We start from the raw sequence: 576,716 nt of genomic DNA, 5'->3' as shown, positions 1-576,716 counted from the left end.
GGTGGTGGGACATAAAAGATTGAAAAGAAGAAAAGCAGATCAAAAAGAGCTACAAAAGAGCTGGAAGATGCATGAACTGAGACAAAAGAAATGCACCAATACCAACACAGAGGTATTTAATTTCCACTCCCTCATTGAGTAAGCAGTCTATCACTGTCATAATATATATGTAGTATAAATGCAGTTTCTGTATGTTCCAAAAAGCAAAATACATTATGAAGCCAATCCTACACTTAAAAATTGTACATTAAAAGATTCTACCCATTTAACGTAAGGCTAAATGAGCTATCCGGGGCTGTAAATGAAGGTGGTCTTGCTATGTTTGTATTTTATTAATCTTACCTGCTGCCTTCAATAGAGTGGATTAATTCATCTTCATTCTGTTGTTGTTGTTAAATGGTTCCTATTATCTCAAGATTACAAAAAATGTGTGGTGTTTTCAAAAGCTGCCCACTGTCGCCTATGACTTTGAATTACATGTCATTAGTCCACGGGATTTAGGGACCATATGTATGAAGCTTTTTTTGCTTTTGAAAAAAGACCATTTTGCAGAATAGGTCTGTTTGTAATCATAAAAAGATTCTTTGTTACGTATTACATTCAGAATGGCAATTTGGGTTTGCGACCAAATACCAAATTGGTGTTAGGAAAGGGTGACTTTAGGGTATCCCTTCCGGACGCCGATTTGCAATGGGATGCATTAAAGTTTCGCAATTGAAATCAAGCTGCAAAACATTAATATTTTACCAACTGCAAACATGTAGTGGTAAACCATTCTCACATGGGAAAGGATAGCCAGGGGACCCATTTCCCTTTGTGAATGTTGGCAAAAACATTTCTTTAAAAATGTTACCTAAACGTATTATTTAAAAAATAAAAATAAACACTGGGTTGCATTAAAAAAAACTACTTTATTTAAAAGCGATCACAACGTGGTGGTTTTCTGACCACAGCAAGCTACCATCCCTGAGATGGGTGTTTCATAGTGGGTCGCAATTTGCTACCTACCTCATTAATATTCATGAGGTAGTTCGAATTGCGACTCACTATGGACAGAGTTTTGCAAACCGAACTATTAGTACATAGGTCAGTTCGCAAATACAGAATGAATTCAGTAACAGTTGTGTGCAATTTGTCACCACTTTTACTGAATCCATTCTAAGTACATATGAACTCTAAAAATGTGATCTTGAATTTAACTGTGCACGCTGATGACTAGCAAATATGTTAGATTTTACTGTGAATCAGGGGACGTGGCAGATAGTTGTCCTCTGTGTAAACGCCAAAGTAGTGATTGTGAATTATAATTCCCTCTCATGTTTGGAGAAGAGGCAGTGAAGAGAACTTGATCAGCAAAACTAAGGGTTGAATTTAAAAAAAAGTGGTGCTACATCCAATGAAGCACCATTTTTCTTGCACCCCCTAAACCACCTTAACACCACCATGTGTGCATCATATTTATGATACGGTGCACCATGTCAGTATTAGGAACAATAGCGTAAAAATGGTTACGCTATTATGGGCTTTAGTGCAAGGAGGCCCATTGATTACAATGGGTGCACCCTCTTAACGCCTACTTCCAGCAGGAGTTAAAATTTACACCAAAAATGGCACAATGAAATCTTGTAGATTTCATTGCACCATTTTTGTGGGCCTCCTTGCGCTGGAACGCCCCCTTTGCATACATTATGCATAGTTGCATGCATAATGTGGCGTAAAGGGCTACAAAGTGGTGCAATGCATACATTGCACCACTTTGTAAATATGGCACAGGGAAAAGGCCACATTAGCATAAAAATGACTCAAAGGCAGCGCTACAGTGGTGCAGGGGGCTCTTAAATCTGTTGCAAGGAGCCTCTACTAAAGCACAGAAGCTGTCAGTGGGACAACCATGTTTTTTTACCTTTTTTAACAAGCCTGGTTAATGTGAAATTGAGCCATTCTTTCATCACCAAGAGTTTCTTGGTTCAGTTCGTACATAGGCATGTATTTGAGCCAGGGGCGCTTTCTTGATTATTTATTCATTTTTATAGATCAAAGAACATTAGAGCCTTTACTTCACACAGCAATAAAGCAACTTAAGTGGCAACAAGTCCATCAGAAGAGACAGGCTCCTAGCAAAAGCAGTAATACCAAGCATAAAGGTATGAAAGCAGATGGAGCCTCAAGAGTCACATGAGGCGTGGTGAGAATTTTGTGATATCTTAGATGTCAGTCAGTATTAAACAAAAGCAACTATTTACACTCTAATAATGAAATAAGCCTCATGAAATGGAAGAAGGCAGGCCTCCACCTGTTCCCTGGGGCCTGGGAGTAATTGGATTCACTAGCATACAGTTTTATTTGAAGTCATTCCTAGACCTTGGCTTCAGTCTCCAACATTTGAGCAGCGGCAAGTAAACCAGTAACTAGTGTTTTTTTAGCTCGAGCCTAGGCAGCCTATCCGCTGTCTCTTTGAGACATGCTGTATTCATTCTGTGGGCTTAGAGCCCTCCCATTGCCTATTTATTTGTTACTTCAATTGTCTTTTAAGAGGCTTCCTTGAAGTGGGTAATCTTTACTCTTTTTCCCTCCTTGTGTTTATTTGTGTCTGCAGTGCCTAACTGCTAGTATAATTCCACTTTAATGCTTATCTGTTCATGTTTGGGGCTATATTTTTCTTTCTTTCCTGCTTGTCTTTGTCATGGCAGCTCAAAGGCATCCAACCACTACTGTGCCCGCTCATCCCTGCATCACCCACTCAAGTGACAGCACAGCACTCACTAATCTCCCTGTCCAGTCCCCTACCAGTAGAAACTAAATCTGGTTTTGTGGTAAAATTGACTAAGTTTTAACAGCTGACATGCAAAAGGTATATTGCCATCTGTTAGAAATGGGGTCTCTAGTTGGCAGTCGGTTTGCACCCTGTCCAAGTAGGGGCCCTTATTCTAGCCAAGATAAGGGAGATACCCACTCAGATAACCCCTGCTCACCCCTTGGTAGCTTGGCACAAGCAGTCAGGCTTATCGCAGAAGCAATGTGTAAAGCATTTGCACATAACACAAAGTAACACAGTGAAAACACTACAAAAGGACACCACACCAGCTTTTAGAAAAATAGCCAATTTTTATCTAATTAAAACAAGACCCAAAACTATAAAAATCTAACATACAGTAATAAAAATATGAATTCTGCAAGATGTACTCAAAAATACAGTTCCTTGAAGTCAATAGCTCCACCTCGCGACGTCATGATCAACAAAACCTACAGTTCAGGCTGGCCAAGGCATCCCGGGCCAGCTACGGTGTTGAGAAGACCCGCAAACAGTACCTTGGATTTGTAGGGCATTGTGATACTCGTGGTGAGCTCCAGAGAGCGGCATCACTGACATTGTGGTGTTGGTTCCAGAGTCGGAGCAGGAGTCATAGGAGTCATCAGGCCCTTGAAGTCACACGCATTACCGATCTAATTACGGGCTGGTGTAGTCAGGAGCACTGGCGTGGATGGTGTCGGGGCTGCGATGTGAATCGGGATGATGCGATGTGCGGTGCCCACAGGTCACGGTGCAGGCAGCGGCTTGGTGATGGCATGCAGTGGCGTTGGTGAGACCAGGGCTGTGGTGTAAAGCAGGGCGGGGTGACATGCGGTGTCCACAGGTCACAGTGCAGGTGCCGTTGTTGTTGCTGAAGCGCTGTTGTCGGTAGGCCCAAACCAGCGGTGTGGGATGGGCGGTGCTTTGTGACCCTCACGAGCGGTGTCCACAGGCCACGGTGCAGGCAGGGATGCCTGGTGACGACAAAGGAGTCGATGGTGCTGGCCTCATGAACCGGGGCCAGGCAGGCAGCGGCACCGGTGTCAGCAGGAGCATCGTCATCAGGGAGGCCCAGCTTACGATGTGTGCAGCTGATGCCGGAGTGTGAGGCGCACAAGTCGCGGTGCGAGCTGCAGCTTTTTGAAGTCATCTGATGATGGCATCAGTGAGAGCACAGTCGCAGTGCGAAGTGGGGCAGAGCAGCTCCGTGCGGCGTTGGCAGGTCCAGTGGATTCGTTCGTGGCGTTTCAGTGGTTTCTCATCTTGAACAGCACAAAACACACAGTTCCCAGTGCTGCAGGTCAAGGAAACTGAAGTCTTTGGTGTCCCTGAGACTTCCAACAGGAGGCAAGCTCTACTCCAGACCCTTGGAGAACTTTCTTAAGCAGGGCACACCGCAAAGTTCACCCTTTGCATTCTTTTCAGGCAGAAACAGCAACTGCAGGTCAGTCCAGCAAAGCAACACAGCAAAGGGACAGTATTCCTCCTTAAGGTCTTCAGCTCTTCTCTTGGGTTGAAGTTCCTCTTGATTACAGAAAGATTCTAAATGTCTGGGCTTTTGGGTCTTCTTCTTATACCCTGTTCTGCCTTTGAAGCTGGCAAACTTCAAAGCAAGTCTCAAGTGTTTGCAAGATCCTTCCTTGTCCAGGCCAGGCCCCAGACGCACACCAGAGGGTCAGAGACTGCATTGTGTGAGGGCAGGCACAGTCCTTTCATGTGTGAACGACCACTCCTCCCTCCCCTCTAGCTCAGATGGCTCATCAGGATATGAAGGCTACACCCGCCCCCTTTTGTGTCATTTCTAGAAAGGTGCAAAACAGCCCAACTGTCAAACTGACCCAGACAGACAATCCACAAACAGGCAGGGTCACAGAATGGTTTAAGCAAGAACATGCCTACATTCTAAAAGTGGCATTTTCAAACAGACAGTTTATAAACCAACTTCACTAAAAGATGTAGTTCAGAGACGCTAAACTCCATATTTTTATCTGCTCTCAAAGGAATCTGCGCTTTAAGAATATTTAAAGGCAGCCCCTATGTTAACCTATGAGAGAAATAGGCCTTGCACAGGGAAAACCAAATTTGGCAGTATTCCACTGTTAGACCATATAAAACACACTAGTATATGTCCTACCTTAAACATACACTGCACTCTGCTCCTGGGGCTACCTAGGGCCTACCTTAGGGGTGCCTGACATGTAGTCAAAAGGAAGGTTTAGGCCTTTCAAGTGGGTACACTTGCCAAGTCGAAATGGCTGTTTAAAACTGCACACACAGACACTGCAGTGGGAGGTCTGAGCCATGTTTACAGGGCTACTAATGTGGGTGGCACAACCAGTGCTGCAGGCCCGCTAGTAGCATTTGATTTACTGGCCCTGAGCACCTTCAGTGCACTTTACTAGGGACTTACCAGTAAATCAAATATGCCAATCATGGATAAACCAGTCAACAGTCCAATTTATCTAGGGAGCACTTGCACTTTAGCACTGATTAGCAGTGGTAAAGTGTACAGAGACAATAAACCAGCAAAAACAGAGTCCATAACCAGGAGGTCAGAAGTCAAAAAGACAGGGGAGACAAGCCTAAAAGCTGCCAGGTCTAACACCATCATATATATTTTTTTTAATTTACGTGATGAAAGCTACGTTCAGCCCACCTAACTTAATGATTTTTCTTGTGAGGAGCTTGGGTCAGTTTCAGAGCTCTCTCCATTCAGCTTGTTGCGCTCTCCTTGCCCATACTCCTCCTATCCCCAATTTCCTCTCCCAGCAGCTTGATTTTCATTTTTTTCAGCTCAGCCTGTGTTAAGCTGGGATTCTGTCCACCCTTTGGGCTGGTTGTTAATCTTGGATTGCTTTTGGTCTTCAAAACCATAACACGCTGTGATCTTTTCACAATTGTTTTTGAATTCTATGTATTTTATAGAAAATTAATATTTTGGGGTCAACAAGCCTTTTGCTTGGAAGAACCATTCTGCTTACAATTGACTGTGATTCAGACATTTAAATGACCTTATCAAGACGCTGCATGTTATATGTGAATGCATGATAAGTGCCTGATTCGTATTTTGCCCTGCATCTACTCTTTTAGGTCTTGGCTAGACAGCGCATTCCCTGTCTTGCAGAGACGTGTAGTGTTCAGTCTGTGGGCTTCAGCCAACTCATAGGCTTTCCATTTTCTTGCTCCATCATTGCTCTCAAATCCTTTGTCCTCATTTGTCCATGGCATGAATGCTCCATGCCTCTTCTGTGATTGGCCCATCAACCAAGTACTTGTAAACTCCCACTGCTACCTATCGAGTAAATGTTTTCGGAGCTACTTTTTTCTTTCATTTGGAGCACTTTGCATGAGTGCTTGTTTTTCCTTCACTCACTCCGTTCCTTCGTTTCTGTAAACAGGGCTGTAAATCTTGTTCTTATCTTGTCACAAATGCTGATCTCTTCCTTAAAAGATGGCTTCATTCCAATTATTTACACAACATATTACCACTGCAAAATCACACAATACAGTGTATATAATAGCTATCAATCCATTTACTGGAATAACACTAGCAAAGAGTTTTTTAGAAAAAAAATCTCTTTACAGGGTCTTAGGCAACACTATGGCAACATGAGGTTTATGTTCACCAGAGTGTGCTATAAACTGCAAGAGGTTCGCTTCACTCAGCTTGTGACTACACAGTATTTATTCCCCCACTCCCATCCCTTCACCCACTCTGACCTCTGCTGCTCCGTTTCTGTAAAAAGGGCTGTAAATCTTGTTCTTATCTCATCATCAATGCTGCTGCTCCTGTGAGTCTATGTGGGTGATGCAATGCTGAGGTTGGGGGCACTAAGCAGATGGCTGTTAATTTCTGCCTCTGTGGACCATGTTCTCTGCCTAAACGTGGTTTTATTCTATACATTACACAACATGTTATTATAGGATCCTAAACACATTACAATTTGCAAAAAGCTGGCAATAGTTAATTTTCTCCCAGACACCTTCCAATTATGAAATCAGCCTGTATTTTCAGTGGCAATTGTAAACAGTGTCTAACAGAGAGCAGATACCCAGTTTGCTGATCATTTAGCACTGCTACAGGCATCCAATACAAGCACCTTTGCTCTCAGCACTGATAAAATCTTTAGTGTGCCCCCCCAATATGGCGTACAATAACAATGTGACGCAAGCAGCACATCAATGAATGAGTGAGGATCACTATGTTGAAAATGCTTTATTTGTCAGTGTTAATACTTTCATTAAAATGTCTTAAAACCGTCTCTGGCCATGGGTTCTTCACTAATGTACTCTGCAGTATAGATATAATGAGGGGGGATACTTTCTACACTGCCTCAGGGCTCACATATTTTTCACAATTTTTGTAGAGCATATAAAGTAAAGATTGTTTATTGCGCAATACAGATTGACAGATACTTGTTATACATCTGTCACAGTGTCCTTTTCTCGGGATCTACACGCTGCTGAACAAAAGGCCCACCTCCCAGCGTCACCAACTCAGAAAGCTATTACAGCACAGAGATATGATGAAGCCAGGCCGGGGGAAGGGAATTAGGGTAGGGAACTGCAGGAAGAGAGATCTGAAAAGGAACGGTTACAGCAAATATGCATATACTCATTCATAGCAGTATAACTCATCAATAGACTCTTGAATAAAGGCGTCTCCGTGATATCAGATTGAGACCCCTTTTGTGAAATGTGGGTAAAGCACCTTCTTTGAATCATGGAACAAGAACAAACTACAACCTCTGAACCAAGAGATGGCAAGAGCTTTTGACTATGGTCATACTCTGAATATCAATCCTGAAACAACTATGCATTCATACATAAACTTTTGATCACAGCCTAGAAACTCTCAAAGACTTAAATATGTATCTCACATATTATACTTTCCAAAAAATAATGAAACTATAATTTGCTTATCCCTGAAATGCTTTCACATTTACTATCTAGGCCTGGAAGTTTTACTCATTGAACTTGAAGCGCATTGTTCGTTGGGCAGAAATGCCTTGTTTGTTGTTCAAGAAGCGCTTTGATTATTATATATGAAGCTCTTTGTTCATTATGCCAGAAAGCGCTTTTACATGTATTGTCTGAAGTGCTACGCTCGTTATGCTTAGGGGCGCTTTACTCATGTGCCCTGAATCACTTTGATTGTCGTGCCAAGGGCGTTTTACTTATGTGGACTGAAGCGCTTTGATTGCCGTGCCAAGGGCGCTTTACTCATGTGGACTGAAGCGCTTTGATTGCCGTGCCAAGGGCGCTTTACTCATGTGGACTGAAGCGCTTTGATTGCCGTGCCAAGGGCGCTTTACTCATGTGGACTTAAGCGCTTTGATTGCCGTGCCAAGGGCGCTTTACTCATCTGGACTGAAGCGATTTGATTGCCGTGCCAATGGTGCTTTACTCATGTGGACTTAAGCGCTTTGATTGCTGTGCCAAGGGCGCTTTACATGTGTGGCCTGAAACGCTTTGCTCGTTGCGCTAAGGGGCACTTTAATCCTGTGATCCGAAGCGCTTTGATCGTCGTGCCAAGGCCGCTTTACTCTTAAAACTGAAAACGGCTTGCTCGTTGTGCTAAGGGGTGCTTTACCTTTGGAAGTAACAACTCCCTTCAAGATTGGACTCATCAAGACCTTACCGCTACAAGTATGACCTACTCGTATCTCAATTCACCATGGAAGCAAGGATACTCCGATTTGCTGTCAATCTGCCATGAAGGAAATCTGCTCTTCTTCAGAGGAACCCCCACAAGGTCTGACTGCATCGAAGTCTTCAAAATAGTGAGCAATGTGCTTTTGTGTGGCTGGGCTTTATAGGCCTGCCACATCCCAAGATGGCCGCTGCCTCTGAAAATATGGGAATTGTAGTCCCTTTATAGAATAGCACTGATAAGTGCATCTTGTCCACCAATGTTCTGACCCTGCAGCTACATGAGCTTTACCACAGGGCAGATGAAACTGATGACCACTTTCAGAAAAGGAGGGGATGACAAGTGGTGCGCATGAAGCGCCGCAAATATGCACAGCAGAATTTCGGTCGGGACCAGGACTGCGCACAGCCTTATTCCTGACAACATCATAGCGAGTACTTCGAGGGTGCTAAAGAAAATATGTTAATTAGTAAAAAATGTATGAGTGTTTATGCATTTTGAATAATAAAAAATCTAGAAATAAATAACGCAGAGAATTAATGTGCACATCTGAAAATGTACCCACGGTCACCAAGAGTCAAGCATTATATTAAAAGAGCAACTAACGTATGTGGAATATTGAAAATGTATTAAAATAATGTAGTAATATGTCAGAATGAGATATATAACATATGTTTTGCATTCTATTGTAGAGCTAACTTAGCCAAAGTTGTGGCCTAGTTTTGCCAGGCATTGTGAAGAAGCTGAATATTAACGTGAAATGTAGAAAAGCTAATGTGCTGAACTGACCTTGAACCGCTCGTTGTTTAATAAAATCTGCTTAGCTGGAATTCTCTGTGATGAACAGGAGACGATGGATTCAATTTTGGATCAAGGACTGTGTAAAGCAGACTGGATGTACTTTACCAGGACTTGAACAATGGAGACACTGACTGGAGAAGAAGATGCAACATTTTTGATACCTGACGAGCTGGATGATGAGGACATTGTGCAGTGAACAATCGACACCTTGAGAACTGTGTATTATTAGAATTCAGAGACTTGAAAAGCTAAGATTATTGGATAGAGTCATAACTGGTGATTAACTGATCAATTAGGAATTGGAGGATAGTCTGGGTGACTTTGATATAATGAAATGACAGAAGGGGAGAGTTCAGATGTTAGGGGCAGATGATCGAGGAGAGACCTTTGCCGAAGTTGATGCGATATTGGGGGAGAAGAGATTTGAAACTTTGTCATTGGGCTCATGTTCTTGAGAGCCTGATGCGATGCTGATCGACTGATGACCTGAAGACGAAGACTGACTTTGTTGCTGATACATACCGTGGATAGGTAGCTGTGACAATGTGATTGAATCACCTTTTGTGCCTTTTCTTTCTAGGTACCTACTGCGCTGTCTAAATAGTTTTTCTGTTGTTAGTTGTTTTTCCAAATTCATGTTCTAACCTGTTTTCGCATGAAGTCCCACATGCTGATGATAATCTGGGTTAGGTAGGGTTCCTATTCTGTGAAGTTGTCATATACAGTGACAAAAGATTGACGGACTGGTTTTCTGAACTCTGCTACTCATGTTGACGTATTCACCTTTGATTCATATGTTGGCTTATGCTGAAGCATTAGAATGCATGTTTTCTCAAGTTCTGGTTAGATTATGCTATTGGTGGTTACTAATGAATTAATCTTGAGTTGATTGAATAAAGTTTGAATTAATCCCATGAATTAGTATTGTAACCAATAGGTAAATAAAATAACGTATATCGAGTTGGAGCTATTCATGAATGTTGACGTTATTAACTGCTGATTAATGTTCTGATTATTGATTTGTGTATTTGATTGTTGATGGACATTAGTTACTAAATGACTAGGATATTCCATGCCAATCAAAATGTTCAGTGACCTATACACGTCCCCTTGTAAGTTTAATTATTAAGGACAGGGCGCGCTAGCAGTTTTTGGTAGCAGCTTGATGGTTAGTTTCCTTGGAAAACTAGTTATGTTGTGACTGATGGTTATGGCGGTAATTTGAGTTAGGATTAGTTGTTCATTATTATTGTGATTTGGATTTTATTTTTCATAATGACAATTGTAGAAAGAATGATGTCCCCTTAAAGCTAGAAATGAATTTCCCAGATCCTGGATCCTGCTAGTAAAGTTGGGTATGTTTTAGGCGTCCTAGTGACGTCAGAGTGAGCCGCGCTGGGATAGGTTGGTTAGTAAGAAGAGTCGTGAGCGGATTGGCAGCCGTCCATGAGATTAGATGAGAAAGCGGGTGAAGGGAATCTTGGGAGTAAAGTCATTTCCTTAATTGATTTGAATACACAAAAGATAGAAAAGCTGAAGTTTTTCAAAGCGTTTAAGAGTGCCATGAAGGGTGATACATATATTAAGGCGACAGTGGGGGAGCCTACTCCACCGGAAAATTCTCTGGCTTATATTGTGATGGAGGAGCGAGGTATTGCGCCATGTCTTTGGTTAAAGCAGTGGTGCAAATTGACAGAGAAACAGGGAGCTTTAGCGTTTCCGGAGCATGGAACGTTTAATTTGAGAATTTTGGATCAGTTGCGGATGACAATGTATGAGACAAAGCCTCTTCCAAGACTAGCACAGTTTGAGGCTCTATCAGTTTGGGAGCTCATAGCGAGACAACAGCAAGAAATCAAATTCCAGAGAAGACTAAGGAAGGTAAAGTCCCTAGCAGAAGCAAGATGGGATTGGGAACAGAAGAGGTGGAGAACAGCAAAATTGCAGGATGTTAAGTTGTTCCCTGCTATCACCCAGGAAGATGAGTCAGAAAGGAAACAGGATACTAGCAAAAGTGATAATAGTTCATCAGGGAGTAAAAAGAAGAAAAAGTCTTACATAGTGGAAGAAGACTCGGATGTCGAGGATCTTATTACTCAGATATTGTGGGACTGACCCCCACCATATGCGGTGCATGAGGGGGGTCCAAATACTAGTATTGCTCCAACTGCCCCAGCTCAAGTGTCAGGGACAGCGGGACCAGTGCCAGCAGATCATATATAAGTACAAGGGGTAGTGCAGAGTTCTTCTAATGCAGTGACTACATCGGTAGTTCAGGCGCAGATGAACGTACCACCAATTCAGAGAATTTATCCAGAGATACCAATTCTTAAGTCAACCTCAAACTTAGTGGTTCCTACAGAGCAAGTGGTTCTGAGGCCGATGCTAGCTCAGACTGAGCCGATTCCCATGTTGATGCCTCAGGCACAGCCACAGGGTTTGCCGAAGTTCACACCAATGACAAGGACACAGTCAGATGTAACACCAGTGATGAATCAGGGCATGGGAGTAGCCCTTCCACAAAATGCGGGTGTCAGAGCAGCACCAGATGCAATATCGCTGCCAATTACTGTTGGTCTAGCGGTACCATTGTTTGCGCAAAATAAACTGATTACAGGAGAACAGGCTGAAATGTCACAGAGCCTCTTAAGGAGGGGGTGAGAGACCATGTGCAGGTAACATCATCTATGGGGCAGACTTTTGATGGATCTAGGCCATTAATGGATCTTAGTCCACTTGTTGTGCTTCCAGATGCTGTAAATGGCCCAAGTGTAAGTCAGAGCTTGAAGCTCTTGATGCCGCAAGCTCCAGGTGCAGTGGTACAACAGGTGACATTGCCGAACTCAAGTAATGTTTCATTACAGGGATTGACAGCACAGCAGCTAAATGAGTGGTTAGACAGTCTGAATTCTCCTCAAAACACATCCAAGGGTGAAGAGCAGATTGATCGTGTAAGGCTGGCGACAGAAATAACTGAACTCGTCGAGGGATCAATGGGAGTGAATAGGTTAGAATCCTATACTGAAGAAGAACTGAGATACTTGTGTCTGAGAATTAAATTACAAGAGAAATGGGCAGGATACATCAGAAATTGGCAGATCTGGCAGATAAACATGACATAGAAATTGAGAAAACAAAGCACTTGAAAAGGAGTTACGGACTAGATTTTGAGGCAAAAGATTTTGAACACATGAGATCAGCAGGGATGAAAGCGCATCTCAAAGAATTATTGCAGAGTTCTCAGATTTAGAGAGCATTAGAGAAGTGGGAAGGCAGATGGGCAAAGAAGAAGCAGAAATGAAAACGAGATTCACAAGAAGGGTCTAAAAGTGTGCAGAAAGAAAAAGATCCAGTGAAAATATTGCCAATGAGGGAAATTCCAGGAGGGTAGTTTGTTCATGTTCCTTGGCACAGGAGTGATATTCTGTCATTCACAAATGATTATCCAAAGCTGAGGGAGAAACCGGTTGAGTGGCATCAGCAGGCAGATAGATTTGTAAAACTTTCAAAATGTCTGTGGGAAGACTTGAATATTCTGTTGGAGATACTTGTTCCAACTTATTTGTGTGTTGAGTACAAGAGAGCAGTGGATTGGCCAACAAGTGAACCAGAAAGAGATAGAGTTACAGGTGCACCATCACCCAAAGTGATCAAACATTATTATAGGGTGATTGAGTTCCTGAAGACGAGAATCTAGCCTAAGAATATTGTTCGGCAGAGAATGGACAGGACAGTGCAGGGAGTAAAAGAGTCAATACATACATAATATGAGAGATTGTTGAAAGCGTTCAAGGATTACAGTGGTAAGGAAGCAATCGAGCCAAAAGACATGTTGCACTTTGTGTTCAGGTTTGTGAAAGGATTGAGACCTCAAATAGGTCAGATAATTAAGAGTCATTTGATTTGCTGGGAAGCGAAGCCAATTGATGAGTTGCTGCAGTATGCGAAATACTGTAGTGATGAGATTCAGTTGAAAGAGAAGGCGATGGTGATGCAGATTGAGGCAGCTCAAACAGGAGTGCAGGGAGCTTTAGTGCAGCAGATACCACAACAACAGGGAACTGTTATGTTTCAGCCTCAGGTGAGAGGTAGGGGGTCGTAGAATCAATATGAATTGTGGTCCAGATTTGAGTACGGCAGTGGTTCAGAATGATATTCAACTTTTATGGCAATTGCCGAATAAAGCTATTTGACTGACTGATATTCAAGGGATAAAAAGGATGTTACTGTGTCATCTTTGCGGAAACGTGGGACACTAGAAGCGTGAGTGTTCGATGATGGTGTAGGGTGGTGTTGTTCAGCAAAGTGGTGATGTCAATACATTTCAAACTGTGAAAGTACCTAGAATGAGGGGAGTTAATCCGAATTTCCAGAATAACATGAATTTTCAACCCATGCAGCAGGTGCAAATGATTCGTGCACAAATGACACAGTTGCAACCAATGCAGAAGTAGGTTCCTATGGTACCTAGACAGCAAATGCAGATACCTCAAACCCCGATGGAACAGCAACAGATGATGCTTACTCAGCAGGTCACAGGTCAGAGACAAGACAAAAGTAGTGAAACACTGTACCAATTTCCATTACATAGCGAGAATGAAATAATGAATGGATGTGTGATAGTTCGGATGAGGAGCCATGTGTGCTTGCAGCCTCTTTAGAAGTAGATCAGCGAGGACCCTTTGTGACAGGAAAGGTGATGGGTCATAAGGTCTCATTTCTAGTGGACACAGGAGCTATGCGCTCTACAGTGAGAAGTGCAGAAGTTCCGAACTTACCTCTTTCAGGCAGAACAGTTCAGGTAGTAGGGTAGCGAATAGACAATCACAGATCCAGTACAGGTTGAGATTGGCAACTTCCAGGGACTGCACAAGTTTGTAGTCTGTGACTAAAGTCTAGTACCCCTACTGGAAAGGGACTTATTGTGTAAGACCAGATGTTCGATTAATTGTTCAACTGCTGGAATAGAGGTCCAGATGAATAGTGATGATGAGGAAGAACAAACTCCTGAAATTGAGAATAAAATCACTAATGAAGAATACCCATTAATTGAGTTTTTGCCGATGTTTACTGTGAAAGAATTGCATGCAGATTAGCAGGGAACAGTACAGCAGAATGAGTGGGACCTGACAGGTAAAGAAGTGGGTCTGATCAAGGAGTGGAGCCGATTAAGAGCACTTTGAAGCCAAATGTAGTGTTCCCGCAGCTTCCACAGTATTACATGGCACAAGATGTTCTGATGAAAGTGGCGCAGATAATCGGAGCTTTTCTGAAACAAGGGGTTTTGAAAGAAGTGTTGAGCAGTCCTTGTAATTCACCGATAATGGGCTTGAAGAAGCCTTGTGGGAAAGTACGAATTGTGCAAGACTTGCGAAAAGTGAATGACATGGTGGTCAAGTGTTGTCCTGTGGTGCCAAACCCAGCTGAAATATTGTTTCAGATTCCATGCGATGCAGAATGGTTCACAGTGGTTGATTTGTCACAAGCTTTCTTCTCTGTGCCTCTTCATGAGGATAGTCAGTTTCTCTTTGGTTTAAAATTCCTCGACAGTTTCTACAGCTGGTGCAGGCTTCCTCAAGGGTACACGGAGTCACCGTCTCTGTTCAATCAGATCTTGAAAAAGAATCTGGAGTCATTCAAACTACCGTACCAATTGACTCTGGTGCAGTACATTGATGGCTTACTGACTGCATCCAAAACGAGGAACGAGTGTAAGTATGACTCGATTGCCCTATTGAATCATTTGGGAACATTTTGATATAAAGTGTCAACTTTGAAATTGCAGTTTTATCAGATGTCAGTGAAAAATGTTAACACCAAATTGAGAAAGGGTCAAGAAGAATTTCCAGAGAAATGATTACAATGATGTTGCAGAGAAGTCCCCAGCTTCACAGAGAGTATTTCTGGGAATGGTAGGTTATTGTCGTAAGTGGATTCCAAATTTTGCTGAGATTGCCAAACCATTGCAGCAGCTGACACATAAAGATGTTATAAATCCCATTACATTAGATCAGGACCAAATGAAAGCATTCACTGAGTTGAGAGAGAGTTTGTGCAGAGCTTCAGTGTTGGGAATGTCTGACTACACAAAGCCATTCACATTGTTTTGTCATGAACGTGATGCTCGTTCTTTGTCTGTCTTGACACAGGTCCATGGAGGTGCTTATCACCCAGTAGCTTGTTTTTCAGCTACCTTGGACTCAGTTGCAGCAGCCTTACCAGGTTGTTTGTGTGCAGTTGGTCAAAGCCTTTCACAACGTGAAGGAGTAGTGATAGTATACCCTCCGACGGTAATGGTACCTCACTCTGTTGAGATCTTACTGACAAGGACAAAAACACAGTATATGACTGGTGCCAGACTGACAAGGTATGAGATGAGCATTCTAGGTGCTCCAAATGTAATATTAAAAAGATGTACAGTGCTGAACCCGGCAACATTACTTCAAAGTTATACTGTTGAAATTGAAAAAGAAGAAGACATTGAGCATGATTGTCTTGAGGTAAGTGAGTTGTGCAAAAAACCAAGACCTGATATCAGAGATACACAATTGGAAGAAAATTACCAAGTTGTCTTTGTTGCTGGCTCATGTCTCAGAGATGGTACAGGAACATTGAGAGCAGGATATGCTGTGTGCACAATTACAGGTACATTAGAAGCTTCTTGGCTTTGAGGTGTATATTCTGCTTTGAGGTGTATATTCTGCACAAGCAGAATTGGTAGCTCTTACTAGAGCGTGCCATGTATCTGCTAGACTGAGTGTCACTATCTATACAGATAGTCAATATGGATTTGGAATTGTTCATGATTTTGGTCAATAGTGGTCGCAAAGAGGTTTCCTGACCTCTACTGGTACACCAGAAAAAATGGCGACAGAATAAAGGAGCTGCTGTATGCAATACAGTTACCTGAAGAAATTGCCGTGGTGAAATGCAGTGCACATCTAAAGTCACAGGACTACATCTCACTAGGAAATGGATATGTGGATCAAGTCGCAAGGTTTTGCGCATTGAACTGTATATTGTTCAAGGACAAGTGGGAACTGATGTCAGAAGAAGATAATACATGTACAAGCTTTACATTGAAAGTGATCGATACTTTGGAAGAGTTGAAAACACTGCAGAGTAATGTTGACAAGGAAGAGAAATGACTTTGGTCCAAATTAAAATGTGTTCAAAGACCTGATGAGATATGGGTTTCCAAGGAAGGTCAGATGGTCCTGCCAAATAGTTTACTGTCACAAATAGCCAGGTATTACCATAGTCAGGCTAACACTGGGAGGGATGCCATGGTTTGTCTGTTGAAAATCGACTGGTTCAATCCCAAATTTAGGCAGGCAGCAGAGGCAGTATGTCATTGCTGTATATTCTGTCAGCAGCTAAATGTGGGAAAAGTAACAGTGGTGAATTTGAGCCACATTGGAAAAGCAGGAGGTCCATTCAGCAGAATGCAATTGGATTATATTGACATGCCTGCATGTGGAGGTTTGAAGTACATGTTGGTGATTGTGTGTATTTTTAGACACTAGATTGAAGCATACCCCACAAGAAGAAATGATAGTCTCACAGTAGCAAAGTGTTGCTTAGGGAGTTTATACCACGTTTCGGGTTTGCGGTCTCTTTAGAATCAGATAGGGAAACTTACTTCAACAACGAGGTGATTAAACTCTTGTGTGCAGCACTAAACATTGAGTAGAAATTGCATTGTAGCTATAGCGCTGAAACATTAGGACTAGTGGAACAGATGAATGGTGCCTTAAAATCAAGAATTGCTAAGATGTGTGCAGCTACAAATATGAAATGGCCAGATGCATTGCCTTTGGTGTTGATGTTGATGAGAAATACTCCTGACAGGAAGGCAGGGCTGTCACCCCACGAGATTCTCATGGGCAGAGTAATGAGATTGCCAGCAGTTCCAGCCAATGCACTTGTGAATATTACAGATGATATGGTGTTGGACTACTGCAAAGGTCTGGCTGATGTGGTTCGCTCTTTCTCTCAGCAGGTGGAGGCTGCTATTCTGCCACCCAGGGCACAATCTGAGAGCCGGCGACTGGGTCGTTGTCCGAAAACATGTTTGCAAGATGTGTTTAGAGCCACGCTGGAGATGGCTATACCAGGTGGTCCTAACGACTACGACAGCAGTGAAGTGTGCAGGACTCCCAAACTGGATTCACGTGAGTCAGATGAAGAAAGTGGCATGTCCACTGGATCATGAAGAAGTGTTGTTGAGAGCACCAACAACAGTGAAAGAGGTTGCTGCACCTGAACCAGAAAAAGAACCAAGAGAGCCTGAAATTGAAGAAGAGCTTGTGGAAGATGGATCTATCACCCCTGTAAGAGACGAAAGTGAAGAATTACAGGAGGGTGCAGAAGAATGAATCTCAACGGAGACAGCAGGAGAGCCTAGCTCAGTAGGGGTTCTCCCAGAAGCAGACAGTGCTGAGAAGCAAACAGAGCAAGTTCCAGACCAAGATGGGGTTGAGATGGATCAAAGTCAAAGTGATCTGACTCCTCCTTAGTCCGTTGCAGGTCCATCAAGAGAAAACAACATGTAGAAAGAGAAGGAGAAGAGTCCAATTCTGAAAAGAATATTGACAGAAGGATTGAGAAAAGGAGATTATTGGCCTGAATTGCAGGTAGAGAAAAGAAAGGAAGTGGTCATAAATGAAACAATAGAGGAAGAAGTAGATACCACGAGAAAGGAAGAATTGAGTGAAGGAAAACTAAGTGGTGATCGAAAATTGAAGAGAATAACAAGTCAACATTACGCAGGTCCTGAATGGGCGCATGCAACTACTACTGAATGGCAACATGAGTTTATGTCCTTTTGTTTTGATAGAGAGGTTCCGAGTCAGTATTTTGATGTAACCTGAAGGTGAACAAGGAGCTGAATTGTTGAACCAATCTGACGTATCTCAAGAAAATAGTCTGTTGAAAATTAACTGGAAGAGACATTGATAACCTGATTCGACATTAAAAACTGGATGTGACAAGTTGCTAATCGATTTTGACAAAGGAAAAGGGTTCCTGAATGTGAGACTGAACTGTAAGAGAATATTTTTTCCTTATTTTGATTTTTACTGCACTTTATATGAGTTACTTATGCTTTCTGATTCTTCATATATCATGGCTGAGGTGAATAATAAAGTTAGAAATGCTAGGCGCTGTAAATATATGAGCGTTGGATTGGCAATTATGTGTGGGATTTTGTTTATAGTAGTGACTGTGGGAATGTCTGTTCTTGATGTGAAAGGAGCCAATCGTACTTCTGCTTCTGAGACTACTACACTAACAGCTCTAGAGAAGTTTAAGTTAGATGAGAAGCATTTGCATGTTTTACTTATAAGGAGAGCTTTTGTCTAATGTTTTCTATCACTTGTTGAGTGAATATGTTGAGACAATGGATACAAGGGATTGTCTTGTGTGTACGCAAATTCCTTCGTCAGTAGAGGAAGGAGTTACGTACCACAGTCTTCCACTAATCTATCGACTAAGCTGTAGTCTGCTACTAACAAGGTTCTATAATGAAGAGTATATACAGGATTTTTACTCTAACTACAACTTGGTATTTTCATTTGTTCCTATTATTAGATATTTTACTAGAGTAGCTAAGCATCATGATATAGTATTAGTGAGAGGATTCTTTGAACCTGCACTAATATTTGGAACTGCATATGCGCACAAGAACAACCTCACATGCTTGCTTACACCTTTAGAGAAGAGCTTCATAGCGCATACTGGTGACAGGAGAAAGGCATTAAAAAAAAACTAGAAAAAGGCTTAGAGAAAAGGACTTATAAGTCTTCACTGACCACAACACTCTGGGCCTCGCGCTTTAGAGAGAACCCACTACAAAGAATAAAAATTCCAGAACAGAATACAAAGCATGCAATTTCACACATAAAACACCCCCCTTTTCAATATAGAACAAAACAACCCCAAAAGAAACTTAACTATTAAAACTGAAGTCCAATGAATTATTGTCGTAGTAATAAGGAGTCATACATTAGGAATAACATGGAAACTAACTAGGAAAATACTATAAACTCAAAATGTAGTCTCATTTAGAACAATCTTTGGCATAAATGCAACCTTGCTTATATGTTTCATATGTATCAGAAATGTATAAAATATCAAATGGAATCTTACTTAAGCATCTCTATATAATAATGCATATCACACTGTTACGCACTCTCACACCTCTCCTCTATAATATAATCTTTGAGCCACTCTGTTGGCTACCTTTCCCCTATGGTCAAGTTCATTTGCTCATCACTACTGCCATATCTCACCACATTTGTATCCTTACTACTATCAGTTTCATTACTGCACCACCAATAACTTAAGTCTCCGTTATATTCTCTGTTATCACCATTTCTTTGTCAATAACATCTATACATAAACTTGTACTTGAATCCTGAGTGATCTCAATAAATCAATCAATAATTCAATGACTGGATTTGCAAGCCTGGCTTATCACTCTGAGGGGTATCCAGGTGCTAAAGATTGTGTTCCAGCTACTCCTCAAAGAACCCTATCTTGAGTTTTTTCCTGATGTCGAGGAGGGTGTGCGAGGTGTGAAGATGGGGGGAGGTCATTCCAGTTCTTAGCAGCGAGGTAGGAGAATGAGCACCCTCCACTACGGCTGCATCGGACTCTTGAGACATGGGCAAGGGCGAGAGTTGTTGAACAGAGCCCGGTGGTGGGCTGGTGGAAGGAGAGTCTGTGGTTGATTAGCTTAGGTCGGATGTTGTGGAGGGCTTTTTATGCGATGGTGAGAACCTTGAATTTGCACCTCTTGTGCACAGCAGCTAGTGTAGACCTCTGAGGTAGGAGGTGATATGGGTCCTTCTGGGGAGGTCTAGGATGAGTCTTGCTGCTCTGTTCTGAATGGTCTGGAGCCAGTGGAGGCACTGGGCAGGGAGTCTGACATAGAGGGTGTTTTTGTAGTTTAGTGCGCTGCTGATGATGGCTTGGGTGACCATCTTTCTGGTTTCGATGGGGATCCGTGTGAAGATCTTCCGTTGCAGCATCTAAAACATCATTCATCCATTGGAATTAATTTCCTGGTTTGTCAACAGAATCTTTCCAAAATTCTTGTGAACCCAAAGCCACCCTTTTGAGATTCCATACTGTACTACTTGTTACTTTGACAGCGTACTTTAAAACCTCCACAACCATGTCTGGATCAAAGAATTGACTCTCCCCTTAAGCTACCTTGCCTGGTATTTTATGTACACCCAATCTCCCACTTTTACATTAGCATACTCAATACCATGCTTACAATCATAGTATGATTTGCTTCTCTTGTATACTTCAACCAACCTCCTTATTACTTGCTCAGACGAGCAATTTTCCACAACTACACTGCTCAAGCATCTAGGGATGATTTTTGTCCTTGGATTCCTTCCCCTCATCAACACTAAAGGAGAAAATCCAGTCACTTCATTAGTTGTTACTCGGTAAAACCACACACCTTTATTCAATTGTAACTCACAATCACCCTTACACATTACAACAGATTGAATTACTCCTTTAATCATTTAGTTGAACCTCTTAACCATACCGTTTCTGTTGGGATTATATTGGGACGTGTTTCTATGTTTCATTCTAATTCTTTCAAAATACTCCTTAGCTGTTTTGGAAACAAACGGCACCCCATTGCCACTAAAAGTAGTGGATTGAGTTCCCTCTGACACAAATATTGGATCTAAAACATGGATTACAAATTCTGTGTCTGCTCTGTCAACAAATTCCACAATAGGCCATCTTGTAAAACGCCTCATCAACACAATGATAGATTTTTGCGCATTCCCCACTGGTCCCACAAAATCTATTGCTACGGACTCCCAGGGTTGTTTAGGTTGTCACAAATACTCATATGGGGTATTAAAGTGTGTAGTTATTTGTCAGCAAAACCACTCTTGGTGCATTCCCTGCCTGATAAATCTCTCCACAGCAGAATTTATACCTTCTCACCAGAAAAGCTTCTTCACAACAGCTTTTGTCCTGACCACCCCAAAATGACCTGCATGACACGGATATATTATATCTATTCTTATACTTTCAGGAAGAACAATCCTTTTGCCTTGTAGAATCGCATCATTATCATTGGAAAGTTCAACACTGACTTCCCAAAATGGTCTCACCTCTGCTAAACTAGTCCTTCCTTGGCCAACCATTTTGAATAAACTTAGCTACTTCAAACTAAACAACATCCTTTCTATATTTTGTATGCCAATTTTCTTTCTTTATTGCTGGCATGCCACAATCATGAACTAGTGCTACTTGAAAGTAATTCCTTGCATCATTCACACATTCTTGTAAAGGAGCAGTCAAATGAGACAAACTATCAACAACCACATTATCTTCCCTGGTACATAGACCACTTTAAAAACATTGTCTTGCATTCTGATAGATAGTCTGACCAATCTCGCAGAAGCATTTACAATTCCTTCTGTTGTTGGCAATCTCACCAAAGGCTTGTGATCACATTGTATGATTATTGGCTTACACATGATGAACACTGTAGGAAAGTGCCTCTTTTAACACAGTTACCCCCCACACACTTTCTGCCTGGTTTCTGATGCAAGTTTGACTGAAAGTGCACTTGGAGCCTCCTAAACAGGTCCCCAGTGCCAGATCTCTTTCCCCAAAACTGTTCAGTCATTTTTCCCAACAGAAAAACCTTTAGCTACCTCTTAAGTCCCTAGTAAATGTTACCCTTGGTACCTATGGCATGGGGTACTAAAGGAAGGTCCCTGGGAGCTGCAGCATGAATTGTGCCACCCTCAGGGACCCTCCATCTCAGTGCTGCTTTTGCAGGTTGCATGTCTTGGTGGAGAACTAAAATGAAAACTTGACTTGGCACACAGCCTGTGTGCCCTGTCCTCTTTAACACTGTATGCAATATATGAAAGTCAACCCCTCTAGCAGGCCTTCCTTCCCTAAAGGCAGGGTGCATTATAATACATATGATGGCAAACCTGCATGAGCAGAGATGCCCCTGCTATGTCTTTGATGGTTCTCAGACATAGTAAGTGAGCAAGAAATCCATTTTAAGTACATTTCCTGGACACTGGTCACTACAAGTTAACCAGCTACATGATGGCTTCTCTGAAAATAGGGATGTTTCATATCAAACATATTGTATTAATAAACTCTCACTGAACTCAGTGATGGATTTAATTAATACATGCGCTCAGAGGGCACCTTAGAGATGAGCCCTGAAAACCTACCAACTCCTAGTGGAGGGCACCTACTGGTCAAAGCCAGTGCAGCCAACTTTGACAACGTTCTGGCTCCCTGAGGTGAGAGCCAATGCTCTCAAGGGCTCATAACAAGGCCTGTTCTGGGCAGAGGCATTAATTTCCTCTACCAGCAGAATGGACATTCCAGGGCAGGGAGCTTCAAGGCCTTGCTGCCTTTGTAATGTGACCCATGTCTCTCTAGATGGTGGAGATGCCCAACTCATCTGTCCTGACCCCACCTTTGGCAGCAGCACAGGCAGAAAAATTGGTTAACTTAGGAGGAGTGCCAACTTCATGCAAGTCCCACCCCTAAGGTGGATGAGCTGAAGTGGACACTATTTTTTAGTTCCTCCATCTTGTGTGGAAGGAAGTGGGCCAATAGGGTTAGGGCTATACCCACTTCCCAAAGGGAGAGGTCATATGAAGTGTGTAGTCACCTTAAAGGTGAGTAGCCCATTGGTACTCCCTGTAACACCCCTAAATTCAGTATATAGATAGCACCCTTGAGCCCTAGACCTCAGATTTCTGCCAAAAATAAGAAGAGCCAGACACCACAAAAGCACCAGCAGGGAAGACTGAAGACACTAACTGACTTGGCTCCAGCCCTACTGGCTTGTCTGCAGCCCTCGAAGAACCTGCACCCAAAAAGCGACTTCTCCTACATGTCAGTGACCTCCAAGGCCTTGAGAGGATTTCCTGCCTTTCATAAAGACCAAGAACTCCAGTGGACAGCAGACCTGTCTAAAAGAAACTAACTTCAAAGAAGAAGAAGTTTCTCTGAGGAACTGTGAAACTGCCTCTGGAATCACCTCTGCACCTGACGCCCACAGCCTGAGTCCAAGTGGCCCACCAGACTTGTGAAGGTTCCCCAGCACTTCAGAACAAGAATCCATCATGGGATGACCTCTGACGGACTCCACAATGATGCCTACAGCCTCAATCTGGGCCCCCCTGACTGCGACCTGCCTGATAAGCTTTTTCCGATGCCAAAGAACACCCCTGTATCCAGAGCCCCTGGGCCTTGTGGAGCTAGATCGTCAGTGTCCCTATGACCCCTGGCATCTCTACCAACCTGAGCAGCTGTGGGTTGTCCTCGCGTAGCCTCCTGACAGAGCCTGCAGTCTGTTTCTGAAACTGATTTCCTCCATTTTAATAACATTGGGTGCCCGACTCTGTGTTGGCGCTCTGCACCTGGCTGCCACTGTGCCACAGAGGGTGTAAGTTTGGTGCTGCCTTATGGCCCCCTCATACTTACCTCAACTCCAGGAGATTGACTCCTGATCATGCTTTATTCACCTGTGAGCAGAACTTCATCAGTTATCCCGTCTCCATCAGTTAACATTGGGCACCAAACACGGTGTTGGTGCTCTACACCCAGCTGCCCCTTTGCCTCTGAGTTTGTAAGTTTGGTGCTGCCTTTTGCCCGCCCCCCCCCAATGCGTACCTCAATCCTAGGAGACAAACCTCTGACACTGCTTTTACTTACCTGTGAGAAGGGCACCTTCATTCACCCCCTGTCTCTTTTGATTAACATTGAACACCCAACTCTGAATTTGATCTGTGCACCCAGAATCCCTGTACCGCTGGGTGTACTCTTTTAGTACCGATTTGAACTTTGCCTGGTGTTGACCTAAAGCCCTGAAGGCTGGATTTGAAAGTTGTGTACTTACCTGCAAAACTGCATTCTTGTTTTCCTGTCATAGGTTAACATTGAAGACTCTGAAAATTGTACTGTGTAAATTTTTGAAACTGAAAAGAATTCTTAATTTAAAAAGTGCTTACCTTTTAACAAAGTTCTTTAGTTCAAAACATATATAAAAGCAATTGTTATTTTTCTAACTTGGTCTCAGATTTATTCTTTGAGTGTATGTCTCATTTATTGCCTCTGTGAGTACAACAAATTCTTAACACATCTCCTTGATAAGGCTAACTGCGCCTTGCCACTACCACAAACAGTGCACTAGACCTATCTATGTCTGCAACTGCAAGCCTTTGGGGATCCACTAGACTCTCTGCACAGTATACGGTCTAGAGAGCCAGCTTCTACAAACACCCTAGAATGGGCCAATGCTCATGCACATAACAAATCCTCCCTTTCAGTTATAGAATCTTTTTCCTCAGCTGGGGATAAAGCCCTGCAATCAAAGGAGATCACAGTTTCTACACCATGCTTATTTTTCTGTGTCAACACAGTCCCTAAACCCCTCTTGCTAGCATCAGGCACAATGATGCTATTTCCATCAGGATCAAAACTACTTAAACTAGCTACATCAGAAATACATGATTTAACGTTCCTGAAATCCTGCTCACAATTTAGTGTCCACTCAAATTTAGTTTTCTTCTTCAGTAGTTGTCTGATATTGTAAGTGCATTCTGCAAACCGAGTTATGAATTTTCCACAGTATTCTGCCATACCCAAAAAGGATCTGACCTCCTCATTGCTGCTGGGTGCTGGAAATTTCTCTATAGCGTCCACCAGACCTGGTTTAGGTTTGACTCCACCTTCCACAATTACATGGCCTAAAGAAATCACTGATCTTTCTGCAAATCAACGCTTACAATGTTCAACTCTTAGGTGGTGTTTCTCTAGAATAATTGACACATTTTGTAACCTTTCATCATGAATTTCCTTAAGTTCCCCAAAAACCAAGGTGTCATGCTGAAAAAACCAGGTTCCTTGCAAAACAGCTTGTGCATCAACCTCTGAAATGCAGCAAGAGCAGATGGCAGTCCAAGTGACATTCTTTTGAACTGAAAACATCCTACTGCCATGATGAATGCTGTTAAATGTCTAGAAGGAGTGGCTAATGAAATCTGGTGGTATGCTGATGACATGTCAATTATGGAGAACCACTTAGCATCTTTGAGGTATACCACCATTTTATTTATCTTGGGAAGTAGAAAACGGTCCACTACAATGTTTTCATTTACTTGGAAAAGTCCACGCACAATCTGATCTTACTGTTGCTGCGACATGCCATCACCAAAGGGGATATCTATTCAGAGGATTCTACAGGTTCTATAACACCCTTTTATACCAATTTGTCTAACTCTCTGGAGAGTGTCTCCCTTACTGTAATAAATACATTCCTAACTTTGTGGACCTTAAGAATAGAATCCTTTTTAAGAACAATCCTATGCTCATAACCTTTTAAATTCCCCCAAAGTCTTAATGAAGAGTTTGGGAAATTCATCTAGCATAGCTGCCCCTACGGTAGCTCTTTCATCCACAACTATTATTTTCTCCTTGCTATTAGGATCTAGCACAATGTGAAGACTTCCGGGGTCTAGCCATCCTAACACAGATGGACCTGTTTTTGATACATACAGTTTCCCTCTAGCCATTTTAAGTTTGAAATTGAAGGTTAATGATCTGTAGCCCAGGATGTCAATTTTGTCACCACCCCCAGGTTGCAAATCGGCCTCCAATAATCTTGTACCGATTCACTTGATAAATTTGTCTTTCCAAACCTCCTCACTTACAATTGTATATGATGAGCCTGAATCTGCATATATTTTGATCTCATGCCCACCAAAAATAATTTTGCATTCTGGTTTATTCTTCACTGTCTTATCATCAATATTTAAAATAAAATTCTTCCATAAACTCATCACATTTAAGGACTTTGTATCTGTATTTTGCCCCCCCTCCTCTGAACTCCTGCTCTTAAACTATACATTTGATACTCTTCCTCTTACTCCTGCAAACTTTTGCAAAATGTCCCAGGATGCCACAATTGCTACATTTTTATTTCATAGCGGGGCAAGATTTACTATATGCCAAATGCTCCTTAATCTAGCATCTAAAACACGTACACCCCTATTAATATAGGATTTTGCCTTTACTTTGCTTCCCAATATTTTTGTCCTTTTTGTGAACAGATAACTTTTTCACTGTGTCATGCTCTTTCTCTCCTTGCACCTTCCAGACATTTCTACTTTCCTCGCAATGGCTAAACATCATCTAAAAGTGAACTTCCATTGAACCACAACCGCTCGTGTATTGATGAGTTACAAGCGTACATAAATAGTTGATCTCTCATAAGATCCTCCTGTAGTACTTCAGATTTACAGTCAAGTGCTATTTTTTTTAAATCAGCTACAAAACCATCGTTTGGTGCAAACTAGTTATCCATCTCTTTTATTGCTGCATCAAACAAATGTGTGCTTTGGGCATGTGAGTAGAAGTCTTTAACCCATGTGGGCCTAAAGAATGAAGCAAAATCCTCTTCTTTTGTTCCACTGCCATATCTTTACCAATAGCTTCCATATAATTAACGATATAGTCCTTCCACTCAACCCATAGTGTAGGGGGTTCTGCTCCAGCTGCCCAAAATGCATGTGGTAGACTTATGGAAATGTTTTATGGCACCATTTTTAAATATGCCTTTATTTTTTTACAAAACAAAATCATAAAAAGAAAAGAAAAGAAATTGCCACCAGCAAGAAGTTAAGAAACCATGTGCAATACGATTGGAGTGTTGTATCAGTCCCACATAAGCATCTTGTTAAAATGCACAGCAATGTACAATAAAACAAAGCATTTAGCAACCTTCCCTTCCATTACTTCCTTTGTAGAAATGTTGCCATATGCACAAGTAATAATGTGGAAGTAAAGCACCTCAAAGAGACAGTTTCAGCTTCCTCGTTCTACTGCTTGGTTGCCAGGCAACCAAAAGTGTATACATGTGATTTCACCACACTTGCACATGTCGTTTATGGCTGGGACGTATCTGCCGTAATGCGTGCTGATGTGAAGGGGGTTCCCTTGATCATATGAGCATTGGAACAGTTGCGCATCCAGCAACTGCAATGGTCCTTTACATGTCCTGAGGAAATACAAACAACACATGTAGCATGCAATGCGGCTGTTACAGTAAGCAACAGTCACTTTTAATGTAAATAACTAACAGTACTGCAGCAGCGGTTAGGGCGAGGTTTTCCAGTATGTACCTCAATATGTTTCTGCAACACAGCTTTTAAATACTTGCAACGGTATATTCCTTTAGTAATTATTTACAAAATACCGCTAAAATAAAAATGTTAAAAATTCCAAGGTACGAATATAGATAGAGTTGTTATACACCACTGCTAGTCACCTTTTTGTTGTGTGAATTACCACTGCAAATAGAGGATTTCCAAGTAGGTTTATTTCAGTAACTGAAGGCAGGTCCTGCAAGGCTGAAGTCAGAGTCTTCACTGACCACAACACTCTGAGCCCCATTCTCTAAAGAGAACCTACTACAAATAATAACAATTCCAAAACAGAATAGAAGGCATGCAGTTTCACAAATAACAATCTGACTTAGCTAAGTATTTTAAGAGTTATTCCCTGACAATGCTACCACAGCTTCTTCTGCAGTTTTGAGCTATGTAGATTGAGAATGGACATATATTAATGAATCAGATGTACTCAATTAAATTCTTTGGGGAGCTGGTATGCAGGAGTTTCTCAGTCTTTTCAATTCAACTGTGGACTTGTTTACCATCCACCAAAGGGGCTTTGGTGATTGGATGAGAAAGCATCTAGCTTTTCTGTTGATAACCTTTTGTGGGGCATGAAGAAGAATATGTATTTGCCTTCCATCTGAACCTTCTGCTTCTAAAATCCGAGGTCTGAATGACACCTTTTCCTTCAACCGGTTAGATCTTAATCTTTATGCCATCCCCTGCCTAAGTCACTCCAAAAGTAAACATCATTGTGAGAAATAATTGATCCCACCTGTTTCTAAGTCACCCCAAGCTGGGCCTCTCTCCCTCTTGAAGTAAGCCACTCTCTCCTTCTTGAAGTAACCCACAGTCTCTGCAGCTTTCTAGTTCACCCAGAATCCTCAACCTGTCATGGGGAGTCCATTTTTTCTCTGCCCTTCATCATTCCTTTGGGACCACTGTTTGCTTTTCTCGGGAACAAAAGGACTGTGAGCAGTTACTGAAGCAGGTACTAAACAGTTTCCATACTGAAGGGATGATGGAACATCATGGGTCATAGCAATGTGACCTTTGCTGCTTCTGAGGAAACAGTGAATTAGGGAGATGTGTGTGTAACATCCTCCTTCCTGTCTTCAGTACAGTTTCAGATTTTCTCAGCATGAGATTCATGATTTATGGATATATCCCTTTGCTCCCTGAAACACTTATAGCATAGAGTAATGCCTTTGTCCCCACAAACATAACATGAAGACCAAACTATGTTAACAAAAATATTGATTTATATAACTTGAGATTATTTGTATGAAACTTTTGTGGTTGAGGTTTTAACCTACCACTATTTAAAATGTCACAGTGGACAGTGTGGGTTTTAGCAAAATAAAATTGTTCTGTGGGCAATAGGGTATATGTGAGAAATAGGGTTTTTGGCTGAGGGGATGGAGCCCCACTCAGTCAATAACCATAATCTTTGTTACGGTGAACCACAAAAGTCACTAAATTACCTTGTGCTTAACCCTCTGGTATCTTGGCACAAAAGCAGTCAGACTTACCTTGGAGGCAATGTGTAAAGCATTTATGCAACACACAAACAGCAATAAAGTGAAAACAACACAAGTAAATCACAAACCAATTTAGAAACATAAGCCCTCATCATAACATTGGCGGCAAATGCAGTCTACCGCCACGGCGACGCCCGCCAACATACCATTGCCGTGGCTACCAACCGTCCACCAAAATATGACCGGAGCTAGAATTCCGCCAGAAGCTGGCGGAATTCCAGCTATGGTCATGGCGACGGACAGCGGTAATGTGGAGCTGCTGCCAGCAGCAGCGCCACACCAGTAGAACGCCGCCGACCGTATCATGTACCGTGATACGGCCTGGCAGTGTTCTGCTGGTAGACCAAAGTGCATGACACAAAACTGGTAGTGCCCTTTTGGTGTTGAGAATGCAGACCTCTCTTTTGTCCCCTCAGTTAAGGCAATCTGCAAGTACCCAGACGTCAGATCAAATGTGCTGAGGAACTTGGCAGCTCCCAACTGTTCAATGAGATCATCAGCTCTGTGGATGGGGTGTGCGTCTGTCCTGGTGACTGCATTGAGCCCCCGTAGTTAAGACAGAACCTAAGTTCAGGTATGACCACAGGTGGGGCAGCTTTGAGGACCAGGACCACACAGCTGGACCAAGGACTGTGGGAGTGTTCAATCACCCCTAACTCCAGCATCTTAGAAACTTCCTCCTTGATGCTGTCTCTCACTTTGTCAGTTAACCTGTAAGACTTGTGCTTAACAGGCCGGCTGTCCCCAGCATCAACGTCATGGGTGTACCAGTGAGTCATCCCAGGGTTAAGTGAGAATAGGGAGGCAAACTGTCCCAACAACTGGAGACCATCCCTCTGCTGACCTAGGGTCAGAGTAGGGGAGAGATTCATACCCTCCACTGATCCATCGAGCTCTTTGGAAGACAGGAGGTCAAGGAGAGGTTCACTCTCTTCTTCCACCCCATATTCTGTGACCAAGAGCATGGTCAACTCAGACCTCTCAAAATATGATTAGAGGCAGTTCACATGCATGACCACCAGAGGGTTCCTAGGAGTCTGCATGTCCACCAAGTAGGTGACATCACTTTTGCAGTCCTTCACCTCAAATGTTCCAGACCACCGGTCGTGGAGAGCCTTGGGCTTTACTGGGGCCATCACCCACACTTTCTGGCCAGGCTGAAATTCAACCAGAGTGGTATTCTGGTCATAACATCATTTCATATCCTCCTGGCTAGCCTCTAGATTTTACTGGGTAAGTTTCCGTAAGGGGGCTGTCTGGTTCCTGAAGGCCAGCATGTAACGGAATACATCCTGTGGCAGCTTCTTGGGAGCTTGCTTGCAGCCCTTCTCCACCAAACTGAAAGGCCCTCTCATAGGGTACGTATACAAAAGTTCAAAAGGGCTGAAGCCAACCCCTTTTTGTGGTACCTCCCTGGAAGCAAACAATAGGGGTGGTAACAAGACATCTCACTTATGCCACATAGATTCAGAGAGACCCATAATCATTAACTTCAGGGTACTGCTGAATCTCTTAGCCAACAGATTGCTTTGGGGGTGGTAAGATGTGGTGAACTTGTATGTTACACCACATGCCTCCATATGGACTTCATTTACAGCAACATGAATTTGTTACCCCGGTCAGATACCACTTCCTTGGGGAAACCCACACGGGTAAAGATCACCATACATACCCTGGCCACTATGGGCAGAGTCACTGTCCTCAGGGGGATAGTTTCTGGGTACCGGGTGGCATGGTCCACCAAGACCAGGACAAACCTGTTGCCCATAGTCATTTTGGAATCCAGAGATGCCACAATGTCAATGCCCACCTGCTCAAAAGGGGTGCTTACCACAGGACAGGGTTGATGAGGGTGGGGCATGTTTTCTGCGGAGTGCAGAATTCCTCCCTGGTGGGGCCTCGTTCCTGCTGCCAATGGGTCAACTCAGGCAGGGCCCCCAGTTCAGCCACTTCTTCCCCTGAAGGTTCCGGGGCATCCCCCTCAGGTTCAGCCTCCTCCCAGACTGTAGGATTATCAGGGGCAGGTTTCCCATGCCCCTTCCTTTCCTGACAGGCACCTGGGCAACTGCTTCCGGCTCAGTCCTTCTGATCATCCTCTTTGGCAACCATGGACCATGTGATCATACATGCCCACTCTGGCAATCCCATTGTTTCCAAATTTGACCTAAGCTCAACCTCCTTCCAGGCAGTATGCTCCAGATCAGTCCTTAGCAGACAGTCAGCAGGCATGTTTGGACTTACAGCTACTCTCAAGCAACCTGAGACCCCCCTCCATTCAAAGGGAACCTGTGCAACCAAGCATTGGTGCTCACTGTTGTCCACTGCAACAACTTGGTAGAACACACTAGGGTTTACCTGCTCCTGAGACACCAGATGACTGTCTCTAACAGCCTCAATCTACTAGTAAATAAAATATGCCAATCAAGGATAACCAATCATAATCACAATTTACATAGGGAACACTTGCAGTTTAGTTCTAGTCAGCAGTGATTAAGTGCCCAGAGTCCTAAAGCCAGCAAAAAACAAAGTTCAGCACATGATCATAATAAAAGGTCAGAAGCCAAAAAAGACAGGGTAAACTACATTGAGAGCTGACAGGTATAACACTATTTAACTGTAAAGTGTTATGTTCCCTGTGTAATGCATACATACATATTATTGACACATCATGTTAAAATAAACACACATGCATTCTCCAGTCACAATATCAGAAACACATATAATTTTGGTATAAGTGTCCAGCAACATGATGAATGCTTGAACCAAAATTGACATGTCCATCACAAATGTACATCAGTAATGTATGCTTTTACGAAAAAATAGCTAAAATATACAACCTGTGCTTGTCACTGTCACAAATGAGAGTAAATGTATGGCACACACATTAGCAGATCTGAGAGGGGGGGGTTGGATTTTTGAGGGGTTGATATGGATTTAGTAGGGGTGCATTTGGATTTGGAAGGGGTGGGTTTGGATTTGTAAGGGATGGGGTGGGATGTGGAAGTGGTTGTTATGAATTTGGAAAGGGTAGGTTTGAATTTGGAAGAGGTGGGTTGGAATGTGGAAGGCGTGTGTTTGGATTTTGTAGGGATGGTCTGGGGTGTGGAAGCGGTGTGGAAGGGGTATGTACATGTTTGGGTAGGGTGGTCTGGAATTAGGAAGGGGTCAGGGCCAGGGCAAACATTAGGTTATCCTTGGGGAAACAGCTAGGATGTTAGGTAGGTAGGGATTTGGGTTTGGAAGGTAGAGGGAGTGGCAGTGTCTGTTGTTCATGTGTCTGTTGATGGTTGGGGTTCCTGATGGTTGAGTGTATGTGGTGTATATTTTGGTTTGTGTTTTTACTGGCTGTCTGTTGTGTAGGTGAGTGTGGGTGTTTGTGTACAGCATGTGTGAGTGTGTATGCCTCTGCTGTGGAGGTGCTGTGTCTGGTACCTGTGGATGTGTTGGTACATACATGTGTTTTGGTGGGTGTGGTGTCTGGGAGTGTGGTGGTGGTGGATGGATGTGGGTGTTTGTGTTCTGGTGGGTGTGGTATCGACAGATGTGCTGGTGGTGAGTGTGGATGCCTGTGTAGTTGTGGGTGTGGTATCTGCGGGTATGCTGGTAGTGAGTGTGGAAGTGTGTGTTGGGGTTGATGTGGTGTCCATGGGTATGCTTGTGGTTGTGGTGGTGGTGGGGTATGTGGTGTCTACATGTGTGCATATGTATCTTTGTTTCATACCATGGTTGTGTTTATGTGAGGATGTGCTGCTTGTGTATGTTTGAATTGGTCAGTGCAAAGCTGTGCATGTGCTCTGGATAGGGCTGGGTAGAGGAATGTGGGATGGGAAAGGGGTGGGAGTAGGGGCACAAGATTAGGGTGGGTGGGAGGCTGCAGTCAATGGGGAGGCCAGACCCTAGAATAACCACTGTAGGCCAGACATGCCACTGTGAATATAGTCCAGGTAACCTAGCATCTGACCACTAAGTCCCTGAATGGTATTCAGTAGTGCAGTCTGGCCTACATTGATAGTCAGCAATAGATCAATACCCTCCTCATTGAGTGCCTGGGAAACAGGGATGAGGGGGGGTGTCGGCAGCAAATGTGATGCCATCCCTCATAGGGCTGCAGCTGCGGCCAACTGGGGGGAGCAAGAGGGAGGGTGCAGATGGAAATGTGGGTGGTGGACAATGATGCAGGTAGAATTGTTGCACTGGGGTCTGCCACTACTAGGGACTGTTCAGCTGTAGAGGCCTCTGAGGATTATGTGGATTTATTCGTGGCCTCTGTGCCAGTTCCTTCACCCTCTGAGGCACTGGGTCCCTCAGTGTCGGTAGTGTCTGCACCAGAACCACAGTGCCCAGCTCCTCCCCCGCCCCCCCCCAACGTGGCAGCTGTCACCTTCTTGTCCAGATGATGCTGTAAAGACAGATTCAACAATTTGAGCTTATCTGGGTAAATAGATTTCAACATGAAGTTTGCTCACAAAATATATTCCTAGTATACATATTGAACTAGCTTCAAGGTACTCAAACTTGGATTGACTTTTCAATCACCAGTATTTCATGTCTGTAGGGAAGAATTCCACAAACCATTTGCTCCCAGTCTAGAAATTCCCTATGCTAGCTTTCATATAATTTATGCTTTTTGTCTCTTATCCACTTTTATTTCTCTGCATGACAAATGGCTTTGACAGAACTACTAAATGCATAGGCCTGGACACATTCCACAACCACTTCAGCACAGAGCAAAAGATTTCCACATGTCCAAAAGAGACATGTTTTGGGCTTGATATTGAGTCATCAAGATGGGATACCCCAACATCTATGTGATGGAACTTTCCATCTGCATTTGTCCTTTTAAGTATCACTTTGCTCACCATCATTGATTTTTTATCTGAACATAACTAAGGGCACTTAAATGTCATTTGTGGTATGTTTAACTCTGTCACCAATGTGGGCACGGCCCTGTCTGTTTCATTTAATACATTCTAGCATGCAAATTCATGTTGGTTGACATAGACTGGCTTACATGCACATTTGGAAAGGACTACAGCATCATGACAACCTGCTACTGTCTACATGAAATGAACTGAAATTTGTTATTGAAACATTTTTCAAACATATTTCAGATGTGGAATGATGTAATTGTACACATGATTCAAGTATTTTTGGTACAGTTGCTCTTGATCATATTTTCATTGTACCAACTTACCAATGTAAAGTCTCAAACATGAACTGCCTCATAAGTGCTTACTATGCCATGTCAGCAGGAATAGGGCCTACATACCTATGCACATTTGTGATGGAGCATCATGCCTGACCCAATCCTCAAATGTGGAATGTTTGATGCAGATGTCCCTCATAACATGGAGAAAATGTAGGAACCCCTTTCTTGTCATTAAGCCATGTGGCAGCTCAAAAGAGTACTTGGTGTGTGATGAGGAATCTAGAGACAACCTTAGCACAACAATCAATACAGCATCAGACACCATCTACAAAATGTACACCTCCAGAAATCCTTGTGTGCGTGTGATGTGTGTCAACCGTCATGTTGATGATAAGCAACATTGCCGTAAATAAAAAAGTAAAACAACAAGATTAGTTGCATACACTAACTCACCCCCCTTGTTGCTGTTGTTAGGCCCTTACCTGCCCATCCAGCTTCAGGTACACCACCTCAAAGAAGAAGACCATTAGAGAGGTTAGGCTGCAAGGCGCGCCTTTGCCATATTGGGAGACCTGGCCGAGCTGGATTTCTGCTAACATCCTGGTCCAGCATTGGAGGGCCTCCCATTTCTTCCTGCAATGCAGGCTGCACTGTTTAAAGACCCCCAGGATCCACACCTTCTTCTCAATGGCTTTCAACAATGCCTGCTTCTAATAGGCGTTGACCTGTATGGATGAGAACAAAATGCAGCACAAGATGTTTTGTTTGATTTTGTTTGTCTGTAGTACAGTGGTACAATTGTGTTGCATCTCTTATATGCATTCCAAGAACAGTCAGTATAGTTAATTTATAAACATTTCAAAGTTCCTAAAACACACTGGTTTGCAGTGATCTGTGGAGTAGCCCCAACACTTTCTTTCTCCTCATATGATTTCTGCAAGCACGTAGATCAATTCATTGTAGTGACCAGAAAGTGACAACACACTGGATCAACACAGTAGATGCAATTTCAATACATACCATGAAATGGTGAATGCCAACTACCTAAAGCCTTGACTTTTGGTCATGTGTAGAAGGAAACGGAGGTTGAGCTACATCACATTGCACTATTGTTTTGCAGAGACAAAAATAGTGCATCATGGTAGCTGTAGTCATTCGTAAACAGTACTGCACCTATATGAATTAATGCACTGAAAATTAAACACACATTTGCATTATGTACTCACATATGTCTACAAAGTGATTAGGTAAAAATATCACTTACAAGCACGCTACTTTGATGTGCAGATGGATGGAGTTTGGAACCTGTTTTTTTAACTAAAACAAGCTACATAGAGATAGAGTAAAAGACACGGGACATGCAAATGGTGATCCATAGAGGACAACACACAATTTGACAATACATATTGGTCATTGTTAAATAGCTTGTAGCAACCAGGATGATACTAATTTGGATAACACAAGATATTTTTGAAACTGAAGTTTAAAAATATATTTTTGATAGGTGTCTGTTAGAAATGGGGTCTTTGGTTGGCAGTCAGCTTACCCCCTGTCCACGCCAGGACCCACACTCTACTCTTGGTAAAAGAGAATCACCTTCAGCTAACCCCCACTCACCCCCTTTGTAGCTTTGCACAAGCAGTAGGCTTAACTTCAGAGTGCTAAGTGTAAAGTATTTGTACCAACCCACACAGTAATTCACTGAAAACACTACAAAATGACACAACACAGGTTTTGAAAAGTAGAATATATTTATCTAAATAAAAAAAGACCAAGACAACAAAAATCCACAATACACAACGTCGTTTCTCCTGACACGGGCGTCGATCTTCCGGTCACTTTTCAGACGAGCGTCGCTTTTTAGCCGCGAAGCCAGCGACGCGCCGATTTTCCAGCCACAGATTGGAGTCGTGACGATCTTTTCCCTGCACAGCGGTCAGTGTGTGGATTTCTCACTCTTGGGCTGCCAGCTTCTCCTTTCAGGATCCCAGGAACTGTATGCGCACCACTTATCAGAGTAGGAGTCTCAGCAGAGGCTCCAGGTGCTGGCGGAGAGAAGTCCTTTCTGCCCCTGAGACTTCAAACAACAGGTGGCAAGCTCTAATCAAGCCATTGGAGAGTTCTTCACAAGAAGGAAGGCAACACAAAGTCCAGTCTTTGTCCTCTAGCACAGGCAGAAGCAGCAACTGCAGGATAGCTACACAAAGCATAGTCACAGGCAGGGCAGCTCGTCTTCCTCAGCTCTTCTCAAAGGCAGAGGATCCTCTTGCTTTCCAGAAGTGTTCCAAAGTCTGTGGTTTTGAGTGCCCTTCTTATACCCATTTTGCCCTTTGAAGTAGGCTTATTTCAAAGAAAAGTCTATCTTGTTTGTAAAATCCTGCCATGCCCAGGCCAGGTACCTGACACACACCAGGGGGTTGGAAACTGCATTGTGTGAGGAAAGGCACAGCCCTTTCAGGTGTATGTGACCACTCCTCTCCTCCCTCCTAGCACAGATGGCTCATCAGATAATGCAGACTACACCCCAGCTCCCTTTGTGTCACTGTCTAGTGTGAGGGGCAACCAGCCCAACTGTCAAACTGACCCAGACAGGGAATCCACAAACAGGCAGAGTCACAGAAATGGTATAAGCAAGAAAATGCCCACTTTCTAAAAGTGGAATTTTCAAACACACAATCTTAAAATCAATTTTACTAAAAGGTGTATTTTTAAATTGTGAGCTCAGAGACCCCAAACTCCACATGTTCATCCGCTCCCAGAAGGAATCTACACTTTAATCATTTTTAGAGTAGCCCCCATGTTAACCTATGAGAGGGACAGGCCTTGCAACAGTGAAAAACAAATTTAGCAATATTTCACTGTCAGGACATATAAAACCTTAATCATACACTGCACCCTGCCCTTGGGGTTACCTAGGGCCTACCTTAGGGGTGCCTTACATGTAAGAAAAGGGAAGGTTTGGGCCTGGCAGGTGAGTACACTTGCCAAGTCGAATTTACAGTTTAAACTGCACACACAGACACTGCAATGGCAGGTCTGAGACATGATTACAGAGCTACTTATGTGGGTGGCACAACCAGTGCTGCAGGCCCATTATAAGTATTTGATTTACCGGCCCTGGCATCTCTATTGCACTTTACTAGGGACTTACTAGTAAATCAAATATGCCAATCATAGATAAGCCAATTATATACAACTTTATGCACTTTAGCACTGGTTAGCAGTGGTAAAGTACTCAGAGTTAAAAAGCCAACAGCAACAGGTCAGAAAACTTAGGAGGCAGGAGGCAAAAAGATTGGGGATAACCCTGCATAAGCAAAATGTCCAACAGCAGGTGTTCAAAATTGTCCAATTTGTATCAGGTGTGAGCTGCTAGCATCTAACGAATAACCACAGGCATGATACAATGCTGAAGGGGTTCTGAGATGGACTCCCACGATCATGAGCCTGCTGCTGATACAGCACCTGCACGACTGTGATAAATAAATATGTTTGGCAGAATCCTGTGGTCATGACAGTGATGTGGTGCTAATCGTCAGCATTGATGCCACTGCGTCGGCTGCAGGATGCAGCTGGCATGACGGAATGCTCTCCATTGACTCTGTCAGCGGCTGCACAGCCATAGATCTAATTATGGTAGGCGAAACACCGTCAGCTTGATGGAGTACTTGGGTCCGCCGCAGCAGTGGATTGGCAGCAACACAATCAAGATCTAAATCAGGCCCTAAGTCCAAACATGGCAATCTTAATTACGACTTCAAACCGTGGCTCTCCACAACAATGTTTCCCCCTCGATCACTGCCGGCTGCTTTGCCCATATGGATTTTACCTTCTCAGAAATTCTCTTCCTAGTTGAAGGTAAGCAGAGATTGGACCAATCCCCTTTGTGTATCCGTAATGCACTCCATCGCGGTTGCCCATAACTTTTGACTTTACCCTGGTCTCATGACTAGATGCCTGCAGTTGGGGCTTTGATCTTTTAGGAGCTAGATTTTACTAAAAAATTAAAATTTATAACATCAGTTCTACTGATTGTATTTTTGTCATGTTGGTGTCAAATAATTTAATAAAATGTACTCTAGTTTTCTAAATTGATTTGAGATTCTTCTTGTGTTGTGTTTTCACTTTACTGCTGTTTGAGTGCTGCATAAATACTTTGCACATTGCCTCTAAGATAAATCTGACTGCTTTTGTTCCCGGCTACCAGAGGGTTAAGCCCAAGTTAATTTAGTGACTTGTGTGGTTCACCCTGACAAGGATTGTGGCTGTTTCAGGATAAGATCTCACGCCCCCCTCTACCAACCCAATTTCTCACAGACTTGACATAGTAAAATGTCTCCAAATGGTGGTGAAATTACTTGCAAATGTAATAACACATATTTGTTTTTATTGGAGGATTTTATTTAAAAACATCTAAAGAGCACCTCAAATAACAGGGCAAAAATTAACCCACAGCCCAGCAACCAAACTAAAACATGCAGTTGCTGAAAACCATAGGTCAACAAATGGTCAAATATATACTGCTTTTAACAAATGTTTTTAAACTTTAAAGTGATGCTCCCTTTTCCTTAAAATTTCAGACATATTACAGAGTCACATAACCATGAATGAATGAAATGGGCAGGCCATAGAGCAGTAAATTCAGGTTATTTATACCGTGCCAAAAATGAGAATTAGAGTCCTATCAAGACAATTTACAACACTGGAGAGAGTCCTAGAAAATGTTTGGTGGAACATAAATGCTATGTGAATGATTTCCTGTGCCTCCTGATACCACTGCTATTGCTAAAGAGGTTTTGAGGCATGTGCTGATAAGCAAAATACCCTTAGTCATTTTTTAAAGCATCCTATTGTAAAAAATAGGGCACATTAAGTTTTTGTTACATACAATAACACAGGTCCAAATTTACAAATGTTTTGTGTCAGGCTTGCATTGCAAAATCCTTTTTGGGATTTGCAAATCAACACTTATTTGTTTGTAAGAAAAAAAGTAATACAAAAGGTAACTCTGTGTTACGCTGCGTCAAAGGGTCATTCCATTGCTGTTAACTGGGTGATCAAATGCAACTACCCATGGGTTTTGATGCAGGACCCTATCTATTAGTAACACATGACAGGGTTTTGCACCAAAAAATAATGCCACTTTAAAGCAGGCATTAAAAAGGAGAAAAGCTTATATTTCTCCTTACATTCTCCACTTTGCATATGCACTGTACAGCACACATCAAAAGTGGGCACATACTCAAAGTCAGTTTAAGCATACTATTTTGAATTGAAAGAGTACCCTTATAGTACAAAAGCTATGCTAGACATAACACGCACACCCTTCCACTATGATGCAAAGGTGTGTACGTGGCGCTTGGCAGCATAATTCTGTGGCAGCGCTAGGGGAGACTAGGAAAGTGCCATATCTCTGTAGATATGACATTTTTCTGCTCTTTCCCTGTCATGCAATGTAGCACAACAACTCTCGGTGCTGCTGTGCATTGCATGACGCTTTTGTAAATGCTTTAAATCTTGGTCAAAGTATATTCATTAGCAAGTTGCAAGTGCTCTTAAATAGCACATACATTTCTAGAACAGGGTACCTACATTTTGCACTGGTGCGAAAATTAGAATTCTGTTTCACCGTGATTGCCTTTTGCTTTAAAAAAAATGGAAGAAAATCATTTGGCACAGTCCATATTAGGTACGCAATTGTCCAAAAGCGGAAATGTGGGGAAAAGAGATTGTAAACCAGTTGCGAAAAATGTGCACCGTTTTTGCTTATGTAATAGTTTAGGTGTGTAAAACTGTTTGGAATAAAGAAAGGGATGATTCAAGAGATAGATCTTCTTGCAGGCTGTCTAGTTCCAACAACATGAAAGCAGAAACGTGACTAGAGGTGACCTTTCCCCTCTCCGGTGCTCATGGCAAAATGCAGTCTGGCAGCAGAGGGCCCGTGGCTTCCCTAGACAAGCATCCACCCAGAATATATTGATGATGAGCCTATGATATAGACAGGCTGCTGCTTCACTGTCGGCATTATCCTAATGGAGCGGGGAGACCGTTGCGTTCCCATCTGTGAATCTGAAATGCTTTTACCACTACCTGCTGTACATCTTCAAGCCTCCCAGCACCATCCTGTCCTCCAGCTGCCGCACAGAAGGTGTGAGTCTGAGGGTGCACCCGTGGGGGAGGGAGTTCACAGTGGAAGTAGGGGCAGCAGCATGGCATGGATCTAGAGACACAGCAGTAGTGGAACAATCACACATTCCTGCAAATTGTTTTGGGAAGTGAAGCACTTCATAGTCATACTACATTTTCCTGCACAGATTCAACTCAGGGTAAGCTCACAACAAAGGTTATATGTTCTGTTGAGATTGAACTAAGTGGAGCCTTATTCTTTGTCTTGATTCAATTTGTGTTTCGATTTGGAGAAAATAATGTGGTTTTGCAGGGATTGTAGCTTGTTTAGAGTCATGTTCACTGACTAAGTCAAAGATTTTCATTGCGCTGAGATTGTGAGCTCATTGGTGAGGTGACTGGACTAGAAAAGGTCAAATAGCATGCTTTTCAACTTCACTTGGTGATATCTTGGTGATTATTGATTATTTATGTACCACAGAGCATTTTACTATGTTGGTACATTTTACTGCGGTTACCTGTTTTCATCTGCATTCGCAATGGAACTTTGAAATTCACACTCACAGTGATCACACAAGCAGCACTCTGTGTGGAGCATGTCTCCAAGGTCTGACTCATGCTGCTGAGATTGCGTGCCTATTCTATTGACTGTTGCAAGCCTCGCAATTTCCCTTCCACCACAATGAAGGCAGCTACATTTACCCCAATGGGCAACAGTCCTCATGTGAAAGACTGCACTCCTACTTCATAGGCAGCTATCTGTGAGTGCCAGTCACCTCCTCCCTAAAAAAAAAAAAAAAACATAACAGGAAATAAACTTTAGATTATGTCACATATTTTTGCACCTATATTAGGGGCGTGCGGAACTCAGTGAAATCTCACAGAATTTGTTTGTAACTCCGCGAGTTCCACCCACCCCTACTAAGAATGCATTAGGCACATAAACATACGAGGAAGCAAGCTACTAAAGTGATTTAATAGGAATTATTTGTTTTCTCATCTGCTTAGGAAGTTCTTATTATCATTCAAGCTGAAACATTATGTTTTTTGTTCAGAAAAGCCTTCTAGACATGGGATTAATTGTATTAGAATGTTTGGCACTCTGCACTCTAGCCGACAGCATACTTTGCTTTGTAAGCATGTGCTCCTTTCAAATGCTTCCAGAAAAGATGATGACTTTCATGAGGGGAAACTTAACAGTAGTAAATAAAAAAACTAAAGTTTACAAATCTTATGGGAATAGTGCAGGAGAGTTGTAGCATGTTTGCAAATATTAACTAGCAAAAATGAATTACTTATATCTGCCTGAAGAGTCCTAATAAGGATGACACTGGTTTTGGGTTGCTTATGCTCAGGTTGGACCTGGCCTGGTAGGTTGGGCTGGATTGTTCTCATGAGGACTGGGGTCAAGACAGATTTGCATATGGCTGGGTCCAGACTGAGGTGGCACTGTGGGCAGAAAACAATGGATTGGTACGTGACCACAAGAGATTGCCAATGGCTAAGATTAATTCAAGCAATCCATCATTCACCATGTTCTTTTTGCATTTAATCCTCTATGTGCTGGTGGTGTACCCTGATGTGGGTCCCTGGCTTACTTCGCCAATGAAACCAAGCTATACCTGTCTGAAGAGCCTTATAAGGTCAAAGACATTCCTGGGTTGCTTGAGTTCCACATCAGGTAGGACACAGTCTGGCAGTTCAGGCTGGACTGTTCCAATTAGGGTAGGACAAATACTGATTTTCTGGTTCCAAACTGAAGTGGCATGGAAGGCAAACAAATGGTGGATTGGAATGCTGCCCGAGTGATTGCCAGTGGCTGAGAATAATTCAAATAGTCCATGCATCATCATGTTGTTTTTGACAATGGGTGTGGCGCACTTCCATATTTTGTAAGGAAGTATGGGATGGGATTTCTGCATGTGTTAAAATGTTGTTCGATGCGCCTCAAAAAAAAGGAAATATGAAAATGCAAAGCTTCCATGACATGAATGAAGATGGATGCTAGAAGGTAACATTTTAAACATCCATTCTGCTGGACATGGTGTCTGTTCTGTTGGGGTGCTCTTCGAGTGGATGCAGGGGACAGCACCTTCTAAACCAGGCATTGAATGGATGACAAACATGGACTGGATATTCTGATTGCTGCAATGAGTTTTATCAATTCTCAAGAAATCAGGCGATAGAATGAATCAAGCACAGTTGCAAAGTTCTGGTCCACAGTAAAATGCACAAGCAGTCTCTTAGTCTTACTCCTTTGATACCAGGTGGCATGTGTGAGTTCTCATTCTGCTTGCAGTGGTGGTCATCCCATGCCTTGTCTTTGGGGGCTGCAGTGAGCTGAAACTGCTGGGTTATGAAATTAGCTGGACGAGGGCTGCATCCTGCAGCACCCATCTCAGTCTGTGGAGCCCATGACAGCAGTCTCCAAAAAGTTAAGTCATGTGTGCCCACCCAAGCTGAGTACAGGCGCACGCCAAGTTAAGCAAAAAGCAGCCACATCTGTTTCGGACCTGATTGGACTACAGATAAGTGCAACCCCAGCCAAGCTGAAGTCAGTCACTAAAGTTGTAGACCTCATTCAGAGACCTCCTGCAGACCTATGGCAATGACAAAGTTGAGGCACACATCTGGGCCTATGGAAATCATGCAACCACAAACACAAGGTTTTTTTAAACAGCAAATACAAATTATGTAATCTGAGCCAAAAGGTATTGGCAATCAATAACTGTACTTTTTTAGGACTGCCTGTATAATTGACTCCACATTAATTGGCTTTTCTTCATTTAACTTAAGGAACGTTATATATATCTATATGGTATTTTTATTGCACAAGCCTAGACAAAAGGCAGCAGAAAATTATACAGGGTTGAAGACAAGCACAACGTCAATAAATGATAGGAGAGTAGCTGGGCTGTGGATGGTTAATGCTTTGTTGAACTCAAAATACCTCCAGAAAAGGAAAAACTGAAAAGATAAATGTGAAGAAAAAATAGGTTTTACAGTTTTGTGACTTCCAGAAGGATAAAAGATGGAAAATGTAATTGCAGTAAAGACTGAGGGAGCTGCAATTGATATATTGATTATCATGTGCACAGAGAAACTACCTGTTGTCATACTGACACAAATTAATAGTCAAGTGCATTTTATCAGGAGCTTCAGACATGGACTGATGGCACAGGTAGCATCCCAGTAGCCTCAATGAACACTGTTGCATATCAGCAGTGACAACTGTGTTCCAGGAACTGCAACAGGTGGTGAACATGAAAGGTCTTTGTATAATATATGTAGATGCAGATGAGTCACTGAATGAAGACAATGAAGCATCAGTATGTGTATAAGGTTCAAGTTGATGCCACGGTGACTACTAACAACAGCACAGCAACCTACTAGTACAGATGGAGGACCTCAAGAGATTCTAGAGATGCCCCCCTCCCCAGAACCAATCTCAGGCTCGGGGAACCAAACATCCTGGGCACGGCCTAATTATTATTATTTTCGGGGACGGGGGCTGTGTGGCGTCCCTTCCCAGGCTGATCTTGGTCCCGGGGACCACATCCCCTGGGGCTCAGACTAATTAATCATTTTTTGGGGGGAGCAGCGGGCTGCGTGAGCCCCCTCACCAGGCCAATCTCAATCCGGGGGACCACATCCCCTGGGCCCCGCTATGTGACCAGGGTGCCCAAAACACATCGCCATGTTCTCTTGGATGACAACACTCTCACGTTTTTGTTAAACGTAATAAAAAGGACAAATTGCACCTGACTGTGCCGCCTTTCTTTCTGACAGTTGATCTGGGCACCTGGAGGTGTACTTGGGCCAGGCAATAACGACCCAAGGAGATAACCTCTATAAATATTACACACAATGGTTAAAGCTTATGTTTTGTTAGGAAAACAAACCAAGTTTAAACTACACAAACCTTATAACTTTCATTTGCAATTTATCCACCAACTTCAAATTATTTTAAATAGCGGACCTTGTTACACACTCTATTCAGATCGCTAACCAGACAGCACTAACTCAGCACTCTACCATGAACTATTTTGTGATAAATAATGTAATTTGAGAGGTCACAAATGTTGCTATGAGTAGAATGATTCTACGTGCTATAAGTGACATAGTAGTGTAAACAGTGCATGGAAAAGGTATGAGTTATAGATAATATAGTGTGGTGAGTGATGTGACAAGTCTGTGTTAGGAGGTAAGTCAATTTTAGTAATTTCAAGGTGGTATGTAAATTATGAATTTAAGTTATAATTATAACTTTACAATTTTTAATGTTTGTGTATTTTAATTTGGGTTTGTATAGAAAGAATACATAAGGTATTTCTAACTATAAATTATCCCTTTTTCATTGTATGTTAATGGTCTTTACTTTTTGATAAAAATGTGTTTCAAATCACAGTGTGGTGTGTCATTGATTGGAGTGTCATAAAGTGGAGTGTAGTACGGTATAGTGAAGAAGAGTGGCATAGGGCCAGATGTAGCAAGGCTTGTACGCCTCGCAAACAGCGAAAATCACTGTTTGCGAGGCGCAAAACCCACATTGCGATGCCCATTCCCGTTTTGCGAGTCGGTAACCTGGTTACCGACTCGCAAAATGGGACTGCGAGTCGCAAATAGGAAGGGGTGTTCCCCTTCCTATTTGCGAGTCGCAGCGCGATGTAAGATTGCTTTGTGACCGCGAACGCCGTCGCAAAGCAATCGCAGTTACCACCAGTGTCACACTGGTGGTAACCCATTCGCAAAAGGGAAGGGGTCCATATGGGACCCCTTCCCCTTTGTGAATGGCCTTGAAAACATTTTGTCAGAGCAGGCAGTGGTCCAATGGACCACTGCCTGCTCTGAAAAAATGAAACTGACACGTTTCATTTTTTCGTTTGTAATGCATCTCGTTTCCTTTAAGGAAAACGGGCAGCATTTATTTAAAAGCAGTCACAGACATGGTGGTCTGCTGTCTCCAGCAGGCCATCATCCCTGTGAGTGCTGCGACTCGCAAGGGGGTCACAAATTGCAACCCACCTCATTAATATTAATGAGGTGGGCCTTTGCGGCCCCCTTGCGACTCGCAGATGGTGTCAGGGACACCATCCTGCATCCGGCATTGAGACACAATGCCGGAGTTTCCTACATCTGCCCATAGAGTCTAGTTCTGTGGAGTGAAGTATTGTAGAGTGGAATAAAGTGGCGCTGGGTAGAGAGAAGTGACATATCATGGAGTGGTGTATCATAGAGTGGAGCACTGTGTTGTACAGTGTAGTGGTGTGTCGAACAGTAGAGCTGAGGGTTGTACAGTGGACTGTCATCAACTGGAGTGTCATGAAATGGAGCATTGTGGAGTACAGTATAATTGAGTAGAGTGTTGTTAAGTGGCATACAGTGAAAATGAGTGTTGTAGAGTGTAGTGGAGCAGAGTGGAGTTCAGTGCAGTAAAGTGTTGTACAGTTCAGTGTTGTTGAGTGTAGTGCTGTGCAGGTACAGTGGCAGAGAGTCTCATAAACTGTAGTATTTTACAGTGGAGTATTATTATTTGTGAGAACACAGTGCATGGTTGAGTGGTGAGTTATAGTAAGTGTTGCCTGGTTAGCATGGAGAAAACAGTGTGTGACAAGGTCCACTACTTATAATAATTTGAAGGTGGTGGATAAATTGGATATGAAATTTATAACTATAACTTTAGAATTTTGGGTAGTTTAAACTTGGTTTGTAATTGGATAATATTTTTTCCATTTTCCCAACTATAACTAAGCTTTAACCATTGGGTTTTCCAAGGAATTAAAAAAAAATGTGTGCTTCAAATTGTAGAGTTCAATGTCACAAGTGGAGAGTTGTTTTGTGGAGTGGCATACAGTAATACAGTACAGCGGAGGAGAGTGTTGTAAAGTCTATTGTTATAGACTGGAGTACTGTAGATTGGAATCAAGTGGAGTAGAGTGTAGTACTGTATTGTACAGTGCAGTAAAGTGTTATATAGTATAGTGGTATGTTATCTCATATAGTTGAGTTACGTACCGTAGATTGGAGCAGTGAGTTGCACAGTGCAATGGTGTGTTGAAAAGTAGAGTAGGGTGTCATAGACTGTCATAGAGTGAAATAGAGTGTTTCAGAGTGAAGTAGGGTGAAGGTGAATAATGTGATAAAGTGCCATGAAATGTGGTAGACTTTTATCGAGTGGATTTATATAGAGTGGAGGAGAGTGTCATAAAATGGAGCGGCATAGTGTGGAGTGGCGTATCTGTAGTGGTGTAGTGTGGCTTACCATAATGTGGAATAGCATACAGTGGAATACCGTACACTGGAAAACTGTAAAGTGCAGTGTAGAAGAGTGGATCAGCATAGAGTGGAATAGCATAGAGTGGAGTTGTGTACAGTGGAGTAGGGTACTTTGGATTAGCATAGAGTGAGGTGGAATACATTGAAGTTGAGTAGCATAGAGTTGAGTGGTGTAGAGTGTAATGGCATACAGTGGAGTAGTGTGTAGTGGTGTAGCATATAATGGAGTGGGGTAGACTGGAGTGACGTACAACGGTGCTGGATAGAGTGCAACGGCATACAGTGGCGTGGCGTACATTGGAGTAAGGTCCAGTCAAATATTGTAGAATGAAGTGGCGTAGAGAGGAGTGCCATACACTGGACTGATGTAGAGTAAAGTAGTGTAGAGTGTAGTTGCATGCAGTGAAATTTAGTACAATGTAGTGTTGTGGACTGGAGTGCCATACAGTACAACAGAGCAGAGTGAAGTGGCATACAGTACAATGGCGTTGAGTGGAATAGCGAATAGCGGAATAGTGTCCAGTGGAGTGGCGTACAGTGGAGTGACCTAGACTGGAATGGCATACAGTGGTATTGTGTACAGTGTATAGCATAGAGTGTTTGGGTTGCTCGCTGCTGGGTTTGTTTTCCATTTTATTGCACAGGAGTACATTAAGGGAATGGATTTTGTTAGGCTTGCTGGGCACAGCTTTTTTTTCCCAGGTTGATGATGTGTGCTGGACTCTGATTTTGCTGTTTTTGTTACTCTGGGCACTTTACCACTGCTAACCAATGCTAAAGTGCAAGTGCTCCTTTACAAAATGTGTATGTAATTGGCTTATCCATGATTGACACATTTGATTTACTAGTAAGTTCCTAGTAAAGTGCACTAGAGGTGCCCAGGGCCTGTAAACCAAATGCTACTATTGGGCCTGCAGCACTGGTTGTGCCACCCACACAAGTAGCTCTGTAATCATGTCTCAGACCTGCCACTGCAGTGTCTGTGTATGCGGTTTTAACTGTAAATTCGACTTAGCAAATGTACCCACTTGCCAGCCTAAACCTTCCCTTTTCTTACAAGTAAGACACCCCTAAAGTAGGCCCTAGGTAGCCTCAAAGGCAGGGTGCAGTGTATGGTTAAGGTAGGACATACAGTAATGTGTTTTATATGTCCTAACAGTGAAATATTGCTAAATTCGTTGTTCACTGTTGCAAGGCCTCTCCCTCTCATAGGTTAACATTGTGGCTACCTTCAAATCTGATTAAAATGTAGATTCCCTTTGGGAGCGGATGGACACATGGAGTTTGTGGTCTCTGAGCTCACAATTTAAAAATACATCTTTTAGTAAAGTTGATTTTAAGATTGTGTGTTTGAAAATGCCACTTTTAGAAAGTGAGCATTTTCTTGCTGATACCATTTCTGTGACTCTGTCTGTTTGTGGAGTGCCTGTCTGGGTCAGTTTGACACTTGGACTATTTGTGAATCCCCTCTAGACAGTGACACAAAGGGAGCTGAGGTGTAGCCTGCATATCCTGATGAGCCATCTGTACAGGGAGGGAGAGAAGGAGTGGTCACTCACACCTGAAAAGGCTGTGCCTGCCCTCACACAATGCAGCCTCCAACCCCCTGGTGAGTGCCTGGGGCCTGGCCTGGGCAAGGCAGGATTTCACATTCAAGAGAGACTTTGCTTTGAAGTAGGCCTTCTTCAAATGATAAATTAGGTATAATAAGGGCACCCAAAACCACAGACTTTAGAACACTTCTGGAAACCAAGAGGAACCTCTGCCTGGAGTTTTGTAGAGCTATCCTGAAGTTGCTGCTTCTGCCAGAGTAAGAGAGCAAAGACTGTACTTAGTGTGCCTTCCATCTTGTAAAGATCTCCAAGGGCTTGATTTAGAGCTTGCCTCCTGTTGTTTGAAGTCTTAGGGACAGCAAAGACGTCTCTCTGCCAGCACCTGGAGTCTCTGGAGAGACTCCTACTCTACCAAGTGGTGCCCATCTAGTTCCTGGGACCCTGAAAGGAGAAGCCCAAGAGTGAGAACACCGTGTGGGAAAAAGATCGATGTGACTCCGATCTGCGGCTGAAAAATCCACGCGCCGCCGGCTTTGTGGCTGAAAATCTGCGCTCGCCTGCAACGCGACTGGAAGATCGATGCACAGAGCTGGGGAAACAATGTGCAGCATTGCTGATGGAGGCTGGTGAGATCGCAACCTGTGCTGCGTGGTTTTTGGATCATCGTGTGGCTGGATTACTGACGCAAGTACCACTGGGCGTGTAAAAACAACGCAAGGCCTGCCCGGACCCGAGAGTGTTGACCAGATCGATGCATCACTCTCCTACAGAGAGAAGAAGCAACGCGCCTGACCCAACAAAAGGAAAAACAACGCAAGGTCTCGCTCGTGAGTGAAATCGACGCATCGCACGCCCTTTTTGATGCACACTCGCCCGTGGAGGGTTGATGCACCCAAGGTACATTTTCACACTAACAGTGTTAGTGCGTGTTTAAAACTGCATGAAGACTCTTTTTGCTTTTTAATAGATAACTTGACTTGTGTTTAGTGGATTTTTGTCGTTTTGGTCTTGTTTTGTTTAGATAAATATTTTCTATTTTTCTAAATCTGTGTTGTGTCATTTTGTAGTATTTTCATTAAGTTACTCTGTGTGTTGGTACAAATACGTTACACCTAGCACTCTGAAGTTAAGCCTACTGCTCGTGCCAAGCTACCAAGGGAGTAAGCAGGGGTTAGCTGAGGGTGATTCTCTTTTACCCTGACTAGAGTGAGGGTCCTTGCTTGGACAGGTGGTAACCTGACTGCCAAACAAAGACCCCATGTCTAACATAGAGTAAGATGTATTCTATTGTTTATGTTATGTGTATAACTCACAACCCTGCCATGCACAATTTGGTCAAATCTTTTACTGCAAATATTACAGTGATATCAATGATGTTATCAAAGATGCCATCAGTGTTGATTTGTGAGGTAATTAGAAGTGTATGGTGAGGGCATGAGATATAGGGCCAGATGTATCAAGGAGGCCTTTTGCGAGTCGGAAATAGCGATTTTTAAGAAATCGCTATTTCTGATTCGCAATATGCAATGTATCAAATTAGCGAATCGGTAATAGCGATTTCTTAAAAATCGCAAATGCTATTACCGAATCACAAATTGCGATACCGGCCCCATTCGCACCTATGGGCCTGTACCAGAAATCGCAATTTTGGAAATGCAAAACCTCCGGGTCCTGGGGGCCTATGGCCCCATCTGCTGCACCCCAAAATAATTTTTGGAAACATGTAAGGTGCACACATGCCAAAAGGGCATGTGTGCTTTACATGTAAATTTTAAAAATGCATTTTAAATGCATTTTTAAAATTGCACATGGTTACCACCAAGTTCAACTTGGTGGTAAATAGCGATTCCTAAATGCCCAATTCACATTTAGGAATTGCTTCTTACATGTGCTTAGAAATCGCAAATAAGGAATCCTTATTTGCGATTTCTTACTTAGAGAGTTGCAATTTTAAGGAATCGCTATTTTAGCGATTCCTTAAAATTGCTTTCAGAATGTCTTTCATACATTCTGAACTGGCTTTTTGCATTCGCAAACGGGCATTTGCACCGTTTGTGAATGCAGAAAGCTTTCATACATCTGGCCAATAGTTTCTTGAGATAAATCTAGCTGTAACTGGTGAATTTCTATGGTTTCGCAAGTTTAAAGTGTAAGCCTAACTATAATGTCAATGTTTTTATTTTAAATTAAATTTCCTAACTATAACATACCTATAATCTATGTTTTTTTCAGTTGATTTCTATGTGTTTTAGCATATTGTAATTTTCAATACTGTGGCCCTCATTATGACATTGGCTGTGACTATTAAAGTGGTAGTAATACCGCCAACAGCCTGGCTGTAATTAACGCCAAATTATGACCATGGCGGTGATACCTCCCAAAGACAGCCAATGTACCACATCAACCGTCAGGGCGTTAACACCACTGACCACGGCAGTAGCCATCAACAGCCATGCAGAAGTCAAGGTACCACCCTCCATATTATGACATAGCAAACTGCCAGGATTTCCGGGGAGGTACCAACGCGATCAAAAGCTTGGGGGAAACACTTCACAGAAAACTAAAGACTCATCATCAGGGACACAGATGACTCCACCGCTGCCATGGAATCGGAACTCCAAGTCTTCCTGATGCTCTACCACGCAATGGCCATCCTGGAACACCAATGCCGAAAATGACGACTACGGTGAGTACAGCTGCCTAGCACGCAGAGGAGGGAGGGAAGAAAAGGAGACTGGCACACAACACACACCATTCACACACACACACTCCATACACAGAACCAGCTGCAGAGTAAAATGAATGTCACAGGACCCATGTGAAAATAAGGCAAGAAGAACAATACTGATGTACGAACACTGCAGTTTGCTGCCAACAGCCACCATAATGAAACATAAAATGTAAATGCAGGACTCAGTGTCCAGATTGGGCCAATGGCTAGTCCAAAGTACCATAGGCCCATATGGCCACAGGGCACAGTCCAAGGCCCAACTTGACTCCTGACATATTCTAGACTCCACTGTTCAGGGGCATCATGTTGGAAATGGGCAGGCACCTCAGGGGAAAGAGGGGGTGGGGGGCACCTCAGCTGAAGTGGGTAACATGCTCACTGGTTCTGGAGGAGGCTCCTTGCCCAATTGTCACTGGAGGGGTGTGAAAGGCCACAGTCTCTGAAGTGGTAACATGCCCACTGGTTCTGGAGGGAGCTCCTTGCCCAACAGTCTCTGGAAGGGAAGTAAAAGGCCACAGTCTCTGGAGTGGGTAACATGCCCACTGGTTCTGGAAGAGGCTCCTTGCACAACAGTCTCTGGAGGGTGAGCTACATGCCCTCTGCTGGTGGAGAGGTCTCCTTGGGTGCCTCTGCTGGTGGAGAGGGTTCCTTGGGTGCCTCAGCTGGTGGAGGTGGCTTGTTGCCCTCTGCTGGAAGAGAGGGCTCCTTGGGTGCCTCTGCTGGCGGAGAGGGCTCCTTGCCCTCTGCTGGTAGAGAGGGCTCCTTGGCTTTCTTTGGTGGTGGAGTGAGCTCCTTGCCTTTCTTTGGTGGTGGCAGGGGAAATTTAGCTTTCTTTAATGGTGGATAGGGCTCCTTGGCTTTCTTTGGTGGTGGAGGGGAATTTACGTGTTCCCTCTTGTGAAGGGCCCCCTTGGCCTCTGACATGTGACTGGTGTCCTTGTCTCCAGGTCTAGGCGGTCCCTCCACTGACCCCGCCCTCTGTCCCTTGGGTTTCACCACCCTAGTCCTCCCTTTCTGAGGTGGAGGTGTGCACTTACTAGAAGTGGCTGCTGTCACACTCAGGGGCCCCTTTATGACAGCAGCTGATTTTTTGGTGGGAGCAGTGGCAGACAGTTTGGCTGAGGTGCTGGGCTGTGTCGTTGGGACTCTGCTCTTAGAGGCAGGGCAGGGGGTGGAGGGGAAGAGAAGAGGTCAAGTTGGGCAAGGAAAAGCTTCTTCGGAATGTTGGGGCAGGATGTAGGAGGAGGGATGGGAGTGGAGGTAGAGGGAATGGCTGTAGGAGGTGTACGTCTGCTGGACTTGGGTGCAGGTGCATGGACAGTGTGCATGTGTGAGGTGGATGGCTGTTGGGTGTCTGAGTGGGAGAGTTTGTGTCTCTTAGGAGTTGGGGCAGACAGGGTGGGAGAGGACAAGCAGGACGTGTGGATGGATGTTGTGGAGGTGTTTGCAAGTGAGGTGTGTGTGCTGCATGATGTGGTGATTGTGGTGGTGGCTGTTGATGCAGTGCATACAGATGTGAGTGTGGATGTGACTGTGAGGGAGAAGGAGGAGGGGGAGGCAGTGGATGTTGTTGTGTGTGCAACTGTCTGTTGTTTGTGTGAGTGGTTGTGGATAGAAGTGTGCTGCCTATGTTTGTCTGTGCCACTCTTGTGTGAGGTTTTCTGTGCATGCTTGTCTGGATGTGTGCCTGGGATGGGCTGGGGTTGAGGAGACTGGGACTAGGAAGTGGTAGTTGGGGGGGGGTACGGTAGGACCAGGGACACTGGCTGCATTCAGACAGAAGACCAGAGCCTGAAACGATCTCTGTAGGGCTGCCAACCCACTGTTGATGCCCTCCAGGTAGGCATTGCATTGCTGCATCTGGGATTCCAGCCCCTGAATGGCATTCACTATGGTGACCGTCCCACAGAGATGAATCTCAGGAGGTCAATAGCCTCCTCACTGAGGGCAGCAGGGCTCACTGTGGCAGAGCCTGAGGTGCTGAGGGCAAAGGAGACGCCCACCCTGCTGGGTGAGTGGGCACGGGCAACTCGGTGGGGGCTACTAGGAGGGCGGTGCTGGTACGGGGGATGCCGGCTGTACCTGTCGCTACGTTGTTTCCAGGGGTGTCCGCCACCACCAGGGACCTTCCATTGAAGGAGGAATCAGAGTCAGTGTTGTCACCTCTTGTCCCCGCCATGGTGCCCCCTCGCCCTCTGTCCCACTGGTCACCTCAGTGTCGGTGGACTCTGCCTCCTTGGTCCCGTGGGCTGCAGCTCCCTCAGTAGCCAGTGCCCCTGCCCCTCTGCCAGATGATTCTAATGCACACATGGACAGGATGACAGAAGAAAATTGGGGAGGGGTAAAGAGAAAGGGAGCACTGGATCAATTACATCACCAACACCACAGATGGCATATACATTTCCAACACACACAGGGATCAGGATTGGACACTATGTACCGCACTGGCATTCCACTGGCTAGGTACCACAGCAAGATGAGAGCTAACCACTGCCATCTGCACTCCTCCTGGGACCTACTAAGCCGTGACTGACATGGAATGCCACCTAGCTAGTTAACACGATTTTGCCATTCCGCCATTTACCCTGATGTGGACCACGCAGCAATGTCTGAGCTGGCATTAAGGGGCACCCACTAACTGAAACCCACTACCAGGATCCCATGCCAGGCAACAAGGATGGTTGTTTCACACACTGTACTCAACCCCTTGTGGCTGCTGTGCTGCTCTCAAGCACCCATCCAGCTCTGGGTAGGCCACCGCCAGTATGCGGGCCATCAGGGGTTCAGGTTTAAATGGGCACACCTCCCTCGTTGGGAGGCCATCCTCAGCTTCGCCTCTGCGGTCTTTCGGGCCCAGCGTCTCAAGTCCTCCCACCGTTTCCTGCAGTGGGTGCTCCGCCTGCTATAGACCCCGAGGGTCCACATGTCCTTACCGATGGCACACTACAATCCTTTCCTCTGATGGGTGCTGACCTGCAGAGGAAATACAGACAGGAGTACACCACTAACCATACAATCCAGCCTGTCACACATATGGCCAACAAATACCATTTCCCCTCAAATGGCACACACAACACCCAGAGCCCTGCATGTACACTACCACCAGCCATACCACCCAACAAAATGACACACTGCCAGCCCACACATATCTCCATGCAACCTTGTTGCATGCATCGTCCCCATGCTGTACTCACCTGTTGGTCTGGAGGCCCATACAGCTGTCCACACATAGGTAGGACCCCATCCACCAGGTGCTCCAACTCCTCTGAAGAGAAGGCAGGGGCCCTTTCTCCTGTCACACCGACCATGGCAAGGTTCTAGACTCAAGTCACAGCAGCACACGCAGTGGATGTGTTATCCTGTGGAAAGTCAGGAATCAAGTGAGGTCATAGACAGGAAATGGCAGTCACGTCCATGGCGGTGTACACCGTCACCACCGCGGGTGATCCTCATAGGACACTCTACTCATAGAGACCCATTTTAGCCAATGAGGAATAGCACAGTGGTGCAAGACCGCCTTCTACCATGATGCCCAACTCCAGTGGAGTTACATCACTTCCACGTGTCCCAACATACAGGACAGGGGGTCGCCTTTTTATGGTGCTGGTCAACATTCTGAAATTGAAAACTTCATCATTGCTGCCAATTGTACATACATTGCTATTTACATAGTTCAATTACGTAGAAGCTCAATGTACACTGAGGTAATGGTTCAATTTTTCAGTTTGTCACTTCATTCTCACTCTTGTGTCCCTTAGGTACCTACCACTGCAGAGGAATAGGAGGAGGATGCAAGCCCCGTGTACAGACCCCTTGTGGACTTAACTTCACTTGAGGACAGGCACATAATACTCCCCTATAGACTGGACAGGGCCACAGTCACAGAGCTGTGTACTCAATTGGAGCCTGATCTGATTTCTGCTATCCATCATCCCACTGGGATCCCCCCTCTGGTGCAGGTTCTATCTGTGCTCCATTTGGCTCTTTCCAACTGACAGTGGGCTTGGCAGCAGGAATGTCACAGCCAATGTTCTCAATAGTGCTGGCAAGGGTTTTGTCTGCCTTTCTCAAAGACATGTGCAGCTACATCGCTTTCCCCCAAGTGGAAGATTTGGCCACTGTGAAGGCTGGATTCTATGCAATGGGACATATTCCAAATATTATTGGGGCCGTTGATGGAACACATATAGTATTTGTCCCCCCCCCCTGCACAATGAACAGGTGTTCGGGGAATTGGAAGAGTTTCCACTCACTCAAAGTGCAAATGGTGTGCCTGGCTGACCAGTACATCTCCCACGTCACTGCCAAATATCCTGGGTCAGTGCATGACACCCTCGTTTTGAGGAATAGCAGCATCCCAAAAGTGATGGCACAACTACAGAGGCACAGGGTGTGGCTAATAGGTGAGTCTGATTCCCCACCAAATGCATGTCAGTGTATGCCTGCAGGTGTCATCCCCCATAGCATTTTGCAAGGCTAATGTTTGTTCCTCAATTCTTGCAGGTGACTCTGGCTACCCAAACCTGTCATGGCTCTTGACCCCTATAAGGAATGCCAGGACAGGGGGTGAGAATAAGTATAATGATGCTCATGGGCGAACCAGGACAATAATTGAGCAGACCTTTGGCCTCCTGAAGACCAGGTTCAGATGCCTCGATCTGACAGGTGGATCCCCCTGCTACTCCGTGGAGAAAGTCTGCCAGATAGTTGTTATATGCTGCATGTTGCACAACCTGGCCATCAGACGACATATGTCCTATCAACAGGAGGAGAAGAGTAAAAATGCTCCTGTGGCAACAGTGGACCATCAGGACAGTGAGGATCAGGTGGCAGAGGATGAGAATGTGGACAACAGGACATCAGTCATACAGCAGTACTTCCACTGACACACAGGTAAGACAGTGGAACTGATCATTCCTCCAATTATTTATCTTTTCAGTGTGGCTGTAGCATGATGGCCGTCACTGCCTTACCATCTCAACTGACTGTCACCTATGCCTTCTCATTTTGCAGATGTTGGTGTGGTTACAACTGTATACCGATGTGATGACTACAGACAGCTACAAATGCAAAAACAACAGAAGATGGATGGAATGCAGAACAAATCAAACATTCACTCCCAGTCACAGATCTGGGTTTAATCCATCAGTTTTTTTGCTTGCCATGCTATTCCAGCTCAGACCCAGCCATGTGCAAATCAGTCTTGACCCTGAGATTGATTTGCCTATGGCTGGGTCTAAACTGGGATGAGGTGGCAAGCAAAATAACGATGGATTAAACCCAGATCTTTGACTGGGGGCGAGTGTTTGAAAGTTTCAACAATCCGTCCATCATTTTATTTTACTTTGTGATGTTGCTTTGTGCGCCCTAATTGGCAGGGGTATGCCCAGACATGGGTCCGTTGCTCGCTGCACCTCTGTATTCAAGCTAGCCTGGCTGATGAAAAGTGATACCCTGAAATCGGTCCCAGGATGCTTGTTTCCTGTCCAGTGAAGACCTGGCCTAGCAGTTCGGGCTGGACTGTTCCCATGGGGAACAGGGTCAAAACTGATTTGCATATGGCTGGGTCTAAACTGGGGTGAGGTGGCGAGCAAAATAACAATGGATTAAACCCAGATTTGTGACTGAGGGTAAGTGTTTGAAAAGTTTCAACATTCCATCCATCATTTTATTTTGTTTTGTGATGGTACAGACAGCTACAGGCCATTATTTGTATGCAATCACAAAATTCAGGAAAATTGCACAAGATGAAACTGTTAATTGTATTGCACATTTTCATCACATAAAGCACTATCACTCAAGTTGTGTTCAAGTGCAATTGAATGGGGTGATGGTAGAGGTAAGTCCAGGGTATTGCTCCAGTCTGTTTGTAGCATAGGTCCAGTGTCCAAGGGGCCATTGGAAAGGGAGCAATGGCAGTTCAAAGTGGACAAGGTGACAGAGTAAAACACAAGGGGGACATTCAGGAGGGTCTCATTTCCTGGCGGTGGTCTTAGTCTTGGCAGGTGTCTCTGGCATCTGTCTGGTTCACAGGGAACGTTACCGGGGTGGTTCACCTTCTGCAGGGGGAGGAGAGCTGGTGGCCAGTGGGTCCTGTGGCAGGGCCACCTGTCTACTAGCTGCAGCTGTTCAGTTGACTGGCTAGTGGAAGGGGCCTGCTGGTGTGCTGTGCTGTCCCTCATGATGTTGGCTATATCACCCAACACCCCTGCTATGGAGACCATGGTGGTGTTAAGGGCCTGCAAATCTTTCCTGATCTCCTGGTGGTGTTCCTCCTGTAGCCACTGGTTCTCTTGCATGATACTTAACATCTGACCCATCTTGTCCTGGGATTATTGGTAAGCCCCCAGGATATTGGTGAGTGCCTCCTAGGGAGTCGGTTCCCTGGGCCTGTCCTCCCACTGACGCAGAGCTGTCCACCATGTGTTCCTGTCACCCTGTGCCTGTGTCTCCTAAACAGCGTGCCCACTGCCACTGACCCGAGGACCTCATTGTCTTGGCTGTGAGGCGTGGACTGGGGTCCCTGTACAGGTGGGCCCAGTGTTGATTGATGTGTCCTGGGGACAGAGGTGTGGGGACGTTGGGTGGCTGCTGTGGTGTTGGACACTGAGGGGTGAGGCTCTGTGGTGGAGTGGGTGTGGGCTGGGGTATCCGACTGACCAGTGGTCCCTGATGGGTCAGGAAGTAAATCCAGATCCAGAAGTCCAGAGTTACTGTCATCACTGGGAGCATCTTCTGATGGGGTACTGCTTAGCCATGGCACCTCCTCGTCGCTGAGATTGGCTAGGGCACCAGTGGGGATGGAAGTGGTTTATTATGCTATATATCTGTGACATTTTCCACATCCCTAGCTTCCCCTGCATCGTTGCTGTTGCCCTGCCACCATTTGTGTATGGTGATGTCTTAGGGGATTGTTAGACCTCCATGCTGTGCATGCATTGGTGGTAGGTGTACATGTAGGGCTGGGAGGGATGTTCATGCTGTGGGAATTGCATGCAGGGCCTGGGATTCAGGTTAGTCAACTGTGGTGATGCACTGTGTGGGATGGAGTGGAGCGATGGGTGTCAGGTTGAGGGGTGGTGGTCGCATGCAGATATGTGTGGGGGATAAGTAGTAAATATTGACTCACCAGTGTCCAGTGCTCCGGCAACTCCAGTGAGTCCCTCAGGATACAGTATTGCCAAGACTTGCTCCTCCCATGCTGTCAGCTGTGGGGGAGGAGGTGGGGGTCCACAGCCAGTTCTCTGGATGGTGAGCTGGTGCCTTGCCGCCGTGGAACATACCTTCCCCCTTTGGTCGTTCCAACCCTTCCTGATGTCACCCCCTGTTCTTGGATGTTGTCCCATGATGGTAACCCGGTCCACAATTCTCCGTCATAACTCCATCTTCCTTGCAATGAAGATTTGTTGTACCTGTGCTCTAAGCAGCTGTGGCTCTAACCTGACTATTTCCTCAACCATAACCCGCAACTCCTCATCTGTGAAACTGGGGTGCCTTTGTGGGGACATGGGTGTTGTGTGGTATGTGTTGTGCAGTGGGTGTTAAGTAATGTGGTGGGGTGTGGGGTGTGTGATGGATGAATGGGTGTATGTGGTGTGTATGTAGTTGTGTCTCTGATTTGAATGGCTATCTCTTGGCTATTTTTTGTGTTCATAAAGGGTTGTGGGTAATGTGGGTGTGCATTTTATAGTGCTGCGGGTGGGTGGGTGTTGTGTGTGTATCAGTTTCAGGTGTGTGATTTTAGTTTTGGCCAATGTTGTGTTGTTATAAATTTGGGTGGCCATTCTGACCACGCCAGTGTGTACTGCCAATGGTTTACCGCCGTTGATTGTCCACTGTGGTGATTTGTGGGTCATAATGTGGAGGGTGTTGTTTTGTTGGTGTAACGGTATGGGTATTCATAACAGTTGACCACTAACCTTTGGTCTGGCGGATATGCGTTTGTGGCAGTATTCTGTCAGCTTAGTGTGTGTGTGTCATAATATAGCGAATGGATGTTCACGTCCGTGACAGTATGTTGGCAGCCGTCACCGCGGCAGTAAGTGGAATTTAACGCCAGTGTCATAATGAGGGCCTATATGTTAATCCAATCGCTGCCGTGCATGGTCAACCCCCTATAAGTCCCTAACCTTGCACCATGCACTATTTTCACCTGTGCACAGCATGACCTGCAAGCCACAGCTAACAGCCATTTCCTGGGGGTGGGCACCCTGGGACATAGCAGGAGCCAGTCCTGGGGGTTGGTGGTCTCCAGGGCCATCAGTGGCTACATGAGGAGGTCCGCATGGCCCCCCTCGAACATGAAGGAAGACCAAGGGAGGTGGTGGTCCCTGGGGTTCAGGGGGTCTGAAACAGACCCCCTTTGTATTGTTTACTCTTTGCCCTGGGGAGGTGGAGGTCCCTGGGGCAGTGGGGGGGGAGTGCAGCCCCCGCACACAATATAGCCCTGGGGAGGTGGTGGTCCTCAGGGCTAGGGGGGGTGACATGCCTCCCCAACTCCATTAATTATTTTTGCCCTGGGGAGATGGTGGTCTCCGTGGAGCTGGGGGGCCAGGCGGCCCCCCCATACTTCATTTGAATAATGTCCCTGGGACTTGGTCCACCTGGGGGCTTAGAGAAAAAGAAGCACGGGAGCCTTCACTTTGTTTTTTTATTAATTTTTGCCAGATTTATGGTCCTCTGTAAATCTCTGCAAAAATCTTTAAAAACATTTTTTTTTGCCCTGGGAGGGGTCCCTCTGGGACCCCACCACCAGAGTTAACAGGTCGGGGTGTCTGTACCCTGACCCCTATTGTTCATTTTAAACTTTTTTTTTGGGGACTTGGCTGAAGCCGGGTTCCAACATATCTGACAACACTTCCTTGTTGAAGTGTTGTCAGCCAATCAGATCTCAGCACATGATCGGAAGGGGAAGCGATTCCTTTGTGTCCCTAGATATGCAAATTTGGATTTTCCTTAATTTCTCTAAAATTACTGGACAGATTTAAATCAAATAACAAAAAGGGCTCTTTCTGGACCAAGTGCTACCTTTCTTCCAAATTTGGTGTAATTCCGTGCAGTGGTTTTGGCGCTCTCTCTGTTCAATTTTTCCTATGGGAATTAACAATTAAATGCTCTAAATTTCACCACCCCTAATCTCATGCCCTAAGGTAATTATAACTCACGTCCCCGCCATGCACAGTTTTGTTTGTCAAAAAGTTTACTACAAATATTATATTGATGTTATCAGTGATGTTATCAAAGATATCATGAGTGCCATAATTAGCAATGCATGGCGAAGATGCAAGTTATAGTTATTTGAGATAGCTCTAACTATAACAATTTTCTAAGGTTTTGTACATTTAAAATGTGAGCCAAACTACAATGTCCCTGTAACCTTTGGTTTTATCAGAGAATTTAGATTTTTTTTGTAGTTCTATTTCCTAATTATAAGGTCCCTGTAACCTTTGGTTTGTCCAGTGACTTTATACTTTTTTTTTACTGTATAATAATTTTCATTATTATTCGTTAATCCAACCACAACCAAGCATGGCCTTTGGCCGTGCGAGGCAGTGGTTGGCTACAGGGCCTGGCCTGCAGCCAGGCACTGGGGTAAACCCCTTATAAGCACCCAGCCTTACACCTTGCACAGCCTTCACCCATGTGCAGTGGAGGTTGCCAGCAAGAGCTGGCCTGCAGCTAGACCCTGCAGCCAACCTCCCTAACCACCCAACCCCATGCTACGCCTTGCCCTTTGGCTGTGCGTGGTCGGAGTTGTCCACGGCCTCTCTGGGTATGAGAATTGGGAATGAGTGGGTGTATCTGGGGATTGAGAGTGGCTTCAGATTGTCCGTCTGGGTGTGAGAGTGTGTACATCAGTGTTTTAGTGGGTGTGTCAGTGTGTGCTCGGGTCTGTAAGTGGTGCATGAAGGTGTCAGTGGGCCTCTGAGTGTTGTGTGACAGTCTGAGTTAGTGTGTGAGTGGGTGCATCACTGTTTGAGTGTGTCTGAGTGTGTGTGTGGGAGTGTCTGAGAGGATGAGTAGGAGAAATTGATTGAAAGAGAGACAGAAAGAGAGAAAGAAGTGAGAGGGCGAGAGATAGCGATATTTTAGGCTTTGATGTCTGAATTTGTCTTCAGTAAAACAAAGGGGTAAATTAGTCCAGCTGAAGGTCTGTGATCCTCACGCAGAGCTATGGGTTTCCGATTTTTTAAAATAAAATAATCAGCCCTTTATGTGCTATCTGGGACTAGCGGTACCTACTGATTTAATTTTTTATTTATTAATATGTTATGTTATATTATGTTATGTTATAATGGTTTATATAGCGCCTAACTGCCCAACGGCCTCGTAGCGCTTATACTGCCATGGCGGTGACATACTGTTTATGTTTATACAAGAGATTTAAATTTTAAATAGCCAAGTCTTCAGTTCCTTCCTAAACGACATCTCTTGAGGGTTTGCTCTCATCTTGAGAGGGAGATTATTCCAAAGCAAAGCGCCTTGGTATGCTAGCGATCTTCCTCCCCATCTGGCTTTCCTCGTTCTTGGAATTATGGCCAGATTAGCTGAGGAGGATCTAAGTGGCCTGGCTGGAATGTAAACCTGTGCCAGTGTTTTCAGCATTTCAGGTCCCTTATCAAATATGGATCTATGAAAGTGGCACAGGGTCTTGAACTGAATCCTTTCCGCTACCAGGAGCCAGTGTAGGGAGACAATTCCTGGCCGTATCGAATGTTGTTTAGGAATATTTAGTAGCATACGAGCCGCTGCATTTTGAACCCTTTGTAATCTTTGAATTACATATTTCAGAGAGCCTATAAACAAAGCATTGCCATAGTCAATCCGATAGCCTATCAGTGCCTGGACAACCATTCTTCTGGCTGAGAATGGTAAAATAGTTAAAACCTTCCTCAGGGTCCTTAGCAGAGCAAAAGCAGTTCCTGCTATTCTATTCGCATGTTGGGCCATTGAGAGAAGAGGGTCCAGCCATACCCCTAAGCTTTTAATGAGACATTTAGGGGGTGGGAGGGTAGGCACCCCTCTCAGTAGGCTGGAGTTGAATGGGGGCAATTTATTTCCAAAAAACATGACTTCCGTTTTGTCATCGTTAAGCTTCAATTTACTTTCAGACATCCAGGTTGCAACTGCTTTCATGCAAGGACCTAGTGCTGAGCCCATATCTGGGCGGGCATTGGAAAAGGAGACTATCAGTTGCGTATCATCTGCATATGATACCAGATTCAGTCCGAAAGGCTCGACTATACCTGCTAGTGGCCGCATATAGATGTTGAAAAGTAATGGACTTAGAGCCGAACCCTGAGGAACACCACAGCTACTGAAGGTGCTCCTAGAGATATACTCTCTCTCAAGTACCTGAAATGACCTCCCATATAAAAATGAGCAAATCCAGTCTAACGCGGTACCGGCAATTCCACATCCTCGCAATATGTCTATGAGGATTTTTAGGTCAACTGTATCGAAGGCCGCACTTAGGTCAAGGAGGATAATTGCGGTTTCCATACCTTTATCCATCCTCTTCCTTGCTTCTTCTGTGATGGCAATCAGTGCGGTTTCTGTGCCATGTTTAGGTCTAAAACCCATCTGAGAAGGGTGTAAAGGTTTATTTTCTTCCAGAAGCGTGGATAACTGAGAGTGTACGTGTTTCTCTGCAAGTTTGGCAATTAGAGGCAGTAATGAGATTGGTCTATAGTTGCTCAGAATCTTAGGATCTAGATTAGTTTTCTTCAAGAGCGGCTTGACAATGGCCTGTTTCCAGTGGTCAGGTACAGTGCCGTCACTTAATGAGGTGTTAATAAGTTTCGTTATTATCGGTCCTAAAGCTGAAATTCCCAAGGATAAGATCTGGGGGGGGGCAGGGTCTAATATACTTTTTTTTTAACAAAAAGCCCTTTACGTGCTATCTGGCACCGCGGGGAAGCCTTGAGGCTTACCTCATGGTGTCATTGCTTCAGCAAGCAGGGAGCTTCTATAACAGAAGCTCCCTGCTTGATGAAGCTTTTGATCTCTGTCCACTGCACGCGTGCAGGGGGCAGTGGTGAAAGCTCTGGTTTTTGACAGTGGGACCTGCTTTACAGGTTCCGCTGTCAAAAACTAGAGTGTTTGCTGTGGCTTGGCTCCATCTGCAAAGCTGCAGCCAAGCTATAGCAAACAGCTATGTCCCGTGGGTGGGGATAGCAGGTGACAGAGATGAAAGCTCTGGTTTTTGACAGCGGGACCTGCTTTACAGGTCCCACCGTCAAAAACCAGAGTGTTTGCTCTGGCTTGGCTGCAGCTGCAAAGCTGCATCCAAGCCACAGCAAACAGCTATGTCCCAGGGCTTGGCGCCCCAGGACATACCAGGAGCCAGTCCTGGGGGCTGGTGGTCCCTTAGGGGCATCTGTGGCTCCATGAGGGAGGCTGGGTGGCCCACCTCCAACGTTCACAGAGCCCCTGGGAGGTGGTGGTCCCCAGGACTTGGGGGTCCCAAAGGGACCCCTTTCTTTTTTTTTATTATTTGCCTGGGGTGATGGTCACCGGGGCAGCAGAGGGCCGCGTGCCCCCTGCTTATAAATCAGTGTAGCCCCATGGAGGTGGTGGTCCCTTGGGCTGTGGGGGAGGCCATCAATACTTAGAGTGTTTTTGCCCCGGGGTGCTTTTCCCCATGGCACGGGGGTCGCAAGCCCCCCCACTCATATTTGTACATTTGCCCTGGGGATGTGGTGGTCCCTGAGGCTGTGGAGGAGGCCATAGGGTCTCCCCCACCTTAAAAAGCATTTTGCCAGTTGGGGTAGTGGTCCCAGGGGCTGCTCTTCCCCCCGCTCACATTAGGTCAATCGCCCCGAAGAGGTGGTGGTCCCCAAGGCTTATTAAAGCCCAAGGAGGGGGGGCCATGCGCCCATCTGTTATATTAACCCCAAATGCCCATGGCCACCCAGGGACAAATAAAAAACAAAGCACAATAGGCCTATTTATTTTTTAAAAATCTCAGAAAAATGCTTGGATCCATCCACTGATTTTACTGATGTTTTAAAAAAACACAAATCCCTTTTTAGCCCTGGCGGGGTTCCTCAGGGACCCCAGCACCAGAGCTAAAAGGTCAGGAAGACTCTAACCTGGCCCCTTTCCTTTTTTTTGCCTTTTTTTTCTGGGACTCGGCTGAAGCTGAGTCTCAAGATGACTGTCAATACTTCTTTGTTGAAGTGTTGGCAGCCAATCAGATATCAACACTGGGACAGTTGGATCCATGGAGGATCCACGTCCCTATATATCTATATTTTTTGGCCTTAATTTATTCAGAAACTACTGAACAGACTCCTCCCAAACCATAAAGAGTGTACTCTGTGGAACAGAATCTAGCTTTGTACCAAATTTGGTGTAATTCTGTTTAGTGGTTCGGTCTGTAGGCGTATTGCAAGGTCCTATGGAAAAATAAATGGAGAAAATTCATCAAGCGGCACCAAGGTTATAGGGAAACCAAAACGCTCTTCCTTTGGAAACTACTATAACTATATATATATATATATATATATATATATATATATATATATATATATATATATATATATATATATATATTAAAGCACCAGAATTGTCGGTATTCCCCAGGGCAATGGATGCTGTGATTAGCTGCCCTAACAATCCAAACACACCTTTCAAAAGGAAATAACTCTCGAATCTCCGTTTGGACCGAAACGCATTTGGAGAGGCTTGAAACAAAGCAGTCCCTTGCAGTGCGCACTTCTTGAGCTGGTGCCAGGGATGGACCTTCCCTAAATCCATTATTCACCAAAAACAAAGTTATGCTGCATTCCACAAAACTGTGGGCCTCATTATGACCCTGGCGGGCGGCGGAGGCCGCCCGCCAGGATGCCGCCCTCCAAAATACCGCGCCGCGGTCAAAAGACCGCGGCGGGTATTACGAGTTTTCCCCTGGGCTGGCGGGCGGTTGCTGAAAAACCGCCCGCCAGCCCAGGGGAAAATGACCTTCCCACGAGGATGCCGGCTCGCAATCGAGCCGGCGGAGTGGGAAAGTGCGACGGGTGCAGTGGCACCTGTCGCGTATTTCAGTGTCTGCAAGGCAGACACTGAAATACTTTGCGGGGCCCTCTTACGGGGGCCCCGCGACCCCCCTACCGCCATCCTGTTCATGGCGGCTTTCCCGCCATGAACAGGATGGCGGTAGGGGGGTCAGAATCCTCATGGCTGCGGAGCGCGCTCCGCAGCCATGGAGGATTCAAACGAGCAGCGGAAAGTCAGCGGGAGACCGCTGACTTTCTGCTTCTGACCGCGGCTGAACCGCCGCGGTCAGAATGCTCGTTGGAGCACCGCCAGCCTGTTGGCGGTGCTCCCGTGGTCGGTGGCCCTGGCGGCCACCGGCCGCCAGGGTCAGAATGACCCTCTGTGTCTTTTGATTTATTTTAACAGGTATGTTTACTGGAGTGCAGTGTAACTTTCTCTTGGTGAATGTTATATATATATATGCTCTTGGGGCTGGGCTTAAAATTACCAATCTCTTCCAATCTCTTGAATGTATAAAAGCAACCTGGGTGTATACTTCAATGCTGCATTTCAAACTTCGTTCTGTGGTTGGAATTTTCCAGTGTTTTTTAGAATATTTTTGATTTTATGAGCCCTGTGATTGTAAATGGTAATTAACCTAACAACGAAAGGAACAAATAAATATTGTCTCTGTATTTTGGTAACTCGTGTAAAGGCAGCTTCTAAGGTATCTTCTTGGTACCCCATTTCCTTGAAGTTCTTCATCATAAGTTTGCATTCTAATTCAGAATTTTCATTAGAACTGCAGTTGCAGTGGTCTTGCAGTAGTTCCCCATAAAGAGTACTATGTACCAGTGATTTGGTATTATTGTTGTGTATATGTAATAATGTGTTGGTTGGCATAGCTTTCCTGTTTATTACCCCTTCCACATAATTGTCTAGTTCTTGTAATACAAGAAGCAGTAGTATAGACTTTGGTTGCACAATCTTGTAGCGTGTTGAACAAAATACTTATGTAGCATATGCATCCTCAATCACTAAACAATACTCATTTATTAAAAAGGGATGGCTAATAATGACTAATTTTCTTTGGTTAGTTGTACATTTTCAATGTGGCTATTTTGATCCCATTATTGGCAACTTTATGTCAAGAAACACAATTTCTTGTTTACTCTTCTGACCTTTAAATGTGAGATTCAAAGTATAATTATTAAAGAGAATCACAAAATATTTAGCCTCATTGACACTGCATTTCCAATTATGAATAATTCCTCTATATGTGTTACCCACAATCAATCGAGATTTCGGAAATGTGGCTAACAATCCACGAGGGTATCCGAGTGTGTGGAATTGTTCGAGGGCACTGACAACCTGCTCCTCCCACCAACGCATTTGGAGGTTTGAAAATCTCAGAGAAAAACAAGTTTCTAAGGCCTTGCCTAGGAACTTCCTGTAATAGACACCGTTAAACATAAAGAAATTGTGTGTGGTGCGAACCCGAATCATATCTGTTAGATCCGTCAGCTCTTGCAGTGGTTTCCCTGGTCTTTTTGCCTTCTGACCTCCTGTTTTGTTCTTGGGCTGAACTTTGTTTTTGCTGGTGTTAGGGCTCTGGGCACTTTACTACAGCTGACCAGTGCTAAATTGCAAGTGCTCTCTGTCTAAAGTGGATTGGTAATTGGTTTATACATGATTGGCATATTTTATTTACAAAGGCAGAAATGAGTACAAGTATTGGGCCTCAGTCAATCAATCAGTGTATTTGTAAAGCGTGCTACCACCAGCGAGGGTCTCAAGGTGCTGGGGGGGTGCTGCTACTGCTCAAATAGCCAGGTCTTGAGCCGCTTTCTGAAAGTCAGCAGGTCTTCAGTCTGTTGTAGGGGAAGGTTGTTCCAGGTCTTGGTGGCGAAGTGGGAGAAGGATCTGCCTCCGGTAGTCGCTCTTCTGATGCAGGGGATGGTGACGAGGGTGAGGTCGGCTGAGCGGAGTTGGCGGGACAGGGTGTAGAAGCTGAGTCGTCTGTTGAGGTAGGCTGGGCCGGTGTTGTGGAGCGCCTTGTGTGCGTGGGTGAGGAGCTTGAAGGTTATCCTTTTGTTGACGGGGAGCCAGTGTAAGTTTCTCAGAAGGGGAGTGATGTGGCTGTGGCAGTGGACATCGTGGATCAGGCTTGCGGAGGCGTTTTGTATGTGTTGCAGTTGTTTGAGGAGTTTGGCCGGGGCTCCTGTGTAGAGGGCGTTTCTGTAGTCAAGTTTGCTGCTGACGAGGGCTTGGGTGACTGTTCTTGTATCTGTGGGGATCCATCTGTAGATCTTGAGGAGCATGAGGAGGGTGTTGAAGCAGGATGAGGAGACGGCGCTGAGTTACTTGTTCATGGAGAGTGTTGAGTCAAGGATGATGCCCAGGTTGCGTGGTTGGTTGGTGGGTGTTGGGGGTGCTCCTAGAATGGTTGGCCACCAGGATTCGTCCCAGGCTGAGGGGTTGGTGCCGAAGATGAGGACCTCTGTCTTATCCGAGTTCAACTTCAGTTTTCTGTTCCTCATCCATTCGGCAATAGCTTTCATTCCATTGTGGAGGTTGGATTTGGCGATGAAGGGGTCCTCGGTGAGGGAGAGGATCAGTTGGGTGTCGTCAGCGTAGGAGATGATGTTGAGGTTGTGTAGTCGGGCAACGTGGGCGAGTGGGGCCATGTAGATGTTGAACAGTGTAGGGCTGAGGGACGATCCTTGGGGAACGCCGCAGATGATCTTGGAGGCTTCGGAGAGGAAAGGGTGGAGGCAGGCGCTCTGCGTTCTGCCAGAGAGGAAGGAGGTGATCCACTCTAGGGCTTTTTCTCGGATCCCTGCGTTGTGGAGGCGTGTGCAAAGGATGCGGTGGCAGACGGTGTCGAAGGCGGCCGAAAGGTCCAGGAGGATGAGAGCAGCGGTTTCGCCGTGGTCAAGCAGGGCCCTGATGTCGTCGATGGCGGCGACGAGGGCGGTTTCGGTACTGTGGTTGCTACGGAACCCTGAGTCGGATGGGTCCAGGATGTTCTTTTCTTCAAGGTAGTGGGTCAGTTGTCTGTTGACGATCTTCTCGATGACCTTGGCCAGGAATGGGAGCTGGGAGATGGGGCGGATGTTCTTGAGGTCTCTCGGGTCCGCCATAGGTTTCTTGAGTAGGGGTTTGATTTCAGCATGCTTCCAGTTTTTGGGGTAGGTCGCGGTCTCGAAGGAGATGTTGATGACTTTGCATAGGTGGGGTGCGATGGTGGCGCTTGCTTTGTTAAAGATGTGGTGCGGGCATGGGTCTGATGGAGATCCAGAGTGGATAGTGCTCATGGTTTTGATTGTGACGTCTTTGTTCACGTCGGCCCAGGCGAGCAGAGGGTCGTAGTTGAGGGTGGGTGGAAAGTCTGGGGCGTCAGTGATTGGCGGGGTGGTCTGGCTGTTGAAGCTTTCATGTATGTCTGTGATCTTGTGGTGACAGAAGGTGGCGAGGGAGTTGCACAGGTCTTGTGAAGGTGGGATGTCGTTTGTGTTGGAGCTGGGGTTGGAGAGTTCCTTCACGATGTTGAAGAGCTCCTTGCTGTTGTGTGCGTTGTTGTCCAGGTGGTCTTTGAAGGAGGGTTTTTTGGACGATCTGATGAGGTGATGGTGATTGCGGATGGCGTTCTTGAAGGCGGCATGGTTGTTCGGTGTCTGTTCGAGGAGCCACTTTCTTGCCAGTTTCCGGCAGGTTTGCTTGGAGGCTTGAAGGTTTGGAGTGAACCAGCTGCCCCTCTTGTTGGCAGCTCTGTTGGAAGGTTTGTTGAGTGGGGCGAGTGTGTTGGCGCAGTGTTGGCCTCTGAGACCACAACTTCAGAACAGTTCTGGGCTGAGGATATTCTGCCAGGAAGAAGAGCTGGATGCTGTAGGAGGAACTGCCACTCTGCCTGTTGCTTTGTTGTGTTAATCAGCTGCTTGCTGCTTTTGTCCTGGGAGTGAAAGGAATGGACTACGCTTTCTACAACCTGCTTTCCAAGGTTCTCCAAGGACATGAACAGAGCTTGCCTCCTATTAAGAAGTCTCAGGGACATTAAAGACTTCATCTGCCAGTGCCTGGACTCTTCTGTTAAGAGTCCTGGCTTGCCAAGTGGTGTCAAATCTAGTCCCTGGGCCCTTGGAAGTGGAAACTGGTGTCCAGAGGAAGAAAATCCATGCATCGGATCGCACCGTGGCTGAAAATCAACACATCGCCTACCTTGCGGCTGAGGAATCAATGTACTGCCTACCTTGTGGTGGAAGGATTGACATTACGCCTGTAAGACCAATGCAGGGCCTTTTCCACTGTGACTGTATTATCACTGTCCATCTGGATTTTCCCACGCATTGTCCCTGGGTGTCCTTTTTGCATCGACACTGCACTGCAGCAAGGAACAGAGGCTGCGTGGCCAGAAACTGTTGCATTCCCTCTCCTGTGGGGAGAGAACCAGCTCATCACCTCCCCTGCCAGTAAGGAAGAAATACATCACCTCGGGGGTGATTCTAACCCTGGCGGTCGGTGATAAAGCGGCGGCCAACCCGCCAACAGGCCGGCGGTCCAAAAAATGGAATTCTGACCCTGGCGGGAACCGCCAACAGAGACCGCCACATTAACACTCCGACCGCCACGGCGGTACAAACAAACAGCGCGGCGGTCACCGCCAACAGACAGGCGGCAGACAATGTACCAATCAAAATCAAAAATCATTGTGAATCAAAATTTATGTAAAAAATAGCCTCTAATAACTCATGGTCAAATAGCAATAAAAAAATCACAAAAAATAAAATAAATATTTTCTTCAATCGAGAAACCGAGGCAATTAGTCCTGCACATTTGATGACATTCTAAGTGTCCGTGGCCCAAAGTGTATAAACACAAGGGCAAAGCCCACACAGGAGACCTGAGTCCTTTGGAGAGAACACTGCAGGGGCATCTGATGACAAAACAACAGGCACCTCAGGGGGAAGGGAAGGGGGGGCCACCACAGCCACATGAGTCCACGACGCAAGATCCACGAAGGGGGCACCATGCCCACTGTTCAATCCTGGGGAGTGCAAAGCCACAGTCTCTCAATGTCTCTACAGTGGGTGGCTTGCCCACTGTGCCATCCTGGGGAGTGCAAAGCCACAGTCTCTCAATGTCTCTACAGTGGGTGGCTTGCCCACTGTTCAATCCTGGGGAGTGCAAAGCCACAGTCTCTCAATGTCTCTACAGTGGGTGGCTTGCCCACTGTGCCATTCTGGGGAGTGCAAAGCCACAGTCTCTCAATGTCTCTACAGTGGGTGGCTTGCCCACTGTGCCATTCTGGGGAGTGCAAAGCCACAGTCCATTAGGTGGATAACAGTCTCCACTGGTCAAAGAGGAGGCATGGTGGGCACAGTGAACATGAACAGTAGCTCGACACAGATCCGGCACTGTCATTGTGCCAGTGGTGCTTGACAGGAAGGGCCCAGCGGAGCGGTGTTTGACAGGAAGGGCCCAGCGGAGCGGTGCTTGAGACGGCGGGGCCCAGCGGAGCGGTGCTTGACAGGAAGGGCCCAGCGGAGCGGTGCTTGACAGGAAGGGCCCAGCGGAGCGGTGCTTGACAGGAAGGGCCCAGCGGAGCGGTGCTTGACAGGAAGGGCCCAGCGGAGCGGTGCTTGAGACGGCGGGCCCCAGCGGAGCGGTGCTTGACAGGAAGGGCCCAGCGGAGCGGTGCTTGAGACGGCGGGGCCCAGCGGAGCGGTGCTTGACAGGAAGGGCCCAGCGGAGCGGTGCTTGACAGGAAGGGCCCAGCGGAGCGGTGCTTGAGACGGCGGGGCCCAGCGGAGCGGTGCTTGACAGGAAGGGCCCAGCAGGGCGGTGCTTGAGACGGCGGGGCCCAGCGGAGCGGTGCTTGACAGGAAGGGCCCAGCGGAGCGGTGCTTGACAGGAAGGGCCCAGCGGAGCGGTGCTTGACAGGAAGGGCCCAGCGGAGCGGTGCTTGAGATGGCGGGCCCCAGCGGAGCGGTGCTTGACAGGAAGGGCCCAGCGGAGCGGTGCTTGAGACGGCGGGGCCCAGCGGAGCGGTGCTTGACAGGAAGGGCCCAGCGGAGCGGTGCTTGACAGGAAGGGCCCAGCGGAGCGGTGCTTGACAGGAAGGGCCCAGCGGAGCGGTGCTTGACAGGAAGGGCCCAGCGGAGCGGTGCTTGAGACGGCGGGCCCCAGCGGAGCGGTGCTTGACAGGAAGGGCCCAGCGGAGCGGTGCTTGAGACGGCGGGGCCCAGCGGAGCGGTGCTTGACAGGAAGGGCCCAGCGGAGCGGTGCTTGACAGGAAGGGCCCAGCGGAGCGGTGCTTGAGACGGCGGGGCCCAGCGGAGCGGTGCTTGACAGGAAGGGCCCAGCAGAGCGGTGCTTGAGACGGCGGGGCCCAGCGGAGCGGTGCTTGACAGGAAGGGCCCAGCGGAGCGGTGCTTGACAGGAAGGGCCCAGCGGAGCGGTGCTTGACAGGAAGGGCCCAGCGGAGCGGTGCTTGAGACGGCGGGCCCCAGCGGAGCGGTGCTTGACAGGAAGGGCCCAGCGGAGCGGTGCTTGAGACGGCGGGGCCCAGCGGAGCGGTGCTTGACAGGAAGGGCCCAGCGGAGCGGTGCTTGACAGGAAGGGCCCAGCGGAGCGGTGCTTGAGACGGCGGGGCCCAGCGGAGCGGTGCTTGACAGGAAGGGCCCAGCAGAGCGGTGCTTGAGACGGCGGGGCCCAGCGGAGCGGTGCTTGACAGGAAGGGCCCAGCGGAGCGGTGCGTGAGATGGCGGGGCCCAGCGGAGCGGTGCTTGAGACGGCGGGGCCCTGTTCAGCGGTGCCTATCTTCACGGCGGGGCCCTGTTCAGCGGTGCCTATCTTCACGGCGAGGCCCTGTTCAGCGGTGCCTATCTTCACGGCGGGGCCCTGTTCAGCGGTGCCTATCTTCACGGCGGGGCCCTGTTCAGCGGTGCCTATCTTCACGGCGGGGCCCTGTTCAGCGGTGCCTATCTTCACGGCGGGGCCCTGTTCAGCGGTGCTCTTCTGCATGGCGGGGCCCTGTTCAGCAGTGCTCTTCTGCACGGCGGGGCCCTGTTCAGCGGTGCTCTTCTGCACGGCGGGGCCCTGTTCAGCGGTGCCTATCTTCACGGCGGGGCCCTGTTCAGCGGTGCTCTTCTGCACAGCGGGGCCCTGTTCAGCGGTGCTCTTCTGCACGGCGGGGCCCTGTTCAGTGGTGCCTATCTTCACGGCGGGGCCCTGTTCAGCGGTGCCTATCTTCACGGCGGGGCCCTGTTCAGCGGTGCTCTTCTGCACGGCGGGGCCCTGTTCAGCGGTGCTCTTCTGCACGGCGGGGCCCTGTTCAGCGGTGCTCTTCTGCACGGCGGGGCCCTGTTCAGCTGTGCCTATCTTCATGGCGGGGCCCTGTTCAGCGGTGCCTATTTTCATGGCGGGGCCCTGTTCAGCAGTGCCTATCTTCACGGCGGGGCCCTGTTCAGCGGTGCTCTTCTGCATGGCGGGGCCCTGTTCAGCGGTGCTCTTCTGCACGGCGGGGCCCTGTTCAGCGGTGCTCTTCTGCACGGCGGGGCCCTGTTCAGCGGTGCTCTTCTGCACGGCGGGGCCCTGTTCAGCGGTGCTCTTCTGCACGGCGGGGCCCTGTTCAGCGGTGCTTGTCCAGTAATTCAAGGGAGCCAGACCTGGCCTGGACTCCCTGCTCAGTCGCCCTCCGACCGTGCAGTTGCAGGACCCTTTGGTGACGGAGTCCTGGGCCCTTTGGTGTCCTCCCTTACAGCCGGGATGGGGCTTGTGGGGCCCTCCTGCTCCGCGCTCCTGCTGGCTGACTTCTCCGCCCTGCTGCCCTTTCGCTCCTTAGAAGAGGCTCTCTGGCCCTTGCCTCCCCTGGATGTTGTGGCAGGTGAAGTGGCCGAACTTTGGTCCTTGGGGGCAGCCGTGTCAGTCCTCTCACGGCGGCCCTTGACTTTCCGGGTCCTCTTGCCTGGGGGGGGGCTGGCTGTCCCCTTGCTGCTGATAGAAGTGTCACTGCTGCCAAAGGGTGGACTCCAGAACCCATGCACCACAGTGACACTCGAAGCTGGGCTGGTGGTGGCTGAGGTGCTCTTGGGACTCTTAGCAGATGGAGGGGGTGGGTCAGGGGAGGGAAAGAGGTTAAGATTGGAGAGGTAAAGTTTTTTAGGACCAAGGTAAAGGGTGGGAGTAGTGGTGATGGGAGTGGAGGAAGAGGAGGTGGTTGTAGGAGAGTCAGGTGTGCTGTCTTTGGGTGCAGGTGATTGTGCCGTAGGCTGTCGTGAAGTGGATGGCTGTTGGGTGGGTGGCTGCCTGCGTTTGTGTGTCTTGGAAGAGGGGGTGACAGACACAGTGGGAGAGGACACAGGGGACGTGTAAATGGCAGTGGGGGTGGTGAGTGCACGTGTGCGGACTGTACTGGAGGGTGTGGTGGCGATGGAAGCACTGGCTGATGGTGGTGTGCATGCAGGTGTGAGTGTAGACGTCACAGGGAGGGAGGAGGGAGACGAGGCGGAGGGGGACACAGAGGTGGTAGTGACTGTTGGTATGTCTGCATCTGGTTGTTGCTTGGTTGAGTGTTTGTGGGATCTGTGGTGCTTGTGTCTGGATGAGCTGCCCTGGGTGTTGAGGTGTGTGCAGGCTGGTCTGATGGTGTGGATGGTATAGGCTGAGGAACAGGAGACAGAGACAGGGTGGAGGCAGTTAGAAGAGGGAGGCTGGAAACAGGGACAATGGCTGCCGTCAGTGCTGAGGCCAGAGCACTGAACGATCGTTGATGGGCAGCCTGACCCGAATGAATGCCCTCCAGGTAGGCATTGCTCCGATGCACCTCCCTTTCAACCCCCTGGATGGCATTCAAAAGGGTAGACTGCCCAACAATGGGTGTCCTGAGGAGGTCAATGACCTCCTCACTGAGGGCAGCAAGGGTAACTGGGGCAGGGGCTGAGGTGCCTGGGGCGAAGGAGACGCCCGCCTTCTTGGGCGAGCGGGCACGGAGCGTAGGCTGAGGGGCTGCTGGGAGGGCGGGGCTGGTGCGCTGGGTGGCGGCTGCACCTGTAGAGGCGGGGGGCCCGGATGTTGCCGCCACCGCTAGAGAGCTCCCATCCGAGGACGTGTTGGTGTCGCTGGTGTCACCACCGGTCCCCGTTGTGGTGCTCCCCTCGCCCTCCGTATCACTGGTGCCCTCAGTGTCTGTACCACGGCCCACCAGGGCCTTGTGACTTGCAGCTCCCTCGTGCTCCGATGCCAAATCTCCTCCGCCTGATGATGCTAATGCACACATGCACAAGAAGATAAAGAAACAGGGTGGGGGGAGAAATAAAAACAGGTTGAGTGCATGCATTGTCAACACCGTTGGCGGAGAGGACAGACACAGGAGCCTCATGCAGTAAGCCGCGCAATCGGGGTACACTACTCAGTACTTCTGACTATGCCAACAGGTATAGGGACAACAAACGCGCACATGGGTGATGCAGGACCATGGATAGCTGTACTTGGCACCCTACAGAGGTGGGGGGCGGGGGCACAGGGCCATGCCTAAAGGAGAGGCCTACACTACAGAAAGCGCCCTGGCCTAATGACACCCACAACCCTCCTCCCCCACCCAGACACCTCCACTGCGCATAAAGATAGCAGAATGTGCTGATACTCACCCCCTTGTGTCTGCTGTGATGTCCTCAAGCGCCCATCCAAATCAGGGTAGGCCACCGCCAGGATCCGGGACATCAGGGGGATCAGGGTATGACTGGCACCCGTCCTAGGTTGGGAGGCCATCCCCAGCAGTGACTCGGCGGTCTTCCTGGTTCCGCGGCGGATGTCCTCCCACCTCTTGCGGCAGTGGGTGCTCTGTCTGATGTGGACCCCCAGGGCCCGGACTTCCTTGGCGATGGCACGCCAAATGTCGACTTTCTGATGGGCGCTGACCTAGTTGACATGTAGAGGGTGGGAAATGAAATTCCATCATTTTTCTGCATGTTAGATGTGAATGCCCCCCCCTCCCCAACTTTGCCATGTGGCACATGCTCTCATCTGTCGTGCGTTGCACTCCTCATTCGCTCCCCACCACACCAACTTACATCCACCCCACTCCACACAGGCATAGCCCATTCAATGTGCACCCAGTGTACTTACCTGTTGGTCTGGAGGACTGTAGAGTAACGCATACTGGGGGAGGACCCCATCCACAAGTTTCTCCAACTCTTCAGACGTGAAGGCAGGGGCCCTTTCCCCAGTCGCAGCAGCCATTGTCACTTCCAGACCGAGGTCACAGCAGCACTTGCAGTATAGGTCCTCTCCTGTGGAAGATCAGGTCTCGAGTGAATAATCAGATAGAAAATGGCGACCGCCGGCGCACCTCGTCATTGGCTCCTGAAACCCATAGGCTTCAATGTTAACCAATGGGGCTTCGTACAGCGGTCTTCGACCGCCTACCGCCACGGTGTGCCACGCCAGCGCATTGACCTCACATCCCATTGTCCCACTTCACAGGTCAGGCAGCCGCCATTTCAAGGGCCCACATGGCTTAATTTCAACTGCGTCACACAGGCCTAGGCCTTGCATTGCCACACATACACGCCTTTCAATACATAGATAACCGTGTGCTATGCAAGCTGTGGTGAACGTACCTGTGATTTGCTTGACTCTGTACTCCATGTTGTCCTTCCTAGGCACCGTCCGCGTGGACTTGCGAGGAGAAGGATGAAACCTCACATGTACCGACCGCTGGTGGACCTGTCGACAATGGAAGAACGCCATATTATACTACGATACCGACTTGACCGAGCCACTATACATGAACTGTGTGCCCAGCTGGAGCCAGCCCTGATGTCCCCCATCCGCCAACCCACAGGGATTCCCCCTTTGGTGCAGGTTCTGTCAGTACTCCATTTCCTTGCAAGTGGATCATTCCAAACAACAGTGGCCATGTCATCTGGGATGTCTCAGCCTATGTTTTCTAAGGTTTTGTCAAGAGTGTTGTCTGCCGTGACGAAATACATGCAGAGCTACATTGTATTCCCTGAGGAGGTTGATTTGGCCACTGTGAAGGGTGATTTCTATGCCCTTGGACATATCCCCAACATCATTGGTGCCATTGATGGGACCCATGTGGCCTTAGTACCCCCAAAAGACGATGAGCAGGTGTACAGAAACAGGAAAAATTACCATTCTATGAATGTGCAGGTGGTCTGTTTGGCAGACCAGTACATCTCCCATGTAAATGCCAAGTTCCCTGGGTCAGTGCATGACGCGTATGTTATGCGTAATAGCAGCATCCCGTATGTGATGGAACAGCTACAGAGACACCGTGTGTGGCTAATTGGTGACTCTGGTTACCCCAACCTGCCTTGGCTATTGACCCCAGTGAGGAATCCCCGGACCAGGGCAGAGGAATGGTACAATGAGGCCCATGGGCGAACTAGGAGGAACATAGAAAGGACCTTCGGCCTTCTGAAGGCCAGGTTTAGGTGCCTGCATATGACAGGTGGATCCCTGATGTACTCACCAAAGAAGGTGTGCCAGATCATCGTGGCCTGCTGTATGCTTCACAATCTGGCATTGCGACGTCAGGTGCCCTTCCTGCAGGAGGATGGTCCAGATGGTGGTGTTGTAGCAGCTGTGGAGCCTGTGGAGAGTGAAGAGGAGGAAGACGACAGGGACGACACAGACAACAGGGACACAGTTATCCAACAGTATTTTCAGTAGCACACAGGTAGGAATCACCCACGCCATTTAACATTTCCTGAAAGCCTCCTGCATCTTTACTTTGTGTATTTCCCCCAGTTCTTTTAAACTGATGTTTGATTTTCCCTTCCCTTTTCAGTGCTGTATGACCCACTGCGTGACTTCTGCTTGGTTAGCCCATGGACTAATGCTTATTGACATCGGTATGTTTTCATCACAAAGTTAACTGAACATTATTGATCACTAATGTGTTATACATTTGTAAATAATACAGGCTGACTCCTGAATGATTTCAGTGCAATGAGTGATTTATTTTTAGTGCTAAATATTGGTACATGATATGAAAACGGTGATGGGTGGGGGTGGAGTAATGTCCATGGCAGAGTCCAGTTCTCGGTCGCACAGGTGCATTGTCCATATGCCTGTGGAAGGATGGAGCAGGGGCAGTTCAAGGTTGGACAGGATGACGATGTGGGACAGTGGAATGACATCCGGGGGGATCTTAGGCTGGCGGGGGAGTTGGCATCCTACTCTGTCTTCCTGTGAGATCTCAGGTTCCTCTTGCGGGGTGGTTGTTCTTCAGCAGGAGGTGGGGTTCTGGTGGCCTGTCATTGTGGTGGGGCCTCCTGTCCACTAGCGCCGGCGGAGGTGGTAGGCTGTTCCTGGTCCTGGCTAGTGACAGGGGCCCTTTGTGGTGCCACATGGTTTCTATCCGGTTGAGGGCCTGGACTATGGTCCCCATAGCGGTACCGATGTTCCGGAGTTCATTGCTGAACCCCATGTAACGTTCCTCCTGCTGTGCCTGGATCTCAGTGAACCTGGCCAGTACCGTCGCCATCGTCTCTTGGGAGTGGTGGTATGCTCCCATGATGGTGGTGAGGGCCTCTTGGAGAGTGGGTTCCCTGGGCCTGTCCTCCCCCCCCTGTCGCACAGCAGCCCTCCCAGTTGCCCTGTTTCCCCGGGCCTCTGTCCCCTGGACGGTGTGCCCACTACCACTGCCCCCAGGTCCCTGTTGTTGTTGGGGTGTTGGGTCAGCCTGGGTGCCCTGTAGTGGCGGACACACCGCTGATTGACCTGTCCTGGAGACAGAGGCATGGGCCCGCTGGGTGGGAGCTGTGCTGGTGTTCCCAGAGGGGGTTGGGTCTGCTGTGGCCTGTGTCTGTGTGTGGGGAACCCACTGTCCAGAGGTCCCCGATGGTCCGGGCTGGTCATCAGGTTCTAGGTCGACAGAGCTGCTGTCCTCACTGGGTGCCTGTTCTGCGGGTGGGATGGACAAATCTGGACCCTCCGTGGCGGTGTGTTGGCGTTCGGGCCCTGCAGGGGTAAAATAGTGTGGTTATTGTTTTTGTGTGTGCCATGGTGTGCATTTTGAGTGCCCTTGTCCCCCAGTGCTGGCATTCCCTTGTGGGAGGTGTTGTGAGGGTGGTTGGGGGGGGGGGGGGTGTATGGGTATGTGCAATGGTCATGCTTTGGTGATGGGTGTCTATGGTTTGTGTTGGCATTCAGGGGTTGGTGTTGTTTAGGGTGGGTTGTGCTGGTGAGACATTGGCAGGGAGGATGTGTGCTGGGGGTTTGAGATTGGGGGTGAGGGTGGGGGTGTGGGTTGGCATGCTGGCGGTTGGGGTGGGGGGGTGAAGTAGTTGAGATTCGACTTACCAGAGTCCATTCCTCCGTGTACTCCAGCGAGGCCATCAGGATGCAGGATGTTTACTACCTCTTGCTCCCATGCTGTGAATTGGGGTGGAGTGGGTGGGGGTCCGCCACCAGTCTTCTGCACAGCGATGTTGTGTCGCGACACCATCGAGCGCACCTTCCCCCGTAGGTCGTTCCATCACTTTCGGATGTCTTCCCGATTTCTGGGATGCTGTCCCACAGCGTTGACCCTGTCTACGATCCTTTGCCATAGCTCAGCCTTCCTTGCTATAGTGGTGTGCTGCACCTGTGTGCCGAAGAGCTGGGGCTCTACCCTTATAATTTCCTCCACCATGACCCTGAGTTGCTGGTCCGAGAACCTGAGGTGTCTTTGGGGTGCCATGGGGTGGTGTGGATGAGGTGTGGGGTGGTGTTTGTGGTGATGTGCGTGGTGATGTGTGGTGATGTGTGCGTAGATGTAGTGTGGGTGATGATGTTGTGTTCCTGTGTGTGTTGTGCTTTGCGTTCCCTGTGCTCTCTCTCAGTGTATTGCGCCTTCTCTCAGATATTTGTGGTTGTAGGGGTTTGTGGGTGAAGTGGGTGTGTGTTTTATAGTTAATTGGGTGTGTGGGAGTGTTGTGTGTATGTGTATCAGGTGTGTGTATTTCAAATTGGCCAATGTGGCTGTGTTTTGGAGCTGTGTGTATATTTTGAGCGCGGCGGTGTGTACCGCCAATGGAATACCGCGGTTGAAAGACCGCCGCGTGGATTCGTGGGTCAGAATGGCATGGGCGTGTTTGTGTTGGCGTGGCGGTGGAGGTTTGGTCATCTCCAGTTTATCGCTGCCCGCTGATGAGGCGGCCTTCCGTGGATGTCGGGTTTTTGGCGGTTTCACAGTTGGTGGTCAGAATGACCGTGGTGGTTTACCGCGGCCGCGACGGTAGAATGGCGGACTTCTGACCGGCGGTAAGGGCCTTTTACCGCCGAGGTCAGAATGACCCCCCTCGTCTGCCAGTAAGTAACCGACTCATGACCATCTCCTGCAAGGAGAGAATGGACTCATCACCTTCCCTGTCAGTAAGGAACCAACGCATCACTTCCTCTGGCCAGTAAGGACCTGACACATCACTTTTGTTTTCTGGCACCTAACCTCCTCTGCGGACCACATCATCTTTTGCTCTGGATTAAGACTCTTTGAGACTTTTTCAAATGTGATATCTTTGCTTGTGCATGTTGGATTTTTGTCCTTTTGGTCTTGTTTTATTCAGATAAATGTTGGCTAGTTGCCTAGAGTGGTGTGGAGTCCTTTTGTAGGGTTTTCACTAAGTTACTCTGTGTGTGTGTGTGTGTGTATGTGTGTGTGTGTGTGTACAAACACTTTATACATTGCCTCTGAGATAAGCCTGACTCTTTGTGCCAAGATACCAAGGGTGTGAGCAGGGGTTATCTTAGCTGTTTGGCTCCCTTACCCTGACTAGAGTGAGGGTCCCTACTTGGACAGGGTGCAAACCACTGCCAACTAGAGACCCAATTTCTAACAATATCTATGATTATTTCCATATGAAAGAGAAATGACAGTGATTTCACTCTTAGAAAATGCCTTCATGTATTGACCCCATCTTCATTCGAATGCTGGTATAAGGACTCCCTACATCCAGGGTTAACAATACATAATAATCTTCCCAACAGATATGCTCAATACGAGATAGAAAATCTTAGTGGTCCTGTATATAGGAAGGCAAGCAAGTGACAAAAAAAATAATCAATGTATTTTGAAGTATTCTCCATTAGGTAACTTCTAGAGAGAACAATAGGTCTAATAGGAGGATTGACAGCATCTTTATGCAATTTCATAAGAATGTAGTGTACAGGTATTTTGGGATATTCAGAGTATAACATTTTTAATTGCTTCCTTTCAATGAGACCACGATCTCTCCACTTCCTCAGTCAATCATAATATTCTTTATTAGACTCACTGACACTATTCTTCTGTAATTTCTCATAGCAATCTTTTACAATTAGGGGGTCATTATGACCCTGGCGGTCGTCGGTAATATGGAGGTAAGTACTACCAACAGGCTGCCGGTACTTAGCGCCATATTATGACATTGGCAGGTTGGCGACAATCACTCTGATTGCCACGGCGGCAACAGTTGCTGGGCTGGAGATCTATCTCCAGCCCGGCGGCCGTCACTGTTCCACCTGCGGGATTATGACCCTGCCTACCTCCATGCATTTTGTGGCTTTCTTCCCTATCACTGATAGGGGTCCCCCCTCTAAGGTTAGCCCCCCACCCCTCCTACCTCTCCAAAGCCCCCCTACGTTCAAGCACCCTTCATACACACATATACACACACCCATTCCCACATGCATCAACGCAAGTATACATCCATTCACACACACATCCCCACACACTTTCATATATACACGCAGACACGCTTTCACAGAACACAACTTACACACACACCTTCATACATGTACACACGCATTCAACACCCACAACACCCCCAAGCCCTCTCCCCGTCAGAGACCCGACTTACCTGTGTTCATGGGGTCCTCCGGCAGGAGACGGGAGGGGGCGCTGCTGCCACCAGCAGCACCTGCCAGCAGAACACCTCCAGGCCGTATTATGGGTCATAATACGGCTGACGGAGGTCTACTGGCGTGGCGCTGCTGCTGGCAGCAGCGCCACCTTACTGCCATCCGCCGGCATGGCCACAGCTGGATTTCCACCATTCTTCTGGCGGAAATCTGGCTGTGGTCATAATACTGCGGACGGCTGGTAGCCGCGGCGACGGCCTTTTGGCAGCTGTAGCTCTGGCGGTAGGTGGTTTTTACCGCAACTTCCAAGTGAGGGCCTCAGTTGTTTGTATCCTTCTTTCAAATATATTCTTTTTGATTGAACTATACCATTCCCCACCCACTTGAAATAAATTAAATTTCCACAAATGTTAGTGGGAGTGGAGTATCAAATTTGATTCCTCTATCCCTAAACTATGTGTTTTCTCCAATACTAGTCGAACTGGAGTTAGCATAATGAATCTACACTCTCCTCATATTAAATGCACTTTTCCAATGTTTGTGGGACCGGAGATAGAAGAGCAAATATGACCCTGAAATATATGCTCTTTCCACCGTTCAAGTTAACTGAAGTAAATCTGCCCCTTCATAGATATGCATTTTCCCCAATGTTTTGGGTCTAGAGATAAAATGTTACCTCCCCCCACAAATATTTGCCTGGAGTTGAACAGTACCACCCGGGTCCCGAATGTTAGCTTTTTCCACAATGCTGGTTAAACTGGGGCTTAAATAGTCAACCAGCAAATACATGCATGTGGCATGTATTTGCCACCCTCAACCCTCAAAATATATGCACTTTCACTGATGTATGTGGAGCTGAATTAAGCTGAATAAATCTGCCCCCGAGAAATGTATGTAATTCTCCCAATGCTTGTAGGACAGGAGCTGGAATAATAATGTTGACACCTCCAAATATATGCTCTTTGCTCAGTGTTTGTGGAGTTGGAATTAGTAAAACTAATCAGAATTCCCCAACTCTATGTTCTTTCCTCTATCTATGTGGGGATTGAGTTTTGATAGTGACCGTTCCATCCACAATATGTGTAATATCCACAATTTGTGCTGGGTTGGAGTGGTAGTAAATCTAAACCCACTGCCCCTCCAATACATAGACTTTTGCCAATGTTTGTGGGGCCAGATTTAAAGTAGTAATATTGACTTAAACAAATATATGTGCTTCCCACAATTTGTCTGGCACTACAGTTAGTATAGCCAAACAAACCCATCAAATAAACTCACTTCCCTCAAAGTTTGTTTAATTTGATTATGGCCCCCAACAAAAACATAATGTTCACTTTGCCCTGTGTTTATGCGACTGGAGTAGTAAATCTGACCCTCCCTGTTATCACTTCCTTTGTCCTCCCTCTGAAATATATATGCTTTTGTGGTACTAAAGTGAGACATGTAAGTATGACTTCCCCAAATAGATGCAGTGTCCTCAGTTTATGGGGTCTGTAGTAAGAATTGAAAATCTGTCCCTCCCCCAAAACAGATGTCTTTGTGAAGGATTGTGGGGATGAAGTTAGAATAGTATGACTCGCTTTTTTACATATGTGATATGTCTGATTTTGTTGACTTAAAGTTAGAATAGAAAATCCCACCTCATTGTTGTACGAATTTTCATGATGTTTGCTGATGTGAATTAGAATAGCAAACCTCAACCTCACATACTGTTTGGGGGTTTGTAGTTAATGAAATACATGTTAGACTTTTTTACTTTGGTTTTTGTTCTTTGGCTTTTATAATTAATTTATAAGTGTTTTTATCTAAGAATTTTACTGCATTTTGATTATTATTTAAATGATTCTCAGTAATTGAATAATTATAGATTATGTGTGTTGAAAGATGTATTTATTTTCCAATGTTATTTTTACTTCTGTGTTGTTGGTGATTTTTTTAAAATATATATATATATATGTTTGTTTGATGTATTATTATTTTTTATTTTTGACTGTTTATTTTTTTAATGTTAAATGCTATTTACATTGAATGCCATATGTTAAATACAAATAGATGTGTTCATTAATTACTTTTTTCATATATGTTTTTAAATATTAAACATATTTTTTAATTGTTAACTTTCCAAAAAATTGCAAATATAGGTTTTCTCAAGTTTATGTAGTAAATGTTGTTTAACTATTAGATATATTTAGATAGACTTTTAAATAATTACATTTTATTAAGTTTCATTTCCATTCAATTGAAATACATGTTCCAATTGTGTATCGATATTTTGAAGCACTTCATTTTTGTAGTAGATAGTTTGTTAAATCCTGTTAGAAATTAGGTTTCTGGTTGGCTAGGGTACGCACCTCAGCCAGACAGAAACTACCACTCTAGGCAGGGCGAGAAAGTTACACACTAAAGATAACCTACGCTCACCCCCTGGTAGCTTGGTGCAGAGCAGTCAGGCTTATCATCAGAGGTCATGTGTAAAACGTTTGTGCAACACACTCGCACCAGTAACGCAATAAATACACCACAAAAGAGGCTCTACACAGGTTGGATGAAAATATTTTTCTTATATTGTCGTCATGTATTACAAAATTACAACATAAATCACAAGTACATGTCTTAAATTAAAACCAGGTGACATACATTAGGGCATCTCATGACATGGAAAAACATGTGTACCTTCAAGCATAAACATAGGCGGCATCATAAGTGTGCACACATTGTAAATACTTAAGTTACATTCACTATTCTTGGTTCTAGGAGTCCCTAGTGACATACATTGGGTAGATACTAGGTGGAAAACACATTAATTCTCGCATACACAATAACTGAATTGCTGTCACTAAAACAGTGGGTGTAACATTTCTGTGCTTACATTAGGTCTTATGTGGTAATTCTCTAAAGCTCTGTGAGAACACTTGCAGTAGTGAAATGGTCATGGTGCCCGAGCACCATCACGCCCAGTACAGGGATTATGGTATCTCCCTGGGGCCCGGGTGTTTTGGGTGCATCGGAGCCCCTTCTAGACGGCTTCTTGCAGTTCCTAAAGAGGGCAACACCTCACCTCTCTTGGGGAGTTGCCAAACCAATCCTTTATACTGCCCACAGGGCCCAGGCCAGCTCAAAGCAATGCAAGAAGGTGGGGGGCATTCAATAGCTTTAGTGGTGCGGGGAACACCCCTTTGGCTCCCCACGTGCATACTTCAGCAGGGAAACTCCGCTGAGTCTCCCACTTGCCGAAGTGAGTAAGGCAGCAGCCGCTCCCATGCCCTGCCACTGCAGCTGGCCACTATGAGAGTTATCACCCTACTCCTCACGGGTAGTGCTCCTCTCCATGGCACTCTTGGCAATCCTCCTGAGGCCATGCATGACCTAAGCAGCACAGCGGTGGTGAGATTAGCCTCCCCTGGTTGTCTCGTTGGGTACTCCATAAGCAACAGACAGAAAGAAGTGATCCTCACACACCAGTGTTGCAGGCAGCGGTATGCGGAGAAGAGAACACCAAGCTCTAGCAGCAGAACAAGGTAGTACACTCTCAAGCTGAAGCACACTTCATGTGCTACTTTCCAGCACCAGTATGACACATAATGCTTCCCCAGTTGCTACAGTTGCAGGGCCATGGTCAGCCAATGTACAACATCTTCCCCACGCTGGCCCCTGGGAGAACTCTGAAAGGGACACAAAGCAGGCAGCAGTAGGCAGAGAGGCCAGAACAATAGAGGCAATTAAGGGTTGTTCTTCCTGGCAGTGCCTATGTAGTCCAGAGGCAGGGAACAGGCTGGCAGCAGGGCAACAAACAGAAAGCAGTCAAGGAAGTCCTTTATGACACCGAGCAGCAGCAGGTAGCAGGGAAACCACAGAAGAGCAGTCTAGATAAGTCTTTTGAGCAGTCCAGCCATCCTTCTGGCAGAGGTACAGTCCCAGTTCCAAAAGAGCTCTAAAAACATGGGGTTACAGCCCCTCTTCTTATACTCAAAATGCCTAGAAGGTGGGAGAAGGTTCCAGCCAGATCTGACCAGAACCAAGAATTTCCCTTCTCCTCTACCCCAGCTCCAGACATCAGTAGGGGGTAAGTGAGCCCTATGTGTGAATGCAGGACACAGCCTATACAATTGTAAAGTGTGCCCTGCCTCCCTCTCTTCAAGCCCAGGAAGACCATCCGCATGTATATGTAACCCTTTCACGCCTAACAATCCCTGATGGATGGCTATCTGGGGAGAATGCACAAAGTGGAGCTGTTATCCTGCCCTAGATGTGGATTGGAGTCTTGCTGCAAAGCACCAGAGTTATAAGCGTAGAGAAATGCCCACTTTCTAAAAGTGGCATTTCCAAAATAGTAATGTACAACCCACTTACTCCAGTAAGCAGGATTTCTCACTACCATTCCAAACATACCAAACATGCCCACACTACCCCATAACGATCAGAAATTACCACTTAGACATGTACAAGAGAAACCCTAATGAAAACTTATGTGAGGACAGCACTCATAGCAGTGAAAAACAAAATAGGCTGTTTGTCACTGCTAGGTCATGTTACACATAAAGATATTTGTCCTACCTTTTAAATACACCCTGCCCTTAGGGCTATTTAGGACCTACCCTAAGGGTGACTTGGGTGCAGTAAAAAGGGAGTTTAGGCCTTGGCAAATAGTTTACCTTGCCAAGTCAATGTGCCAGTAAACTGCGCAACCAGGCCCTGCAGTGGCAGGCCTGAGTCAAGTTTGAAAGGCTACTTCTGTGGGTGGCGCAATCTGCGCTGCAGGCCCACTAGTAGCATTTAATTTACAGGCCCTGGGTATCTGGTATACCACTTTAAAAGGGACTTATAGGTAAATTAAATAAGCCAAACAGGTGTAAACCAATTATACCAAGTTTTAGGGACAAGACCACTTGCAGTTTAGCACTGGTTACCAGTGGTAAAGTGCCCAGAGTCCTAAAGCCAACAAAAAGAGGGTCAGAGGAAAGGGGAGAAAGACAAAAAGTTTAAGGATAATCCTGCAGAAAGGACCATTTCCAACAAATGCATTATTATTTTTAAAATTATTTATATTTGATAGATCTATTGTAAATATCATGGTGGTGGGTATTTTAAAACGTACTTTACTTTTTTGACTGTTGATATTTGTGTCATTTTTATTATATTATAGGTATAGATTGCAGTTAGATATTTTTATTTTTATTTTTTAGAAATACAACCCACTTCATAAAATGTAAGTCAGTAGACAATATTAATGCCACATTGCTGTGTAGGCCTTCCTGAAACACTGACAAGATGTCCATATCCTATACTATTTGCTGTTCAGAAACGGATACATCTAAATGATTGGGAAATTGTTCACAAAGTGAATCCCCTCTGTACATGAGTGTCTACTATTGTATTACATTCTTCCAACTACTTTATAAATCTAACTTCCAATTGGAGGGACTTAAAGCAAGTAGTTCTCCGATTTACATGCTACATGTAAATTAAGATATCTCAGTTACCTTTTAGTGTTTCAAATCAAAATCTGTCTATCTGAACAGAATACTCATGTGATGTTATACAGCTAGTAACCTTATATAATGGCCTGGTCTGCACTGATGGTTCTGATTAATTTCTCTCCTGGCAAAAATATTTTCAAGATTTTTTACCTTCCTTCTTTAAAAAAAAAACGTCACCATCATCACTAAGATCATCAAGTTGGTGATCATTAAAACAAATATGAATTCCCCAAAGTCTCAAAAATAAAGTTTCCCAGTTCACATACCTCTAGTTTGAAAATATTAGTGGTTAATTGGCTTGTCTTGTAAACATGCTTTTACATTTTGAGTCTATCATAGAATTCGTGCAAATTGCACTCAATTATGGATTTTTGTATGTGCAGTTTTCTCCAGGCATTGCCTACGGGAAACTGAAAGGCAGAAACCGTTGAAAAAGGGCTGACATGCAAAAGAACAGGCAAAGCCGAAAGGTTTTGCCTTTGGAACCTATTGGATTTGCCAATAGATTTTAGTCATGCTATTGAGCATCAGTGATGCTGTGCAGCATAGCTAAAGAGGAAACAAAAAAAGTGCTATGACATAACCGGGCTATTTTGTCGGTGCAGATTGCGCAGCACTACTTGCCTAAGACCACATTTCATAGAAAGTAACCCATTCAGAGAATGATTTATATCGGACAGTAATGGAAAAAAAGAAACAAAATATAAAATGTCCAAGGCCCTACTGCAGGTTTCTGCAAAGTTGGTCCAGGAGAGCCGGGTCCATGCCAGATTTTTAGCATATCCACATTTAGAAATACGTAGATTTCTGAAACATCTTTTTTCTAAATGTGGATATGCTAAAAATCTGGCATGGATCCAGCTCTCCAGGACCGACCTTGCAGAACCCTGCCCTACTGTATTGCAAACAGAGATGGGTATGTAGATTATGCACTTACATCACTGAACTAAATGATGACATCCCACTGCCCCAGTTTATCATGGTGTGATCTGAACTTATATGATCTGCTCACTGTAAATGAGGTATAGACATTAAGGGGTTTATTTACTAGCCTCTTGCGTTAGGTCACTTTTTCCCATATACAAAGTGACATACCGACAGTAAATAAGGCCCTTAGTGTATTTTTTATACAAAATTATATTTACCCCACTGTGTTTTAATAATGGAGGCCCTTTGAAAATATACATTCCCATTTGGCCGCTCTTTCTATTTGTGGTAATAGGGCCTGATAGATAAGAACTTCTACATTTCTACTTATATGGTGTATCATCTGTGTCTTTTCCGTAGGACATAGGCAGAAAATAAGCCATATCTTATCTCAAGAAAAGCAGAGTATACACGCAGCCTTCAAGAGGCCACACGATATTGCACTAGTTGGAAACTATGCTTCCCTGTACCCCCTATACGGCTACGAAGCGATCTCCGCCCTGATGCGATGAACCAGAGCACGTTAATGAAGGAGCGCTTCCTTGGGGCAGCAATTCAGATGCAAGTGTATATGGAGTACCTCCGGTCCCATACAGTATCTTTGCGGAGGTGAAAACACACAGACCAAGAAGGTTGCGAAGTGGCATGTTACCCTTGAAGAGGTAAGTGGGTTCCCCATCACTCAATGTGGCATTGCGGCTTTAGAGATAAGAAATGCTTTTTAGGTCACCTGGAGATTGACTTATAAGATGCATACCTCTGTTTTTCTTTCCTTACGCCGTTCTATGATCTGTGCTTTTTCCACGCCTGATTATAACTACTAGTGTTTGACTACAGGAGCATTCCTTACACTCCTCTCATGTAGCGAATAGGCTACATAGCAAGGGTAGGTTACTGTCTGGGCATTTGCAGTTCGTAATGATTACAACATAGTGCATACATTCACTTTTAGCTGAATAGAGATAACATAACCATGCGCATGTGTTGGAAAAGCTAAAGAGCGCACTTATAGTACATGTGTTCACAAGAGTGGTTTTCTAGTATCGCATGAAACAAGAGTTTGTCCAGTGGACTGTGAGAAGAAGGATAATCACAAAATGACATATGTAGAGCAATTCACAACAAATATGTTTGTAAAATGTTTGTGTTTTTTTTGTCTATTTTCCTTTCTTTTTCAAGCAACCAAAGTAGAAAACCGTGCACTGAACAAAGGCAAAAATTGTCTTTATCCTTTTCGCTGCCAGGCCTTTTCCCCCTCAGGTGCCAGGCCTTTTTTTGGCTATTTGGGGCAGTTCGCACTTAGGCCCTTATAACTTTTTGTCCACATGAGCTACCCACGCCAAATCTGCGTCCTTTTTCTCCAACATCCTAGGGATTCTAGAGGTACCCAGAGTTTGAGGGTTCTCCCGGAGGAGACCAAGAAATTATCCAAAATACAACGAAAGGTTTTTGGTTTTTTTTTTGTTGCAAAAAACAGGAAAAAAGGACTGCAGAAGAAAGCATGTGGGTTTTCACCTGAAAATGGCACCAACAAAGGGTTTCCCAGCTTTCAGGAACAGGTAGACTCTATTCAGAGAACCACATTTTTCAACACAATTTTGGCATTTTACAGGGACATACCAATGGTTATTATTTTGTGTGCTTTTAGCCTGTTTCCAGTTAGAGACAGAAATGGGTGTAAAACCAATGCTGGATCCCAGACAGCTAAACATTTCTAAAAAGTAGACAAAATTCTGAATTCAGCAAGGGGCCATTTGTCTAGATCCTACAAGGTTTTCCTACAGAAAATAACAGCTGAAAAAAAATAGGAAATTGAGGTGGAAAAAAAACAGCCATTTGTCTCCACGTTTCACTCTGTAACTTTTTCCTGCCATGTCAGGTTTTCAAAAGCAATATACCATTACGTCTGCAAGACACTTCTGGTTCCAGGGATATTTAGGGCTTGTAGGTTAATCAAGAACCCAAGATACCCAAAGCCAATACATGAGCTGCATCTTGCAATGGGTTTTCATTGTATACTGGGCATACAGCAATTCATTTGGTAAAAGTTAAAGAGTCAAAAATAGGTATCAAAGAAACCTTTGCATTTTTAAAATGGGCACAAGATAAGGTGTTGAGAAGCAGTAGTTATTTGCATATCTATGAATTACCAGGGTCCCCATACTAGCATGTGAATTACAGGGCATTTCTATAACAGACGTCTTTTTTACACACTGTCTTACGTTGGGAAGGAAAAAATGTAGAGAAAGACAAGGGGCAATACCACTTGTTCTTCTATTGTGTGTTCTCCCAAGTCTCCGATAAAAATGGTACCTCATTCGTGTGGGTAGGCCTAATGCCTGCGACAGGAAACATAACATGGATACATCACATTTTTACGTTGAAATCTGATGTGTTTTTTTGATAGTGCCTAGCTGTGGATTCTGGCCTCTAGCTTAGCCGGAACCTAGGGAAACCTAGCAAACCTATATATTTATGGAAACTAGACACCTAGGTGAATCCAGAATGTGATGACATGTGGGGCTCTCACCAGGTTCTGTTAACCAGAATCCTTTGCAAACCTCAAAATTTGGTTAAAAAAGCACTTTTCTTTACATTTCAGTGCTGGAAAATTCTGGAATTTGGTGAGAGCCACAAACTTTCTTCTACCGAGCATTCCCCCAGATCTCCCGATAAAAATGGTACCTCACTTGTGTGGGTAGGACTAGTGCCCTCGACAGGGAATGCCCCAAAACACATCATGGACACATCAAAATGATCTATAACAAAACTACCTGTTTTTGCAGGTGGGGCACCTGCGTTTTTTGGTCCCAGGAGTGGCGGTCATCTAGGGAAACCTACCAAACCCAGACATTTTTTAAAACTAGACACCTGGAGGAATACAGGTGGGTGTGGCTTGCATGGATCCCACAACATTTTCTTACCCAGACTCCTCTGCTCCTCGCTCTATGCAGAACATAATGGGAGATCAGCTGTAAAAGAGGTTACAGCGAGGAAAATCGGCAAGAAAAAGGGGGGAAAAGGGTGAAACAATGCATTTCCCCAAAAAAATCAAAAAAGGTTAAGTTTAAGAGTATGGGCCCCGATGGGCCCTTGAATTATCAGGAAGATCATGATCTGGTCCAGAGGAAGGAGATGCCTAAGGACATGAGAACTGCGGGACAGTTGCTCCTCAGGGGAATACAAGATTTGACCCCCGGTTGGGGTTGGCAATATAAAAAATCACCAGATTCAGTGATTGATGTATCAGATTTAAATCCATGTACTGCTCCATATTGTAATGAGAATGTGATTACAGGGTCTTCGAATATAGCCTCTGATTGTCACAAGGGCGGGACAGTTTCCAGTAGGAAGGAACCTGAAAAAGAGCACATGATGACTCCGGAATGTTTGGAGTTTCCCACTCCATTCGATCAGAATTTCGTTTTAAATTGTTCCCTTTTCATTTCTTATTTTGCTGACATTGAGGAGTTAAAATGAATTGATAGCAGGGATATTGCTTGTATATCTCTCGATAGGAGGGGACATGAGTTAATGTCGAAAGTTTGGTTTACCTCTAAAATCGTTGTGAATTTGATCATAGATAACTGTGAGCAATTGCTATGTAGAGGCATAGATGTGCTCCCAGTATGGGAAGAAGAAATGTGCAAGTGGCAGAAATCTCCCCCTGATCCTCTTATGATTAATAGTCCCTGCAACCAAGTGCTGGACCTCTCTCCTTCCGCTCTGGGTAAAGTGACAGTTTCCCTGTCCCATGGTGAAAGAGTGGAGAAATGTATGGGAGAAACCCCCCTTCTCGACTCAGGTTCCTATCAGGAAAATTGGAGTTGGCTGGCAGGAAATAACACTTGGGCGAAGGAAAAACCACTATACCCTGGTTACTAACCTTAATTTCACAGTGGTCTCCTAGAATGCTGCAGGATTGGGGAATCACTTGGAAAAATTAGATTTGATCTGGTCATGGAAGGCTGACTTAATTTGCATCTAGGAGACCTGGAGGGTATGGGACTTCCCTTGTCAGGGGTACTCGGTTCTTTGTACAAAGGCCAGCCTTCTCTGAAAGTTCACGCAAAAGAGGGTGTTGCTATGTTGTCAAGAAACAACTATAAATGGGATTTTGTTATTCTTTCAGTCTCTTCGAATTTTTTCCAGATTGTGAGATCGTTTTTAAGGCTGGAGAATGGTAGGAAATTTCCCTTATTAATAGTAACTACCTATATCCCTCTAGAGAAGGATCACGATTCAACTTTATTACATATGCTTGATCTTATTTTTGCTGTCTGCTCAAACTCACAGGAGTGTGGAGATGAGGTAATGATTATGGGGGATTTAAACTGTAAGATCTCTAACCTATCTGTTTCCTCCTTTTGTGATTTAGAGAGGGAGACTGTGATGAATATCACTCTCATTCTATTCCCCCCCTAGAATTAGGACAGATAAAAGAGGATGGATTTTATTGAAGGGGCTTTGTTGTATTATTCTAAATGGGCACGTTTGCTCTGATTCCCCTGCAGCCTTCACCCACAAATCTTCACAAAGTAATTCTATTACTGATTATATGATGGCCTCCTATGCTATCACCCAACTGGTGGAGGATATGAAAATTACTGATATACAGTGAAGAGATCATAAAATTCTCAATCTATCTCTAAAAATCCAGTTACCTATGCCTGAGTCATGGAATTTAAAGGGTATGGATATTAGTTTTAAGATCAAATCTGTTTATTGTTTTATAAAAGGATAAACATACAAAACACCACTCATCGCAGGGCAGAGATTATATATATCAGCACAAAAGCAGTATCGCAGCTTCATACAAAGGTATCTCTCATAAGTCTCAAAACCATGCTCATATGGACCCCCCAAAGAATCTTCTCCTTGCTAAGCCATGTTTCCACTGGGGATGGCCAATAGTCCTCCAAAATAACAGCCCGCAGATGAGAACCACATAAACATATAAAAGAAACATTTTAACAGTGCTTCCCTCTGAGAGACTGTGTCATCCAACTGTCCTTCTCCTCCTTAACCCCTTCCTTATCCAATCGCACTTCCCCTCTAGCAATCCCCCCTCGCAGCACGCCAACCAATGACTCAAATCAGCCTCAAGACTCTCCGGTAGGTCGGGCATGTCAGTTCAGTAAATTCTGCAGAAAGAAGCCGAATAAATGGCTTCCACAATGCGCCCAAGTCGTCCACCCACTGCTGGGAGGCTAACATAAGTTTCTCCATTGCGAGAATAAACCAGAGCTTCTGGAGCCATGAGACGCGAGTCGGGACCCTATTTGTACCCCAGAGAGCTAGAATCAATTGCAACGCTGCATTGAGTGCTAAGGCTACCTGCCTTCCTTTTAGAGATCTTAAAGGGAAAGTAAGGGGATTGGGCAGCCCCAGTAAATATACGATGGGAACATCTGGATCATGACCTGGAACGCTACATCTATATCATCTATAATGTTTCCACAGTAACGATGTAACTTGGGGCAGTGCCAGAGCAGATGTACCAGTGTACCTGTAGCTCCACACCCTCTCCAGCAAAGGTCTGTCTTATCATGATCCCATGCATGCAACCGCGCCGGAGTGTAGTACCAGTAAGAAGCGACCTTATATGATGTCTCTGTCCCTGCTGCACTATATGCTGTATGATGTATTCTATAGAATATGCTGTCCCATTCCTCATCCGAGAGTTCTCTCTCCAGCTCCCTCTCCCATCTCAGCTGACCCTTTGACTCAGGCGGACGGCTTACCCCTTGCAGAAGACGATAGAGCTCCGAGATAATTCTCTTATCATCCCTCTTTAGGAACAGCCATTTCACAAATGGCGTGAGAGGTCTATCCACCAAAGCTCTGTTCGCCGGTAAGAGAGCCCAATGCCGAACCTGATAATACATCAGCCTATCCGCCTCCACTAGGCCATAGGCCTCTCTCATCTGGTCAAAGGACAAAACCCCATGTTCGTCAAAGAGACTTCCCACTCTCTTACAACCCCCCTCATACCAGCGTCTAAGGCCTTCCAGGCGTAGTCCAGGCTCAAAGTCAGGGTTCACACCTATGGGGGTCATCGGGGAGGGAAAATAAGTCAGACCTAGACGGCAAGCCACCGTATCCCATACCCGCAGCATTGTCCCAGTAATTGGAGATGCATAAAGACCTCCAGCCCTATGCCTACGCAGGAGCCAAGGCTCCTTCCAAATATGAGAGCCCGCCACCGCCTGGTCCATAAAACACCAGTGTTTCTCCGTGAGTGGGCGACTCCACTCCACAAGAAAGAGCAGCTGGGCTGCCTGAAAATATCTCAGAAGACACGGGATCGCCAATCCCCCACTGCTCTTGGGGCGATATAGAACCTGTTGCGGTAAGCGCGCCGGTCGACCCTCCCATATAAATCTCAAGACCACGGATTGTAGGGTAGCAATTGTCCGGGGGGGTGGGGTCAACGGGAGCACCTGAAAAATATAGGGGGTGATTCTGAGACTGGCGGGCGGCGGAGGCCGCCCGCCAGTCTTCCCCCGACAAAATACCGCTCCGCGGTCGCAAGACCGCTGAGGGTATTTTGAGATTTGCCCTGGGCTGGCGGGCGGCCGCCAAAAGGCCACCCGCCAGCCCAGGGCAAATCTACCTTCCCACGAGGACGCCGGCTCCGAATGGAGCCGGCGTAGTGGGAAGGTGCGACGGGTGCAGTTGCACCCGTCGCGTATTTCAGTGTCTGCTTTGCAGACACTGAAATACTTTGTGGGGCCCTCTTACGGGGGCCCCTGCAGTGCCCATGCCATTGGCATGGGCACTGCAGGGGCCCCCAGGGGCCCCGCGGCACCCCCTACTGCCATCCTGTTCCAGGATTCTCCCGAGCAGCGGACGCCGACTTTCCGTTTCTGACCGCGGCTGAACCGCCGCGGTCAGAATGCTCGACGGAGCACCGCCAGCCTGTTGGCGGTGCTCCCGTGGTCGGTGAACCCCGGCGGTCACCAACCGCCAGGGTCAGAATGACCCCCATAGTATTCGCGGCAATACCGCCATCTTAACCACAGCCACCCTACCCAGCTAAGATAGCTTATGTTTCCCCCATGCCTCCAGATCCCTCTGTATATCACGTACCACTTTCTTGTAATTTAGGCTCACCGTTTTTGCGGCAGACATCGCTAATTCAACCCCCAGATAGAAAAGGCGCAAGGACGACCAAATAAAGGAGTATCGGGCTCTCAAATCTTCCTCATGATCTGTACTCAAAAACAGACTAAGGACCTGAGACTTCTGCATATTCACTTTAAATCCTGAAACCTGGCTAAACTCAACTAATAACTCCATAAGCGCAGGCAAAGAGGTGGCAGGCTCAGCAAGTGTAAGAATCACATCATCTGTGTATAGGGTAATAAGGTGGTGGTCTCCACCAAATTTCACACCAGAAACCAAGGGGCTGTCTCGCAAGCGCTGTGTGAAGGGCTCCATATAAAGCGCAAACAAGAGGGGGGAAAGTGGGCATCCCTGTCTAGTCCAACGCTCAACCGGAAACGATGCAGAGAGCACACCATTGACTCGAACCGCCGCTCTAGGGGAGCAGTAAGCACATTGGATCCAAGATCTGAAGCCCGGACCCAGGCCGAAATGCTTCAAAACCCGAAAAAGGTATGGCCAATGAACCCTATCAAACGCCTTTTCAGCGTCAATTGAAAGGAAGCGCCTCTCTTCGAGATCTATCAATTTTATCTATCAGATGCAAAAGCCGCTTCGTATTATCACTGCATTGTCGATTTGGAATAAAACCTGACTGATCGGGATCAATAAGACCCGGCATATAAGGATTAAGGCAGAAGGCAAGTATCTCTGTGAATAATTTGGCATCTATGTTTAGAAGTGAGATCGGCCTATACGAAGCACAGTCCTCCGGATTCTTACCCGATTTATGTACAACAGCAATAGTAGTGTCCAGCATGCTAGGCGCCAGGGTCCCCGTCGTCTGAAAGGAATTAAAAAGCTGGGTGAGTAGCGGGGCGAGTTTCACACAAAAGGTCTTATAAAACAGCGCCGTGAACCCATCTGGGCCAGGAGACTTCCCATTCTTCAAGCAGGAAATCGCCGATATAACTTCTTCTAGCCTTATCTCCTGGTCTAATAACATCACCTCCCTCTCCCCAAGAGGAGTGATTGCTACACCCTCCAAATATGAGTCCAGGGCCGCATCGTCCCAGTCATCCGCCGCATATATTCCCCGATAAAACCCCGCGAAGGCCTCAGCAATCTGATCACTTGCGCAGGCCACTTCACCGGAAGGGGAATGAATCAGTTTAACTGTCGACGCCGCACGTTGTGCTCGCAACCGATGCGCTAGTAGCTTTCCACATCTGTTGCTCCCGATATAACATTTATGCTTAAGACGTGCTACTGCGTACTCCGCCCTATCCCAGTCTAGTCGCTTCAGCTGCTACCTTGCCTTCTCTAACTCTCGCCAGATTCTCTTGCAAGACAGTCACTCTCTGCTCTAACCTTTCTCTCCCCTTTCTCCTCGCTCTGTTATCCCTTGCTGACAATGCCATAACCTCACCCCGTACTACTGCCTTCAACGCCTCCCAGACAATCTCCATGGAGGTGCTGCGATCATCGTTAAAAACAATTTAATCCACAATCGCACGTCGAAGCGACTCCACTGCAGACTCACTCTGAAGCAAGGAGTCCTTAAAGCGCCAGCTCGGGGTACCAACACAACCTACCTCCATGGCCAATTCCACAGTAATAGGGGCATGATCAGTCAAGGCCCTAGGCTCAATCGTAGCCTCTCTAACCTGAGACATAAACTCTTGCGAGGACAAGAAAAGATCAAGCCGGGCGTAGGTCTTGGTCGCCGCAGAATAGAAGGAATAATCTCGAAGTGTAGGATGGGACTTCCTCCACACATCCTCCAACCCACACTCAACCAACCATTGACGTCACATCTCCGACACTGCCCCAGTCTGTCCAAAGTATTGGCCCGAGCGGTCGAGCTCATTATCCATCACTAGATTAAAATCACCCCCTATTAAAATAGCGCTGACTGGCGAACTAAGTACAGGGGAGATTGACTGCCTCAAGAAAAGCCTCCTGCTGAGAGTTCGGGGCATAAAGGGAAGCAACGGTAAAATAAAACCCTCAAGCCGCATTCTAATAGCCATGGACCTACCTGGAACTTCATGTATCTTCCCAACTATCTCCCCCGGAAACGTCCGCGAGAGCAATATTGCCACCCCCACATGTTTCGTAGTAGTTGAGGACCAAAGCTGCCTACGGAACCATCGCGAGCGCATGCGGAACGTATCTTTATGTAACAAGTGGGTCTCTTGTAATAGGCAAATGTGACCCCCCGATTTCTCCAGACCCAACAGAATCGCTAGCCGCTTGGTTGGGTTGTGAAGCCCCCGAACATTCAAACTTATACATTTAACTGTCATGTCGTCGCCAGGAGTGGGTCACCCAGGGGCAAGGAGCACGGGGCTGCTCCTCCAAGACTACTCTTAGACCAGGTTCCCAGGGAAGCACACCAACAAACAACCACTACGCACAACAGGTGCTCACAACCATAAAGTCCTCTCAATCTCATCTCCAAGGAGGAAAAAGTCTCGGCTGGGCGGTGGATCCCCCTCAAGTTCACTAGCTAAGCCCGTTCACCCTGCCACCAAGGCCCCTCCTTGACAGCCCGTAGGCGTACAAATAAGCGACCCGGTGCTACGCAGCCATCCTCAGGTGACCCAGACTTAAATATTGGTCCCAGCTGCCACATTGCTCACTGCCGACTTCCGCTCCGATAACTGCTCCGACGCGGTAGGTCGCTGTCGCTTCCTCCTCTCCTTTCTCCTCCAACTCAGTCGGTCCTCTCCGCTCTGGCCCGGCTTCACACCCGGGTCCTCCCACCTTCCACCAGGATCTGGTTCGCCTCCGATATGGACTTCACTTGATGGAGCCGGGCCTCCCAGCGAAAGATAAGACGGAACGGGTGGCCCCAAGAATATGACACGTCCTGTGGTCGTAATAGGCTTAAATTCACGCCGCCTCTGCAAAGTCTGTGCCGAAAGGTCCTGCAATAATTGAAGCTGGAGCCCTCTCAATTGGATCTGCGGCAAATTGCGTGCTCGTTGCAGTATACTGTCCTTAAGCCCATAGTTATGGACTCATGCCAGGATGTCCGGGGAGCGATCTCCTTCACCCCGAGTCCAACCCACCCGATGTACTCTATCCAGCGTAATCTCTCGGGACTCCTCCAAGCCAAGAACAGAACGAAATAGCTCCGCCACAAACTCTCCGATGTTGCCCTTCTCAGCCCCAGACGGTGCTCCTCTAATGCGAATATTATGCCGGAGTGAGCGGTTCTCTAGGTTCTCCACCGCAAGCTGGAGGAGATCCTGTTACTCCCGCAAGCGAATGCATTCGTTTGGTGATCCGCCACCTCCTCTACCGGGGAGATTTCACCATCCTCAACCTGTGCCACCCGTTCACCGAGGAAGGTGACTTCTGCTCTCAGCTCTTTTACCTCATGGGAAATGTCCAGCCGAAGCTCTTGGAGATCGCTCCTGGGCGAGTCGAACAGGAAGGCCAGAAAGCCCCTCGTTACTGGGGCCCCTTCATCCTCTTCCACCACGCCCCTCTCCTCCAGAGACCTCGCAGCAGATTGCCCCTCTAGAGTTCCGCCCGGCCCTGGGCGAGCCCCTGTGAGCATATCTTTAACAGTCCGTTCCCGCTTGCCCTTAGCAGTCGCCATCACTCCAGCTCCCTCACCGCGTTGGGCGTCCGGCTCAAGCGAAGTCTCCTCAAAAGTACGCTCGGGGTCGGGCCACCCTAGGCCCAATGTAATCAACAACCACCACCAACCTCTTCTCTCAGTGGTAATGCACTTCGCCTCTCAGCCGCTCCTTATGCCTCGAAGCCAATAAGGTCCTCCGCGGGCCGCCTGCACCGCCGATCAATGGGCCCTGGGTCCAGCCTCACCAAGGGCCAATCATCGCCCTGGTCTAGATGTCCATCACAGTAGCAGCTGGCTCGTGTCTCCAGCCAAGGGCCCAGGCCCTGCTGCTCTCAGGCTCCGGCGATCCGTGCCTCGTCAGGAGCGCACCGCAGCCCCCACTGAGCACCAGCAATGCGGAGCCCTCAAGGGCCACCGCAGCACCACTCCCCAGGGCCGCAAAGCCACAAGGCCCAAGGGCCGCCGCACAGCCCAAGCTGCCGTAGGCCCCGCCCGCCGCTTGAAGGCGTCGGCACCAGTCCCACAGCTCCGCCCTCCCGCTCGGCGGTTGCTCAAGCGTCCTGGGCCCTCCGGGGCACCCCACCGTCCGGGGTGTCCGATGCGATCCTCAGACCGCCCGATTTTACTCCATCTGGGGCCGCAAAGCTATGTCAGAGGCCGAGGCGGCGGAGCAAGGACAAAACACGTCCGCTCACGCCGCCATGTTGGCCACGCCCCTGGATATCAGTTTTAATGGAAAAAATGGGTAGAATTTATTGGACACCGGCTAAAATTCTACATGTTAAAGATGTCCTTGAATTTTCTGTAAGATCTATCTCTGATTGGAATGGGAATCCGTTAAACAATTTTCCCAAACTCATAAGATTTATTACTCAAAGTGATCAGCCAAAGTGTAAAAAACTCGCTGAAAAGAAAGTAAAGTTATCGGTCCTACCGTTGGATAGAGAAATCAATAAATTGGTAAGGAAAAGATATGATGAGGAGTCTAGGGAAAGTAATAGGAAAATATTCCTCCTAAAAAGAAGAAGAATGTGTATGAAGAGAAGTATAAGGAAGAAAGAGGAGGATCAGAAGTGGGTAGCATGGAGGGAAGCCTCTGTGTCCAAAAATTCTTGATTCTCTTCGATTATATCTGAAGGGTGTGGAAACCTCAAATACTCCACTGCTCGCTCGATAGCTGAAGCAGTTTGGAGGGAATTTATACTTTCCCTTTACACAGAAAATCTGGATTTAGATTTAAAGGGAGTGGTCCCGAGTTGAAGTAATATAGCGGAAATTAATTGTTTTGAGCCCCCTTCTGTTATCGAGATTGAGGGATTTATAAGGTCAATGTGAGCATCTAGAGCTATAGGCCCAGATGAGGTTCCAATGGCAGTAATTAAGCAAGAACCTCAGCTCTGGGCAAGAATTCTCCACCTGGTATTTCATGCCTGCTATTCTCAAGGTAAAATCCCAGAGTCTTGGACAGGGAATGTCATAGTCTCCCTTTATAAAAAGGGAGACAAAACTCTCCCCATAAATTATCATCAAATTGCGTTGCTGGACGGTCCTGTAAGATTTTTGCTAAAAGCATATTAACGCATTTATCTTCTTTGGTGGAGGACAATGCGATTCTCCCTCTGGAGCAAGCAGGCTTCAGAAAGGAACATAATACTCTGGATAATATTTTTATATGGCAAACTGTAAATGAAAAAGAAGTTCAGCTCAGGGGTGGAGATGTGTATGCTGCTTTTATTCACTTCTCAACAGCCTTTGATAAGGTAAATAGGAAAATGTTATGGAAGAAACTACATGAGGTGGGCGTTCCACCAAACCTGTTACGCTTGGTTTTTGCTTTGCACTCTTCCACCTGGTGCAAAGTTCTTTTAGGAGGAGAGCAGGGCCTGTCCTCTGAATTTTTCACAAAAAATGGTCTGAAGCAAGGTTGCCTATTGGCTCTGTTGCTTTTTTCTCTTTATTTTTACAATTTGCCGGTTTATTTATCGAATGCAGTTGGTTTTGCACCCAAGATTGGAGGTCGATCTATCTCTTGCCTTTTATATGCAGATGAAATAGTTGTGATTGACCTTACTCCGAAAGGCTTAACTCAGCGCTTAGTCACCCTAAATCAGTATACTATGCAGTACCACTTGCAAATTAATATATCTAAATCTCCAGTAGTTTGCTTTCTTGGGAAAAGGTATGGTAAAAAAATCTATTTTTCTTGGTTCTTGAGTCAACATAAGTTACAGCGAGTAAAAACATATTGCTTTTTGAGGAAAATTCTATCCCACTCACTCAGGGCCCAAGACCACATTTGTAATAATTTTAGTAAAGCTTTTTCTCAAGTTCAAGGGTTATTGGCTTTTTTTAATGCAGTCGGCCGGTGCCATTTTCTACATCTTCTCACTGCTTATCAAGCAAAGATACAGGCAACTCTTCTCTATGCTATAGAATGTATTAAGATTTCTAAATGGGGCTTTCCCGATAAGACCGACGAACAGATTTTAAGACGTCTGGCCTCCTGTAGTAATTCATTCTCAGGGGCTGCCCTTAGGCTCGAATTCGGTACTAAGAGCACCTTTGTACAGGGCCTTGCGACAGTGATTCAGAGGGCGTATTGCCTGGTGCAAAGTAGGAACTCTTCCCTGAGACATTTAGTTTTTACAGAAATCTTTAGCAGTTTAAGAGAAAATTATAAGTTTTTCAGAAATTATAATCTTGCAGTGCAATTGCTTGACCTTGATCCTGATTTTATTCTATCACTACCATTGATCGCTCTTAAAAAAAAACCCTGAAAGAAGTAACATGGCCTAAAAGTTTTTCTATAGATCTGGAGTCCAGTTTCTTAAAGAGGAGACTAACAATGTTGACTAATTCTGTAATGTTTAAATACTCCCAGCCATACTTAGCCTGGACTCTCCCACAGCGGGTACGGCTTTTTTTAATCTTGTTGAGATTAGATAGATTGCCACTATGAGAACTTACCTCCAAATGGGATGGTCCGTCAAACATTTGTGATTTATGCCAACTGGGGGTGCAGAACCTCAAGCATGTTGTGTTTGTCTGCCTTGTTTTAGCAACTTTTAGGAAAAATGGTTGAAACCCCTCTATTTGAATTTTAACAGTTATTCTGCTAGAGGGGCCTTGGAAACGTTGTATAACCCGCTGAATGAATTATTTTGTCACAGGGATTTTATATTTTGTAAGTCTTTTTAAAATTGTTATTGAGTTTTTGTATTTATTCTACCTCGGCAGGGTAAAGACCATATATGATTCTTAATGAGTTTTAGGGAGAAGGGGGTTTCAGATCTTATTAATGTTATTATGTTCATGTTGCTTGATGGGCAGAGGGTTTGCAGCTTTTGTATCTGTATAGTTTCCCTCTTGAATTTTAGGTATAGGCTTTCATCGTTTTTTATGGTAGCCAATCTTATTACGTTTTTGGTAAAATATTTAAGAGTGGTTGCTTTCTGGGGTTTCATTGCATGTATGGTATGTTGCACCCTAGTGGGAACAGCGAAGAGTGATTTGGGTTCAGCCCAAGATCCTTCTGTAAAGAAGTTAATCTCATTAATTGGATGCATTTTATTCGCATTTTGTACTGCATGTGAAGGATTATGGATTTTGAACTCAGGTGGGGTATTTGGTAAAAGTATTTTATTTTTAGAGAATGTAGTGCTTTACACTGGTTTTAAATTGGAATGTTATGGTCACTTTTGCATATTATTTTGTATTAAGTCCAACTCATGAATTAAAATAAAATTGAAAAAAAACTGGGGCGGCCCTTGCTCAAGGGTTTCTGCCGCCCTTGGGGGCAGATGGGCCTAAAAAAAACTAGGCTGATCTGCCCCAGGGGGTACAGAAATGGCCAACAGTTGTGTGTATCCTTTGGTTGGGTGACCCTTGCACAACGGCCATCCCCCACACACAAAAAAAAATAAACTAAAAATATCCCTGGTGCCTTAGTGGCTTCTGCCCCCCTTGGGGGCAGATGGGCCTAAATTTAATAGGCCGATCTGCCCCCAATGGGGGCAGAAATGGTGTAAATAATATTTGTCCCCCTTGGGGAGTGACCCTTGCCCAAGGGGCCACCCCCAACACAAAACACACACACACAAGATCCCTGGCGCTAAGTGGTTTCAGGTGGGCCTAAAAAAAAAAATAGGCCAATTTTCCCCCAAGGGGGGCAGAACTGCCCAACAGTGCTGTGCCCCCTTTGGGGGGGGGGGTGACCCTTCTCCAAGGGACTGCCCCACCACACAAAAGACACAAAAAACATAAACAATCCCTAGCGTTTCCGTTGCTTCTGCCCCCCTTTGGGGGCAGATCTGCCTAAAATAAATGCTGACATGCCACCAAGGAGGGCAGAAATGGCATAAAATATATTGCCCCCTTTGGGGGGCGACCCTTGCCCAAGGGGCCACACCCCACAAAAAAAACACACACACAAGATCCCTGGCTCTCAGTGGTTTCTGCCACTCTTGGGGACAGATGGGCCAAAAAAAAAAGGCCGATCTGCCCTAAAGGGGCATAGAACTGCCCAAATGTGCTTTTCCTCTTTGGGTTGACCCACACAAAAAAAAAAAAACATAAACAATCCATGGTGTTGGGTCAGATCAGCCTAAAAATAAGAGGCCAATATGGCCCCAAGGGGGGCAGAAAAAGCGATAAACTTTATGTCCTCTTAGAGGAGCGACCCTTGCCTAAGGGGCTGCTCCCCTCGACATGAAAGTGACAAAAACTGACCAAAACAGAAATCCATGGTGTCTAGTGGGCATTCCTTCTGCCCGACAGCATCGCGACTGGGCAGCAGGAATGCTGAAAGAGACATTGAGGGAAAGGAAATGCCTTTCCTTTCCCCCGATGTCCCTTTCACTAAAAATCCCCCCTCCCCGGCCGCAGGAGAAACTTACCTTGTTTCTCCTTCCTCGTGCTGGAAGCAAATGGCTTCCAGCGTGATGGCGGCCTCTAATGATGTCAGTGCGTGATCGTGTTCTGAGATCATTAGATAGGGTGGGGCGGAATGGAAGGGGAAGCGATTCTCCTTCCATCCCTACCCATGTGAGGGGAGTGGGAGGCCCTGGGGGGGAGCGCTAGCGCTTCCTCCGAGGGCAGGGTGCTGGACGTAACAGTTACGTCCTGGGCACCCGAGTGGTGCTGCCCAGGACGTAACCGTTACATCCAAGGCACCCAAGCGGTTAAAGTACATGTTATGTGTATTACATGCTATGTGTCTTGTTTGTGGTTTAGTAGTCATCTGTAGTCCAGACATCAATAAGAATAAGACTTGTTCTGGGGAATACTAATGCTTCTTTATAGTCCCGATGAGATCCCTGGACCCACTAGCTTAGTATAACAGGGATTGAAACATGTTGACGAGCAAAGAGAGGGCATAAGATCATAACTTCCACATCCTCCCTAATAACTTATTTCTACTCATGCCAGAAACACCAGCAATAAAAGGGATACCTTAGGTGTTTTCTGGGTATTTTTAGATAAGAACCCTGGAAGGAAAAAGTATTCTAAATCTCCCTTGATTATTGTTGAGCCCATCCTGATCTTTAGGGACCAGGATGACACCCGAGGATGAAGCATGACACCAATAGGGTGTGTGTGGGTATTTTAAACAACACTATGAGCCTGAGTTAGATATTGACGGACAGGTTACTCCGTCACAACGGTGACAGAGCTCTGTTTTACTTAAAATATAAACCTCCGCTGGGATGGACCAATTCGTATAAGACACCTGAGGTGAAATTTATATTGAAGGGAGGTTGTGTACTTTACCTCCTCTCCTCTTGTCCCCTCAGAATATTGTTCTAGAAATTCTCAGACATATGGGGTGGCAGCAAATGGGTGACAGACAGCAACATCGAGCATGGATGAGGGGGAAAACACATGCATTGTGATATGGTGGTTGACCCCCAAAAAAAGAAAAAAACGAGTGCCCAAAAATTAAGAAGTGGAAAGATGCAGATAATTAGGTCCTGCTCCAGGAAAGGGACAAACGCAAGAAGAGGAATCAAGTCCACACAAGCTGACAAATAAATAAGAAGCAAATGAAAGCGACAATAAAACCAACTAATGTAAGCAACAGGCAGCCTCTAAGTCTACTGTAAGCTGACAATAGATCATTCACAAACAGACAGTTTGCGCTGTCACTTCAGAAAGACCTAATAAAAATGGCTGCACGACTGTTATTCCCTAGACGTGGTGTAAATTTTGGTAACAAGTGCTAAAGCCAATCTGATACAATGTGCAAATTGTGTTTTAATGGTATATTTTGCACTAGATTCTGTCAGATGACATGGAATGAGGGCCTATTTCCTGTTTGACTCTTCTCTCTCACAAACATATTATTGTGTCACTAAAAAGACTGAAACTCTGATGTATCTCCCACTTCCTGAAATGAATACATTTGTTGCCTTTCATACACATCACAAGAGCTCTCTCAAATTTGTTGTGTGTGGAAGAGAGTTAGTCAAGCTGGGCAGTTCAAAAAACGTTATTTGCAGGACCCATGAATGCATAAAGGCAATGTGCAGGGTGCTAGCTGGCTGACAGGAATGTGGAAGAACACTTGTGGGTTTCGTCTGAGTCAGATCAGGTTCTTCTAAAAAGTCTCTTTCTCTTCAGAGCCCTGCTTAACCCCTCACTTGCTGGCCACGAGTGCAACAAAGGCCCATCTGTGTACACAAGAGGAGGGCGCACAGTGACCACCATTCCAATCTCATAATCCGGTCATGCTAATATACCAGAGCTAGGAATGTGCTACAAGCCATAAAACGGTTTGCAGTGACTCCACTGCAGTGTGTCCAAGGACGCTGCGACTATTAATACGTCAGGGGGATAAGGCAAGGCAAAGGTACAGCAGAGGTTGTGACGCACACGAATTATACTTCAAATCCAGTGCCTGCAACAAAAACATACACAAAAGCATGCACTACCACTTGCTTGCTTATTTACTGTTGACCAGCTCACAGACATATGAAAGTATTCATGGGATAAATTATATTAATGGGAATGGTCATTTAAGTCGCCTGATGTTTCTATGCCTAGGAACAGCAACAGGCAAGCGCCGTCGTAAACTTTCTAAAAGTCATCAGCGTCCTCGATGGTTCATTTATTTGTTTTGACAGGACAACTCCAGATCTGGTACTTCGGTGCAAAACCATACTTCGCCCAGACTCTACAGAATCTTGTTAGCCCTTCGGGAGGAGACGTGCACCTAAATACAAAAAAAGAGAAATTCTGATTAGGTATTTGTAAATCAAAACATCACACTGTAAATGAGTATCATCCCTCTCCCAGGCACAGAGGATAAGATGACATGTCTATAGGACAATTAGGACCAGAGATGCATTCGAGAACACAAGTCACTGTCCATGGAGCCAGGACCTGCCATCTGGAAGAAAAGCCATTTGTCTCCGCCTCACACTCTCCTGCCATTCCTTTCATTCCCCGAGTGCTGTGCGATGCTGTCTGGGGATTGCTTTTGGGGAGGGGGCGGAGGCAGCGCTCGCTACTCGAGGTTGGGGGCTCGGCTGCAGTCCTGGGGAGGGTCTTGTCATGGCCGGGGAGTGTCTTTACCGGGCTGGGGATTCTGTCCTTGCAGTCGGTGAGGGTCCTGCCTGGGCTGGAAGTCTCCGGGGGAGGGGCCGAGCTGTCACTCTTCTCTAGGGCGGGGGGCTTCTGTTCGCCCTGGGCCGGCCCTCTGACGGTGTGACTCTAAGGAGGACCAAAGACACTTTTGCCTTTTGATTAAAGCCGGCAACCCTCCTTCAGTCTGGAGCCAGGGCAGCGGGGAGGACGCATCGCGCTGGGGCCTGCAGCAGCTGGGCACCACCGACACAAGAGAGAAGCGGATCCCAGACTCGAGCTCCCCCTCCCGCCCACCCCTCCACTCTGTCAGCACAACTTTCTTCCTCACCTATGGCAGTCTAGACCTGGGACCTGGATTGTGGACGGGCAGGAGCCGGTGCTTCACGTTTCCCTTCACAGTTGTGGGCTTTCACCATGGAGATGCAGAGGTGGTCCACAAGGTGGAAAACGAAAAGATGGCCCTGGGACTCGGCTCTCACTGCACTGCTCATCACCCTTCCCTTGCTGCTGCAGGCTGCAGAGGTCAGAGGAGGTAAGAGAGTAAGACGCACGCAGCAGACTCATCTGGTGAATGGGCTAACGAAAGCCCGGTGAGGCTGAGAGCAAATACAGTGCAGATGCTGAACGGTGCCAGACATCCGACTGAAGTCTGGGTTTTACTAGCCTTTCAGTGAGTGGCAGATACCAGAGCTGCTACTGCGTAAGTGCCCGAATCCGGCTAGCCACTCACTCTCGGCGCTGTGCTCTGTGACGCTAGGCGCTAGGGTGCCTGGGAGTCCTCTCGGTCCACGCATCCTGCAGAGGAAGGAGCCTTTGGGATAAGGATGAGACTGATGTGGTGCTGCCCTGTCCATTCAATCATGCGCAGTTCCCCTCTACGCAAGGGCAACCCTTTATCAACAGTGCAGTGGGTGCAGTAACACCGGGACCGTAGGTTAATAGGGACTGATTGAACCTCTGTTATGTCCATATTGTTTGCTCACATAGGAGACTAAGTTGACAATTGTCTTTGCTTGCACCGGGGCCCGAGGCGCCCTTGCTAAGCTACAGGACAAACCAAGAAAGGCCTCAGGGCAAACCTGTGGAACGATATTTTATTTGAATTATACGGAAATGCTTCTAGGAAGAATGTATGAGTACGTCTCACATAAACAGGTGGTCTCTTAAGAGCGTTTAAGTATAAAAAGCACACTACATCGAGCAGCTCTGAGGCGACGTGCAGCAGACCCGCGCCCCGGCTGAGTTGACTCAGAGCTGCACGCGCAGGTGCTGGGGCACTTTCTAACAGCCATTTAGAACAGGGGGATGAATCGGCTGATTGTGGAAGCAGTGAGGGACACAGGAGGCTGGTACGTGGCAGTCGAGGTAACTTGATGCAGCCAGAAGAGCACAGCACCAGATGATTTGTTCAGAGAAAAAAAAAAGCTAAACTTTTTTCCTCTCTTTCTCTCCAGAGCACTGCCCTCTGGGACCAGTGGTCCGTTAGGTGTCTGTGGACACGGTTACCAGGATGGCATTCCTAGGAGTTTAACGATCGCCCTCATAGGCGGATTCCTGCCCTGCAGGGGAGTGGGCTGTCACATTCAGACACGTCCATGGGAGGGGAGGGGCGGGGGGAGTAACTACCTCAGCAGTCTCGGCCCAGGGCTAAATCCGTCCACACAGCCTCCACAGGAGGGAGGACCGAGCGCTGAAGGAGAGACAGTTAGCTCCGGAGCAGGCAGCCGCGAGCTCCCTGCCCACCGCATCTCCGGCCCGAGCACGTGCACCGGCGTTAGAGCTGGCGGTGCGGATCCCAATCTGCCGCAACCAATCTGCCGCCGTCGACCTCGCGCCTCCATGCCGCTGAAAGCGCGGCTTCGGATCACGTGGACTAAGGTTGTCTCACCGTAATGTGCTCTCCGCCAACACTTTAAAACAAAGTGCTTGCGGCTTCAGAACATGTGTTGGTGTGTGCACAAAAATAGTGCAGCCACTGCCACTTTAAGGCAAAGTGATCACAGCTTTAGGAAATGCACTTCTTTAGCCTCGCACCGCGCGAGTCAACGGCAGGTTTCCTGAAAGGAAAGGGCTGAGAAGATACGGCTCCCTGACAGATTTTGCATCTTTTGGCTATGTGAGGCCAGGATGGTGATTTGAGCCATGCTGGTCCTGTAGTCACAGGCTGCCACATCTACCAAGGGTGGAAAGTTACATTTGTGAATGGATACTCAAGTGGAGGAGGCGGGCACCACTTCACATTGTCCAGTTGGACCATTCTCCTATAACACGTATCTCCTTTCTCCTCAGACAGGATGCTCATGGTGATAATTTCACACAGTCGGTGCTAGCTACTAATTTAAACTTGGTAAAATAAAAGGCTGCACCGCAGTACTGAAAGGGGCTCCGTAAATTAGCAGAAAATCGCAGATGCGAAGGGCTCGCAACGTACTCCACAAACTTAATGAAAATTTGAAAAGGGAAAAAAAGGTGAGATTCCCTATCAGAGGATGGCAGGCGTAGGCGCGTTTCTCCTGCTCCTCACATCGCACTGGATGACGAGATCCAGAACATAGGAGGAATGGGGGCTCTCTAGGAGCCAGAGAGGACACCCTGCAGCAGCTTGCAATGAGTGAGCCTCCGTTGACGAATGAGAGATAAACTTGGCTCCAAACCCAGCCTTCGGGTCACTCACTGCATTGGTGTTGCTGTCTAAGAACACACCACTGTTCATTGTTTGCACATCAGGCTGGCCATCGAATGAACCCCCGCCCACCTCACCACATATCTATAGTACCGAGAGAGGATGAGAAAGAATGTCTCATGGTGCTCTGAGGCCCCTCGGGTTCCCCACCCGGTGGGAGAGGCAGCATTTCAATGTATCTGGACTTGCAGCCTTGCAGAGGAAGAGGGCTTCGGACCTGGAACTCTGTTGTAAAATGTACTTTTCTACCGACACAAAATAATCCGTGAATAACCCGTGTACTTTTCTAGTTTCTATTTTTTGAACTCAGATATCACTTTAATAAGCCCACAAAGTTGATAGTACAATAGTTGTATATTTTTAATATTGCCTTAACAATCGTTTTGTCGTAGAAGACGCGTTTTATTTTAAATCACGCTCAACAACGCAATGAAAATAAAGTTAATCAGATTCGTTCAAGTACTGTACAAAAGAAACTGGTCCGTTTATGCGTGTGGGGAAGATGTGCCTCATACGCTTCTATGTTTTAAACACTTTATATCTCTCCCCCCCCCGCCCCCCTTCCCCCGCTTCCCCGTCACCCCGCCCCTGCACTCACTCGGTATTGATAGTGCTGTAATGTCTGATGCTATTATTAGGCAAAACTGACCAATGCTTACTGGCGTTAATCTAAAGACTTCTTTGAGAGGCAAGGCGCGGTGTTACGTCATCATTCAAACCTACCATAATTTGGTGACATGTCATATTTACTGTAATCCAGGTGTTTATCTTCTCGTTAAAAATAAGCAAATATCTTTTTAAAACAGAGAGCCTAAAATAATCCCCAGTGAATCACAGGGTGGTCTGCGCGGCAGCAGAGCTGCCGGTGGTCCCTGCTGAGAAGGTTGTCTGAGTCCCAGGGAGCAGCAGGTGAAAGGGTTCTGTCTGCAAAGCACATTCTCTGCGGGCTGCACAGACGGTAGCGAACAGGGCGTCTTATTTAAGAGATTATTGCCGCTCTTTGTAGAAGAGTCGTGCTAAAGACAGTCCGGGTATACATCTGACACTGAACTATGACTGGTATGCAACAGGGAGCATCTACATTTCATTCTGAGGGGAGACGTGAGGAGCACACAAAGGCTGCAGGCAGAGGGCGAGTCCACCCTGCCGCAGAACAAACGCTGCTACTTGAGTGGAGGACACCGTATGCAGTAGAGGAGGCAGTCAGGCACACAGGGATGGCGGGGAGCTTGGAAGGGAACCAACCAGGCAGTGCTGGCAGACAAAGCTCAGGGAAGACAGGCACACTAATAAGGAAAGAAGAAGGCAGTTCGAAAGGCTATTAGGGAAGGAACCTCGAAAGCAGGTAGGTATAGCAATAGGATGCGAGGACGCAGGGAAGGAGGGAGGGTGGGTAGGGATGCACGCAGGCATGGAGGTAGGGAGGGAAGTCAGGCAGGAAGGAAGGGAAACGGAGGTAAGATGAAAAAAAAGGGAGACGGAAAGTGATGCACACAGGAAATCAGGCAGACTAGAAGTTAGGCATGGTAAAGAGGCATACTGGGATGCAAGCAGGTACGGATGGCAGACAGGGCTGACATGAGGGTAGGGATTAAAGCAGGGACGCAGAGAAGGATGGTGGAGATATCGTTCAAGTAGAGATGAGTCAAGTACGCAGACAGACGGCATGGTATACCTGATACACGCTAAGATTGCCAGGCAGACATTTCTAGGCATGCAAAAAAGTTAGGTTCTGATTCACGAAGGGGCTTATATGCGTTACATGTAGTAAAGTTACGAGTGCAAAATCTCTGCGGGGGGTGGGGGGTGTATTTACACAATGAGAACTGCAGTGTAGAGTTCCAAGCCACCAAACCCCTCAGGTCCCGAGTTCCCACCTCGAGTGCAAACTCCACACTCGTAACTCTACTACATGTAAGTCCCAACATGAATAGGACCCAAAGTAAAGAAGAACAAAACAAAACCCACATTTTGGATAGCCCTGAAAGTTCCTCCTTTCACAAGGCGTATTTTTCTATCCACTTACTCAATGATGACTGGCTAATGAATGGTTTCCAAGTTTTAGCTATGAGCACTGATGCTTGCCAGCACACCCTATTGCTGTCAGCTACTGTGCACTACAAGCCACAGATGCTGAGTAGCGTTACACTTGGCCAAGAGCTATTTGTTCAATTGAATTATGGCCAGAATACTTCAGCAGGCTTTAAAGCAACAGAGCCAAGGCCTGATACACAACAATGATGTCATGGATGGGGTGTGCTGAGTGATAACGACTTCTGCCTAGGTCCTGTATAGAGAGGTGCAGACAGCTTCCACGCAGAGAACGGTTAAAACCAAAGTGAGTTTGGCCCATCAGTGACCACGACATGGTGAACTACACATTTTACTGTGGCTTATGAATTCATGAATCTGTGGTCTATTTGGTTAAAAAAATAACAGCAATACGTGCGATGATGGCAGTGACCTGTGGTCAATCAGTTTGGTGTAATACACATTCACCATCACATACTTTGGCTGTGTTGTTTTACTTTTCCTGTGTTGATAAGTAAACCCAGCAATTGATCAAATGGACTTTTTATGACTTTGGTGATAACACCCAAAGGTTGAAATAGATCACAAAAAATAATTTACAACAGCTACAATTGAGTTTACACAAGCTGAAAGCCATGCCCCTGTGTAGCAAGGTGATGTAAGTTAAACTATCGTCTCTGAAATATTAAAATGTGTCTTTGTATTGATTCAGAGACTTTGTCACATAAGCACATTTGATTTATAGATTTCACGGTTATCTGCCAACAAAGTTATTGTGGTTCATTTCATGTCACGTAATGTCTTACCATCTAATGCATGTAGGACAAAGCTTCACTTTTATGTACAAAAACCCAGAGATTATTTACATTTCTATTCACACTCCAGGATTTTCCATACTTCTGGTTGCATATTTCTTAATGATCTTTTAAATAAAAAATAAAAAAATATCTATTTTTAGTTTCAAATTGCTGGTCTATTATGGATTTAAAACATGGGCCACTGGAAACATTTTGACTCATTGCACATTCCAGACAGTCTGAGACCACCCAGCCCTCCTCCCCGAAGGAACGGAGTAAGAGTCACAAAAGAGCTTTACAGATGGTACAAAGAAGTGTAGAGACTAATGTATGGAAAGTGTGGTTAGACACATGTTCATGATTTTTCTGAATTTGTCTCCCGCTGGCGTTTGCTCCTCTATGAGACTACTGGTTTTGAGTTTGATGACAAAGTTTATGCCTTTATTTGTAAAGGAGTGCCCTTAGTGTATGGCAGTCTATGTCACCTTCATGATTGGTTAAGTTTTAGGCCCACAACTCCCTTGATAATCTATTCTTCAACAACTAGCACATTTTCTAAAATCTGTAAACAAGTCAGAGTATGACAAAATAATAAGCGTAGATTCCAAATGAGAGCAATAAACACCAAGAGACAGTAAAATTATATACTAACATTCGTCATCACATGTGTGGATGCTTAAATGTGTTGTACTCTTTCATAATGTCGAATTTAGTGAAGGGTAAATGGAACACTCATATAACATTATTTTTTTGTTTAATAATAACCTTACCAACCATGGCATATTAATTACACAAAACTGAGATCACATTGGGATTGGGCATTAGGATTTTGAAGATCCTCTCACAATTTTGAACTTTGCTTGCATTATTCTCTAGCTCGCTCTCAACTCTACTTTTAATCACACTTCACTGACAGACACATATTACTTTGAGGAGCTGCTGTGTTAAAAATAGTGAGAACTGAAGAGGGCAGCTTGGAGAAAGACGGACCCTCTAGTGTACTTACATCCATTATTTATACTGCATCATAAAGAGAAACCTGAAAATGGTATGAAAGCATAGGTGGTGATTTTAGTTGGTGTGTGATAATGCAGTGTTATGACAATCGACCCAATAACAAAAATCAATGATTATTTTTTGCAATTATAGTTCCCTGAGGGGCTGACATTTAATTATACTATGAATGACGTTTTGGAAGAAATGGGAGGTTAACAACAATGTAATGTGACACAGGGGTTCTTCACTAAAATTTCATGGTGTTGAGAACACATAAGAATTTCTCAATTCAGAGAAAACATTACCATGTCCTTGCCAAGATTCTGAGAAAGATTGCTCACAGCATCGCCACAGTAATGATTGAATAACAGAGTGTGCCTGTAGCATATCCACACTAATTCATTCTGGTTCTAACCTTTCATATGTCACAGCATGTTCTCCTGCACCTCAAAAAACAAATTTATTAAAGCCATCAATGTAGTGCAAAATAAAGCGTGGATTTGGCAAATGTGAGGTCAAGACAAAAAGCAATTCTCACACTCTTCCTACCTGGTCATGCAGCATTAAGTCACATTATACGTACCCAATGCTACTGATGTCATTGTGCCAGAAAAAAACTCTTTACAACTATGATTGTACAATGAATACTGACATATGTCCTAGAAAGCGCTGCCTTTTATTAAGTCCAAAATATCTTCAAAGGTGATATGGTAGTGCATTAAGGTTCTGGAGAACATCAATTAATATTCACCCATAGTCCTCAATATGTCACAGTTGTGATGATGACCATCGCTAAAACAAAGATGGTCCAGCTAGTGCAATCAAACTCACTGTATTTGACCAAATTAATTTTATGTAAATGCAATGTTGAGAAATGGCTCTTTATAGTGATGGGTAAGACGTGATGAGTGAAAGATTATTTAAGTGTGGGTATTTTGAGAGTTAGACTCAGGATTAACAAACATAAATGCCTGTTTAGAAAATCTTCAACAGGTAATGATGTTACTAGTGTAAGTTTGGAAGCGAGAAATCTCCAGAGTCCAGAAAAAAATATCATGGCACAGAAAATTTATTAAAGACTTGATGAGACTTGTATTGCACTGTTATATATTATATAGGAGCTGAAAAAACTGTACCTCACTTTTATCACAGAAGGGAGATTTAGAACTGTGCGTGCGGTGACCATAGTACTCATTGTAAAAGTGCTTTCAATCTTGTATGCATGGAGTCACCTGTGAACTCATGTTTGGAAACTGGCACATTAAATTGAAGGCTAATGTCCACTGCATCGTACAAGTCTCCCCTCCATACCCTTGTGGAATGCATAGGTGTGAGTTCATCCTGAGGCCTTCTCCATTATTAGCACTTTTGCAGAGATAATTAAACACCAATCAGAGTTGTTTTCAGACCCACTTGCTGCTTCGCTTTGAACCGAGTTAGAACTAGACAAAAGGAGGAAGGCACCTTCTCTACTTTTGTACTGTTCTTATTACATTGGTTAGCTTGTTCAGACACTATGCAGCAGATTATATTATCGACCACATGAATCCAGAAGATACAGATGATAAATGTCTTCTAGGCTGCTTTCGTCTAGTGCTGCCATCAACACTGTCCATAGTGGGGAGACCACACTATAATTATTTTGTGCCTGTTGGGACAATCATGACTTGACCATTCCTTGTAACTACAAAAAAGAACACATTAGTAGTGGACAAGAGATCCCGTAATAGTCCCACTGCACTTTGCATTCATATACCACTTCATACATTAAAGCACACAGTGAAGAGGTTATGCAGTAGCCTTCTTCCTCTATATCTCCAGTTGCCAATGTGTGCATAGGTATGGACACGAATTGGATCCTGTGCTGTGACTGCAAGTCTGCTAAGACGCAGATAGCACAACATGTACCAGCCTCTTCATCCACTATACTACAAAGAGGGAGTCTAGAAAGTGACTATCTTGCTAACCTCGCCAGGCCATGGGTTCGCAGAGTTTCTATGTCAATTCAGTCTCTTTGATTTAGAATGGAAGGTCCACACACTGACATATTGCCTCCTAGTCAGTGCACATAGAAACAACATCTGTCAATCCAGACTGTAGCTGTGTGGATGATCTGTTGTGAGGCCATTGTGCAACAATATTCTCATCTCTATCTTTTCCAGACGAGGAGCATCACAGAAAGGAACACGTGTGCCTAATTTCCTGTGAAGCTTCACTGGAAAGTTAAATCAGGAAAGGCTTACGTTATGTGAGGTGTAATGGCGGTGCAGTTCAAATACAAACTAATGTCATGTTTAATTCACACCAGTATTACACGTATCCCTACACGTAGTGCTTTAAATGGACAGGTAGAAATCGTTGTACTCATTATCCATAGGGCCGGTTTGCTTTTGAAAATATCATAACAATTATTGCGATAAAAAGTCTGAATTATTACACTTTTTTTTACCACACAATCAATAGTTATGATTAGCCTGGTGAACCCTCTTCAACAATCTAGCTCTTGAAATGATTCAAAATTTTAAATCTAATATTAAATAGGCTCAGATTAAATTATGGTCTGCGTCTTGGATTGAACCAGTGCGACGTGAAGTCATAGCTAAAGTTTCTATTTTAACTGAGATGGAATCAATTTTTCATAGGTATTTTTGAGTGTGGTATTTATCATTCACATCCAAGAGTTTGAGCACCCATTGAAAGAAGTTCAGTTTGCAGTTTAGATCTCAAATCTAATATGAGGTCTAATAATGCTAATTAAGAGAAATCTCATCAGTGTTTGAGCATTACATACCTTCGCAAGCAATTTCCAGATTTACTTTGGCTCAAATAATGTCTTCTCTCTCTTGTGAACGAGTGAGTGCTGTATAAAATCTCTTATGTGTAGACTAAAAATGGTCTTAATTTGTTTGGAAGAAAAACAACTAAATGTCCGATTTCCCTTATTTTCAATGACCAAAACATGGCTTTGCACACTTTTGGTGTACTGGATCGGCCCTTGCCATAATGCCACCTATCGTGAAAAACCCTGGTAATTTCTGGTCACTATTTCTCTACATATCCACATCATTTCTTAAAAGGTAAACACCACATTTCAGTCATCATCCCAAGTGTGTTAGAACACTATCCACACATATTTACATATCCAACCATTGTTTAAACTCCTAACAAAAATGTGCACCTATTAACAGAGAAGACAAAAACTCCCTGAACATGGTCCAGAAGGCCCTATAACTCATTCAGCGGGGTAGACATCCTCTTCCATAGCATGGCTAAATATCTTTTGAGCTAAGTGTTATGGTGAGTAGGAATGCTTTATTAGTTTTAAATCATCCTTCTGCATCAAATTTCAAAGCAAATATGTTAGGCTACTTAATCAAGCATCAACAGGAACAAGTCAGGATCCCTCTTTCTCATTATTTGGTGCTCTCTGAGGTTATATCTGTGTGTAAACGCCTAAATATATTCAAGAAATAGATCACACATTTTCCTGATTTTAAAGAATTTAAAGAAACAACCATCTCAGTATTTTGACTGACTGAAACCTTACTGCTCAAACCGCTACTAGTGATATGTCTTTGGAGGTGCTAATAATTTTGTCCAAACTCCTTCAGTTGCTCTGGTTATTTGTTACTCAATGTAGGCTGTTGATAAATGTCAGTCAGAAGTCAAAAGTGTGGTTTGTGGTTGTTTGTGGTGCACTTCAATGTCCCCTACTCTCTCCCTTTCTTTGTGTCATACAACGAAATCCTCTCTGTCTCCTTGTGTAAGTTTATTAGTTTATTGCAAAGCTGGAAACCAGGAACACACACTTATATATATTTTATTGAGTTCTTATGAGTAACAAACACTGACTAAAAAAATGACACATTGGTTAGTGTATTGGATGGCTTACATGGTGACTATTGCTCTGTGATGTTCTGTGGTCAACAGTATTAAGCTAGAACTCTAATCTGAAGTGTCCACTTTTTCAACGGAAAGCAAATAGCAAAAGAATTAGCCTCTCTATTTTAGATGTAATAATTGAGATTACAATTCTACATATCCTACATATTGATGTGAAACTGATCAGCTGTTGTTCCTGTATGTTTTAGTCTTTCTATTTTGTTGCTGTAGCACAATTATAGATTTGAAGCTGGTCAGCCTCTGTCTTTTCCAATTAGACTTCTGATCTAGCACCTTTCTATAAAAAGTGTATTCCAGATATTCCATTCTCTTGATAGCACTGCAGTTGGCTCTCTCCGGATTTCTAGAAGTGCCTGGTCAAATGTTCACCATGCATATAAAGTTCCTCTCCCATCGTCTTTGTTACCACCCTGTCTCTGTATACTAATCCTCCTGCTCGACCATTCAATATAATTTGCCATGAGCTCGGTTACCATTTCGATGTACAAAGCTTTGTTTATCATTTTCTTCACAACTGTAATCTGCTTCACAACTGTAATCTACTTATGGACCTATAGGATCTCACCTCTGCTGGGTTGTGTACAAATAATATCTCCTTCTTTTGAGCTGTTTTCTTTTTTTTCACATGTTCTCCATACTGGAGGTGGTTTTCTGTATTAACACAAATTAGTTCCACACCTTTCTCCCTTCCTATCACTTTAATTCAACCCTTTAGAGTGGCCTTCCGTGTTTCATACTTTTAAAAATATATTTGTATTGATTTTCAAAGATGGAAACAGACAACCAACATTGTCAGAACGTCAAACAGGTCTTCAATTAGTGCATCAATCACATAGTAAATACTTGTTGACAGTGAGGGAAGAGGTCGAGAGGGAATAACTGCATACTTAGGCAAGCAGTCATCAATGTATCATACTTGGACAGACATAACTATACCGTATCTTCACCCCCCACATTCAGTTATGTACATTTATAAACGACTGTTGCTTATTTCTTTATCAACACATCCAACTGGGACCTCTCCAAGTGTTTGGATGGGGACAAGGATAAGGAGCAGCACTGTAACTAATTTCTTTAAAAAAGTATGAAGATTGGCAATGATAACCTCTTATAATAGGCACAAAAGCCACAAAAAAAAATACATTTGGAAGCAGTAGAGGAGATTATTCTCACTTGAACACGGAGGGTAGTGAGTAATAGATATTGAAATTTGTTCATTTCCATGTTTGAGATGAGATAAAATACTGTTAGTTCCCATACAGGGACTATTTTGTTCACGCATATCGTCACTCTACAAACTTTGTTCTTTATTTCTTGTGTGATTAATATTTCTTTCAGATTTTACCATCTGTGTATCAATAAAAATATTTTGCAAATTTGAGGGACTGCTGGCCCTATATGATGAGTGGGCACATTTTAAGTGACTTTGCTAGCTGGAACCGTACATTTCGTCAGTCTCATTTTCATTAGCACCCCTTTGGAGAACACAACATCATTCCTTATACCTGGGTGAGAAATCGAGTATTTTGTCAGGTAACTAGATGATTTCTGGTAGAAGAACACGATTCTGTAGTGCAAAGACCATGATGTAATGATCACTACACACTTTCACATAGTAAGTAATCTAACAAAGACATAGATTTTACTGTGTAAAGATTATTGAGAAACAACATACAGCCTTGTAAATTTTAAGATAGCTAAGGATTCTCATCACAACGCTTCTTCATAGAATATCAAAGTAAAACGAAGAGTATCCTATAAATGCATCAGCCATGAATGCCTTTCATTGCCACCTCAACAACTTTGCCACATTAAACTACATCAATGAATAGCGTTAAAGAGCTGTAAAGAAGGAGATAAACCATCAGTGCTTAAATTAACAAAATACTTATCTCCCGAGTTGCGATCCTTGGATACAGGACTACAAATGGCACATATAAATCCTCAGTCACCCTAAACACAAAACCTTATTCAGAGCATCTCCACGCTCCATAAACAATCGGGCTATCCCAGCTGTAATTGTTAGCAAATTGTTCAATAGCTACATGAATCAACGGGGAGACCTACTGGCTGTGATTGGCTTATCACATCACCAAACCGCTAATGGCTTTCAATTGTATCAATGATTGTCACTGTAAGAGGAGGCCAGTGTTTTTGTCAGGGAAACCAAGGACATCATATCTATCACTAACTCTGTTTATGCTGAGTTTTGTAATCTCTTCTGTCTTCTCCTTGCCCTTCTTTTCCTTTGGATTTGCTTTCTGCTCTCTTCATTAATGGAATGTCCTCATCTTTTAGCTCCTCTGCCAGTTTACTGGATTTCTTTCCTACTTGAATCCTAATTTCAATGTGCATACTTCTGTCTTCTTTTTTAAGAGCGTGTCTCTTCCAGCTGTCCTTGCTGCAGAAGACAACCATATATAAATAATCACTCAATTAACATTAGAGGTGGTTTGGCTACTATATTTGCTGACCAACTAAGGGTTAAACCTGGCAGGCGAAGTGGCAAAAATTATTCAAGAAACTAGCGGGCAGTATGCTAATTATCCAAGGAGCTCATGTGCAGTCATTGTCATATACACATACCATCCAATGTCATCCGATTTCTGAAATCACACTTTTGGTTTTAAGTCATGCGTAAATGTAACTTTCAAAATATAACATTATTAGGGGATTTTAAGAGGTGAGCAAATTAATAAAAAATAGAGAGGGGAAGTTAATGGTTCCCTTGCCCTAAATGGGAGAATTAATTGAGAACTGCTGGGTTACCAAATAATGGATAAGTTTCTATGATGTAACAACCATTTTGAAGGTAATTCCAGAACACCTCAAATTCAATTAGCATTAGGAACATTTTCTGAATGTTAAAGTTTCTGAATTTCTTGAAGAAAGTCATTCTAGAAGGGCACATGGAAGATGAACACTCTTGCTTACCAGAGATTATCTTTTTGAATGCTGGAACTAATATCTGTGCATGAGCAACTCTGCATAGCAGACCCACAGAGATAAGGTCAAGGCATGTGGATTTGATTTGAGATGGAACTGTTTTCCATAAGCATCTGCAGACAATTAAGGGATCTTGACTGTAATTCCGCTTCTGACAGAAGTCACAGTAGCTTGTTTGAGAAGAGTGAATGTGTTTGCAACACGTTCGTTGTTGAATAAACACAATTGAATAATTCTAGACAATTTAAAGAACAGCATTACAGTAAAGCAATCTTAGCATTGAGCTGGTTATGAAAATGGATGTAAACATTCAGACTGGCTCCCGATAATTGATATTTAGTACTTATAATGGCATCTTTCGTTTGATGAATAAGCAGCAGGATGTAATCAGTGGCCATGAATTTGGAAAATAGAGAGGTTTTTGCTTAACATGCATATCTTTTTGGAGGATTTCAGATTTTGAGTAACATTCTTCCATGTTTGTGGTATTTGTAAGTTGAGTATTATCAGCTTGTATGTGGTTTGTAACTAGATGCACATGGGCAAGATAGAATAGGAGTCTCATGTAGGCATTAGGCATGATTGGGGGCAAGGCAAAACATTTGGGATAAGGAGTATGGTAGTTTGACTTAACTAGTTTGGACATTTTGACTGTGGAGGAGTTAAAGCTGTACTGGGACATGTTTCAGCCACTCATCACACCTCTAGAGCTGGTATACATTTCCTGGGCTAGGAGCAATATCAAAACTAGCTCGAAGGAAAATAGCTATAGCTTACCTCTGAGCTCAAGAAAAGCAAATGTGTATTACCTGCTAACCACTTAGCTGGGTCTAGCTAAACTGAAGAAACCACAGAATTTCTAACCTATTGCATGACATGTGTTTTGTACAGTAGCATGAGAAGTTCCTGCAATCCACATTAAGGGGGTTATTCTAACTTTGGAGGAGGTGTTAATCCGTCCCAAAAGTGACAGAAAAGTGACGGATTTACCACCAGCCGTATTACGAGTCCATTATATCCTATGGAACTCGTAATACGGCTGGTGGTATATCCGTCACTTTACCGTCACTTTTGGGACGGATTAACACTCCTCCAAAGTTAGAATAACCCCCTATATTTGTGTGCAATATGATATTATTACCATTGTTCAATATCTGACTGTCCATGACTCATGAGTGGCAGAGTTTCGTGAGAGTCGTTAAACCCCTCTTCTCTCTCAACAATGGTAATAAATGTCATATTACATTTATTACATCAGCATATATAGTTTCGATTATACTATTTTTTGAAGTGTATACTTTGTAAATCGATTAATTAATCCAGAACTGCAATTGTGTATCATGTTAATAGTAAAAACTAAGTGGGTATTGATTCACTTAGTGCGATGCTAAGCATTGCACTACAGCCATAAGATGAGGCACTAATATCTAGTGTTAGTATCAAAATTCCCCGGCAACATATTTTTTCAACTCAGCTCATAAGTCTAACATACATACATATAGGTACGGCTCTGAAGGTAATGATGTGTATATATTCATCTTTTTATTGCAGTTCTAAATAAAATATATACATATGTCTGCACTTTCATGTACAATTATTTAAAACATTTACATAAATATCACATAACCAGGCAATCTGTCCTGTGGCCAGGCCCTACGCCCAGCCCTCTTTAACAACCCACCCCGTGCTGTGCACAGTCTTTTGCCATACATGGTGTAGGTTGGACAAAGGGCCTGGCCTGTGTGCAGCCAACTCCTTTCATCACATAATCCCATGCTGCGTGCAGCATTTCGCCTTGCATGGCAGGAGTTGGCAGCAACCTGTCTCTCTGAGTGTAGGAATAGGTGTGAGAGGGTGTATCTGGGTGTGAGTGGCTGTAACAGTGTCAGTCTGGGTGTGAGAGTGGGCGCATCAGTGTCTTAGTAGATCTGTAAGTGGGTGTGTGAGGGTTTTAGTGGGTCTGTAAGAGTCTGAGTGGGTCTGTAAGTGTGTGTCTGTCTGAGTGGGGCTGTGAGTGTGTGCACAAGGGTCTGAGTGGGACTGTGCATAGGTGCATGAGCGTTTGAGTGGGTCAGTGAGTAGGCCGGTAAGGGATCTGAGTGGGTGTGTGAGTGGGAGAAAAAGACTGAAAGAGAGAAATTGAGAGAGAAAGAGAGTGAGAGGGAGAGAGCTAGAGAGTTTTAAGTCTTTGATGAATGATATACTTAGAATGATATATTTCTAGACAAATGAAAAATAAAAATGTATTTGTCAAACAAAAAGAGTGAGATAACCTTTCAGTATCAACCTTAAACTTTTGAACTTTAAAATAAATTGAAGGAAAATGACTATGGGCACACCTGGAGTAGAACCCTCAACTTTCAGTGTGGTGGGCTGTAGCTTTAACCTTTAGGCGCTAGAGGACTCCTTACTGTGATGCTTCCAAACATAGCTTTGACAGTCAGGCCACACCTGATTGAAAAGAAATGTGAATTTCCCACCACTAGGAAGGTTTAACAATCAAAGCACTAGTAAATAAACAATCACACTGCCAAGCAATACTCAGATTTGAACCTTGAGCTTACTGAGGGACAGCGCAAGACCTTGACCATAAGGCCAGAAGTGACTCTGCTCCGCTCTGCATCCAAACATAAGTATAACATTCATACCAAACATTTTGACAGACTCTTTGAAGTAACTGCATGGAGAGATCATTGCAGTAACAATCTCTCTGTCTCTTCCATCCCTTTATTGGATGGAAGAGAGAGAGAGAGAGAGTGACAGGACTGTGTGGGGAGCCTCAAGGCCCTCATGGTCCTAGCTGGCTCACCACATCCTGCAGTAGCCGACATTGTTCCCGCAAGGAGGGAGCTGCTTTAAGTAGCTGCTCTCTGCTTTTAGGAGCAATGCTTTCATCTGTTTCCCTGCATACATATTTGCATGCAGGGAAACAGATGAAAACTTCACTTTCTGCAATTGAGAGATGTTTGACAGTTCTCACTTGCAGAAAGTGAAGTGTTTGTGCTTACTTGGTGGGAGCTGTCAAACCTTCCGCCAAGTGAAAGCAAACAGCTATGTTTTGGAGGTGGGCAGAAGCCGGCCCTGGGTGGTGGCGGTCCCCTAGGCCATCACTGGCTCCTCAAGGGGGGCGCTTGGCCCGTCCTACATGTATTGCCCAGGCAGGTGGTCGTTCCAGGGGCTTGGGGGCCGAAACAGACCCTCTTCATTGTTTTATTTTAGCCCCAATGAGGTAGTGGTCCCCAGGGCTGCGGAGGGGGGGCTAGGCATCCCCCCACATGTCTTTACTACTGTGCCCCTGGGAGGTGTCTGTCCCTGGGCCTGGAGGGGGTGGGGGAGGTCCAGGTGGCCTCCCTGCATTTAATTACACATTAGCTCCAGGGAGGTGGTGTTCCTAGGCACTGTGGGGGACCATGGGCTCCCCCACATATGACTTTACATTGGCTCTGGGGAGGTGGCGGTCCCTCCGGTTGCGGGGGGCCATGAGGTCCCCATGCACACCATTGACAGTTGGCCACTGGGAGGTGGTGGTCCCCAGAGCACAGAGGGTCCACAGGGCCCACCCTACATAAACTAAAGCATTTTGCCACAGGGAGGTGGTGTTCCCTGAGGCACAAGGGGCCGTGGGGCCCCCACATGCACTCTATTAATTGCCCCGGGTGGTGGTGGTCTTCACAGCTTCAGGAAGCCCAGAAGGGGGGGTCCCATGAGCCCCCTCCTTATTTTTGATATGAACCCGGGACCTGGACTATCCGGGGGCTTCAGTAAAAGACAAGAGTGGGAAATAACCATTTTTTAAAAAAATGTCAGAACAATCCATGGATCTGGATCCACAGATTTTTCCGATGTTTAAAAAAATGCATTTTAGCCCTGGTGGGGTCCCTCTGGGACCCCAGCACTATAGCTAAGGGGTCAGGGTGTCCCAAACCCTGGCCTCTTTTTTTTTTGGCCTTTTTTTTTCTGGGACTCAGCTGAAGCTGGGCCCCAAGATGGCTGCCAACACTTCCTGGTAGAAGTGTTGGGGGCCAATCAGATATCAGAACGGGACAATTGGATCCACGGAGGATCCGCGTCCCTATATATCTATATTTGGTAAACTCTAATTTATCCAAAACTACTGAATGGATTTACACCAAATCCCAAAACGCATGTGTTCTGGACCAAGAGCTAGCTTTCTGCCAATTTTGGTGTAATTCTGTTCAGCAGTTCGGGTCGTAGTCATGTTCAATAATTTGAAATTTCCCACTGACTTAAAATGGGGAAAAAGTGTTTTGGGACCCCCCTTTTTCTCGGTTCCCACTTGACTGATCACCCCAAATCTTTCAACACAGCAGTCAAACTATATTTTAAACATTTCTTGAAGATTCATCAAGTTGAGCCAAAGTTATTGGCTAAACAAAAAATGCTCTGTCTATGGAAAAAATGGTCCTAGGTATAACTCCCTACTGGCGACCCCAGTACGTTTTATATATATATGTATGTATTGGGATAAAAGGATTAATACATCCACATCATTGCCTCCTGAGCCATACATTTGTGTTTATATGTGAGATTTAGGAGCCAAGTTGAAAAAATAGGTTGCCAGGGAATGTTGATACGGATTCTAGTTTTTGCCCTGCCTTAGGAACCCTATCAGCCCAGAGGGTCTTGTATTCCATAAATGAATGTCTAGTGTTTCATAAGCATTCTAAATACACGGTCCAGTACACATTTCTGAGTCATGATAGACGACAAAAGTTATCACGTAATGTGCAATTTCGTCATAATAAGACATCAGAGCACAAGATATTTTGCTTGTCCCTTGTTTGCTTCAGGCTTCTATTGACACTATGATTTCATGCAAAGAAAGTTCATGCAATTTTAGTTGAACTGAAATTATGGGAAAACCTATGGGTGTTTGTGCAGATATGGCCTCATAACCATTCCTGTTCAAAGAAGTGAAGCAGGTTATTTCTCTGTGGCAGATGATTTGTGCGGTTCATGCATCAACTTTTCAGAGCAAAATATAAAAATATATTTTACACTCAATGCTTTAAATACAAATATATAAGTGCAGGAACTCAGTCTGCAAAGTACCCGTGTGCTCCTGAGAAGTGCTAGTACCCTCCCATTAAATGTATTACATCAGTCCTGAATAGTACAGACGCACTCCCAATCAAATGTAAAAAGTGCAGGTACTCAGTATAGGGGAGTCCCTTCCCATTTAAAGCACTGTTTACACTTGAAAAGTGATTGGCTTCCCAGTTTGAAACATTTTTACATCACAAAGCACCACTGAGTATCATACGAAAATCCACTCTACACCATACTAATTATGGACCCCAGTGTTTTCGCTGCAAAATAGTTGTAACTTAGGGTGGGCTAAACATCATAGTCAGTAGCCTTGCAGTATATTTTGTCAGTTCCTGCACTGTGAATCGCAAAGCTAGCACAGTTTGAAAATAAATAATATATTGAGGCTAGAATGTGGCTTTGCAAAGTAGTAGTAGCATTACCGCTGCCATTAGGGATAAAGGGGTATTTGCTTTGCAACAGGAACTTTACTGCAGCCATGATGGGCTGGTAGTAGCAGACGCTAATCTTTTGTTTTGGTGGGAGAGCACTCCATCTCCTTTCCCTGCTTCCAGTGGGATGGAGTAGGACTATCAGGAGCAGCGAGAGAAGATCATGCAGCCAAGCAATGGCAATTGTATTTCCTCACTGCCACTCTGGTAACAGCACGAAAACTCAAATCCCTTCAACTTGATGTCCTAGCCATATTGGGCAGGAAATCCAATTGCATGGATAGACAAAGCTAGACAGTGCTTGCTTCAGCCAGTTACATGGAATTTTGTACTTTCTTGCAAAGTGCAAAATCCTCCAGATTCATAATTAAATCGTCTCTCTTTCACACACACACACACATTCATATAAATATCTTCACAGATATACCCATGAAATTCCGACTTTCAATTATTATACAGATTTTGGAACCCAATAGTCAATTGATTAAGAAAAATATGCACAGATCTAAAATACACTGATCAGCTTTCTATGTCATAAAACACTATATACTGAATTAATTTGCGTAAAAGGCTCCCATTGATTTAAAATCTCGTTACGGATAAGCAAAACATGTAGAAGCTCATTCTATCAAGTTTTACATGCACTAATGAGTTTATTTCATTAAACGGATCAGTTAATGTCAAAACATTAACTGGCAATTATTGAAAAAAATATCTGAACGAGAGCGACTATTGCTGTCTGTCAAAATTCCAATGTCTACAAGATGTACAGGGCAACATCTCCAATGGGCCTAATGCATAGACGTTAGGAAGCATTCAAAGGATGGAATTTGTCTAATTTCTATTATCCCCAAAATTGTATTTTGCAAAACACGTTAAGATAGAGCAGAGAGAAGCAATTTTTCAAAGCGTCTCATGAATAACCTCCTCAAGGAGGCTCTGTCTGTGATGCCAGTAAAATATCTATAGTCTAAAGAAGCACGACCTCAACTGTGACCTTCCCAGTTTGTCAGAAGGCAGTGAATGGGTCGCTCCTTTAAACCAATAAGCGTTTTTGTGCAGACGTTTATTGCACAACTGTTTTAACAGGAATCCCATAATGACCAAAGGAATGCACGAATTGCCATGGCAACTGACACAGTTTATAGCGCGTGACACATAGGCAAAACAGTTTGTCTGTCCTACTACAAAAATACCGAGGCTTTGAACAATATAGTTAAGTGGAACACCTATCCCTCGTGAGCGACACAATTTATAGAGGCAGGACGATACCAATCTCACACTTGTAGATTTGTACATTCTTAAACTTCACGTCGAAGTTTGAACTGCAGTAGAACTTAAAGTACGGTAAATGTTTTATTCTGCTGCATGTATATTCTTCCATATAGCAATATAAGGCTTAAATTCTGCATTTAAAATTAGAAGCAAAATCCAAATTGTATCTTTACCTTTTCCAGTTGTAAATTTTATTGCTGTCCACACGAATCGTATTTCAGGAAGAAATATTGTAATAATTCCGTTTCATCGCCTTTGGATTGCATGTTACTGTTCAGCAAAAGTTCCAGGAGGCAACTTGTTGGTGCTATATTAAATATCTAAACAAATATTTTGTTCATGACCATTGTGCAAAGTTTCGAAGTCCAAAATGGCTTAGTCTACATTCAACGAAGCCAATTAATTATTACTTAAATTAATATCACATCATTGTCTTGGATTAATAGTTTGTTTTCTTACCCGCTATAATGTTAGGCTAAAAACAGTGCTTAATTTATGCTTTTGGTTGTAGAAGGAGAGGACCGATACTCATTTTTTTGTGGGTTAGAAATTAATTTTCGACATCAGACCTTTGTCCAGAGCAAGAGAGACAAAGGTAGAAAAGGAAGGAGTAGGGAGAGAAACAAAGGCACAGAGTGACAAAGGTGGAAGGTAGGGATTGAAAACCACCTACAAGAGCGAAATAAAGAAGCTAGAATTGTAGAGTGGAGGAACAAAGCGACATAGGGTATGATCAAGACTAGGCAGCCTTGGCTTCCTTGCCCTTCAGCAGCAGCAACTGTGGGGTCCTAGAAATACTTTGGACCCTGCGCTAATTAAACATATTGAGCTACACTCACAGTGAACCTTCTCCACTCAACTCCTTTGTAACTCGGTGAAGCCTTATTCACTTTGGGGTGCTGTCAGTGGACCAACTACACCACTGGAGGCAGAAATCTCATTGGCCCTCAAAACAGTGTTGTGGTCTTTCATCATAATCCAGTGTCATTGATGAGGTAATTTGTGACACCATTTATGAAATAATGTGCAGGGTCAGAAGCAATGCATTAGGAGGAGGGAGTTATGGTTAGGCATAACTGGCAGATTTCAATGGTGGTTTGACAGAAAAATATAGACTTATAATGCTTAAAATGTTAGTTTTTATCATTGTCTGTATCTCTACATATGTTCCTGTATTCAACTGGTGACAAAAATTCATTACGCGTATTACTGATGCAAGTTCTTTATACTCCAATAGCAATTTAGTGCTCTCTGTGAAAATAGTTTGCTGTCCTCTAAATGTGTTTGCTGGTATGCAGTGTTTTAGAGTCGAGCCTATGCAATGCGCAAGCGCTGTCTCTCACCATGTTGTAATCTACAGCTGTGGGCTTTAACCATGCCCATCTCATGCCCAGCACTTCATTCCTTGGCCTGCCTTTCAGAGTTCCCTTGATTTCATAAGAAAATGGTTTATGTTTGTCCTGCCTTGAGACTGATTTGTTACTGCCTTGAAGACTGACCCTGTTACATGGATGATTGCACGATCAGCCATGTAGTTTAGTGTGACGCACTATTTTTTTCTTTTGCCTCGTCCCTTGGCGCTGCGGGACAGTGTATTGTTTCTTCCTTTTCCTTGTTTTGGACATGCCACTGTTTCTTTTTGGTGTCTGAGAGCTTTACATGAGGACGTTTAGTTTCATAAGGCGCAAACTCGATCAAAAGAGCATTTTACATAACTACGCATATCGCGTAAACTTGATTGGAAGAGTGCTTTACATCATTACATGAAGTTACATTTAGCGCAACCCTGTACTTATTTTTATTTTTAAACAACATATCACTCTTGTATCCCCTCCCTCATAACCTAAACGCACAGCGTAAAACTTTTATCAAAACGGGTGCCGCGCTTCATTTTTCAGCACATTGCCCGAAACTCATTGGGGATGTGTTGAACTGAACATCACAGAGTGCCGTACCTTATGCGGCAAAAAGAGGTAACAAGAGACACCTAGGGACAGCCTGTGGTACGGCACTCTTTCCCTGCTTCATGCACATTAAAACAGTAAATGTTGCAGGCTTCTTGCAGCCAGCTTATTACATTTATATAAACATTAACATAATTGTGTTGTTCCTGCTTTCATTTCAAATGCGTTACTTAATTTTGCATTCTCGGTTGCTTTTTCCAGGATGTTGCTACTTTTTCTTTTTTCACAGCAAGCATATTACTCTTGTCTCCCCTGTTTCATAACCTATTTCTCATTATCAGGTTCTCCAGTGCCACAAGGTCATGCAAATGACAATAGCGCTATGCAAATATCAGCATTCAACTGCATACAAAAACAAAAAAAAGTAAAGAAATATGCTGTTCTGAACGCCAACACGTCTAACTTTCCCAAATGTGAGATCTAATGCATTGTAAATGCTTATTCCACATGCAAGCAATCTAATCTTATTTAAATTACAGTCCTCTTATTTGGCCCAGTTCTTCAAATTCTAATTGAGATCTAGTCATGCCTACCTACTAGTTGTAGATAATAAATCCATTTTTGTTTCATTAAGATCATAAATGCAGGTAGACCCAGGGATTAAACCATTACTCTCTTGATTTTTCGAATAGTGTAGCAACTTCTGCAGTGTTGCCCAGAACTGAGTCATCTTTAGCAGTAGCAAGATAATTTGCTAGGAAAGACCAGAGTTTTAAGAATGTTATGTTGTTATTAACTTTACCCATTTTAGTGGCAGACGTAATAACTATTTTTCAGTGGAAGTAACATTATTTTTCAAAAATTCTTAAATTACTTTGAAAAACCTAAAGGATCATTTTAAACTTGAAGTAAAATTTAGTCTACCCTATGAACGACAAAGGTATGAAGTAGCAAAACATACTTTAATATACAAATAGAAATACATTTATAACTTTAGATAAAAGGTAACTTTATAGTTTTCAATATGTGAAACAAATATCGGAGGCCAATTACTAATAGATAATCAATTAGAAGGCTATGACAAGCAAGCATGCTGGAAGTATGGTGTGTACTTTTTTTACATTGCTCAATTTAGAGTTAATTGTCGTATTCCTTTCTTTAGCAAATCGTGCAACAAAAAACACTCAGATCTTCAAATAGCACATTAAGCCCGCCCAAGTGAATTTTACTGATTGAATATCATTTTCCAGCTCGTCAGGTGCATGTGATGAAATAAATTATACTTGTCAGAAAGTGACCTTTTTGTATGAGGAAGTGAAAAAGAAAAACACAAATAATGGTAGGGTTGCTATTATATTGTAGAATAAGGGCTAGGAAATTTAAGAGAGAGGAAGATGGAGAGGCATTTGGAGTTACAAAGCAACACTGTTAAGCATATGGGGGATATGGAAATGAAGCTAAGGATGATTACCATAGAAAATAGTTGCTTTGGGGTTCAGCTGTACATTAGGACACATATGAAAAGATTAACAGGAGAATATTTAAGGTAGTCAGCCAGATCACTGAAGCAATAGGAGCCAACACACTTCTAAAAATAGAAGAGAAGAATGAGAGCGAGTAAAATTAGAATATATCAAAGTTTATAATGAAAGGTAATAAAAGCTAATAGAAGACATTAGAGAACCCATAGTATGAAGTCAAAACAGTAGGGAAACAATATATTTATGAATACACCCTGTATGAACAGTAACAAGATTGATTTTGAGAATACCATTTTCATCAAGTTTACTGCAGATTTGTCTCAAAATCTAAAATAGCTTACTGCATCAAACCTGTAGGTGAGGGCAAATGGAGTTCTAACTGAAAAGGTGTCCAAGAAGCCTTAGGGTCATATTTATAAGGGATATTCATTGTTCTTGCATGTGTGACACAACTCAAAGATGTGATTTAACAAGCCACGCAAGGCCACCTTGCTTGGCCCTGAGTGGCTACATAAATCCATAGGAAGGACATGTAGCGCAAATCACTGTGTTGCCTTACTCTGCCCCAGGGAGGCGTTCCATGGGTATTGTGTGGGTATTCCCACGCAACACCCAAGGATTTTGAAGCATTCCCAGATTTACCAAAGGTGGCAGACCTGAGAATGCACCAAAACTGCTACACCTCACCAGGTGAGGCGTAAGGAGGAGAAATATGAGTATTTCTCCTTGTTATTTCCTCATTCTATGTGAGCTGCAAAAAAAAAAAAAAAAGAGGAAAATGGCCCAAGGGGGCACCTCCCTGCACAAAATAAATCCCTATTACAATGCAGGCACCCTTGCACCATTGTGAAAGAGTGCCTGAGTTGGCGCTGGGCAGACAAAAAAGCCCCAGCAAAAAGAAAAAGCAGGAATGTGCCATATTATTTTAAATATAACACATTCCTGCTCTTTCCCTGTCATGCAGCACAGCAAGGTGAAAGAAGTGAGTCTAGACAACTATACGCTGAAGAATTAGACCAAGATGTAGATGGTTAGAAGCAACCGATAGTGGAGTTTTTGAACAGAGGACAGTGATAATGTATGCATCCTGATGCATAAATAACAAGGCACTAGAACATTGACAAATATTGTTGGACATCTGTAGTGATAAAGGTAAGAGATACAGTGGGAAGAGAAAGGGAGGTCACATGTAGAAAAGTGTAAGTGGGTGGACTGCGAAATAATGAAGCAATGTAAGTTATGTGTCAAAGCAATACCAGCCACTGTCTAAAGGAATAGCACTAAGCAAGGAGAAATGGTACAGGTGCTGGTATTTCAAGAAACAGTGGAAATAAAATTTGGTGCCATTGAGTGGAGATGCAAAAAGAAGCAATGCACAACTCTGGGACATTTAACAATAGAAATCAAGGAATAATTAGTGGATACGAAAGAAAAGAAAGAACACTAAGCAGTTGGATAGTAGCCTATGGATTAGGAGTGAGATGTAAGAGTAAACATAATTAATTGGAAATATTCAAAAATTTCTGAAGGCAAAACAATGCATAAGAATACAAAAATGCACTAGTTAATCCAGAGTCAAAGTACTGGGCTAGTAGATTTGCAAATGTGGAGGGCCACCTAAACAAGAGCAGTTTATTAATATAGTTTAGGTATGGGTTCACATAAGCATATATGAAAAAGGCATTTATGGGTGAAGGGGTGTGGTGAGTGTTTCTACAGAGAATTGTGCTACAATACAGAAAGAATGTTGTGTGATTTTTTTGGTTGTTCAGAAAGAGATCAGGCTGTGTGCTTCTTTATTGCAAAGTTTTCAAAGTGAATAGGACATCAAACAAGCATTGGCAAAGAGAAGTCCTGACTAAAAGTTAGAAACTATTGTTTTCTCTACAGAAGACTATGAGGTAACAAGCAAATGCAATGGGTCTCACGTTTTCTTGAGTGAGTGCTATTAGCATTGTAAATTCTTAACTGGACTTTTCCTGAAACGTAAATTGAAAATAAAAATTAAAGCAGTTGACATAAGCAAGCCGAATCAAAGTGCCACAAACCTCATGAGCACGAAGGAGGGATACAAGAGAAAAAAGAAGGTTGGTCGCAGTCAAACGTATTGGCAAAAGTGCAATTATCCATGTAACAGGGTTGATGGCCAAGGAGGTAACAAAACTGCCCCAAGGAGAGACAAACATAAAGCATTTACCAATGATAACAAAGGATTTTGGAAAGGGAAGCGCATGAATGAGTGATAGTAGCAGACGTGCGGTATACGTGGTTTAAAGCCCACAGATAGATTACGACTGACCAGAGCATATGTTTGTGCCTTTTAGTTATTCTAGTTTTTCATTACTAGATCAAGGACACAACCACTCTCAAAATACTATATTGTTTGCATCTGTCGAAATGCATAAGAAAACACCCTTAAAACAGAATTTGGCTGCAATCAACAACAAATGTATATGCAAATATATTCCTGGGTGCATCTGGGTAAAAGGCCTTGGCCCAGCGTGCCCTTACTTACTCCTTTCATAGTGTAATCATTTGTTCCTGTGCTCAAAGTGACATGATGCTTTCTTAAACACACCCCTGTACCATCTTTCGACCAATAGCATGGAAATCACTGCCTTTTTTTTAACCCCCAGGTTGACTGTTGCTTTAACATGTTGATTCACGATTTGGCAGGGGATTTATGACCGCATTAATCTCCGTCATTTGTGTTAAACTATCTCTGAAAGAACTGGAAAGAGTGTTCTTTGTTTCACTTCAAAATCCCTCGAGTGCTGAACACCCACGTACATATTTTTTCAACCGAATATTTGCAGATCAATGAAAAGCCTGTAACAAAGGACACATATGACACTTGTTCTGCTCACTTAGTGGCACCCATCCAATACATCTGCTTATTGTGTATATTATGTCCTCATAGTAAGCTTTAAAAATATTGCATGGTTTAGGATCCAGTAGTTTGAAGGGCACTGCACACTTGTAAACCTCTAGTCAATAATCCATCAAATTTTCATAGGCCATTAAAAGTTTATAACAATAGTTTTATTTGCACTTTTGGGCAGTGACTCAGCCAATGTACCAGCTATGTACCACCTGGGTCATGGTATTTCTTCCTGATGCCTAAAATGTTATGTTTTTCTGTAATGTAGATACACATTCATGAGTGGTTCTTGACTGTTTTAAAATGTTGCTCCAAATATTTCATTCCAAGTCACGCGTGCACGAATGAACCCCGATCTCTAATTGAGATGAGGTCAATAAATTTTATGATCGCTCATTTATTCATCGATCAACAAGCACTGCTATATTTCAATCAGAGAGTTCCACTTACGGGTGAAAGGCATGGTCCATAAAATGAAAAATAATTTAATAAATATTTGATTGAACATAACATGATTCATACTAAACAAACTCACACACATTCGCTTACTTCCCTTTCTAGTACCAAGAAATGATTGACATTTGTACCTTATCGAGGCTTCCAGTAACACTCTGTGTTCTTTTTTTCCTCCAGCAGAACCAGTTGATGTACTAAAAGCATTAGAATTCCACACGTCTCCGGAAGGAGTATCGAAAACAACAGGATTTTGCACAAACAGGAAAGACACACGAGGATCAGATATTGCCTACAAAGTGAACAAACTTGCACAACTGAGTGCTCCAACAAATCAGTTATATCCGGGTAAGTTGCATGAACATTGTTAGACTTGGCATCCTTGGCGTGGTCTCCCCTAACTTTTTGCCTCTGTTTCCCAGGATGTTGATGTATGCTGGACTCTGTTTTTGCTGTTTGTGTCACTCTGGGCACTTTACCACTGCTATCCAGTGCTATACTGCAAGTACGCCTATGTAAAATATATGTGTAATTGGCTTTCCCTGATTGGCATATTTGATTTACGAGTAAGTCCCTAGTACAGTGCACTAGAGCTGTCCAGGGCCTGTAAATCAAATGCTACTAGTGGCCCTGCAGCACTGGTTGTGCCACCCACATTAGTAGTCCTGTAAACATGGCTCAGATCTGCCACTGCAGTGTCTGTGAGTACAGTTTTAAACTGACAGTTTGACTTGGCAAGGTACCCACTTGCCAGGCCTAAACCTTCCCTTTTTTAAATGTAAGGCACCCCTAAGGTAGGCCCTAAGTACCCCCATGGACAGGGTGCAGTGTATGTAAAAGGTGGGACATGTGCTTATGTGTTTTACATGTCTTAACAGTGAAATACTGCCAAATTCGGTTTTCACTGTTGCAAGGGCTATCTCTCTCATAGGTGAACATGGAGTCTGCATTTAAATATTATTAAAGTGCAGATTCCCATAGGGAGCAGATAAATGTAAAGTTTAGGGTCTCTGAACTCACAATTGAAAATGCCACTTTCAGAAAGTAGGCATTTTCTTGCTTAAACCATTTCTGTGACTCTGCCTGTTTGTGGATTCCCTGTCTGGGTCAGTTTGACAATTGGGCTGTTTGCACCTCTCTCTAGTCAGTGACAAAAAGGGAGCTGGGGTGTAACCTGCACATCCTGATGAGCCATCTGTGATAGGAGAGAGGGAGGAGTGGCCACTTACACCTGAAAGGGTGGTGCCTGCCCTCACAGAATGCAGTCTCTGACCTCCTGGTGTGTGTCTGGGGCCTGGCCAAGGCAGGATCTTACAAACAAGAGAGACTTTCCTTTGAAGTAGGCCTACGTCAAAGGCAGAAAGCGGTATAAGAAGAGCCCCCAAAACCCCAGAAAATTAGATCACTTCTGGAATCAAGAGGAACCTCTGCCAAGGAGAAGAGCTGAAGGGGTGAGTGTAAGGAAATGCCTCCTTGGCCTCCATGGTTACCCCCTGACTTTTTGCCTTTGCTGATGCTAAGTTTTGAGTTGAAAGTGTGCTAGGCCTGCTAAACAGGCCCCAGCACCAGTGTTCTTTCCCTAACCTGTACTTTTGTTTCCACAATTGGCACACCCTGGCATCCAGGTAAGTCCCTTGTAACTGGTACCCCTGGTACCAAGGGCCCTGATGCCAGGGAAGGTCTCCAAGGGATGCAGCATGTATTATGCCACCCTGGGGACCCCTCACCCAGCACAGACACACTGCTTGCCAGCTTGTGTGTGCTGGTGAGGACAAAACGAGTAAGTCGACATGGCACTCCCCTCAGGGTGCCATGCCAACCTCACACTGCCTATGCAGTATAGATAAGTCACCCCTCTAGCAGGCCTTACAGCCCTAAGGCAGGGTGCACTATACCATAGGTGAGGGCACAAGTGCATGAGCACTGTGCCCCTACAGTGTCTAAGCAAAACCTTAGACATTGTAAGTGCAGGGTAGCCATAAGAGTATATGGTCTGGGAGTCTGTCATGCACGAACTCCACAGCACCATAATGGCTACACTGAAAACTGTGAAGTTTGGTATCAAACTTCTCAGCACAATAAATGCACACTGATGCCAGTGTACATTTTATTGTAACTTACACCCCAGAGGGCACCTTAGAGGTGCCTCCTGAAACCTTAACCGACTATCCGTGTAGGCTGACTGGTTTTAGCAGCCTGCCACACTAGAGACATGTTGCTGGCCACATGGGGAGAGTGCCTTTGTCACTCTGTGGCTAGTAACAAAGCCTGTACTGGTTGGAGGTACTTCACACCTCCCCCTGCAGGAACTGTAACACCTGGCTGTGAGCCACAAAGGCTCACCCCCTTTGTTACAGCACCACAGGGCACTCCAGCTAGTGGAGTTGCCCACCCCCTCCGGCCACGGCCCCACTTTTGGCGGCAAGGCCGGAGGAGATAATGAGAAAAACAAGGAGGAGTCACTGGCCAGTCAGGACAGCCCCTAAGGTGTCCTGAGGTGACTCTGACTTTTAGAAATCCTCCATCTTGCAGATGGAGGATTCCCCCAATAGGGATAGGAATGTGACCCCCTCCCGTTGGGAGGAGGCACAAAGAGGGTGTACCCACCCTCAGGGCTAGTAGCCATTGGCTACTAACTCCCCAGACCTAAACACGCCCTTAAATTTAGTATTTAAGGGCTCCCCAGAACCTAGGAACTCAGATTCCTGCAACCTAAGAAGAAGAGGACTGCTAAGCTGAAAAACCCTGCAGAGAAGACGGAGACATCAACTGCTTTGGCCCCAGCCCTACCGGCCTGTCTCCCACCTTTTAAAGACACTGCTCCAGCGACGCTTTCCCCAGGGACCAGCGACCTCTGAATCCTCAGAGGACTGCCCTGCTCTAGAAGGACCAAGAACTCCAGAGGACAGTGGCTCTGTTCACCCAAGACTGCAACTTTGTAACAAAGGAGCAACTTTAAAACAACTTGCGTTTCCCGCCGGAAGCGTGAGACTTGACACTCTGCACCCGATGCCCCTAGCTCGACTTGTGGAGAACAAACACTTCAGGGAGGACTCCCCGGCGACTGTGAGACCGTGAGTAGCCAGAGTTGCCCCCCCTGAGCACCCACAGCGACGCCTGCAGAGGGAATCCCGAGGCTCCCCCTGACCGTGACTGCCTGCTCTTCAGATCCCAACGCCTGGTAAAGACTCTGCACCCGCAGCCCCCAGGACCTGAAGGATCCGACCTCCAGTGCAGGAGTGACCCCCAGGAGGCCCTCTCCCTTGCCCAGGTGGTGGCTACCCCGAGGAGCTCCCCCCTTGCCTGCCTGCATCGCTGAAGAGACCCCTTGGTCTCCCATTGATTTCAACTACAAACCCGACGCTTGTTTGCACACTGCACCCGGCCGCCCCGTGCCACTGAGGGTGTACTTTCTGTGTGGACTTGTGTCCCTTACCTGCTGGCAGACTGGAACCGGGGCACCCCCTTCTCCATTGAAGCCCATGCGTTTTGGGCACCACTTTGACCTCTGCACCTGACCGGCCCTGAGCTGCTGGTGTGGTAACTTTGGGGTTACTCTGAACCCCCAACGGTGGGCTACCTTGGACCCAAACTTGAACCCCGTAGGTGGTTTACTTACCTGCAAAAGCTAACAAACTCTTACTCCCCCCAGGAACTGTTGAAAAATTGCACTGTCTAGTTTTAAAATAGCTATATGTGATTTATGTGAAAACTGTATATGCTATTTTGCTAATTCAAAGTTCCTAAAGTACCTACCTGCAATACCTTTCATTTGAAGTATTACATGTAAATCTTGAACCTGTGGTTCTTAAGATAAACTAAGAAAATATATTTTTCTATACAAAAACCTATTGGCCTGGAATTGTCTCTGAGTGTGTGTTCCTCATTTATTGCTTGTGTATGTACCACAAATGCTTAACACTACTCCTTTGATAAGCCTACTGCTCGACCACACTACCACAAAAAAGAGCATTAGAATTATCTCTTTTTGCCACTATCTTACCTCTAAGGGGAACCCTTGGACTCTGTGCATACTATTCCTTACTTTGAAATAGTGCATACAGAGCCAACTTCCTACAGTGAGGAGAAGTGCTGCCCTTCCTGTCACTGTGTTTTCTGAAGCTATCCTGCGGTCGCTGCTTCTGCCTGTGAAAGGGGACAAAGACTGGACTTTGTGGTATATTCCTGCTTGAGAAGAATCTCCAAGGGCTTGGACTGAGCTTGCCCCCTGTTCTGAAGTCTCAGGGCCATCAAAGATTTCCCCCACCAGCACCTGGACCCTCTGCTGAGACTCCTGCCTTGACAAGTGGTGCCCTATCCAGACCCTGGGCCCTTGAAAGGAGAAGCTGGTGAAAATCCAAGAAACCGACTTCAGACGTCTCCGGACCGACGCCGCAGCCGAATCCCGTGACGCCACCTGCACCCGACTCCATGGTCTTCGCTGGAGTGTGACAGCCCTCGCAGACCCGACACCGCGGCAGCCCCGACAAAGTCTGCAACTCCGTGGAAGTCGCCGCACCACATCGTGACCTCCCGATATCGTCTCCGCCCGAAGTTCCCACATTCAACACTTTGCACCGACGTCACCTCACCTCCACAGCTCCGCAGCAAGGACCTGATGCCGCTTCGTGATGCCTCAGCTCCTTCGTCCCGCAGCACCGGAACTGATGTCACCTCGGATCCAGCGATGCCGCGATCCCCGACCGACTTGTTTTCACACTTTACTGTACCTGGGGGTCTGTGTGACTCCGTGCCTGATGCCGTTGGTCTCAGATTGTTGGGAACGACTCCGTCACGACACCTTGTTAACATCTCATCACAGTATTTTGTGTTTCTAAGCACAATTTTTTAAGTTTCATCTTTAAAAATTCATAACTTGACTTGTGTATGTCGGAGTTTTGTTGTTTTGGTCTTGCTTTGTTTAGATAAATATTGGCTATTTTTCTAAACCTGTGCTGAGTCATTCTGTGTTGTTTTACTATATTACTGTGTGTGTTGGTACAAACAGTTTACACCTTGTCTCTGAAGATAAGCCTACCTGCTAATGCCAAGCTATCAAGGGAATGAGCAGGGCTTAACTGAGTGTGATTCTCCTTTACCGTGACTAGAGTGAGGGTCCTTGCTTAGATAGGGGGTAACCTGACTGCCAACCAAAGACCCCATTTGTAACAAACTTGCACTAAAAAGATTATTAAATCTTACCATGTGTATAAATTAATGCTGGAGATGTGGATAAGGCCAGCAGGAGAATGTGAACTGCACAGGGACTCGCAGATGTTCTCGTTACATATGTGGTTTTCACCAAATTCATGCTGTTCACATAACAAAATAGTGTTCACTGATGAAATCTTGAGAATGTCATGATTTTAACTCTTACAAAGTTTGCAAAGTTTCCTGTTTCAACTTTGTTTCACCCATGTAAAGATTTTCTGCACTTTGCAAGAAAATGTTCACTGCAACGAGAAACAAATGTAACGCTAATTGAACCTAGCCAAGATGGAAATGTGCCATTTTCTCTTAAACTTTGACAAATGCAACCCTTTTTTTCAGCACACATAGATGCTGATTTTTTCTCTGCCACTTTACGCTTGGAAAAGACATTGTTGCAAAAGTCAAAATATTGATACAAATGTTCTAAAGTGTAAACCTGTGCTACTTTTGCAAAGCTGCAAATCTTCCCAAAGAACTTTCGCAAAGATTTTTTTTAAAAAACCTTTACAAATATGTACACCCCTTGTTCACGATAGTCACTTCACACATTGGCAATTTCAAAAATATTTTACAATCAAATTAAATATAGTTTACCAATCAAACACCTAGTAGGGACTATCGTCTTCAACTAAAGAAATGGTCCATTTATAATGACGTTTACGATGAACAAAAGGAATAAATATCTTGCACTAACATTCTCCTTTTGAGTTAATCAATTGTCAAAGTGTGAAACCGGTGACCTGTATCTCAGTTTGTCACTGCCCAGCCTGAAAAGAACACAGTCTTCATTATGCCACAGAACACAAAATATCCCATTGTGAGTTTGTAGCACACATCATGGTCTGCTTCCACTGGCTTCTGCTGAATAACAAGAATGCAAAGCCAATGGGACTGGCATTAAAGGCTAACATATGTAAACTCAGTCATTCACAAGTTCTGTTGTCTGAGTTGCATGTACAAATTCTGTTAGCACATTATTATTAGCCCTATTTACTTAGTTAATGCTGTGGAAAGAGTAACATAAAAGGATTGTATTTTGTATAGGGTGTTTCAAGAGGATAAACAATTGAATGTGACAGTGTAGTGAAGCAATGTACTTTTTAAATGTAAAATAATGGCTCATGAATTCCATCAGAAGCACTTTGTTGAAGGTGGAATGATACACCAAGCAGCCAATTGCGTGAGATGAGAGCTAAACATTCCTCTGGAAACAACCAAAGTTCCAAGTTATGTATATTTTAAAGACTGGGTAAGAATAGGTCTTACAGACACCAGCGCTGTCAAACTAGTCCTAAAAATCAGCTTAAGAGCATGAATGTAGTGTATGTCTTCTACCATTACACAGGATCAGGTCGGACAAATCAAAGGCTAAAAAGTGCATATCTGAACATCACCTTTGCCGTACCAAATGTTTAGTTTTGAGTATTCTTGAAGTTTGTAAGTAATGTAATGGTGGTAGGACAGTCTTTGTTCAGACTGCCACCCTATGGATTGCACTTCTCAGGGGCTTAAAACGGATCCAAGAGCACTTGAGATTTCATAGAAGCCTGAAGACCTATCTCTTTAATGCCTTGTGACACACTTCTCCCAGTGAGTCTACCAATTATTTTTTTCAGCATCAATGGCCCACTCTTGGATAATATAGACTTTAAAAGAAATAATTATATCACATTCTGTGCCCAGCCTTTCAGCTGGGTTCACCCAGGGCATCTTCTATAATGGAAACACAAGCTTCACCTACCGGGAATGTTCGCATGGAGCATCACCCTTATTTTAATGCACAGAGGGATCACCACTGGCACAAGTGACATTACCGGGGGAGTCACAAAGCATTATCCACAAAACCAAATTGTATGGGTTCTAAATATGTTGTTGGAATTCTGCAGTTTTGCAGCAATTTCGCCACTTGAGTGTCATATTCAGGTTACAGCTGTGCATAACATTGCACAATCACATATAATAACCACCATGACACAACCTGGCTCGCAGGTGGAATTGCTCAGAGTTTCAGAAATTTGATCCCAAGTGAAATTTCGCATAATTTTGGGATATTTGTGGAATTTTCATACCCTCCCCTTCCACCCATAAAACACTAGGAAATCTCACACAATTACAGAAAACCACCATCAACTGGCAAAATTTCGTTGCTTTTCCCGGATGAGGAAAACTGTGACAAAAGGGTGGTTTGTGTCACAGTTGCATTTTTCAAAAAGAAAACCAAAAATGTTTGCCCATCTCTAATGCAGATGAACTTTTATGGTCCACAGTTATTCATAGAAAAGGTTATTCGAGCATTCTGTGGTTGTGCAGCAGGAGGTAGACTGTTGTACTACTTAATTAATAGTTTCTTTTAGCCCATTGTTGGGGCCCATCCTAGATATCAATGTACATCCCGTACCTTGTAGCAGGTGGAGGTGAAAATCCATCCCCCCATTGACTGCTGCAGAGTCCCACCATGCACAGTACTATGGAAGCTTTGTCCTGGCAAACAGCACACAAGAGTACTCAATGTGCACCTATAATTCAGAACTTAATGGCCACAAAATAATTGGAAGTATTACAGTTAGGTTCTAAGTATGAAGGTGCAGTTTTATGCAACTTAGGGCTAGATGTAGCAAAAAAATATTTTGCGAATCGGAAATTGCGAGTCGGTGCGACTCGCAATTTCCGATTCGCAAAATCGTATGCAGAATGGTGTCTCAGACACCTTCTGCGAATCTCAAGGAGGTCGCAAAGACCCACCTCATTAATATTAATGAGGTGGGTCACAATTTGCGACCCCCTTGAGATTCCCTGCACTCACAGGGATGGTGGCCTGCTGGAGACAGCAGACCTCCATGTCTGTGACTGCTTTTTCAATAAAGCTGTTTTTTGTTTTTTTTTCTGTATTGCAGCCCGTTTTCCTTAAAGGAAAACGAGTAGCAATACAAAAAAAGAAACAAAACCATTTGGTTTCCTTTTTTCAGAGTAGACCACTACCTGCTCTGAAAACACATTTTTAGCGACATTCACAAAGGGGAAGGGGTCCCATGGGGACCCCTTCCCTTTTGCGAATGATTTAGCACCCACTTCAAGTAGGTGGTAACTGCGAATTGCTTTGCGACTGCTTTTGCGGTCACAAAGCAATTCTGCATCGAGGCGCAATTCGCAAATAGGAAGGGAACACCCCCTTCCTATTTGCGAGTCACATTCCCATTTTGCGAGTCGGTACCGACTCGCAAAATGGGAATGTGACTCGCGGTGGCCGTTTTGCATGGCGCAAACTGCGATTTTCGCAGTTTGCTCCATGCAAAACGGTTACTACATCTGGCCCGTAAAGTCTTACTTATGAACCTGCAGGGTACTGCAGCAATGAGCTTTAACTGACCTTCTTGGGTTCGCACCCTGACATGTTTGTAGGTTAGTTCAACCCCTGGGTCCATGAAACGTCCAAGCTCGAGCTCAGGTGTACATTCCATTTATGAACACGACTCAGGATCTGCCTCAACTCATTTGTGCCCCTCGGGCGAATGTTTGGCGAGGCTAGATGCCTTCCTCTGCGCTGGGCTTTGAACCAGGGGAAGAGGGCTGGAATTATTGCAATAAACTTGAATTTAGTGTCTCGTCTGACATGGTCAATGATGAGTGTTGACCTGATATCTTCTCTTTAAGGCATAGCAGGCATTGGGTGCCTAATCTTTAAACTCCGGACAAACGTCACTTAGAAAGAAGGCGGACAGTTCCAATTCCCTGGACTGATATGGCATTAGATAATATATGCACATCCCTTATAATGGAGAAAAATAATTCTAAAATTAAAAACACGTCCCAACGTGCGGGGATGCAATCAGTGAGTTAGTATGTTTAACCGTGAAAAACAATTGTACTGGAAAACAGATTTTGTAAATAAATGGTCGACTCTAGAAGTCACTGTCGTTCTTTGTGTGCATTGCTTGGTTTATCCAGACACACTTTGTGCTGAAATACATTTATCTGATTTTAAAAAGTATTTTCAGCGCCAAACATATATTTCCTTTTGAAACATGGCTTCTTTTACACCGGTCAAAAAATCACAGAAGAATTCCTGATAGGCAAACACGGTTTTACTGCTGCATGATTCTGCACTATGAGTCCATTCAATTACTTTTTAGTAAACTGACCTAACAAGCAAAGCCAATAGGTCTGGCGTATTTGCCATTTTTTTTAGCCATGTTGTACAGCATGGCTAGAAGGCTAAAAGCACCAACAGTGGCAGGATACTGGATGGGAGGGGGAAGAAGGATACGGTGCTACTGGCAGAGCTGCAGTCCTCGCAACTGGGGACATGCTCAAGTCTCAGTGTCAACTCAACATTCTGGGATTGTGGGCAAAATCTATTTATCTCCCTTTAAAAAAAAAAAAAATGTAATTGCTGCTTCTTTGAAGTGCTGATTAGGGGTGTGTGGGGAGCTCCGCTCCCTTGGCGGACCTAACAGAGTTTTTGGACCTCCACGCTCCTCTTGGAGTGCGCAGTTATTCAAAAAACTCTGCTAGCCCCGCCAGTGGAGTGAAGCTCACCTGGTTCGCGCTGCAGCCTACTATGAGCTGCACAGCGCAAATGCAGACAATCAGCGCTTGTGGGGGGGTCAGCCCATAATTGGGCTGCAGCGTGCACCAGAGCAGAGTAGAGAGGCAGCTGCTGGAGAGCACTCGTCGTCGCCGTCAGATGACCAGGAGAGGAGGACCCCCCTAGAAGACCCAGGTAAGTCCCCTTCTCTTTCTTTGTTTTGTTGTTGTTTGTGCTCACTGGTGCACAAACAAGGACTGAAACACCAGCTTTTGCTGCCTACGGCCCTGGCCTGAGTTCGGGCAGGGCCGTTTCAGTGCTCTTGTGCATCGGCCTGTATTGCGCTCACTGCACATGGGGCAGGCCAGTGCACAGCAGGCTTGGCAGCTTTTGCTTTTGCTTTTGCTGATTTCAGGCCAGGGCCATAGGCAACAAAAAGGAAGCTGCTGTTTCAGGCCTTTTGTGCACTGCCCACCCTGTGAGCACTGCACAAGGAATAGGCCAGTGCACAAGAGGCCTGAAATGGCAGCTTTCACTGCCTACAGTCCTCCTGAATGCGCCCATTTCAGAAGCGCTAAGCAGGGTGGGACTGGCTGACCAGGCCCAACCCTGCTTACCGCTGCAGAGATGGGCGCATTCAGGAGCGCTCCCTGGGGCATTGAACTCTGGCTTCGCGGAATTCCACTGAGTTTTTTTCAACTCCGTATAATTCCTCAAAGTTGGACTCCGTTCACTCCGCCCAGGCCTAGTGACGACTCGCATATTCTGCTGATGTAGAAGGTAGCAAAGAATAGTGATAAGGATGCCAATGAATTGTAATTGGTAGCCTGAGAGCCCCTTGTTATAGGTCTTTGTAGACACAAGGTATCATCACCCTAAGGACAGGCATGCACGATGCCTGCAGGCGAAACCTAAAAAGGGGTTTTGGAATGGTTGGAAAAGGGAATGGTAGCCTTGAAAGCAGTGTGTCGAACACTATATAAACGGATTTGCTCAGATCTAGCAGTGGGTGCATTAGATAAATGAGGCAACCCTTGCATCAATGGAGAGATGAACATATTTGGACGATGGACCGAAAGACAGACTGACAGGGTGCAAGGCTTAAAGATATGGAAGCAGACAATCAAATTGACACAAAGATGGACCGTTATAGATAGCGGCAAGCTTTTCTGAAGTTATTTCCACAATTCAACTGCACATCGCTGTGACGCCATTCATTGGTTAACTACCAGCAGTCACGTGTCAGTAGCTTGTCGGTTCTTGATCGAAGGGCGGCTTTACGTAAACAGTTTCTGACACGTGTTCCTCAAATAGTTTAGCCCGAAGGCCCTTTATTGTGCTTCATATTTTATAATTTCACTGTTCCTTTATTAACGAAATGTTTGCATCACTGTAAGCTATCTAGAAAGCAATGTCTGCACACATACAGATTCAGATTTAGCCATCAGTGTAAATGAAGACAACAATAAGAAAGAAACATTGGAAATTCACTGAAAAGTTTAACAACAAACCACCCGCGATCTTTTGCAGAAAACAGGCATGGTGCGTTTTTCAGAGTCTCCTATCTGATGAACCAGTTGGAAAACCTGCAAGCACAGACTAGACGAGAACGAGCCATGCGCATTCGCCTTAAGCCTTTCAGACATATCTCTCAGGTTCAGACAAGACAGGTGTTTGGCTCCTAATTCATCACTCCTCCCAGGCCTAAATGCTGCCATTGACAAGTTCAGAGGAACAGCGTTTGCAGATACTTCTGAATGGAAGCAATCTGCTGTTAAGGGTGTTCTTTCGTTGTCTTCAACATGCACAGCAACACTAACAAGGTAGTTATGAGGCATTAAAAACTTAGAGATGAATGAGTTGGCTTTATATGGAAAGAAAATGTCCTTCTCAAGGCCGAAGCGCCTGATTTTAAGAGAAGTGCGAAATGTTGCCACTGGTTTATTAATGAACTTTGTAATATCCCTCTCTCTCTCTATATATATATATATAAAAAATACATAATTTTCAGTGTATCACCGGTCTAGAAAAATTATTTTAATATGAAATCAATACACAAAATAAAATCACCTCCTATAAATCATGAAATGCTCCAATAATATAAAAAATACATACACACAAAAAATTTAATAAAATGCTAGAGTGAACCGTCATGCAGATGTACATTTGAAATATTTAGCACCTAAAAGACCATTTTTTTTACTTATTGTGAGTGGCCTCTCAAAAAATAGTGAGTTAAGTTTTCACAATCCTTCATCTCCGTCGGGTTTTCAGATACATCAGCAATTGGTTGCATACTATCATTGAGAAACACTTGTGGGGGATGATGCATAACCCATAAATATATTATTTGCACAACTCCTTCAGCACAAACAAATTTATACTGGCCTGTTGGGCAGAGTCTATTTTCCGGGAGCGCAGACGACACATTCAATTTTTGACACTTTTCTGTCTGTTCTCTGCCATGAACTACTCATTGTAATAATGGTAACATGGCCAACTTGGATAACATATGCCATTCTAACAATAGGTGAGAAGGTAATTTTTAAGTATGAATGTAAAATATCCTTTCTACAATTTGAAAAATATCTGACAGAAGGTTTTCTTTGGCATTGAAACTTTGGCTGGCTTACAGAACAAGCATCAAAATGGGGATGCTTCACAACTTTAAGCTGAATGCGAGGCATGCACTTATTAACAGAATTTTACAATATCCTTAGCAACCCACTTACCAATCACTCTCTAACTCTGATTTGCCCTTCTGCAGTTATGACAAGAGGGAATCAAAGAGTACCCAGGTGACCTGATGTTGTCAAATAAATTAGGGATCTAAGTCAGCACCACATCTAAATTTGAGAGGGCATTTCAGGCGCAAAGCCTAGAATGGATTGAAAGCTACTCAACCAAAGACAGACTGCCAATAGGACCTCCAATTATGTCAAATTCAAAGTCCACTGCAAGCATCCATACAACTGCCTTCATATGCCAGTACGTGGGAGGACCTTTGCCTCAGAAGCCTTCTTATTGGCCAACATTGTGTTTTTTTAGGCCCAGACATATTTATAAAATGCTGTACCTTTAGGCAGAAAATAATGGGCGTCAGGTAAATTTATGATTGATCATGACCTAGTGGCTTTTTTCAACTTGACTTTCTCTCAGATGCGAATTGTAATTCCTCCTTCCACTCCCAGAAAGCATGATTTTTATGTTGCTAATGTTTTCAAATATATTATTTACTTAATTAGGCATCTCTGCATAGTCCAGTCCAAGCAGCAGTCCCACCTGCGTGACATTGAGCAGTATCATATCATCGGAAAAGAACACAGCTGGACAAGCTCGAAGTTTGGAGGAAATTGTCACTCCTCCACTTCCTTACCTAAATTCTTATATATATATATAGGTATATATATATATATATAAACTCTTGCAAGAGTTACCATAGATGGACCGATATAGAGTTCTGCTACATAATGCACGCCCATGTCTTTTCTGCAAAGCTCTCTCGGAATGTGGGCAAGTAGTGAAGCCTTCTAGGAGCATTTTGGACCAGAGTTATGTCTGATCAACCCTATCAAAGTCTGTACGGTTGTCGACATGAAAACATATGTAAATTCTTGAACTTTCAGGAAATGCTTGACTTTTTTAAATATGAAGATAATTGCAGCTATCCATAAGCATTCATATTCATAGCAATCTATGCATTCATAAATGGAGCTGGCAAATAAATAGCAATAGTGCATGTTCTCTTTCAAATCTTCATTCCTCACATTAGAGAAGGTAAAATTCGTCATGGGGAGCACCTTGTTCAATGTGTGCACCAATTTTAGATATATTCATCCTCAGTCCTTTCAAGGAAAGGTACTTACTACTGCTTTTGGCAGGAGTTGAATTTTGGACCCTATTCAGGGTGGAAATCATCCTTAAAATCTTGGTGAATTCCCACAAACTTGTACGTATGTTTGTGTTCTCCAAATTTTGACGGCATCTTTGTCCTTAAACAAGCATTCCTGCCCCAGTAAGATTTGCTCACACATAAAATTACACCACACTGGTGGAATCTGATATTTGAATAAATCCATTATGAAGGTACCTTCATGTTTTGTGAAAACAAATTGTGAATTTAAACCTATAAAGCAGGCCATTTGCCCATCTATGTGGAACATAGGTACACATATGCCCATACACTTTACAAATATGGGCTATTTATCCTATTAATTCAGTCCAGTAACACTAAAAAAAGTCAAAATAGTAAGTTTCAAATATAATATATATTTAAAACCAGAAGCAAATCAATATCCTCAAACAGGAATATTACCTTTTCGGCCTTCTTTTAGAAATACAATAAATAGTTGTTAGAAAGGCCACTGAAGAATAACATTCAAAGGTAGCAAGAAGAAAGTCTTCAGTGGTACAATGTTTGTATCTCCCCTGGTAGAGTATCCGCTCAACACAAAGCATCAACTGAGTCATTGTCGCTTCTGAAATTGTTGAAGTGGAGTTAACATTGCTTGCATAAAACAACATGGAAGGGACATATTGAGGCTGGAAATTAGCCCAGTTTTGCCACCAGTTTGTGGGGTTACTTCACATTGGCAAAGTTGGGTGAAGTCACAAATCTTTAGCCCAGTTTTGTAAAGTGAATTTTCTAAATTTGCCAGAATTGTGGCTGAAGGCTTTTGCCTCCACATTACAGCTGAAATCAATGCTATGCCATGTGCCAGTTTACTGACAGATTATCAGAAACAGAAATAGTGTGGACATAATATCATGTCAAAAATGTCGAGGATCTAAATATCGAGAAGAAATGTGCAAATGGGTAAGTATAGATTTACTATTCATAACTTCAAATCTACGTATGTGAGGTTATATATAGTAAAACGTTGCTTACGTATAGAAACCTACCTACACGATACCTTTGTCCTCAATAGTCTTGGCACAATATTTTAGTCTTCAATATTTCTGTTTACGATATTCTTTCTGAACGCCCCCAACAGGCCTATGCAGTGTCCACATAGCATTATGGTGAAAATACCTTGTACACCTGCAAAAACTAGGACATCATTGTGCCCCAGTTGCTCAATATCCTGCCCATTGGATTAACCAACTTTGAGTATAAAATAAGGAGGAAGATCATAGGGCACTCTAGGACATTGACTTTGGAATTCTCTCAGCTGGCTCTTGAGATACAAAACAAGCAGAATGCGGTAAGGAAAATTCGAGATTTACCTTTAACTGACCTCGAACGAGATTCGGATTTGTGATACAATTTCAGACACGGTTAATCAACATCTGCCAAGACTATACCCTGACTATACTGCAATAATTTTCACCCCACAGTTAAATGATGTAAAATGACAAGGAATACAAATGTAGCGCTTTACAAGACTCCCAGATAAATATGTAAAGCATGAAATGGGCATTCAGTCTCTTGAGAAAACAGGCTTCTGTCTTCCTTACGCATCTGAGTGCATCCTGTTCCTGAAACAAGGGAAACTGCAATTTTTGACAAAAATAGCATGAACTAAAGCAAGTTGAGAATAAGCAAATTTAAAGTATTGTTCCTCTTTGGGCGTGATCCTTTCTCATGCCCTGGCGTACAGTGCGAATGTTCTATGGGGCTATTTATTTAAAAAAAAATATGACACCCTTTTCCTTTTGAAAGAAAATGCTGTCTGTCAAGTCTTGAGAAGAATAAAATACATATATGAAGCGTTAAATTTCTGAAGCGCCTTCCTAGGGTTTCATTCTTAACCCTTTGTAATTGATAACCCCCCAACACAGCACATAATGTGTTTTCCTTGCTTGACCTATGTTGCCCTGGGCTATCTGCAGTGCTAACTCATGAAGGAGTGCTATACTGTTTGAAAATAAACGCCGCCGTTCGAAGCTGCGCGCAGGAGTTATTTAAAAGAGTTCTTTGTCAAACATATTAGCAAAAAAACACACGTAAAAATGAAAAACCACTGCACAGTAAATTCAGCCTGTCACATGTGGAAAGTCGCGTTATCTTTTACAAAACTCTTTTGCATAGTATTTTTTGGTAATGGCGTTTTGCGGTACTCCTTTAAGGCTCAGGCATATTTTTTTTAGGAACTACACCGAATAAAGCAGTGAACTTCTGCTAAGGTGTTGTCACTTTAATGACCTTGGCTTAGTGGTTTGGTGTTCCCATGGCTTATAAAACAGGATCCTCCCCCAAGTCCCCAGTGAAATGAAATGTGACAGGACTGCGCTATTCAGAGTTTCAAAGTCATGAACATCTCAGATTATGTCAACTTTTAATATTGCATCCTCTAGATGGACTAATTGGATGTCCGAAACCAGGCCATATGGAATGTTGTGCAGAAAGCCCAGATAAATAAACATGGTCGGATCCTACCGGAGGTCTCTCTATTATCATACAAGTGTAACCTTCAAGATGGGTAATAAGTAATAACTTAATAAAACAAAATATATCTTGTCAAATCCAAATTCAAAATATTTTTGATAGAGATCTAGATGCAATTTCATAATCAATATCATAAAAACATGACAGAATGAAATCATACCAATAACAAACAATAAAAAGTCCGACTAGACACATATGTGCAAAAGCAGAATTAAGAAATAGCAAAAATCCTTACAAATTTAAAGTGCATTGAAAACAAGGCCCATGAAATGTTATCATCCCAAACCCATTCTACCACCAAGATCTCCAAAATGACCCTCCTAGACCTGTCCCTACTCTACCCCTTCTGACTCAACCTAAAACTCAGTTTACTACTATGATCTCTCAAACAACCATACTAAATTCTCCCTCATTTTACTCATCCCAACCCCATTTTACTACTATGATCTCCCTAATCCCTTTCTACAGGCTCTTCCATCCTCTACCTCTCCTTTACTCATCCCAAACCTCATCTTACTACTATGATCTTCAAATTAACACTTCTGGATTCTTCCCTCCTCTAGCTCTCCATTATTCGATTCAATCCAACTAAGAGACTCACATGTCCTCCGTTCAAATTAACTCATACCTCCCTATACTAATACTAATACTGTACTCATAGTTCCCTATACTAATCCACCATTAATCCTTTTGGGTTCCGAAGTAGCGTGCTTCTTGCCTAAAATCACTTCAACACCTCGTCAGGGATAGCAAGTGCTCTATAAATACATTTGCAATCTAATCATATGACGTAATGACTTTTGCCTAATTATCCAAGCTCCATGCACATACGTTGACACAGCTACTACAACTATTGGTAGGGTGTCACTTTTCCAAAACTTGAATGCTTGTCTTCTTTCCATCAAGTTCAAAGTTTGGCAAGGGGGGGGCTGTCTACTAACTGCTAGCTTTGGGGTACAGAGGATGAAAGAACAGCAAATGCTCCTCAGTTTCTACAACAGAATGGCAGAAGAAACAGAGATGGGTCCCAGATCAAGAAACCTCTCCAGATGAAGTGAAGGTCGCAACAGGAAGGGTTGAGTATGTAAAAACTATGAACAATATATGTGAACGGGCCGGGCATATCTAATCTAGCAATCTAGAAATTCCTTGGGTGTGCTGAATGATTTATGTGGCAGGAAGGATCTAGTTAAACTACCCATTTGGGTTTGTTGCTACCTACTAACAGCAACTTTCTTGAAGAGCTGTTTTCACCATTTGTGTGGCACCCTTTATGGAGGAGGGTTTTTCCCCAAAAATTGTCACTCCAGGCTATTTGTTTTTACACAAAACCCAACCATTTTATTTTTGCAGACAAATGTATTCTTAGAGCCCCTCTCTATAATGATTCAATTTGTTAGTTCCCCAAATACTTACCCAGCATAGTAATGGTCTTACTGCTGGAAAATCTGCGATTTCATTAATGCCTAAATTCAATCTTAGTGGCACTAATGGCGTACTCCTCCCTAAGCCTGTAAGGACTGTAAGAAAATTGTCTTTAGCAACACTCAATGTACCCATCATGAAGTGGTTGCATAGCTCAGCTCTATAAAAAATGCCCCCCCAGCCTCCCTGTTTGAGACTTATAGATTATCCTAGCAGGACGAACTGGAGACCAAGTGTCCCGTTTTGTCGAACCTGCATATAATCCCCTGCTCTATGGTTAACCACCATTGAGCTTTTCAAAATCTATGGTTCCCAAGAGCCAGATTCTGCCAGCCGGATTCCTAAGTAATTTAACTCCTCTTCACTTTCTAAGGGTTCCTTTCCTAAGCTGATAACAACTCTTGCCCTACCTCGCCTTGAGTAGGCCATCATATTGGTATTATTGGTATTAATCTCAAGGCCACTCTCTAGGCAGAACGGGTTGAAGCTATCAATCAAGTTTTGTAACATCCTCATGATTTTGGCCAAGAGAAGAGTGTCACCAGCAAAGAAAAGAGCTCGGATTTTGTGTACCGCCAGGGTGGGAGAGTCATTGACACAATTCAACAGGTATCTGACACAGTTGTTAATATAAAAAAAAAAAAGGCATGGGTTCTAGGACACGACCTTGATGCACACTTTGCTCTACTGTGATAGCCTCAGTCAATTCCTCATTTGTACCACTCTGGACCTTGGCAAAATATTCCTCGTGAAGAAGCATAACTATATGCAGTAAGTTGTGTGGAATCCCCATTCCTCAATGAGCTTCCCAAAGTTTCTTCCTGCGTACTAAATCAAATGCATCATGATGGTCCATAAATGTCACAAAAAGATCCCACCCCCCCAGATCTGCTATTTTCCACTTAGCCAGAAGGATTTGGAAAACCTAGTCAATGACACTGGTTTTGGATTGAGAGCCTGCCTGCACGATCGAAAGAATTTCGTTTTCATCACACCTGTCTAGAAGATACTCCAAATCCTGTTTACAAAAAACCTTTTGTAAGTTGCCTATGAGACTAATTGGGTGGTAATGTGAAGGAACGCTGGGATTCTCATTCTTAAACATTGGCTCCATCTCGGCATCTTTCCATGATTCAGGAATATCCTTCACTGCCACAACTGCATTGGAGATGGTGTTGATATATGGGACCCATACTGAATTGTCTGATTTAAAAACATCAGCAATAAGCTTATCAAGCCCTGATGCCTTCCCTTGTGTAGAAAGAAATTGCTACATGGGCTGTTTCCTCCAAATAAAAAAACTAATGGGAACAAAAGAGAGTTAAATGTGAAACTATCTTCCATAGAGAAAGCAACCATATTAGGTTCATGGATACCAGAATACAGATTTCTAAAGTGAGCTACTCATTCACAGAGCAATATTGAGGATTCTGCTGGTTTCCCCAGTTTCCCCTCGCCTAGTCTGACTAAATGCCTGAATTTTTTGCTTATTATTATCCGAAGCTTCAGAACGTTGGTCCAAATTGCACTTTCTCCTACTGCTTTAGCTTGTTTTAGGTTGGACCGGTATGAAGTTCTGCTTTTCCTGATTTCTCTAGCATCTCCTTTTTGGATTGATTCCAATAGCTTGGATGTAGCAGCTTAGATTCCTTTGAGGGATTCAAATGTAAGGGTCTCGAAACTCCCCAATTAAAAAAGCCCTTAAGCTTTGCCAAAACTGTATTGTACCCCATCAGAATCAATGCATTATTTCCCCAATTTTCAAACACAGTTTCCATGTGGAAGGCAAGAGTTGAATATACTTCAAAGGCAACATTGGGAGAAGAACTTGCTACCTTCTACTTAATGTCTGTGATTATTCATATCTTCTAGCTGATCCAGGTGTCCCTCTTGCTCTGGGGGAAAAACCAGGGGGGGTCAGCTGCTTCATTTTAAGTACCAGGGGGCTGTGATTGATCTCACCACGCTACAACAACATCATATCACCCATCTGGTTCCAGAGTCTCACATCCAAGAAGATGTAGTCAATAGAGTTACAGTACTATTCTCTTCTAAAGGTGGGAGTGGGTGGTTTATTAGAGCATGAGCAGTCATTGCAGGCTCAGAGGCCATATGACAAAGTAGCAAAGTAAATTCCACCACTTAAAAGGCAGCCCTAGAAAAATTTCTCCTTCTGGTTCAGTAAGTTCAGGGATCCCATATATTAAGTCCTCATAGCTGGACAAATCTTGCACAATACACCTCGAGTCAAAGGTGAGGTTGAAATCTCTCACAACAAGAACATAACGTGACTCTGAATAGGCTGTTAATATTTTTACCAGTAGATGAGAAATTGAGGATTCCTGCTTGTGCTCCTGCTATATATATTAATAAGCAGGAGTGGTTTAATGTTCGATGAAACTGACTGAAATTTAATACAGGACAGGATAAAGAGGTAGACACCCATAGAAGAAACCCACTTGAGGAACTTCCAGCAGGAGACTTAATAGCAGGGGCACTATGGGCCTCATTTAAAAGGCCCTAGCAGCACACTGCACCAGTGGAACGTAATGTGTTTTTTGAAGCTCCGGTGGCGCAGTGTGCTAGCCCATATCTACAATGCCACGCAAAGCCACCTTGCGTGGCTTTCATGGCCTTGTAAATATGGCCTCATTTCACACATAATTCTGTGTGAAAGGGGACATTCCATAGTTGTTGCTATGGGTGTTTTCATGCAACACCCATGGAACCTAATGGAATCTGATGCATTCCCAGAATTACAATGCTGGAAATGTGTCAGATTCCTAATGCCATCTCAGGGGTGAAGTTAAAGTGGCACATTATTTCTCCCCATTTGTTTTCTCTTTCTATGTGTGCTGCATTCGTTAGTACACATAGAAAGAGGAAAATGGCATTAATGATTATTTGCAGGAAGGTTTCCCTCCCTGCACAAAAACAATCATCCCTGTAAAGCACAGGGATACATCATATGTCCGCAAATATGATGCATCCCTGCACTTTCAAAATGATGTAGCAAGGTGCAGAAAGCTGCCTTGTAGTACGATGTTGAATCATTTCTCTATAAATGAGGCCCTATAACTTTAAAAAAACATTCCGATACACCTGCTAAACCGTCCATGTTTCCTGGAATAAGCAAATTCCATGACTATCAATAAATACACCTCGGACTGGATTGCCTATCTTGCCCCTAATGCCTGTGATGTTCCAGCTCAGAATACCTCGATGTGAGGATAGGTAGCTGTAAGGCGCCTTGTTAGTATCTACAGCATCTATCTATTTCACTTTTGAGTGTGCAATCTGTGTGTGTGGGATGACCCATTTCTACAGGACACAGTGGCTGGAGGTACTGCAGGAGAGGAAACTTCCACTGGGGCAGACAGATTCAAAAGAGGCCCAATTCTACTGGCACTAAGGCCCAGTGGTTGCAGTGAGATATCTGTGGGATAGGCACATGTTCATTCCTCAACTGGCAATAGAAAAAGCACCAGTGGAAGGACAGAGATGTTAGATCCTAACCCACTTGGTTGAAAACGGTTGGCTAGTAAGTTTAGCATAATGTTGTAAAGTTAACAATAACACAGTTGCCTTCAAAGGTAAAAAAAACAACCCATACCAACTTTCTAACCATCAGGCTGTTGGGCGCATTCAAAAAAGATAGATCAGCAAAAGTATGCGACCAGTGTGAAACCTTATTTTTCAATTGGAAAAACTACTCATCTGAACCAACACCTAAACAGAGCACATTTGACAACACAATGACATAAGGGCATGCAACAGGGAGCAAGTTAACCAATTTTGTTTTTGGCTCAATTGCTGGGGCAGCCCTCATGATCTTAGGTGCCCCCAAAGACCTGCCTACTTCTCCCTCTCTTCCTTATGTCCCACACAATGATGGTGTGTCTTCTCTCGCCTGGTCACATGAGGGCATACTGCTTTTGTTAGCTGGCATGCTAAGTGAGGGATGGCTTCCTGCTGACTCAGTGGGAATGGGGTCTGTTCAAGTGGGCAGGGAGCTAGAAGTGATAACACCGGAGTATGGGATGGCAGATGACACCACCACTGACTGTTACAGAAAAAAGTGAGCTCATCTTTCAAGTCTTTAGTTCAGTAGCCCCCAAGCATTCATAGATTGGTTACAGCTTGCCCAAGATAGAATCTATACATTTGTTGCATAGGTGCTTCATTGAGTCCATTAGTTTGTCCTTTTCCACCATCTCTGTGGCCCTACAAGAGGAAATCTTGGAAGCACTTGGCCTCTTAGATTTAGTTCATGCTTCGGCTCTTTTCCATTTACCCACTGGACCCCTGCTTTCTTTACCAAATAATTGTGATTGAAGTTCTAGTCGCTCTGACTCCACAGAGGGAGCACTGGCAGGTATTTTTGGAGCACCTAACCCCAAGCCCTAACAATTTACTGTAGCTCTGATGTCGGCAGATGATATGGCCGAAGAGGCGAAGGATGCACAATGGGATGTAAAAGAAGGGGAAGAGAGAGACAAATAATGTCTGCATTTCTTTCTTGATAACTCCAACTTCCCTCTGTAAAAACCCATCAAGAGTGGTACCAGAGACAGCTTTAGAGCAGCTCTCCAAGGACTTTCACTTCCCCATTTTAAACTAATAGGTAATTGCAAAGCCTCGTCCAGGCGATGACAGGTGACGATGGGCCTGCTGTTGGCCCAGTCTCCACGTGGGCACATGCCTTTGTGCATCCTGTGCATGTCCTGTGCTGCAGGATTGTTAGCCTCCTGATAAGCACCTGCAAAGCACTGCCCCCTCTTCCTGGGCCGAACAGCAGCAAGTTGGGACTCGTAGTCCCTGTTCTAGATGAGTTTAACATCCCATACTACGGGCTTCTGGGCTTCCTGCTAAGTGCCCACATGGTGCTCACTCCGACTTCTGAGCTGAACAGCAGCAAGTCCGAAATTCGTGGTCCCTGTCCCAGGTGTATATATATATATCTTATGAATAACCCTCTCAGTTCCTTATCGAAGAATTTATTAGAATCAAGGCATGGTGTTTATCTAGAGAATCATCACTCAAATTCTCAGAACCATGTCACAATCTGTAGTCTGTGTCACATTTATTGTAGCTTTCTCAGGCAAATACAGAAATCACAGAACAATGTTCAATAATCATAAACCGCTTGTACTATTTTTGACACTCATTCTCTGGCACAGATGACATGTTTTGGGTGTAAAAGGTTTTGCCAAAACCACTATTCCAAATATTGCTACTAAAAAGCAATAAAACCAGCATTACCTCAAGACCCTAGTGTGAAGCAGTCAAACCAATAGTAGTCTCTCACTGGGGCTGATTACCTCTGCACTTTCCTAAGACAACTATAGTTCAACAAAGTTTATAATGCAAATATCAGACTACTGCATACCAATCCTTATAAAAGTGCACTTCCTCCCAATAGAATATTCTTCAAAACAGTGGTGGTCGGTAATTTTACAAGGGAGGGAAACAGGTGGGCCACACACACACACACACACACTCACACCCACACATTCACACACATGCACACACACACATACATTCACAACACTCACTCACAATTACAATACATTCATACATACACACACACACACACACACACACACACATGCACCAAACAAAAAAACACATACAATGTACCTTCACTGTAGAGAGGGAAGCCTTGGAGGTCCCAAGAGGCCTGGGTCTGCTTTAGTCCTTCACTCCTTACTGAGTGGGATGGGGTTAGTGAGACTGCTGACCCCATTCATGAGGTGTCACTGATTGACACTCGGCCCCAGGCATTTCAGCATTTAAAATTGAAGTGCTTAAGTCTGAGACAATCAGTGACAATCCAGTTTGTAACAAGGGGTAGGGCCTTTTGCCAGACTAAGAAGTTGGCACCCACGGAGGTGTGAAAATCTCAGTCTGGCAAAGTTCAGCTCAGGCAGCCAAGAGGCTGTACATTTAGTACATGTCTAGCTCTTGGCTGCCTGATCTGAAAGAGTGTTTGTCAGGCTGACCAATGTTCAGCATGGCACACACTTCTTGCTGGGAAAAAGGTGCAAGGCGTGGCCCATCATTCCATATGGACCGGCTGCAGATGCTTCAACATATTATGCAACACATTGAAAGCACAGGCTCGAGGTGAAAAACGCCAATGCAAGAAGCATGAACTATAACAGGGGATCAAACGAAACATGAAGTAGATGCTGCCAAATTCTAAAAGCACGTATGGCTGTAAAAGTAAAATCTATGGCTCAGGCAATCACTGATCTAGATTGCATACTCTGTAGCGCTATACCAGGGACATTTTAATCTGTTCAAAGTATTAGTGACTCCTGAATCAAGCTAAACTCTCCCTGTCCCAATGCCATTCACCTTCCTTAATGTCCGCTTACAATATTTCTCAAGCTTTTATTATCAAGAAATAATATGTTGCTGTAATGATGACAGGGTGTATACATTGTTAGAATGTACAGAACTCTAATACCGCCTAGTAAGGTTATGCTATATATATATATATATATATAGATATATATCTATATCTATATATATATATATATACACAAATATAGTGAACGTTTATTGTTTATTATATGGAACATATGACCCCATGTGGTCAGAAACTTTTTGAAAGTGGCAGGCTGGCACAGACCGGTCAGTCCTGCATTAGCAGTTTGGCTAACATACAGGGACATCTCTAAGCTGCCCTCTGGGTTCATTTTTCAATAAATCCCACACTGGCATCAGTGGGGGGTTATTGTGCTCAGAAGTTTGATATCAAACTTCCCAGTATTCAGTGAAGCCATTATGGAGCTGTGGAGTTCGTTATGACAAACTCCCAGACCATATACTCAAATGGCTACACTGCAATTATAATGTCAAAGAATGGACTTAGACACTGTAGTGGCATATTGCTCATGGAGCACTGCCCTCACCTGTGGTATAGTGCACCCTACCTTAGGACTGTAAGGCCTGCTAGAGGGGTGTCTTACCTATCCCACAGGCAGTGGTTTGTGGGCATGACACCCTGAGAGGGGTGCCATGTCGACTTTACCTTTTTCTCCCTACCAACACACACAAGCTGCAAAGGCAGTGTTCATGTGCTTGGTGAGGGGTCCCCTAGGGTGGCATAATTCATGCTCCAACCTTTCGGGACCTTCCCTGGCCACAGGGCCCTTGGTACCATGGGTACCTTTTACAAGGGACTTAACTGTGTGCCACGGGTGTGCCAATTGTGGAAACAAAGGTACAGATTTTGGGAAAAAACACTGGTGCTGGGGCTTGGTTAGCAGGATCCCAGTAAAGTTTCAATCGAAGTTGTCATCAACATTAGGCAAAACGTGGGGGGGTAACCATGACAACAGGGGCACTTTCCTATAGATGCCACACATCTTTGCATATGTTTCAAATCAGCAACATTTTGTGCTAGAAGGAGGATGCATACCTCCTCTCTGGTTCCAAGTGAGCAAGGTTCATATCTGAACCTGCATATTTATGTATGGGACAGTCTACAACTGTTTCACATGAGGACTCATGTAGAAAAAGATGCATTCCAGACAAACCAGAAATTACATATTATTAAATAATCACTGACACCACTTCCCCTGCATGTGGTCTGTCCCCTTGATGACCATATGTTGTACACCTCGTGACAAACCAGAGTTGTGGTTTAATATTACTTTGGTTGAAGCATAAGCCAAATTCTGTTAGTCCGAATGCCTGTTAGATAGGCCATGTGACTGTAACTTGAGTATGGCTGATAAAAGTCTCATTAAAAGTCTATAAAAGCTCTTTCAACAGACATTTGGAGAATTCTGCTACAGGAGCAAAAATGTGTTTTTTAAAAATAAAATACTGTCAAGTGCTGATACCTCTTCTTCTCTTTATAATCATTGCTCTTTCTGAGCAAGTCAGTGATGCCATTAGTGCCATGTTCCATGATTAAAATGTTACTGTGCACAGCACATGTAAAGATCATAAAAGCCCTTGCATCCTGCCACTTAAGTCTGTATTTTTGACTATTATTTTCTCCTCTTATCACAACCTACCTTGCAGAGCTATATCTATAGTCAAATTGGATTTACTAGCTGGCCTCTGTACACAAAGTACTAAAACATCGTTACCCTTCATCCATAGAATCACCCAGCTAACATATGACTCTCTCTATAGAGCATTGCACTCTTTCAGACTAATTCAAATTGGCCAAAATCGTGCCTCCTCTAAAAGAAAGCTTTTGTTTATTTGGCAATTAGGGGGAACTACCACCCAATCTATCTTCTTACTGCAGCATCTAAAATTCTAGAGGTCCATGTTTCCACAAACCTCTGTTCACTTCTTGAACCTGAAACATGCACCACGAGACAGTGAACATTCTGGATTCCACTCAGGCCATACCACTGAGACAGGTCTCTACACTGCCCTTGAGAACTTACAGATGGCCTAATTATGGATGCTTATCATGGATGAATGTCAGTGCTTAGTTTTTGATTGATCCTTCTTTCAAGCAGTGGCCTATCACCTCTTACGTTTCTACTGCTGCTCTTAAGTGTGGACTCTCCCTCAACTTATCCGACTCCATTAGCAAAACTCGTCCTCTTTTGCAGTTTTAGCTTCTACATGAATGTTGCTGACTCAAGTCACCATTTATCTTGACAGAAAAGTGAGAAGGCAAAATTCATGCACATTTAAGAGCATGAAAGAGAAAACAGATAGTTATCAAAAATGCAAAGCAAGTCTCCCTCTGGGTTCAGAACAAAGGTTCAGAACAAATGCTTAAGCAGAACTTTATAATCTTTATTGTTTATGCTTGCTTCCCTCATTATTTTTACCATTGTATGCAGCTGAACTTTTCATTTCTACCACCTGCCTTTTTCTTAGGAGACTGGCAGCTATTTGTGGCTCTAGACTTCTTTGTTGTAACATGCTCTACTTGGTTCTTTCTAAATTCCTCGCTCAGGTCCTCCCAGTGCCACAAAACCAGACTACCTGCAGGATACAGGAGGGCTATCTTTTTTGCCATACTCACCCTCTTTTCTCTACCTCCAGTAGTTGCCTATTATATACTGTCTGACTCTTGACAGTTCACCAGGCCTTTTATGAACACTCACAACTTTTCATTAGTAACAGTTATTGAGCCTTCACCTCTGACCAATTCCTTAGAGCTTTGTGAACTTTTCTTCTTACCATGTGTAAGTTCCCTTAGTGGCCACTTTGGAAGCCACAGTTTCTCCACTCCAGTTTCGTCTCTACAGAACACCGTTTTGCACCTTCACCATATCTCATTCCCCTTGCCATTCTCTAAAAGATCTTACAAACTGGATCTTCTCCTAAGTCTCATACGTTTTCTACTTTGTGCTAACTTCTTCATAATGCAGTGATTTCTGATATATATACACCTACAAGTAACAGTTCTTCAGACTTACACGACTTGTGCATAACCCTTTCGGTCCCAGGATTGTTTATGACATTCTAGATAGTGATGGTGACTGGACCACTCTGAAGTATCTCTGGTTCCCTCACACCCACATAGGAAGATGTTCCAACCTCACATTTGTCAAGACACATTTCAAAGCGTGGGCTGCACAATAAAAGTGCTTGATATTTTATTATTAACATCATGGGCTATATTATGCCCTTCTGCCCTGATGGAAGGTCAAGTCTGACACAGACAAATGGTGCTAATCGTGGTACACCATCCCTTAATGAGGCCGTACTAGCTGTAGGGCCAAGCAAAACTTAAATTATACTGATGAAGTTTGTTTAGTTTTGGTAATATCACATTACATTTGTTATGCGAAATTCCTCAGATTCTATCACACCATATTGCATAATTATGCCACGTTAATTGCAAAATTACAGCATATGAGCATGTAGACAATACGAACGACCAGTACACGAATGACTGTTGCTCACGGTATTGTGTTTCTGGCATGTTTTTCCGGGCAATGTTTCCTATCACTGAGAATGAGAAAACTGCATTTCCTGCAGAAAAATAGAGCCAAGTGACACAAATTTTCATTTTGCAAATTAAGCAGAATTTTGTGTAATTTAAAATTTAGAATATTTACCTCAATGCAAATTACACGACTTACACAAATTTCGCACAACCCTAACTAGGTACAACTACACCAGGAGTTTAGGCCCACAGTGTACCTGTGTACACCTACACTTCTCAGCACTGAGCACCACCAGAAAGTAATGGCCTAACCCCCGCTCTGAGTCCCTTTACAGATGAATTGGTATGTTGGTTTCCTTCTCATACATCTGCACATGATGCTGTTTATTTTTTGTGTGCCTGGCACACACAGCCAATTTATAAACAGATGTTGAGAAAAGGTGGGCAAAAGGAGATCGCTGAGACACTGTATATCAGAATGTTATACACAGAAGTATCACCTGACTTAAATCTCATAATCTAACTAACTGTTTAAAAAACAGTTTGGGAATGATTGGATTGTGTTTTGGAGGACAAACTGAGTTTGTTCTAAGGCAGTAACTTTAATTACTTTCCTCTCTTGGGCTTGTGAGCACTATGTCAAGATCTATGGCATCAAAGGTTGCAGATAGACTGCAGAAGGGGGCAGGCCATTGGAGAAAGCATTGGAATAGTTCACAATTATCCTTTATGGTTTACCAAACATTTCCTACTTTAGATAATAAATCATTTAGGGGCATTCTTTGCGTAGGTTCTGCTATTCTAAGAAAACAATTACTGTTTGCTTTGACTATTCATCCTCTTTGTGGGCATGATTGAAGCATCTATTCAGTACCATAACATGACTGCATGTTATGTTATGTATATTTGTAAAGAGCACTATCACCTGTTAGGGTATCTTGGCACTAAGTAGGAGTGCGTGCCTATCCCTTCCTATGGTAGGTTGGTTAATTGAAAAGTCAGATCTCCAGCTTCTTGCAGAACTGAAGAAGAGAGGAGGAGGCTCTAATGTGACGCCCATCCACCTGATCTTGTTCTGTGTATTCATGGGATTTGTGTGAGTAGGAGTCCTGCAGAGCAGAGGTGTCTTGGTAATAAAATGAAAGGAGATGCAACTGTTCAGGTAGGTGGGACCTAACTTGTGTAGTGTCTTGAATCTGTGTGTGAGGTGTTTGAAATGAGTGTGTTTGTGTATTGGGAGCCAGTGGTGCTTTGTGAGGTGTGGTGTGATGTGAGTGCTTTGTGGGATGTTGAAGATGAATCTAGTTGCCGAGTTCTGGATGGTTTCTAATCTTCTGATGAATTGCTTGGTGATCTTGATAGAGAGTGTCTTCCCATAGTCCAACTTGCTGGTGACTACAGTGTGAGTGACATTTATTCTATTGTTGCTTGGGAGCAATTTTAACATCTTTCTCTGCTTCTTCAGAGGTTCCTGGCATGGTGGGTGTTGGGTGTGGGTGCGTGTTCAGCTAGCCACCAGTTGGAGTCACACAGTGAGGTGTTCTTGCCGAAGATCACTAATTCTGTCTTGTTGGTGTCTAGACCACTTGTGAACTAAATTTAATTGCTCTTGCCTGTCCTTTGCAGATGGTTGAGCTATTTTTGACCAATTTATCATAGTTTTAGTTACTGAGGACCTCATTAAGAGTTTGGCGGGTGGCAGAGGACGTCTGCCAAACTCTTCCCGCCCTCTGACCACCTGTGCAGCCTGAACCCCACCGGCCCTAATAGGACTTCACCACAGGGCCTTAATATTGACGCCAGCTCCTAATGCATCCGGGCCAATGTGGCGGTGCAGGGGGTGCAGCAGCACCAGTCGTGCATTCCACTGCCCGTAATTTGGGCAGTGGGATGCATGATGGGGCTGTGCTTTGGGGCCCCACGAGCCCCCCATTATGCCAGCCTTTCAATGGCAGTGTGAGCCGTCATGGAAAGTCTGGGGGATGAGGACTCCTAATCCCCGGGCGGCACTGCAAGCAGCACTGCCCTGGAAGATGTAAAGCCACTGAGACCACCAGGCTGCTGGCTTGAGGCAGCCTGGTGGAGTCGATGGTCCGACCGTGGCGGCTCCGCCATGGTTATAATGTGGCAGTCCCACTGCCAGCCTGTTGGTGGGGAGACCGCCACCGCGAGTATGGTGGTCATGTGATCGCCAGACTCGTAATGACCACGTGAGTGTGTGAGTTATTTTGTAGTGAAATACTTTCATAGGTCAAAAGTGTTGTTTGTGTCTTTTGGAATTAATGTGACTGATTTGCGGTTATCATGAAAATTACTTATGCTTACTTTTTTAATCTGTCTACATGCAATGTAGATATTTTCTGGCTTAAGAGAATGTAGAAAATGTTTCAATCGAGGTGGTAGAGGGTGACTTATATATAGTGTGACAATATTCATGATCAAGCATATAAAATGTCAAGTGTATTTTATCATTTGAAAGTTATTTGAAGCCCATTGCTTTCATATTATATGCTAGATCTGGTGCTCACGTATGTACAGGACTCATCAGCCAAAAATGTAAGTCAAATACAAACAGCCAATGTATTATAAATATTGGAAGATCTATACAAATCGTTGTGTCTGCATACCAATGAAATCTTATTTAGAAGATAACTAAACCTTCTATATTACAGTGACCCTATAGTTGGTTTACAGTGATATCAAAAATATCACTCTACAACTGTAAGAAAATAACTGCTATTGAAAGAAACTCTAATTAAACCACCATGCAGACGTTTTTCCACTAGTGCACAATAGACCTCGCCTATCAGCAATCAAATTGAGCCCTTAACTTTAATTCTACCAATGTACAGCCACAACTACTTAGTACTATGCACTATTTCCACTCCTACAAGATTAAAGGTTTGATTCACAGATCTACTCTTGCACATTTGCAATCAGCCATCTGTACTTTGCAGGTATATTAGTGCATATCAACTCAGTGCAGGTCCCCATGTGTTAAAAGAACAGGTGTGCAAGTGGTGTGCTGGTCGTACAACTCAAGTGCTGATGGTGTTCAATCCTTTCTAAATACTAAAACAGTCAATGTACACCCAGAGGTTTAAAAATGGTCAGCCAAATGATTTGTGTAGGCTGAGTTCAGCAATCACACATTCCTGGAGATGCCCTAAGGAGCCCATCCCTGGGAATCTGAAATGCTTTATTCTTAACTCTGCTTTAGTGGTAGGGATGAAAATCTGTACACAAACGCCCATGGTCTGCATACACGTTAGCTTTATAGTGACCCCCACTCTTGAGGCCATGGCGATCACTTACTCCAGTCCTCACCTTTTCTCCTACAAATCAGTGATTTTAGATGTTTTAATATAATTACTTAAAGTGCTGAAAAACAAGACTACAAAAAAAAGAACGCATTAGGACATCAGACAAAAGTGTTCAATGACCTGGAGGGAGGTCGTCATCCTTGTTGATGTGAAGGGTCCACAATACAGATGTCATTGCAGCATTACCTATATGGGTCCTTTCATAGAACAAAACTCACAGAGTGAAGGCAATCCAAGTATGGTGCAGAGCTTGTCTTGTTTTTCCATAGAACAGGGATGGCCCTCCCTTTGCAATGGCGACACCTCTTGTGGTGTCCTGATGCATACATTTTACAGTCACCATGAGTACCTATGAGTTAATAATAATAGTAAGCGTCACAAATCACACATGCCCAGGAGTGCACAGAAGTTGTTATTCTGTCATACTAAAATGGACAAAGTTACATTTTCTGAACCTTTCACAAGCAAAGCATATTTTTAGCAGTGTTTTTTCTCACATTGAGAACAACTTCAGGATGGTTGCAGAAGAAAAATCGTGGACTTTTACTCAACCTTACCTGCTCCTGTGACTTGCCTCGTGACTTGAACTGTCATGTCTTTGGCCTAATACAGTTATTATTCTATAGCAGCACTGTTTGAGTTCATAAAGCTCAATTCTTACATTTACTTTGCTACTAGCCTAGCAATCTCATTTGACATAAAGAACAGCAGTTTAAACAGAAAATCCATCCCAGTGATCATACCTCGGAATATATATACTTTACTTTACATACAAAATAACTTTTCAAATTAGAATGTCTCACAATCAAAACAAAGGGCAATGGAAATTGGTATGTAATTTGGTTCTCTGGCCTGATGCGACCTACTACCTACTGTTACTTTATGCACATTGTACTGAAACACAGATTGCTTTGTATAGCCTCTACCATGGAAAGGGCCTGGCGATTATTTCTATAGAATGGGCTCAGTCAATTTTTTTATCATGCAAGCATAATCCAGTGTAATACCTGATGAATTAGTTTTGTGTATGCTTTTTTTATTTTCTACCACGTATGCTTTCTACTTAATTTTCACTCATGGAAAACTGATTGAGTAGAAAATATCTTATAGACACAGTGCAAGTAGGCATGTGCTCCTTGAACAATATTCAAACCTTACCCTAGAGACTGTAAGGGAAATACCTTAAGTACAGTTTGTATGCAGATGATTGCTCAAGCATATTTACCTCACATCACATTATTTTCATGAAAATTATGCACATAGAAGAAATAATTTTTAGAATTTCAAGCAATTGGGAGAGGCTAAGAAACAACATACATTTCGATCTCGATTACGGTCTATAAGTAGATCCTCCCTTTTCTATTTGACCTAGTCTTTAAGTGTGACCGGAAGTGCTATGCCGAGACCTGGACCAAGTCGATTGTTTCGTAAATGTTTTTCCTCATCATAAAACACCCCTGAGGAGCACTGCGATAAGAATAATATACACACTGCAGTTTTACAGAAACAGTGGCAAATGGATAGAACAAATTAGTTATGAAAAGTTCATGATCCATCATCAAGCTATCACTTTGTGAATCAACAGAACATTTAACACAGTAACCACTTTCAAGGCCAACCTACCTTTTATGGAAATGGGAGACGCATATGCATGCTTTCAAATAGCCACCTTTACAGTCAGCACACATCCCTGAAATGACCACTTACCTTCTCAAGTGGCAATAAATTAAATCAGACATGGCTGCACCCTGCCTGGCCTAATCACTTTATGTGATTTATTTGCATCCATGCTAAAAATAAGTATGTTACTTTAGTAACTGGGCTTTTGTATGTTCTGTTGTGTCATGCAACACCTTCCATGCATCCAAGAGAGTGCTAGGGTCAAACGGAAGTCAGTTAGGAAGGATAGTATTAAACAGCCAGTGCAGATTATTCACACTACAAACTTCTACAGAATTTTGCAATGAGTTTTCATCTTATTTGACACAATTATTCTGCAAAGAAAATCTATTGCAATTAATTAACAATTTAAGGTATTTCTCCAAACTGTTTAAACCTTTCCTCATAACGTTTTCAAGTTTATACTGTTAAACATTGCCCACACAATGTCCATATTTATCCTAAAAGGCTTCTACAGTACATGCTTATGGGGAAGAGTATTGAGACAAGAATAGCACTATAGATTTGTGGGCTGTGTTGGGGTGTTGAGTTATTCACTAAGTGTTGCTACCACAGACCAAAGACACACACGACTTGTCATAGGTGGTGCTTGCAGTGAATTTGCATGTGATATGGTGGTCAAAAAGTAAGTGCATAAATTAAGTTTCACAATTTCCTCCTACTTCATGTTGTGGATGTACATTTTGATCCATACACATCCAGCCATCCATTTTTGGTAGAGGAAAATAAATGAACAAATGTCCCAAAAGTATTCCCTAGTCCTTAATTAAAATACAATGTTCGTTGAGAAGTGTCACACTTTATTTTGTGTTGTTCCAGGTGGTGTTTTTCCTGAGGATTTTTCCATCTTGTTTACTGTAAAGCCTAAGAAGGGCATCCAGTCCTTCCTCTTATCTATTTATGATGAGAAGGGCACTCAGCAGTTGGGCGTTGAGGTTGGCAGATCCCCAGTATTCTTATATGAAGATCAAAATGGAAAACCTACCCCAGAAGAATATCCGCTTTTTATGACGGTCAACATAGCTGATGGCAAGTAAGTACAAAGAAGCATGTGATGGCAACCAACAACTCCACGTCGACTGACAGAAGAATAGCATGTTGCGTGAATTTTGTAGATACTAGTATGTATGTATGGAAACACAGTATTGTGACAAATATGGAAGCATCAAACAAGTATTTTCTCCCAATGGAATACATAGCACATACAAAGACAATGTTTTAGTGTTGTTTATCAGAGCACGACCTTTAATCACAATTTCATTTTACATTAGGATATTCGACTTAAGGAATGGAGTTTGTCAATGGTGTAATCTAAAGTTATGCACTTATGATTGTTTTATACAAGACCCAGTTACTTGTGTGTATGTTTTGGAGCTGATGTTGAACTCCTTGTACAAGTTTCCAGTGAATACCCGATGCAACGTGTTGTTTTTGTCTAATATCTATTGGTCTGTGTGTTTTTTGAAACACTGAATGTTGTGTTACTGAGGGGGACCAATTAAACGCAAATGATTTAAAGGCAATTGATAACGCTCTCTCACTGGATTATTATGCGTGGGATACCTTTTAAAAGAGTGGTTTATTAGCCGCTCTCTAAAGTAGAGGTGGCTAGAATCATTGCTGGAGGGCTCAGATTGGAGCATCAGAGTTAGAAGCCCCATGCCCCAAAAAATGACACACATAGAAAAGATTCTACAAGCAGCATTTTTACTACTATATGAACATGTTCTTTATTTTTGAACACAGTGTAGCTGAATATGCACAAAAATTCACGTGCCACAACTGTATTCTGTAGTAAACATGTCAGCATTTTTAAAAGGACAATTGAATTTCAATCATGAAGACTCGATAAGAAAAATATTATGTGAAACATTTAGGAGAAAGAGGAGGGAAGCCAGTAGAACGATCCCTCCTCTAAAGAGCCCCAGTAAAAGTTCAGGTTGAGAAATAAAACTCTTGAGAATTGTTTGGTGAAAAAGATTCCCCCATAAAAACAAAAAAAATTTACGTAAAGAGCATCAATATTTTTGCTGCAAAATTAGCACATAGAATAACAGCACTAGTGCTTACACCAGCAACCCGACTGCCACTCCATACCTCTACACCAGCCCTCTCCCCCAGCATGCTTTTGGAGGGTGCTAAGGACCCCCTTGGGAATGTGTAATTCCCTGAGTTTCCAAGTGCACATGATACTCCTGACATTTGTGTGAAAGTAGAATCCATTCTCTTCCATTTGTAAGTGACTACAATTCTCCTCACTTGTCTGTGGACAATGAGATCATTTGAGTTCACTATCGGTTGTGACTTTGGAACAAATATATATTTAATTTTTTATAAAACCTACCTGTGGCAGATTGTGATTTTAAGCTTGCTCTCCTTAAAGTATGTCTCCCAATGAAATTAAAGATCTACGCCAATTATGTTCAGTAATACCTACAATGTATTGATGCAATATTTCTAAATATTCCACAGTATACTCCAACAACATATTTCGGTTACAAGTAGAAGAATGAATTAGTCTTGATCTCCCATTCCTTAGTAGTGTCACTGTTTACCTTGTGACAATTATTGGACTATAAACACACATAGTCAAATATTATTCGAATTGATTAATATTATGAACGAGTCTCATCTTTTGCACTTTAGAAATGCCAAATAGCATGATTTCATGATCCACACATTTGATTTTGTTACTAATACTGCCTCATAAACAGAAACAAGAAGGTGTAGTACTAGAATATCATTGTCGGAATATCATCTGACATAGTTATTGTGTTTAAAGATCGTCTACTATAATCTTGTGACATTAGAGATAATTATAGTACATTTGCACACAATAGTAACCATAATTAGGATAGGATAATTGAGTCAGGTGACATTTCTGTGTTTAATATTGTGATATACAGGCATGTTAATTCTGTACATCAACTAAAAACGACATTCAAGCTTACAGTACATCCCATTTCAACCAGTGTGCACGTTTGCTGAAATTGAAGTGAATATGAAGAGTTAAAGAAATGCATTTTGTGAGCATTCCATGTTTATGCAAGTAAAGATAACTTGGGGTGCACCTAGTGATTAGTTTCAAGTCGTGGGCAAACATTGCCACTCCAGTAAACAAAGTAACTGTACTAATTATATATACTTATCTGCGAAAGCTAAAGCTCGTTTCAAGCCTTTGCCAACACTTCCTCTGTTGTAGTTGCACGCTTGGAATTAACTGCTAAAGGGTGACAAATTACAGAAGTTAACTTTTTCCAAACTATGAAATGCCTTTCAAAGTTACAATTCATGATCAGCTAATATATATGCTGTGAGATAAGAACGGGTTTTTTAAATATGTAAAGCTGTACTGAGGAAATTAGGCGAAATTGTTTGAAATCATGACTATTTCACTATCACAGCAAATATGCTCCACATTGCTTAATATTTCTTTACAAAAGGCCCTCCTGTGATTAGCCATAAACAGCCACATGTGTTCCCGCGGACCATGACGAATTCCCTGCTTTGATAAAACAGTAACAAAGCCTACTTAGTAAAGCACTCAATGCTTCTGGGAATAGTTCAATATGAATTTTTTTAAAAAGACACAAAAAACTACTAAAACATTCGTTCTGTGTAGCATAACTGCCACGTTTCCCAGTCCCATGCGTGCTGCTGCAGTCTAGTTTTTTTCCTTGAATTCTGACACTTGTAGTCCTGTTTTATAATGAAATAAAGAAGCCTTCAATTCACAGAATTCAAAGTACAAAAACTGAACTGGAACAGCACATTATGCATGGACTTGGGAAACTTTGCAGGGCTGATGTAGGAAAAAAATAAATAGATTGCCTGCAAAGTAAAGAATCTACAACTTTCAGAAAGTCATGCAAACTTTCACAACTTCACCAAAGAGAAGATTGGCCACTGAATTCCTGCAATTTGATATTCTGATCAGGAAGAGTGGGATAACCAACTGGGGTGTTGGCTATTTTGACAGTTTTCTTTACTGCCACTCAGGGCTGTCCCTACCCTGATGTATGTATCTCTGTATAGGTATAGAGCAAACGTAGCCAAAAGGCAGGAAAATGGCAGCAGCAATTGAAGCAGTCCTGCTCCTTGGTGATGCATTGGGTACTTTCTGCTTCCTTCTACCAGAAGTCCCACCTTTTACGGTGAGCCTTCTGGTGCCAGTAAATCTCTCAGATGTTACTGCAGAGCAGAAACTGTGGCCTTCTGGTAGGATCGAGCAGCATAGAAACATTGGGCCAGATGTAGGAACCGTTTTGCATGGCGCAAACTGCGAAATTCGCAGTTTGCGCCATGCAAAACGGGCATTGCGATGCACATTCCCATTTTGTGAGTCGGTACCGACTCGCAAAATGGGAATGCGACTCGCAAATAGGAAGGGGTGTTCCCCTTCCTATTTGCGAGTCGCACCGCGATGCAGAATTGCTTTGCGACCGTGAACGCGGTCGCAAAGCAATTCGCAGATAGTACCCATGTGAAGTGGAAGGGGTCCCATGGGACCCCTTCCCCTTTGTGAATGTCGCCAAAAATATTTTTTCAGAGCAGGCAGTGGTCCAATGGACCACTGCCTACTCTGAAAAAATGAAACCAAATGGTTTCATTTTCCCGAGTGAATTGCAACTCGTTTTCCTTTAAGGAAAACGGGCTACAATACAAAAAAAAAACTGCTTTATTAAAAAAAACTGTCATAGACATGGTGGTCTGCTGTCTCCAGCAGGCCACCATCCCTGTGAGTGCAGGGAATCGCAAGGGGTCGCAAATTGTGACCCACCTCATTAATATTAATAAGGTGGGTCTTTGCGACCCCCTTGTGATTCACAGATGGTGTCGGGGACACCATTCTGCATATGGGATTGCGACTCGCAAATTGCGAGGCGCTCTGACTCGCAATTTTCGAGTCGCACTCCCAAACTTACCTACATCTCGCCCATTGACCCCTGCCGCGTGAGGCTGACTCTTTTTTATAACTTTTTTTTTTTTTAATTCACAAAGATGTGGGGTTTTGAAAGATGCCCATCTTTGCCAAATTTCACAATCCTCTATAAACCATACCTGCCAAAACGTAGATGAAAAAAACTGAAAATATTTGCAGAAAACTTTTAAAAACAGTTCATTTTCATTCGTGGTCTAAAACAAACTATTTTAACAAGTCCTGCCCCATTCATGTCCGATGCGAAACGTCTAATCACGTCAACCCAGGTACAGCATCCAAAATAGGTTGATATTAACTTTTAATCAAGACAGACCTCTGAGCATTAGCTTATATAAATCAAAGATATCAGCCACATATCCCACCATGGTCTATATAAACTTCTGAAATAGCCAGATCCCTGAGTAATATCTGATGTGCACTATTAAGACAAGCTACACCCTTATACATTGTCTCATGTAAACTCCATAAATAAAGCAAAGCCTTGAACATGGTCAGATATGGACTCCTGAAATAAGTAACACGACTGACTCTGAACAGTGTCTGACATAAGCTAGAAAAATAAGCCACACCTCTGAGCATGGTCATATATAACTACAAGGAATGCCAGACCTCTGCACATGGTCGTATATACACTACAAAGAATGTCAGACCTCTGCGCATGGTCTTATATACACTATAAAGAATGTCAGATCTCTGAGCATGGCCGTGTATACACTACAGACAATATCAGACCTCTCAGCATGGTCCTAAATACACTACAAAGAATGTCAGACCTCTGCGGATGGTCGTATATACACTATAAATAATGTCAGACCTCTGAGCATGGTCGTATATACACTACAGACAATATCAGACCTCTCAGCATGGTCCTAAATACACTACAAAGAATGTTAGACCTCTGAGCATGGTCGTATATACACTATAAAGAATGTGATCCTTCTGAGCATGGTCGTATGTATACTAAAAAGAATGTCAGACCTCTGAGCGTAGTCGTTTATACACTACAGAGAACGCAGACCCCTTAGCATTGTGTCTATACACTTCAGAGAAGAGCAGACCTCTGGCCATGGTCGTTTATACACTACAAAGAATGTCAGGCCTCTGAGCATGGTGGTGCATACACTGCAGGCAATATCACACCCCGGAACATGGGCTGGTTAAAGTGCTTAAACAAACCACAAAATCTTCTTGGCGTGATAAACAGTTCAGAAAATAGTCATACCTCCGAGCCTGTGCGGGATAACCTACTGAAACAAGCCGCACTTCACGAGAGGTGTGATATAAACTACTGAAGTAAGTAAGCCAAGCTTTGTCTATTTTACCGATTTGAACAAACTAAAAATGCTACAAGTCGAACGTGGGTTGATATAAAAATAACAAAATAATCGCATCTCCGGGCATAATAGACCTGGAACACAGAGAAAGGCCTCACTGTTGTACATTGTCTGGTATCAGTTATTGAAACAAGCTACGCATGGCATGTGACTTAATTCGAACTACTGAAACACACCACATTTCTTGGCGCAGACCTCAATTCGCTATGAAAAAATATTCAGTGGCCACGGCATGGTCATCAGTAAACCGCTAAAGCAGTCCACAGTGCTAAGCATCGTTTTACATAAACTTGTAACACAAGCCTCAAGTCTGGACATGGCCCAAAATTATCAGTAAAAGAAGCCACACCCTTCTGCCTTTGTGTGAAAAACCACACGCGCAAGCCACTGCTCTATTCACACTCCATGAAACGCCTTACACAAGCCACATCTGAGTGCAGTCTAAAACAGACTAAAATATGCTACACCCATTATACTGCCTGAAATAGAACAGCAGCTTTCTTTACGTGAAATAAAACGATGATATGTGAACTTCTGTAGTGCCAAAGAAACATTTCCCTGGTGAGCAAAACAAAGTTCCAGCTATATGCAGCCAACCTCAACCTATAACTATTGTTAGCGTTTTGTTGACTTGTATGTAAAGATTAGGTAGTATGAGCATGATATTCTAAAAACAAATATGTGTAGGTACCAGAGCAGCTGCATAAATCCAAATTATATTAGAGCACACAAAATGTGTATTAGGCTAGAATACAGCAAGTAGAAATTGACAAAGAAAAGTATTGTTCTGATGCTCAATGGTTATTATGACATAAGGTTATTTGAGAAATGTGACATGAAAACAATTTTAGGTCAGAAATTATGAAGTTGAGCTTTCAGAATTCAACATGGCTGCTTGATACTGTGGATAGGAATTTCCCCAACAAACTCAGGAGACTAATCTTATGTACACGAATCAGTTCCACACGGTTTGTATTGTCTTGCCATCTAGTGGGTAAATTCATAATTGTCCTTTCGAGACTTTGAAATAAGCTTACATGGCTCATGGCTTTGTCACTAAAATTGTCCAAAAAATCTTATAATGTTGAAGTTCATATGTCCAAACTAAATGTCCGTAACAAATATGCTGTATATAAATATTTAGCATCATCTTATCCATAAAGTGTCATTCACAAACCACAGAATTGGGTTCATTCTTTTTCAGGGGCGGATGCCAGGAGGGGAAAGTGCTGGGGAAATAATAAATAAATGTAAGTTAAAGCTTACCTGTCGTCTGCCGCCTTGGTGCTCGCAGCTCTTCTCCTGATCACAGGCCCCTAGACTCCCCTGCACCAATACAAACGCTGCTCTCATGATAGTAATACTGTTACGCAGCATGAGAGCAGCATCATGATTGGGCAGAGCGGACTGTTTTTATGCTCCTAGAGGGACTGGGAGCCTGTGCCAGCTTCTCTCCATGCACCAGCCTGGAGACATTCATGTGTGCATGACAATTTGGCTGTCCTAAGACAACCCGCTAAACAGTCACATGCACTTGCAGTGACCGCCACTGCAAGTGCCCTCCATGCTTGCCTTGGCCCCACGACTCTGCTCAGCTCCTGTCATGTAAAATAAAATGATAACAAAACTGCTTTGTTATGATCTTAGTTATATGATTTCATGCTGCTTGCAGTGGGACGACGCTCCTCCGCCATAACGGAGGAGCCATTGCTGTTCCCTTTGCCGTAGGGTCTTTGGGTGTTGCTCTGATCCACACTAGAGGACAGAGAGAGCTCAAGTGTTGTTCTTATTCTTCGAAATTCAAAACCGTTTGACCACCAGGGATCATATATCAACTTTATTCTTACACGTTCGTTTCCCTGTGTCCATTAAGTATACTCTCTTTACTTGTGCTAAACAGTGCTCTAGCTTGGGGGCAGGGGGAGTCCGGATCCATCCATTTTTTACAGATCGCATGCCTCTATTATCAAGTAAATATTTAGATTCCTTATTTTCCAGTTAATAGGCTCTTTCTCTGGCACTTAGGTAATCCCAAGCACCACTAAGCAGGTTCTTACTTTAATTACTGTGTTGGCGACTTCCACTATAGATAAACTTACTTTCTCCCAAAAAAACTTCAAACCTGGGCATAGCCCGAGAATGGCCCAAATTCATTAGCCAATTTCTTGAACTCTTGCAGGGCAGACCTGGGCACAGATGTGTATAATATCAGGTCATCAGCGTAAAGACCAATTGTTTTTGTATACCCGTGGTTTTGGAAGGGGGTAATATTGTGATCCTCCCTGACCTTCTGGGCCAAGGGCTCAATATAGAATTTAAACAATAAAGGTGACAAGGGGCACCCCTGGCAGTGCCTCTAGTTACAGGAAAACAATCTGTCAAGGCTCCATTAACCAATACTCTAACCTGAGGACTTTGAATTTAGTGCCCTCGGAGTCTCTATATACGTCTTAGGGATGCCAAACCTCTGAAGGCAAAACCCCAAATAAGTCAAATATAGTTGATCAAATGCCTTGGCTGCGTCATAGTTCAGTATTGCTAGGCGGATGTTTCTAGCGACAGCCAGGTGGACAATACCTATCAAAAATGGGTTAGATTGTGCATTTGATGCCCTTTTATAAAACGTGCTTAGTCATCGGGTGTGTGCACAGGATATCTGGTGATGAAGACAGTTACAAAATAATCATTGGGATATATATCTTGTCTCGGACACCAGAAAACCCTTTTATGGCAAAACTCATATCACAAGTAAAGCAGATTTGGATGCCGAAGCATGCTTCTAACAGGTTTCCATAAAGAAAACACTATCAGATGCAGAAATTATTCAAAATGTTAGTCATAAAGAATTCAGAATGTAAACATTTTCAGTGGTTTTCTAAAGAGGGAATGAATTGTAAAATACCAACCACGAGATGGTAGTGTAATGCAAACTGTTTGATTCTAAAACAGACATCAGCTGGCAAACGATTGCTACAGGTAAATAAACTTTTGGAGGTCGTTTCTGTGAAATATTGAGTGAGAGAATATATTGCAGCCCATTAGAGATGACATGCCTGTCCTCTTGCCTAGAAAACATTCCTTATAATTCTGTAAATGTTGGCTATCCCTGGTGTGAGTGACCAGATGGGAGTGAGGTCTAGGCTGGACAAAGATCAGATTTTGCAGCAGAGACTTTGGGAGGGGGGTTGGTTTTCATGACACTAAACGGAATGCAAATTGCAAATATACGGCATACAGAAAACTCATGAAACCCATGTTTCTTATATGTCTTCTGATTTTTAGATTTAAAATTGGTTGGTTTACCAGTTGTTTGCACTATACTTTTAAAAAATTGAGTCTGGAAAAATTGCCTAAATCCATCTTTCTAGATCTGCTGTTCTTCATTTCAAATTTCTCAGTTGGTGTGGTATTTTGCGGTATTTAGGCCAGATGGCATGGACTGTGATCGTAAACTACAAAAAAGTCTCAGCCATTGCATTCTCGATTGTGAAATATAGCAGTGGAACACATTCTATGTTTTTATATCTCTTTGAAGTCTATTTTCACCAAAATATTTCAAAAAGATGTATTTTCTCTGCCTATAATGTGCATTGTTTCAAAGATTTCATATTAGGATGTGTGTACAAGGAATACACTTCCACAAATATAAGAGATGTTTTTTCAGGCTCTTGAAATTACATTAAACACTCATCCTTTTGCTTAAAAGTTTTCGTAGCCCTGTCCTCTAATTGGAAGCTAAACACTGTAGTTGGGTAAATATGAGAATCTGCACACATTATAGTAAAGCCTGCTGCCAAGGGCTATACCGGCTATAGGGCATATAACGAGGGAGAGGATCTTTTACAACAGGTATAGCCCAAAGCAGAAGGGCTATAAGACTATTAGAACATTCTACCCACTGTGGGTAAAATGTTTTAAATTACAAAGGGAGAAACAGGGAGACAAACATTGAAATGCTGGAGCAGAAGGATTATACCAATTATCAAAAGCCCAGAACTACTCTATTGTCTTCAATTGAGCTCTCAATATTCCAGTGCTCCAATATTAATTCACGCCTTTCATAGAGCATATTATAAAGGCTCTTGGTCACTGCAACAAGTGGCAAAACTCACAACTTATTTAAAAACATGCAATAACTGAGAATCAGTGATTTCGTTTTTTACCCCATCAAGTGGTCACTAGAAGCTCATAATGAAATGCAATGTATAGAAGCAAAACAACTTGTAAGAATCAACAAATGACTTGTTCAGTAGTATATACAAAAAGGATTACAGTCAACATTTTGTTGAAAACAGCCAATTCAATGTGTGGCTCAATACATTTAATACAGAGAACCCAATTCACAAAGTTTTAGTATGAGGAGTGACTTAGTCCTGAATTCCAGGAGGAAATCCTGAGTTCTCTTGTTTTACTCCAACGTTTTTCTTAGATTAAGCAACACACTAGTAAAAAATCTTTGTGAGTCTGACCAGCTGTGCTTACAATACAATCATATAAGTTTAAATGTCACATGTAGGATTTATATTATTAACTGCACTCTTCTGTCTTTTTCAGGTGGCATCGGGTGGCTATCAGTGTGGAGAAAAAAACTGTGACCATGATTGTTGACTGCAAAAAGAAGATGACGAAAGAGCTGCTCAGAAGTGACAAACCTGTAGTCAATACCCACGGAATCTCTGTCTTTGGCAAACGAATTCTGGAAGAGGACGTGTTTGAGGTAAACATCACACTTTGTTTAGTAGTTATCATAACAGATCAATGACAGACAAAGTTTTACAGAGCTCACACTTGCAAAATAGAAAGTGTTATAATGGCAACTGCCTTCATTAGTTGATACTTTGTATTCCACTCTTTGTTTCCCTACGTGTTTCAGTTTTTTTAAGTTCATAAATTTACTATGCTATATGTATGAGGTGGGCATATGGATTTAATTGCACACACATCCCAATGTTGCATGATTACTTTTTTCTTTGCTCCCATCTGATGTTTTTGCGAGATCCATATTCAAACAACACGGCTCCCACGAACTGTGTTCCTCCAGGTTTATTCAGCTGAGAAAGTGTAACAATAATATTGGCCCTAGGTAAATGAATAGAGGAGAGTAGAGCTCATCTTGATAGAGTGTCGTAGTAATTTCAAAACAGTAGGAGTACCTAAGTGATCTCTGGTTTTCTGTTACACTGTTTCAAAAGTATCTTATAATCTTTTTCAGAAATAATAGGTCTCGGTCTGCTAATAAATGAAGACTTAAAGTGTTTTGCCTCTATATTTATATAGATCAGACCTTAATTTAAGCCAGTGTTTGCAGGTGCTCGGCATCACACATGATTCACAGCACTAGCACCTATGATGAGCTGTTTGCCCATTTTTGAGGGGAGTAATCATTGTGTTTAATAATTCAAAATATATTAACAATGATATCAGCCATGCAGCCCATTATTAAAGGTTTGTGTGGCTTAGAGTTAATTGTCACACTTACAGGGGCAATAGGCTGGGCAAGCTACCCTTGCTGGTATAAATCCTAAGCAAAGTGAATTTGAATGGTCTCTCTTATTTGCCATCATTTTAAGATCAATGGAACTTGGTACCAAATATTTGCTAAGTGCACCTGGTGAGGGTATGTGGCAGCAGAAACCAAAACCTCACACCTGGTCTATAATGTTAATAATATATCAAGATGACCCTGGGTAACTGTTTGCAATTTCGGCAGAATAAGAATTTTGACGTATGGGAAAGGTCTACGCATATCTGTGGACAATATTGGGAGCATTTCTATATTATATTATTATTGAATGATCACTATGTCTGTAATTGTCCAGTGCATATGGAACATTAGGTCCCTGTCATGTAATCACTAACAATGTATTTCGAGTAGTCAAATTGGAACCAGCACTCGTGGTGTGCCAGCCAGCCTCTGTATTAAAATCCAGCACAGCATCCCCTGAAAAATGCAAAACATTTGCATAATCCTTAACATTTTCATCCTAGACATGTTGAGTCCATGTGTACTGTCAAGCAATAGAGCAGCACTGTCTCAGATCTGAATTGCATGGACGTATTCACAACAGTTGCAGTCTGCTTGCAATTCACCACAGATCATCTTGTGAAATTCATGGCATGCTAAATACATAGAATTCTAGAACTGCTGCTGTATGTTCCCAGACTCTGAATACTAAAACACGAGGCATTCATTATCTTTGAACATATTATTATATTTTAAACGAATTCTATTTTTTTCATTTTTCAGAGATTCTATTTTTTCATTTCTTTTTCTTTTGTGTTAAAGACACATGTTCACTCTTCTTCATGTAAGCACATAGAATCTGATACACAAAGAAACCATTTTGGAGATAGTACTGTAGTACTCTAGTAGTACTAGTCCATGTATTACAATGGGCTATTAACAAGACTCTGGACAGAGACCTCTACCTTCCCATGTCCCATCGTTTTACTATTAAGAATTCTGTCCCAATGGTGGAGGTCTCTGCACACATAGATGTAGGAATTAGTACTAATGTGGGAGGGACAATACAGAATGGTGTAAAATAGCGGCATAGATATTTTAAAACAGATCAGGCTATAGAAAATTAAATGTAGGATTTTAGGGAGGAATATGCTAAAAAAAAAAGACACACCCACACAAGATTAAGACAATTGGTATTCACAAAATACACTTCTAATTCCACTACATCCATAATAGTGACAAAACACGCATGTACTCCAGCCCACTGTGAAGTAAGTCAAGTACCACATATGGCCAAACACTGGCACCGCAGAACAGTCCCATAGAAAAGAACAGAGGTAGCCTATAACACAAATAGACCATAGACCATCGGAGGTAATGTAAAATAAGGTAATTCTCATGTAACACACACACACACACAAATGCGATCAAATATGTGCTCAAAATTGTTCTATCTGGCACATTTCATTCAGCTTCTGAATGGGGCAAACTGCTCTGCATCAATCAGCCTGCTATCAGCATGCGCCAGGAAGAGGGCCTTTCCAAGCCCACTTAACAAAGGAGGGAGCCCACACTTCTGGAGCTAAAGCAGGAGAGGGGTGGGTCCTTTGAAAATTAGTTAGGGGTGGCCCTGGCAGTGATGTCAGCGACGGGTAGAACTGAGACTCCAGAGCACATGTGGCAAGTAGCTTCTGGGTGACGCCATTTTGATCTTCCCAGAAGACAGTGTAGGGAGTTTGGAAAAGGGAGGGGGGAGGTGATGTGACACCTCCAGATAGGCCACAGATGCAGCCCTTCTGGACACTATTGTTGCTATTTAAAATGTCCTGCACAGGGGAGTGAGCTCTGTCTTTTGGGTGTGCTTCTCTGTTGAACACTAGAACTAGAGGCAAGCACCATGGACAATTGGAAAGAGGAACCTCCTGACTGCCATGTGGCCTGAGGACTCTGACTCTGATTGACAGGAATAGTGGGGCTTACCCAGTATCGGGAAGCTGGTTCCCTTACACCCCCAGAGGACAAGTTGGGGAAAACACTGGGCATCTGCACAAGGAAGAAGAGAGGCCCAGGGGAAAACCTAAGTTAAAGTCTGCTGCAGGGAGCCAGTGAAACATACCCTGCAAAGTTCATCCACTTTTGGGGCCAGGAGGCCTGATGAAAGAGCTCCAGGTGGCTAGGGCTCGCCTCGCACCAGGAGCACAATGAGATCAAATTCGTCCAAAATGGCCCAATGGGACCCAAGATACACCCTTGTGGAGTTGGGCGACCTTCGTTTTCAACCGAAGTAGAGCAGGCCTGTGTGAGGTCATCTCCACAGTATCCAAGGGGCCTGGGGAACCTAACCCCCAGGCCGTTCCATTTATTTGGGGGCCGGGACCTGAACCTGGGCCCCCAGCATGAAGTGATGTGGGGAAGTGCCACCACGGTTTTTCAAAGCCCGGAAAGTTAACATGGTGAAGGAGTGACATCACACTCTCCCGCGCAGGCAGGAGGGATCCAGGACCCCATCCCTGGGCCCCCACTACAGTAAGGATGAATGGGACAGTGCCACTGTACTCCACCTGTGTGGCCCATCTTCTCTGCTCCCTACACCTTTGTCTGGGGGAATGAGAAGGCCAGCCTCCAACGATGCACCTGCCCGAATACCTGGAAAGCTGTCTCTGGGGTGCTCGGATGGGGCCGGGCACTCCGAGCCAAAGGAGTGCAACTCAAGGCTGCTTAGAATGAAAAAGAATTAATAAAAAAAAAAAAAAGAAAATGAGAGCTCAGCTCTCCCTGCCAGCTGGAGAGCTGCTCATCAAATATGCACAGGGCGGCTGAGTAGTCCCCAATAATGGCCTGCAAGACATGTCTACATTTTTAAAGAAAAACTGCTTTTCTAGCTTTGTGTTGACCCCAGGAGGATGGTGTAACCAACAAAAAGACCTACACGCGCGGGGGGAGCTGCTGGAGCAGCACAGCCTTCCCCCAAAAGGATTTTAGGAGTCCCCACCCTCCTAAGATGTTATTTGAATTCTCAGCACTCCAGTGGCTGGAACATATGTTCTACAGCTAAGAATGCTGCGCCCACTAGGGGCAGAGTCTATGGCTGCAGTATCTGTGTTCTGAAACTGGTTGACATAAGATTTTCTTTTTTGCATAAACACCCTCTAGGGGTGAAAGCCTGTAATTACACATGTGTTGTGATTATAATTGTTATGTCCTTTAAGAGCTATGTTAAATTTCCTTAAATGATGCTAAAGGTTATTTAAGATGTATGTTGCAAACACCCCCTAGGGGTGAGATATGCATTTTAATACTGAGTACACAAATTCCCCAGACATGCATAGGTATTGCCACTGGTGAATGCTTTAATTAAATAATGATGCTGACAATCACTTATGTTCAAACATACATATGCTTTATTGACTATCTTATGGGCATTCATTCAAAGTTACACTCAATTGCATTTTCATTCAAGTGAATATTTTGACATGTGATTTGTTGATCTAGACCTTCCCTTTGGAGGGGTAAGAGTGATTATGCTATCACCAAGAAGCATTTCCACATGCTTATGTATATTTGTAAATTGCTGCATAGTACTGAGTAGTGTAATAAATGTACTTTTTTCTTTTTCAAAAGAAAAAGCACAGACTACACAATCATTTATTGAGAATTATTATTGCATACCTTTGAATGGGGATTGCTAGCCCACACCGCAGCCTTGGGCTGCTCCGCTTTGCTACCCTGAGAGATTAAATTGCTACAATGGGGTATTTGGTTCCCAGTGGAGGACAAATGTGGACCCATCACTTGTGCAGGCCACACAACTAATGAACTTTTTTCTTACAAAAAACAAGGAGTCCAAAGAATGAAAAGCCAGGGAATGTTACCAACATATAATTATATTTCTATAGCATTACAATTAGTGTGCCTATTAAAATCAAGAACTCTCATTTGGCCACTAATATAATGTCTTTACAGAAAACGTACAAACTTGTTTTGGGTAAAATTCATTTATTTTCTAAAGACATCAAGGTTGTATTCGTAGAAATTATTTTTCTAATGAAAAGTTGGATGCAAAAGTGATATTTGAGTGACTATGAATTTTGGAAGGTAATATTAGTTTTTAATGACACAGTTGGTGCTACATGATATCAATTATTCAATGCCCCAGATAATCGAATATTTATTACTTTCCTCTTTCTTTCTGTGGTATTCTAGACAGCATCTGTAAAGGAAGTGCTGTAAAATGCACCACAATTATTCTATTCAGCATTTTCTTTGACATTATTGATTAATGAAGCTGATATTTTCGATAACAATGAAAGATATTTTTTCAGCCCAAAGGTTAACATTTTCAATTCCCCCTACTATGACTATTGAATATTAAAAGACTGCATCTTTCTTATTACTATTAAGTTTCGGCCTCTGCCAGGCATGTGCTTAGCTGAGTCCATGGTGTCAAACCCTGGGACCATTAACTATTTCAGCATTGCAAGCCATGTTAAGTTCGACTCTCATCAACTGACCAGATGAGAAAGAAAAATGCACTTCTTTCAAGATGAATTTCCTTGAGCCTTCTGAAGAATGGTGAATCCACATTATGATTACTCGCTGTGAACTGACTACCGTTTCCCTTCTTTTGCATCACTGTAATTACCCAAGTAAGTTAAACTAAGAATAAAGACTTCTTTATAAGATTACAGGGCCAGCGATGAGTCGATTGCTATAATTCTTTTTCGCTAGTGTTTCCTTGGAAATTTCTTTATATTTATTTGGCAACGACTTTTTTTTCTGAAAACTAATTAGCAATCTCTGAAGCGTTTTGAAATCCCCCATTATGTACAAAATTATGTTAAAACAATAAAACAAGAAAAAACACACACTTCTCTTTCATTCAGAAAATAATACATTCAGAATCTATATGACTGAATGAGAGAAGACACAATGATTTCTGTCTCTTCATTCCTCAGCAATGGTTCATTTTTGAAAGGTGCTTGATTTAAACGAATGTTGCACCAATAAACATTTCAGAGGGCTTTAACGGGAGATAACTGCCTGTCTCACTGGTTATGACACGAAGTCAAGGGTAATGGTATATGGAGAGGGTAAACTTATTTCAGCTCAATAATATTGTTCTCTAGGGTCTTTAGAAAAACTTCTTGAACGTTCTATTGCGTGTTCCAACGTATTATAAATTGTTTATTTAGCCTCATATCAATAAATAGCATGAAAAACATACATTTTCCACACAGTTCTGCAGGATATCCTTGGTATTTCATTGGAAGAGTTTGGGAATTGCCATACGTTTGCATACTTGTTAGAAATCAGATACACTTGTGCAAAAACGGATTTTGAAATGAGCCAAATATGTCGACAAAAGCCCATATTGCTTGCAATCTTAAATTTAACAATTGTTCCATTTTCATACTATTTCGTCTCATGAAGTCTTTTGAACAATTGTGGTTGGTAGCATTATGGTATGGTCAAAATTTGCATTTTGCTTACACATTTAAACGGATGAGTACACCTGACCTCGTGCAATAGGTCTAATACATTATACATTGACACATGCTCCTGAGCTTGCATGAAACAACGTGTTACCAGGATGACTAGATCAAGTTGAGACAACCCTCGATGAAAGGCAGCAGGGAATTTTATTGTGTGCTGATGAACCTTCAAAAATGCTTCTTCTCTAGTGAATTTACAGGTTGATTTTTGCTTTGGTTATATTAACTTCAAAGCAATAATATTAATTGTGGTATATGTTATATAGCTGTATGAACTGCTATGGTAAGCCTCAAGAGTAAACTTCAGAGTTTGCTGGATGGTTCAGATGCAAATTAGTGTTATACTTCTGGCCTACTACTGAACTGTAGAAATAACCAAGAAGTGAGTAGGAGTACTAGTGATTGCTCCAGAGATTTAGGAGTAAGGGCTTGATTCAGATGTTGGCGGACAGATAACTCAGTTGCAATAGTGACGGATGTCCCATCCGCCAAAATCTAAATCCCAGTGGAAATAATGGGATTTAGATGTTGGCTGACAGGATATCCATCACTATTGTGAGGGAGGAACGTGTCGGCCAACATCGAAATCAGGCCCTAAGTCATGAGGTACTGTAAGAGTAAGTTGCATTACACATAGCAAAATCTTTGTGAATCTGGACTGCTGCATAAAGGTTTGCTAACCTTAACGGTACATGTAATTTAGACTTTGGGTTGATTCCATTGTCAATAGTGCAATTTTAAATACAGAAATTAAAGATGTAAATTCATAGTAGAAATATATAAAATTTGAGTTCCCTCCTTTAACCGAAAATGGCAGCATTTGCTTTATAAGATTAAAAATCATACTTATTGTATCAGCTTTAAAAAACAATATATATCTTTGAAGCTGGCACTCTGCTATGCACCATTGTGACTTCTTATGAAATCAAACTATCATTTCTTATTGTTAACAATTCTTTAAAATACATAGATTGGGCTTTGGTTCTACTAAGAGGAGTATCACTCTGACAGCTATCTCATTTATTATTGCACCATCCAGGAGCTGCTCCATGTGAATACATGGGGGACTATTTTATGTCTGAAAACTATTTCCAATCATCATGCTGTTTGTCACATTCTGGTCTTTATCTCCCATATTCATTATTTACAGAAAGTATTCCTTTGGCATTAACCGTTTGCCTGTATTGGTAAAGCCAACAGAGCAGGCTTTCATGTAATGAACACCATTTGTGAATACCTGGCTTTACATGTCTTGGCTTGTTAAATCCGGACCTATTGGCTTTGCCAGTGCTTGTTAATTTCTCCAGCTTCTCCAACCACCTGATATTATCACACAACCTCGTGGTGATTTCAATTGCCTTGCAAACCACCAACAAATATAACAAAACCTAACATCTCTATTCTAGCAATTAGAAGCTAGGATGAATTCTTCCTCATTCAGCTGTTTTATTGTTTGATTTTCTACTTGAGCGGTGTAATATTCCGTCTTTCTAGAGTGGCACTTCACAACAGAGACTGCTTTTAGGAAGCATGCGTTTCTACACCTCATTTTAATATTCTGCTGCACAGGAGCCTCCCAATGTGAAGTTTTTTAATACTCTTGAAGAATAGCAGCTTGTCTTGTAGCCTCAGTATACAGACCAAAAGCACTTTGAATAAACTAATGTTTATAATCCTTTTGTTTGCCCTTCAGGCTTTTTATGAAGCAGCAAAAGCCGGGCAGACATTGTAAACATATATTAATTGAGCTCTTCAAAGACTGCGTTAACTCGTAGACATTTAGTAGGGGCTTTGCACATGGCACACGGCCAAAGATTTAGCATATGCAATTTATTATTGTTTGATTTGATCAAGTGCGGGATATTGCTCTGATGTTTCCAGTCATGTAAGTCATGTTCAAAGATGTAAAATGATCTGAACTATGTACTGGCTTTTATGCTTTTGTTTCATAGCGTGGTTTCCTTTGAACTGGTGCTATTTTGAGTAAATGATTACTTCCATAGCTATTTATAGTGTTAGTTTAGTTTTAATAACAGGGGCAGTATCCCTCACAAGGCATCAATCAATGGCTGTATGTTTCTGGTCTATAGAATTGTAACTCTGCTGATAAGTATACATAGTGCAGCATAATATGGTGCATTGACATTGCAATACTGCCGTATGAATTAAAATATATATTTTTCTTTTTTTAAAGAAACTTTTTTTATTGTTAAACTTTAGTGCTCCCTGCTTGTTTGTTGAGTATATGGTCAGTTTTGGTTCACTTTCGGTTCACTTTCGTACACTTTCTGCATCGTTTACTTCAAGTAAGTTCAAGCATCATTTTGAGGTGCATGGAAGTGTGTAAAAGTGTGTAAAAGGCACAACAACACCACATATTTCATAGATATGCAAGGAAAGAGAGGTTGCATTTCGAAAATCTGATTTCTTTGTGATGTAAAACTTTGCCTGCAATAGGTCTAATGCTTTTGTGAATTAAATTTGAGCTTGTAGATATCTACAAAAGTAGGTTTTGCTCTCCTTATGTGGTGATTTACAAATTATTTGTAAGTCTGCATCTAGTTGTATAAGAAAGGTGGGCAACATCAATATTATATGACCTCAGGAGAGTAAATTCTACTTTTCTCTATGGTTGGAACTATTTCACCATTTACTTCTTTTATTTTTAGACATCATGTACTCTGTTTGAAGTTTGATAGTTACTCTTATTTTTAAATGACTCTGCCTCCAATGGGAATGACCACTGGTAGGTACAAATTTGTAATTGCCTTGCAATAGACTTGAGGCATTTTTCAATGTAAAACCGCCTTGCCGGTCTGCCTGCTTAATTTAGATGATGGCAGTACCATAGGCTAAAGAGCTCCTGAGTCGCTTCGACTCTGCCAAGACTGTCCAGCAGCCTCGATGGCAGCATTGGGAATAGGGGCTGATGGCGAGACTCCAGTCACCTTTACCACAAGCAGATTTGAATGAGCTTTACCATCAAGCCAACTGTGGCAGTCCGATCTCTGCACCTGAGTTGGCGGAATGAAGAGAAAATGGGATACAAACCTACCTTTTTGGCCATTTCACTTTTGTTTTCAACTGGACATGGCCTTCTGTCACTGCTGCCACTGGACCACAGAGAAAACTTAACCCTCCCAATCACCAGACTTAAAGGTATGGAACTGGGCTCTATACTTTGTGTGGTCACCGCTTATGAGCTCAGGGCCACTGTATTTATATACATGTCAAAGTCCTTTTTAGAATTGCTGTGCCATGCATAGGTCCAGAGCACATTTTTGTGGACATAGATGGGAATACACTGGTACATGACACAACATTCAGGTGAGTGTTCTGTGGTTGTCATTGTCAAGGTGTGTGCAATTGTGCTTGTGTGTGAATGTGTGTAGCTGATTGTGCAGTTGTGTCGATTGTTGTGGTTATATTGTGTCTGGGTGCAGTGTCAATAATTTGTGTGTTGTGTCATGGATGTATGGCAATGTGTGTTTTCGGCATGTACGTGTTGTATGGTGTTGGAATGGCAATGAGTGATAGTGTGTATGTGGTGCATTGTGTTGTGCAGGGGTACACATATAATTAAAGCACATTGTGTGTGTTTGAGTTACCTCTATTCCATTGCCATTGCCATTGTACGATGTCCATTAGGTCCAGTGACGGGCTCCCTCTGCCAGCAATACAATGCCAGTACACTGCCTGCAGAACCGTGACATTTAAATAGGATCAGCGGGAACCCTCCAGCCTTACAGCTAGGAAGAGCACTTCATCAAGGCAGTCTGCGGCTCAGTCACAATACATGTAAATATGGAGAGCAGAAAACTGCCAACTTGATGGTGTTTTCGAGACCGCCGCCACAGCTGATTGGTAGTAATACCACCAATATCTAAATCAGACCCTTATTGATCACTGTAATTTCGGAACTGTTTTACACATATTCAAAAATACACAAATAATACCTAATATCCATTGGAGATTGGAAATATGAATGCCTTCTGACATTTCAAGCATCAGACATTCTTTTTTTCAGTCAAATACAATAACATATTTATTGGTATTATTTATTTGTTTCTATAGAAAGGAGGGCTTCTTAAATTAGTGTTGCAGCTTCACATTCTCATAGACTGCATCTTCTTCTGGAGGATTGATGCTTCAGGCAACACTAAGTGAGTGTAATCCAAAGGCCTGTCAGAACAGGTGCATTTTCAGGGCTTTTCTGAAACTTCACGCCAGATAATTAGTGGCAGTACCAAATGAAGCAGCATTATAGGTAGAACATTCTAACCTTAAAATGCTTACATGTTTGTGAGTGTAGAGTGACAATCTTTTGGGGGACCGATCATTGCAGTTTGATTAGGCAGTAAAGTTTTGTTCAGTTGGAAAGTTAGGAAGGAACATATATAATGACAACCTTATGCAAAAGTATTAAGTTTTAATTTCAACTTGTTCTTGAGTTATTAGTGTAACAACAAAATGAGGGAGGTGTTCTGTTACTTCAGACTAATAATGAAGTTAGCGTTAAGGTTTTGCACCCATGGCAGCTTGCCCCCCCGATTGTCAGGTGGTTCTCTGTAGGTTCTATTTTAACATTTGATTATGGACACAATCACAGATAAAACGATGAGCTTAACTGCAAACCAACCAACCATAATTTAGACATGGTGACTTTGAGGATGATGCTAAGAGCCTCTGTTTTTACTGCATCGTCCAAGGACTGATGGACAGGACTGAAAAACAGGGGGCAGCTTTTGACTCACTACTTAAAGGACAGAGAAAGTGGTTGACTTGAGAATGTTTGTCATTTTGTACATTTTTATTTGATATTTTCCAGCTTATTGTGGAGATATGTAAGTAGGGCACAACAAACAGAGGGGCAGCTTTTGACTCATCACCTAATGGGTAGAAGAAATGGTTGACTAAATTAATTTTGTCTTTTTTTTAGCATTTCTATTGTAGATTTTCGAATGTATTGTTGAGATATGTAAGCAGGAAACAAACTGCTCATAATATGGCTATTTCTACTATCAGGCAGGAGATCGTAGTGTTTCTGGTACCAAAACCAGAATGAGTAGGACAAGAGACCACCCAATCCCTTAGGAGGGTCTACCTTACATATCGTGCCTTGTTGGCCAGAGAAACTGCATTCTAGGTCATGCCTTGGTAGCTTGGCTGTCATGCTTTATGATGTATAACTAGCAGTTCTTGTGTACGCTCGTTGGAAAATTACATTTGTGTCCTCTATGAACGTGTATGAATGGAGCTAAAGTAGCAACAAACTATTTTAATGAAAGCAATAGTAGTATACTGAATTATTGAGTCTGTGTTTAAAGTTACTATCTTCAAATACAAGGATGTTGATGTTCCGTACCTGATACTGACAGAGTAAAAACCACCAAGAATGGGTACTATCAATTCCACAAGTAATATTGTTTTATTGTTTTATCTGTCAATAAAGTATTAATAGATTTTACCAACTTAATGGCATCTAAAATATATCTTTTAATGGTCTGAACTATGAGCCTTATTTAGAGCTTGTCAGGCGGATACTCTGTCGCAAACATGGTCAAATATTAGAAGTGCATTGTAGCCTACGACACTTGTAATACTGTGGACAGGATATTCGTCATGTTGTGACAGAGTATCTCGCCTGTAAGTCTCTGAATCAATTGTCATGCAGGTGCATCTATCTTTCAAACCCTTTTTTTGGCTATAACCCACATTTTCACATTACCTTCCTACTGTTTATGAATTCACTACAAAAATGAATAGGCAACATGACATATCAGTTATTCTTACTTCTCATTAGATGCTTTCCTCAGGGAAAGAGCCTGTAGGCAATGCAAATTGTCAAAATTGAATAAGAGAGATTTAGCTTTTTAATATATAGCAAGAAATAATTTATCTCATTTGGAACCCTCCAGGTCCCAGTGTCCCTAACTTTCTGAGTCTCACAGGTGGGTATTCCCTCAGCACCTACTCTGCAACCCTAGGTAGGTGAATCCCACATCTGCTGCTTAACAAAAAGAGAGTCAAAGTGGTTGCCACAGATCAGTGGTGGTACTTAAGAATACAGTGGAAATAGTGCACAGACCTACATACTGGGTAGTTGGCTATTTTGGCAACATTTCATATGCTACTCATACCATGTTGTATTGTCTTGCAAATTGCCAAGATAAGCTTGGAGACAGAGATATTTTATGTTTTATATTTTTGTGGCTAATGGAAACTAATCATTCTTCATATTGTTTCCCTCTCTTCTAAAACAATCTGCCTGCCTCCAAAGATGATAGTCATCATTCCAAAAATGTTAGAGTATCTTATTTTTTTATGGACATTTTTCTGTTGATTTGCTTTTGCAGGGCTGACAGTTTCTTTGACATCATTCGGCAAACCCCACATAAGCATACAAATTAATCACACCTCCCTCCAATGCACATTCATAAAATACACCCCAATAATTACGTCACATCGGATATGGGTTCCTTCACCAGCACATGCATACCAACACAAAATGAGCATAAGTTATCTTTGTCATAAAAACAGATTAAATAATAACTGACATTTGTTTCATTAGAACTAGCAGGACATATTTAACCTTATGTAGTGCAAGATTCTACTTGAATATCAAGGAGTAGTTCACCAATATCTATAAATGTCAAGGCCACAACAACATCCCCACACTCAACTATCCCTTTTATTAACCCGATCTTTGTCCCTTTTACTGCTCAATCAGCCCAGCCCTATCTATCCCTAAGTGTGTTAAATAATAAAATCATCTGTAGTAATTCCTCAACAGCAAAATGTACTACCTCATTCACAACAAGCATTGTATAATTTATAGTGGACTGCTATGCCTTATTAAGCCAACTATCAGATTCCCTTCATGTTTTACACTGTTCTTCAAATTCCACATGGCTGTATATTATCCAATGCTTTCAGCTACGATTAAGAATGTATACATAGCCTGGGTGAAAACAATATTGCATATCCAGTTTGACCTATTCTCTCCATCTTCATTTCTAAGCATGTAAGTTAATACCTGATGTAAGCTATCATGCCAATTTTCAACTCTGCAAGCTGTAAGGAGAAACGCGTTAGGGATTGCACTGTGGTGGATGGTTATTAAACGCCTCTTTAAAAATATTGGCACAAAATGGCAATTCAAATATTATGGGAACTGACACTTTTTGAACAATATTTTTGTTTTCAGTTATTGCAACATTCTTTAAGCCTCTATAACCATAATGTGCCTTAGATCATCTCTACTTTGTTGTGTCTGACAGTGACTGCGACCTGTATTATTTGTGTAGTGATGGATTAAAGAACTGACTACATATCATTAGAATTTCCTAAGTGTTAGCCTATGAAACCCAGAAACCGATTTCACTCCTGTAGTTGTCCAATGTATTTGACATTTTTAATATTCAAATAAAAATGTAAGTCCTCTACCATTTATTGTATAGTGGGCCGAGAACGGATTAACAGTTTTTCATCTGAAGAGTTTGGTACTTTGGCCTATTCTTTGACATTAGAACTGAGAATGTGTTGAGACTGCTGTCACATTCATGAAGGGTTCGTTTCGTTAGCCTAGGGGCACATCCAGTGCCTTTGTCAAAGGAGTGGTCTAGAAGCTACTCTCTTCGAGCATGGGCACCCAATACTGGTTGCCAGAGGTATTGGGTGATACTCCCAACTTGTCTTTAGTACTCCGGCACTGGCCTTGCCATCCTGAGTCATAGGGCCATGGAATCAGGGCTTTTTCGTTGTTTCCATTCCTCTCCTCCTCTCGCTATTCAAAAGAAAATAGAAGGCAGTTTAGGGACTAAGCACTGGGCAAGAGGTTAACCCTGCAAGACCATTCATCAGTGGCCAGATGGTGTGTTTTGTCACGCCAACTACGACTGTCAATTTGATCAATCTAACTCCATGTCTCTGAGAGGCCTTTGGTTTTACTACCATAGTCCTACGTAGGGGATGCAGTCACTGACAGATTGTGAGTGCAACTGCATGTGTACCCTTCCAGAGTGTGCACATTGGTAAATATAGAGACCAGAAGCAGGTCTCATTGTGTCCCTACCATCCAGCAGAAACTACCTCTTATGCACATTGTGCGTAATACATTGAGCGCAGGTATGATGCAATGAGCATGGCACATTAATATTTGGTACTTGTCGATATCTGTCCACAGATTGCTGTCTTGGGATTGTGTAAAACAGTTAAAATAATTCTTACTCTAAATTTGCTTCTTCTTTTTCTCACCTTCTGAAATACGTGCTTGATATACAATTTAGGACACATTACTAAAATAGCAGTGTCAAATATCAAGTGCCAATGAATGCTTTACCGTTTTCTACCCAGTAGAGTTGTTTTACTTCAAGCAGTAATTTCCTCTCTAGCAACTGCTTGTTAAGTATTGTATTACAGTGTGTAGGGCACAAAAAGTACGCTGCGGAGAGACCACTTACCAATTTCCTGAAGTTTCCTAAAGTTTCACATGAAAGGATAACGACTATCCATCGTGTTCTAATTATTGTCTTTGTGACATCATAATGCATGGTTAGAGATATGACTTTTCTTTTCTTTTAAAATGATTTGTGTGAACAGCGTCAGCGACAGTGGCTGTGAAGTTATGGTAGAGTTGCAGTTACGCAGGAAAAACATTTATTTAATTGATAATAGCTTTTGGTCCATTTGACTTTTCTAAAAAATGTTTATTCATCATAGAAATGCTTACACAATGTTGTAATAAGGCTGTCCCTAACTTGAACGTGGCCATTTGTAGTATAGAAGGAATTTTACTCAAACACAGAGCAAAAACTTGTGCAATATAATGAAACCAAACTTGTCGGTAAAGAAGGTTTTTACCTCATTGAATGATCGTTATATAGCTTGACTTGTTTCTAAGAAGCATAATAAGGGTTATTACAGGACCCTGAAAGCATTCATTTTAGTATCACCTATAGAGTTAGGTTAGTGAATCATTTTGAGAACTACATTAATTAAATCCTTGTTGACCAAGATGTTTTTGCTGTCCAGAAGCCAGCATTCCTGGTGTGATAAACGCACCTTACTAGTCAAAATAAAATCATACTTTTCCATGTAGCTGCTATTACATGTTTCTCAAACTGGAGACTCGGGTATAAGAACCTCATTCTCCAAAAAGACTTGCGGCCATATGGAGCCATCAAAATTTGAAATATATTGTATTGAAGGAGTTAATTTCCCATTTAAATCATAGAATGAATATGCAAGATCAATAATTGTATTCACTTTGGATGTTTCTGACTTATTTTAATGAGAAAGCATCAGCTCTGCTCCAGCCTCGTCCAATTCTGAATGATAAGTTTGGCATTTGTGAATCCTAGACACAATGAGCACCTTCCCACATTTTTGTGAGTCGTTGTGAATTACTCCTGAATTATTATGTATAAATCACAAGAACTCATTGAGACAATTGTGAATCAGACCCTACGTACAAACTATGCTTTGGCCTAATCAGTGTAATCAATGTACTTTTTCAAAAATGAAATGACAAAATATATCATTTCTCAGTAACTCAATGGCTGTCCTTATGTACAGGATTCTTCTTCTGCATGGTTAAAGCAACCAACTCATATTTGACTCTAAATTGGCCTGCTTCAGACTTTCAGGAGATGCCACGAAGGAGAAATATGTTAAATGGTTTAATCTGAAGGTAGTTGCTCTCCCCAAGATTTCAGGAACGTTAGGAAATACAAACACAGCTCTTGGCCTCAAAGATGATGATGTACCACCCTTTTCACTGCGTGTGATGCATATAACATGCATATAACAGCTGTATGCGGACATTGGCTGCTTGTCAGCTTCAACAGCTTTAGCACATGAGTTGCCTTCAACGAACTACGGAATGTAGCACCATCTGTACTTAATACCAGGATCAAATCCTGTGTAGCCAGAAATCACCTTCACTGCCTTCACTATTTGAATCTTTATGAAAAATGTTCACCTGAAAGATGCCAGAGTAAAAACATTCATTTCTATTTAACTTTAATATTGTGATCAAGGAGAAATCCGTTATGTACACACTTTATTTGTGAGATATCTCTCCAGAGAATCTTGGTTATGTAGCCGGATCATAAAAACATTTTTTTTACGTTGACTGGATAGCTGCATCTTTTAGTCTGGAAAAGTCGTTTTTAACCTGAGGTCCACAGACCCCCTGGTGTCATTGGCACCTACCCAGCAGGGTTGCTACTGTTTAGAAAATTAAATAGGAGCATTTTAATAAAGTGCATTTACATAAAAAAAAACAAAAAACATTTTAAATGTTAAAATGCCAATGTCAATTTTTGTATTTATTTGTTGGTGAAATAAAATATTATTATAATTTGTGTGTTTGTTTGATATATACCTGTTTCTGTGTTCTGTGTATGGTTTTGAGATTCAAACAATAGACATGGCTTTGATTGGGGTCAGTACTTGCATTATTGATTCAGTGGGGGTCCACGGAAGTCAGAAAGTTAATAATCATTGGTCTGGAAATCATGCTGTGTTCGATGCATGTACACAATTGGCTTGGTAGCGATACGGCTTAGTGCATGCATGCCAGAAAACAAACACCAGAACCATGGGCCAGTGAATGGCACTCTATTTATTCTGTGCTGTCTGTAGCCTGCACTGACATGACTTGTTATTGTATAAGTGATGTAGATAGCATAATTTATTTGAAAACAGGCGTGTCACCCCTTCTGCACCTAGGCACAGGATTTAACTTTTGATACAGCACATGCCCTAGTGGCAATTGTTTTGAATGGCTCTACTGTATCCTAAAAGAACCTGGGGGTTTCAGATGAAATTGCTGTTGGACGAGCCTTTCTGCAAAATGACACAAGCTAGTAGAATATTTTCGCTTTCTCATTGTTGCCATCCCTTCACTGAAGCTTTTCCATATTCGGAACATTGGCAATCTCTGTTTTAACGAAAAATAAATATCTTGATTTGCCTCAATAACATGACATTTCAAGGTTAGCTTGGCCTTCTAACATAACTAGACTATTTTAAGTATGGGTGTGCAATAAGCTTCAAAATAAATAAAAACAATATATGTATTTTGAGACGGTAAATGTAGTTACAAACAACTGATACATCACTTTCCAAAGTGGAAATATGAGGGTGCACTTCTTTATGCCATGTTGTTTCCAGTTTGGATGGGGGTCACAAAAGCCTTTTTGCAAGTTGTAAATGGACTTTTGCACATGTGAAAACCTCTTTTGTTTTTTTGTGACTTGCAATGCTGTTTATGATCTCAAATGGGCATTGTACATCTGTCCTCACATTCCTCAGGCACTAGATTCAAATTTTGTTCACTACTATGGATAGCTGGTTAGATATTGTAAAGACTGTGGGGACAGGAAGTGTTCTGCATTGCTCTGGAGAGCATTCTTCCTTGGCCTGTTTTGATCTCCTGGCAAGTCACTTGAAGGTACTGTAGTTTTTCTTGATCTCTGCCTCAGGGAACATGACAATCATGCATGCCCACTGAGGGTCTTCCTTTTTACATGGATCAAGACCCCTGAGCTCTGCTCTTACATCAAGAGGGCATGTATGGAGCAACCCTCATTTACAGACAGTGGCTTCTACCCCCCCCGCCACCCAGGCTGTGGTAGACTGACAGTGGTGGCAGCATAAATAATATATTCTGGGGTACCTGTACCCTTTAGGAGGGGGCTGCCTACCAGATCACTCATGGTAAAGTCTGTGCATTCCGCCCCACCTGGGTTCTTTTTGCCTCCATGAAAAATAGGATGGGTTTATTGGGGGCTGATGGATTTAGTGGGTGCAGATGGGGAGCCACTGTGTTTAATGTGAGTCGAGCTGCTATCTCTTGTGCTGGACATTCCAGCTTCTGCATACCCCTCTCTATTCTTAGTAGAAACTTAGTGGTCGGGTAGGCAGTAGCTCTTATCTGTATTTAGCTAAGACTCCCTCTGCTGGGATGACCCTCTGCCTTTCTGTTGGGTCATGGTCAGAGCCTCCGGGTCTGGAGTTAATTAAAATTCCTCTCTGGAGATAGGGAAGACAGGTACTCAAAGACACTCAGGAATGAAAGAAGTCTGGCCCATTGGCCAGTTGGTTGTTCAAGGCTGTTCTCTTCTCTGACACGGCACCCACAAGGGGTCGCTGAGGAAGCCTCCTCACCGTAATCCAAATGGGGAGTTCAAAGAGTGGATTGCCATTCTCCATTGAGATCCATGGATAGGCTTTGAATTTGAGACGGTATCTCTGTGATGGATTAGCAATGAAAGGAATTTTCCAATTTGAATGGGGCATCGGAGCAGAGACAGAGCTGTCCGAGGCTTGTGTAGGCTATTATGTCCTTCATAACACAAGGAGACTTAATACAGCTGCTCAAGATAAGAAGACCTGCTGCACATCAGCATTGAGGGAGACGGGGGAAACTCCATGTTTTCATGGAAGGTGAGCCAGCTTCATACTTGACCCATCCCCTGTGCTATGGCAGCCAGAAGAGTGCCATGTTAAAGAACCAACCATTTTAATCCTTGGTGTCTACCCCAGGACTTGCATAGTCTCCAGCTTTGTCCTACTTGTCCTGCACTAGTAGCAAGTAGCACCATCCCCGTAGGTGCCCTGCTATTAGAAAATGTAGACTGTGACCAGTGGCCTCTGTGGCAAACACCCCCACCACTTTTGTGCAATCTGAGGGTATCAGGGAAGACTGGCACCCTGACCAGCCACTACCCTCCTACAGCTAGCCAAGTGGCCACTGGACTAGTGGGACTCCACTAGCTGTGCCAAGAGAGCAAGCACCAGAATCCAGACCGCTTACACCACCAGAGTGGTGTCCTTGTCTAGGAAGGGTGAGAACTTCTTTTGCTTTGGGTGTTGGGACAATAGGTGGTTAGTTGCTGAAACTTTAACACTGCAATACAAGTATGACTACCATTTCCCCAGCCTTGAAAAATAACCCTGTGCAAGTGTTAACTGTGTTTTCATAGTGCTTAGTGTCTAGGTGCTATATTATGGTTTGTTCCACAGGGTTGTAGAGACTTCTGGTTTTCAGTGTGTATCTTAAGTTTATGTGCAGTATAGTTTTATTGTGTGTATTATAGTACCTTTCATTTTATAAAGTAAAGTACTAAATAAACATTGATCTTATTAGCTGGCATTATGGTGTAATTCAGTTTAGAGTCCAGCAGTATTGTAGCCCCAAGATACCAGTGTTGAAGAACACCAATTGATGCAACTGGAGTCCAGTAAACCCTGATTGTCCTGGTGCCACAGGATTCCAGTTGTCACAAAGAAAAAACTAAAATTAGCACCAGAGCTAGTGATAAGGTATGACAGGGGGAGAAGAGAGTCATATCTCTGTAGATATGGTGCTCCCCTGCTCTCTCCTTACGCGGCACAGCATTTTTCGCTGTTGCACTGTGCTGCATGACTATTTGGTAAATCTGGGCCAGAGTATCATTTCAGAGGATGGGCACGTAGGTTAAATACACAACAGTGAGAATGGACATAAGAGGTTTCAAAACAGCAAGGAAGTGAATTTAGCAGAGGCTAGTTGTTAGGAGGGTGAGTGGAGAGCAAGAGCTTTGGCTAGGTACAGGGAGTATATGATATGGAATGGCATAAAGGGGAAGCCATAGAGCTTCAACTTAGCTCTCCTCTAAACAAAATATTAGTTAGTGTGATGTTGCAACAGAGCACTGTAGTATACATTTAAACGATGTAAGTTTATATTTGGTTACTTTTCAATTATCCATTTTGAACACAATCAAAAAACATAGTTTATATGCATATAGTCATTTTAGTTGACAACCAGTTTTTTTTTGGCTCAGATCACATAATATGCACTCAGCTAACAAACCAGCACAAGCTTTCAATTGTGTTGTTGTTTGTTCACATGACACATATTAGTATTAGTATTCCTGAAAGAGACAAATGACCCTACTTTCAGCAGCACAATCTCTAATGCTGAGGATGATCTGATACCAATGCCTCTCACTCTGAAGGCATACTTTCTAGAACAGAGACAGTCCACATCATTGGTACCCTGATGGAGGTCTTTCTCATTCGGTTTTGAAGGTCCTCCTATAGTCTGGCTGCCCACCACAGTCAGCATTGTCTGACCCCTTCTATCATGTCTGAGCATGAACACACATACACACACACACACACACACACACACACACACAGCAGTGTTGGAGAATCTGCTCTATTAGTTAACTGCATGAGGCATCACACTCACTTCCAATACGTGTTGAGGTGAGTTAGGGAGGGTGAAAGTCAGGAAAGCAACAACAGAGATGTGTGTGTATCCAAGATTCAAGTTCACATTGCTTAAAATGGTACATTAAAACACCAAGAACACTTGTCATGCCCTGCACCCAATGCATTACCATAAATGTAGATTATGTTATTATGTTTGTAACCCCAAAATATCGAGATGAATGAACCATGGCAGGTATCCCTTGTGAGGTCTGTTTTTTTACATGCAGGCAAAGGACATTCATTATTTACAGAAGACAACCACTTTATCAGCAGTTATTTTTATAATGAGGTAGTTGTGAATACACATGATAATCAATGTAATGAACATAAAGTATTACAGTTGAAGCAAATTCAACTGCTTACAGTAATATTTATGTCTACACTGGTATGTGTGGAATGTCTTGACTCTGAGCTGCACATTCCACGCTTCGTCAGATATACTTTTTCTTAGTCTTCGTCTTGCCAACTCTTCATCATTGCATTACTTCAAACCCATCTCTTTATCCCTAAAATTCTACCTTCTAAACCTTGTGCTTCGGTATTTCCTAACACCATCCATGTCCCCACCCAACCTGTACAGGACACCATGATGAGATGATCAGAATCACAATGTTAAACTGAATCTGATAGATTGATTTATCTGATTGAATGACTTCATAATATTCTGTTTATTCATCATCTCCTTAAGATGACAAAGTTACCTATCCCTACATTAAACATAAAAGGTAATCTTATTTTAGACACTGCTAACATCCAAGCTGCCAATAGGACCCGTGCAGTTTGATGGGTCTGACGTCTTTGCTGTCCCTAAAATTCCCTACATCAGGACTCAGTTAGAGTTTGGTGGGTGATATAGGATACTCTTTTAAAACATGAGTATGGTCAGTATAAACTCAGAGCTAAATGTAAAAATTTTAATTTTCAAACATCTCATTGTTCTCTTAGATTTGATAAAAATTGGACACTAACCTATATGTCATGAGCATTTTTGATTCACTGTTTATTTACGTGGAGTTCCCTGGCTGGCTGGCTGTTATCCATGATTTGGAATTAGTCAAGTTGAAAGACTACAAACTATAGCTATGTGATTGATAATATAGAAATATACAGAAATGCCCAAAATACTATCAAAATGTTCTGTAATTTCTTCTATCCTTAAAATGTCTAATTCACCCATACATGCTTGCACAACACACTGAACTCAGTTTACCTTCAAATCAACTTGATTTGTCAAACTGTGGTTCTCCTCTCCAAGAGCACAGACAGCACAAACCATCAATCCCTACACTTGCTCATTCAGAGGAAATCAGTTCCAATATTTGAACATTAATTTCTGAAGATTGAAGAAAATTCCTCACAGACGTTCCTTCAAGGGAAAGTATGATTTTGCCACATATGAGCCTTATTCCAGTGACTTAAAATCTGGACAGAATCTCCTTAGAACTTTAGAAGCTTTATCCACACTCCAAGAGCCATGCTAATTTCAAACATACTGCCAAACTCAGCTAACAGAGTACCTTTCAATCTGGCCCCAGACTCAGGAAAAGGCTGTGGCTTTCCAAGAGCATAATTATGGTTTGCACATCTCAAATAATAAATATGTCTATTGACTATCCGGCAGATCTCCCTGCACTGTCTAACAAAGTGGGCAAGTGTGTTCTGTGTTTCATCTTGTCTCTTGGGATGATGTAAGTCAGAGACTGTCTAGTACAATCTACTTCTTGTGAACATAGAAACATTGATTCCATTGATGTGTAGCACCAGTGTAATGCTTATCATGTATGTAACATACCTACTGTTCTATACATTATACATAGAGCATCTCAATGGGATTTGATGGCAAGTAGATGCATGTCCATCCAATATACATATGATACCTGGCTTAGCTAGAGGACTCCTCTTCCTTAAAACCTCTCCTTGTCTCCATTAACAACAAATTGCCAATTACTGAAAAAAAAACACAAAACAGTGTTTCTCTTTATCATGTCTTCTTTAGCTTCTTATCATATTTGACCATTCCTAAACAATCTAATGTCTTTAGCCTTCACTTTCATGTGTTCATAGTTTGTCAAGCAAAGTCACAAGGCTTCACTTTAGGTTCCAAGCTATGATGGTCATATCAGGGCAATAATTTCCTTCATATGAAGAAAGTTTCTAGCAATTTTTTACAAACATTGCTGAAGGGCATCCAAAGGCCCTGGGTTTAAACATAAACTACCCACTACAGGGGGCTGGATCAAAGAAAATGCATATCTTGTTCTGAGTCTTCCCAAATTAAAGAAAAAAACAAATACATAAATACTGAAGCTAGCCTTCCTCTGCTCCTCCTCAGAATCTGGGACAACCTCCACACATCTTTCATATAATTTATGATCTGCACATCTTCCAAAAAGCAATCAATACCTACCTTTACTGAATCCCTTTTACTTTACCAGACAATCTTAGACCTGCTGCCATATACTAATTATTGATCCTACTCCAAGAGAATAATGTGTTCTGTATTTAGTGATGCACTGCCATAGTATATGTTGTACCTAATCCGTCTCTGGTTTTAAATTGTCTGCTGTAAATATGATGTGATAGGTATTACACAAATTGTAAAAACAGATAAAATATGCAGATTTTCTTCATTTGGTGGTGTGGATCATTACTTTTATTGCATATGATATTACAATATTTTCTAATGAATACATTACAAGATTTTCTTGAACTTCAGGCATGGGGTATCACTTTTAAAATCTTGATAGTAAATTGTTGAGTTAGTAATGTGCGGTGACATTGGTAGAAGTGCATGACTTTATATAGCTTCTCATTTGGATTGATTTGATATGCATTTGTGGCACCTGTTCTGCCCTCACTCAGTCTTATTCATTCATTGCATATCTCTTTGCAGTGACAGGGGTATTAAGTAACAAAAAGTTAGACATGCACTGATCTTCGTCAAATCAAACTATTTATTTTCATATTCTACTAACTGTAAATTAAATTACATTTGCACCAGAGAAGCCATAGGAGAGCTCTGCTTTATGTTTATAGTGCATTTAGGTGGTGGTGAAGGTGAAACATAAAATATCTCTTTGGCTTTGTAGATGAAGTTAAGCAAAGTAATGAATTATAATGTTCTATACCTGCAGCTTTCTGAATTTACATGGCAGAGAACAGTTGTTTCTGGAAGGTATGACTTCAGCCATTAAAGTTGATAAGTAAAAATGGTCCTGTCACTAATATTACTATGAATAGTACACTGGAATCCTACTACTCTCTTTGATGAAAAGGTTTCACTATTGGATGATACAAATCTCTCCTTGTTTTTGCTTTTAGATAGATATTTCTATCCACTGGGTCCAGAAAAGCTTTTAAATATATATGTTCTGTATATTTTCACAAAGCAAAATCATCAATTTGCTACTGTTTCCATATTGGATTTTAAAATCTTTACCAATTTGGGAATTCGTTTAATGCAGACTGAATCCCCATGAATCATACACAGTTGTTTACAGTTTGGGTTGTGAAGACAAATTAACTTATGTATGAGCTTTGAAAGGAGACATTTGCCATTGTGTAAAGATATAGCATGTAGTTAAAGATTGTACATTTCTGAGATATATTCTGGAGTGAGAGATTTTCTTACTGAATGTTGATGCCTCTTAGTATATTAATTCCTTTTACAACAGGCTCAATAGTTGATATAAATATCTGAGATATACAAAGCATAAAGCAATTTTATGTTGTTCTTTTAAATTTAGAAAAAACATGCATTCTTGGGTCAATTTTCTGTATTTCAGTTTGTTTGCAATGTAGTGCACAGGTACTGGTGTGTTTGCTATTGCATCCCTATGTTGTGTTTTTATTCATTGAAACAGGCATACTTACAGTATGATGGCATAGTAAAACATTTCAACATTGCATGCATATTTCAGTATTCAAGTATACTTAAGTAAAGAGTATTCTGTACTATGGCAAACATCTTCATGCAAAATTGCTGCTTAGTTACTAAATAAACAAGCTGTTGGAAAAACAATTAATCAGAGAAGGAGATGGTCTAACATGTCTACATGTTGAACACACAAAAATGTGCAATTATTTTACAAAATATGTTTTGTAAATCTTAGAATGAGGAATCATGTGAATTGAATCCTTAGTCTTTTTAACAAAGTGACTATTAAGTGTCATTGTTTCCAAGCTCATTCTGTTAATTCCCTTTGAGGATTAGCTGTGTTGCTGACCACACCTGATCTCCATTTTTATTGTATTGCCCAAAATAACCAATTAATCTGGCGAGGTTATGAGTTTTTTTCCTAAATAATTGAGTGTCTAAAATATGCCATTATAAAATTCCATTTACAATGTATTTGACCATACCTTTGTATACAAAAATGGTTGCTTCGGTACTTGTAAGTTATCTAAAAAAACACTCTTTTTTGTGAATAGGTCTGTTTCAAATTATGATGCTGCTCTTTAGTGAGTTGCTTTGGTTACTACAATAGATTTAACTCTAGAAAAGGAGTTGTTATGTTACTTAGCATTTTTAAATCAGTTTCAAATCAGCTGTATACGTGGGACCACTGCCTGCCCTTAAAGAATGTTTCTGCATGCATTAATTTGCGACTGGGTTAGCACCAATTTGAAACTGGTGCTAACTGCGATTGCTTTGTGACCACATTCACGGTCACAAAACAATCATACGTACCCTTTAGATTTCGTACCATTTAGATTCGGTATTAGGAAGGGGCGCAAAACCAAAATTGTGTTTCAGTAACAAGTTACTTTGTACATCCCAAAAATCATGTTTCTAGTCACAAACGGAAATGCTTTGTAGATGAGGCCCTCAGTTTTTGACTATTAATTTGCTAGAATGGGATGCCTGTTAATTCTGAAATCCTGGATGTGCTGATTATCAGGGGCAGTAAATACTTCATAATCCAAGTAATTGTCTTTGAAATGAGACGCACCATTCACATGGATTATTTAAGGCACCAAGTTCACTGTTTTGGTGCTTTTCTTGGTATATTTGCCATGAAAAACTTTGGGCAGGTTGGAACTACCGAAATGTATCATGAGAACATTGTGTATTATGTCAGCTCAGGATAAATATCACATATGATAATTTCAGCATTCCCTATAGTTCTAGTCTGTGCACAGTGATCATGATTTAGCCATTCACTCATAATAAGGGCTTTAGATGCAATTTCATATAAGCAGTCAGAAGCAAGTCTATTATGTGATGCACCACATTGTCAATTTCGCACCATCACATTGCTTATTAGACATTACTTGGTGCTTCCTCCTCTTCTATGAATTTGTATGCATTCTATATAAAGTAAGCTGAACCTTTCATCCTATTTAGTCTGTTGTCACCCATAGTGCCAATGGGAATAGAACATGTTGAGGAAACCTTAAACATTCAGGGCCAGACTTATCATAATGTTGTGTTGCCTTAGTGTCACACTAAGTAACGCAAGGGCAACACAACACTAAAGTCAGATTTACTAAACAATGCAAGGCCACCTTGCCTGGCCCCTGTGGCGCTTGGTAAATATGGAGCAATGCAGGACAGCACAAGTTGGTGCCTTGCGTTACTCTGAACCTAGGTGGTGTTCCATGGGGAGAGCGTTGGTGTTCCCATGCATACACTCATGGATCTTGGTGCATTCCCAGATTTACCGTGAGTAGTAGACCTGGGAGGGTGTCAAGATGCTACACCTTCCCAGGGGAGGCGTAACAAGGGGAATTGGTTTATTTCTCCTTGTTTTTTCTTCTTTGTACATGTGCTGCATTCTGCAGCACAAGTAAACAGAGGAAAAAGCCTTAGAGAGTTGTTTTGTGCAGGAATGTGTCCCTTCCTGCACAATAACAATCTTGACTACAAAACAGATACCCTTGCACCACAACACAAGGGAACCTGCTTTGACACAAGACAGCAAATTGTGCTGAAGCTCAAGGAGAGGAAAGGAATGCACCATATAATTTTACAGAGGGTGCATTCCTTCCTCACCAGTTCACACACAGAAGCAAGGTTTTGTGCTATATTGCGTTGTGTTAAATTTTGATAAATCTGTGCCTCATTGTTAGAGTCATTTTAGATTTTTCATTTGTGAAAGGTTATCCTTTCTTAATCAATATTTCGACATATCAATGAAAGTTTCAGTTCAACATGCTTCCTTTCTTTGTTTTGCAACAGGGTGATATCCAGCAGCTTCTGATCGTAGATGACCCCAGAGCAGCCCATGACTACTGTGAGCATTATATCCGAGACTGTGATTCCCCTGTCGTTCATACTGCTCAGGCCCAAGAACCTGAAGTGGATGAAGTGAGTAGATATTGATGTATTTTTGCATATGCAGTTCGATGGTGAGTATCATGCAGTGATCATCCTAAAAACATTTAACTTCCACAGATTTATATTTTGTACATTCTTACTGCTGCAATATGCATTATTTGTAAATAAAATTTAATCAAAAGCCACAGTGTTCTCGTATCCCGATTACATGTATTCTTCATTCTTCACTTGTGTCCTCAGGCAACACTTCAAACAGAAATCTGACCCAAATTGGTGTGGCAGTATGAAAAAATATATTCAATTCAGGGCAGTATAACTTGTGCAACCTTGATCATCAGAGCAGTTGGTGATGAAGCTTGTGAAGCATAGACATATACAGATTTGGAAACCAATCTATAAGAAGATACATAAAATGTAGCATTTAAATAGGGTTTATGAAACCAAAGACATGGTAATAATATTCTGATGAATGATAAATATTATATACAGCTAATTGCCCAAGACTAGAATTTACAACACAGTCTGTCTTCCTGATAAATTGTATTGCTATTTATTCTTCTATCCTAAAAGGTTGCAGCCTGCCCCTTGGGTACTGGAATGTCTTTTTACAATCATAATCCTCTACACACACACACACACACATATATAGAGTGTTCATTGCTTGTTGATTCATATCTATACAGATCTATCTCCTTTATATCCTGTGGTTTCCTCTCACATTAATTCTCCTGTACACAGTATGCCACCATGTACACTCTACCATAGAGTACTTACTATATGTCCTGTGGTCCTATTACCATGTTGCTTCCTCTTTATTCTGAATTGCTTTTCTGACTGTGGATATTTAATGGTCAATCCCTATTCATGTCCCTCCTCCTGAATATTACAAAGGTTTCCCCAGTCTCACTTTTAAGCACAAATTTGCTTCCTCTGCATTCCAGAATCTCCCTATTCATAGTCCTCTTGACATTGTGCCTTTTTCTCATTTATAATTCCCACATATAGTGCGCCTCCACATACCATGCCCTTTCCCTATTATTACAACTCTTCACCTACTACTTTCACCATATTTCATGTTCTTTTCCCATTCATAAACACTTGACACACTACCCTAATTATTCAAAACTTGTTCATCATCCGTTCATCCTCACATATACCAGTTCATATGCCATGCTTTGTCCCCAATAATACTTCTCTCCACATACTGCTTCTTTATATGTCATGCTTCTTCACCATTCATACTCCTCTTCCCAAACTACCCTCTCAATACTCCACATTCTTTCCAAATTCATTCTCCACTTCAAATAATGTCCAAAGACAATGCTCCTTGATCATCAATACGTATCTTCACATAGGTCCACATAATATTTTATGGTCTTTCTCATTAACCCTTCTTTCTAAATCCAGCTCATATTCCATGCTCCTTCCAATTAATTCTTCACTCCGCAACACACCCTCTTCTGAGTTCATGCACTTTTCATATTTATATCCCTTTGCACATGCTTCTTCTTCATAGTCCATGTTCCTTCCTATTCCAAAGGCATCATCTCACACACCCCTCTATATTCTATGAGATTTCACATTTCATAATAAAAATGCTGCCCCTCCATATTCCATTCATGTTTGTCATTTATACCCCTTTCTACATACTGCACTCTCCATGAGCCACACTGTTTCCTAGTTTATACTCCTCATGACATGCTTCCCTGCTAGCGATTCCATCTTCTTAGATGATATAGTCACAATGATTGAGAGACAAGTTCAGAAATCTGTTAGCCCTATGTCTGTCTTCATGAAAACTAAAAAGTTCTATCAAATAGCAATTTTATAACCATATGTGGCACAAGAATCAGTTCATCATCATGAGGCACAAGTCCACTGTGTGAGAAACCCACAGTTTATGGAGATAATTTAGTCAGAATTTGTGTAGTTTAAACTTTCAATGAGCCAAATAGTTTAAACTTTTAATGAGCCAAGTAGAATACATTTTATCTACGCCCAAGTGAAATGTATGGTATGCTGGTGTAACCTGATGTAATTTCACTAAATTTGTGTTACGTTTGCTGTGCAAAATTCCACAAATTACGCTATTATGCCACATTGTGTAACTACACGTGCAGGTGTATGAGAACAAAGCAAATGACCAGATCTCAAACGGCTGTTGTTTGCAGCCATTGAGTTTTGTATAACTGTGTTTTAAGTGCAAATGCATCCTTGGGCCCAGAATTGATGTGAGGGTGCATTTCTCTGTAAAATGTATCACCAACTGTCGGTTTCTCTTTTTACATAAGTAGACATAATTTTCTATAATTTTTCTGTAATTTTGGGTTATTAAGCAAAGACAGATTATGCATATTTTGCACACCCCTAATATGTGCATATATTCAAGCGACCCGGGAAAAAAAATAAAAATCCTTCTCTTCTTTGATTTTCATTAGGGCCCCATTTTTTAAATACTATGTTAAACTACTAAAATAGAATACATAAAAAGCTTTCTTAGTTCAACTACAGCATGACAGACCTCACTTGACATGATATATAAAACAGACTTGTCACTTCATTTAGAAGATCATGCATCCATTGATATGCAATTTAATGGGAAAATGTATGCTAATAGAAAAAAGTCCCCACAGCAGTAACAGAAAGAATGTTCAGTAATTACTGAAAAATAAGCCACAATTCTTCTACTTCCCAGAGATTAATATTGCAAATGAGAGGTTTACATGCTATGATGCTGCATCTGCAGCTTGCATCATTATTAAATAAAATGTGTCTTTTGTGTAGGACAAATTATCATGACACCTCTTTATGGCATTGTCAGTTTCCTTGCCAACGTTTGGAAAAAGGCATGTGAGCAAATATGCTATTTTCCAAAGGAACTAATTGTTATTTTTATTGTTTTGAAATCAATGTATTTTTATATCAATTGCTTTTATTGTCATTATCAATGGCCCAAATTAAGAAAAGTTTGTAGACCATCATATCTTTAAAATGTGAAATGATATAATTTTAATTACAATATAATGTATCATGCAGTGGCCAATAATGTCATCCTCTCCTATTATATCTACTTTTACTGCGCATTCCATTAGCTTTAAAGCAGTGTTTATGTACTCAAACATTGAAATATTAAAGTAAACAACAAATACTGTCGATTATTCATTTGCTTTCATGAAATATTTTTAAAGTGTAAGATTCCTTCTTATTGATCAAACGTCTTTTGCATTTGCATAAATAACCCATCTCTCTTGACAAACCTCATGGTTTGAAAACAAGGGATTTGTATGTGTTTTCTGATTTTCATGGAAACATACAAAAAACAATACATGTGGCTTTTTCAAATAAGCGACATGCCAAGAAAGCATCATACCTTGCATTAAGGTACCCTGAACCTGCCCTAAAACTATGGGGCATAGTAACATGAAAGTGGTGCGACGCTGACCCAAAATGGGCAACCCCGCACTGCGTCACTTCAGAAATGCAAGGATGTGCCATATTTACAAAATTACGGCACCCCCCTGTGTTTCCTTTATTGCTGGTGCTAAATTTAGCTGCCTAGTGCCAAAGTAGTCAATGATTGTTTATGTGTAGGAAAGGACACCTTCCTGCATGTAAACAATCATTAATGTCCTTTTGCTCTTTCTATGTTTGCTGCAGAATACAGCACACATAGAAAAAAAAAACGAGGAGAAATAAAAGTATTTCTCTTTGCTGCACCTTGCGTACACCACTTCTGGGGTGGCAATAATTGTTTGCCCTACCTCAGATTTACATTTCCTTGTAAATTTGGGGCAGTGTCAAAAAGTAATGGGTGTTGCATGGGTATGCTCAAAGCAATACCTATTTCGTGTCCGTCTGCCACAGAAAACTGCATCAGTGGTTCACATTTTCAAGCTTGTAAATATGGTGCAGGGCACAGCACCACCAGAGCGTCACAAAAGGTCACACTCCAGTGGTGCTATAGGCTTGTAAATATGTCCCTATGTCCGCTTTCCATAGGTTATTAATTCCATACATTTTCTACACTATACAGCTGTGGTTAAGGCATGTTGGTACAGTGATTTTGACAAATCATATTAGGGAAAGCTCTTTACATTCCATGCATGTAATTATCAATAGGCATGCTGGTAGCTAGATATGTATTAGCATGCAGATGTACCCCTTGCTACTGTACAAACATCTCACTGTTAAAGTTATGAAATGCCAAATGAGAACTACAATAGAAGAAACAACACACAAAACCACTGAAAATCAGATGAGTGTTTTGTTCATTACATCCTAGTTGAGTAGAGAAAGGAAAACATCCAGACATAGTGGGCTCCCTAGGACCATCAGCATCTTTGCCATCCGATGGACACGAGCCACCCTTTGCCAGGCAGATGAGGCACAAAGACAGTGGGTCTAGGTATCAAATGACCTGACCTCCGCAGGTTTCTGGAGTGAAAAATGTATTTAGAGCGTACATGTACAGTTGAGGAAACAATGAAATGTTTATTGGCTATGGAAAAATAGCTTCTAAAATCAATTAACACAAATTAAGCCCTCATAAAGATAATTAATAAACACTGTAATTAATTGGAAATACCTCCATGGCAGAACAGTGGAGATAAAATAAATTCACCTGCCTTCAAAAGAATCCAACCACAACATTAATGAACTGGTCAATTGGAAGTTTATAGGTTCACTCAGCAATGTGTTCTTGTCTTAACAGCATTTCTCCATACATGAAGTATACAATCATGACCTTCTGACAAATTACTGCAAGTCTGCTTTTCTAATTAATGCAATTAGTACTGGAGACAGTTGGATCATAGAATTGATATAGTGGGGGCCTTGTTAATTTAAGGGAGGGCTTCCCTCAACCAAACTTAAAAAAAACTCCAAAGATCTCTTGAAAAGAGGGGCGAGCAAGTACTTTCATGTATAGTACATTTTGTATTTCTATTATTTGCATGTTTGTTTTAAGCGTTTTATGAATATCCTCTATATCTAATTATCTTAGTAAATATTATTTCAAAAGTAACTCAAATATATAACATAATAATATCATATATGCTTAAATAATAAAAAAGCAATAGCTATAAATCATTGAATGGTAATGCAGGACACGTATGCAGGAAGGTATTGTCAAATATCTCAAGTCTAGCTCAAAGTGAATTTGAGAAACACATAGCAGTTTCAACAATTTGAATTTTATAGCTCAGTATCAGCTACAGTTAATAATGTTCTATGATTGTGCATGACATTATAAAAAACTGTGTTCTTTATTTACTTCATGAACAATTCAATTAAACATAAATATTTTGTCTTACATTTTAAGCAAATCTATGTATAGCTTCAAGTGATCTAGTACATGTTTGTGCTATGATATACTACATTTAAAAACAAATTGTACTGATTAAAGCTCAGCACAAAACAAATCTAAATTGCTGAAAGCTATTGTAACACCCCTTGCTTTTTCATTCTTTAATATTGTGTAACATAGAACAACAGAACATTCCCATGGATGAATGTTTTATGCTTTTATATGAATGACAATCAATATGTCATTATGTACTCTGCCTTATTTCCTTTAACATTTACTGACACATAAATGTTGGAAATAATGGTTCCAAACCTAATACTTTCATTTGCAGCTACTAACATAGAAATGCCTGGTATTTCTCTATTGTTGTATAGTATGTACCGGAGGAATTAATCGAATATGACTATGAATATGGTGAAGCAGATTATAAAGAGACTGACCTTATAACAGAGGGACCCACACAAATTGAAGAGATTATACCAACAACAGAGGTAAAAGGAGCCTATGCTGTGTGTTGCATGGTGTTCTTTTGTTACTCTTTGCATGGCCTGTCTTACACTCATCATCTCATCTCTCTCCTTGTGCTTAGTCCTGTCCTGTGAATCCATTTTCATTTAGTAGTGGAGCAAGTGAATGAAAATTATCTTCATTCTGACCATGCTCTCAATTCTTCAGTCATACTTTCTGCATTTTCCTTTCCTTACATTCATGTCTTCCATTCCATCTTTCAACACATTTTTCAGAAGACGAAAGCCAATTCCAAAAAGAAGAAGAAGACAGTGTCCGCTAGCACAAAGGACAAACCCAAAAAGGTCACAGCCCAAAAATCTGAATCATTTGCAGCTAAGAAGAAGAAAAGCGTGGCCAATAATCGAGCTACAGCACGAGCCAGACTAGGGGTAAAAGTAGCACAAAGCAATCAAGATCTTTCCTAGCCCATGAGCGGAAGATCTCTGATCTTGAGATATCTATAGCCCTAACCCTGCTAGATTTGTACCTCTCTGGCTAATCTTATAACCCTACTCTATGTTGATCTGCTACGTTATTTTACTTCTTATTTTACACTCATTAATAGAATATTACTGTTGTGCTTGATATTAGGCAAACATTGTTGAAGACATCCAGGAAGAGTATAATGTGGATGAAACTGAGTACGGGATTTCAGAAGGTTATCAGACAGAGACTCCCCCCTTGACCACTGGACCAAATGAGGTAATGAATAAGAGTGTTTTTCTCCACATCCCAGTAAATTACTTTCCAAAATCTCTCAATTATCATAGCATTCACATTTAATGAAGTTTGACTTATAGTTTTATTCAGACATTTTATATTTTGTTTAGATTTGAGATCTTAAAATTATCTTGCTGCACATTAGTGTTGGTAGCTATAAAACAAGCTAGGCTCTAATGTTTACTTATTTTCTGCAAGTTTTTTGAAACATTATTTCCAGCCTACATCATATACTGCAGGCCTTGAAATGCAGAGCTAGATGAAAAATGCAATGCAATGCATATGTAATGCAATAACTGCTTCTGGCTTACATAGTTGTCTTGAATGGATTCAAGTTAAAAGATATAAATAAATTAGTAACATCACAAAATAAAATGATGGATGGAGGATTGAAACATTTCAAACACTCACCCCCCATCACAGATGTGGCTTTAATCCATCGTTATTTTGCTCAACACTTCACCACAATTTAGACCCAGCCAAAAGCAGATCAGTCATGACCCTGTTCCCCGTGGGAACAGTCCAGCCCCAACTGGCAAGCCAGATCCTAACTGGACCGGAAACAAGCATCCTGTGACAGGTTTCAGGGTACCTCCTCTCATCAGCCAGTAGAGCATGAATCTAGTGGCGGAGAAAGCAAGGAACCCATTCTGAGCATACCAAGCCACTTAGGGTGCACACAGCAACATCACAAAATTAAATGATGGATGGGGTGTTGAAACTTTTCCAACACTCACCCCCAGTCACAGATCTGGGTTTAATCCATTGCCATATTGTTTACCACTTCACCCCAATTTGGACCCAGCCATATGCAAATCAGTCTTGACCCTGTTCCTCATGGGAACAGTCCAGCCCGAACTGCCAAGCCAGTTCATCCATGGACCGGAAACAAGCATCCTGGTATGACCCCTCATCAGCCAGCCTAGCTTGAATCCAGTGGTGCAGGAAGCAAGGGACCCACTTCTGGGCATACCCTAGCCACTTATGGCGCACATAGCAACACAAAAGAAAATGAGGGACGGGGCGTTAAAACTTTTCAAACACTCATCCCTAGTCACAGATCTGGGTTTAATCCATTGTTATTTTGCTCACCACTTCACCACAGTTTGGACCCAGCCATATGCAAAGCAGTATTGTCCCTGCTCCCCATCGGAACAGTCTAGCCTTAACTGCAATACCAGGTCCTTCCCAGACTGAAACAAACATCCTGGGATTGGTTTTGGGGTATCAACCCTCATCAGCAAGGCTAGCTTGAATCCAGTGGCACAGCCAGCAAGGGACCCATGTCTGGGTATACCCTAGCTACTTAGGGCACATATAGCAACATCACAAAATAAACATTAGTAGTCTGGAGTTTGAAGGCAATGGACTGGAAAGTAAGATGCTTCTGAAACTTCCAGTTTTTCTAACACTGTTGCATGTTACCACGAAATATAGTAATTTAAAAAATATTTTTAATGCTGTGAATCATGCAAAATGGAAGTGACATATGTTTTCTTCAATGTGTTGAGTCAAATAAACTGTATTGAGTTCTTGTTTTGGGTAATATTGAAACCCTGTGAGAAACTAAATAAATATTGTAACATGGATTATTATTTTGGGTTTGTGACTGCCCACTTCAAGGAATAATAACACTTCTTGTCATGGTGAACCCTCAAAGTCACTAAATTAAAGTCTAACACCATGGTACCTAAGGCTATCATAGAGTACACCAATGGTAATAAAGTCAAAACATCAAGCAAAACAAAATGGAAGTTAATAGTGCCACTTCAAAAAGGAACGTTTTCAGTTTTTTGAAGAAAAATGCTGACATTTCTTTTAAGTGCAAACACAGATTGGGACTTTGTCAATTTTTGAGAAGAAAAATCCTCCCTGTGTGGGGTGCTACTATATTGTAGCCACCGCTGTGGAACCAAAGGCCACACACCTGAATCAGATTGGTCCCACTGTCACTCTAGAGCATTGGAGATTTCATGCTAAAATGATTTCAAGTCCCAGGGCAGAATGGGATTAAGGGACTGGTTTAGAGTTTGGCGGAGGGATTACACTGACACAACTGTGACAGATATCCTGTCCACCGAAATATAAATGCCATAGGATATAATTGGATTTATATTTCATTGGAATTATATTTCAGTGGACTGGATATTCGTCACTGTTGTGATGGAGTAACTCTTCTGCCAAACTCTAAATCAGGCCCCAAGTTATTTTTTCCGAGGTGCAAGAACAAATCCCAAATTCAATCTGATGCTGTGAAAGTACATGTCACCACCTTTTCTGGTGTGTCCCCCTGAAATTCTGGAGCTCTGCAGAAAATGTTTTCAAAAGTTTCCACACTTTCATCTCTTGGCCAAACAACCATAAGTGTACACTACTAAGGCCACAGGACCTCAGCGAGAAGGGACGTAGACACTCTCAGGGTGTTAGGCAGAGGTCAACAGCAAAGTTAAGTTGAGTTCCAAGTACACTGGCAAGCTTGGCACTTTCAGAAAAAGGCCGCTTACAGCTTGTTGTGTCCCTGTTTCAATGTGGTTGACCTTGATCACTCTATTGTAGTTCCTGGTGTAGAAATTCTCCTACAGGGTTTGATGCCAACCTGACTCAGAGGGAAAAGGCTGCTTTCCTGGTTTCCCCTTTCATCAATGAAAGAGCAAACCTCCTCATAAGTTAATGAAGTTCCTGGATCCCCTATAACTGGTTTTCCTACAAGTTGAAAAAAAGCACCACCCCACCCAGACAATTGTGGATTTGATTTTAATGTAGATTTTATAGCACAACTTGTCACCTGTGTGGATCTCCAGGCACTGTCAGTGGGCACGGGGACATCGGGTGATTTGCCCAGATTCACAGGACATTGTGCCAAAGCTGAGGATCGAGCCAGGGTCTCTAGCTCCAGAGGCGGTCACCCTAACTGCTGCGCTACATCCTCTCCCCCTCTCTTAATTAGGAGCAGATTCCATATCTCTTTCACACGTCATTCAGGCCAACTACAGGCTGGGTAGTTGCTGTAGAGGTAATGTAAACTAGCTTCCAGGAGCTTCAGGTAGAGTAAAGGTAGCTTTCAAAAAGTTTCATTTCAAATCCATTTAATTAAAATACAACTTGCCCATTAAGTTGGATTCATATTAAATATAAAAATAAGTCTTTGAATTGATTTATGTAGTTGGTACTGGTCAAACATCATAGATTAATGATTATAATTGATACTTTGATTTTTCCTTTATGCCAGTTACAGCCCAACTCATAACAATGTTGTTATAGGCCAGTTGTCTTATCGTACATGTTCCACTCTTAAATGTTATGCACCTTACATTGTGGGCAGCAAGATGTGCTTGGAGTGACTTACTTCATATTTAAAATCAGGTTTTTCTACCTGTCAAAAGGGTAATTTTTAAAGGCAAGGTGCAAGCTGCTGCTATTAAGGCTCACAGGGTATGGCTGAAGATGTGTTTCATTGCCACTGTAGGTGAGCACATAGGTGCTGCAGTCTACAGGTGGAATTTAACTTCCCCTGCTAGGGGTATATTTCTGCAACATATACAATGGCTTTATAGGAAAGTGAATCAGGTTTAAGCACATTCCAGCACGTTTGAAGTGGGGCACAGGCACTTAACTCCCTGCATAGTAGGGTTAAAATGCACAGTGTTCTAATGCCAGCAAGGCAGATAAGATAAAAATTGCAAAAATGCAAAAAGGTATTTTTTTTACTCTTTCCTATAACTATGATATTCTTGGTGGTGAATGTAACTATGCATGTGTCTTGAAGTAAAAACAAATACCATCTCATTGACCAAAGACATAGGTCAGACTTAACAGCAAACAGACAGTTTTTTATTTTAGCATTTTGAAACACATTGGATTACAGCCATAAATCATTTTGTACAATTGAATTGCATATTATAAATGTCTAATTAACAAAGAATGTGAAGGTAGGAGAGCAAGCAGAAAAACAGTTTATAAACAAAAGCCCATTTTGTTGGAGATTTAATAGACTATGGGGGTTATTCCAACTTTGGAGGAAGTGGTAATCCGTCCCAAAAGTGATGGTAAAGTGACGGATATACCACCAGCCGTATTACCAGTCCATTATATCCTATGGAACTCGTAATACGGCTGGTGGTAAATCCGTCACATTTGGGACGGATTACCACCTCCTCCAAAGTTGGAATAACCCCCTATGTCACCAAACTGTTACATTTTAAAACAGCTTCTCCAGAGTGCTTGCCGTGCAACTCCATGGTTGAATGAGCTAAATAATGGAGACAAAAAGAAGCAATGGGCAACTAAACATATACACACATAACCCTCTTCATTTATCTTAAGTCGCATTGATGATTACTGACATGTACAAAGTTTAAACGTTAAATGTCACTCCAAACAGAACCCAGTTTCACATTTTGATTTTTGTCTTGAGTGACACATTAATTAACATGTCACATTCTAAAGTACTAAAAAAATATGTAGGTTAAGAAATACAAGTCTCTTGTATGCTTTTGTAAAGTGACTAGAGATGGATTGCAGCAAATTAATATGTTTCCTGTTTAGCATTTAGGGTAGCATATGTGGTAGTCAATGACCTTTCCTGTTTTTATGCCATTATCCCTTATTTGGTGTCATTTGGGAAATAGAGAAGAAGATGAAAACCTCCTTTATGTTTTGTGGAATCTTTTTATTATTTCTCATTGCTAGTATGTCATAATGTGTTCAACAAAAAATATATTGTTACAAACAATACGTTTAGAATGGTCCACTGGTGCAGAAATTGATAAAAACACATTTATGTCATCCATGCTGTATAAAGACCGACTCACATCTTCTGACATGCTAACAATACATCAAAGTAAAGACATTGTGATTCTAAAATCACAAAGTTCAATTACTTACAGTGTCCACGTTTTCTGTTCTTGTAAATGGGGACACACTACATTTGGTACAGAAACCTTAAATCACTTCTGGCAATCCAATTAAGATGCAATTAATTGTAAAGCAAATATTGATATTTTGAAAAAAAATATGTATATTGGATAAACATTTCAAGCATGTAATTATTGATGCCCATAAAGGGTTTATTTAATGGTAGAGGAAAACCAACCTTGCTCTAGTGCTTTACTATACCATTCCAAGGCACCGAAGAGACAAATTTTTTGCAGAAATATGTCATTCTTGTACCTTTATTAAGTATGTATAGTTCCTTAGATATGGGTGTCCTTAATATGTACCAGTGAATATCAGAACTTTATTATTTAATATAATGCAACAAGAATAAAAATACATTGGATAATGAATTATACATGAGCTTTGCTTTTAATTTGGCAACCTATATTGAACCACACAAAGACAATGAACACCCTATAGGCTTATAGCACACTTCAGAGGGCTATACCGATTGTTAAAGGCTCTGCACCCGAGTTATAGGCGTGAGTTACAAGTGAGGGCTCATAACAAAGGAGCAGGTCTTTAACAACTGTATAGCCTGAGGCAGAAGGGCATTATGGCCATTTGAACATTCCACCCACTGAAGGTGTGATGTTCTGAGTTAAAAAGGGAGAAAAAACATGAAGACAAACATTGGCATGTTGGAGATCCAGGCTAATACCAGCCATTACAAGCCAGGAGCTATTCCATTGTCTCCAATGGAGCCGTCAACAGTCCAATGTGCTAAATAATAATATACTACTAAAAATTAAGTTTGATGGCAGCATCTCTCTCAATGAAAGCATGAACAAATACAACCTAAATCTAAGTTATTTAGAACTTTTTTCTTAGAACCAGATCCCCACAGACAATGCAAAGACTCCTCCCTTATCTTATTGAGTTCTCGGGTAATTTTTGTATTTCTCCTCTACCCACTATGATAATTAAAATAGTGAAATGTCAAACATATGTTTTCAGTGAATATTCTTTGACAACCTTTTCACCCCTTGGAACTAGATTGTAAGTGACCTTACATGGAACTTTCACACTGGCATCCAATATTCCAAAGTATCCAAAGTATCTGTGACCAATGATGCATGGGTGACTTACATATTGATTTTTCCAAATTTCATAGTCTAGTATAATTACACTACTTGTGAGTGTTGGAGTGAGCTCACTATGCCCACTAATTGTTAATATACCATAGAAAGCCAGCTTTGAGTGACTGAAGTCCAAATCTGGCTTATTCACTGAAGCAGATCAAACAGGAGAGAAAGGCAATTTTATTGAATTATAAATACAGTTTCCTGTAAAAATAACATTGTAAATGCTTCATCTTTGCTGTTGTGAAAGGAGAAGATTTTCCATCAGATATGATCTTCCCTTATTTGGAATAAATCCACATTCATTAATTAAAATCAAGAATGAATACATAAGGTTAAATCATTTACCTATTGTTCCATATGTACTTTATGGAAAGATGAACCTTATTTTTGGAAGCCTCAAAGATGAAATTACAGTAGGTGTAAATAAAGCAACAGCTGGGGACTTATTTTATTCTTTCTTTATTTCATTGGGGCATTCCTCTACTAAGCAATCACAATGTAAATCAGTAGTATGAATGTAGTTGTTGCTATCTGTGACCAGGGCCAGTTTACCTAGCTCCGCACATCTAAATATCACCCGGTATGCACTAAGTGAATACTGTGTATTTATTTTTGTCCATGTTGCAAAAGGTTAAAAGCAACAGTGGAGGTGGATTTCAACCATATAAACTACAGAAATGTTGGATCCATTCTATTTAAATTTGAACTTCTGAAAGATGTGTATGTACACTAACACTTAACATAAATGGCACAGGAAGCAAATATGCCATGGTGTTGACTGGGTAATATAAATAAATGTGGACTTCTTTCCTCTTCTGGACTATGTTATATGAGAGTAAATGGGGAAAGGTTTTCTATTTATTTAAAAAAGGAGACATGTGTAATAGTTATTTTTCTATCTATCGAATAAGTATTTCACCCATGTCTGCTCATAGGCCCTTGGTGTGTCTATTCAAATTCAGAGCAGACCCTGAACAAGCATAAAGAATGTAACCAAACACATCAAGACAAACTGTAGTAGATAGCTCGCACTTGTTACACTTTTGCAAAGGGAAAATGAAATGTTGAGATCTTGTTAACAGTTTGACAACACAACAACTATATCACTTGGAAAGGTAAATAAATGGCAATGACTACTTCTTGGGTCCATTCCACATTTTAATAATAACCCGTAGAATCCCCTTTCAATATTGTCTAAATGTATTTTACTGCTTGTGACTAAATTTGGGATACAATTGAGGCATTTATTCAAGCTTTTTTTGTTAGAGTACAAATAGTGTGTGAAAACTGAGAGTGGGCTTGGCTCACATAAAAAATGTTCATCTGAAGAGAAGCAAAGTGTACTGTATTGTAATCTTAAAATGCTCATACTGCCAGGCAAATAAACAAAACAATAAAAAATGGACCAACAATATTACTACTGGTTAAAATATTTTGGGGAAAAACATTCTTATATGATACATTTGATTGATTAAGCTGATTCTTCTTTTAACTACAAACATACATGCACATTGTGCTTTCAACAGATATATATTGATTTTCGGACATTTTTGCAGGATTAGCTATCTCTTGAATGTGTTACTGTGATCTGTACCATAGAATGCAAGAAGATACACACACAGAGAGGGTGACCTCAAAAGATGTTTAATGCACCGTGATGATACTAAATTTAATTGTGCTATTTTAAAAAGAATAATCAGCCAGCTGCAGTGTACCTACTGACTTAGATTATGAGTGTCATACACTCCTCATATCATGCATTGTTTTCCTTGTAAATTACATTAAAAGATGCAAGAATGTGTAAATGTATATTGGAAAAGAGTGACATAGTTTGCTTAGACAAATGATGCTCCATGACTATACATTCTTATGTAGAACTTGTAAATATGAATACTCAAAGATTTAAATTAAATTGTGGGCAATACATTGTGGCTAAACATCTTCTACTTTAGGTACGCTCACATTCAAGAACCATAAATAATAATGACAAAAGAATACAGCAAACATATGACCTTGTGATGTTTGATGTTACAAAAAAGTATTCAAAAATATGAAGTTATATTGGGTTGGGTTATTTGTAAGCATTACACCTATTATACTAACCTAATTGAATAACTCTTTGTAGTTCCTAAATATAAAAAACATAGTGCTAAAAGTTGCTTAGGATGTTACATATTAATGAAACTAAGCTTTTAAAATTTACTTTAAATATTGAAGGATGGATTAAAAAAGCCCATTACATTAAAGATAGAAATGTATTCCTGCAACGGTCCTAGAGTACATTTCTAGGGATTCAAAAGAATACTACAACAGCTTCTTTCCATGATTACGCCTCATGACCAATATGTATTCAGGTGCAATTTCCACTGATTTAAAAATCTACATGAGTATGTTTGGCATAAATGTGCATTTGCACATACAAGGTTTTTTCTATGCAGAATCTCTACCAGTACACTTAATGTTTAATGGAGGTTTTTGGTATGTTCATGAGGTAAAAACTCATTTAGAAAGGTGCCTGAAGATTCTTAACACAAGTAAAGTCACACCATTGCTGGTGTTTACAATATTTCAAATGGCCATACATGCGCCCCTTCTCTGCAAACACCCGTATTGTGACCCTTAACTTACATCTAGGATGGTGAAAATTCTGCCCGTTAACAAATTTTCCATCATCCCAGATGCAACCTAGCATTCTACAATTCCACTTATACCAGTTCTGTAAAGCTTGATGTGGAATTTAGAAACTAATGGGTTCTTTGCACAATACAGTATCCAATACTGTTTGTAAATCCAGATCATGCAATTTTGTTTTGAACCAGTACAAGACTATCAAATGATTCTGTTCATTTTGATTGTTTGTGAATAAATATATTAAACCATATTTATTCATCTCTATGCATGCACATCCCAATCTATTAATATATTTGAAGGACTGGGACAATCAGTATTTCAGAATAATATTAAAAGATGATGTGCTTTAAAGATGCTTTTCTTTTTAATTACAGACCATGGTACGCTTATATTGCTTTGACTAACATTAATGCTCATATTCCTCCCATGCACCAAACCTTTGCTGCTTATGTGATAGCAAAACCCAGTTGAAGAAACCTTTGCTGAAGAATATGTTACTGGCGAGGACTATGATTCTGGGAAAACAAACGTTGAGGAAGCTGAATATGGAAGCAAAGTCATAGATCCCACAGAGGTCGATCCTTTGGTAGATGGAGAGTTAGGAGAATATAATTTTTATGACTACAAAGAGTATGAAGAAAAACCAACCAATCCCACTAAGGAGGAGTTTGGCCCTGGTGTGCCGGCTGAAACGGATATCACAGAAACAAATGTAAGTGTGTGAATCCTGCGTTTTGTGTGTTGAAACAAAATGAGTGTTTGTCAGTTCTTTAACAATAACCTTGTATTTCTTTCTGCTTGGTATACTTAATTAAGGGAGTACATTCTTCAAAATTAGGCTCATGTTTATTCAGGACTTACATGCACAAGTTCATTTCAATTTGCAGTAATTAATATTGTGAATAATGTCTTCCTTGACTACAGTCTGAGTGAACAAAATACAATATTTCTTTCAAATAATGGCAGAAAAATACCTAGACTCATTTTACTCTCTGGATTATAGTGCCACAGAAACCAGCCACTCATGAATGCAAACCTCTTGATCTGAAGCGATTGTATATTTGTATATAAACTTTTTAGTACACTCACCATAGTGTAAAGTTTCCTGTTTTCACTTATATCGCACAATAATATGTTAAACAGTATATTACAACTATTACATGTAGTTGGCTTTTATATCAGCGTGTGTGCACAGGTTTTAACATCATGCCTGTCAACTTAATAAGAGAAGAATGCACTTAAACCAGCCCATACGCAAAGATTCCCACTACTCTGAGTGACTAAATGAGGTGAGAAATTGAATTAGTTAGTAAAAGAATGAGTGAACATATGTGCAAGTGAGAAAGTGAACAATGGAGTCAGACAGTCAAGGAGGGAATGATTAAAGAAATGTAATTAGCATCGGCATGGCACTAGGAAGGCAAAGGAAGCTTAAGGATTTCCATAGTGTGATGAAGAGACATCATTTCATATGCACAGGGTGTGGTCTTACACCAAGAAATAAAAAATAGGAATAACCTGATCCAGATGGGCTACCCCCATGTAAAGCAGGAATGTTAGCTTTGTCCACTATGTGTTTCCATTATGGAACATGCATTAATGTAGAGCCATCGCCACCTGAAGACTGAAATCAACAGCATTTCTCCTCTCAAAGTAGCCTTGTGGTCACATTTGAGTAGGTAAGCTTTGTGGCCGTCACTGTGAGTCCTGTCTTGATCAGGAGCACTTCAGCCAACAGAAGGGGAACCAGGTACAGCGATGCAGTCAAGGATAGCTCTCACCCCTGTGGATACCCTTCAATCAATTTACCCATAAAAGTGTGTTTAAGGCTCTTTACATTTAATTACTTTTTATATATAGAAGTTCACCATCTTATGGTCATTTCAGAGCACAGTCAGTGGTTGGAGGAAGGAGACAGACTTTCAGAAGACACAGTTTGTTTAGACAGCAATCAGTATTGCAGCTATTAATACGAGTCAACCCCCATACAGTGGATATAGTAAAATTATTTTCAATAAATCTATCTAACCATTTTCCCAAGAAAGATCTAAATATGACTAATCTTTTTACAATCTCAAATTTAAAAGCAGTGAAGTGGTTTTTAATGTTAAAAGCCTATGATGTACAAATGATTTAATGGTGTGTACTCTGGAGTACTGCATAGTATGTGTAAGGAAGTCACAAGAAGAACAGAGGTGAAACAGGAACTATAGTATTACTGTGCAGTGAGAATCAGGCAACAGTGTACACTATGAAGCAGATGACCAGGTGTCTGAGAAAGTGGTCTGGATAATCGATTCTAATAGGCGAGATTTGCTAATGGTTTGCGCTGGTGCTCATGCAGTGCAATGCAAAGTAATGCAAACAGCACAAACTGCAGCAATGATCAATTTTCACATGGAAAAAAACATTTGTGCCAAAACATGACTCTTGTGAAGCACTAAACTCGCTTTGTGACATTCTCCTCAATTATGCACAGAAGCGGTGGAACAGTGCAAAAACAGGTTTTCACACATATCCAGATCTACTAAAGTACAGTGATCTGGATGATGCCACATCTAATGAAATCAGGTGTAACCAATGAATCAAGGAGTACATTGGTTACCATAGCTAAATGTAACATATCTGCTTTAAAATAAAAGCACATATGTTACACATTTTCTGCTGTTCTCTTGACTAACAGTAGATATTTGTAGTAGATGCTGTCTCCCAATTAGAAATTCTAGAATATACACTGTTGGCTTGTCTTTACGGTATGGTGTGAGGCAAAGTATCATACAGAATACCCATTTTCAGTGACAGCCAATAAAATCATCAGCTTACTCAGTAGTTTTTGTCCTTCACACAAAGCAATGCTGTAATTCTTCATGCAATGCACAGTTGAGTGGAGCATACTAAGGCCCTCATTACAACCCTTGCGGACGGCGAAAAAAGGGCGGTAAGACCGCAAACAGGCCGGTTGTCATTACCGCCCCATTATGACATTGGCGGTTTGGCATATGTCAAACCGCCAATGTCCTGCACCGTCCGCCACGGCGGTAACGAACTCCAGGCTGGAGACAACGGTCTCCACCCCAGCTGCCGTCACTAGACCGCCGGCAGTATCAGGACCCTGCATACTGCCATGGATTTTGTGGGGTTTTGTACCACCATGAAATCCATGGCGGTATGTACCATCAGTGCCAGGGAATTCATTCCCTGACACTGCTTGGGGTCTCCCCCTCCCCCACCCCCTCCTCTGAGTCCTCCCCCAACACCCATGACCCCTTCCCACCCCCCAAAGATGGTAGGACCCCCTCCCCACCCCATCCCACCCCCATTGAAACTCCCACACATACCCCCACACCCCCTACATGCACGCTTACACCACTCACACACATACACGTGCACATTCATGCACACATACATACACATTACATTTCCTTACACACATTACACCCCCACATGCATACACACACTCACGTAACCCCTTTACACACGCACACGCATACCCCCATGCACGCACACACCACACACCACCCACCCACCCCCCTCCCCTAACAGACGATCACCTTACCTGTTCCAGTGATCCTCCAGGAGGGAACGGGATCCATGGGGGCTGCTCCGCCACCTGCGCCCCGCCACCACAACACCGCCACGCCGAATACTGGGTCGTATTATGATGGGCGCTGTTCTGATGATGTGGTGGTGATGGTGGAGCAGCCTCCACTTCACCGCTGACCACAAGTATGGCTGCTGGCGGCTCTCCGTCCAGAAAAGGGCGGTGGGTTGCCAGCAGTCATAATATGGTTGGCGGAAGACCGCCACAACTGGTGGACTTCGGCCCGGCGGAACCTCAGCTTTCTTGTGAAAAGACCGCTGAGGTTGAAATGAGGGCCGAAATCTGGAACTTAGGGGGTGATTCTTACCTTGGCGGGCGGCGGAGGCCGCCCGCCAAAGTACCCCCGCCAGAACACTGCACCGCGGTCGTCAGACCGCCGCGGTGATTCTGGGTTTTCCACTGGGCTGGCGGGCGACCGCCAAAAGGCCGCCCGCCAGCCCAGTGGAAAACAACCTTCCCACGAGGACGCCGGCTCTGAATGGAGCCGGCGGAGTGGGAAGGTGCGACGGGTGCAGTAGCACCCGTCGCGAATTTCACTGTCTGCAATGCAGACAGTGAAATTCAGAGTGGGGCCCTCTTACGGGGGCCCCTGCAGTGCCCATGCCATTGGCATGGGCACTGCAGGGGCCCACAGGGGCCCCACGACACCCCATACCACCATCCTGTTCCTGGCGGCAGAGCCGCCAGCAACAGGATGGCGGTATGGGGTGTCAGAATCCCCATGGCGGTGCAGCGAGCTGCGCCGCCATGCAGGATTCTTTTGGGCAGCGGAAAACCGGCGGGAGACTGCCGGTTTTCCACTTCTGACCGCGGCCAAACCGCCGCGGTCAGAATGCCCTGCGGGGCACCGCCAGCCAGTTGGCGGTGCTCCCGCCAACCCATGGACCGCCGGGGGTCAGAATGACCCCCTTAGTGTTATGTAGTTTAAAAAGACTTTGAGAACCAGACATTAAAATCAATATCATGTGTATGTTTCTAATGCAGACTTGTAGGCAAACATCTCATATTGTGCAAAAATTTGTTAATTCACAGGCTTGTGGGAAGTTTAGCTGTGGTCAATGATAATACAAGATACAGCATTACATGAAAGGTGTTCAGACAGATATCTTACTAGGCTTCTCACTCTTGGAAAACAGTCATGAAGAGACCACCTCCTTTAATTTGAATGATTCATAATTTTGACTCATTATAGATTGTATTTCAACATTTGCACTGGTTACAAATTGGACAACCTTGTAAGGAACTACTTTCAAAACATAAAAAAATAGAAGAAAATATGGCTGTTTTTCAAAAAATTAAATCCCCCTACTCACCTCTATTAATGTTTAAATTAATTTAAAATCACTCTAAACCCATTTTGTTTTGGTAAAACTACATTAGATGTCCAGCTTGTTGTGTGGAAAATATGTAAATGGCTTGAAGACATTCACTGGAGAAATCCTGAGTATCCTAATCTGCAAACTAAAGTATATATTTCCTAAACAGTATGTGGAAATTATGTTTCCTTCAGTTGCTTTTTAGTTGTTATACTCTTTCTCTCATTATTATTGGGCCCATTACTTTTGCTATTGGGAAATCATGAAATAGCTTCCAAGTCAATATCAGCTTATCCACAAGCAATGGGCTTGCAGAATCAATGTTGAATTTGAATCTTGAAAGTATTCCAGTGACTGAAGGTTATTGATTCTACATCAAAATGATTTAGCAATAATTTGACAGCAGTTAAATTCTGACCTAGCAAGGGTTTCTAATTCCAAAACAGATAAAATTTACACGACATTCATTCTGACTGACTTCAAATTCTTAAGATCAATAAAAAGTGTCATAGAATTCTCAATTATTTCCCAAGCCTTATTAAAGAGCACAAATAAATACCTATAATAATTTTAGCTTAAGTCCCCCCATTATTATACTATATTTAGGAATAAAGGGGAGTATGGCAAGTGGTTACTTTTGTGACTAGGATAGCAGGACTACAGGCACCAGACTCCTTTGGGGTAGCGTGTCCACCTCATCTCACATCACTTGCCTGAAGTCATATAAGGAGTGCTGTGCTCCTGTGTGCCTGGGTGAAAACAGGGCCAAGAATGGAATCGTCTGCCCCAATCGAAAGCTGGGTGTGGCTGGGCCCCTTCCCTTTGTGTTTCTTTTTTCTGCATTTGGGGGGAAGGAGCTTCAGCTGGCAAGTGGTGAGTGACAACCTGGTTTTATTAACAATTGTTGTCACTATGGGAAAGAGGAAGGTTGCTGGTTCAACTGTACCTTTGGCTGTAGATACAGTGACATGCCCCAAAACGACTATAGATAGCATGTTAGGGAGAGCAGTAAGGACTATTTCTATAGAAATTGCATTAGCTGAAAGAAGATTGTCATTGGGTAATTATGTGAGTTCTGTTCCTGGGCATACGAATGTGCAAATTTAATAGTTGGTCAGTGGACCCACTGATATCTTCTGGTTGTAAAAAGGGAGTTAGTGAAGTGCAAATGTTATGTGCTTCAAACTGTGTGTCTGGGAAAGAAACCCAATTGTGGGTATTCCATCTCATCAAGATCTGCCTAGTGCTTTTCCAATGCAGCTTTCTGCTCATGCACAGCTTGGCCCAGCCACAAAAAGGAAGAAAATTATGAGGAAAAGCGGTACTAATAAAGCAGTTAGCCAAAATCTTATTACTCAGTCAAACCCTAAGACACCGTGGACATGAGCGCGTCCTTCACAGTCTCAACCAGCTTTATGCCAGGATGCACCCCTGCAGGTCTCTGTAAGTTACAATGACATGATGAATCAGCTCCCGCTTAGTTTTCAATGAAAAACTACAGCTGCTGCTTGATAGACTTGACCGCATTGAGAGTCGGCTAGCAAGTGTCCTTACTGCTTCTCACCTGAGTGCTAATGAGCATGGACCAAAATCTGATAGCTCAAGTATTGTGAATCAGTCCAATTCTGATGTAAACTTGAGGAGCATAATCACTGCTGCAGCCCCAGTAAGCCAAACCAAGCATTCCCTTGCCAGGCTTGGCTCAACAATTCCATAGTACAATGAAGATATTGACCAGTTAGCTCCCAAATTTATGAACGCCACCCAGATACTAAGGCCCATTAACCAGTAATCTGTGGTGCCAGTGTATAAGAGTGTTCCTAATAAGAATATTTTTAAAGTACCCCCAGCGGCCATCCCTTATGTTGTAGTTATAACCGAAGCTCCACCCTTGAAGGATGGTGAAAGTGAAGCAGTTTTGAAATAAAATTACACAATGGTTCAGGCTGAACTATTGTAATTGAATTAATATTTTTGACATTGTTATGGCTAGGAGGGTCAACTGGGTGGGGAATTTGGTGAAGAGCTGTGAGGGTGACTGTATTGTGGTTAATTTCCAAAACCCCCACTTGGTGTTCAGGATTTTGGCCAATAAGGAGCCGAGCGGTCCTTCCACTTGGGTTCATTTATAAGCTTCTCTTCTTGTGTTCCCAGTGCTTACTCAAGCCTGCACCTGCTGACTGTCTTTGTTTCCTTGTGAGAATAGGTTTGATTCCTTGATCAGCTTGGAAGGTGTGGAGTGACTAGCCATTGAGCAAACTGTTTCTGCTTTGCCAACAGACGATTATCAGGCTCGATCTCCATTAACTAGTGCTTTCCCTATTTGTGATATAATTGAACCCTCTCAGGATCTGCTTTTAAAAATTCGAAGTTTGAAAATAGCGGGACTACACTCCAAATGATTATTCCTGAAGTGGTTGTCTTTGATCAAGAAGTATGACATTGTTATGTTTCAAAAGACCTGGTTGTGACTCCTTCCTTTATAGATGGCTATCACTGCTGTCACACATCCGTAGTCCCTTCAAGCGTTGGCCGTGCATCGGAGGGGCTGGCTGTATATGTTAATGTGATTAGTGGTGTGCGAGTTTGTTTTTTTGACTCACCCAATAATGATTTCCAAGTTATTTTACATTTACTTTGTAAATGTCTATAATAATGATTTTTGGAAGTGTTCCCAATACTAAGTTGGTTAGTGTTTGAGTATATTATTAAACTAATTGATAGGGAAGTTTTTTCAGGCCGACCTATTTCTCTGTGCCTGGTGGGTGATTTTAATGTAAAGCTGCCTTTGACGAGTGAGAGTCCGTCTGATGGTGCACCCCAATTGTGTTATGTGACCCCCAGGACGTTAGATTTAGCTGCTCGTCTTGCTTCTAACAGCCTATGTAATATTATGGAAAATGTTGGTGGGTCTCCAGAAGGGGTTTTTACTTATAGTGGTAGGGGGAATCCTTTGGTGATCTATTACATTTTTGCAACGTGTAGTTCGGTAAATACAGTGGTGTCTGGAAATAGTAATAAAGACTGACTTCAGTGACCATAAACCTTTGAAGGCAATATTTTAACAGCACCTAGAGAGAAACCTAGAGCCTTCATTGGAGCCAGTCACCCTCAACTCACAAGAGATAATCTTAGACTTATGTGGAGGCAGCGTGAGCCTGAAGGTTTTTTAGTCTAAATATTAGGTCTAATCATGAGCTGGTTTTTATATGTCTTGCAGAGGAGGATAGGGCCAATTTAGCCCAAAAGGCTTTTGCTGGCTTTGTCCATATATTAGGGGCACTTTGATAAAACCTTTTAGTCCCTTGGTTAACGCACCCAGATGGTTTAGTCATGAGTGTTCTTTAGCTAACCGGCGTTTGCGTCAGCCTCTTAGTGCAAAGCCTAGGGACCCAGTATCTCTCAGCTCAGCAAGGAGACAATACAAGGGAGGTTACAAGAAGGCGATGGGGAGAGGTATTAGCAGACCACTGGGAGAAGTTGGTGCTGCCCACAAGAGTTAAAGACAGTGGCCCTCATTCCGAGCCTGGCGGGCGGCGGAGGCCGCCCGCCAGGCTTCCCCCCTCCGAAATACCGCTCCGCGGTCGTAAGACCGCGGAGGGTATTCCGAGTTTTCCCCTGGGCTGGCGGGCGGTCTTCACAAGACCGCCCGCCAGCCCAGGGGAAAACTCCCTTCCCACGATGACGCCGGCTCGTAATAGAGCCGGCGGAGTGGGAAGGTGCGACGGGTGCAGTTGCACCCGTCGCGTATTTCAGTGTCTGCTTTGCAGACACTGAAATACTTTTAGGGGCCCTCTTACGGGGGCCCCTGCCGTGCCCATGCCATAGGCATGGGCACGGCAGGGGCCCCCAGGGGCCCCGCGACTCCCCCTCCCGCCATCCGGTTCCCGGCGGGAGAACCGCCAGGAACTGGATGGCGGGAGGGGGAGTCGGAATCCCCATGCCGGCGCAGCATGCTGCGCCGGCTTGGAGGATTCCTTTGGGGCAGCGGGAAACCGGCGGGAGACCGCCGGTTTCCCTTCTCTGACCGCGGCTGAGCCGCCACGGTCAGAATGCCCCGCGGGGCACCGCCGGCCTGTCGGCGGTGCCACCGCGTCCCACGGCCCTGGCGGACTTGTTCCGCCAGGGTCGTAATGACCCCCAGTATGTCTTTCTGGTCAATAGTTACAGAGCTGCATCATAAGAGCAAGGATGCTAGCTCTTATTCTTGCCTCATTTTGGTAGTACTTGGGTGGTGCATATTTCTGAAAGATATAAAGTGCCTGTGAGTGAGATTGAGTTTGTCATAGATTCAGCGCTAGCTGCCAAGTTTAGGGTCCGCTTCGATGGAGTGAGTATTGCCATTTGTCAGAGTGCTAGTGGCAAGGCCTCTGGTGTGTATGGCATTCCAATTGTTCTTTTCAAATATAACACAGACTTTTGGGTGCCATTGTTAACCATTGTTTTCAATAACTTGGTCCATGAACCTTGCACCCTTCTTGGTCCACTTCAGTTATTGTACCGATATTCAAGAATTGCAATCACTCATCCCCTGGCTTGTATAGACCGATTTCCCTGATTGGCTCATTGGTTAAAATCTCAGGGAGGGTGATTTACAACAGACTCAGGGATTGGATTGAATGTGAGGCGGTTTTATACCCATATCAATACAGGTTTTGAAGCAAATTGGCAACCATAGAACAGTGTTTAAACTTGAACCTTATGCTGAGGAAGTACACAATCACTAAGACAATGCCTTTATACTTGGCATTTATGGATCTTTCCTCAGCTTTTGATCTTGTTAATAGGGCAAAGCTGTGGAGTATGCTTATTGAGCGGGGGCTGGATCCAGTTCTTGTACATTTTCTTGCCTATCTTCATACTGATAAGAAGGCAGGAATTTGGCTGGGCAATCAAGGAGAGGTTTCAGGGGTTATGCCTGTCGCACATGGCATCCAGCAATGTTGTGTATTATCATCTCTACCTTTTGTGCTATATATTAATGGGCTTCACCCATATTTGACCGGTGTCACGCAGGATGTACAAAAGATTAAAGAAGCGTTGTTACCTTCTCTTTTATATGTGAATGATGACGTTCTTTTGGCATGTACTCCTCGGGCAGTGCGTCTTCTGGTGAAAGGGATTTTATGGCCACCTTGACTTGCGCACCAATTTTTCAAACTCTTTTATTATGGTGTGCGGGCAAAAAGGCATTCAGTCTTCTGGCCTTTCAACAGGATCTGCCAAGTTATTAAGCACTAACACCATTTCTTATTTGGGGGTTATATTTTCATCAACTCGGTCTTGGGTCCCCAATATTGTGCACTGTAAAGTTACATTTTCGACTGCTGTGGGCTCTGTGTGTAGTATATCTCAGCCACGGGGTGGTGGTGCCTTGATGCCCCTACTCTCAATTTATAATTCTCAGTGCACCTTGATTGTCTGGTATGGGGTTGAAATTTGGAGAATTTCACAGTGTGAGATCTTACAGTGTGAGGATTATCAGTTTTGTAGATGAGTATTGGTTGCAACCATTTCTTCCTCTAGATACATCTGCCACACAGAGCTAGGTATGAAAAGATCTTATCATGTGACCGGGTGTATCATGGCTATTCATATGGAAGAACGATCAAGCGAGGTTAACCCGAGATATTATCATTGATTGCCTAACCTATGAGAACGGGATGCTTATTCCGTGGTTGAAGTATGTTAAATCTTCTTTTGATAAGATTGGTATGTCGAAGGCCTTTCAGGAGCCGGAATATTGCATTACCCTTAGAAAGAAGAAGGTCAGTTGTGCTTTCTTTCTCAATGTTTGTCAGCTGCGAACCTCGATTGAGGCTAAAAAGACTAATTTTGCAAGGTACCTACAATGTGTTCCCCTCTTTGATATGTTTAATTATTTACAGCATGTGCATGTGCATTGGGAGTGATCTTTGTTATTTCGTTTTAGGGCAGAAACTGTAAAGTTTGTGTTGTACTTCCTATAAGATTCTCGCATCACATAGGTAACACCTTCTGCCCATGTGATGGCACTTTACGTCAGACAGCCTTGCACTTTGCTTTTGTGTGTAAAATTTACAATAAGTACAGCAGGATGTTATTAGTTCCATTTTTGAGAAACAGATAGGGCCATGTTAGACAGATGGACCTTGCATATCAGTTTTTATCGCAGCTCTCAGATTGTGAAAATATTCCTGAAACATCAGTGAAAGCACGAAGGACAATGTTAATTTAATGGTAGCCATTTGGCTACTATGAATCCTTCAACGTGTCCCAGTTGTACTTTTATGTATTTTATGCACCTGTATATATAGATGTGTACATTTTTAACTATTTAATGTGTTTTATTGTTTTATGAACAGTCTTCCTTTGTAAATTGTTGTGGTTACATACACCATAAATGGAAGATTTGCAGCTAAAGTGTTATTTTAATGACTCCAGGTGAATGGTTATGGCGCATATGGCGAGAAAGGAGAGAAAGGAGAACCAGCAGTTATTGAGCCTGTAAGTAAATCTGTCATTTCCAAGGACCTGAATCACAACAAATGTTTACAGCACATTTAATCTAATACCATTTTTGATGTTTAAAGAAAGCAACAAAAACCAGTGGCACTAAAAATCATATACAAATTGCATCTTTTTGTTGTGTACAAAATGGTCATGTCAGATTTAATTTAATTACTGCATCTTGTTTTTTAACATATGTCATACACAAAGATACATGACATACAAACAGCTGCAAGACTAGAACTGTGCGTGCTTGCAGGTTACCAACTTGTCCTGGTTGAGCTCTAGTTTAATATCTCAACAGTATTTTCTCATTCTGTTTAGCTGTACAAAGCATTTAATCACTAGATGCACAAAGTGCAATCATTATATCTTAGTTGGCACTTTCATAAACGTTATCTGGTTGAAAAAAAGAAGGAAGTGTAATTTTTGCAGCAAAACCAAACTGAAGCTGTATTATGTTAGCACAGTTACGTAGCTTAGGATGGCCATTGGATGGAGTTTGATTAATTTAGCTTATCGTAAGTATAACCTTATCCAAGACTGTAAATGTTTCTGCAATTTTCCTAGTGTTGCATCTAACAGCAATTTCTTGCAAATCTAGATCTTTTAAATTAATTAATATAATTTTGTTCCTCACCTAAGATTAATCCTTTAGGGCTGCCATCATAAATTGCGTATTTTGATTCTCTAAGATGGACAGAAAATGTATGACTTTTACTGTAAACCTCTCCATTGTTAATGGTGCTTTAGTCTAATTTGTAATAATGATATTAAATCTATTTTTTGCAGGGAATGCTTATAGAAGGCCCTCCAGGACCACCAGGACCTGTGGTACGTGTACCTTTTCTAAGTTGAACTTATATTTGGGTCCCAGATATGTATGTCAATGATGATCACATGGCAATAATTTGACTGAGCCATTAAAGCTAACACAAAACATACATTCTAATAAAGCCATTGTAGAGAAATATAACGAATTTTCAAAACATATAGGAGTTGTGTACATTAAAAGTGGTAGTGACAATTAGTCAGCAGCATAAAACATTTGCAACAGGTGTTTGCCTCAAAACCAAACACATGCAGAGCAGATGACCAATTGATCCAGACAGTAGATCTTTACCCTTTCTGTGCAGGATTTCTACTCCAAAGTACAAATCAGACATGATCCCCACTGAAGTGTTGGGCACTTTTTACACAGTTGTTGCTAGGTATATATTGTAGCTGTGTTTTCATTTACTATAATTCCCAAAAGACCACCAGAGCCTGTGATAAGGGGATTCTTGACTGGCCATCTTTTCAAAATATACCATCTTCTCTGTTAGGCATTGTCCCCATAAGCAACGTGGGCATGGTGAAGCCAGCTTGATGACGTCAACAGGCTTCCAACCCAATATTCATGTTGCCCATGATAGTAGAATTATTAGCTAAATGATTTAAAGGCCCCTTCCCACCAAGGCGTAGGCTTAAATTACTATGATTTTGATAGGGGTGGGAATGTAATTCAGTATGGAATCTCTCATATAGTTGGTGAAGTAACATCTGCAGTGCACTTGTGAGCAATTTATGTCCACTACCTCCCTTGTGCTTTTTCCAGAGAAAGTGCTCTGCTATGCTGGAACTGCCACAAAGAAATACTTGAATTGCCAAATCTATATTCCAGCACATTGCTCTCTGAGTTGTCGAGAAACTTGCACATGCTAAGTTATATCTCACAGGCACAACATCTGTGCATTTAGAAGATACGTGCACGTGTATCACATTATGTTCATGCTCAGATTCTCTTTAGAATTTGTACATGTTAAAAAAGAGGACCTGGTCCAAATTATTGTTTTGTAATGCCAAGTGCTTGTAAGTAGACTTCACAAAGCGTAATGACACTAACTAAACCACACTGAATAATATACAGACATAATTCTGTAATGCTAAGATGTTTGGCAGGAGAAAGGTATATATCGTCCACAAAATGTCTCACAGCAATAGTCTCATGACTCAAATGCAACCTTCAGTGATAAATATATAACAGGACAGCCTCGTTGTTCTAGCTCTGGGTTAAAATTAGGGGCAGATACTTTATTGTTACAAAATTGAAGTGAAACATTTATCTAAGTCGGTTTCTACAACCCATATGGTATACGTACTGAGTGAGACTGTGCAGCGCTGAGTATGTCTAGTTAGCTTTTGTGAATTCTTGGGAAAATCAATGCATGGATTTTATACATGTCTCTTCTTCTTAGGGTATTACAGGACCTCCTGGCTTGCAAGGACCCCCTGGCACTTCTGGTGACCCTGGTGAGAGGGTAAGTGGAAATCTAACATTTAACTAACATCTTCTGAAATACCAAAAACGTAACTTCATAATATAATCCTATATGTTCCTTAAGACCAGCTTGAGTTAGCATATTTTTCCAGCTGTTTTAGCTGCCAAAAGTTATTACTTTAATAAACACAATAATATACTTTAATTTAAGGTGCAGTGTTTCCATACCTCTCCACTTCCAATATCAAACCACTATAACTTTTGTAATTCATTCACAAAGGTGCTTGAATATCTGTCTGGACTGAGCCTTTTAATGGTCACAAATGGTATGGTAAGCATTTCCCATCCATGTAGTAGGAGGGATGTTGTAAGACTTTCAGCCCTCATACATTCAGTGAAGCATATCATTTTCAGTTTTGAAAATCCTCCCCAGAGTTTCAAGCCTCACGTCTTCCTTCTGTACAATTCCCAAAACCAACAGTAAACCAACCCTATGTGTGCTTTTCTATACAACTTGTGTAAATGCCACACTGCAATTCTGTCACACTGCATCGCCATCACCCCCAGCTTTAGCATTCCTTAAAATCTGATTACCTGCACCCTGCTTTGTAGACAACACTGATTTCAAGACACGTAGGAATGAGTTTTCCCTGCTTTGTATTCTTTAGTTTGTTTTCCCTACAACATTCCTCATCAATTTTTGTACTCCTGAATGTATTAATGAAATCTTAAATTCAATAGTTTTCATTTAATGGCTTACTGCATCCAGAGAAATAAATTGAAGAATTAAGGGCCATATGTACGAACACATTTTCCCATAGACACAAAATGGGTAAAACCCTTTGCTACATCTGGCCCTTAAATCACTTAGGCCCTCGTTACACGTGTTGGGGACCTGGCGATAAAGACCACTGCATTACGAGTTTTTCAGTTTGCCCGAAGCCAAAACGCCACAATGCCACCAGTCCCTCCGGTCAAGTTGAAGCACCGTCGCCCGGCGGTGAGCTTCTCCGGGCTGGCAGCAGGCCTTAGACCACCAGCCGTATTAGGAGGCAGTAAACTACCAGGCTTTTTGCAGCGGTCACCCGCCACGAAAACCCTGGCGGTAACACACCCCGCAACAGGAATCCCCAATCCTGTCACCAGCACACGTACTGCCACACGTCCACACACTTGCAAACACCCCCCACCCATCCACACACTTGCAAACACCCCCCACCCATCCACACACTTGCAGACACCCCCACTCGACTGCATGCATACATACAAACACCCCCACTCGCTCTCAACCAGACATACAAACACCCACACTCGCTCTCATACTGACATACAAACACTCCCACTTGCTCTCACATACGCACCCCCCTTTGCATTCATGCACACCCCCACCCCTCTCTGCATTCATTCACACACTCCCCCTTCACACACACATACATGCAAACACTCCCCCTTCATGCATGCATTCATTCACACACTTCCCTACGCATGCATACATGCACACACTCCCCCTTCCTACACACAAACATATACGCACACGTTCCCCCTTCATGCACGCATTCATTCACACACTCCCCTCCACGCACTCATTGATGCAAACACAATTGGTCGCTCCACCTACCTGTCTGAGCCGCACAGCAGCTCACGTTGAGGTGGTTGTCTCAGAGAGGGTGGTTGTTGGCGCTTCCACCGCCAATGCCACACCGCCATGCAAACACCACTGTGCCATATTACTGCTTATAATATGGGAGGAGTCCTTGCAGCGTGGAGGTGGAACCGCCTCTCTCCCACCCTCGGCTGGCCTGGGGGTGTCGGGTTTGTGGCTGTAATGTGTCGGTCTTCGGTCTCTGACTTGTAATAAGGTGGTTGTGAGACCGCTGACACTGGTGGTCTTTTGGCGACAGCCAGCACTGCGGTCTTCCAAAAATATTGCAGTGTTATAATGAGGGGCTAAATGTTAGAAATGTAGTTGTTGGTTGACTGAGGTGTGAGCCTCGGTCAAGCAACAACCACAATCCCTTGCAGGATGAACCACAAATAGCCACTAAAATAACCTGCACTTAACCCTGGGAATCTTGGTGCAAAAAGCAGACAGGGTTAACTTAGAGGCAATGTGTAAAGTATTTATGTGGCACACAAACAGTAGTAAACTGAAAAGACAAGAAAAATCCCAAACCAATTTAGAAAAATAGAGTAAATTGTAATAAATTATTTGACATGAAAATGATAAAAATCCAATTAGTGGAATTCATTTTAACTAAAAACTAGCACCTAAATGATAAAAGCGCTAACCGCGGCCATCTGGTTGCGGGGTGACCCGGTAAAAGTCAGAAAATATGGCCAAGCAGATTGGAGCATGGTTCGGATGCAAGAAGTGGATTGAGCCTTATCAGCGCTTACCTTTGGACTTGGAAAAATGTTCTGAGAAGGGAAAGTTTAGTGGAGCAAAGCTGCAGGAGGTGACCAAAGAAGGAGCATCATCGCCGGATAGCCTTGTTTCTAAGCTGCTGTAGAGATTTCCACATCTGAAATGGAAGTCAAAATTCTCCAGCGGGAGGAGGCAGAGGACTGTAACCTAAGACAATTCCACAAGGCTGGATGCCCCTTTGGCGTGCAACTGCTAAAAATGATCTGCTGAATTGTGAGAAGCTGCAATGTCAAAGTGACATCAAATACACCTTGGATGGATATGTGAGCAGGTTGGTCCCGTTCTCTTCCTGGTTCTCAGAGCAGTTTCTAGCCAAACATTTGTTTTGTCGCCACTTTTGGATTTTGGCTATCTGGTCACCTTTAGCACCACTTCAAAGGGTCCAGCACTAGAAGGAGACAATTTGGAGGGTCAGGACTCACTCAGGTTGGGTGCAGGTGAGGGTTTAAGATGGGGGAAGCCTTTTAGGTGTCCATGTAGCTCTGCACAGGAGGCCAGCAAACTCGCCCTTGTGAGTCCCTCTAGAGGTCCCGGGGCAGATGAAGAACAGGGCAGCAATTCAGCAGGGCAGCAGTCCTTCAGAGCACCAATCCAGTAGAGTGACAGTCCTTCTTGCAGCACAGCAGTCTTTCTTCCTGGCAGAGTATCCACAGGTCCAGAAGTGTTCTAAAGAGTTGGTATCTGAGGTTCCCTTTTTTATACCCTGGTGACCTCCTTTTGAAGGGTGGGAGAAGCTTCTAGACAGTGGCTTTAAAGTGCATAAAATGTTCTGTCACTCCTGGCCTCCCTCCAAGCTGGCTGCAGTGGCAATGAATAGGTTTTAGGCCCTTTGTGTGAAGGCAGAGCACTCCCTATGCAGTTGCAAGTCAGGCTGTGCTCATCTTCACCCCTTCATCCTGCTAGCAGATGTCCCTTTGAGGTACACCTAATCCCTTTATTGTTTGACTGTTTGTGAGGAATTCATCTGTCTGTCAGTTACCCACAGTCCGTCGCGCTGTTGCACGCGGCACGAGCCGAACATTGGGCTCGGGCCACAACACGCCTTTCCCAGACGCGGCGCACCCCCAGTCTGCTGTGTGCTTTCCGAGGCCCAAATTTGGCATGGGGCCTCGCTCTTTTGCTATGCACCACGTTTTCCGGCATTTCTGACCCCCACTCACCTGTTCTTTTCTTCTCTTTCTCCTTTTCTTCTGTTCTTCTTTTCTTGGACATCTGGTTGTGCCTTCCTTTATGTTTTTCCCCCTTCCCATGTTACCTTTCTCTTCCCAGTGTTCCTTGTTCCCTATTCTCTATGGTTCCTAGTTAATTCTGTTCTATGTACTTTTCCCTATCTAAGATGGTGTCCTTTTATTTCCTGTTGGTCGTTTCCTGTTTTTTGGTATTTAAGGGCTGTGATTCTTTCTCTCTTTGTGCTGCAACACTTTCTGTTTAAATGGTGTCTTCGCTCCTGCTTCCTCGTATTCTTGTGCTGGTTCTCGATAGTTCGGAATACTTTTTCCTGTATTTGCTCTTGTTGATATCTCTTCCTTTTTGTTCCTGTTTTAGGAACATATCTTTCTGGAGGTTTTTTCCCCTTTTCTGTTTTTTTTTCCCTCTGGCGCTACTTCTGAGGGACACGGCCTGCTCTTGGCGTACCCATTGCCTGCAGCACCGTGGCTACCAGAAAGAGTCGCCCCTACTTGGGCCAAGGCCGAACATTCAAGAACAGGATCCACGCCACTCGCTCTGCGGCCTTCAGGGTAAAGAAGCACATACGTTGTGACACAGTCATGTAACCCAAGAGAGGCTACAGGCAAAAAAACAGCAGAAAAATGTCAACTTTCTAAAAGTGCCATTTCCTAAATTCTAAGAAAACACTTGACTTTACCATTTAATAGGGTGTTTCATTACAATTCAAAAGGAACCAAACATGACATAGCTACCAGTTCCAAATTGGAATTACTTATAAATATATTTTATTGTTTTTAGACAAAGATACAACAACACAATAAGTGCAAAATTATAAAGTTCCACATCACCATACCTGGATCTTCAGGAAAATTAAGCAAGATCATCACTGTTGGGGTTTGCTCCCCCAGACCCAATCGGTGGGCCATAGTATTCCACCCATTTGCCCCATAGCTTGTCAAATTTATGAGGGCAGCTCCTGATGAAATAGATCAGCTCTTTCTGCTTGACACACCAGTCCATGCTGGCCCTCCACTTAGGTAGCGTCAGGGGTGTTGGCAGTTCCATTTGCACACTATGGGCCTGATTAGGAGTTTGGTGGCTGGCTCTAATCTTCCAACAGGGAGGTTGCCACTACACTGGCTACCACTCCACCGGACCCATTACGAGTTTCCCACTCGGCTGGCGGGTAGAAACCAAATTTTTCGCGTGCCAAACTGTTGGCAGAATTAAGGGCTGGTGGCAATGCTGCCGTCACAGGGTGCACCAGCACCCTTGCAATGTTCACTGTCTGCCAAGAAGACAGTGAACATTGCGAGAGTGCTGGACAAGTGCTGCCAAGTGCATGGGCAGTGCAGGGACCCCCATGTGGCCCCCTTCACCTGTTCTTCACCAGCCTTTTCATGGCAGTAAATCTGCCATGAAAAGGCTGACAGAGAACAAGGTTGTAATTAGCACGTCTGCACTTCATTGAGCTCCTCCCTGGCTGATTCGGACCTCCACAACCACCAGCCCATAGGGATCCTGGATCCTGGTGGTAATGGCGATACCCTGGTGGTGTAACCGGTCGGACTGCTACAGTAGCGGTGGTCCTGACCGCCACTGCAAGTAATGAGGCCCTAATTCTCTCTTAGCTACCACTGTAGCTATGCTCATGAATATAGAGTATACTTGGGCTTGCCCAATCTTATCTAGGAGGCCCAGTAGAGCGGGTTTAGAAGTCAGCTCAATTGAGAAATCAGCATTTGGAAGGTAACAATAGGGGCAGCAAGGTTTGTGGAGAGGCATTGGGGCATGAAGTAAGTCATGTGTAGGTAGTGTAGATATATCATTTGTAGGCATGTAGGTATGGCAATTTTACGGGGGTTATGCATGCTTCCTACCGTTTCCCCTTTTATTACACCTAAGTCTCCCCTAGGGTAGGCCATAGGTTGCCCATAGGGCAGGCTGCTCTATAAGTAAAAAGTAGGGCATGTGCTTGTACGTTTTGCATATCCTAGTAGCGAAAAACATCTACATTCATGTTTCACTATTCTGAGGCCTACTCTTCTCATAGATTAACATTGGAAATTCCTTAGTACACTTTTAAGCTGTAATTCATGATTGAGAAAGAGTCACTATGTCATGTTTTATATCATTGGATTTTTAATGATAAATCTTCTTTACTGGTAAAGTCATATTTAACTTTGATACTTTAGAAATGCTACTTTTAGAAAGTGGACATTTCTCTGCTCTTACAGCGCTGTTTGCTTGTAGCCTGTCTCCAATATACACCTGTCGTGGCTGACAGTCACACTTTGTGCATTCCCTCCAGACAGCCACAAACACAGGAAGGTTTGGTGTGTTTGAGCACTCATCTGCATTCTGATGGCCCCTCCCAGGCAGGAAGAGGGGAAGGGACTGACACACTTGAATAGGCAGTGTCTGTCATCACACAAAGGGCTGATTACCTCCTACTGACAGACTAAACCCAGGAAAAAAGGATCTCTGTGCACTTCAAAGTACCTTCTTTGAAGTCACCCAAAGGCACAACTGGGTATAAGTACTGAGTCTCTGATTGGGTCTCTGACTCCATCAAAATGAGACACTTCTGGACCTACACTAGACCCTGTCAGAAGAACTGCTGTACTACATCAAGGACTGTTACTCTGCTAGAATGCTGACCTGAAATGACTTCTGCTGTATTGCCCTGCTGCCTGCTGCTTTCTGACCCTGCTGAAGTAGAGCTGGGGTCTGCCTTGCCTCCCCAAGTGATCTCCAAGGGCTTGTTGGCTTCGCAGGTCAAAGTCTCTACCCCTGCTCATGTGCCTGGTTTACTGGAAGTGGACCCAAATACTTGCTCCAGTGGGAATTGATTTATTGCCTACTGCGTGAGGTAGAACCGAACCTGCACTGCTGTTGTGGGAATAGAACTGGTTCATTGCCTTTGGAACTAGCTCTTTGTTATCACATTGGAACCACTGCATTGCCGCCACTCCTGAAGGAAAAACAATACATCCCTTCACTGCATGGAGAAAGCCATCACATTGGTTTCAGAACTGATGCATCGCAGCACCAGCGATTCACCTTCGGAACTGACGCATCACCGGCACTGCATGCGGAAAAGTGACTCATCTTGTGACTGTGACTAAGATTAAGATACTTTGCTCAGCTGGCCCTGCTTGGGTCCTTTAGCCAGCCTTTGCACCATCCCCAGCAGCCTGAACTCTTCACTTTGTCCCGGTCCAGCGGTCCAACTCCCATTGGCGCTTATTGCTTCTAAGCATTAGAACTCTTTTTATTTTCTGAAAATTCACATCTCAACTTCTGCTAATTGTATTTTTCTCATTTTTATAAAATTACTGTCTATTATTCTGACCTGGGGTGCAGTCCTTTTGTGGGGTTTTTCAGTGTGATACTGTGTGTTGTGATGCACAAATACTTCACACATTGCCTCTTTAGATGTGACTGACTGCTCTGTGCCACGCTACCGGGGGTGAGCACAGGTTGTCTTTTAGAGTATCTGACTTACTGTGACTAGGATTGGAGTTCCTGCTTGTACAGTGTGCATACTATGACAACCAGAAAGCCAATTTCTAACAGTTACTAGCATACCAATATACGTGTGTTTTAATTGCATTGAAAGTGATGATCTACAAAGCAGAAAGTACACCAAAAACTGAAATTAATTTGAACTAATGGGTAGTAAATGCACAGCAGGAAAGCTTTTCTCCTCCCAGACAAATGGCCCCATTCACAAAAGGTAGGAAAAAGTCAGAAATTTGATCCAGCAGGACACTTCGAGGGTATTTCTATCTTCTTTCAGATTCTCAAGTAATATCAGAATTACACCTGAAAAATTAGGACGGTTGTAGTGTTTCTTTTCACATGCATAAAGTTTATGAAAGAAGATTTCCGACTGGTGGCACATTGCACACATGGAAATATTACAGTATGGTGCTTTTGAACAAATAACCTATTTTATGTGTCCCCCTAGTAAAAACGATTACAGATGGAGAGACCTCTATCCTCTCCAACCTCATCAAGTATGTGGGTTTTCCCTCACCACTGTCACTGTGATAATGCTTGTTCTTCTCTTTTGAATGAGTAAACTTATGAGCATTTCTAGAACAAGAAACTATTCACAAAATATATGTGAATACCAGCAAACCTACTGGTTTCTGTTTTTGACCTACTTTTTCAAGTAGGACCTTCTTGGAACACCTGAAAACCACCCTTGAACTTGCAATTTCAAATATGGAGATTCCAGAATAAAGGCAGAATTTTTACATTTGGCCGTCCCATTTGCTTGACCACTAAAAATCATATTCTGCATTCCCTTCTTGCAAGGCATATCCCTAGGTTTGGGCAAAATAAGTTTTTTTCACTGTAAGCAATAGCATATAGTTATGTGAAGCTGTACAATTTTGCATATCGGCTTCCGTCTGCCAAGGACACAGAAAAAAAGGCAGAAGGCAGCCTATGAACTGCCCTCAAACTGATAACTGTCCACTATCAGGGAAAATTGTGACCCTCACAGTTTGTGTGGTTCTTCTTGGATCTTGTTTTGCTGGCCAAGAAAAAACATACTAAATACACAAAATGCCTGGCTTTTGCATGTTTGCCTGGTTTACCTTCAGAACAAATTTAGGAGCCAATTTAATTCCTGGCAGACGGAACGTTTATCCTCCAGGGTGCTGGAGTAAAATATATGTGACAGTCATTTGTAAAGCATTGCTAGGAACCTCCATCACAGCTTCACTCATTTTGACAGGAGCACTGTTGTACAAAGGCTTGCAAAGCATGCAGAAAAAATAGTTGTCTTCCACTGCACTAATCTTAAATAATATCAAGGCTCAACTCAGCTCAGTGAATTGCAGACAGGAACAGGTTTTATGCATCCCTCTTTGAATCAGATATATGCGTGGATCTCAATATACCACAGCCCTAATCCTGCTGGGGATCCCACTTTTCGCAATTGAGCTACAAGTGTTTGTTTGTAATTGGCTTACCACTGTATCTAGCCCTGCTGATGAATTCTAATGTGATTAAGCCAAGGAATCTAACCATGTAATTTTAATGGGGACCATACATTGGTGTGTATCAGTAGTTAATGCTTTGTGGTAGGAGACCCTAAAGATGTAAAGATTTAATGAAAATAAAATGTTTACATTACACATCAGGGTGTACACTGGTGATGAACTGTGGTTTGTCTTAGTCAAGGAATCACCCAAAAGCATTTTAATGGGACCTATATAAAAGTGAACATTTATAGGCTATTCCTATTTGCCCAAATAAAGCATTCCAATTTGAGTAAATAATATAAGTATGTTTACATTTCCTAGGCCTGGATAATTCTTGGTTAAATCTATTTTACTTGGCTAAATCTATTTTTTCTTCTTTCTAGGGTCCACCAGGACGTTCTGGTCTTCCAGGTGCAGATGGATTACCTGGCCCACCTGGTACTATGCTTATGTTACCTGTAAGTAATATTTCTACTATACTATGGTTGCTCACATTATTAACCATCAGACTTCCTAATCCTGTACAGAGATCATAATCTTTAAAATAGGACAAAGGAATTTAGGGATCATTTTAACTGCTGAGTTTTCTTTATCTTGAGTAACAATTTATAGTTCCAAAGTTAAAGGAGATCAAAACAATATTTAAATTCTATGGAAGTTGGACCACATGGGCAAACGCCAGGTGGGTAAAGACAGTTGCAACTGCAAAAATTGTCAATTGTTCCAAGCAATGACAAAGTGGACAATAGCCTTAGTAGGGGCAGGAGTTCCACTGTAAAGGTTTTGCTCTTCTATGCTGTATAGCACCTTTTACAGCATGGCCACATGCTTGACTCATGACCCTTAAAATAAACTAACTAATTCAACAGTCTCTCAAAACAAAAAATGAGGTTCAGCTGTAATACTTCTATAGAAAGGATTTAAGAAATGAGAATGATGGGGGGATTGAATTTCTTAAAGTCACTTTCAATACATGAAAATAATTTTCATTTGCGTCAAGAACATTCTGGTTTCATATAATGAAGGAAAGAACGTGACAGTTTTGTTCCATTACATTTCTCCTATATCGATTTGTGTCTATCCAATGTTTAAATTAGTCTCCAATTATCTCCAATTTATGATTGTATGCTATAGTTATCATTCTTGCCTAATTGTACATTCTATCTAGAGCTACGTTAGGCAATTGTGATGCCAGTGTCCAAAAAGAAAACCATTTAAAATCAGCTAGCAAAATACCCATCTCAAACCTGCATTTTATGAGAAAAGTCTTGAGTGAGTAATTAAGGATAAAGATTGAAAACTGGCACAACTTAACTCTTTACTATATCTATTTCAGGCTGCCTTCAGGTTAGATGAATATGTTGGTGGATGATATCAGCACTGCCTCCACTCATGATATTGTTAGATGTATTTGTGCAATGTAACAATGTAAACACTGCATTTTTGATAGATAGTTGATTTTAGAGGAGATGGTCTTCTTTGTGTGGACCAATTACTTCTCCTGGTTTGCCACCTTTTTTTATCCAAACATAGTTGAAAAAGGCAATCATGTTGCTGATTTTCTACCGTCCATTTCCATCCTTTGGCATTATTCATTAATCATTAATCATTAAGGACCAGATGTACGAAACATTGGGTGCACAATATTGGTCAGAAATTGTGACCAGTATTTTCTGACCAATGTGGAATTTTGCTAATAGGTGCAAAATTCTGATTCGTAGTAGATCACAGTCTGGCCTACCTCATCGATATTTAGGAAGCAAGTCACAAATTACAACTCATGATTGGAACCATGTCTGTGGTTACAGTGTAAGTAGACCATTTTCCTTAAAGTAAATGAGTTGTAAGTTTGAACCTCCATTTTGTGAATAGCTTACCACTCCATGTTGCAAGTCTGTAAAATTTCACTGGATTCTGGATGCAAAAAAATTATACAAACTGTAATCAATTTCTATTTGGAAAAGACACTCTAAACACCCCTCTTTCCAAATTTGTTATGCCTGTCTAAACCCATTTTGGAATTTGAATCACAAGGTTTGTGACCAGTAAATGGCTTCTTGCATCTGAACTTTAATCTTTTTTTTCTATTGTTTATGTGTAAGGTCCTCCTGATATTTGTCAGTAATTACAATAGCATTCAAGGTCCGATTGAGATGGTGAAAATGATAGTCTAATTATTGTTGTTCCTAATTTATTGTCTAATGTTCAATCTCTTCCATCTCACTGAAAATTGAAAGCTCTGTGGCTCTTATTAAAGAACACTGCCTCTTTGCCCCCCACCCAAATTATAAAAGCTTTGAAGAGTTCCAGCTTTTGTCATTTTAAATTGTTTGAAGCTCTCATTTTCTCTCCTTCTCAATGATCCATCATAGCTAGTGCTGTAATTTAATATTCATTTCTCAACAACTATAATCTCCTACCAAATTTGTCATTTAATTTATTGTAGCTCTAGCAATGGGTCCCTAATCAGCCGGTTCATTTGTTCACAAATAAACAGTGGCTATATTATGCTTGCCAAGATGTGGTTTATCTGGAAATTAACGGTGTCATGGGTGATGCTTTCAGTACTTTGCATTTACTGGAATGTCTCATAATCAGAATGTTGATTTCAGAATATGAAAGCCAATTCTTATATCAATTAAGGTGTTGCAAGATAATGTGAAGCGAAAGTCCTGTTTATTGCTGTTTCAAAAGGGCTTATTAAAAACATCATTCACCACTCAACTGTGGAATTGTGTTCACTTCTCAAACTAAAAAAAGACTTGGTTGACACTTCAGTAAACAACAGCTGATTTTTGTTTTTCTTTTGACTCAAGTGTAAGCACCATTTGACTGTCCCAAAACCAATAATTCACTCTACAATTGTTTATGCAAAAATATACTTCATGTTGAAAGGTATAACTCACTTTTCCTCTGACATAATATTTTATAACATGAAAGGGCTTACTTATTTTTTTTCCTAATTTATGTGGTTTTCTCTAAATACCAGTTTTTTTTGGTCTAGTCGGACTGAATCTCAGGAAAATAATTAACTCTATGTCTCTCTAATGACTTCTGACTGAATGTATTGGATATGGAAGAGAGGATGTAATGTCTGCCATGTGTTGCCAGACACATCACTCAACTAGAATCTCTGTTTTTAAAAGCACAAAAAATACCATTTTCAAAGTCTGTTTTTGAAGCTGTATAGCATCACAAGCAAACTGTTGGAAACACCTTAGAGGTGTTTTTTTTTCAATGTAAAATTTCAATGTGACTGTGTATGGACTCTTTGAAAGTTGCTATGGAAGATACACAAAACTGCAATTACAAAATTGTGAAATATATCTTCTTCATCATAAGAATGAGCACTGGTGAATTTTTTACACAATTGTATTTCATTAGAGTCATTCCTATTCATCTCTTTGTGCTATGTATATCTTAAGTGTTATTCTATCAAAATAAGGAAACTAGTTTTAGTGAATCAGTGTAAATAATTTGTGCACTTACCATATAATTGTTTCTTTTTACCTGTAGTTCCGCTTTGGAGGTGATGGTGAAAAGGGACCAGTTGTTTCTGCTCAAGAAGCTCAGGCCCAGGCTATCCTTCAACAGGCACGGGTAAGAATCACTCATAAATAGTATTCATGACATCATTCAATTATCATTATAGAGAAGTTGGACATCTGTTATGATAAAACCAGGAGTTGTTTTCTGCTTGCAATAGAAATAATTAGGTATTTTAGCAGTAGGACAAATGGTGTCTTTTTTCTTAATTTTGGTTGGTAACATTTCTTGACTTTATTATCAACCTCATTTAAGAAGGTTTGGGTAAAAATGCAAATTGATTTAATATGTTTTACCATTGTCCATAAAATGGGGATAATATGATTCCTTATGATATACATGTTTATTTTAGTCAGCCTCTTTCCTATTCTGCCTTATTAGGAACTTTATGTAACTAATTTTAGATCAACTAATCTTGTACCTTTTACACAGTTCTTGAAAAATCAATTGAACTTAATTCAGACCTACCTTATTACCATAATTTCTGCTATATATTTTCAAAATGTGACTTCAAAATATGCTTTATCTGGAGCATGACTAACATTAAAATGTAATATAATTCGAAGGAAAGATCAATTGATTCATGATTTTGGAATACTTAAAAATATTAAATTCTAGGCAAACAGTACACAGTCATCTTATGATTTTCATTACCGCACGCTCCACTAATCTGTGAACACATTTAAGATTTTTCTAATTTACACTTCACTGTGGAAGCACCAAGGATTCACTCCATGTGGATAGGTATGGAATTCTGTTCCGAAACTTTAAAATGTTTGCAAACACCACCCTTCCTGTAGATCTGTACTTGAGCATTTGTGTTTAATTCCTCCACTTACATTGTTTCAAATCCTCTCAAAGTCCAATGATAAAAAAAACCTTCATATAGTTTTGTTCAGTATAGGCCTACAAGGCAGAGTGCTCAATGGATTTTCAGGATAGCCACGCAGGATAAACTTACTTTTAATCATTTCATATGGATCACCATCAGTGGGTAAACTGAAAATGTGGCAAGGGTTTATGTTGGCCATCCGTGTCCCAGATTACATGTTCCAACAAAGTCTGTCAGATGTATAGCCAATATAGAAGTCTGTGCACTCAAAGACAGAAATCTGTAGAGCACTCAGAGAGACTGATCACTAATGTAAATGTTACTACATGAGAATCCTGGAAAGAAATATTATACATATTTTCAAGCATATGTGAGAAGGGAATAAATAAATAGGTTCCAAATGGTTGTAACAGTTAATGGTTCATACATCTTACTAACAGTAGAAGATAGAATGTTTGCAGTTTTTAGATAGCTTTTGCTTAAATAAAAACATCCTTAAGAGCAACATCCAACCTATATTGTTGCTTATTGGAGCCATTTAAGATCAGAATATAAAAATACATACCTTAGCACTGGGAGTAAAGCCAAAGTAATCATAAAATGTTTAGTACCTTCAATTCTAGCAGCGTTGTGCTTATAACAAGAGATGTCAATTGAAAAGAGTCTTAGTAGGTAGCGTGGTTTTGATTAGTTGATAACTAGCATTTGTTCGTGGCTTTCCAATATGTGAAATAAACTATAAACAAAGGTAGTGGCAATATTTGTTAATCGCCAAAAGATTGTTGCTGAATGTGTAAAAATGCCAGTTATTCCAAGGAGCAGATACTTGTTTTTGCAGACGGTAGCATGGCTTGTCCCGCAGAAAACACTTGAATACAGAAAACGAGGACATCTGGCATGTGAAGAGCAAAGATTAAAGCTCATGTCCAGTGAATCATTGCACATTTTTTAAATGTGACACCTTTGCAATTGGCACCTCCTTTACAAGATTTAGTGTTGCATCCTCTTTTGAAATAGTGGTCAACAAATAATTGTCTTGGTATTATACAGATTTGCGTACTCGTAAATGGTACTTGTTTGAACACTTTTTCCTTCCAGTGCCTATGAACTGATCACCCTTTAATTTGGTAAAAGTGAACCTGGCCTGCATTAAATACAATGGAGCCCTGCATACGTAAGCAATGGGCTCATTCATCATTGGTACACCCAAGGCAAACAAGGGTTATATACTTTAGTATAAATAATGCAGTTCGCCGGGTAGGCATACACTCCAGCCGGCTCTGGGGACAGCACATCATTGAAACATTGGGTGATGTTTTCAAATTGTTGGTCTCACTTTCACTGAAAGATGTCCAGCCTGATTTTAAAGACAGGTGGGCAGAGACATGGCAGTCTACGAGGGTATGCCAGAGAACTCCCTGTCAGCTCTGACCCCCTGCCAAGACTTGCTTTTGGATGGCCCAATAATTATGTACCCCTTCCTAGATGGCACACAATTAGTGCACCATCCAGGAGCCTGTTTAACGCTGGTCTCTTAATGATAATGAGACATTGACAGAGAGACAAAAACATTCCCTCATGCCAAGGGTCCTTGTCCCATGCATATGAATGATCTCCCTCTGGTAATTGTGCAGGAACAAAATATCACAAGCTCCACTTGTCCTTTCTCTGAAAGAAAGTACCTCACAGGGGCGTAAAAGATGGGCACAAATGCCTGTGATCCTCTAGTGTACTTCTGTAAAAAGGGCACTCATAGTTACTGTGTATAGAAATTGTAGAAAAGTGCAGTATGAAGCACTCTGCAATAAAAAAACTATTATTCAAGCTATCAGGAAAACATTCCAGTAGGGCTGGGATGTCTACTTAAAATTGTATAAGAGCAGTGTAGATATGTTCTATCCACCAATGTACATTCTAGATACAAACCCTTGCTTTTCACATTATTCATATTTAATTCACAACTGGCACATATTCACCAGCATTCTTTTCACTATGCTCATTTTCTATATCAAAAAGAAGGCTATGCTGAATTCATTTACAAATGTTATAAAATTCAGCATGTGTTTAGTGAGGGAAAGTGAAAAAGTAGTCTGCTTTCCAAAAACCCTCCACAGAAAACATCTTCATTGGCATTTACTTTCATTATCTCACCTTCCGGCCCATAAATATCTTCCTTCATTGAATGAATGACCACAAGAAACCCCAATAGGTCTGGCCTTGGCAAGCTGGTGCAATTATGTTTTATTGCAAGCATATACCAAAATGAAAACAGAAAATAAAATAAAACATGCTGCCACCTGCACATGGCTGCCATATGATTTCAATAACAAAAATGAATTACTGATGAAGACATTTAATTTGATGTTTTCAATTAAAAACTCTTTCAGTTGAGCCATGCATATTGATATTATTCTTTTTGAGAGAGACAACCACAAACCCCCTTCATAACATGGCCTCAATTGGAAGGCAGTAACAATGCTATAATACCACTTATTAATAGCAACTTTAATAAGGAAACGGAAAACAAATCAATGTCTAACTGGGTATACAAAGTGCACTTTATACACTTTAAGCCAGTTTTGTCAATGAAGAGAAAGGAGCTATCTTTAGAAGCCTGTGAACAATGTAGAAAAGCTTTGCACAGTCCTTTAAAGTGAAGGGAGTCAATGGCGAATACTATGGTGGGACAAAGCAAAATGTTTATAACACATTAAAAGACCAATGAATGAAGCCCTCTGACCAAAACCACCTGTATTTCTATACATTATCGATGTTTAAAAAAAGAAAGAATTGGCTGATGATACAGTTAAAGGTGACTTAAAGGTCGGACCTCAAAACACACTTCCACACCCACACGGTTATTTTGATTAAGATTTGGCTGATAATTGCTTAAGTTAAGCTTGCAATAAATCTTTGATAAAAGTAATTCTCTCAGTTTAAATGTTTTGATTAGTTCTAAGCATGCTTACATCTGAATTCAGAAATTGGCTTATGTAAGTAACATCAATATAGGAAAATGTATGGTACCAGAATATTGTAACCAAATATTGCTGATAATACATATTGTGTCCTAAATACCACGTACAAAAATATTGCCTCACTTGAATTACTAATAGAAAATCTACATTGGGCAGTAGATGTGTCAACAATAGTTAGGACACAATATTTCTGTCAGACAATATATATTTGCTAGCCATATGTTGACAAATAATAACCGATCTTTCTTAAAATATGTGTTGATTAATTGCCATTATTTTACAGATTGCAATGCGGGGCCCAACTGGACCAATGGGACTTACTGGGAGATCTGGTCCTGTGGTAAGTTGAAACAATGTGCAAACCCAATAACTACTTCTCAGTCCTCAACACCCTCTGAATATTATTGCATTGCAGTTAACAGAATGCAAGACGGCTGATACTTAGAGAGGCTGAAATTCAATACTGATTTGGTTTGATATTGTCTTGCTTGAAGAGATCAATAAAATTGTAGTTTGTTATTTCTACATAACATTTTAAATTGGGTAACATACTTCTGATATCTGTATAACCATCTTCTGATCATCATTTGTTGCGCCCTTGTTGGAATGATAATACTGTACTTTATATATATGTTATTGATTTTAGGTCAATGTAAGCATTCTAATTCCGACATTCTGACTTTAAATTGCATACACAATGTGTATTTCCCGTGGATATGTATACAGGTATTTCAGGGCAGGTGTCTATTGAAGACATCCATCTTTACCACCTATGCAAATGGAAACAAAAAATGCAGATTGCAAAAAAGTGATGAGTGCTATGGGAAATGGAGTGCCTACATAGGGAAATTGAGTTTTTCCATGGGACCTGAAGCACTTTCTCGGGTCTAGTGTGCTTATAGTATCCATTTTATAAAGTACGAATCAATTGAATGTTATAGTCAAGAAAATGACTTTAAATTAATGTTTCAAGATGCTTTTTTTATCATCTGAAAATGAAAAATTAAAATAGAATTTGAAATGGAGTACCTCTAGATACATAACTTCAAAAGATAGTTGTTTTAGATTTCTGTGTTGAATATTCAATAGGTAATGATTACTAATGGGTGGTCACTCCTGCCACTAGCAAACGGCAGCTATTATCCATTACTGTAACTCTTGATCAGGGCATTTCATTAGTTTTTCTGGTCTCCTATGTGGGTATTTCTGCATGATTTATGATTTGTGCAAATTATGTTCACACATAGTGGGCTGATACCTTTTGGTACTAGTGGTAGAAGAGGAAATATTGTCAGCATAGTATCTACTTATTGCTGCACATATTCTAAGTGGTGATGCAGTGCTGAAAGAGGTGTCTCCTATAGGCTCTTTAAGATGCATCGGGCCCTAATGGCTCCGGCTTCCATCAAAGAGGGAGCAGGCAAGTACATCTTCTTGGGGAGAGCCAGGTGGCTTTCCTTTGGGCATACGAGGCATAATTTGTTAAAATGGAGGGGCATAAAGGGCTCAGTGAGTGGAAAATGTACATCCTGTAACCTTTTTTTATCACTTGCTGGAGATTATTACTTTCTGTTAAGCGCTTGCTCCCTGGCATTATGTCCTGATAATATAAAAATGCAATCCACTTATAATGACAATATTGTTTTTGTAATATAAAATACACAATCAGTAGCAGAAAAGACCTGAGTCATCAAATTCAACATTTAGCCTCCACCCACCCTTGTAAATACACCAATTGTTCCTGAGCCAGTGTATGACTGTTATCAAGCATTTTGTGGTGCATGAAATAAGCTTGTGGTTTAGTCCCATATGTAATTAACCTCTAAAGGGCAGGTTAAGTGTCAATGTCAAAATATGGTTTTGTAATGAGAACTGCAGTTGTGAAACCACAAACAGACTTGCAGTGCATGACTTTTCAGATCAGGAATGAAAAGGAAGAGAGGACATCTACTGTATTGTTAAGAGCTTTATGGATGTCAAGTCACCAAAAAAACTTCACCAAAAAAAAAAAAGGTAGCAGAATTGATATCACATGTCCTTTAACATTCACTTGGCATGGGCAGTGCAGGGGCCCCCATGCACCGCTCCGTCTCGCATTTCACTGCCTGAATTACGGGTAGTGAAATGTGTGACGGGTGCTGAGGCACCCACTGCACCCCCACATTGGCGCCGGCTCGATTCCGAGCCAGCGTCAATGTTAAAGCCCTCTTTGCCACAGGGCCGGCGGGCGGAATCACTGTTCCACCCGCCGGCTCTGCAGTGAAGTTGTAATAGGGCCGGCGGTATCCTAAAACAAAGAGTGTGGAGACTCAACCAACTTCCATAATGACAAGCTTGCCCCATGTTCCTGGCACTGAGTTTGCCACCTTTGAGGCCAGGGGTTGCAGGCGTGGTGCCAGAGGTTGCAAGAGGCAAGCCAGGGTTTGTGGCAGCAACCTCTAGCGACCCCTAAATTGTGCCTATGATAGCACTGAAAAACGTTAATAGCCGCATGAAGCCACACAGCCCTGCTTGGGAATTTGGTTCTTGATTCAGTCTTGAAGAGCCCTTTAAACAGACAAATGGCTCTGGGTCACAGTAAGTAACAAATCAAGGTATCATTCACTGCTGCTCGATGTTTGTGTGGCACCAGCTACTTGTCTGTAACAAGAACAAAGTTTAGGGGCTCTGTATTGGGGTCAGCGTGTACTACAGCACTTTAGCATCTTTATAGGGTGCCATGTCCTATAAGTGAAGTATTTTTAAGGTCATGCTCACATAGTAAAATACATATTTCAATTTATAGGAATAACTAAGGGCTGTCAGTCTCCAACTATGATAGTTTTCTTTTAAGCATTTCTTACGAAAATTAATATTTTGCAGTTAACTGCGGTGCATTTTCTGGGTCCAGCTAAAGAAAGCTTCATATGCTAATATATTTTTCTTTTGCATTTTTATACAGGGATCACCTGGTGCTCCTGGTGCCAAAGGAGATGGCGGTGAAGGAGGTCCACAGGTATATATCACTGTTAATGATTCACTATGTTTTCTCTTTATTGTTTACATTGACAGTCACCATCAAGATGTTTAAAATCAGTAGGTCTAACCAGTATTTAATTCGTGCTGATGCTGCCCAATACTTGAGAAGCGAAGGAGGAAGAGAAAGCTAGGAAAGCAGTGACAAAAGCATAAAGCATGAATGAAATTGAACCTACAAGAATGAGAAGTAAAGACAGTTGGAAGAAACAAAACACTGTAGGCAAGCACCTAAGAAAATATTTGGCCCCTTCACTTATTTTATTTATGTATTATGGTTCTCATTTTTACAAATTAAGCACTGGCTAGATCCTGCAATTAACAAAACTGGCACAGTTGCATGTTGCCTTTTCTAAAATGAAAACACGCCATGAATATTGATGGGTAAGATTTCCTGGCAGCTACATTGCTTACATTTCAAACCAGGAAGGAAAGTTATGGCTTCAGGAAAAAAAGAATATGGATATTGCAAATTCAATCAGTTTTTTTCCAAATATGTCAACAAAAACTATTCATCACGAAATGTCAACTGTACTTAATAGCAAAATTACTCATTAAAAATAACCACACGATCCAAAAAAAAAAAAAATCGTCTTCATCCATAGGGTGTGTTTGTTTATATGGAAAGTATTTCTTTATAATATCCATCTTGTCATGCTTGAAGTATATGCATGAGATTTTTAGAACTGCAAACAATTTCTTTCAAGAACGGTTTATCATTTTCAAAAATTTGTATTTTCTTAAGTGGTAAATTAAGAAGACATTTGATATATTCTGAACTATTATTCTGTTTGTATTAAGGGTCCTCGAGGCATTCAAGGTCCCCCTGGTCCAATTGGAAAAGCGGGTAAAAGGGTATGTGTTACTCAGATCTGCTTGGAACAAGGCTTTCTCAGTGGCCAGTAGTTTCACAACTTCAGCAGTGCATGGCAAGTAAAACGCCGGTGTTTTATATTCCCTAGGGCCGCTCTGGTGCAGATGGAGCTAGAGGGATGCCGGGAGAACCGGGATCGAAAGTAAGTGTTTTCTTCAGATTTCTAATAATGTTTTTGTTTGTGTAAGTCATATGCAATAAAGGATGTACCAAAAAATTGCACATTATTGTTGCACACAAACATGCAAAGTTAAAATATTTAAAGTAAATTATTTCTCTAAAAGCGCTTCCTTTTTAGCAGATAGGTAGTTTTTAGGCGCACAACATGAAAAAAAAACAATAAAATTTAAAGTACACTTTGGTTTTCACTATAATTACTGTAAAATAAACGAAAAAGGTGAAAACATCGAAAGACTCTGGAATTCATTGCTTTTGTGTTTGCACTTATATAGATTTTAAAGAGTATAAGAAAAGTTATTTTCCCAAAAATTAAGACTTTTACCGAGGCAAATTCTGAAGAGGAAAAGGAGATGTGTTAAAGGTGCTATGTTACTCTCCTTAGAAAACGGAGGATGCCTTGCCTCCTTGTAAATCTAATGTGTTTCTGTGCCACATCTTTTGTAGTTAGCTTAGCAAAGGCCACAAAGACGACCTTATTCAGTGACATTTGGCAAATAGAGTTAATTAATTTTACATACATTTATGTTTGAGATTCTATTTGAAAAAGGAGGAGAGTGTGGATAGGGTGAGGATGAGGCTAGTGGGTGACATAATGCCAACAAGTATGCAGATAAGGGTAACTTGAATCAGATCAAAGAGTTTCCTGTCCTTCTTGGCTCTTGCAAGTCCAGTAGACCTTTCATCCAACAGAGCATGAACCAAATTAGCTAGTGACTGCACAGGGTGACCCCTCTGCTCAGATCAGGCTGACAAAAACCTGTGGTTAGGGTATAACATTGCTATTTCCAACGTAAGAAATTAATGCTCTAGATAAAGCTAGTGGTAGAAATCCCAGATGCCCTGACAAAGATCCTTGACCTGTCTCATGGCACAGGACGAGTTGAAACATGTTACCACTATTAAGGATGTTTGGGTCATTATACCCACTCTCATTTGCTTCTCGTCTTGTTAAAATCATACCCCTGATACCCACCCATACAGGAAAGTCTCTTTGGATTAACCTTGAGGTATTTTTTATATAATAACCTGGATACCAATACTATCTAATACTTCTTATTAAGAACTCTCTCCCACTGAGGATGAGCCCACCTTAATAGTCTCATCTTATCAGGGTGGGATGTGGCTTCCTATGCTGCAGCATGCCACAAATATGTGGGTGAAGGTTCCTTAAACAATCTACATTGTACTGTTCAATTGATGAGGTTGTTGCAGGACTTTTAAATAGCATTAAACACCCTTGCATTTTTGTGGTTTCATGTTATGGTATTGGTGGAAGTGCAATGGCTTTGACCCTTAAAATTTCTCTTGGGGATGTAGGAGTTATGAAATGTAACCTATGTGTATCTTTTTCAGCCATTTCCATAATGCGGATTTCTGACTGCCATTTGTTTTTGTGCATGATTATTAGTCCTCTGTAAATACAGCCAGAATCTTGTTTTGTTTACCAGTGTTATCCACTATACTTTTTATACATCTGCCTTGACAGGCAAAGTACACTGAAAGACTTCACAACCAAGGAATATGCCTACAGTTATATACAGGATGAGAAATGTACAACAGGGTGACTGTCAAACATTGTTTGAAGGCCACAGGGCAAGCAGGGGCTGAGGTAATTTGCCTCCGATCTGCTAAGGTCTGTCCTACTGTGGCTCTGCATACACTGCCAAGTACAATCCCTTTAGCATTTGATGCTTAGTGGTAGTGACAGTGAGCAGTCACTAGCTTTTCGGGAAGGTAGTGTGGTGAAGCTTAAGCTCAGAATGTACAATCACACTGCACCTCAATAATTGAATGTCCAAGTCAGCACTTATCTTTGAAGAAATAAAATACTTTAGTTCACACTGTAACCGAATACTACACACAAATAAAGTACAATTTAGTGTCCTGGTAGTGTTATCCACGGCTGCACCTCTGTCTGCTATTTTTGTCTGGTTCTCGCTCCTGTAGTCTTGGTGATTTTCCGTAGGATCAGGGCAATTTCATGATTATAGCCTAGTTATAAATCCCCCCTTAAGGTAATTTTTCCTAGTTTCGTACACCTCAATAATTTTAGTTCCCATACAGTACTTCAGGGTAGCCATCTCACAATGCTCTCTCCTTCCCACTTCTTGCAGGAGGTGCACTCACCAGCTGCTATGTCTGAGGTCTTCTAGCTGGCTGCTTCCGTTTGCCTTCCTGGCAGACATTGCTTTAGTGGTCCTGCTGGTGCATGTCTCCATTGGTCACTGGTGGTAGTGGGCAGGGATGGCGATCCAGACAAAAGGGTTGATCTCTGCCTAGAAGAAGTGTGATCTGCTTGGGAAAGTTTTCCAGGATCAGTACACCCATGTACAGGCTGATTTTCTTCGTGTGGTGCATCCATGTACTGACCAGTCTCCTTCTGGTGGTGCGGTTACACACAAACCTGTCTTTTTCTGGGTAACAAAAGCATATACAGGCCAATTTACTTTTGGGCAATATGGCAATGAACAGGCCGATTCTGGGTCTGATCACAGGCAATACCTAGGTTTGACTATCTCAAGGCAAGTCATTGCAACTCTCACCAAGAATCACTTCTGGAGATACTGTAGGTCCACAGGCACTGGAACATGTAGATCGCTTTATAGGAGTCCTCCTCTTCAGGACCTGCTCTACCTCACTACCTCTGGATAATTACTCATCCCACAGGTTTGGCAAGGTACCTACGTGTCTCAGCAGGCATTCTGAGATAGTTATGCACCTCTTCCAGTAATGGTTCAATCACAAGTGATGCCCCAGCAACTCTGGGAAACTGGCTGTCAGATAGACAACATATCTGGGTTAACATCAGCCCTCAGAGTGCTCTGCAGATCACTCCCTTCTTTGGACATAGAGGATGTGGAACTGGAACACCAAGGGGCATAATTAAGAAAAGTGGCTCTGCACACAGTGCATTGCCACTTTTTTGCGCCCTTTACCACCCCCCTACCACCACCATGTGTGCGCCGTATTAAAAAATACAATGCACCATGGCACTGGGTAGAGGGCAATAGTGTCATTTTTAATGACGCTATTAATGTACCTTGCAGGAGTAGTGCCACACTTTAATGTTACTTCTGCAGAGTACATAGCAGCCCATTGTAAACAATGGTGTTCCCCCTTGTAACGCCTGCTCTGAGCTGGCGTTAAAAGTGCAGAAAAAACTGACGCAAGGAAATATCTTGGATTTCCTTGCACCATTGTTTTAGCCTCCCTAACGGGGTAACACCCCCTTCGCATACATTATGCCTGACACAGGCATAATGTAGCGCAGAGGGTTAAAGTAGTGGCACAATGCATGGATATGGCACAGGGATTTTGGCCTTGTTAGGCCACATTAGCGTAAAAAGAATGACGTTTATGTTGCACAAGGAGGTGCTAAGGGCTCCTAAGTATGCTTTCAAATGAAGCAGTGAGGTTGCACTTGTATACAACAAAAGCAGACTGAATATGTATACACACTGCCTGCAGTTTCAGAACCAGCATAGTGTGGCTCTTCTATCACGTATCCTTTACAGGCTGTCTTCCAGATAGAGTCTTTGTGTAGGGTAATGCTTCTCACAGCAGGTTTGTCTCCAGCCAGGAGCACACAAAACAAAGGAACAAAAAGGTGTGGTGTTTCAGCACCTGACTGACATCAGTCACTTGGAAGTGTAATCAGAGAAAGAAAAAAGTCTGGGCCCCAACTAAAGGATCTCTTCTACCTTGCACTACAGAATCTGCAGTTCCACCCTTCACCCCTTGACATCCACCAAATGGCAGTTCGTTAAGACAAATCAGCAGCTCCTTGCCCAGAAAAAGGCCTAATCAAATTCCTGACAGAGTCATGCCAATTCTTCCCTTACTTCATTGTTTAAGTGTCTTCCCTTCATCTTCAGGAATGTCAGCAAGAAACTTCTACCAGTTAGGAAAACAATCTCATCTCCACCTTGTGCAAAAGGCCAATCCAGGGGTATCCAAAAGGGATCTTACAGGCCTCCATTTCTCTGGCTTATTCACATCCACCATGCCAGTGCTACCCATCCTAAATTCACAAACATATACAATCTAGAAATGGGATGTTAATTCTAGATTTTGGGTATGTCCATAGACGTGGTACTTTACATGAATGAGCCGGTAGAACTTCACTCTAGTTAGACAGATAAAAAGGTCTGGTCACCACTATGACTTCACAAAACTCTGTGCACAACTTCCACCACTCAGTGTGCTAAAAACACTACAGGGACAGTAGTCCACTATTTGTCAATGAGGGGATGGTTGTTGCAATGTAAAAATTGAGAGCGGTAGAGAAGAGGGAAACAGAGATTGTTACTCACCCTCCTCATATTCAGTGTCACAATCAAGAGGGAGTCAACATCATGTATTACTAGCATGGGCCCATTGGAAAGTCCTTTTTCTTAAAGGAACTCTCGTTCATTGAAAGTTATCCAGTGACATGCTTCATCATCGAGTTCCTCCATTACGGCCAGTTCCTGACTTTGCGATGGACCTGTAGCAACATCAGTGATTATAAATTGCAGGCATAGGCTCTCTCTCTAAAACTAAGAAACATACACTATCCACAGCCCATCAGGAAGGCAAATCCCTAATCTGAAATACCTACAATATAGTCACTTTTTCATAAAAAAGTGCTTCCTTACGAGGAAAGAGGTTGCAGCATGTCTGACCCTTGGAGGGTGGGGAAGAACTTGGTGTTAAAGCATGTCACTGGATAACGTTCAGTGAGAATTCTTTTAAGAAAAAAATATTTCCTCAATACCCAGTGGGCCCACTGGGTGGCTTTAGGGAGTTGATGACTCACCACTGTTTGCAAATAGCTGAGACAGAATGTGTATGAAGCTAGAACCTTTTCTTCCAACAATATCTGGCAAGGCTTCACAGTAACTGAACATGAAAATACATAGACTAGAATCGCTCTTAGAATCTTTTATAATCTCCCTAGAAATACATTTCCCTAGTTAGGATATGTGAGTCTGGAGTGTGGACATTGTTCGATTAAAAGATATTCTGACTGATTTATAGAAAACAATAGCCACATGTTGTTTTAAATAAACGCTAGAACTGGAAGCCACCTTGAAACTGTACTTAGGATGTACTCTGGTTTAACTAGATTGTTTTCAGGTAGAGTACATGTGACTAAATATAAAAGGGTTTTAACTATCTCAAAACCTTAGATTTTGTAAATCACATGGTTTGTTATAAATGTTCTAAGAGCAATTAGCAATTCAGAAAATAATTTCTGAATCTTTAAATGAACTTAAGAAACCAAATCAATAGTTGGAATGGGCATATTTAGATTTCCCTTCCAAAAAACAATTTCTTACGGTATGCATTAATGGTTGCAAAACATTCATATTTTACCAACAACTCAAAGGAGGTGGTAAGCATTTTGCAAACGAGAAGCGGTCCCAAAGGGACCTCTTCCCTTTTGCGAATGTTGAAAAAATCATTTTTACTGCTTACTCCTAATAACTGCTTGTGAAACTTTTTTTTTAAATGCATCACATTTCACTTTAGAGAAAACGAGCAGCATTTTAAAAATGATTGCTCTACTTAGACATGGTGGATTGCTGACCCGAATCGGTTACTATCTCTGTGATGGCAATACATTAATATTAATTAGGTTGTTCGATCTACGACTCACTACAATACACTTCAGTATTTTGTGAACCGACCTATTTGTACATAGCACGGTTTGCAAAATATCAATCATTTGGTAAAATTTGGTTCATAATTTGCAACAACGTTTACCGAATACATTGTAAATGTATCTGGTCCATGCTTTTTTCATTACAGAAACCTGCTCATTTTCAGTAGCTGGAGGTGGATAAAGGTTGTCCTTGAAAGAAATAGCTGCAGCCACTAAGTAGAGTATTAACATAGCATAATAACGCTGCAGCATTTGTCGTGCGAAAAATACAAAATAACTTTAAAATGAAAAGTTATGGGAAAGGAAATAAAACATAGATTTATTGGATACAAAAGTTAAGTAAACATTTTGAAAGTTAGAGTAGTAGGATACAGCTTCCTACGTGCTTTACAATAATTGTGCTGAGATTTTGTCATAGAAACCCTGCTATTGCATTATCCTAATTAACAAATGTTACTGACTCCTTCTCAATGAGAAGTTCTGGAGAGCCAAATCTCTGATATTTGTGGTTTCAGAGAACTGAAGCACAAGATATCATAATTTGAAAGGTACTTCCATTCTTAAGGTGGTGGTTGCTCTCACTGTACTTGTGCTATAAAAGCACACTTCTTGGAGGGCAAACAAAAAGCAGCAATTGTTGAGCACTCCTAGTGGAGCCCTGCTAGTGACTCATTTTGCCTACTGCATTTCGCTCATTGCTCCATCTGAATATTTTCCAGAAAGACTCTTTAGAAAGTAATTAAATGACGAATTCCAACTTCAGATAGAATGCCCCATGTGATGAACTGTTGCTCCATACGTGTTGTGGCTTGTTGTGATTTACTTGCTCCATACATACGAGGTAATAAGAACTGCAGGTATAGCCCTGGTTGTCAAAGAAGTCTTTGAATGCTTGGTAAGGGGTATAGTTACTAAAATGTTACGGCGTCTTTGTGTCACAAAAGTGACGCAAACTGATGCAAAGTCTTTCTTTACCTATTTACTTTCCAGTGCAAAACTTGATTTGTCCTGGAAAGTACCCTAAAATTAACACAAAACAGTGTGAAGCACTGCTTTGCATTGCTTAGCACCAAGGGGGCATTACGTGGGTGGTACATGGTCATTCCCATGCAACCACCAATGCCTTTTGACGCTAAACCCTATCTATTAACATTAGTAGGCAGGGGTTAGTGTAAAAAGTTAACACTTCTGAAAAGCAGACGTTACAAGGAGAAATGTGCAGTACACATACAAGGTAACACATTATATTTTGTACTGGAAGGGTACACTTTCAGTGCAAAACCTGTGCTAGACTGACGCACACACCCTAGCACTATGGCACTAAGGTGTGTGCATGGCACTCAGCAGCTAAAACCAGCACCGGTGCTAGGGAGAGGGTAGGAGAGACATATTTCTGTAAATATGGCACTTTCCAGTGCTCTTCTTCTCATGCAGCACAGCATTTTTTGCTGCTGTGTGACAATTAAGTAAACCTGGGCCTAAGTCCTTTTTTATCCAGATAGTCTTTTTTCAAGGGTCTTTCCTCCGTTAGATGTAGGACTTTATACACTGCTAAGAAATGGCACTCAGACCTTACCACTCAAACTCCATACCTCCATTCCAAGTCTTAAGTATTTCTATTCCGCACACCAACTATGTATCAATTATTCCCAGAAGTCTAGGATGTTTAAATGTGAAGTGATAGGAATGAATACTGTACATGCTTTGGGTGACAATATTGGAATTTAATGTGAAATATATAAGGTAGAGTTCCCTGCAGAACGGGAGCCCCTCTTTATTGATGACACAATCTCTTAGAGCTTAATTAATACCAAGTTATGTATATGTTTCTCTAAATGAATAGTCTCCCCATTTTATTACCAACAGAGCTATTTGCATGTGAAGTTTCCCCATTTCAGTGCCAATAGAGCTAATGGTTAATATTTTCCTGTAGAAAACAAATATTATTACAGGGTCACATTTAGATGTTGGTGGGTAACAAAGCTAAGCATGCCCACCATTGCTAAAGAAGTTTTCCCTAGAATTACTCCTACATGTATGGTGGGCACTACTTCAGGGAAAAATAATCCCTGGCTGAAAATCTGCCATCTGTTGTCACATTTGTGATTTCAGAAAACATATTGTGGACTCTCACAACTAATGTCCACATGTGTTCATTTTCTGCAGTCATGTGAGTGATATTTCTATTTCTTCAAATGTTCTGTCCGCCATAAGGAGTTTCAGTAACAGAACCAACAGTCCTTCTCTTTACCTACCTGCACAATTTCTATGAACCAGTGGAGTGAACAGATGTATGGACATCTGTCTTTGGCAGGAGCATTTTATGCCCCCCCCTGCCAAAAAGCAGGGAACTGAGCTTGGATGCACCTATAGCCAAAGCCACAAGAAATTCTTCATGTCATTCCCTCACCTGGAAAACAACGGGTGTGGAACAACCTACCCACATTGATTTAGGTGGAGCAAACTTCCATGAAGTAATTTAATTTGCCTCACTCAGAATCTTGGCCATAGAAGATACCATGCGCCGCATTTAAGAAAAGTCACACTGCATCCAATGCAATGCCACTTTTCTTGCACCCATCTGCCACCCCCCAATGCCGCCATGTGTGAGTCGTATTTAAGATACAGCGTACCATGGCGGTAGTTAGAATAGGGTCAACATTTTTGATGCTACTGTGACACTTTGCTACACTAGCGTCAACAATGTTTTGAGAATAGTATCTTACATGTGGGTCATCATGCGAAATACATATTTTACCTTCCAGTCTACACGTTAGTTTTTTTTGTTTCAGCGAGATGCTAGTAATGACAACCCTTGCTTTGATGTTGATAACGAGGGAAATCATCCAATTTTGTTTGCTTGTCAGCAAGTTGCATTTAAATATGTCTTTCTTGCTTTACAGGGTGACAGGGGGTTCGATGGCCTTCCTGGCCTACCTGGTGATAAAGGTCATAGGGTAAGATCCAAAACGATGTCTTCATATGCTTATTTTAGATGTCTTATTAACATATTGCTGTCAGTGGCTTGTACGTTGGCTCCTCTGACTTACAGAAAGGAGGAATGCTTTGGAAATGAATACTTTAGTCAATGTGAGAAATGTAATTTGATGTTTGGTAACTGACAGTTTGTTGCTGGGCTCAATAGGCTGTGAAGGACGCACCTTGTGGGCTTGTGATGTTGCTGCAGTACTATGCTTTTGAAAGGAGGAGGACTGCCCAATAACTCGGCTCTCTTGTATTAAATCAGAACGTACTGTTTCAAGAAATTGCAAATGTAAAATGAGCTGTAAAATGTAAAACATTGGCGCTTAAGTGTTATCTATAATAAAGGCTTTTGCAAATCCTAGCTCAGTAAACTTTAGGAAATGCTGTAGACCATCGAAAAGCAGAGATCTTGCAGAACGTTTGAACTGCTTTAAGACGCTCATCCATTCTCACTGTTCTGCCTGTGTGGTATTGCACTGAGGAAAACATGGCACTCACTGATCTCGCACCTCCTAAATGTGTTTACAAAATCCAAATTGTAGAAGACATATTCTCCTGTTTTGTGAAATATAATGAATGTGGTTATGAAGGTGAATCAATCTTTACCAAGGCTCGTACATAAGCAGCAATAAAAGTGTAAAATGTATTCGCTTAATTCTACTTTGCACATTCAGGAAAAAAGCTAAAAATAAAGGTGTGCTGTTTTGAAAGTTAGAAATGTGTGTGATTGGGCCACATAACGTTTAAAATCACTAGTGCACAGCTTAAGCGCCTCAGAAAAAAACGATGAAAACATCTGGTTAGCTGCTGCACCACTCTCCAAGATCATTTGCAGACAATGGCAGTAACATTGGAGATACTGGTAGACACTGTTGAACCGGTTCTTAAAAGTATAAAAATTCCACTTTTTGACACTTAACGGGATTTTACCTATGTTTAGTGTACAGACGATTTGGACAAATTAAGCAATGCATGGCAAACATGCGCAGCCATACAACTCCTGAGGTTCATTCATGGGGAGCGCATGTGTGCATGATTGCTTTTTCCAGTCGTAGGCCTGATTTATGATTAGGAAAAATCTCAGTGAATCAGCACATTGTTAGTTTCCTGAAACCGCACGATGACACGAAGAACGTCTGAGTGCGACTAAGAGAGGGAGACAGCTTACACGTTTTCTCACTTCCCAGCGCAGTGAGTGTGCAGTAAGATTTCATCACCAGGCTTTCTGCCAACAAACCTAGATGCAAAAGGCTGCTTGTCTTATCAAAGCAGGCCTGTGTTGTTATGGCTCATAAATATACATGTGTCTGTAAACTCTTGGCATGCGCTGCCATTACAAAAGTAAATATACGGATGTTAATGTGTAGCTCATTATGTATGGTGCTTAAGCTGCAGCAAAGACCGATTTGATACAAACCCAAGCATGAGCATGAAGCAGATGGTACAAAACATGGAGATGGTTCAATTTAGGTTTTGCTACCATCTTATCATGTGCTTTATGAAAATATTATTTCAATTCGAATTGAGAACACCATAGTGTTCAAACATGACAGTGTGTCTGGCTGGCTCTTGCAGCCACATATTTTGTGGCAGGCAACCAAAGAAAACCCTTGGGTTTCTGGTTTTGAGCACGCTGTGCTCTGGCTTCTTGAAGACCGGGTAGGACTTTGACAACAAATAGGCCTGGGCACCAAACTAAATGTGTCCCTCTTTGGCAAGCCAGATATCTAAAAAAAAGTGGCCCACATTTACTGATAGCTGACCCTCTCACCATCCTTCATCTATTGTCAATGCATGCCTGCAGGTATTCTGTACCTGAAAGTTGTACAGCCCTCCATTGCTTTGTAGTTGTATACCGTATCAGGAGCTACATTTGACCCTGGCACATCCCTCATTATGTTATCTGATGGTTTTTTTTACTCTATATTTTATGCTACCTTTTATTTGTATAGTCTTTATTGTCATATCAATATACAATAACAATTGAATAGAGCATACCAGTTACATATTATAACCTCCAATCCCTACCACCCACTCCCCGCTCTCTACCATAGCAAGTTACAATCATTTATGGAGCAAAAAGGAAATCGTGTGAGGACAATCAAAACAGCCTGTGCTCATCCATCTGGATCCTCAACTTATCAGCTGGCTGCACAAACTCATGCACACCCGATGTGTCTGCATTAATCAGTGATTTAGGGATCCTAATATTCTGCCCCCTAACATATCAACATTGACTTGACCAACATGGACAACTTATTTAGGGAGATCTGGCATCCGAGGGCTCAAGTAAGTCCACAAGTATAGCGGCCCATGCCTGCAAATCGTCTGCCAATTTATTATCCCTTCTACATGTACACATACACTCTCTTCCACCACTGCCCATTCTGCCATGTCCCACACGAACTCTCACCCTCAAGGAGGGATCCCAAAAAGCCGGTGAATAGCCACCCTGCTCTTGGCAAGGACAAACCCCAACACCAGGAACTTCCTGCTCTGGCCCTTCTCCTTATGGACTGGAAGTAAACCTAAAAGGCATTGTTTGTGATCCCTCAGGACCACCCAACCTCTTGCCATGTTCAACTGATCTACCACTGTCTGCTAAAAGGCATCAAGTGCCTGGCACCCCCATAAGATGTGTAGGAAGTCTGCCTGTCCAACCAGGCACTGGGACAGGTAGTAGTGTGTAGCGTCACTGGAGTTAAATATACTTGGTAGTTGACATTATAATGAATCAGCTCATACCTTGCATTTGCTGTGGTGATCTGTACCGCTGCATTCAGAGTTTCACATTCATTTTCCATGAGTTTTTATCCCAGTGCTTCCTGAAACCTTCCCGATACCTGCAGTGCGCTCTGTGGACATCATCGCAAAGTGCCTTGTACATAAAAGAGATTAATCTGCATCCTCCCCTCATGTTAAGCAGCGTGATTAGTGTACCAGACTACTTACGGACACCTGGGACTGTGGGCTATACTCCGCAAGCAGTAACTGCTGTTTTGTCAAATTGTAGAAATTACTCTCAGCCAAGATTGAATGTCTCCACCACATCCTGGAGCATTATAAATATGTAATTTAGATATAGATCACACAGGTTAATACAACCTTACACCTGACACCTATCTATTGCTCCATGTGTGTTATTTGGAGGAAGGGCCTCAAGGTCCATATGTCTGATGCATAAGGGGTGGGCCGGAGCACTCAACGAGCCACTCATTTCCAAGCCTTACACATCTGCCGTATCACACTGGGGACTGATTTAGGGACTCTTGCCCCCAACATCAGTAGTTCAGGAAAGGGGGATTGCAAAAGGTCCCATGGAGTAACCCTTTTTCTTTCCAGTTTTCCCCCTCATTGAGCCAATGCACTGCGTGTAGGAGCTGTGGGGTGAGGTAACAGAGCTCTAGATTGGGCAATTCCAGCTCCCCTCGGTTCCAGGGCCTTTTTAAAGTTGCCAGACTTATTCTTTTTCTCCCACCCAAAGTAGTTTGACAATGATCTAGTCCAGTTCGAGAAAAGATTTCTTGGGGATATCAAACAATGCACCCTGAAAAATGTATCAACATTGGGATAGTACAATCATTTTCACGAGCACCACCTTAACCATTAAGGATAAGTGGAGCGTGTTCTAAAATATGACTGACAGCCTAATACCTTTCAGGACCCTTCCAATATTTAAAGATTCAAACGTCCCAGCCTCTCTTGCAAGCTGTATGCCAAGATATCCCATCCTAGCAGTTTCTCAGGGGGGGCCTAGTTGCGGGAGCAGATGTTGTTGTGTCTTTCCTAGAACACCCTCCTGAAACAGTTTCAATTTGGCAGGATTGACATGGAGTCCTGAGACCTCTCCAAACTCTTCAAGGGTCACCAGGAAAATAGGGATGGAATACTCTGGATGTCACAAATAAACCAATGCATCATCTGCCTACAAAGAGACCACATTTGTGGTCCTCCCTATTTTCACTCCCCAACCGCGCACCACTAAGAACAACTGATTCCCCAACGGTTCCATAGCCAGCGCAAAGTTATAGAGGTGACAATGGAAACCCTGTCTAGTCTAACATTGAAGGGGAAATTGATGAGGCACAATCGTGCCAATACAGACCTTTGATATGGGGTCCCTATAGAGCAGCTGCCCCAATTTCATAAATGCCTCTCCCACTCTGACTTTGCGCAGGATTTGCCATAGATAGTCCCACGAAAGAAAGTGAAATGCCTGCTCAATATCAAGCAGGACTAGTGCATAGTGGTTATCTCAGACTTTGGGTGCGTGCAGTACCAGAGACAACCTTCTTAAGTTACACATAGTATTACTGTAGGGGATAAAGCCACATTGGTCTACATGTACCAGGGTGGGCATGTGTCCAAGTAGCTTGTTTGCCAGAAGCTTGCAGAGTATATTCGCATCCACATTGCGCATGGAGAGGGCAATACGTGGAGTCCTCCTTGACATCCCTATTAGGCTTGGATATCATGACGGTAAGCATCTCCCTCATCGGATACAGCACTTTTCCACTCTGAAAGGCTTCATGATACAACACTTGAAAGCGATCCGCTTGAGTAGACCTTTCTTTGATAAAACTTCAACTGGTAAGCCATCTTTCCCTGGGGCTTCAGAGACTTTAATTGCACAGATCTCTGTCACTATTTCTTCCTTAGTGAGGGGCACATCTAACTGTGTTCTGCCTTACTTGGTCAGACAAGCCATTGGTAGATCTGCCAAGTACTCTGTCCCACTAGCCTGAGAAGCATTGCTCAGTTGCGCAAACACTCTCTGCAGGTGTTCCATGAAAACATCTGGAATGCCCTGGTGGGATCTCACCTCCCACCCTGGGAGTCCTGCATCATCACCACAGGGTCTTCTGGATTTTAGTAGGGAGTAGTACGGCCAACATCCTACCAGCCCTATCACCTTCTACATAAAGCCGCAGCCTGTTACTGGGATGCACAAATGTATCTAGCCTGTCCAACATTACCATCAGTTTCCTCTTTAGTATTCTTCCATTCCCCCAGCTTTTGGGGATTTACAGTCAGCTCATTCTCCAGCACCCCCAGCCTTTTCTCATGCACATCTACCATGTTCCATGCATGTAAGCTGCATTTTCACACCATATGTCACCTTCATACATTCCCCTAGGAACCAGCTTCATGGCGTCCTACGTCGTAGCCCGAGTGCCAGCGCTCTCTCAGTTTTGCTCAAAGTAGTGATCCAAAACCTCAAAAACAGTTTGAGCGAATGTGCCTCTTCCTCTAAAGTGGGACCCTCAGGACACTCCTACTGGTCTGATAGGAGAACAGCAGAGTGGAATGATCAGATATATATCATGCCAGATAGGAGACAGAAACTCCATCTTGAGCTAGGGTGTCAGACATCAAGCAATAGTCTAACTGGCTGTACATCCCAGTCACTGGTGTGTAGCAGGAGTATGTTTGCCTCAGTAGATTGCACTCTCTCCAGACATCCCAGAGACCAAGCCCCTGCATAACCTCACAAAGCACCCCAGTCAATACTGGCTTCATACCTGTTCTAGGGGGATCACAATCAAGCAAACCATTTAACACACAAATAAAGTCCTCAGCTACAATCACTTCCCAGGTGTGTGTCCCCACTCACCCAAATTACATAGGGAACCAACTGACTCCACTGCAGGGCTCCAGTAATGGGATATGGCCTTGATATGTCCTGTGAGCCACCCGACCCCACACCTGAGAGTTCAAGTAGCACTTAGCACCTGCAGGGGGGGCCCTTCTGGTGACATACAGCAATAGCTACCTAGGCAACTCAATCTCCAATGAAGTCCTCAAGTTCATAATGGGGGTGCAAGATCCAATCCAAGGCTTCCCCCACCTCACAGTCAAGGTCCCCAAATCGCCACCACAGATCTTAACAAATAATAGTCCAGGGGCAGGAAAGCTGAGCCCATTGAAATAAATGTAGGGGAGACTGGTATTCCCAGAAGTCAGAGAGTGCAGTGTTTCCTCACAGTCAATGGCTCAGGTGGCTCCGGGCCTGGAGCCTGCCCGGCCACATAATCAGTTTGAAGGCACTATGATGCACTGAGGCCCAACAGGTGTAGTCCGTCCTCTCGCACCGTCCAGGGAGAAGGCACAGCAGGCCATGCAGTAGGTCCAGACAATGAGGCCCGGTGGGTCACTCCCACCCTCCCCAGAATATGCACCAGATAACAGTGGCCCCCCAGGCGGGTCCCATTCCATCCCTCTGCCACTCCCCACTGAAGGCAGCATGATCAGGGAGTGTCTCCACTCATCCCTAGGAGTGCCTCTGCAGCACAAGCAACAAGGACGGCCAAAGACGGTGGTCCTGTGCTCCTCCTTGGTAGTCCATGCCTCAGGGGGGTTATAAGCTGCCCCCTTCACCGAAAGTATCAGGCACACTCCAGGGGGGAGAGTAATGTGTTTGGGGGATTTGTAATGTCAAAAGCCACAGAATGATGCAAAAAATTTCGGTGTTCGGCGGAAACCCAGTACAAACACGTCTAGGCAGCCATCTTACTTGGCACTGTCTCATGTTATGTTATGTTATGCTATGTTATATGTATGTGCATAGCACCCTATCTCCCTTGGGGGTATCTTGGCACTGTGCAGGTGTGAAGTATTAGCCCCGGCAATGGAGGGAAGGCTTACTTGAAGAGCCAGGTCTTCAACTTTAGCTGGAATTTAAGAGAAGAGGAGGTTCTAATGTCTAGTAGAAGTTTGTTCCATTCTTTATGAGCAATGTAAGAAAAGGCTCGAACTCCGGATCTGTATTTATGAATATGTGGGATGTGTGTTAGTAAGAGGCTAGCTGAGAGTAGGTGGCTGGAAGGCTGGTGAAAGTGAAGGTTGTTATTCAGGTAGGCTGGACTGGTGATGTGTAGTGTTTTATATGTGTGGGTAAGGAGTTTGAATTGTATGCACTTTTTCATTTGAGCCAGAGGAGCTCCTTCAAGTGTAGTGTGATATGAGACTAGCATGGGAGGTTGAAGCTCCATACTTCTTTGCTACATTTTCTCAGCAGCTGCAGGCCTGGCCTGCAGTGGTTTGTTTTCTGAGTTGCGGGATGTTGATTTTAAAGTTGACATGGGTGTGGGCGGTACAGGTAATGGTGTTGGTTTGTTGGTTATGATGTCATTGAATGAGGAAAAAGGGGGCCAGAATGTGTCAAGCAGCATGGGTAGGGTCATATAAGTGCTGGGTGAGCTCAAGAGTTTTAAGGAGGGTGACTGAGTTGCGACTGGTGAAGTCATCTAAAGAAAATGTTAGGTATCCTAGGAGGATGAAGGCACTGGAGTCAATGAATAGTGGAGCAATGAATTCTGTGATTTTGCTGGTGAAGTTGATGGAGAGTCCTGGGGGTCGTTAGACTAGGGTTCTTCATAGGGGGAAACCGGAGATGATTTGTAGTTTAAAGTTGAGGTCTCCATGTAGTTGGTTTTGGTGTTCACATCAGCAGTACAGATGACAGTGTACCTGAAGATGATGGCACTTCCTCCTTGAGTTGACGGTCTTCTCTGATGATCTTATAACCAGCGGGAATGGTGGTGGCGATATCTGGGGAAAAAGCTTTTTTTCTATGAGTCAGAGGAGTCCCGGGTTAGAGTCATCAAGCAGGTTCCAGATCTCTGTGGCATGTTTGCTGAATGAGCGGGTGTTGAGTAGCATGCATGAGAGAGAGAAGTGGGGTGTAGGTGGAGGTTGGTTTGAGTGTGTCTATCACATGGAGTTCTAAGTGTTTTTAGTTGAGGGTGAAGGGTTCAGTTTTACTGTTTTCATCTTTGATATTCAAAAACACAATTTCACAAATATAATTGGTATTGGCAAAGCCAACAACTCTGGGCTTGTCAATCATGCAATGGATTTGTATTTATGTATTTGAAAACATATGCAATAGTTAAGATACAAATTGAGAAAAGATTTCAAAAAATTATAAACATATTAAAATAATGGAGTGTCCAGCAGCCAAGCTATACCAGCCCTGGCACTAATGTGCTCTCCTTGTCAGTTCTCCATGTGCAAGTGATCAGGTAAAATGCTGTCACTCAGTCTGCAAGACAATCGGTGGGTGAAGTGCGATGATCTACTGCCCATTCTGCGAAGTTTGCATCATTTGCTTTAGCATAAAAGTGCAAACTTTTTGTAGGATTATGTGACGTTATTCAAAATGTATGTGGAATCATAAGAAATGCAAATCAGCCAATAAGTACTATGTTTTAGAGCTAGAATTACATCCTTGTGTAAATATTTGATGCAAGGCTGAATTTTGAGCTAAAAATAGTGCAAAAAGTGTAAAAAGCACAATTGCTATGAACAACAATCACTCGTGTTAGGCTTGCTTGCATTGTTTAAACACACAGTGGCGTCATTACATTACATGTCGCAATAGCATCATTTCAGGAATTTCGCTTTACAAGTACAATGCGAAATTCCTAAAATTACACAAATTACGCAGGTGTAATTTAAATTTCACCTAGGCCTAATGCTGTAGTGAGCAGAAGCAAAATAGAATGACACTTCAACAGGCTAATCAATGAAGAAGCCTGACCAAAAACCCCTGCATGGATGTATGGATACATGTATTTTCATTCTGAATGTTTAGAAAAATATGGAGCTGGCGAGACAGCTCCCCCTTCTTTAGGCAGGACCTGAAATAGAGGAATCACATCTAAAACCAAATGAGGAATGTACTTCTTATCCTATACTGAAAACACTTGTAGAGCAGATAGCTAAAAATGGCATACATCGCAGATTCTAATTGTACTGAAAGGAAAAGTTGAAAAGCAAAGGTTTTTTGTTAAGACAATTCTAACAAGGGGCCTGCAAAATATAATAATAGATTGAGGGGCATATTTATGAGAAGTTTGCATCATGCACAAACCAAACATCATGGGCCATGCATGACGCAAATCTCTAAGTCATATTTTTGAAGCCATGGAAAGCCACTTTGCATGGCTTTGAGAGGCTCTCAAAATATGGAGTAATGCAAATCAGTGTAAATCACTTTGTTGCATTACTCTGTGCAAGGAACGCATTTTATGGGCTTTGCAAGGGTGTTCCACAAAACTCCCATGGTTTTTCATGCATTTCCAGATTTACCAAGCCTGATAAACATGGGAATGTGCCAAAAAGATATGACTCCCCAAGAGAGATGTAATAAGGAGGAATATCTTTACTTCTCCTTGTTACTTCCTCTTGCTATGTGTTCTGATGAAAGTAGCCATCCGTTCCCAGGAGCACTCTGACTTCTTTCTGAGTGGTAGGGGGATTCATTTTCAAAATTGCAAAGATTTTTTTTCTAGCAACACCTTCCTTTAACTTTTCTCAATGTGGTGACTTAGGTACAGAACCTCTCTCTTACAATCCTGCGATTTTGTTTAGGGAAACTGTATGTCCATTTTCTCCTAAGTGATTCGGGAGAGCAATAGTACCTCTCCTACAGTGATCTTGAGTGTTTGATGCCACAAAGAGGTTATCAATATACTGAACTAAGACTGAATGATAGGGCATTTTAAGTGACTCCACATTCTTTTTCAAGATCCGTGAGAAATCATAAATCTGGGAATGTGTCAAAAGCCTATGCTTCCCTAGGGTTGTCGTATAGGAAGAGCAACAGGGACAAATACAATTATTTCTCCCCGTTTTTTTACTCTATGTGTGCTGCATTATGCAGTACACATTAAAGGAGGAAATCGCCACCATTGATTGTTTTTGCGCAGGAACTGCACACATAAAAGGAGGAAATTGCCTCCATTGATTTTTTCTGTGCAGGAAGGTGTCCCTTACTGCACAAAAACAATCATCATCCCCACAACACAGACACCCTTGCACCATGGTGCAAGGGTGCCTGCCTTAGCACATGGCAGCCATTTGTGCCCCAATGCAGGGGAAGAATACAGAAGTGTGCCATAACTTGTAGATATGGTGTATTTCTGCCCTTTCCCGGTGGTGCAGGGCAGCACAGCAAGACACTTGGGGCCTCTTTTACAAGAACCTGACGCATCAGCTGTGCTGCATCAGATTTTTTGAGCTGTCGTACGACCCCTAACAAGGTTATGGAATTTCTGTATTTACGATGCAGAGCTCCATGGCTCATGTTTTCACAGATGTGTCAGAAATTCTGACGCATCTGTGGTGCTAAACTCAAGCATTGCTGGACTAGCATAAAATAAATTATGCTAGTCCAGCAATGCCAGGAGGCCCCATTGAGAAAAGCCCTGTCTCCTTTTTCCACCTACTCTGAGCAGACGGTAAAATTCTGATGCAGTGAAGACGCAGAATGATGCAGTGAAATGTAAATGTCACTGAGTCAGTTCGGCATGGCTTTTCCCACGGGAACGCCTACCTTGCCTACATTATACCTGGTGCAGGTATAATGTGATGCTGGATTTTACAAACTGGTGCATTGGGCCCAGTAAGTCAGTTTGCAAATGTTGAGCAGTGTAGAGCAGTGGTTCCCAACCTTTTGACTTCTGTGGACCCCCACTTTAACATTGATGGAACCCAGGGACCCCCATTGAATCATCATCGGAATCCAGGGACCCCCGTCTTTGTCATTACTGGAAGCTGGGGACTTAATTTGTCAATATTTGTTCATATTTGTTAATTTTCTAGGCTCTCGCGGACCCCCTGAGAAGGCTTTGCGGACCCCCAGGGGTCCCCGGACCACAGGTTGGGAACCACTGGTGGCGCAAAGGCCTTGTCAATGAGACCCTTGCTGCATATCTTGCACCATTGGGCTTGCAAATATGCCCTTGGGTCTGCTATTTTTTTTCCCCGACCTTGTAATTCCTAAGGGGCCTTTAACAAAAGCTACCGGACCCATTAAAATTAAAAAGAAACGTGTTATCGAGGCATATGTGCTTACCTGGACACTTTGTCAATAAATGAATACTAACTCACATATTGTACTGCCCAATTATAGAAACCATAGCCAAGAGTATGAACACTTTGATTTGAACATCAAATAAAAGAAATAAGCTGAAAATGAATGTAGTTGGCACATGAAGCTTACGTTTGTTATTAATCATCGTGAACGAGCCCAGGTCTGCTTGATTGTTTTCCTAGCACAGACTTGTACTCGATCTCTCTGTCTCTTGAGCTCACCGTCTGCCGCCCCTGCCTGTGAAACGAGCTCTCCGCCTGATTTTAAAACCACACTTTTGTTTTTCGTGCAGGGAGAAGTAGGCCCATCTGGTCCCCCTGGCTCTCCGGGTGAAGACGGAGGAAGAGTATGTTAACAATTACTTTTCGACTTCTTAGCTTCTGTTTTGGTGTATAAATGTGCTTTGCTTCGGAGAAACTCACGGTTTTATTAGAGATGCTTTCTTTCCTTCTTGCTTTGCTTAACAGGGAGAAGACGGGGAAGTTGGGCCAAGAGGTCTTCCCGGCGAGCCTGTAAGTATAACTTATTTGTTCACAGCCGGCTACATGCAAATGTTACCTTCAGTTAGTCTGGGGCTGGGAAATAGATCACAGTCTAATGATGTGTTTGCCACTGAAAACACTGCCTATTAGTCACAATTCCATTCAAGGTGGCTTCCAACTTCGAAGTTCAACTGAAATGTTTTTGTGATTTTTCCATTTTAATTTGTTGTCAACAAATGAGGATTAGGATTGTTTTATGCCACATTCTGATAAAAACGTTTTAGAGCAAATTTGAGCTGCTTTTCGTCAAGTCATGGAGTGACTTGCCTGAGGTCGCACATATGATCAGTTGCACTAAGAACCCGTGCAGTAGATAAATCACATTTCATGTCACTAATGGCAAGAGGCATGCCATTCCCTCCCGACTTTTTTTTCCAGGAATGTGAAACCTCTGTAACGTGAGCGCAGAGCACTGAACCTGCAAACAGAGATTTTTTTGAAGGGCGTAAACGCGTGACAGAAAATAAATCTCTTGCCTACCCTGCGAGCCTAAAACTCCATCGAATGCCTTTTGGTGGTGGTTTATAGCTCGCAACACAGGCCTCGTGGCTAGAGACTCACAATAATATATGTGCTTTCATACATCAAGACACATCTCTCAGCTGTGAATAAAAGAGGGAGCATTTAGAACATTCCAGACTCGTTTTATTTATTTTCTACGGTTCCTGTCATGCTGTAGGAGAGGATGCATGCAGTAAACTGTCGTTTTGGCAACATAGCCCACCTGTTTAAGCTATTTCATTGCCTTGCTGCGCTTTTATTAAGTTCTCGATCGTAAAAGAGAACGTTTGTGGCGGGATTTGAAAGAAACGCCATATTGACATGTACACAGCCGTGACGAGACGAGATTACTCGTTAGCCTTACACTGAAAAAAACACTCATCCCCTCTCCATACATAATGAAAAGCCACCGACTCAATGCGTTATCATCCTGTATTACGGATATTATGGGTTTCGCCAGTCTTGTATGCAGAAATGCTATCCAAGTTTTCTCCTGGTGAATTGGGAATTACCACAGAAATGTTGTACCAATTTCAATACGGAACTTTGACATTCTAGACTGTTTCCTCTGAGCATATACCACCAGGTTTTACCTCATAAAATATTTCCTGGGAAATCGGATGGGTGCCGTGTTACCTCACATTGCAGTCTGCCTACTTAGGTCTTTTCCACCTAAATTGGGACTTCTGAGATCTTTCACATGTGTCTCAGTTTATACACTGAGTGTGTTTTTTTATGAGGAGATGGGTTGCCTTTTGTTCAATTCGGAGGACTTGTTAGCAACTGTTGCTTTTGTCTGTGTTAACACAACACACAAGGCTCTTCGGTTGTTAGTGGATTTTAAGGTATTTGACACAATTCAAAACGATTGTTATGTCTTATCCTGCTGAGCCTATCAACTCGAGTAGCAAACTGTCCCCGGTTTAACATGTAGGCCCTGAATTCTCGTTAGGAGTAACCAGGTAGAGAGATTTCAGGTGGCCCAATTACCATTTCTGACTGGTATCTGTGCACGTGTTTACGCATATTATGAGTTAAACTGGCCAGAACGGGGATACCTAAGCATATACAGAATTACTAAGCATTATTCCACACAATATTCCAATTTCCGTGTGGTTTAATGCATATTTGTACCATCTGCTAAAAGCATTGACTGACAGAGGAAGGAACTGAGGTGGAGCAGTGGACGAGGCTCGGTGGCTGGAGCAGCCAATGCCTCATTCAATTTTACCAGGCAGAATTAGTGGCTGATATGGCTCAATGTCCCTGCTGTTTGCTGGGACCCTGGACCAGTAATGATCAGTTGACGCAGAGCTACAGGCAGGAACTCTGCTCTGCCCGACTCATAATGAGGTACGTGCATTACCTAGGGTGACTACAATCTTTACTCTGCAGAGCCTACTCTTGTCGTTGGAAAAAAAAACACAACCAGCAAAAACAGCAGTAAAACTCAAATTGGTAGTTTATGAAACCTTCCCTTAAGTTCTACCGAGACTTGAAAGTTTCCCACAGTGGCATGTAATTTACATCACTACTAACCTGCAGTTTTCTTTTACATTATGTTGTTGGTTTCAGCACCTATGCTAGTTGACGAAATTGGACCGATTAGCACAATGTATCATTTTTACAGCAATAAGCCTAACTTTATTTCTTAAGCATCTTTGAAGGAAACGACAAGGCATAAATCTAGCACTTTAAATTTCAACAATTGTTTCATAAGAATGTTGGTCTGTATAAACTTTTGAAATGTGCACAGACTTCTAAAATATCACCCATAAATGCAACCATGGTTGTTTACACTAGAAAAGAGCAGGGGATTAGACCACTGCTATTAAGTCCATACATACCAAAATAAAGTGAATTGCATCAGGATGCAGATTTTTTTTTTACTTGTCGGCCTTATAATTGTTTTTTGTTTGCGAATGAGATGAAAGGCTAATATATAAGAGGGAAACCACATCTCTAAATTTTACACATCCTCTTCAGTGCAATTAACTTAGCCTCGCCATATTATAACCACCACTCAACTATTTAGCAAAATATCACTGTGATGCTTTTACTTTGCATAAGCCTTGTTTTTTTTCTAATTTGAACAGGGGTTTTGCCACTTTGTTCACATAAACATGCATGACTTTGTAAGGTACCTCAGCAGGTTAGTGCATCTGCTGCAGTGAGCTGTGGAGGAACTGTAGATTAACAGTCCAAACTCCTGCAGTGCTGTCACAAGCTTTCATCATTGCAAGGCTGATAAAATGCATATCACTAAGGAGGTCTTTTTCATCTAGGTCCCAATTTGGACCATAAAACACCCGATCACTGTTAAACGTTCGACCGGGTTGCTGGTGCTCTTTTCCTCCTATTTTTCCCTACTTGCAAAATAATGAGGGAAAGCAAATGGTACTTACACCTGTTCTGACTAATTTCATACACAGGGGGAGATTCTCAAACATTTTGTGCTTGGTTAGCATCACAAAAGTGACGCTAGCCAGCACAAAATGTTTTTTTCCTGATTCATCTTCCAGTGCACACCTTGTTTTGTGCTGGAAAGTCCCCAAAAGTAATGCTAAGCTGTGCAAAACTCTTCTTTGCATTACTTTGCTTCAAGGAGGTGTTACGTGGGTGGTAAATGGGCCTTCCCATGTGACCACCCATGCTTTTTGATGCTAAACCTTATTCATTAAGATTAGTAGACAGGATTTAGTGCCAAAAGTCAACGCACTGAAAAGCAGACGTTAAACAGAGAAGTGCTTTAATTTCTTCATCCTTTTCGAACTTTGCATTTGTGCTGCACTGTACAGCACACATACAAAGTAGGAAAATGTTTTTCACTTGTCTGTGCATAGTATTTTGTACAGGTAGGACACCTACCTGTAACAAACCTATGCTAGGCTCATGGATACACCCTAGCACGCTAGGGAGTGGGGAGGAGAGGGCCATGTCTATGTGAATATGGAACTCTTCTGCTCTCTCCTTGTCACGCAAAGCAGTGCAGCATTTTTGTCTGCTGCATTCTGTGACACGTTAGAGAATCTGGAGAGCAGTGTTCTTACTTGGATTTTCCCTTACCAGCAGATAGTGGCTTTCGGTGTGTTTTCTTTACAGTCATAAGGGTACGTGCAACCAGCGGCTGTGCCTCCATGAGGGCAAAGGATCATCGCCCTTCCGCTGGAAAGTGTAGGAAATCATGAAAAGTTAAATGGTAATAAAACAATTTTATTACCATTTTATTTTTCAGTCTGGCAAGCAGCTGAGTCTGGGAGGGTGGGGCCGGCAGCATGGAGGAACAGTGGGTACAGTGCACTTCACTTTGAAGTGTGCACTTCACTTTGGCCAGCCTGACATGCACACTTTAACCACTCCATCCCCAGCTGTTTTAGAAGGGCTGGGTGGAGAGAATGTACAGGCCTTCAGGGCCTGATGGAGCATCGGACCAGGATGCTCCAGCCAATCCTGGTCCTGCTCTCATGCTGCCTGAGCAGCATGAGTGTTACCTCAGGATTGGTAGAAGGAATTTGGACGAGGCTTTTGGAGCCTGCTGCCTATGCGGGAGGAGCTACCTAGTGCCTACACGGGTAAGTAAATCTTTATTTCTGTGTTTATTTTAAATTAACTCACTGACAGTCACTGTGAGTAACTCACAGTGCGTTCAATCTCAACTCCAGAGCGCTCAATTGTGGCCCAATATTAACACTGCTTAAAAAGGACCACTATTGAGAGATTTGGCGCTGAGCCTAGGAGCACTGCTGTTTTTTTTACCCGTGCCTGTCAGTGGGTTACATATCCGCCACACCAGTTCTGTTTGCTGCCAGCCGCCACTGCATGCAACACATGCTTATCACTTAAGATGGGCTAGTGTGAAAAGAGGCACAACTACCGTCTACGCCCGATAACACTAGCGACTGGATCAAAAAGACACCGTAAGCGGAGAGAGGTTAATGTGAACAAATGTCAATAAAGCGTTGCTAGAGTTCAGATAATTAGCACTATGTAAAAAATCAGAAAAAAGTTCCACTTTGAGTAAACAACCCTATTTTAGAGTGTGAGATTAACTAAATATTGACTCCCCTGGAACAACATCTAGACGGGTCGTTATGGGAGGACGAAATGCAAATTTCTGTGGTCCATAATGTTTCTTTTATTTTCTTCCCTTTTAAGATAACATGAATGCGAGGAAGCACTGTGAGAAATTTGATTCTCACGAATTGTTTGTATGTAATACTTATTATGCCCATAGGGTGGAGATATCTGCTAAATAATACGAAGAGAGTAAAATAAAAAAAAATGTCCAGTATAAAACAGTTTTCAATGCTGACTTCTCAGTTCCTTTAAATTTAATTTAACTCAAAGTTTGATACATTTTGCCTAGAGCAAATTTTAGATTAGGATACAATCTGTGCTTTGGCATCTGTCAAGCTATTAAATCAGACTTTACGGCTCGTTCATGGACCACGTCTTATGCACACAGCTCCCTAAAGCATAGTTCCTGACCGCCCCCGCCCTCCGCCCTCCTGTATGTAGGAAACGTTAGATCTTCAAGAACTGCATTTTTGTATAAATACCAATGCAGCTTGACGTATTTATAGCTTATGTCAAACATACACTCCATACATCCTTCGGGGGCATTGTTTGATTGCTTAACGCATTTTAACTTTTACATTTTCTTTTTGCTCCAGGGTCAAAGAGGATTGCTTGGACCAAGAGGATCGCCCGGCCCTAGTGGCCAACCCGTATGTATTGTTTGAGGGCACACTTGAGACCTTTTTTATGTAATATTTTTTCATAACTTTTGACAACCTAGTGCATTGTTGTTTTGTCTTTCATTTAAGGGTGTCGCTGGAGTAGATGGCCAACCCGGACCCAAAGGAAACATGGTATGTAGAAGAAAAAAAAATAATATATCAGTGTACTACATAAATTGCGTTTGAGACTGAGCTTTCCTAAAATGTGCGCACGGCTGAGAGAGAATGCAGTGCTGTCTTGAGCAAGAGGTACACAATTGTGCAGCTCTGTATCCTCAACGAGTTGCACTTTGAGGATGTCATCAGCAGAGGTCGCCCCGAATGTCACTTTGCGCAAAGCTTAGAAATGTGCCAGGGGGCAAAGGCGAGCATATGGTGTCTAACATGAGATCTGTTCTCGAGAGATACCTCACATAAAAAATTCTGCATTCCAGGGTTTAGTAACATTTCATGCAACGCAGCTCAGCAAAGGAAGTTGCTGTGCTACGTTCTGTGAAAGAGCGAGAGCTGAACCGCGCCATATTTACAAAGATATGGCGCAGTTTGTCTCTCTCATAATGCTGGCGCACTTGTGGCTGCCTAGCGCTAAGGCAAGCACCCTAGCATCATGTCACAAAGGTGCCTGCATTGTGGTCATAATAGTTTTTGTGCAGGAAGGTGTAACCTCCTGCACAAAGAATATTCTTAGAGTTCCTAGAGGCTTATTGCTATTTGTAAGTGTGCACATGGTGCAGCACACATGCAAAGAGGAAGGAACAAAGAGAAATAAAGAAATGTTGCCGCATTACGCCAGCCTTGGGTCGGCACACTCTTATAGCACAAATCAATGATTACTTTAGTAAATATAAGTTTGTGTCACAATACATGGGTGGATGCTTGGGAACGCCTATGCTCCACCAATGTAACGCCTCCCTGGTGTTAGGTAATGCAATGCAGCACTATGCTTTATATTGCGTTACATTTTTTACAACTCTATGCGAAGCCAAGCAAATTGGACTTTGCCTGGCTATGTAAATATCAAAATTGATTTAGCATCTGGTTGAATACAAACAAATTCAATTCAGATTCAAGATCTTGGTAAATCTTGGACAACATGTTTTACTCTAGGAAAATGATGTGGTTTTACTTCTGCTCATTGTTTACCCTTCCTTTCATTTGACTCTAACTTTTCACACAAAGCCCTGTCATGCTATGTTCATAGATTTGGTTTCGCATGAAGCTGTAAGATATTTATGCTGATTCCGCTTCCATTACATCCACTTTTTATAGGCTAAGAAGAGTTTAGCACTATAAAGTCTAAAGCTCTTTAGTGGTGTGCTTACACCAACTTTTTTGGTGTGAACAAAAAAACCCTCATTCACATGCAAACTTGATGGCTCAGTTTTTGCTGCTTTGTGGAGCAACAGAGGTGGGAAAGAGTAGTAAATCTGTGCTAAAGTGATGTGCGTTGCAGCTCCATGCTCCGTTCATGACCTAGACTGTTACATGCTGAAGTCACAGTGCGCTAAAAAAATATACATTTTTTCACAATAAAGTGTTCCTTATTCATAGATCTGACAAACATAGACACTTTAGATCATTGGAAATCTGTATTTGATTGGGGTTGGATGACAAGTGAAACATGTTTTTGTAGATGAGTGTCCCAAATTGTGTCTGTTTCTTCACTCTAGGGTCCTCAAGGTGAACCCGGGCCCTCTGGTCAACAAGGAATTCCAGGCCCACAAGTAAGATGAAACCTTTTTTCTTCTCTAAACATCAAAGGTGTATGCTATTTTCTTGGCTCATGTATTCAGAATTGACTTAAATTTAGTTAAGTAAATACTAGCTTGCAGATTCCTGCTTATGTTTATGATTCACTCTTATAGTATTCGTTATGAGTAAGCCAGAGGACTCTAGTTATGGGTAACCCAGAGGAAGGTACGATATTTATATTTATTGCACCTGATAAAATCTAACTCACAGGGGTCGGAATTAGGGGAGGACAAAATGTCCTTTTTCCAAAGCATAGTGAGCAGATGCGATACTTAGGGCTAATATGCCATTTTGACATCCAACTCTTAGAAACTGCAAAAAAGTGAGGAATGCAGAAGAATGCCCTGCAAAATAAGAATTATTAATTCAGGGTATTGAAGAATGCAACAATCGGGGAATTCTTTTTCCTCCCTGCACTGTCAGGGGTGAGCCATTGGAATGTTATGTTATGTTAAGATGCTTATATAGCGCATGGCTACCCTAAGGCCTCCCAGCGCTAAAGGACAAATCTCTCTAACTATAGTTGCAGAACAGAAGATCCTAAAACAGGCCGGTTTTAAGTGCTTTCTGGAAATTAAGTTCATGACTGGTTAGCCGAAGGCTGCAGGGGAGGGAATTCCACAGTTTAGCTTCGAGATAAGCCATCCTGGAACCTCCCCATCTGAACTTAATAATAATTAGAATATGTTCACAGCAATGGCTGTTCCCTGACAATGCTCTACAGAGGAACCTTCCCAATGGGGAATCTTGAGTGTAGCACCTGCTTGACAGGAGTATGCTGCAGTCATAGACTTCCCTGCTGGGGAAGTTGCCTTGAAGTGTACTGTGATGCTGTAATGCTTTTAGCTTTAAGGCAAATATACTGCCCAATGCATTTAGCATTAAGGCAAATACACTGCCTAACCTTCAGCACCTCAAAAAACAACCATGCTTTTTTTGTTTTCTCTACCCATGGAACAGCAGAACAGTCCCAACTTGACTCTGCTGCTAACAAAAAACAAAAAACAAGGGAAATTCTAGGGGTTTGCTTCCTGCGAGGGAACTTTACTGATCCCTAATGGCTATTCCATGGGGAATACCATGCAGATTTTGGTGCTTATTCCTGCAGAATCTATATGTTCCTGTGATTACCAGACATATGTCCTCAAGGTAATTCTGTCATGTTTCACCTGCCAAAATGTAAGGTCATATCCAAATGTCATCGCACCCAGTATTCACTGAAGACAGTTACATTCACTTAACTTATACTTCTTACCCCGGGGAAACAGAGGTCTGCACCGTGGTCTGAAAAAAGAGGGATATTTGCCATGAGGGCCTTTGTCTTGCAGGTTTCCAATGCTGCTAAATGCTCTGGGAAAATGGTGTGTAGTGAACACTTGCAATCCCCTTATACTTAACAGGAAAAAACATTCTGCACGTTAATTGCTCTAATTGCTCCGGCGGAAGGGCACACTGCGCCGGCGTTGTGATTAGGCTCATCTTACAGTTCTGAAACCTGAAGAATCCCCGATCAATTAGCAAATCTTACAATAAGTTTACCATTTACTTTGTTAAAGAATCTTTAAATCGTGCGGTGGAATCACTGCAGCTTCCAGTCTGGTGACTGCAGGGCAAGTGATGTCCCGGTTAGGTTTTATTGTAATTAAGAAACGTGCGAGTACATTGATGTGGCTGCTTTTTTGATGTAGTGTTTTTTTCTTTCTAACAGGGGCTTCCTGGTCCTCAAGGCTCCATTGGTCCACCTGGTGAAAAGGTAAGCTATACGTCCAATGTATATTCAAACAGAGGGACGTGTCCCTCTTTGCTTTCGAGTAGGGAGTTGTATTTCCTACTGTAGCACAGATCAGAGAAGCGCTCACGACGGCATGATTAACAATACACGCAAAGTGAAAATTCTGACAGGCATCAGTGAAACCAAAACTACAATGCCGGATGAGAACAGCATTAAATAGTACGTTTTCATTCTAAAGGTTTGCTTTGCCTGCCTCTTCCTCATACATATCTTCTCATTCTGTCTCACTTAGTTCTTCTTCTATTTTCTTTGTGCTCTTCTCTCTTCAGTCATCATATCTTTCTTTGTTAATCTTCTCTTTTCCTGTGTATTTCTGCTTTATTTCTTTCATTTTTTTCTTCAGTCTTTCTGTGTTTCAGAATTTCGTTTCTTTCTTCTGCCACTTTTATTGCTTTCTTTTTCCATTTCTTTCTAGTATTCAGTACATTAATAATACATAGTTTTCCATCTTCAGAGGTCTTTGGGGTTGAGCGGAGAAGTACTTTTCACAAAGTCATTTTACTTTCGTGGTTTTCTTTCTGAGTAGTTCATCCCACTGCCCCTTTGTGCACATACTTTCTTTTCCTGATGCTTCATATTCTTTGGCTCCAGGGGAATTCGAAGACTGAGCATTTTTTGTACCCTAGATCTTCTTCCCTGCTGGGCTGCTGCTGTAGAATGGTTAAATATGTGGCTCATATTCCTCGATCAATCATACCTTTCAGCTGTCAGTAATTATTAAAGACATATCTGTTTAGTTCAGCTCATGCTCACAACGATTGCCCAGTCCCACTTGGTTTGGATGGCATCACTCACAAAATATGACCCATATCTCAGAGTTACAAAACAAGTATGCTGGGAGGTGTCTCTGTACATTTTGACAGACACACTCTTGCTACAACATATGTTTTATTTAGGGGCTTATTCAAAGCTTAGGTGTGGGTGAAATATGTCACAACTTGCTCAAGAAAGAGCAAAAAAACTTTAACCATTCTTCTTATGAAAAGACATTTCTATATTATTTTTGAATGTTGTTTTCAGCAAGGAGAATGCTTTAGGACACTGTCTTGACCTTTTCCTTGGCATTGATAAGTTTGTCCTATCCTAGCTACAGCTAAAATGTGCAAAAAGAGTGACTGCATCAACAGAGGTCTTTCACATTTTATTGTGCTTTATTGCCTACAGCTTTGAGTTTAGGAACTATCAGCTGAATTCACCCTTTGAGTTGCCTCATATTTTCTTACTGTCACTGAAGTTACTATATTCCAAGAATAGCCACTGGGAGCCTAATTCTAAAAGTAGTTTGTGCACCCAAGTTCACCAAATAGACTGTATTCTACCTGTCTAAATTCAATTTTATACTTACATAACACAAGTTTACACTCAGAAGTGGATTTACTCACATGTAATATTACAAGAGTGTGGTGACATTTTAAGCATTAGTGAACCACACAAGGACAGAAGTTGGCATTTCATGGTGTCAACAACTTGGAAAGGTAGCACTTCAAAAATGTGTGGGTATAAAGGAGGGATTTTCTCTATGGGAAACTTTTTCCTACATAGATATTGTTGGACCTGGCTTTTTGACAGGGACATCCCCAAACTTTTTGCCTCCTTCCTCCTATTTTTTCTGACCTGTTGTTGTTGGCTTTTGACCTCTGGGCACTTTACCACTGCTAACCAGTGCTAAAGTGCATATGATCTCTGTGTAAATTGTACTATTGATTGGTTTATCCATGATTGACTATTTAATTTACTTGTAAGTCCCTGGTAGAGTGCACTACATGTGCCTAGGGCAGGTAGATCAAATGCTACTAGTGTGCCGGCAGCACGGGTTGTGCCACCCACCTCAGTACCCCCTTAACCTTGTCTCAGGCCTGCCATTGCAAGGCCTGTGTGTGCAGTTTCACTGCCACTTCGACTTGGCATTTAAAGGTATTTGCCAAGCCTAGAACTCCCCTTTTTCTATACATAAGTCACCCCTAATGTGTGCCCTAGGTAACCCCTAGAGCAGGGTGCTGTGTGGGTAAAAGGCAGGACATGTACTTGTGTGGTTATATGTACTGGTAGTGTAAAACTCCTAAATTCGTTTTCACACTACTGTGAGGCCTGCTCCCTTCATAGGCTAACATTGGGGCTGCTCTCATACATTGTTAAAGTGGCAGCTGCTGATCTGAAAGGAGCAGGAAGGTCATATTTAGTATGGCCAGAATGGTAATATAGAGTCCTGCTGAATGGTGAAGTCGGATTTAATATTACTATTCTAGAAATGCCACTTTTAGAAAGTGAGCATTTCTTTGCACTAAAATCTTGTTGTGCCCTTCAATCCACGTCTGGCTAGGTTTAGTTGACAGCTCCTTGTGCATTCACTCAGACACACCCCAAACACAGGGTACTCAGCCTCACTTGCATACATCTGCATTTTGAATGGGTCTTCCTGGGCTGGGAGGGTGGAGGGCCTGCCCTCACACAAAGGACTGCCACACCCCCTACTGGGACTCTGGCAGACAGGATTGAGCTGAAAGGGAGCTTGGTGCATTTCTTAGAGACTCTTTGAAGTCACCCCCACTTCAAAGGCACAACTTAGTATAAAACAGGGCCTCTGCCCTACCTCATCAGACACTTGCTGGAGAAGAAACCTGAACCAGAAACTACATCCTGCCAAGAAGAACTGCCTGGCTGCTCAAAGGACTCACCTGTCTGCTTTCTACAAAGGACTGCTGCCTTGCTGTTGCCCTGCTGCCTTGCTGAACTCTTGCCTGGCTGTAAAAGTGCTCTCTAAGGGCTTGGATAGAGCTTGCCTCCTGTTCCCTGAAGTCTCAGGACCAAAACGACTTCACTCTTCCTCTTGGACGCTCCGTGCGCTGAACTTTTCGACTCACAGCTTGTTCCGCGGCAAGAAAAACGCCGCACACCGACGCTGATCAACGCGACGCCTTCGGGACGACCGAAACTTTGACGCACGGCCTCGCAAGGACAACGCCGCCCGACTTCCCGGGAGAAATCGACGCGACGCCTGCCGTGAGATCGAAACTTTGACGCACGGCCTCGCAAGGACAACGCCGCCCGACTCCGCAGGAGAAATTGACGCAACGCCTGCCGTGAGATCAAAACTTTGACGCACGGCCTCACAAGGACAACGCCGTCCGACTCCGCAGGAGAAATCGACGCGACGCCTGCCGTGAGATCAAAACTTCGACGCGCAGCCTGCAGAACGACGCGCAGCCGGAAAACAAGCAGGAAAATCCACGCACAGACCCGGGACATCTGGTAATCCCCGCGACCCACAGAAAGAGACTGTCCGCGCGCCGGAAAACGACGCCCGACTTCCCCGCGTGGAAAATAACGACGCAAGTCCGTGTGTGCTGGGGAGAAATCGACGCACACACCCTTTTTCCACGCACCTCTTCCTTTGTGGCCCTCTGAGGAGATTTTCCACCAGAAACCAGGTACTTTGTGTTTGAAAGAGACTCTGTTTACTTTCTAGAGACTTAAGACGCTTTATATCACTTTTCAGTGATATCTTTACAAATTCATATTGCAACTTTGATCGTTTTGACCTGAAGATACCCAGATAAATATTATATATTTTTCTAAATACTGTGTGGTGTATTTTTGTGGTGTTATGCTATGGTGTTGTATGATTTATTACACAAATGCTTTACACATTGCCTTCTAAGTTAAGCCTGACTGCTCGTGCCAAGCTACCGGAGGGTGAGCACAGGCTGATTTTGGATTGTGTGTGACTTACCCTGACTAGAGTGAGGGTTCTTGCTTGGACAGAGGGCAACCTAACTGCCAACCAAAAACCCAATTTCTAACATTGGTGATCAGCGGTGAGGATAGGACTTGTGTTTGTTCAGTGACATACAGTAGCTAAGTATTTCACTACCTACTCACAGTTGAAGGTCAAGTTGATTTTTCATCTTTTTTGGCTCTTGGTTCTCTGATGTCCTCCTGGATATACTATTGATATTTTGGACTTTGGATTTTGGTTCTTGCTGATAAGATCTTATCAAAATGGGATTGTGTACCTACTCATTCTTTGTTCGTACGGACCACCTCACTAAGGCTGACCTAAGGAAGCTTTGCAGAAAATGGGGCCTTCCTGTAGCAAGGAGATCTACTAAGGCGGAGATGCTCCATCACTACATAGTCTGGGGGGAGGAAAGATGGGCAGAGAGAGAGGCAGCAAGAAACCAAATGACTAAGTACCCCTCAGATGAGGAGGAAGACTACTCAGATGAGGAAAGAGAACCAGTGGGAGATGAATGGCTCCTAGCTCTAGAGCGGTGTCTAGAAGAGCTAGATGAGCAGCTTGAAAGGGCTGAGGCAGCAAGTCTCTTAGCCCTGGAAGAAGAAAAGATTGCAGCTCAAGAGCTGAGCTGTAAAGAGCTGAAACTGGAGGCCGGAAGGGCTGAGTCCAGTTCAGATGGTGGCAGCAAAAATCTTGCATCTAGTACTGCTGAAGAAGGGCACAAGCCCAGAGATGTGGTGCCCAACTTGAAGAAGGGAGTTGACACACCCCAGGCAGTTCAAGGGTATGAGGTAGTTCCCGTTATGCACAGGGTCCCTGAGAAGGATTGGGGGACTGGCACAGGGAGTCATATTCCTACTGGGGGGAGGGACACTTTACTGACTCTAGCAGAGAGTGACAGAGAAAAGGGTTCCCCCCTGGTGGACGTCCTGGATATAGAGTGTAGAGACATCCCAGAAGAGTTTGGGTTGAGTGTCAGGGACAGACAGATACTGTCTCACCAGTCTCAGGAGCGTGAAGTAGAGTGCTTTTCCAAGGTTGAGTTACTGGGTGGTTGGGTGAAGGGTACTGTGGTTAATACATGTGAAGGGCAGAGTGATGTAATTGCTGGAGAGCATATGTCTGGTCCTTATTTTCCAGAGCTACGCCAACACCAGGTGGAGTGTGAGTTCTCTGACCCCAGGGAACTTACAATGGAGGCAGACTTCTGGGTGAGTACCAGAGAGTCTGAAGAGGCATTTGGGGGTGCTCCTGAAGGGAGTGGTCTAGGTGGTTCCCAACCGAGTGTGGTGGGAAAGGATTGTAGTGTCCCAGGTAGGTCCCAGGTCCTAGAGGGTTCCATGAGGGAACACCAGGAGGGAAGCCTAGCCTGTACCGTAGGGCCACCTTTTGAGGGAAGCCCCGCAGTGTCAGAAGAACTTGGGGGGGTGACTGTAGCCAGCATCCCAACAGTTCTGGTGTCTGGCAGTACCCCTCCTAGTGAGGGGGTGCAGAAGTCCAGACATAGGGTTGAGAGGGGGTTGCAGACCCCAGTGGAGGACCTTGAGAGTCAGGGGACAGCTCTGAGAGCAGAGCCCCCCAGGAATGACCCAGGTGAAACCGTTTCTGGTTTGGGGGAAACCCAGACTCTGCCGGATGGGCAGAGGTCGGGAGACCTGCGCCAACCAGACTCTTGTGTGGCCCTTGGGGACGGTGTGTCCCTTGTGGGGGGTGAGAGTGCCCCCCAGGAAGTCCTGGCATGCCAGGCAAAGATTCAACCTCAGGGTGGTGACTCTGGGTTGGATACCCAGGTTCAGAGGTTAAACTCTGACCTGGTGGGAGGTAGATGTGCCTCCAAAGAAGTCCTGCTGTGCCAGGCAATTGTCCAACCTCAGGGTGTTGACTCTGGGTTGGATGACTAGGTTCAGAGGTTAAACTCTGACCTGGTGGGGGGTAGGTGTGCCCCCCAGAAAGTCCTGGCGTACCAGGCAATTGCCCAACCTCAGGGTGGTGACCCTGGGTTGGGGAACCAGGCTCAGAGGTTAAACTCTGACCTGGTGGGAGGTAGGTGTGCCTCCCTGGAAGTCCTGGCCTGCCAGGCAATGGTTCAACCTCAGGGTGGTGACTCTGGGTTGGCTAACCAGGTTCAGGGGATAAGCTCTGACCTGTTGGGGGGTAGGCGTGCCCCCCAGAAAGTCCTGGTGTACCAGGCAGTGGTCCAACCTCAGAGTGCTGACTCTGGGTTGGATAACCGGGTTCAGAGGTTAAACTCTGACCTGGTGGGGGGTAGGTGTGCCCCCCAGAAAGTCCTGGCGTGCCAGGCAATTGTTCAACCTCAGAGTGCTGACTCTGGGTTGGATAACCGGGTTCAGAGGTTAAACTCTGACCTGGTGGGGGGTAGGTGTGCCCCCCAGAAAGTCCTGGAGTGCCAGGCAATTGTTCAACCTCAGGGTGGTGACTCTGGGTTGGATACCCAGGTTCAGAGGTTAAACTCTGACCTGGTGGGAGGTAGGTGTGCCTCCCAAGAAGCCCTGCTGTGCCAGGCAATTGTCCAACCTCAGGGTGTTGACTCTGGGTTGGATGACCAGGTTCAGAGGTTAAACTCTGACCTGGTGGGGGGTAGGTGTGCCCCCCAGAAAGTCCTGGCGTGCCAAGCAATTGCCCAACCTCAGGGTGGTGACCCTGGGTTGGGGAACCAGGCTCAGAGGTTAAACTCTGACCTGGTGGGAGGTAGGTGTGCCTCCCAGAAAGTCCTGGTGCGCCAGGCAATTATTCAACTTCAGGGTGGTGACTCTGAGTTGAATGGCCCAGTTCGGAGGTTAAACTCTGACCTGGTGGAGGGTCAGTGTGCCCTCCAGGAAGTCCTGGCGTGCCAGGCAATTGTTCAACTTCAGGGTGGTGACTCTGAGTTGAATGGCCAAGTTCAGAGGTTAAACTCTGACCTGGTGGAGGGTCAGTGTGCCCTCCAGGAAGTCCTGGCGTGCCAGGCAATTGTTCAACTTCAGGGTGGTGACTCTGAGTTGAATGGTCAGGTGCAGAGGTTAAACTCTGACCTGGTGGGGGGTAGGTGTGCCCCCCAGGAAGTCCTGGTTTGCCAGACAGTGATCCAGTCTGAGGGTACAGACCCTGGGCTGGAAGACCAGGTTCAGGGTGTCCCCCCGGACCTGGAGGGAGGGGCTACTGATATCAGTGCCCCTACCATGTTGTCTTCTGAGGAGGCCACTCCTAGTTGGAGAGTGCTGGACCCCAGAAGGGAGGGCAGGGGGAGGGAAGCCTCACCCCGGGCCCTAGTCCAACCTGAAGGTACAGGCCCCAGGTTGGAGTGCCAGTTGCAGGTTAACAGCCCTGCACTGGTGGAGGAATGGTACAGGGTGACTTCTATAAGCACCCTGACCATGTTGGACTCTGGGGGTACCGCTCCAGGAGGGAGGGTACAAAGCCCCAGAGGGGAGGACCAGGTTCAGGCTGTCATCCCTGACCTGGTGGAAGGGAGAGTGGTTAAAGGGTGCCCAGCACCTGGGGCTACCGCCCCCCACTCTCCACAGCCACAGTGGTTGGAGAGCTTTGAGAGGCCTGGGGCCTGGCTCTCATCCCTGGTAGCTGTCAGTTATCACTGTGGCTTGCTGTCCGGGTGGACAGAGTTATCCCTGGGGAGGGGACAAGTGTCACACCCCAGGGGTAGAGTGGGCAACACAACTGTGTTGGTCATGGTGGTACTATCCTGCTCCTGGGATACATCTGTGAGCAAAGTAAGGTTAGGTGCTGCACAGATGGGATCCGCAGGTAAGGAGAAAGGTTCCCCATGGGTTGGCTTAGTGGGCCCTGAGAGTATGGACAGAGTGATCCAATTGGAGTCAGGAAGGCGAAGAACTGGAGCATGCCCCTGCTGTTGTGGGCCTGGGTCCTTGTTCTGTCGCCTCAAACAGGGAAGTACATCAGGATAGTGATTGTTCTCCCCTGGCTTTAGGCTGGTAGGGGGTCATGTTGGACCTGGCATTTTGACAGGGACATCCCCAAACTTTTTGCCTCCTTCCTCCTATTTTTCCTGACCTGTTGTTGTTGGTTTTTGACCTCTGGGCACTTTACCACTGCTAACCAGTGCTAAAGTGCATATGCTCTCTGTGTAAATTGTACTACTGATTGGTTTATCCATGATTGACTATTTAATTTACTTGTAAGTCCCTGGTAGAGTGCACTACATGTGCCTAGGGCAGGTAGATCAAATGCTACTAGTGGGCCGGCAGCACGGGTTGTGCCACCCACCTCAGTAGCCCCTTAACCTTGTCTCAGGCCTGCCATTGCAAGGCCTGTGTGTGCAGTTTCACTGCCACTTCGACTTGGCATTTAAAGGTATTTGCCAAGCCTAGAACTCCCCTTTTTCTATACATAAGTCACCCCTAATGTGTGCCCTAGGTAACCCCTAGAGCAGGGTGCTGTGTGGGTAAAAGGCAGGACATGTACTTGTGTGGTTATATGTCCTGGTAGTGTAAAACTCCTAAATTCGTTTTCACACTACTGTGAGGCCTGCTCCCTTCATAGGCTAACATTGGGGCTGCTCTCATACATTGTTAAAGTGGCAGCTGCTGATCTGAAAGGAGCAGGAAGGTCATATTTAGTATGGCCAGAATGGTAATATAGAGTCCTGCTGAATGGTGAAGTCGGATTTAATATTACTATTCTAGAAATGCCACTTTTAGAAAGTGAGCATTTCTTTGCACTAAAATCTTGTTGTGCCCTTCAATCCACGTCTGGCTAGGTTTAGTTGACAGCTCCTTGTGCATTCACTCAGACACACCCCAAACACAGGGTACTCAGCCTCACTTGCATACATTTGCATTTTGAATGGGTCTTCCTGGGCTGGGAGGGTGGAGGGCCTGCCCTCACACAAAGGACTGCCACACCCCCTACTGGGACTCTGGCAGACAGGATTGAGCTGAAAGGGGGCTTGGTGCATTTCTTAGAGACTCTTTGAAGTCACCCCCACTTCAAAGGCACAACTTAGTATAAAACAGGGCCTCTGCCCTACCTCATCAGACACTTGCTGGAGAAGAAACCTGAACCAGAAACTACATCCTGCCAAGAAGAACTGCCTGGCTGCTCAAAGGACTCACCTGTCTGCTTTCTACAAAGGACTGCTGCCTTGCTGTTGCCCTGCTGCCTTGCTGAACTCTTGCCTGGCTGTAAAAGTGCTCTCCAAGGGCTTGGATAGAGCTTGCCTCCTGTTCCCTGAAGTCTCAGGACCAAAAAGACTTCACTCTTCCTCTTGGACGCTCCGTGCGCTGAACTTTTCGACGCACAGCTTGTTCCGCGGCAAGAAAAACGCCGCACACCGACACTGATCAACGCGACGCCTTCGGGACGACCGAAACTTTGACGCACGGCCTCGCAAGGACAACGCCGCCCGACTTCCCGGGAGAAATTGACGCGACGCCTGCCGTGAGATCGAAACTTTGTCGCACGGCCTCGCAAGGACAACGCCGCCCGACTCCGCAGGAGAAATTGACGCGACGCCTGCCGTGAGATCAAAACTTTGACGCACGGCCTCACAAGGACAACGCCGCCCGACTCCGCATGAGAAATCGACGCGACGCCTGCCGTGAGATCAAAACTTCGACGCGCAGCCCCGCAGAACGACGCGCAGCCGGAAAACAAGCAGGAAAATCCACGCACAGACCCGGGACATCTGGTAATCCCCGCGACCCACAGAAAGAGACTGTCCGCGCGCCGGAAAACGACGCCCGACTTCCCCGCGTGGAAAATAACGACGCAAGTCCGTGTATGCTGGGGAGAAATCGACGCACACACCCTTTTTCCACGCACCTCTTCCTTTGTGGCCCTCTGAGGAGATTTTCCACCAGAAACCAGGTACTTTGTGTTTGAAAGAGACTCTGTTTACTTTCTAGAGACTTAAGACGCTTTATATCACTTTTCAGTGATATTTTTACAAATTCATATTGCAACTTTGATCGTTTTGACCTGAAGATACCCAGATAAATATTATATATTTTTCTAAATACTGTGTGGTGTATTTTTGTGGTGTTATGCTATGGTGTTGTATGATTTATTGCACAAATGCTTTACACATTGCCTTCTAAGTTAAGCCTGACTGCTCGTGCCAAGCTACCGGAGGGTGAGCACAGGCTGATTTTGGATTGTGTGTGACTTACCCTGACTAGAGTGAGGGTTCTTGCTTGGACAGAGGGCAACCTAACTGCCAACCAAAAACCCCATTTCTAACAGATATATAGCAGCAAAAGGTTTTGAAGTGCAAATAGCTGTTTTAAAAGTGGACACAGTGCAATTTTCACAGTTCCTAGGGGAGGTAAGTATTTGTTAGGTTAACCAGGTAAGTAAGACACTTACAGGGCTTAGTTCTTGGTCCAAGGTAGCCCACCGTTGGGGGTTCAGAGCAACCCCAAAGTCACCACACCAGCAGCTCAGGGCCGGTCAGGTGCAGAGTTCAAAGTGGTGCCCAAAACACATAGGCTAGAATGGAGAGAAGGGGGTGCCCCGGTTCCGGTCTGCTTGCAGGTAAGTACCCGCGTCTTCGGAGGGCAGACCAGGGGGGTTTTGTAGGGCACCGGGGGGGACACAAGTCCACACAGAAATTTCACCCTCAGCGGCGCGGGGGCGGCCGGGTGCAGTGTAGAAACAAGCGTCGGGTTCGCAATGTTAGTCTATGAGAGATCTCGGGATCTCTTCAGCGCTGCAGGCAGGCAAGGGGGGGGTTCCTCGGGGAAACCTCCACTTGGGCAAGGGAGAGGGACTCCTGGGGGTCACTTCTCCAGTGAAAGTCCGGTCCTTCAGGTCCTGGGGGCTGCGGGTGCAGGGTCTCTCCCAGGCGTCGGGACTTTGGATTCAAAGAGTCGCGGTCAGGGGAAGCCTCGGGGGCTCAGGGGGGACAGGTTTTGGTACTCACAGTATCAGAGTAGTCCTGGGGTCCCTCCTGAGGTGTCGGGTCTCCACCAGCCGAGTCGGGGTCGCCGGGTGCAGTGTTGCAAGTCTCACGCTTCTTGCGGGGAGCTTGCAGGGTTCTTTAAAGCTGCTGGAAACAAAGTTGCAGCCTTTCTTGGAGCAGGTCCGCTGTCCTCGGGAGTTTCTTGTCTTTTCGAAGCAGGGGCAGTCCTCAGAGGATGTCGAGGTCGCTGGTCCCTTCGGAAGGCGTCGCTGGAGCAGGATCTTTGGAAGGCAGGAGACAGGCCGGTGAGTTTCTGGAGCCAAGGCAGTTGTCGTCTTCTGGTCTTCCGCTGCAGGGGTTTTCAGCTGGGCAGTCCTTCTTCTTGTAGTTGCAGGAATCTAATTTTCTAGGGTTCAGGGTAGCCCTTAAATACTAAATTTAAGGGCGTGTTTAGGTCTGGGGGGTTAGTAGCCAATGGCTACTAGCCCTGAGGGTGGGTACACCCTCTTTGTGCCTCCTCCCAAGGGGAGGGGGTCACAATCCTAACCCTATTGGGGGAATCCTCCATCTGCAAGATGGAGGATTTCTAAAAGTTAGAGTCACTTCAGCTCAGGACACCTTAGGGGCTGTCCTGACTGGCCAGTGACTCCTCCTTGTTTTTCTCATTATTTTCTCCGGCCTTGCCGCCAAAAGTGGGGCCTGGCCGGAGGGGGCGGGCAACTCCACTAGCTGGAGTGTCCTGCTGGGTTGGCACAAAGGAGGTGAGCCTTTGAGGCTCACCGCCAGGTGTGACAATTCCTGCCTGGGGGAGGTGTTAGCACCTCCACCCAGTGCAGGCTTTGTTACTGGCCTCAGAGTGACAAAGGCACTCTCCCCATGGGGCCAGCAACATGTCTCGGTTTGTGGCAGGCTGCTAAAACTAGTCAGCCTACACAGATAGTCGGTTAAGTTTCAGGGGGCACCTCTAAGGTGCCCTCTGGGGTGTATTTTACAATAAAATGTACACTGGCATCAGTGTGCATTTATTGTGCTGAGAAGTTTGATACCAAACTTCCCAGTTTTCAGTGTAGCCATTATGGTGCTGTGGAGTTCGTGTTTGACAGACTCCCAGACCATATACTCTTATGGCTACCCTGCACTTACAATGTCTAAGGTTTTGTTTAGACACTGTAGGGGTACCATGCTCATGCACTGGTACCCTCACCTATGGTATAGTGCACCCTGCCTTAGGGCTGTAAGGCCTGCTAGAGGGGTGTCTTACCTATACTGCATAGGCAGTGAGAGGCTGGCATGGCACCCTGAGGGGAGTGCCATGTCGACTTACTCATTTTGTTCTCACTAGCACACACAGGCTTGTAAGCAGTGTGTCTGTGCTGAGTGAGGGGTCTCTAGGGTGGCATAAGACATGCTGCAGCCCTTAGAGACCTTTCCCTTGGCATCAGGGCCCTTGGTACTAGAAGTACCAGTTTACAAGGGACTTATCTGAATGCCAGGGTGTGCCAATTGTGGATACAATGGTACATTTTAGGTGAAGGAACACTGGTGCTGGGGCCTGGTTAGCAGGGTCCCAGCACACTTCTCAGTCAAGTCAGCATCAGTATCAGGCAAAAAGTGGGGGGTAACTGCAACAGGGAGCCATTTCTTTACACAAGCCCCCCCCAGCCCACAGGCCAGGAGACTCAGCCCAAGCTGGGAGAGTCTTCCTAGTCTGTCAGGCGAGGAAGAGTAGGAGAAATGGGCTGGTTAGTTGCAGGGCCTACTCTGCCTTACACCCTTCTGTTCAGGTCATTCCCTTTGGGGAACTGACCTACTTCCACAGTGATAGGACCTAGTCTGAATTGCCTCTTGTCTGCCTCTTCAATGTCTCCACCCATTCTTTCTATTTTGGTCTTAGAGGTATCCACCTCTGCTAACCTTATCTTGGCCAGGGTTACCCCTAGCTTACCCAGAGAGGTTACCCAGAGCTGGAGTAACCCCACCATGACCAATAGGGTCAGGGGGCCTAACTTGCTATTTGGCATGGGGTCAGACCACCATGCTAAGGATAATGCAGCCATAAAGGCTAACACCCAGCAGAGGCCACTGACAGCTGTCAGTGCCCAGAACCACACCTTTAGCTCTTCACCTAAAAGGGAAGGGGCTAAGTTACAGGCCTCTTTGGGTTCAGGTTGCCTGTCTGCTGTATTAGAGTGGGGGGTTACCACATCTTGTAGTAAACACCCTTCTTCCACTCTTTCTTCTGTTAGCTGAGGAGCCACCCACTCAGGTTTAACAGTTGCCTGACTAGCCAGGACTTCTTGTGGGTCAGGTTGGACTTTATCAGGGCCATTTTTGGAGTTCTCCCCTACTGGAGCAGAATCTCCTTGGCTTGCTGTAACCTTGGCTAAAGGTTGTCCACCCTTCCTACTCTGTTTTCTTTTCTTCTTCTTCTGGGGCCTGCTTGCATTTACTGCAGAGGCAGGACTTCCAGAATCCTTGGGAGAGGACTGGCACTGGACCAGTTCTTCTCTTGGGCTCTGACTAACCTCTGGGTAGTCATTTCCAAGGAGACAATCAAGGTGGAGGTCTGTACTGACTACTACCCTTCTCCAGCTAAGAGTGCCACCCACTTCTATGGGTACTAAAGCCACAGGCCTCTTAGTGACCCTGTCTAGGCTAACTCTTACCCTGGCAGTCTCACCTGGGAGGTACTGGTTTGAGAGCACCAGCCTGTCATGCACAATAGTGTGACTGGCACAAGTGTCTCTCAGGGCAGTGGTTGGGATTCCATTCACCAGTAGGTGGTGGAAGTGTCTACTTCCCTCTGGAATCTCCAACTCACCTGTCGGGCCCTGTTTCCAGTGGAAGGCTAGGAAGACCTCCTGATCTGAGGCGTCATCTCCCATGGCTACACTGGTTACCCCAGGAATTTTGTTCTGGGGTTTGTTTTTGGGACAAGAAGTGTCCTTGGTGTGGTGCCCAGACTGTTTACAGTTGTGGCACCATGCCTTAGTGGCATCCCAGTTCTTACCCTGGTACCCACCTTTGTTTTGGGTTGTGTCTTGGGGCCCACCCACCTGTTCTGGTTTTTGGGGGCCTACAGAGGACTCTTTTTCTTTGTTTCTAGTGTCACCCACTTTCTCCTGGGGAGTTTTTGTAACCCCTTTCTTTTGGTCACCCCCAGTGGAAGTTTTGGTTACCCTAGTCTTGACCCAGTGGTCTGCCTTCTTTCCCAATTCTTGGGGAGAAATTGGACCTAGGTCTACCAGATACTGATGCAACTTTTCATTGAAGCAGTTACTTAAAATGTGTTCTTTCATAAACAAATTATAAAGCCCAACATAGTCACACACTTCATTTCCAGTTAACCAACCATCCAGTGTTTTTACTGAGTAGTCTACAAAATCAACCCAGGTCTGGCTCGAGGATTTTTGAGCCCCCCTGAATCTAATTCTATACTCCTCAGTGGAGAATCCAAAGCCCTCAATCAGGGTACCCTTCATGAGGTCATAAGATTCTGCATCTTTTCCAGAGAGTGTGAGGAGTCTATCCCTACACTTTCCAGTGAACATTTCCCAAAGGAGAGCACCCCAGTGAGATCTGTTCACTTTTCTGGTTACACAAGCCCTCTCAAAAGCTGTGAACCATTTGGTGATGTCATCACCAGCTTCATATTTTGTTACAATCCCTTTGGGGATTTTTAGGGTGTCAGGAGAATCTCTGACCCTATTTAAGTTGCTGCCACCATCGATGGGACCTAGGCCCATCTCTTTTCTTTCCCTTTCTATGGCTAGGAGCTGCTTTTCCAAAGCCAATCTTTTGACCATCCTGGCTAACAGGGGGTCATCTTCACTGAGAGCATCCTCAGTGATTTCAGAAATGCTGGACCCTCCTGTGAGGGAAGCAACATTTCTGACTATCATTTTTGGAGACAGGGCTTGAGAGGCCCTGGTCTCCCTATTTAGGACTGGAAGGGGGGAATTGCCCTCCAAGTCACTAATTTCTTCCTCTGTGAAGTCATCCTCAGAGGGGTTGGCTTTTTCAAACTCTGCCAACAGCTCCTTGAGCTGAATTTTGGTAGGTCTGGAGCCAATGGTTATTTTTTTGATATTACAGAGAGACCTTAGCTCCCTCATCTTAAGATGGAGGTAAGGTGTGGTGTCGAGTTCCACCACATTCATCTCTGTATCAGACATTATTTTGCTAAAAGTTGGAAGACTTTTTAAAGAATCTAAAACTGTTTCTAGAATCTAATTTCAAACTTTTAACAAACTTTTAAACTCTAAAAGACAATGCTAAACAGGGACTTAACACACAAGGCCCTAGCAGGACTTTTAAGAATTTAGAAAAATTTTCAAATTGCAAAAAATGAATTTCTAATGACAATTTTGGAATTTGTCGTGTGATCAGGTATTGGCTGAGTAGTCCAGCAAATGCAAAGTCTTGTACCCCACCGCTGATCCACCAATGTAGGAAGTTGGCTCTGTATGTGCTATTTCAAAGTAAGGAATAGCATGCACAGAGTCCAAGGGTTCCCCTTAGAGGTAAAATAGTGGTAAAAATAGATAATACTAATGCTCTATTTTGTGGTAGTGTGGTCGAGCAGTAGGCTTATCCAAGGAGTAGTGTTAAGCATTTGTTGTACATACACATAGACAATAAATGAGGTACACACACTCAGAGACAAATCCAGCCAATAGGTTTTTGTATAGAAAAATATCTTTTCTTAGTTTATTTTAAGAACCACAGGTTCAAATTTTACATGGAATATCTCATTCGAAAGGTATTGCAGGTAAGTACTTTAGGAACTTCAAATCATCAAAATTGCATATATACTTTTCAAGTTATTCACAAATAGCTGTTTTAAAAGTGGACACTGCAATTTTCACAGTTCCTAGGGGAGGTAAGTATTTGTTAGGTTAACCAGGTAAGTAAGACACTTACAGTGCTTAGTTCTTGGTCCAAGGTAGCCCACCGTTGGGGGTTCAGAGCAACCCCAAAGTCACCACACCAGCAGCTCAGGGCCGGTCAGGTGCAGAGTTCAAAGTGGTGCCCAAAACACATAGGCTAGAATGGAGAGAAGGGGGTGCCCCGGTTCCGGTCTGCTTGCAGGTAAGTACCCGCGTCTTCGGAGGGCAGACCAGGGGGGTTTTGTAGGGCACCGGGGGGGGACACAAGTCCACACAGAAATTTCACCCTCAGCGGCGCGGGGGCGGCCGGGTGCAGTGTAGAAATAAGCGTCGGGTTCGCAATGTTAGTCTATGAGAGATCTCGGGATCTCTTCAGCGCTGCAGGCAGGCAAGGGGGGGGTTCCTCGGGGAAACCTCCACTTGGGCAAGGGAGAGGGACTCCTGGGGGTCACTTCTCCAGTGAAAGTCCGGTCCTTCAGGTCCTGGGGGCTGCGGGTGCAGGGTCTCTCCCAGGCGTCGGGACTTTGGATTCAAAGAGTCGCGGTCAGGGGAAGCCTCGGGATTCCCTCTGCAGGCGGCGCTGTGGGGGCTCAGGGGGGACAGGTTTTGGTACTCACAGTATCAGAGTAGTCCTGGGGTCCCTCCTGAGGTGTCGGGTCTCCACCAGCCGAGTCGGGGTCGCCGGGTGCAGTGTTGCAAGTCTCACGCTTCTTGCGGGGAGCTTGCAGGGTTCTTTAAAGCTGCTGGAAACAAAGTTGCAGCCTTTCTTGGAGCAGGTCCGCTGTCCTCGGGAGTTTCTTGTCTTTTCGAAGCAGGGGCAGTCCTCAGAGGATGTCGAGGTCGCTGGTCCCTTCGGAAGGCGTCGCTGGAGCAGGATCTTTGGAAGGCAGGAGACAGGCCGGTGAGTTTCTGGAGCCAAGGCAGTTGTCGTCTTCTGGTCTTCCGCTGCAGGGGTTTTCAGCTGGGCAGTCCTTCTTCTTGTAGTTGCAGGAATCTAATTTTCTAGGGTTCAGGGTAGCCCTTAAATACTAAATTTAAGGGCGTGTTTAGGTCTGGGGGGTTAGTAGCCAATGGCTACTAGCCCTGAGGGTGGGTACACCCTCTTTGTGCCTCCTCCCAAGGGGAGGGGGTCACAATCCTAACCCTATTGGGGGAATCCTCCATCTGCAAGATGGAGGATTTCTAAAAGTTAGAGTCACTTCAGCTCAGGACACCTTAGGGGCTGTCCTGACTGGCCAGTGACTCCTCCTTGTTTTTCTCATTATTTTCTCCGGCCTTGCCGCCAAAAGTGGGGCCTGGCCGGAGGGGGCGGGCAACTCCACTAGCTGGAGTGTCCTGCTGGGTTGGCACAAAGGAGGTGAGCCTTTGAGGCTCACCGCCAGGTGTGACAATTCCTGCCTGGGGGAGGTGTTAGCACCTCCACCCAGTGCAGGCTTTGTTACTGGCCTCAGAGTGACAAAGGCACTCTCCCCATGGGGCCAGCAACATGTCTCGGTTTGTGGCAGGCTGCTAAAACTAGTCAGCCTACACAGATAGTCGGTTAAGTTTCAGGGGGCACCTCTAAGGTGCCCTCTGGGGTGTATTTTACAATAAAATGTACACTGGCATCAGTGTGCATTTATTGTGCTGAGAAGTTTGATACCAAACTTCCCAGTTTTCAGTGTAGCCATTATGGTGCTGTGGAGTTCGTGTTTGACAGACTCCCAGACCATATACTCTTATGGCTACCCTGCACTTACAATGTCTAAGGTTTTGTTTAGACACTGTAGGGGTACCATGCTCATGCACTGGTACCCTCACCTATGGTATAGTGCACCCTGCCTTAGGGCTGTAAGGCCTGCTAGAGGGGTGTCTTACCTATACTGCATAGGCAGTGAGAGGCTGGCATGGCACCCTGAGGGGAGTGCCATGTCGACTTACTCATTTTGTTCTCACTAGCACACACAGGCTTGTAAGCAGTGTGTCTGTGCTGAGTGAGGGGTCTCTAGGGTGGCATAAGACATGCTGCAGCCCTTAGAGACCTTTCCCTTGGCATCAGGGCCCTTGGTACTAGAAGTACCAGTTTACAAGGGACTTATCTGAATGCCAGGGTGTGCCAATTGTGGATACAATGGTACATTTTAGGTGAAGGAACACTGGTGCTGGGGCCTGGTTAGCAGGGTCCCAGCACACTTCTCAGTCAAGTCAGCATCAGTATCAGGCAAAAAGTGGGGGGTAACTGCAACAGGGAGCCATTTCTTTACAGGTATGTATAAGTGAAAACACCTGAGGCATATTTACAAGAAAGTGGTGCAGCGTGGTGCTGTGCCAAAATTGGCAGTGCTGCACTGTGTCACTTCAGACATGCAGGGATGTGCCATATTTACAAAAATACGGTGCACTGCCGTGTTTCCCCTATTGCTGGTGCTAAATTTATCTGCCTAGAGGAAGGGCACAACAATTTAATAGAGCAGGTGTAGCTAAAAACCATTATAGAAGAGCATGTGCTTGATGAGGGGAAACACGCTCACAAAGGGGTGACTGGAAATGTGTACAATGTAGAAAAAATCCCAGCGCACAAGGGAATCAGGGGAGAGAAGCACAGCAGAGAGTGAAAGCAAAGAACACGGGGTTCAGCAGAAAGACAGCAAAGAGTAAGGGAGAAAAGTACCTAATAGCACGAAGCATGCATGTGAACGACCAACACAGAGTGCAAAGGGCCAGACATTTAGAGGGGCAGACAAAGAAGAAAGCTGGAAAACATATGTACTCAGAAAAGTGCTTAACCATAATGAAAAAAGTCGTTCCATCACATTCAGCATTTGAAGGGCACAGGTAAAGGGCTGTGCTCTACAGGATGGATAAACACAAGGTGGACAAGGAAAACTATCAAAAAAGAAGCACAGAAATGAGAATGACAATAAAGCCAGTTACTGGGAAGCAATGGGTGAGTTTAAAGCCCATATAAGTTCTTGGTAAGCCCACAATACGTATTTTGCAACTGAACAACTAGTCTGGTAGGGTCAACCTAAATGAAGTAATCCAAAATTAGAAAATTACTGCAGAATGCCTTTGCAGATGAAATTATTATGCTTCAATTTACCATTGCTGACCTTCACACGCTCAATAGTTAATTTTTTTTTAGTTCACGCTGCACTCTGTATCAGACCCAAAGTTTTTTAGCAACAAGTGCAGTGACTGGACACACACTCAAGGTTACAATCCAGTTTATTATGGGGTTATCACATTCCAAAATGTGGTTTATAATAATTTGTATGCCTCTTCAAGTATAAATCAACCAGTCAAACATTAATTAACAGGTTCTTCCCCTTTCCAGTTGCATCTCCAGTTTTATGCCAACAACAGATTTCTGATAACTCAGATTATGTTAAAAAAGTACTCCAGCAAATGGATGCATGTAGACATTAAAGAAAGGGAAGAAATGGGACAACCAACTGGGGACACCATACAGAAACTGAGAAATCTGGAGGGATGCAGGTTGAACTATCAACTGACATTGCTTGATCAAAAAGGAGGTTATTAAATCCTTAAACATCCTTAAAATATTTTAAACAATACCAAGTATTTCTACCCTGGCAGCTGATGTACATACATGTTGAAGGTAGCTATAACACAACATAAGGAGTGTAGGAAAGTACTGTCTTTTTTGTCATGGCTACCCCCACTTTTTGCCTGCTATCAGCGTGCTTAGGCTGTTTTTACTGGGATCCTGCTAACCAGGACCCCAGTGATTGTGCTCTCTCCCTCTTAATTTGGATTGTGTAGGACCTTTGTTCACCCCACAATTGGCATGCTGGTGTCCCCTTGTAAGTCCCTAGTATATGTTACTTAGGTACCCAGGGCATTGGGACACCAGGGGTCCCCCAGGGACTGCAGCATGTATTGTGTCACCCATGGAAGCCCATGCAAAATGTATTTGTTGGCCTGCCATTGCAGCCTGCGTGAAAAGGTGCATTCACCCTTTCACCACAGATCACTGCACCAGAGAAGGAATAGAACAAATGCACTAGTTTATTTAAAGATATTAAATTTTACAAAGAAAGCAAAGCTAAACGAAAGGGGGATCCAATTGAGGGAGGCAGCTACGGAATCAGTGGGCCATTAAACAGAGACTGTCTATGGTCAATAAACTAAACAAAAAAGTGGTGGATGGAATGCTTGAATGAATCTCAGCCACCAGTAATTACTCTGGGCCACATCTTAATCCATCTTTTTTTGTCTGCAATGTCACCTCAGTTTCGATAGACCCTATGTAAATCAGTTTTGGTCTGCCTCCAAGTGTTAACAAAAAATTGTTTGCTTTTATAAAGAGTAATTACAGACCTTCAGTGCAAACATGGGGATTATCAATGCTGATAATTAGTGGAAGGTTGAGGGCATAATTGGAATGAATGATGTTTGTAGAGAGTAGCAGATCACCACGTGTTTTGATTGGATCTCCTAGTCTCTGCATGTTTTGTTTCACTTGAGGGGGAAGGATAATGAGAGAAGACAGCTGGAAATGAACCAGTCACTTAAGATGTTCTGACAATAAAGTCAAGAGATAGAGTGAATATCAGCAGCAAAGGATAGGCCCAGGAAGTCTTTTGAAAGCAGGAACACAGATACATAATAAAGGAAGCTTACAAGCTAGGATATGTACTTCAGTAGGCATGATAGGGGTAATAGGAAGGGATTATGGTAGTCTAAAATGCTTCATGGGGGAGAAGGTACATCAAGCAGAGAAAAAAGTGGAGAATGTTGGCTATAAGTATCAGACTAATGGGATCTGAGAGCAGAAGGTAAGAGAATGAGAATGCTATAATCTTAGGCAGATATATGCAGTAAAATAAGAGTTTGGGGAAAGACCACAATGTTAAGAGTAGAAAATAGACAATGAGTGAGGGGAAAAAGAAGGTAAAGTTGGAGAAGTGTGAAGGTTTGGAGAGTAAAGAGAGCAGACAGGTTCTGCCAGTAGTGGAAAGATAGGATCAGAACATAATAGAAAATAAATGTGAAGTCATATCAAAATAGACTCAATTACATTAGATGTTATTTGCTGGAAAGGTTCAATTTTAAATTTCCAGCCACATCTGCAACAATTCATGAAAAGACTGGGCAACTACAAATAATAAGACTACTGCATACAAAAAAATGTCATTTATTTTACTGCTTTGTCTAACCTTCCCTGACTAAAACTACAGTATTCTTCTCCGATACAGGTCTACACCAAATCCCTGTGTCCTACTTTGTAATTTCACACTTAGAATGCATACAGTGCTTTTATTTGTATTTTCAGTGCACATACCATCTTTCACTGACACCTACCAAGTTAGTATCACCAAAAGGGATGGAAGCAAATGATCTTGGGGGTTGTTGTACTATATTTGCCTTTATTGAATGTATAACTATTGACACATTGGCATTTCTAAATGTTTTTCAATATTACTATGTTTTTTCCAGGGTCCACAAGGTAAATCCGGACTTCCTGGACTTGCTGGATCTGATGGCCCCCCTGTAAGTAACGTCACAAGTACACAATATGAAATGGCGACTTGAAGAACAAGTACATTCTGGTTCACCTCTCAGTCAATATGTTAATGAACCAGTCCTCAATGATCATGTTTAAGACCCTATTTGATAACCTACACATCAGGAGGAAATTATATATTGATGGGATGTGCCAAAATGTATTATTTTTTCAAGAAGGATTATGTGGATTGCTTTGTCTGTGGTAATAACCTAAACCAGCTCTTGTTTTGTAAACTCTCTTACATTCGAGCACTCACTTATTAGATCTTATTTTCCAAACATATAATTGAGCACTTGATAAGTTCATTCCACTGCAAGTTATTTAGGAAATGTCTTAATCAGCCTTGTATAGGAGAAGTGGCATAACATCAGTATACCGCCTCCTTCAGGTCGTAAAAGGGACCATGCTTGAAAGTCTGCAGAACATGATTTTTTATGGTAGGAGTCCATGGGCATGTAGCATAGTTCATTGAAATTTTAATTTAAAAATACAGTCCATATCATTTTTGGCCATTTTGATTGCAATATTATGTTGCTGCTGACCAATGGCATGTCATAAGGCTGCATCTAGCTTTGCACATAACTTGTCTCGTTTCTTCAAGAATCAATAGTTTGAGGACTTTTTGGGATGTTCTCATTTCTTTTGTCATTCTTTTAATTTGTCGTATTTATTCCTCATGCACCATAAAACTTGATGTTTTTTCCATTATTTTAGGTTCTACTTCATAGAGGCAATACTGCTATTAAGTGTCCCACTGTTTTCCAGACAATATCAGTTGCGTTAGTTTAGATTTAAGGTCCCCTCATTTTTAGTGTCCTTAATTTAATTTTTTTATCTTGTACACAAGATAGTCATTATGAATGCTTCCAACTCTTCTCAATTTTTTACCATAAATACCGAGGCCAGAAATGTGTATAGTCTAGCAACCAGAGGACCATTTACAGTATTTTCTGAGTGTGGCTGGTTTGAGTATACAAAGCGGGCTCTGTCGTCACCATGGCTGCGTTTTTTTCCCTTGACATGAAGCTTTCCAAGGAAGCAGAGGCGGCTCCTCTGTGAAAGCGGACGAGCGTGCCCCACTAAACAAATGTCCCCAGAGCTGAAAAATAAAAGGGGTTTAAAATGTATTTATCACCCTTTTATTTTTCAGCACTCCGTCCTGAACTGAGTGTCAGGACAGAGAGGGGCAATAGCTGCTGATCGGCAGCAGTAGGGAGCTGTGCACTTTAGTTTAAAGTGTGCATGTCCCTTTCCCCAGCAGTCTTGCGACGGCCAGCCTGACATGTGCACTTTAAACTTCTCTAAATTTAGACAGCTGGGATAGAGAAAGCACAGGCCTCTAGTGCTCTTAAGAGCACTGAGAGGGGCTGCTCACTCCAATCCTGATGCTGCTCTCATGCTGTCTAGCAGCATGAGAGCAGCACCAGGATTGGTTGGTATAGTTTCCTAGTTCCACATTCGAGAGGAGAGGATTACGCTGTGATGACAGCGTAAAAGTAAGTGGTTTTAAATAAACATATATATTATTGTACCCACCCCCGCCCCGCTTCTGTAAATACAAGCCAGCCGCCATTGCGAGGAAAGACATAGCTCTAACAAAATGTTAAATGTGTGGCTTCAGTCACATGTCCTACTGTGCCTATGGTGACATGAAAGGACTTATATGCTTTTTATTAAAACAAGGGTATTTGGAATAAATACACCGGGTTACTCAACCCACCCAGCCAGGGCAACAAAATGGCTATTCCCTTAGACATAGTTTTAACAAAAAGCATTTCCACAAAAGTGTAGTCTAAGTCGAAATCTACTTCGAAGGGAATTAGACCGTCCAGAAAAAGGATGGAAAGTGGGAGGAGCGTACAGAAGAAGAAAGAGAAATAAACCCAAAACACAAGGACACGAGAAATCAAACAGGACCAGCGGGGGTATTCACAAGGGCAGAAAAGTCACTGCAGAGGCAGTGAAGTGAGGCAGCAGGATGTGGTAGAGCTGCGGAAGCAAAATGAAGAGGGGCTACCAGGGTCTTCCCCCATAAACAAATAAGTGCATTACTTTATCAATGAGTAGGGTCGTCACAAGGAGGGTGCAGTAGGGGCTGATTGCCCTTCGCCCCACTTTATGGAGGGCCCCGCACATAAGTTGATAGCTTATGAGAGCATCAATGTCTTCTAGTAACATGAGGTCAAACAAGGCCTAATCCTGACCATGAGTTTGCAGCCTCGGTATAGGTTGTATGAGTGAAGGAAACTTCAGACCTTTTTTTGTACAGGGGAATACGTGTCATCTTTTTCTAATCACTCTCTTTCTTTTTGTATGGAATGGGTATTGATTAATGTGCCGATATATGTGTGCAGCATGTAAAGCTCAGATGTGTTTCCTATCAGGCGCGTTCAGCTTTTCATCCTTCTAAGGTCGATGTAGTTCTTGGGATAGGGTTCCCATCTAAATATTCTGCCTGGGGCCCCACCAAATGTTGTGACACCATTGTCAAAGAGCAAATCCTTAAGCAAGGACTAGATCACAGCGTGAAAGTCAACGATACACGGGAAGATTTTGAATGCTTGCGTAATTAAACTGATAAAGAAGCTACTATCTCGTAAAGGCAGTACCCACTGTCATCAAAAGGATCCCGGAACATTAGAGCAGAGCAGAATTATTTGACGAACGTTTAGTTTTCGCACTGGTGATATTTGTCGTGAAAGCAGCAAAGTGTTGCAAATGATTGTTTTTATGAGTTCCCAAGCATTATAGAATGTGCAGTTTCATAGAATCTGCTAAAGAGCTGCGTAAAATACGTTTATAGATCATTGACAGTTTTCTTCGGAAATATTTGTGTTTCTTCCTTCTCCCGGAATGCTAATGCACCAGTTTACAATATACAGAGGATGGCAGTGTTGGTTCCCCGTTTCAAGATTGTAATGGAGCTCGGATTCCAAATTTCCACATTTCACCTTTGAAGCAGAAAGGGAGGGTTTATGTTCTGTGTGCAAAGCTACTTTGCCTTTTTTCACAAACGAGAGCATACTTTCTGCTTCTCGTCATGCCAGCAGATGAGAAAGGAAACAATATTCAGAACAAATGAACAACATAAACAAATAGCTATCATAAATAGTTTTGCAATACAAGGGACTTTTCCTTCAGACATTCTTTTTTTAGGTTCCAATGTCATATGTTTTAGGAGATGTATATTTTTTCCGAGATATATTTTTTATTGCCTGTTAAATTGGCAGGTGTGCATTAATTAAAGAAAATTCCAATGAGATGAAATGCGAAGTCTATAGGAACATTTCTGTCATGCACAGCATCTGAAAGTATCTACTAGCGTGTAGCTGTTCAAAAGCATATGCGTGTTCTTCCATTAAGGAGTAGGTTGTAACAAAAATGCCTGCAAGCTGTGCTTCTTGAATTGAAAGCAGTGAACAGAATAGATGTCCCTTTCAGTGAAGTGATGTAAAAAAGGATGTTCAAAGCACTAATCTGCCCAAACAATCTTAGAGGTGTCTCTCATCTTCTTTAGCCACATGTTAATGTCTTAGCATCGATACTGACACGTAGCAGGAATTGACAAGTGACTTCAAATTGGTCGAAGTGGTGAATAGAAAATCATGGCTTACACCCTCCAGGTGAGAAATAATAAATGTCTTTCCTACTTCTCCCTGGAGTGACATGCACAGGTATGTGCCTGCACACGATGTCAACGTACTGAGATGTGATTTTTTCAACATCCAATGGGCTTACTAAAATCTGCATTGGAATAATTGAGGATGACATGCACAGATAAGAAGAAAACTCAATGTAGTCTCCCCTTAGCTAACAAAGGAGTGCCAAAAATGAATTTCAATTGTGTCCTGTAATGGGTACAAGTGCCATAGACCCTCACTCCTCTTCCATGGAGGCTATGTCCAAATTGACCATTGTGTCACCCATGTTTCACACTCTTAATACAGCAGTCGGACCCTGAAATATAAAGAAACCAGGCGATCAAAAAGGTTTTCTGAAATAATTTGACAATATATATGTATTTATTTATTTAATTAATTTGTTTGTTTGGGGCTGGAAAGACCAGTTTGGGTGTGACTAGAAGTCTATGATCAGTTGATCTAACTTGAAGGTTATGGCTACTTGATTTAAGATTATGAGTTGGTGTTTAGCAAGCAAAGATGTCTAAGGCACAATTATTGAAAAATGATTTAACAAGTGGACTAGGCAGGTAAACCCTTTGCAAATGCCCTTTTTGGTGGGTTTTATATTTATCACTGTTTCAAGGGGGCATCTAAGCAGTGTTAACATTAAGAACATAGTTCTCGAGCACATTTTTTGGGCATGCACATACATACAATTGTTTTAAATAATCTTTCGAATGAGAACTCCATGCTTCAAGAAATTGTAATCATCACTTCAAGTATGTTTTCTCAGTTGATGTTATTTTTGACAGACGATGAACTGGAAGTGATAATGAGCATGTTATAGAATATATTAAGGAATGTTATTCCTACTTTCTTTCTCACTTTATAAATAATATGTAATATATATATGTCGTCAGATATTTTGTTGTGTCCGTTCACTTGATTGCTTATTGTGTAATTGGTATCTCATTTAGTATTTGCCAACTTTGCCCATTCACATGCTTCTCTAAGACATGCTTAAGCATTGCTGGGCATGACTCGTGACACAGTGTACAACCAACAGGTTTTTTGTTCTCCAATAAGCAACACTCTACAAGTATGTATTCTTCTGTAAATATCACATAATGAGCTCATGCGATAATGTGTTTTTTGGCTTAGGGTCACCCTGGAAAAGAAGGTCAATCTGGCGAGAAAGGTGCCCAGGTGAGGTTAAGACTGTTTATCTTCAATCGTGCCACATGCAGTGGAATTCCTACTACCTGTTGAAACAAGAGTTGAATGATTCATCTATGCTAGGGCATATTTTGAACATTTTGAACTCCACCTTATAGCTTTCTAGTCAGATGTCAAGGAATATACCCGTTATTACAGGCCCATTAACTCAGGTTATTGATATGAGCCTCAGGGGAGGACCTACAACAACAGACAGGCTCTTTAACAACCAGTGTCACCTGAGGCAGAAGGTCTATAAGGCTATGAGAACATGTCATCCAATGTGGGTAGAATGCTCTAAATTAAACAGGGAGAACCACAAAGACAAACATAGGAAGGATGGAGCAGAAGGCCTGTTCCGGTGGTTATTAGACCAGAGCTACTTTGTTGTCTTCATTGGATCTCTCAACATTCCATACTTCTAACATTATTACACACCACTTATTCAAAGAAAATATGCACCTGACCATGGTAGTTATTGAACAAAAGTTTGAAAAAGAGTGAATTTTTTTTTTTTTAGATGCATTTATTGATTATGGGGGTTATTACAACTTTGGAGGAGGTGTTAATACTTCACAAAAGTGACGGTAAAGTGACGGATAAACCACCAGCCGTATTACGAGTCCATTATATCCTATGGAACTCGTAATACGGCTAGTGGTATATCCGTCAGATTTGGGACGGATTAACACCTCCTCCAAAGTTGTAATAACCCCCTATGTGTGTTTTGCTTACTTCAACATACAGTTAGTCAGAAAGATAGCCTGCCACTTCTATAGATTTGCAATTTCACAGTTTCCTCCAGATGCCCTTCTTGAGTTGCTCATTACGGATGAGTGTCCCATGGAACTTATCCAACAGGTGCATCTGATGTGTTGGAAATGCTCGACAAAATGAGTTCTATGACAAACAATTTCCTTTCTGTTATTAAAATGTGCACCCGTCAATAAAGTTGCCAATTTTAAAATGCAGAAAACTCTCTTTGGAGTTTAATGGGCTCGTTTATATACCACAAGGAAAATTCACTCACCATCCGCTTCCATATGCATGTACGTCAGGTAACGTGTCCTCAGGGAGTCTTCGGTCAAGCATTTTGTATGGCACTTAATTGCAAGTTAAGTATGGCACTGCAGGCAAAGTTGAATTCAACTAATGCATCTTTTCACCTCATACTTCTAAAATCTATGATATATATCAATATTGACACTTGATTGAGAATTCACAGTTATGATGTTCATTTAGATTAGGAAAATCCAATATAGGTGTATTAGTAACTGTCATGTAAATAGTTGAGATTGATTATACATACATGACTTTTAAGTGGATACTCTAAAATGTGGCATGGAAACAGCTCTCCTACACCTAAAATGGTTGCTCATGTTTTACATGGACCCGCATACAGAGAGTTTGTCTCACCTTCCTTAGTAGTAACGGTTTGCACGACCCGTAGGGTTTTCTGACAAATGCATCGTTGTAGACAACCAAGATGAGTATAGACCAGCATGAAACGTCAATTCAGGAGCTAACTGCCTACTGGTCCTTGTTGGTACTTCATAAACTGAGACAGAAGCCCTCGTTGCTACTATAAACTAGTCTGTGATGATAGGAATTTGAAATTTATGAAGGGCAACTAGAAATTGTAATTTGCATCAAAATGAATACTTGTGGAGCTGGATTACAAATACCCTATTGCCAGTTTAATATGGCTGTGTCACATACCTTCCATAAAATATAATTCTGTTCTACTTTTCATTGAATAGTGACACCGGGGAACTCAATGTCCCCTTCAGAGGATACATTGCCACCCTTCTGTCCTAGATGCCAGTGGCTCATTCTATGTTATATTACGTCATGTCATTTTCATGTTGTGGCTATAATCTTGAAAGAATTGTATCACCTCATTGCGGAAAGAACACCACCGATCTGTTTACCCTCATACAAACACTACATTCTGATGCATCCATTTGTAGACACGTCCAGGATAGTTCTAGCCAAAAGCAGTAACCACTCGCGCTGTCTTGGTTTTCTAAGATATTGCTGAGTTGTCCCACCAGAATGAGTTGTTATCCTGATGCTGGTGCTTCAGGATTCGGTTTCTGTGGTTCAGACTTTGTGGATGACGATTGCGCGCAGGCATTCAATTCCCTGGATGTCTTTTTGCGCGCAGCAGCTATTTTTCTAGGCTGGCCTTTCGCCAAGCACAATGCGTAATGATTGTCCGTCATATTTTCATACTATAACACTTATAACAGCTAGAGACGTCAGCAGAACAGAAATGTATGAAAGCTTGCATGTGTCTGACGCTAATGGGCGCATTTCTATAATGATAAGTGTTTTTGTCTGTACTTGTAGGGACCTTCAGGGCCGCAAGGTCCGATCGGATATCCTGGTCCTCGCGGGGTGAAGGTGAGTATTAAACTATATTCAGACAGAATTAATCACTCTTGTATCCTATTATGAAAAACATTCCCATCTCTTCTGTGTGCAGGGCGCCGATGGGGTCCGTGGTCTCAAAGGCGGCAAAGGTGAAAAGGTACGTGCAGCATCCTTTGGTCGTCACTTTGTGAAGCAAGGGATCGCCTTTGTGTTTCAGAGTTGCTGTTTGGTTTTACCTTTGTTTTACTCTGCCGCTGTCTTTCGTTTCCCATGGCAACTAAGTTCCGAGACAGCGATGGGAAGCAGACCAGGACACCCCACCCATTCTCTGCTCTTTAATCCTTGAAAATCTGTCTCTTGAACTTGGAAGGTGCAGGTGATTCCCTGGGGCATTTCCCTCCCAGTTCATTCATGCTGTGAGCTCCAGTTTTTAAAGTCAAATTAGGACTCGCGTGCGGTTAAAAACAGTCCAGAAATGAAACTCAGATTGACTTCTCTATGTTTAAATAGTGGCAGGCATAGTTTAGTTCCAAAAATAATTGCTATGCCTTACCAATTGTGTACGTACCACATCAGTGAAATTACAAAGACTGCAGTAAATTATATTATTTTGGAAACAGTTATGACGTTTATGTTTTTTTAACATCTGACACAACTTTGCTCTGGGAGCTCAAGCCAAAATCATATGTAAAACAGCTTTCTTTTCTAATTTTGGATAGTACCTTTTAGCATAGAGCAGTACAATGCTGATTAGGGATGCAAGGCTGTTTTTATTACACAGGCATTATTTTGTTTCAATCCTGATTTTTTTTTTTTTTTTGTATTACAGAAAACCCCTAGTTTTCTTACACTGTATGTAACTTTCACCGTTTAATACAGAGGGGCCCATTTAATTTATCACAACATGGTAAAGCAAGGGAACTTGTGGCGCAGCCCTGGATGAAAGGGAGAGATCAGAGATGCTCTATATTTAGAAAGATAAGGAGCATTTCTCATTCTCCCTGTGTTGGTGCACTGTGTGCTGCCTAGTGGCTACCATAGTGCAATGGTGCCTGCATTATGGAAAGGACTTTTTTTGTGCAGGAAGGGACGCATATCTGTACAAAACAATCCAAAGAGGCATATTCCTCTTTCCATTCTGCTGCAGAATACAGCACACAAGGTAAGAGGAAGTCACGCTCCTTTTTACACATCTCTGAGGTACGCACATCTTTCAGTGCAAACATAGGTTTGTTTACATGTCTTTTATAAACCTGGGTTTCAGTCAAAATACATGGGTGGATGCAAGGAAATGCCCGTCCTCCACCCATATATTCCATACAGAATACAAAGTAACACAAGGCGTTGCATCACTTTGTATTAACTAAACCACGCAAAGGTATGCAAAATGGCTTCACGTGGCTTAATAAATTACATTAAGGATTTTGCACTAGCATCATTCAATCCGTTACTGTGGAAAGTTTATGGGCAACACAGCTGGTATCTCACTTGCCTTTTGTATGAAAGGGCATAATGTCCTCATAATGTTCATGGAGGTGACTGCTTAAGCAAATTTCACAATTTACCTGAAATTCTCTCAGAAAATATGTATTTTAAGATATAAAAATGTTAGCAAATAATACATATGAAAGAACATTAAAATTATATTAGTGCGCAAAAGTGGAGAATACAGAGGAGTTCAATCATACACAAGCCTACAGTCAATGAGGACTATTTTTTACTAATTGGGGCACAAAAACACATACCTTAGGTATTCCTGAATAGTAATGAATCTTAATAGATTGTAAATTGTTAATTGTAAGATGCAATGTTTCCATGTTCAGCATCATAGATCACAACAGCAAATAATTTACAAAATCAAATGTTAAAATGAACAAATTACCACATATAATGAGCTTATCTCAGACCACAGCTATAGCATTTTGAGGGTAGGAACCCATATGCTAAGGCCAGTATGAAAATGTGAGATTATATTATTAGCACAATACAAGATATTACATTTTTAATGGAACTTGGTTAAAAACGTTTGCTGGTGAGTCTAGCATGGGAAACAAACGACTTTTTTGGAGTCCGACCTCCATGGGAACTGTTTCTGAGCTCTGCCAAATCAGGGTAACATTTATACCATCAATAACCCTTTCAGAATTCCTAAATTTACCGCTTCAAATCATTTGGCTGTGGTATGGAACCAAGGATGTTGATTCACTAACATGCCAGGGGAAGCAAAAATAACATCAAATATCATTCTTCCCCAATGACATCAAAGGGTTGATCCCTTGTCCCAGCTTTGGCTCCTCAACATCCTTTTGTTTGCTGCTGAGGTGGTGAGGGTACGGTAAAGAAGAGGAAACTATAGAAAACATACATCCTGTTAAACCTGCTGCTGAGAGGTTAGGGGATGGGCAACGAGTGATAAGTATAGGAAGTGGGTAGACCCACTGACTGTCTGCTCCTGCCATTGCTTTCATGAACTTGAGGCTTGGAATGGGTAGGGGAGTGTATGGGGACCAATTAGTAAGCCGTGGATAGCAGGTCCGTCCTGTGCATGTCCCTAAATTGTTCCATGCAACAAAGAGCACAGGGGGTCATAAGTTACATTGTACCTTCACATTAAGGTATATTTTAGGGAGAAACTGTTTGTGCAAGTGGAAAACACATCTGGGCCCTTTCTCTGGATCCTAAAGCAGTCAGTGGTTAATGAACAGCATCTGTAGCAGGTATAGTTGTTTGCTTGTGTTGTTTTAGGGCCCACTGAATTCAAATCTGTGATTATATCAGTGTTACAATTAAGTGAAATCAAGCAGTCAAGTACTAATCATGGAGACTGCAGTAGATTTAAAACTCAACTATGGTAGGGCACAGTAGTAACGCAAATTACATTTCAATCAGTAGTCAGAGAGATGTGTTTTAAAACAACAGGCCTATTAACACGTAGGAAACGGAGAATCGTTAAAATGAATAATCAACAACAGAACATTTGAGAAGGTTAAAGCCCAATCTGGGGCCAAGCTATTGCCTGAAATCTGTTTAAAGTGTTTATTCAATAGATGCTGTACTCAAAATAACATGGGAGCTTATACATGTTTTCATACGTAGAAAGAGAAATCACAGCTGTCTTTGATACACTCAGGTCTCTGTGTTGAGTCCTGAGTATATATCCTCCAATGACTCTAAATTCAAAGAGCATTCATCGTCAGGGTCTGTATGTAAACCTGCGCCCAGGACAAGTAACATCCAGAGTTTTTCAAACATCACACATCGAGGATCTTCATTCCAGGGCTTGGCATCAAGCAGGTTCTAAGCTCCAGGGCAGTGGACCGCCTCGAAAGAGCCATGCTTTAAGTCCAGAAAATCCTCTAAGAAAGGTCTGGACAACATGCGTGACCCACTGTCTCAGAAGTTCCTTGGCTTTGAAACAAACATTTGGCACTGGTAAGTCCTCAAACTCCACAACCCAAGAATAAATGCCTCGGATATAGAGTCTCGGACTGAAGAGCCTGTGTCAGCTGTGTCAGAACTGGTTCTATTCTGAAGACACTTTCGAGGCAGGCTCTGACCTTGAGCCCGAGTCATCCCCTCCCTGCTGAAGATCTAAGCATTCAGCATAGTCCGTGTCAAGGGAGCATCTATAATAATGTAGTCTCCTTCCAAATCCGCCCACCGCTACCACCGACTGGGTTCACATGCACCCTCCCACCTCCCCAGAGAAAACCATCGTATGCAAGCAAGATGGAAATGCCATCTGCATCCAGTTCGTTTGCCTCCCATGCTCGCAAGGCAAACGATTTACATCGTCAAATTGGCACCTGTCTTGTTTAAAAAATAGATCCAATCAACGCCCATCTTCAACTACATGATTTAAAAACCACTTGTTTCAACTTAGTAGGAGGAGTGTTTTTGCCTCACACTTCTTGGACTGCTACGCCAATTCTGCAAGTACTCGGGAGACCTGTAAACGTTATTGCTGAAATATCAAACAGCAGGGTTCAGGGCGTGCTTCAGAACTTGAAGACAGAAACAGATGTAAAAGGTGAACTTTCAAATTGTTCATGAATCGAAATGCTTGCCTAGACCCCAGGCTAGCCAGTTACTAAGTACATTTCAGTGCTAAGAGTATTTGGCTGTAAATTATAATTTTAGACAGTGATCAGATTTCTGGATATTTGGTACATGTAAATGCATCAATGTTCGTTAGCTTTCATCCTCTTCCACTAATATGTGTGGCGGGGTTTGAGGTATGCACTGTCCTAAAAGCTATTGTAATTGATGAGCACAAAGGAAGAGCAATCCCATTAGGCAGTACCGAATGAGATCATTAGATACTCACAGACAACCTAATAAAAAGTGCATCACCATCCCGCATCTCATCTGCCACACGTCCTGCAAAATATGCAGCAGCGGGGCAGAAAATGATCCACTAAGCACTGTGTACATTGCATGCACGTTCTGCTGCAGAATGTATTGCATACCGAGCAGGGAAGGAAACATTTACATTAATGGAGCAGAATAGGATATGTGCAGATGTGCGTATAGTGCCAGTTGTAGAGTCTAGCTGGACTCGTTCTAGTGTTTCTGCCAGCCACTCTGCTGAGGGCTGGTCTTACATGTGTACCCCACACCCACCCAACACAGGCGTCACCAGTCAGGTGACCCTGCCAATTAAAGGTGCCGGGCGCACGTGCCTGAGGCCAGTTAGTAATACCCTACCACTGTGTCTGCGTCACATTTCTTTCCAGCATGAAGGCCTAGAGCCCCATACAACACCAGTGTGCGCTTTTTGCAGGATTCAATGTGTGCGGAGCACGTCCTGAAAAAGTGTGCATGAACGGGACAGAAAATGATCCGCTCAGATGTCATCGCACCGCACTTGCACTTTGGTTGCAAAAAGCAGCAGGACCAGGGCCGGGATGCACATTGTGTCACCCATGCATTTCACTGGGGGCAGAGTTGGCCACCATAGCTCAGCAATGCTGAGGAACCCCTTTCCCTTCATGGAGTTTTGTAGGGTTTGAACATTTTTGTCAGAGCCGTTTTTTGGCACGTGATGATGTCAGCCATTATTAAGTGTGGGCACATTGTGCATCACAGGTCAGTGACTGAAAGGCACTGTCGGGTGTAATGCATGCCTAAAAACATAAACGGCATGGTCATGTTAAACTTTTTACATTGTTAAGCCGTGCTTCCTCATGGGTTAGAAACAAGCAATGGTTAGACTTTTAGCAGCAGTTGCCTTGTATAAAGGTACTATATATTGGTTCTGGAATCCAAACCCAGTTTTCAGAAAAAAAACAAGAAACCTTTGAGAATTTTGCATAAACAACAAATATTTAATCCAACAACTATAACGATAATATGAATAAAGACTGATCAGAAAGGATATGAGAGGTTCAAGTGGAGGAAAGCAGAGGATGTGGCCAATGTTGATGCATTAGAAGTAGTTAAGATATCCTTCAATTTTCAGCAGAATTGTATTTTGACAAGGCAAAACCAGTCTATATCTATGCAAGTACAAGTTCCCTAAGGGGCATACTTACAACCCCTAGCCCCACCTTGCGTCACCCTTGCGTCATTATTTATACGCAAAGATGACGTTAAGGAGGCCTTTCGCCTGGTCTGTATTTACAAAGTGGCGCAATGCTTGCATTGCACCACTTTGTGACCCCTGGCACCACATTATGCCTGCTCCAGGCATAATGTATGCAAGGGGGGGTGTTCTGATGCAGAGAAGTCCGAAAAAATGGCACAGTGAAATTTACAGTATTTCACTGCACCATTGTTTCCATCATTTTAATCAATGGGCCTCCCTGTGCTTTTCTGCACTAGCTTCAAAAATGTTTATGCTAGTGCAGCAAAGCTCCACAATAGCATCAAAAATGTTAATGCTATAGTCCTAACAATCGCCATAGTGCACCATATTGTAAATAAAGCACAATCATGGTGTCAGTAGGATGGGCAAGGGCGATGCAAGAAAAGTGGTGCATCTGGACCAGTGCACAACCTTCTTGTAAAAAGCTCCTTAATCGCCTGATGAGGCTATTAACAGAGTGAGCAGTGCAATTGGGAATTACAAGTTCTTGGTAAATTTGGACAAAGGAAATTTCACCTCAGGACTTCAGCTGTAGGAAACAGCCAAAAGTCTCTGGTTGTATTATAAAAAGAAATGAGAAATTCCCAAAGGAATGGGAAAATAAATTACGCATATGTATGAGTTCCAACTAAAATTCCCATTGTGTCCTTCTCCAAAGTTGCCTGTACCCCTTGTCATGATAACTCTGGAGGCGGGCCGAACGGAGTAGGAATCGGGAACCTGGTAGAGACCCTTACTGAAATACGTTGCACTGTTTCTTATCATATGTACTTGGTCAATGCTCTTTTAATGCATTCAGCTATTTCCGCCTTCGAAACATTCCAAACCCTGATAACTATTTGCGCTGTCTTTGCTAATGTAGCATTATTTGCAAACAAAATAATTGCACAATGTGATGGGAAATTATCATTGGCATTGCAGCTCATCATGTATAAAATAGTCTGAATTGAGTGTGTTTTCAGATTCCTTACGTGCATTTTAAAAGGTTGCTTTGACTCTCACACACGAACATGCAATTGTTCTGTTGCACTGACCTGTTGAAAGTCACTCCTTCCTTAGCAGATTTCACCCTTGAGATTCACTGTTAGTTCCAGTTTCTTGATTTTCTCTATCTGCATTTTACAGTACTGTCCTGTCGCCGATCAGGAAGTCTGACTGGTCATTGTTCCCTAACCCCAGAATTTTATGAGGTCCTTGCATCCATGCTGCAAGATTTCCTTACTGATTTTGGAGCAGGGTTTCCTTATATCTTAAGGGAAATGCAGCTAACAATGTTATTTCCTCTAGATGGCGACAGAAGCTGGATTTGCAGTGTTTTCTTTCCTTGCAGGACTTTTTAGTACTTTAAAACAAGTCCTCGTCTTATCAAGGGTCCAGCTTCAGTTTGCCTACCAAAGCCCCGCCAGAACGTCTGACATGTCTGGTGCTTGCAGGGCACGTTCAAGTTTTGCAGATTGTACACAACTTTTACGTTCAGTTGTATTATCATAAACCTTTAGGTTCCCTGTTTTGCTCATTCCAGAAAGCCATTTGTTCAGTGTTTGTTTTTTTCCCATGCTTGTTTTTGGTATTCTCACAAGATATTTTTCAATGCTATTGACCACGAGAGGTGTGAGATGAGTTCATTTCTAAGGAAAAGTTTGTGAAGGACTAAATAATTCAGTATGTAGGAATTAGCATCTTACAATTGGACACATTTGTATTTCATAAAACTGTTGGCAGCAATGAATTATGCGTGAATCATTGCAAATAGATGCTATAAAACATTACTTATTTTACAAGAACAATTGAAAATTTCCTCAGCAAAGAAAGTGTATGTGCTTTGGCCTAGTGCGACAAAGGCAGACACATTGGTCTTCATTTTGAACCTCATTATTTTTAGCTTTGTCTCACGCATTCCAAGAAACGCGGACAGAGTTTTCCCATACAAGTCTGTATAACATCCTAACCTGCAGCGAAGTGCCCTGGTCGCAGCAGTCAAGCGACTATCTAAGGAATGTTAGCAGGGTCTGCCAATACACGCTGCTTCCCCTGCAGGCTGCGGGATCTGCTAGAACTTGAAACAACAAGCGGGGAGACAAAATGTGGCCGCGAACTAAACGCACGAATTGCTGCAGGAAACCAACTTCACACAATCTACTACACGATTTTTTCAACATTTGAAACCACCTGGATCAGTTCTGTCTGCCCCTGGCAACTTAAGAAAAAAAAATGGGTAGGCATTGACACATCTCAGAAGGCCATTATTTTTCAACCGTGTGCATACTGTTTGCAGCATGGACCAGATAAAAGAATGTTTCTACACTAAGTGAATTTCAAGTTACACTGAGGTAAAATATTTTAATATCACAAGTATGAATGCCGTTATTAAGAACCAGAATTGCAAGGTATGTTTTAAGATCCTAAATTTTAGATTGAAAGTCAGTCATGTTATTTTAAATCCTCTAAGCAAAGAGGTATGGAGGCGCTCGTGCTACAGTGATAAACACACCATGATATGAATAGTGCATTAACTGGTCAATTTAAGGTGGACAAGCAGGAAGCTTTATTTATTAATTAATATTTACTATGTTAATGCTTGGTTAATACTGAATCCCTGAGGACAGTTGCAAAAACGAATCCAATTATGTGTTTTCTCATTCAGTTTCCATTTTGTACACTAAGGCAATGCAGCACAGTGGCCAAAAAGGCTGTACTGCGCTGCGTGACAGGGAGGAAGCAGGAGAGAGCCACGTCTGTGAAGAGATGGCTCTCTCCTCCCCTGACCCTGCGCTGATATTGATTTCAGCTGCCGTGCACCACACACACACCTTTGTGCCGTAGTGTGAGAGTCTGTGCATGCGTCTAGGATAGGATTTGTACTAGAAGGGTTCTTTGAGTAATATGGCCCTTTGTTCTCTCCCTTTGGGAAGCTACTCACTTTGCCAGCACAAAGTCTATTTTAATGAAGGCCTGATCATAACAGAGAATTCTAGTTCCAGTCCCGGAAACACTACAATTATTTCTTGAAAAGTACAGTTCTTTAATCGATTCTATTCCTTTGATTGAATGAGAGAGTCCACACGATCAGTCCATAGTTCTTCCAGCATAATCGAGTGGGAGTTCTTAGAATGCCTTCTGTCATCATTCTCGACCTCCACATGCCGCAGAGTATCAGTACAGTATATCTTAACCTCAGTTTTACAAATGGCAGATAGTATGAGCAGGATCGGCTCGCGGCAAGCAGAAGGGGTGGTGCAGCACTTGGGGGAGTGGGCGGGTTTCTCCTCGCTGCAGGCATAGGCTCCCATCCTAACCTGCGTACAACCCTGATGCCTCTGATCAAAGCAGAGTCAGGATTGGGCTTTGTTGCTGGGCTGGAGAGAGCCTACTGCGCTTGCTTGTTTGGCCAGCCCGAGACTGCCGGCCAAACACACATGTGCTCCGAGGGGAGTGTTGAGCACTCCCCCCCACTGCTTCATTGGCCTTACGCTTAATGGGGGGCCTGAATGGTAGGGAGACCACTGAAAGACTGGTGGGGGTGGGGGGCTCCTGCACTGCAGGTGCTGTAGGGGCGTGCATTATGCTCCTAAATGGGTCCCAGTGTTTAAAGGTCAGTAGTAAAGGGCACAAATAAAAGTTTTTGCGGGAAGTGATAAACAACAGCATTTAAATTAGCAGGTTGGCTTATAGTACTTGTGATTACAAAAATGCATTTTGATATGAAACAGTTTAAATACTAAGCATTGAAATATTAACTTTGTGAAGCGCAATGTTGTAAGACAGGCATTTAAAATAGAAATTCGACTTCTGCGTGCCGGCATTGTAAGAAGCAGAAGGTACTTAAATAGGCACATTTTTCAGAATATGGTGGTGGGACAAGCTCATCCGGTAGTTAAATTATCTCTTACTGATTTGTCTGACCTGCGTAATCAATCCACAACAGCCCCATATTTCAGACAATTCAGCTCATTTAACAGGCGCATTTAATTTGCAATAGTTACAGTGATGGATAGCCAAGTTAATGCACTTTCTGTTTCAGACCCCTGCAGTTGTTGATAGAAAGCCTTGCACCATAAATTCACAACAGCGAAGTGTTTATGATGGGCTTCTGAAAAATGAAAAATATGATTACTTAAATCTTGAAATACAAGCCCATTAAGTGCATTGCCAAATGCACTTGGAAAAATATATTGCATGTTACACTCAGTAAGAGTTTACGTACGCCCTTCATCAACATGATCCTTACTAGAGGCTCAGCTGCAGAAACAAAATATAGAGGATGTAATACAGAAATCAGAAGAAGCTGCGGTATGATGAGTAAATGTGGCATTTAGTTGTGTCATCCACTTATGCAAGAGACACCCTTAAGCATAAGCCATCAGGTGAATAGAGTCCCTTGATAGTCTCCGTAGATCCATACATCCTCGATAGTGGCTTTTAATGAATGACAGCAGCAACACGTGCTGCCACCGCTGGCATGAGTGGCTGCTGCCGTTGCTGCTATTCAGTGATAGTGTCCTCCAAGAGAGGGATGGGTGACAGGGCCCATGCTCTTTTCATACTAGTGCAGGAACTGCAAAACACGTTATGGCAATTCACACTTTCCACCCGGTTTCCCTCATGCTTGCTAGCACTGAATTGGAACTGCAACACGAGCAGTGGCGGCTGCTGCCAATCACAAATATGGCAGACATGAGGGGAGAAAATACAAAAATAAAATAAAAGAAAGTAAACTTAACTTCAGGGATGCCACAGCCTCGTTCGTCACTCCTCTTTTGTCGATGTGGTGTCCCAGCATTCGCCGGGACACCTTTTCAGGCTCCTCAGCAATCCTGGTGCTGCTTGCATGCTAAACATAGCATGTAAGCAGCAGGATTGGTCTGAGTGGCAGTCACTGCTGCACAGACACAAGCCTGGCGTCTGTGCCGTTTCTCAAACCTGAGTGCACATGTGTGTTCAGACTGCCTGCTAAAGAAACATGCGCACTTATGTGCACTCTCCCCTCCTCCCCATCCCACCTCGTGTGGCCCAGCCTCACCGCTTCCTGCACCGCTGTGCCAGAAGCAGCAAAGCCAATGGGGCGACACTACTTCACCATAACAAGCAAGCTTTCACTATACTTGGGTGAAATTTATGTTATGCCAGCATAATCTCAAGTAATTTCAGTAATTTTGTGTTACGCTTGTTAAGCACATTCCTGAAATTACCTTATTATGTCACGTTGCATAAATCCATGCCGTTTGCAGAAAAAAATAGTGCAATCAGACAGAACGAAAGCGAACGACCAGAACAGAAGAAGTCGCAGTTTGCATTGCTATTACTATTAATTCAGTGAGAAATGTGGCCTATTGTCCAAGATGGCCTCAAGAATGCATTTCATGTTAAAACACAGCACCAATTGCTAGTTTTGCATTATCAGTTACTTAAAACATAATAAGATTTCTGTATGGCTGGAGAAACTCCATACACACCCCTTTTTATTTTAAAGGACTATCACACAGCATTTTCGAATCGACATAAGGGTACAAACTAGTTCTCCAGCCTGCAGGATGAGAAGCTATGATTGTTCAAAGTCGTATGATAAATTATCTTTTGCTGAGGCTAGGCAAATAAGAGATATTCATCCACCTACCTTTTTTCGTGAATCAAGAAAACAAGCTTGAGTGGAAAATTAACACTACCACCAGAATGCATAACAGATGAAATTTGCATAATGAAGTTGATCGCCGTTCAAATACGGTAGAAAAACGTTCACAATGACTTGTTGATATTATAAACAGCTGTTCAGTACTCAAGCTATAACAAACTAAAATAAATGGAAACAGATGATGGTGTCCTTGCCAAGCATAAGATTTCCATAGAAAGTTGGACGCAAAAGATGTCTTATTATCTAATGTTAAAGTCATAAAGCTATGTCTCATAATATTCCTCACATCAACACTTACCGTGCATTAAACTGTCAGATGAAGAGTCGGTGCCCAGTCTACCATTCTTCATGTGTTTATTGTGATAACACCATGAATCGACCCTACAGATGTAAGAAAAGGAAAGAAACCGGAAGGCAGTGACAATCCTGTCATGATTCCCAATAGGTCCTAATGAATTTTGTTATGCACACAAAATCGTGCATAATTCCACATTTTTAGGACTTCTATGTCTCCCGTATTTTTATTTCTCTCTGTTTCCACTTCTTTGCATCATTTTCATCCATAGGAGATTGGAGCAGTATATGTCTTGCAGGAACCCTAAAACTGATGTATGCCACGGACGTGAGACATTTTCTACTTGAACCAGTCTCCCACTTGTACCTTATATGAATTTTATACATAAGGAACAATTTTTCATGCAGATGGACCAATGAAATGGATTTTGCATATAATTTGTAATTTTGATGAAAGTTGCACTGTTTTCGCAAAAATTCCACACCACAAGCAGGAAAACCTACACTTTCATGCACTCGTAGGCCCATATTTATACGTTTTTAATGTGGCCTTTGCGTCGTTTTTTGAAGCAAAATCGGCGCAAACTTACAAAATACAATTGTATTTTGTACGTTTGTGTCGATTTTGCATCACAAAACGACGCAAATGCGGCGCTAAAACAGTATAAATATGGGCCTTAGTGTATTTGACTTTACATGAAATTTGGACTGTCTTACACACAGGTATCTCTCGACCTGTCCCTTTCCCACTCAGCCATGAGACAAAATCTAGTCGATATGGTAGGCTGCTGACTGTGTCATCAGGTGACCTGGGCTTTATTCTCAGCTTATATGCAGGTTGAAAGTGTTTTATCTCCAATAAATTAGTTTTTATTTACATGCTTAATTTCCTTATCTATCAAACTACGAGTCCTTAGTAACAAGCTACTGAATGTTGGTCTATTTTGAAAAAAGCCCACATTTTGAAACTCTCAGTCTCCTGCTGAGATTTTTATTGCATTTGCTCTCCCGTGTTAGTTTCATTTTTTGGCAATTTTGCTTTAACAGGCACATTCAGAGGTCTCTCAGACAGTAGATGTTTCCTATCCCTCTTCATGCTGGTCTGCCCTTTATACGTATTTCCCATCTGCACTCTTGTAAAATATAAAAAAGTATGGTGATCTTTATCCATACAACAACATTCTACCTAGCTGCAATTTAATGGTTAAACAACCTACCTCGATACACATTAATGCCCTATGTTTTTTGTAAAGAATTATAGAATACTTGCTGCTTTACCACATATTACCACCTGGCATAATATCATGCAATATAACTAGTGGCATACTTTTACCGTGTCCCAGCAGACATTTTCCTATCATGTGGTTTTCTTATCCTTAGAATTACACTCATCATTCTGTTTCACAGATTTGATGTCACCTTCTAAGTGGTTTAATGTACTCCTAATTATTCCAATCCCCTGCGTATGTATTTTCAGACACAGCCACATACTTAAAGATATTAAAGTTTCCTGTCCAATCATATCCTACATACTCAGCATACATTACTCTTATTTCCCTTGCTTTAAAGTTACTGACTCAGATGTACGCAAATAGTTTGTAGTCCAAGAAAATGGAAAAACTGATCTAGAAATGCATTCATAGAAAAGGAATGGAAAATTCAAGTTTGCCAATGTTGCATTACAAGATGATATCTAATCTACCTGCAAATTCAACTTCTCATTTACAGTTATTAGTGGGGATAGCTGTATGATTTTAGTCGAACAACTAAGACACTTTATATATCGACAATCATTTTCATTCATCCAACGTTCTTACAAGTACAAATAACATCAATTACATTAGAGTTTGTCTAGAACATTATTCACCTATATATTTACCACAGCCGCTATTGGTAAATATGTTGGTATTACTTAGAAACATCAACAAAAACCTTCACTATTTTACATGTAAGCAATTTTGTTTCTAAGAAGTTGCTTTCTTTGTCAAATTCCCCATTGTGTTCATTTTTATAAGAATGCAACCCTTAAGTAAGTCTGGTGTGTATGTTGACAATGCATCATTCTGATTGTAGAAGACAGAAACAGCTTGACACCTGTTGTCTGCTCACATGCCACTAAGATCTAAGTAGCCTGAATCTATGTCAAATGCAACAAGACAAAGACTGCAGTCATATTAGCACAAGCATAACAGAACCTTTCAATAGACCACTTGCTACCATTCCAGAAGCAGATTCACAAGGCATGCCTATTCATTGGCCAAGTTTCCTTTAAAATATTCCATGAATGAAATAAGTATTGTTTTTTTTTAGTCTATAAACTATGTATAAACCAGCACTATTATGTACAAAAAATGCGCTATCCAGGGATGTCCATGCTTTTGAATTGTCTGCCTTGTAATTCCATAATTATACATTTTGTAGTTTATTAGGAAAATATTTAAGGACCCTCACCCAAAGCCAGTTGGAAATCCATTGTGCAATGAAAAATATGTTTTGTTAAGACTGGGCAGAACAGTGCATTTGCACTGTATTGTTCCTTTTTTCTCCAAGAGAACATTTATTTTCTCTGTTAGGAAACGTCTTCTCCTTCACCCACATAAAATTTGAGGTGGTGTCTTTCAATTTCCTACTATAAGCATTGAACATATAAAACATTTTGTTTGTGTACATTTTAACTCTACAAGTGTTTTCAAGGTGGTATGGTTTTGTGAGTTTGACATAAATTGCAAGTTTGTGTGAGATCCTAAGCAGATCAATGTCACTCTTGCCCATGGTGTATTATAGGTGCATTGTTTTTGCATTCACCATGGATAGATACCTATAAAAAAGAAATGGCTTTCACTGCTTTAGTTATTCTGTCCATTTCTCATATCTACAAATGTTTCTCTAGGGACACAAACTATCATTGATCTCTTGTGCAATGTCTAGAATTGGTTTAAAAAAAATAAGTATGCCGTTCTAATCATACCATTTGTAAAACTTTTAGTTATATGCACCTGCAATCCCACATTACTGCAACATAATTTAATAATAGTCATCTTGTGTACATACTAGATATATGTTTCAAACACAAGTCATTTTTCATGTTCTATTTTTACAGGGTGAAGATGGTTTCCCAGGATTTAAAGGAGACATGGGCATTAAAGGAGACAGGGTAAGTAAAGCAAGCTGATAAGTGTTATTTTTAGCCAAACCAACTATTAGAATCAGGTGCTGAAATATATTAGTACATTTTCAATGATTTACAGTAGTATTGAATCAAGTGTTCTGGTGAAAACAATGATGTGTGCTACTTGTTTTTGTATGCAATGTAACTTTTGTACCACAGTGCACTCCTGAACTGTCTTATACATAGGCAGAATTGGAGACATCAGTCAATAGATAGGACCTTGATGTACCTATTTTAGACACATTATACATATTTTTGTTAATGGAGGCTATTATCATGAAACTACAATAAAAAAAAAATTACAAAGTTTACATTCATTCTAAAAAATGTAAAGCATTTTTAGGAGGAATTATTACTTTAATTTCATGTTTCAGCTTTCATTTTCGTACAAAATGCAGTTTAGTGAATGGGAATAAAAAAATTAGATGTCATTCATAATCCTTAGCCTTTCTTCATTTATATTGATAGGTAGAATAAGCAGATTGTCACCTAGATACTACTCACTCATTGATGGTTACAATTGCATCAGAACAAGTTAAAAATGCCAGAGCTTTGTGTTAAAGGAATTCACAAAAAACTAGTACTGGTTAACAGGATGGATCACTTGATTCTCATTTTCTAATTTAAGCTACAACTCAAACTACATGTTTATGTCACATTCTGTATATCTGGTTGGTTACTAAGGGCCTGTTCTAGATATTGACAGATGGATTACTCTGTCACAACGGTGACGGATAATCCATCTGCCGAAATCTAAATCCTATTATTTCCTATGGAATTTAGATTTCAGCTGCTGGGATATCTGTCACTGTTGTGACGGAGTAACCCATCCACCATTATCTAAATCAGGCCCTAAGTAGTAGCACATTATGTTAAAGGGTTAATATCTCAGTGGAGTATATAATGTAGGCATGGGAGAGTTTTAGAGAAAATGAGGGCAGAGCTTATAATTCTGTTAGCAATCATCCTTCTGCACAAGAACTATTAATTCTAGGAACATGTATCTTGCTAAGAACTAATAGATTGGTGGAAGAAATAAAGAATTGCTAAATACATCTGTTTGAACTGTACATATTATATTGCATGATGCTGGACATGTATTGCCATTACCATGATTTTTAACTTTCTCTGGCAGTAATCCATAGCAATAGCAGAACTAAGCTTAGTAGTTGAAAGACCGCAACATATTTCCCTAGAAGATAAATGAGCACTGACTGAGGACAGGTTGAAGTCCAAACTGACCTAATCAAAAGAATGAATGCTCACAATCACAGATAACAAGTTCTAAAATGTCAGCTCTAAGTTACATTGGGAATCTCAGAAGAGTGTTGGTGGTTATATTTAGGATCTGAACTGCAAAAGTTCAGATCTTAAATACTATTTTACTTAATATTATCTTGTACATTGTGGATGTCTGGAAAGTTTTTTAACCTGAATTTGTATTTGCAAGTCTACATATTAGATAATCTTGGAAGAAGTGTTTGGCCTGGCCTATACCACCTTATAGACACGAAATAAAATTGTGAATGCAAATTATAGAACCATTATCAGCAAACACAAAGGTGGCCAGCTTTGGGTCTGTGATCTCTTCTTGGTATGAGTAATATCAAATGAGTCTCACCAGAAAGTGGTTTTGTAATGAATATCCACTTTTCGTCCTGTACACCCTGTTAACATAACACAGAGAAGATGTTGTCAGTTCTTGGACAGCTGGTAAAAAATTGTGCATAATCTAAATCAAAGACTATAATGGCCAATACTGGGTCTAGAACAATAAAATGAGTATAATAAATGCCTATCATACCACACCAAAGAGCTTAAAAATCTGTATAAGCAAGAGGCCAACATAATAGAGGAATCGTATACCAGATCTATGACCAACACATCGTGTTGATAAGCGTTCTTCTTTATCTGGATCAGAGTACTCATGTGGTAAATTTAATTCCTTCAGGTATTTTAAAATGTCATAGCCTCAAATTAAAAGACAAGTTTATTTTGATAAGATTTAGTTCTATAACTTGTGAAGGTCAATTATAATATTCTATTTTATGCAGCTCACATAGTATGGGACCTTTAGGAGAAAAGTCTCTTATGTGATACTAACAGCCCACAAATTAAGGTATTTAGATGAAAAGAAATAAATGTACGTCGTAATGAAATCATAGAGGTAAAAAATAATGTTAATTCTACCATTTTGGAACACTCTCTACATATCCTTGAAACAGTGAACCCTCCTTTAACAGTCAATTAAATTTTAGTTGTAACTTGTGGGCTCATAACATTTCCTTCTCAATTCCTAATTTCACAGGCCCACAAGATGAATTCTAATGAGGGTAGAGGTATGGAAGGTCCAAAATGTAAACTTTGTTTTGAGCTCATGAAGGCATTGGAAGGTGTATACAATGAGGCATAAGATGAAGCCTCTAGTTTTGTCAGGTTAAGAAATACCCGTGTTAACATACGGGCCACCACTTTACTAAACATATGGTCCTGTTTTATATATGTGTCTGTTGTCCAGGGTGTGCACATGACCTTGTGAATGAAAAAAATATATTATAATATGAAGCAATATATCTGAATATAACTTACTTGAAGAATAGGTTTGTCTGAAGTTGGTGATCACTGTTGTGCTTTTAAGGGTGAAATTGGAACACTTGGTCCACGAGGTGAAGATGGTCCAGAGGGTCCAAAAGGTAGAGCAGGCCCAACTGGAGATGCGGGTGGTCCAGGTCTTGCTGGTGAGAAGGTAAGTGATTTAAAATTATTAGGATCAATGTAGCCTGTTGATATACTGAAATACAAGTAAAATGAATTCAGCTAATGGATGCGCATTGAGAGATAATCTATTTCCATACACTCATTAGACATGAGGTAGAATTGCTTTTTATTGAATTTGGCCCTCGGATCGACAGATTGGCATTTAATCATCACTCACAAAGTGACCATTTTTAGCTGGAACCATCTATCAATGTAGAGGTTCTTCAGAGTGTGCATCCAGTTGTGGTTTAGTTATTGACAATTTGGCAGTTGAACTGAATTGGAACCAATTTTCTATGAGTATGTTGAAATAGTGGGAAGACCCTAACTTCCCTAATTTTTCTTGTTTTAGAATACTATGAACATGTGAATTCTGCTTCTCTCAAGATTGGGAGGAGATGATAGGAGGTGCAGCAAATGTTTTGGGTGGACAGCGTCAACAGAACACCCTTGCAGTATTCCACTCTAGAAAATTTTCTTGGGCCAGGAATGGATGGTCTACTTGTACATTTATACAACAAAAGAGAACTAGGACAAGGAAATTGGGCAACTAAATGAGATGTATGGTGTCAGGAGGCTGGTTTTATCATTCAGATATAGGTACAATAATAAAGTTGGGGAAACTAAAAGCACAATTATCTTCTCAAAGTGCCTTGAGATATAGGAAAATGCACAGAATAATGGGGAGACAATTCAGAGGTCTTAAACATGTGCCTGAACACTTGCAAAACCATAGTTAATCCAGTCCAATGCTGTCTCTCTGAGTGTGTGGAAAACTCAATAGAGTCTCTTTATGGTGTATTTAATGAAGCTTCATCTCAGGCAATAAATCCAACACTACTATTTTTTAGATAATCAGCTGTTTCCTGAGGGTAATGGATGCTTGAAGAGTGCCACAGCCTAGGGGCCTCCATATAATTTTATGTTCCCAGTAGGGGTTTGGACCTCTTTTTTGCCCCTTGTTTAGAAAATCTGCATCATAGGCTGTTCATGGGCACCACGATGCCCTGTAAAGAAATACAAAAACAGACAACTGTAGCAATGCAATATTGAATAACTTTTTACTGACACCACTGGAGTCTCAAATTCTGCAGGTGATAAATAATAAGATTATTTTTTTACCATTTAAATCCACAATATTCGTCAACAGATAATATGCATTCCTAGATATGATCTATTGTCAAGCCCTTCAAGCCTTTTTTCTGAACCTAACTCTATTTTTCAAGATCTTTTTACAGTTTCAAGTCTACTACTTTGGAGGCAAGGAAGCCTTCTCTTGTGGCAGATAGATCATCATAAAATACTCATTACATTTAAAAAAGCTGAGCTCATTTACAGTGAGAGTAGAGGGTCTCTATACAAGAATGTCCAATCAGCCCTTTCCATTTAATCCATAGCCCTGGATTAAATAAAGCACCTATGGCTTAGTGGAGGCTTGCAACACTAGTATACTGAGTGGTAGACAGACTATTTGAATGTTAATACAGCCTTGATGCCACCTTTCATGTTTAGAGGACCATTAACTTCTTATTTTGTATAGGGCTATGCTAGAGGCTGCCCCTTCATTTGATAACCAGAAACAACACTCATATTCAACATCTAATTTTCCTAAAAAATATGAATGCATTTTCTTATATTCAGATTAAGGCTAAATGTAATTAATGCATTAAGACATGGTTGTACATGTTGACCAGCAAAGTATAATTGCTTAGGGTTAGGGAAAAGAGCTCTAATTCTTTTAATCTCTTATTGTTAGTATTTGGAGCAGAATGCACTGCATTTTAGGAGTGTATGGTGTTACCATCATGAGAGAGATGTTTATCACTCATATTTGTGCAGCTATTTCTAGAATAATCATCAAGGTGCTACCTAATATTCTGAAAACGAATGTAAGATTATCTACGATATTCTGCATATGCTCTCCTAAATCTTAGGAGTTCAATTAAGTCACTGTGTCATGGCACAAACTGATTTTTCTGATTACTCTTGGCCTGTATTTCTGTTTTAGTACAAAAATATGATTATTTGTTTATAAAAGTCTTATTCATGACATATATTAGATCTGCCACTATGAAAAGTGTTTCTTTTACTTTCTATTTGAAGGATAGTATCCTTCTAGCTGTAACTTTGTTATGCAGTTCAATAACTTCACAATAATTTATTTGTACCTATCAATGTGAGAAATTAAACGTTAGAGAAGAACATTTAATTGTAAAACAAGGTACTGAGTGGCACAGTTCAGAACTCCATGGATCTTTTGAAATTCAGAAAGCAATTAGACTGTTTGGGTTTAAATATCTGTATACTCAGTAAATATACTGTATTATATTGCATTTGAAGAGAGCTTCCTAAAGCTGATGAGGCATTGAAATGCTTTATGGTACGTTACTCACTACTCCAGAACCCATGCTTACTGGCTATCTTCAGTGGTTTTGGTAACTGTTGGTTAGTAAGATTGGGCTTGCACCCTCAACTAACCACTCAATGCATTTGCTCCAGTTTCTTCGTGGTAGGTTAAATCAATAGGAGTTAGATGTGATCATTACCATTTTCTGTGTGATTTCAAGCAAGTGGATGATAGAATGAATAGATAAGCTGAAAGACATTGTAGGATGCACTGAGAGTCAAAAAAAGGAGAGATTATGATCTATAAAATGATGTATGGCCAATTTGCAGAAATAATATACTAGATGTTAGGGAAGATATCCTTGTGACTAAGAGTAAGTTATACTCAGTGAGAGATGGCATGAAGATGATAAAAAGAAAGGGGAGGTCATTTGAATGAAAGAGAGAGACAATCAAACGTCGTAAGTTAAGGTCAATTTTCATACATGGTTTTAGGAGTTTATCGAGCGGAGGCTTTGAGATAGCATAAAAGTTTTTGCAAGTGAGATAATGCTACATTACATGGTATATTAAGTATTTGTAATAGGTGCACAGAATCAGAAATATGTCATGCTGTCACATAATAAGGCAAACTATGCATAGAAGTCAGGATGGTAGCCAGGCAAATATGTGACTTTCATGATGAACCAATTGTCTTAATGAGTAGTGTAACTTAATTTCTCAATGTTCACACTTGTATGAGGCTCACTGTATGCATGGTAGCTATCTTGCCAGCAAGCAGTGGGTTTGATAGAAAAAGCATTTGTATTAAACACAAATAATTAGGTTTAGAAATACATGGCCATTTAGCCTTCCAGTGGCAATTGTGAGAAAAGCCATTGTGAAATGTATTTCAGCTACTGTTATAAGTCTCACACCATCACTCTGAAATTACAGTTTCCTGCACTAGTGGATGCAGGATGGTGGTGGTTTCCAAATGGTAAACCCCTACACAATTTGTCTCACGTAATCACAGAGATGACGTGTCCTCTCCTTGAGGCCAATGCAACACAATTCTCTTCCAATACATATAACACACATCAGTGAAACTAGCTCTCTGGGCATATGTACCTTGTGTTCTGGGCCCCTTGCCACCCCTTACCCTAGTAGACTGCCATGTGCGCAATGGAAGTAAAAAGTATTTTGTGGTAACTGAGAGGGAAACACTTGGATCAGTGAGAATTAGGGCAGGGCTTTAACCTCCTCCCAAACCCTCGACGTAATCAGACACAGCCCAAGAAACTGCCCTCTGCTTCCCTTGTAACTCACCTCCTGCACATAAGTGTGCCCAAGACAATTCTTTTGGGAGAGCTAGGGCTTCCATTGTTGCTGACCCTCTCTTCTTGGAATGGCCCAAATCAGGAGTTTCCAAACATGCCTATTGCGTCCTGGAACTCACTGACTGCTCTCCTGGAGGATGTCTATTGAGATGGGGTATTTAATTTGTAAATGTTTGTCTTCCTTGCTTCCAGGGAGTTATAACCATTTAGCTTGGAATGCTGGTACGTTTTATTTTTAACTTTCCTGTGTAGGTAGGGGTACAGAGGGGAAAAATGCAATATGATGTTCCTTTCCTGGAGGTAGCATACAATTCCCTATTGGTGGGTCTGAGTGACAGAGTCATTCACTCTCACCATGTAAGGTCAGCCCTATTCCAAATTGCCACATTGTTGCGTCACCCCACATGGCAGCAGCAAAAGTCACCCACCTCACATTTACTACCCACAGGTCAATATCCTGCCAAGACATATCTTTTCCTAACAGCTATTAGTTTTTAACAAGCACTATGGTGGCTATTATGAAATTAAATGGATTTCCTTTGGCTTTGTGCTAGGTCCAAATAATAGTAGTAAAGTTAGAATCTTAATACACTGGTTTTTCAAGACAACTAATTTTATTAGTGGATCTGGACTGAGGATCTATACTTGGAGTGCTCCTGAACAAACACTTCCCTTACAGCAGGTCTTATTGGCTGCTCACACAAGACCCTCACATTTACTGGGACGCCTTAGAGTATGGATGAGAGAAGAAAGTCTCAGACTGCATCTTACTCTGTAGTGAGCAACATTCGGATCTTGCCAGTAAAAATATCAGATATTCAGCTGTGGACATTGTACCCGAATCCGTCCATGAAATATACATCTCAGTAGAAGAGTACATCACTTCTGAGATTGACAGCACAATATGTGCAACCATTGGCATAGGGCACGATTGTACTCTGCAAAGAACAGATTGTGCTGCACGCATAAAACTTTGTCCCATGGTCATATGATGTAGCATGGTTCTATAATCGTTTCCATTATAGGACGTTGCTCTGCTTCTCTGCTCAGACATTGTCAATGAATATTCTATTGCATATCTCATTCACCTCGTGGTGCGATTAAATTGTTTTTCACCCTTGTCTTTCTTTTACTGTTCCACAGGGCAAACTCGGTGTCCCAGGGTTGCCAGGATATCCAGGAAGACAAGGTCCAAAGGTACATTATAATCTTGTTTGTGAATTATTTCTCATTGACATTATCTGATTCATAATCAAACCTTCTCTATAATACACTTTGTCAATACCAGAGGAATACAAATAAACATCAAATTGCTGGTGTAGCTGGAAAACACAGAATTTTAGAGTACTTAACCTCATCAGGAATTGCACCAAGAGCTTGTATGGAAATAATACATATTCCTCTCCACTGTGGAAAATCTCCATGTGAACTACACTTTCAAAGTGTTTATGCAGTTTCACCCACTCAATCAATTTTTGTTTCCAATGGTGGGTATTTTACACTAGAACGCAAGGAGCCCAATTACACGTCCCCTTCGTGTGTTTTCAATGACCATGCTGACTGATTTTGCTCACCACGAGCGCAGATATGCTGAAATTCAAACTACTAAAGACAACACTTTTTTTTTTTTTTTAAATAAGTCATGTTTGGAACACATTAGGTAGCTTCTTCAAAAAGGCATACCAATCAAATTGGAAAAATCGCTAATAGTTTGAGCTTGTGAATATTATCTTAGAAGAAATATAAAAGGTACCAAATGCCCCTTTTACGTGCAGAGAAAGCTAAGGCTTCCTAGGCCTTAGTAGATTGAGTCACTGGTATCATATTCGTCAAATAGCAGTAACGGGAATTCCAGTGGACATGACATGTTTGCATTTCTAAATATTCATGGAAACGAAATTGCAGAAAGTTTTGAAAAAGGTGAAGTGAAACTCAATGACCGCCACTATGCAAAAGAAGAAGTGTGCCAGTGGTAGATTGCTTTATCAAATTTCCGAACCATAATATCAATTGTAAAACTCTGCTTGGTCATAACAGAGCCAATGCAGCCCTTGAGAAAATATTCTATATTAGAGTACATCTTCCTTCAACTTCTCTTAAGCACCCACTAGACCCTCAAAGACAAAGCAAGAGTGTGTGGGATACCCCAGGGCCACCTCCAACAGATCAGCCTTGCCAGAGGGGCGAGATCTGTGACCCTGCCTCACGTGCTGAGCATACATGTTTCATCCCAGCACTCCAGTGGAGAACTTGGCATAAATGAATTGGATGGCACTCAAACTGTCCAATGATGGGGTGGCAGGGAATACTTCTGTAATCTGCACCCAATCTACATGTGCCATTTATCATGAAAATGTACTATGTATTACACGTTCAGGAGAACAGTAAAATGTGCGGTATTAGAGCAGAAATGGAATACATTGATTAGAATAGCGATTGCTTTTTCGAGCACGTTTGAAATCGTTTGTTCTAGTTCAGTTAGAACAATCACTGAAATACAGCACCTAATTTGAGGGCTGAATCACTGTAGAGATAACTGCAAGTATCACTAGCAGTAAACGTTACAAACACACACATATTTTTAGTATGGTCCTTTGATTTCCTACACCTCATTCATTAGTCTTTCCTCTAGTTCTATTCAACAACTCGCTTTTTCTTTGGTAAAAGCGTTCCATAGTATGATATAACCAATGAAAGGCAAACACAAGTTGAGAGAACTATCAACATTGATGAAGGGGGCAGTTGTTTGCCTATCGTCTTCTACTTATTATATTTATTGAACATTCAAGTTCTATGTTTTTATCCTAACTTGGCTACAAAACGTTTGGAGGCCATATATAAACTGACCATCCGAAATTTGTAAAGTGAGTGTGTAAGATACTAAATTCCTTGCTTTAGGAAGTTTTCTTTGATACAAACACCATATTTCTGTGCCTTCTAATTTCTCTCTCCAGCTCAATCCCCCTTGGTAAGTTTGATGGTAACAAATGCACACACGTTAGGTAATATTCCCATGCACCAGTATATGTAGAGTGAATTGCATACATATGTATGTTGCAGACCAGAATTTCATTTATCAATTTGTTCATAGAGCGCTATGTCCTGAAGCATTTTGTGAGCACTGATGAATTGTTATGGACTTGTCTGAGTCATTGTATGATAAATACGTTTGATTATGAGTGGGAATTTAAGCTGCCTCTGCTTCTATTTACTAGCTTACAAGCAAAATGACATTAAATAGATATGGCAGCTAGGTCTGGCTGTCTTGTCAATCATTATACACTGCAAAGGCAAGGCCAATCTGAGAGGCCACACATAGTCGAGACTGAATATAACATCATGTTGAATGAAAATGATTTCTGAGTTTTATTCCAAATGTGTGGACCCATATTATGAGAGTGAGAGATCTTATTACAATGTGAAGAGGTTGACTAATAATACTGAAAGTCTTATTCAAAAGCCTGGATTAATAAAGTCACAAGAGTATATTTCCCATTACTGTTTAGTAGATGTCCGCCTTTCTGGAGATTTACAAAGAATTCCAGGAGCAATATTAGAGCAACCATGCAATAGAGAAAGAACGACTGCAAAGTCATTGTGTACTGATCTGTAAAACAGAATTGTCCAATCTACTTTGGCCACAGTCCATATTACAGTAATGTTTTTGTACGAGAGCAAAAATGAAAAATAATAGATTGTGGAACAATTGTTAAAGACACAGAAATCACTATTGTTTGTTTATAAGTTGATTTCTGTGTGCCGTAATTATTGTAATACACAATCCATAGTCTGCAAAAGGTCCATTGTTATAAAATATGTTAACTTGTTGTATTTCTTATTAAAAAAAAAATAACAAATATTTTTTGTGTCAAATATAATCCCAAATTTTACATTTGAAAAGCTGAGAAAACGCATGTCTAAACTTCTTAGTACATAGACAAAATAAATTAATAAACAAGATCAAAATCAACTTCGGTCTTGTTTGCCCAGGTGCAGATATAACTTGGTACATTTCCTGTTACACAGTCACCCACCACATTTGTCATGGGGTGGGTTGGGCGTATTCGTAGAAATCCACCAAAGTCGAACATTCACGATGGACCCTCCTTCATAAAATTTCGCTCTGGTTTAAACTTCATTTGACTAAACGGTGTGGAACGGTGCACTTCCCATGCAACATTTCTAATTTATGTTTTGCTAAGGGCAACTATGTTTTACACACAAATGCATTGATATAACGGGGTTGTTGCCAGTGCTTATTTCCTAGGGCTAAACGCAGGTGGAGGATACTTGCCCCCGTTCCTGGACGACCGAAACGCATTATTTATTATCATCACCCTTTGACCCAGAGCAAGAGAAAGGTAGAAAAAAAAACATGGAGGCGAAAGGTAGGAAAATGGAGAAAAAGAGAGAAAGCAGAGGTGAACCTGCTAGAGAAACATAAATAGACAGGAGGTGAAGGTTAGAGGAGGAAAAAGGTATGATGTGGAATCAAGAATTGGCAGCCTTGGTATTTGGCAACTTCTTATTTTGGTGTCACCAAAACTGGCCTCCCAAGAAACAGCATTGAACCACAACTCTTTTTTTCTCTTTCATGTTTTATGTGCTTTTTCTCTCCGTCCTTTTTCCAGCCTGAAAAGACAACGACTCTTGACTTTCACGGGTGTAAATTAGTGTGTTTCCAAGCTGTATAACTACCTGCAAAAGTTTTTTGACTACAATTTTGTGGGTATTCACTTTTTTGGCAGAGACATCTTTCCACTAGTGCAATACACTCCTCCTTGCCCCAGTACTATATACATGACAGTGGAAAATCTTTTATGCAGGTGAATTTATCTCCACGTTAAGTGTACTTTACAGTTGTAAATTCCTCTAAATCAGGATGTAGAAACAACTATCGTAATTCCATGTGTTGCTCAGCCAAGCCACGAAAATAGTTTTGTAATAGGGATACACAGTGGCTTTCTTTCAATCATGAACAAGACGCATTGTTTTTCACCAGCAAAAAAATAGCTACACTGCATCTTTCTTGCAGCGTGGATGCAGATGTAGAAAAGATATGGGGAGTTTAACTCACATTTCTGTTTGCACTGACTGAAGTATAGCCATAAGACGAGAAGCTTAATTTATTCTTTATGGTCTTGGGGCAGAGTCAGTGCACAATTTGGGCTGGTAGTTGCAGGAGGGGTCTAGAGTCACTCATTTTTGGGGACCAGCACTTATATTACCTCATCAGGCCTTGCCCAGAGCAAGAGAGAGGAAAGCATACTAAAGTGAAAGGAGGAGGAAGCGACGCACTGAAAAAGTGACAAAGAAAACAAGGGTTAAGAAAAACCTGCAATAGTGAGGTAAAGGGACAGGAAGTGTCTGGTGATGGATGAAAGAGGCATGAAGTGGAATCAAGACTAAGCTGCCTTAGCACTGGACACACAGCCATTCAAGCACTATGGCCACAGGCTGTTGAGCAGAACTTAAAGCCTCAGCACTTATTCTTTTACAAATTAAGCGCTGGGTAGAACCCATTGAGAGGTTTTGCCTCTAGCCTCATACATCAAATTCAAACAAAAGCATCATTGTGATGTGCTAACATATTCACCTAGATTGGTTTGTTCACCGCCATAGAAGAAAGCTGCCTTCCTGCCTCCATTTTCTCTAAGGTCATCACATGTCAGGGTGGAATAGTAAGAGCCATGAAAGAAATTTAGCAGCATAGTGGTCTGAAAGGTCACAGTGCAAAATGAGAAAGTGGGTGGTCTGTAAAATAAACCAAGGATCGGAGCTTTTTACACATACTAGCCCTCTTTGTGTGTAGTATTCTGTTTCCACAGGTCCAAGATAAAGCGTTCAAGCGCGTTGTGGCTTTAGGACAGACGCTTTTGTCTGGGAGAAAACAGAGATAGTTTCTCACTAAAGAAATGGAAATAGAAAGCACTGTTACACTAGGATCATTATACCATTACAAAGAATTTTGACATGCTGAGGTTTAAGTATAAGCTGAGATCTACATCGGAGCACCGTCTGATACCAGCTGCCATTTCATTTAATAGTTCAATCTATATGGTAGCTTGAGCTCTGCTGTTTTATTCTGAGGTGAAATAACATTTTCCAATGTGTCTTATTGTTTCGCTGTTTTTAATGCACTCCGGACTTGAAGCTTTATGGTAAGCTATTTTCTTTAATTTTCCCTAGGGCCTCAGAACAATATTAAAGACTATTTGCTCTGACCTGGATACAGCACGCGCTGCCTCATCAATATGCTAATGTTTGTCAGACGCATGTGACCTTTTGAATAACTTAAGGGCTTGCATTTCACAATTTGTTTCCTCTCTTTTCTCCCGTAGGGTTCCACCGGTTTCCCAGGATTTCCAGGTGCCAACGGAGAGAAAGGTGCTCGGGTACGACTCGCAGCTTTCCACGAAATCTCTTCTTGTTATTAAAATGTTAACGAGTTGTTGCATTGCCATGTCCTGCCCTTGAAGGTCTGCCAGAGGTCTTCCATTATCTGCATTTGATAATGGAAAATGAGTTACGAAGAAAATGAAAAAGTCAATTTTATCAAATGAAAAGACGAGACCTGACTTTTTTCTGCTTTGTTTATAAGACGCAGGTGGGGAATATGTATTATCAATGGCTTCTGTTCAGTCTACAAATGAGTTGTAGGCGCAGGAAAGGTCACTGCACCTCTATGTGGCGCTAGTGAATTCGATTGGTGGACAGAGCTAATGCACATAGGCCCATATTTAAGCTTTTTTAGCAGTGCATTTGCGTCATTTTTTTATGCAAAAGCGTCGCAAACTTACAAAATACAGGCCCATATTTATACTTTTTTAGCCCCACATTTGCGTCATTTTTTGACTCAAAAGCAGCGCAAACTTACAAAATACAGGCCCATATTTGTACTTTTTTAGCCCCACATTTGCATCATTTTTTGATGCAAAAGCGGTGCAAACTTACAAAACACAATTGTATTTTGTAAGTTTGCGCCGCTTTTGCGTCAAAAAGTGGCTCAAATGCGGCGCAAATAAGTATACATATGGGCCATAGAATTGTAGAAATATACGTTTGATACTATGGCTCATATTTATACTTTTTTGCGCCGCGTTTGTGCCGCTTTTTGACGCAAATGCGGTGCTAAAAAACTATAAATATGGGCCTATGTGTGTGTACAATACTGGTGAGGCATGGAATTAAACTGAGTGAATGTAATGTATACCAACTATTCATATGCCCATAGCAGAAATCTTCAAACATTTGGGTCCCACCGGTTTCATACCCTACTGCGGGTGAGGCCAGGGGGCGGGAGAAAGAGGGATTTTATATTTATTCTGTGGTAGGTAGGTAAGCTTGAGTAGTTTATGAATACACACACACACACACACACACACACATTGAGAAGAGAAGAGGGGAAGGGGATGGGACAGAGAGAGTAAACAATGCTTATTTTGTTTAAAAAAAAGAGAGAAAAGAAAAAACAATATTTGTACCTCCCACACATCGTGGTGTTCTAAAATGAAAAGATGAAAAAAATATTAGATATATTCTTATCCAAATGTGGAAAATGTGATAAATGCTAAGGAAATGAAGCACTGTATGAGTAGATTATTATGTTCTACAACATAGCAGACTGGAACAAACTGCGTTCACACTCATTATCTACACCCTAACAGCTATCCAGTCATTTGGATTCAAAAGCTTTGGTGAAAGATACAACCGTACAGAGAAATCTAGCCTGTGTTTCTTCTTTCTGTTCACCTTATGGTGCAGGAAGTCTTTCGATTCTACAAAGGACAGGTGATACTGCGTGAAAGAACAGACACTCAGGGGCAGATTTATCAAGTCTTTACACTGCTGCAAAGTCACAATGTGATGTGAAAAGTGCAAAGTCTCGATAAAGTAGGTGTCCTTCAGCACAAAACTTAATTTGCACTAGAAAGCTACCATAAGTAGTGTAAGTAGATTTTTACGCTGACGTGTGCAAATTTTCATCAAAGGAATGGTTTATGGAGAGTACTTGAATTTTCCAATGCTACCAGACACGGATTTCGACTGAAAGCTAGATCTTTAAAGATTGTTAGGCTTTGCATGAAAAATAATGTCTCCTTGAGACAGGTGTTCGGTAGTAGAAATCTATTTATTTCTCCTACAATTTCAGATGTTGCACGTGTAGTGCACTGCATGACACACATCTAAGGTGTGAGATGTAACCTTTGTCTAAACATAGGGTTTTATACTGGACGACTACCCTTCTAGTGAAAACCAATGCTAAATACCATGCGCACACCCTTGAACAATGGTTCAAAGGTGTGTGTCCCTAGGCAATCTGGTTGTGTCCCAGTGTATTAGAAGAGATCAGCAGTAGGCCATATTTAGTAAATATGGCTCTGTACCGCTCTCTCCCTAGCACATTACATCACAAATACTAATGCTATGCTGCATTGAGCTATTTTTCTAAATAAATCTACTACTCAGTTTGGCCTTTTCATTCCTTCCTGTTCATCTGTGCACCTCTGAAGAGGATGCCAGTCGGCATAAAATGTATAAGAAAACCCCCAGTGAAATTAAATATGGAAACCTATAATCAATGAGAGCAATACCACACATCAGCAGGAAACTCAGTTGAGAATGATGAATATATTAAACTCTGGGCTCCATACCATACATTTTGGGTTTGCTTTCCTTTGAGGCCTCCAAAGTTATTCCATAATCAATGGGAACTAATGATAAGAGATTGCCATGAAGGAGGTGGTAGAAATAGAGGTGAGACAAATAAGAGGCCCTGAGCAAGGCGAGCATAATTTGTTCATAGGTAGACCTGTTAACGTCTTTATTAACTCGTGTGAAACCACACTGCTGAAGAACAACATTCATACTTTCCCAGTGAGTTTTACGATTTCTACCAGTTTATGAGTAAAGTCAGTATTCCATAAAGAAATAGCACAGTACGTTAAACAGGTTGGAAATAGTCTGCTTGTACTGCCCAAGGCCATCATTGAATGATGCACTGAACTAACTCATGCATCAAAATCCTTTGAAGTAAATGCTGAAAAAGAAAGTACTGCATGATTGAGGAAATACAGTACATGTTGAATAAAATTAATTACTCCAATGTTTTAAACAGATATTAGTAATTTAAACTTCTTGAAAGAGGTCTCCTTGAGTGTATACAGCAATTTACATCCGGCATGCTCTTTTTCTTAAAAAAACATATCTTTGCTGAGCAGGAGACTGAGAGTGCGCTAACCAAGTCAGACAGGAGACATGGTGCCTCAAGCAGCCTTCTGGTCACCCTGTTTCCCGTTTCCTCTTTTCATGCGCACTTGCCCATTTTCCTCAAACCAAGCTGCCAAACTGTATTCCATTCCGTGGCAACATTTGCAAATCTAGAGGTCTATTACTCCGGAAATACAGCCATGCCCTCCCCACGGATACCTTGTGATAACAAAGCAAAGACTGTTGTGCAGAACTAGTCTTAAAAAATAACTCTCATCTAGCAGGAGAAAATGCATGTTTTTCATGCTCTCGTCATCTTTCATGCATGACTTCTACATGTATGAATAGTTTCTAGAAATGAATATTAAGACGTTTGATTTTCAAGGAATACATTGAAGTTGTGATTTTTAGACTCTTCCTACTCGCCTCGTGCAGCTGAGCACATTGAAAGACGCTCACACCCACATCAACGCTCCCACAGACACGCCACGTGCAGCACTCATCCACATGTCACCACACTCATGCACGCACCCACATGTACCCTCACACACAAAAACGGCATCACCGTTTGGTCACGAAGTGCATCTTTGTGGCTAGGAGAGCTCTAGCTGCAAAGCTGCTTTTACCTGCAGACAATTGTCATGGGGAATTACAGGCTTTTACCATTTCGCGGTCACTACAATACAAGTGCAGAAAGCAGTGCAAACAAGGCACAGCAGAGCTAACCAGATTTTACAGTTCTTGTTTGGAGATCTGCAGCGCGTTGTTTGTTGACATTTGAGGGTGCTGTCAATGCAAATCAAGGATGCATCTGCTTATTCCGGCTAGGAGAGGACAACAAGTGCCCAAAGCATTCTTTTCAAAGTAACATGCTCATGGGGGGGGGGGTTGTTAAAATTACATTTCGACATCAGAGAGGAGGGCTGCTGGAAAGACTCGAACGCGCATTTGATGTGCAGGTTTATGAGAGTGCTGTGCTGACTAGACCTGTCATTCTGTCAAGGTGTTTTAGCCTTCTTAATGTGGCTAAGATTAACATATATGATTGTTCTTGAAAAGTCAAAGAGATCATAAGTACTAAACTACTGAAATATATTATCATATTTTACTCATATTTAAATATAAATGGCGGCCATATAAAAATGTTAGAAAATGGCTTTGCGTAAGATATTATTTATCCTGGAAATGCTTTATATTTGTGCTACTGCCCTATAGCTAGATACCTATCTATAAATAACCCTTGTTGCAGTGAAATAATATTGATATGTATACTATGCAGCCAAACACACTGCAGTTGAAAACCATTACAGCCTATCCACTGCATTCATGCGACCTGTGTCTTTGTTGACAGAAGCCTCGCACGCATTTATCGGGAAATTAAATTGTAATCTCTTCAAGCTAGCGATGAGCAAGATAATCCCACAAATGATTAATATTGTTTTTTTCTGTTTGTCACTAAGACTACTATTGTATTTTCTTCCACAGGGTGTTGCTGGCAAACCAGGCCCAAGGGGACAACGAGGTCCAACGGTGGGTACCTTTCTTTTTGTGCTTACTTTGCTGATCTACCATACTCAGGGGCATATTTACAGGCCCCTCTCGCTACCGGAGCATCACTTTTAGCGACACTTCAGTGGCACTGTACACTGCGCTATATTTACAAGGCAATGCTAAACTATATTTTGTGGCTTAACGCCGCTTTGGAAATATGGGCCACTTAGACGCAGTTTTCTGTGGCAGAGAGGTGTGCAATGGGTGGTGCTGTGGGCGTTCCACTGCAACACCCATTGCTTATGACGCTACCTCAGATTTGCATGGAATCATAAGTCTGAGGCAGCAGAGAAAACTAACGCCAGGGGTGTTCTGCAGCACACATAGAAATGCCAAATTGTCATTATGTATTGTTTATGTGCAGGAAGGGACACATTACTGCACATAAACAATCATTCCCTTTTACGCAGACACCCTTGCACTACGGTGCAAGGATGCCTCAGTTGACACTGGCAGCTAAATTTAGTGCCAGCTCTAGGGAAGACACAGGGGTGTGCACTATTTTTATAAATATGGTGCATCCCTGCGTTTCAGAACTGATGCAGCACGGCGCTGCCAGTTTTGGTGCAGCGCTGCACCAGTTCCATGTAAATATGCCCTTCAGTCTCCTACAAGGGGATAGACAGCAGAACAATTCCACTAGATTGATATTTAGTGAGGCATTCTAAATAGCAGACCGACCTATTGAAGATAATATATGCTAACACTAATGGTGCAGGGTTCAAACAATAACTACAGTCTGCTTTTATCAGCGGTCATACATTATAATCATTTGAACGTGACATGGGTTCTTAGATGAGTCCATTTCAAGGTCATTCATGCAAAGCTCCAAGCTCATTGCTACTTCTGCCCTATCATAGCTACATGAGCATAATAAGCCAGAGGTCTCTTTTAACAATGTATCTTTTGTTATTAAAGAAAGGCAATTTACTTAGGCACTTAGGACCACATGTACAAACGCTTGGAATTGTGCTTTCTTAGCTGCCATTCCATGCAAATTGCAATTAGGAAAACACAATTCCAAATGTATGAAACTCCATTGAGTTTCTTTTCCGATTCCCAGTGGGTCGAAAGTAGACCTACCTCATTAACATTAATGCAGTAGGTCTCAATTTGCGACCCACTGGGAGTCACAAAAATCACAAGGATGGTGGCTTGATGGTGTCAGCAGATCACCATGTCTGATTGCTTTTAAATGCAGTTTTTATCGCAGATCATTTACCTTAAAGGAAAACCGGTTGTGTATGAAAAGCAAAAATGAAACGTTTAATTTGTTTAAGAGTAGGCAGTGGTCTGTTGGACCACTGCCTGCTCTTAAAAAACATATTTGCATGCATTTACAAAGGGGACAGGGTCCCTTGGGGAACCCTTCTTTTTTGCGAATGGGTTACTACCAATTTGAAATTGGTGGTAACTGCAATTGTTTTGCGACCACATTCACACTCACCAAACAATCATGCATACCACTGCGAGTCGCTATTAGTAAGGGATGCCCTTGGCATACCCCTTCATAATAGCCAGTTGTAAACCCGTAAATAGATTACTGAATCACAAATTTGGGTTTGTAGTTAGGGAAATGCTTTTTCTTGGTTGCAGATGGCCTGATTCTGCAAATCAGGTCATTTGTGGCTATGAAAAATCTATGTACTTCTGACCCATAGTATTTTATTTTGCTGATAGGAAAGACAGAGTTGTGAATAGTCACTTAAAGCAATCCAGTTTCTGTCAGGCAGGTTGAAAAACAGACCAGGTCACTTATTTATTCAACCACATAGTAATCTCTACATAGGTGCTCAGTGAAGCAATGTCAGACGTCCCTGGTCATTATACCCTAATTTGTGTTTGGGGAGTTCCAAAAGGGTTTCATGGAGACACGTCCAAATTTAGACCACAAAATGCTATTGGTGAAAGTTTTGCAGCAGGTTCATAAAACTGAATTGGCATTCAAGGACAGCAGAGGGAGTGTCTGTAATAGTTTTGCATTGGGCAAGCCCTCGTCCAAGAATTTTAGCATTCACTCAGTGATACTGAGTGTTGATATTCTCTGGAAGGCAGATAGATGACATTAAGCAATGTCCAGCAAATTGGTATCTAGACAGATGACACAATGCTAATTTGCCGGACATTGTGAAATGAAGTGGCAGCCACTGACAAGCACAGCAGAAGTCGCAGCACGCAGATCGGTGGGTGGGGGGTGGATGATAAAGTATAAAAATCACTTACTTGTGCTACCGACGACGTCTCAGTGCTCCCGATGCTCAATGCTTCTCTGCTCCACCCAATCCAGATGCTTCTCTCATGCTGTAACACAGAAAGCGAGAAGCACTGGGATTGGCCTAAGTAGGCTGACATGCTGCTCAGGGAGGCAGTGGGAGTCTGCACTTGGGCTCCACCCAGCTGTAAAATACAGCTCGGGTAGAGAGTTCTAAGTGCACATGTCAGTTTGGCCTTAGATGGCCAGCCAAACTGACATGCGCACTTACAACATACCTAGCACTCCTACTCCATGGTGATGTGGGGGTTTAATGGCCACGCCCCACCTTACAGTCCACAAAAAATCTTTAAATGATAATAAAGTATTTTTATTATCACTTTATTTTTTGCCTTTCAGCAGTGGGGTGACATTCCTCCTCAATAGTGGAGGGACCACCCGGGCATAATCTCCCTTAGCTTTCATTCAATGACAACCTTGTCTGCTTCTCATCAATAGCACCGCCTAACTTACATAAGGAGGGTCCACATTTCAGTCAATTATTTATAGATTTGATTACTTTGTTATGATCCTCAGTTAAAGTACACTTGTAATAACTGCTTTGTTTAACCTACAGGGTCCACGTGGTTCTCGAGGTCCAAGAGGTCCAACTGGAAAACCAGGCCCTAAGGTAACTATTAATATAGTCTCCTGACAATGACAGCATATTGTGTTTCAGTTAACCATGCTAGTCAGATTACATAGACCTCACCATCCTTTTATTTGTCATTGTTTAGGGTACTGCGGGCAACGATGGTCCTCCTGGCCCGCCTGGTGAAAGTGTGAGTACCTAAAAGTGAATTTCTTTTAAAAGCCGTTAGAATTGGTTTTGGTGTGTTTTTTATTACTGTAGATAATCATACCACATTTCAAGCATGACCTGGGGTAAATGCCATGAAATAAATGCTTCTCACCTGTGCCACTTTAAATGACATTTTAATCACACTGTCTTTTTGCATTTTAGTAGCTAAATTCCTGAGCCTCTACACCACCTGTGATAGTTTACATGTTTGTCTAAGGCTTGAGCAGAGTAGGTCTTTAAGAATGATATGTGGCTTCCCTATGCTGTACCATGTGAATTACACTACACCTAATATATTCTCTTCTGGTTTATATGTCAAGATTTTCACCTCAGCTGCCGCGGTCTCTGTATATATAGGCACATGTTTTAGTTGTAAATGTGGGGGAAACAGGGTGGTTGGAAAATGCGGAATAGAGTGTACAACTGGTGGGACTTTAGGGATGAATAAGTAGGGGTTTAGGAAGAGCTTAAAGGGGGCAGTGGTTAGGAGGGACCTGCACCCTTCCACAAAAGCCTAAGCCCATTACTATTCACAAACTGCACATTTATACTTACTATTCCTAACAGTGATTGGAAAAGTCAATAGTTCTCGCCTTTGTAAGAGAAATTGGCTTTGCCAATGTTTTTTACTTCTGTTGTACACCATGGCTGCTGTTCAGCAGGGCTAAAAGTTAGTGGCATAGAGGAAGTGCTGTGGAGTGGAATGCTGTAGAGTGGAGTGCTGTAAAGTCAAGCAGAGCAGAGTGGAGTGGCGTAGATTGTTGTTGAGTGGCAGAGAGTGTAGTGGAGTGGTGTAGAGTGGAGAGGAGTGTCATGGAGTGTCATAGAGTGGAGTGTCATAAACTGGATTGTTGTAGATTGGAGTGTTGTAGAACGGAGTGTCATGAAGTAGTGTGGAGTGGAGTGTCATGGAGTAGAGTGGAGTTTTGTGGAGTAGAGTTGAGTGTCATGGAGTTTTTGTGGAGTAGAGTGGAGTAAAGTGGAGTTAAATGGAGTAAAGTGGAGTAGAGTACAGTGGAGTAGACTGGTGTGGAGTAAAGTAGATTGGGGTGGAGTGGTGTTGAGTAGCCTAGAGTGGAGGGATATAGAGTGGAGTAGAGTGTTCAGAGCAGTGGCATAAAGTATCATAGAGTGGGGTGGTGTAGAGTCGTCTGGTAGACTAGAGTGAAGTAGTGTGTCATAGAGCAGAGTGGAGTATAGTGGAGAGGCATAGAGTGGAGTAAAGTTGCATGGAGTGATATAGAGGGAACTGTGTAGAGTGGAGTAGAGTGTTATAAAGTGAAATAGAGTGGAGTGGCAAAGAGTGGAGTAAAGTGTCCTAGAGTGGAGTGTTGTAGAGTGGATGTGTCTAGAGTAGAGGGGAATATAGAGAAATAGAGTTTCACAGATTGGAGTGACACAGTTTTGAGTAGAGTGTCGTAGAGTGGAGTGGCATAGCGTGGAGGAAAGTGTTTTAGAGTGGAGTAGAGTGGCGTACAGTGGAGTGGTGTAGAGTGTCATAGAGTGGAGTGTCATACAGTGAAGTGTCATAAGTGGAGTGTCGTATAGCCAAATTAAGTGGCGTAGCATAGTGTGGAGTTAAGTGCCATAGACTTGAATAAAGGGGAGGAGAGTAGAGGGAAGTAGAGTGGCATGGAGTGGAATGGCATTGAGTGGAGTGACATAGTGCATAGTGTGTCGTAGGTGGAAGGGTAGAGAGTAAAGGGGCATATGGTGTAGAGTGGAGGGGTACTGATTGGAGGGACATAGAGTAGAGTGGAGTAAAGTGGTGTAGCGTGTAGGGTGTAGCATGGCATAGACTGTCTTAGAGTGGAGTAGAGTGTTGTAGAGTGAAGTAACGTACAGTAGAGTAGAGTAGAGTGTCATATCATAGCGTGTCAGAGTGGAGTTCTGTTGTAGAGTGTAGTGTCATGGGGTGTAGTGTTATAGAGAAGAATGCAGTGTTGTAGAGTGAAGTGTTGTACAATAGCATGGGGTAGAGTGGAGTGGAATGAAGTGGAGTGAGACAGAATGGAGTGTTGTGGAGTTTCATAGAGTAGAGTGTTGTAGAATGGATTAGAGTGGAGTGGTGTAACAAAGACATGGTGGACAGCATAAAACAAATAAAGTTAGCAAAGAGAAAACAAACAAATATGAGTTGCAAACCATAAAGTCAATGGTAAGCACTCTGCAAAATGCATTCTTAGGTCAGCTTTCAGACTGTCCCCCAATAAGGTTTTAGCAACCAGACAGCTGTGCATTCTGTTAGGCTTCACCTAAAAAGGACCCAAGGCATAATAAATTGGACTGGAGTACATCCAGCACCACACATGTGCCACCACTTGTATTGCAACATCCTCCTGTAGAAAATGATGGAGTTAAACACTTACAAAAAAGGATATTAAATCAAATTCATTTAATTCAACTCTTTATTTTAATTTTAGCAAATGTTCATAATACATAAATAAATAAAATGGATTCTAAAATATTTGAATAACCTGTTGTAATTTAAAAATAAATAAAACTGTATTCTTTTAAAGTATTTAAACTTATTGAAATTAATTCATGGCCTTGGCTGTCTAGCCTTAGGAGAGGACTGGGCATTTGTAAGTCTTGAGAAGATGTCTGTTGTTACAGGCTTAAACCTAACAATCTAGTTGTTGCCACCTTTTGGCTTGAAGTATGAGCACCTTTGTAAATTGTCCTCCTCCTCCCCCCATGTAAACCACTGTTTGTAAAGGTGTTGAGCACCTTCGAGAGAAAAAGACAGCCAGATTTTTCACTCAACATACGGAAGCATCTACTTGTAGCCATTTTCTTGGTCAGAAAGACTAAGGGGGTGATTCTGACTTTGGAGGAGGTGTTAATCCGTCCCAAAAGTGACGGAAAAGTGACGGATTTACCACCAGCCGTATTACGAGTCCATTATATCCTATGGAACTCGTAATACGGCTGGTGGTATATCCGTCACTTTACCGTCACTTTTGGGACAGATTAACACTCCTCCAAAGTCAGAATCACCCCCTAAGTAAATGATGGGACATGCCCATTTTGGGCACCAACATCTCATGTTGTGCCCCATTTTCAGGGCAAAATTCACAGTTGTTACTATTTATTGCATTCACTAAGTAATGAACCTAAGGATATGTTATTTATTTGATGCAATAAATAACAATCCAGTCATAATTGAGGACTTTATATTCTACTGGGGGTATTCATCACTTCCAGTCAAGTCATTAGTGAGAAGTTGTGGGTAATTTCAAAAGTTGAGATTGCATATAGGGTGCACATAAACCGAGTACAAACAAATTAATTTCCTGCACAAAACCCTATAAATCTAAAGGAATCTATATTTAGATATCAATTTTAAATAATAGAGAGATCTATATGTGAGTGCAAAGAGCATATATTCTAATAAGGTGATATTAAGGCACTGTAGTACACAAAACTTTAAAAATGTCTCTTTGCATACACAATCCAAATGGGCCTAAGTAGGAGTGCTTTATAAACCACCAGATGCTGAAAAGTAATGTTAGTGGCAGAAGCAATGTTGAAGACAGTGACCTGTCTGAGTCCTACAGTTGCTCGGACAAAGACTGAGGAGCTTACACCCCAAGCACACCCCAGAGAAAGAGAAAAGGATTCAGACTGCTCTCTGCACTGGGTTTTTATGTGACGTGTTGCCACAGTGTATCAGAGAGTCTGAGGCAATTTTTTGTTGCTCTGGAACACTCTGCAGTACTTCAATGTGCTATCTGTCCATCTCTTCTTGATGTAAAGAAGCACTGAGTAAAAGACACTTGATAGGTTGCAAACTATGGGCCTGATTCACTAAGGACCGCCGCACTTGTGATGGAGGCCCCACAGATGTGACGGGGGCCTTCATTTTTCATGGAAGGACGTACCAATGGTAAAATGCAGTACAGAGGTCCCGCCACAAGTGCAGGTTACTTCGCCAAGACTGCAGGGCCTCCTCAACAAGTGTAGAGACCCTTTGTGAATCAGGCCCTGTGAGCATTAGTTAGACTTTAAAGGTAGACTATGAAATGACTTAACAGTGGAGTGCACATTTTGCCCGTGTAAACAAGAGAACATACTACCTAACGTGTTAATGAACACAACTATTATCCAAGGAATAGCAAGCCCACAGCCACCTGTCCCACAGCTTAATTCTTTAGATAGAGCTTTTGACCTCTTTGTCATAGCAAAATACAGGATGACTGATTGTATTCAATCCACACATTTTCCATGCAGTCAACGGTGTTCTCCATGCAGTCATTGGTGTTGCTGTACATTACAGTATCATAGCACACGGATATTATTAAAATAATTTAAGATATGATTTAAAATACAATGGTACAAGAGAACAGCCATGGAGAGGAATTGCAAAAATTCACGAAGGGCATTTACTAGAAGCATCTTTACAGTCTGCACTCAGGCAGATCTCTGCCCCGAGTGCGGACCTAAAGATACTACTTGTAAACAGGGGCGGCTCCTCTGCTAAGGCGGAGGAGTGTCGCCCGACTGGTTTAACCTAAAAGGAAAAATATAATGATAATAATGTACATTACGATATTATCATCTTATTTTTCCCTGTAGGGCGAGGCTGGGCTGGAGGAAGGGGGCCCGTGTTTGGGCAGCCAAAAAGACATGCTCACTTTGCATGTTCTCTACACGGCTGTATAGCACAGCCTAGTGGAGAACATGCCCAGGCTCCACTTCCTAGTCTGAGTGGTAAAGCAGGCAGCTCAGACCAATAACGATGCTACGTTCGGCAGCATCGTGATTTGCTGGGAGCCTGAGTAGCCAGGAAGAGGAAGAGGACGGAGGGGAGACGTCTCCCCTCTAAGGTAATTGTTTTTGTTTTTTATTTTAATCAATAATATTTTTAGTACCCCCCTCTGACCATTGTCCCTTTGCGCTCTGTCCTGCCCTGACACCCCTGTTCAGTGACAGCCACCACTGCTTGTAAATGTTCTTTGTGACTTCCCAAAGTTGTAAACTTAGACCTTTGGTTTAAGTTTAGAACAAACGATTTGAATCGTTGTGAAACGTTGTGAATCGGGCCCAACCAGTCTTAGTCACATTTTTGAGAAAATACATTGCCATGCCTGAGTTTTGCAGCAACCACCTAATTTCAGGAGCAGCCACAATTTTGCACTTTGGGGCAGTGCCACCTGACAGGTGGTTTCGAGCATGAGAAATTAAACAAAAAAATTGTTTTCCAATGTATTCCTAGCACTGCAGATGTTATAGTTGTAGTCGGCAAATTCATTAGCGCCCGGATAAAATGTATTTATCCTCTTTTCTTTGCCTTCGGCCCAGCTGCCTCCTTAAGGTCAGAACAATTCCTGAACTCATTGCTGATTCGGATCTAGATGTATTCAAATTGGATTCCATCTCTCCTAAATGTCTCTGAATATGTTGTTAATTATTTGGGATGAAAACACCAATTTTATATTTATTATATCGGCAGCCAATGCATTAGTAACAGTTCCCAGGAACAAAAAGAATTAGAGACAGATATGTTCCAACATTCGTCATGTCCATAATACTTATTCTGGAATGTAAAATCGCTGTGAAAAATGCTCTGCAATATTTCTAGGTTACACGTACGTACGATAAGAACCAACTGCAGTTTCAATTTTTCTTGAAAACCAAGATTTTGTCTTACAGAGCTGAAGAAGTACACAAAATGCATTCCATTCTTCAATTTGGTTATTGGTAGCTTGGCTTATTTCCCCACTGCACATTTTAAAACATGTGAACTACATGTCATGGCCATTCATACATTTGCTTGGCAAAATAACTAAATTAGGGTTGGCAGTTACACTAATCGTGTATATTATATGCTTCTATTTTACTGCTCTGCCACATCATTGCTATTTGCTTTTATGGAATTGTTTCCATGCTACATGCAGGTAATGCTGATGTCCCAATTATTGACAGTCCTTAAACTGTGCAATACGCTAGTTTGCTGCTCCGCAATAAGCATAACCCCTCATGTCTGCATTTTAGTAATGGCAATTGCTGACCAAGCAGCATGTTAAATGTATGCTCCTATTTCAGTACCCAAAGTACACTGTCAATGTATATATGATGTCAACTGCTTCTTTAACTTTGCATGTGTTTGTATTTTAGGGACCTCAAGGGCCTCAGGGCCCCGTTGGCTTTCCTGGACCGAAGGGCCCCCCTGTAAGTATATAGCACTACCCGTGTTTGTTTACTGACACAATTCAGCTAGCATCGTTTGAAAATATTCAGAAGAAATGTCCAAGAGCATTATAGACGGTTTACTGATTTTGAAACTAAGGACCTATTTTGATTAGTTTACTATTTCACTGAAAACAAGCCCTGTATGCTTAGTCCTGTGGGGTTTCAGATCGCAAACTCCTTCTTGTGACCAAACACAGAGGAAGAAAGACACAGAGAAAAGCAAAATAAAATATTGGGTAATTATTTTGGGTGGTGGATGTTATTGGAGAGAATATAAAGAAATGTCTCTGAAAAAACGAAGTGCTCAATGTACATAGATCCAAGCCGATGCCCAGAGGACCTTCTGGTTGTGTCAAGATTAAGAGAGAGGGCAAAAGAAACTCACCTGAAATTAAAGACAATGTAGCAAAGGAAGTAAAAAAAGCCGGCTACAGTGAACAATTAGCAGTCAGGATGTACTCTTTAAATATTGTGGCCCAGAATTTACTAAAGGAAACGCAGTGCAGCAACTAATGTTGATGTGCGTCGTTGCATGAAAGAGGGAGAGGAGAAAAGCGCCATATCTTCCAAGTTGTGGTGCAGTTCCCTTCCTCCCTGCTCTGTTGCACTTCAGTCATGCACCAGCATACATGCCCGTGCACCGTAGTGCAAGGATGTGTGCATTCTGTAATGAATAGTTAATTTTTACTTGGAGGATACCCTTTCAGTACAAAATCTCTTAACACTTTTTCTGCTATGTAAGTGCACTGTACAACGCAGCATTCATGCAAAGTAGGAAAAACAAGGAGAGAAGAAACCATTTTTCCTGTCATGCCTGCGTCGAGGAGGTGTTGGATTTTTGTGCAAATAATATGATGGTTTCCAGGTAGGGATTTACATCACAACTCATGAGTGGTAAGATGAGAATATCAATATACCACGTATGACACAATTTTGCTTTACTTTGGGAAACTATCCAATGCAAATCCTGAGTTGCATTGGGTACTAAATCCCCGCATAATACATTGCCTAGGGTTTCAAAACTAATGTAAACCTGGAACAAAGTGTTAGGAAATCGGGGCCCGTGTATTTAACTCTTCGTAAGTCTAAATTAGTTTAGCTGTTCCCACAAAGTGAATAAATATTATTTCTGAAACAGTAGCTAGAGGCACACAGAGATACGGACTCCGATACTCATTTGTGAAGATTTTTTTTAATGACAATATATAAACTATATTATCCAAGCCACATCACTTGGATAAAACAAATGTAAGATCTTCTCAACAGAGTTTGGTTCAAATGTACAGCCTATGATTACGCCTGTCTGATACAATTCTACATGCAGAAACGCTTATTTCAGTGTTTCTGAAAATCTTTGATTTTTGCAGATTCCTAGAATACTCTCGGAATTATTTCTGAATTCCAAGGAAATCAAATCTATGCTCCTATTGTAGGCGTAACCCCACCGTGACTAGATCTCTGACTTTAATTCTAGGAACTTTATGCAATCCAGCCCATTAAGAATCTCTTTAAAACTTCTGTCTTCATCCTAACCCTGTCCTAAGACATTGGACTATGTATAAAACTTTACCACATTGAAACCCTTATTGAACACTTTGCATGTTGTTCAGAGCAAATTAATTCATTTGGCGAAGTTAAACCTAATTCAAGTATTTTTATCCTAATATAATGTCATTTCCTAGCTACGACAGCACTGAATAATTCTGTTTGTCTCTATAATTTTAGGGACCACCTGGAAAGGATGGATTGCCTGGCCACCCTGGGCAGCGGGGAGAGACTGTAAGTACATCTGTTCTAGCTTTTGATCTAAACTGTTGCACACCTGGTTGCCTCACTGAGGGCTTCTTTTTGTAAACATTTATGCTCGGGTAGGAGAAGATGTTTCAAGGCTTTGAGCCCAGAATGGCAGCATAAAGAGATACATGTTTTCGTACCCGAGTCGATTTGTTTATCGAAAGCAGCAATCTTTTGAAGCTCAGCGGGGCAGGTGTTAAACAGCTTAGTATTGTTTCTAGTCTGCAAGAATGAAATCCTATCCATTGTGTGACAGAATAAAAAGCGTGGCACTTAGTATAAGAATGTAATGCAAGTCAAAACAATAGTCTATTAAAGGAGGTGAAGGAGGCATTTCAGCAAACGTACATTATCACTTGCCCTTCTCAATGAGTGTCATATCACAAGGGAGCAAAAAGCAACACTGCCTGCCAGCACTGAGAGCCAAGACCGTAAAAGCATGGCCCGAGGGACTCAACAGGAAAGCTGAGCAGATTGTCCTAGTTTACTAGGTAGCATCTGTTGGCACATGCACACTCCAAGCTGGCACCAGAAACTGCAGGAACAATAATCATTATATGCATTCTCCATTTAAAAAACGATTCAAGTAAGTTCATAATCAGTGACGTGGGTTTCAGCCATAAATAGCGGTACTGCTGAGAGATGGATGGTATAGAAATTAAAAAAAGAAAGAAACTTTGCCTTGTGTAAACCAAGGCCCATATTTATGGGCTTGTGGCACAGGGTAGTGCAGAAAGTCACCTTGCTGCTCTCCCTGCGTCACAAGGAAAGGGCAGGAATGTGATGTTTTTATCCAATACAGCCCATTCCTGTCCTTTCCTCCTATGCTGCGGCTCTTTTGGCTGCCTAGCACCAATGCAGGCACCCTTGCACCACGGTACAGAGGCACCTGTGTTGCTTACAGAATTGATTTTGTACAGGAAGGGACACCTCCCTGCACAAAAACAATCACAAGAGGCTTTTTCCTCTTTCTATGTGTGCTGCAGAAAAAATGAGGAGAAATAAACATATTTCCCCTCATTACACCTCTCTTGGGAAGGCATCATTTTGTGACTCACTCCCAGATTCACAAGTTCTTCTAAATCTGGGAATGTGTCAAAATCCATGGATGTTCTATGGGAGCATCAACGCAACACCATGGATATGCTTCCCTGGCACAGAGTAATGTAGCGCAGAAATTAGCGCTGTATTACATTACTCAAGATTTATGAAGCCACGAGAATGGCCTTGCATGACTTCTTAAATTTTAGTTAAGGTTTCTGTCATCTTGCATCACGTTGCGTGATGCAAGAGCAATGCAAACCACGTTAGAAATATGGCCCCAAGTGCAGCTTCTGACAAAAGGTTTATCACATAGAGAACAACCAGCTTGTTTTATGTCAATGTCTTAATTCTAAAAATCAGATCAGTGACACAAAGAGCGTGGTCTCTGGCTAAAAGTTCTGCATACATTCAGACCAGAAAGCATTATTTAGTTGCAGTTTAACATCTTTTGCAGCATGTGTAAGCTAAATTACTACACAGAGGCAAATGCTAAGATATTTTCTCAGTAATGGCTGCTATAAGATCACAAAATGACACTATGATTCATGAAAGATCAGCCATAGCAGCAAGGGCAATCTGACACCAAGGAAGTTATGACATAATAACAATTAGAGCGTCCACAAAAATATGCTAATTAGTTTCTCCAAAGACTAGTATACCATTTTTTTTTTAAACACGCTCATTTTTCCCTAAGGTGCCTGCCTTTTTCGTTAAATAAATATGTGTTTCCTCTAACATTCACCTTTCTAAGTTCTGAAAATCCTCATGCTTTCCACATTGTAAATAAATATTCATGCTCCCGAAAAACGTTTAATTTTCGGAAAGTGATTCTCTTTTATTTTAAGGCGGAAAAGTTTCCTCCTATTTTGTAAGGCAGTTTGGTTCCCGATTATGAGTTTCGTAATGTCTCCAAATTGTGCACTTCTCCCATTTAAACTTTATATCCTTGTGCTACCTTTCCTTTATTTGACAAAAAACTGGAAGTGCTTAGAAGCTGGATACCGCTAGTTTTAAGATCTAAATGAAAAAATTACTCGAAGAGAGAGCTAAATCAATGCATGCATAGTTTCAATAAATTGTAACAAATTAAAGTAATGCTTTATACATGTTGGACAATATTTGGTAATGTCCCCAAAAAAATGGCCATATGTCCTGAATAGGATTACAATGTATTTACATGTATTTACCTAACACTTCTGAATAGCGCTAAGATTCATCAGTCTCGTAGTACTAGTTCCTGTAACAACAACAGGCCTGAGGAATCTTAGTACTTAACAGCTTATCTGAATTCATTTTGTGAATTTCCCAAGAATGAACGATGAAGCAGAATGAATGGTAACTAACTATGTAGTCCTTTACATAATAATACCATTTCTTTTGTATTGCACCAATGCACAGCACCTCAAACCCACTTCAGAGTGCTCTGTGACAAAGTAAACGGTTCCTAACTTAAAACTAGGGAACAATGGTGATAATAATGTTCTTTAAAGATTTCTTCCAGTTAATGCTCACTTACTGCCACACTGAACACGAAGTAAGTTTAACAATGGAATGTTAATACTTATTACTAAAATATACACTTCAAAGAAAGGGAAATCCATTCTATGGCTTATCTATATATGCTAGTCAAAAAATGATGGCCCATTCATATGAGAAATAAAAAATATTTTTTGTCTGGGATCAAATTCAAAACCTATGTGAGAAAAGTAGGGATTTAGGTAATTTGCAAAATCACAAGGTTTACGAACGGAAAAAGGCTTTTCCTTAATAGTATAAGCCCTTCAATGAGTAAAATAATTTTGGAGCTCTTCCCTTTTTGGGAAAACAGTTTGCAGTGATCCACCGGTAAACTTTTGTTTATTAATATAGAGTCTTGTTTCCTTTATGGAAAATGTGCTGCTCTAAAAAATAAATACGTTTTTTAAACATAATCACAATCAATCATGGTGATCTGCTGACCCTTGCAGGCCCCCATCCCTGTGATTGATGTGTGGCAATATTGATACTCAAAAACAGTAACAATTGCTTGTTGATCATGAAGCCAGCAATAGGGCATTCCTCAACCAGCCATGTGATATGACACTCATTCTGTTGCTGTCTTTTAGAAGGTCACTGTTTTTCAACTTTGAATACAACTAACTTCCACGCCGTCCTTTATTTTATGTGTTAACTACCCTAAACATCCATTTTCACATTATGCTTTTTTGCACTTAAGAATTATTATGACCTATGCCTTTTTATAAATGGTAAGCATATAGTGCGGCTGTTTTGTGTAATTAACTCATCTACTCACACTTTATTTGGGCTGCTTAAGTTATTGGTACTCATACATCTGTTCAGTAATGCTATTCTTTTAATCTTTAGTGGAATGTATGCTGACTGAGAGGAAAAATCTGTCAATCAAATATGGCTTTATTATTTCAAAAACAAAAACAATATTCTCATATCTACAGTAATGATGCTGCTTTCTTGGGCAGTATCTGATACTTCAGGTTTAGGAGAATGGCAAGCCAGTGCATGGACGTATGAATAGATATTATAATGTGTGTCAAATGGCTTTGAAATGGGTACTTTATATACCATGCCTTGCTCTTAATAGACGTAATAGAAAAAATTGAATTTCTCAGAGGGAGAAGAGGGAAGGTGATCGTTGGGCTGCTCTTTGTTCAACCCTTCCTGTTTGAGGGTACTAGCCATCCCTTCAGGACATACAAAAATGTAAATAAGCATGCTTTATTCTGAACTCACCTAAAGAAACTCAGGAAATTTCTCTGACAAACAGCAAATCACCAGAAATTCAGGTGAATCAAGTTTTGGTCAAACACATATACCAGATCTATTATTCATGAACTACTCTGTGTATAAATTAGAAGCATGTCAACTTAATATAAAATTAAGTACCATACCTTTGTCTTGTCTTATTAGAGAAGGATGTAAGCTAGATCTTAAATACTGTAACAGGCATATCGACAGTGGTCTCATTCTTATTTTCTTCATTTATTCTAAGGCTTTGATCCGGGGTCTGCTGTTTATTAAAGCTATCTTATCAAGAGAGGATTTCTTAAATTATTTAGAACATTACTTATGCAAGTATTAACAATTTATAATGGTCAACGAAACCAGTTAATGCAGCGTATAGATATGACTGCAATAAAAAAATGGATATTTGCCTAATACAAAGGCAAAATCACAGTATAAAAATAGAAAATTGCAGTATACAACATACAAGACATAGTGGCTGATTCTAACCTTGGCGGACGGCGGAGGCCGTCCGCCAAGGTTCCGCCGTCAGAACACCGCACCGCGATCGAAAGACCGTGGCGGTGATTCTGAGATTTGCCCTGGGCTGGCGGGCGGCCGCCAAAAGGCCGCCCGCCAGCCCAGGGCAAATCAACCTTCCCACTAGGATGCCGGCTCAGAATTGAGCCGGCGGAGTGGGAAGGTGCGACGGGTGCAGTTGCACCCGTCGCGTATTTCAGTGTCTGCTAGGCAGACACTGAAATACTTTGTGGGGCCCTCTTACGGGGGCCCCTGCCGTTCCCATGCCAATGGCATGGGCACGGCAGGGGCCCCCAGGGGCCCCGCGGCACCCCCTACCGCCATCCTGTTCCTGGCGGGCGAACCGCCAGGAACAGGATGGCGGTAGGGGGTGTCAGAATCCCCCATGGCGGCGCAGCAAGCTGCGCCGCCATGGGGGATTCAAAGGGCAGCGGTAAACCGGCGGGAGACCGCCGGTTTGCCTCTTCTGACCGCAGCCGAACCGCCGCGGTCAGAATGCCCTGCGGGGCACCGCCGGCCTGTCGGCGGTGCTCCCGCCGACCCTGGCCCCGGCGGTCTTAGACCGCCGGGGTCAGAATGACCCCCATAGTTGGTTGCCAGATCCTAGCAAATGGAAACAAAGGAACAAATGTTTCATGGTTGGAATATTTTTCTAAATGACACTCTCTCACCTTGTAATCACCATTTGAGGGCGAATTTGTAATATTTAAAAAGCCCCATCAATACATTTAAATGTTTGAGACTTTTGCTTTCTTGAAGTTCACCAAGGGTTACTGAATCAGCGATATTGCACATCTTGTTATATCATGGATTAGCATAAACTGACATTGCTAAATTTTACTAGGTAATTGATTATACTTTCACTATTTCTTATGGCATACTTTGAAAAATGGTCTGTGTCTGCCTTAGGAATCACATGTTCTGTTTCCCAATAAAGAAATTATAACATGTTTTGCCTTTTTGCAGACCTCATCATTATTCATACTGTTAAGCCTCACATATTAAGTATGCTCTGTTCATGATGCAAATGTTAAAATATGAATGTTTCTTCACATTTAAATTATTTGTATCTATTGAAATGCTAACAGACTGAATTTATTGCTTTTAATTACTAATTGTTATCTGCTTTTACTCATCTTAGTAGTTGTTCACGTAAACTTACACTGTTTAAGTTCTGCTCTACTGCATACATGCTGCTACTCTAACCTTATTACTTCTAGCCAGATTAAATTCTTCAGATAACTCAGCTTTGCCGGAGCTATTCATGCTTCAGCTCACTTCTGTATAATGTACAGTATCAATGTTACTTGTCTCTGCATCTGGACTGGTAAGTATAAGGGAAAGTTTCTGTCAGCAAAGCGTCCTGGGTGTTATATTATGCAATGTTTACAGGCAGTAGCTAGTAAAATACCAGCACAAGAAAATGTAAATAAAAAAGGTAAATGCATGGAAAAGTACTGCTGAGGAGTCTGGCAACTACTGAGCAAAATAAAAAAACCCAAAAGGGAAAATGCTTAATCTGAAAATGATTGGTGGGATGTATTCATATTGTATCTGTAAATTACGCAAGGATTTATTCAAGTAACAAATCATCATGCAGCTCGAATTGATAAAAACATGGGCACAATGTCACATATAACAAGACACTAATCATATGTTGTTTACAATTTACTATCTATGTGTGCAAAATACCATTTCCACCAATGAAATATCTTAGGCAGTTAATTTATCTGTACATTTAAATAGTTAGAGTAGAGTACACAATATTTTTAGCATAGGTTTATGGAATTCTTCTGCACAGGGTAAGCAATGTGGCCTTAAATCACATAGGTAGCACAAAGTCTAATCTACATTTTCCACACACAGAAAAGCAAAATATCATATTCTTCCCTAACATATGGTGATCAGGGCAGTTTTACTTTACCTCTCCCTAACATTAAGTGCATGTGTTTACAACCCACCAATGCCATGCCGTGAGAAAGTAGCCTCTTTCTAGCATGGTTATCCCCACTTTTGTCTTGTTTGTGAGTGTGTGTCAGTGTGTTTTTACCGTCTCACTGGGATCCTGATAGCCAGGACCCCAGTGCTCATAGTTAAAACCCTATTTGTCAGTGGGGTTTGCCTGTCTCAGTGGGATCCTACTAGCCAGGACCCCAGTGCTCATAGTTTGTGCCCTATGTGTGTGTTGGCAGTAGTGCTTAACTTTGTCACTGAAGTTTTGCCAACCAAAACTCCAGTTCTTATGATCACTCCACTTCCAAACTAGTGACTATAGTTTAGTGACTTCATATTCCAATTCCAATTGGCACACTGGACCCCCCCTTATAAGTCCCTAGTATATGGTACCTAGGTACCCAGGGCATTGGGTTCCAGAAGATCCTTATGGGCTGCAGCATTTATTTTGCCACCCATATGGAGCTCAGACAAACCTTTCTTCGGGACTGCCATTGCAGCCTGAGTGAAATATGTCACACACTATTTCACAGACATTTTCACTGCACATAAGTAACTTATAAGTCACCTATATGTCTAACCTCCATTTACTGAAGGCTAGGTGCAAAGTTACTAAGTTTGAGGGAACCCTTGCACTAGCTAAGGTGCTCCCATGCTGTCCGGGGCCAATTCCCCAGACTTTGTGAGTACGGGGATACCATTACACGAGTGCAATACATATAGGTCAATACCTACATGTAGCTTCACACTGGTAACTTCGAATATGGCCAAGAAGGTGTCTAAGATCATGGAATTGTCCCCTCATTCCAAATTTGGTATTGGGGTCCAATCCCATGCATCCTGGGGGCTCCACCACGGACCCCCCAGTACTGCCAAACAAGCTCTCTGAGGCTTGCACTGCAGCTACAGCTGCTGCCACCTCACAGACAGGGGTTTGCCCTCCAGGAGGCTCAGTCCCAGGAAAGCAGAACAATGCTTTTCCTTTGGGAGGAGGGTGTTACACCCTCTCCCTTTTGAAATAGGTGTTACAGGCTTGGGCAAGCCTCTGGAAATGCTTTAAAGGGCACAGATGGTGCCCTCCTTGCATAAGCCAGTCTACACCAGTTCAGGGACCCCCAGTCCCTGCTCTGGCAGAAAACTGGACAAAGGAAAGGGGAGTGACCACTCACCTGTCCATCACCACCCCAGTGGTGTTGCCCAGAGCTCTTCCAGTGTTTTCCTGGCGTTAACTATATTGTTTCCCAAGGTGTAAGGACACTCTGGAGATCTGTGAGTGGCCAGTGCAGCAGGTGACATCGGAGACCCCTCCTGATAGGTGCATACTTGGGTAGGTAGCCAATCCCCCTCTCAGGGCTATTTAGGATCTCTCCTGTGGGTTCCACTTCAGATTCAGCTTGCAAGACTCCTCCAGGACTGTCGGATCAACCGCAGACTGCTCCAGGAACTGCTGTAATTCAAACAAAGTATCCAGGACAATTCCTGTGACCCGCAACTTCAGCTCCAGCCATCATTTGCAACAGTTTTCAAGGTGTGCAAGCTCTGAGGACTCCCTGTCTTCACTCTGCACCTGAAGAACTGAAGGAATCTCCCATGGAGTGACAGAGTCACTTCCCTGCTCCTGCAGGCACCTTTCAAGATGACGACTGGTTCTCTGTGACTCTTCTCCTGATGACGAGCATGCTCCCTGGAACACAGGCGATGGACCAACACAACCCAGACTGTCCTAGGGTCAAGCTGTCCAAATTTGGATGCGGTAAGAGCTTGCCTTCCCGGTTTGCCACAGTACCCTTGTGCACCACGTCATCTCCAGCTCCTTGGGCTCCTGCGCACTTCTTCCAAGAATCCTTCATGCACAATGTAGCTCAGGTCCCCAGCACACCATCCTGTGACGCAGAACTTGCTGAGTTGTTCTCTTAGGGCGTGAGACCGTCTTTTGTTGTGCTGGACCAACTACAATTTGCCCCTTCTTTGTCCCTGTGTCCTCGGACTCCAGTGGGTGCTGCCTGGTCATCTGTGGGTAATCTCCAGTGTTGGGAGCCCCCTCTGCCTCCTCAGTCTGAGTTGAGGCCCCCAGGTCCCTCCTGGTTTGAGGCAGTGCCATTTTGACGCAAACCACAACTTTGCTTCAACCAAGGCTTGTTGGACGAATCCAGAAACGCAAATAGCCTGCATCCAACTTCTCGATGTGGGACATCTCCTGCACCATATAGGAACCCACAGCCATCTTCTTTGGTGCTCTTCTGCAGACTTCTTCTAACTGGATAATCCTCTTTTGCATCATCTTCTAGGTTGGCAGGGGATCCTGTCCTTCCTGGGATCTTCTGCGACTTCTGGACTTGGTCTCCTCTCTTCACCGGTCTTCAGGTCCAGGAATCCACCATTGGTTGCTTGCAGTCTTGCTTGGTTCTTGCAATAACTCTTATCACAACTTGTAGTGTGTCCTGGGGAAACTTGCAGTACTTTACTCCTAATTTCCTGGGCTCTGAGGTGGGGTTTTTTACTTACCATTGGTGTTCTCATACACTCTCAGTGCCCCTCTACATGCTACACTTGCCTAGTGGGGAATTCGTGATTTGCATTCCACTTTCTTAGTATATGGTTTCTGTTGCTCCTAGGCCTATTGCATTCTATTTGTATTTTCTACTGTTTGCACTATTCTGTGACTATTTACTTATCTGATTTTGGTCTCAAATATAGATATATTGTGTATAATACTTACCTCCAGAAGGAGTGATGTCTCTAAGATATTTATGGCCTTGTATCACTAAAATAAAGTACCTTTATTTTTGCTAACACTGAGTATTGTCTTTTATTGTTTATATTTACTATGTACCTATAGTGGTATTGCAGGAGCTTTGCATGTCTCCTAGTTAAGCCTAAGCTGCTCTGCTACAGCTACCTCTAGACAGCCTAAGATGCTAGAACACTGCCTACATTTCACTAATAAGGGATAACTGGACCTGGTTTAAGGTGTAAATACCTTAGGTACCTTCTACAAACCAGGCCAGCCTCCTACATTGGTGGTGCAGTGGTGGGATAAGCACTTACAGTTGCTTTACCTGTTTTATTATTAGTGCTTTTCAGAAGAAAAGTGTACTCCAATATTTAGAGCTATACATAATTGTACCTATAAGTCATTCTTAACTTTCTAAAAAGTTCTTTATAAACTTTCTAAAAGTTTCAAACGTTTCTGAAAAGTTTTTTTCTTTTCTCTAAAAAGTTAGGTCCAATAGTTTACTAGCTGTTTACTCTTTTCCCTAACCTCTTTCTTTCACTATGTCTGGTGTAGAGGCTACCCCCAGAGTTGTAAAGACAACTTCTGAAAGTTTGAATTTGAAAAGTTTTAGGGGTCTTTGCATAGATAGAAGTTTAGGGATTGGAAAGAAACCCAACAAAGAATTTCTCTTTAATGTACTCCTGCAGGATGACCAGGGACATACCACTGGTCAGATACAGTCAGAGGGGGAGGTAGGGCGGAAGATTCCAACCAGGCAGACTCAGGAGAGCATTCTAAAGATCCTGGGGAGGGTCCTTCCACAAATCTTTCAATCAACAGCTCTCCTAATGTATCTGGCAGTGGAAAGAGGGCACACACAAGTTGGGCTCCTTTCACACCTAGAGGCCAGGTAACTAGGGTTACTCAAGTTAGGGAAAGATCTGCCTCTTCCAATTCCCATGTCACACTGTCTCAGAGGTGTCACACACCTCTAACCCTGGGCACCAGTCCCTAGATAGGGAACTCAGAAAGCTGAGGTTGGAAGAGGCCAGACTGAGGCTACAGCAGCAACAGTGGGCCTTGGACAGGGAATGTAGAAAGGGAAAGGCAGGGGTTGGGGTTAGTTCCCCATGGAGGCAGCAGCAGTAATTCCAGGAACCCCAGTGTTAGAGAACATACATTTGATTTCAGAAATCTGCACAAGGTTGTTCCCCCTTACAAGAATGGGGATGACATTTATAAGTGGTTTGCTGCACTTGAAAGGGCCGGTAAAGTTCAGAGGGTCCCTCAAGTGCAGTGGGCTGCTATCCTGTGGCTGTACTTCACTGGCAAGGGGAGAGACAGACTCCTTATTGTCAGGGAGGATGACTCAGACAACTACCATGTTCTGAAAAGTGCACTCTTGGATGGTCTAGGCTTATCCACTGAACAATATAGAATCAAGTTCAGAGAGCAGAAAGGAGTCTTCTCAGGATTGGATATACTTTGTAGACTGTTCAGTGAAGGCCCTAGAAGGTTGGTTAAGTGACAGTAAGGTGACTAACTATGAAAGCCTGTAAAATCTAATTCTGAGAGAGCATGTGTTGAACAATTGTGTCTGATTTGTTGCACCCGTATCTTGTGGACTCAGATCTGACCTCTCCCCAAGAATTGGGAAAGAAGGCAGGCAAATGGGCCAGAACAAGGGTGAGCAGAAATACTCGTACAGGGGGTGACAAGGACAGCAAAAAGAAAGATGGTGAAAAATCCCAGGACAAGCATGGGGATAAAAGTAGGCACAAAGATCCTTCGTCAGGTCCATAACAGTCCTCTGGGGGAAGGGATAAAACATCTTCTTCATCTTCTTCTCACTTTACACACACTAAAAAGCCCTGGTGCTATGTGTGCAGAGGTGAAGGCCATTTGCCGGGGGATAAGTCCTGCCCAGCTAAAGCCCCTGAGCCTACCACCACTAATACATCAAACTCTAGTGCCTCTTGCTGTAGCGGTAATAGTGGTGGGACTACTTGCAATAGTCAAACTAAGGGTGTAGTTAGGTTCACTTTTGGGTCCATCATAGAAACTGGGGTAGACAGTCCCAAGACAGTTTCTGTCATACCTGGTGGCATTGGCTTTGCCACCTTGGCTGCTTGTCCCCTTAACTTGGATAAGTACAAGCAGTCAATTTTAATAAATGGTGTTGAGGCCCAGGCCTACAGGGACACGGGTGCCAGTATCACTTTGGTGACTGAAAACTGTAACCTGCACAACAACTCCTTGGACAGAAGTACCAAGTTACTGATGTCAACAACTCCACTCAGTCTCTCCCCTTAGCTATAGTTCGACATAGTTGGGGTTGAGTTACTGGCCCAAAGCAGGTTGTGGTATCACCTAGCTTACCTGTAGATTGTCTCTTAGGGAATGACCTAGAGGCCTGAGGTAGCATTTAGGACCCATGCATCCATGTTGGGTATCCCTGAGGAACTGCTTCCTCTCATTTCTGGTGAAATGAAAAAGCAAAGGAGAGAAAAAGTCCTGAAATCTCAGGATCCCTCTCCACCAACAGGTAAAACATGCCACTCAAGAAAATAATCTTCCTTGTATGTTTGAAGGGAGTATATTCCTTTCTGTAAATTGTTACAATGGAAAGAATATTTAACCTTACATTGATTAAATCCCCGCTTATTTACAGTCCAAGTGGACTTCTTTTCTAGTCACCAAAAATTCTAACTTTATGAGGATCTATTTATAATTCTTCTATCCATTTGTTGATTTTCATTTGAACCTTTTGAAGTTCCTGAACACCTATTTTCATATACGGTGTCTGAACTTTTATGCAACATGCTAAATGTCTCCTCCAGCCCTACTTTCCATGCATGACCCTTACTGTTTATATTCTGTACATTTCTTACTGACATTATGCAAAGATTGTTCTTATTATTCACATTAGTGATTAAGTTTGCAACTGAAATGTTTTGCAGTGAAAAATGTAAGATCTAGAAACGTTTCATAGACTATTTCTAAAGTGAGACTCATTTATAGGACTGGATTGTTTGGTACCTGGGGAATTAAATTCCTGTAATGAACCTCTTTTGTGTTTTATTGATTACAAGTATAGAGTTTCATATTAACATAAAGTTGCCTCAGAGGACTGTAGGGGAGGGACATAACCATTGACATTGAAAAAGCATAACTAATATTAGGCAAACTGCGGGGAGGACAGGAGAGGAGAAAATGAGGCAACAAGATATATTTTTTCCCACTGTTCATAAACATTGACCTTAAAAAAGCATACCTAATATTAGGCAAACTGCAAAAGATGTGCTTTTCAAGATTCCATTTAAATGTATCAGATTATTTTCATTGCTTATTAACATAAATGTGTAATTTCTTCCTTATTATTCAAAGACGTCTATTCACATACAATTATATTCCTGTTAGTGGCCCTGAGCTGAAGTAAATGTTTGTATGTTCGACATTTGATATGTGGTTCAGAGGATCAGATTCATCTAAAAACATTTTGATTTGTTAAACATACTACTCTATTTCAACTAATTCTGTCTGTTTATGATGTGCTTCAACCCCCAGGGTTTCCAAGGCAAAACTGGCCCTCCAGGCCCAGGTGGTGTTGTTGGTCCACAGGTACAATTTTAATCAATTCCTAGCCAATATGATGTTGTGTGGTACAGTCATGAATATTTGCATTCTGTAGTGCTTTCTGATTTCTACTTCAGCGTTGTTATGGAAGTTTCTAAAACTGCTTAACACAGGCCTGAGTTATGAAAAAAGACGGGTTGTAGGAACTGAACACTTATTGGTTATGAAAAGTTACCCTTTTTTGATTTTCAAAAATCCCTAAGCAACATAAAGGAATGAAATTAGTGATTAAACTTAACTTGCAATATGTAACTCTAAATCACTGTAATTAGGAGTGGGCTATAAATTTAACTCCATCAACAGAGTTGGCGGAATTTTGGCCACTCAACGTTCTGCTTGTAAACTGGAGTTCCCGACAAATTCTGCCAACTGCAGCGTGGCAGAGTTTTTTCCTCGTACATAGTTCCAACTGTAAGTTGGTGAGCAACTGAGAATTGCTGTCCCCCAGCGTAATTTCCTGGAACCTTGTGGGGTACCCAGCAAGATTTCCTCACAGCAATGGTCGTGGGTGGTCATGACAGTTTGCAGTGAAAAATCTGTCTCTTGAGAAGAAAATCTATTTGAGTGGCTGCAAACGCCACTTGATCAGCAGCATCCTCTGGCATGTTGCATTGTGCAGTTGGCACTGATTTTCAGTGTTAAAAGTGTGAAAAGATAAATCCTTAGCCAAAGAAGTTGTGTAGATGTAGGAAAATGTTTCTGTTTGTGAAATCTGTCAAAGTTTCCTGACTTTGCCTGACTTCACCGGAGGCAAAGTTTAGGTCACCCAACCTCTTGTCGATGATGACTTCCAACTGCAGAATGTTCTGGTCATGAAGGGCAGCACATTCTATGGCAGTAGACAAACAGAGCAGCATGTGTGTGGAACCTGAAGAGGGCTACGGACATGAGAAATGTTCATTTGTACTACCAACCTGGGATTTAACTAGCACTGAGGGCAGGAATTAAACAAAACTGCCATTCAGGAGTATTGTGGTGGTGAGCATGAGACCTTAGAGAGAGGGAATTCTTTAACATGGATTCTGAGCAGTAGTGAAGGTTATGTATTGCTTCCTGCAGCCGAAAATGACAGGCAAGACAGTTCCCCCAATCAAAAAAGGGCACTAAGGCAGTGATCTTTCTTTACTCTTAAAACTTTACAAGCTTTACAATTCATAAACTTTAAAGTAAGGAAAGTTGCAAGTCAGCTGACTTTATAACTATGCACACTCCTAAATATGATAATTATGATGAGAATGTATCTCAGCCTTTTTTCCACTTGAAAATGGTTTGTCAGGTGAGAAATACCTTCCCATACATCACTACAATAAAATTCTTGATAGCTACATTAGTATTTTCCATGTTTTTGTAGGAAATACAACTTAATACATTGACTGATTTTACAATAACTGTTGCCAGCTTTTATATAAAAAGGTGCATTAGGTTTTTCAAACTATTTTAAAGCAATTTTGTGTCATGTTAGATCAAGCAGCAATTCCAAAATGTATATTGTAACATTACACTAGAATTTACTTTGTTTCTTTGTACAGTATACCACATGTTACATTGCTTTGCACAAATATTCTTGTGTTTGGTGCTATACTACATAAATGATCTCCTTACTGACTTTTTAGTTAGTGCTAATTTGTTGACAGAAGTCATTTTTGTGCACTATATTCTATTTGCCAGCTTGTAATTTTTTTTTTTTAAATTAGGTGCAGAAGAGATACAATGGGCCAGATGTATCAAAGATCCGTTTTGCATTTCTTAAATAGCGAATTTTAAGAAATCACTATTTAAGAAATGCAAAATGGGATGTATGAAATTTGCGATTTGGTAATACCGATTTCTTAAAATTTGCAATTGCTATTACCGAATCGTAATTAGAGAATGGGACACCATTCATCCCTATGGGCCTGTTGGCCCATAGGTGTGAATGGTTTTACATTTCCTAATTGACAAATTCCGGTAAGGAATTTGCAAATTAGGTAATGCAAACTCCAGGGTGCTCGGGCCTAAGGTCCCCTCTGATGCACCTCAAAAAAATATTTGCGGACATGCGAAGTACACACATATCCTAGGGGCATGTGTGCACTACATGTCATTTTAAAAAATGCATTTATAATGCATTTTTAAAAATTGCACATGCTTACCATCAAATTGGATTTGGTGGTAATTGCATTTCCTAAATGTCCAATTAACATTTAGGAAATGCTTGATACATGTGCTTTGGAAATCACAAATAGGAATTCCCTATTTGCGATTTCCTGTTTAGGGAATCGCAATTTGCGTTTCTCTAAATGGGGTCGCAATTTTAAGGAATCACAATTCTAGTGATTCCTTAAAATAGCACAGCGAATGCCTTTCATACATCTTGTATGGCATTTTTGCATTCGCAAACGGCCGAATTTTGCGATTCGCACCGTTTGCGAATGCAAAATTGCTTGATACATCTGGTCCATTGAGTGTTAAAGCACTGTATTTGACACGCATTAATAATCTCCCTCAGACTAGACATTAGATATCACAGTACCTATACTGCTGTCCATTGACTACTAAGTATGTATTTTGTGCTTAGGGCCCTACTGGGGAAACTGGACCTATTGGTGAAAGAGGCCATCCAGGTCCTCCAGGCCCACCTGGTGAACAAGGTCTGCCTGGTTCTGCAGGAAAGGAAGGAGCAAAGGTAAGGTTGTAAATAGTACAGACAATGACATTTAATGTTCCTTAAAGTAGATAATAATTATATTTTACACTGTGTTAAATATTTTCACCAGAAGATGTTTTGAACTATTATCCTGCTTTTATCACTTTCTTTATCAAAAATTTATTAGATTTCAATATAAATCTCTTGTTCTCATGACGTCTGGAAATATTCCCTTATAATCATAATGTCATCATTCTTGTAGGGTGATCCAGGTCCTCAAGGTGTATCTGGAAAAGATGGACCTGCTGGACTCCGTGGTTTCCCAGGAGAAAGAGGTCTCCCAGGAGCTCAGGTACTGACACGCTTGAATCCTTTCTCCTTGTCACAGAATCCTTGCCTACACTGTCATTTATATGTGTGGTTCTTAGCAAATCAGTATTGCCCTCTATAAACAAAAAGACACTTGGCAATAGTGTGTCTAATCCGTATTGTTTTATTAGCACACATGACTTTCAAATCCGCCACACAAAAAGACTGTATTTAAATAATGGTAAATATTTTGTCTTAAAAAGAGTTTCCAGCAACACGTATCAAAGAAACATCATGATGGCTCATTCTAAATCTTGCTATATATTATTGAAATACAGTGCAACCATAGTTTGCAACAAATTTGACCTTCTAAGATGACCGCAAATTGCATTTGCACACTTGGTTTGTCTCCTTTCTTTTTTCTTAATGAATGATCTGAAATTAGTTATATAAACAGTTTAGAAAGTATAATAGTGTGTTGTTTTACAAGTTTGTAGCACTGAAAGTGCACATTATTGCCAGTCTGACAGAATTTGGATTCATGTTAAAAAAATCCCAATAATTTTTTGCAACATATTTCTGTCCCTTTAAGAATGAGGGACTACTAGTCAAAGTTTCTGAAGAGCCCCCACACAATACTACATGATCGTTTTGCATTTTTCCTAAAAATATCTCTATCTCCATATATATTTATATAGGCATTTTTTTTTTTATGATAAATTTGGTGCTGTTTTACTAATCTTCATAGAACTTTTTAAAAGATGTTCTTCCACCTCAGCTCTTTCATGGAACATCTTGTGGTGATCTGTGGGAGGGGGGGGGGTGAGAAAAAGCCTTAAAGGCTGAAAGGATTTACACCAAACTTGCAAGAAAGCTACATCGTGGTCTGGAAAGCTTGCTTTTTGTGACTTGGTGTAAACCGTTCAGTAGATTTAAAGACATTAAGGCTCACAAAATAAAAATTACCTGAATATTCCCATATTATTTTCATTTCAGTTGTTTTGGAGCAGTTCACAAAGCACATTTATGTTCTCCAAAATGCCTTTAAGATTGCCACAGCTTGAAAAATCCGATTAGGCCATTGTTTGCTGTGGTGCAAATGCCATTTTCTATATTCCCTGGTACACAAGCTGCAAAAATGGAACATATAGATTTGTTTTTTGTTGCACAATACAATGTTTCTGTAGTACAACCACTACACTCCTTCAAAAATACTTGCACAAATGAACCAATCTACTGTGTGTTTTGAACATTAATGCTCAAAATGTTACCCAGGACTAAGAAGTACAGTTTTTTAAATCAAATTGCAGAAACTGCTTATTTTCAATATTTTAAATATACAAAATGTTTACCTGTTTCACCTTACTTTGTAGGGTGCTTCTGGACTCAAAGGAGGAGAAGGCCCACAGGGTCCCCCCGGCCCTCTCGTAAGTAATCACATCAAGCTTTTTTTACTAACATGTCTTCAACATTTTCTCACATTGTGACTCTCACACAGTTTTATAAAACAGCATGTTAATGTTTACATGGCTTTAAAGAGCTGACTCTAATTCCTGTGTACTGCAAAACAAAAAAGAAGATGGAAGGAATACTTTAATTAATAACAGCTACTAAAAATTGATTATGGCTGCATTCCAGACCATCGTTTTCTCACCCAATCTACCAATCTAGACAGCCTTAGACTAATAAGGCTTGGTCCTGCTCCAAAAGCAAAAGTCCTGGACTGGGATATGACCCAAGTAATTACCAGCAGCTCAGAATTCAATTTCATGATATCTTGTTACTTACAGGGGACTTAGAGAATGCCCATTGCTTACAATTGGTTGACTTCATTCTCACTCTCATCTGATTGCTTTTCATATGTTGGCGTGTGTGACATCCACATCCACTTTTTGTGTGTGTTACTCCCCTGGGGCATGGACAAACCATTTCTGCCCTTCCTCTGCTGCCTTAATTGGGTACTACATTTTTCTATTTGTTTAAGCACTAGACTAGTGTGTATGTCTTTTCCTGCAGTCTTCCTTGTGTACTCTTTTTCCATGTTGCACCCACACCCCCACACTCCATTTTGCTTCTACATCCATGTTGCATCACCCTACTCTAACCGCCCTCTGTGTTGTTTTGCCCACATATTTTCCCTCTGTGTCACTTTGCCTCTCCTCTCTCCTTATGTGTTGCTTTCCAACAGCCCTCCCTCCCTCTATGCGGCTTCCTGTCCCCCCCATGTTGCGATCCTTTACCCACCATGCCGTTTTTCTATTTGTTTACCAATCCAACTCAGATCAATCAGCAAAATGAAGAAAAGGGCTTGCATTATTTTGTAGGTGCTTGCATGATTCATGTGTGTGCCTACAAAATGACAGTGGATCACGTCATTAACTTTTTTCCTTATTATTTTTTCTGAAAGCCATGTCATGCTGCACTGCTCGTAGAAACATTTGCAAAATCAATACCTCCCAAAGGCAAAACCTATTGGCTTTGCCAGAGCTTTTTCTATTCAACTGTTGTATGTTAATAGATTAGTAATCACATGCCCTCTTCTGAGTGGCCTGTTGCCACTTTGGACAGAAATAAGATTTCTGCGAAACCCATTTTAGGAAAACTGCAGTAACTTTGCACATGGTAATTACCACCAGTGAAATAACTGCATAATGAACTTGCAATGTCAAATCTGAAGGAATTAGTCCATGGAAAATGGTCAAAAATGCATCAATGAAATTCAGAAATCAAAGTGAAGTCCACCCTTTTCATATGGTAGTCCTCATTTTATAAAGGATCTCAGGGGATTACTAGTAATCCAAACTAATTTGCATTCTGAAGTTACTGATGCTTACCTGTTCCTTCTTCAGATAATTTGCTCAACCTGCTTGTTATTTTCTCTATTTTTGTTACAGTAACTCTTGTTTAATAATTTCTGAAGTACCTTCAAGATCCTAATGCATGGTACTGGTCCTTGTTCAGCGAGCCTTTCATTGAATAACCAGGCTTCTCGAGTAGCATACAGCCTTTGTTTGCTAACCTCTCTTATTCTGTCTTTTGAAAATCTCGTGTACAGTTACTATTGTTTTTCACTCCTGCTTATAAAGGTTCCTATATTGATAAACAAAACATGTTTTTATATTTGGAGCACTTTTGCAACATCGTCCTCAAAGTTGACAATTAGTCCACTTTTGCACTGTAATTTACTCATACAGAATGCAAGCCAAGATGTGGTCTCTCAGGCGCACAAAGCACTTATTCCTAAACTGTGCTGTTTTCCTTTTGCTTAGCAGGGATCTACTGTTGAGAACTTGTATTTGTATATGTGTTTTTTCTTCCCATTACTGACTTTCACTATTGGTAACCTCCATGACATCTGCAACAATTCTTTTTGTGTTCAGACATCCATGGTTTGATAATGACCTTCATGTAAATATGCACCCAGAAAGCTAAGCAGAACCAAAGTCACATGCCTTTTGTTGATCTCATACATATGTTTTAATTTTATTTGTGGAACATTTAAGTTCCCTTTACATCTAATATCATTATGTGATATTAACATTTTAATATGTGTTCCATCAAATGTACAAGTCAACCAATGCCATTGCTAAAGATGGCTGCCTCCCCACTAGAAAGAGCTAGGACGATTTCAGGCTGCAATAAAAATGGATTTGAACTGCTGCAGCTGTACAGACTCATTACACTTTACAAGTAAACTAATTGCTGCGAATGCATTTTGCCAAATGTTCTTGTTGAGCCACCCCCAATCAAGTAATGGAGCACTGGACCTGGGTTCTTGTGAGTGACGGAACCTCTCCACGCTAAAGAATAACAATAAATAGTATATTAAGCTCTGCACATGTCCATATATGTATATGTTTCTATTTAATAAATTATTCTTCTCCTTCTTCTTCTTCTTCTTCTTCTTCTTTTTCTTCTTCTTCTTCTTCTTCTTCTTCTTCTTCATATTATTATTATTATTGTTAAAATTATTAATAAATAATTACTATTATTTATTATTTCACTTAGTCCACGATTCAAAGTAAAGATATATGCTCTGATCCCTGTGCAAACTCAAGAGTAGTGCAGTTATGTCATACTCTACAGTTTTACTTAAATTGATTTGATCACAAAATACTAGCATAGCTTATCGGTGGAAGCACTAATAAAAACACAAACACTCAGACACTCTGGACCATCAAAGTATGGAGAGTATGCTTTTTTAAAGTTCCTACCATCATTATTTGCTATGAAAAAGTGTTGCAGTACCAGTGGTTGGCCATCTTTGGTGCTGGACCCACTTTAACTCTGAGCCAGAGTAATTTACTACTTTTGTGGGTCCCTTTTTGTTTCTGTAGTAACTTTAGAAATGCAGTTTGTGAATAGGAATAGGGTTACTCTTTTGTGTTTGGGCAGAGGTTCCTCCTTAATCTCCTCCCTGATCCTTCCTAAACCTCTTATTACTCTTCCCTATTCCCCTCCCCTTTAGTGGTAAGTATTTACCATTTTTCTAACAGTCACTCCTGTCCCTCCAACACGTACTACTAAAAATAGGCAGCAAAGACAGAAGCAGAAACTCCTACATAGGTTTGTAAATAACATTTTGTAGTAAATTTGCAGTACTACGTTAGTATTACAAAACACTGAAAATGCAGTTTCTGAATAGGATCCACTGTGATTAAATGTACCCTGGTCCCCCAAATAAGTTATTGAATGACATCTGTACTCCACTGAAAAGAATTGTGACAAATGCAATAAAAGACAGCAACAAAAAAAATTGAATATAAAAGAAGTATTCAAATGAAATTTGAAAAGGGTGCTCTCTGTGAATTTCTTTCACAGATTTGATAGTATAACAGGCTACTGTTTAAATTCATACTTTTGAGACTTTGTACTTTCCTCCTTTTCACTGGGAAAATATAGTGATATTTTTTGTACCCTCTTACTGTTCCCTTCTTTTTTACTCTAATACTGAGATTAGCATCCCACTTCAAGCTATTATTATCAACACAGTCAATGATTAACTGTTTGTTATTGAGTAGTTTAGTCCTGATGCAGTTCAAATTGAAGGATGGTTTGTGGTTATACCATACATGGGACACATATTAAGAAGTCCCAATATTTCTAGATGAACAATCATTTAACATAATGCCACTGCCCAAAAGGATTGAGAGTGTCAGCAAGAACCGTATAGTGCTAATTTTTACTCCTGATGTCATCAAATTTGTAAAGAATCCTGATTCTTTGTTTTTTTTTACTATCTATTTCAAGGTTAGTGAGGGAGGACTTGACAGCCAGTTTCTTGTTTAATCATGGTTAAGGGGGAAACGTACCTTAGATCACCTAATTTTTTCAAAATCTCTGCTCACAGCATATTTTTTAAATTTGAAAGATTTTCAATGTTTTATATAAAAACATATTTTCTTCTGATAATAAACTTTGTTTGTAGGGGGCTGCTGGTGAACGAGGAGCTGCAGGAACTGCTGGTCCAATTGGTCTACCTGGTCGTCCTGGTCCTCAAGGTCCTCCTGGTCCAGCTGGAGAGAAGGGAGCTCCTGTATGTAATATTTAAAAGTTTGTTTTTTAAACATTTCTTGCATAATGCACGAACAACCTCTTATTCTGTAAAAAATGGTGGAACGCAGTCTCAAACTGAAGCAGTTGCATCACCTCAATTAGTCTGCTATAAGAAAAATGCATCACAAATGGACTGTAATATCTCTAAAGGTTGTCATATTTAGATAGTTATGCTATTAGACCATTGAGCAAAGCACCATCAAATGGTACACATAAAGGTTTTTTACCAGAGATGGGGGCGAGGTATATTAAATTATACAAACCAAACTCTGTTCATAAGCAGTATATAAACTTGGAGTTATTTGACCTTCAACAGGCAGTTAAGGTTTCCTTATTATAAGGGCATATAATCTCTTGGTAATTTGTATTATTCTCATTTGCACTGGTGGGAGAATTGGTTCCCATATTAAACATTTAAAAAGTTTAAAATAAATTCTAGTACAGTGCCACTTGTCTAATCCATGTTTTGCCTTACGAATGTCTTACTTATATGATAATATCTTTATCACTTTGACTCATCGAAGTGCTGCAAATGTAGTTCTCAGCAATATCACTTATGTTTCACTACCTCTTTTCCAAAATAATTTCATTTTTTTATTTATTTAACACAGGGTTTTAACCTATAATGAAATGAAATACAGATAGTTGCTAATATTTTTCTGATATTGCTCTTTGTGGACCTTGATTGAACCAATAAGATTTTTTCACTTCTTTCTTTTTTTGAACTTGACCTTCATTTTAACATGCTTGCCACTAGTAATGAGGCTTTGCTGCTAGGTGCGTATACTAACTTTTTTGTGCTTGTCGCTGTTGACAAAAGTGCCAATTTTTTGCACTTTGCACTTAGTTTGAATCAATAAGTTTATTTTTTCTATTTTTCTATCTTGGGGTCTGTTTTAACACATTTTGCAACTAGTAACAATGTTCTTTCCTCTAGGAGTGTATAATAGTATCTCTGTGCTTTTTAGTTGTTGGTAAAATTGGTAATATTTACTGCAAATTGCATTTTGCAGCAAAGGATAGACTCACAGCTTAGCTTATTATCATAAGACTACAAAACACATAGGCTTAATTTTTAACAAAATTATGGGCCGCTGCTGTGGCGTCTGACCACCACATTACGACCTTGGTGGTCCGACCACCAGGGTACCCTCATCTCCGCTGGGATCAGTGATCCCTACGGGCTGATGGCGGGTGCAGGTTGAAATCAGCCAGGGCCATGCTGCACTGCCATGAAAAGGCTGGCATAGAACAGGTGTAGAAGGTCACAAGGGGATGGGGGCCTGCACTGCCCATTCCTATGGCATGGGCAGTGCAGGGGTCCCCCTGCTCAGCACCCTCCTAATGCTGTGCATTAGGATGGTATTGGTGCTGCTTGCAGGTGGCAGGATTGCTGCCGGGCTCATAAGCTAGCCGGCAACAATGCTGCTGGCAGTTTCCCACTGAGCTGACAGGCGAAACCTTGGTTTTGCCCATCAGCCCTGCGGGAAAGTCATAATGCTTCTGGAAGGCGGTCACCACTACAGTGGCAGCCACCCTGTTGGGAGTTTGGCAGACGGGTGTTCCCATCCGCCAAACTCGTAATCAGGGCCTTAGTGTTTATTACACTCCATGCCTTGCTGTTAGGCTGTAAAACATGTGTTTTATTTGCTCTGAATTGAAGTTTTTGTTATTCTTGTGTCTTTGTTAAAATTGTAATAGTTTTTAATCAGCCACATAATAAATACATATACACATTGTTATAGAAAATCTCAATGCTATCTTTCTTCATATCAGGGCGAGAAAGGTCCTCAAGGTCCAGCTGGACGGGATGGAGTTCAAGGTCCTGTAGGACTTCCTGGTCCTGCTGGTCCACAGGGACCTCCGGGAGAAGATGGTGACAAGGTATATCATATTCCATGACATTCCTCAATACTTGTTATTTTCACTGCAATCTTTCTTTGTATCTAAATTATCATCTACCCATCTCATTAAAGAATCGGACAGAATAGGAACAACGTTTCTTGCAGCTCTTTCATGCATAGTTGGCAAGGAGCTGTTCCGGCATTTCTTAGTCAGACTTCCAGGGCATTATGTTTTAAATGCATGTATCAATATATCAACAGTTCCAGCATTGTCCCAAATTACAGAACATTGAAGTGAAGACACTGGTGACTAAGGGCCTGATTATGATCTTGGCGGATAGAATACTCCGTCACAAACATGACGGATATTCCATCTCCCTTATTCCAATCTCCATAGGATATAATGGAATCATAATATGGAGGATAGGGTATCAGTCACGTTTGTGACGGAGTAACTTCGTCCGCCAAGATCATAATCAGGAACTAAATCTTTCAGCCTGATACTTTCAATTTGTCATGTGCTTAAAATACGATTAAATATCCTCTGAAGTTTTATCCAGGTCTTATTATTGAAGGTGTTCTTATTGCCCATAAATGCATGTTTAAATCAACTAAATTAAAAAATGTCATAGTTAATCTCACTTATTTGTTAAAACAGGAGGGCAACGTTCTGACCCCAAAGCACAGCATAATTGTTTTCACTCTAATGAAAATTGATTTACTCATGTTAAATGTCATGCAGGCTCCTAAAATCAGACACAAGCTAGTAACCCTGGCCTCAAACAAAGGACCTGAATCAAATATGGGTCTTAACCATGTGCAATCAGCAACCATTTTCAGTAACATGAAGGACGAACTGTACATGTATTTTCATATTAGTTCCAATCAGCACCTTTTACATTCAAATGTCCTAGTTAAAACCCTCACACCTTGCAATTTTCAGTTGAGTTAATATGTGGAAGCTTTACAATTGCCAGTGTACAATTACAGATAGTGTAATCTTTTAAGTTGTGTAATATCTGTATTGAGTTTTCATAATAAACACTCATTGAGCAAAAATTAAACAAGAACAATACAAACATGTTGATGTTTTACAATGTAACATCTGCACACAATCTCATGAGTAGTTTAAATTTGTGCATTTTTTCACTTAGATTATTCATCACAGCAGTCAACCACAAGAACTTGTTCACTCATTCTGGATAGGTCTTACACCGTGCAAGTATCACCTCAATTAGTCAGACCACCTCTCATTCTTCTAAGCATCCAAGCATTTGGCACGTGGCTGTGTGCTAAATCTCTCTATTTTTTCATTAAATAAAGGAATGATCAATATTGTCATGCAAACTTTTTCCAATAATATCATAATTGACATATTATCTTCTCCCAGGCTGATACTTTAATCATCTCTGAACTCAGCAAAGCTGCTTCTTCTAAAGATTGCTCTCGTCCACTTTTTATTTTTTTTAAGGTCACTCAGTGAATATGGATCAGACCTCCTGTAAGCATGTTATTTCCAGTGCTAATGTTGAATATGATTCAAGGAGGTGAACTTTTCAACAATATAGGGGTCATTACAAGTTCGGCAGATGGTTTTTACCGTCCGCCGAACTTCCGACGGGGAGGTTGCTGCCACAGAGGCTACCTCCCCGCTGGCCCCATTAATCGTTTCCCACTAGGTTGGCGGATGGAAACTTCATTTTCTGCCTGCCAACCTAGTGGGAAACAGGCTACAGTATTGTCTCCAGCTCATAATCGAGCCGGCTGCAATGCTGTAGCCTGCAAGGTGCACCAGCATCCTCACAATGCTCACTGTCTGTAAAACAGACAGTGAACATTCCAAGGAAGCTGGCCAAGGGGAGGGCCCTGCTCCTGTTCACTGTCAAGTGCATGGGCAGTGCAGGGGTCCCCCTGGGGGCCCCTGCTCCTGTTCTCAACCAGCCTTTTCATGGAGGTGCTACCACCATGAAAGGCTGGTGGAGAACAAGGTCATAATCTCCAGGGCAGTGCTGCTTGAGGTGCTGCCTTGGTGGATTAGGACTGCCACTAACCTCCAAACCACTGGGATCTCTGATCTGGCGGAGCTGGCGGTTCCATAGTGGCCTGACCGCCAGGGTTTTAATGTGGCAGTTGGACCACCTAGTGACCGCCAGACTCGTAATGAGGCCCTATATGTTTCATCCTGTGGCCTACAACATTTTGCATAAAATAAAATTCTGTTTAAAAGATTTCCTGGGATGACCAGTTTAGTTCATGCAGTAATTCCAAGTGAGGTAAAATTAGCCAGGATTTTTCTATGCCCTCTTTATGGCTGTCAGTTATTCAGTTACATTCCTCAAATTGCTTGCCCAGAGGATTCTCCCAGCGATTTTAATAGCTGCAAATATCTTTGCAAATATCATTGTAGCATAACCCACACCTCTCACCATGAAGTATGTCTGTCTATCCCCTGGTATGTGCCTCGAATCTTCCAGATCATTTCCAGCCTATCATCTACGATCCTACATTATCACTTTAATTGGTACTGCTGCTATACTCGGCTCAAGCAAAAAGGAAATTCCTTTCTGGCAGTCAAGAGCGGAGAGAACCTTGCCTGAAGAAATCTGTAGAGATCATCTTTTCCCTGGATGGTTTAGAAAGTCTATTGTTTAAATTTTATTGGAGACAGCAGGGATTTATTTATTCGTTCACTAGTGTACTTCAAAAAAGGAAACCTATTTAGAACATACAGCGCCTTTGTTGCCAACCAGGCCAATGATTTCCAGTATGTTACACTGAAAAAATGTTCAGACATGTTTAATGGCATTGGTAGGGCTACGTTGTAGGTAAACACTTGTGATTGCTAGATTTGTGGACTGGGTCAAAGGTCAAACAGGTTTTCACCAAAGACCTTCGAAGATGTCTCGCAAAGAAGCAATTCTCAAGAGAGCACTGAGCTAACATTGAAAGGGAAGTTAGTATAACATGGTAAGGGTAGCTCCTGTGGGATTTAACTTTGAGCACTTCCACTAACTTCAACACCTATCAAGAAAAACACGTTGCACAAGTAACGAATAAGGGCACAACCAGCAATTACTGTGCAGCTTGTTTCGCTAGGTTATATCCGTCAGCTATTCCCACCACTGCCCCTTGCTGCACAAAGGAATTCCTGAATTACTGCTGAGGCTGTAATTATCTTTTTTGCGCCTTACGTTTTTTAGTTGCGGTTAACATTCTTGGAAGTTTGCTGAATGAACATCCCACACAATTTCTTCTTTATCGAAGCGTTGAAAGTTTGATATCTTGAAGAGCTGCACACCAGCAGAAAAAGTAGTACTGCATTTTGTCTTCAAAATTATAACAAGGAAAATTGATAAGTTTAGAGAATCTCGACTGCTTACAGATGACTTCAATGGAGTTATAATCAGTTGCTAGTTTCTGTAGACCATGGTTTCCGTTTTCTTGACAGAGATTTTATAACTCTCATCCAAGAGTCTCCTTACAACATCTTAGTGTCTCTCTTACTAGACAAAAATATATTTCACGCAGATTGCCTTTTGGTGACCCAAGTCCCAAGGCTTTGAGTGCAGTTTAATTCACTTATCATTGATTATTCTGAATGTATGTATGTTGCGCCCAAATTCTTCTTCATCAATGAGAGAATGACCATTCTACTCAAGACACCACATGGGAAGCTTTTTAACAGGTACATATGTAATGTAAATTATTCTGGCATAATTTTGGGAATTTCATGTTACACTTGTAATGGGAAATTCCCAAAATTATGTTATTACATTGATTATGTAAATGTGCAGCTTTGGCGAATTCATAATGTAAAAGCGTGAAAACAATGTGAACATCCAGAATGTGGGCAGCTGTTGTTCACGGCAATTGTGGTTTTTGTGCTGTTGTTCTAGGATGAACCTCGTCCTCGTGTCCAAAAATGACGCACACATTGCACACAAAAAAATAGAGCTAAATGATGGATTTCACATAATTTCGTGTAATATTGTGTTATGTTCTTGAAATTGCACAAAATGATGTGAAAGCAAATTACATAAAGTGTGCACATCGCTATCTGATGGCCTGGGTCACGAAAGAGGAAGGGATCTAGAGAAATACTCATACCTGAAACTACCCTGTTTTTTGTTGCGAGCTGCAGGAAACATTTGCTTCATAGATCAGACCCAAGAATAGATGGAGTCAAACCACGATCTACTGCTTAGAAAAGAGTCATGAAAAAACTGACGAAGTCACATATAAATTAAATTTTCTCAAAGATAATAACATAAAATAAATGGGCCTGATTAACGTGTTGCAGGCGAGTTACTCTACTCCTACCTACAACTATACCGCACACCTTATTACATGTTCCATTGACTAGTCTGCACTTGTCATAAGGTATACAGGACATTGGTCAAATGGAGCTGGATTACCTTGTCCCTCACATTCTAAACCAGGTACTAAATTCCTAATAGTAGCACGTTTTCATCTCCAGCAAACACCAAATATTCAACCAAAATAAAAATAAATGTGCTTTTTTATACTAGCAAAGGCTAAGAATTCTCACCTTTACATTCAATAATGCATGCTGAGTTATATCTGACAGCAATCAGGAAGGAGAAACACCATCCTAGTTCCGTTCTTTGAAATAGTCACGGTACTGTTATTAGTAATGCACGCTGCAGATGACATGCCACTAGCCTATTATCTTTATTTAAAACTCAGCAGTAGTTTACTTCAAAGCCAGGTCATGTCACTCCCCAGTGAAAGAGTCAATACCGGGATTAATCTGTCAACTCAAACTGATTGATCGATGCAGAAACACCCCCTAAGGCCTTTACACTAGAAGCAACACTATTAAAGAGAACAGGCTAATCATGTGAAAGGTGACATTTGAAGATACTTGGATATTGACTGCAATTAAATGGAACGTAGGATGTTCTAAAATAGGTTTTAACCTCTGTCTTTCAATTGCAGGGAGAAATTGGTGAGCCTGGTCAAAAAGGCAGTAAAGCAGACAAAGGAGAACAAGTAAGTGTAAAATTAATTAATTCTGTTGTTTCTTTGGTTTAGATCTCTACTTATATTTGCAGAATTGTAATGGGGTGATTCTCATAACATGCACTATAACGTTGTAAATCTACATAATTTGTGTAAACAGCAAGAAAGCCTTTTCAAAGTAATTTTATACCACACCACCTTCAGATTAATTTTATATTGGGTGTGAGATTTAATGTTTATGAACTGCTGTGAGATTGGTGGTTGGTGCAAGGCTAGAATGGGAAACAAAGTGACCTCTGGAAAAAATTCATAGGCAACATGTGAGTTCATTGATGGGTAATGGCAGCCCACCTCGTTCTAAATGGGTTCCCTAGCCTAGAGCCCACTGGGAAAATGGAAGGCAGCAGAATCGCAAGTCTGGCATAGAGGATGTGACAGTAGATATTTAGGGGCATATTTACAAGCCTCTAGCCCCACCTTGCGCCGCCCTGCCCCACCTTGCGCCGCCCTGGCATCATTTTATTTTACGCTAAGGCGGCGTTAAGGGGGGCTTTCTCCCATGCCGTATTTACAAAGTAGTACAGTGCTTGCATTGTGCCTCTTTGTAAACCCTTGCACCACATTATGCCTATGCCAGGTGTAATGTATGCAAAGGGGGCATTTCAACGCAGGGAGGCCCGATAAAATGGCAGAGTGAAAATTGCAACATTTCACTGTGACATTTTTTTCCATTATTTTTAGTGCCTACTCCAAGCAAGTGTTAAAAAGATGCACCCATTTTAATCAATGGGCCTCCCTGTGCATTGCTTCACTTGTGTCAAACGTTTTGACGCTAGTGCAGCAAAGTGCCACAGTAGCAACACAAATGTTGATGCTATTGTCCCAATGTCACCATGGTGCGCCATTTTGTAAATACGGCACCAACATGGTATCATTAGGTGGGGTAGGGGTGACACAAGAAAAGTGGCACATCTGGACCGATGTGCCGCATTCTTGTAAATATGCCCCTAAATCTCTTGACTAGGACATCATTAAGTGATTTTGATTAGACTCAATAACAAAACCTGCCCATTGAATGGCAAAATTGGAAAACACACTCTGGATTTGTGAGAGGAAAACAATGTGTTCCTGGTTGCAGAAGAAAGTTAGATAACCTCTGTGAAACTTTATTATCTGCTTTAATATACAATAAATGAAGTTGGCAGTATCTCTATTCATCACATCATTGATATTGGTTGCAGTAACTCTCTTAACGTAATTATTATAGGGAAATTACAACCACTCCATTCTGGGATGATCCAAAATAGATTGCATCTGCTAGTTCTTGACTAACCTTAATAGTCAGTGATTTGCCAGTCATATTAAACGTACCACTGCCTTTTAATATTGTCATCCTTCTTGGGTGTTGGTTGCTGCAAATGATCAAATAAATAGATCTATATTCATTAACATGCCTCCGGTGCCTCATTTACACAGGTTTTCCTCCACATTTACTTTTTTAATATGGCCTGCTTTGCAGACAGTGAACATTGTGAGGGTGCTGGGGCACCCTGCTGGTGACATCATTACCACCAGCTCAATTACGAGCCAGACGCAATGCTGTATCCTGTTTCCCACTAGGCCAGCAGGTGGAAACTCAAGTTTCCGCCTGCCGACCTTTGCAGGAAACTCTGAATAACTCAGGCTGTGAGGTCACCACTATGGCGGTGGCCTCCCTGTCGGGAGTTTGGGGGCACAGACCTTCCTGTCCGCCAAACTCATAAACAGTAGTGCTCTTCTAGGACTATTTTACACACTCTTACATGCTTTGTGAAGTGGCACCACTACATATAAGATAGAGATTCCATAGGAAACATTCAAGTAATATGTACATTTAATTAGTAGAAATCGGACTGGGTGCCTTTTTTGCATGTTTACTAATAGAAGGGTGTTCAGTAGGCATACAGCAAAATAATACAAACTGAACTAGGTGGTAAATAAGTATCTCTAGGAAAACGTTTTTGGGAAAAAGGGATAAGAGTACTTTTCCACTAGTGGTATTATTGAGCAATGATTATGAAGTTTCATTTGTGGAAACTCCATAATATGGCCCAAAAAATAATATTCATTCATAAAAAATTGATTTAGATTCAGAAAATCTTGCGTAATTTTATGAATTTAGTTCTGGGTAGCCTGCATCTATATATATCCTGTGGTATTATGAAAGAGGGATGATATGACAACATGTCATAAATTGAATCAGTACTTGAGTGAAGTCCATCTTGAAGCATTAAACAAACTGTAAGGTTGACTGGCGAAAGGTAAAAGGCTTTTGACTACAGTGCCCTCAGAAGGACCATGTTGTAATGCACAAAACATCTAGAAAATAAACCATATGATGTCCTGAAATGCTGACTTTTTAAAATGTTTTATGCAGTAATTTGTTTCTCTCTTTAAGGGCCCCCCTGGTCCACCAGGTCTGCAAGGTCCAGTTGGTGCCCCTGGTCCAGCTGTAAGTAATCTTTACTTTTATTGATTTCTTTATTTTTTACGTAAGGAATGGCACAGTTGCTTTATTTATGATCAAGAGTGCCAGTGTATTATTAACCATGTTACTAATAAAATACATGCATGTAATAAGTATATCCAGAATCCAGTGATGGTGTACATGAGAGAAGGACAAACAAAAATTTCAGCGGAGAGAAAGACTGACTGAAGAACTAATATTAAAAATAGCAGCATGATGCAATTTTGTGTCAATTACTCATTTTGGACATATAACCAGAGTTTACTGATGACAACAGAAAAGAAAAAGAAACAGCTGTGAAAACCAATATTGCCTTCTGATCCACATATAAAAACTGACAGGTCTCTGAACTTACTTTGCTTGACATATGTATTAGTGTTAATGATGGAGCATTCCATTTATTAGCCCCTCATATTCTGAAATCTCTGCCACTAGATGGTACATATGTACATTTTCGGATGCATAGTGTTAGCTGTGTGAAAGATCTAATTGTTTATTCTGGACAATCAACAATTTTAAAGAAAGACATTTTCATGCTCTTCTTTAAACATTTTTATGGATAATCGCACATGTATGAGCATGGCCTGTCTACACACAATTGTGACCTTCACACATATTTTTATTCAAATGCCTCTTTGTGCATGTGCAAGTGTCCCTGTGCAAATGTTCATGACAAAATGTGCACTTTTGGTTGAATACTGTTGTGAGTGAATTTCAGATGTAGTGCCCACTGTTGTGATGTGTCCATAATGCACACAGGTGCTTTGAAAAATAAATCTGCACCCTCTGCCTTCATTCACTTATGGAGAAATGCAGAGAATCATGAAACTGTTATCAATTGATAACCCATTTAAGGTCTGGTACTTAAAATGTCATTTGAGGCTAATGTTCAACATAGGTGGTGTAAAAATTAAAGTATGTGTACAGCAGCAGAAGCTGCTGAATTAATTTTACTGACTTGAGAACTGTACAATACATACATCAAAAAGAGAGTAAAAGATCATAGTGGGTTTGCCTCTGATATGTTTAAGAGAAACATTATAAATGTTAGGGGCATTTCAAAACTCTTTTAAGAACAAATACATATCCAACAGGTTTTAATATTCAGGAGTAGGAGGTTCCATTAACTGTAACTCACCAAACAGCATATTATGGATCTTTGCCCACTGTGGAACCTTGTATGACATGTGTATGGAGCGTGGAAACTGATTATCGAGCAGTTTATGGAAGAAATGGTTCCTCATGATCAAGAACATACTGAAGAGATATCGTCTGAGACTGTCAAAGAATCTCTGATGTCTCAGCAATCATTAGTAACACTGACTGGGATACGTTGAAGTCTAAGAGATTGATTGTTGTGGCAAAATTAAGGATATCGCAATTGTGTAGTCAACTGGTAGCACTATTCATTTTTAAATGTGGATGTGAAGGTTGAGCCAAAATTGGATTACAGTGCTGAGAAGTCCATTTACATTTCTGACTTGTTGGCAAAACTACACAATATGTAACATGAGAAAGGTTGTTGTTGAACCCTCAACCTATCCTCATAAACAGAGTTCTAGACTTTGAAATCTATTTCCCAACAGAAGAAAGACAAACATGTTTCCTGCTTGATTTTTGTTACAGCATACACATTGCAAAAGCAAATGCTTACAAACTACATGGATTTGGGAGAATTTCACTTAAAGAAGATTTTTAAGGAAAGTGTACATTTGTTCCTAAATTACACTTTTACATTTTGATGCCAACATGAAAATCTTTATTGGTTAAGAAAAACAACAACATATGCCATGAAATATTGAGGCATGTTTTTGTGGCGGTTATTTGCTGAAAAATATTCTTGCGATGGAAATGCAACAAAGTTACACCAGCAGGAGCAATTGTCAGAGTAGACTCATTTGTTATCAGATTGAACACTTTCAAAGTCATATTGAATATCACTAGTGGTAGAAAACAGAATGAATGAATGAATATTTTCTCTTTCTGTTGCCTAATTAGCCTAAATTTTGTGTCTCCCCAATTCTTATAAAAATCACTATGGCCCTCATTCTGACCTTGGCGGGCGGCGGAGGCCGCCTTCAGACTGCCAGCCAGCCCAGCGGGAAAGAGGCTTCCACGATGAAGCCGGCTCGGAATCGAGCCGGCGGAGTGGAAGCTGTGCGACGGGTGCAGTTGCACCCGTCGCGTATTTCACTGTCTGCGCAGCAGACAGTGAAATACATGTAGGGGCCCCGCGACCCCCCCCTACCGCCATCCGGATCTCGGCGGTCCGACCGCCGGGATCTGGATGGCGGTAGGGGGGGTCGGAATCCCCGCGGCGGTGCAGCAAGCTGCGCCGCCGCGGAGGATTCAATGGGGCGGCGGTACACTGGCGGGACCCCGCCAGTGGTGCCGGTCCGACCGCGGCTTTACCGCCGCGGTCGGAATCCCCATTGGAGCACCGCCGGCCTGTCGGCGGTGCTCCCGCGGTCCTCCGCCCTGGCGGTCAAAGACCGCCAGGGTCAGAATGACCACCTTTGTATGTTAAATGGATAGCAGTAAAAGTGTAATATACCTGGCAGCTTAATAGCACTGGTGAAAGAATTATGTGGTACAGGTTGTCCCATTTTTAAACATCATCCTAATTATTGGACCAATTAATGATGAAGGTTTATTTGGTATCCGTTTTTAAGAAATTCATATTGCGCTGGTCTTTTGTTTTCTTCATGTCAATGAAGCATGTTCTCTTGTAATGAAATTTGTTTTGGTATACCATCATTTATTGGGATATGGTTTTTAGGGATCAGATGGAGAACCTGGTCCAAGAGGCCAGCAAGGAATGTTTGGACAGAAAGGTGACGAGGGTGCACGTGGATTCCCAGGTCCTCCTGGCCCCATTGGACTTCAAGTAAGCTTTTACACAATTTATTAAATGTTCACATTTCTTGCAATATTACATTTCTTCTCTTCACTGCAATGTATACTTTGTGATAATCGGCTGTTCAATAAAAATATTTATCTCCTATAAGTATCAGGTTGATTCAGCATCATAAGTAAATGTTTTTAATATTGTAATTTCGGATATGCACTAATTCATATGGGTTTCCTGTGGTAGAAACAATCTACACAACTATCAAATACACTTGCCAAATGTTTTGTTACCTTGCCTTGCCAGACACCTGCAGTAAAACCATCTCTTGACAGTAACAAGTTGGTATGAAAGTATGATAAATACTACAGCTTTTGATATTATGGCCACTTAATCACAAGGGAGCTTCTAGAAGCAGTTACTGGTCATGTTAGAAGTATGGTATCTACAAGACCGTGGCATATTATTTATATCCACCTGAAAAGTCAAAGTCTCCTGATAAAAGTCTGGGACAAAATGGGGAAGTGATAAAGGAATCATATTGACAATTACAAATACCTCCAGTAATTCCACATTTCTTAATGGGCAATTAGGGTCATTTCATAGCGTACCACATGGTCGTCACCCCAGCAGTTACCAGTACTACAGGTATGGATAACTCTCAGAATGAGGAATTATAGGTATATCCCTTAAGACATTGTATTGTTTGAAACAACTCACACTATCTTATTTGATTTCTAGTTGTAAAAAATGACTACACATATATTTTAAACTGATTGAGGCAAAATTAAGAGGCTCCCTGTGGTAGTCTCTGTATCATCCTCCATTTTTGCCACTGATCGCCTGTAGAAAAGTGCCCCTTTTTGACATGGTCACCCCCATTTATTGCCTGGTATTTGTTGCAGTTTTGATAGAAATACACTGGATTCTTGCTAACCAGGTCCCCAGTGCCAGATTTCTTTCCCTAAACTATTCAGTTATTCCTCAATTGGCAATACCTTCAGGACCCCTGTGAGTCCCTAGTGAATGGTACGCATGGTACCAAGGGCATGGATATTTAGGAGGGTCTGTAAGGGCTGCAGTATGTATTGTGTGCCCTAAAGTGCCCCTCACCACACTCATTCAGGCTGCCATTTCATGGTGCAGACAAAAGTGAAAACACAACTTGGCACACATCATGTGTGCCATGCCTGCAGACCCTGCATGCAAAGTACGTACATCAACCCTACTGCAGGCCTTTCAGCCCTAAGGCAGGGTGCATTACACTACATGTGTGGGCATATCTGCACGAGCAGATATTCCCCTGCAATCGATAAGTCAATTCTTGGATATTGCAAGTGAACAGTGAAGCCATCCTAAGGCATGTACTGGGCACTGGTCAACACAGGTTTCCCAGCTAATTAATAACTTCACTGAAACCTATGGTGTTTGGTATCATATCCCTCGCATGAATAAACCCACACTGATTCCAGTGATAAATTTATTAATACATGCACGCAGAGGGTACCTTAGAGGTACCCCCTGAACCTTATTAGTCCTCTAGTGTGCTGGCCGACTGATACAGTCCAGCCTGCCACCACAGACAGGTTTCTGACCCCTTGTTGGTGAAAGCCCATGCTCTCAAAGGCCAGAAACAATGCCTACTCCGGAGGAAGGTATTTACACCTCCTGCAGGATGGATAGTGATTTAGCATACCCAGGCAAGGAACTTCAAAGTACCTACCACCTTAGATAATCAACTTCAGCATCCCCCTGATCTATACAATGCCACCCCCTGCTTTGAGGCCCATTTGAAAATAATGGCTATCTTCTACCACCCAGGCAAATCTTGTTTCTGGGGGCAGGGCATATCTACATTTGGGTCACATGCCCAAAAAAACAACATCAGCCCTACACTTAAAAAACACAATCTTGTGCAGCACACACAAATACACTTCAATATTCACCTGTCCTCCCCTACCCATGTGTTCCCATACTTTACAGCCAGTACAGGCACTCTTACTACATGTCCCAGTCATGGTGAATGCCAAGGACCCCCTTATAGGAGACTGAACATGCACTTTACAGAAGAGTCAGTAAGCAATCCCCACCTTGTGCTACAGGTGTAATGTCCTGGGCCCGCACTAGATACCATGCTCCACCACAGAACCTTGTTAGGTAGAGCAGTCACCACTATAACAAAAGGGGTTCACTTTGGATGATATTTGAAATCAGATCCTATCACTGATGTTCACAAAGCACAGAATCTCCATTAAGCTGCCATGATTGTCAAGCTCATTGGGAAAAATACAGACAGGGCATGTAGAAATGTGTATGGACAGGGCGCACACCTTTACAACGACGTGAAAAGTACTTCAAGCTGCTGTATAACCTTACCCCTTATGGATACTTTGGATTTGTTTCAATGCCATCCTTATTTAGGAGTATTTACATGTAAAATAAAATGTTGCAGTTGGTCTAAACAGTTCATCATTGGTTGAATATTTACTATATTACCTGATACCTGTCTGGAAATTCTTGATTTTTGGCTAGGACATGTAATACGTTGCAGGTCCCATTCACATGGAGTCATCTGTTTTGATTCCTACAATAAATATGACTGGTTACTGTTACTGGTCTTTAATTTTGCACTGCAACCTATGTATTATTAGGTCCACCTTAAAATCTCCTGTCATATGGAGTCTGAGAATTACTTGCCTAATGAATGTCCATGTTCATTGGCTGCAAGCACAGGGATAATAGCTTCAAGAAACACCAGACCACTCCCCATGTGTGTTTATTCCAAATGGGAAGCTTTTTGTACAATAGCCTTCATTTTTTAAAGGTACCTGTGCAGCTGTTTAAAAAGAAACTTCACATTTAGGAAAGCTTCAGGGGGCCAAGGGGCGTAGCAGATTTCCGTGGATCACTACATACCACCTCAAGGCTAAGAATATCATTCACAAAGTAGAAGGCAGCCACAGGATCCCATCCCCTTTATGAATCAGTTATCCCCTCCATTGAGGTGTCAGTCACTGGTCAATGGTTTGCAACCACAGCTGCAGTCAGAAACCATTGATACACATAATGCTGAGTCACAATTAGTAAGGAATGCCCCTTATACACATTTTCTTTATTACAATTTTGTATCTGTTGATAAACCTATTTTGTGAGTTGAGAATGTTTTTCCAGCTCACAAAATGTGGGTCAAATATACCATAAAGCCATTTTGCGGCGACACACTGTGATTTTGCGAATCACATAATTCACGAATGCAAAAAAGCCTCTTACTTCTGGTCCTAAAAGAAAAGAAATGTATTTCTTAGTTCACAGTTTGGGACTTTCCTACAATCGAGACACTGTATGAGGATGTACTTTTTTTTATATAAGTAGTATTGGTCAGCATCAACTTTTTAATAGGTAATCCCTGAATTTATCTTTGTTTAAAAATTCTATTCCTGGTCAACCTTACTCATTCTTAAATATAGATGTGCATTAGAACACAATGCAAACGGTTCCCTCCTTTTAATTAATAATTTGAAAATAGTTTGATGAATAATGTGCAGGAAAATTCCTCATGCTCAGACTGTTGGATGTGTCTCAATCTGATACAATGGCAGACAGAATAAATAGTTGCCACTTTAATAGTGCGATCAGGGCCAAACCTAGTAATTATTTATTTAGCACTCTTCACATCAAACAATATGGACGCAAGTACAGCTATGAGTTTCCTTAACTTAACATGACTTCAGATAACATTTCTCTGTTTTCACAAAGTCATTCAATGTGAGAATCATCACAAAGCTACTAAGTAAAGGAAATGCCAGTTCACTGCAATCTTTACCAATAAAGTATGATCAATTATATTTTCTGCCATAAATATTTAAGGCCGCATTTTTTACGATTATGCAAACTTTTTATGTAAGCAGAATAAGTATGTTGATACGTTGTTGGAATGATTCCATAAATATTCTGATGATGGTGAACCCCAAAATCAAATCATGCAACTTTCTTTTTGAATTTTTATAGGTTACAAATGATAGCTAAGACAGACAAGTTCCAAAAATACTGTGTGCCAAACATGTCTTTTGATTTGTTTTATTTAAAATATATAGAATATAATGTATATATTGTATGCTGTAGATGTGATTGAAATATGTAAATCTTTTTCAAAGTGTTTATTTATTCCAACTTAACCTTGCTTAGCATGTCTAAAATAAATCTTTTAAGTTCCCAAAAATATTTGCAGTAAGTATTTATAGGATAACAGGTTAAATATTCACAGTTGAGCAGCATCATAAAATAACATAGCATAATGTAACATCACATGAAATAATGATGCCTGCTATCAGCTGATGGGCTGTAAATTCAGTGTAAAATTGAGCAATAACTGTTAATGATGGACTTTAAGGTCAAATGTAATTGATGTCCTCTAACATAGTCTGTGCCCAAATCAACTTCACCACACTACACAGAGTAAATCTGGCACTACTGCCCAACTTCTCCAGTGAGTGAAAGTATTTTTGTTGTTTATATGTTAGTATCCAGGTTAATGTGAATACAACTCCAGTAGTCAGGATAGGAAATATCTGGTCACATATCGCCTTGCAGTATTTCTACATCCCCTACCTCCTTGTTCCATTCAAGTAGCATTTCAAGGGACAGATAGTGAGAATTTCAAGAGTACCATACACATTAAAAATACAGTATTTTTTCTGGTATGAACAGTCTTTCTCATGTAGCCACAACTCATGGTCTAGGTAGTATAGGTGTGTGACAGTTTTGAATCACATGAAGATGTTTAATTTACATTGCTTACCTAAGGTGTTTTAAAGATCACTGATGGCACATTGTTACCCCATTGCATAACACCTCCTTCTAGTAGTCAGCTGTCACCACTGATGATCACTTCCAGGTTATTGATGGTCTTGTAATATATAATAATATTTAAACAGGGGCTTTCAAAGGCATTTCATATTTTGCTAATGAGTGCTTTTAATGTTTGATATCCACATCAATGTTCTTAAAGGCAACATTAAATACAGGTGAATTGGTCAGATCTATGAAATTCATGGCAGTCAAATTAGGTGTCAAACAGAACAGATGCTATTCAATGGCTACACCGTATTTTTTAACTTAGCATCCAATATACCATTGTTTGCCTGCAATACTATTAAAATCCTTTTTCACTGTTTCACTTCTGCAGAAAGGGCAAAGATTCCTGCAAGTTGAAACAACACATCCCTATCACATATTGTCATATACCTATGCTTTCATTTCATAACCCTTTTCTACATTGTGTAAATCCCCTTACATATATACTCTTCCACATCTAAATGTGCCCCTCTCTTTCCTTTTCTTGCATGTGACCGTTTACAGCTTACCCACTTTGTTTGTGTCCAAACTTCTACACCCCACCTCTGTCTGCCCAAACATGTTTATTCCCATCTCCACATATCTATGCTTGTTCACCCTCTGTCCTGTGCTGTAGCTTCTACTTCCAAACCTTACTCTTGTATGTTGAAGCTTCTGGACCAAATCTGCTTATTAATCCTCTTCACACATATCCTTGTCATCCTCTAACTCATTTGCCTTGTGTGTAAAATGAGCCTTCTAGTGACAGTGACATTTGTTGGAAGATTCTGCTGGCTCCAAGGTTACACCGGTCCTTTCTTACTTTTCATTCACGTACATCTATCTACATGTTCCACATAAGCATTGACACTCATTTCTGATGTAAGTGGTGTTTCTTACATTCTGTCTCTTACTGCAAATTAAAACATTATTTGTACCCTTCCTATCTATCCAGCATTGCCTTGCTCCAATATCCCCCTTGTTCTGAGAAACATCTCACCTATTTCTTACATATCCATTCTTTTAACACCTACATATGTGTATGGATATGTCAATTTTCTATGTAACAAATTTTTCATAGTTATAAATGGTGCAACACAATCTCTCAAGTGTTTTTGCATCTATAACACTTATTGTGTGTCAAATACCAGAGAATATGTTGTGCATAAAGTTCACTAGTCTAAAGTAAGAACACTAAGAATGACAAAGAAATCTCCAAATTAACTTCCGTATTTTTGGATGTATTTGTAATTAACTTAATCTACAACACAAGCCATTAATTTCCTTTTGTACCTTAGCATTACTCTCCCTTGTCTGTGTGATGTGGACAGCAGAAGGCCCAAGAGACAACTGGCTTACCCTATTTGTGAGGACAGTGGGTGCAGCACATATATGATTACACACATATATACCCAAATAGTGCACATTTTATCAATGGTCATCTGAAAAATAAAGAACTAAAGGCAAAGTGTGTTCTGCCAACCCCATTATTAATCAATTTAATTAAAAATCCACAAACCAGTATTAGAAAACCCATGTCAGCCTCCAAAAGAAACAATGGGTCAGAGGTACGTATGTTCAGGTTTCCGATTACCAAATAGTGAATTTTTGCGATTCACTATTAGATAATCACAAACACCTATGTATGAAAGTGTGCTTTACACTTTCTATGATTCCCAGTGGGTCGCATATAGGCCTACCTCATTAATATATTCTCACTTTGTGACCCATTGGGCATTGCAAAGGTCCGGGCCGTTTGTGCATGAAAAAAAGATTTATACATCTGGCCCAATATGCATTCATCAGGTTTAGACCGGTTCCTTTGTTGTAAAATGTGAATCACTGAAACCAACACCCAGGGGCTGGTTTGCAAAGATTTTTCCTCCACCCTTAAGATTGGAAACATGGGCCTTTGTGCATGTTTTGTGGGTCATCTTAAAGCTGTCTTCAGCCACAAAAACAGCCTGAAGACTGTTGTGAGCCAGGTTGACCCTCTTGCTAAATCATGTCGATCATTTCTCTTTTCAGACTTAAGTCGTAGCAAACCATTAGTAAAATTGGCTTAACTATAAGAGAGCCTTCAAAATTCTTGTAATGTTGTGAACCATTTTCTGAAATATCTTGGTTGTTATTCACTAGTTCTGGCGGAAAATACACCATATGGAGCCAATGAAAATGGTCCTTACAGCAAAAACATTAGTGGAGACAAAGAGAGAACATAAGATATTCAAATGTTTAAAAAAACTATTCCTTAAGATAAAAGATTTAGAGGGTCATTCCTACTTTGGCGCCCGCCAAAGTACCCCCGCAAGAACACCGCTGCGCGGTCAGAAGACCGCCACGGTGATTCTGGCTTTCCTGCTGGGCTGGCGGGTGACCGCCAGAAGGCCACCCGCCAGCCCAGCGGGAAAGCGCCTTCAACGAGGAAGCCGGCTCCGACTGGAGCCGGCGGAGTTGAAGGCGTGCGACGGGTGCAGTAGCACCCGTCATGATTTTCAGTGTCTGCATAGCAGACACTGAAAATCATGGTGGGGCCCTCTTACGGGGGCCCCTGCAGTGCCCATGCCATTGGCATGGGCACTGCAGGGGCCCCCAGGGGCCCCACGACACCCCATACCGCCATCCTGTTCCTGGCGGCCAAAACCGCCAGGAACAGGATGGCGGTATGGGGGTCGGAATCCCGCCAGTTTTCCGTTTCTGACCGCGGCTGTACCGCCGCGGTCAGAATTGCCCTGGATGCACCGCCAGCCTGTTGGCGGTGCATCCGCGGTACCCTACCCTGGCGGTCTCGGACCGCCAGGGTAGGAATGACCGCCTTAGAGTGAAGGGCAGTAGATTGCAGTATCGAATACAAAACACTCTATATGTTATGGAATGACTACATATGATCACCAGTATGATTTCTACAGAAAATGTCTCTTAAACTGAGACCTTGTCTGTAGTTGATATATTTAAGCACTAGTTCTAGTTATCCTTTAGAAGTTGGTTCATTTATCAAATGTCCTTCATCATTAAATCGCATTCCCAAAACATGTTTGCTTATTATTACCTTTACATTGAAATGGACCATACCTCTTGGTAGTAATCATGTTGTGTGAATGAAAGAAAAATGTACTAATTTTTGTGTGGTTTTTCAGGGTTTGCCTGGCCCACCTGGTGAAAAGGGTGAAAATGGTGATGTTGGACCTATGGTAAGGACATTGCTATAGAATATATATTTTTTTATATTTGTGGCGAATAATTATATAAGTATCAGTCTAAAATATTAATTTTATTTAATTTGGGAATGTACCAGCACACGCACCCCCACACGCATGCACACCCCACCTCCCATCCACACACATACAAACAACCCCCACCCCGCCACACATGCATGCATTCACATACACACTCCTCTGCGTACACATACATTCACACAGACACCTCCACTCACTAGCAAACATGCAGACACACACCCTCATTCACTCGCACATAATCATTTAGACACCCCCACCCACTCGCATACATGCAGACACACACTCCCATTCACTTGCTCAAAGACACACACTCACACCCCCCCATTTGCATACATAAATGCACTCGTACACCCCATTTGCACACATAGACACACACACCACACACATGCACCTAACACTCCCTACCCCTCACCCCACCCCCCCTTCTCTGTTGAGGAGTTTGTCCGGAAGGTGATGGGTTGTGGCGGTCTTGCATAGCCAGAACCAAGACGCCAGCAAGACTCCGCCAAGCTGTATAACGGCTCGTAATACAGTAAGCAGAGTCTTGCTGCTTTGGCGGTGCTGGCGATGCAACCACTTCTTCGGAGTCGGGCTTCCACCCATAAATGGACGGCCAGCACTGGCGGTCTGCTGCTGCAGCAGCTTAGGCGGTCTTTCAGAAAGACAGCCGAAGTCAAAATGAGGACCATATTTTTGTGACTGGTGATAATTTACAATTTGGGTACTGTGTGCTTGTATGCTCATTATATTGTTGTGTTTGATTCTACACATCTAATACAAATTGCCATTTTTCATTCTTATTGACAGGGTCCTCCTGGTCCTCCTGGCCCCAGAGGCCCCCAGGGTCCAAATGGAGCTGATGTAAGACACACCTTTGTCTACTTTGAAAATGAATACCATTTAACATGTTTAGATTGTACATGAGAACTTCCCATGTCTAATGTTATATTTTTTCAGGGACCTCAAGGACCCCCAGGTTCAATTGGCTCACAAGGAGGTGTTGGGGAGAAGGTACGTTGAATTACACAAACTAATAATCTAGTTATGACTTTGTTAATTTTGCTTAAAATAACGATTCACAAGATTTTTGCTCATATCACTTTGACAATGTGGTATGTCTGCCCCCCTCAGATATTTCCACAGGCACATTTCACCCAGAAAATTCTGTCAGAATATGTCTATAGGAATCTTATTGGACTATGGGAACAATGTAGAAATTGACATGGGAACTCTTATTTGCTCAGTGAATTCCAATTGCCTCAAGGATAATAATAATGGGATAATTCAACAAGCAAAAAGTAAGGGAACCTGCAATATTCGTAATTGTGAGTGCGGAATTACTTGATTTGGTTTTTCAACATCACTGATAATGTGGAGCATAATGCTTAAGAGATGGACTGTATCATCAAAGCACCTTTAGACCAAAAATTGTCCTTCTATTTCTCATTAGTGTTAGTGTGTATACTTTTAGCACAATAGCATTAAGCTATTTAGATCATTCCAAAGTCATATGCACATGAAAATCCTACATGATCTGATTCTTGGTGTTATCTGGAGGCGTATTCATAGATCTCAGACAAGTTACACTCAAACAAGGTCAGATCAAGGACACCTATAACTGTAAAGTGCAATTTACTTTTAATTGTCCTCTGAAACATCGAAATCTTTTATGATTGCTGAGACCAAACTTTGTGCTCAGGATGGTAGGTTTGATTCTTGTAGAGAATGTAGCATTTTTGGAATGACAAGATATATCACTGTAATTATTATAAGATAGTATTTTCTTTTTCATCCATCTAGTAAACCAGCATATTTATCTAATGTTCAATAATGTTCACTAAAGGACACCTTTCAAGAAAAAAGCTTTTGCTCTTTTAAACAAATCATGGTTTTCCTAATCATTGCCAGCTACAGATCAGGACAAATACAGACATTAGATAAACAAGCGGTGAACAAAACACTTTCACTCATATTTTTCTGTCATAACAAAACATCCAATCTACTTGTAAAGCTTACTGTTGTGAATGCCATTACTGATTGCATATTTATCATTGCCCATGGATAAGATAACTTCTGAATGACAAGGGCATCAAAAGAAGTTCCATCCACTTTCTGATGACCTAAATGACATCACTTGTTTGGCCTGCAGTTCCGCCTTTAGCATCTCAACCATTTTTTACTTGCTCAGGTGTCAGAGGAAGTGTATTGAGAAAATGAAAAACAGAAAAACATAAAGCACAATTTAATTCTTGTTTCATTTGTTCTGAACTATCCACAACTGACATTCATGCTCTTCAGTGTTCCCATCCAGTCCAGGGAAGTCACATCAGCCCTCTATAAAAAAAACGGATACTACCCGGGAACCACCATCCTACACAGCATTGTGATCTTCAAAATGCAGCTTCAACCAAGGGTCTGGAAGACCTATCCTTTGTCTGGTTTCTTGCTTTCACGATTTCAAAGGGAGCCCCTGCTAGGACTACTGCCAGAGTTCTGCCTGCTCTCCCTTTTTCTCTGTGAGAATAATGTGCCAGTAACTGCGAAAGGGAAATAGCTAATCACCTTAAGCAGATTCTCCCCTGCCCCCTACTTTTCTTAGGAGAGGGATACATCTTTCAAATGAGCCCATAGTTCAGGGAAAAAATGTGATTTGCCAGCTGGCAAATAAAGTGATTAAAATGTCATAATAGGATAGTTAAAAACCCTCATCCAATGTAGGACAGTGCAGGGAAATATTGCAAAAGTCAAAATAGATAAAGGAATGGATATTGGTCCATATTGTTATTGCGTGTGTGCTTGGAACCCAGGGAAAAATAGGAAATGTCACGCCAATGGCCCAGCACAAAGCCCCTTACCCAAGTTGGGCAGCGGCAGACCTTATGTCAAAAGATGTGTCACTGATCACAACTATTTTAACAGAAGCATGTAGTGAGTGACACTCCATTCAAGGGGGTTCACTCACAGCTGAGATGTAAAAACACGGAGGTCCCAACAAAAACTGGGGGAAGCGTAGATTACAGGTTGGAACTCACACTCTTTTAATATTGAAGTAGGAAAATAGTCAGCAACAATTCAGAAGAAGCTATTTAAATTTTACGAAATGAATACATTACAAAACTTTGAATACATTGTGTGCAAGTTGAGGTAAGGAAGACTGACATGTAACATCAGCAAAAGGATCATGGTGAGTGGTCATATTTCCAAATTTGGTGTTGATAGCTAGCATCTTCTTGACCGGGGGTTGATAGGCTGAGATTAACTTTTTAACCATAAATGTGTTTACTAAGAAAATGACCCAAAATTACAAAAGCTATTTTTACCACAATATAGGAGATGGTGCATTACTTGCTAGTGACTTCATCCAATTAAAATATGATGTTGATTGATTCTACACTTGTGGAGTTACAAGCAATCACATAATAAAGTATGATGAGCATAACAAAACTATTTTAGTTTTCTCACATTTAAATGGCTTTTGATATTGTAACTAAATTTCACATTCAGATGCAAATTGCCAAACAAATCAAGAAGTCAAATTGAGGTTACAATCAGGTAACATTTGACGCAGTCACAGAGACCTGAAAGTAGTAGGTACTAAATGAAAAGTGCTTGTAGAATTAAATGTTGAGCTCTGTCTATAAACACTTTTTTTGTAATGCTGGGTTATATTTTACGCAATGGATCCTGTGTCAATTGACTAGACAAAACAGGTGAGGCAAGCAAGACAAAAACAGGAGAGGCATAGCTGAAACTTCAGCAAGAAGACTAAGCTTTTCACTCAATCATTTTCTGTTGTGACATTGTCCATAAGATAATAAAACTGCAAATCAGCAAATTATGCAATACAGGAATACATAGTGGTAACTCTTATGACTAGTAAATATGCACATAAATATACCATTTTGAGTATAATCACAAGCAATCATTTTTTTTCTTTTTTACAAGATACTGGTGAGCTGCATCACTAGTGCTATGAAGTACAGCATTGTAAATGACACATGAAATCCCACATATAGGAGTAAAATTGCATAATACTTTTAACTGGCTCTCTCCAATATCACTTGACCCCTGCTTTACCATCCCATTGCCTCCTATGAGACACCACGCCATGAGTCCTAATAGCATATACTCACCAGGCACCTTCACCACCTATCATTCATAGTGGGGTAGGGTCTGTAAACTGTTAATTTATTGGTTTCATCTCTACCCTTGGACCACAAATGGTTTATATTGGCAATGTATCTATTCTTGGAGTCCATGTTTCTTATATTTTCTTGATTACACTGAATCTACCATGTTGGTATGGTATGTTTTTCGGTATGCCTTTTGGCCATTGCATCACTGAGTAGACTTAAGACATTTTCATGGCGGTCACCTCAAAGGCCACCCTCTATCTTTGTTTCATAATTCTTACTCATACTTGTACATCTCCTTGTAAGGCCTTATCATTTCTCTTTTCTATAAAGTGAAAATGGCTTATAATAGACATATAGCTTATCAACCAATAACATGCAAATTCACATAATTTTTAGCTCCTGATTAGCACGGTGAAAGTAGTAGATTGATGTAACTTCATTTGATGCTTCATTTAAGAAGACCATGAAAATTGTTAGTAATAGCTGCAACGAAAAACAGATTGGGATATTGCTTTACACTCCCTAGGACATCGAACTGGGGGTCAATAACAGTCTCAAAGCTTCCTTATTTCTGAATTACAGTGGGGTGGGTTCATTAGAAAATTCCAAAGACCTGGAAAATGTTTTATCAAGGCATTCACCAACCCACTCTTCAATGTTTCTTTTACGTCAATCAGAAACTCTGAAACAAATATTTGGAAACAATCTTCCAAGCCCAGTCCAGTACAATCTGTTGCATAAATGTTAGTGATCATCAATTTCCAAGTCAAGCCCATAGGAAAAGTGTGATTAAGAGCCTGGCATGTCATTTACAAATGAGAAAACACAGCTCTCCCTGGAATTTCTCAAGCTAGGAAGCATTTCTCAAATATGCCTTCACTTCCTGCTAGGCCATTGTGAGCAGAATGAAACCCATATCTCATTTAGTGTTGTCTTCTGAAACCCTTGTGAATATAGTGAAAAATACCTCTTTGTGAGAGCCCTAAATGAAAGTATGAAAACAATGAAAGATGTTCCTATTAAAACCTGAATAATACTATGTAATTGTGTAGGGATGTTCAGCTGTGTCTCATTGTATTACATTGTAAAAGATAAAAGTGGTAACCACACACAACCTCACATTTTCCATTGAAGTTCTTTAATGAGCAAAGTGATGGCTTCTGAGAAATTATGGCCCAAGGTGCATATTAATGACCAACGTATTGTTTCCAGCACAGTCTCTTGGAATGAATGAAAGTAGCAGTAGAAGTGGAAATTAATAATGCTGTCTATTTTTCAAAAAAATATTAAGTCTGACTTTTTCATTTATTTACACTCAGTAAGTAGCAAAGGAATGAAGTATGATGATATAACAGAAGAGTCTTGAAAAGCCAATAACATTACATCTAAATATAACTATGCATAGGATGACAAATGGTACAAGGAAAAGGGGTTTCATACTTCAAAAATGTGTAACTGCACATTTTATATTCTGAAGGACGATATATATTCCTTTACATAATTTAAATATCCAATTGGCTATCACAGTAATTGTTTTACGTGACTAGCCAGATTGTGCTGTTGTAGGTGAACACCATCCACAGACAAGAGAGCCTGTTCAGAAGGACTTGGAAAATGTGAATATAGTGCAATCCAATCCTTCACCTGTCAGACACAGGTAGATCACAAAAGGATTCCCTTGGGCTCAGATTTGAAAAGGTTCAACAAATCTGTATTTTTGTTTGGCCTGCAATTTGAATGTGCAATCCCTTGGGTGATAATGTAGAAGTTGTCCTTTAAGGGTTTGTAACAGGATCACATTGCAAACTGAAATGTACTGAAGTGTGAAGACAACTTCCTCACATAGCTCACAGCTCTCCCTGCCATCACACAATTCAATGCATTTAAAAGATCTTCACATAAAATTGTGCTTTTAAGTGTTAAATCCTGTAGAGGAACCTATCAAGACAAGTGTTTCTTAATGGATACATTTGTGAAGTTGTTAAAATCTAGAGTTCTTTAATCACATTCTTGTTTCTCTTTTCTTCTATGCTGTTGAAATATCCCATATAGCTGCTGCACAATACATCATCTATTACATTAAAATCTACAGTCTGGAAGCAGGTTTAAATGAATAGCACAAATGAAAGGAAACAAAACACATTTACTGTTTAGATACTAATTAAATCTAATGTTTTCCTACCAGGGTGAGGCAGGTGAAGCTGGTAATCCAGGGCCTCCTGGAGAAACGGGCATTGGGGTAAGTATGCAGCAATTGCAATTGAAATGTATGCTAAAATGTAAGATAATAGAAATGGAAGTACAATAATACATGCATTTCCAGTGCTTCTTTGTAATTAGAAAATGTTGTATGAGGGTATAAGTACCAATATGGATTATTCAAAATTTTACTGGTAAGAATCCATCATGATAAATATTCCACATTTTGTTTTTCACAGACATTGACACATTATATATCATATACATTTGCAGGGCCCTAAAGGTGAAAGAGGAGAGAAAGGCGAGGCTGGTCCACCTGGAGCTGCTGGACCTGCTGGTCCCAAGGGACCCCCTGGTGAAGATGGTCCTAAAGGAAATCCTGTAAGTTAACAAGATCACACATATCTAAAGACAGTCAAAGTCATACACATATATATACACACAAAAGCTCTCACATTAATAAGATAATAAGATGCTGAACCAAATATATATTGTACATTTTGTAGGAAGTTGGCTCTGTATGCACTATTTCAAAGTAAGGAATAGTATGCACAGAGTCCAAGGGTTCCCCTTAGAGGTAAGATAGTGGCAAAAAGAGATAATACTAATGCTCTATTTTGTGGTAGTGTGGTCGAGCAGTAGGCTTATCAAAGGAGTAGTGTTAATCATTTGTTGTACATACACAAGCAATAAATGAGGAACACACACTCAGAGACAATTCCAGGCCAATAGGTTTTTGTATAGAAAAATAAATTCTCTTAGTTTATTTTAAGAACCACAGGTTCAAGATTTACATGTAATACTTCAAATGAAAGGTATTGCAGGTAGGTACTTTAGGAACTTTGAATTAGCAAAATAGCATATACAGTTTTCACATAAATCACATATAGCTATTTTAAAACTACACAGTGCAATTTTCAACAGTTCCTGGGGGGAGTAAGAGTTTGTTAGTTTTTGCAGGTAAGTAAACCACCTACGGGGTTCAAGTTTGGGTCCAAGGTAGCCCACCGTGGGGGGTTCAGATCAACCCCAAAGTTACCACACCAGCAGCTCAGGGCCGGTCAGGTGCAGAGGTCAAAGTGGTGCCCAAAACGCATAGGCTTCAAAGGAGAAGGGGGTGCCCCGGTTCCAGTCTGACAGCAGGTAAGTACCCGCGTCTTCGGAGGGGGGTTTTGTAGGGCACCGGGGGGGACACAAGTCCACACAGAAAGTACACCCTCAGCGGCACGGGGGCGGCCGGGTGCAGTGTGCAAACAAGCGTCGGGTTTGTAATTGAAATCAATGGGAGACCAAGGGGTCTCTTCAGCGATGCAGGCAGGCAAGGGGGGGGCTCCTCGGGGTAGCCACCACCTGGGCAATGGAGAGGGCCTCCTGGGGGTCACTCCTGCACTGGAGTTCGGATCCTTGAGGTCCTGGGGGCTGGGGTTGCAGTGTCCCTACCAGGCGTCGGGTTATTAGAAGCAGGCAGTCGCGGTCAGGGGGAGCCTCGGGATTCCCTCTGCAGGTGTCGCTGTGGGGGCTCAGGGGAGGGCAACTCTGGCTACTCACGGTCTCGCAGTCGCCGGGGAGTCCTCCCTGAAGTGTTTGTTCTCCACAAGTCGAGCCGGGGGCGTCGGGTGCAGAGTCAAGTCTCACGCTTCCGGCGGGAAACGCAAGTTGTTTCAAAGTTGCTTCTTTGTTTCAAAGTTGCAGTCTTTGGTGATCAGAGCCGCCGTCCTCAGGAGTTTGTGGTCCTTCTAGATGCAGGGCAGTCCTCTGAGGCTTCCGAGGTCGCTGGTCCCTGGGGAGAGTGTCGCTGGAGCATTGTCTTTAGAAGTAGGGAGACAGGCCGGTAGAGCTGGGGCTAAAGCAGTTGGTGTCTCCGTCTTCTCTGCAGGGTTTTTCAGCTTAGCAGTCCTCTTCTTCTTAGGTTGCAGGAATCTGCATTCCTAGGTTCTGGGGAGCCCTTAAATAATAAATTTAAGGGCGTGTTTAGGTCTGGGGGGTTAGTAGCCAATGGCTACTAGCCCTGAGGGTGGGTACACCCTCTCTGTGCCTCCTTCCGAGGGGAGGGGGGCACATTCCTATCCCTATTGGGGGAATCCTCCATCTGCAAGATGGAGGATTTCTAAAAGTCAGAGTCACCTCAGCTCAGGACACCTTAGGGGCTGTCCTGACTGGCCAGTGACTCCTCCTTGTTTTTCTCTCCGGCCTTGCCGCCAAAAGTGGGGCCGTGGCCGGAGGGGGCGGGCAACTCCACTAGCTAAAGTGCCCTGGGGTGCTGTAACAAAGGGGGTGAGCCTTTGAGGCTCACCGCCAGGTGTTACAGTTCCTGCAGGGGGAGGTGTGAAGCACCTCCACCCAGTACAGGCTTTGTTACTAGCCACAGAGTGACAAAGGCACTCTCCCCATGTGGCCAGCAACATGTCTCGAGTGTGGCAGGCTGCTAAAACCAGTCATCCTACACAGATAGTCGGTTAAGGTTTCAGGGGGGACCTCTAAGGTGCCCTCTGGGGTGTATGTCACCATAAAATGTACACTGGCATCAGTGTGCATTTATTGTGCTGAGAAGTTTGATACCAAACTTCCCAGTTTTCAGTGTAGCCATTATGGTGCTGTGGAATTCGTGCATGACAGACTCCCAGACCATATACTCTTATGGCTACCCTGCACTTACAATGTCTAAGGTTTTGCTTGGACACTGTAGGGGCACAGTGTTCATGCAATTGTGCCCTCACCTATGGTATAGTGCCCCCTGCCTTAGGGCTGTAAGGCCTGCTAGAGGGGTGACTCATCTATACTGCATAAGCAGTGTGAGGTTGGCATGGCACCCTGAGGGGAGTGCCATGTCGACTTAGTCGTTTTGTCCTCACTAGCACACACAAGCTGGCAAGCAGTGTGTCTGTGCTGAGTGAGCGGTCCCCAGGGTGGCATAAGATATGCTGCAGCCCTTAGAGACCTTCCCTGGCATCAGGGCCCTTGGTACCAGGGGTACCAGTTACAAGGGACTTACCTGGATGCCAGGGTGTGCCAATTGTGGAACAAAAGTGCAGGTTAGGGAAAGAACACTGGTGCTGGGGCCTGGTTAGCAGGCCTCAGCACACTTTCAAATCAAAACTTAGCATCAGCAAATGCAAAAAGTCAGGGGGTAACCATGCCAAGGAGGCATTTCCTTACAACATTGTAAATGGCTTTCTATTTAGGAGCTGTGAGGAATAGTATTGCCATATAGTTTGATCTCTGTAAGAGCCCATAGATGGGTCAAATAACACATCTGCTGGTTTATGTTCTTCAACAATAGGAGTAACGTCTCCCTGATATTTGTAGGTGTAGATTTTGTTTCTCTGACTTTGCCTAAAGTCTGCTTACTGATTTTGTAAAAGGTTATTAGCCTTTTTATTCTCCTTGGTTGCTCATTGAACATTCTTTAACATATTTTCCATGGAGAGATGTCAGGAGTGGGACAGCCTGGCAATTGTTTTGGATATTGAAACTGGCAGATTACTATTTACTGATGAAGTAATTGCTGCAGGTTTCTTTTAGTTAGGGTTAGGGCTGGGCAGAAAGATTATTCAAGCATATGATTGTTGTGGCTAAGCACAAGTGAATTGCACTTAGCTCTCAGGAGGAGCCATAGTCTATTGAGGTGTTTGCACTTTTTGTATGTACAAGGCACAACAGCAGCCAATATGACTGAATATCAATTTAGAAAATGCAATACTGGGATTTTTTTCTAAGGGATACAGAAAATTGACACTCTGCTACATCCCAATTACAACTGTTTTGTTAGAACTTAGATTACAATATAGGGTTGACTTATGATTGTGAAAATATTTAAAAAACTGTGATTCGTATGTTAAATTTTGTAATACAATTACAATAATGAATTAATAATTAATAAATATACAATTATTTGAGTCAGATATCAGTAGTAAAGGAGTAGCTAATAAGGATGCATCACACAAATCACCAAAGGTGTCTACCTATCTATAGCCCTCCATTTAACTCGTGTATTACACTGCTTATGACTCACTAACATCTACCTAATTGATTCAAAAGGCAAACAATCTCCTTTTTGTTTAAATAATTACAAATGAACTGCACTACTAATAACTATGGCATCTGTAATACCCCGCAGTCTGGTTTAAGAAGACTAACTGTTGATGTGAGTGTTCCTGCATATTTTGGGCTTTATACCACTCCCCATCACAATCACCTACTCACCATTATAACTTGTTATTTACCTATATTTTTTATGCCAACAACCATTCATACTTTTGGCAGCCCTGCTAAGGATAGGCATCACTTACACAAAATGTCATCTGATTAAATTCCCATCATGTTGATCAATCTTATTTAGTTTTTTATTGCTCCCCAAGACCATTCAAACTTTCTATTAATTTGTGCCTGTGAGTGTTCATTCTAGCTTCTTCTCCCTACATAAACCTGCTGATATCATCTGCTCAGCTGTGCTTTCATACCATCTCTTCCCCCTCACCCAACCTATTGCCCCAATAAAGAGAAAAGTAACTGGCTATATCTATCCCATTTGCTACTGGAAGACCATATTTTAACAAATGCTAAAACCAAAATGTACATGGATAATTATGTTTCAAATCACCTGTACAAACTCTCTTCCGTTCCTTTCATCTCAACTTGCTTTTTATCTCATCCACTGCCTACTACCTTGAGATTTTGAGAATGCAAATCTCATCCTTCATTGTCTCAACTAGTGCCTCCATGTGCAGACACCCTCTCAATATCTGTAAAATCTGTCAACCTATATATTAAGAAGCACATTTCTCATAGTATTTCTGCATTACTTCTATCAACCCTCGACTACGTCCTCAGATTGCACACTGACAACATGTTCTACCTTTCTAATCCTCCTGTGGCCATCTTCTTTGACATCAGGCAGGCTGTCTCATTACATGCAACAGGTTCCTCTATAACTCCATTACACCAGTAATAAAATAAAACCATAGCTTCAACTTCCCTAACTTGGCCCAACAAGCGCCTGATTTACCAGCATGTAACTCTCTACATTGAAAAAAACAGCTGTCATGGTGGTTCTTGTGACTTTAGGAAATGTTTGCTGGACAGTGCCATCAGTTATGGTAGCTGGTCATCAAACTTTTCAAAACTTTACTGTTTTTCAACAACAAACTCCCAAAGCCAGACTTTGTTTTTGAAAAACAAAAACACTAATGGCCTACCATCTTGGGAGTTTTATCCCTGTGTGTGGTGATCCTTATTTTTTTGATCCTGTCCCTTATCACCAACATGTTACTGATGGTGACAGACAGGAAAAAAGACTTTACACTAAAAAGATTTTATACTATCCAGCCTCAATGGGATTGACAGTGTGAAGTCCTTCCTCTGATTGCCCCTACTCCATCAGGAGGAATTATTTTGTCAGAAGAGCCAATGGGGGCTCACTCAACAAAATACTTGTGGTCCCTCCTAGTCTAAATGAAGCAGGCGGACCAAAGGTTTAGCAGAAAGAGTACTCTGTCATGTTTGCAACCGAGTATCCTATTATCCAACTTCTAAAGCAGGCCCTAGTGTATACCCTCCCTCTCCACAACATTTTCACATATTAACCATTATCCCACAAACAATATTTCTAATATGTTGTGAAATTACAGTCATGTCTATTACAAGTGTAGATGCTGTCTATGTTTTCCATTAATTTATGTGCGATCAGTTACTTAATTTCTGAACACCTAGATATATTAATGGTTGTTTTAACATGGATACTTTCTTACATACATGTGAATTGCTTTATTCATCAGCTTCCTTTATCTACTTTTTTAGGGCCCAGTGGGCTTCCCTGGTGATCCTGGTCCTTCTGGAGAACCTGGACCTGGTGTAAGTTTGTGGAATCCTTCTAAGAGCAATAATTAAAACTGAAATAAAATGCTGTGTTGAATATATTACTTTATGACATTAGGATTAAACACACTGGCAAAAATGATTTGAGGGCCATTTTAATTGGGAGACACACATATTCAGAACTAAACTTTCTTCCTATCCTCACATACATTTTCTCCCCATAAAATGTAAGCATGTTGTTCCTGTTTTGACTTAAATGAGCAAAAATCAAAATTGTTTTTCCCCAGAAATGTTAGCATAGGGAAAAGAGCTTTTTCATGTTTCTGTCCTGGTACACATTGTCCCCTGCCTACAGAGGAGGTTGTGATTACATAACTGATCTTATTAATTTCTACTTAATCAAGAGAAAATTTACATTTTATTTTTCTAGAAATCTTTGTCATGATTATTCATTGAGATGCACCATTTCCTCTGCCTCATAGACATATGTAGATACATTAATGTAGTCTTCCATATCAGGAACATGCATTGATTTGCAAGTATGAGATAATATTTAAAAGCAAAACAATTTCATTCTTAAATATGATTTATTTTCATTTCCTAGGGGCAAGATGGGTCGGCAGGTGACAAGGGTGAAGATGGGGAGCCTGGCCAGCCTGTAAGTACTCATACTCACACGACTGTGTCACATTGTGATAATTTAATACAACCCAGCCATGTTTTAAACAACACATCCTTGTTAGAAAACTTGAGCTCATTCAGGTTTTGAATCCTCATAACAGATTGAAGCACTCTGCAGATATTCTAGAGAGGGGGATCAATTCAATAATTTGAATATGTAAATAATCTGGTTACACAAAGATCTTTTGAGTTTGTTGTATTGATAACATCCAAAACACAATGCCTTTTTCAGGTCAAAGACATAAATGTTTCCTAGCAGTCGGAACTAATGAGGTTTATATTACACTATAATAGCACCAGACATTTTACAGTGGTAATCAATCTATATAGCAGCATTCCAATAAACTGTGGGCCATATTTCCTGTGGCAAAACTGTTTATCTCAATAGAAAGTGAAACAGTTTTACAGACTGATGGTTCAAACTCATTAAGGCAAAGTATACAAGTGTCTTTACATCCTCATTACAATCACATTCCCATTGCGTCTGACAATTTCCTAATCCTTATGATATTCTTTCAACCTGTGTTGTGCCTGAACTCCTTTCCTGCATCATCCAACAATCTAATGAAAATAAATAAAACACAGATCATTAATAAAGCAAACTAACTATTAGAAGTAATAATTCCTGGGTTTAATTCACAATATCCTCCCCATTTTCTGTGTAAACTCTGGTCTGATGTTAAAAAAGCTTGTTTAAATGTACTTGTGAACAGTGTGCTCAAATAAATATACCTGTGAGAATATTTTTGAATTCTTGCAATATTTCAACAGACCCTGAAGATTCCCAGTGCCCCTTCTCTCCTCAGAAAGTAGCATGTTCTTTTACTCACTAGACTGAACACATCCTGATAATTATGATTAATATGACTTATATTGCTCACAGCTAATCAGCACAGTGTCCCTGTGCTGAGATTACATCAAAAAAGCAAAACACCGCAGTCCAATCCTGGTTACAAAGCCAGTGTTCACCCTTTTTTTAATACTGCTCTATTACTGACAGCACACAGTTCCAACTGGAGCCTGTTCCATGCTGTGGCACCCAAAGGAGCCAAAGATCTGCCTCCTTTTCTGGCCTTCTGAATTCTTCCCGGAGCATAAAGGCTAAACCTTGCTCTAAGATACTCAGCACCAATCAAATATAAAACCCCATGCTTGTACACTAGAGCCTTGAACAGAATTCTCTTTCTGATTAAAATCCAGTGCAAAGTGCACAGATGAAACAATATGTGCGCTCTCACAGGCAATTTCAGGAGGAGGCAGGATGCAACATTTTGGACCACCATTCAGTTTCTCCAACAGGTACTCTGTCAAACCCAGATAGAGAGAATTGCCATTGTCCTGCCTTGACAAGGGCCTGGGTGACTGTTTTTTGCAGAAAAAGAAAAAAAGTGTAAAAACTTTTCCAGCAAGTGCAATACACCAAAGCAGGGGCCCACCGCTGATTTAATTTGTGGCTTAAATGACAGGCAATCATCAAATTTGTTTTTACCAATGCCATTTTGTGGACGTGGTGATGGGGCATTTTTTGTCCAGAAAGCATGCCAACTATTTATTATGAAAGAAAAGAATCTCTGGGCCTCATTAAGAGCCTGGCGATCCTTATACCACCAGGCTCAGTGTAGCAGTCAGACTGCCGCACTCCTCGTGGTCTGGCTGCCAAATTACAACCCTAGAGTTCTGACTGCCAGGGACCACCAACACCTCCAGGGACATGGTTTCCGTCAGATTTCAGGTGTCAGAGTCGCAGTCAGCCATGGCGGTGCTGAGTTCAAGGCCACCACGCTGATCATGAGTCTCGTTTCCACCAGCCTTTTTATGGCAGGGACCCTGTCATATAAAGGCAGGTGGAAAACTAGTGCTGGGGGCAACAGAGGGCCCCTGCCCTGCCCACAACCATGTCTTATGCAGTGTATGGGCCCCCCTGCCCACCACCCTTGGAATGCACACTGTCTGCTACAGCAGGCAGTGTGTATTCCGAGGGTGCTGGGAGCACCCTCGTTGCGAAGGCATTGGCCTCAGCCCCATGGGGAGCTAAAGCCAATGACTCTGCACTATTTCCAATGGGCCTACTGGCAGAAACCTCAGATTTCTGAGGTTTCTGCCGGTCAGCTCAGTGAAGTCCTTGTAATCTGCCTGGGGGGAGAATGCCAATTCCACTGCGGTCTTCATTCCAAGGGTCTGGTGGAACAAAAGTTGGCACACCAACCTCGTAATGAGGCCCCCTGTCTTTTCCACATTTCATTTAAGCTGGTGTATTGCCATCCAAAGAAAAACAGGCATCAGCCAAGCATATGATTATTGATTCTGCTTATGATTGTTGGTGTTCCTCAAGTGTCTTTCTTTATTGTTAGGATTGTTCTTTTGGATTAGGCATAGCATTCCATTTATTTACCAATGTGACAAACACATTGGTAACACAATATAAACAATGCCAAATTCTTTTAACATTTCTGGCCATTTAAGATTTGCCACAAGTCACTTCATTAAAACTCTACATACGTATTTAGAAAATCAGGTAAAATAAGTGAAGAGAGGAAGTTAAAGTCAACACTTTGGAGATTAGGGCATTGCACACAAATGTGGAAAACTCACTTTAAGGTTTTTAAATTGCTTGCATTGTGTACCAGGAGCCACCTATCCTGTAATGGTTTTGCAAATCATGTTGTAATTAATCTGACCAATGTTTGATGAGTTAAAGTTTTGTTGAACCTATTTAAAATGTACCATGGGACTTTTTTGGCATGCATTGGACCTGAAGTACTACTAGCACAATTACCCACATTAATAGTAAAAGTATTCAATGTATTGCTTTTGAAGAAATCAAATTTCCGAAGACTGATAGATTGCTCAATGAAGACTTTGACCCCAGAGAAAACTCTTTCACTCAACATTAGAGGACATTGATTCCAATATTAAAGGAAACAATTTGCATACTAGTCTTGCCTTACAAAAATATCTCATCTTTTTTTTAACAAAACTAGATTGCCTGTGATGATATTTTGAAAGCACTGGTACCTGTTTGAATAATGCTATTTTGAGAAAAGACCAGCATTCTCTCTGTTAGTGTATTCCTATACCTCAACTTCTAAGGCCCTTGATATGAGTATCCCACTTAATTACCTATTATTTCCTCACACTGTTCTTACCATTACTGGGTGTCCTAGTGATTCTTTGGGTAAGGAGATAATAGGATTACTTAATATTTTTTCTTTTTACGCTAGGCTGCTCGTGTTCTTGATGACATCTTGTTGGTGCTGCTAACTAATTAAAACTCCAGTATCCACTGTTTTTAGTTTCTTCAGATACCTCAATACCACATCTTCAAAGGCCCTCTAATATAAGTGACCTGGTACTAACCACATTATTTTCCCACCACAAATATACTGTTCCTGGGGGTTGCATTAATTTGGGGAATTGGAAACAACAGGGCTTGCAAGGCTTATAAAGGGATGTGAATTGATGCTGCCTTGTCAATGGCCTTAATCATTTAAAAACATAGAATGTACGTTATCCAAAGTAATAAATGTGTGCGTGTGTTTAAAATATTATATTAAATCCTTTAAGCATCATTTGTTTCTTGGCAACCTCAAAAACAATTTTCACTGACATTAATATTAAATTGCATTCTATGCTTTGAAATATTTGAAAGTAAGAAATTGTCAATTATTAAGCTTATTTACATTATTTTCTGTAGTGAAACATTTTAAGAAAGATTAGTAAATTGTAATTTCTTGTGCACCATATTTAAAAATGAATATTGAATATTTGTTTTAATTTTGCAGGGTCCTCCTGGTCCTTCTGGTGAGGCTGGTCCACCTGGTCCTCCTGGCAAGAGAGTAAGAAATTAATTTTAATTGTACTAGATATTTGCTCAGAGAGAAGTATGAAATATGGACTGCAAATTATTTTACATCTTCATAGATAAATGACTAGGTTCCTATTTCTCAACCAGAAATGTATTTTCCGTATGATCAGAGGAAAAGCCTTGACTTTTTTGAATTCTCAAGAAATTTCAGGAGTACTTCTGATAAACTATCATGGTAATACTTTTCTAGGAGTCCTCATATGAGTAACCTCCATGCATGCAGAATTTACTGTTTGGAAATTTCTGATGATGAGACTCTAATGAAAGTATGCATTAAGACACTGTAACATTTTTTATTTATTCATCACGAAAGTATAATATTTGAGAAATGCCACCAATGAATCCATTAGTATGGATAACTACATCTCCATTCAAATTCTGGGAACACACTTAATACACCCCTTTAATTGGAGGAACCATAAATACTTTGCAGGATGAGCACTGTCTGTCAATTATTGTTGAATGATGAGTCTGAGTATGTGGAAGTTCACCAACTGTTAGATGTTGAGCCACCAATCAACATCCTCAAAAACGTTCCTATTATTAAATTTGTGAATTATTAAATGCCACCATATTGATGCACTTTCTAAATTCACAAATACAAGCAATTCTGTTTCTGGGAACATCCATAGCCACATTAAAGATTTGTTTACTCTTAACTTGAGCTTAGGTGCCCAAAAGCAATGGCAATTGTCCCATAAATGTTATTTTGTTTTAAAGAGTCATCAATTCAAATTCAAATAGACGTCAACATTAATTCCATTAAAAGCATTTCAGATTTTATGAATATAGTAAAATAAACAACAAAACAACTAACAAAAATAAACAACAGAACAACTACCACATACACGATTCCTTTAATCAACCTTTTGCATCCTTTAACTTGTACAAGAAAATGCCTTTCACAGACCATGCATTATCAGCCACCCATATAGTCTGCAATATGATGGAGTTAACAACTGAATGACCTGCAGTTGATATGTTTGAATCACAACAATGTCACTCTGGCATCCATTTTTCAAATGTCAATCCACTGTGTGCTATTAAACTTGGTAATAGCACCACATCCCATTTTAAGCATGTACGAGGGGAAATATGCTGTTATTAATCATATGACATATTGCTATTTTGAGTTATATCAATCTCTCACTTTTTAATGTGCAATTTGGCACAAGGTCTAAGTGTACCTAAATGACTTCACAAGTGTCTCATTTTCTATCAAAGACACAGTAGTGCTGATTAGTTTAGCACCATGTGTGATTTATTTAATTTTTAAGTTATATTTAAGAAAGTGGCTGTAACATTATAGCGTGTTGATTGATCACTCCTTAGTCAAGATTGCTAATTAGACATAATTAAAAATAAGGGTCTGAAAAGATCTTAATCAGCATTTAAGAATAATCAATCGAATATTATTTACACATATAGATTCTTGCTCTCGACCAACCAAAGGCAGAATTAATTTCCAACATCTTACTAGGAAAATTAAATCTTTGAAAAGTAGAATGCTATACAGTGATCATAAACAATAGTTTTAGTTCTCCTTTCTCAGCACATTAGAAGCTACTTGTATTGCAGCGACTGTTGCATCCTTCTCTTGGTTATGTAAACCTTTCCCATTAACAATGCCATTCATCAATGCCAGGAAAAAAAGGCTATATACAGATCAACATTTAGCACTGCCCCTGAGAGCAATTTGATGCTGGTTTCACACTTTTTAAAACCAATGTCATCATTAAATTTCAGTAGGCAGCTGTTTAGCGCGTGTGTTAAATTGCCCCTTCACAGGCATGCATAATTGCTTTGTGCATTTCACAAAAACATCTATTTACTTAGTCAACTTGCAGAACATCTATCATTGTGTCCACTGCAGAAATCATAAAAATGGACCTTTAATGTTTATCCTTTAAAGGTGATTAATTTTTGTGCTAAGAAACAACCACTTTGCTGTATTTGCTAAAGCAGATTAGATTTATGCATGAAAAAAATAAATTTTGCAACTTTCAAATATGTTACATACAGTAAACAGTGCTGAAACAATCCTTTATGAAAAGCAACCAAAGTAGTGTTGGTGAAGAAAAAAAAGTTGAGTAGCAGATTCCTAGATTTTTGAAGCAAAATATTCTTTATTCTTTTAAAGTCTTAAAGGATATTTTTATTACATAAAAGAGGAAAATGTATCATGAATTAGCTTATTTCTCATTTATTTGGTCAGTATTAGGAACTCTGACCAGTACCTAAGAGGTGTCTGAGAGGTGTAGAAATAACGTTGTTGAGTAATACAACAGTAAACAACAGAATATTCATATATAGTCAGAACTTGGAGATAAAAGATTGAGACAAGGAAAGGTATTGGTGGTAAATTAGGTCTGTAAGGATCATATAACTAAAACAGTTGAGTTGCTGGTAGGTGATAGGAGCATGCAGATAGTAACCAGATCAAAAGACTAAGGATATGATTTTAAATATGGCGGCTTGCTTGCTGTCCATTAGGGTGTCAAAGTCACTACTTCCCACCATACTCTGATAGTTCCACCGGTCCTGTGGAGATCCCATACCTTCAGGGGATCTGCTGCCTCATTCGCTCCTCTGAAGGCACTGAAAGCTTGCTGCCTGGCCACCATATCTCAGATGGCCGCTCAGCAAACTTATTATTTTTCCAAAAACAGACGCTGAAAATGAAAAACAAAAAATTTATGACACCAACATCCTGCAAGGCTTTTTTCAGTTTTGTGCCATTAACGTTTCTCTGGCAGTTTTCGAAATGAACTTAAAAATAGATTAGACCATCTGCTTTAAATAGGGTGGATGGCCTGATGCATCTACGCCGATAGTGGCCAAGCAGAAAGCACTAGCTGACCGTTTTAATAGCTCTGATAGTAATGAAAACACTAGCTACCTTTTGAAAAGGCGCTTTCCAACAATCTTCAAGGCCAAACTGTAGCAATATACAGATCTATCCGAGGGACACACTGACAAATCATTCTCTATGTTTTTTATTGTGCGAATGGCACACCAGTTTCAGCGGTTACTAATGTTCACATTTTCAAAATCGTACACATCGAAAGAAACATCCAATGAAATCGATTTTTGTCCTACGCCACGAATACGTTCTATCAGTCAGTAACGTAACTGCCTCTTATTTCTTGAGAAAAGTGAGTAAACTCTGATTGTGCCGCCACTAAATAGTCTTAGCCACTATTGTTAATTAAATACTCATAATTTAAACTAAGTGCTAATTAATTACACATCATTAATAATAAGGGTCTGAAAAGTAATCAGCATTTTAAGAATAATCCATTGAGTATTAATTACACTTATGGATTCTTACTCCCTGCCAACGGAAGACAGTATTAATTTCCAACATTTTACCCGATCCAATTGAGTCTTTCAAATGTAGAATGCTAAAGTGATGAGAATCTTCTCACAATGCATTGCTCGTACCAGGACAAGAAACCTGCTTTCTAGTGCCCTCTAGGTCTCAGCGCTGCCGCACTTCCGCTATCAATGAAAACAGTTGTGGTTACGAAAAGTCTGTAGTGGCAGGGGACAACACAACGGAACTTCAGAAAACCCTATGCATAAATACGTACATTTTAAAACACAACTGACGTAGATAAAAGGTGGTGACCGTCAATATGAAACACACATTACATTTATTTTTTGTCAGTAGTGAAATATGTCTAGAAGTCAGGAGTTGCATCGCCTTAAGTAAATTCCAGAAAAAGCCGTAAATCCCCACATTGATATCGGAAGCACATTTATATGGGTGTAAACCACATACATTTACAAGTAACTTTTTATCAACTGGTATTCAAACAACATGAAAAGAACTTTAAATTACGCACGCATGTAATAGAGGATGCAGATAATGAAATGGCCATTTCTCAGTGAATCGAGTTGGTGTATTGCATACCATTTTCAGGAAACAATTTTTTCTTTCTTTCTTTCACAGTTTTTTTCTAGATGACTTATAGGAGTATGTTTTAATAGAATATTGATTAACCACTCTTTATGATAGTGGTGAAAAAACCATAGCGAAATACAATTATTCCTAGAGGCAGAACAAAATGAAGTTGTCATTTTCAGGACTTACAGAACCTGTGATATATGTTAATGGTTTGAAGAATTGTTCGTTCCTAGAGGTGCTGCCTATATGAAAGGTTCTGTCAGCAAGCAAAATACAGTGAAACCTCATTATCGAAGTGTAGTTTCACCAGTTGTTGTAATATATAACTGTCTTTATATTTTCTCCCAAATAATCAACAATCACATTTTCTTTTGGGAGAATGTCATATGCGTGGTCACTTTTTTCAGAAATCCTGTTCTAAAAATATTCTAAAATTAATCAAATATTAGGTTGCACCAATTTCCGAGTTGGTAAAAGTTAAAGCAGCTGAGGATACACAGTACAGTCAGATGAACTAGCTCAGATTAGGTTTAAAATACAAAGAAGCAGGGATGATGTATTTCAAAACGCAGCAGCCCTATCGCATTATAACAAGTTAGATTTTCTTTCCTATAAAGATGCGGGAGCCAATTTGTTATGAAAGCTCTTTCTGATACCAGAACACAGCTATAATAAGAAAATGGTCGCACTATTCACTTTCAGTATATTTCTACAAGCAACTAGTGTTGACGGTGCCCAAGCAACAATTGATGTTGCAGTTTCAGTGCGCCATCTTCTCTAGTGGTAAAATGGAACACTTTTAGTAGGTAGCAAAGGGCTCTCAAAACTGCCAGATGAAATCACTGCCTGTTGCCCTTCCGCCTACTCATAATGCCAACTGGTGCTGTAGTTAGTCTAGATTTCAGGGCTCCCCATGACTTCTCCTTAGAGTGACCATCTGACATGGAAACAAATTCTGGACAGCACTGTAAAAAAGCCAGGATAAACAGTCAAAACTCAGGACAAAAATTCAGGACGAAGAGTCAAAATTCAGGACAAAAAATTATGAACAAACGTCAGTGCTACAGACATATTCAAGGAGAGGCCACCACCCACTACATTATCAGTTAATTTATTTGCTGAATTCTACAAAGCACTATTTATTCATGGTCTTTTTGTGATTGACTCCTTCTATGCTACATTCAGGTGTCACATTACGTCCTTGTTCAGTAGTAAATTAATGCCCTTTGGCATGGTGTCAAGGCCATCACCCCTACCCAAATCTATCCAATCTTTCTAATCATTTTAAAACCCATGGCAAACAGTTTAAGAAACATGAAGGCGAGTAACCTTATGCTAGTTTAAACGAGTTTAACAGAAACTGGCTCACCTCAATCTTCAGTGGACTTTAAAACTAAAAGAAATGTAATGAGGCAGAGCAGGTGGTGTGGGAATTAGTCTCACCCCTAATGGCAGGATGTGAGGTTCTCACAACTTGTCTGTGAGAAAGATTTAAAAAAGTAATTATTGTTTCTTGAACATATGGTACTGTTTTCCCCTTTATATACAGTTAGACCTAAGATTGAACTGGGAACCAGTTACCTTTCGATACCTAGGGATTAATATCTACCATTTCTCCACTGATCTTCATAATGGAAATCTGGATAGAGAAACACATTCCCTTCAAGCCAGTTTGCTTTTCGGTCTTCTTTTCCACTTTCAGTATTGAACCACGTGGCACTAGTGAAGATGGTGTGCTACCTGATTATTGTTTAATTTTGCAAACCTTCTCCTCCTCATCCCGCCTTCCTTTTTCAGACATGCCCCACATCAGATTTGGTCACTGGGGTGCCCTAGGGTAGCTCTTTCCACTCTAAATCTACCTGTGACTGCAGGTGGATTTGCCCTTCTGGATTTAGAACCCTATTATCTAGCTGCACAGCTCCAATGGGTGGCACGCTAGCCTTCTGGACACCCCCCGCATGAGATGGGGTTTATCTATAAAGACGTTAGGGAGGACTTACTGCACTAGTCATTGTTCCTACTGACCATTGTGTGTAATGCCAATCCAGGGTTATCCTGCAGAGCTTTCCCTTGCCTTGCTAGAACCTGTAAACTCACTAACATGAAGAAACCCAAAACTCCTGCACTACCTTTGCTAGGCCTTCCCAGTGGCACAGGATGGCTGTGCTCAGGGCAACTCTGTCAGTGGCATGCTGCCGGTGTCTTAAAATTGGGGAATTTGCTTGTGGATGGCGAGCTACTAGATTTCCAAACCCTTGTGGCAGACTACCATCTTCACCCTGGTCAACTCCTTACTTACAAACAACTTAAACAATCATTAAATGCCATATTTCACATTTGCCACCTAGCACTAACCCCACATGAGATGTGCCAGAAGCTTTACACCCTAGAGACTGGCAGCAAACTGATAAGATGGATGTACAGACCTTTCTTGCAAAAGGGAGACTGCTCCAGGTCTTGCCATACTACCTGGGAGACTGATGTGGCCACACATCTGCAAGATACAGGCTGGGCTAAAATACTGGACTGTCCACAAAGTATCCCACTTCTGCCATTTCAAGTACATTCAGAGAGCTTCCCTGGGAATGCATTCTACCCATTGCTTGCCATTGGCTTTGTAGTTTGTAACTGACATTTTCTTGCTTTCAATTTGCTGGCCTTATTTGTTTTAGGCTGTCCAGCTTGAGTTTGTCCCTTTCCTTGCCTAAACCTTATTTACAGTTCCTTCCAAGTGCTCCTTTTCTGTAAACAGGCCTGTAGGTCTTGTTCTTATCTCATCACATTTGCTGTACATGCGCAGAACAAGGTCAAATGTCAGGCTCTATCTTCAATGGGAACTTAGTGTTTACTTGTCTTTGACTTCAATGTGAGAGGAAGTACTTTAATATGATTAAAAACATATAAGTAAACTTGGTGATGCAATGTCCACTCATTATTGTCTGTGCACTACATAGTTTTATTTGGAAAACTGTATGTCCAGTGGCGTAACAAAACTTGAGGGCCCAGCTGCAAAGAACATAGAGTCCCCCCCCCAGACTTGCTGAGGAGGTCTCTGGCCACAGTACTGTGCTGACGGCCCCCCTGGAGTTTGGGGGCCCCCGGCCACCACAGGGGCTGCAGGGGCCTTTATTATGCCACTGTGAATATCTGTGCAAATGTAATGGTCATTTTGGTCAAAAACATATTGTCTGTAATGGCAGTGTGCTACCACACCCTGCATATTACCACCACTGCACTCCACTCTGCACCACTCCACTTTACACCACTCCATACTATTGCACTCTGGGACACTACACTCTACTCTGAACCACACCACTCCGCGCCACTGCACTCTATGCCACTTCATGCTACTCCTCTCTACTCTACTCTGTACCACTCTACTCTACGTAAAAGCATTCAATAACACCCTACACCCCTGCACTCTGTGCCTCTGCACACTACACCACTCAAGTCTAGGCCACACTAATCTACTCTGCACAGCTCCACTCTATGCCACTCTGCAACACTGCACTGTATGCTACTGTACTCTATGCCACTGCACTCTACGCCAGTGCACTTTACTCTGTAACACTCAACTCTATGGCCCCGCACTCTACGGTATGTCACTCTAATTTACTCTGTGCCCCTGCACGCGATGCCACTGCACTCTTCAATACTTTACTCTATGCCATCACACTCCATGTCACGCTACGCAACTGTACTCTACCCTGCACTTCTCCATTCTACTCCAATTCACTCTACCCTGAAACAATTTACGTCACTGCACTCTGTGCCACTGCAATCTACACTACCCTACTCAACTCTGCTCCACTCTACTCTTTGCCACTGCACCCTAAACCACTGCACTCTAACCCAATGCACTCTGCACAATTGCACTGTATGCCACTGCACTCTACTCTGCACCACTGTACTCTAAGCCAGTGTTCTCTGTGTCACTGTACTCCACTGTACATCACTGCACTCTGTGACATTCTACTCTGCAAAACTGCACTCTATGCCAGCCACTCTACTCTACACCACTCTATTCAGTACTATTGCATTCTATGCCAATACACCCTATGCCACTGCACTCTATACTATTCTACTCTGCATCACTCCACTCTACACCAATGCACTCTACAGCACTAAACTCTACTTTGCAACACTCTAAGCCACTGCACTTTATGCCACTCAACTCTGCTCTGCACTTTATGCTACTGCATTCTACACTACTGCATTCTCTGCTCCTCTGTTGTATGCCACTCGACTGCACTCTATGTAACTCTACTCTGCACCACTCCACTCTGCACCTCTGCACTCTACAATGCACCATTCTAATCTGTGCCTCTGCATTTTACAACACTGCATTGTACGTTGCGGAATTCTATTTCACTGCACTTAATGCCACTTCAATCTACACCACTATATTCTGAAACACTCTGCCAATGCACTGTACACCAGCCCACTCTACTGTTTGTCACCCCACTGAATACCACTCTACGTGACTCCACACTATGCCACTCCTAAACACAACACTCTACCACTACACAACACTGTACTCCACTCTTCGTCATTCCACTCTACGACACTCCATCCCACTCTCCTCTATGCCACTAACTTTTGACCATGCTGAACAGCAGCTACTCTGGTGTACAGCATGGCTAAAACACATTAGCAAAGCCAATTGCTCCTGCATAGATGGGACCCATTAGCTTTGCCAGTGCTCTTTAGGACTATAAGGTCATGAGGTGCCTGAAAGCACCGTGAATGTGTAAGTCATGATTTTAAACATGCATTACAGACAGTATAATATTGGCTGCCACAAAATGTACATATACATTTAGGTTAAAGATAAAAAGTGCTACTAAAGTATTGATTTAAATAATTTACAGATTATACCTAGTGCAAACATGTTTTCAAAACTATACATTAAAAGTATTCACTTCACAGCTCAGCTCGGAACACCCTTACAGTATCTATTTATAAGAAAATATCTTTGCCATCAGACAGCTTCAAGTCATTCCATCATTTAACACCAATACAGGTTTTCAATCCCCTTTACAGATTGACCAGTTGCTCAAAATTGCATTTCTTTTGGGAAGGAGACACCCTGGCAGGAAGGCCGGTTTCTTAACTGTCTGCCCTTCCCTGGAAATCAGAGCACATGAGACTACCTGCCATCCAATTCAGCCGGGGAAACATAATTTTTCTAATTACCTTTTGTCCTTTAGCTGATGGCTAAAATTACGGACAAATGCTGTCCATTAAGCCAGTCATGACAGACAATGGATGGTAGGGCTAAATCACGAACACTCCGTGAAAATTACGGATGGGTGGTCACCCTACTTCTCCTGCACGAACAAGGTTCTTTGTCAATTACAATGAAGGAAATGACAGAACAGTACTCTGCACCAGCTGATGCCACTGGTTAGGTATTACAACTTGCCTCACTTCTACTGCTGCCTCTAACTGGGCTTACAGCAGCAGACCAAATATCACCACAGCACACTGTATGTGTAGAGAGGACGATGATTGCCAATCCACCCATCGACCTGTCTTCCACTAACTCTGATTCCAAGGAAGTGTTGCATCAAGCTATAATGCTTGATTTGGAGGCTGTTTCTGAGGTCTCAAATGGCCTTTAACCTTCACAGAAGGAGGACGATTGTTCTCAATTGGAAGGTATCTGCTGGTAGGCTTCATGCATATATTTGGTAAAGAAATCCCTGTGTGTTTTCAGTATCCTTATAATAAACATTTGAGGTCGATTAACCCATATATCATTCAGTATATAGTGTCTGGTTTGGAGGAACATTTTCAACCCAATCAGTGTGTATCTTTCAAAAATATGTATTTATAAGAGTGGAAGTGATTTAGCCTCTTTTGCATTTATAGACAGAAAGGTGATTAGTTCGTGTTTTACACAGTTGTACACATTTTAGTGTAAAGTGCTTATCTCAGAACAACCCTTCCACTTGTAATCTATGAATCTGTCATGGTGGCATAACACCAGGAAATATGATACTTATGCCCGTATTTATACTTTTTGACGCTAAACTGCGCTAACGCAGTTTAGCGTCAAAAAATTCTGCGCCGGCTAACGCCATTCTGAAGCGCCATGCGGGTGCCGTATTTATTGAATGGCGTTAGCCGGCGCAAGCAGACCGGCGCTGCCTGGTGTGCGTGGAAAAAAACCACGTACACCAGGCAGCGCCGGCGTAGGGAAAAATGGCGTTAGGGCGTCTTAAAAATGGTGCAAGTCAGGTTGACGCTAAAAAATCACCTCCACCCGATTTGCGCCATTTTTAACGACGCCCAGACGCCATTTACATGACTCCTGTCTTAGTAAAGACAGGAGTCAAGCCCCCTTGCCCAATGGCCATGCCCAGGGGACATATGTCCCCTGGGCATGGTCATTGGGCATTGTGGCATGTAGGGGGGCACAAATCAGGCCCCCCTATGCCAAAAAAAATTATTAAAAAAAAAAAAATTATACTTACCTGAACTTACCTGAATGTCCCTGGGATGGGTCCCTCCATCCTTGGGTGTCCTCCTGGGGTGGGCAAGGGTGGCAGGGGGGGTCCCTGGGGGCATGGAGGGCAGCTGTGGGCTCATTTTGAGCCCACAGGTCCCTTAACGCCTGTCCTGACCCAGGCGTTAAAAAGCGGCGCAAATGCGTTTTTTTTTTACCCGGCCACTCCCGGGCGTGATTTTTGCTCGGGAGTATAAATACGACGCATTTGCGGCGCAGTCATTTTTTGGACGGGAACGCCTACCTTGCATCTCATTAACGCAAGGAAGGCGTTCACGGAAAAAAATGACGCTCTTTCCTCCTACTTTGGCGCTAGACGCGTCTAACGCCAAAGTATAAATATGGCGTTAGTTTTGCGCCGAATTTGCGGCGAAAAAAACGACGCAAATTTGGCACAAACGGAGTATAAATATGGCCCATAATAGACCCAAGACAGAGAAACTTAAAACTGCAGAGCAGAAACATTGATTAATTGGAAGAAAAATAAGAATCTAATACAAATTGTTACAGTCAACTTACCAGATAAAATAATGCACAAAACAGCAAACGTCTACCTTGCTGACACTGTATCAGTCTTTATGGTGAATGTCTTTAATGCATGTCACTATGAGAGTCCTTATGATACATAATTCAAAGGAAAAACCCTAATGCATGTCACTATGAGAGTCCTTATGATACATAATTCAAAGGAAAAACAATCACATATAAAACAATCTCATTATGGCTTATTGATACGTATGTGTTTTCCTGTGAATATTATCGATATGAAAGATGATTTGATAAATTCGGCTACCATAAATGTTGACTCATAGCTAATGGACAATATTGATTCAAAAGTCTTACTTTTTTACTACGGCTATTAATGTATTAAATAAGTAGAATAACAACAACATAAAATAAAAAACAAACGTGTTTGATCTAATGTACAAAGAGTTCCTATAATCAGTCTAATTTGCCTAGAGTTATCAGCACTTATAATGTAACTCCGTTGCAACTTGGTTTCCTGGACATGGCGTATAGTGTTTTCATTGGTTAAAATCTCTTGCAAGAGATTTTAACCAATGAAAACACTATACGCCATGTCCAAGAGATTTTAACCAATGAAAACACTATACGCCATGTTCAGTAGACGCTATGTAACAGAAAGTGCATTGCTGCGAAAGTGTCCATCATTTTCATGGATATGTGACCAATGTAAACCATGCCTATCACTTTTCACTCTTCGCTTAAAATCCTAATTCAGTATTTTAAAACTTGTGTGATGAAATGGGACACATTTCCTAAAATAGTTAAGCATTTAGCTGGTCTTTGTTTGGTCCTTTGCGCTCTCCAGAAGACATGTGGGCGTATGACACATTCTAGTTATCTACCTTTTGCCCCCGAGATGGACCCCAAAGAGGCATTGTTCCTTTGGGAACCCCAGACTGGCCACTTTTAATAACTGAGAACTTTAGTGCTTGTCACGCTGGCTGATCGCTGATTGCTAGCATGAAATGACACTCACTTGTTTTGCTTCCAAATCACACAAGCCAAAACACATTAAGTTTGTGTAATTGAGCTCCTCTCAAAGAATAGCATTGTTATGTAAAAAAGGCAATTATATTGTTTTCATGTAATTTCATCAGTTACTTTATGAGTGTTCTAAAAAAGATGTTCTTTGCGGAGGAGGCAGTCTATGGGGGAGAAACGTAAAAGCAATCTTACCTTTTTCCCTGTGAGTCTTAAATTGCAATCACTCCAGCTTACTTCAAAGGCTGACTTGGATGGTTTTCACACAGTATTAGAAAGTCTGAGACCACAGATCTAAATCTGCTTGCCAAAGTACTTGCAGCTGATCACACACATTATCATTGTGCACTGAGCAACATCTGCTAAAGTCATGTAATCCCATGTTCTGCGTAGTTAGTACTTTGCTAATGACAGCTGTAGCTGTCTGTTGCAAGGGTAAGGACATGATCTTTGCAGTACAGGCAACTGTATATTGCAGATGTGTACACTGTGGTATTGAGAACACAGTGTCGTGAGCCTACACCATATCACAATCAAGGAAAGGGAGAGAGAAGGCAGAGGGAACACCCTTCAATTTATTTAAAGCACAAAAAGTACTCCGTTCCAAAAATTAGATGTTCTTTTTAGCTGCAGAAAACATACATAGATACTGTACTTTTCAGGACAAAAAACCTCACTCCACCAATGAGTGGCACGCATCCTCATCGGGCCACACGTGGCACCAGTCATTATGATTCAGGCGCGAGCTACTACGCTACTGTAGAAAAACGTGCGAGGTATTATTAAGGGTGGTACCAGTATAGGCATTGTGTGATGAGTGTGATGAGGGCCTGTGGGTATTTGAGTGAAAGAAAGGGTTGTAGAGATAAACAGATATGCAATAAAAGTAATTTCTTACTAAAGAATGTAATGGCTTGAAAAATGGCACCTTTCTGTAGATAATACTGTGTATTGCAAGCATCACTCAGGCCTGATGCATTAGTTTTTCCAGTGCTTGCTTTTCAAGTTATTATTTCAAGTTGTTATTATTATTATTATGACTGCTGTTGTTATTATTATTATTATTATTATTATTAGTAGTAGTAGTAGTAGCAGTAGTAGCAGTAGTAGTAGTAGTAGTAACAAATCTTCCTTCTTGTAATAACATAATGGTGAAGATGTTGATTACAAATAAAAACATAAACCAAGGAAGTATCAGGCACAAGTAGCACACTTGTTAAAAAAGGAAATAGATTTCTTAAAATAGTTTTGTTTTCTTTTTATGTTTGGTGAATGCATAAGGAATCTGACTTAATCTCGTTCCATTTTATGCTTTAATATTGTCATAGCATTAAACACAAATTAAGAGTCTCTGAAAAGCAGGGTGTTCAGTGCTGCTTAAGACGAAATGGTTTAAGTCACATTAGTTAATGTCTTAATTATAGCATGGAGCTCACCTATGCAAAACACTGCTGTAACCAAGCAAAGTTAAACACTTCCCTAAACTGAGCGTGTGAATTTTATATGCATTAATCTCGTACCCACAAGCAAAGTTCAATTGGATGAATGTTCAGCCAATGCAAATTGTAAACAAAGTGAACTGCAGATAGAGCTGCCTTTTGAGGATGCTGTTTCTGGATTCCCTAATGCCACTTAAAATTCAGCAGACACTACAACTCAGGAGCAGGAGGGGGAGATTAATAACAATTAGGAGCCGTCTATGCAGATGCACCATCTGCCTTTAGCCAGCAATAATTTAAAAGAGAGCTGCTCATTTAAGGTCTTGTTGCTTAAAGCATTCCTGGCGGGGTTTATTAATGGATACACCCCCTTTCTAGAGTAATCATGATTCATTCAATTTAGCAATTATTTTTAATTGATACTTTGTCTCCCTTCCTTGATAAGGAATGACCCTTTCGTATTATTAGGTATTCTAACAGTCATACACTTTCAGCTTTTATACAGGCAATGACTGTTTTTTGTTAACAATCTAATAGAAGTGGGATAATTAAAGAGAAGTAAAAAAGAGAGACATAAGAGAAATTCAGTTGGTACAATCCTTAGTGTACTTTTTGCTGCACCATCCTCTTCCAACCGGATGTCCAAGAAACTAGAATGCCAACCTTCTGAGACTGAGCATTGTTTGTAATGACTGCCAAGATTTATAATTTACTAACTACGCTCGTTAGACAAATATACTTAGATTCTTTAAAGGTCTGAAACCCTGCCTTTTTAGTTAGTAACTCTGTATCCTGTTGGTCTGCACTACATGGGGCTGTCTCTTTGCCTCCTCCTTTTATCTGCTCTTTCACCTTTTTTCAGCGTATGTGATTTTTATTACACTTTTCATGTCAAGCAACTGCTTATTGACTGCTCAAAAAATAAATATAACAATAACATAATGTAAAATAAAATAAGGGCAAAGGCACAGAGAAAAAAACATTCCAGGATGTAGGTCTTAATGAGGGAAGTAAAAGATATGTCTAAATAAAAATATGTTAATGCTATAAAATGCCTTCTATCTTGCACAGATATTCAACTAACTGATACATATTAATAATGACATTGATAAAAAAATGAAAAATAAATTCAGGGATGTCAAAGGATTTGTGGTAGGTTACGTTCACAAACACTGACACCGTACTTTGTACTAACACCTTTTTTCAACTAGGGCACACTTTCTGATAGTAGAGTTCTTTGTTAACTGCTTATTCAGCTTACTTCCTACCTTACTCTATTGTATGACTCTAACCTCATTCATGCCTTGCAGGTTTCAGAGGTTTCAGATATGTACCTCTTGGTGATGTCTTAGGTAAAGCACCAAATGTGTGAAATAATGATAATCCATATACATAAAGTATTTTAAACATTCACCAATAGCCTAATCTTCCTTACAATACACAACTACCCACTTGAAACAGTAACAGACAATTTTAAGTTTATTTCTTCTGTATAGGAACTCTCCACAAATAAGAATCCATACAAGTATTATCAATATAAATGTGGATGACTCACATAGGAGGGACAGGAAAGTAAGCATTCATTGTAGACCATAAGGCTGAAACCTAAATATATGATGAGTTTATTTTCAGATTTAATGTAGACCATACACAGGTTGAGCAGATCCTCTATTAGATCAACCTGGACAGGAGTACATATATGTTCCTCGATAGATAAACCTTCACATTGAAGGCAGAAGATGTTGGTGATTCATGGTGGCTCAGTAGCAAATGATTTACAAAAAAATCAGAAGTGACCGGGCTCTTAAATATAGTTAGTGAACATGAAACTTAAGATCATTCAGGACACAAAAGCAATATTTTGTTGAGCTAATGTATATCTCCACCCAGCTGGTATCAAAAGCCTTTCTGTGTATAGCACAGAATCAAATAGTGAGGGTAATCTCACAGTAAAACCTTGTTTTAAAACAAATTGCAAAATAAACGTGGCACTTACAGGCCACAGTAACATCAATTCCAATCCTGTACATGTGATGTGGGCATGCAGGTGAGCACAGAATAATCACAGTGCTAAAAAGAAGAGTGAAATAGTAAAGAATGGTTTAAGCATTCTCAACATACGTCCATCGCGGAGCTTCGGGCAGAATGCCAGAATTTTCCATGAAAATTCATGGAAAAATTCAATTAGCAAAATTATGGTATTTTATATTATTTATTCATGCTAAGTTGTTACAGTAAAGCAAACCATTCTGTTGAATAATTAGCAGATAAAATGTCACCTTAATCTATTTTTTATTTGAATTTCTTAGGGTCCTAATGGAGCTGCTGGAGCTGAAGGACGGCAAGGTGAAAAGGGTGCAAAGGTACAGTTAAGATTGCACAGCTTGCCAAAACATTTGTTACTAAATCGTTTAATGTGATCATTTCCTGCACAGCATGCCAAAACGTTCGAGACTAAATGGCTTAATGTGATTATTTCAGTTACACATGGAGAAATGTCAATGTTACTAATAACACAAATAACACGCTAGTCTCAACTATCTTCTGTTTTCAGATTTTGAGAATGTATTTACACTATTACACAAAGTTTGTTTGACTGCCATTTTATAGTGGTAGTGTTTCATTAGGGAGTCTGGAAGGCCTTAACTGCTGGTTAGAACTGAAGATGGCATTCCAGATAATGGGTTCAAAATGGCAGACAACTCACCAAAGTTGATGGCAAAACAGAGAGACCGTTCAAAAGAGACATTGAAAATGATAGGTCATGGAGAAGACATTCTGTGACTAACATATTATCTTGAACTGGGACATAATGCTCAACATTTGTTATAAGATAAGTTAAAAGTCTAATTCAGAGGAACATTTTATAATACCCTCAGTGAGCTGTGCAGAGAGTCATTCATAATGCTTATTTTTGCATCAGAAGCCACTGCAGAGAACCATAGACTGTACAATTATTTATCTTCTCAACGCCGGTGTGCACTCAGGCTCATACGGCTGTATTACTGATTGGGTGGACTTTCTATGTTATCCTCAATTTTGTGTGCCTAGTGCAGACAATCACAGCACGCTCAATCACAAAAAAAAAAAAATTCTTACCTCAGCACAAGGGCAAATTCTGACACTTCACTAATGTGGTGAATGGAGCGTATCTGTGAAAAGAAAATTGATGGTTCAAATAAGGCCCTCTCTTTCAGATGATCTGGCCTTATTTCTAGGAGGACGTAGGAATCCTCCTTTACCGGGGGGCACAGTGAGTGACAGCACCTACAAGGGGATGCCAGGGTTGTTCATGGGATCCCATGACATTTGGTGCCCTGTGAGGGGTGCACAGTGTGCCTTTGTAGCACACAGTCAGTGCGACTCCCGATGGCCTCTTTTCCTCTGTGAGCACCTCTGTAATATGACACTGGTGCAAAGGGTTTCCCCATTTGCATGCGGCCATGCCACTTTTCAAATGAGGGTTTAACCCCTTCTATTTAGCTTTGAGGCACTACTTGTTATGGAAGGGACCACCCAAGCAACTGCAGTCCCTGCTGTAATATCAAAGTGTCCAGGGGCACAAAATCTTACACTTGACACACATGTTGGGCCAAAAGGCTTGTCTGAATTGTTTGAATCTCTAAGTGAACTAATTTCTAACCATTAATACATTTATTTTGGTGAAGTTTATTGGCCAATTCAAACATGCCAAGGTCTGCAAATTGTTATTAATGGAGCTTATATTCTCATAGGGAGAGTCTGGCTCAGAAGGCCCCCCAGGCAAAACAGGACCGGTAGGAGCTCAGGGCCCTTCAGGAAAACCTGGTCCAGAGGGTCTTCGGGGTATTCCTGGCCCAGTGGTGAGTGCATCATTCATATTTAAATATGTTTTCTTTCAACTTGAAGATTGTCTTGCACCTAACAAATATGTACAATGTGTGTCCATAGGGAGAACAAGGTCTACCTGGTGCTTCAGGTCAGGATGGTCCACCTGGTCCTATGGTAAGTAGAGTTTCTCTCAGCATTGTCTTCCAGTAAAACCAAATTGCTGAAACATCAACCTTACATAATAGCTCATCCTAAAGTAAGGATACAAGTACACATAATTGTTGAAATAGTATAACATGCAAATTTGCAACCTTGAAATCGACTCTCATCCCAATTCCCATACTACTAACATTATTTTTTAATTTAAAATGTTCTGGCGCGGAGTGTCAAGGCCTTTGACTAATGCTCTCACTGAAGGTAATGTCCCGTATACCATGCCCACCTTTGTTACATTTCTTAACTTCAGGCTCCTGCCTTAGTCCCGCTTTACTCACTTTCTTTGCTGAACAGAACACCTTCACAAAAATAGGGAAAAATAGTTCTGGATTTCCTTTCCTATCCTCCCACATCACCTCCTTTTACTCCAGGATACAGGTTTCTCATCATCCTTGTCAATCCTTTATACACATTAACGATATTTAGAGTGCATACAGTTCATCACTCATAATCTCTAGTGTCTTTTTAATATAATCTTAGCATTGTTATGCAATGTATCATATCACTAGCACTATTATGTTTTCTTTCTGGCAAACAACCCTAACTTTATGTTCTACAATCTTTCAATTGTGAAACATAATTGAAGGAAAGGATGTGTACATCATTTTGAAAGTATGGGTAGCTATGTAGGCTACTTAGCTATTTATACTTACAAAGGAAATTTGGCCCACTCGGGTCATCAGGGCACTTATGCTGTTTGGCAGCCACTAGCCCTGCCTCATGCTACCTGCCCAACAGAGATTCTCAAGTTTTGCACAAAATTCCATCCAATCCGCTGTAAGAGCCCTATGTATGACCTGTGGTTTTGCGACTCGCAATTTGTGATATCTTTGCGAATCGTGAATCAATATTTACAACAGTGAAAACCACACCGTTGTGGTTCCCAAATGGGTCGCAAGGGACCACCCTCATTAATATTCATGAGGCAGGTCGCAATTTGCGACCGATTTGGGAATGGCTTCTCTCACAGGGATGGTGGCCTGCTGGTCTCAGCAGACCACCATGTCTGTGACCGCTTTTCAATAAAGCAGTTTTTTTTTTAAAAATCAATGGGACCCATTTAAAATAGAAAAATGTAAAGTTTTCTTTTCATTTTTTAAGAGTACCTTGTCTGCAAAAATATTTTTGCGTGCATTCACAAGGGGGGGGGGGCGACCCGTGGGGTCCCCTTCTAGTTCGCAAATTGGTTAATACCAATTACCACTGCGACTTGTGATTAGAAAGGGATGCCCTCGGGACGCCCCTTCCTAATTGCGAGTCACTCTTTCTATTTTGCAAGTCAGTAACCGAGTACCGACTCGCAAAAAGACGATATGCATCGGACCCTAAGTGTTTTCTAGAAGACCCATCTCGCATCCGTTATTGTGTTCCTTGGGCACTGCCAAACTCTGCCTTCCTGCCTGCCGGCACATTCCTAGAGTCACCAGTGATAAACCTCCTTCCGTTCCCATTGCACTGTACTGACTGCCCTCTCTGGCATCTGCAGGTGTTTATGTAGACGGGTGCACTCTTTTGGTTGCCATTTCCTTCTCCAAATGTGTCTGCCCAGAGGCATCCTCTGGCACGAAATCGAAACAAGAAGCCCTGGATTCATAGTTAGAAGAAATCATAACTTTATAATAACTATAGTTAGGCCTCGTTATGAGCAGCCCCGTTAGTTGGTATATGTGTGATATGTGTGACTATGTTGTTTCCTCACAGAGTACAATTCTGAGTACTGTAATCGATATCAGCAGGTCAAACCTGCATGTTTTTATCAGGGAAATAGGTGCTGCTTGTTTTCCCGGAGAATTCAGATGTTTGTGTGGTAGTCACCAATATTTGCGTAGTCTTCCACAAAAACTCGTAACTGAGTGGTATTAATCTCACTCGATAAAGTCAGTCAGAGTCATCAGTGTCGTTTATCATGTGTGGTAAATATCACAGCAATTACCAGACCACTCTTAATGAGGGCCGTAGTCATAATTTTCGGGTTTTCAATAATTGAGCATGCAAAATGTCTTTTTCACCTGCCCCTAATTTAAGGTTACTGTGGTGTCTCCGAAACAATCATAGAATTGCGCAGGGAGAAGCTATTTTTCGAAGCCCTATCTCCTCACACAATAATGAAAATAAGACATTGATACAGCAGGGGCAAAATATGGGCACAGTATTGTGTGATAATTAAAGTGCCCCCAATGTTGCTAGAAGTAGAGAAAAACAAGCCCAACGTAGTTGAAGAAATCGTAAACACAAGTTCATGGAAAAAAATGCATTAGTGATGTGGTCAGTGTGCAAAATTCCCCACGTGTCAAACAGCATTCAAATAGATTGTGACACTGCTGTTTGGAAAGGATCATAGGTGCATATCCTCAAACATGGCATAGCTATGGAGACCCTTAGATCCAGAGTCATTGAGTGTCAGTTTTTCATGTGAGAAAAATGAATGTAACAGCTTACAGCAAAATGCCAAGATCTTTATATCCATGAATCATTATGCATCTCTCTGTTTTACATCTAATTGATGTACATCTACCCGCCTGTCTGCAAGTAATATCTGTATCTGTTGCTATCCATCCTGCATTTAGCGGTGCATTTTTCACCTTAACGTGCAGATTGTTAAGAAATGGGAACATGTGGTTTTAAAAACTGTATACAAGTGATTACTGTAATCTATATTTATGTACATCTCCTGTATATATCCTGTCATATGCATTTGTCCGTCTGAAGCTTTATTAGTCTCTACTTGCACTAATGCATTTATAGCTGCATCAATCTTTATCAGTGTATCTATGCACTTTTCTAACTGTACGTCGATCAGTCAATTTACTTCTATTTGTATGCGTCTATGTATCAGTCCATCTCTCTCTACATCACGTTTCCGCTGTCTGTTTTTTACTTAACAGGATTCCTGACCATAAACAAATCTTCATTTAGGACATACACTGCTTTGCGTATACCGACCTTGGTGACAGCTGAATATTTCTATATCATCATTTGAAGCATTGCATACTGATAAGCCTTGGTGGCTACAGCACAGCTTTGCATTTTCATCACATTAAAATTAATCCATATTTCACGTACAGTACGACAAAACTTCACATGATTATTTGTTTTACATATTGACTTTAGAGAGCTGGTGTCATCGCCTTGCTTGAGGCATTCCTGTAGGTATATAAAACACATATATTTTAGTGCTTAAACACAATGCTTCATTGTTTTAACATTCCCCTTTATTCATGAATTATGGATCTTCTCTCGTCTCTGTATTTAATTATAAATCATTATGGAAATGAAAGCAGACTACTCAGATTGATATTGTGTACTCGAGGAGATGAGGCACTTCTGAATATGTGCCAAAGTCAGAAGGTTACCTTTACTTCAAACATATTTCTCTCCCTGGAGTTGCCAACACCTTTCACTCATTAACCTCACACCCCGAGCACTTCAGCATGGGGCAAAGAAAACGTACACTTACTCTATTCCTTTATAATTCTTTCTGTGCTTTCTGTAACATTTTGTTGCTAAGTTTAAGAAATGTTGTGATTGAGTCCGCATTCCATTCCAATTTCTTATTTAAGTTCAGTGGTACTGTAGTTCATCTTCAGTGCTTTTTGTATTGAAGGATACACTATACATGAAGAAAGTGCTGCATGTTACTTATTTGTCAATGGTGGCTTTAAATACATGGAGCAATATGTGGGAAGACAAAACTAAAAAAAACTGTCCCTTATATCACGCCATTTTATGTCGATCTCTAAATTGAGCACTTCATAGCAATGTTGAAGACAGGGTGCCATACATTCATAACTCACAAAATTGAGCTAGCAGCCCAAACTCCAAACTTTCCCATGGCAATACATAGTAATTACATCTTGGTATAATCATGGATAAGAAATGTTTTGTGTGCGTCCCGTGAGATGCTGTCTGAAAGGCAGACTAGTTACTTTTTATTAACAAGGATGTATTGTGTCAGTTTTAACTCTATACGTAGGATTTAAATAATTGTCGCACATCATTATAGCATTCAAGTCAAGCAATAGCAATTAGGTATGATATTGTTGTTAAGTAAGCCGTATGCAAAGTTGTGAAATCCTGTGACTCACGACTTTGCATACTTTTTAAAAACTTTGCTTGAGAAAATCAAGAAAACTTAAAAACACAAAATACCAGTGGCTTCAGTTGCACTTTGAAGTAGCAAGAAACTATTCTTACTGCCACTCAAGTCTAATCAGACTGCTGCTGCGTGACAGCTGTTAGCCCTGTTAGCCTTAGGATGGTTTTCCCCTAAACATTTTGCCTTCACCCTCATATTTTTCTGAATGTGTTTTTGCTGGCTTTAGAAATCTGCAAACCAGGGCTAAAGTGAAGTGTTCTCCCCATCATAAACATAGTAAGACTGGCTTACACCTTATTGGCATGTTTAATTTACTTATACATCCCTAATAAACTAAAGTACCATAAAGCTAGGGCCTATAAATGAAATGCTTGTGGACCTACAGCACTTTTTGTGCCACTCACTTACGTATCCCCTTAAAACTTGTCACAGGCCTGCCACTGCAAACTTAATGCAGTTTTAGACTGCCAATTCGACTTGGCAATATAACCCTCTTGCCAAGCCTTAAACTCCCCTTTAGTTACATATAAGCCAACACCACATTAGTCCATAGGGCAGGATGCATTGAAATTAAAAGGCTGAATATGTACTTTTAAGTTTGACATGTTCTGGTAGTGAAACCTCCTAAATTCGTTTGCAACTACTTTGAGGCTCACCTCTTCCATAAGATAAGATTGGATTCTTATTGCATTTAATAAGATATAACTTTTGATTGATGACAAGATTGAGGTGAGATGAAGATTTCATGTTTGGTGTCTGAGAAAGTGTATTTTAAGTCAGTTTTGAAAATGCCGCTTTTAGAAAGGTTGGCATGTTCCTGCCCTAGCAATTTGGTGCCTGCAGTCCGTTCCTGGGTCACATGACTGGGTCAAGATCGCAGTGGAACTTTGTTTATTCCTTCCAGACAACCACACAATAGATGGGTGTGCCTGGATGCACCATCACTGACAGGATAGAGGGGCAAAGCTGAGTAAATCCCACTTGAAACTTAATAGACTGTGTCCTGCCTTCATACAAAGGACTTTTCATCCCTCCATTGTTCATACAGACAGTAGGGCAGGAGAAGTGGAAAACTTCAAGCATGTCAAATTATATTCTCTAGAAACTTCTCCTACTGCAAAGAGGGCACCAGGTCTAAAAATAGGACCCTTGAACCCACTCTTTAGTTCCCTTTATGGACCTGTGGTAGGACTCCCAGAGGACTTCCTGCTGCTGTAGTCTGACTTCATAAGACTGCTTTGCTGCACCTGACATGTCTGCTATGCTGCTTGAGCCATGGTCCACTTCTTAAACCCAGAAGTAGAGGAGTGACTCCAAGGGCTAGTTGGCTGACCTCTTCACCCGAGGTTAAGGGACAGAAAAGGCTCCAACCATCTTTAATCCACTCCTGGACCAAGCCTGTCAGTCCTCAATCCCCAAGCGTGCCCCCTACAGTCCTGGACCCTTGGCAGTGGTGTTAGAAGTGCCCAGATAGCCAAAATCAAAATGCGGGACTCATTTTTGGCTAAAAACTGCTCTGAGAACCAAGAGGAGATAGGGACTAACCTGCTCATCTGTCTGGCCAAGGAGCATCATCGGTCAGCCTCACTTCACATCAGCTCCTGCTAATTTCTTCTCCGCAGCAGCAATTCCTGTTGAGCGGTCCTTCGCCAAAGGGATATCCAGCTATTTAGAACTCTTGTCAGCTTTGTTGCGCTGGAGTTTTTCAACTTCCAAAAAACAAGCTAGGTCTGAACATAGAAATCTTCACCTCAACTTAGTCTAGCACCTCCTCAACGATGATGCCTCCTACTTAGACCTCACCTGCAGCCTTGTTCCGCTGAACTTTAAAATCTCAGAGATGTTTTCTTAAAACATATTCTAATTCCAAAAGTAAGTACCAACCTGGCCCAATCCACATTTTGTATACAATTTGTGCTTCATCATGGTCAGCCATATTTTTTTACTTTGACGGTAGTTGGTGATTTAATCTTATAGGTAATAATTGATACCATAAAATATAAAAAATGTATAACTCTTGTTCTACTGATTGGATTTTTGTTGCTTTGGTGTCAAAGCATGTATTAAAATGTTATGCTATATTTGTAAATTAGTGTGAGATTTTTCTTGTGTTGTGTTTCACTTTACTACAGCATGTGTGCTCAATAAATACTGTACACATTGCCTCTAAGTTAAGGCTGACTGTTTTTTGCCAAGTTACCAGAGGGTTAAGCACATGTACATTTAGTGACTTTAGAGCGTCATTCTGAAAGAGATTGTGGCTGTTGCTGGTACAGAGTCTACATCCCACTCAACCAACAACCCAATTTCTCAAAATGGCTGTCTCCCATCCTTTGCTCAGAATGATGCCTTAAGTCCCAGGACCACCCTCCTGATCAATGTCCAGTTTGCCCTCCCAAAAGGTCCCCTGTCGAGTGGTGTTCCTTATTCCACCAGGGGCCTGATGTATCAAAGTGTTTTTTCCATTCTATATCTATCGGAACATGCATTAATGCACATGGGCCTGGCCTCCTACTGATTCCTCTCCCAGCCCAAGAATAGCACATTCAAGCGGGTTTGGAAAAGCTCTTGACAGGAAGAGGCATTTTCATTTTTTCATTAGTTTAGAATTGACCAGCATAGCTCTGGTACTTGGTAAAAAACAAAGAGTTGATAGACTACAAGAAGACTTTTTGCAAGTGACTCCATATTCCTTGGGTTAGGAAAACTACTTTATGTGTACACAGACCTGTGTTTCCTCCACTTCATCTCACTAACTATATGCTACTTTCCAGTATAATGCATAATATCTTATAAAGAATTATGTTTCCTGTCAGGTTCTTTAATCCCAATGTGAAAAAGTCTAAATACATCCATAGGACATTTACGATTAGTATGCCACAATATACTTGATTTACTGAAAATCATGATATTTAAAAAGGATGATCACCATTATGCTACTGATTCTGAAACGTTACATTATTCATAGAGGCTAAGGAGCTGAAGAATTGGATTATTCATAAGACTCTGCTGTTTACAGCAGCTGTGTCAATTTCCTCTCAGCCTCTTTTTAAACAAAGAAGCTCTAAGTGAAGATCAGGCCCCACAGATATTCTGTGGAGTTCATGATATAAATTTAAAAGTACCTTTAAAACCCTAATTACGTAATCCCCTGGCAAAATGTACATCAACAATCCTTCAAAAGGGACACATACATTGACTTTTTTCTGCAATTGCTTTCTAGTTTTCTATTTTCCAAATTAAGGGAGTTGCATGTGCATTTTGAGGGGTAGGGATTTGTCTGTTTATTTTTTTCTGTTCGGTTATTGTTTACTCAACATCGTAATATGAGTGCCCTTTTAATCTCAAGGGTGATTATAATGCAAAACACCATACAATCTGAGTTTTACACCCTCAGACTTCACTTGCGGAAAGCAGGTCATATATATAGGTGAAATCTGCATGAAACAAAAAGTTTGGAATTGGTGAGAAATACCAATTCCTCCATCTTTTTCCCCATTAATTTGTAATGGCGAGTAATCCTTATTCCTTGGATTTCTGATTTCAGTAGTTCAGGTTAGGAGGAATTCTTAGCCACAAACTGTCCCTTTCATACTGACCCCCCCTCGGCCCTGATTAAAAGTTAGGTGGAAGAGAATGCAGAGAATTCCAGCAATTAGAATTACCATTATAAGCCAGGATCTGCAACGGGAATTCCTTCCAGTGTAAATTAGTCCCCTCAGAATAGGGACTAATTCTCAAGACATGGAATTATCAAGCAGTGTTCTGCATAGTAATTCATATGCCAAAAGGATTAATGCATCCTGTTTTGAGTGGGTGTATATGTGTGCAGTGGCTTCTGTGTGGGGCAGGGTAGGAGAGGGAGAGGGAGAGATGATGAAAGTGGGGGAGCAGCTGGGAATATTAGTTTTAGCACTGGAGAGCATTTAAACTTCCCTTTTGTCAGGGAAAAAATTGGGATGGATTGAGAGTCAAGAATTGGTTGCTGTTGCAGCCAAAACTTCATGCAGTTTTACTTGCTGGAATTACAAGCCAGCAAAATTGGTTACAGTGTGGGAACACTGATCCAGTCATTATCAGACAGAGCAGAACTCCATATAGTAATTCTGCCTGATTTGTAATCAATGTTGCAGTGCTTTAATTGTTACATACAATTAACTGAATATTATATTGCATTTTTAAAATGCATTTGTTATTTGTTTGTTTGTAGGGTCCACCCGGCTTGCCTGGATTGAAGGGAGATCCAGGTACTAAAGGAGAGAAGGTAGGTAACGCTTTGTATGTAAAATGTTAAATTTGATCAATCACCATTGGAAAAGCCTTTAGGCCTGTATTTCATGCGCTCACATCTATAGTACTAGCACATTATAGCAAGACTCACAGGAGGACGCTACATGGAGTGCACAGTGGGAACTGTAGTTTCAAAGTCGTCCCTCAGGCACTTCAATACAAGTATTCAAGTAGAAGTGGAATAATACATCCTAACAGCCAATATTATTAGGTGAGAGATGGATAGCCCACTTGCCTGAGTCAAGATGTGATTGACAAAGTCTGAAGCCAAAGGCTGAAAGTGGCCAGTCAAAGAAAACCATTAGTTGGAAGGGATGGATTGAATCCTTAGTTTATGTATATTGTTCAATAAATCAATCATTCATTTGTAGACCGCGCTACTCACCCGCGAGGGTGTCAATGCACTGAGGGGGTGGGCAGGGGAGGTGCTATTGCTCGAACAGCCAGGCCTTGAGGAGTTTCCTGAAGGTCAGCAGGTCCTGGGTCTGTCATAGGAGGACGGGGAGGGTGAGGCATACAGAGGCGTTTTGTATACATTGCAGTCTTTTCTGGAGCTTGACCGTGGTTCCAGCATAGAGAGCGTTGCTGTAGTCCAGTCTGCTGTTGACAAAGGCCTGGGTGACAGTCCTTCTGGTTTTGGTGGGGTTCCACCTGAAGATCTTGCGGAGCATGCAGAGAGTGTTAAAGCAGGAAGATGAGACGCCGTTGACTTGCTGGGTCATGGTGAGCGATGAGTCCAGGATGAATCCTAGGTTGCGTGCGTGGTTGGTGGGCGTCAGTGCGTTTCCTGGAGTGGCTGTCCACCAAGAGTCAACCCAGGTGGAGGGGTTGGAGCCGATGAGGAGGATCTCCGTTTTGTGTGAGTTCAGTTTCAGGCAGCTGCTCTCCATCCAATTGGCGATGATCTTCATTCCGTCGTGGAGGTTGGTTTGGCGGTGGCGGGGTCCTTGGTGAGTGAGAGGATCAGCTGGGTTTCATCAGCATAGGAGGCGATGTTGAGGTTGTGTGATTGGACGATGTTGGCGAGCGCGCTATGCAGACATTGAAAAGGGTTGGGCTGAGGAAGGATCATTAAGTCCAGTGGCTGAGCTGTAAGAACCCAAACCTAAAAAAGTTTTACTCTCTTTTCACATTCAGAAACAACATGTCTAGACAAAGTGGTGTGGATGGGAAAAGTTATGTTAACTCCTTATATTGTCAGTATACTTTGAAGGCAATAAGCAAAACACGCTAGCAAAGAACCTGTGAAAGACATGCTTTCTCTTGAATAAATTGACAATGAGATACATATGCCACAAAATTGGTATTCATAAGACCACTAGAGAAAAGCACTATAAACTATGCATGACACTTCCTTTCTTGAAATAAGCTTTATTGAGGATTAATGCACCTCTTCCATTACTATTTGCCATTAAAAATCTAAAATACTGCATTTCTTTTGCGCTTTGAGAACAGCATGAGATGGACAATGTAAGCTTTTTAAAAATTCTTAGCCTCCCCTAATATCATTGTTCAAAGCATGGCTTCTGGGGTCCTTGTAAAGAGTGCTAGAATCAGGTATAGGTACTGCTTTTAGGACGTCTTTCATATAGCCAACATGCCCAGCTGGATTAGCATGACAAAAGAAATGTGCTGAGTAGGTCTCTGTATAGTTAATCATGATATGCAATTCCAAAGTTAATTTGTTTATGGATGGTGTTTAACTAGAGCCTGAATACAACAGACTAAATCCATGCAGAAAAATAAAATAGGCTTTGTGCTTAAAGGATCAGTTGTTTTCCTCAATAATGTTCTTTTAGCAAGGACTCTGTGAGGCAATACTGTGAGGCAATACTGAGCTATTTCTCCAGGTGACTAGACTATACAGTGGCAAAAAAGTGGACTTTGATCTTTTCCTGCCATTTTGCATGGTAGGTGTGTGTGTGTGTGTGTGTGTGTGCGTGTGCATGTATGTGCACACAAATGGATGAATGTATGGATACGTGTAAGTATCAGTTCATTACAAGCATTAGCCAAATGAGGTCTGGACAAACCTTTGCTTGAAGAAATGTAGGGTTGTAGGGTATAATACAAGCGTGTACCTACAGATTTTTTAATGCATGTGTTTAATATGTGTGTGTAAGTATATCCACTACTGAACTGAAAAAGCAAATAAACTTTCATTGCAGAGAAACATAAAAGTATCTTTGTGAAAGCATTATTCAACCTTATGGCTATCCTTTCTTTTTCTAGGGTCATCCAGGTTTAATTGGTCTGATTGGACCACCCGGTGAGCAGGGTGAAAAGGGTGACAGAGGACTTCCTGGTTTGCAGGGAACACTTGGTGCCAAAGGTGACAGTGTAAGTAAATTGCACATTGCTCTTTTAATACATAAATACAATGTCTATTTTTCATGAAAATAGGCATATTTTAGAACTGCTTATCCTAGACTAAGTACATAGTTCTTGTTTTTATCTGTTTTTAGGGTATTGGTGGTGCATCTGGCCCTCTTGGTCCACCGGGTCCTCCAGGTTTACCTGTAAGTAACATCATAAATAATTGTGTGAGTGTATTATGAAATAAGAAGTTATAGCAACAGATTAATTGTTTTTCTTGTTTCATGTTTTTAATCTTTGTAGGGTCCTCAAGGTCCAAAAGGTGCAAAGGGATCATCAGTGAGTATTTTCAGATAGCAAAATGTTTTGCAACATTTCTCAATGTTTAGGCTCATCTTGTTTGACATTTATGAGTGATCCTAACATGCTCCATAAATTGTTTTTAGGGTCCTTCAGGTCAAAAGGGTGATGGTGGCTTACCTGGTCCCCCTGGGCCTCCTGTAAGTATGAGAGCATTTTTATTTTATGTGACAGTTGTGTTATAGGGCAACCAGTTGACATATTTTAGAATTTAAGATAAATATTGGTCTCAAAGAAGACATCTCAACAAATGAAGCAAAAAAGCTTAGTTTTAGGAACATTTCAATATTTGCAACTTAAGATATAATACATATACGGATTCCATTTCTAAACGTAACAGAATAAATGGTTTGAGAAATGAGGAGGATCACTAAATATTACTCAAAAGATAATGCAGAGTAAATAGAGTAGGGCTAGCCAACAAAAAGTCTACTGAAAGCAAACTTCATGTGAAGATCAAATAATTCGAAATTTATGTGAGTGGATCAGCTGAAATGTATTTTATGGTAATAACACAGAAATATTCAGATGACAGGCTCTTAAGTATATATACATATGTATATATACATATGTACATATATATATATATATATATATATATATATATATATATATGTATATATATATATATATATATATATATATATATATATATGGGATGCTATTGTTAGGAAATAGAATTAAAAAAAACATCGAAATTAACTAATTAACTAAAATAAACTGATTTAGATAGGGTCCCTCTCAAAGTAACGGCCAAGAACCACAAAGTTTTTACCTCTCCTGGGACTGGAGCCAGAAAGTCTGTGAAGGCCCTGTGAATGAATGGGAAATGATTCTGTCAGCCCCAATAGGGTTCTCTGAGTCGAATGAAGCAGTGTGAAGACTGTACTTTGTTCAGCAAACTGTTCCAATTCCCCTCTCAGATGGCTAATCTCTGTGAAGGGACCAGTTGTTGACAAGATCCCTGTTTTCCTGAGCTCAGATGCCAAGTAATTTCCCTCTGAGTAAAGAGTTGTTACACTACAGTCAGGAAAGGATGCTATGGCTCTGCAAGTGAGAAGAGTGGCAAAAGGGGACTAACCCAGTTTTGGGTCAGGCAGCATGAAATACCTTTGCAATAAAATTATCACAAATCTGATTTAATTATTAAATGAGAGTTTGGAAATAAACTCAGCTGTAATTCATTTCACTTGTATTTCCCCAATTTAATATAAAAATTAAAGATGCGTTATTTGTTTGGACTGCTCCCAGAGAAGCTGAACCTGAACAGTGGAAACAATGTTTCCTCATTCAGTCACTGTGAGGACACACTATAACAAATAGTGTTTTATTTTTTTATATATTAAGCACCCAGCCTTCTGGACTTGCAAGGTACACTTTAGAGGTGACTTATAAATAGATATAAAATAGCTTTAATTACATGGCAAAGGCATTTTCCTTTGGTACAAATGCACACCCCAACTCATATAGGACATCGGACGTCCAGGTCATTAGTGCATTTTCTGTGCCATCTTCTATGGACTTACAAAAAAAGTTGATTAATACCAATTGGGTAAAACCAATGTTAAAGTCAACATGCAAACACTATGGCTCCACATAGTAGTGTCACAGTGTACATAGTACTAATAACATCAAACATAGAACCCAAGAAAAGGATAGCCATGCAAAAAGAACAATTGCTACAAATACCCACTTCTGAAATTATGAATTCTGAGCAAAAATAAAACTTGTATTTTGAATAAGGGAGTCAGTTTTATGCACATTTATAAAAAACAAAACTAAAAAGAAATGTATGTCAAATTGACGAATGCATAGAATTTTAAATGCCAAAATTAACTTTTAGGGTCCCCCTGGGGAAATTATCCAGCCGTTGCCTATCCAATCACCAAAGAAAACAAGGCGATCTTCTGATGACATGCAGGCTGATGCAGGAGATAACATTCTTGATTATACTGATGACATGGAGGAGATCTTTGGCTCGTTAAACTCTCTGAAACAAGATATCGAGCGCATGAAATATCCAATGGGCACACAGAATAACCCAGCCAGAACATGCAAAGATCTGCAGCTTTGTCATCCAGAATTCCCAGATGGTATGTTATTAGCTTTATATTCATTTGCATTTGGTTTGAGGTTTTTTCATCAAGTGAACCTTATTTTACATGACAGTTGGTGGTCCTGATCAAAACAAACGTTTTACTGTTCAGTGTAATATTTAATTGCTGATACCATGTTGTTGGGTGGTTGTTTCTGCTATCAATCAAAGACATTCCAAGTTGGATATCTTAGACAATTGATTACACATTTTCTGATTCTGTTGCTTGTTTTGGATGATTAGGCTTCTGGGGAGGAGCTGGAGAGAGAGAAAAAGAAAGAGCATGAGTGAATACAGAGTATAAAATAATTTTCTGATTGCACAGTAACAGATGTGGTTGTGACTCACATGTTTTTATTAGTGCCTGGAGTGATTCCTGGAAGGTTTTATGTAGCCAGCAGATGGCAATCTTTCACATCAAGGGACATATTTATCATAGTCAGATTTATCAAAGCATGGACTTGCGTGTCCCTGAATGGCTTGATAAATCTGGAGTAACGCAAGGCTACACAAATCGCTGCTTTGCATTACTCTGCCCCAAGGAAGCATTCCATGGGTGGAGCGTGTGTGTTTTTCACTCATCCACCCATGGATTTTGGAACATTCCTGGACTTACCAACACTAGTCAAACCAGGAATACCTTAAAATGCTATATCCTCCCTGGGGAGGCTCAATATGGAGAAATATCTTTATTTCTCCTTGTTGTTTCCCCTTTCTGCAGGAAACTTAGAAAGAGGGAAAATCCTCTGATGATTGTTTTTGTGCAGGAAGGTGCCTCCTCTTGCACAAAAGCAATCCTGCCTACAATGCAAGCCCCCTTTCACCATGGTGCAAGGGTGCCCTCATTGGCACAAGCCAGCACATTGTGCACAACCACAAGAAAAGGATAGCAATGTGTCATAACCATGTTAGATATGGTGCATCCCTGCCCTTTCCCTTTCACACAACACAGCAAGGTGGCTTGTTATGCTGCACTGCATGAAATAATGATAAATCTGCCCCCTAGTATTAAGTCTCAATTCTGTGACTAAAGTCCTGGGTCTCAGAAGATTGACAGATCTGTTTGGATCATATTGTTCTCAAGCGGCTTACTTACGGAGTATTTTTTTGCTTTATGGAATTTAATAATATTTAATTGAGGACAAACCCGCAAATGGCTTAGCTTACAACCCATTGCTAGCATCTAATGAAACTTCTGTGAATACATTCAAGAAATACTTTTGGATGCTTCCACATTGCAAGTATGAACTAAAATGTGTAAGAAGGAAATTGTCAGGATACTTTCTTGAGGCTGCCAGCTAGCTACTCAACTTTCCAACGAGAATCTATGGCACACCTGCTTTCATATTTAAACATTGACCCCAATTGGCCATATGAATCATGTATAAAACATTGTATAAAACATTGTATCTTCTCACTCAGTCCACAGGACGGGACCAAACTTACTTAAACAAAATCTCCATCTCAGGCAAGATGTTTGTGCTCAAGGCTTGCCCCATTGCTGTCTATATCGCCACAATTCCTGCTCAAATTATAGGAATTGGCAACCACAATAATTTTTGGAAAGCATTAAAACATAGCTCAAGACAGTGATCTATACATTTCAATTGGTAAGTATGGATCAAAACATTAACAACATTTTGTGCAGAGCGATGTAAAATGACCCGGCGTGGCTTGGTAGATCTGATGTTACACAAGTCAGGACAAGTAGCTGCCTTGCGTTACACTACATGGTGGGGACTGGCTGGACTTTGGGTGTTCCCATGCATCCATGCATGCATTCTGATGAAGTTTCAGGTTTATCAAAACTGATAGACCTGGAAATGTGTCAGAATTGTATGACTTCCCACCAGCGGTTCAGCTAGGAGAAATATTTTTATTTCTCCTCATTGTTTCCTCTTTCTAAGTGTGCTTAATCTGCAGCATACTTAAAGAGAGGAACATACTTCTGATTGTTTTTGTCCTGCACAAACACAATCCTGCCTACAATGCAGGCACTTTTGCACACACTTGCACCACTAAGCAAGAGTGCCTGTGTTGGTGCAAGGCCTCACACTGTGCGCTGGCACAAGGAGAGGACAGGAATGCATCATATTATGTTAAATGTGGTGCATTCCTGCCATCTCATTTTCACGCTTCGCGGCTCAGCAAGTTATCTTGCTGCATCATATGAAACCTTGATAAGTTAGCCTCTATGTATGTTTGGCTTTCCTCAGAGTCCTCCACAACATGCAGATTTACGCACCATACTTTAATCCACATCATGACTAAAGCAAGTTTCTGAACCCCACACACCTCAATCAACATTTCTTATAGTTCAAGCAACATCTTACATCCTTCCACTTAAATACTCTGTAAAGGTACCTAGGTGCCAATGCAAATTGGAGCACTTTGTGGTCTCATCATGGGTATGAAGTACTATAGAAATGTGACAATATGATAACATACAATAGGGAACTTGTTTTAGTCTTAAAATGTCATCAGTGCTATTTGTAACCTGCAGTACTTGAAATTAATCCTAACTATTTCATTTAAATTTCCCTACAAAGCTACAGTTTCCCCGCTTAGCAACAAAGGAGTTTTACATGGCTGTGTACCTTGACTTTTGGTAACATCAGGGCACTAAGAATCAGAAAAACATTTGGATGCTTTACTGAGTTAGAATCCAGTTAGTATAGAGCCCCTCTTTTGACATCCTCCCCAAAAGTAGGCAATCTCAAACATTTTCCAAACACAAGGAATTTGGCATACGGTTAGTACAGTGGACAGTCTGAGGGGGGAAAATACTTTCCTCCATATTTCTGTCTTCCATGGTTTGCTGGATAATGAGCTGTGACAATGGGCAGCACAGAGTCCCGCTAGGAGCATAGCATGATGTTCGTTTTTGAGGGTAAACAAGTCTTTTATAAAGTTAGGTGAAAGTGTGTATTTTTACAAGCTTAAAATTCCATCAAAATTTTGCAACATTATGGGCCAGATGTATCAAGGTTTTTTGCATTCGCAAACGGTGCGAATGCCCGTTTGTGAATGCAAAAAGGCAGTTCAGAATGTACGAAAGACATTCTGAACACAATTTTAAGGAATCGCAAAAATAGCGATCCCTTAAAATTGTGACCCTGTTTAGAGAGTCGCAAATTGCGACTCTCTAAATAAGAAATCGCAAATAAGGATTCCTTATTTGCGATTTCTTAGCACATGTATGAAGCCATTCCTAAATGTGATTTGGGCATTTAGGAATCGCTATTTACCACCAGGTTGAACCTGGTGGAGCCCATGTGCAAAATTTAAAAATGCATTTAAAATGCATTTTTAAAATGTATATGTAAAGCACACATGCCCTTTTGGCATGTGTGCACCTTACATGTCCCAAAAGAAAAATTTGGGGTGCAGCAGAGGGTGCCTTAGGCCCCCATCACCCTGGGGTTTTGCATTTCCAAAATTGCGATTTCTTAACCAGAAATCTCAATTTTGGAAATGCAAAAAATTTGCAGATATGGGCCAACAGGCCCATAGGTGCGAATGGGGACAGATTCTCTATTTGCGATTCGGTAATAGCATTTGCGATTTTTAAGAAATTGCTATTACCGAATCTCAAAAATCATACATACCTTTTTGCATTTCTGAAATAGCGATTTCTTAAAAATCGCTATTTGAGGATCGCAAATCGGTTGTATGATACATCTGGCCCTATGTCTTTAGCTCGAAATGCGAGATGCTAGTATCTCTTGTGACTTTTTACACATGAGCATTCTTTCGGGTAATAAAAAAAAAAAAAAAAAAAAAAAACTGTTGTGAGATACCACAAGGAGACTTGTTTAAGCAAAAAATGTCTCTCAGAAATATACTTTCTGCACCTTTCTTGTGAAAATAATAACATGAAATAGAGAAATGCAAAATTTCAAACAAATTTCGGTATTGAAATTAAAGTTTTCTTCCTGGCATAGTCTGTTACGTCAGGAGCCTATGTGGACAGTGAGCAGAACTTTGTACTTAATATTCCCAAACCATCAGAGAGAGTGATATTGTTGGAAAGTGCCACTGTTGGCATGGTTACCCCCCTCTTTTTGCCTGATGTTGATGTCAACTTTGATTGAAAGTGTGCTGGGACCCTGCTAACTAGGCCCCAGCTCCAGTGTTCTATCCCTAAAATTATACCTTTGCTCCCACAATTGGCACAGCCCTGGCACACAGTTAAGTCCCTTGTAAAAGGTATCCATGGTACCAAGGGCCCTGTGACCAGGGAATGTTTCTAAGGGCTGCAGCATATAATATGCCGCCCTAGGAGACCTCATACTCAGCACATGCACACTGCCTGGCAGCTTGTGTGTGGTGGCGGGGAGAAAATGTCAAAGTTGACATGGCACCCCTCTCAGGGTGCCATGCCCACAAACCACTGCCTGTGGCATAGGTAAGTCACCCCTCTAGCAGGCCTTACATCCCTAAGGCAGGGTGCACTATACTACAGGTGAGGGCATAGCTTCATGAGCAATATGCCCCTACAGTGTCTAAGTCCATTCTTAAACATGGTAAGTGCAATGTAGCCATATTGAGTATATGGTCTGGGAGTTTGTCATTACGAACTCCACAGAACCATAATGACTTCATTGAATACTGGGAAGCTTGGTATCAAACTTCTCAGCACAATAAACCCACATTGATGCCAGTGTGTGATTTATTGAAAAATGTACACAGAGGGCATCTTAGAGATACCCCCTGTATGTTAGCCCAACTGCTGGTGTAGGACTGACTGGTCTGTCCCAGCCTGCCACTTTGAGACGAATTTCTGACCACCTGGGGTGAGTGCCTTTGTGCACTCTGTAGTCAGAAACAAAGCATGTCCTTGGTGGAGGTGCTTCCCACCTACCCCTGCAGGAACTGTAACACCTGGCTCAAGCCTCTGGTTACTGTGCCCCAGTGCTAGTGGAGATGCCCACCCCCCTAGACAAAGCCCCACTTTTGGCAGCAAGTCCGGTGGGAAAATTAGGGAAAACAGGGAGGAGTGACCACCACAGCCAGGACCACCCTTGAGCTGTCCAGAGCTGAGGTCAACCCCTCCCTGCAGAATCTTCCATCTTAGTTTGGAGGATAGGGACCAATAGGGACAGGAATGTGCCCCCTCACTAAAGGGAGTGGGCACAAGGACGATGTAACCACCCTCAGGGACAGTAGCCATTGGCTACTGCCCTCTGACCCCTAACACGCCCGTAAATCTAGGATTTAAGGCCCCCTCTGAACCCTGCTCACCAGATTCCTGGTCACCTACAAGAAGACGAAGGACTGCTAAGCTGAAAACCCAGCAGAGAAGAAGGAAGATGACAACTTATTTGGCCCCAGCCCTACCAGCTTGTCTCCTGCTTCAGAGAACCTGCAAGAAAACCAGTGACACGTCCAGCGGGCCCAGCGACCTCTGCCAACTCCAGAGGACTGCCCTGCACCCAAAAGGACCAATAACTCCCAAGGACAGTGGCTCTGTCCAAAAGAAACCTACAACCAAGGACTCCCACTTCACTCCGGATGCATGAGTCCTGAACCCTGTGCTCGAGGCGCCCTGGGCCCGTGTCCAGGTGGTCCAACCAGCTAAAGAGAGACCCTGGGTGATTGCCAGCTAGTGCCGTGCCTGGGTTGACCTGTCCATTACGACGCCTGCAGAGGGAATCCAGAGGATCCCCTGACAGCGAGCTCCAGATTAAAATATCTGACCCCTAAAGGACACTCTGCACTCGCAGCCCCCAGGACTTAGAGAACCTGACCCTTGGTGCAGCATCAACCAGCAGGTGGCCCCCTTCCCTGCCCAGCACATGGTTTGCCCAAGAAGCTTCCCTGGACCTTGTCTGCAGCCTCAGAGTGACCCCCGGGGTTCCCTCATAGATTTGCATTGGAAACCCAGCCGCCCTAGTGCAGCTGAGGGTGTGTGTTTAGTGCCTACTTGGGACTCCTCCAGTGCTCTCCTAACCCCCCCTAGTCTGCCCTCCGAGTTGTGAGTACTTACTTACTAGCTGACTGGATTCTGAGAACTGCGGTTGCGCTAGGGCCTTGTTAATCTGGCTCATAATTTCTTCACATGACTTTTGAACATTAAAACAAGAAGCTTATTCCTGTACTGTCATGAACTGCCCACCAGCAATGGAAATGTTTTCAAAATGTGCAATGCACCCTTCCGCCATAAGTAATAATAATTGAAATGCACTCCGTAGATCTTTCTTTTCAAGAACTGGCCCATTTAGATTTCTGCAGCACAAAGTAATTCTGTTGGTTTTGCGAGTATGAAGATATATTAAACAATGCATGGAAGAAAATATGTAATTATTGTTCCAATTTTAGATGAGGTTCAATGTAATATACTTGCCAACATTCTGTGATCAGAATGAGGTAAGATTTTTCAGGTTTCAAAATTACTCATTAGCATAATGAAGACATCACGAGAAATGGCATCAAATGCCATTTGCTATGTTGATGACCTCACTGCAAGTTACACCATAGCTGAGGAACTAGCACCCGGCGTGAAGTGCTCCCACTGCCCTCCTCACCAGATTGTGTTTTCATGTGCTCCTATTTAGGTGCCTCCTTTCCATGTCCCCAACCTCCAAGGACCCAAAGTGTCCCTTTTGTTTCATTCAACTGTCACCCACATACCGCTCTTTCATGTACACATCCCTATGCAATTCTGCTGCTTACTGAATTTTTATTTTACCTTTCTAAGAAAAAGGCAAAATGCAGTGTTCCCAAACGTGTACAAAATAGAAAACCAGCAGGTGTTGACTGAGGCTAGCTCCACATAACTTTGCCAATTCTATAACAGCTTCTCGATTATTAAGTTGCACTTAGTTTTGCCAAGCATGATGTTGGGAATCTTTGGATTGAGGAAGGGCCAGCCCTTGAAGACTCAGACAGTGAAGGTCCAGCACAAACTCGTTCAAAGTGGTCTCAAAGGAGTTGTACAGATCACTGTAGCCAGGGACTTTTTTCCTCAGACTGCCCACAAGCTGAAAACTGTTTCTCAGAACCATTATCGGAGCTTTCATGATGACAAATGCTCAGCCCTGCCGCTAAAGTCTCATGATTGATCAGTCAGCACTACACCGTGATTGGTCAGCTGCCCGATGTGCAAATATCAACCTGGACACGGCCAGGTGGAGCCTGTTGTTTTTTGGTAGCCTGAGCCCTCTATGCCTGCAGACATTAAGGTCAATTTGTGCCTAGAACACAGTTAAGCTACAGGAGATCAGCAGTCCAGTTATTCCCAGAATACACTTCTGTTCCAGCTGATGAGAGGACAGATTATGCCCAAGAATCACTCAGAGGCTGGTAAAAAAGATTGTGTTTTGAACTTACTTAGATTTAGAAAGATAGAGTAGGGAGGCACACGGAGGGGGTAGGGAGAGAAAGCAAGCTCAAGAGGTTTCAGAGAAAGTGACAAGGTGAGGAGACAGACTAATGGAATAGAAATAAAAGGGGCTAGACAAATAGGGAGATAGAAAAATATGGAGAGATTGAGAAAGAGACGGAATACAGACGGCTAGCTAGAATAATACAGTGATAGAGATATTTATGTAATGTTTCACATCATACTGCTGCCATTGTAAGTGTTTCAAATAACAGATGTTATCATGACCCAGTTTATGGTACACAATTTATCGACCTTTAAAACGATGGAAGGCTGAGTTGGCCTTACTGTGATTGGAACATGTGATTTACCGATGACCACTTTGTTGCAGCAATGAATGTTCAGATCATTAAGCGATGGCTTTTTAAATAGGCAGGCCTATTGCCAGATACAGACATAGGGTGATGAGATAGATAGATAGATAGATAGATAGATAGATAGATAGATAGATAGATAGATAGATAGATAGATAGATAGATAGATAGATAGATAGATAGATAGATAGATAGATAGATAGATAGATAGATAGATATTTGTGTTTGTTTTAGATGCAGTCTAACAGGAAATGTTTGCACCTTGGTACCTTTGAAAAAAGAACATCTATTTTTCCAGTTCATAGTAGGTTTAGGGAGAGAACAAGATATATACTTAGGGCCAGAATTACAATAAACTGGGGCAGCGCAGTGCTGCGCCAAAATTAGCAGCACCACACTGCTCCAGCTTTGAAATGCAGGGATGCACTGTATTTACAAGAATACGGCGCACCCTTGTGTTTCTCCCCGCACCATAGTGCAAGGGTGTGTGCAATGAGGGGTGTGATTGTTTATGTGCAGGAAGGTGCCCTCCGTGCACATACACTATCAACAATGACATTTTGCTTCTTCTTTGTGTGCTGCATAATGCATCACAGATAGAAAAAGCAAAAAAACGAAAAACGAGGAAGAATAAAAGTGTTTCTTCTCCTTGTGCCAAGTTAATGCCACCCCTTGGGTGATGGTAAATTTGGCACTGCCACAGATTTATGATTTCTTGTAAATCTGGGGCAGCATCAAAAGCAATGGGTATTGTGGTGAAGTGCCCACTGCATCACCCATTGCACGCCCCTCTGACGAATAAAACTGCGTCAGAGGGGCCTATATTTATAAGGAGGCATAAAGCCATAAAAAGCGGCATTGCACCTCTTTGTAAATATGGAAAAGTGCTTAGCGCCACTGGAACGTCGCAAAAAGTGACGCTCCAGTGGTGCTAGGGCCTTGTAAATCTGGCCCTTAGTGTTGGTTGAGAAGATGAGTTTGAATATTATACATAAATAATGTGACCAGGGAGAGTATTTGAAATGTGCACACATTGCCTAAACTACATATGAGCTCCAGAAGATGGCCCATTGATGTGTGTGGTGTTGGGTGTAAGAGTGGAGTTCAAGGCCTAGTGTTGGCTGCAGCAAAAGATTTTAACTGGATCCAAGGCCCCATGGGCCTGAATAAGGCCATGCTTAATAGCTAACTTGCTCAAAAAAGTGTTAGATGGTGAAGTTACAAACGACAGAGTTATGCTTATGTGATATCAGAACTAGCTTAACAAATGTATGCTGTAAAGAACTCACCAGGCCTTTCCCAGGTAGAGAGTCAGGGTCTGGGAAAGGCAGAATTTAAAGGTCAGAATGATGACGATTGCAAACCACACCAGACAACCTGTCCTATCAGTCCTCATAATTTACTAGTTTGCAGGAAATTAATTAATTCATGCTCAACCTCCGGGGGAGCCTGAATTCTGTTAGAAATGCTAACTTTTCCTTCAGGGTCTGTAACATAAAGGTAGAACTTTACTGAATGTTTGACGGCCGAGCGTGTGTTGAGAAGAGACAAAGATAGCTTGATAGTGCTCTAGTTTGTGACAGTGTGACACCAAGCAAATGAAGGAAAGGAGTGGAGAAAGTAAAAGTTTGCCTCTTGCAATACCTCACTCTGGAGAGTAGGGAGACGGAGGCTAGAGAGCGGGAGGCTTTCCTTCCCACTGCGCAGTCAGTCAGTGGATGGCCTTAAATGAATTATGCACATGGTCAGTATTACACGAAAAGCTAGACAGGTGAGTGGGTAGATTCGCTACCATCAAAATAGGGAAATACTTTAAAAATCATTGGGGGTGGGGAGAGCTCGAAAAATTAGGTAAGTCCAAACATGCACAGCAAAAAAACAACCAGAAAGCAAGATCAACAAAATAAAATAGCAGTGCAGATTTGAAAAGACGTTCCCCAAGGAGTTCTGGTATTCCTCTTCATCCAAGGAAAGGTTAAATGGCACATGGGGCTATTGTTTAGGCAAAGACAATTTCCAGGCTTAGGCCCACGACAAAAAAAGAGAGATGCAGTGGGAAGTCATCATTAAACTCTGCATCTCTACCTGCAAGTCTGGGTTTGATGTCCTATGGGGAGAAAGCAAGTAACTAGTGAATGAATCGGCATGTGACATGAGCCGGATACAATCAGTCCTGTCCAACAGTAAAAATGTAAAGCATTATCAGCTGCGGCCACAATTGGCTCGATTTAAAAAAACTAAAAAAATAATACGTCTTGGGTTCACTTCAGGTCCAGAACCAGGAAATTTATTTAAATGAACTGCTAAAAAAGGTAAATCACATTCCACACACTACAAATGGTCTAGTTCAGGATTGTTGGTTTCACTTGTAAACACTAAAACAGATATTTTAATGCCACCTCTTTTGTCAGTCTGTTTCACAGTTCTTGCAGTGGTAAATTTAGGCTCTAATACTAACAGCATTTTTCTAGGCCTCCTTACATGTTATAAGAGTAAATACCACAGGTTGTAAGCACGATCTGTTGAGTACTGTTTAATCAGTCCGGGGGACCACCATCAGGTTCCCACAAACAAGATTTGAATCCGATGACAGAGAGAAGCTGGTTTAAGACAATCTATGAGGCCCACTTAGCATTTTACAACAAAGGCCCTTATTTTGTGAGACACAAATCTATTAAGTAGATGCTCAGATCCTGCCTTCGATCAGTAAGTCACTTTCAGACTGAAGTTAGAAAGATTTAATTGACTGAAAATTCTGTTTTTTAACTCATTTGCAGGTGCCCACCAATGGGACTCCTTGCCCATATACAATTCAGAGTGCTAAACATTACTGTTTAGTATGCACAGGGGCATAGCTTCTGAGGGTTGGGGAGTTTTGAGATGTTACACCACCCTCCCCTTATAAATAGTTTATTTCTGATAACAGTTGGGTTCAGGTGCTTTCAGTTGGGTATGGTGAAGTGTCGATCGAATTTCACAAAGCATTTTCCGTACATGCAGATAAAAGCTTACACACGCTTCAAGCCTCTCCTGCTTTGAAAGACTTCACAATTGTTGGTTATTTTACCAAATATTGTATTTTCTCTCACTTAGTACCCCTACCAATCCGTATTCCTCTTCATTTCAACTGCCCCTAAAGTCCCTCTCATGCACCCTGCTTGTCAATGATGTGTTTTAACATTCTATGCAAGAGTGACTGTTGGGAAATCTGAACCTCCCTAATCTTAGTGACCAAGCTACGTCCCTGAATACATAAGATACTTAAAGAGCATTTATTCATCCCCCCTTATTCATAGGAGGTTTATTTATTAACAGGTCATTATAGACTGCACAGCGATATGCAAAATATTTTTTTTTTATAGTGAATTAGTAATAGTAATAAATATAATAGTAAACGGTAGCACTATGCTCTTTCAGTTCCTCTATGTATTGATGTGACATGGATTTTTTATGACAATGCAGTTCTTTTTAGGGCCGAGACTGCGATTGCATGTGCTTGGCATGCGTCTTGTATGTGAGACGCTGTTGTGGTCAGTAAAGGGCTTGGAGCCTCCCTGTCCCTCACCATTTGTTGGTTTTTGTCGCACTCTTCTTTACAGCCTTATAATTCGTCAAGGCATGCCTGGCATCATTTCTGTTCCTCTGTGGGGAGCAGGGGTCAAGAACTAATTTGTTTCAACTTAATTAGTGCCCGTCCGCTGCCCCTGACGTGATTTTGGTCCAACTTCCAGTTCCTGCAAACAGAAGGCTTGCGAATGGCAAAAATGTGCCCAGCAGGACAAACAGAATTGCAAAGTTTTTTTTTTTAAAGCTAACTTTATTTTATTGTGTTAAAAGTCATCTTTTCTTAGTTTCTACTCATTTTTTTTTTTTTGGGCTTCTGAGCGCTGTTGTCAAAAGATGGCAATTAACTTGTTTGAAATATGCAAGAAATATTGCATTGCAAATGCTTGTTTAGGTCTGACATTAGCCAAGTCATTTTGATGTTACTAAAATATGACTGGTATACTCACAAATTGGGCCTTTGAGTCAGCTCTTTCATCCATTGGTGTACTGTTGTTTCATTCACATTTGCTTTCACCCACTAATGCATCTAGCATGGGGCTTTGGGTCAACCTACCTAAGCTACAGGTGAGTTCATTTTGCTGTATCACAAGGAGAAGATCTACACAAAAGCTAGTTCCTTAAGTGCCAATATTTTGTATGCTTACTTTAGAATTATTCTGGTTTTATCTTTGTTTTTAGAGCCTATTGTGTTTGCACGATGATTCTGATGCACATTCCATCTTTATCAGATCCCATCTCCTGTCAATGCTTTTGTTAATCCCCTTTGGATGGTTTTCCTTTCCTTCCCTTTTTCCTTTCTTTTCCTTTCCTTCCCTTTCCTTTCATTTCCTTTCCTTTCTTTCCTTCCGTTCCTTTCCTTTCCTTCACTTCCCTTCCCTTCCCTCCCTGGCATCTTTGGTGTAGTTTTCCATAACATCCATGACCTCCTGTTTTTCTAACTCATTGTTTGTTGGCTTCAAGGATTCTGTCCACTTTAACATTGCTAACCATTGCTAAGGTGCAGGTGCTCTGGACTCTTAACATGGTAACATTGGCTTCTCCAGAATTGCCATATTTAATTTACTTGTAAGTCCCTAGTAAAGTGCACAATGTGTGCCCAGGGTCTGTGAATTAAATGGTACTGGTGGGCCTTCAACGCTGATTGTGTCCCCACTACAGTAGTCTTTCAGACCTGTCTCAGGCCTGCCACTGCAGTGTCTATAGATGCAGTTTTAAACTGCCATTTTGACCTGGCAAGTGCACCCAGTGCCTGTCCCAAACCTTTTGTTTACACATAAGACATACCTAAGGGAGGCCCTAGTTAAACTCAAGGGCAGGGTGCAGTATATTTAAAAATGTGGACATGTACTTTTTACTTTAACATATCCAGGTAGTGAAAAACCCTTGCATTTGTTTTTCACTGCTGTAAGGCCTAGCTCTCCCGTAGGTTAATAGAGAGATTGCATTAAAACACCTTTTTAGTGTAATTTCCAAGTGGTAAGAGATAGAAATATTGAGTTTGGTGCCTCTGGACTCACAACTTAAAATCCCACCTTCTGGTGTAGTTAGGTTCTAAAGTGTAGGTCTGAAAACACCACTTTTAGAAAGTTAGTATTTTCTTACTTTAACCATCCTGTGCCTCTACCTGTCTCTGAATACACGTCTAGGGTATATGACATATGGGCGTTGTGCATCCCCTCTAGACAGTCACACACAAAGGGAGCTTGGGTGTGACATTTGCATCCTGATGGGTCTTCCTGGGCTATATGGGAGGATGGGGTTGACACCTATATCTGAATAGGTCTGTGCCTCTCCTTACACAAAGGGCTGCATACCCCCCTGTAGCATGTCTGAAGCCAGGGAAGGAAAGGAAGAGACCTTGTGACCTTCAAAGGCCTCTTTTGAAGTCCCCACACTTCAAAGATGCATTTTGGTATGAGCACTGGGCCCCAAACCCCCAACAAATCAGGTCACTTTTGGACCCTAAGAAGTCTCTGCCAAGAAAAGCAGCTGGGCTGCCAGAAGGGATTGCTACTTTTCTACTTGCTCTGCTGTGTTGGCCTACTGCCTTCTGATTTCTGTGCTGCTAGGAAGAACTGCCACTTTGCAACGTTCTCTGCTGTGTTAGCCTGCCGCCTGCTGCGTCTTGCAGTTAGAATGACTACTCCTGCCCTATTACCTCAAAGGACAGCTCAAATAACTCAAAGGGCTTATTGGCTTGCCCCCTGTTGGAAATCTCAGGGCCATTTAAGATTTCAACTGTGCTGCACTACCGTGGGACACTATCACCAGTGGCTCCTATAGCAGTGCATCTCAATGAGGAACCATGTGTCTGACTGATTCAAGAGCGCAACTTGTTCCCTATGACCAGCATGTGTTGAGTGCCTCTTCATGCACCAAACTCAGCATGTGTTGAGCGCTTCTCCATTACCAAAGTGAGTACGTCGAGCCCTTTTTCGTTCATCAAAATCAGCATGTGTTGAGTGCTTCCTAGTTCACCAAAGTCAGCGTGTCGAGCACTTCTTCATTCACCGAAGTCAGCAAGTGGCAAGCCCTTCTGTTCACCAAAGCCAGATTGTGTAGCGCTTCTTCATTCACCAAGCTCTGCATGTGTCAAGAACAGCCCAACATTCTGCACTGCTGCACTGTGTTTAGTCCAGCTGCCGTGACTGAGGACATCTTCACATGGCCGTCCAGACACTGATAAGGTACTATGAGTAAGGGGAGCATGCTGGCTGCTCAGCCTCCATGCATGAATATCCAGCGAGACCCCGTGCTGCAGCTCTGGTCCACCTACTGAGTGTTTCTGCCCCACATCGACTTCCAATGTCGAGGGGTTGGGGGAACTGATGTCCCCTCGAAACCATTCTGGTCGAGAGACCACATCAGAACTTTCAGTGTGAGTGCTTCTTAGTACTCCTCTAAAAAGAACCTACTGTAACTCCCTGAAAGGGAGCACCCACATCTTTCAAGCACTATGAGTTGCAGTGCTACAGTTGAACAGTGATAATCTATGCAAAAATAATTGGGTTTTTGGCATTTGGGTCTAAGTTTAACCAGATAAATATTCCCTTTTTTCTAAACTGGTGTGGAGTCTTTTTGTAGTGTCTTCAGTGTGTTGCTGTAATTCGAGTGTTACGCATATACTTTACACATTGCCTCTTAGGTTAAGCCTGACTGCTCCATGTCAAGCTAACAGAGGGTGAGCACAGGTCAATTTAGAAAGTGTAATTGACTTATTCTGACTAGGATTGTGGTCCCTACTTGGACAGGGTACATACCGCTGCCACCTAATGACCAATTTCTAACACCTTCCTTCTTTAATTCTTTATTTCCTTCTTTCTTTCTTTCTTTTGTTCCTTCTTACCATAGTTTCCCTCCCCTCTTTCTTTCCTTCTTTCTTTGTTTCTTTTTTCTTTCCTGAGGCTTCTTGCATTCAATACCAAAAGGCCTGCAGCTAATGCCAAAGTGACTGACATTTTTTAGATCTGTTTTAACCAAGACCTTTAGATTCTACTAAAATTATGCATTTAACAGTTACTTATAGGGATTAGAGACAGATGTAATCCATTAGTCTGTGGTTGCTGTCATTCACATTTTTCTTTTACACACTCCAGCATGTCTTAAGGGGCAAGGTATCGACCCATTTCAGCCATTGGCTGACTTCACTATGAGTTATTGCATGCAGCCCTTTCACAAAGAACACATCCATACACAAAGTAGCTCCCTTTAGTGCCAGTGAGTACTATGGGAATGTGTGTTTTTTTGAGTCCACAAAAGCTTTTTACTTGTAACAAATGGTTATTTTTTAGCTTGATGAGGCCCATCAAGCTAAAAAACTTGTCATTGTTTTGCAAAAACCATGACAAAGAAAAACAAGAATTGCCAGAAATCTGGCCGCCGATATCATATCTTTTGACTTTGCCAATGTTTGTTTCTTTTTTCTGTGGATGTATGTGAGTGTAACAGAACAATGTGTCAGTGGAGGTTAACTGCAAATTATAATCCCGTTTAAGGCTAATTTCAAAACAGATATTTCTCTTCTTGCGGATGAGATGGTGTTCTCTACTTATGCCTCAGAGACTAACGAACCATGTCTGCTGATTCCCCTCTAGGTGAATATTGGATTGATCCTAACCAGGGTTGTGCTGGAGATTCCTTCAAGGTTTACTGCAATTTCACCTCCGGTGGGGAAACTTGCATCTATGCTGACAAGAAGTCAGAAGGAGTAAGTATGATTTTGTACTGGGCGAGCTGCCTTAGTGCCTCTGCAATGTTTTGATCACGAACAAGCCAAGCTCATTAATGAAGCACTCTTCGGTTCGTTTATCTCTATTCATGGTCGCCCTACGGCGTGGTATTTGATATGCTTACTAAAAATTAGATTTTAGATAATCGCCTAATATTGTATAGCATTGTGAAAAAGATTTGGAAACTCTACTGTGTACTGAGTTTAGGTAGGCTTATAATATCTGACTTATAAAGAATTTCTGTCATAGTCTGCACCCCTTCTATGCTCCCCAAATACCGCCTTAATATTTTTTCCTTCATATCTTGCTGGCATTAGCTATCGCTTTTCACCTAAATAAATTACCTATTGTCTTACCTAGGGATAGGAAAAATGTGCGTTTTTTCTGCGAAATATCTTCATGTAATATTACGCATATTATGTGAAATATATTTGGCCAATACCTCAAGGAAATTCTCTCTGCAAGGGTATGGATTGCAAAAAAATGCCACATAAGATAACAGTAAGAGAATGGTTGAAAAAGAAAATGTCTCGCTCAAGGAAAACATGTCTCTGGGCAAGACATTTTCTTCTGAAACTATTTTCCAATAGCAAATAAAACAAAACATTTACTTAATGAAAAATGGAAACATATTTTACACTTTTTGCATACCGCAGAATTTAGTAACTATATGAGATTACGCTGGTGTATCAAAATCTTCATACATGCCAAATCTTACCAATGAACAACTACTTAACTGGCCACTCGTTACACATAGATTGATTATGCTGAGCTGGTGGCACACGGCCTAGTAAAATACCACCCCACGCGTGGCCAACCATAAACATTTTAAAGCGGCTGATGTGTTTTGGCGCTTTACCCTTAGTCCTCTTGGAGTGAGTCTGATATCTGCCGTAAGACTATGGCAGCCACGGATGCATCATTGATAACATTTGACCCCCATCAATGATGAGTATGACTATAGCAAATTCGTATTCCCCAACATGTGACTGAATCCAATTGCACACATTTCTGGGTAGTTTGTCCAAACTGTCTTTGACGCGAAAAATGGGAAGTTTAATTCAACTAGATCCTAATACCTAGTTTCACTATTTTTGTTAATTGTATGGCACCTATTTGAACACATTTGAAAGTGAGTTGAGGAAAAACTCGCTAGTCTTTCCACTTGCTTTTTTTCTCACTTCAGTATTTGTAATGTCTTTGAAATGGCTGTGATTTATCATATTAGACACGTATAATGTAAAAAATGTAAATTATATTTCTTCCTATGTCTACATAGGACGTGCATGCCTACCATTTATATTTTATATCGAAATGTAATTAGAGATGTGTCTCCACATAGGTCAGAATATCATCGTGGCCAAAAGAAAACCCAGGCACTTGGTTCAGTGAATTTAAGAGAGGAAAACTGGTAAGACATTTCTCCTCCATTGCGTGCGATCGAGTGAATGATGCAATTTCCTTCACAAAACTTGTAAAAGGCTCATATGAGCTTGAGAGGCCAATCCACCTGTTATTCGATTCGACTGGATTTAACCTGTAGGCAAAATGTTACATATGAATAGCCCCTTTAACAGTGCAACAGTTTCCTCAAGTGCATTTGGGTCAATTAATACCTAAAGGTCCAGAAATTGTGGTAACACACCACAATAATGTTATGAAGGAGACCATAACGAGTGCTCATGCAACCAAATTATAGTGTTGACGTTTGTTGATATTTGAAAGGTACTGAATGACAGTGGGTTCGGATGGTATGAGGCCTCCAATATTAAGTTAAATAATCCTAGATTCTCGAGCATTCTACAGATAGACTAGATTATGGATAGTCATTTTTATGTCAGCATTTTTCAGTTGTGTGTCTACAGTCAAGGACAGGGGTGAGAACAGAGTAGGGACCGTGGCCTTCGCTTTTAAATGTTCAGCCCATTAGAAACAGTGCAGCAGAATTGGTCTCAGCTCCCATAGGCAGCCGAGGCCAATGCCATCGCTCACAGCACGCTCAAAATGTGCTCTGTCTGCCATAGCCCCTGTACTGCCCACAACTAGGTCATGGGCAGTGCAGCCCCCAACCCCCAGCACTGCCTTTCCAAAAGCCTTCTCATGGCAGGGACCACACCAAAGCAAAGTTGTGATCAGCACTGTGGTGGCAAACTCAGCACCGCCATGGCTGACCATGATTTTGACTGCCACCAATCCCTGATCCCAGCAAAGGTGGCGGTCTGCTGGCAGTCCGACCACCAGGAACGTAATCCGTCAGTCTGACCGCCAGAATTCCAGCGGTCTGACCTTCACTGAGAGTTGGTCGGTCTTTAGACTGCCAAACTCGTAATTAGGCCCTAAGAATAAATGCATTAATTACTATTAACTCCTGGAATACTTGCATTGCAACCTTGAATGCTGGCCGGCCAATATGAATCCTCTTTGGTGTGCTACTGGTACTCTTATGTGACTGCTCAGGGCCAATTTGCCTGGCTATCTGAATTTCTCATTTGCTTACTATTACTTTTGTTATAGCCCTTCTCGTGGACAGCTCTCAACATCCTTCTGGTGTGCTATTTGAGCTCTGCCCGTTTGGTCTCCTGAATGTTTGCATACTTCAAGCATGGGGGTACAATTAAAACACTGGGCACACAAATCCTGGAGTTTTTTTTCTGCACAGCTCCTGTTTCTCTCCCCAGTACTACTGTGGAAAGAAACTAGAGCACACAGTTCTGACTCTCCACTGTCATACACTTTTCTTACTACCCCCGGGAAAGTTAATAAGAGCCATATTGCCCTCACCTCTATGCCAGTAACAGCAATTCATTACATCCCTTCATTCTGTGCCTGAGGCGCAAGGGAGGGTGAAAACAGCCTTTGTTGCTTGTAGTTGTAGGCAATGATGCTTATTTTATTGCATACAGTCTAGGTACCATTAAGATCCAGATCGTGGAGTGGAAAAGATGGGTGTATGTCTGCTTTGGGAGGGGAGGGTGAGTGAGTCTTAAAGCCTAATTTAAAATGGGCTTCCATGTTTTACCAGATGATAATTGGCCCTTTCCCTGGTAGTGTTGCCCTGTCTTTTGCCTTAAGCGTTAGCCTTCAACTGGAGGATGGGCAACAAACAGCTAATACCGTCACCATGTTTGGGTGGCTTGGACAATGTTGAAGAGGTGTTAATAGCAAAATTGTGTTTTGACTTTTTATTTTCGTAATAAGTTAACGGAGGGAGTAATCCTAATTTTTAACAGGAAAACTGAATTTCAGATTGGAATACCTTTACACAATTACACATTCTTTGAAGCTCACAGAAAACGTATGCGTAAATGCGACTCAAATTACTCTTCTGCAATGTGAGTCAAGAGCCATGTAGAGTTTCTTCCGGTCTAGGATGTACAAAGGTTCTATGCTGATCCGTTTACGTTTATTTTCAGCTCTCATACGTGGATGTTGAAGGGAATTCGATTAATAGCGTGCAAATGACATTCCTTAAACTCCTGAGTGCCTCTGCAAGACAAAATTTCACTTACAACTGTCACCAATCAGTGGCTTGGCACGACGCGTCAGTCGACAGCTACGACAAAGCGTTGCGGTTCCTGGGGTCAAACGATGAAGAAATGGCGTATGACAATAATCCCTACATCAAAGCACTGCACGACGGCTGTGCGGTGAGTATTAGCTCAGATACGTTATATGTTCTCACATCAGTTGAGCTGCACCATGGTACCCGGAAAGATCTGAAGGTTTGGCTAAGTGGAAATATAAAACCAGTTTTTCCATTTAGACTGGTCTTAAAAACTCTCCTCTTTACATTTCAGAAATCCCTAAGAAGCACTGTCTTAAAATAGCCAAGGAAATCGCACCGAGTGGTCTTAATAGACTCTAAATTGACTTTGTACTGCCGAGCCAGTAATGTATTCCTTGTGTAACCAAAGCATAAAATGTTTTGAAGACCAATTTGGACAGGAATAAAAGTCGGGAACGAAGCTGTGCATGTGTTGCCGTTTAACGATGTTGGGTGTAAAAGTGCACATAAAAGACATTTAAAAAAAGTGTCTTCGGTCATTAGTATTTGCGGCAATACGGAGATGGCAAGGCTGGAGAGATACTATCAGGGCTGGAACACATAAAATGCGTACACCTGAGGCAATTTTGCGCTGGATTCAGACAATTAGGCCCCTGTTTTGCATCGATATTTGCACAGGTCGGTTGGTATAAACGAGGTGATTTACTAACATTTTGCATTGGCTTTTCGTCATAAAAGTTACACTGGAAATTAAAACTAACGCAAAGCAGCACATTAGTTAGTATCAAAGGTCTATTGCATGGAAATTCCCATGAAACTACCCACCCTTTTTTACTCTTAACCATAGCTACCAAAAATTTGAAACAGGGTAGAAACACGGTTTTGCATAAAAACCGACCTTAAAAGGAGAAATGTCATTTCTCCTTTCTTTTTGCAATTTGCATGTGTGCTACACTCTGCAGCCTGCATTCAAAGAAGGACAAGTTTTAAATGTTGTCCAGGAACAGTATTTTGTACTGGAAGGGTATCCTTCTAAAACAAAAACCTATGCTAGACTCTAACACACACCCTTGTACTATGGCGCAGGTGTGTGTGGCGCACAACAGCAAAAATCTGTGCCGGCGCTAGGTAGGCGGGAGAAGAGAGCCACATCTCTGCAGATATGGCACTCTCCTGCTCCCTCTGTGTCACGCAACGCAGCACAGCACAGCATTTTTGGTTGCTGCGCTGCGTTGCCTGAGACTCTAGTAAATCAGTCCCAAAATAATTGGCCCTTATCAAGCCTATCAATAATCTGCAGGGGCAATTTTACAATCGGGATGACAAGAGCTTTCATCAATTTTCTACAAACGTTTCAAAATAAAAATACGAGTTCTTGAACTTCTCATTTTAAATTTCACAACTTCCCGGGGCTGAGATATATATTGGATTTTTGGGAAAAAAAGTCTATCATTGTCTTTTTAAGATGTCACCCAGACCACTAGAATGATCATACTAGGGCCACGATACTGAACATTGACAAAAATGTTAACTTTAAATTGCTTTCAAATGTAGAAGCTCTGTGTCAGGAGAGCCTGTAGGAATAGTTTCTTTGGCACTGCCAGTAGGATGCGTGAATTACCTACAGATTAAGCACCCAAGTGTTTTCAATACTGCATTTCATAGTAACAACAACATCATGGGCAATTTATTGCACTCCAATCAAAATAGCCTTTTGCTAATTGGATTACTCCTCCACTTTTCGAGCTTTTGCGATAATTTGGTGTCACCACCAAGTGGCACATTATGGATGCTTTTATACTCTGCTTAACAGAAGTGGTTGCCTGTCTTACTAGTGTAGACAATTGGTAAGATTTATGCATTAAGCTCCCTACTAAATATTTTGTTCAGTTAGTCACTGAGGGCAACTGCACATTCCACATGACACCCATGCTACTTCTCTGATGAACTAACGTTGAACAGTGTATATATATTTCAAGGTGCATAAAGTACATTCGAAAGTGTACATATCAATATGAAATATAAGAGAGGAAACTGACCTGCCAAATTTATTTCACATAACTTACATATAATATAGATTTTAGTGGTATTATTTACATCAATTAAATAATTGATGTAAATTGCAAGTTACCACCATTGCACACCTTCACTCATTGCCCTTGTGATGCACAATAAATCTATAGATCAGTAATGTGTTCCGTGTTCTCGAGAAGCATCATGACCATGAAAGGATATAACAACATCTTATGCATTTTTTTAAAGAAACGTTCACATTTTTATCACGTCCTAATTTGCATTCAATGTACTCAGGTAAATGATTCTGCCACATTTTAGTATCAGAGACATATGATTTCAATATATATGTGTATATACACACACACACACTGTGGCAAATCATAAAACATAAACTTACACCACTTAATCAATTTTCTGTGGTATACTATTACTTGAGATTAACTCTTCTCCCCGGTGCAGGAAGTGGGTGGAATGCTGTGAAGTGGACGTAAACCCCCAAAACAGAGAGCTAATTGGTATTCACATGCTTCGCAAGACTCATTCGCACCTTGTATATGATTTGAGATTTACCCCTGTCAATGTCAGAAGTAAATCCTTCACGCTGTTTTTTTGAGGAAATGTTCTGAGAGTCGTCTGTGGTAAAGAGGTTTCTTTGGTTATACGGTGGCTTACATTTGGCAACAAACCAAAGAGTCAAGGCAGTTGCCAGAGAAAATGCTTGTGTGCACACAAAGCCGCTGTGTATGAGGTTAACCAAAAAAAAATCAAATTAAGCAAGATGTTTAGTTCGAAAAGAAATAAACATTAAACATAAGTAAGGCATTCCTAAGCTTTAAATCATTTGAATTAAACCCCATTGGAAATAATTTGTGGTTGAAGTAATCTTTGTGCACAACAACAAACTCAAGAATGTCTGTTAAGAAAAACAGCCACCACAGCATGGCAGGGCACCAGGTCTGGTATATTGGGATTTCCAGTGAGTCCCAACCCCTAAGCACAGGCTGATTGAGCTGTGGGGGGTTAGTCCTTAGTAGCTTCAAACTGCCTACCAGTGCCAAATTATGGAGAATGTATTTTCTATTTTATTCTTGTAGTTTATTTCCTTCTGATGTGGTTCCTATGTTAGTATGCCAGCTCATTGCCCCACTATTTTGAAAATAGTTCTGTACGTGGAAAATACAAACAAGATGCTTTCCACACACAAGATGACCGACTTCTCCAGATGCTTCAGATGCTCCCTTTCAGGCTTTTCTGAGACCCTAGACTTCTTTGATGCAAGATCCTCTATAGGGCCATTCAGCCTTCAGAAAAAAACAAGCCTCTTCCAGCAACTGTCACCACCAGAATGCTCAATGTTTCTTGAACTTCCAGTCAATTCTGAATTACTCAACAGGCCATTAATTACAGAGAGATCATGACCTTCTCATGCCCTTCTGGAACCTCCAGGGGCTAAGTTCTTTCCTAAGGATACAACTCTCCTCAGACTACGGTCTAAATATCCTGATGTGACTGTTCTGTATATATCTTTGGAGCAGGGATTTACGTAGAGGTAGGACCTCATGGACCTCTGGTTGATGCAACCTGCCTCTCCGCTCCCAGAGCCGCAAGTGTTTTTGTTGAAACCTTATGGAAAACATCTCTTTCATCTCTCCTCTCCTACCAACACTAAATCAAAACTCCATTTGCTTCAATGGTGTGCACTGGTCAGACTGTCCATAAAACATATTAGCCCAAATATAAAGGTATTGCAGATATGTGGGCAGACCAGACCTTCATTGTGGTGTTGCAAATTGATGCATAAATTGGACCTCTTCTACTGCAAGGCTTCAAATACAATCCCTTTAAAAATCCCGAGTGCGTTAAGAACAGTGAACCTCAAGGAAAGATGACGTGAGACCACCCACGCACTATAGTAGAATGTTTCTTACCATGTTGCCCTGACACCCATACTCTTGGATCAAGGTTGAAAACTATCATTGCCAATTAGAACATAAAGCTTGTTGTCTTTGGCCACTTTATCATGCTTTTCCTAATTCACTCAGCTCCCACCCCTAAAATAGATTTCTGATTAAGGATGAACGTCTATTTTCTGGTGTAGAACTGGACCTAAACATACATAAATCATCTGTAGAGCCTCCTGACATTTATTTACACTGCATGGAAGAAACATTAAACTAGCTTCACACTGCTCCAAATTCAACTTTATTAGGGAGCCTTACCTCTACTATTGTACTGCCCAGTCTGTGTTGTGGGCACCTTTAACAAGGAGCTCTAGGTGCATACCTAGTCAGTGTGCCCTATTAACAATGATGTGCTGCCCCCAGAACAGCAGTGAAATAGTACCTGCCCTGGAAGCAATGCATTAGTGAAAGACTGTGAAGCAGTTTGAAGCAGTCTCCCCATGTTTCACTGTGCAGGGGAGAGAGAGGTTACTTTGCAGGCAGGGGCAGTGAGTGACTGTGCCCCCCTTGCAAGGGAATGTCTGGTGGGTCCATGGGACACCTTTTCACCCTTCCATTGGGGCATCTAGAGGGAAAACATTGTCTGTGCATCACCTTTTTGTAGCGCACAATCAATGCAATTCCTGATAGCATTTTTACCTCTGTGTTCAGGTCTGTTAAAAGGCATGGGCACTGAGGTTGTGACCATTTGCATATGAGGAAACACCCTCTGAACCCAGCACTGGTGCCCTATGAGTGCTGGTGCTTTCACTATTACAGAAGGGGCCGCAGTAAGTAATACATCAGAGCCTGTAGGCACAGAAAATAGGAGCATGTTGCTCTCCTTGGGCACTGACTGTAATATGGAACCTGGTGACTTGTTAGGCCAGCCTGAACACCTCAGAGGGCTGCACATAAAAAAGGAAAATCTTTTCTTCAGATGGCAGTGCTCGGCCCCAATAGAGATCAAAAACAAGGGTTTCTTGCAGTACACATTAGAAGATGGAATTGTCTATATCTGTGAATGTGGAAAGCATTAGAAATGAACTACTGACATAGGAGAAATAAAAACATTTTTAATTAGAAATATTTTGCCAGCCACTGCCGAAGACACAATATTTAGAGATGTAGATGCTGGCAATGAAAACAGATTCCTTAAAAAGAATGGGGATTGTTGTAACATGTTTTTGTTTCTTCCTTTGCAGACGAGGAAAGGATACGGAAGGACTGTTATTGAAATCAATACAATTAAAATCGACCAACTGCCTATTACTGATGTGATGATCAATGACTTTGGGGACCAAAATCAGAAGTTTGGTTTTGAAGTAGGCCCTGCATGCTTCCTTGGATAATATTAAAGCAAAGGACAGGTCAAGAAGCCAATTGTGCCTTGGCGCCACCAGCCCACTTCAAGCCACGTGCAAGTTTTCAATAAGGATGGTGTAGAGCATCTGTCTTGCTGTGTATGCATTATATAGAAAATACGTGTTGCCCTTGTAGGGCCAGAATCACATGACTTAAACTTATTTGGCAAATCATGAAGGATATCACACGCTGTGGCAAAGGAAGGCTACATAGGGTTTATTTTGTGATCACCCCCCTTTTCGGATTCATTTGGTGCTGTACGAATGAATGTCATGGCGCTCCTTTGATTACAAGAAAGTGGTGCTAAGAAGGCGCGTTTAACAAACTGTAATTATTCTGTGTACTATACTTCTATTTTGTGTCCCTCTCCAAAACTTGCATGTGTCTCTGAAATGCATCTGGCTATTTCCATTAACTGCAGACTTGCTGTCAGTGAATGCTGTGTATGTATTATAAAAAAAAAAGATAAGCGGCCATTTTGAATGGCCCACACTTCATTGCTCGGTTCTAATAAACTCCCGTTGTATATATTGATGTTGAAGAGCTCTGTTATTTGCAGACAACAACAAAAGCTCAGGTGGCACATATGGAAGACCCTGGACGGCACACTGAATTCTGCAAATTACATGACGCTTTTTCAAGTGTATGCAAGGAAACGCACCTGCTATGGTGCAGTTTTCCATGGTGCTATACCTCAGATTTTTCTCAGATTCCAGAACCGCCTAAAAAAACTGTACATACCTAAAATCAATAATTTTATATTTTTGGGTGGGGGAAATTTGTATTAAAAAAGAATAGTTATGTATGAGATATATTTGTCTACGTTTATGTAAAGTAAATAGCTAGACATGCAGCTTCCCTTTTTTTGTATCGCTTTACATTTGCTTTTAATATGCGTATTTGATCCACATAATTATTAAAACTGGATTTTTATCAATTATTTATGGAATTGTGCAGTATTTACTTAAATTTGTTTGACTAACGACGGGGAAGCAATTCCTCCACTGGATGCAAGAGCCCATTGCAAATGCCTAAATATATATGACCTTCCCATTAATATGAAATATTTTATGATGCCAAATGACAGTCAGTGACAAATAAGTTATCTAGGTCATGTGATTCTACCAAATTGCAAAGCAACACTTGAGGCGGGGACTGCTAACTACAAATCTCGGTTTCGGACCGATGTAACAAATACTATTTACATCCCATTTAAAATAAATCAATTAAGGCTCGCTCTGAATTTTGGAAGCAGGCGACGACAGTTCCATTTTACAACACAAATCCGTTTTGTAATTATTTTTCATAATATATTTGAGACTTGAAAATAAATGTTTGTTTCTCTTTCTTATTCCTTGTAAATGTATTGGTTCCTTTTTCTGCTGGCTCATGTGCAATTGGTGTTTGAACGTAAAAGAACATGCGTGCGCAATTTAGACTGAACGTGCCCCTTGTGTTGTCTCGAATTTCCTTTATTTTCACACCAAAACCTGTACCTGTCACCTCAAAGAGGAAATACGAAGTTTACAAATAAAGTCAAGTCTTGTCTAACTGGGACGTTAATTCTGTTTCTTCATGGGCAAGAAAACCATAATATTTTAATACACGTTGCTTTCTCCTTCGGTTTACATGCAGCTATGCACAATGGGCCAGATTTAGAAGGCCCTAGCGCCTTCGTGTCATTTTTTACGCTAAGGTGGCTCAACGTGTCAAAAAATCACCATGCCATATTTATAAAGTGTCGTAATGCATTCATTGCGCCACTTTCGACCCAGGCTTCATGTATGCAAGTTGCGTTCCGGCCTTAGGGCGCCCGCAAAAATGGTGCCATGGAATCTACAAGATTTCTTTGCACCATTTTTGGCGTAATTTTTAACACCTGCTCAAAGCAGGCATTAAAAGGACACACCCATTAAAGTCAATGGGCCTCCTTGAAATTTGCTGCACAAGCATCAACATTTTTGACACTGGTGCAGCAAAGCACCATAATGGAGCCAAACATGTTGACGCTACTGGCTTAACGTGCGCCATGGTGCGCCGGATTGTAAATACAGTGCACTCATGGTGTCATTAGTGCCGTGGGGTGGAGTGCAAGAAATCTGGCACACCAGTACTGATTAACGCCATATTCTTGTAAATCTGGGCCAATGTTTCTCATTGGTAAGAGGAATGTACGAAACAATGTTGAAAACAGATTTCTAAATACTGACGTGATTTTGAAAGATAGTACAACGTATCTCAAGTGGTCACAATTTGTTCTTTTCAATAATTTATAATGTGCCACAATATAGAGGAGAGCCAGGAGACCCATTAATGACCAGGTAATGGACAACTGATCTTGGCTGGTAGTTCAATTGACTGTTATATACTACTTAAGTTGGTATGTAAATTGTAAACCATAGTGTAAGTGACCAGTAGTCCTTTAAAAGAGAAGAGTAATGGCCAGCTGGTTTTTGTCAAGTATGAAAGTGGTGGCAATGTGATAAAGTATGGAGGCCCGTATTTATACTTTTTTAAGCGCCGCATTTGTGCCGCTTTTTGACGCAAAACGGCGCAAACCTACAAAATACAATGGCATTTTGCAAGTTTGCGCCGTTTTTGCGTCAAAAAACGACGCAAATGCGGCGCAAAAAAAGTATAAATACGGGCCGGAATATTTGTGGTATGACTTGCACAATAAAATAATTAAGTTGCCTCTCTTCATTTATGTTCAGTCACCACGGAGGCACATGTTTCAAGATATCTGGTAAAGGATTAAGGGCCTGATTTAAATGTTAGTGGATGAATTACTCCATCACAAACGTGGCATATATCTTGTCTGCCTTATTACAAGTGAATTTTATTCTGTGGCACTTGTAACAAGGCAGATGGGGTATCTGCCACATTTGTGACAGTGTAACCCATCTGCCAAACTGAAAAATAGGCCTTTAATTGTGGTACCTTCATCAAAAGTTAGCCCTTAGCTCCATGATTCCTAATAAGTGTGGCGAGGAAGCTGCAAATCATCTTGGATGTATATTGCATGTTTATATATTCTTCGATCATAGGTATCGTTGAGTCTGTTAGATGACATTGGTGAGGCAATTACCATCCTAGTAATGCTGCCTTTCTTGTTGGGAGGGTTACAAGAATTGTAGCTTTAAGATGCAAAATCATATTGTTGTGTAGCTATTCTAGCTATTAATCCATGCACGTTATTTTAACACACTAGGCTGGTGTGCACTGTAACCTAGATATATTTTATTCAGATTTACTTTATTATTGTTACAATAGCCACTTTTAGGGTCTTGTTTTATTTTCTGTCTATCTAACTGTTTTGCCTAGGCCAGCACTCTGTTCTCAAACAAGAAATTCTTGCTCACTCTGTGCTTCTTCCAAGGCTACAGCACGGTACATTGCCAGTGAACGTGGTAGAAGTTTAGTCTCCAACATTCCTAGAAAACACACATCCTTACGTAGGGACCTTTTCTCAGAACATCAGCTGTGTTGTTATAAAAACATGTTAGAGGGAGATTCCAGGCAGAGAACCACGACTGTATGATGATTGCCGAATGCTTGGCTACCTATGCTAACGCAGACCGCAGGCCTTTGCTCAGGTATGGGGGAAGATGTCTTCCCAGGGGAACCTGAATGGCAGAATTAGAGCTTAACATGCTGTGCTCTATTATAACCTAGGTAGGAGTTAGTCTATTGACTATAGTGACAATCTCATAGCGTTATTTCTTTGCTTCACTCTCCTCGTCACAATTTTAATACTGTGATGCTGCGTCGTTCTGGTTATTGCAGCTCACCCTCTGCTATCTAAGATGCAGTCGTTTTGTTAAAGTAACTATTATTGGAACATATACTGCCTCTGTTTGTCATTTAAATATGAGACTAAGGTAACTGAGAGAAACGGATGAGACCTGAGTGACCACGGCTTCCCTGAGAAACCAATTATGTCATGTGCTCGGATGCCCAGTCATCCCTGCCCTCGGGTAGAGATGAGACACTGCTAGTTAGCCAGAGCAAAACCCAGATTGGAGCGACAGGTGTCACCCGCAGTGGGTTAGACTTAGGCCCATATTTATACTTTTTGTGTGCTGCATTTGCGTCACTTTTTGATGCAAAAGCTGCATAATCTTACAAAATACAATCATATTTTGAAAGTTTGCGCCACTTTTGCATCACAAAATGACGCAAATGCAGCGCAAAAAAGTATAAATACGGGCCCTAGTCTCCTACGCCGCAGGTGATTCTGCCCCTCAAAATCCAGTAGTCTTATTAGAATAATGAGAGCCTACGCGACATGGCGCTGCCAACTTTTGGTCAGGCTCTTATTTTCGGGTCCTACGGAGTATCTCTGTCTCAATATATACAATGATACCACAGTACCGTATACGGAGACGTCCGTGGTACTGAGGATTTCCACTCCAGCTATGTAGGCTATCCTATCAGAGGCTGGAGGTTGTTCACGCTTGAACTTTAAAAGGAAAAACCCTATTTGGTGTGTCTTCTCTTAACATTTTATCGATCTAGCATGGCGAATCCACAGCAGATAGCAATAGCAGTCAATCTGAGACAACCTCGGACTGCACATTTACTAGTAAATGGCCTACCGGCCCAGGGGGGTCCAGTCACATTTGTGGTGGATGCCCATCCAGCTTATAGAACAGAACTTTTTTATTCTTGGGTCACATTTCCAGCAGTAGATGGGAACACAAATACATTTGATCACTATACATATGCAAACGTACCTGGACAATACAGGGCAAATGCATATTTAGAAATACCATTATCTTAACAAGAACATAATAATTGGCTTGATGGCACCCTACCCCACACAATATTACCAGCCTGGCTTCAAAGTAGCTCATGTTCCCAATATATGTCAAAAGAAAATATCGAAATCATTGAAGCATAAAACTAACATATTTAGCGTGGACAGGCCACCCTAACAGGTGTAAACCTTAAAATATTGATACAGTTCTGTTATAGATACCTTAAAAGTCTTATTTTAAGTTTACAAAAGCACTTGGCATATTTATTTTTTGGCCATGTTATTAGTACTTATCCATATTTACTTTGTGATTTCAGACTAAAAGGAGTCATAAAATGGTATATATGTGCATTTATTTAACTGATAAACATGCTTACATACTTTGATGCCTGTCGTGTTTTACCAAATTAAGCAGCCAAATACAGCATTACACCCACAGGTAAATATCAGTATTATAGTACTAATATATATTTACATATGCTTGCATTTATGGAAATCTCAACCTGATTTTTAACTCCCCTGCTGTCTATCTGCTCAGATTTCATCCTGGAATTCACGAAAGACAGCATGAAGAGTCACTTATAAGATGCACAATTTTCAGTATTTGTCAGTTTAAAAAAATAAATACAGACAAGAAACATATTGTTTTCTGTCTGTATTTATTTGTAAAAATAGTAAAAATGAAAACCGAGTGCCTTAATTATAAAGTAAGCACCTAGTCAATTTGCAGACTTATGTTATTGTATATTAAAACAAGACAGGTCTGAGAATGATGTCACTCTAGAATGTTTTCATTGGTTTGCAGGCTAGAGGACTCCTTTCAGAGAAAGAGGATCAGCCATGATATTACCGTGCCCCCTTTGGCTCCATGCTAGTTGTGGTTTTCCTGCAGCATGTAGCTACTTTGAACGTTTTGCCAGAACTGATTTTAGTTTATATTCCTACTCTGTATGTGATAAGATGCAGCAATTTCTTCTCTGGGCTATGATTGCAATGACTTAGTGCATACAAATTCTGCTGCAAACAACAACTACTTTGAAAACTCTTGTGCTGGACTCTAATTGCATTTTGCAAACCAGGAAGATGGAGCGATTCATTGTGTTAATTGCCAGAATGTTCCCAGCAAGTTAAGCAGTCTCTGATGTCTGCTTCAGTTCTCTTTCAGCAGCCTCTACCATGGACTGACTGAATACATATTGCCTCTCATGGGTGTGCAAAAATTGAGTGACCCTAGCATCTGGTAGAACTGAACCCCTGAGGCCACAGATCGTAATGGAAATAATGGGAGACTCAGATATGGGCAAAAGTACAAGAGAAGCATGGGAGGGCAGGATGGAAAGCATGGAGGGAGAAGTCAAAGAGTGGGCAAGCAATGCTGGCCCACAAAAATAAGAAGTTGGTTCAGTAAGAGACAGTTGTGCAGCTCCTCCAGCTGACTCAAGATATCTTAAAGATATCTGCCATAGATATTGCCTTAATTGCCCTAAATAGCAGCACCACATGTTTTGTTTTCAAGGAAATATGCACTTATAAGGGCAAATCATTTTCTGTAGTATGGCACACAAATAGAAATGAAGTAGATTAAAGAGTTAAAAGAGAAGGAAAAGGAGCCATGTGGAGAGGTACTGAAGCTGGATAGTTGCTCTAGTAGGAGAAGAGGTGTTAGGGGTCATGCTTTATGTATAGAGAGACAGGCATGATCTTGGAGTCCTGATGCCTAACTCTAAGACTGCAGTGGTGTGGAAATCAGCCACTGAAATATTACTGCTTCCTTTATACCATTACACCTCTTACTTCCATATATTGTCTCACTATGTGTTACATTCACTTTTGAGGAGAATGGAAAAGAGATAAGCTCAGCTATCTTGTAAGTGTTTGCCCCCTGCACCTTTCTTGCCCATGTGCAATCCCAGTTAGAGCTTTATCCTTGTCATAAAAAATTATGGAATCAAGGGACAAAAAAATATTGAGTACCTCTCATCCTTGGGCTGGTCCATACAACCTCAGCTACCTAGCAGCTCAAAATAAGTTAACAACTAATGATGTATGGTACACTGCCTCAACATTCTTGATCATAAAACAAGCTATCACATTTAGTGATCAGCATCTTTACTCCTGTGCCAGCCTGTGAAGTGTTGTTAGAACATTCAAAAGATTTAATTTACAGTGATTTGTGGGGAAACTAAGAAGAAGTTGACACATTCAGTGTTGTGGTAACAACAGGTGGAAGTCTGGGGGTGGGGCTGGATGAAGTAATTAGTGGTGGCATGGTAAAAAGCCTCCCTCGGATGAATAAGCAAGTAGAAAATGATTGAGTGTAAGGTACAAAAGACATGAATGAGTAACTGGAATTGGAAAAAGCACACAAAGGATCTAACATTTGTTGAAGCAAATCAAGAGGTGGGTAGAGAATATAATGGCTGTTAAGAGGCTGGAATTCTGCTTCATCCACTTAAATGAACCCATGACCTAACCTCTGTACAGGGCAAGGGGCAAGTTCATGGAGGATTCGCTATAAATGTCAACATAATGTCGGTTGGTTTTCCGACATGCCTTATCTTATGAGGAAGCTGCCAGTCCATTGCCTTCTTGTAAAACACTAACTCAGTGGATTATTATGAATTACATCTGTTAGAAAGGTTTTTTTTTGGTTGACAGTCGGGTTACCCCCTGTTCAAGCAAGGACCCTCACTCTAGTCAGGGTAAAAGAGAATCATCCTCAGCTAACCTGTGCACACCCCATTGGTAGCTTGCCAGAGCAGTAGGCTTAATGTCAGAGTGCTAGGTGTAAAGTATTTGAACCAACACACACAGTAACTTAATGAAAACACTACAAAATGACACAACACCAGTTTAGAAAAAGAGGAAATATTTATCTAAACAAAACAAGACCAAAATGACAACAAATCCACAATACACAAGTCAAGTTATCAATTAAAAACCAAAAAGAGTCTTTAAGTAGTTTCAAACACGCACTAATGCTGTCAGCGTGAAAAAGTACCTTGGATGAGTCAAAAATAACCCCTCATGGGCGAGTGCGCGTCAAAAGGGCTTGTGATGCGTTGATTCCACTCACAAGCGGGACCTTGTGTCGTTTCTCCTTTCACCGGGTCGGGCGTGTTGTCTCTTCTCTCCAAAGGAAAACGATGCATCGATCCGGTCAGCACTTTCGGGACCGAGCATGCCATGCGTTGTTTTTCCATGCCCAGCAGTACTTGAGTCGGAAATCCAGCCTCACCATGATCCGAAAACCCCGCAGCGCAGGTGGTGATCTCCCAGCCTCCGTCAGTGATGCTGTGCGTCGTTTCTCCTGTTCTGTGCATTTCCTGCAGGCGTCGGATCTCAGCTGCGGAGCCGGCAGCGGGTCGTTTCTCTAGCCGCAGATCGGAGTCGCGTCGATCTTTTCCCTGCACGGCGCTCTGTACGTGGATTTCCTTGCCTTTAGGCTGCCAGCTACTTCTTTCATGGTCCCAAGAACTGGATGGGCACTACAGGGCAGAGTAGGAGTCTCTCCAGAGACTCCAGGTGCAGGCAGAGAGAAGTGTTTGCTGTCCCTGAGGCTTCAAACAACAGGAGGCAAGCTCTAAACCAAGCCCTTGGAGATTTCTTCTCAAGATGGAGGGCACACAAAGTCCAGTCTTTGCGCTCTTACTCTTGCAGAAGCAGCAACTGCAGGATAGCTCCACAAAACACAGTCACAGACAGGGCAGCTCTTCTTCCTCAGCTCTTCTCCAGGCAGAGGTTCCTCTTGTTTCCAAAAGGGTTTCTAAAGTTTGGTTTTGGGTGCCCTTCTTATACCCAAATTCTCCTTTGAAGTAGGGCCTACTTCAAAGTAAAGTCTCTTTTGAATGTGAAATCCTGCCTTGCCCAGGCCAGGCCCCAGACACTCACCAGGGGGTTGGAGACTGCATTGTGTGAGGGCAGGCACAGCCCTTTCAGGTGTGAGTGACCACTCCTCCCCTCCCTCCTAGCACAGATGGCTCATCAGGATATGGAGGCTACACTCTAGCCCCCTTTGTGTCACTGTCTAGTGTGAGGTGAAACCAGCCCAACTGTCAAACTGACCCAGACAAGGAATCCACAAACAGGCAGAGTCACAGAAATGGTATAAGCAAGAAAATGCTCACTTTCTAATAGTGGCAATTTCAAACACACAGTCTTAAAATCAACTTTACTAAAAATCTATTTTTAAATTGTGAGCTCAGAGACCCCAAACTCCACATGTCCATCCGCTCCCAAAGGGAATCTACACTTTAATCAGATTTAAAGGTAGCCCCCATATTAACCTCTGAGAGGGACAGGCCTTGCAACAGTGAAAAATGAATGTAACAATATTTCACTGTCACGACATATAAAACATATTACCATATGTCCTACCTTAACCATACAATGCACCCTGTCCTTGGGGCTACCTAGGGCCTACCATAGGGGCGTCTGACATGTAAGAAATGGGAAGGTTTAGGCCTGGCAAGTGGGTACACTTCGCAATTCAAATTTACAGTTAAAAACTGCACACACAGACACTGCATTGGCAGGTCTAAGTCATGATTACAGAACTACTTATGTGGGTGGCACTACCAGTGCTTCAGGCCCACTAGTAGCATTTGATTTACAGGCCCTGGCACCTCTAGTGCACTTTACTAGGGACTTACTAGTAAATCATATATGCCAATCATGGATAAACCAATTACATACAATTTACACAGAGAACATATGCACTTTAGCACTGGTTAGCAGTGGTAAAGTGCTCAGAGTTCAAAAGCCAACAGGTCATAAAAAATAGGAGGCAGGAGGCAAAAAGGAGCCTAAAGCCAGGGGAGAACAATCAGTACTTCCCTGATTGGGGTGATAGAACAGGGACCCAGGCCCACAACAGCATGGGCATGTTCCCGTTCTACGCCTTCCTGACTCCCTCTGTCCATACTCTCAGGGCCCACTAAGCTAACCCATGGGGAACCCTTCTCCACATCTGCAGTCACCATCTGTGCAGCACCTAAGTTTACTTTGCTTACAGATGTATTCCAATGGGCAGAAAGTACCACCAGGGCCAACACAGTGGTGTTGCCCACTCCACCACCAGGGTGTGACTCTCGTCCCCCTCCCAGGGGCAACTCTGTCCACCACAACAGCAAGCCGCAGTGACCCCTGACAACTGTCAGGGATGAGAGCCCGACCTCAGGCCTCTCCAACCACTGTGACTGTGGAGAGTGGGGGGCGGTAGCCACAGGTACCTGGCACCCTTTGACCACTCTCCCTTCCAGCAGGTCAGGGATGATAACCCGACCCTGGTCCTCCCTTCTGTGGCTCTGTACCCTCCCTGCAAGAGCGGCACCCCCAGAGTCCAAAATTGTCAGGGTGCTTGTAGAAGCAGTCCTGCACAATTCTTTCATCAGTGAAGGGATGTTAACCCGCAACTGATCCTCCAACCTGGGGTCTGTACCTTCAGGATGGGCCAGGGATGAGGCTTCCCTCTCCCTGCCCTCCCTTCTGGGGTCCTCCACCCCCCAACTAGGAGTGCCCCCCCCAGAAGACAACATGGTAGGGGCACTGTTAGCTGTAGCCCCTTCCTCCAGCTCAGGGGACACACCCTGAACCTGGCATTCCAATCAAGGGTCTGTACCCTTAGATTGCACTGGGGTCAGGGGTGAGTCTCTTTCTCCCCTGCCCCTACTCTCAGGGTTATGCACACCCCCCCCCAGTGAGAGTAACCCTTGAAATCACATTGGGGGGTGATTGGGCAAACTGCCCCTCCCCTCAGGTCAGGGTTTACACCCTGCACCTGATCCTCCAGTCCAGGGTCTGTACCCCCAGACTGGACCACTTCCTGACAACCCAGGACTTCCTGGGGGGCATACCTACCCCCCACCAGGTCAGAGTTTACCCTCTGAACCTAGTCATCTAACCCAGAGTCACCACTCTGCAGTTGAACCACTGCTTGGCTCACCAGGACTTCCTTGGGAGCACACTCCCATCAGGTCAGAGTTTACCCCCTGAACCTGATCATTCAACCAAGAGTCACAGCCCTGCAGTTGAATCATTGTCTGGCACACCAGGACTTCCAGGGGGGCACACTTACCCCCTCAAGGGACACACTGTCCCCAAGGGACACACAAGAGTCTGGCTGGCGCAAGTTTCCTGACCTCTGCCCATCTTACAGAGTCTGGATTCCCCCAACCCAGAAATTGTTTCACCAAGGTCAGTTCTGGGGGGCTCTGCTCTCAGAGCTGACCCCTGACCCTCCAGGTACTCCACTGGGGTCCACAACCCCCTCTCAACCCTCTGTCTGGACTTCTGCACCCCCTCACTAGGAGTGGTACTGCCAGACACCAGAACTGGTGGGATGCTGGCTTCAGCTGCCCCCCCAAGTTCTCCTGACACCACGGGGTCTCCCTTAACAGAGGACCCCACAGTACCCTCCAGGACCTGGGACCGGATCTTGGGCACCTTGGGCCTCAGCCCATCCCTATTACCTCTCCTCTGAGACTGGACATGGGGTCCCTCACCCATCCCACTACAATGGGACCTACCTCGGACACTACAATCCTTCCCTACCTCACCTGGTTGAGAAATACTTAGATTACTCCTCTCAGAAGCACCCCCAAATGCCTCTTCAAAATCTCTGGTACTCATGCATAGGTCTGCCTCCAGTGTAAGTTCCCTGGGGTCAGAGAACTCACACTCCACCTGATGTTGGCGTAGCTCTGGAAAATAAGGACTAGACATATGCTCTACAGCAATTACATCACTCAGCTCCTCACATAAATTAACCAAAGTACCCTTCACCCAACCATCCAGTGTCTCAGCCATGAAAAAGTACCCCACATCACCCTCCTGAGACTGGTGAGACAGTACCTGACTGTCCCTGACACTCAACCCACACTCTTCTGGGATGTCTTCACACTCCATAACCAAGACTTCTACGTGGGGGGAACCCCTCTCCCTGTCACTCTCACCTAGAGTCAGTAGAGAGTCCCTCCCACCAGTAGGAATATGACTCCCCATGCCAGTTCCCCAATCCACCTCAGGGAGCCTGTGCATCACTGGAGTTACCTCATACCTCTGAACCTCCTGGTGTGTGTTAACTCCCTCCTTCAAGTAGGGCACCATGTCTCTGGGCATGTGCACTTCTTCAGCAGCACTGGATATAAAATTGTTGCTGCCACCATTCCAGCTGGACTCAGCCCTCATGACTTCCAGCTCCTTCATTGTGAGCTCATAAGCCCAAATCCTCTTTTTGATCTCCGAGTCCCTCCTCCTTTCTTCCAACTCCTTCTCCCTTTGCATCCTCAATTCCTTGAACTTCAACCGGTGAGCCCTCTCTGCCTGTCTGTCCTGTAACTTTTCAGGATTCAGAACCTCGGGGGACACCCTGCTACTCTTCCTGGGGACCCTTCCCCAGGCGTAACAGGTACCTCCACTACACCACTGTGTATCCTCTGCACTTCCCCACCCACATCCTCCTCCACTGTGTGCCCTCCAGCCTCCTTGTCTGTCACCCAGGGCCTTTTGAAGCTCCCCCTCCCTGGTGGAGCTCTCAGTGGCACAGTCAAGATCTTTAAAGAACTGTTTCAATGGAGCAACTGAGTACTCCTTCAGTTTCTCTATTTCAAACACAGCTGTAGCTGTTGCATCTCCAGATTGAGACATGATGGTCACAAGTGCAAAGTTCCAAAAGCAGGAAATAAGTTCCCAATGAAGTAAAAAGAATCAGTCAAGGGATCAACAAAATCATGGAAGTAGAAAAAAAAGGAGTCCTTGGGAAAAAAGCAAAAGATCACCAAACAAGTAGTATGTTGTCACGTAGTGGTCTGCACTCAAAATAGTAGTGTACACTTAATCACTGTATGTCAAGTACAAATACAAGTCCAGATCCCAATCGCTGATCACCAATGTTAGAAATGGAGTCTTTGGTTGACAGTCAGGTTACCCTCTGTTCAAGCAACGACCCTCACTCTAGTCAGGGTAAAAGAGAATCATCCTCAGCTAACCCCTGCTTACCCTCTTGGTAGCTTGGCAGAGCAGTAGGCTTAACTTCAGAGTGCTAGGTGTAAATTATTTGTACCAACAAACACAGTAACTTAATGAAAACACTACAAAATGACACAACACCAGTTTAGAAAAATTGGAAATATTTATCTAAACAAAACAAGACCAAAACGACAAAAATCCACAATACACAAGCCAAGTTATCAATTAAAAATCAAAAAGAGTCTTTAAGTAGTTTCAAACACACACTATCGCTGTCAGCGTGAAAAAGTACCTTGGGTGTGCCAAAAATAACCCCGCACGGGCAAGTGTGTGTCAAAAAGGGCTTGCGATGCATTGATTCCACTCACAAGCGGGACCTTGTGTTGTTTCTCATTTCGTCGGGTCGGGCGCCTCGTTTCTTCTCTCCGCAGGAGAGCGATGCGTCGATCCGGTCAGCACTCTTGGTCCGGGCAGGCCTTGCATTGTTTTTCCATGCCCAGCAGTACTTGAGTCGGAAATCCAGCCGCACGATGATCCGAAAGCTGTGCTGCGTGGGTGGTGATCTCCCAGCCTCCGACAGCGATGCTGCGTGTCGTTTCTCCTGCTCCGTGCATCGATTCTTCGGTCACGTTTCCTGCAACCGCCAATTCTCAGCTGCGGAGCCGGTGGCGCGTTGTTTCTTTAGCCGCAGATCGGAGTTGCGTTGATCCTTTCCCTGCACGGCGCTCTGTGCGTGGATTTCCTTGTCTTTAGGCTGCCTGCTTCTCCTTTCAGGATCCCAAGAACTGGATGGGCACCACAGGGCAGAGTAGGAGTCTCTCCAGAGACTCCGGGTGCCGGCAGAGAGAAGTCTTTGCGGTCCCAGAGACTTCAGACAACAGGAGGCAAGCTCTAAACCAAGCCCTTCGAGATTTCTTCTCAAGATGGAAGGCACGCAAAGTCCAGTTTTTTCCCTCTTACTCTGGCAGAAGTAGTAACCGCAGGATAGCTCCACAAAGCACAGTCACAAGCAGGGCAGCTCTTCTTCCTCAGCTCTTCAGCTCTTCTCCAGACAGAGGTTCCTCTTGTTTCCAGAAGGGTTTCTAAAGTCTGTGGTTTTGGGTGCCTTTCTTATACCATATTTCTCCTTTGAAGTCGGCCTACTTCAAAGTAAAGTCTCTTTTGAATGTGAAATCCTGCCTAGCCCAGGCCAGGCCCCAGACACTCACCAGGGGGTTGGAGACTGCATTGTGTGAGGGCAGGCACAGCCCTTTCTGGTGTTAGTGACCACTCCTCCTCTGCCTCCTAGCACAAATGGCTCATCAGGATATGCAGGCTACAACAGCTCCCTTTCTATCACTGTGTAGTGTGAGGTGCAATCAGCCCAACTGTCGAACTGACCCAGACAGGAATCCACAAACAGGCAGAGTCACAGAAATGGTATAAGGTGGTGTCCCTGAGACTTCCAACAGGAGGAAAGCTCTACTCCAAGCCCTGGGAGAACTTTCTCAAGCAGGACACAAAGCAAAGTTCACCCTTTGCACTCTTTTCAGGCAGAAGCAGCAACTGCAGGCCAGTCCAGCAAAGCAACCCAGCAAAGGGACAGTACTCCTCCTTCAGCTCTTCAGCTCTTCTCCTGGGCAGAGGTTCCTCTTGATTCCAGAAAGATTCTAAAGTCTGGGGTTTTGGGTATGCTTCTTATAACCAATTCTACCTTTGATGTTTGCAAACTTCAAAGCAAAGTCTCAAGTGTTTGCAAGATCCTTCCTTGTCCAGGCCAGGCCCCAGACACTCACCACAGGGTCGGAGACGGCATTGTGTGAGGGCAGGCACAGTCCTTTCAGGTGTCACTAGAGGAAACACTAAGGGCTAGAGAGGAAGCATACAAATGAAAATTGGCATAGTTGCCCACAACCATACAGTAGTATTTCTTCCCAACATAGCAATATAGCACTCCCCTCCCCTCCAGCACAGATGGCTAATCTAGATATGCAGGCTACACCCCAGCCCCCTTTGTGTCACTGTCTAAAGAAGAGGTGTGAACAGCCCAACTGTCAAACTGACCCAGACAGGGAATCCACAAACAGGCAGAGTCACAGAATGGATTAAGCAAGAAAATGCCTACTTTCTAAAAGTGGCATTTTTAAATGCACAATCATAAAATCATCTTTACTAAAAGATGTATTTTTAAATTGTGAGCTCAGAGACCAAAACTCCGCATGTCCATCCGCTCCCAAAGGAAATCTACAGTTTAATCGGATTTAGAGGTAGCCCCCATATTAACCTATGAGAGGGAGAGGCCTTGCAACAGTGAAAAACGAATTTAGCAATATTTCAATGTCAGGACATACAAAACAAATTACTATATGTCCTACCTTAATCATACAATGCACCCTGCCCTTGGGGCTACCTAGGGCCTACCTTAGCGATGTCTGACATGTAAGAAAAGGGAAGGTTTGGGCCTTTACAGTTAAAAACTGCACACACAGACACTGCAGTGGCAGGTCTGAGACATGATTACAGAGCTACTTATGTGGGTGGCACAACCAGTGCTGCAGGCCCATTAGTATCATTTGATTTACAGGCCCTGCCACCTCTAGTGCACTTTACTAGGGACTTACTAGTAAATTAAATATGCCAATCATGGATAAACCAATTACATACAATTTACAGAGAGCATATGTACTTTAGCACGGGTTAGCAGTGGTAAAGTGTTCAGAGTTCAAAAGCCAACAGCAACAGGTCAGAAAAAATAGGAGGCAATAGGCAAAAAGATTGGGGATGACCCTGCATAAGCAAAAAAGTCCAACAACATCCCAAAAGTCAATTGTACTAGAATATTCCTATCAGAGAACGTACAAATGCCGAAGAAATATTGTTACTTTAGGGGGCTCTACGAAGTGAGCAGCAAAAAGCGAAAACCTCTATGTCATGCCCCAAAGGCAAATGCAAAATGTCAATGAGCCATGCCAAATGAATCACATGGCCCCAATGACGATCACAAAAGAAGTGAAATGCATTTGAATATTTCAGGTAGTTAGTTGGAAGACTATATTGCATTTTTATCACTCATGCCTATTGCCAAACCGAAGATGTTATTATTTGTATCGTTGCACTTGTCTGATGCTGCTGAGGTTGGACAAGGCCACTTGCATAGATACAAAGTTGAGAAATACCTAATGTATGTGGGTATATGAGTATATAATATTCATAATCCCCTGATAAACATAGCTGCAAAACAGCATACTCCACCCCTGAGTGGAAAGAAAGCATTAAATCTAATTATTAACCAGAGAAGCATGTTTCATGACAAATGTCCTCGAACTCACAGGCCTTGAACCTGGAATTTCTCTACAAAATAAAACAGTTACAAACTAGCTGAAGACCAAAGAAGACCAAGGACTGCTTTTATTGGTATGTTGACTCTGCACTCTGGAACTGCCATTTAGAGCCACTGTACTCATGCTCAATCTTATAACATAAGATAAAATTGGCTGCACTCAAATGGCTTTTATAAGTTTCCAGTAAGACCATGGCATGTTGTCCCAGAAATGCACAATTGACATGGAAGTTGAATATTAGCTGTAGGCTGCAGTGTTAATTTACAACACCTACAGGCATGAATGAAACGTATTGTGATTAAACAAAAAAAAAGGTAGCTGAAGTGAACATGGTCTGAAGTGTAGAGGAGGTCTTAGGTGACCTAGAGAGATCCTGTCTGATATGCTAAGTCATAGAAGGAGGTTTGTAGTGCAAGGTTAAAACACAGTGGCAAGGAGGTCTGAATCATGCTTGAAGCAGTGAGTGGAGTACCATTGACGAGTGCCAGGATGACTGGAAGCATTGCAGCCTAACAGTATGGGAGTACATGACTCGTTCTCTTTCTTCTTAGCATCTTTAAGGCAGAACAGCTTCTGTCACTTCCTGGGTTTGTTTTTAGGGCAAGTGCTTTAGCGTTCGTTGTGACACTGGTATTTTTAGATATTTTATTCAAAAAATTCATATCGCCTGTTCCTTGAATTCCATTGTAGCATTTGTGAATTTTCAAGATTTTTAATGTTTCAAAATGTATTTAGGAACTTTTAATATTTTTTGGCTATAGTTTTGTTTGTTACCACTTTTAGCACAAATTTCTACAGGAAAAAGACGTGCTTGTGCCGTAGATACCCGAGAATGAGCAGAATGTTGTTAGTGAATTGCGTTGAAAGTGTGAAAGTTAGTCCCTTAGTAAGTATGTAGGGACACCTCCCCCAAGCTAATAATTCTCCCATAGTCAACAAGGATTTTTAGAGGTATGTTGTAGATGCCTCTGTTAAATTGTTGTTGTTGTGTCCATGGTAGCTTACTTGTGCATCTGTGTGGAAATGCATATCTGCCATCTGGCCTAATGTAATTCCTCTAGTAGACAGCTACGACTTTTGGGATCCAAAAATATGATTTGGGATGGACTTTTGCATAAGAGTAATACAGGTAAGCTTTCTCTCCTTGATCATGCATCTCTGGTGCGCCATCAAAACGAGCCAGGGGCGCCGCACACAGTTTGGGAACCACTGAGCTATTTCCAGTTCGGACAATAAAACTACAGCCAGTGATTCTCAAACTGTGTGCGACGCCCCTGGCTAGTTTTGATGGCGCACCAGGGAGCTGCGGCTCCCAGTTTGGGAACCACTGCATGGGCTTCAACAGTGTTTCATCTGAAATTATTTAGAGGTTCACGTAGATCCTGGTGGATGGCCCACTGGTCTACCAAGTAGTGAAGGCCATGGCATTTACCATGGTGGTGCAGGATTGTCCCCCTGCCTGATGAAGAAAACGGATTAGCGAAGGGAGCTACTTTTGCAGCAGATCTTTTTTTACAGTGTTGAAGGTTTCTGAGTCAATTCCATGTTACAAGCACTGGCTTGGCTAAATCTTTTGTATTCAGAACATATACTCCCAAAGTGAGAGTTCGTTTTCTAAGTATCAAAAAACAAATGGCTGTCACATGCAGGGAGGTTTCTCCCTGAATGTTGGAGACAATCTGAATTTTTCCCTTTGTCTATCCACCATGAAGCATGGCAGAAATGAGCGGGAAAAATGAGTGACGGATACCCTGCCCTAGACTTGACTGGACAACTAATACCATTGCTGTGACATGGTGGCCCCTTTGGCAGAAGGGCCACCTGGTCAGAGGTTTGCATTCATGGAGCTAACATAGCCTCTGCTGATCAGAACCTGGCCCTTATCCCGAATCGAAATAGAACTGGAAAAAAAAAAAAAAGGAACCATGAAGCCCACTAAATTACGGCAATACTTCTGCTCCTCCAAACATAAATAAAGTATTTCTCTTATTTTACACTTTTTCGCTATGAAATCAATTTCAGTCAGTAATGCATTGAGTGTGAAAGTTTTCTACCATTCCACCAAAATGTTCAATGAAAAGGTAATCTTTTATTAATCAGGAATTATACATAGGTAGCTCTATAACAGATATAAACACAAATACAAGTATTCGATGCTTCTAAAAATGAGACAAACATCAAGAAGGAAAAGAGCTGTAGTACCAGTAGGTAATCCCCCCACCCCCACAGGTGGATAAGTAATAGGCCTCTGTGCCTAAGTATAATCTTATGCTGCCATCACTATCCACCTCTTAGAGCCTGGTGAGACCGGCAGCAGTTAACCTTTGAAAGAAAGAACTTTGGGTGCCCCCTTGACATAGGCAGACTGCTCCAATATCTCACGGTCTATAAAGAGGTGAGCATCCAGTATGCGTGCTTTATTGTCAAGCTCACTAGAGGAAACACTAAGGGCCAGAGAGGAAGCATACAAATGAAAATTGGCATAGTTGCCCACAACCATACAGCAGTATTTCTTCCCAACATAGCAATAGAGCACTCAGATACAGACACATCATCAGTACTGCGAAATACACTTCATAACTTACCAAACATCAAGGGGTTAAGAGGCATTTTTAAGATTCTCCATTGTACACAATGGAACCACATTTGCGCTCACCACTCACATACCTATTGCAATTTTCAGCACTCAGGCCTATATTTATACTTTTTTAACGCTGCATTTGCACAGCTTTTTGACGCAAAAGCGGCACAAACTTACAAAATACAATACATGCAGGGGTAACTAAGAGACAATGTGTAAAGTTTTTATTCAGCTCTTCAAACAGTAATAAAGTGAAAACACACAAGAAAAATCCCACACCAATTCCGAAAAACAGAGTAAAATATAACACATTATTTAATACCAAAACAACAAACATCGAATAAGTAGAACTGGTGATATGCAGTTTCAAAGATCTAAGTGAAAATAGTGCCTAGACACACAAAGCACCAATTGTGGTTATTTGTTCGCACTGCAACCGGTCAAAGTCACAAGTTTAAGTCCTTTGCATTGGAGCATGAGCCAGTTACAAGGACCAAGTTAGGCCCATTGAACAGGAGTTCCTTAAATCCTATTTGCAGAGCATTGTAAGATCCTATGTTAAGGATGCATCAAGGAGATGCAAGACTGTGTTTCGAGGACTTGTGTTGTCATTAAGGATGCCATTGACAAGGGCTTGTGATGCAAAGTCTTACATCGAAGATGTGTTGCACACCGCTGGTTCTGAATAAATTGTGTTACTGTGATGCGGAGACCTGCATCATCGTCAAGGATGCCATTGATGAGGGTTTTGCAATGGGAAGCCCTGCACTGAGGATGCATTGTACACTGGCATTTCTGAAGAGACTGTGGGCAGTGATGGGAAGTCCTGTTTAGGGGATGTGTCCCACAGCGGCAATTTCGAATTGGAGCTGCGAGGAGATGCATTGCACTCTGTCAGTTCTGCTCACAGGACTACAGCAGGGCTGGTAGGGCACGTCTAGGCCCACATCCAAGGGTCCAGGATTGGGATGACACAGCTTGGGGAGGGGGTCACGACCCACAGCATACAGAGTCCAAGTGTTGTGGGTCAAAGTGGTTTGGTATTTTCTGTCCCTGATGCTTCTGATAAGAAAACTAACTAACTAGCCATTGGAGTCACTCTGGTGGTCCTGGGATCAAGATGCAGTTCGGTCCTTCTTACTCATGCAGCTGGGAAGCAGGGCAACAGAGTAGCAGTCCTCCTTGTAGAGTAGCACAGCAGTTCTTATGAGTCTTCTACAGGTCAAGAGGTGTACTGAAGAGTTGGTTCTGAGAGTCTAATATTTATATCTGGTGGCAGTGTTGAAGTAGGACCCCAGAAGTGTTTGTAAAAACCTGTCTCTCTGCCCTGACCCCATCTTGTCTGGGGTCACAAAAGGCTGCTGCTAAAACCCTTTGTGACTGTGCATGGGTAGAGCTTTTGTGATGTACAAGTGTGGTAGGTGACAGCTCCTCATCCTCATAAAGTCAGAGATGCCCATCCTGCCAAAACATATTGCTCTTTGTCTCACTGTCTGGAACCACTACACAAAGACCAACTGATAGCCACCTGTAGTCATGTAGCCCAGGATACAAGCGCCAGAGCCCGAATGGCTAGGAAAATAGGGTCAACTTTCTAACAGTACATTTTCAGACTTGTAATTTAAAATTCACCATTAATATTAAAGAGGGATTTAAATTACAAATCTTTAGACACCAAACTCAAAATTACTAACTGCAACCAATTGAAAAGGATCCCTTATTAAATGTAATAAGTTAATTCAATGTTTTGCTAAGGGAAAGGGTGGTCTTGCAGTAGTGAAAAACAAGTTTAAGAGTTTGTCACTACCAGGACATGTAATAGTTGAATGCACATGTCAAACCTTTCAAATACACTGTGCAGTGCCATCTGGGCTGTGTAGGGCCTATCCTAGGGGGTGACATATATAATAAAAAGGAAGGTTTAGACCAGGCAAAAGGTTTACTTTGCCAGGTCAATGGCAGTTTAAACTGCACATACAGTCTGCAATGGTAGGCCTGAGACTGTTTAAAGGGATACTTAAGTGTGTGGCACAATTAGTGCTGCATCTAATCTACAGGCCCTGGGGCCATATAATACCAATTTGCTAGGGACGTACAAGTAAATGAAGTGTTCCAATTGGGTGTAAGCCAATGTTAACATGTTGAACATAGAGAGCACACACACATTAGCACCTTTTGGAAATGATAAACTGCACAGAGCCTTAATTCCAACAAAAACAAGATCAGAAAACATAGAGGATTAAGGCAATGTCACTTAACAATGGTGGGCCGCCTACAATTACTCACAGCCTCTACTTGTAACACCTAATTCATCTAGTCATTCACAATATTCATTCATCATTCAACATGTACATTAGTCAATCTCTCATTAGTGTGCATTAACTACAGAAAACGTTCACAACAACAAGCACTCTAACAGCTTTTAGGGTAGTTAACTTTAAGTATTGTATGAATGAAGCAGCTGTCCACCAGAAAATCCACCCAAGGGATGCCTAGCAAATCGACAAAAAGGAAACCTCTCTTGCTAGCCCAGGCTCATCTTTAAAGGGTGACACCTGACTGCAGACTGATGGCCAGCCCCTTTGAATTTTCAGATTCCCCTGATCAGGGTTTGTACTTTTTGCTTCTGCCAACTGAAGATACACGGGAACTGGCCAGCACTTCACTTAACGTTTATTGAACTGAGTCCTTTGGGGTAGGAATGCCTTGTTGTTGAACTGCACACACAGTGTAGAACTGAAATGCTGCCCATTTCTTGCTAGCTGGGACCAAGCCTCACCTCTGCTAAGGGTCTGTGAGTCTGCTCTTGACCAGTGTGGAAGACTCCACCCTGTGAAAGAGCTCACCACAGTTACAAAGAGCATAAAGATCACTTGATCCCATGGTGCCTCTTACCTCAAACCTTTTAGTATTTCTCCATTATTACACACTATAGTTCCAGAGCATTTGCTGAACGTCTTGTATCAATCATCAGTAATGGAGGTTGGCTCCAAAAAGAACTAGCATTGCAAGTATTTTTGTGATGATGGTGGAACAGTTCAGCAAGTACACCCTTATTTGCAACACCTTTTTTTTAATCAATTTCATAAATGGTTCTTTTGATCTGCTATTTTTGATTGTTTAGCGTCCATCATCTAAACTGCTGGCCAAAGCCAGGGACCTTTCTGGAGATTTCTGACCTCAGTGCACTCCCGAAATCTTGCCTATGTGTGCCTTTCAGGTCATCATATCTCCACTGCACCCTCTACTTGCAAGCACAAACTCCAAGAATCGTCCATCCTAGTTTGAGTGTACCCTCAACAGTGCTCCATTTAAGTATTTATGAAAAGGTAGGTTTTCAAACGCCATTTACTTTAACCAACATGTACGAAATATTACTTTTTTATTTGAAGAGTTACAATGCCCCTTTCTTGAAACAGTATCTGTATTTGTAAAACTTTGCGGACATTAGCTCATAATACATTATGCTTGCTGGTTTCATTGGTCCTAATTCTTTTGTGTTGCTTTCTGAGCTTTGGTGGCAGTAGAGTTTTGTAATCAGTAGAACTGTTCATGAACATTACCTACAGCCTTTTTTATGGTTTTGTGGAATGCAGCTCAACCACAAATCAGGAGGGCTACAGTCCTACAAAACATACAGTTCCACCATCCCATAATGTATGGTATTCAACCTGTTGCTCTGATTTCAGAATGTTATGTATTTATTAGTGCTGCTGATTGTGTCCAGTGATCCCACTTCAAAGGAGTTTTCTACTAGTGAGACCAGTGGCTCATTGTTGTATTGTGTTTGTAATTTTTTAATTTTTTATTCAGTTTTTAGAATAGACATTGCATGTAAGTCCATCATTCTGCAGTTATACCATCAACATGAGACATGGTAGCTTGGGGCAGTGTAGATCTTCACAAAACATTACACTTGTGCTACTCACCAAACAATTGGTGATACCTTTCAACTGATGACTGGGTTAGGCATCTGCCACAAGAGCGCTCAAATGCAGGGATTGCAAGAAAAGGTATTCTAGCCTAGGGAAATGTTGAACCAATGGGCTCCCATCTCAACATGAGTTTGTACTCTAGACTATGTTACATTTTACAGATTCTGTTGCCTGCAAAAATCTATAAAACAAACGGCAACTGGAGGCCGTCCTTTCTTTTTTTACAAACATTGCATTGAGTTGTCTCTCTGTCCCCAGCATATGCAAGGTCAAGGTGCAGTCATAGATGGTCATGCTCTCCAGATTTCCTGACTGTACACCATGGATAGTTAGGGTTTGTATGTGTCCGAATAGAGTATCTCATGGTTCATTTAATATGTCCCAGGATTTCATTTGAGAACCCCTGAAAGGGTGATGGTGCCCCTGCAAGCATCACATTTTAAAAATTCTCTTTGAGTGAATGTCTAAATGCAGTGAAGGTACATTATTTTTTAATGTTAATTTTCTGGGGGGTGGTATTGTATGCTTTGTGGATATGTTTTTCAAAATGTTTAAGAGGTCTGGCGTCCTCCTTTGCATTGGACAAGTGAAGTCTCTTAGCTCACAATACTGCAGCTAGTTAGTTCATGTTATTGCAAAATCAGGTGTGCATTGGATAAAATAATTGACTTGACTTGTATGGCCAATCTTCTCCTCTCATATATCTAGTCCCATATCTCCACAATAGTTTTTGGTGGGTTTACCAGGCATGCATTATGAGGTCACTGCGTTTTAGCTAACCAGACCAGGCCCCATAAGGAGCAGCCACCAACTGTGTTGTTCATGAAGAACCACTTTTTCACTTTCTCTAACTAACTATTCTGAGATGAAGCAAAAATGTAATCCTCTGTAATACTGATGGAGGTCTGGTTTGCTATTCTCCCCTTTCCCTGGGAGTAATTAGGATCTTCCTTGCAATATGGGGCACACCTACCTCCCACACAAACTCCACAACTGGCTCTTCAATGACTGAATTTCAGTGAGGGAAATGCTTACTATGGAGGACTTTAAAATGTGGATCAAACTGGTGTATACATTTATTTTGAAAGTGTTGATATACCTAAACTGTGAAATGTAAAGGGGGTACAAGCACCTAAAGCCATAAATACATTTGTTTACTAAGAACCAGCCAATTGGCTTTTTTTTCTAGTCCTTCAGCCTCCTGCTCAAGTTCAGTCCCAGATGTCTAGTGGAACGGTCTTGCCACCTGAATGAGAAGGATTGTTGCACCTCCAAAATAGCATGTTAAGAGATGGATAGGTTGAGGACAACCAACATTTGCTATTTTAATTTTAAAGCAAGATGCAGCTTTGAATTGATCTAGCTCCTCCAGCACCACTGGCACAGAGTTCATTGCATCCATCAAGGTTATCATGATATCTTTTTTGCAAAGGCACTGATTTTATAGACCTTACCCACAAGTGGAATCCTCTTGATTTCTCTTTGGGCTGTACACATATCCATGAGTAGCTGTACTGCAAGGGCAAAAACAAGAGAAGAGACTGGACAGCCCTGCATTATGTGGATCCTATTAACTCTGACAGTGGTTTTAGAGGATTTATACCCTGCAAGAATCCCATTTTTTATTCTCGTCCAACATACTAACTAATGGCAGAAAGCTTCTTTGAGATGTCAGCTCAATTGGCCAAATGACAGTTCACCACATTGATAGAGAGCAGAAAGGCCGGATACTCCTTCTTTAGATCTTATCTACCAAGAGACCAAGTCGTCTTTCATTGCCACTTCCGTGTCCATTTTTTTAAGGAAACCGACCAATGAAAAGTCCAACAGCTATGGCAAAAGAGCATTGAACATGTTTGCTAGGATGCTGATAAATATCATTGTGTCAATACTTAAAAGGGTCTTTAAGTTGTATGATTTCCTAGCATCCTCCCAATGTTGTAAAAAATGCTATGTCGACCTCCCACAATGTGTAAGATAAGTAGCAAAGCTTGGGTGAAAGTATTAAAGATGATTGCCATCAATTTACCCAGCTGAGGCAGGGTTATTTTAAAGAATAATAGTGGGAAGACATCTGGCCCTAAAGCTGTTTCTGGTATCTGGTTTTTAGGGACTCTCAGATTTCTCTCTATGGGTGCCTAGAGATTCTCTCTTCTCAATTGGGAACTCCACCCAGCCAAGCTCTATCCCTCTATGCCATCTTCTCTCCCTGGTCTCTTAATTTGAGGCTTTTAAAGAAGTCCTGTTTGCTTCTCTCCCTAATATTTGTGAACCGTGTAAAGTAAATTCTTCACCTTTGTAATGTGTGTTTTTGCTCTTTAAAAACAGTTATATCACTAGTAGGAGCCATCTCTTGTCCTCCTTTTCATAGAAAACACATTGTATCCTTAGTAATGCTGTTTCTGCCAGTTGATCCTGTGGACCCAGAAATTACCCCTGATCATTGCTAGCCTCAAACGGGATTTTCTAGTTGGGTTTTGTTTGTCTTTGCTTTCAAGCACTGGAGTTTGGCAGTTAGATTGTTGCTTTGAAGTCTTACAAGACCATGTTAGGGCATCTGTCTGGGGATTGCTGGTCTCTGTTTAAATCAGGCCCCCCATCAAAGTTGGAATCGCCTGCCATAGCCCACCTTATGCCTTGCATCTTTTAGTTGTCCCTGCAATAGCACAAGCAGGAATTGTTCTTAAGCTGCACTAGAGGCACAGAGATGGAAAAGAGCATACTACTTGCTGTGCAAAATGCACTGTAGCCTTGTTTATCTCAACTCCCCATTTATTATATCTTTGGGGTTCCCACCCCTGTATTTGTCTTAGAAAGAGTTCTGCCACTCTGCAGTCTTTGTGGTTACTGAGGCCCGGATTTGCTTGGCATAATGTTTATGATGCATTTGTATTTGGTCATGATATACTAAATAGGTTTCCTGCAAAAAGACAATATCTGGGTTGTATTTAATTATCTTAATCCACACTTCTTGTTGTTTTTTGAGGGAGTTTTAATCCTTTTCCAATAGTAGCTTGAATGATTATTGAGAAGAACATAACCTTTTGGCTGCCCTCTGATTCTGTGGGTCATAGATCCCTTCCTCTCTTCACCCAGGCTCATAGTGACTGCTTCATCCTCCTCTCCCTTCATGTACATAAAGCCATCTGGCCTAAAAAGGTTGGTACAAGATATCTAAGATATCTGCAAAACTAAGATCTGATTCTGGCAACCTAATAGGCATTTGGGCTTATGGGGCATGAAGGTGAAGCAACAGTATCTGGTCCAGGGCAGTGTCAGTCTATGGACAGTTGTTTCGAATCAAGGGAGTACCCACGTCACATTTGCCCCTTGTCCCTCAACTGACCTTTGTCTGCTATTGGAGCCTTTCCCTTTCCTCCATGTTCACTGTGATCCATGGCTCCTGACAGTTCATGTGTTCAAGAATAGCATCCTAATAATTGTGCCTTTCCCACAAGAATGAATTCATCTTGTTTCTCATCTCCCTTTATTCTCAGGTCATTTGTGGATAGTTTTACAACCATCAACTGCAAGCCACCATAATGCCTTAGTCTAATGACATTCAAAACCCTGAATTCTCTAAAAAAACATCACAGCTAATATGGCCTGGAAAAGTCCATTTTCTCAGGCAGATATGCATGCCATTCTCGCCCGAGTCATGATGCCCTCCAGAGCATCCATTTCAATTGCCTTTTGGTATCCACGTTTGCATGCCCGTCCTCCTAAACTTCTCATGAATTTGCCCCCAGGGGTTCATATTCAATGTCAATCATGAATAACACTTTCCTGTTTGTAAGCTAAGCACCGGAAAGTTCAATGGCCAACCACAGTAGAAATTAACTCTAGTAATGTGATTCTGTGTCTCTGGCATACCCAACACTTTGGCAAACTGTCAGCACACCTCCCAGTCAAAACTCACTTTCCCCTGACGCATCATAAAATATCCTGACATCTCTTTCACAGGAGAAAGGCTCAGATCATCCACTGTTGTATAATTTCCATTAGCTGTGCACACTCTTCATGACCACCTGCTGGAACCACAAACAAAAAAGATTTCTAAGTCGTTAATCACTTGCTCAGAGCCTGTCTTTGTTCTTATCACCCACTCTAGAAATGTACTAAAGCATTTTAAAACTTCACAGGACGCTAAGCACCTTATGGGCATAGCCATATCTATAAATAATACCCTCTGAACTTAATACTCAATAAATAGAAATCCTCTGGGTTGGCTTGCAGTATGTGAATGCTGATTGTATGTCAATCATTCCCAACTCTGCTCCTGTGCAACAGCTTACCACCAGCACCACAGACTCATTGAACCATGTTTATGATACTAATACGCCTCCTTTTAATCTACCTCTTAACATGCTCTCCCTGTGTGCATGATAGGTGCTGGATGAGCTAAAACATCCCAGCTACCTTCCTTGGGACTATTCCTAGGGGGGACACTATCACATTTTCCATATGTAAGTAATGGAAACAGTCCAACATGTTACCTGCCCAGACTTCTTAAATCATTTTCATCTGTGATACCTCCTGCTTCCCTTTCATAGACCTTGGGTTGTCTTCCCAAGACCATAAGAGTGGTTTATCATATGGTATGTTGAAACTTTCCAAAAAACCCAGCTCCAGTTCCACTTCAGCTTCCCTCCTCAGATACATCCTAGCCACCAGGGCTGTCTTGTCCATCATAATTAGAGTATTGACCCAGATCCACAACTGCTTTCGGACCTGCTCTGCCTCCACTACAAGCAGTGCTACAGAAGATGTTTTACTCTGCATCTGGAGCAATTGTGCCTAAATATTCACTGGGACTTGTAACATGCACTCGTTTTGTAATTTCAACTGGTTTTGCTTGTTCACCCACCCCTCTCAGGATGGGTCCCTCCTGAAAGGGAGTGTGTGGCAGGAGTAATCCACTGCCCATGTGGACTGCCCTTATTGATGTGGTTGGTACCATAGATTGGAGCCATAACTCATTGTCTAGTGTTCCCCAAGAATTTGTCAGATCCAGTTCTGATTTTTGTCATCATACATCAGCTCACATTAGGCCCAAAAAATTTATGTGCACAGTCCTGATGATCTAGGTATTTCAAAAAGGGCTTTGTTGTGTTTTGGGTATTTCTCACACATGATGCTGATATGCAGTATAAATACCGCAGTCTATATGTCGATGTTAGAAGGTACCCTGGGTCTTTTTTATTAGTACCCTTTCTTCCTTATAAGATCCCTCCTTGCTACATGTCTCCCTATGAGGGAGCTCAAATATACCAATATATTCACTGACCCATAACTTGTCTTTTGTGCTGCTTCCAAATGGCTCCCCAATGGCACAGCTATCCCCATGTATGGCAATTTAAGTTTTTAATCTTTCTGTTTGTATTTTAATCCACTGTTGCGTCCTACCATTTGATTCACTTCACTCAAGCTTACTTACTTCTGTTGCCCCTTTAACAGGTAGTGTTGTACTTTCTGGTGCTCTTGCATCACTGTCAGTGCCTTCCCTATTGTCACCTCCCCATCTCACAATTCTCTCTTCCTCACCAGCATCATTATATCCTGGGTCACACCCGCATTTCCAACCCTCTTGTTCTTGGCACTCAAAAATGTTTCCCAACTCTGCCACCATTACTTCTGCAACATCTCCCTCACCATCATAAATCTTTCTCCTCCTCTCCCTTCTGTCTCCTTTCTGTCATTCTCCCTGCCCCAACATTCCAGCATTTTGGAGTTTCTCCATTGTGTTTCCTTTTTCCCTATGCCATCCCAGGGACAAATCCTTCTCAGGCTTTGAGTCTTTTGACCCATTCACTGACTCGCTTTCTTTGTTTTTCTATATACCTCATGGTTCTTCATGTACTTACCCTCTCCCACTTTCAGGACTTTTGATTACTTATGCCAATCTCCTTCTATGCTCTCTGAGCATTCTTTGTGCCTGTACCTCACCCTCACCCCCACCCACCATGTACCTCTCCTCTCCAAAAGAATTGGACTGCCAATTTCTCCAGATCTCCAACATCTGGAGAAATTGGTAGTCTCCTTCTTAGAAGAGGAGAGGTACATGGTGGTCAGGGGGTGAAGTACAAAGCTCCGGACTGGCCTAAAAAATGTTGATGCTAGTCACTCCAACTACCACCATGGTGAGCCGTATTGTAAAGGGGGCCGCTAAGGGGCACAGGAAAATTGGTGCTGTACTAGGTTAGTACCACCTTTCATAAATATGTCCCTTAGGTCGTTAGTTCCTTCTTCCATTCCATGTCCCAGTTTCCCCTTTTAATATCTAGGTATTCAAATATTTTCTTTTCTGATATCCAAATTCCACGTTTCTTATCCTTTTCACTCTCTACCCTTCCTTCTTCATCTCTTACTTTCACTCTTTTCTTCTTGTTTTCGCTAACAATTCTCTCTCACACATCCTGAATAGGAATAACATGGGTGCTATCATTTTAGAAAGGAAAGCTCAAAAGGGATTAATTAAATACGAGTGACTTTCTTGCTTTTTTGCAATAAAGTTTATAAATGTAACAATTCTTTCATATATTTTATGCATCAATAGTTAACAAGTACAGTGCAGATATAATCACGTTTTAGTCCAATATTTTATTGTAAAGACTTATGTAGCAAAGATTTTAGTAATGTCGCTCATGTCACAGTGATCATCTATGTGTGACAGTTTATGCATTATGTTAACCAAAGTACTAATAGTTTTGATGCCAAGTGGTGCATTGACAGCCCCGTTAACAAGCATTCGCTATAGGTGGGTAGTCAAAAGGCATATGGTACGACTTTAGAGTTCACGTATAATCAATTAAATTGTTTTTATGTTATAATTCATGGTGTTAGCTGATAGTGTGAATTAAAACCATAATGATTTACAGAAGACACATGTTTAAAATATGAAATGTATAGCCAAAGTTGTAGTTCTCCATAACATCCATAAAAATGTATTTAATAGATTTATGGGGCTTTACTGTAACATGAGCACTGGCAAAGTTTATTGATGCTGAATTCATATTTTTATTGTTCAATGTGTATTAATTGCACAAATGAATGTGTCATTTTAATTCACTTGCTTAGCCTGCAAGGCCCAGTTTCCTGACTGTGCAGAAAATGGTTTGTCATTCGTGCTAACATGAACTTTTCTTTCAGACTTAGGGGCACATGTACATACCATTTTTCCTGACGCAAACGGCCCGATTCGCAGAATCAGACCATTTGCAACAGGAAAAAAACATTTTGGTATATACTGAGCCTATTTTGCGATTCGGTAATCTATTTACTGAATCACAAAATAGGTTTGCGAGTCGCAATTAGGAAGGGGGCGTTCCCTTCCTAATTGCGGGTCACAGTACAATGTAGGATTGTTTTGTGACTGTGAATGCGGTCACAAAACAATCGCAGTTAGCACCAGTTTCAAACTGGTGCTAACCCATTTGCAAAAAGGAAGGTGTCCCCATGAGACCCCCTCCCCTTTGTGAATGGCAGCGAAAATATTTTTTCAGAGCAGGCAGTGGTCCCACGGTCCATAACCTGCTCTGAGGAAAATGAAAAGCAAACTTTTCATTTTTGTTTTTGAAATGCATCCTTTAAGGAAAACAGGCTGTATTTTTTTTTTAAAACTGCTTTATTTCAATGCAGTCACTGACATGGTGGTCTGCTGTCTCCAGCAGGCCACCATACCTGTGAGGGCGGCCATTCCCAATGGGGTCGCAAATTGCGACCTACCTCATGAATATTCATGAGGTAGGTCATTTGCAACCCCATTGGGAATAGCAAACAGTGTAAAGTAAACTGTTGCACATCACTAAGACTCGCAGTTTGCGAGACGCAAAACCGGATCTTTGTACATGTGGCCCCAAATTCTCATGAGAAAGCTAGCTTGGTAATAGATGTTCTATAGTCCTACACATAGAAAGTTGAGAACCTGGCTGTGAGCACAGTACATTTGGAACTGTGGAACTGGCAGTATATACATTTGCCTTAACTCACATGGATGAGATAAGAGGGAAGCGGTTTCACATGAAGAACCTGGGAACATTCACTTATGTTGCAATCTGTGGTATATGACTGCCTGCCATTCGACATTTTCATCCTCTGCTTCATGTGAGTGAATTATTGACGCATCCTATTACATTATGAACTTTAATATACTGTAACCCAGATGGATCTGCAGCACTCTCCTCGCTTTCTCTGGGAAGTGATTGTCCCCACTCTTTGCGTCTCACAGAATCCCTTGGACTCTGAGAAATATAGGCCCTCTTTATGTCAATGGCGGTAATGACAGCCTACAGCCATGGCGACAGCCGCCAAAACAACCTCGCCACGGCTATCTACCGTCCGCCATGTTATGACTGTAGCCGGAATTCCGCCAGAAAGCTGGTGTAATTCCTGCTACAGTCATGGCGGCGGACAGTGGTCCTCAGGCAGGAGACGGGATGTGGTGCTGCTGCCAGCAGCAGCATCACGCCAGTAGACCGCTGCAGACCGTATCATGATCCATGATACGGCCCGGCGGTGTTCTGCTGGTGGACGCTGCTGCTGGCAGCAGCGCCACGTCCCGTCTCCTGCCGGAGGACCTCCTGCAAGCAGGTAAGTCAGGTGCTCCGACAGGGGAGGGGTTGGTGGGTGTTGTGTGTTTGTGTGGGGGTGTGGGTGTATGTGTCTGTGTGCGTGCATGCGGGTGTGTGGAATGCGTGTGTGCATGAGTGGGTGTGAGTGTACGTGTATTCTGTATTGTGTGAATGTGTGTGTGCTTGTATGTATGTCAGTGTGTGTGTGGATGTGTGTGTGAATGTATGTATGCATGCGTTGGTGAATTGGTTATGAGGGTGTGCATGCGTGTGTACGTTGGTGCGTGAATGTGCGTGTATGTTGGGGGTCAGGAGGGGTAAGGAGGGGAGAACTTTGGGGAGGGGGCGGGGAGACCCCTATCACTGTCAGGAAAGGAATTCCCTGGCACTAATAGTGTCTACCACTGTGGTTTTCGTGGCGGTAAGAAAGCCTGTTGGCAATACCTTTCTCCAAAATACTGCCATCCACCAGGGTTGTAATGAGGGCCAGAGTCCTCTCTGTCCTTGCTCCTTTGAAATGCCTTGCTGAGATTAAGATATTTTTCCCTAACCCAAACAATTCTCTTGATCGAGCTTCTGAAATGCTGGCAGTGTCCCTTTTGACTTTTTGCCCACTTTAGTTAGTAAGCTGTTACCCCAGAATTCTTTTTACAAAATTATTTTTGTCCTTTTTGTTCTTGTTGCCCACCTGTTTAGCCCAGCACATGTTACATGGATTTGATAATTCATAGAGTTATCCCTTGCGTACGTTTCTAGATTGTAGGATTTAATAGCTAAATGATTAATAGAATTAGACATCATTTGTTTCTAACTTTTCAAATTGTCTTATTACTTTTATGTATGGGATCATTCGAATGTCTTGATATTAATTCATTTGAACATCTTCAGGGGCTTTAGACAACCTATGATGATTCTGTAAATTTACAGTCTCGCTTTGAGAATCATTTATGTAATAAACACCCCTGGACTTTTCCATTGTGGAGTTTTTCTTGTGTGGCCACGTTGGTCATACTGTTATATTTAAATTGACTTGTTGTGTAATTTGATGACATTTCCTCCATACCCTTATGCTGGGACAAAAGATTCATTGACTCTGTTTGGGGCACAGCCCTTCAAAGGGAATTGCTACAACAAATCTGGTAGCAGAGGTCTGGTTTGCCCCACGATGGGGGGAGGAAAGTTTGGCATAGTGCTAGGGAGATAGGATTAGTCCCATGTGATTTGCCCACTGCAGAATTTGCCCACCCCAAATTCTGTCCCATGGTTTAGTCCAAAGATTGATGAAGTTCCAAAGTCGTCCTTGTGAAAGACATATGTGTGAGTATTAATAGGGTTTGCACTTGCACTGCTCTTGGCCTGAATATTGTTGTAAAGAGTGATGGTGTGAAGTGCTTTGCAGAGTTCCTGCAATTGTGTGATAGTGACGCTTGATACTAAAACATGTCTGTGGTTGTTGTTGTTATTGGGTCCTTTGTGGCCTAAGACCTCAAGATAATGCGCACTTGTAGAAGACACTTGGTTAATTTATTGTCTGCAGTGAGGTATTTGTCGTGAGATGTCCTCGACAGTGCCAATAGTTTTCCTTGAGTGAATTTGTGTTTTGTTGGTGTTAAGTGAATTCTGACTGCACATGGAGGATCTGTATCAACCAGAGTGAGGTTTGCTAGTCAAGTCTCTTTCATCGTGTATAACTATGAAAGTTATAGTCGGAAAGTACTGCTTTGAAGCATTTGGTTACCTTGTCCTGTAGGAAGCATACATGTTGTTGGTTTTGGCTCACAACATTTTGCATTAGGTGTGTGCACAATTCCAAAGTAAATGCGTTGCTGCAAGGAGTGTGTTTGACATCATTGAGTGTATAGGTATAGGTCGGTTGGTGTGAAGCAGCAGTAGTATTGGTGGACAGTGCCTCATTGATATTGGCTGAGAACATGGAAAAGAGGATTGTGGGATTGAAGTTACCTCCTGATTTGAACTGAAAGTTTATTGCAAGCTATTGAATTTTATTGAAAATTAAGTTCTTTAAAGCGCTAAAAAGTGCATTGAGGGGAGATAAATGTATTCAAGTGAGAAAGGATACTGATACTCACCTAAAAGTACTCCAGGTCATTATGCTATGTCTGAAAAAGGGTTTCATGTATGTTTGCAACTTGAACAGTGGAAAAAAATTCCTGGAAATAAGGTGCATTAACATTTCCTCGCTAGGGAACTTTTATTATAAGAATTCTTGAGAACTTGAGGTGAGTACTTTATGAGATTAAACAGCCTCCTAGACTTGCACAATTTAAAGCACTTAGGCCCGTATTTATACTTTTTTAGCGCCGCATTTGCGTCGTTTTTTGACGCAAAAACGGCGCAAACTTGCAAAATACCATTGTATTTTGTAGGTTTGCGCTGTTTTGCGTCAAAAAGCGGCGCAAATGCGGCGCTAAAAAAAGTATAAATACGGGCCTTAATATTTGGGAACACATAGCACATCAGAAGCTGAAAAGCAAATATGAGAATAGAATCCAGAATGCATCAAAGACATTTACAGGAACAAGATGAGAGCAGAGATTATTGTGGGAACGCAAAGCAAATATAACAATGGATTCAGTCCTCTTGGAGAGGGTAATGGAATACGATTACCTGGGCATTAGACTATCTGATAAGAGCAGCTGGGATGCAGCCATAAGGAAAGGGGCGCTTACCATCAGCCAAAGATGCGGAGCGTTAGAACGGAAGGCCAGTACTGCAGTAAGCCCCCCTTTGACTCTTATTTCTGAAATTTATAAAGTCCAAATCCGTGCCGCTGCCCTGTATGGAGCGGAACTCTGGGGTTTATATAGACAACTGGGCACCCTTCAAACTAAAGAAAACAATTTCCTTAGACACATATCTAGACTAGGGAAGGGCACGCCAATGCTCCCCCTAAGATTAGACCTGGGTATAAATAGCATCAAAGATACAGCATACTTAAGGCCACTTCTATATTGGGTTCGACTATGGAAAACAGAAGAACTTGAACCCTTTAGGACAGCAGCCAAAGATCTAATACCACCTTGTCATGGATGGGAAAAAGTTCGCTGGTTGAGGGAGATGAAAGCAGCTTGGGTCAAATTGGGCCTATCCCATTATTGGGAGAATCCTGAGATGATTCCTGCTAACGCCAGATTGCTGATCAAAGATCGATATTGGGGGAAAATCTATGAGGAATGTTTCAGCTCAAATGGGCCAGTTCGGCTGACAGCAGAGTTCCTGCTGGTCAAGCACGAACCCTTTCCTGAAAGTTTCCTGGATCTCCCCATACCAGCACGTGCCCATACTATACTACTTCAGTTCAGATACGGAACATTGGCGGTCAACAGCTTCACGGCTCGTTGGCCGTCCAATAGTCCTATGTCAGACAAATGTACAAACTGCCATTTATGCAAGGAAACTCCTGAGCATGTCCTATTTTTCTGTCCCTTGTATAAATGGAGAGGAAAGTGGATTATTCCTCTGTGTAAAGCACTGCTATTACAAAACCAAATCAGTGCCTATAGATTATGTAAATATGATACTTCCATGCTGATAGTAAGCTCTGTCTCTAAATATCTGTCAGCAGCATGGACAATCCGCAGTAGGACTATTTCAGATCTAAATCCACTGGCTGAAGAACGGTCTAGTAGTTAGCGGACGTGGATTGTTACAATAGAAAGGGACCTTAAATATAACTATCAGTGCTGATCTATTGACGATATTAGATTGCACCCCATATATGTTTTCCAGAGGGTTTCCCCATTTAAAGCGGTTTACTGTACCTTAGCATATACCACTTCGCAAACTGCAAGACCTAATTCCTCTAATCAATTTATTTAAGAGATGAGGCCAATTCTAGGGTACCCTTTTCCATTGTTTGGCTCTTAATTTTTGTAAGCAGGATCCATTTTACGAAGTTCTATGATCTATTTCCATTGCTTGGCTTTTAACTTTTGCAAAAAGGAACCATTTTACAAAGTTTTATGATCTATTTTTATGCATAAACCTGTTTTAGGGTAGTTTTCATAGGTATTATTAAAAAAGATTTGGTATACTATTTCTCTTAAACCGATTTATATTATCTTAGCACATAGCACTTTGTAAATGGTAAGATTTAGGTACCATTTTAAATGTCTGGTTTTTAATTATTTATGAAATCCTTTACGAAGTACTATGAACCATTTCTCAAGTATAACTTGCTCTAGAGTAGTTTTCTTAGGCACTTTTTGAAAGGATTTGGCACATTATCTGTTTTTCTTTGTAACTGTCTTGGTAAATGGTACTTCTTTACCTAGGAAGTACAAACTGAGGAATTTTATTTAATTTCTGGCCCGTTGGATAAGCAGTGTGCCAACTGTTAATGCTTCCTTCTTTTGCGATGGTTTACGATCTCTATTTTTGTAGTATGCATGGTCACTTTTATTTTTTTAAATGGTCTAATCTTAGGCTGAATAAACTATTGATATTTATATATTGAGAGCAGAGATTATTGTGGGAACTAGATTGTATCCAGCTTTTTCAAGTGAAGAAGTAGAAAGTACTAAGCCAAAAAGTAAGAAAAGGACAGGGAAAACAGAACAGACAGCAGATACTGAGACACAAGATGACTGAGACATACAAGAGTGATTTGGATGATGATTTTATGAATCATAACTTGCTAAATCGTCCACCTCCGTACCATTCTGTAGAGGTAGGAAGAGAAAGTGAAGCTGCTTGAGACAAGACCCCTAATGTACCTACTGCTCCAGTTACACAAACCCCGAATCAGATAATGCCAGATACATCTGCAAATTCAGTGACACAGATTCCTAGTACGACTCAACCAGTTCAGAGCTTTACCACAGTTCAGCCTGTACAGAGTCCTAATATGTGTGTGATTGTACCAAATTCTAATGTGAATCATTCAGTGCAGACACCTTGTGTGTCACTGCGCAAAACTTTAATTTGAGTCAAGCCTGTGCAAATGTTTATACCAAATGTTTCTGTGACTCTAACAGGACAAAGCTTTAGTACTGCCTTGTCAGGACAAAGTGTGGGAATGATGATTCCCCAGAACCAGACAAATTATATTAGTCCAAAAGCATTAACAGTTCCTATAATGATAGGTCCAGTTGTTCCTTTGTACTTCAGGTACATCCAATGGGGTGACACCAAATAGTGTACAGATATCTGTATATTCAAATGATTCAGGAATGAGGGAAATAATTATCTTCCAAGACCATTAACCCCACCACGGATTACAGATACCAACTTCAATGACAAGTTAGACAGGATTTACTGCTGATGCAAGGTTTCCTCAGAGATCCTCACCTTATTTTGTGCCAGGATTAGAGCAGACAGTGAATGTTCATTGCTGTACCCCACAAAGATGAATACCTCTTAACACACTAGAGAACATGTACCCTCAATCAGCAAACTGTAGGCCCATCAAAAGAAGACACGATGAGGAATAATCCTGTGGGTTTTTGAGGTTTAACTGCAAAACAGTTAAATGACTAGCTAAATAATTTGAGCCCTGACGGTGCAATAGGTGTAACAAATTGTAGTGCGAAAGCAGACAATATTCGAGAGAGAGAATCATCATTGAATGTGTCCAGATTGAAATTTGGAACTAAAAGAAATTATATTAAGAACTTTAGACACTGCCTATTAGACATTTACACAGAGGACAAGCTGCGGTTCATGTGCAAAAACATTCCCCAATGTGTAGGACAGGCTTATGAAAGATTATCTGAAGTGGCCAAGAAATATGATGTGGATTGGCAGAAATCAAAGCCCTTAAAGAGAAGTTATGGATTCTAGATTAGTATCAACGATATAGCTAACAAGAGAGCCCCTCCAATGAAATTGCACATTAAAGAATTAATCATGTACATCAGGAAATGGGGAGCGTTGGATAAGTAGGAAGACAGATGGTTGAAGAAAAGAGATCAGAAGAAAGCAAAACCAGATGTGCCTTTGGTAGGAGCAAATCAAGCTGAGGCTAATGTAAAAATACTTCCTATGAGAGGACTACCAGGTGGAGGGTAAGTTCATGTACTTTGGAGTAGGAGTGATATTTTGTCATTTATCAATGGTTACCCAAAATTGAAAGAGAATCCAGTGGAATGGTATAGGCAGACAGAAAGGTTTGACGTTGTGGTTCAGAGTGACTTTGGGTTGAGTGCAAGGTTTTTTCTGATTGGCCTTAAAGTAAACCTCCAAGAGATTCAGAAACAGGTGCACCATCTGAATAGGTAATGAAAAAGTATTACACAGTAATTGGCTTTTTAAAAGATGAGGTGTTCCTGAAAGACATTGATTCAGTGAGAATTGACAGAATGACTCAGGAATCAAATTGAATATTATGAGAGATTGTTGCAGGCTTTCAAACATGATAGTGGTACAGAAACCATCTACAGATATGGGTCATTTTTTGTTTAGATTTGTGCAAGGATTGAAAGCAGAGATAAGTGAAATGATTCAGCAGCATTTGATTTGTTGGCAGAACAAACTGGTAGACAAAATCCTGCATTACACAAAGTATTACTGTGATGAATTGGAATTGAAGCAGAAGAAATTGAATGAGAAGGTAAAGATGATGCAATTGATAGCTGCACACAAATCTATTCAAAGTCTGCAGATGGTGGTGAATACTGGTGCCATGCAAGGAGCACAAGCATAGGGAACAAATGTTTACCAAATGAGAGATAGAGGGCATGGTGTCTAGGAAGATCAGACTGATGTTGTTTATGTCAAGATTTTGAAGAGAACTAATCTGTGTCATGCTTGTGGAATTTTAGGACTCTGGAGGAGGAAGTGTCCCCTCAATAATGTGAATAATCAGGTACAGAGTAATCAAGCTGTTCAAGTGCATGGTAATAATCATGTTCAAATACAGAGAGTTCAAAAACCCTGAGTGCAAAATGTGAGCATATCCACAGGACAGCTAGTGCAGATACCACAAGCTCCATTGGCTCAGCAACAGACAGTTATTCCCCAACAGGACTTAACTCAGGTTACAAATGTAAATGTACATCAGTTAGAATCACATTTTATTTTAATGGATTTGAGTGAAGAGGATTTTAAAAAAATTCTTCAAATGGGTAGTTCAGATGAAGAAGACTGCATGCTAGGTGCTTTCTTTGAAGTAGATAAACGTGATCCCAATGTAAATGCTGATGTAATTGGTCATCATGTGTTACTTCTGGTTGAATGGAGCTACACACTCCTCTGTAAGAGCAGCAGAAGTACCAAATTTGCCCCTTTCAGGAAGGAAAATTAAGGTTGTAGGAGTCGCAAATAATATATTTTCCAACCCAGTCTGTCCCAATAAAAATAGGTTCCATTGAGGATGAGCGTCAATTTGCGGTCAGAGATTTAAGTCCAGTAAGCTTGCTTGGATGCAGCCTATTGTATAAGCTAAATTGCTCCATAATCAAAAGTCCATGTAACTCTCCCATAATGGGACTGCAGAACCCCAATGGAAAATACAGCACAGTCCAGGACCTTAGAATATTCATCGAGATAGTTGTTCCGTGTTGTCCTGTGGTACTGAATCCAGCAATGATTTTATTTAAAATTCCATGTGAATCAGAATGGTTCACTGTGATTGACCTTTGGCAAGCATTTTTTTCCATACTGTTGCATGAGAAGAGCAAGTTTCTCTTCACATTTCAGTTTACCCACAATGTTTTGGTTTGATGCTGAGTTCCACAAGGGTATACTGAGAGTCCCTCAATTTTCAACCAGATCTTGCAAAAGATTCTGGAGTCCACTGAAATGCCCTACCATTCAGTCTTAGGGCCATATTTATACTTTTTGACTCAAAACTGCTACGACGCAGTTTTGTGTCAAAAATATTACCGCCGGCTAACGCCATTTCTTTGTGCCGTGCGGGCATCAAATTTATACTTTGACGCACGGCGGCGCAAACCACAGGTGTGAGTCTTTTTTTTTTACTCAAACCAATGCGTCACGTCGTAAAGGAAAACAACGTTAACGTGGCCAAAATGACTGTGAGCCGGTTTACGATGTCGCAACACGGATACGTGCCGTTTTTTCTTGCAATTGCATCAAAAAGTGGCACAAACACTGCAAAATGTGCTAAGGAGAGCCGAAATGGATCCCAGATGCTTGCACAGACCCCAGGAAGATGACAACAGACCAAGAACCAGCCAGGAGGACCCACACAAGGCCCAGGACAGGGAGAAGAAGAAAAGAAAGTGTTGCTTCAGTGCAGAGGAGCAGGAAATTCTGGTTAAAGAGGTGACTGAACACCAGCACCAACTGTTTGTCACCTCAAAGTTGCCAATCAGTAGGAGAGAGGCAATATGGCAACAAATTGTTGACAAGATCAACAGTGTGGCAGAAGTACGCAGAACAGTCATTGTGTGCAAGAAACGCTGGCATGACTGCAAGCGCAGGACCAAGGAAAACATGGCCAGGAACAGGAAGGCAGCACTGCAGACTGGAGGTGGAAGTCCAGCACCGCATGAGCCCCTGGACCACATGGAGGAGATGGTTGCAGCCGTTATCCCTGAGGAGATCATCACAGGGATTCAAGGACAGGATAGCGCAGACTACCAGGAGACAACGCACATGCAGGGTAAGTCGCATGGGGAATTAAAATGCACCAATGTTAACTGCAACCTGGGTCGGGGGGAGTCATCATATACATCGAGTGGCATGGGTAAAGGGGTACGGCACGGGGGCATGACAAGTTCAGTGAAAACCTGGGGCACACCATTACACAACACCAACAACCTTTCTATGGGGGTATGCTGCCACGCCAACGATGTTGCAAAGGTAAAGCCACGCCAGGAGGGAAGGGCACAATGTCAAACTGACATCCCGTCACACGTCAGCCACTATACTCCCTACATTAACTAGGGCCCCATTAACAACCTCTAGCCATACCAACAACTGGAATGTAACAGTGACATCAGTTGCCACTACCACCTCGCTGTGTGTGCTGGTCAAGTGGCCAATGGCAGTAACGTCCCCATGGATCATACACACCCAAATTAGAGGGTTTAGGATGACAACTTTAATAATCCCCTGAAACAAGACAAATGTTACAGTCTTGTCAAATGTGAATGCCCACAGTTGCCACAAACATCAGCCAATGTCATCAACATTAGGAGGTACACAGCACTAAGGTCACACCCATGCTGCATATGTCAGGGTCCATCCTGTGCCTGTGTCAATGGCTGCAGTTGGGGTGGTCTGGGTGCCAGCCGAGGAAGTATGGGGCTGTGTAGTGTCCATGGCTGTGGGCTGCCCTGCAGGTGGTGCTGTGCTTGGGCTTGGAGCACTTGCTGTGAATATTTCGGCAACGGTCCTAGCTGCTGGTGGTGCCACCTGGGTGGTAGTGGTGGTGGTGCTGGTGGTGGTTGTGGTGAACAAAGAAGGTCCGCCTTGTGGAAATGCCCTCCAGGCTCCAGAGGCTCGTTCATGCCGATATCTTCTGGCCATTTTTCGGTACCCAGACTCAACTTGAAGTATATGTTGGTACCTCACTGCCCACCGTTGAAACTCCCTGACCAGGATGGGTGTCATATTAGCAGCTGTGAAGACATATAGAAAATCTAACATTAGGTACTGCATTGTGTGAAATGGCAAAAGAAGTAAATCAGACAATACATCTATTGTACTTGTAACAGCTCATATCATCATACAGATCATTGATTGTCCCTGAGAAAGTACATGGCAAGCCAGCCTTCAAAGGTCCTATCACACATAGCATATCCTAACCCTACAAGAAAGGTAACAACAGTCATGATTTTGGCATCATAGTTCTGCCAGTTGTCAGCTAACAATCATGCTGCACATCCTCCACCACTGCCAGGGCTACAAATGTCATTGTTCAGGATGGAAATCTAGGGCCACATGATCTGCAAGTTGTAAATGGACTTTCCAGTATAGTACTCATGTGCGAAACATGAATGTGTATACTAGGCTCAGACAAAAGATTCACTGATTTACATGTCTGTGTACCAAACTTGTATCATCAGTCCTAGGTACACTATTCTCAAACCTATGCCTGTGTTTGAGGGTGGGGGGTGGACTAACAACTAATAATTTCTAACAACAAGGACACCCAGGAAGCTTAGGAAAGCTGGACATGTGTTTGGCTCAGCACACACACCACAGGCAAGGAGGATCTCCAAATAGGAGAAAGCAAACCCTTGACCAATCCCAGCGCCACTCATGTTTAGAAATGCAGACCTTTGTCAACATCATTTACTACCAGTAAACCATGACTTACAACAATCACAGAGATGCAAGAACACCCCTGGCAATGAGTTGCATGCACACCTAGGCCATTGCACTCAAGTGCCACATACTCGTAGCACTACATGTGGAGCTACATGCTGCTAGGAAGTTCAACCTACAGTTTAATAAGTACATTAGTGAATAGGGAAGCAGAAGTCTGTGGGTAAGCATTTGGCAGCCCCATTCTGTGAGAATTTGGGTCTGACTGGCTGACTAAATCAGTGCGACTATTTCTGATTCAAGTTTATCCACATGACTCATCCCTATTCACATTGCGGTGCCTACTGGACTGACCTAGAATACCTAAATAAGACAATAGGATAAGGATTGGCCAACTCAAAGATGGTGATAAAATTATTTTCCACTCATGGAACAGAACAAAAGAATGGCCAGCGCATCACACTTTGCTATGTGTCCAATACACAGGAGTCCATCACACATCACCAGCAAACACAACACATAACAGACATATCAACACTTACTGGAGTTGTCTGGGTCCTCGAATTGAGCCACCTTGCCAACAGTGTAAGGTGCTGGTCCGCCTGTAAGGCATGGAAGGGAGAAATGTGCTCAATGTATGTGCACTGTACAACAATTCCAAAAACAAATACTATGTGTAAGGTTACATCAGAAAGTAAAGCCTGTCAGACATGATGATACTGCATGCTACATAGCATGGCTAACATGTACAGAACCAGGGTCTCCAGTGAGTGATACACACATATCTGCACACATGCAGTGGCCCTAACTATCATGTGGTGGCAAACATGCTCCTTCATTAGTGAGCAGACATAATAATGGAGTGTATTCGTCTCATCATGTGTATCCAAGAGAGACATCCAAAGCCACTTTCCGTGAGGACTGCATTACACAGGTACAATGTACAGAGGGGCAGGGACAGTTGTTGGCCCTCATGTTGTCACAGTCTCTTCATTTGATGTGGCACAGCTATGATGAGTTGCACCAACCATAGAGATATGAACCCATGTGCATACCTTTGGCCAGCCATCCTTAATCGAAATGTGGCACAACAAACTCCAAATACCAGTCTAAGATGTTCGCTGAGCGCAGCTAGAATTTGTTCCCTATGTGTTCAAATCCAGGTCAGACATGTATCCAAAATGAAGGAGGGACACAATAATCCCTAAGATTTTTGGAATTTCCATGATCATTTCCTTACACACTCACCAGACACACATGAGACATATGTTCGGGCAACATTGCTATCATCAATTGACGTGAAGTCTGTACTCATTTTCAGCCTCATGTAGTGTATCAGAAGTCAGTCTAGCTGTTGCATCAACAAATGATGGTAATTATTTGGAAATTTCTACATCTCACAGGCAACTGTGGCCTATACCTATACATAATTGGCTCCTGACTTGTGTTGCTGTTTGACACAAAGGCGGCACTAACTTACATTATGCAAATGTTTTCAGTAAGTTTGCGGAGCTCTGCTTCCTAACAGCTAGCAATTGTGGTCCTTAACAAAGTAGATACATGACCCTGTATGATTCAATAGAATTCCACGCACTTAACAACATTGCCGGCAGATATTGTAAAAATCAGCTGATGTCACTACACAGCATTTAAAGGTGCACATTACATGATTTGTATTTACCAACAGGGCCACCAATCACAATCCCCAGGTGGTCCAGCAGATCTTGCTCCCTGGTGATAAGGTCAGCCCAGTGGTGCTTCAGCTGGTGGTCGTTTCTTGGTGTTCGATAAATCTGTTGCAGATGATGCAACACCTTTGCCCACCTGAGCCCCCGTGCCTCAGTGTGATACCCCTGTATCACCCGCCCATCTGCCTCAATCATTAGGGGTAGGAAATGGCACACCAGCCATATAAATCCACCCAGTTCCTCCTCACCCCTCTTGCCAAGACGAGGCCTCCCCTACATCTTTGCAGCAACAGAGAAATAGGGGATAAAGGGCAACAAAGGAGAACAGGGGAAAAGGAGAACAGGAAAAACTTATACTAAACAACTAACCCAAACTAACACTACCCACAACAGACTCCCAACAAAACAAAGACAATACTTTACAACACAAATGTACAGAAACAACACTCACACAGGATACTACAATGAGTTTTTATTCACAAAAAGACAATAAATACCACACAGGAGACAAAAGCACAATTTGACCAGACAAAACTCTGAACACAGCCACACAGTTAGGAAATATCACAGACTGCAAAGTGAAAGTGAAAGTACACCCACTGTACATAATCTGTAAACAGGATATCCTATTACATCACCTCCTGCCTAAAATGGCAGGCATTTTTATCGTTATGCGCCAAAATATTTTGAGGTATACAGTCTGTGCGTCATTTTTTTCTACGCACAGGAGTAGAATTGAGCCAGCATCCATATGTTTGGAAATAGTTTTACACTTAACCAATTTTCTGAGGTACAGTGTGGAAGATACAGCTCAGGGGCAATCGTTATTTCAGGGCATTAAGCGCCATTTTTTGACAATTGTATGCCATTTTTGGACGCGTATGTGTCAAAATTTCAGGCATTAAATGGATTTGGGTCATTTTACCATTTTAATGTTATATTACAGTTGTGACAAATACTGAGATAGGCTGATTGTACCCACTTTGGTCATGACGGTTTATGGGCACATGTGACACATCATGCTACTGAGGACCATGATCCGCTACTTCATGTACAGGATTTTCACTCCTGACTGACACACTAGATGGCCAAACGTGTGGGCTACATATCTGTATTGCACAAATTGGGCATGGTTGGCGTCAGGAGAGGATAGCAAGGTGAAGCACATAAGCACAATACCTCAATGCCTATGGCTCAATGTGTGTGCATTGGCTACTAATGTAGTTGTTGACCCACTGTGTGAGCATCACAAGATGCATCATTGCTAATATGCTTGTATGAATGTGGAGTCAATGTGTCCAACCCTCAAATGCAAGTCAGTGTGGAAATGAAAGAGGACATGTGTTAGTCATACAAGTAGCAACATCTGTTGTGTGCACTTCCTAGTTTTTGGGTAACATAAACACCACAAATGACAAAGCATGCACCGGATAGATAGCAGACGCTTGTTAATGTTAATGGTCCAAAACTTGACCATCACATGTCCTGGAAATTTGGATACTGCTTCCTAGACACTTGTTGGTGAACCCACCATGAGTCAGGCACATGTACAGACTAAGTGGGTAGCATGTTATTGACCCAGAAAGCCAAAGGTGAACCACAATTGAAATATCACGCCACAGTTGAGGTCATATGACAGAGCCACAACTCTCCTGTGGCAGTGGTGGACCAGCAGACCAAGCAGCACATGGCCACATATTTCCATTGATCAATTGCACAGAGGTGCCTGGTTCATGTTTGTGGTCCAATGTTGATCCTGTATATTTTTAGGGGTCTATGTTGTCACAGTTACGTCCAGGTCTCATCATGAGTCAGTTGCCGCCGGTTATTCCTGTATCTACTGAGTATCCTTTGGAGATCAATGGAAGTAAAGCCAATGAGGATATAAGAACCTACATGGGGATGGTCCCACCTTGTCTCTGCAGACATGTTATGAGACTGTCAACAGGGCAACCTTGGTGTGCTGAGTGAAATCATATCTCAGGAGTCTTGTACCAGCAGGGGTCATCACAAAATGTGTACACAGGTTGGCCTATAAAGTTCCCACTGCATCTGGGAACATCATAGCCTCTGTGTTGATTAATCTTGCAGCTATTCAGCACGCACAGCCCATCAATATGTTGTGAGCAATGTGATTCAGCATGTGAACTGTCAAGGTCCTAACATGTGTGGACTTTTCATGCACATTATCTGACGTTGATGGTTCTGCTGGAGGCACCATACCGAATCCCTGCATACGGCCATGGTACACTGTCACACTTTGTCGCTCATGCATACATGAGACCCAGACAAGGGATAGGCCATGATTTGGGTATTTGGAGACAAGTTCCCAATTTAGGTACGATAAATAAGCAGATTATGCTAAGTAACTTATTTGAGTATGCATTGAAGAACCACCTGACAAAATACCCCTGGAAGAATGTGAGGGTTGGGAAAGCAACTATGATACATATGTAGCCACAAGGAACCTTTACGGTAACGCACAGACAGGTGCCAGTCAGGCTGACAGGATGCAGGGTCAATCAAGATCCAGCAATTTCAGAAGGTACATACTCAGTGGTCTGACTAAGACTGGTTGGAGGAAGAAAAAGACAGTTGACATGGAAAACTGTGTTTGTCCTGTGTTTTCGAAGGTGACACATAAACCCAAGGGCTGTGTTACACAGCTTATTTTTCTAGCAATGCATAACAGTGTAATCAACAAAATAGTAGCTTCTATGCTGTTCCAAGCATCTGCAAGGGCAGTGCATGTTCAAATGGCTGGTCTGTAGGGAGGTGCTCACAGGTGTGTGCGGCATCAGTTTCTTACAAGTCCTGTAGGTGAGATTTGAGTTCAAATGGCCAACAGTACCTTTCACTTGGGAAGCAAACTACAGGTGATTACAGGGCTTAGAGACTGCAGGCCAATGCATTATTTAACCTGACGTTCATGCACACAGATGTACAATGACTATGGCATACCATACTAAAGGGTGACGTACACTGTATTAATATTGTTAGTCTGTGTGTGTAGAGGAGGGAATTTCTGGGTACACATATTACCATTCCAGGAACCTCTTAAGACAGGTGGGGTGAGACCAGGAAAATGGGTGTAAGGAAATGCCTCCTTGGCATGGTTACCCCCTGACTTTTTGCCTTTGCTGATGCTAAGTTTTGATTTGAAAGTGTGCTGAGGCCTGCTAACCAGGCCCCAGCACCAGTGTTCTTTCCCTAACATGTACTTTTGTTTTCACAATTGGCACACCCTGGCATCCAGGTAAGTCCCTTGTAACTGGTACCCCTGGTACCAAGGGCCCTGATGCCAGGGAAGGTCTCTAAGGGCTGCAGCATATCTTATGCCACCCTGGGACCCCTCACTCAGCACAGACACACTGCTTGCCAGCTTGTGTGTGCTGGTGAGGACAAAACGAGTAAGTCGACATGGCACTCCCCTCAGGGTGCCATGCCAACCTCACACTGCCTATGCAGTATAGATAAGTCACCCCTCTAGCAGGCCTTACAGCCCTAAGGCAGGGTGCACTATACCATAGGTGAGGGCACCAGTGCATGAGCACTGTGCCTCTACAGCGTCTAAGCAAAACCTTAGACATTGTAAGTGCAAGGTAGCCATAAAAGTATATAGTCAGGGAGTCTGTCAAACACGAACTGCACAGCACCATAATGGCTACACTAAAAACTGGGAAGTTTGGTATCAAACTTCTCAGCACAATAAATGCACACTGATGCCAGTGTACATTTTTTTGTAACATACACCCCAGAGGGCACCTTAGAGGTGCCCCCTGAAACATTAACCAACTACCCGTGTAGGCTGGCTGGTTTTAGCAGCCTGCCACACTCGAGACATGTTGCTGGCCACATGGGGAGAGTGCCTTTGTCACTCTGTGGCTAGTAACAAAGCCTGCATGGGTGGAGATGCTTATCACCTCCCCCTTGCAGGAGCTGTAACACCCGGCAGTGAGCCTCAAAGGCTCACCCCCTTTGTTACAGCACCACAGGGCATTCCAGCTATTGGAGTTGCCCGCCCCCTCCGGCCACGGCCCCACTTTTGGCGGCAAGGCCGGAGGAGATAATGAGAAAAACAAGGAGGAGTCACTGACCAGTCAGGACAGCCCCTAAGGCAACCTGAGCTGAAGTGACTCTGACTTTTAGGAATCCTCCATCTTGCAGATGGAGGATCCCCCCAATAGGGATAGGAATGTGACCCCCTCCTCTTGGGAGGAGGCACAAAGAGTGTGTAGCCACCCTCAGGGCCAGTAGCCATTGGCTACTGCCCTCCCTGACCTAAACACCCCCCTAAATTCGGTATTTAGGGGCTCCCATGAACCTAGGAACTCAGATTCCTGCAACCTAAGAAGAAGAGGACTGCTAAGCTGAAAAACCCTGCAGAAGAAGACGGAGACACCAACTGCTTTGGCCCTAGCTCTACCGACTTGTCTTCCCACTTTGAAAAGACACTGCTCCAGCGACGCTTTCCCCAGGACCGGCGACCTCTGAATCCTCTGAAGACTGCCCTGCTCTAGAAGGACCAAGAAACTCCTGAGGACAGCGGCTCTGTTCACCCAAGACTGCAACTTTGTATCCAAAGAAGCAACTTCAAGACAACTGCGTTTCCCGCCGGAAGCGTGAGACTTGCAACTCTGCACCCGACGCCCCCGGCTCAACTTGTGGAGAAACAACACTTCAGGGAGGACTCCCCGGCAACTACGAGACTGTGAGTAACCAGAGTTGCCCCCCCCTAGCCCCCACAGCGACGCCTGCAGAGGGAATCCCGAGGCTCCCCCTGACCGCGACTGCCTGACTCCCAGATCCCGACACCTGGTAAAGACTCTGCACCCGCAGCCCCCAGGACCTGAAAGATTGGAACTCCAGTGCAAGAGTGACCCCCAGGAGGCCCTCTCCCTTGCCCTGGTGGTGGCTACCCCGAGGAGCCCCCCCTTGCCAGCCTGCACCGCTGAAGAGACCCCTTGGTCTCCCATTGATTTCAACGACAAACCCGACGTGTGTTTGCACACTGCACCCAGCCGCCCCCGTGCTGCTGAGGGTGTATTTTCTGTGCTAACTTGTGTCCCCCCCCGGTGCCCTACAAAACCCCCCTGGTCTGACCTCCGAAGACGCGGGTACTTACCTGCTGGCAGACTGGAACCGGGCACCCCCTTCTCCATTGAAGCCTATGCGTTTTGGGCACCACTTTGAACTCTGCACCTGACCGGCCCTGAGCTGCTGGTGTGGTATCTTGGGGTTGCTCTGAACCCCCAACGGTGGGCTACCTTGGACCCAAACTTGAACCCCGTAGGTGGTATACTTACTGTTGGACCTGGCTTTTTGACGAGGACATCCCCAAACTTTTTGCCTCCTTCCTCCTATTTTTTCTGACCTGTTGTTGTTGGCTTTTGACCTCTGGGCACTTTACCACTGCTAACCAGTGCTAAAGTGCATATGCTCTCTGGGTAAATTGTACTACTGATTGGTTTATCCATGATTGACTATTTAATTTACTTGTAAGTCCCTGGTAGAGGGCACTACATGTGCCTAGGGCAGGTAGATTAAATGCTACTAGTGGGCCTGCAGCACTGGTTGTGCCACCCACCTCAGTAGCCCCTTAAACCTGTCTCAGGCCTGCCATTGCAAGGCCTGTGTGTGCAGTTTCACTGCCACTTCGACTTGGCATTTAAAAGTACTTGCCAAGCCTAGAACTCCCCTTTTACTACATATAAGTCATCCCTAATGTGTGCCCTAGGTAACCCCTAGAGCAGGGTGCTGTGTAGGTAAAAGGCAGGACATGTACCTGTGTAGCTATATGTCCTGGTAGTGTGAAACTCCTAAATTAGTTTTTACACTACTGTGAGGCCTGCTCCATTCATAGGCTAACATTGGGGCTGCCCTCATACACTGTTGAAGTGGCAGCTGCTGATCTGAAAGGAGCAGGAAGGTCATATTTAGTATGGCCAGAATGGTAATACAAAATCCTGCTGACTGGTGAAGTCGGATTTAATATTACTATGCTAGAAATGCCACTTTTAGAAAGTGAGCATTTCTTTGCACTAAAAACTTGTTGTGCCCTTCAATCCACGTCTGGCTAGGTTTAGTTGACGGCTCCTTGTGCATTCACTCAGACACACCCCAAACACAGGGTACTCAGCCTCACTTGCATACATCTGCATTTTGAATGGGTCTTCCTGGACTGGGAGGGTGGAGGGCCTGCCCTCACACAAAGGACTGCCACACCCCCTACTGGGACTCTGGCAGACAGGATTGAGCTGAAAGGGAACTTGGTGCATTTCTTAGAGACTCTTTGAAGTCACCCCCACTTCAAAGGCACAACTTAGTATAAAACAGGGCCTCTGCCCTACCTCATCAGACACTTGCTGGAGAAGAAACCTGAACCAGAAACTACATCCTGCCAAGAAGAACCTCCTGGCTGCTCAATGGACTCACCTGTCTGCTTTTCTACAAAGGACTGCTGCCTTGCTGTTGGCCTGCTGCCTTGCTGAACTCTTGACTGGCTGTAAAAGTGCTCTCCAAGGGCTTGGATAGAGCTTGCCTCCTGTTCCCTGAAGTCTCAGGACCAAAAAGACTTCACTCTTCCTCTTGGACGCTCCGTGCGCCGAACTTTTCGACGCACAGCTTGTTCCGCTGCAAGAAAAACGCTGCACACCGACGCTGATCAACGCGACGCCTTCGGGACGACCGAAACTTTGACGCACGGCCTCGCAAGGACAACGCCGCCCGACTTCCCGGGAGAAATCGACGCGACGCCTGCCGTGAGATCAAAACTTTGACGCACGGCCTCGCAAGGACAACGCCGCCCGACTCCGCAGGAGAAATCGACGCGACGCCTGCCGTGCGATCAAAACTTTGACGCACGGCCTCGCAAGGACAACGCCGCCCGACTCCGCAGGAGAAATCGACGCGACGCCTGCCGTGAGATCAAAACTTTGACGCACGGCCTCGCAAGGACAACGCCGCCCGACTCCGCAGGAGAAATCGACGCGACGCCTGCCGTGAGATCGAAACTTCGACGTGCAGCCCCGCAGAACGACGCGCAGCGGGAAAACAAGCAGGAAAATCCACGCACAGACCCGGGACATCTGGTAATCCCCGCGACCCACAGAAAGACACTGTCCGCGCGCCGGAAAACGACGCCCGACTTCCCCGCGTGGAAAATAACGACGCAAGTCCGTGTGTGCTGGGGAGAAATCGACACACACACCCTTTTTCCACGCACCTCTTCCTTTGTGGCCCTCTGAGGAGATTTTCCACCAGAAACCAGGTATTTTGTGTTTGAAAGAGACTCTGTTTACTTTCTAAAGACTTAAGACACTTTATATCACTTTTCAGTGATATCTTTACAAATTCATATTGCATCTTTGATCGTTTTGACCTGAAGATACCCAGATAAATATTATATATTTTTCTAAATACTGTGTGGTGTATTTTTGTGGTGTTATGCTATGGTGTTGTATTATTTATTGCACAAATGCTTTACACATTGCCTTCTAAGTTAAGCCTGACTGCTCGTGCCAAGCTACCGGAGGGTGAGCACAGGCTGATTTTGGATTGTGTGTGACTTACCCTGACTAGAGTGAGGGTTCTTGCTTGGACAGAGGGCAACCTAACTGCCAACCAAAAACCCCATTTCTAACATTGGTGATCAGCGGTGAGGATAGGACTTGTGTTTGTGCAGTGACATACAGTAGCTAAGTATTTCACTACCTACCCACAGTTGAAGGTCAACTTGATTTTTCATCTTTTTTGGCTCTTGGTTCTCTGATGTCCTCCTGGATATACTATTGATATTTTGGACTTTGGATTTTGGTTTTTGCTGATAAGATCTTATCAAAATGGGATTGTGTACCTACTCATTCTTTGTTCGTACGGACCACCTCACTAAGGCTGACCTAAGGAAGCTTTGCAGAAAATGGGGCCTTCCTGTAGCAAGGAGATCTACTAAGGCGGAGATGCTCCATCACTACATAGTCTGGGGGGAGGAAAGATGGGCAGAGAGAGAGGCAGCAAGAAACCAAATGACTAAGTACCCCTCAGATGAGGAGGAGGACTACTCACATGAGGAGGAAGACTGCTCACATGAGGAGAAAGACTACTCAGATGAGGAAAGAGAACCAGTGGGAGATGAATGGCTCCTAGCTCTAGAGCGGTGTCTAGAAGAGCTAGATGATCAGCTTGAAAGGGCTGAGGCAGCAAGTCTCTTAGCCCTGGAAGAAGAAAAGATTGCAGCTCAAGAGCTGAGCTGTAAAGAGCTGAAACTGGAGGCCGGAAGGGCTGAGTCCAGTTCAGATGGTGGCAGCAAAAATCTTGCATCCAGTACTGCTGAAGAAGGGCACAAGCCCAGAGATGTGGTGCCCAACTTGAAGAAGGGAGTTGACACACCCCAGGCTGTTCAAGGGTATGAGGTAGTTCCCGTTATGCACAGGGTCCCTGAGAAGGATTGGGGAACTGGCACAGGGAGTCATATTCCTACTGGGGGGAGGGACACTTTACTGACTCTAGCAGAGAGTGACAGAGAAAAGGGTTCCCCCCTGGTGGACGTCCTGGATATAGAGTGTAGAGACATCCCAGAAGAGTTTGGGTTGAGTGTCAGGGACAGACAGATACTGTCTCACCAGTCTCAGGAGGGCGAAGTAGAGTGCTTTTCCAAGGTTGAGTTACTGAGTGGTTGGGTGAAGGGTACTGTGGTTAATACCTGTGAAGGGCAGAGTGATGTAATTGCTGGAGAGCATATGTCTGGTCCTTATTTTCCAGAGCTACGCCAACACCAGGTGGAGTGTGAGTTCTCTGACCCCAGGGAGCTTACAATGGAGGCAGACTTCTGGGTGAGTACCAGAGAGTCTGAAGAGGCATTTGGGGGTGCTCCTGAAGGGAGTGGTCTAGGTGGTTCCCAACCGAGTGTGGTGGGAAAGGATTGTAGTGTCCCAGGTAGGTCCCAGGTCCTAGAGGGTTCCATGAGGGAACACCAGGAGGGAAGCCTAGCCTGTACCGTAGGGCCACCTTTTGAGGGAAGCCCTGCAGTGTCAGAAGAACTTGGGGGGGTGACTGTAGCCAGCATCCCAACAGTTCTGGTTTCTGGCAGTACCCCTCATAGTGAGGGGGTGCAGAAGTCCAGACATAGGGTTGAGAGGGGGTTGCAGACCCCAGTGGAGGACCTTGAGAGTCAGGGGACAGCTCTGAGAGCAGAGCCCCCCAGGAATGACCCAGGTGAAACCGTTTCTGGTTTGGGGGAAACCCAGACTCTGCCGGATGGGCAGAGGTCGGGAGACCTGCGCCAACCAGACTCTTGTGTGGCCCTTGGGGACGGTGTGTCCCTTGTGGGGGGTGAGAGTGCCCTCCAGGAAGTCCTGGCATGCCAGGCAAAGATTCAACCTCAGGGTGGTTACTCTGGGTTGGATACCCAGGTTCAGAGGTTAAACTCTGACCTGGTGGGAGGTAGATGTGCCTCCCAAGAAGTCCTGCTGTGCCAGGCAATTGTCCAACCTCAGGGTGGTGACTCTGGGTTGGCTAACCAGGTTCAGGGAATAAGCTCTGACCTGTTGGGGGGTAGGCGTGCCCCCCAGGAAGTCCTGGTGTACCAGGCAGTGGTCCAACCTCAGAGTGCTGACTCTGGGTTGGATAACCGGGTTCAGAGGTTAAACTCTGACCTGGTGGGGGGTAGGTGTGCCCCCAGAAAGTCCTGGCGTGCCAGGCAATTGTTCAACCTCAGAGTGCTGACTCTGGGTTGGATAACCGGGTTCAGAGGTTAAACTCTGACCTGGTGGGGGGTAGGTGTGCCCCCCAGAAAGTCCTGGCATGCCAGGCAATTGTTCAACCTCAGGGTGGTGACTCTGGGTTGGATACCCAGGTTCAGAGGTTAAACTCTGACCTGGTGGGAGGTAGGTGTGCCTCCCAAGAAGCCCTGCTGTGCCAGGCAATTGTCCAACCTCAGGGTGTTGACTCTGGGTTGGATGACCAGGTTCAGAGGTTAAACTCTGACCTGGTGGGGGGTAGGTGTGCCCCCCAGAAAGTCCTGGAGTGCCAGGCAATTGCCCAACCTCAGGGTGGTGACCCTGGGTTGGGGAACCAGGCTCAGAGGTTAAACTCTGACCTGGTGGGAGGTAGGTGTGCCTCCCAGAAAGTCCTGGTGCGCCAGGCAATTGTTCAACTTCAGGGTGGTGACTCTGAGTTGAATAGCCCAGTGCAGAGGTTAAACTCTGACCTGGTGGAGGGTCAGTGTGCCCTCCAGGAAGTCCTTGCGTGCCAGGCAATTGTTCAACTTCAGGGTGGTGACTCTGAGTTGAATGGCCAAGTTCAGAGGTTAAACTCTGACCTGGTGGAGGGTCAGTGTGCCCTCCAGGAAGTCCTGGCGTGCCAGGCAATTGTTCAACTTCAGGGTGGTGACTCTGAGTTGAATTGTCAGGTGCAGAGGTTAAACTCTGACCTGGTGGGGGGTAGGTGTGCCTCCCAGGAAGTCCTGGTTTGCCAGGCAGTGATCCAGTCTGAGGGTACAGACCCTGGGCTGGAAGACCAGGTTCAGGGTGTCCCCCCGGACCTGGAGGGAGGGGCTACTGATAACAGTGCCCCTACCATGTTGTCTTCTGAGGAGGCCACTCCTAGTTGGAGGGTGCTGGACCCCAGAAGGGAGGGCAGGGGGAGGGAAGCCTCACCCCGGGCCCTAGTCCAACCTGAAGGTACAGGCCCCAGGTTGGAGGGCCAGTTGCAGGTTAACAGCCCTGCACTGGGGGAGGAATGGTACAGGGTGACTTCTGTAAGCACCCTGACCATGTTGGACTCTGGGGGTACCGCTCCAGGAGGGAGGGTACAAAGCCCCAGAGGGGAGGACCAGGTTCAGGCTGTCATCCCTGACCTGGTGGAAGGGAGAGTGGTTAAAGGGTGCCCAGCACATGGGGCTACCGCCCCCCACTCTCCACAGCCACAGTGGTTGGAGAGCTTTGAGAGGCCTGGGGCCTGGCTCTCATCCCTGGCAGCTGTCAGTAATCACTGTGGCTTGCTGTCCGGGTGGACAGAGTTATCCCTGGGGAGGGGACAAGTGTCACACCCCAGGGGTAGAGTGGGCAACACCACTGTGTTGGTCATGGTGGTACTATCCTGCTCCTGGGATACATCTGTGAGCAAAGTAAGGTTAGGTGCTGCACAGATGGGATCCGCAGGTAAGGAGAAATGTTCCCCATGGGTTGGCTTAGTGGGCCCTGAGAGTATGGACAGAGTGATCCAATTGGAGTCAGGAAGGCGAAGAACTGGAGCATGCCCCTGCTGTTGTGGGCCTGGGTCCTTGTTCTGTCGCCTCAAACAGTGAAGTACATCAGGATAATGATTGTTCTCCCCTGGCTTTAGGCTGGTAGGGGGTCATGTTGGACCTGGCTTTTTGACGGGGACATCCCCAAACTTTTTGCCTCCTTCCTCCTATTTTTTCTGACCTGTTGTTGTTGGCTTTTGACCTCTGGGCACTTTACCACTTCTAACCAGTGCTAAAGTGCATATGCTCTCTGGGTAAATTGTACTACTGATTGGTTTATCCATGATTGACTATTTAATTTACTTGTAAGTCCCTGGTAGAGGGCACTACATGTGCCTAGGGCAGGTAGATTAAATGCTACTAGTGGGCCTGCAGCACTGGTTGTGCCACCCACCTCAGTAGCCCCTTAAACCTGTCTCAGGCCTGCCATTGCAAGGCCTGTGTGTGCAGTTTCACTGCCACTTCGACTTGGCATTTAAAAGTACTTGCCAAGCCTAGAACTCCCCTTTTACTACATATAAGTCATCCCTAATGTGTGCCCTAGGTAACCCCTAGAGCAGGGTGCTGTGTAGGTAAAAGGCAGGACATGTACCTGTGTAGTTATATGTCCTGGTAGTGTGAAACTCCTAAATTCGTTTTTACACTACTGTGAGGCCTGCTCCATTCATAGGCTAACATTGGGGCTGCCCTCATACACTGTTGAAGTGGCAGCTGCTGATCTGAAAGGAGCAGGAAGGTCATATTTAGTATGGCCAGAATGGTAATACAAAATCCTGCTGACTGGTGAAGTCGGATTTAATATTACTATGCTAGAAATGCCACTTTTAGAAAGTGAGCATTTCTTTGCACTAAAAACTTGGTGTGCCCTTCAATCCACGTCTGGCTAGGTTTAGTTGACAGCTCCTTGTGCATTCACTCAGACACACCCCAAACACAGGGTACTCAGCCTCACTTGCATACATCTGCATTGTGAATGGGTCTTCCTGGACTGGGAGGGTGGAGGGCCTGCCCTCACACAAAGGACTGCCACACCCTCTACTGGGACTCTGGCAGACAGGATTGAGCTGAAAGGGAACTTGGTGCATTTCTTAGAGACTCTTTGAAGTCACCCCCACTTCAAAGGCACAACTTAGTATGAAACAGGGCCTCTGCCATACCTCATCAGACACTTGCTGGAGAAGAAACCTGAACCAGAAACTACATCCTGCCAAGAAGAACCTCCTGGCTGCTCAAAGGACTCACCTGTCTGCTTTTCTACAAAGGACTGCTGCCTTGCTGTTGGCCTGCTGCCTTGCTGAACTCTTGCCTGGCTGTAAAAGTGTTCTCCAAGGGCTTGGATAGAGCTTGCCTCCTGTTCCCTGAAGTCTCAGGACCAAAAAGACTTCACTCTTCCTCTTGGACGCTCCGTGCGCCGAACTTTTCGACGCACAGCTTGTTCCGCGGCAAGAAAAACACCGCACACCGACGCTGATCAACGCGACGCCTTCGGGACGACCGAAACTTTGACGCACGGTCTCGCAAGGACAACGCCGCCCGACTTCCCGGGAGAAATCGACGCGACGCCTGCCGTGATATCAAAACTTTGACGCACGGCCTCGCAAGGACAACGCCGCCCGACTCCGCAGGAGAAATCGACGCGACGCCTGCCGTGCGATCAAAACTTTGATGCACGGCCTCGCAGGGACAACGCCGCCCGACTCCGCAGGAGAAATCGACGCGACGCCTGCCATGAGATCAAAACTTTGACGCACGGCCTCGCAAGGACAACGCCGCCCGACTCCGCAGGAGAAATCGACGCAACGCCTGCCGTGAGATCGAAACTTCGACGCGCAGCCCCGCAGAACGACGCGCAGCCGGAAAACAAGCAGGAAAATCCACGCACAGACCCGGGACATCTGGTAATCCCCGCGACCCACAGAAAGAGACTGTCCGCGCGCCGGAAAACGACGCCTGACTTCCCCGCGTGGAAAATAACGACGCAAGTCTGTGTGTGCTGGGGAGAAATCGACGCACACACCCTTTTTCCACGCACCTCTTCCTTTGTGGCCCTCTGAGGAGATTTTCCACCGGAAACCAGGTACTTTGTGTTTGAAAGAGACTCTGGGGGTGATTCTGATTCTGGCGGGCGGCGGAGGCCGCCCGCCAGAATTCCGCCCCCATTATACCGCTCCACGGTCAGAAGACCGCGGAGGGTATTATGAGTTTTTCCCTGGGCTGGCGGGCGGTCTCCAAAAGACCGCCCGCCAGCCCAGGGAAAAACTCCCTTCCCACGAGGATGCCGGCTCGTAATCGAGCCGGCGGAGTGGGAAGGTGCGACGGGTGCAGTGGCACCCATCGCGTATTTCAGTGTCTGCAAGGCAGACACTGAAATACTTTGCGGGGCCCTCTTACGGGGGCCCCTGCAGTGCCCATGCCATCGGCATGGGCACGGCAGGGGCCCCCAGGGGCCCCGCGACCCCCCCTACCGCCATCGTGTTCACTGCGGCTTTCCCGCCATGAACAGGATGGCGGTAGGGGGGGGTCAGAATCCTCATGGCGGCGGAGCGCGCTCCGCCGCCATCAAGGATTCCCCCGAGCAGCGGTAAGTCGGCGGGAGCCCGCCGACTTGCCGCTTCTGACCGCGGCTGAACCGCCGCGGTCAGAATGCTCGTGGGAGCACCGCCAGCCTGTTGGCGGTGCTCCCGTGGTCGGTGGCCCTGGCGGCCACCGGCCGCCAGGGTCAGAGTGACCCCCTCTGTTTACTTTCTAAAGACTTAAGACACTTTATATCACTTTTCAGTGATATCTTTACAAATTCATATTGCATCTTTGATCGTTTTGACCTGAAGATACCCAGATAAATATTATATATTTTTCTAAATACTGTGTGGTGTATTTTTGTGGTGTTATGCTATGGTGTTGTATGATTTATTGCACAAATGCCTTACACATTGCCTTCTAAGTTAAGCCTGACTGCTCGTGCCAAGCTACCGGAGGGTGAGCACAGGCTGATTTTGGATTGTGTGTGACTTACCCTGACTAGAGTGAGGGTTCTTGCTTGGACAGAGGGCAACCTAACTGCCAACCAAAAACCCCATTTCTAACACTTACCTACAAAAACTAACACATACTTACCTCCCCCAGGAACTCTTGAAAATTGCACTGCCTAGTTTTAAAATAGCTATATGTGATTTATTTGAAAAGTATATATGCTATTGTGATTATTCAAAGTTCCTAAAGTACTTACCTGCAATACCTTTCATTTAAAGTATTACTTGTAAAATTTGAAACTGTGGTTCTTAAAATAAACTAAGAAAATATATTTTTCTATACAAAAACCTATTGGCCCGGAATTGTCTCTGAATGTGTTCCTCATTTATTGCCTGTGTGTGTACAACAAATGCTTAGCACTACTCCTTTGATAAGCCTACTGCTCGACCACACTACCACAAAACAGAGCATTAGTATTATCTCTTTTTGCCACTATATTACCTCTAAGGGGAACCCTTGGACTCTGTGCATACTATTCCTTACTTTGAAATAGTGCATACAGAGCCAACTTCCTACATTGGTGGATCAGCGGTGGGGTACAAGACTTTGCATTTGCTGGACTACTCAGCCAATACCTGATCACACGACAAATTTCAAAAATTTTCATTAGAAATTGATTTTTGCAATTTGAACTATTTTTCTCAATTTTTAAAAGTCCTGCTAGGGCCTTGTGTTAGTCCCTGTTAGCATTTCTTTTAGAGTTTAAAAGTTTTAGGAAAGTTTGAATTAAGTTCTAGACATAGTTTTAGATTCTTAAAAAGTATTCCAACTTTTAGAAATATAATGCCTGGTGCAGATGAGAATGTGGTGGAACTCAACCTCACACCTTACCTCCATCTTAAGATGAGGGAGCTAAGGTCTCTCTGCAAAATAACGAAAATCCCAATTGGCTTAAGACCCTCCAAACAACAGCTCCAGGAGCTTTTGGAAGAGTTTGAAAAGGCCAACCCCTCTGAGGATGACAACCCAGAGGATGAGGATAGTGAACTGGAGGAGAATTCCCACCTTCCAGTCCTAACTAAGGAACCCAGGGACCCTCAATCCCTGATTCCAACTGTGTTAGTCAGAGATGCTGCTTCCCTCACAGGAGGGGCCAGCACCTCTGAAATCACTGAGGATAGCCTCAGTGAAGATGACCTCCTGTTAGCCAGGATGGCCAAAAGATTGGCTTTGGAGAGACAGCTCCTAGCCATAGAAAGGGAAAGACAAGAGATGGGTTTTGGTCCCATCCATGGTGGCAGCAACATAAATAGGGTCAGAGATTCTCCTGACATGTTGAAAATCCCAAAAGGGATTGTAACTAAATATGAAGATGGTGATGACATCACCAAATGGTTCACAGCTTTTGAGAGGGCTTGTGCAACCAGAAAAGTAAACAGATCTTACTGGGGTGCTCTCCTTTGGGAAATGTGCACTGGAAAGTGTAGGGATAGACTCCTCGCACTCTCTGGAAAAGATGCATAATCTTATGACCTCATGAAGGGTACCTTGATTGAGGGCTTTGGATTCTCCACTGAGGAGTATAGAATTAGATTCAGGGGGGCTCAAAAAACCTCGAGCCAGACCTGGGTTGATTTTGTGGACTACTCAGTAAAAACACTAGATGGTTGGATTCAAGGCAGTGGTGTAAATGATTATGATGGGCTGTACAATTTATTTGTAAAAGAACACCTGTTAAGTAATTGTTCAAATGATAAACTGCATCAGCATCTGGAAGACCTAGGACCAATTTCTCCCCAAGAATTGGGAAAGAAGGCGGACCATTGGGTCAAGACTAGGGTGACCAAGACTTCCACTGGGGGTGACCAAAAGAAAGGGGTCACAAAGCCTCCCCAGGGGAAGAGTGTTGAGACATCCAAAAACAAAAATAGTAAAGAGTCTTCTTCAGGCCCCCAAAAACCTGCACAGGAGGGTGGGCCCAGAGCCTCTTCACAAAACAATTTTGGGTACAAGGGTAAAAACCTTGATCCCAAAAAGGCCTGGTGTCGTAGCTGTAATCAGCCTGGACACCAAACTGGAGACAAGGCCTGTCCCAAGAAAAGTACCACTTCCAACTCCACTCCAGCTAACACTGGAATGGCTAGTCTCCAAGTGGGATCAACAGTGTGCCCAGAGCAAATCAGGTGTCACACTGAAGCTACATTAGTCTCTGAGGGTGGGGTGGATTTAGCCACACTGGCTGCCTGGCCTCCTAACATGCAAAAATACAGGCAGCAGCTCTTATTAATGGGACAAGTGTAGAAGGCCTGAGGGATACAGGTGCCAGTGTCACCATGGTGACAGAGAAACTGGTTTCCCCTGGTCAATACCTGGATGGACAAACTTATCTGGTCACCAACGCTGACAATCAGACTAAAGTACATCCCATGGCTATGGTAACTTTAGAGTGGGGAGGGGTCAATGGCCTGAAACAGGTGGTGGTCTCCTCAAATATCCCAGTAGACTGTTTGCTTGGAAATGACCTGGAGTCCTCAGCATGGGCTGAGGTAGAACTGAAAACCCATGCAGCCATGCTGGGTATCCCTGAACTGGTGTGTGTCAAGACAAGGGCACAGTGCAAGGCTCAGGGTGAAAAAGTAGAGCTGGAGCCTGGAAAAAGGGCCCAGCCTACCAAAAGAAAAGGAAAGACAACTGGGAAACCAGCTGCAACACAACCACAAAAAGAGAACCTCTCTTCTCAGGCAGAAGTTCTGCCCTCTGAGGGAACTGAGCCTATGGAGTTAGAACCTTATCAGGTTGAGCTCTTAGGCCCAGGGGGACCCTCAAGGGAGCAGTTGTGTAAGGGGCAAGAAACCTGTCCCTCTCTTGAAGGCCTTAGGCAGCAAGCTGCTGAAGAGTCCAATGGCAAGACAACTGGAACACATAGGGTCTATTGGGAAGATGGACTCCTTTACACTGAGGCAAGAGATCCCAAACCAGGTGCCACTAGGAGAGTGGTACTGCTTCAGGAGTTTAGAGAGTTCATACTGACCTTAGCCCATGATATTCCTCTTGCTGGGCATTTGGGACAAACCAAGACGTGGGAGAGACTAGTCAACCACTTCTACTGGCCCAACATGCCCCAGAAAGTCAAGGAGTTTTGTGTCTCCTGTACCACCTGTCAAGCCAGTGGTAAGACAGTTGGACATCCAAAGGCCCCCCTCATTCCACTTCCAGTGGTGGGGGTCCCCTTTGAAAGAGTGGGTGTGGACATAGTGGGTCCACTTGAACCTCCCACAGCCTCAGCGAATATGTACATACTAGTAGTAGTGGATCATGCTACTAGATACCCAGAAGCTATTCCCCTTAGGTCGACTACTGCCCCTGCAGTAGCCAAGGCCGTCATTGGTATTTTTACCAGAGTGGGTTTCCCTAAGGAGGTGGTGTCTGACAGAGGTACCAACTTCATGTCAGCATACCTGAAACACATGTGGAATGAGTGTGGAGTGACTTATAAATTCACTACACCCTACCATCCACAAACTAATGGTCTTGTTGAGAGATTCAACAAGACATTAAAAGGCATGATCATGGGGCTCCCTGAAAAACTCAAAAGGAGATGGGATGTCCTCTTGCCATGTCTGCTTTTCGCTTACAGAGAGGTGCCTCAGAAGGGAGTAGGATTCTCACCCTTTGAACTTCTGTTTGGCCACCCTGTAAGGGGACCACTAGCTCTTGTGAAAGAAGGCTGGGAGAGACCTCTTCATGAGCCTAAACAAGACATAGTGGACTATGTACTTGGCCTACGTTCAAGGATGGCAGAGTACATGGAAAAGGCAAGTAAAAACCGTGAGGCCAGCCAACAGCTCCAGAAGTTTTGGTATGACCAAAAGGCTGCAATGGTTGAATTTCAACCAGGGCAGAAAGTCTGGGTTTTGGAGCCTGTGGCTCCCAGGGCACTTCAGGACAAATGGAGTGGCCCTTATCCAGTGCTAGAGAAGAAGAGTCAGGTCACCTACCTGGTGGACCTAGGCACTAGCAGGAGCCCCAAGAGGGTGATCCATGTGAACCGCCTTAAGCTCTTCCATGATAGGGCTGATTTGAATCTGTTGATGGTAACAGATGAGGTCCAGGAAGCTGAGAGTGAACCTCTCCCTGATCTCCTCTCATCAAACCCTAAAGATGGCTCAGTTGATGGAGTGATCTATTCAGACACCCTCTCTAGCCAACAGCAATCTGACTGTAGGAAGGTCCTGCAACAGTTTGCTGAGCTCTTTTCCCTAACACCTGGTCAGACACACCTGTGTACCCATGATGTGGACACAGGAGACAGCATGCCTGTCAAAAACAAAATATTCAGACAGTCTGACCAAGTTAAGGAAAGCATCAAAGTCGAAGTCCACAAGATGCTGGAATTGGGAGTCATTGAGCACTCTGACAGCCCCTGGGCTAGCCCAGTGGTCTTAGTCCCCAAACCTCACACCAAAGATGGAAAGAGAGAGATGAGGTTTTGTGTGGACTACAGAGGACTTAATTCTATCACCAAGACAGATGCCCATCCCATTCCAAGGGCTGATGAACTGATTGATAAATTAGGTGCTGCCAAATTCTTAACAGCAGGGTACTGGCAAATCAAAATGGCACCTGGAGCAAAAGAAAATACAGCATTCTCCACACCTGATGGGCATTATCAGTTTACTGTTATGCCCTTTGGTTTAAAGAATGCCCCTGCCACCTTCCAAAGGTTGGTGAATCAAGTCCTTGCTGGCTTGGAGTCCTTTAGTGCAGCTTATCTTGACGATATTGCTATCTTTAGCTCCAACTGGCAGGATCACCTGGTCCACCTGAAGAAGGTTTTGAAGGCTCTGCAATCAGCAGGCCTCTCTATCAAGGCATCCAAATGCCAGATAGGGCAGGGAACTGTGGTTTACTTGGGACACCTGGTAGGTGGAGGCCAAGTTCAGCCAACCCAGCCTAAGATCCAGACTATTCTGGACTGGGCAGCTCCAAAAACCCAGACCCAAGTCAGGGCATTCCTTGGCTTGACTGGGTATTACAGGAGGTTTGTGAAGGGATATGGATCCATAGTGACAGCCCTCACAGAACCCACCTCTAAGAAAATGCCTAAGAAGGTAAACTGGACTGTAGAATGCCAACAGGCCTTTGACACCCTGAAACAAGCAATGTGCACAGCACCAGTTCTAAAAGCTCCAGATTACTCCAAGCAGTTCATTGTGCAGACAGATGCCTCTGAACATGGGATAGGGGCAGTTTTGTCCCAAACAAATGAAGATGGCGTTGACCAGCCTGTTGCTTTCATTAGCAGGAGGTTACTCCCCAGGGAGCAGCATTGGAGTGCCATTGAGAGGGAGGCCTTTGCTGTGGTTTGGTCCCTGAAGAAGCTGAGACCATACCTCTTTGGTACTCACTTTTTAGTTCAAACTGACCACAGACCTCTCAGATGGCTGATGCAAATGAAAGGTGAAAATCCAAAACTGTTGAGGTGGTCCATCTCCCTACAGGGGATGGACATTATAGTGGAACACAGACCTGGGACTGCCCATGCCAATGCAGAAGGACTTTCCAGGTTCTTCCACTTGAAAAATGAAGACTCTCTTGGGAAAGGTTAGTCTCATCCTCTTTCGTTTGGGGGGGCGCTGTGTAAGGAAATGCCTCCTTGTCATGGTTACCCCCTGACTTTTTTGCCTTTGCTGATGCTAAGTTTTGATTTGAAAGTGTGCTGAGGCCTGCTAACCAGGATCCAGCACCAGTGTTCTTTCCTTAACCCGTACTTTTGTTTTCACAATTGGCACACCCTGGCATCCAGGTAAGTCCCTTGTAACTGGTTCCCCTGGTACCAAGGGCCCTGATGCCAGGGAAGGTCTCTAAGGGCTGCAGCATATCTTATGCCACCCTGGGGACCCCTCACTCAGCACAGACACACTGCTTGCCAGCTTGTGTGTGCTGGTGAGGACAAAACGAGTAAGACGACATGGCACTCCCCTCAGGGTGCCATGCCAACCTCACACTGCCTATGCAGTATAGATAAGTCACCCCTCTAGCAGGCCTTACAGCCCTAAGGCAGGGTGCACTATACCATAGGTGAGGGCACCAGTGCATGAGCACTGTGCCCCTACAGTGTCTAAGCAAAACCTTAGACATTGTAAGTGCAGGGTAGCCATAAGAGTATATGGTCTGGGAGTCTGTCAAACACGAACTCCACAGCACCATAATGGCTACACTGAAAACTGGGAAGTTTGGTATCAAACTTCTCAGCACAATAAATGCACACTGATGCCAGTGTACATTTTATTGTAACATACACCCCAGAAGGCACCTTAGAGGTGCCCCCTGAAACTTTAACCAACTACCCTTTGTTACAGCACCACAGGGCATTCCAGCTAGTGGAGTTGCCCACCCCCTCCGGGCAGGGCCCCACTTTTGGCGGCAAGGCCAGAGGAGATAATGAGAAAAACAAGGAAGAGTCACTGACCAGTCAGGACAGCCCCTAAGGCAACCTGAGCTGAAGTGACTCTGACTTTTAAGAATCCTCCATCTTGCAGATGGAGGATCCCCCCAATAGGGATAGGAATGTGTCCCCCTCCCCTTTGGGAGGAGGCACAAAGAGGGTGTAGCCACCCTCAGGGCCAGTAGCCATTGGCTACTGCCCTCCCTGACCTAAACACACCCCTAAATTCTGTATTTAGGGGCTCCCCTGAACCTAGGAACTCAGATTCCTGCAACCTAAGAAGAAGAGGACTGCTAAGCTGAAAAACCCTGCAGAAGTAGATGGAGACACCAACTGCTTAACCCCAGCTCTAACGGCCTGTCTCCCCACTTCGAAAAGACACTGCTCCAGCGACGCTTTCCCCAGGACCAGCGACGTCTGAATCCTCAGAGGACTGCCCTGCTCTAGAAGGACCAAGAAACTCCTGAGGACAGCGGCTCTGTTCACCCAAGACTGCAACTTTGTTTCCAAAGAAGCAACTTCAAGACAACTGCGTTTCCCGCCGGAAGCGTGAGACTTGCAACTCTGCACCCGACGCCCCTGGCTCGTTTTGTGGAGAAACAACACTTCAGGGAGGACTCCCCGGCGACTACGAGACTGTGAATAACCAGAGTTGCCCCCCCTGAACCCGTACAGCGACGCCTGCAGAGGGAATCCCGAGGCTCCCACTGACCGCGACTGCCTGACTCCCAGATCCCGACGCCAGGTAAAGACTCTGCACCCACAGCCCCCAGGACCTGAAAGATCGGAACTCCAGTGCAGGAGTGACCCCCAGGAGGCCCTCTCCCTTGCTCTGGTGGTGGCTACCCTGAGGAGCTCCCCCCTTGCTTGCCTGCACCGCTGAAGAGACCCCTTGGTCTCCCATTGATTTCAACGACAAACCAGACGCGTGTTTGCACACTGCACCCGGCCGCCCCCGTGCTGCTGAGGGTGTACTTTCTGTGCTAACTTGTGTCCCCCCCGGTGCCCTACAAAACCCCCCTGGTCTTCCCTCCGAAGACGCGGGTACTTACCTGCTGGCAGACTGGAACCGGGGCACCCCCTTCTCCATTGAAGCCTATGCGTTTTGGGCACCAGTTTGAACTCTGCACCTGACCGGCCCTGAGCTGCTGGTGTGGTAACTTGGGGTTGCTCTGAACCCCCAACGGTGGGCTACCTTGGACCCAAACTTGAACCCCGTAGGTGGTTTACTTACCTACAAAAACTAACAAATACTTACCTCCCCCAGGAACTGTTGAAAATTGCACTGTGTCGAGTTTTCAAATAGCTATATGTGATTTATTTGAAAAGTATATATGCTATTGTGATTATTCAAAGTTCCTAAAGTACTTACCTGCAATACCTTTCATTTAAAGTATTACATGTAAAATTTGAACCTGTGGTTCTTAAAATAAACTAAGAAAAAATATTTTTCTATACAAAAACCTATTGGCCTGGAATTGTCTCTGAGTGTGTGTTCCTCATTTATTGCCTGTGTGTGTACAACAAATGCTTAACACTGCTCCTTTGATAAGCCTACTGCTCGACCACACTACCACAAAATAGAACATTAGTATTATCTCTTTTTGCCACTATCTTACCTTTAAGGGGAACCCTTGGACTCTGTGCATACTATTCCTTACTTTGAAATAGTGCATACAGAGCCAACTTCCTACAATGGGTGTATCTGGACTTAGGACATGGGCTGACATGTACATGGAATGTCATGTGTGCAATGCTTGTCATAGGTGTGGCACTTGTGCTCTCTATGTTCTGCACATATGGAATTCTAGTCACAGATAGTCCTTGCAAAGATAGGTGCTGTACGACTTACTGCTGTCAAGGGTCTGGTCGTACATTCCTGTTACCAATGCAATAGCACATCCACTGTCTCATGTATGAGGCATTTTTTTCCCTTATTGACTGATGGTGTCTTACTTGTGTGCCATATGCTGCGATGAACCATGTTGCCAACATGTATGTGTGAAATAGGTGTGGTCCTCTGCTATTGGCCTTCAAAGGTGAAATGTACAGGATATATGCCATTTACAGTATGTGTGAATGCGACTGTTATATCACAATTGCTTTGGAAAAATTCTGAGTCCTGATCGGTATATCAGCAATGCTCCATGAGGCTACACTCTTATTCTGATAGTTAGAGATAACGGTGAGCAAAAATGATTACCCAGACCATGATATGGTGATTATTACAGGTGGTTATTTACATATGCTGATACAGTGGTGATGGTGAGTTGTTTCAAAAGAAATTGTTGACAATATGTTGGTGCCTACGTAATCCAGCAGCTGTGTTTTGTTGGTCCCCCTTATGTTGATGGCCAGCATCCTCCTCTTCCTCCTCTTCAGGCATTTGTGGCTCTGGTTCTAATAGGGGAATGTTCCTTCATACACAAATGTTGTGCAGGATGGCACATGTTAAAATGATCTTGCAGACCATTTCTGGTGAGTATAGGAGGCTGCCACCAGTGATGTCGAGGCACCTGAATCTCGACTTCAGGATGCCAAAGGTCCTAATCCATGGCTGGATCCCATACCCCTGATCAGCTGAAAGTGAAAATAATTGAGATCATGTTGATGTAGCTTGCCCCATTAATATCACCTTGCATGGCAGAAGTTGTCTTGTTTCTCTGTGACTCTTTTGTGTTATTGTGTTGATTCCTAGGCTTCTAGGATGTACCATCAGCATTGGGTTGTTTCCTTGGCTGAACGAGTATTTGCCTACTGAACGGTTGTCAGCAGTATGTTTTGGGAGTTGCAGTACAGTGTGTACTCCCTAGCATTTTGACTTGTGATACAGGTGTTCCTGTGTCTTCAATGGGGGTGAGATGATTGTTCCATACACAGATTCAATTTGACAGTGTTGGTAATACGTTTGCATCTATGTACCCTGGACATCCCATACCTTTAGACATATGCAATGGATTAATATAAACATCAGTGAGACGCTTACATTTTGCAAGGTGACAATTAGCCAAACCTCTCCATACGTTGTGATCATTGATGTCTTAACATTTGACTGTACACTAATTTCACATGTGTGACAAGTTCACTGCAAACCGATCAGACATGCCTAGCGGTGTCACAACCTCAGTGTGTTCCTGTTCACATGTCGCTGTCGTGGTGTATGTGCTGTTTGTCCTGGAGGGTTGCTGTGCAGTGTGTGTATAAGTAGGTTTCTGTACTTACCAACAAGTAGTCCATTGCCATATCGTCCATCCTGGAAGTGTTGATTGATGGTACAGTGACAGAAGATGAATGAATCATGTACACTCCCAGGATGCTTTGCCACGATGTTGGTGATCAATCCTTGGTGATCCACAATGGCCTACACATTGATGGAGTGTGTGTACTTCCTGTTGCGGGATAGATGTTCAGTTACAGCAGGTGGCACAAGGAATACATGTGTGCAGTCAATGGCACCAAGGACGTGTGGGAATCCATTAATGAGGTAAAACCCCTGTTTTGTCTCCTGCTGCTTCTGCTCTGTGTTTGGGGAGCAGATGTGGCGGGTGTGAGTCTGATGATGGCATCCAGTACCTTGGGCAGTAAGGTGGAGAATGATGGCTGTGAGATCCCAGCAACCAGGGCGGCAGTGGTTTGAAAAGAGCCACTTGCCAACATGTGTAGTACAGCTAGCAGCTTGGTTTCTGTTGGGATGGTGCGGGGTGTCTGCAAGTTGGGTGCCAACTGTGGCTCAATGTTGCGCAGCAGCTGCTGTATGGCTTGCCAGTTCAATCTGTACCTCTGGAAGATGTCATGTTCCATGAGGCCATGAAGGGTTGTCCTGGTGCGGAATATCCTCAAGCCTTGGCAAGTGTAAAACACATGGTGCAGGGGGGTACTGTCTTGCGTGGGGAGGCAAGCTCCTACCTCCACCAAAGTTGGAAAGCTTGACTTCAGGACCATCGGGACCACTTACGTCCATCACCTGTGTTGCTGGATCCACACACTTCTTCAGGAGAAGGGACCCATGCAACCAGTCAAAGCTGCAGAGGGGTGCCTGCTGAAGCAGGGAAGTGACTCCTTCACTTCTAGGGAGATTCCTTCATTCTTCTGCTGCAGGCTAAAGATTGGCTGTCCTCTGAGGATGCACGACTGGGAAACAGTTGCAGTTGCTGGCAGGAGCTGAAGATACAATGTTGCAGAAGTCGTTCTTTGCTTCTTTATTGCAGTTGTAGACTTCCTGCCGTTTATTTAGTAAGAAGGTGAAGTAAAGGATGCAGAGGATTCCTACTGGAGTCTTGCAATCCGAATCTGAGGAATTGCCTCATGGCCATATTTGGAGTTACCATTGTGAATCTGTACATAGGTAATGACCTATGTATAGTGCACATGTAAAATGGTGTCCCCGCACTCACGAAGTCTGGGAAAATGGTCCTAGACGATGTGGAGCACCTCTGCTAGTGCAGGGGTGCCCTCACACACAGGTACTCTGCACCTAGCCTTAAGGTTTGGAAAGCCTGACATATAGGTGACTTATAAGTGACCTGATGCAGTGTAAATGGCAGTGAAAGGGTGCATGCACCATTTCACACAGGCTGCAATGGCAGTCCTGTAGAAGCCTTTGCATGGATCCCTGTTGGTAGCAAAAGAAATGCTGCAGCCCATAGGGATCCCCTGGAACTCCAATGCCTGGGGCACCTAAGAACCATATACTAGGGACTTCTAAGGGGTGACCAGTATGCCAATTTGGGTGAAATATTGGGTTACCAGTATGCAGTGACAATATTTAAAGGAGAGAGAACATAAGCACTGGGGTCCAGATTAGCAGCATCCCAGTGACACAGTCAAATACACTGACATCAGGCAGAAATTGGGGTTAACATGCCAAAAAGAGGGTACTTTCCTACAAACACAAGATATGGAAATTGTCAACTATTGAAGATAAACTTTCTACAGATACAGCAGTTGTCTTCTTATTTGTTGACACAGAAATGGTTGCAGAGAGCTCAATGGGTTTACAAAGTCGCCCTGCGTTAGACATTCTTCTCTCAAAAGAGGGTGGAGTTTGGAAAATGTTACACTTACCTCCCTGATTAAAGTAGGGAGCTGAGGAAGTATATTTTGAACATGACAGAACTGAAATAGGGGCTAGAGGAGTTAGAGTCGACAGGTGCCTGGGAAACAATAGGTTGTGGATTTTCAGCAGCTGGAAAATGGTTTGGACGTTTAGGGAGAGGTATTGTTGAAGCCATTTTGAGACCTATATTGATAAAAGTCCTGTGTGCCCTAGTTGCAGCTGGTCTTTATAAATTGATCAAGAAGCTGAAAAATATGAGAACCAGCAGAGGATATAGAAGAGAAGCTTTTGAGATAGAGACTAGACAATGCATATACTACAGTGACATGAAGCAGTTAGAAGAGTCCAGAAGATCTTACCCGGAACGACCTCTGAAATGTTGAGTTGTCTCATTAAAAATGAGAGATTGTAGTTTGTGTGATGGATTAATTTTCGCTTACAGAGAGGTGCCTCAGAAGGGAGTAGGATTCTCACCCTTTGAACTTCTGTTTGGCCACCCTGTAAGGGGACCACTAGCTCTTGTGAAAGAAGGCTGGGAGAGACCTCTTCATGAGCCTAAACAAGACATAGTGGACTATGTACTTGGCCTACGTTCAAGGATGGCAGAGTACATGGAAAAGGCAAGTAAAAACCGTGAGGCCAGCCAACAGCTCCAGAAGTTTTGGTATGACCAAAAGGCTGCAATGGTTGAATTTCAACCAGGGCAGAAAGTCTGGGTTTTGGAGCCTGTGGCTCCCAGGGCACTTCAGGACAAATGGAGTGGCCCTTATCCAGTGCTAGAGAAGAAGAGTCAGGTCACCTACCTGGTGGACCTAGGCACTAGCAGGAGCCCCAAGAGGGTGATCCATGTGAACCGCCTTAAGCTCTTCCATGATAGGGCTGATTTGAATCTGTTGATGGTAACAGATGAGGTCCAGGAAGCTGAGAGTGAACCTCTCCCTGATCTCCTCTCATCAAACCCTAAAGATGGCTCAGTTGATGGAGTGATCTATTCAGACACCCTCTCTAGCCAACAGCAATCTGACTGTAGGAAGGTCCTGCAACAGTTTGCTGAGCTCTTTTCCCTAACACCTGGTCAGACACACCTGTGTACCCATGATGTGGACACAGGAGACAGCATGCCTGTCAAAAACAAAATATTCAGACAGTCTGACCAAGTTAAGGAAAGCATCAAAGTCGAAGTCCACAAGATGCTGGAATTGGGAGTCATTGAGCACTCTGACAGCCCCTGGGCTAGCCCAGTGGTCTTAGTCCCCAAACCTCACACCAAAGATGGAAAGAGAGAGATGAGGTTTTGTGTGGACTACAGAGGACTTAATTCTATCACCAAGACAGATGCCCATCCCATTCCAAGGGCTGATGAACTGATTGATAAATTAGGTGCTGCCAAATTCTTAACAGCAGGGTACTGGCAAATCAAAATGGCACCTGGAGCAAAAGAAAATACAGCATTCTCCACACCTGATGGGCATTATCAGTTTACTGTTATGCCCTTTGGTTTAAAGAATGCCCCTGCCACCTTCCAAAGGTTGGTGAATCAAGTCCTTGCTGGCTTGGAGTCCTTTAGTGCAGCTTATCTTGACGATATTGCTATCTTTAGCTCCAACTGGCAGGATCACCTGGTCCACCTGAAGAAGGTTTTGAAGGCTCTGCAATCAGCAGGCCTCTCTATCAAGGCATCCAAATGCCAGATAGGGCAGGGAACTGTGGTTTACTTGGGACACCTGGTAGGTGGAGGCCAAGTTCAGCCAACCCAGCCTAAGATCCAGACTATTCTGGACTGGGCAGCTCCAAAAACCCAGACCCAAGTCAGGGCATTCCTTGGCTTGACTGGGTATTACAGGAGGTTTGTGAAGGGATATGGATCCATAGTGACAGCCCTCACAGAACCCACCTCTAAGAAAATGCCTAAGAAGGTAAACTGGACTGTAGAATGCCAACAGGCCTTTGACACCCTGAAACAAGCAATGTGCACAGCACCAGTTCTAAAAGCTCCAGATTACTCCAAGCAGTTCATTGTGCAGACAGATGCCTCTGAACATGGGATAGGGGCAGTTTTGTCCCAAACAAATGAAGATGGCGTTGACCAGCCTGTTGCTTTCATTAGCAGGAGGTTACTCCCCAGGGAGCAGCATTGGAGTGCCATTGAGAGGGAGGCCTTTGCTGTGGTTTGGTCCCTGAAGAAGCTGAGACCATACCTCTTTGGTACTCACTTTTTAGTTCAAACTGACCACAGACCTCTCAGATGGCTGATGCAAATGAAAGGTGAAAATCCAAAACTGTTGAGGTGGTCCATCTCCCTACAGGGGATGGACATTATAGTGGAACACAGACCTGGGACTGCCCATGCCAATGCAGAAGGACTTTCCAGGTTCTTCCACTTGAAAAATGAAGACTCTCTTGGGAAAGGTTAGTCTCATCCTCTTTCGTTTGGGGGGGCGCTGTGTAAGGAAATGCCTCCTTGTCATGGTTACCCCCTGACTTTTTTGCCTTTGCTGATGCTAAGTTTTGATTTGAAAGTGTGCTGAGGCCTGCTAACCAGGATCCAGCACCAGTGTTCTTTCCTTAACCCGTACTTTTGTTTTCACAATTGGCACACCCTGGCATCCAGGTAAGTCCCTTGTAACTGGTTCCCCTGGTACCAAGGGCCCTGATGCCAGGGAAGGTCTCTAAGGGCTGCAGCATATCTTATGCCACCCTGGGGACCCCTCACTCAGCAAAAAACTAACAAATACTTACCTCCCCCAGGAACTGTTGAAAATTGCACTGTGTCGAGTTTTCAAATAGCTATATGTGATTTATTTGAAAAGTATATATGCTATTGTGATTATTCAAAGTTCCTAAAGTACTTACCTGCAATACCTTTCATTTAAAGTATTACATGTAAAATTTGAACCTGTGGTTCTTAAAATAAACTAAGAAAAAATATTTTTCTATACAAAAACCTATTGGCCTGGAATTGTCTCTGAGTGTGTGTTCCTCATTTATTGCCTGTGTGTGTACAACAAATGCTTAACACTGCTCCTTTGATAAGCCTACTGCTCGACCACACTACCACAAAATAGAACATTAGTATTATCTCTTTTTGCCACTATCTTACCTTTAAGGGGAACCCTTGGACTCTGTGCATACTATTCCTTACTTTGAAATAGTGCATACAGAGCCAACTTCCTACAATGGGTGTATCTGGACTTAGGACATGGGCTGACATGTACATGGAATGTCATGTGTGCAATGCTTGTCATAGGTGTGGCACTTGTGCTCTCTATGTTCTGCACATATGGAATTCTAGTCACAGATAGTCCTTGCAAAGATAGGTGCTGTACGACTTACTGCTGTCAAGGGTCTGGTCGTACATTCCTGTTACCAATGCAATAGCACATCCACTGTCTCATGTATGAGGCATTTTTTTCCCTTATTGACTGATGGTGTCTTACTTGTGTGCCATATGCTGCGATGAACCATGTTGCCAACATGTATGTGTGAAATAGGTGTGGTCCTCTGCTATTGGCCTTCAAAGGTGAAATGTACAGGATATATGCCATTTACAGTATGTGTGAATGCGACTGTTATATCACAATTGCTTTGGAAAAATTCTGAGTCCTGATCGGTATATCAGCAATGCTCCATGAGGCTACACTCTTATTCTGATAGTTAGAGATAACGGTGAGCAAAAATGATTACCCAGACCATGATATGGTGATTATTACAGGTGGTTATTTACATATACTGATACAGTGGTGATGGTGAGTTGTTTCAAAAGAAATTGTTGACAATATGTTGGTGCCTACGTAATCCAGCAGCTGTGTTTTGTTGGTCCCCCTTATGTTGATGGCCAGCATCCTCCTCTTCCTCCTCTTCAGGCATTTGTGGCTCTGGTTCTAATAGGGGAATGTTCCTTCATACACAAATGTTGTGCAGGATGGCACATGTTAAAATGATCTTGCAGACCATTTCTGGTGAGTATAGGAGGCTGCCACCAGTGATGTCGAGGCACCTGAATCTCGACTTCAGGATGCCAAAGGTCCTAATCCATGGCTGGATCCCATACCCCTGATCAGCTGAAAGTGAAAATAATTGAGATCATGTTGATGTAGCTTGCCCCATTAATATCACCTTGCATGGCAGAAGTTGTCTTGTTTCTCTGTGACTCTTTTGTGTTATTGTGTTGATTCCTAGGCTTCTAGGATGTACCATCAGCATTGGGTTGTTTCCTTGGCTGAACGAGTATTTGCCTACTGACCGGTTGTCAGCAGTATGTTTTGGGAGTTGCAGTACAGTGTGTACTCCCTAGCATTTTGACTGGTGATACAGGTGTTCCTGTGTCTTCAATGGGGGTGAGATGATTGTTCCATACACAGATTCAATTTGACAGTGTTGGTAATACGTTTGCATCTATGTACCCTGGACATCCCATACCTTTAGACATATGCAATGGATTAATATAAACATCAGTGAGACGCTTACATTTTGCAAGGTGACAATTAGCCAAACCTCTCCATACGTTGTGATCATTGATGTCTTAACATTTGACTGTACACTAATTTCACATGTGTGACAAGTTCACTGCAAACCGATCAGACATGCCTAGCGGTGTCACAACCTCAGTGTGTTCCTGTTCACATGTCGCTGTCGTGGTGTATGTGCTGTTTGTCCTGGAGGGTTGCTGTGCAGTGTGTGTATAAGTAGGTTTCTGTACTTACCAACAAGTAGTCCATTGCCATATCGTCCATCCTGGAAGTGTTGATTGATGGTACAGTGACAGAAGATGAATGAATCATGTACACTCCCAGGATGCTTTGCCACGATGTTGGTGATCAATCCTTGGTGATCCACAATGGCCTACACATTGATGGAGTGTGTGTACTTCCTGTTGCGGGATAGATGTTCAGTTACAGCAGGTGGCACAAGGAATACATGTGTGCAGTCAATGGCACCAAGGACGTGTGGGAATCCATTAATGAGGTAAAACCCCTGTTTTGTCTCCTGCTGCTTCTGCTCTGTGTTTGGGGAGCAGATGTGGCGGGTGTGAGTCTGATGATGGCATCCAGTACCTTGGGCAGGAAGGTGGAGAATGATGGCTGTGAGATCCCAGCAACCAGGGCGGCAGTGGTTTGAAAAGAGCCACTTGCCAACATGTGTAGTACAGCTAGCAGCTTGGTTTCTGTTGGGATGGTGCGGGGTGTCTGCAAGTTGGGTGCCAACTGTGGCTCAATGTTGCGCAGCAGCTGCTGTATGGCTTGCCAGTTCAATCTGTACCTCTGGAAGATGTCATGTTCCATGAGGCCATGAAGGGTTGTCCTGGTGCGGAATATCCTCAAGCCTTGGCAAGTGTAAAACACATGGTGCAGGGGGGTACTGTCTTGCGTGGGGAGGCAAGCTCCTACCTCCACCAAAGTTGGAAAGCTTGACTTCAGGACCATCGGGACCACTTACGTCCATCACCTGTGTTGCTGGATCCACACACTTCTTCAGGAGAAGGGACCCATGCAACCAGTCAAAGCTGCAGAGGGGTGCCTGCTGAAGCAGGGAAGTGACTCCTTCACTTCTAGGGAGATTCCTTCATTCTTCTGCTGCAGGCTAAAGATTGGCTGTCCTCTGAGGATGCACGACTGGGAAACAGTTGCAGTTGCTGGCAGGAGCTGAAGATACAATGTTGCAGAAGTCGTTCTTTGCTTCTTTATTGCAGTTGTAGACTTCCTGCCGTTTATTTAGTAAGAAAGTGAAGTAAAGGATGCAGAGGATTCCTACTGGAGTCTTGCAATCCGAATCTGAGGAATTGCCTCATGGCCATATTTGGAGTTACCATTGTGAATCTGTACATAGGTAATGACCTATGTATAGTGCACATGTAAAATGGTGTCCCCGCACTCACGAAGTCTGGGAAAATGGTCCTAGACGATGTGGAGCACCTCTGCTAGTGCAGGGGTGCCCTCACACACAGGTACTCTGCACCTAGCCTTAAGGTTTGGAAAGCCTGACATATAGGTGACTTATAAGTGACCTGATGCAGTGTAAATGGCAGTGAAAGGGTGCATGCACCATTTCACACAGGCTGCAATGGCAGTCCTGTAGAAGCCTTTGCATGGATCCCTGTTGGTAGCAAAAGAAATGCTGCAGCCCATAGGGATCCCCTGGAACTCCAATGCCTGGGGCACCTAAGAACCATATACTAGGGACTTCTAAGGGGTGACCAGTATGCCAATTTGGGTGAAATATTGGGTTACCAGTATGCAGTGACAATATTTAAAGGAGAGAGAACATAAGCACTGGGGTCCAGATTAGCAGCATCCCAGTGACACAGTCAAATACACTGACATCAGGCAGAAATTGGGGTTAACATGCCAAAAAGAGGGTACTTTCCTACAAACACAAGATATGGAAATTGTCAACTATTGAAGATAAACTTTCTACAGATACAGCAGTTGTCTTCTTATTTGTTGACACAGAAATGGTTGCAGAGAGCTCAATGGGTTTACAAAGTCGCCCTGCGTTAGACATTCTTCTCTCAAAAGAGGGTGGAGTTTGGAAAATGTTACACTTACCTCCCTGATTAAAGTAGGGAGCTGAGGAAGTATATTTTGAACATGACAGAACTGAAATAGGGGCTAGAGGAGTTAGAGTCGACAGGTGCCTGGGAAACAATAGGTTGTGGATTTTCAGCAGCTGGAAAATGGTTTGGACGTTTAGGGAGAGGTATTGTTGAAGCCATTTTGAGACCTATATTGATAAAAGTCCTGTGTGCCCTAGTTGCAGCTGGTCTTTATAAATTGATCAAGAAGCTGAAAAATATGAGAACCAGCAGAGGATATAGAAGAGAAGCTTTTGAGATAGAGACTAGACAATGCATATACTACAGTGACATGAAGCAGTTAGAAGAGTCCAGAAGATCTTACCCGGAACGACCTCTGAAATGTTGAGTTGTCTCATTAAAAATGAGAGATTGTAGTTTGTGTGATGGCTTAATTCACCATCAGAAGGGGGACTGATGTAGCAGAAATGTTAGTACTGTCCCCCATGTCACAGTGGTCATCTGTGCAAGACAGTTTATGAGTCATGTTAGGTACTAATAGTTTTGATGTAAAGTGGTGCACTGAAAGTCAAATTAACATACATACACTATAGGCCGGTAGTTGAAAGGCATGTGGTATGGCCTCTAGAGTTCATTTATAATCAATGAGATGACATCATCTTTATGTCATAATTCATGGTGTTAACTAATAGCGTGCATCAAAACAATAATGATTCATAGATGACAAATGTTTAAAATATTAGATGTAAAAGTTGAGGTTGTAGTTCTGCATTTTTTTCATAAAAATATGTTAATAGAGTTATGTTCTTTTAAATCTACTGTGTCATGAATACTGACAAAGTTTATTGATGCTGATTTCATATTTTGAAAGTTAAATGTGTATTAATTGCACACATGAATGCAGTTTAATTCACTTGCTTAGCCTCAGTGATGCCAGCAAGGCCCTGTTCCGGACAATGCAGAAAACGTTTAGGCATTCTTGCTAACGTGAACTTTTCTTTCAGACTTAATTCTCATGAGAAAGCAAGCTTAGTAATATATATTCTATTGTCTTATATTTAGAGAGCTTAGGGACCTGGTCTTGAGCACAGTACATTTGGAACAGTGGAACTGGTAACATGCCCATTTGTTTCAACTCACATGGATGAGCTAAGATGAAAGTCATTTCTCATGAAGAACCTAGGAACATTTGCTTATGTTTTAGTCTGTGGCGTATGACTGCCTGCCATTGGACATTTTCATCTTCTGCAACCTGTGGAGTGATGGATTGATGAATCATCTTGCACTATGAACTTTAATATACCATACCTCAGAAGGATCTGCAGCACTCTCCTCACTTTGGCTGTGAAGAGATTTTCCCCACTCTTCTGAAACCCTTGGTATAGTTCTCTCTACTCTTGCCCCTTTGAAATTCCTTGTTGAGACTTAGAGGTTTTTCCCTGACCCAAAGAAGAGGACACCTGATCGAGCTTCTGAAATGCTGACACCTTCCTCATATTTTACTTACTTTTGGCCTGATTTAGTTAGTAACCTGTTACCCCAGATTAACTTTTTCCAAATTATTTTTGTCCTTTTTGTGCAGAGCAAATGAGCAAGGCAAATTGCTGTGCTGCGTCAAAGGGAGAGAGTAATGATGTGCCATATCTATGAAGATGTGATGCATTCCCTGCTCTCTCTTCCTGGTGCACAAAGTGCAGCCTAGTGCCAATGCAGGCACCCTTGTACCATGGTGCAAGGGTGCCTGCATGACAGACAGGATTATTTATGTACAGGAAGGTACATCTTTCTGCACAACAATCATCAGAAACTATTTCCTCTTTCTGTGTGCTGTTGAATGCAGCACATGTAGAAAAAGGAAAACTAGGAGAAGTCAACACATTTCTCCGTATTACACCTCACTTGAGAAAAAGTATAATTTTGACACATTCCCAAGTGGATGTATTGGAACACACATGCTTCACCCATGGACCACAGAAACCCATTCCCAGCTCAGACTTGTTGTGCCTTGCATTGCTCTGGATTTACTATGCCACACAGACCCACACATGCGTTGCAATAAATGACTCAATCAAGACAATAATTTCACCCCTCAAAGTTACTCCTATTGTAATATTATGTTACACTAAGAGTGGGGGCCATACTGTACAGCTAGTGTTTCCAGAACCTTTTCCTTGATGGGGCTGCAGTTTACCTCAGACTGTTCTTTAAAGTGGCTGTCAGTTGAATCTCAGAGATATCAGAGGATATCATGAGGTTGACATGGTGGCCATGTTGTTCCTACATGCTTCACAATACATTGACCATCCATAACCACATAACCAGCTACCTCTCCAATCTCTCTGACCCTGTGCAGCACTGGGCTGCCATGGCTAGGTTCACACTATAGAATCCCATAAGTATACATACATATAGATGTACATATACATGTACACACATTCATACATACATACAAGATGCTGTATGACTTCCTGAGCTCGGCAATGGTTGAGGATGCCATAAGGGAGGTGTGTGCACAGCAGTCATGGGCAGCTTCATTAACTGGCAGACTTTGAGACACTGTTGGAGCGAACACTACCTTATCTTCCCTAGAATCCCAACATCTAATTTTAAAATTATCATTTTTCAAATAACCTGTAGTTGTGTAAACCAAGAGTGTATTTGTTGCACATTGGAAATTGGCTTACTGGTCGATGTGGGTGAAACACTACTCAAGCAGAAATCACAAACCCTGACAGGGTGAAACACGAGCAAACCTCAAATTAACCTGTGCTTAACCTTCTTGTAGCTTGGCGCAAAGCAGTCAGGCTTACCTGGATAAAGTATTTATGCAGCACTTCAAACAGTAATAAAGTGAAAACACAAGCAAAAATCCCACACCAATTAATAAAACAAAAGAGATAAAGTGAAAATAAATGGAAAATCTCACACCAATTTAGAAAAATAGAGTTACATTTAGTAAATTATTTCAGATCAAAACAACAAAAATCCAATCAGTAGAACAGGAGATATGCAACTTTAAAGACCCAACTGACGTGTTGGGTCTGAGGGTCCATTATTTATACCTGGTATCCACTTTGAAGTAAAAGAAGGTTCTGGAGGTTTCCATCCCCAGAGGTGAGCAGAAGTTTCTACACCTGTGCCCTGGCCCTAACTTGTCTGGGGTCACAATAGACTAGTGTCAAACCCTTTGTGAGCGTGACAAGGCAGGGCCTTCGACATGTGCAATTGTGGTAGGTGATAGCTCCTCCCCATCATCAAGCCATAGATGGACCATCCTGCCAACCTCTATGCTCCTTTGTCTCACTGTCCGGAAGCAATACACAAAGACCATCTGCCATTTTCACAGAATTGAAATAGGGGCTAGAGGAGTTAGAGTCGACAGGTGCCTGGGAAACAATAGGTTGTGGATTTTCAGCAGCTGGAAAATGGTTTGGACGTTTAGGGAGAGGTATTGTTGAAGCCATTTTGAGATCTATATTGATAAAAGTCCTGTGTGCCCTAGTTGCAGCTGGTCTTTATAAATTGATCAAGAAGCTGAAAAATATGAGAAGCAGCAGAGGATATAGAAGAGAAGCTTTTGAGATAGAGACTAGACAGTGCATATACTACAGTGACATGAAGCAGTTAGAAGAGTCCAGAAGATCTTGCCCGGAACGACCTCTGAAATGTTGAGTTGTCTCATTAAAAATGAGAGATTGTAGTTTGTGTGATGGCTTAATTCACCATCAGAAGGGGGACTGATGTAGCAGAAATGTTAGTACTGTCCCCCATGTCACAGTGGTCATCTGTGCAAGACAGTTTATGAGTCATGTTAGGTACTAATAGTTTTGATGTAAAGTGGTGCACTGAAAGTCAAATTAACATACATACACTATAGGCCGGTAGTTGAAAGGCATGTGGTATGGCCTCTAGAGTTCATTTATAATCAATGAGATGACATCATCTTTATGTCATAATTCATGGTGTTAACTAATAGCGTGCATTAAAACAATAATGATTTATAGATGACAAATGTTTAAAATATTAGATGTAAAAGTTGAGGTTGTAGTTCTGCATTATTTTCATAAAAATATGTTAATAGAGTTATGTTCTTTTAAATCTACTGTGTCATGAATACTGACAAAGTGTATTGATGCTGATTTCATATTTTGAAAGTTAAATGTGTATTAATTGCACACATGAATGCAGTTTAATTCACTTGCTTAGCCTCAGTGATGCCAGCAAGGCCCTGTTCCGGACAATGCAGAAAACGTTTAGTCATTCTTGCTAACGTGAACTTTTCTTTCAGACTTAATTCTCATGAGAAAGCAAGCTTAGTAATATATATTCTATTGTCTTATATTTAGAGAGCTTAGGGACCTGGTCTTGAGCACAGTACATTTGGAACAGTGGAACTGGTAACATGCCCATTTGTTTCAACTCACATGGATGAGCTAAGATGAAAGTCATTTCTCATGAAGAACCTGGGAACATTTGCTTATGTTTTAGTCTGTGGCGCATGACTGCCTGCCATTGGACATTTTCATCTTCTGCAACCTGTGGAGTGATGGATTGATGAATCATCTTGCACTATGAACTTTAATATACCATACCTCAGAAGGATCTGCAGCACTCTCCTCACTTTGGCTGTGAAGAGATTTTCCCCACTCTTCTGAAACCCTTGGTATAGTTCTATCTACTCTTGCCCCTTTGAAATTCCTTGTTGAGACTTAGAGGTTTTTCCCTGACCCAAAGAAGAGGACACTTGATCGAGCTTCTGAAATGCTGACACCTTCCTCCTATTTTACTTACTTTTGGCCTGATTTAGTTAGTAACCTGTTACCCCAGATTAACTTTTTCCAAATTATTTTTGTCCTTTTTGTGCAGAGCAAATGAGCAAGGCAATTTGCTGTGCTGCGTCAAAGGGAGAGAGTAATAATGTGCCATATCTATGAAGATGTGATGCATTCCCTGCTCTCTCTTCCTGGTGCACAAAGTGCAGCCTAGTGCCAATGCAGGCACCCTTGTACCATGGTGCAAGGGTGCCTGCATGACAGACAGGATTATTTATGTACAGGAAGGTACATCTTTCTGCACAACAATCATCAGAAACTATTTCCTCTTTCTGTGTGCTGTTGAATGCAGCACATGTAGAAAAAGGAAAACTAGGAGAAGTCAACACATTTCTCCGTATTACACCTCACTTGAGAAAAAGTATCATTTTGACACATTCCCAAGTGGATGTATTGGAACACACATGCTTCACCCATGGACCACAGAAACCCATTCCCAGCTCAGACTTGTTGTGCCTTGCATTGCTCTGGATTTACTATGCCACACAGACCCACACATGCGTTGCAATAAATGACTCAATCAAGACAATAATTTCACCCCTCAAAGTTACTCCTATTGTAATATTATGTTACACTAAGAGTGGGGGCCATACTGTACAGCTAGTGTTTCCAGAACCTTTTCCTTGATGGGGCTGCAGTTTACCTCAGACTGTTCTTTAAAGTGGCTGTCAGTTGAATCTCAGAGATATCAGAGGATATCATGAGGTTGACATGGTGGCCATGTTGTTCCTACATGCTTCACAATACATTGACCATCCATAACCACATAACCAGCTACCTCTCCAATCTCTCTGACCCTGTGCAGCACTGGGCTGCCATGGCTAGGTTCACACTATAGAATCCCATATGTATACATACATATAGATGTACATATACATGTACACACATTCATACATACATACAAGATGCTGTATGACTTCCTGAGCTCGGCAATGGTTGAGGATGCCATAAGGGAGGTGTGTGCACAGCAGTCATGGGCAGCTTCATTAACTGGCAGACTTTGAGACACTGTTGGAGCGAACACTACCTTATCTTCCCTAGAATCCCAACATCTAATTTTAAAATTATCCTTTTTCAAATAACCTGTAGTTGTGTAAACCAAGAGTGTATTTGTTGCACATTGGAAATTGGCTTACTGGTCGATGTGGGTGAAACACTACTCAAGCAGAAATCACAAACCCTGACAGGGTGAAACACGAGCAAACCTCAAATTAACCTGTGCTTAACCTTCTTGTAGCTTGGTGCAAAGCAGTCAGGCTTACCTGGATAAAGTATTTATGCAGCACTTCAAACAGTAATAAAGTGAAAACACAAGCAAAAATCCCACACCAATTAATAAAACAAGAGAAATAAAGTGAAAATAAATGGAAAATCTCCCACCAATTTAGAAAAATAGAGTTACATTTAGTAAATTATTTCAGATCAAAACAACAAAAATCCAATCAGTAGAACAGGAGATATGCAACTTTAAAGACCCAACTGACGTGTTGGGTCTGAGGGTCCATTATTTATACCTGGTATCCACTTTGAAGTAAAAGAAGGTTCTGGAGGTTTCCATCCCCAGAGGTGAGCAGAAGTTTCTACACCCGTGCCCTGGCCCTACCTTGTCTGGGGTCACAATAGACTAGTGTCAAACCCTTTGTGAGCGTGACAATGCAGGGCCTTCGACATGTGCAATTGTGGTAGGTGATAGCTCCTCCCCATCATCAAGCAATAGATGGACCATCCTGCAAACCTCTATGCTCCTTTGTCTCACTGTCCGGAAGCAAAATATACAAAGACCATCTGCCATTTTCACCTAGTCATGTGAGCCAGGATGCAGGCTGTAGGCACCAAATTAATAGGACAAGAAAAAGCCAACATCCTAAAAGTGGCATTCACATAATTGTTACTTAAAACCTGACTTTACCATGAAAGAGAGTTTTAAAATACTTGCTTTTAGACACTAAACTCGACCTCTATTCCTGCTTCCAGTTGAAAGTTACCATTAAATAAGTGTAAAAGGTGAACCCTGTCGCAATAATGAAAAACAACTTTAAGAGCTTTTAACTACTTGGATAGTTAAAACTTAAAAGTACATATCTATCTTTTTAAATATACTGCACCCTGCCCTCAAGGCTGTTTAATGCCTGCCTGAGGGGTGATTTATGTGCAAGAGGGTTATCTGTCAGGTTGAAATTACAGTTTAAAATTAGACACACACACAGCTGCAATGGCAGATCTGACACATGTTTGAAGGGCTACTTAAGTGAGTAGCACAATGAGTGGTAGAGGCCCACTAGTAGCATGTATATTACAGGCCCTAGTCACATGTAGTATCACTTTAGGGACTTACAAGTAAATGAAATATGCAAACTGGGTGTAAGCCTGTGTTACCATGTTTTTAGGAGACGGCACAATCACTTTAGCACTGGTTAACAGTGGAAAAGTGTGCAGAGTCCTAAAAGGCAACAAAAACGGGTTTCAAAAACAGGAGGCTGAAAGCAAAAGGGTTGGGGATGACCCTGCAGAAAGGGCTAGGTCTAACACAACATCTATGTCATTTTTGAAAATATGATACAATGTCAAAAGGTTGCAAGCTTCTTAAATTGTGATGATTCATTTTCTCAGAATGCCACATCTAATACCAAACGTATATTAAAAATAAATAAGTGTTAATATAAATCATTGTTTTCTTTCATGCCCCTGATTCAAGTGGCGGTATCCAGCTGGAGAGTTATTTCTGAGTGGGATAGTGCTCCGAGTCATCACAGGTAGCCAAATGTCTAAAGTCGGTATAGTTCCACGTCTGGAGATAGCAGGCCTGGTCTCGCTGGATGTAGAGCTGCATACGGTGAAAATGCTGCAGGACAGCGGCATGAACAGGGTCTGTAGGTGGAAGAACAGTCCATCCCTACCGAACCCCTAGAGTTCCATTGGCGAACAGACAACACTATCACGGGTATACTCCAGTCTTGAATTTTCATCCCCTGTCCCATGGCCCGCCTCCCTGCTCCGTTCGCACCTGCCGACCCTCTGACATCTTCTGCCTGTGTTAAGCAGGCAGAATATGATAGCAGATTCTCCCCCAGAATCAGGAAAAACAAAATAGAAGGACATAATTTTCCTGAATCTGCCTGGCTACTCCTCTCTCCAGGGAGCAATACCCTTAATTGCTGGTTTTCAGAGTGGGGGTACTGGTGGAAACCAAAGATTTCCCCAACCCTCCATCCCCATCCCCACCTACAAAAAAACAGCAGACTTGTAACCAGTGCTTAGGTATGTAAGCATGAAAAAATCCATTTGAGTGATTTAGTTTGTAAGAATTTTTGCAGAGAAGTTGACAATAGCAATTGAGTTGTATTGGAACTACGTTCAATATGAGATGGCATTTTACGTACGAGCTTTATAATTGCATAGTCAAGACAACATTTCAATCCCCGGGGCCTCATTAACTTTTTAAACAGGACTTCTTTCTACAAATCTAGACTGTACGCACATCATCTCTGCAGAAATTAGACCTTGAATCAGATCATGATGAATCATCTGAACTGAAATTGTATGCGATAATACAAAACATCAATATCTTTGACACCTGAGTTAATTCAGATCGCTTTCATCCTGTATGCATAATGCACTGTGCACAGACTCACCAAATAAAGTCCTCATTAAAGTGATACTTGTTGTTACTTCCACAAATCCCTATTTTCCCATGTGAAGACATTTTTCTGCAGTTGTGTTAAGTGTTACTTATAAACAACTGCTCTCTGAAAGTGCATTTTGTCAGCCTTTACAAATTACGAATGATAGCAATTCATTACACCTGAACAAAATAGCAAAAGTACAAAAGCGCAAAAAGTACATTAATGTTAGTCGTTTGAATGACTGGCTTGTCTTACTAGGTAGACATCTAGTAGAGAGGTGGCAGAATGAACCTAAGTGAGATGGATATTTGTTCTTGGTTCACCTCGACCACTATTACAGTGAATAACAACTAGTTAGACCATCCTTACAGTGAACGCAAATTACATAAACGATGGTGATTAAAGTGACCACTATTACAGTGGCAGATCACCTCCAGTCTCAGCAATGTTGGCACTAGAGCCAAATCAATATAATGCAATTTGTAGCAGTCATAAATGTAAAGGGTGTATAGCCTGTAAACGGAGTTGATTAAGTAATCTGGCGATACAATGGAAACAATGTTCTGGTGTAGGTGGGCACCGAGCTGAAGATAACTAAAATCTATACCAGAGACAAAATTCAAGCGATGCAGTTTTCGTTGTAAAACCCATAAAGTAGGAGGAAAACGCCTGAAGAGGCACGTTTGCGCTAAAGTCTGCATGGTTTTGTTCTCCAGGACAGAAAAGGTGCGTCACAAAGAAACCACTTCATCCTCTCCAAACTTGTTGGACAGAACAGTGATGATGGTCTGTGTTGTTGGGAATGCACATAAAGAATATGTCGTATGCTTGTGATTTGAATCCAATAGTTGGACCTAGGGAGCATTTTACAGATGCTCTGCCTTTTGAAATATTTTTTGAACAAGTCGAATAATTGATCACCTATGCAAACTGCTGAAATCAAGGAAGTGCTGTTAACCTGTCCAAGATCCCTGTTAATAACAGCTATCTCAACTAGGAATAGGTTTTGAGTGGTAGCAGTGGCAGAAGATAAACAATATGCCAGGTTAGATTTGTGTAAATATTGCACTGGTGCAAAAGCTATTGGCAGCACCAAAGAATGGCATTGTGAAGAAGTGACATCAGATTCATTTGTAACTCTGTAAAAGTATACCTCTGCGTTAAAATCGTGGAAGGCTCCAATGATGATCTGAAGCTATATGGAAAAAGAAGTAGCAGCACGATCAATATTGCATTTTATATATGTGGGGTTTGTCAGCAATCTAAAAGTATATGCCTATCATTTATAACGAAAATGAACACATTTTTCTGACAGAACTGGCACTGTCTCCGAGTCATCCCTAATAGGCAAGCAATCCTCGATTAAGTGTGTCTCCGAGTCATCCCTAATAGGCAAGCAATTCTCGATTAAGTGTGATGAGATATGCTGAGTCATTCTGAATAACACGTTTCCGTCTTCTAAAAATACAAAAGGGGATATTTGTGAATTTGTCTCGCACTGCAGCACAGCAAAGTGAGTGACAGGGAAAAGACAGAAATGCATTGTATTTGAAATAATGCAGTGCATTCCTGCCTTTTTCCTTGCACTGGCGCCATATTGGCCACCTAGCGCCCATGCAGGCAGCCTTGTACCATGGTGCAAAGGTACCTCAGTTGCACGTAGAATTGGTTTTGTGCACAAAGGGTCACCTTCCTGGACAAAAGCAATCCCCTGTGAATTTTTCCTCTTTCTATGTGTGCTGCAAAGTGCAGCACACACAGAAAGAAGGAAAAATGAGAAGAAATAAAAATATTTTTTCTGGTTATGCTTCTCCCAGGGAAGCATATCTTTTTGGCGCATTATCAGGTTTATCAGTTCCCTTAAATCTGGGAATGTGTCAAAAACCATGTGAGTTGCATTGAAACCCCTGAAAAGCCTCCCTAGAGCAGAGTAAGGCAATGCAGCAATGTGTGCTGCTTTGCCTTATTCCAGATTTATGGAGCCACCGAAGGCCGCGCAGCTTCATAAAACTCACTTAAGGTTTGCGCTGTGCATGTACCGCACTGCATGGTGCAAGCGTGATGGAAACCCGGACATAAATAATGCCCTAGCAGCCTCAAATTTATAGTGGAGGTGCTACTGGTGCCTTGTGGACTGTTGTTATTAAGAGTGTGGACGAAATTGTTCCTTGTCCCAACTTTCACTCTCTTTTTTTTGGGACAGTTCTTTTCTGCAAAAGAGAGTGGGAACTTACATGGCAATAATCGCTCTAATGCTGTTGGTTTTTGTGGTCAGGAGAATATGAAGAGCTGGGTGGTGGCTGAAACTACTGTACTATCTGAGCATGTCCAACAATGTGAATGAATAAGCCCTTGTAAGAAATTAGGGACCTGATTTAGATCTTGACGGTATTACTGTCAATTTGCTGCAGGAGCAGTCCCAAGTACTCAGTGAAGCTGACCGAGGTAAGACCGCTGTAGTTAGATCTATGGCTGTTCAGCCACCGTCTGCATTGACGGAGTGTACTCTGTTGCGCTAGCTGTGACCCACAGTCGACCTAGCAGACTCCAATGCTGGTGAGTAGCACTCCATCACCATCGGGATGGCAGCATTGCACAACCATATTTAGATAACAGTCGAGTTGGGGGTGTACCAGCGGCAGTCCCCTAATGGCAGGAGTCCATGGCTGGACCTGTTCAGCATTGTACTATGGCTGTAGCTTTTGGATGGATGTTAGCAGTCCACACCTGATGTATATTGGACAATTGTGAACACGTGCAAAACACACTATAAAACACACTCCATTTCAGACCATGATCCTTTGCCATTCCACTGGTGACCACCATTTTGAGGATGACATTGCCACTGAACAGCCAGGTTATTATTTGTTTCCCTATCCTCCCTCTGTTTTTTCACTTTTTTGTTGTTTTCATTATTTTTCATATCAGGGGACACTAGTATATATTTTTTTATTACTATGGCAGGGAGGAGGATATTTGGCAGTCATGGTGGATGTAATTATTAGAGTAGAGGCACAATTGTTTGAAACACAAGTACAAAATACCACCATATCTCAGAAAACTGTGCACACAGGAGGAAATTAGAAAAAGAGGGAATGCCCTGCGCGGAAAGTCCATTCCCTGGCCTCCAAGGATCACCTAAAGGCCCAGAAGACATGTGGTGCTTCTCCCAGCCCCCTATTATAATTCTTTCCCTGGGAGGAAAAGGTTTTGCATATCCTACATCCTGAAGGCTTGACAGGAATCCTTGGTGGAGTGAAGAATGGTAAGTTACATCTATCTATGTCTCACTAATCACAATGGGAGTCCATGCCCTTAAATTAGCTATTCAGAATGTTTCTAGACACCAATCAAAATATATATATATATAGTTTCCAATATACCTATTGTTATCCAAATCACTAGCATCATGGCTTTAACAATCTATTTGATAATGACAAATATGTATTGTCAGATTGTGTGTTGTCCTCCATGGGTCACCCCTTGCATTGATCTTGTCCTTTGCTGTATGTCAGTGTAGGTTGTTTACTTACTTCAAAAAACAGGTTCCAAACTCAATTCATATGCACATGATGGTATAGTGCTTGTAAGTGATTTTGTAACCTATTCACTTTATACACATATATCTGTACATATTGTAAATGTGTATTTAATTTTCACTGTACTAATTTATATAGGTATGCATTACTCACTTTTTCACAACTATTGGCAATAGTGTTTTCAAATTACTACAACTACCATGATGTCCTGCTTTCGTTCCCACAAAACAATAGTGCAATGTGATGTTGCCCAACCTTCCTTTCCTTCCACATATGCACAAAAGACATAGCTTTACGTAATTGTCATTCACCATTTCCTGTACGTATGACGATTTCATGTGCTATGTTAATCCAGTATGTTGTCACCTTTTTGTTACTTTACTGAATTGAACTACTTGCAGAAATCATACCGTGTGTATTCAAAGGTTTTCAATCATGTTCTGTGGCATGCTGAATATAAGTATTATTGATGCACAATTTACTTTGCAGAGTTTATATGTTGACCAAATCCATTTAATCGAATACATTGTTCTCTTATCAGTATTACTGAAGTGTACCTATGTGTACATTAACTTGCATGAGTAAAAAGTGAAAAATCACACAAAGGTCTCAACATCCAACTTATCATATTTTTTCCTTTTGTTTAGCTTGTGTCATCTGTAGCTGAAGACAGATTTGAGGTACAATACAGATTGTTGATGCCTTTCTTTTTGTAATTCATATTAGGACTGACACCCAGAGCCAGTGGACCACCTTTTGCAACCAAAGACACCTCCACCCTAGGCCTGGGTCAAGCCTTCAGTGAGGACAGCACTCCTGCAAGTCCGAATGATGAGGGGATGCCTGGCCCATCTGATCTGTCTGGACAGACAGCCCCAATGAGTCACACTCGGCCCAACCCTACACCTCCCACCCCGCTGCCATAACTACTCGGACTACAGATTCCTCTAGTTCCTGTGTCCAGAGGAACACAACTCCCATCTTGTGCCCTGTAGTCCTGGCTACTGTTGAGCAACCACCACCACCTCTCTCTATTTGTTCCAGGACCTAGTGGGATGGGCCACACTGTCTCAAGGGCACAGAGTAGTGGTGGTAGATATCATGGGAGGAAATCAGTGGGCCAGGAAAGTGAGGCCATTGGCATCCTTGTCACCCAGACCACCATTGACTGAGTCTTGGAAGCACTACAACAGCCCCAACACTTGATGAACCAGGTCATAACAGAGATCCAGGACCTTAAGCAGGCAGAGAGACAGCATATTATTGAGCTGCAGAATCACAACTCAAATTTGTGCTCCTTGACTGGTATCATGTTTGACATTTACCATCACATGTGCAGGGTTTTCCCTTTACCACTTACCCTTGTCTGTGGTCCGTCTACATCAGGACACAAGACACCGTCTACAGCCACAGACAGGGAGGCCCTGCCACAACAGGAAACTGATCCATTCACCCTAGTACCTGCACCTGTGCCTCCCCCCAGGAGGGGACATTCATCTGGATCACCAGGAGAGGATGGCAAGACTTCCACCACCAGCTTCAAGGGACGACAAACCTAATGTCTTCCAGTGTGTGTCTACCGTTCACTCTAAGGACTATTCCATGAACATGTTCACCTTTTTTGAAAAGAGATGTATTTTGTACATTGGACTTCAAACAATTTGTGCTAAAAAAAAAAAAGTTTCAACCACAAAGATGGACTTTTGTTTTTTATTCTTGCTCATTTCATTCTTGTTTCAAAGCTATTGCACTCATCTTTTTATTTACAATAATTGCACATAAAACAAAGTGAAAGACTGGTGTTGCATTTATTGTGGTAATTCCTTTTCAATGCCTTCTGTACACCATCATTTTTTAAATCTATCAAATAGTATGACACTAACACAAATAAGAAGTACCAACTTGGTAATGTGTTTCCCATAGTAAAAAGATGGAAAAAGAAACAATGAAATCTAAATGTATTGGTGTCATACATTTCTAGGCAACAGGTTTGTGACACAATCAAATATGCCTTTCACAAACTATGCAGAAACCATATAGTCTCTGCTAATAAGACGCTGACAATCCAGACCCTTGACACCATGGAAGAAAGGGAGTATTACATGAAATCAAATCAAATAGGCAAACTATTATTGATTCCTGACTTCAGATGGAGCCAGACACCCTACCCTCAAAATAGAAATCTTACATCAATAGTCTACATTGTGGCAGTAACAGAACGTGAGGCCACATGACTATTTCAGGACACTGTGGCAGTATCTGGTGCAATGTCAAAACTATCATTCAGTGGTGTTCTAAAAAAAGTTATTTCAGCTATGAGGAGACACATCAACAGCTTCTAAAACTGAACACAAATTAAAGATCTAGCCAAAGTGAAGTGAGAGCAGTATAGTATGGCTTGGCATACACATGTGGTTAGAGCAAGTTAAGCAACACATGTTGCTTGGTGTCAACATCCAACAGAAAACGTATTTGATACAATCTCAAGAACTTCCATTCAATCACAGTGCAAGTTGTCTCTGTACAAGATCTGTCCCAGGATCAAACCATGTTCCCTTTGTATTTTCTATCAGCAACATATCACTGCAAATGTCACAACTTTGAAATGTCCAATTGAAGATAACATGGTGAAGATTCCTGAAACAGAATAACAAGGGCCAATTAATGATTTCACATTTCCAATTCGACTCAAATGATAAGTTAGGAGGAGACATATTATTAACACAAGCAGTTATTCTATGTCAATAAACACAGTAGTCAATGTTGGCAAACTCTGATCCACAAACATCTTTGCTTTGGATTTTCCTGAAGCGACCATTCCTACCAAATTACAATTGCAGACTGATATGTTCACTATGTCACAAGTTGTTCTGACACTGGATGTCACAACATGGAAGGGTACACTTACACTAGGTAAATAAGTGGTCAATCACATGTTGACATAGGTCAATGCCTTCCTCTTCACCACTGTCATCTTTATTGGACATTTCAATAGCCTCACCCTGTGACTCTTCACAGTCTCCATCCTCTGCGATGATTAGGATGTTCTGTCACAGGACAATGTTGTGCAGCATGCAGCAGGCAACCGTGATTTGGAACACCTTATCAGGTGAGTAGATGAGGGCTCCGCTGGTAGTGTTCAAACACCTAAATCTGGTATTCAGAAATCCAAAAGCCTGCTTCACTGGCCTCTGTGTTCTTCTATGGGCCTAATTGAAGTGGACTTTCCCTGGGGTTGTTGGATTCCTCAGCAGTGCTAACAACCATGGTTGGTTAGGATACAATGAGTCCCCTACATGGAAGTAATACATTGATATATTAAAATTATATTAAGCCTGTAGGAGGCTGGCTTGGTTTGTATTGGGTACCTAATGTACTTACACCTTATACCAGGTCCAGTTGTCCCTTATTAGTGAAATATAGTCAGTGTCTAGAAGCCAGGTTCTCTAGGGTTAGTGTGGATGAGCAGCCAAGGCCTAACTAGGAGACATGCAAAGCTCATGCAATGCCGCTGTAGTCACACAGTACTCACATACATTAAAAAAAATACTAAGGCCCTGATTTATACTTTTTAGTGCAAAACTGCACTAACGCAGTTTTGTACCAAAACGTTTAGTATTGGCTTGCACCATTTCTGTGCACCATCCAGGCACCATATTTATGGAATGGTGCAAGTCGGTGCAAAGGGTAGGCTGGCGTAAAAGAAAATGACGTTAGTCGGGTGGGGCTGGCGGTATGGAAGAAGGGGTTTTGCACCACAAAATTACATTAGGCAGGTTAGAGTAAAAAAATGACTCTAACCTGCTTAGAGTCGTTTTCTGATGCAAAACCATCCGTACCACATGACTCCTCTCTTAGAAAAGACAGAAGTCATGCCCACCAACCCAATGGCCAGCACAGGGGACCAGGGTCATTGCACCCAGTGCCATGGAGGGGGGCCCATTTCAGGGCCTCCAATGGCACTTTAAAAAAATAAAAAATACTTACCTGTACTTACCTATAATTACCTGGGATTGGGACCCCCATCCTCCGCTGTCCCTCTGGTGTGGGTGGGGGGGTCCCTGCGGTCTTGGGAGGGCACCTGTGGGCTCATTCCATGGTGTTTCACCATGGAACTAGGCCCACAGGTCCCCTAATGCCTGCCCTGACCCAGGCATTCAAAAATGGCGCAAAGCAAGCTTTGTATAGTTTTTTGACCCGTCCTGCCCCCTGTGTGTGATTTTAGCACTGGGATAAATGTGGCGCTAAGGCCATAGAGTCATTTTTTGCAACGGAACGCCTACTTTGCATCTCATTGATGCAGAGTAGGTCTCCATGTCCAAAAAATGACTTTAACTCCATAAATTTGGCGCTAGATGGGTCTAGAGCCAAAGTATAAATATAAAGTAAGTTTTGCACCGAATTTGCGTAAAAAAATGTACACAAATTCAGCGCAAAACAAGTATAAATATGCCCCTCATTGTTACAAAAATAAAGGTTCTTTATTTGGTGACACAACTGCCAAAAAATACCCTAAAGACTGTACTCCCTTAAGAGGTTAGTAATATACCCAATTTTCTATACTAATATTGTATTGTATTGTATTGTAATCGTATTTATATAGCGCTTACTACCCCTGACGAGGCGTTGTAGCGCTTTTCGATGAGTAGCACGCTACTCTGGAATTCAATATGCAGAAATAGCTGTAAGAACAGTTAGAAAACAGTGCAAATAGTGCAAATCACAATAGTTAGAAATAGGCCTAGGGGGAAACCATATACTAAGAAAGTGGAATGTGAAAGTCAGTTTCCCACCTAGGCAAGTGTACTGTGTAGAGGATGCTGGGAGTGTTAGAAAACACCAAAGGTAAATAATATAACCCACCCAGGTGCCCAAGAAAGCAGGAGTGAATCACAGTAACTTTCCTAAAACTCTCAAGAACACGAGAAATAAGATTATGCACAAATCGGAAGAGACTGCAAGATACCAACAATGGATTCCTGGATCTGAAGACCTGCGGAACAAGGGGACCAAGTCCAAGAAGCACTGAAGAGTCCAGGGAGAACAGGAGCCCCTACTAACCCGGATGAAGGTGCAAAAGAAGAACGACCAGTGAAGAACAACAGTCAGTACTGCACCCATGAAGATGGATGTGGGTTGCTGGTTGGGGGAGATTATGTCCCACACTGGATGGATAATTGTAGTCGGGTTTGCGTCGCTGGATTTGGTCAACAAGCCTTGGCACACGCAAAGCTCGCGGTTAGAAGAAAATAGCGCTGCCCTGAACCAGGACGGACTTGGATGACTCCACTGAGGAGGAGGAGTCAGAGGGGGCTCTCAGCAACTTAGAGAGCCCACAGAAGACCAGCCAGTGTGCACAGGAGTCCCACAGCACGGGGACAAAGAGGGTGAAAAAGGAGGGCCATGCAGCACTACACAAAGGGAGCCCACATCGCTGGAGAACCACGCAGGAGGCTGTGCATTGCAGGAAGGTGTGCTGGGGGTCGGAGCTGTACGGTGCATAAAGAAGTTCATAGAAAGGTGTCACCAAGCCTTGAAAACTGCAAAAAATGTGGTGCACAGGAGTACTGACTTGACTTGAAAGGCAAGCACTGACCTCCACCAAAGTTGGACAGTTGGACGTCAGGACCGTCAGGATCACTTCAGTTAACCACCTGTGAAGCTGGATCCACGCACTTTGTCAGGAAAGGGGACCAAAGCCACCAGTCAATGCTGCGGAGGGTGCCTGCTGAAGCAGGAAAGTGACTCCTTCACCCCAAGGGAGATTCCTTCACCCTTCTGATGCTAGCTGAAGACGGGCTGTCTTCAGAGGATGCACGGCCGGGAAACAGTTGCAGTTGCTGGCAGGAGACAGAGATACAATGTTGCAAAAGGCATCTTACTTCTTTGTTGCAGCTTGTAGTGTTCCTGCAGGGTCCAGAATCAGTTTCTTCAGTGAGAAGTTGAAGTAGAGGATGCAGAGGAGTCTTGCAATCTGAATTTGAGGAACCGCCCAAAGGAGAGACCCTAAGTAGCCCTGAAAGGGGGATTGGTCACCTAACCAACTAAGCGCCTATCATGGGAGGGCTCTGACGTCACCTGTTGGCACTGGCCACTCAGATGCTCCCGGAGTTCCCTGACAACTTTGAATCCAAGATGTCAAAACCCAAGGACCCTCTGAAGGAGCTCTGAGCACCACCCCTGGGGTGGTGATAGAAAGGGGAGTGGTCACACCCCTTTCCTTTGTCCAGTTTTGTATCAGAGTAGGGACTGCGGGTCCCTGAACAGTGTTGACTGGTTTATGCAAGGAGGGCACCAAATGTGCCCGTCAAAGCATTTCCAATGGCTTGGGGAGGCTACCGCTCCCATGCCTGCAACACCTATGTCCAAAGGGAGAGGGTGAAGCACCCCTCTCCTAAAGGAAATCCTTTGTTCTGCCTTATGGGGCTTGAGCTTTTCAAGGAACAGGAGGGCAGAAATCTGTCTGTGAGGTGGCAGCAGCTGGGGCTGTTGCACCCACCCACAGGGCTGGGGGGCCTGCTATAGGGGTGACTTATAAGTGACCTGGTGCAGTGTAAATGGCAGTGAAAGGGCTCTTGCACCTTTTTACGCAGGCTGCAATGGCAGTTCTGGGCTCCCTGTGGGTGGCAAAATATACACTGCAGCCCCTGGGGATCCCCTGGAACCACAATGACCTGAATACTAGGGACTTATAAGGGGGCACCAGTATATTTGTTACATGTCTGGCATCAATGGAAGCATAACATACAACGCAGTACTATCAATGTCAAATACAATAACTGTTCTTTTTTTTATGTCATCTCTTGCAGAAAACAGTGTTGTAGGTATCTGAGATGTGTATATAAAGTAGCCACCATTTTAGGTGCTGGCGATGCCCAAACACTTTAAAAATAAACAGCTACATGTCCTAAAAGGGCGGGTGCCTCGCCTTGCTGTCAGGACATTGGCTAGCCGATGGCCGTCCGCGTAAGTTCACAATGTAGCATGTGAAAAACTCCACAACCGACAGGCACACGTTTGAGTAGGAAATGTTTCACAAATTAACTTGTTCCTTCTTTGTACACAGGCTAATTTGTCCCCTTTTGTTCATGAGTGAAGTTTTGTCATTAGAGTGTAGTGAAATGAATGATTTAACTGGGTCCAGAATGGTGATTAACAATGTTAGAAATGACTGTAAATTGAAATGAAAACTCATTTGAAAAAATAAGCTGAATTTTCAGTTCATGTTACTCACCATTCCAGATGTTGTCAGACAAACTGCAGGCCATTACTTCCAGTGGCCAGCAGAAAATGTCCCACTAGCATAAGGGAAAACATACAGCCCATGTTGAAATGAGTCAAATGTAAAGTGCAAGAAGAGTCTTTAAAGTTGTAGAGTTGTCTGGTGCCACATATGGGGGAGCGTATTTTGTGTGCTGCAAGACTAAAAGGCACATGCTCTCAATCATCTATATAAGTATTTCTCATTACTACACACACTTGTTCATACATCACCCAGAAGCATGCACTCACTCACACATGGAAGCCCTTCCATACTGCCCTTGGTCACTGTGGCCCTCATTATGAGTATGGAGGACACATGCCTGCTACGCCGGCGGTGGTGATCTGACCACCAACAGGCTGGAAGTGCAGACTGCTGTAATACGACTGTGGCAGTGAACAGGCCAGTACACATCATCAGTGCAGGCCGACCGCCGATGATGGCAGATGCCATCTACAGGGTGGCAGAAAGGACCTTACTACACACCGTATTAGGGATCAGCACACCACCACAATTTCCGGGGCGGGCCAACCTCCACTCAAAGCCTGGCAGAAAGGAACAGTATATAAGGAAACCCTCACCGTAGGGACACAGAGGAGGCCACCAATGACATGGAGCATAAACTGGAGATTTTCCCGATTCTGGTACTTGCAATCCACCTCCAGGACATACAGCACTGACGAAGATGACAATGGTGAGTACCCTGCCTACCACGCAAGGGAAGAAAGGGGACAATTACACACACACATGCCACACACATTATACCTAGACACACACAAACTGATCACAAAACCACAGCCGACAGACCCAGGCAGAAAACGGCATACCAGACACACATACGGCACACTACCACAAGTGCCATCCACACATACACTGGTACCATACCATGATGCCATTGTCCATACCACTCACTCCACCCACACCACGCACAACAGCTGAACACACATCACAACCAATTAAGCACAACATACCATCCAACTTCCAAAACCATCACCACAAAAACACCACTGCACACACAAATACAGGCAGAGGCAAACGTGAAAAATAGAAGTGATGCACCCACACAAGCAGATGGGAACAACAATGAACATACCTGTGCACATGAGGCAGCCATGGTGAAATGCAGGACAACTTGATTAAAATGCACCAACTGTGCAGGTTTGCCAGATATATTATTGTGCAAAACAAAACGGGAAACGGGAACTATTTACAAATGGGCCCATTGGGCAGTTCTGAGGTCCATGACCATAGGGCCAAACAGTCACAAAAAGGCCCCAACTTGACTCCTGACATGACCATGGTCTCCACAGGGCAGGGACATCAATGGGGTAGGCACCTCAGGGTGCTGGATTGGTGGTGGGGACTAAGGTCATGAAGGGGGGCTTGGGCTTCAGATCTGGAGGGGGTGGCTTGGGCTCGGGCTTTGGAGGGGGTGGCTTTGGCTAAAGCTTGGGAGGGGGGGCTTGGCCTTAGGACTTAATGGAGAAGGGTGGGTGGTGCGGGATCAGGCCTCTTGACAGGTGTTTTCTTGGAGGGGGAAGGAACATGGGAACTGGAAGGAAGGTCCAGGGAGGAACATTAAGCAGGTGTGGGAGTAGAGGTAGAGGGAGTGATCGTAGGATGTGTAGGTTGTGTGTGGTAGATTAATGTGGGTTGCCTGAGTAGGTGCGTTTATGTGTGCTGGGAGGAGGTGGATGAAAAAGGGTGGGAGAGGACAAACAGGTTGTGTGAATGTAAGTGGTAGTGGTGTTAGAAATGGAGTCTTTAGTTGACAGTCAAGTTACTCCCTGTCCAAGCAAGGACCCTCACTCTAGGCAGGGTAAAGGAGAAAGGAGAATCAGCCTCAGTTAACCCCCACTCACTCCCTTGGTAGCTTGGCACAAACAGGCAGGATTAACTTCAGAGTGCTAGGTGTACAATATTTGTACCAACACACACAGTAATTTAATGAAAACACTACAAAATGACACAACACAGGTTTAGAAAATATTGATCTAAACAAAACAAGACCAAAACGACAAAAATCCAACATACAGAAACCTTGAGAAGACAGTAAAAACATTGTTAGAGCTGAAAAGTACCTGGGTAGCATCAAAATAACACGCATGGGTGAGTGTGCATCAAAAAAGGTAAGGGGTGCATTGATTCCTCACCCGCAAACGAGATCGTGCATTGTTTCTCCTTCTCCATTTGGGTAGGCGTGCGTAGTTTTTCCTCCCCGCAGGGAGCGATGTGAAGATCCAGGCAGCACACGGGTCTGGGAAGTCGTTGCATCGTTTTTCCGCACCCAGCAAGGTTTGCATTGAAAATCCTGCCGCGCGGTATCAACAAAACCGCGCAATGTGGGTTGCTGTGTTAACAGCTTCCTCGGTGTTCTTCCAGCTACGTGCATCGATTTTCCAGCTGCGATCCCGGTGAAGTATTGGTTTCTGCCGAAAAGCCGGCAGTGCGTCGTTTTTCAGCCACGTCTTGGAAGGTGCGTTGATATTTTCCCCTCACGGCGGTCTTTGTGTGGATTTTCAGTCTTGGTCTTCACATTCCAAATCCCCAGGAACTGGATAGGGCACCACTTGGCAGGGCAGGAGTCTCAGCAGAGAGTCCAGGTGCTGGCAGGAGAAGTCTTTGTTGGCCCTGAGACTTCAACAACCGGAGGCAAGCTCAGGACAAGCCCTTGAAGATTTCTTCACAAGCAGGAAGGGACACACAGTCCAGTCCTTGTCCCCTGGCACAGGCAGAAGCAGCAACTGCAGGATAGCTCCACAAAGCACAGTCTCAGGCAGGGCAGCACTTCTCCTCAGCTCATCAGCCCTTCTCCAGGCAGAGGTTCCTCTTGATGTCCAGAAGTGATCTAATATCTGTGGTTTTGGGTGCCCTTCTCATACTAATTTCGGCCTTTTGAGTAGGCTTACTTCAAAGGAAAGTATCTCTGTTGGTGGAATCCTGCCTTGCCCAAGCCAGGCCCCAGACACACACCACAGGGTTGGAGACTGCATTGTGTGAGGGCAGGCACAGCCCTTTCAGGTGTAAGTGACCACTCCTCCCCTCCCGTCTAGCACAGATGGCTTATCAGGATATGCAGGCTACACCCCAGCTCCATTTGTGTCACTGTCTAGAGAGAGGAGCAAACAGCCCAACTGGCAAACTGACCCAAACAAGGAATCCACAAACAGGCAGAGTCACAGAATGTTAAGCAAGAAAATGCGCACTTTCTAAAAGTGACATTTTCAAACACAAAATCTCCAAACCAACATAATTAAAAGATTTATTTTTAAATTGTGAGCTCAGAGACCCCAAACCCCACATGTCTATCTGCTCCCAATGGGAATCTACGCTTTAATCATATTTAAAGGCAGAGCCCATGTTGACCTATGAGAGAGATATGCCTTTCAACAGTGAAAACCGAATTTGGCAGTATTTCACTGTCAGGACATATAAAACACATTAGTATATTTCCTACCTTAAACATACACTGCACCCTCCCCTTGTGACTACCTAGGGCCTGCCTTAGGGGTGTCTTACATGTAAGAAAAGGGAAGGTTTAGGCCTGGCAAGTGGGTACACTTGCCAAGTCTAATTGGCAGTTTAAAACTGCACACACAGATATTGCAATGGCAGGCCTGAGCCATGTTTACAGGGCTACTAATGTGGGTGGCACAACCAGTGCTGCAGGCCCACTAGTAGCATTTGATTTACAGGCCCTGGGCACCTCTAGTGCACTGTACTAGGGACTTACCAGTAAATCAAATATGGCAATCATGGGAATCCAATTATACATCATACATTTTACATAGGAGCACTTGCACTTTAGCACTGGATAGCAGTGGTAAATTGCTCAGAGTAACAAAAATAGCAAAAACAGAGTCCAGCACACATCAACAACCTGGGAAACAGAGGAAAATGTTATGGGAGACCACCACAAGGATGAAAAGTCTAACAAGTGATGTCTGCATGTCTGGTGTGTGTGTTGCAGGTGTCTGTTTAGGTTGTTGTGGTGAGTGCGGGTGTGGTGTCTGGGTTGCATTTCTGGGTGACTGCTGTTGTGGTGACTGTGCAATTGGGGGCAGTATATGGGAGTGAGGATGCAGTGCTCGTGGGTGTGTGTGGTGAGGTTACTGTAAGGGAGGACAGGATGGGGAGACAGTGGAGGACATGGCTGTTGTTGTGTTTGCATCTGTATGTTGAGTATGTACATGGATGCAGTGTGACTTGTGGTGCCTGTGTGTGTCTTTGTGTGGCGTGTGTGTTGTTCTGTGTGCATGCTGTTTGGCTTGTGTTCTTGGGATTGGTGAGGGGAGAGGGGTGCTGTATGGGGCGCAGGTGGTTGGAGGGGGGATGGAGGTAACAGGGACACTAGCTGCCGTCAACGATCTCTGAAGGCCAGACAAGGAATAATGAATGCCTTCCAGGTAGGCATTGCTCTGCTGCATCTGGGATACCAGCCCCTGGTTGTCTGTCCCACAGAGATGATCCTCAGGAGGTCAATAGCCTCCTCATTTAGGGCAGCAGGGCTGACTGGGGCAGGGGCTGAGGTGCCTGCGTCGAAGGAGACGCCTACCCTCCTGGGTGAGTGGGCACGGGCAACTTGATGGGGAGCTACTGGCAGGGTGGTGCTGGTAGGCAGGGTGGCAGATGAAGGTGTCATTGGGGTAGTCCCAGAGAGGTCCGCCACCGCCAGGGAGATGCCATCGGAGGAGGAATCAGAGTCTGATGTTCAAGTGGTATTAGGCTCCTTGTGTTGCTCCGCTCACCCTCCAACCCACTGGTTCTCTACACAACAAGGTAACGTAACCCGGTCTAGAAACTGAACACCTGCATACCTGGCCACCTATGAGTCACTGTAACAACAACCCTTTCCCACTTTGCCTACGATCCCCCCAATACAGTTGGCATGCAGGACAGGCTGCTGTGATGCCTTCAAGTGCCCATCCAAGGCTGGGTAGGCCACCGCCAGAATGCAGGCCATTAGGGGGGTCAGGGTCTGACACGCACCCCTCCCTCGTTAGGAGGCCACCCCCAGCTGGGCCTCTGTAGTGTTCTGGCCCAGAGTCTCAGGTCCTCCCACTGGTTCCTACAGTGGGTGCTCCACCGGCTATAGACCCCCAGGGACTGCACTTCCTTGGCGATGGCTCGCCATAACCCCTTCTTCTGATGGGCGCTGACCTGCATGGGAGAAATGTAGGAATACACATTAATGTAGACTGACCACACGTATGCTGACATAGGATACAATTGCACTGACAGTAAACAACCATACATTCCATCATCATCCTACAGGTACACTCTATTACACCAACACGCCTTGCAATCCTACATTCACACACACCTGCACCCAAGCAATCGCACTCACTGCTAGGACACTATTAATCCACTCACCTGCTCCTCTGGTCGCCCATACAGCTTGGCATACAGGGGTAGGACCCCATCCACAAGCCTCATAAGCTCCTCCTGGGTGAAGGCTGGGGCCCTCTCCCCTGTAGCACTTGCCATCTTTGTGACCAGATGCAGGACACAGCAGCACACTCATTAGAGTTGTGGTCATGGTGAGTGCAGGAGTCAAGTGGCTAAGGGAAATCAAAATGGCAGTGAGGACCGCGGCGGAACGCACCGTCACCTCCGGCAGCAATCATGATTGGCCCCTGTTCCCCATAGACACCAATGTTAACCAATGAGGAATTGCACAGTGGTACAGACCGTCTAACGCAATGATGACTTATGCCAGTGGAGTTATGTCACTTCCATCTGTTCTCAGCATGTACGACAGGCGACCACCATTTGAAGTATAAAATGTGATAGAGTGCAATCTCAATGCGCCCTCCATGCTGTCATATCTTCCCGTACATTTTTGGCACACAAGTCATACACAGTAATATATGCCATATGTGATGTGTGTCATCAGTTATCTGCATTTGAAGGTTGCATGGCAAGTGTTGACACGTTGATTGTCACAGTGTTAGCTGCATACAACCCTTCCATAATGTGAAGGCTACGTTTGTGCAGTTGTGTGTGCATTGACATAATCCAAAATGTGTTGGTGTGGTGAAATATGTGCGTTGTCCCTCCCTAGGTACCGCCCCCTGCAGAAACTGAAGAATGCACCAGTGTATGGGCCCCTAGTTGACCTGGCAACCATGGATTAATGACACATCATACTGACCTTCCATCTGAACTGGATGACCATAAGTGAACTGTGTGCCCAGTTGGAGCCAGATCTACTGGCAGCTCTACGTAATCCCTATGCTATTCCTCCTACTGTGTAGGTACTATCTGTGCTACATTTTTTGGCCACTGGGTCATGTGATTTGGGCCATAGGTGGCACCCATATTTCAGTGATTCATCCCAGGGTAAATGAACAAGTGTGCAGTAATAAGAAAAGTTATCACTCCATTAATGTACAGGTTGTGTGTTTGGCAGAACAGTACATCTCCCAAGTGATTGCCAAATTCTCTGGATATGTGCATGACTCTTACATTTTCAGGAACAACAGTGTCCCACACCTGATGGCACAACTACAAGGAAAGAGAGCCTGGCTTGTGGGTGAATGAGATGTGAGAGTGCACTAGCTAACAACCTGCCTTTCTTACTCTTTACCCTCTACATAATGCTGACATGTGCTAAGTATTCCCACTCTTCCCAGAAGATTCTGGCTATCCCAACCTGTCCTGGCTGTTGACACCAGTGAGGTATCCCAGGGCAGGGGGTGACATTTGCTACAATGAGGCACATGGCAGGACAAGAAGAGTTATTGAAAGGACCTTTGGCCTACTGAAGGCAAGATTCCAGTGCCTGTATTTGTCAGGTGGATCCCTGTGCTACTTCCCAAACAAGGTTTGCCAGATCATCATGGTCTGCTGTATGCTGCACAACTTGGCACTAAGGAGACATGTACCATTACTGGAAGAGGAGAAACAGCCTGATCTACCTGTGGCAACTGAGGAGACAGAGGACAGCGATGAAGAAGGGAAGGATGATGTGGACTCCAGAACTCAGCTCATTCAGCTATATTTCCAATGAGTTGAAGGTACATTTAGCCTAATGTTTCCCACAACATTTCCTACAAAGGATTGTGTACAATTGTAAGAATGTACAACACATGCTCGAGACACAGCAGTGTGTGTGTGGTGCAATGTGTGTACTGTCAAACACCCCTTACTGTTTCATGTGTTTGATGACTCCCAAAGTTAGTTCACACACAGAAGATTTGTTTTCCTGAATGTGTTTCCTGCCTTCACATGTATAGACTGTTTGGACATGCTGCGTGGACAGAGGGTTTTGGCCAGTTTTGCTGACAGTACTTGTGACACCACATCTCCTCAGTACTTCCACAGCAACCTAGTATCACTCACAATGTGGGTGGAGGTCACCTCAACTGAAGTAGATGGCCCTACAGTTGTACTAATCTGCAAAGATGCATATGTGTGTGCATAACTGGTGTGTAGTGCAACTGACAAATGGTAATACTGGTCAGTCAAAAAGTGACAATACTCTTAGGTCTTACTATGGTGGGATCCCTTTGTCATGCCATGTGCAAGGAGGATTAGGGCATTCCTGGTGCATGTGTTAAGAAGCCATTTCTCAGAACTGGAATGTTATATGCCTGCAGATGTTCATCCTAGCCAATTTCTGGTACCGTTTTACCATTTGACATTGAGAAAGTAGTAAATCACATGCATGCATTATGAATAAAGAACAGATACATTGGGTGTGAATGTTCAGTTTTCATTAAGTGCAGCACAATAAGTGATGGGTAAATACAAGGGAGTTGGCAGATGGTGGACAAAACAGTCAGTTTAGTGTTCACAGCTTTTGGTAGCACAGGTCCAGAGTCCATGGGCCATTGGGAAATCAATCAATCAATCAATCAATCAAATTATTTTTATAGAGCGCGCTACTCACCCCTGAGGGTCTCAAGGCGCTGGAAGGGTCTCAAGGGGGGAGCAGGGAGGCCCACTGTTTGAACAACCATGTCTTGAGGTTCTTTCTGAAGAGCAGGGGGTCTTTGGTTTTGCAAAGGTTGGTGGGGAGGGAGTTCCAGGTTTTAGGGGCGAGGTAGGAGAAGGACCTGTCTCCTATGGTGGTGCGTTGGATGCGGGGGACTGTGGCTAGGGCGAGGTCGGCTGATCGGAGGTTGCGTGTGGGAGTGTGGAAGTTCACTCTTTCGTTGAGGTAGGTTGGGCCAGTGTTGTGGAGGGATTTGTGAGCGTGGATGAGGATCTTGAATGTGATTTTCTTGTCTATGGGGAGCCAGTGCAGGGATTTGAGGTGTGGTGAGATTCGTTCGTGGCAGGGGAGGCCAAGGACGAGGCGTGCGGCTGTGTTCTGGATTCTCTGGAGTTTGCGTTTGAGTTTGAGTGTGGTGCCGGCGTAGACGGTGTTGTCGTAGTCTAGTCTGCTGCTGATGAGTGCATAGGTGACTGTCTTCCTGGTTTCTGGGGGAATCCATTTGAAGGATTTTTTTAGAGTGCGGAGTGTGTGGAAGCAGGAGGAGGTTAGAGCATTGATTTGCTGTGTCATGGAGAGGGAGGGGTCCAGAATGATGCCGAGGTTGCGTGCGTGGTTTGCGGGGTGGGTGCGAGGCCTAGGGCGGTGGACCACCAGGAATCGTCCCATGTGGTTTTGTTGGGGCCGAAGATGATGATCTCGGTTTTGTTGGAGTTGAGCTTGAGGTGGTTAGTGGTCATCTAGTTGGCGGTATCGAGGAGATCAGAGTGTAGGTTGGTTTTGGTAGTGGTGGGGTTGCGGGTGAGGGAGAGGATGAGTTGGGTGTCATCTGCGTAGGAGAGGATAGTGAGTCTGTGTGCTCAGAGGATGTTGGCTAGGGGGATCATGTAGATGTTGAAGAGTGTGGGGTTGACGGAGGACCCTTGGGGGACTCCGCAGATGATCTTGGTAGTGGTGGAGTGGAAGGGTGGAATGGCCGACTCTCTGGGTCCAGTCGGTGAGGAAGGAGGTGAGCCAGTCTAAGGCTTTGTGGCGAATTCCTATGTTGTGGAGGTGTGTGCGGAGTGTGTGGTGGCAAACGGTGTCAAAGGCTGCGGAGAGGTCTAGGAGGATGAGTGCGACGGTCTCGCCTTTGTCGACTTTGGTCCTGATGTCGTCCGTGCATGCGATGGGGGTGGTTTCCGTGCTGTTGGTCTTGCGGAACCTGGATTGTGAGGGGTCAAGAGTGTTGTTTGCTTCGAGGAAGTGGGATAGGCGGGCGTTGACTAGTTTCTCTGCAACCTTGGCGGGGAAAGGGAGGAGGGAGCTGGGGCGGTAGTTGGAGAGGATCTCCAGGTCGGCTTTGTTTTTTTTTAGGAGAGTGGTGATTTCTGCGTGCTTCCAGAGGTCTGGGTAGGTGGCGGAGTCGAAAGAGGAGTTGATTATGTTGCGGAGTATGGTGGCGATGGTTGGGCTGGCTTTGTTGTAGATGCGATGTGGGCAGGGGCCGGAGAGGGGGATCCGGAGTGGATGGAGTTCATGGTTTTTTCGGTTTCTTTGTGTGTGGTGGGGGCCCAGGTGGTGAGTGTGGTGGGGCGGTCGTGAGTGGGGGTTGGGTTGGGCCAGTGAGGGGTGTGTGTGGTGGGTGTGTGTGGTATGAAGCTGTTGTGGATGTCCAGGATTTTGTGGAGGAAGTGGTTGGAAAGGGCGTCACATAGAGGCTGTGTGTGTCAGGGGTCTATGTTGCGGTCTTTGGGTTTGGCAAGTTCATTAATGATGGTGAAGAGTTCTTTGCTGTTTTGAGAATTGTTGTCAAGGCGTGTCTTGTAGTGATCTCTTTTGGCGGTGCGTATGAGTAGGTGATGGGTGCAAATGGTGGTTTTGAAGGTGGAGAAGTTGGATGTAGAGGGTTCTAGTCGCCATATTTTCTCCAAGCTTGGCGGCATTTGCGCTTGGAGTCTTGGAGTTCAGGGGTGAACCATGGGGCGTTCTTGATGTTGCAGGTGGCGATGTGTTTTCTGAGGGGGGCTAGCGTGTCTGCGCAGGTGGTGATCTATTTGGAGAGGCTGTGTGCTCCTGTGTTGGGGTCGTTGGCGTGGGGGTGTGTGAGCCAGTTGGGAGTTTAGTCGTTCTATGGGGATCTTGTCCCACATGCAGTAGGGTGTGGTGTGTTGATGGTGGTGTGTGGGGGGTTTGATGAAGGAGAAGTGGACGCAGTGGTGGTCAGTCCAGAGGAGTTCAGTGGTGTGGGTGTAGGCTATGTGTTGGCTTGAGGTGAAAATTGCATCGAACGTGTGTCCTGCTGAGTGGGTGGGTGCGGTGACCAGTTGTTTGAGTCCGAGGTTGGTGAGGTTGTCTATGAGGGAGGTGAAGTTGTGGTCTTGTGGGTTTTTCAAGTAAAAGTTGAAGTCACCGAGGAGGATGCAGTCTTTGGAGGTGAGGGCGTGCAAGCTGATGGTGTCGGCGATGGTGTCGCAGAAGGCGGGGCGTGGTCCTGGTGGTCTGTAGATTAATGTACCTCTGAGGGTGGAGTTGTTGTTAATGTGGATCAGGAAGTGCATGTGTTCTGTATTGTCGATAGTGTCTTGGGATCTGGTGGTGACTTTGATTGTGTCCCTGTGTAGGATGGCAATGCCACCACCTGGCCTGTTGAGGCGGTCTTTGCGTTGGAGTTTATATCCCTTGGGGGTGGAGATGGCTATGTCGGGTTCTGAGGAGGGGTTGGTCCAGGTTTCCGTGAGGAAGGCGATGTCAGGTGAGTGTGATGTGAGGAGGTCCCAGAGTTCTAAGGCATGTTTGTGAAGGGAGCCGGTGTTGAGGAGCAGGCAGTTGAGGTGGTTGTGGTGGGTGGCATTGGTGTGGTGCATGAGAGTGTTGTTGCAGGGTGTGTTCTAGTTGTGGGCTGGTGTGCTGCGGGGTTGGTTGGTGGGGGTGGGGGCAGAGCAGGTGAGTATTGCGTTGGGGTGTTGTGTTTGTTGAAGGTGGAGTCGCTGTGGTTGGTGTGTGGTGTGAGGGATGAGGAGCAGGAGAAATGACAGGTGTGGCAGGTGAAGGGGCCATGAGTGTGTGTGGGGCTAGAAGGGGTGCACGTGGGGCAGAGGCCTGGGTTGAGTAAGTGGAGGGTGAGGGGGGAGTGGGTTTGTCTGAGAAGGCCAGGGGGACCGGCCCAGGTCACGGTCTTGGTGCGGACGGGCGCAGATGGGCTTGCATTGGGCGCACCAGCGGCGCGCCCGCTGAGTGCACCCACTTCGCGGCTGCAATAAAAGGAGGGAAGGGTGGGAGTGGCAGCTGGGAGGAGGGAGGGCTGATCGAATGGGAAGGCTGGGGGTAGGGGCCGCATGGTACACAGCGGAGGGAACTGGAAAAGTAAAAGACGGTGAGGAGGAGAAGGGGGGGAGGTGGGAGGGGCGTCAGGGGATGCAGCGGCAGGGAAACTGGAAAAGAAAAAGACAGTGAGGAGGTGGCGCGGGTGGCTGAGCGGGGAGCAACCTGCCTGCAGAAGCAGGGTCAAGGGTTGCTCCCTGTTACCGCGCCGCGGCTGCCATAAAAGGAGGGGAGGGTGGGAGTGGCAGCTGGGAGGAGGGAGGGCTGGTCGAATGGGAAGGCTGGGGGGGAGGGGCCGCAGGAGACGCAGCGGTGGGAACTGGAAAAGGAAAAGACAGTGAGGAGGAGGAGGGGTAGGCGGGAGGGGCCGCAGGGGACCCAGCGGCGGGGAAACTGGAAAAGAAAAAGATGGTGAGGAGGAGGAGGAGGGGGGAGGCGGGAGGGGCCGCAGGGGACGCAGCGGCGGTGAAACTGAAAAGAAAAAGACGGTGAGGAGGAGGAGGGGGGAGGCGGGAGGGGTTGCAGGGGATGCAGCGGCGGGGAAACTGGAAAAGGAAAAGATGATGAGGAGGAGAAGGAGGGGGGAGGTGGGAGGGGCCGCAGGGGACGCAGCGGTGGGGAACTGGAAAATAAAAAGACGGTGAGGAGGAGGAGGAGGGGGAGGAGCGGGGAGGTGGGAGGGGCCGCAGGGGACGCAGCGGTGGGGAAACTGGAAAAGAAAAAGACGGTGAGGAGGTGGCGCGGGTGGCGGAGCGGTGAAATGGAGCATGTACAGTAGATGGTCAACAAGGTGTGTCAGTAGCACACAAGGGAGACAGTACAAGAAGGGATCACTTCCTGGTGGTGGGTTTGGTCATGGCTACAGTGTCTGAGGTATGTCTGGTTGGACGGCCATGTTTGCCAGGGGGTTCTTGGGCAGCAGAGGAAGGGGTGCTGGTCTCCTAGGAGTCCCCTGGCAGGGCCCCCAGTCCACTACCAGCAGCAGATGTGGAGGGCTTCAGTGTCTTGTGGACAGGGCCTGTATTCGGGTGGAGATCTCAGGCAGGACTACATTCATTTCCCGCAGCACCCCTTTGTTGGATGCTATGGTGGTATTGTGGGCCTGCCATTGCTCCATAGCCTTCTGATGGTGTTCACTCTACAGCCTCTGAATCTCCTGCAAAGTGGGAAGAATCTGGCCCATCCTGTCCTGGGTGTGCTGGTATGATGACAGGATTTGGGAAATGGCCTCCTGGCCAGTCACTATTCTTGTTTAGTTCCTTGCTTGTCCCAGAGATGGCGTCCCACTGGCCCAAGCTCCCTGTGCCTGTGACCCCGTTACAGTCACCCCACTCCCACTTGCACCAGGCCCTTAATTGTCTTGCATGGTGAAGGGTGGTGACTCCAGTTCCTGTACAGGTGGGCACACAGTGGCTGAGCCAGGGACACTGGTTTGGGGGAATTGGACCACAGCTGTGTAGTGGGGGTCTGTCTGGTGGGATGGGTGGGGCTTCTGCAGGGTTACTGACCAGAGTGTCTCAATGGGCCAGACTGCTCGTCCAGATCCAGAAATCCTGTTGTACTGTCACAAGTGGGGCCTTATTCTGCTGTGGGACTGGCACTTTCTGGCACCTCCTGGTGGCTACCATGGGCAGTGTCACCTGTGGAGTAATAAAAATCGCATTGATTGTGTGTCCTGCAGAGTGTTTGACTGTGCGTTAGCTCGGTGACAGTAGTGTTCAACAGCTTCAGGGGATATGGCATTGACAGTCAGTTGTTGACAGTGGTCAGTGCACATGTGCATTGCTTACACACATTAGCACTGGCATGTGTTTCCTTTTGTTTCTGTCCTCTGTCCTGTCATTGCCATTTCCCTGTCACCATCTGCAACCAGTTTCTTGCGCTTACATCCCCATGCATCTGCATGTAGGACTCCAATTGGGATAGGTACAGTGCATAGAATTAGTGGGATGGGTGATGAATTGTGGGACTTTTTGTGTTTCAAGCATTACATGCAGGGACCGGTGGTTGTGTGCACATTGGTTGGGTAGGTGTTAGTGGGGTGCGTGAGCATGTAGGGGATTGGTATGGGAGGTTGATGGGGTGGGATGGATATGGGATAGGGTGTCTTGGTTTCAGTACAGGGGGAGGGGGTGGCATCCCTTTCCGGTGCAGTTGTGGGAAAGGTGTGTCATTGACCAGAGTCCAGTCCTCTAGTGAGTCCAGTGAGGCCCTCAAAATAAAGGAGAGCCATGACCTTCTCCTCCCACTTGCTCAACTCTGGGGCAGGTGGTGTTGTGATGCCATTGCCAGGACCTTCCCCCACAGGTCATTCCACTTATTCCTGATGTCGTCCCTTGAGCGTGGATGGTTTCCCACTGCATTCGCCCTGTTGACGATCCTCTGTCATAGATCCATCTTCCTGGACATAGATGTCTGCTGGACATGTACATCGAACAGCTGTGGCTCCACCCGGATTACTTCGTCCACCATGGTCTGCAAATCCCTGTCAGTGAAACAGAGGTTCTTAGGGGGTGCCATAGTGGGTTCTGTGGGGAAATGTGTGCTGTGATGTGGTGGTGTTGTTTGGGGTAGTGGAGTGTGTGAGTGAGTTGGTGGCAAGTATCAGTAATGACTGTTTTCTGAATACATGCGAGAGAGGCAACAAAATTGTGTCACACCACTACAGACAAACAATATCACTCAAAACCTCTTTTGTTGTTTTTTTTTTTCGCCTCCATACAGGTCAATGACCATTAAAAGTGGTATATCTGAATGGCCATTGCCAAGGGTGTGTAAGCCTTGGGGATCCATAAGCTTTGCAGCCTGCATTGCATGACGACGTGGGAGGTCCTCCGATGCTGGAACTGAAAGACAGACTGCTGGACCAGGCCTCCCAATGAGTTAAGCCTGACCCCCACCTAATTGCAGACCCTGTGGGTCTATAAACAGTGCAACCTGCATGGCTGGAAAAGGTAGGAGGGCCCCCGATGCTGGACTTGAACGTCAGACCAAGTCTTGATACTGGACTCGAAAGTCAGCCCAAATCAGCCCACTTTCAGCTTGGCAGCCTGACCCCCCTAATGGCCTGCGCCCTTGTTGTGGCCTACCTGGAGGTTGAAGGACAGTTGAGGGCCCAAAAGCAGCATCAAGGGGGTGAGTTATTTCATGTAGCTATTCTTCTTGTTTAACCTTTTTTAATTTACAACAATGCTGTTTGTCATCAACATGATAGGTGACACAGATTAAATGCAAATGGGGATTTTTGAAGGTGTAAGTTTTTCAGATGGTGTCTGATGCTGTTTTGGTATATTATTTTGTGCTGAAAGTTTTCTCTAGCTTCTGCAGCACAAGCCAAATACTGTTTTGAGCAGACACATTCCTGCTTGTGAAAAAAGGGTGCCTGCACCTGCTCCATGTTATGAGGGACATTTGTACCAAGCATGCCCCATTTGAGGATTGGGTCACAAGTGATACTCCATCACAAATGTGAATAGGTAATATAGGCCCTATTACTGCTGACATGGCATACTATGCACTTACAATACAGTTGATGTTTCAGAATTTACATTGGTAAGTTGTTAAATGACAATATGAACAAGAGCATCTACTCCAAAAAGACTGGAAACGTGTATAATGGCATCAATCCATATCAGAAATATGTTGGAAATATGTTTCAACAGCAATATTCAATCAAGTCAGTTCATGTAGACAGTAGCAGATTGTCATGAATCCTTACTCCTTCACAAATGTGCATGTTAGCCACTCTGTGACAACCAACATAAATTCTTATGCCAAACTGTATTGATTGAAATAGACAGGAATGTATCCGCATTGGTAACAGAGTTACAGGTACCCAAAATTACATTGAAGTGTCCTTAGTTATGCCCAGATGAGAAATCAGTGATGGTGAGAAAAGTGATACTAAAAAGGACATTTGCAGATGTAAGGTTGTATCATAGAGATGTTGTAGTATCCCATCTTGATGAGCCAATATCAAACCCAAAACATGATTCTTTTGCAAATGTGGATATGTTTTTGCTTTGTACTGAAGTGGGTTAGGAATGTTGAATGTAATTTGTCATGCAGAGAAATAAAAGTGGATGAGAAACAAAAGGCAACTAGCATGAATAATTTCTAGACTGTGGACAAATGGTTTGTGGAATTCTACCTACATGCATTGATGATAAAGAAGCCATGTATGAGGGCCTTGAAGCTTGGCAAATGCTTGCAAGCAAAGTTCATATTCCATTCTATTTACACAGATACACTCAAACTGTTGTATATGTGTTTTCAGTATCATCAGGGCATAGCGACTACATGGGTGGGGATGAAGCTAGGTAATGCTGTAAAAGTGCTGAGCCCACCAACACCGAGGGAACCAGTGCCACGTCGGGTGAGCGGAGTGGTACGGAGGCCAACAGGACTCAACATCATCTTAAGAGGCCTCCATAGAAGACCAGTCCGTAGTGGTGGCAGATACTAGGGTGACAATTCATCCTGCATTGTTGTACGCTACCCACATTTTCATCTCCATCCTCCCTCTTGTTACCCCTCAGTTGGCAGTAACCGCCCCCTAAATCGGGTAGAATAACCTTTGCTGCAGGCACCTCCCCCCGTCTCCCAGGCTGTGCTCAACGAAGAGCTATTGACCTATTGTGGACTATCTCAATAAGCCAGACAGCACTACTGAATGCCATCCAGAGGCTTAGTGGACAAATGACACAGATGCTAGCTTAACTGGATGGCACTCATGGTGCCATGTCTAACATACAGATGTTATTCCAGAGTCTGACCTCATCATTGACAGCAGCCTTCCACTCATCCCAACCTCCTGCTCAACTCCTACCCCTTCCCCATCCCAAATTCCTTTTCCCAGCCCTATCCAAAGCACACAAACATTTGCATGCACCCACTCAAACACATACAAGCCTCACATCCACACACAAACACAGCAAGAAACACAGACACACACACATACAGACACCACCACCACCACAAGCATACCCACAGACACCACTCCATCATGCCATTACGGAAACATCCATCCTCACTACCAGAACACCCTCAGACACCACACCCACCATGACACCAATATCCACACTAACAACCAGCACACCCCCAGACACCACACCCACCACGACACGCTCATCTGTACACTTTACCACTGCTGACCAGCGCTAAAGTGCTTCTGCTCTCTCCCCTAAACATGGTAACATTGGCTCATACCCAATTGACATATTTAATTTACCTATAAGTCAGTAGTAAAGTGCACTAGATGTGGCCAGGGCCTGTAAATTAAATTCTACAAGTGGACCTGCAGTACTGATGGTGTAACCCATATAAGTAGCACATTAACTATGTCTCAGGTCTGCCATTGCAAGGCCTGTGTTTGCAGTTTCACTGCCACTTCGACTTGGCATTTAAAACTACTTGCCAAGCCTTAAATTACCCTTTTATTACATACAAGTCACCCCTGAGGTAGGCCCTAGGTAACCCATGGGGTAGGGTGCTATGTAAGTAAAAGGCAGAACATGTCAGCTTTACATGTCCTGGTAGTGAAAAACTTCCAAAGTCATTTTTCACTACTGTGAAGCCTGCTCCCCACATACTTCAGCATTGGAACCTCTCATATATACTTTTAAGTGTCTATTTCTGATCTAAGACGAGTAACCTTCTCATGTTCGAGATGGTTGGAATGATAGAGAGAAATCCTACTTACTGGTGAAGTTGAATTTGATATTACTATTTTAGAAATGCCACTTTTAGAAAGTAGGCATTTCTCTGCACTTACTGCTGTCTGTGCCTTTCCAATCCACGTATGGTCTGTGCTGGTTGACAGCTCCCCATGTGCATTCCACCCAGACAGTCATAATCACAGGACACTCAGCTGCATCTGTATTAATTTGCATACTGATGGTTCTTCCTGGACAGGAAGGCTGAAGTGGCTCTCACTTACACTTCAAAGGCTAGTGGCCTAACCTCACACAAAGGATGGATAACCCCCACAGAGATCCCCTGGCAGATAGGACGAGATTGAAAGGGGAACTGGTGCACTTCAAAACCATTCTTTGAACTTTTCTTCCAGTTCACATTTGAGTATATATCCTGAGCCTGTGACCCCTACAAATCAGACACTTCTGGACCCACAACTAGACTCTGTCAGAGGGACTGCTGTGCTGTCCAAAGGGTTCATCTCAACTGCTGTCCTGGTTGTTGCTCTGCTGCTTGCTGGCCCCTGACTCTGCCTTCCCCCACAAGTGCTTTCCAAGGGCAAAGAGAGAAAATCCAGCATATTGGAAAATCGCTGCAACATCTGCAAAATTTGACACAACACCTGCCGACTCAACGCAGCACCTGCCTCACGGCTGAAAAGTCACTGAATCTCCTGCTGGATCGACATACCACCTTTTGCCTTCTCACAACACATTTGGGATTTTCCACGCATCATCCTTGGGTATCAAAATGTCCCCGCATCACAGTGAGGAACCAAGTCTGTACTCCCGGAAACCGATGCCACATGGAAAGAAACAACGCATCACCTTCACTGCACCTGAATGACCGGCACACCGCTTTACTTTCTGATGCATCTCCTCCTCTGTGGCCTTCTGCATCATTATTTTTGACATATCCCAGGTACTGTGTGCTGTTATGAAGCCATTTTAGTTATAGCTCCATGCATGTTATTTTAACATACTAGGCCTGCCGCAGCGCACTTCAACCTAGATGTATTTTATTCTGCTTTGTTTTATTATTGTTACAGGAGCCACTTTTACGGTCTTGTTTAATTT

The 576,716-nt window shown here is 42.8% G+C and overlaps 1 protein-coding gene across 5 annotated transcripts; it reads left to right on the top strand.

Moving 5' to 3' along the window:
* Positions 1-105,358: 105,358 nt before the first annotated feature.
* On the top strand, positions 105,359-465,731 carry COL11A1 (collagen type XI alpha 1 chain). Of its 5 annotated transcripts, none has more exons than XM_069232190.1 (67): positions 105,359-105,869; positions 132,372-132,536; positions 165,440-165,653; positions 175,451-175,613; positions 202,302-202,430; positions 208,449-208,604; positions 208,807-208,917; positions 218,044-218,298; positions 228,927-228,989; positions 229,785-229,826; positions 231,230-231,292; positions 240,231-240,305; positions 243,364-243,447; positions 247,487-247,543; positions 250,145-250,198; positions 251,020-251,073; positions 251,181-251,234; positions 259,823-259,876; positions 271,076-271,129; positions 271,251-271,295; positions 276,500-276,553; positions 276,653-276,697; positions 278,236-278,289; positions 280,026-280,070; positions 301,054-301,107; positions 305,908-305,952; positions 308,314-308,367; positions 308,450-308,494; positions 322,948-323,001; positions 325,655-325,762; positions 330,582-330,635; positions 335,780-335,833; positions 340,134-340,178; positions 343,028-343,081; positions 343,188-343,232; positions 349,373-349,426; positions 351,173-351,226; positions 363,801-363,854; positions 366,427-366,534; positions 366,758-366,847; positions 368,178-368,231; positions 372,233-372,340; positions 374,137-374,244; positions 379,164-379,217; positions 381,625-381,678; positions 384,473-384,580; positions 392,512-392,565; positions 393,418-393,471; positions 393,568-393,621; positions 398,932-398,985; positions 399,219-399,326; positions 404,742-404,795; positions 405,364-405,417; positions 409,223-409,276; positions 424,987-425,040; positions 426,412-426,519; positions 426,608-426,661; positions 435,010-435,063; positions 437,322-437,429; positions 437,555-437,608; positions 437,709-437,744; positions 437,852-437,905; positions 439,609-439,858; positions 455,220-455,332; positions 456,697-456,765; positions 458,768-459,001; positions 464,021-465,731. In XM_069232190.1, the coding sequence occupies exons 1-67, from the start codon at positions 105,752-105,754 to the stop codon at positions 464,165-464,167; spliced, it is 5,487 nt and encodes a 1,828-aa protein (XP_069088291.1). In that variant the 5' UTR covers positions 105,359-105,751; the 3' UTR covers positions 464,168-465,731. The 5 variants fall into 5 exon arrangements, with proteins under 5 accessions (XP_069088291.1, XP_069088290.1, XP_069088294.1 ...); XM_069232189.1 differs by having other exon boundaries at positions 132,369-132,536; XM_069232191.1 differs by lacking the exon at positions 208,449-208,604 and adding an exon at positions 208,080-208,196 and having other exon boundaries at positions 105,361-105,869; positions 132,369-132,536.
* The last annotated feature ends 110,985 nt before the right edge of the window (positions 465,732-576,716 follow it).

The sequence above is a fragment of the Pleurodeles waltl genome, chromosome 4_2, assembly GCF_031143425.1.
Source record: "Pleurodeles waltl isolate 20211129_DDA chromosome 4_2, aPleWal1.hap1.20221129, whole genome shotgun sequence".
Classification (NCBI taxonomy): Eukaryota; Metazoa; Chordata; class Amphibia; order Caudata; family Salamandridae; genus Pleurodeles; species Pleurodeles waltl.
This window is presented reverse-complemented; position numbering and strand designations above follow the sequence as displayed.

Excerpts from the sequence above, each read along its gene's own strand:
- COL11A1 (XM_069232189.1), top strand. The coding sequence starts at position 105,752 with ATGGAGATGCAGAGGTGGTCCACAAGGTGGAAAACGAAAAGATGGCCC. Across the intron at positions 437,745-437,851 it reads AAGGTGCAAAGGGATCATCA|GGTCCTTCAGGTCAAAAGGG; the intron begins GTGAGTATTTTC and ends AATTGTTTTTAG. Across the intron at positions 439,859-455,219 it reads TCATCCAGAATTCCCAGATG|GTGAATATTGGATTGATCCT; the intron begins GTATGTTATTAG and ends ATTCCCCTCTAG.